General features: G+C 40.1%; 18 protein-coding genes and 1 non-coding gene across 43 annotated transcripts in view; 13 read left to right on the top strand and 6 right to left on the bottom strand.

The window, feature by feature from the left end:
- The first annotated feature begins 53,545 nt into the window (after positions 1–53,545).
- On the top strand, positions 53,546–118,268 carry samd11 (sterile alpha motif domain containing 11). 2 transcript variants are annotated; one of them, XM_014473399.2, is made up of 13 exons: positions 53,546–56,576; positions 57,441–57,532; positions 72,573–72,748; positions 82,615–82,724; positions 92,673–92,765; positions 96,617–96,781; positions 103,929–104,082; positions 111,095–111,210; positions 112,438–112,516; positions 112,646–113,436; positions 115,356–115,489; positions 116,768–116,878; positions 117,115–118,268. In XM_014473399.2, the coding sequence occupies exons 1-13, from the start codon at positions 56,123–56,125 to the stop codon at positions 117,385–117,387; spliced, it is 2,748 nt and encodes a 915-aa protein (XP_014328885.2). In that variant the 5' UTR covers positions 53,546–56,122; the 3' UTR covers positions 117,388–118,268. The 2 variants fall into 2 exon arrangements, with proteins under 2 accessions (XP_014328885.2, XP_023187481.1); XM_023331713.1 differs by lacking the exon at positions 116,768–116,878 and having other exon boundaries at positions 53,548–56,576.
- Positions 118,269–120,213: 1,945 nt separating this feature from the next.
- On the bottom strand, positions 120,214–144,152 carry noc2l (NOC2 like nucleolar associated transcriptional repressor). Its single transcript, XM_023331723.1, has 18 exons — positions 144,046–144,152; positions 143,580–143,699; positions 142,639–142,828; positions 142,323–142,557; positions 141,469–141,559; positions 141,293–141,371; positions 141,086–141,196; positions 140,895–141,008; positions 140,574–140,762; positions 139,556–139,695; positions 137,817–137,928; positions 135,232–135,345; positions 133,216–133,317; positions 132,784–132,927; positions 126,600–126,713; positions 126,258–126,393; positions 124,684–124,767; positions 120,214–120,532 (listed from the first exon to the last, which is right to left on the bottom strand). Exons 1-18 carry the CDS (start codon positions 144,063–144,065, stop codon positions 120,408–120,410), a joined length of 2,220 nt encoding a protein of 739 aa, XP_023187491.1. The 5' UTR covers positions 144,066–144,152; the 3' UTR covers positions 120,214–120,407.
- Positions 144,153–144,776: 624 nt separating this feature from the next.
- On the top strand, positions 144,777–162,599 carry klhl17 (kelch like family member 17). 2 transcript variants are annotated; one of them, XM_023340430.1, is made up of 12 exons: positions 144,777–145,111; positions 148,635–148,899; positions 150,428–150,549; positions 150,659–150,880; positions 154,820–154,936; positions 155,011–155,224; positions 155,331–155,475; positions 155,935–156,102; positions 156,781–156,869; positions 157,014–157,087; positions 157,227–157,408; positions 160,349–162,599. In XM_023340430.1, the coding sequence occupies exons 1-12, from the start codon at positions 145,037–145,039 to the stop codon at positions 160,575–160,577; spliced, it is 1,902 nt and encodes a 633-aa protein (XP_023196198.1). In that variant the 5' UTR covers positions 144,777–145,036; the 3' UTR covers positions 160,578–162,599. The 2 variants fall into 2 exon arrangements, with proteins under 2 accessions (XP_023196198.1, XP_005811306.1); XM_005811249.2 differs by lacking the exon at positions 144,777–145,111 and adding an exon at positions 145,533–145,876.
- An 8,964-nt stretch (positions 162,600–171,563) lies between these two features.
- plekhn1 (pleckstrin homology domain containing N1) lies at positions 171,564–187,770 on the top strand. Of its 2 annotated transcripts, none has more exons than XM_023338039.1 (16): positions 171,564–171,779; positions 174,196–174,286; positions 174,450–174,611; positions 175,318–175,398; positions 176,849–176,939; positions 178,472–178,605; positions 179,577–179,723; positions 181,289–181,369; positions 181,471–181,546; positions 181,766–181,911; positions 182,133–182,288; positions 183,498–183,740; positions 184,100–184,255; positions 184,513–184,749; positions 184,962–185,022; positions 186,985–187,770. In XM_023338039.1, exons 1-16 carry the CDS (start codon positions 171,706–171,708, stop codon positions 187,167–187,169), a joined length of 2,121 nt encoding a protein of 706 aa, XP_023193807.1. In that variant the 5' UTR covers positions 171,564–171,705; the 3' UTR covers positions 187,170–187,770. The 2 variants fall into 2 exon arrangements, with proteins under 2 accessions (XP_023193807.1, XP_014328881.1); XM_014473395.2 differs by having other exon boundaries at positions 184,510–184,749.
- A 174-nt stretch (positions 187,771–187,944) lies between these two features.
- Positions 187,945–197,803, bottom strand: perm1 (PPARGC1 and ESRR induced regulator, muscle 1). The gene is made up of 4 exons (XM_023341163.1): positions 197,700–197,803; positions 192,648–196,186; positions 190,667–190,783; positions 187,945–190,400 (listed from the first exon to the last, which is right to left on the bottom strand). Exons 2-4 carry the CDS (start codon positions 196,162–196,164, stop codon positions 190,285–190,287), a joined length of 3,750 nt encoding a protein of 1,249 aa, XP_023196931.1. The 5' UTR covers positions 196,165–196,186; positions 197,700–197,803; the 3' UTR covers positions 187,945–190,284.
- A 61,461-nt stretch (positions 197,804–259,264) lies between these two features.
- hes4 (hes family bHLH transcription factor 4) lies at positions 259,265–260,917 on the bottom strand. Of its 2 annotated transcripts, none has more exons than XM_014473398.2 (4): positions 260,552–260,917; positions 260,344–260,439; positions 260,177–260,264; positions 259,265–260,050 (listed from the first exon to the last, which is right to left on the bottom strand). In XM_014473398.2, the coding sequence occupies exons 1-4, from the start codon at positions 260,657–260,659 to the stop codon at positions 259,476–259,478; spliced, it is 867 nt and encodes a 288-aa protein (XP_014328884.1). In that variant the 5' UTR covers positions 260,660–260,917; the 3' UTR covers positions 259,265–259,475. The 2 variants fall into 2 exon arrangements, with proteins under 2 accessions (XP_014328884.1, XP_005811305.1); XM_005811248.3 differs by having other exon boundaries at positions 259,265–260,047; positions 260,552–260,916.
- A 54,109-nt stretch (positions 260,918–315,026) lies between these two features.
- Positions 315,027–316,312, top strand: LOC102232220 (forkhead box protein L2-like). Its single transcript, XM_005808228.2, has one exon. The coding sequence runs from the start codon at positions 315,051–315,053 to the stop codon at positions 315,831–315,833; it is 783 nt and encodes a 260-aa protein (XP_005808285.1). The 5' UTR covers positions 315,027–315,050; the 3' UTR covers positions 315,834–316,312.
- Positions 316,313–317,048: 736 nt separating this feature from the next.
- On the top strand, positions 317,049–330,745 carry tmem201 (transmembrane protein 201). The gene is made up of 11 exons (XM_005808227.2): positions 317,049–317,249; positions 318,299–318,419; positions 318,538–318,732; positions 318,844–319,023; positions 319,301–319,659; positions 319,749–319,949; positions 324,664–324,887; positions 325,906–325,968; positions 326,059–326,349; positions 326,525–326,653; positions 329,280–330,745. The coding sequence occupies exons 1-11, from the start codon at positions 317,140–317,142 to the stop codon at positions 329,375–329,377; spliced, it is 1,971 nt and encodes a 656-aa protein (XP_005808284.1). The 5' UTR covers positions 317,049–317,139; the 3' UTR covers positions 329,378–330,745.
- A 6,463-nt stretch (positions 330,746–337,208) lies between these two features.
- Positions 337,209–363,531, top strand: pik3cd (phosphatidylinositol-4,5-bisphosphate 3-kinase catalytic subunit delta). 5 transcript variants are annotated; one of them, XM_023335245.1, is made up of 23 exons: positions 337,209–337,462; positions 338,214–338,391; positions 338,995–339,223; positions 340,390–340,622; positions 340,928–341,104; positions 344,662–344,817; positions 346,932–347,018; positions 347,936–348,157; positions 350,787–350,883; positions 351,245–351,375; positions 351,952–352,002; positions 352,107–352,274; positions 353,302–353,423; positions 353,513–353,656; positions 353,760–353,859; positions 353,943–354,109; positions 354,440–354,549; positions 356,191–356,269; positions 356,364–356,531; positions 359,074–359,197; positions 359,701–359,846; positions 359,930–360,062; positions 361,422–363,531. In XM_023335245.1, the coding sequence occupies exons 2-23, from the start codon at positions 338,251–338,253 to the stop codon at positions 361,557–361,559; spliced, it is 3,123 nt and encodes a 1,040-aa protein (XP_023191013.1). In that variant the 5' UTR covers positions 337,209–337,462; positions 338,214–338,250; the 3' UTR covers positions 361,560–363,531. The 5 variants fall into 5 exon arrangements, with proteins under 5 accessions (XP_023191013.1, XP_023191006.1, XP_023190995.1 ...); XM_023335238.1 differs by having other exon boundaries at positions 337,209–337,401; positions 346,929–347,018; positions 361,422–361,559; XM_023335227.1 differs by having other exon boundaries at positions 337,209–337,441; positions 346,929–347,018; positions 361,422–361,559.
- Positions 363,532–365,375: 1,844 nt separating this feature from the next.
- ctnnbip1 (catenin beta interacting protein 1) lies at positions 365,376–389,361 on the top strand. The gene is made up of 4 exons (XM_005808219.2): positions 365,376–365,504; positions 376,029–376,143; positions 376,767–376,857; positions 386,647–389,361. The coding sequence occupies exons 2-4, from the start codon at positions 376,048–376,050 to the stop codon at positions 386,703–386,705; spliced, it is 246 nt and encodes an 81-aa protein (XP_005808276.1). The 5' UTR covers positions 365,376–365,504; positions 376,029–376,047; the 3' UTR covers positions 386,706–389,361.
- A 21,390-nt stretch (positions 389,362–410,751) lies between these two features.
- clstn1 (calsyntenin 1) lies at positions 410,752–447,118 on the top strand. 4 transcript variants are annotated; one of them, XM_005808216.2, is made up of 19 exons: positions 410,752–411,017; positions 426,323–426,445; positions 428,704–428,733; positions 430,164–430,359; positions 431,272–431,480; positions 431,948–432,097; positions 432,190–432,375; positions 433,152–433,400; positions 434,183–434,304; positions 434,394–434,556; positions 435,018–435,068; positions 435,975–436,132; positions 437,541–437,689; positions 437,819–438,063; positions 439,292–439,462; positions 439,550–439,695; positions 439,805–439,940; positions 440,586–440,770; positions 443,290–447,118. In XM_005808216.2, exons 1-19 carry the CDS (start codon positions 410,936–410,938, stop codon positions 443,482–443,484), a joined length of 2,946 nt encoding a protein of 981 aa, XP_005808273.1. In that variant the 5' UTR covers positions 410,752–410,935; the 3' UTR covers positions 443,485–447,118. The 4 variants fall into 4 exon arrangements, with proteins under 4 accessions (XP_005808273.1, XP_005808274.1, XP_023192091.1 ...); XM_005808217.2 differs by lacking the exon at positions 428,704–428,733; XM_023336323.1 differs by lacking the exon at positions 435,018–435,068.
- A 776-nt stretch (positions 447,119–447,894) lies between these two features.
- On the bottom strand, positions 447,895–452,429 carry lzic (leucine zipper and CTNNBIP1 domain containing). Of its 3 annotated transcripts, none has more exons than XM_005808215.3 (7): positions 452,225–452,424; positions 451,875–452,000; positions 451,652–451,787; positions 450,172–450,270; positions 449,535–449,630; positions 449,283–449,364; positions 447,895–449,187 (listed from the first exon to the last, which is right to left on the bottom strand). In XM_005808215.3, exons 2-7 carry the CDS (start codon positions 451,973–451,975, stop codon positions 449,132–449,134), a joined length of 570 nt encoding a protein of 189 aa, XP_005808272.1. In that variant the 5' UTR covers positions 451,976–452,000; positions 452,225–452,424; the 3' UTR covers positions 447,895–449,131. The 3 variants fall into 3 exon arrangements, with proteins under 3 accessions (XP_005808272.1, XP_023192125.1, XP_023192133.1); XM_023336357.1 differs by having other exon boundaries at positions 451,875–451,976; XM_023336365.1 differs by lacking the exons at positions 447,895–449,187; positions 449,283–449,364 and having other exon boundaries at positions 449,535–449,969; positions 452,225–452,429.
- Positions 452,430–452,485: 56 nt separating this feature from the next.
- Positions 452,486–457,159, top strand: nmnat1 (nicotinamide nucleotide adenylyltransferase 1). Its single transcript, XM_005808213.3, has 5 exons — positions 452,486–452,573; positions 452,871–453,010; positions 453,763–453,946; positions 455,230–455,354; positions 456,336–457,159. Exons 2-5 carry the CDS (start codon positions 452,896–452,898, stop codon positions 456,737–456,739), a joined length of 828 nt encoding a protein of 275 aa, XP_005808270.1. The 5' UTR covers positions 452,486–452,573; positions 452,871–452,895; the 3' UTR covers positions 456,740–457,159.
- A 2,202-nt stretch (positions 457,160–459,361) lies between these two features.
- On the top strand, positions 459,362–460,708 carry rbp7 (retinol binding protein 7). Its single transcript, XM_005808214.3, has 4 exons — positions 459,362–459,529; positions 459,724–459,902; positions 460,037–460,138; positions 460,229–460,708. Exons 1-4 carry the CDS (start codon positions 459,457–459,459, stop codon positions 460,286–460,288), a joined length of 414 nt encoding a protein of 137 aa, XP_005808271.1. The 5' UTR covers positions 459,362–459,456; the 3' UTR covers positions 460,289–460,708.
- A 1,364-nt stretch (positions 460,709–462,072) lies between these two features.
- On the top strand, positions 462,073–477,720 carry ube4b (ubiquitination factor E4B). Of its 2 annotated transcripts, XM_023336402.1 has the most exons (29): positions 462,073–462,393; positions 463,873–464,092; positions 465,515–465,650; positions 465,843–465,930; positions 466,129–466,273; positions 466,397–466,622; positions 466,818–467,279; positions 468,093–468,200; positions 469,054–469,195; positions 469,478–469,578; positions 469,699–469,813; positions 470,469–470,552; positions 470,806–470,862; positions 471,298–471,414; positions 471,638–471,736; positions 471,826–471,939; positions 472,134–472,332; positions 472,511–472,649; positions 472,724–472,823; positions 473,046–473,173; positions 473,326–473,424; positions 473,579–473,814; positions 474,477–474,603; positions 474,725–474,869; positions 475,048–475,182; positions 475,353–475,544; positions 475,723–475,897; positions 477,151–477,297; positions 477,439–477,720. In XM_023336402.1, exons 1-29 carry the CDS (start codon positions 462,370–462,372, stop codon positions 477,501–477,503), a joined length of 4,125 nt encoding a protein of 1,374 aa, XP_023192170.1. In that variant the 5' UTR covers positions 462,073–462,369; the 3' UTR covers positions 477,504–477,720. The 2 variants fall into 2 exon arrangements, with proteins under 2 accessions (XP_023192170.1, XP_005808269.1); XM_005808212.3 differs by lacking the exons at positions 466,818–467,279; positions 468,093–468,200 and having other exon boundaries at positions 477,439–477,668.
- Positions 477,721–479,919: 2,199 nt separating this feature from the next.
- On the top strand, positions 479,920–537,793 carry kif1b (kinesin family member 1B). 10 transcript variants are annotated; one of them, XM_023340355.1, is made up of 49 exons: positions 479,929–480,233; positions 481,703–481,854; positions 497,390–497,466; positions 497,564–497,743; positions 497,995–498,063; positions 498,300–498,478; positions 499,086–499,197; positions 500,741–500,818; positions 500,914–500,979; positions 501,156–501,173; positions 501,456–501,531; positions 501,917–501,995; positions 502,107–502,249; positions 504,980–505,191; positions 506,004–506,083; positions 506,981–507,056; positions 508,112–508,191; positions 508,546–508,652; positions 509,142–509,225; positions 509,415–509,595; positions 509,687–509,759; positions 519,032–519,137; positions 519,235–519,252; positions 519,842–519,990; positions 521,621–521,799; positions 522,147–522,287; positions 523,532–523,786; positions 525,888–526,006; positions 526,243–526,328; positions 526,487–526,616; positions 526,911–527,064; positions 527,235–527,325; positions 527,417–527,535; positions 528,039–528,094; positions 529,898–530,006; positions 530,109–530,175; positions 530,314–530,398; positions 530,748–530,853; positions 531,952–532,066; positions 532,141–532,274; positions 533,113–533,174; positions 533,260–533,405; positions 534,068–534,328; positions 534,407–534,478; positions 534,561–534,682; positions 535,417–535,569; positions 535,759–535,951; positions 536,773–536,891; positions 536,976–537,793. In XM_023340355.1, the coding sequence occupies exons 2-49, from the start codon at positions 481,749–481,751 to the stop codon at positions 537,016–537,018; spliced, it is 5,466 nt and encodes a 1,821-aa protein (XP_023196123.1). In that variant the 5' UTR covers positions 479,929–480,233; positions 481,703–481,748; the 3' UTR covers positions 537,019–537,793. The 10 variants fall into 10 exon arrangements, with proteins under 10 accessions (XP_023196170.1, XP_023196123.1, XP_023196121.1 ...); XM_023340353.1 differs by lacking the exon at positions 519,235–519,252 and adding an exon at positions 502,820–502,861 and having other exon boundaries at positions 523,535–523,786; XM_023340378.1 differs by having other exon boundaries at positions 479,930–480,233; positions 505,058–505,191.
- A 2,619-nt stretch (positions 537,794–540,412) lies between these two features.
- pgd (phosphogluconate dehydrogenase) lies at positions 540,413–547,445 on the top strand. Its single transcript, XM_005808208.3, has 13 exons — positions 540,413–540,531; positions 540,948–541,023; positions 541,131–541,310; positions 542,037–542,102; positions 542,195–542,313; positions 542,421–542,490; positions 542,583–542,717; positions 542,808–542,997; positions 543,898–544,028; positions 544,998–545,131; positions 545,439–545,538; positions 545,903–546,025; positions 546,953–547,445. The coding sequence occupies exons 1-13, from the start codon at positions 540,524–540,526 to the stop codon at positions 547,070–547,072; spliced, it is 1,452 nt and encodes a 483-aa protein (XP_005808265.1). The 5' UTR covers positions 540,413–540,523; the 3' UTR covers positions 547,073–547,445.
- A 3,358-nt stretch (positions 547,446–550,803) lies between these two features.
- Positions 550,804–551,019, bottom strand: LOC111610051. The gene has a single exon (XR_002753477.1). It is a non-coding gene; the product is annotated as a small nucleolar RNA U3 (small nucleolar RNA).
- A 945-nt stretch (positions 551,020–551,964) lies between these two features.
- Positions 551,965–553,144, bottom strand: part of tardbp (TAR DNA binding protein) — a 6,614-nt gene continuing 5,434 nt past the window's right edge. For both annotated transcript variants that reach the window (XR_002753117.1, XR_312799.2), the window contains one exon: positions 551,965–553,144. This exon is cut by the window's right edge and continues 350 nt beyond it. The gene's annotated coding sequence lies outside the window, so the exon portion shown is untranslated.

Here is a 553,144-nt window from a genome sequence, read left to right as displayed (position 1 = left end):
CCCAATAAAACACACTGGAGCCGCTTGTCGAAACATGAGAAACTGTTAAAAAACAACCACTGGCGTGATTACTTCTGGAATGCGCCCTCTTATTGTGTTTGTTTCAAATAACAACACTTCAATCCTTTTCTGTTTTACTGTGTTAAATGGGTCTGATTAGTTTAAAAAGAAGCTCATAATTCCTTGTTTCTATAGGCAATTCAGGAAGACCAGCCCTTCATTCAGGCTCGTTTTCTTGCAGCCTTCGATTTTCTCCTGCTTCACAACCACAGCTTTTGAGAGAGATCGGCGGCAGCAGCAGGTTGCTTGTGAATCTTTGAGCGGAATATATATATATATATATATATATATATATATATATATATATATATATATATAGCTCTGCTACGCTTTAAAAACATGAAAGCCGGGCTAAGCCATGAGGAACACCTCCTCTCGGGTTTGAGATGCCTCCGCTATCAGCGAGCCGTGGCTGTCATTTCGCCTCACCGTGTGGGGAGTGATAGACCTGCAATCTGTGATGCTGCGCCGCAGCGATGGCTGTCATTTTGAGAGGGAGCTATTATTCCACTGCTGCTCCCCTGAAATGATGCCCCTGTCCTCTGGTGGTGGTGGTGGTGGTGGTGGAGAGGGAAGGGGGTAAAATTGAGCTTCCTTGCGGCTTTTTTTTTTTTTTTTTTTTAAAGCTGTGGATGTGAGGTAACGGCGCTTTGAGAGGAGGAGCGGCTTGTTGCTGGCTGCTTGTTTCACCTCACCAATAAAACAACAAGACGTCAGAGCCCTTCAAATCCTGCTGCCTGAATAATTCATCCCCCCCTCCTCCTCCTCCTCCTCCTCTTCTTCCTCCTTCACACCAGCGATGGAGCGACTGTGACTTGTGTCAGCTCAAATCCTTCTCATAATGCTGTGTGTACCCCTCCGGCAGCCACACAGGGATTCATGGCCTTAAAAAAAAAGAAAGAAAATCATCTCTCTCCGTCTGAATAGCAGTATGTCTTGTGCTGTTACTGTGTGCAGCAGCAGCAGGTCTCGGACCACAGAGCCTCCTGTCTCTCCTTTCGCTCCAGCGGGCCTGGCTGCTGCTGCAGAGACGAGCCTGAGCTTTTAGTGCGTTCAGTCGGAAGGCAGCTTTCTTGTTTATCTCTAAATAAAAGCCGCGCTCGGATACAGAAGCAAACCTGTATCCGAGGCGACGGCGTGATTTATATACGCCCCTTATTGGACGGAGCCCCGCTCGTTCAACATCTGGGCCAACATTCAGTCGATTTACAAACCAAGCAAACCTGTATTTATGTAAAAAATAAAAAAAAAGACCCTCGATAAATGGAGCGCAGCTGTCAGAATTTGATGCATGTGATTAAAGTAATTAAACGCCTCCAAGATGCAAATGAGCCAAATATGCATTCGTTCGTGTGTGATTTATTTAAAACGGGCTCCGTCTCCACGTTTCTGCAGCCTGAATATTTATATCTGTCAAAACGACGTCATTTAAAAAAAACAAAAACAAAAAAAACAACCATAAACTGAAATCCCAACTACATCTGGGCGCAGACGCATCCATCTGGGGCTCCAAGTTACTGACCTCTGACCTCTCTCTCATGCCGCTCTAATTACGTCTTCCTCGAACAGGCTGCTTACTTCCTGGTCTTCAGCACATGGAAAAACATAGAGAGGAAACATGGAAGGAAATGGAGATCATTTATTTGAACCGGTGCTAAAAGTTTGATATGTAACTGTTAAATCCATATAATTAATTATGTTGTATGTGCATTACTTAAAAGTATTTCTTCCTTGGAGATTTTAATTTGTGCTTGGATATTTAATCTCTCTCTTCCTGTCCGTCTATGTTGCATAAAGTCAACTAGTGGAAAGAAATGCCTTTGTTGACTAAAACACAGTGGTGGCAGCATCATGTTTTGGGGTCTTCAGATGGACCTTTAGTGGATTTACTTATGAATTGTTGCACAGAGCATTTAGTTTTGACCCATTATGACCGAGGACAACACACGAATTTAAGAAATTCATCAGGCAGCCATATTGGGTCAAATATGGCCGAAACAAGAAGAGTGACATCCTCTGAACTCCCTTTGTGACATATTTACTACATATTTATATTTATCGATAGGTATGTTCAGTTGGTTCTGAATATAACACAATCAGTTTGGTAAAAAGGTTTTCTATCAGAAGAGGTTTAACGCTCTCTCGTGCAGACGGGTTGCTGAATCTTTTGTCATTTTTATAGTTCCCCTCTTACTCTGGTTAAGGTTTGTTGTTGGTTTTTTATCATTATTTTTATTATTTTGTGCTATAAGTAGGTTGAGAAAGTTTTTAAACGATAGTCTGAAAGCCCAAAGCCCTGGCATTTGAACTTATTACAATTTGGGAACTGCTTTCTTGCCCTGACAAAGAAAAATGTTTTTGTTTTTTTCTTCAAAACTTAGTTCCTAAACCTCTAAACTGAAGAACAACAATGCAGACTTGTATTACTTCATTTTATATCAGGTTAGATGAAATATTGATTAGTTTTGCTGTGCCTTATACATTGTTTTAAATTTTCTTATATTTGTAGACCAAGAACGACTCTTGGTCAATTGGTTGCACTGGATTTTATCTTCTGGAATCGGAGAAAAATCTGAATCCAAATTTACGCCACCCTTAACATTTTTGAAAGTGATGTATTGTTCCCCTTTAGAATCTATGAAACTGTGGTTGTTACTTGACAAAATGTGGACTAAAAGTTCAACCGGAGTGATACTTCAAAGCAGCTGCTCTTGGATCAAACATGCACACTGGTCTTTTACAGCGAGCCTCACACAAGAACTGTGGAGGAAAACATGAAGGAAGTTTTGTATTTTCCAGTTTCAGAACATTTTAAAGGAGGATCTGTTTCGACCTGATGAACCGGCGGATCCCTCCTGGCCCGCCCGCATGCGCATCTCATCCCAGCGCCTCGTGTCAGAATCTGGCCATCTTACACGCACCTTCTGAGCTGCTGTGTGTGTGTGTGTGTGTGTGTGTGTGTGTGTGTGTGTGTGTGTGTGTGTGTGTGTGTGTGTGTGTGTGTGTGTGTGTGTGTGTGTGTGTGTGTGTGTGTGTGTGTGTGTGTGTGTGTGAGAGAGAGAGAGAGTCATATTATCTGTTTGTGTTGCTGCCTGCTGTGAGTTTGAGGCTCCTGCACGTCTAATGATATCTGCTCTCACATTCCTGTCATAGCTGATCTGGATTTCCCCCTTCTCCGCACCAGCGGATCAACCCAGCGCGGCCACTGGCACGGTCGACGCATTCCTCACCCATCCCAACACACGCACACACACCCACACACACACACACCAGCAACCTCAGGAGACCTTTGCTGCTGCTCACCACAACCCTCACACATACACACACACACACCCCTTCCTCGTTTCTGCCTCTTTGTCCTGAGTTTTATTTCGCAGGAGCGACCTGGAGTCGCAGGAACTCTTTGTCCAATAAAGCGTGCCAGGTTTGGGTCCTTGCTGGCAGAGCAGAGACAATGCAAAGCTCGCTCCCCAGACTTCCTGGCTCCTCTTTAATGTGTTGTCATAAAGCACTGAGCTGGCAGAGACTTCACTTTTGCTCAGTCAGGCCCGGGCGCTGGGCCCCTCTCTCTGTCCTCGTACATGTCTCTTACACCGCCGTGTCTGCGCACCGTCAGAGTCAAAGAGACCTGACATTTCAGCTTCCTCACAGCCTCTCATTTCTATCAGTCAGCCAGTGGAAAATCTGGAAAAATAAGGGCATACAAAAAAGAAGAAGAAGAAAAAAAAATCAAACATCCTCTGCTGTCATTTTAAAAAAATATTGGGACAGTGGAGGAAAATTGGTTCTTTTGGCAGCACTCTCTGTCATGAATTTATTTTCTTAGGGGGGAAATAAGACTCCAGGCTGGGTTCTGATTTACTTCCCCTCTTCCTAATAGGCAGAGAAACCCAGAACCGGTCTGCGCGCTGCCATGTGGCTAACCCTATCCCCTTTAACATGCCGTCATGTGGCTTTCATAACCCTGTCCGACTCAAAAACAGATTTGTTTTACTCCAAGCTTTTTGCAAACAAATTCCTTCATTACCCAGAGAGCTCAGCGCGCTGCGTTGCAGAGCTGCAGCTGCTTGATTCTCTGTGCGACGTTTTCTGAATTGTGCGGAGAAAAACAGGGCAGAATCAAGCAGGAACTTTGAATAAAAAGGTTTATTTTTGTGTGTGTGCTTTTCCTGTCGCGATGTTTGCATGCATACGAGAGCCAAGTTGGTACCGTTCGTCGGAGAATACCAACTGGATCGGCTCCTCGGTGTGTTACGCAAGCTCTCTGCTTTGCTCATGGGGGAATCTGTTGACATTATGCTTCCTGACACCGGATGGAGAAGCTCAAAGGAAGGCAAAAATGAAAGAACAGAGGGATCCAAAAGTAATGATGAAACGTTTCTCTCCGAATCTGTTCTGAAAAGATGACGTCTCTCCAACACCAGGTCATCCTGAACTCCTCACTGCAAGGCTTGATTTAAAAAAAGAAAGAAAGATACACAGTTCAACTCAAAATGATTCATACGCCGGTTTAAAGTCATCTTTTAGTTTTGCCGTGTTTTTATTTTTGACTGGAAGCCTATCTCAGCCGTGGTCCTGAGCTGAATTTGATGGAAAACCTGTGGAGGGAGCTGACGATTAGGGTGATGGTAGGGAGGCCTTGAAAGGGAGCAATTTGATTCGGTGTGGCATGCTGACCTGTTGAGAAAGCCCAGGTTTTGTTGATCATAATTTTCCGTCTTCTTATCTGAAAACCTTGTGCTAGGTTGTGTTATGGACGGCACTAAAACAACGTTGTGCATTTCGAGAAGGACAGTGTGTCCAAAAACAGCCAAACATGGCAGTGGAAGCAACAAAGGAGAGAGAGAGGTTTGACTAGAAGAAGATGGAGGTGTGCTTAGAGAGAGAAAAACTAAATGCTGTGTAAAATCTACAGGGCGGCTCGTAGCTCTGAACAACAGAAACTTCCTGACTGACTGAGACATTTGGAGATCTTTTCCAAAGCAGATTGGGCAACATGACTTGGTAATGTCAAAGACAAAGACACGATACTGAAATTAGCTCAACAGGTCCTTCGAGTTTTAGTGTAGGAGCGTCTAGTTTTCAATTTTCCTCTTTAACAGGTTCATTTTATACTTAAAGTACAGAATTAAGAAGGGAAACAAAAACTCTGAAAAGATTTATTGTGACTCAGATTTGATTTTTACATCACAAAAATCAACTGTTGAAGAAATTTTTACTTGCAGTGGGGTTGGATGGAGTAGCAGTCATTATGTTACCCCCCAGGGTGCAACAGGAGTAACAGCTAATCAGCTAAACATTTGATGGTTTTGTTTATTCCTTCTTTAAAGCCTGAGAATATATTTCAGCGCGGAACCGTTGCTTATAGGCTGTTACTGCTTCTACAGCCGCATGCCTCACAGTTCTGCTGTGAGTCCCAAAGCATCGACCTCAGACTGTTAAAGTGGACATGAAGACAACATGATGTCCGTTTATAGCGACGAAGAGCTGTGAGGTCCCTGTCTGTAATCTCAAGAAGGATTCAGAAAAGGAGAGTGTGTGTCTTTTTATGCAGTGTTTTCATGCAGCACTGTGCTGTTTTCTTCTTCTGGTTTTGAATAACAATTTTCCCTCCTCTTAAGTACGTAGTTGGCGCTAGAGTGGCATGAAGACAGACAGGGAACACAGTGACGGCATAGCCCTGAAATTACATCTGTGTTAAATTACATCTGATGAAATAGCGCAGCATCGTTAATACTTAGAGTCATTGTTCATTTAAAACGTTTTTACGCTGAGTGAGCCACTTTCTCCGCCAGTGGACGTTTGCACTTTCTAATAAGATCAAGGAGAAAAGACGACCAGCTGATCAGATGTCAGCACGGCCTCTTTCATTCACCGCTCCTTTAATTCCTGCAGCCTCCTGAAACTTTTTTGTTTCATTTATTTTTCCTGTTTTCCTGCTGCCGAAGAAGTAAACTCGCAAGCTCACTAGTAGTTTCTCTCCACCATAGCATCATTTTTCCTCTGCTGGGACGGTGATCACGCCACCGGTGAAGATCCCAGTGTTGACTTTCCGCATCAAGAAACCACAATGAAAATCTGGCCGTGCGCCTCGCCAGGACCTTAGAAACCTGGGCACCTCCCGGGGGTCCGCCGGACACACAGCGCCCTGACCTTGTGATGCTGTAATGGCCGCTCCTGTGATAGATGGCGCTGCCAGAAAGTTCACCTGCTGCGCCACAGGGCTGTCCACTTGCCCTGACACAGATGGATCGACCTTTTGTTTCTTGCCCCCCACCCCACCCAACTCCTTCCATTCACTGTGAAATTAATCATCAATGCAACTTCATGGAAGAAGGAAGGTGCTCGGCGACTATATGGCCGCTGGCAGATCAAACTCACCGGCAGGGCGAGCAGGACCAGCTTTATTTTATTTTATTTTTTTACACCACCACCAAGAAGATGGCAAAAGAAGATGTTTAAATGCAAGCCGCCTCCGCCCTCAACCTTGGTTATCATAAGGAGGAGACTGTGAGGCACAATATTTGTCCCTGCTCAGGAGCACAATTTATCTTGGATGGAAATGGCTTCTGCGGGAAGATTCAGCAGTAATAGAGCGTCTCAAGCGCCGCTGCCGTCACATATATATATATTTTTTTTATTTTATTTTTTTTACTCGGAGGCCTGCTTTCTGTCTGCCTATAGCCTCAGCTGCAGCGCACGTTTTCTGCTCCATTTCACAGGATAATAAGGCTGTGGGCTAAAATGGCTTAAAGCAAACGGATATTTCTGCGCTTTCACTGTTTTATGTTCTGTGTCAACGTGCTGCATGGAAACCCCAAAACCTGGCCACATCACACAGAACCGCTTTGTGATTCGGAAAGACCCGAAAGAGTGCAGCCGGACTTTTTTTTTTTTTTTGGGATCATATTAATCATAATCCGGATCATGCCTTTTCCTAAAAGAAAACATTTAAAATCTTCTAGGGCTTTAATAGTGGGCACACGTTCACCAGTTACTGAAATAACTTTGTTTGCAATATGACATTAATAAAAATCAGGGCTGAGGGGTGAAATGATGACTTTTAAATTGTTTTGTTTTTTTTGCGTAATTTGTTTTATCTCTAACAACAAACTATATACAATATATTTTAAACAAAGTAGTCAGATTGTTTTGTAGGAAAGAGCTGTGTAAAATGTTTTTTTTTTTTTTTTTGCACTCCTGCCTACTTTTCCAGCTTGATTGAAAAAAAAGAAGAAGTAGTAGGTATTCCCCTGGATAAGGACAGAGTTTGATCGACTCTTTCTGTGAAAATGCTTGACATGTTCAGCAAAGTTTAACAGATTACATTAAAGCAGATTTGTGCGCACTATTGGAGTAACAGTCAACTACTTAGTGTGGTTTTGTTGTAAGAAGGGTTTGATTTGTTGGTAAAAACCTCAAAATCAAAAGTCTCCATGATCTGCATCAACCACCTGTCCTTGAGAGCCAAATGTCTGTAACTCCTGAATTACAGACAGGAGTTGTAATTGTGATAGAGAGTTGTGACCCCTCTCTTCAAGGGGTCACAAATAGCTTGCTTTTCATTGTGGTTGTGGTCATTTCATCCTTCCTGTTGTATTTTATACTTTTAGACTAATCTTAATGTCTTCCCATCGACTTCATTTCCTGCTTTATTTTGTAAATTTGTTTTCCTTCGGGCACCGAGTTCCATGATTGTCTTGTTGGGTTTGTGAGGAACATCTTTCTGCTTCCTGTGTTTGTTTTTGCTCGGGACTTCCCTCAGTAGACTCAGTCTCCTGGTTTCTCTCTCAGCAGAGAGAAGGTAATTATTCACACCTCTTTCTCTGTTCAGTTATCACTCTGCCCACATTCCTCCGCGCCGCAGTCGCTCATTGCTGCATCTTCTCTTGTTTTCAAGCTGTTATCCTTGGCTTCTCCATGTTCCCTTCTTTTGGGTGGAGTTTTTTTGTTTTGCCAGTCGTGTTTTAAATGGGTAATATCCGCTATGCTTTCTTCTTCTTTATCAAACTTTTAAACCTGCACTTTTGGATCTTACATGGTGACAATCTCAAGCTTTGATCGTCTCACTACTGTAAGCACGGCTCGACCTTTCACCTGAGAATGAAGGGAGTGTGGCACAAGCCGTGGCTGTCTGTCTGAACTAAGAGGAAGGGCAAATAAAGGAAACATTGATGGGAGAAAATGACAGAAAGCTCAACGTGTCTCTGGAGGAGCTGCAGAGAACAACTAATATTTGTGCAATAAACAAATCTGTCCTTTATGGAAACCAGCAGAGCAGCAACCCTAACGACACACCCAGAGCTCTAACGGAAAGGTTTAAAGGATGAGTTGGAATGGTCTAGTCAAAGTCCAGATCTAAATCTAATTGAGAATCTGCGGCAAGATTTGGAAACGATTGTCCACAGACAATCCTTGTCCAGTTGACTGAGCTTGAGCTCCGTGATGAATGTCTTTGCCCATCATCCCACTACAACAAGTTGGAGTTTGTTGTTGCAACGTCAAACATCCAAAGGGGGAGAATAATTACGCCACTGAATGTTCACGCTTTAATCAGGAAATGTTTCTAATTCGTGTATAAATTTCTGCTTTAGGTACCATGGTGGGCCGCTAATCAGAAGATGTTCCTAATCCCTGCAGCGTGGAGCCGTGTGGGTCCAGACCGGCTGAAGAACCCTCAGAACAAACACCGAGCCTCGAAATGAGACAGATATTCAAGTACACTAATTTTCTCACCCCCCCCCCCCCCACCCCCCTTTTTTGGGAGAACGTAAAGTCCACATAAAGCAGTTTTTAATGGTGTGCAGGGGGACAGGTCAGTTTAATGGGGTGATGTGAAGCCTGGAAATGAGCAGCGCCGTGATATCCTGCAGCAACAGCAAATAGAAGCTCTGGGAATCATTGAGCTTCAAAGCCTGGAGGCACAAAGCTGCACCGCAGAGCAAACAGCCGGAGTGTTGGTTCATGTAATGATGCAGAATGGATGTTGGATTCTTACCACGCCGCTCAACGAGGCTCCTTTAAACACTCGCCTTGTGGAGCAGCAAGGCGCAACAATGCGGCTCCTCTACAGCGCCTCACTTTGCAGGCGAGCGCCACTTGGAGCGAATTACATTAGACGAGTAATAATAAGGACCTAAAGTGAATTTGACAATATCGCCTCGCATTAACAGCGTCACGATCACGTCCTTGCAAACACACGTCAAACGGGACGCACGGCGCTCTGCTCCTGGTGATCTACGTCCATGTTGGACCCCCGTTTCCGCGGCCGCAGCCCCCCGGGCTTATGATGGGAGCGCCGTGCATGCGGGGCTGAGTGGAGGCCTCTCCCCCCCTGCTCCGGTGGCTGGCTGCAGATTTAATGGGTTTAGCAGCTGCTGAGGAAAAGCAGCGAGAGCTTGTGGCATATGCTCTGGTTAGAACAAAGAGCAGCGAACACCACGGCACAAGCTGCGACTGCCTGAGCCCGAACTGGGTGCAGCCACAGGGCCTGCAGTCTGCCATTAAAACTGTTTTACAGCTTGTGCTCGTTCCGTTTATTAGATAACCCTTTTCTTTCTTTTTTTTTTCTTTTACTCCCCGCTCTGGGTTTGCTGTGCTATTATGAGAGTTTATCTCACCCGCCGAGCAGAAAGAAATGAGCTGTATTTGCTTTTTGACAGCATTGTGCCAGTATTTACTTTCTATTCCCCCATGTGTCAGTGCGCTTGGTGTTGGTTGTTAAATTATGAAGCAGCAGCAGATATAACAGTATATTTAAAGGCACTTAACAAGGCTGCCCTCTTCAGGTTACGCCACAATCCTCCAAACACATCTGCTCTTCAATGCGCTTTAAATTTGGACTGAAAGTGGTGTGCAGAGCCCTCTAGTGGAGCACGCAAAAAGTACTGCTTTTGCTTTAGGTTATTACCTGCAATTTGTTTAAAAAAAAAAAAAAATTATTCCACTCCAGATTTCCTCAACTTTATTGAGATATTTTGAGTTTTTATATTTATCTGGCTCTCATAAGCCAGATAAATAAATATTTTCTGAAATAAATATTTGCAAACCACTGTATTCAGAACATTTTGTCACGTTTGATCAAGTTACAACCAAAAACATCCAATTTTTTTTAGCTCAATATAAATTAGTGCATTATTGTGAAATGGAAGTAAAATAAAACGCATTGTTCAACATGTTTTGCAAATAAAAGTCTGAAACATTCAACCTGCTTTTGTTTCCAGTCGAGTCTTTTGAGACTTTGGAATTTCTTGTTTACTCATTTAATAACTGTATTTTTGAGTCTGTAATGCTTTGCAAAGTAGTCAGATTGTCTGTGAAAACTGGTTTTCATGTCTTGTCAGAGGTTCTCAGTTGAATTCAGGTCTGTATACTTTGAGTCGAGGTTCTCTGACTTTTGTGTCATTGTTCTGCTGGAAGGCAAACCTTTGCCAAAGTCTCTAGACTATATTTTCTATCTATTTAGTGCCGAATATCAACTCTGGCCAGTTTTTTTCTAACCCTGTTAAAGAAAGGTATCCCATGGTGGGGCGATGTGTTCAAGGGAATTTGCAGTGTTGGTTTTCTGCTACACATAGTATTTTGCATGAAGGACAAAAACCTCATTTTGGGTCTCATCTGAGCTTCTTCCTCATGTTTGATTTGTCTTTTTCATGGTTTATGGCAAAGTCTAAACTTTCTAAGTCTAAGTTTAGACTTTCTAAAGTCTAAACTTTCTCATGGCTTCTTCTTCCTGGCACTCTTATGTAAATGTGCAGTCAATGATTGTCCTGTTCACATATTTTCCCACCTGAACTGTGGCTCTCTGCAGCTCTCCCAAAGTGCTATTGGTTCCTTCCCTAATTAATGCTTATCTTTCTAAGCCTTAGGTTGATGGCCATGTCTTGTTCCTACATGCTCATTTTAAGCCATACTCTCTGAATTGCAATCTAAATGAGTCTAAGCCCTAATTAGAATGCTTCTGAATCAGGGTGTTTCACTTAGGGGTATCAGAATAAAGAGGGCTGGATACAAATCCAAACCAAACTTTTCAAAGTTTAATTTTTGAAGTCAGCTAGAATCCTTTGCAAACATCTAATTGTCTTCTCACCGTGCTGCACTTCTTGCTGTTGCTCTGATTGTTTATTACCAACCGAAAACGCATCAAATTTCGCAACTATAAGAAAAGTGAAGCAGAAATTGTCTCCCTGCTGCTGTTATTTCAGTTTGAAACATTTTACACATGCACATTAAAATCTGGCAGACTGAACAAATTGTCGCTGCACAATAACACCCCTTCTCTCCCCCTCCTGGATTATTAACCAGCTGCTGCAGACCAAACAGACTGAGGCTGAGGTAAGTTTTATTGCAGTTTGCACAGCTACTTTGTGCATACATGAGCTTCAACAGGCAATATGTGTAAACACTGATAAGGTTGTGTTTGCGTAGAGTCTGTATGTCTGCAAATACTCCGCAGAATCGCGCTCTCCCACCGACTGCTGACAGAAGCAGCTCAGACTCCGTGTGGGAGTAAGTAGTGTGGCAGGTTTGTTGTTATATCACAGCACAGCGTCTCTAAGTCTAGCGGCTGCTTCTTCCTTGTGACGTCTCTGAGTAAAAGCTGACCGTGGAACCGGTCTCCTGCATGCACGGGGCTCTTTGGCCTCGTTAAAGGAAAGAAACACCCTCGCTCAGCTGAGGGTTTGAACAAACAAAATGGCTCTCAGAGGAGCAAACGGCGAGAGATATGAGAAGGCCAGGGAAGGAAACGCGAGCCCAGGCGGCTTATTGTGTGTAATCTCCACCAGCGTTGCTTGTCAGTCTCTTCATGGCTGACCTTGTCTGGAGCACTGCTACAAGCGTGACCCTCTGTTCCGACTTGGCTGAGCGGACCCGTCACACCCTGTTTGTCTTACCCCCCACACCACCACACACACACATACACACACACATCAGCAGACCAGCCAGTTCTGCCTTTGTGCTCGCTTCACTAATTTTTGGTTTGCAACCTCATGGAGAGCAGCTAGGGTGAAACCAGGAACACAGAAAAATAATGTCTCAAAACAAGATTATTGGTTGTATAATGAAAGCTGCACTGATGCTGTGTGTGTGTACAGAGTGAGAGTGCTGTGGGCAGGTGGTGGAATGAAGTGAAGTAACAGGAGCAGGGAGTGGGTAAAATATAACTGGGAAAAAGTGCAATATTGTTACTAAGCCTCGTAAATCCTTGTTGATCTTGTTTCGAGAAAAAAAGATAAAGGCTTTGGAGGAACAGATTGAGCAAGATTATCAAGATTAGTCTGTTTTTTCTAACATGGTTGGTAAATCCAAGTTGTTCATTTTACACAGACTTCAAGATGGATCACTTCATGCTCATATTGTGTTTTCAAAGACTGCTTCTGCACAGTAACAGCATCTTGACTGTCAGGATTGGACAATTCCCAGTTTCACTACAACATCAGTGTTGGTTTAATGTGCTGCCTCCAACCTGGTGAGGACTGCTGGAGGAGTGTTTCTAGATGCTGTTTGTGTGGTGGTTCTTAACTTACAGAGGTAAGTAACTCTCAACAGTTTAATCTGCGGACCTAGACAAGAAGAGCAGCAGAGTTGTAGTTTGTATTCTGCTATCTGAAGTAAACAAACATTTCTACTACGCTCCTTAAACACCAACACAAACAGCCTCAACAACCTTTATTCTCAATTTCTACATTTAGTTTTATCTCATATTGTAAAAACATGCATTTACAAACAGGGTTTCCGACATAATTTGATATTTTCAAGACTTTGCTCCTCCTGATCAGTCATGACTGGTTCTGAAACCTTGGAGCTGCTGACCAAACCCAACTTTCATGACTTGAATTCAGAGAAATGCATCAGAAAACCCAGCAACATGGTAAAGTGGTCAAGCCTCAGATTATATGTGTTTTAATTTGGCTCAACTCCATTGCATTACTGCAGAAACTGGTGCAATTACAAGTTGCTTCTTGACATCTAGGATCCACAGGTTGGTCTAGTGAACAATTTTTAATACAATGAATTTGAAATGAAAAACTTACAATCACTAGAATGAAATATATTATTTAAATGTTTGAATATGCCACTGGGAGATATTTTTCTGCCTTTAAACAATTTAGGTAAGCCCAGACGAGAATATTGTGACTTTATAGGCTTCTAGGTTAATTACAACGGTGGCGAAAACTAGAGGCACAGTTAGTTGAACATTACATTCATAATGGCTGTAGTTTCATTTTTGATGCTATAAAGGATTATTTTAATTAGTCAGATATAGCAAAATGGCAGAAGACGGCACAAAGCATCACACTAAAGTCCTTCAATTAAAGTTTAACGAGAAAATAAAAACATAAAGAAAACATCTATTCTTTGCTCTACGCAGGCATATTTAGATATTTGCTGCTCATTTTATCTTGACAACTTTTATTTTACGTTTTGATTTTCCAGTCATATTTGAAGTTCAGTTCAGATTTGTTGGTTTCTGTTGACATCATAGGGCGAACAGATGGCTTGAACAGCAAATTGTTGAATTGTTACAGCTATATGTAGGTATTGTGGGGTTAGAGCAAATTTGTTACGGCTTAGGAAGTGATCTGTTCAATTTGTCACTGAAACAAAGACATCAATATCAAAGCAGTTCATCATGTTCTTCATTTCAGCAACTGTTGCAGGTGTAGCTGTCATTCTGTATTGGAAGATGGGTTTCCTTGATGTGGTCTATATATTTTATTTTATTTCGTTACAATATTTAGAAAAAACAAGAAAGACACACGAGGTGAGACAAATTTAAAGTTTTTTTCCTCCCTTTTCATGTAATCTCAAGTATGGTTTCTCTTTTTTTCTTCTACCTCTCATCATTTACAGCTAAATGTGTTTATAGTGTAATTTATTTATTAAATATGGAGCCAAAAGGGGGCGCCAGATCACGACTATGACACTACATTGACGGTGCAGTCAGTGAAAGTTTCATCCCTTCTTGCAGATATCCTCTTTTTTATCCCTAAATATTTTACATAATCACATTTTAATAGCAGACAAGGATAATTTGAATAAAAAAAAGTAATTTTAAAATAATGAATTAATCTATTATGGTATGTGAAAACCTAAAAACTTAGTGACAACATCTAATCAGCCTGGTAAGACCATCCAAATCTACAGCCGCTCACTTCCGGTTTGGATGGAGGATTCAGCCTCTGAATTTTGACTACAGCTTTGATTTACTCAAGTACACAAAATGAAAGATAACAATTCGGAATAGACCTTTTTGTTGTAAAATAAGCTTTTTAAATTATGATATGTAAACAACAATTCATATTTTAAAACAGCATCTTTGCGACACCAGCTTTTTTCTTGACACTTGACGGCAGCTCGTCAGTAGCCTCATTATCACCTGTCGGCCTGCTGATGAGCGAACTACAACGACTGCTTCCTTTCGGCACGTCTGTTATAGAAATTGTTTGCAGTTTGCCTGTTTTCGGTGAGTAACTAATTAAACAACTTTTAACCGAAAGGAAAACATGCTTATTAGTAAACATCCTTTTATTTTTAGGAGCATATAAGGCAGTTTAAAACGTAACGTAAGCAAACAACAACAACAACAACAACAACGATGCAATTAGCCACATATAGAGAAGTGAAGCCTGACTGGACTTTTTCTCAGAAGTTTGACAGAATAGTCAATATTCTCTATAATATAATATAATATAATATAATATAATATAATATAATATAATATAATTATAATAATTTTATTACAATAATATAATTATAATAATTATATTATAATAATATAATAGTTTGATAGAATAGAAATATCCTTTGTGGTTCCACATTGGAAAAATTGTGGTGTAACAGAAGCAGGTTAAGAGTTAATGGAAATCTGCAAACCGAATACAGAAATAACAATAAGAGACCCCACAATAAATAGCTTACTAAGATAAAAAGAAAAAGTTAAAATTAGTAGAGTCCATATTTTTCATAGAAGACAGCCATATTTATTTATTTACAATAAATTAAATAACTGTGCTAATATAAGCAGGGATTTTAAATGGAGGCTCTTGGGAGAAGTGATGGTTCTAAAGTCCGACAGCTGCTGGGAGGAAGGACATGTGATAATGCTCCTTTGTGCATCTATTATGCAGCACTTGCTCACTGCAGGAGCTCTCCATTTCAGCAACAGCTTCATGCTTTCAGTTGCAGATATCATCCAACATTGCTGCTATTTTAACCAGATTTTTTTGAAGTGCAGGAAGCTATCACTAACAAAGATGTGCAAATGCTCATGCGCTGATTTTAAGGATATATTTGCTTTAAATATTCATGGAGGTCATTTTGAAATGTAATAAACAAGGTTAACATTTCGAAATGTTAACCTTTGAGTTTCCAAAGTTTAAAGTTTGTTATATACGTTTAGTACATGGGGAAAAGAAAAAAAAAAGGTGCACCAAAACATTAAAACGTATACAATTTAGAGCATAAGTACTTTGGACTTAAAATTGTTCATAAACAATCCACAGATACTGCCCATATTAAAAGTCATTGTTCATAAACCTGATTCCTATTCAGTTGTCTCAGAGGTGTGAAGTTTGGGCACTGATACATTGCAGGTACTTTCATGAATGGAAACATACTAGTTGCATAAATTATTTCAGTACATAGCGTAGCAACAAACCTACAAAAAACTCAATTCAGTTTATTTTAGTTTTTTAATTCATGCTAAATCTCAACTCAAGTACACAATGTCCAATTTGTTTCCACGTATCTATTAATACAGAAAAAAATAAAAACTATTCTGTCTGAACCTAAATGTAAAGCAGGACTGTCTCATATTATAATGCCAACCGGTCAAAAGTGATGTAGATAAGGAACTCTAGCCAAATGCATCGTTATAGATCTCATGAGACAGCAAGTCGTACTAGACAGATAATTGAATCAAGTCAGGCTCCTTTGATTTCTATTTTATTGTGTCTTCAAAGTAAAAAGAACAGAGTTATGGAATCTAATTAATCAACAGCCTCTTCCAGGAAGTAGATGGCAACACATCGAAACACAAGGCCAGGTGCAGCGTCTGTAAAAGAAAACTTAGAGAAGTAAAGTTATTACACTTGGAGTTGGCCAAAACTTCAAGGGAAAAATAAGTAGCACTGCTTTCAGGAAGTCACAAGAAGAACATCTAGCAATTCTAGAGAGGTACGGTAGTCTTTACTTAAGTGTCCAGCTCCGGTCTGCTAGTGTCCTGCTAGTTTTAGATGACTCTGATTCAAATGGTCCAATTACCTCCCTGTCAAACTTCTGCAGAGGTGTGTTGAACCAGGGAAATAACTAAAACATGCAGGATGCCAGCCCTTGAGGACTGACTGTGGACACCTCTGCAAGCTACTTCACTGAAATAATGTTAGTTTGACCACCAGGGGGCTGGCTTTAAACAAAGCACTGTCTCCTCGAAAATGTGCAAGAAAACTTCTGCCGCAGAAAGGTAGAAACGAAACGCACAAAGAGCAGAACACGTACGAGGAATCAGCCGGTTAAACTCAACAAAGCAGTTTTGAATATCCATGAGTGATTGAATGGGACATTAAGTGGTTTTTGATAGTAATCGATGCTTTACATGTGTATCCAATGTGAAGCATCGATTATATTTTGAAATGCTGGTTTGTATTGCAGTCCTTTGTTTACATCTGCCTCTCTAATTTGGTGTTATTCTGCTACTGGGGATAATAAATGATGTTTGTTAGGCAGGTATGTCTGTTTCCTTTAAATGCTGTAATTCGCTCTTTCAGCCTAGCAACGTCTCTGTTATTGCATTATAATGTTTATAGTGGAGGGCCTTTGTAACAGTTGATTCATACTGGTAATATACACTGTAGCTCATAAATAAAAACGGTGAAAAAAACCCCTCTTTGTTGAGCTAATAAATCCACCTACCTGTAACCTGCAATCTCGGATATATATAGTTATATCCTAAATGTGAAAATTATGCTACGAATCAACATTTTACCACAGAAAACTGATTACTGAAAGTTAATATGAAAATCCTGAGAGTAAATCAGGTAAGAGCTTGATGAACCACCCATCTCCTTTATGCAGCCACAGTGGTCGCCATCTGCTGGCCTGTAGAAAGAATACATTTACTGTAGTTTATTGTTTTAGTACATACTGGGTTAGCTTTACAGAATTTAAGCTATGCTGGGTTATTCATATGAGCGTGCAATGTTCATACTTTCTCTTAGGAGCTTATTTGATTAAAAACAAATACAGCTGGTGTCTTGAATACATAAAGTTTTTTTTTCTTGTAACAGTTTTCAAATCAAAACTCCATTTTACATAAATGTCTTCAATTGAATGCAAAATAAACCTTTTTTGATCATCACTCTTGCGTCTTAATGTTTCTGTTGTCATTGTTACTGTCACTATTTCTTCTCTACCATATTTAGAAGACAAAACATGTCTGGGTTTGGGTAAAAAGACAATCTGCCTCCATAAAATGTTTTCAGATGTTGTTTTCATTAGCTGTGTCCTCAAATGCACATGGAAGACACTTTAGTCTGAGTCTGTTAGCAAATTAATTAGGAGTCAGACTAAAGTTTTGTAGGATATGTACCTTTGCTGTAATTAATCGCTAATTTGATCATTTGAGCTGCCACTCCTACATTATATGTTCTTCCTGACGTGTAAATTATTTGGCTTTGAGGTTACTTTCAATCTAAATAAGTAAAATGTAATTTAAACCAAAATGCGAGAGAGCTACGTTTGTCTCCACAGGATGGAGCCAGTGATTTATTTTCCTCTGGTTTAGGAGTTTTTTAGGCGCCCTGTTGTGATTGTGGATTGTCGAGGTGCCAGTTTTACCAGCAGGGGGTGCTGCTGGTTCATTTAAAAAGACGTAACAGTTTTGAGAGGCTCGGCTTTGAATAAGTGGAAATATTTAGCCAGTTTGATGCTCGTGTTAATTAGTTACACTTGTGCGATTAAATATGTCAAGATCATTTTACTACATTATGAACAGTGGTGGGAGGAAACTGGCAAGTATTACTTTCATAAGCTTCTTAAAACTGATGAGTTATTTAAAATCTGTCATTTTCTGAAATTTCAATAATAATTTTTTGCAAGTCATTGTGTTTAATCTGAAGAAACAAGTTTACATTTGCCACATTGTGTATAACATCTTTATAGTCTCTTAAGGTTAATGGCTGTCTTGCAGTCTTGTGGCTTTTTACTGAAACAGAAAATATCACCTTAAAAAGGCCACAAGGTAATTATAGTGATTTCTACACAGACTGGACTGTGGGAGGCAAGAGGGGTGAAATACGTGCCTGTTTACATGTGTGAGTGTGGGCTTGTATATGTAATATGTGCATGGAAGACTGGGGTCATCATCATTATTGTAAAGTCTTTGACCTTTCACCTTTACCGTTGTTGCTAAAAGCTTTGTGACCAGTGCGTACGGGTTTCAGTCGGAGGAAAGAATATAAAGATCTCTATAATCCACAGGTTGACGTCAGACTTCAGATCAGGGTTTTTACATAAAGGAATACTGACATAAAGTAACTCAACATAACCAAATTAAAATTTCACATTGTGTGCTAACTGCTTCTTCCATACCTTTTAAACTTTTAACCTTTGAACTTGTATTCTTATGTGAATATTAACTGGTTAGTTACCATTAGAGTGGCTTTGGTGTTTACAGAGCTGGAGGAGAGCCTGAGCATATTCATTCTCTGCTGTTTTCTCCTACTACTCTCCTTTCAGGCATTGTTTGCCATTTTCTTTCCCTTAGAAAGTACACCTGGTTCAGTGGTCCGTTTTCTTTCTTGGGTAAACCGATCAACAGTTGCCAACATCTATTTGTCAACATATGTGGCTGTTCATTTTGCCTCGGAAATGCAACAAAGTTCTGACTATTGTGGCAAATTGAAGAGGGTTGTTTAATTCAGATGGTTGACGTGATTTTAAGCTACAGCTTTATGGGAGGTGAGATTATGCTGGTTGTTAATTGTCTGTTTTAACTATTTTTTTTTTTAGCAGAGATTTGAATCAAATTTAAAAAAAACTTTTTTTGAAAAATCTTAATGTACTGACATCTCCTGCAGTATACATTAGACATACTGTAAGTGTCTGCATTGTTGAATTTTCTTGTGGTATGTAATTGGCCACACCTTTTCATGCACTGCCAATCTCACTGTGAGGTATTTCCCAAAAATCTGTGCTTCACGTGTTTGTCTGTAATTGAACCCTGAAGACCCTCTTGAGCTAAAACAAGACCTTCAAAGTCCAAAGAATGGCCAAATAAATATGATACCTTAAACTGCATTGCTAATTTGGATATTCACATTTTCAGGCCACCTCTAATGTAAACATGCCTCCATGATGTCTGTTTGTATTAACTTTAACTTTTATTGCTGAATTATCTCTGGTTTTTACAATATGCTGTTTTTGTTTCAGGATGTCATGGCCAAAATTGAGAAAGTCCACAAGCTGCTGCCAGCCCTTGAGTTATGCTTTTTTTCTCCACAAGTGAGGCTTTTCATAAGGTACAGCATGCAACACTATAAACAGTTGTTCAATAGAGACAATAATATTATTGCAAAATTGCGCATCCTGTCAGCTCTTTAAATGTTTTTTTTGTGGAGCTTATTGTTTGTTGATCTTCAAGGTTCCACAGAGATAAAAAAGTCCATAAATTCACAGCACAAGTTTGGATTTATTGAGGATTTTACAGAAATCTACATAGTACAAATTATTCTGACAGATTCCAAAGTGTCTTTACGCCCACATAGATTATTAATTTAGCAAAACTAAGAGCTCCAAAATGTGTGTTGTTTTTTTTTTTTTTTTAACTTGCCAGGACCGCTTCACTTCCCGTTAGTAATCATGATTGACTGCAGCTGTTAACATCTCCGTGCCAACATGAGAACGGTTTATGTGACGGCTCCCCTTGGAACGATCAACACACTGGAAATATCTCACAGCATCATAGATTTCAAAAAGTCAGACTTGCTTTACTGTAATTTATGAACAACTGCAGGTTGCGACATTTTCAGTGAAAACATTTGGATGTAATTACCAGCCTTTGATAAGTGAATAAAGTTTGCTGGGTTCAGAATTAGACTCGGATCATGAGCTCAGACATTAAGGCTCAGAACTGAGAAGTATGGAAACCTACCAGAATACTGTTGTTGCTACATCTATTAAAGTTGTACTATTTACAGAAAGATTGACAGATGGATAGTAAAAATGAGTCTAAGTTTTACTATACGAACAAGGAAGAAACAGACAAAAATAGTTACTTGACTATAATGATGCCTGCAGGTAGATTTTTGGTGAAAATACTTAAAAATGTTGTAGAACTCCTTAGTACGGAGGTGGTGAAAGCATGCTATGGGACAGTTTTGAACCCTGATGAAGTGGTGGATAGTATAAAATGTGTTTACTACCATAAACAGAGGAAAAATACATTTACTGTGCTTGGTGTTACCTTTTACAGACAGTTAAGGTCAAAATTATTCATACCCCACTGCATGTTCAGGTTTAAAAAAAAGCTTTTAAATTGACCAGAGTGCCTCTTCTGCCTGGAGGTGATATTAATGTTTTGAAGTGGACCAGCTTGAGTCTGGACTCAAATCTAACTGAGAATCTGTGGAGGGAGATAAAGATTAGGGTGATGACAGTGAGGCCTTGCACCAAAGATAAATCATCCAAATACTAGCGGACACAAGCAGAAAGCGGACAGGTTTGTTTTCTGGAACAGCTATGAATATGTCTCTGTTGAAGAAGGGTTTAAATAATTTTCTTCATGTCATTTTAAAATGTAATGTGTATAAATATATAATAATTCTTAAAGTGATACAACCTTTTCATTGCTTTACCTGTCTTATTTCTTATAAGAACAAACTTCTTGGTGGCATGAAAATAATTTTCAAACTCATCTCCAAGGGGAATGAATAATTTTATGCCTAACTATATTTGGTCACAATCAACACAAAAACTACACAAACACAACAAACCTGGAACTTTAAAGTCTTTTTAGTGAGCAACACATATTTGCATATGAGAAGTACATCACGTTTCCTGCTTAAAGTGAGATATTCCCATGATTGTCTGTGTTTTAGAGAAAGTAGAACTTCTGAAATGTCAGAATTTAAATATTTTTTGTTTGGTCCCTGGACATGTTGGTGTTGTTGGTAATGAGAAAGCTCAGGGTGCAAAGAAAGCCTTTAAAATATATCTCAGATCTTCATCCTGTGTTATTATTCTGTATCTGTAAATAGAGACAAAATGAATGAAATGAAGGTTTTGACAAAAAAAACTGCAGGTAGGCTTATTTTTGAGTAAGATGCTTTTCTCTGAAGACTTAAAATAATCAATTAACCTACGTAAGGTATCGGTTGTTTTAGGGTTGTCACGTTTACTTAATGAATGTATTCCTCCAAGGAAACCTAACCAGCAATGTTCTGTTTACGTTAGCACAACACAACAATTTTACTATTTGTGTGGTAGCATGATGTAAGGTTCATAGGATTCAAGGAAACTTATCTAGTTGTTTTTCATAATCTGTCATCCAATGCTGCCATGACACATCCATTTAAAGTCGTATGGTTTTAAACCTCTACAGTGACTTCTAGCTTCAAGCTCACTGTGCACATTATCACAGCTTCTCTTGTTTTTTTTATATCTCTGCTAGCCTTTATCTTGTGGTGCATTAACTGTAACTCAGTGGTGGAAAGTCAGAACCTCTTTTGCTATTGCTTTTTGTTTGAGTTAAACTGTGATTCAGAGATGATTAGAAGAAAAACAGATAATAGTATATCATTTATCTTCCAGCATCAGACCAAGCTGGTACCTCAAAGTTAGCAAGCGGACTGGTTTCACAGATAGCTAGATAATCTCAACCCACATCGCCAAAATGTTTTTAAAAAAAGAAAAAGTAGGGTTACTTGTTCATATCTAGGCTTTTTTGAAACTGATTCAGAAATCTGTTGGACTGGAGTTAATTGGTTTGGTTGAATCCTTGAAATATTAATATTTTAATTTATTCAGAGAGAAAAAATATCCATAAATTCTGGGTGTTACTACTTATTTTTGCTGGCTAGTGTTAAGGATACCCGAGTGACATTTTGGGGGTGCAACAATAGATCTATCTATATCAATATTTCAATTAAACGATTGACAATCCAATTATATCAATGCAAAATGTAATTACCAATCCATATGGCCAAGCTTAAGATTTGTATTTATTTTAAAATTTTTATTTCAATGCCTGATGTCTGTAAAAGCTTAGAAAGAAAATTTCAAGTCATATTTTGTTAGAGTTGTTTTTGTGAGTTGATCCAGATATAAATGATTGTGTTATCTAGCCATATGACATCCCATCATATTGGTCATATATTTGTGAACTGAATCGAAATTGTTTTGTGACATACTTTGTGAAACTGGCAAACAAACAAGCAAATGGATGTATCATAGGATAAAGCAGGGGATTTACAGCCATAGTGACATTAACGCAATATATTTTTAATAAACATTTTTAACCTCTTAACTGTCACCCTCAAAACTCTTACATGTAAGTGAACATGTTCACGAGGACACAGGCTCCTTCATGAGAGTTAAGGGTTCAAACCTGTTTACGGTATTGAATGTTCTCAGCTCCAGGTTGAGTGGTTTTGGAGGATATTTCATTTATTTAGCAAGGACGATGAAGACAACCATAGCAACAGAGAAGCGTCTGCATCTGATGTGTTTATAAATAAAGTAATTGAAATCACAACTCCAGTCCCTGGTTTTTCTTTCATACATACAAATACATTCACACAAAATATATGTATTTACATATATATTCATCCACTCCAACACACACATATCCAAAGCTACCTTTTAGTCACTCACACACCATCACATCTCAGTAATACACTAAAAATAATGAATCGTATCCTCGATATCTGGTGTCCTGCAAGTTTTACATGTTTTCCTGGTCCAACATGTCTGAATCTTCAGTCAAGTTTTCCAGAGTCCTGCTAATGATATGATTATTAGACTCAGGTATGCTGAAGCAGAGACGCATCTTAAAGTTGCAGGTCACCTGGATTTGAGGACCCCTGTTGTACACAGTTATCCTGAGGGGGTTCCTAAAAAACTACACTAACAAAAGAATTGTTGCCTTCAGTCACCTAATATCAGAAAATAATATTGATCTTTAGAGTTATTCTATTGTTAAGGTGGAGTGTGTTCTCCTACCTCAGGTTACATCATACATCTCACTGTTTTGCTGCATCTCACCCAGTTAAAAATTAAGGCCCAGTTGAAAGTTCCAGGTGTTTTTGTTGCGGTTGTTTAGTTTTGCATGTTTGGCCTTGTGCATTATTTTTTTGTGTATGGGTGCATCCCATATGTTGCAGTTCATGCAGGACATGAACAAGTGCGTGCTTGTGTGTTGCGGGCGATGCTTACTTCCTGAGGCTAATCACCACCTTCTTCCCGGCGTCTTGTTTTTGCCCATCTCTCTGCGCCTGTGTGGAAGTTGTGTGGGCACCCTCTGGATTGCCTCACTGCCGAAGCATGCCGGACCCTGTTATCCAGCTATCCATCTGTGTTATTGATTTTTATTTTTTTTTCCCCCCTCTTTGTAGAGTTTCATCTTTCCTTCACTTTTCCGTGGAGCGATGGAGAGAGTGAGGAGGGGCCGGCGAGGGGGCAGAGCAGAGATCTGAGAGCTTGTAGAAGAGACGGTGGGGGGTGGATGGAGGAACAGAGCAGCGGTGGGGCTTGTGAGTGAAGGGGGTGTGAGAGGTTGGGAGGGGGGCATTCTCAGTCCGGACTATGGATGAGCAGAAAGAGAGCCACACTTGAAGTGCTGCTTTTCTCTCTCGCTCTCTTTTCGTTTCTGTCCATTCTCATGGGAGCATCCTCCCTCCCTCCGCCCCCACCACACCCCCCCACCTACCCTCCTTCCTCCTCCATACTGCTCCAAAGCGCCTCTGGTACACACGCTCCACTTGCCTTTCCTCCTCCTCTTCCTCCCCCCTCCTATCTCTCGCTCTGTCCGCCTGCCTGCCGTCTCTGCTTCCCGGGGGGCCCGGCCAGTGCTGGCGGCGCAGCCGTGATTTGCAGGAGATTTGTCTAAGTGAGAAGCAATTAGTGAGCCTAAGCACCACTAATGTATGCATACTGGGGCCGCCGTCGCCTCTGCTGCTCTACAGTCCCGGGACCAGGCCGATCTCAGGCATCGTCCGCTTTCCCTGTCCAGGTTTCATCCACATCTGTCTCCTCACTCCCACCGCCCTCGTGTGTCCCAGTCCTCTTTCATCTATAGCCATTCCACTCACCTGACCAAGAGTTCTGAGGTTTGCATTAACATTTACTCCTTTCTTTTATTCCAAGTTCTGAAAAGTATTCACAAGCAAAGTTGTGATTCTTGTAAACTTGAGTGAGGCTCATTAAAGTGACTTCTGTCCCTCATATCCTCCCACCTGAGTTTCCGCAGCAGATCTGAAGGAGGCTTAAGTAAACCTGTAAATTTAGGTTTGTTAATGAGAGTGAGGAGGCAGTATGATTTATGTGCAGCAATTCATCCACACACACCAGCGAACAGCCTCAAATGAACGCCCGAACACATACGTACAGTGAAGTGGAACAGTTGTGGGTGGCAGGATTCCCTTGTTGTTTGCAAGCGAGCATGCATGAGGGATGTTCTGCTCAGCGCGGCTCCCCAACTACTTGAAGATGAACTTTGCCCTTTTCTACGCGTTCACTCTCCCTCACCCAGACAAAAACAAGATTAAGTCTGCTCATCCTTGCGCTGCGCCGACTGCCTTCCAAGTGGGAGCCTACGCCGGCCGTGGGTGGTTTTGAAGCAGAGTGCTCGTTAATTAAAGATAGGCTAATTACTGGTGCTTCGCAGCCTGGCTTTTGCAGTGGTGATAAGAGGATAATCCTGGGGAGAGAGAGAAAAAAGCAGCGATCGAAGTGGTCCCGGGTAGACCAGGCCTCCTGCTTGACTGGGCCGGAAGAAAATACAGCACCCCCCCATCCTCGCTGCGCTCCTTTAAAGAGCGGGGCCTGCAATCAGGTTATAGAATATGCAGGCAGGCTGCGCTTCAGTTGGAGGAAACCTACATAAAAGGCTCAGAGATACCAGGCATCACTTGTTAGAGTCATGGTTTCTGTTTTTGTTCATTTTTATCCACCGCTTTGGCTGAAATTGGCTTTAAAAAGCTAATGTGCTGTAGCACGACACTTCACTCTACTGACATTGCTTAGTAGCTTGCCTGTGCTTGAAAGTTTCATTAGTCATAGATGTTCATATCTCTGTCATGTGTGGTACACACACACGTGTAATTTCCTGGTGCTACGGTCTACAAAGAGTGTGAAGGCTGTAAATGTAAACCTCAGATTTCCATCACATAATGAAGTTCTTTTTATGACATGAGCGATGACATTTTTATGACATCAGCAAAGCTTTCCTGTCCATATGGAGATTTATCTATTGCTGCACACTACTGGTCAGCTGGTTGAAAGAGTACTAACATGCTATTCCCTCAATCTACACAAAAAAAAGCAAATGTATCTGTTTCAAAGAATCTTTGATCATGAAAAATTGGCAGTGGAAACTAAAGGATCTTCATGAATCAGTCTTGTTAAATTCCCTTCCACACTGTCCCACATATTTTTCTCAACCCTCTTCATGTAGATTTTTAAAAGCACTTTTCAATGTGGACATTTTTAAAAACCTCTTTTTGTAGCACATGGTTGTTGTTTTGATATCCAGAAGTTATTAAAAACGACGACTAGGAAGCAAACGTTGCACTCTGACACTGTGTGTTGGAACCCACAGAAACACTGGATCAGTTTTTAATTAGCTAATTTTTTGCACATCTGTCTCACATTGTCCTGATTCTGTTTCCATTAAACTTCACATGTAACCTAAAGAAGTCAATGACTACGAAGGATGAATAGTGTAACAGAAAACCCAATTATAAGATGGTTTTAATTGCTGGCTCTGTATAGTTGCTACAGTGGTTTTGATTGCATAAAATAAACAGGTGGCTGTTTTGAGACTGCACTCTGTTAAGCTGTTAACTAGCAGATATCAACTCTTGTAATAGTCTCTATAAAGCACAAACAATTTTTACCCATAAGCACTTAAAAACTACAAAACTGAGGAGGTCTTTATTCAATATTTTTGCTTAAATCTAAGTATCAAAATCAACTCATTGGTATTTTGACTGAAGCAATATGCTAAATGCATTAGCAGTGGCGGTTTCTAATAAACATGCCACCCTGAGCATTAGGCATTAGTAGGAGGCCGTCTTTTGTTATCACACCGTTTCTCCCTGAATGAGCTTTTGTCTTATTTGCATGATTGATTGGGGTGGGGTCATTGCGGGGTACCGGTTCTTGCCCAGGGCGACATTCATGCCAGAACACCCACTCAGCATCAGTTAGGGTAATTCTTGATGTTGTAGATAAAAGCTGTTTGCTGTTTTAGATCATACCAGACTTTTAAAAAATTTTTTGTCAACATTTCTACTCAACATTTTCGTCCATAGGCATCTCATACCGCCTCACGTCTGGGAGCAAAGGGAAAGTCTTAAGATTGCCTGTTTCTTGTCAAAAAGTACAACCTCTCTCTGCTCTATAGTCTTCGTATGAACAAGCACAGCCACAAACAAAAACAGACACGTTAATAATCACATTTACATTCCACCTCACACCCAAATGACTGGAAGGTTTCATGACCTAACTATCATTCATGCGTCTCTAACCCATATTTTGTCTCTGGGAGTTAGCCATTAGCACTTGCTGGGCTGTTCCCATATGCTGGGCCCTCTACAGATCTATAATTCAGAGGTGGCAGATGTCTCTATGCATAATTCATGAGTGCCGTTCCATGCCGGGCTAGGAAGCAAGCGAGCTAGCAGTAGAACCATCACAAGGTCCTCTCCTATAGAAGATCTGCTGCATGTTGACCTGTGGGTCTTGCTTCCCTGCAGCTGCTTCTAACAAGCGGGCTACAGTGAGCTGTTCAGATATGGATAAAGTATTCTTTGTTTAGACGAATAAACCTAAAAGCAAACTTATATTCACTGCTACACACACCTAAGTAGCACTACATGTTTGCTTGTTTGGGTTAAAAACTCCCTGTAATATGGTGTATTAATTTGAGGTTTGAAGCTGAGGTTTATGTCTTCAAGGGACTGTATTGGTAATCACACCTACACACCTGCAGAGACATTAGCAGTCTGTGCCGATACAAAGAGTGGGAGATAAAAACACACACCGGCACCCAAGATCACAAGCTGCCGCCAGCGCCAAGCCTGGCCGGCGCTGAACCGGCAACCCGATATGTCCTCCGGAGCCTGCGGAGGGGGAGAGAGGGTGTGGGAGAGAAGCTTCCACAAAGTCTGGTCGGGCCGTAACCTGAGATCCGGGCAGACAGCCGCGGTGCCTCGCAGTCAGGCACGGAAGAGAAGGCGTGTGTGTGCGTGTGTGCGTGTGTGTGTGTGTGTTTAATATGGGATTGGTGACATGCTGCCACATGTTTGCTACCACACTTGGGACTACGCGTAACGATTAAAAATGCTCTCCAAGACCACCATCTTGAGTCTGTCCTCAACTCGTCCTGAAATCAGTTTTAATACCTTGCTTTGGTAAATTAAGTGGCACTTTCTCACTCTGAAATTAATAATTATGAGACGGAGTAACCTATGTCATTTAGTTACTGCGCTCTTCTCTCCTTAGGGCTTTATCTCTTCCCTCTTCATCATCATAAGCTTCCAGTGCGACCGTCATCCAAAACATCCGAGCAGAAAGCTGCTGTCAGCTGCCATATTGCTCTCTGCTCCTGCCAGAATGCTGCCCTTTGCAGATGTAATTTGCACTGTGTGTGGTTTGGAGCAATTTTTTTTTTTTTGGAGGAGAAGATGGCTTAAGGGTGACGTGCTTCTTTGGACTGGCGGAGGGACAGGAGCCTTTCGTGCGGCTGCAGTGGGCGAGGAGGTTAACTGAGCCACACCAGAGCCAAGATGCTGCCTGGGATATTGACAGGTTGGAACCTGAGGGCTCCTGCAGGATAGGAACACACTGCCAGAGGCTTGGTTACCACCACCGCCTGCCTGCCTCGGAGGGAGGGGTGCGAGCAGGAGAGAAGGATGAAGGGAGGGTGATTTGGGAACAGTGAGGAAAGGCTAGAATCTGGGATTTCTCAGACCAAAAAATGTTATATGAAGGGCATGGCTGTCAAAATCTGTTTCAGGGTTGAAAAAGGAACTTCTTACATTAATAAATAAGCAAATAAAAGTAGCATGTAAATGTACCCACCTTAAATGTGTGATAACAGGCATGCAGCTTGTTGTCTAAGACAATAATATAAATATAATGAACACATGACAGATGACTCTAATGCAGACTGCTCTGATTGTCAAAAGCACACTGCTTTACATTTTATAAGAAGTAAAGAAAGAATGAAGACTGACCCTGCTGTTTTTTTATTTTATTTACAGCTGACTTGAAATGTAAAGCAGAGGAGCAGAAGCCACAGCATACAGCAACTAAGAATAATTTCTGCACTTTTAAAAATATTATCAAACAAGGTTCAATTCCTTAAATTATTGCAGTGATGGAAACTATAAAAACAAGCTCTATAAATCTAAAACATACCATTTAAAGTTTAACAATTGTAGGGTTTGTATTAGGCCAACATGTCAAATTAATTAATTAAATTAATAAATACTTTGGTTTGTAATGTGGGTTGGAATAGACCTTATTTATGTGAATGTTGAATTTAACTTTTGAATTTAAACACAACACTAAATCTTTAAGGTGAGACAAATGGAAGTCATTCTTCCACTGAAAAAAAAAGAAAAAAATCAGTCTGCTCAGTTAATTTTAGAGAATAACATTTTAAAACATTCAGATGTAAAGATGCATGCCATCTTTACCGTAACACCTGCTCGCAGCCTATGTGGTTTTCTAAAAAAATAACAGCATCATCGACATATACTGACATATGTTAAGGTAGATAATCATTCATACTGAAGAAAACTGGACCCAGCACAGATCTGTGTGGAACACCAGCTGATTAATGTGGGGAATTGAATTTACAATTTCAGCTTGGGCAGAAGACAAAAGGAGAGATTTGGAAAATTGACAAACGATAAAAGAGTTAAAACCAGATCAATGGGATTAAATAGGTCAAGGAACACAGTCTAGATGACCCCAACTTTAACCTTTTAACCCTCAGCCTGTTCCTAAGAAGTAACATATACCTGTTCCTGCACTGGATGCAGAAATTGAACATGCTTTGAAATGACTGATGTTTTTCTAATTCTTTTGATATTATTTGCAAGACACTAATTGATCTGTTAGAAGTTAAACCTTCAACATCTTTTGATATGAAGGACACAACAAAAATGTCTTGGTGAATTAAGTTAATCCTTAGCACAGTTCAGTGTTAGTAATGTATGTTAAAGCACAAATAAACATCTTTGGCTCTAGAAAGTTTAAGTAACTCAACAATTTCAGCCTCTTAAGCTTCATAGAAACAAAACTCTGCAACTTGTATCACTCATTTAAATGAGGTTTCACATATTATACCAATCAAAGCTACATGAATGTTTAATTACAGTGGGAAACATTACTACAACTCTTGTGAAACAAAACAGAAAAAACAAAATTTTTGCTAAAGCATAATTTCTGATTAGTCACCAAAACTGTATTGGAAAAAACAATGAAAACTGTGTGCGAAGCATTTTTCTGTAGTTCCAGCATCTTTGCAGAGCTGCTTTCACTCAGAAATGAGCTGAGTGTATGGTCTGCGCGGTTCAGGGTCATTCGCCATGGAAACGGTGGGGCAGGTCAGAAGGTGGTTGGATTAGCTGAGGAGGGCGCTGGCGGCTGTTTGTTGATTCTCTGATAGGGGTGACCTACCCCTAACCTCCACACAGATCAATACGGCCTCCTTAAACTTTCATTTGGCCTCGTTTTGCTCGCATTCACCTCCAATTGGATTCAATTAAAGGGCTACGTTTTCTTTTGAAGAAAACATGTTCAAATGTTATTTGGATGTAGTTGTTCCCTCTTGATTTACGGTGTCTCTTCTTAATGTCTTTGGTAAATAAAGAAAGAAATGAGTTTGACTGTTGTTTTTTTTAAAGAGGGTAAAAGTGAGGTCAGCAAAATTCCAGTCTTGCTAAGATTTCAGAGAAATTGTTTACAGAGAATTTGTGCAGGTGCAGGGAGTCCCTCCAACGCAGGAAAGCCTTTGAGAAGCTCCTTCCTGTCTCTTTACCTCCCCCTCAATGCACTTTTGTTTCTTCCTCTCTCCCCCTCGTTCTCACTTTCACTACTCGTAATCCCCGATGTCGCATACAAGGTTACTATATGTTCATATTGCAGGAAAGCATTTCTGAGTGGGCGCTTGTTTCTTTTTTTTTCTTTGCATCTCTGATATCTGTCTCTCCATTCTGGGGTCACCCTTTTCCACTCCCCCACACAAGGAATCACCTCACCAAGAGGCGTTTTGACTAAATCCGTGGTTGCATTGAAACATCCGACTTCCAAAGAATGGGTGACAAAAGAGGCCGCACCAAGAGTTCCCAAATACAACACTTTCAAAGTCTTAAAGATTTTCTGTCTCTGGAAGTTTTCACTTTTTGTTGCATTACCTTTAAACCAAGGCTAAAGCAGAGAAGTTCTAATCAGGTTAAGGTTATATGACATCATCAAAGTCTGAACACAAATTCTGACTTTTATTCCAAAATGATATTCAAACCCATCTAAAAATCTCAGTAAATTACATCTTATATAATGACAAAAAGTGGGAAGTTTAGGGGTGTGATTGCTTGAGTGTGTCAGAATCTCTTTACTGTCTTATCATAGTAACTAACAGGCGGCTGCCTCATGTGGCTCGGGTAACAGATGTGAACAGCGCCGCATTATGTGCAGCTGTTACCTTTCATGGCAATGCAATTGCCTCCTATTACACTTAAAAGCCAATGAGAATCAGTCAATCTGCTGATTATCACTGCTTTTGTTGATGCGTGATGGCATCAGAGCAACACAGATCATTTAATGAAACTCTCACTTTCACTTTTACAAACTGAATTTCAGTGAAATGCCTTTCATCTGCACCTGACTGCGTTACAGGGCGAGGTACAGCCACAGCCCTGTTGTGTTTGTTTGAATACAAACAGTGGATGATTAACTGCGTATTCGGGTGTGTTAGGAGTTAAAGTATATCTTCTCGACGGAGCAGAGCTGTCATGGCCTTGGGAGGGCTGTGTCGCACCCGTGGCTGCGTGGAGCAGCAGCACAGGAAACGCGTCAAAGCGCAGAGAGCTAACTGGAACCAGATGTCTGAGGCTACCGGCCGGGGGATTCTCATTGTGGAACAAGAGCGTCAGCGGGGGAAGTTCACTTCCCCTGACTGTCTCTCTGTCTTGGCTTTGCATCTGTTTTTTTCTTCGTTGTTTTTTTCTCTCTCTTAGGCTTGGTTTCGTATATTTTGCTAGCAAACTACAATACTGTACAGCCAGAAAAGGGAAACCTTTGATACATACACAGACAAATTATAACCCCCTTACCCTAACCCTAATCCAAAGATTATTCATAACCTATGTTACATTTCCAATTAAAATCATGTTTTTCCAACCCAGAAGTTTGTTTTACATTTGATGAGAAACTCCAAGACTTTGAGTTTAGACAGGTTTAAGTCAGGACTTGGACTGGGCCACTCTAAAATGTTACTTCAAACCATAAGAAACGTGCTGAAAAACAAAAAATTACACCTAAATCTACCAGAAGTCTGAATATTTTTGAGCATGACTAAACAATATGTTCCTTGAACTTTTTCAACTACAAACTTTAGAGTGCATCATATTGGAATTTTATGATATAAGCCAGTAAAACATAGTGGATATCTGTGAGGTGTAAACAAAATGATGCAGTATTTTACAGTTTTTCACATATAAAATGTGGAAATTGTGGATCACATTAGTATTCAACCCTCCTGTGTCAATAATTTGTAGAAACACCTTTCGTTAGACCCCAGGAGGTGAAATGTGCTTCAAAAACCTGCTTGATTGATTGATAGAGATTAAAACTTTCAACCATTACTCTTCTAAGGTTTTCCTCCAAGATTGCCTTTCCTTTAGCATTATTCTTCTCCATATTAACTCTGACCAGCTTCCCTTTCCCAGCATGATGCTGCCTCCAACATGTAGCACCATAGAGATGGTGTGTTCAGGGTGTAGTGTTAGTCATATATAGCTTTTTTCTTGAATGCTAAAAACAACGGATAATTGGAGGTGAAAGGTGTCTGAAATCAGCTTTCCACTAGTAATCCCTTTTTTTCTTTCACTCTTTCATTAAACCTGCTGTTTTAGGTGGATGGAAACATCTTTACAGTCAGTTTTACATTCTCTTCCTATATAATATTTGCAGCTTAACAGTGAAATGTTCAAAGCTTGGTTTATTTTATAACCCAAGTCATCCTTAAATTCTTTCTCCCCGACCTGTCTGCTGTGTTCCTTGGTCTTCATGAAGCTGTTTGTTCTTTAATGTTCTCCAACAAACATCTGAGGCCTTCACGGAACAGCTAGATTTATACTGAGATTAAATTAAAAACAGTGTGACTGTTTAAGACTTAGGGGAAAGCAATTAGTTGAACTGGATTTTATTTTGGGATATCACATCTAAATAGGCTGTATATGCACACCACACTTTATTTAAAGATTCTTTTCTTGTTTGTTGAAATACATTTGAATACCGTAGAATCCTTTTCTTCCCACTTTACAATTATGTTCTGCTTTGTGTTGCTCCATCACAAAAAATCCCTGAAGTGGCAGAATTTGAAAAGGTTCAAGTGGTATAAAATGCTTTTTTTTTAAGGCTTTGTAACAATTTTTTTTCTTCCAGATTGTGTTGGAGTTGTTGTTTTTGTGTTAATTGAACACACCAAGTACTGAAGCAGCTCTGCTTGGTTTCCTGTCTTCGTATACTGGCGTCTCTCCTCATACTGGGCGATGGAGTTGGCCTCCTTTTTCTGCCTGGAAGCATTGCATGCCCTCTTCCACCCCATCCTCGATTTTTCTCTCACATACTGTACAAATGTGCATTTAGTGTGTGTACACACAAACACACACACACCAAGTTGTTTCCGCATGCACGGCACATAAATATATATGATCACGCGTGCACTGCTGAGGCTGCACAGTCCAGCTGAGCCTCCAGTCTGCCCAGACTCGCAGAAGCTCTGCTTTGGCCGTAGCCCAGTCTTGTTGCCACTGGTGGATTGCTCAACGCAGTCCACACACTGACTGTCCTGCGGTGACAAGTGTCCCGGGATATCAGTTTTCAATGATAAATATCAAGGTGCGGCACTCTGAAACCAGACAATCTCATAAACACAAACACTTGTGCGTCTGGATGCAAGTTTATGACTATCAGTATATAAATACTCCGTCAGCGTTTGGCCAGAGCTGTTTTCTTGGCCGCTTGGAGGTGAATTGTCAGAGCCCGCAGGTCCTGCATAGCCCTGGGTAAGAGCTGCTTTCAGCAGGCCGTTAGTCTTATCATCATATGTACACACATGCGCGCGCACGCATACTAGTGATGTCCCCTCTGACCCTGTCCGTTTCCTGCCCCTGGCTGATCTATTGGCTGATGCCTGCCCTGTGACTGTAGAGTGAGGGAGAGAAAAAGAGGAGGGGAAATAATAAAGAATGTGTGTGTGTGTGTGTGTGTGTGTGTGGGTGCGTGTGTGTGTGTGTGTGGGTGTGTGTGTGTGTGTGTGTGTGTGCGCAATGGCCTGTCCCAGCGAATCGATATCCGTCTCGTATCCGAGAGCTGTGCCTGACCCCTGGCCGACCTTGCTCGGCGTTGGCAGTTAAGAGTTTGTTTTTCGTTGGGGTCTGAAAACGTGAGAGGAACAATGAGTTTTGCCCCATGACTAAAAAAGGACTGGGGTTACTGAGGAGCGTGAACAGTCCTCACTTAAAAGTGACAGTCTGAGGAGGTGGCTGAAAATAACATGAAAAAATGTGTAGTTGGTGGGGATTTTGAATCATATTCGCGTTTAGTTTTATATTAAACTGAATAATGACATTTTTAGCAAAGAGAACGTTATTTTAAAACAGCATTCCACAGTTCCTCGCAATCTGGAAAAGTTTAGCATTTTATTTAGGAATTTTCCAGATCTGGATAAATAATAGGGGACAAAATGTTATCTTAATTTTATAGTCTACTTATCCATCCATTTCATTACAACTGGTTACAAAGAAATTAAGAACTGTGGAAATTTTTGTTCCCAAAAATGTGGAATTTTCACATGGATGTGTGGGAACTCTGCCAGATGAGACGGGGTTAAAGCTTGCAGTAGCAGCATGCTTTCCCCTGTTTTCCTGGTTTCAAAGTAAAACGTTTAGTTTTATTTGAGACCTTCCATGGCTGACCAAATCGTGCTTATTGTTGAGACACTGAAAGCCCCTCGGTTTATGTGCACGTGTGCCTGCGCCTGCATTTCTGAATCCAACTTGCCTTGACGTCAGTTTGCTAGTTAGACTCAGCCTTGCGTGTTGCTGTGTGCTGATAGAGGCTCCAGCTCCCAGGCTCAGCAAGGCTACTGGTGCTGGCTGCCGCCGGCATTAATTGAACCCTGCCGCGAAGGTAAGGGAGCGGAGGAGGAGGAGAAGAGGGAGGAGGAGGAGGAGGCTGTCAGCAGGAGAAAGAAAAGGGGGGAAAAAATAACGCAGTGAGGGCGAAGTGCCCCTGGGGGGTTGGGTCCCTGCCTGCCTGCCTTTCGTTCTCCAGCTCCTTCCCCCCTCCCCGCCTAAATAGCCGCGCCGGCGCTTCAGGGCTTCCTGTGCCTTATCTGCTGATAATTGGGCACTGGAGCTCCACAGCTCACTTATGAAATATAGATTTCTGACGGAGGGGAAGGATGGCGGGGGGAGCAGAGTGTGTGCAGGCAGAGAAAAGCCCCTGGTCGTATCAGCTCTGCAGTGTTGCTCTGGCTCATTTAGCAAACACAACCCCGATAGTTATAGCGAAGGCCGCTGTGCTGAGCAGTGCACACTGTCTCACCCAATTGAAAGGCAATGCTCCTATTGTTTGTTGTACCTACAGGGTTCAAAGAACAATAAGATGTGGAGGTGATTGATGTGTAGTTTTTGTCAGAGGATGTAAAATCTTCAGCAGCTCAGACTGTTGCTGATAATCACCCCTTACAGTAGGCCATGCATTTATCAACACTCCCCAGATCCTGCTAATATTGTTTTCATTCTTGCTTTTAATTATCTAGTACAAAAGTCAAAAATAAATAACCCATATTTGTTTAATCTAAGTATGATCTCATGATTGTGCGTTATGAAATACTGTATTTCTCTGTGCTTTTGTATGTTATTCTTCTGGAGCAAATTTGGGATGCTGTCTGCAGGCTCTTGGGGCCACAATATTGGATCCAAACAGAGAGAAAATCCCTAGGAGACCAGAGCATCGAATGCTCAGCTAGTTCACACACATTTTCTTGTCCAAAGTTACTGTTTCCTTTGCTTTCAGTCAAATAGGTTATCTTCACAAGTGATCTTGTTATAGAGAAAATATATAAACAAAATTGTGTACCAGCGTCTATATATTTTATATATATACACACAAATAGCTACCCTGAATTGTGGCAAAGCTTTTTGATCATTAAAAATGTGTAGTTTCGCTGTTAGACATTAACCAAACATTTATGTGGGTTTAAGTATATAATACTCTGTATGAATAATTTTGATTCTTAGGATCTATGCATAATTAAAACTTATGAATGACTGAAGCGTTGTCTCCAGCAGTAAAATGAGATTAAACTACATCAGCTCAAACAATGGACAAAGTTTCCATTTAACTAAAAAAGTATACCAGTAAAACCTTATAATTAGACTGAAAAACAATGAAATATCTGCAAGTCTAAGTGAAAAATCAGATGTTTGATTACCCACATTGTAAACACGTTTTTTGACGGGGTGTGCATAAGACTGACATGACACTGTCATAAACATGAAGGAGTCTTTATGAATGACTGATAGTGTCATTTGGTAAATAATGACACTTTTAATGCAAAGTTGCTCTAAACATTGCCTTGAAAGTCCATTAAAAGTGCCAACTGTGTATTAAAGTGTCATTATTTACCGAATGACTCTTTATGACAAGAGTCATTCATAAAGACTCCTTCATGTTCATAACAGGTGTTATGTCATGTTTATGTCAGTGTTATGTCAGTCCTTTGCACATTCCTTCAAATAAAGTGTTACCCAAATGGTTACACCACTGGTATGGTTTCTAAATGTCAAGAATATTGGCAAACTTTATTTGCAGAGTATGTAGTGATCCTTTTCTCTGCCAAGCTCCTTGTTTTGTTTCTCTTGGAAGTGGTTCTGTTGGTCAGTAGAAAACTCAACTCCTTGTGCTGTGGGTCAGACAAATTCATTTCAATCACAATTAGCATGGAGGCCTGGCGACTGATTTATAGCCTTGTTTTCCTTTCTTCGCTTCCCTCTCGCATTAATCTCCTTCTTGTCAGACTGGTTGAGCCTCCGTTCATCCACCTGCTATGTCAGTTGCCTCACCGTAGTGTCTCCTTCATTCTCTTCTCGGTCTCCTGCTTTTCTTAGCTCTGATTGTGGAGAACTGGTTGGGTCCTTAGCAATGTTCTTGACATCTGTCAGTGTAGAAAGGACAAGTAATCTACAAGGCTTTGGGATTCTTCACAAATGGAGATTTAGTGGAACATTGAACATTGTTTCTCTTACCAAAATTACTACAAGTGTGAATCAATGACTCATCCAGGAGGTTACAAAAGAAACCAAAACAACACATAAAGCACTGCAGGCTTCACATGTCTCAGTTAAAGCTGCATTAGGTGACTTTTACAAAAAATGTTTTATACATATTTGTTCAAATTGTCTCTTTTGTAACTATAATATGAGATGGACAAGCTGCGAAAAGATTTAGCTCCTCAACCTCCTCCCTGTGGTCCTACTACTATCGACAGAAATGCTCCTGGTCAAAAACAACCAACCAGAGCAAGGAGGAGTGTTTTAGCACCGTCAGTCATGCTTGTGTATATGGTGCTAAAATTATCTGTCTCAAAACTGTCACCATATTTTTGTAGACGTTACTTCACCTTTAAGGCCAGTGTTAATGATTCAACATTAAGAAAGACAGACTGGACGAAAATATCACCCATGGAAAGGCAAAGGACTGTCTCACATTTGCGAAGAAGTACCTTGCCTTTTTATAAAATACGCTGTAAATTGATGAGACAAAAGTGAAGCTCTCTGTGAGGTGTGTTTCCCGTTACGCCTGGCGTTAACAGAAAAATTTACATTGGACTGACAGTCAAATATGGTTGTGTTAGTGTGATGATCTGATACTACTTTGCTGCTTCAGGACTTGGACGATTTGTCCTAATTTATGGATCCATAAATTCTGCAGTCTGCCAAAAATACTGAAGGAGAATATCGGACATCTATTCTTGACTTTTAAGGGGGCAAATACTTTGCCACAGCCCTGTACATGCAGGAAATGCATGAAAAAAATCCCATCTAATCACCTGATAATATGTTAACAGCAGGATGAACATGTGTTTCACATTTTTGAACCTGCTTGACATGTGCTACAGGCCAAAATACAGGCCAGGTGTTGAAGCGCTCTGCCTTGACAGGGGAATTGGTATAAGTGACAAAACATGCTTATCCTTCACTTGAAATCTGGTTAGCATCAGTCTGGGATTAGCCTGTTTTGGATAGTCTGGAAATAGTCTCTTCAGTCCCATTGTGCGTCTGAGTCATCCAGAGCCAGATATTTCCACTGGGATAATGTCCCAGTTCCATGTGGCAATGTTCACCTTTGTTTACGCTGCGCCAGCCACAGCTCCATGGATGTGGCAATGGCTTGCTTCGTTCCACTGTTGTTCACCCTTTCACGTCGTACCTTTAAGGTCTGCTGGATGTTTGTGTGGAGCGCGTTGGGGGTGGTGGTAAAGTAAGGGTGTTACTTTAGTCTAGCCAGCGATGGTACCTCTTGAGTCGAGCCTTTGACTCATCGTGCCAATTTAAACAGAAGACGGAGTGCTATTTTGGACAGACAAAACATCTGTCCTCACAACTTACTGATTGGAGTTTCTAAGGTGGCTGAGTGGTTTGCATTTAGAAGTATCTGGATAAAATAAAAGATCTGCAACTGTAGCATTAATTTCTAAAAACTGAAATGAAAGTTCAGGTAGTGACAAACAAATGCACAAGTTTTTATTTTCTTACACTTGAACCCTCAGCAAGTCCCCTCTGTAAGCTGAGTAAGTGACGTGGTAATAAATGGAAATAGAGTGACGATTAATCACTGCCACATTCTGAGCTGGTGTCAAAATAGTTATGTAGATTTGTCTTATGGAGCTGAAATGATACTGCATCACTGATTTTGCAACTTGACACAGTTTTTAGCCTTTTTGTACCTGGTGTGTAGGGCTGGATGATATTCATTTCATATTGGTGAGTTGCAATAATTATTGATTATTTTTTGTTTTAAATATCTAAAATACTGCTAAATTGGTGGTGCGACCTTTCCTTGATTATCTGGCCATCTTTCCTCTTCCTACATTCCCAAGAATGCTGTGCGGTTCAGTGACGTAATCAATATCAATACATACTGATTACGTGTCTACCACAGTATATATTGTTATTGATTTAAATACAATAATTAAATATATTTCAATTTTAAATATGTAAATATAATATACAATGCTTTTCTAAATACTTTTCTAAATCTAAATTTACATCTAAAGATGTAAAATTGTATTTCTTAGCGCTATGCTGACTGCTAACTTTGATCATAACCACATAAACTGTGTTTTGTGTTGGTGTTTGGCTTTTTTTTTTTTCTTTTCTAATTTTGCTTCCCATGTAATGAACAAATAATGACACAGTGGAAGAAATCTTGTTTTCCTCAGCTTTGACAGGGACAATGGTCATAGTTGATGGGGGAAATTAGATGACACTAAATGCAAACCTACAAATAAAACCTGCTAAAAATTGAGACTGATGATTCGCCTTCCAGTTGGACAGCGACCCTAAACATGCAGCTTCCTACCAAAACATTTTCATGTTAACTCTGGTCCTAAAGAGCCTGTGACCTGCATGGCTTAGACATGTATCTTCTGCAACACAGGTGATTCACATGGCTTAATTACACCCTCAGCATATCATCAGTTTCTGCAGATGGGTGCTAATGAACCTTTACTTTTAAAACAATTCAAACGTGTTACCATAGACACAAAAGTACAACAAAGTTTTTACTGAGTCCTCACCACCAGACAGAGCGTGGTTATACCTGCCGGTATCTGAAAACGTTCATTGTACTTGTTTGCGAGACAATGTACCTCAATGACCTGACCACATCTTTCAAGGCTTCTGTTTAGTTCTGTTGCACTGTTGTGGAAAATGAACTGCAGACACAGTTGAGCATCACCAAATGGTGATTGCGGTTTAGATCTCTGAAACTAAGTTCCTTTGTCTCTATCTTGGACCACATCGCCAGTTTTTCAGTATAAACATTAACCACCACTGTCTTTATACGTACAATAAAATGAGAAAATGCTCATTTTGCAATGGCAGAAACAAAATGTCCGTAGCCAGCTGGAGGCGGCGCATCAGTAAGTGGCATCCTCTTTCTGTTTAAAGTCAGCCTACACCAATAACTTCCCAGTTGCATCAGTTTAAATTTGTCCCGTTATGCCCAACTCGTACTGTACAATTGGACACTTCTAGTGTTAAACCCAACTGGTGCGATGTCCCAGATGTCCTCAGCTGTCTGCATCTGGTATGACTTTGTTGTGGGAAGTGATGCTTCTTACCTGACCTCTCTAAGACCTCAACAGCATCTTTTCTGTCAACACCTGGATGCTTGGGCTCATCTTCCACTCAGGAAGTGATGTTTCCTCGTCCACAAAGCAGAGCAGAGGGAATCTGTTGGACGAGCAGCTAAAACTCACAATACTTTAGCAACTCTGGAAGGTGATGGATAAGTTTAGGGCAGATTGTGAGAAACAAATATTGCCTCGCTTTGCTTTAAAGTATTTATGAGGATCTTCCACCAGGAGTGAACTTTTCTCGTACTGGCTTGAGAGCGCTCCTGCATAAAATAAATTTCACTCACTGGAGATTTAAGGTATTCATGGTTGGAACATTAAGTTTAGTGAGTTGACTTTTTTTTTTTTTTTATCAAAACAAGGAGATGTATGCTTGGACGGAAGAGTTATCTGATCCTGGCAGCATCACTTTAGTTATGTTTACATGTTTTATTCAGAGCATATCTTCCCTAGCAACACCAGTCTAATCAAACAGCTTATATTTATCTGCAGTTTTTAGCAGCTGTATCGCAGCGCATGAATCCTTTCCTCCTCTGCCGCTCGCCCCCACACGTTCTCATTGACAAACGGATGAACATGAAGGCAGGCTTCACACATACAGAATAAGCTACCCGGAGAGGGAGTGCTGTATTGGGTTTTCTTTAGGAAGCGCAGCTCCTCCAAAGCTCTGGTCAGATGAAAGGCGAAGAGTTGTATCGATCGGCCCAGAGCGGGGGGGGGGGGTTGGTGAAGCCTTATGTGTGTGTGTGTGTGTGTGTGTGTGTGGACTCTGATGCAGGGGGTTTGCAGCAGAGCCTGTGACTGTGCGTCTGTCTGATGCAGGGCTGCCAGCCAGGCGAAGAGCAAAAGGCCAGAGGGGTATGGGGGCTGCGAGGGGGAGGGCGGCGGGTTGTCGCAGTGGCCCCGTGGTTCCACCGTAACCCCCTGGCCTCTCGGTGGAGAATGTACAGCACACACACACACACACACGCACACACACGCCTGCACACATTTCCAGCGCTAGTCTGCTGCTGTTGATGAGAACTGTCAGAGAATGAAACAACATGGCTGCAAGCAAGAGACATAGGGTTGACAAACACACAGAAACATCCAGTTATCTTGTCTCACACTTTGGGCTGAGAGTTATTTAAACTTTTTTATTACTTCTTTCTTTAAGTAATTTGTTAGGATGTGTTACTAAGAGAAAATAGGAGGATATAATTCCATTTTAGATATTTAGAACAATTTTAATCAGCTAAAAATCTGATTTTAAAAAAATCTGTGTATGTAGATTAATACTATTTAATCTATTTTAGTTTAAATTAGTTTTCCATTTGGTTTCTGATATCTAAACAGCAAAGGTGTGCTCATTAATAGAACAAATCCCATTCCTATTAACATGTTGCATTTTTATTATAGTTTTGCACTGTAAATGTAGTAGACATCTTAAAAGCTAATTTCTTTTAGTAATCCAATACAAATGTGAACATTTCTAAATAATCATTACTCAGATTTTTATATTTCAAGAGCTTATAGCTGATAGTTTTGATAATTATAGCTTATATGTCAGAAAATTTGAACATTACAGCAAAAAGAAAGAACCTTAAATACAGAATCGTGCCAACAATCATGACAAAGATTGTTGTTTTAGCAGACAATAGTGAGACACTCTGCAAGGAGGTTAAAGGACAAAAAGTAATTCCCAAAGAAGCTATATATTTACTGCGTCTAGCATCCATTCATATTTATGGAAAGTTGAGTGGAAGGAGACAGTTTTGTTGAAAAAACGGCATAGACAGAGATAAAAGAAGCTTTGAGAGGACAATGAAGCAAACCCTATTAAAGACATACAGGGAAATTCACTGTTGGTCCACTTTGTTTTTATCAAACACAACATCAGAGCAGCTGTCTGCCAGAACATTTAGGACACTTCATATTTCCTACTGCTGAAAAACTCTATGGAGACGCTGTTTTTATTTTCCAGCAGGACATAGTATCAATCCAAAAAAACGATTCAGTGGTGTTATTGCTCTTAGCAAACTATCCTGACCTGAACCCCATAGAAAATCTACGATATGTTGTGAAGAGGAAGACTACAAACACCAGACGCATTACAGATGACCTGCTGGCTGTCATCACACCTCAACAGAACCAAAGGCTGATCGCATCCGTGCCATGCTGCACAGATGCAGTAATTCATGCAAAAGGAGCCCAAACCAAGTATTGATCACATACAATGAAGTACATAGACATACTTTACAGTAGGCTAATAATCCCTTTCTGTTGGTCCTGTGAACAGGAGTAAACACCTGATATGTCTGTGTATTTCGAGTCTTTTCATCAGTTATTATTTTCTAATTATTTAAGCCTGACCTTCTGATAATGCAGCAGTATTAAAGGGAAACAAAGAAAGTATTACACACTGATGCCTCTGTTAAGCTAAAATTTGTTGGTTGAGCTTCTAGTGACTTCTGCTGCTGCCTTGAGTTGACCTCGGAGGTCAGAAGGTTTTGGATCTCACGTCCAGGATGAGAGCGCTTTGTTCACTGGAAAACCAGTTTGTGAACTGGGATTTTCCTTGTTTGTTGTGATGCTAATTACTGGTGGCAATACAAGCCAATGACAAAGTGTTCTCCTATAATTTATGCTTTCAAGCAGTAAAGGTTGCACTATTCTATGTGTGCATCTGGTTAGAGGCTACTCAAATGATCAAAAGCACTTATAAATAGTTTATATCTACAAACTTCACTGACGTGTATTTATGTGTCAGCTGTAATAAATACTGAAGAATTTTGACTTCTGTGTCATGGATCCAGACAGGAACTCACACTGTCTGACTTCTTAGCACAATTAGGATGTAGCAGCGCAAGAATTTTGCCACATTGTTTGGCCCTCATTCATTTTGCTGATTTAACCTGCCAACAAAAGAGTTCATCTTCTGCATTTTTGCATTCAGAAACAGCAACCGACGAGCCAGCTGCGGCATGTTTGAGTCCTCCCCTCGTTGCCTTATCAGATTCATTTGAGCCAATACAAGACCATATGTGGACTTGGGCTAGGTGTTGTCGACCCCGTGTGTGCTTTGTGCCCCGAGGGAGAGATCGGCCCGGGCGGCTTGCTAATTGAAATGTGTTGGCGACTCATTGACGTCTCGGCTCCAGTTTCAGGGCTATTTCGAACCGCAGTGCTGATTGCTGGTTTCACATCACACAGGGAGAGGGGAAAAAAATCAATAGTAGCTGGAACAACTCGGGTTTATTCTTTGCAAGAAGACATTAATGCTTTTGGGAGAGTGTAATATTTATCATCTGTCATTTTGTCTCCGCGGATCAGCCAGAAGTGAAGATTACTTCCAAACTTTAATGACTGATTAGGAAGAGGTTCATAAAATGTTTTAAGTCAGGAAATCTGGTGTTGAGCACACTCACAACATTGAGTTGTTTCTTAACTTTCAGCTAAAACTTCTTGTTTCTTTTTTATATGGATTAAAAGTTTGTTTTTGACTCATCTGGTTTATGTAAAGAGACATAATAAAGCATTTAGCGTAATCCAGATTTTCCGTGAAGGCCTTATTTGAAAATGGATGAAGTATAACAACTGCAAAGGTAGAAAAAAAGGTGACTGTCTGCCAAGCAGCCAAGAGGCCAATGGTAACAATGGAGGAGCTGCACCTGTCCGCAGGTCAGGTGGGAGAAAATGTCGACGGGGCGACTATTGTTTGTGAACAAAATTGAGGCTTGAGTGGCTGGCCAGAAAAAAAGACATAGTTGAAAAGGTGCTCTGGTCAGATGAGGCCAAAATGTAGCTTTTTGGATTACACTTGTGGAGGAAAATTAATCACATCTTCCCCACATTTACACATATTAGTGGCACCGTAATGCTGTGGGATCCTTTAGCAGAGACAAGCACACCCTTAAAACCAACATCACCATCAAATATCTGCACGCTTTATTTTCCTCAGCCTCGTTTAGCTTATTACTTCATTCTATTTTTGTCGTTCTGTATATTGAAAGTGCCCTATAATAAAACTGACTGATTGAAGCTGGACAAAGTTGATAGAAAGATAAATGAGACTAATTACAGGGAAATCCTGGAAGAAGATCTGATAGAAGCAGCGGAAGACTTGAGACTGTGGTGGAGGTTTCTGTTCCATCAGAACAATAAAACTGAATGGCCCAGTCAAAGTCCAGACATAAATATAATTGTGGTAAGATTTGAACATCAATGTTCCCAGATGCTCTCCATCCAATCTGAATACATTTCTTTGTTGTACAAAGAGGAATGGGCAGAAAATAGAAGTCTTTACACTGCAAAAATACAAAATCTTTCCAAGTGTTTTTTTGTGTAGTTTCTAGTGCAAATATCTCAGTTCAATTGAAGTAAGAAAAACAAACTTACTAGTAAATTTTCAGCAAGATAGAGGAGCTTATTTTAAGTAAATAACTCCTTAACATTGATGAGAACGTACTAGTTCCACTGGCAGATAAATTCAGATAAAAACTAGACATTTTTTCCATGTTATAAGTGAAATAATCTGCCAATGGAACTAGCACTTTCTCATCAACATTAAGGAGTTATTTACTTAAAACAAGCTCCTATATCTTGCTGAAAAGTTACTTCTTATTTCAAGTGTACTAAGATATTTGTGCTAGAAACTACACAGAAATTCTTGGTAAGATTTTGTGTTTTTGGAGTGTAGATGTCCACTACACTTTTCAGATTTTTGTTTTGAAACCAGAGCAATGCACTTATTTCTCCCCACTTCCGAATTTCTTTCGGTTCATGTTTGGATGAACACCATTTGTCTGTCTGTAGCCTTTGTAGAATCTGCACAGTCAAAGCTTTGAGACAATAATCCTAATTTGATTTTGCTCCCACCTGATATTCTACTTTTTTTTGCATTTGTTGTTATAGTTGTTGCTCATATTTTGACGTTTTACCTTCTAGAGGCCTAATTATTTATTAAACTGTGGACCTAAATGGGCCTGCACATATCAATGAGTTCTGTGCATATAGCTTTGTTTGGAATCAGCAAGCCGGATCTCTTGGAGGCTAATGTAGCCCGCTATCTGGGCTTTGGCTGCTGGCGCTGCTACCCTTCAAACACAGACAGAGCCCTTTGAAAAATGGATTGCGGAAGAGATAAGAAATAATTTATGTTCCTATCACTGCCTCGCACAAATATGGTGGGGAATACTGTGCCAATAACTCCCACAAACTCAGAGAGGCACGCTATCTTTTACTGCACAAATTATTAACGGCGCTTGGGAGGAAGGGGAGACGCTGTGCATTTTTTTTTTCTCTCGACAGACTTGGCTCATTGCTTGTTGAAGCCTGAAGTTCGCCACGGAGCTTTACAACCAAAGATAAGGACTCCTGAACTGCACCGGGGGTTTAAATACAAAATGGAGTAAACAATGATGTTCAATTTTTAATCGAGTTATTTTAAACTGAGCTGTAATAAGTGAAAGTTTCATTTAGACAAGATGGGAAACTGTAAAAAATGTTTATTCTCAGTGTGTGCGTGCACAGGGAATAAAAGGAGGAGGGGAGGGAGTCCAAAGGGGAGTGTTGAGGGAGGATACTCGGGGTCGGGTGTCCGCTCGCCTCTGTCGGCTGGCGTTGACAGCTACAGACGCTGGTCTAAAATGAGAATCCTCCTGGGCCGCCTGCCTGCCCATCCAGCAAGAAAATAAATCCCATGTGGAAGAGCCGCTGTGTGGGATCAGAGACAGCCGCCTGACCCCCCAGATCCACTGGGGGAGGCCAAGGGCGCCGACACGACAGCATAACCCCCCCTCCCTCTCTCTCAGTCCTCCTCCTCCTCCCCTCTGGTTTAATGTTACGCTGCCTGCTTGCCAACTCTAAAATTCAGGAGATAGAGCACTGCTGGTCCCACTGTTTCACTTTTAAAAGGATTTTGAAGAAAATTTACCTGGAGTTCTTGGGTAAATTTCTAGAACAGAAGATAGTTTTACCTGTGCGTACAGGTTCAGATATGGTCAAAACAAATGTTTTAAAGCCTCAGTCTCAGACTGTATTAAAAGATGGGCTGTTGTGGTTTCTTCATCCAAAAACACTGTCTGGTGAGCAATTAGTAAAACACACTTTGGATGAGTTTTATAGTGCGTTTTAGTACTACCACCAGATGGACGGTTGTGAAATGCCAAAATTCAAGCTTTTCCAAAAAGACTCTTGCCTAATTTTGAACAGTTTTATCCTTAAATTCCCCCCCTTTTCCACTTGTGATGTATCTCCATGTGCGCAGAAAAATATTAATCTCAAGGCCCAGAGTCTGCATCCCCTGAAACGTTTTCTGAAATTAAATTCCACAAATTCCGACTTCGGAGAGTCGAACTCCCTTCAGGACCCCTGAGAAGTTTCATGTCTCGATAAATAAAAATGAGAGTTGGCAGAAGTAGCTTCATTTTAACGATCCAGGCATATTAAAGGCTACTACACGAAAAGCTGATCTGAAGAAGCAACTCTACAAAAAATAAAGCAGTTTAGTTAAGCTGTGAATTTGAGCGTCATGAATCGGTTTTCTGTTCTCAATTCAATAATGTCGTATGCTTCTCAAATCTGTTATTACGTTTACATTTTATTTTGAACATCTTCACCATCTGACATGGGTGCAAGGTCACACTTTCTATGTTGTCACTCGATAATCCTCAGGTTTTCCATGATATTTTCACTTAGGAGGCCCAGCAGAGCCTGCAGGTGGTATATTCTGTCTTCACACATTAAGCATACAGGCAGGGTGCTGAACTTGTGGATCATCCTTGTATTTGAGGTCAACACAGACAAAATCAATACAGGGAGAAAGACAACATCTGTATTTTTGATTGATTTAGTGTGAATGGCTGCATCTCTTCCATCAGATGCATATAAAAATGTTGAAGAAATTCCCCTGACATGAATTAATCTGGACGGCAATGAGAATGAGTGTTAATTTTTTCATTATGGATAAAAAGTATTTTTACCAAGCATGAAGTAGTTTGGCTGCTCTGTTTAGAATATTTTTCAAACAGACTTTTCTTGCTTTGGTCCAACTAAGAGCCCAGGACTCATAAGTTAGTTTATTTTTTTTTGACTAAATTTAAAGACAAAATTTGGCCTGGTTTATTTTTTCAGGCGTTCTCAGAACAACCTTTTTCTTTGCAGCTGGTTTGGGTTGGACGGACTCAACCACTCGGCTTCACCTAACCCATTTTCTAGCTGAAGTGTTCGTCTTTTAAACTGCCATGCAAATATGCACTTTGAACGTAAATTTTGTTCAGTAAGGCTTTAAGTACAATAAGTCTATCTAACATGCAGTCCAACTAGAATAAAACAATTAATTGTAAATTTTTTTGCTTGTATCAAATTGGTTGTTTGGTGGTTGGACTGAACAACAGAGATCGATGGTATGCACCAAGGACAGAGGTGCTTTATTGGCTTTAGATGTTGTCGAGGATGAATATCAGAGAGTTTGAATTATTTCACTTAACCTAAGTCAGATTAGGGGGAAAATAATATCATTCAAAGATGGTTGTACGGTTTTTCTAGCAGCTTTCTCAACAAACCTCACCAGAGGATGTGGATTGTTTCAAATGGCAAGACTAACAGAAAACAATGTTTTATTGTAACTAAAGTGTCATGGGAAAGCATTTGCCCTCAGATTTGTTCAGCCTTTAGTGTCAGACTAGAATAACCTCAATATAGACAAAAAGCAATTTGCAGTTACAAGTGATTATTTAATTTTGGGGGGAAAATTATCCAAACAAACCCAGACTTGATAATAAATATAGTTGCCCCCTTTGTAAAATCCTGAAATAATTGTGTTAAACCATAAAGTGGTATTGGATTTCAAGTTTGTACTTTCACCACCAGATGTATACATATTCAGTACAGTCAAGAAATATCTTGACTAGAACCTGTTTGACAACCTGAAGTAGGACAGAAGATCTTAGAAAGCAACACAGTGTGACCTGATGTAAGGAAATTTAATAACAGATAAGAAGCAGCATCACTGGATTTCAGATCCATACTGAGAGTCAAATGAGGGGGTGGCTGGGTGATGGTCTGGGTCTCCTTTCCTTCTTCAAGACCTGGAGGACTTGCTATAATTAATGGAAACATTTGTTTTCCTCTAATTGAAAATCCTGAAGGTGAATGTCCAGCCATCAGTACAGAAACTTTCGCTCAAGGACATTTGGACTATGCTGCACAACAATAAGGAGACAAGAAATAAACTAAAAAATACAGGTTTTGGAGAGGCCTGGTCAAAATCTGGAATTGGATCCAAGATACTGTCATAAAAACATAAAAGAACTGGTTGTATCAACCTTGGTGATAACATCTGCCTTTAAGCATTTGTGAAGACTGGGAATGTGCTCTTTATGTCACTTTCAGGGGTGTAGCAGTACCTAATTCTCACAACACGATATGAGGCTCCATACTGAGTTCATAAGAGCAGGAAGATCTTAATGTTGCGCTCAAGAAAACTTTAAAGATCAGATTTATGCTATGAAAAGGCCTTTATTCTGCATTTTTACTGATTTTGCCACAAATTCAACAAACCGGCGTCTCTTTCTGATTTCTTGAATCTCTCCAGACCTTCAGTTTTCAGTACAACATTTCCCATTGCCCATATGGTGCAGTGGGTTGGTGATGTAGCTCAATGTACCTCTTGATATCCAGCCATTGGTTGTTCTAGTGATGTTGTTTGCCTCTTTCAGCTTCTGAGCAACTTGCAGACATATTGTTTGTCTCTTATCTTTCACTAAATAACCTTTAATAGCTTCTACTGGACACCCAAAATGCTGCCAAACACATTATATGACTATCATTTATCACAACTTCACCATTCAAAGCCATGGTTACTATAACTGGCTATTGCTCACAAGATAGCCTCAACCAGAAAAATCCCAATAATGTTAATGTGTTATCGTGGGAACTTGTATGACAAAATATTGCTAACCCCCCTACTCACTTTTGAAGGACTTTTAGGGTACGACTCTTCACAGAAATGTTTCAATTTCACTAACCCTGAGTGTTGCAATAACGTTGTCACAGATCCACATTAACATGTAAATCTTTTCCTCTATAATAAATGACATAATTTTAAAACCTTTTTTGTATTCACTTAGTTACTTTTGTGAAAGATTAAGATTTGACTGAATGTGGTTTTTTAAGAAAAAAAAAAAAAACAGCAGAAATTTGTATCTTAAGATTGAGTTTTATTATACTGTTAAATTATAAAAATCCGGTTGAATCCGACTTATGCAGCAGCCAGCTAGTTTGTGAGCCCGGTGTGTTTTTGATTCAAAGTTTTCAGTTTTTTTGTTAAACTAAAAAAAAAAAGTTTAACATTTTCCGCGCTTAGAGAAGTCCAGATAACTGTTTTTCCTTTAACCTCTCGTGTCGGTCGTTTATTTTTCTGTGGGAAAGTTGGACTAGGCGTATTGTCTAACCTTTCAACAGAAATTCATCCCCTCCTTTAATAGTTAATTACTCTCGCCGTGTCTCCGGCGGCGTCTGGCTGTGGATGACGGGGGAAGAGACGGAGACGCTTCCGTCTGTCTTTCTTTCCTCTTTTCCAGCAGGGGCAGGCCTATATATTCTGCTCCTCATGTCTGAAAGGCTGGCTCCAAGCGCTAGGGGTGGGCTCTCGCTCTCTGATGGTTTTCCAGTGAGTATTTGTCAGGTCAGACTGTGCACCGCCCGGCGGTCTCCGCTCCTCTCCCCGGGTTATTTATTACCTCTCTCCCCCGCCGGCAGCGCTGCGGCTCCGGGGCCGCTGCCAACAACGGCGCAGAGGCGAGGGCCCCTGCAAGGGGGTTCCTGCTGGACGATGACGAGAAGGAAAGGACAAAGCTGCACTGTGAGAGGGAAGGCAGTAGCCTGCACGTTGTTTTTTTTGTTCTAACATAGAGAACTGTCCAGCTGGATATTTCCTGTGAAGCTTTTGTCAGGATTAGAAGTAAAAAAAAAAAAAAAAAGTGATACAGGGATATTGGATTTAGCTATGAGTTATTTATTAATGGCTTTTTAAATTACAATTATAACCACAAATTTAACTTTTTAAAATATCACTAAAGACATTTGACCTAAACTTATAGGTTTACAGATAAACCTAAAGATGAAGTTTATCATAACATAGAAATTTGATCTACATAGATCTAAGTTAAATGTGTTTAGACATGAAGAGCCATTAGCAATAAAGTCAAATGATCTTTTCTGTTGTAGTTTACCAGCTGTCCCTACAAACCACTCAGACTTCAACTCATGTTAAAGCACATGTGGACTTTTTTGCTTTTAACACATGACAATTTAATATTTTTCGAAACAAATATTCACCTCTTTTGATGTTTTAAATTTTTTGCAAATCACTCAACAGAGTTTGGCCTTTTGGACCCCAAAAAACTCTTATCTTCAAAAAATATTGACAATTGGATAAAAATACTTAACATGAAATAAGCGAATGCATAAATATTCACTCCCTTTACAGTGACTAACTTAATTCAACAGGGGTCCAGCCAGTTGGTGCAATTGGTACAAGTCAGGGGATGGATACAAACAAATCCCTAAAGCCCTGAACATCCCCTGGAGTTGACTTAAATCCATCACCATAAAATGAAAGGAATATGTCCGTATGTAAATCTGCACAGATCAGGTTGTCCTCACAAACTCAGTGATCGTGCAAGAAGGAAACTGGTGAGATAGGACACCAGGTTACCATGACTACGCTGAAGGAGATACAAACTCCAACTGTCGAGGCATACAACTGTTGTCCAGGTTCATCACCAGTTAAAGCTTTATGCAGTGAGGAAGACACAGTTGAAGAAAACTCAGATCAAATCTCTACTGCAGTTTGCCAAAAGGCCTGTGGGAGAGACTCCATGGTCAAGTGGAAGAAAGTTATTTGGACTGATGAGAACCACAATTGAGCTGTTTGGCCACCAGACAAGACATTATGTTCTCAAGTTTTCAGGCCTAAAAATATGAATATTTGGTATCATCTGTATGAGACACGAACTTTGTCACTTTGCCAGTAAGACAAGTTGGAGTTTATAGTTGTGAAGTGACATAATGGAGAAATGTGATGAAAGCTTTAGTGAGGCGCTGTACCGCGAAGTTATTCACCTAAATTCTCACGGAAAGGCAGTCAGATCTTACATGTAACACTTGAATCTCAACAGGCCAGAGCTGTAGTTGAAGAAGGTTGGTAATAAAAGGCAGAATGATTAATTTCAAAGATAAAGAAGATTCTAAACCAATATTTTTTGTGAAATTATCAACACTGATAATGAGGCTGAGTTGTTGACAAATATATGTTGTCACACAAACAAAATGGAGGCAGTATGAGAACGGCGTACCTCTTTACTGTAATACGGTTGTATGCTAACTTTGGGTTTTCCTCATTCACCGTTAAACAGAAGATATCTACTATGTAGAGAAGTCAGTAACAAGTATGAAAGGTTAGAGAAGGTTTCCCCAGTATGAAAAGCTTTTTTTTTCTAAAAGCCACACTGTGTGCTGATGGAAAAAATGTACTCATGTAACATGAACCCAATTTAATGCGATGTGAAAGCTTGAGTGTTGTCACTGTATAGGTTTGGGGAACCCCTCTGTGATTAGCCCCAGTTAGTGAGTCACTGATCAGGGATGGTAGTGGGCGTCGGCATGGGTGTCCCCTTTATGACTAGTTTCATCAGGGCTCTCCCGGCGTTGCAGCTCCAACGCCAACGCGTCGATCGGCGAGGTTTCCATTGAGACATTTCGATGTGGCGAGGGCTGGTTTGATGAACACAGAACCAGAGAGCTTTTCATCTGAAACGTAGCGTTCCACTTCCTTGAAACGGCTTTGTAAACATTCGCCCTAAATGTCAGCAGTTCAAGATTGATGTCAGCAGCGCTGCTCGGTGCACTCAACATGTGGCAGCTGACATTATTGTTAAGCTAAAAATGTCACCTTTCAATGTCATTTTTCTCTCTGAGCTGTTTGGCTGTTTTATTTTTTTTTTTTTTTTGAAGATGAGTGATGGCAGCTCATCTTTATTTTTACTTTTCTTCTGCTCAGTGTGTAAAATCTTCTCCGCTCTTTGCCTAATCCACAAAACCACTAATTCCATTACATTCCCCTCAGACATCACAGCCCCTTCAGTCCAAGTGGAAACATGTCCGTTTACAGTCCGCCGTCATAGTGGGGTAGCTGCTGGCGCGTGTTTCGGCTGGGTGTTTGCCTGCCTGCCGTTGGCTGCAGGCCTCACACCAGCTCCGGCCAGGCTCTGGACCCTGGCCGCCTCCTGCACCGCTTCCGCCTGCGGTGTGTGGCGTGCCTCCTTCCTGTGTGTGTCAGAGGCAGTTTGGGCTGATTTATAAGCTCCTGACACACTGCGCTTTGGACCCCTCCTCTGCTGCTGGAATGGCTATTCCATGTGTCTGTGTGAGATCCACCTGGGTGGTTCTCCGCTGGATGGGGGTCAGATGTGGTTTTGCTTAGCAGCTCCAGGAGCTCAGGGGAACCTGCCTCGCAGACAGCGTGAAGGGGGGAAAAAAAAAACGCGTTTAGAAAAATCTGGTTCCAGGCTTATTCTTCAGTTAAAGCCACAGGTGTTTACAGTTTACTTATATCTCTGCATGTAAACCTGGTTAAGTAAAATGAAAAGGGTAAATCTAGTGTACACTAGAAGGTATGTGGAATTTACAACTCTTAAGCCGTAAAAATCTTTTCTGCAAGTGCTTTATAAGGCACTCTTAAAACTTAGGCCTACATGACCTATAGAGACACACGTCTACAGGCTTGATGTTTTTCTGCAGATCCTCTCTGAGTCAGTGCTGGTAGTGCATATTTGTGAGCTGTGAAAGTGAAAGGAAAGACAGTTTTCTAAAGATTTTACCAATAAAAGCCATAAAGCCGTGTGTTATTTGGGGTGTATTTACCAGCTTTGAACATCTGGAGACACATTTGTGCTCTTTCTGCTTTGCAAATTGACTCAAGCTTAAACAACACCTATGAGCATTAGTTTTCATTTTCAGTCTAGTTACAGATTCTTAATTGGAAAGGACTTTGACTGGGCCAAACTAGCTTGTACTTTGGTCTGTAGCTCTATGTTTAAGGTTGAAGTGCTGGAAGATGAATCTCTGCCCCAATCTAAAGTCATTTAAATGTGTCTTTCTATTATCTCCATCCAGCTTCTTTGTCCCTACAAAGAAAAGAAGACCCACAGCATGATGCGGCCGCCACCATGTTTTCACAAATGGTCCATTTCGGGTAATCTGTGATGTTATTTGTGTATAGGTCAAAAAGTTCAACTTTGATCTCATCCTACCAGAGAGCCTTCTCCCAAAAGCTTTTAACTGTTTTCAGAACCATGTTTCCTTTTGCTTATCCTTTAGTTATGTACTGATTTGTGTTGGTTTTTCCACATAAAATCCCAATAAAATACATTGATTGTGTCTCTAACATCATAAAATTGGACTAGATTATCAGTACTATACTGTATTTTGGGGATCCAGTACACAACAATCCACGGCCTGTTTTTTTTTTAAGTAACTCATTATGCTGTATTTCATAGTGGAAGAATTTAAAAACAACTTTTTACTGAGTGAAATAACAGTGGGATCTCACAACATTTTCACATTTTGTGATGTTTACCCTGATGCCTGACAAGTTTAAGAGGTGTTTAGGTTTGACGTCTTTGACTGCAGCAGTTGGGTGGTGCTGTGTGGTAACAGGAGACGAGGTGGAGTTATCGTAGGTGAAGTATAACAAATAGATGGTTGCATTCAGACAGGAGGCTGTACCCCACCCAGAGCGTTTGAGCTGCCAGTGTGGGCCTTTGTGGATACCTCAGGTGGCCTGTGGCATCTACTCAGGAGACCACTGCTCTGTTTCACCAGAACCAGTCAGAAATTTACATAAACTTATCATTGGCATGAATTTCAGGTTCTTTGACACTTTGGGATTTCTTTGAAGCTTTTTCATACATGCTGGGATGAATGTACAAAACTCAACGATTTTTAAAACCAGAAAAATTGGTTGCCCAAATTTGAATTGATTGCGCTGGTCTAATTAAGCCATGGTTAAAATTATACTCAAAGGTTTAAATACATACACTCAGTGTTTTTTCATAATATTGAATGTCTCTAACCAAATTGCACCTTGATGCTACCTATGATTTGTCCAAGTTTGAGCTATCTGGACAAAGTCTTTTCTGTGCCAAATATCTTAATGCTTGTCTCATCAAATCATAAAACCTTTCTCCAAAAGGCATCTGGTTTATCCTTGTGGGGAATTACACATTCCAGACTAACTTGAAGGCATCCAATTTGAAGAAAGGACTGTTTTTCGATTGACACCTTCTGAACTCATGTTCATTTTAAAGTAGCTTTCCTTTGAACTATAAGATTGTGGCTTTCTGTTCAGGACTCTCCATCATCCATTGTGGAATCCAGTAACAACGACATGGTGAAATCAACTTTGCTTGCTGATCAGTGCCTGTAAATGCTGTCCATTTGATTGTACCACTTCCATTTTGTTTTTTGGTTTGAACCATTCGTTGTGGTCCTTGTTGGTCCGGTGATGGCGCTGCAGCTTTTTAAGCTTCTCATGACTTTGTTTTTGAGAAGCCATCAACAGAGTCCCTCTTGTGACACAACTATTGTCTCTACCTATGACTAATAGTCTTCTGATGTTGGGTTTTCAGCCTGACTCAACACGGTTCAAACCCCAGCAAAGTAGGTACAAAAAAGGGGGAACCAGGTGATCAAAAACCTTTATAAGTGAGTTGAGCCATGTCAAGCTGCGCTTAGTAGGAGCTAGTGAAAAGAGTCGTTGGTAGATCCTAAACATATTTCCTTTCCCTTGAGGAGGAGAGTTTGGGTAAGATGATTGATACCTGAACATAGTTGGGTGTGCAATCTTTCCAGACACATGAAAACTGGTTTTGAAATGACGAAAGAAGGCTAAGCCAAAGCCCTGACTTGGACAATATTGAAAATCTGTGGACTGTGCCAGAAAAAGATGGCTAAAATTCACTGAAACTACAAAAAGCTTGTGGTTTCTTCAATTGTCTAATCATCCAAACATTACACGTTATGTATATTTTTCAGCTTTTATATATAATGATGTCCTATGTAGATAATCATACTTTTGCGCTCAGTTCTGGCATCTGCTGAATTATTAAGTGTCAAAGTCAATAAAAATCCCAATTTGAGCAGATGTCACTTACAGCTGCAACTTAAACTTAACGCTTTTTGACCAATTTTACAGAATATGTCTACGATCCCTGTTCATTCATGCTGAATAGTGGTTGTAGATGGAAACGAAACCGTTAGCTTCCTTCTTTTTAATCTGTTGAGTTCGTGGTAGGTTATACTTCCTCATGCTCCCGGTTCGTGGTTCCTGGATGCTTCTTTCTTTCTTTCTTTTTTGTCGCTGAAGCGCCGTCCCTCGCAGGCCTCCCTCCCGCCCCCCTCTCCTTCCTTCCTGCGCCGCGCTCTCGCCAAGCCTCCGCTGTTTAAATGGGCCAAGTTGAGAAGCGGCGGAGAGTGCAAATCTTGTTTGGTCTGGGTCTGTGAACTTCAGCGTGACTTAAGCAACACCCAGCAGTCTGAATCTCAACAACTCTTTCTAAACTTTCAGAGGCATTAATGACGCGAAAATTCTCAGTTTGAGTTTGGTTTCTGATTAATAACGTGTGGCAATGTGGTTTATTTAATTTTTATTTATTTTTTAATTTTTATTTTTTAGATCAGTTGTGTAACTGAGTACTGGTCATGTATAACTCCCTATTCCCCTCGGAAGTAATTTGGTCTGGCTTTATTTAAATTTCGCCTCATTATAATCATAATAAAAAATCTTTTAATTTTACCCAAATGTGATAGGACGAGTCACTCCGAGCAGTGGTGATCTAACCTAATGTAAGTGGCTCAGGGCTTCCCAGCATGACAGGTATTAACAGAGCGAGCGAGATTAAATGTGGGAGGTAGGAGAGCTGCGACGCTGCCGCTGCGAGCTGGAAACTACTGAATGGGAATCTATCCGGCAACTTCAACAGACCGCTCTCTCACGGCGACACGGGGGCTCCTCTGCGTAAAACCGAGCGGCGCGTCTTCCAGTCTGGCTCAGCCCCGCTTGCACGCCAGGAGGACGCTCAAGTTGGATCGGGCGCGCAGTTTCTCACTCCTTCCCGGCGCTCGGCTCCCACTAACATGCCTGCCATCAAGAAGGAGCGGCTGGATGGAGACGACATGGCTCTGACCGCCTTCAACCAGTCCGAATACCTGGCCCCTTTAAATGCCACCGCCATCCCCGTGGTGACCCCGCACCCGCCGCCCTACGAGCACATTTTTGCCCATCACCGCGCGTACTTGGGGCTCCACGACTCGGCGCTGCATCACCAGCACCTCCACCACCACACGGACGACTTGATGCTGGAGAGGTTCTCCTCCATCCCGGACTTTCAGCCCTTCTTCGACAACGGGGAGCCGTGCATCGAGGTGGAGTGCGGCGAGAACAAGGCTTTGCTTTATATCAACAAACTGTGTCAGGGCAGTAAGGGACCCTCGATAAAATACAGGGGCGAGTGGCTCACCCCCAACGAGTTCCAGTTTGTTAGTGGACGGGAGACTGCCAAAGACTGGAAGCGGAGCATTAGACACAAAGGTAAGAGCAGCACTAACTTTCATTCATATTGTGGGGAGGAAAACATTTTTATCATCACTTTAAAGCTTCAGGGAGTCCACTTTGCGTGGAGCGAGCTGGGTTTTGGAGTGAAAGGGTTACAGCCGTCAGTGCGTAAGGAGACAGATGGGGCGCATGGGTAGCCTCCACACTCCCTCCGAGGCTATGACACAGACTTTGGGCTGCGATCGCTCACCAGACCGGGGCATCTGGATGGGATGAGGTGGAAGTAAGACATAGATGCAAATTAAGAGACTCTGCATTTTTTTTATTTATTTAATGAATGTTTTTGGCGGGATGGATCGTGGAGTCCTGCATGGGAGTTGATGCTTTTACGCAGTATATGCTGGATTAAAGTAACTTTAGACACATTTACACGTGTTTCAAGCAGTTTTATAGCTGCTGTTGTGGATGAATTTAGCTGGAGTTTGGTACTTTAGCTCTTAAATAATCTGACCAGCTGTCATTCTGTTCTGTTGTTATTATCTTGGCTTGTTAGGATGCATTTTCTAGTATATTTGCTTCCAGTTTTTGCACTCTTTCTTACACACACGTAGAGGCAGGACGCATTAAGATGTGTGTGTGTGGGGGGGAGGGATGGCGCCCCCAGGTCCAAACTGCTAGCCTAATAGTTAGTTATATCAGTTCTTATGGACAGATGACAGTAGTCTCTTTAGCAGCCCACACTGGGCAGTGAGTATAATTAACGTGGAACTTACTTGGATATATGTTCAGTTCACCTACAGGAGATGTGAAAAGGCTGAACTGTCAATGTCATATGAGATAGATGAGAAATATTGACTCCATCCTAAATATCCACTGAAGTGCATATCTCTTGGTTTTCAGGAAAAAGTCTCAAGACTCTCATGTCCAAAGGAATCTTACAGGTGCACCCTCCGATTTGTGACTGTCCTGGCTGCCGGATTTCATCTCCAGTGGTAAGAATGCTGCAGTGTTGTCTCAAATCTTTCCTTGTCCTCATGTTTAAAATAATAAGTAGAAGCATCTTCATAGTTGCTGCTTTTATTGAACTCAAATGCTACTTTTGTGTTTAGAGTAAAAACGGTTAAGGGATTGTTGAGTGGGGGTCATACAGCCTCCTGCGACGGAAAATCAATACAAAACAGAACATTTATTGATACAACGCAGTTATTTAGGGTCAGAATACTTGTTTGTTTTAATTATTGTTTTACTTCACTGGAAGTAAAAAGAAATGTTTGTGTGTTAGATGGAGAACTCTACCAATTGGATTCTTTGTAATTGAATCTGAATGTGAATTTATGCTTTAGAGTGAATTAGATTGAAATTAGATTCAATATAGTTGCACATATGGATCTGTTTGCCTGTAAAGTCCATACAAGAGGTCAAGATTTTGCAATATCTAAACAAATGGTTTTTCATTTCATATTGATTCACATCAATTCTTTTACAGCTAAAAATCAGAGATCCTCTCAATCTGTTTCGCACACTACTGACTAATGTTACGATTTAATATTGTTACAACTTTTTAAAAGACGTTTAGCTTGTTTAAAAGTTGGACCAGTCTTGGTAATATTTTTCAGAGTGATTTGTGTGTGAACATGTGGAAGCTGCGTCTCTTTTACCCCTCATGGTGAGGACCCCACAGGCTCACACACCAACTTTGATGGTAATTTTTCTCAGTGTAAACATCAAATCCACTCTCGGCTCTTCTGTATTGAAAAGCTCTTTAGTTGAAGGCACTGAGCTGCCAATTACGCTCCCTAGACGTTAGACATATTGTTGGTCAGACTCATTTCAGCCTGACTGAATCCGCTTCCTCCTCACCTGTCCGCCGTTGAACTCTTGTTTGCCTAGCTCTTTCCTCGGGGGCTCGAACCAGGGCGCCGAGCCAAACCTTGAGGCCTTGCAGGTGTGTCACGATTATGGCATCACCGCGCTCAGTTTTTTTTTTTTTCTCCCTTCTGTGTGTCTGTGTGTCAGCTTTGAGCAAGCACGCCGTCAAATCTGTTCACACAGGTGCAGCCGGCTGTGTGCGTGTGTGTGTGTGTGTGTTTTTATCACCACGGAGCGCATCTGTCGTCGCTCCCAAGCACTAATCTTGAGGGAAGGGTGTAAGAGGCTTAGCGAGCTACTGAGCATGGCTACCGCTGATTATTGTGTGCGAGGCACGCAAGGCGAAGGCGGTTGATAAGCCGGAGGTGTTTGAGTGATATAGGTAAAACTGGTGACATTTCTTTCAGCCAACAACGGAGACCTGCACCTTAACGGAAAGGCTTCAGCCAGAACAAATTGCGCAAGTTCGGCGGGGGTCTTATTATTTTGAGGTTCTGAGTGTGCTCGCTAATGTTTAGGCTCATTACAGATTTGAGAGTGATTGGTTTTTTTGGCCTGCCGTGGCTTGTGCAGTTCCACTTCAGTTGCAGTTGTGACGGAGAAAACTTTGTTACTTACGTAAGCAGAGATATGAGAGCCTTATGGTTGTTGTTGTTGTAGTCTTTTTCTACTGCTCTCCCTCTCCTTGTGTGGTGGTGAAGCCTAAAGCCTAACCCACGAAGTTAATATTACCCTGACACACACACGCACGCCCACGCCCGCACCCGCACCCACACCCACACACACACCCACACACACTGACGCACATGTTGGCAGGTCCATGCGAGGCAGTGAGGGTTAGGCGGAGGAGGTAAGGCAGCGGGACTTGTATGGCCTGTACTGGCGTCTCTCCTCTCTCCCCACTGACTGACTCCCCTCAGGGCATGGCTGCAGCAGCAGCACTCCCTCGCTGATGAGCTCTCTCGCACACACACCCCAGCACGCACACACGGGCCTGCCTACTGACACAAATTACCTCATGCCGACATTTATTTTGAAAGTTTGACGGCTGAACTTTGAGTGATCTTGTTTCGCTTATAGGCATGAGGCAAGCGATCATAAAGTGCAGCAGCTGTTGGGAAGAGGTTTCACCTGCCTGCCCACAAGCTGCTCATCATGACACAAACTTGCCAAAGAGTTCAGAAATGCGGGGAACTCTGAATATTTGGATTCGACAAGGAAATCAGGCTAGAATAAATTAAAAAGTGTTTATTTATTTCAGTTATTTAGGTAAACAGTGGCGCTCCTTTATGTTATAACGTCGTACAAAGAGAGTGATTCATGTCAGACTTTTATTTGTGTTAATTTGGCTGATTATGGCTTACAGCTAATAAAACCTCAGACTAATAAAAGTTTAGTACACAAACAGTTAAAAGTATGTTCATGTACTGTACTCTGTATGGACTCACAGCTCCTTCTGCATGAATTACTGTATCAACACGGCGTGGCATGGAGGCGATCAGCCTGCGGCTCTGCTGAGGTGTAATGGAAGTCCAGGTTGCTATAATGGTGGCCTTCAGCTTGTCTTCGTTGCTTAGTGTGGTGTTCCTCCTTTTTCTGTTGACAATAGAGATTCTCTGTAGGGTTCTGGAAAGTTCGCTGGCAGGACAATCACTCTGCTACCTTGGTCATAGTAGCAGGTGTTAATACTTTTGGCTGTGTGGGCTGGAAATTCTGCTGGAAAACGAAATCAACATCTTTGTGACGATTTTCAGCATAGTTGCACAATTTAACCTAAATTTATTGTTATTACTGTATGCAACTGCTTGTTGCGCAGTACAGGAGTGCGACAAACTTACTGGACTGCAACAGCTATTGGTTAACTATTTAAGTATAAAACCTTCAGACTCTCTATGCCTCCCATATATTAGCTGACAGTTCTTGTTTATTGCAGCAGAAGAAGTTTTAAGAGGCGATCAGGTGGACAGTCTACTCCTCTGGCGTTTGTTTTTGCTGTAAATCGAAATTCAACCACTTTTTAAATATTTGTTGCTTAATGTGTTATTATGTGAATCACATTTCCTGGTATGCCTCTGCTCTGAATTTGGATTTGATAAAACATGGTGGATCAACATCAGAAGATGACATGGCACCCAAACCTCACTGACTGCAAAAACGTCACTCTGGATCTGAAGCACCTGAGATTCTGTTTCTCTCTTGCTCTAATCTCTGGAAGCTTTAAATCCATTAATATTACAAATTTACTTAGTAAAGAGGACTTTGTTTCTGACCATAAGCTTTCCAAAATGGATGCAACACGTCTTGAAGCTCTGACGCCAGCAGCATCTCCCTTCTTGTGGTTATCCTCAAAACACTTTAATGAATTTTCTTCTGTGCTTTTCCCTTCCACTCAACTTTCTGTTAGTATTCTGCTTGCTTGTACCATGTGGAAAAGCTGTATTTGTAGCATTTATCTTTTGTGCCTTATGCTCCTCATGGAGACTTGTTTGTGAGGATTTTTTCCATTTTTATTGGGCTTATGTTCTAATGTTCTGTGAACATGAATTTTAGGGTTTCTGTAGCTAGAAGCGGCAAAATCCCCATAAATAAACCTGTGAAATGTTATCACTTTCTGTGTGATGAATCTAAATGTTTCATTCATGGAATTTAATTATTGACGTAAATTAACTTTTGATAGCATAATAATTCCAACGTATTACGGTGCAAATGTAGGTGATTCATCTTTACCTTTGGTTGACCTTTGAACATATTATTCTGTCAAGTTGTTGGTTTGTCTGAGTTTTTGTCTGTTGGTAGTTCTGGTTTGCCTTGTAGGTGTTTCTTTGTGTGTGATTGTGAGTCCAGTGCTGGCCGCCTTGTCGGGCTTGCGTGTGCATCAGTGTGTCCGTGCGTGTGTCTCGTCCCGGGGGAGCTGGGCTTCCTCTGCTCTGTTATTTCAGCGGAACTGGCGGAGGCCGGGAGGAAATTGCACTCCCCTCCTCCGGCTCGTAAAGACCTCCTTCAATCAAGGGCTCCTCTTGGCAAAGTGGAATTAAACTCACTGCAAACACACAATCATAACACGTCAGACACGTTTTTTTTTTTTCTTTCTTGCTCCTGAACTTTCAGTCTATCGCAGCATATTTTTCGTCATGAGCGTTTGCTATAATCAGTGAAATTACAGATGATTGCTGATGTTTTAGAGTTTTGCAAAAAAATAAATAAATAAAAAATTATATCCGCTGATTATTTTTTCACATTTGGTCATGTTACAATCTCGGACTTCATGCCTCATTTTATTGGTATTTGGGAGTTGGATGAATCTACAGAGAATCTGTTCACAGGACAGGTTTTCGGTGTGCATTCCACTAATTTGGGCTTTTAAGAAGAGTAGGAGGAAAGTAATTGATGAAAGAAAACCATGAAGACACAACAAAGACTTAGAAGAAGGTGTTCAGATAAGACAAAAACGTAACCTTCTGGACCATATATGTTTAAAAGGCTGTGTGTGGTAGAAATCACCCTGAACAAGTGGTGAAACACGGTGGTGGCAGCATCATACTGTGGGGAGCTAGTGGGTGGTTACTAATTTCAGAAAACCTGTTAAGAGGCAGAAGTTTCCCTTCCAGTATGGCAATGACCCTAAACCTACAGTCAAGTTTATAATAGAAAGGCTAAAGGAAATGGTCTAACTAAAGTTCCTACTTTGTGAATTTACAATCTAAGGCAAGACTTGACGCAGATAGATCTGATATGAAAAAGTTTGAAAACTCTTTGCAAGGCACCCTGCGTGATGGAGTTAGCTATGGAGAGAGTCCATCTGTTTTGTGGATCTTTTGTTTTGTTTCTGTTGTTGATCCAGCGGTGCCATGGTAACAGCAGCACATTAGTATTTACTCACTGTTGAACCATAGTGTTACCAACTATAAATACATACGTTCGTGTGTGTCGATTGGACAAATCAGTCCTCTGCTTCACACAGTTTAGGTTCAACGTGTTTGAGACTTCCTGCGTATGAATTATTAACTCACAATTGTAAAAAAAAAAAAGAAAAAAGGGTTAGCCGTTAGCGTCAGTATGCGTCCTTCTCCATGCTAGAAGATGCTGTCTCTATTTGCATGCTCTGTGTGACACCGTGCGAGTGCACTGATGTGATTGATGCCAGTGTGAGCGTTTGGGTGTGCACTCTGCTAAAATATGGCTCAAATATGCCAGAGCATCTGTCTATTAGCCTAATGTGGTTTATCGCGATGACGCCCATGGCGGTGTCTGTTGAAAAGCCGCCTCCCCAACATCTGTGTGTGGTGTGTGGAGAAATATGTGCTAGCCTCTTTCGGCATGTGATTTCCACTGATAGTTTTGGCTGCTTTCTGCCACCGCAGATGTACACCAGCAGGCCTGTTATGTCAATCTTCCACATTTCGCACATTAATCAGTACATTCAGAAACTCACTTAAGTATGGGAGGATAACAGGCTGCGACTAGATTGAGAATTTTCCATAATTTCAGTTACTTCATTTGGTGAAGTTTTGGTCTTCTTCCATAAAGCCGTAGCTAAGGTTATCTGCTGGTTCTCTGAAGATCAGACAGCGTATCTGTGTAATTATCTTGCCTTTATGAGCTAATTTCTAAATTGCTGAACTTTAATGAAGACCTTTCTGCTTGACGAGATCAACTTGAACACTTTTCATCCTTTATCAAGCGGCGCCTCTCTTGGCTCGCCCTTCCCTGGTTAGCTAAGGGGGAAAGGAATGGTACAGTGGTTACCTGTCTGAAGCCTTCCTCTGGCAAACTCAGTGAGGCACACACACACACACACACACACACGCACACACACACACACACACGCACACACACACACGCACACACACACACACACCGATAGAATAAGGGAGGAAAGAAACAAGAGGGAAGGGGGAGAGCAAGAGGCGCGCTTGCACGCCTGACTGCACCGGCACTGACCTCCCAGCGCCGAGCCGCCAGCCTCGCCTCCACCTCGCCGCCCCTCGCCCTCCCCTCCCTCGAACCAACCCCCCTCCTCCCCGCCCCCCCGCCTTGTGCCGCTCCACTGGGCTGCAACTGCCCGCTCGGCTCAGCGCGTGGGGGCTGAGTGTGCAGGAGAGCACGCGTGTTTGTGTGTCCGCATGTGCGTGTGCGCGCCCATCGTTGTGTGTGCGAGGCGTGGGTCTTGGTCGCATGCCTGCTTGCCCTACAGTGCTTTCTCACTTTTTTTTTCCCCTTCTCACACATGGCCTTCACCAACCAAGTGTTGCCCATAGTCTGTTTGTTCATCACACACGCTGTTATCCATTTTTACCTAATGAAGCATCGGTACGTAATCACATGGTTGACTAATTGTTGCGTTTATGAAGTAGCACCTTTTCTTTTTTTGCAGCATGAGAGACCAAAATGCATCACACACTTAGAATATCTATACTTCAAGCTTGAATTTCATACCACCGCCTGTGTGTATCTGCCTTTCATTTATGTGAAGTTTAAACATACACTGCCTTAGATAAAAAGCTGGCTAACATCACCTTTGTTGCGTTTCAGATTGGAGGGATCACATTACGTTACATTGTTCAAAAAGTCGATAGATATTTAGTTTTATTTCTTTGGAACAAACTGCAACAGGCTGATAGACAGACATTAAACCCATAAGTCAATGCTGAAGTGTCTCTGTAGGAAACAGCAGATGGTTGATGGATCATATTACAATAATAAAAGAAGTTTGAACTGATCAACAGTAGATATAAAATGCTGATTAGTGTAAGTTAAAAAGATGTGCTTTTGGGAAATTGCGTAAAAGGGAAATGCCAATATAAAAACAATATTATTTCAAGTAAGCTTCCTTTGCTTTCGGTAAGTTTAAGTTTGAAAGTCTTTCACAAGCAACGCAGAGAGACACAGAACCAATAATAGTGCTTGCACACACTCACACGTCAGGGTAATTAAGAGTGCACAATTAACCTAATACCCGGAAAGAACCCATGCATGCACTGGAAGAACATGCAAACTGTGAACAAAAAAACCCTGGCTGGGATTTACATCACAAGACCTTTTTTTACAAGGTAACATAGCTAACAACTGCACCCCAACCAGTTTCAGAGCCAATTGATTGACATTTAAATCTATTAAAAACACAAAGAATGTGATTTGTTTCTCAGGTACAGAAGCAAACAGGACTTACTGGCCACCAGTAGCTCAGAACCATGAAGCTTCTGTTTGCATTTTTTCACCAGTTGTTTGTCAAGTATGTTTTATTCACATATGATTTGACTATAACCAAAGAGGCGGATTTAAAGCTTTTCTGTGGCCTGTATAGTGTGCTATTCTCTTTGTCTTCCATTGTCTCTGGCTGGTCACCAGAAGAGTTACCCAGTTCAGCTTAGTTCCTTGATGCTTCTCTTATTACTGTTATTCTGATGTTTCCTTTTTATTTTCTAATATTACTTATTTTCTCTGACATTATGCTCACCTTGAATAAAATAGATGTCTTGATTGAGTTACTGGGAAAATCTGTTTACTGTGAACCTTGTTAATACTCAAATCAAACCATTACTTAATCTGATTATTCACAGTAGCAAGGTTACAGCAGGTCATGTTTGCCTGCCGACTGCTCTCATGTTGTCCAAACGCTCACAAATATGAATCAAAATCCCGTTTTTCATACGTTAGCTCGTGAAAATGTCTTGTCCATACGTTTTATTTAGTGATAAAGACGTGGGGGGAATTTGGCCAAAGAAGAGTTGGAGTTTTAGATATTGGAGGATTTTTACTCACGGCAAAGTAATAGTTTGTTTTGGCCCTGTTTCAAAGCTCTTAGGTTATCGCTGTAATGACCGCCTCAACTCCCTCTCCCACCATCCTCACGCTCCCTCCCTTCCTCCCTCCCTCCATCTCCATCCCTCATTCACCCCCTCCCTTTCCCCCCCCCCAGTGCTCGCGCCAAGTCGGCCCGCCATCCTGCCTCCACACACACACACACACACACACACACACACACACACACGCACACACACACACACACACACACACACACACACACACACACACACACACACACACACGCACACAGGCTGCGAGGTAACGGCAGACAGGCGCGTGACTCATTAGGCATTCGTCCCCCAGGGAGATTGCCGGGGGGGCGCGTGTGAGGCTGGGAGAGAGCGGCGCAGCTGCAGGAATGTCACGGGCAGCTACTGCTGAGTGCATGTGGGTGTGTGTGTGTGCTTGCTCACGCTAGCTGGAGCCAGCGGCAGGCTACTGCACCTTTCAGGAAATAACGCAAGGAGAAAGAGAGGGAGAAAAAAAAAAAAAAAAAAAGTAGCACACTCATTAGTTCACTTTTCCACCAAGAGCTCATTTAAAAGTCTGAAGAAAATTTTGAGAGAAAGCTTATGATGTCTCTCGTTGAACAGAAAAACGCCCTCGCTGGCCTGGCTTCTGTTGACGCCTTTCTCTATCTGAAAAGCATTTTTGTTGGAGTTAAAACGTACTCCTGCTGCAAAACTACACGTTAGTAACATCGCCACGACAGAAATGTTGTGCATCTCTGCTTAGAGAATAATATTCCTATAGGTATAGAATAACGAAGAACTTAAAAATTAAACCTTTTACCTTATTTTAATGTTCTGTGACCTTTTGTTCCACATCTTGACTAAACTCTACAATGAGTGATTTAAAAAAAAAAACACACACACACAACGTACTGCTTTGTAACAACCATCTTTCCTAGTTGTTACTTCAAAGTAGAGCCAAAAATGATTTCAAAACATTAATACATAAAATAATCCCCACCTGTTGTTGCAATATTTGGCATCTGAAATAAAGTTTATGTGCATCTGCATCAGCTAACTTCGTTATATCTTAAAAAATAAGTTGATTTCATATTCCTACACAAACATTACCACTTCTGTCTTAAGTTTTCTATCTGTGCTGCAAGAGTAATAATTTTTATTGCTGAGTCTTTGTCCGTTAGTACTATTATACTCCTCCCACCCCCCACAAAACTGAATCCGTACATTTACAAACATTTAAGCTGTGGTTGAACCTGCTTAGTTAGTAAAACTGATCATTGATATCAGGATGCTTAGTTATTAGAAATGCACCGATCGGATTTTGTGACCGGTTTCAGTCTCTGTTTTTGCTTTTTAAGCTCTTACTTGCACATATCTTCTTTTTTTAACAGATTACCACTTACTATTGAGAACTAAAATATTGACCTGTATAAGAATAAGTGTCTATTAAAAATCCTTCCTGCTGCAAGCGGTCTACTCATTTAAGAGTCTGTTTCAGTTTGACTGTGAGAGTTGCTGCCATAGCAGCGTTATTGTCTTCAGTAGCAACACCTACTGTGTGGGAGGAGAACTGCAGCAGCAGTGTGGCACATTATACCTCTATGTAGGTTGAATACAGTGAATTTTTTTCCATTTATAAATACATATTTTTAACACTGCACTGTGGCCAATTGTTTCAGTACTTGAGAGAATGTTGTTGTGGAATCCTACTATTCGCCGGGGCCATCTTACAGAAACAGATTTTCTTTGGTCAGTAATAATTCTCATTCAGAATAATAGAATAGTGTCTTCCATCCTCATCAATTTTATCGTATCCAATTGCTTTCTGTTGAATCAAAATGTACTGAGTCATGGTTCAGGAGTGAATTGCAGCCCGCCTGTTGTTCGTTGCTCATGTTTGTTTCTGGGTGGGAATGCCACAGACCATTGAACACCTTAAGAGAGAGCTGACAACAAAACAGGATTTGATACAATAAATTATTATTATTATGCACCTCGGTCTGTCACAATAAACAATAAATCAATTAACTGCATGAGAAATTGAAAGAAGCAATCATTTTTGATTGATTGATTTATCATTTTCTCTTTTCTCTTTCTTTTTACCAAAACTGAATGATAAATGACTTCAGTTTGGTACTTTGGTTTCAACTCTCCCTTTGTTTGGATGATAATTTTGTTTACAGAGACTTCATAAATGATTTTATTTGTTGTTTCTGTTGTTTTCTTTCTTTCTTTTTCGATATTTCAAATGTCTTCCAGTTCCAGTGTTTTAAATGTTAATTAGAATTTAAAGTTTGATTCTTCAGAATGTGATCTTGGATTATTATCCCTTTATTACCACTACATTACTTGAAAATGGTCTCAAAACAACAATATTATCGTTTATCGCAATAAATTCTTGGACAATTCATCGTCCAGCAAAATTTGTTATCATGACCGGCCTATTTGTCTATTTGTGTGCTTTTAATTTGTCGGCTCACATCGCCCGCATTTTCTGCAGACATGCGTCATGAGGGAGAGATCGAAGCATTTAAACAACATAATCTTAATACTTTCTTTTTGCTAGTAAAACACAGTATCATCTTCAAATCTGCTAATTTAAATGTCAAAAGATCACATGTTCACATCACATTACAGAACTTGTAAGAAAAATGAAATTTGTTTTCCTGTCATAATGATTTAACTTAGGGACTGACTCACTTGTAAGCAGCATATCGCTATAGCTAGCATGCTATCGCCTATTTGTGTTCAAGGTTTTCAGTGTGCAACGAAAGGCTCACATTTCAGAGTTAACACATCAGACGCGTGGATTCTTGTAAAAATCCTTTTGAATCTGTAAATTGTAAAGTAAGATGATTCATTCTGAAGTCATAAATTGTAAAGTAAGTAAGATGATTAATTCATATAGGAGATGACGCATTAAGACCATTCTTAAATGTAGCACTTCAGGGTCATGTTAAAAATGCTTTTATTCATGTTTCTGGGATGACATTGTGCTGCACTATGACATGTTTATTTAGGCCAATCTGAGAGTCCAGCACTTACATATTTAACCCTTTATGATCTAAATTTAAAATCTCCGCCTTGATATTTTTGCTTATTTTAATTGTCTTTTTGTAACAACTGGAACTTTCAATTTCTAGCAAGTTATTTTTGCACTTTACCGTCTATTAGAAGTGCGCCCTTCAGATTAATTTCACTCCCTGCTACGGCGGGGGTGAAACTACCCTAATAACCCGATATTTGCTGGAAAGCGCCAGAAACAGTTGGAATTATTCAGATGACGTAAAGTGTGGCAGAATTACAGTACTGCATATTTTGCTGGATGTCCGACGATCTGTTTAGGACTTACAGGGTTAAGGAGCTGTGGTGGAGACAGTGAAAATGTACTTAAATGGTTAGATCTGGTGTGTTTGTGGTCACTTCATATACAGATTAGTACAGAATACTTATGAATTCTGAGCTAAAAATCAGATTGGCTGATTAATATAGAGTGGATATCTACAGATATCTATATCTTCAGAGTAGGTTGTAAATTGTAACAAGCCCATGTGGCTAATTGTTTAAAATGCTTTAGTTGGTTTAAATATTGTTTTATAATTGTCCCGTATTGCATATTGTTTTCATTCTGCCCTGATGAGGCTGTTTGGATCCGTGTTATCGGTGTGTCTACATGCATGTACCTCTGTATGGATGTTTTCTCTCTTTTTCTTTTTGGCATCTAAACGTGAAGCCCAGATATATTTCTTGGCTGCTTGACTGTGAGACTGAAAGCGTGGGAGGCGATATTCATAGAGGTGCTTTTAGTGGGACTTTTATGAGAGACTTTTTTCCATGGCTGAAAGGAGGTTGACCACACACACAGCAAGGTTGCTCGGGCTCAGCAAGCACCCCCGTGTGTTTGTGCGTGCACATGCTCGGCGCTCTTCCTTCAAGCACGCCTGCGTGGGCCGCCAGGGGTGTGTTCTGCTTCATGTTTTGTTTCGGAGAGCCCTCCTCCGTGCTACGGAAGTGTTGCCGGAAGCAGTGGGAGCTCACCCCCGGTTCTGCGTCAGTGCCACTAAAGAAAGGATTGGGGCTTTCCGGGAGGAGGGAGGAAGGGATGGGGGCTGTCAGCCTGGGTATGTCACGGCCATGTGGGTGGTTGTCTCTGCACGCACACACACACACGCGCGCACACACACACACACACACACACACACTCAGGCGCAGTCACGACTACGCTTAGAATAGCTATTTTTGTATGCACTGCATCTCATGCTTGCTCCAAGTAAAGCCCCTCTGCTTTGGAGGGGAATTTGAAGGAACCTGAACAGCTGTGAGAAAGCGTTTACCCACTTTTACATCTGCGGATGTGGAGTTTAAAGTTCACATGTGTACTTGAGTGCTTTTTCCTGACAATGTGAAGAAATTTGGTCTTGACCAGAAGTGCTCATTTGCTCGGAAGTGATGTTCTGTCCCTGTTTAACTCTTCTGTTGTCCTGTTTGGGCTCCCGGACTAAATTTCTATGCCCTGCCACTGCTAGGAAGGACCTGTGGTGTCAGAAAGTAAAACCAGTATCCTTAGACGCTGGAGTCTAACTTGTATAAACCCACCAGCAGTAATATACTGCAGTAAAATAAAAGAAAGGCAAAAAAAATAAAAAAATCTCTTTCCTGGCAAGGCAGAAGAAGGAAAGCAATGTGCAGAACCCTGTGGCCTGCACATCCTAAGGGATGTTTTCATCTTTCTCTGCTCCCCCAACTTGTTTTAATGTCTGCCATTTGAGATACTCCAGAGGGGCTGCACCTGTTTGCCTTTTGGCTAGGAGCCCCCCCATATCCCTCCTCCTGCCCCCGCCTGCCACTCAAGCTACCGCTCCTCCTGGGATGGATGGATGGAGCGAGGAAGGAGTGGAGGAGTGTGGGGTTGCGTGTGGTGGAAGGGATAGCTGGAGGGCTTGAAGGCGTCCGGGAGCGAGAGCAGAGATGTAGGCACAGAGAGTGAAAGAGAATATAGTTTCCAATCCAAGTCCAGTCTCCCACACTGGACAAGGCGCTCCTACTTCGGAGTGCTCTCTCTTTAATGTTCGACCCTCCACATTCTCCTTTATTTCTGTACTTTTTCTCATCTGCTCTCTCCTCCTGTACAAACCCACATCTGCTCGCCTTCTCTCCTGTGTTAGCTTGTCCTTTCAGCCTATTGTTCCTTTGCTCTTCTCCAATTTCTGACTCATTCTTCTTTACTCCCAGCATCTCCCACTCCTCTCAGCTAAGTTTTTCTCTTTGCTCCCCTTCCTGCCCCTGTTCGCCTTTTCCTCCCCGATGGCACCGCGGTAATCTGCAGTGACCTCTTTAGGTCACATTAAAGGTCACCCAGCTTTACTCTCGTGCTCCCCTAGGGCCACACTCGACTAAATCTCTTTTCTCTAATTCTGGCAGCTATAATCAAAATGCTCTGTGTACAAAACCCTGACTATTTGATTTAAAGTGTAAAACTCTGCTGCCTTAATGTGAGCTGATTCAGAGAATGCACATGTTCTTTTGTTTTAAATAATGTCACTTACATACATCAGTGTTCACTTACAAATTCAGACAAGAGGAGAAGGAAGAAAATACTGACATATTACAATACAGGTAAATAAATACAAATAGTCTAATTTACCTATTTTTATTCATAGCTTTCTCAAATAATATTGTTCAATTCGAAGATTTCGTAGGATTTATTAAACCGAATGACACTGTACTTTTGTGATTCTGTGTAATACACAGATTTTTTTTGTGTGTGAGCAAAATGAAACTGTCTGCCATGGGACATTTTGTACTGACCATTTATCAACTGGTACGCGCCTGAAGTACGTTTCGTACCCACTTTGGCAACCGATAATTTAACGTAATTTTAAATGATCTACTCATGGTGTTCTGTTTGGAAATTAAGTTTGGTTGGTCCAGTAAATAAAAACCGAAGAGTTCTTTTGGTTTGATATGAGATTATAATCTGTCATAGAAGAGCCGACTGACTCAAATGAAGATCTGAACCAAAAAAACAATAAAAATACGGTGCAATATAAAATCCCAACAAACGAAGTTAGCATTAGATTAAATTATACTCAAAATATGAGGATTTTCAGTATTATATAGCTCCATGAAGCACCATAAATATGTAACTCCAAGAGAGAAATGAACTGATTACATTTAAAAACATCATACCACATTGCTGTACTAATTTAAAACAGCATAAATACAGACGGCTATCCGTGTTTAATATGTGCAGAACATATAAAACCAAAAAAATCTTTCTCAAATATTAATTTATACATTTCTTCTTTTTTTTTTTTCCTCCGAAGAGTTTTTGCGGCGCTAGTGGCTCGTATTTTTACAACAGAAGGGTGAGGAGAGGGGGAAGACATGCAGTAAAGGTCGGCGGGACCGGGAGTCGAACCCGCGACGTCCGCGTCGAGGACTAGGGCCTCCAAACGTGGGGCGTGCTAATCCCCTGCACCACCACAGCACGCCCAATTTATATATTTCTTATAAGTTTCTTAGGTTTCATATATTGTAAAGTGATCACTGTTTTTCAAATCATTGTCGTGAAATTTGTCAGTATTTTATTTGTTGTGGACAAAATGGAGCCATCTGCCATTGGCCATGGGAGCTTTTGTACCAACCGCGTGTCAATTGATAATGGCCTAAAGAACGTTTCGTACCCTCCACGACAGCCTGATCCAATCATCATCCGCTATTAGGAAATTAGGTTTGTTGAGCCAATAAATGAGATCTGCCAACAGGAGGATGCAGAGAGTTATTTTGGTTTGATCAGAAGACGTAAGCTGTCATTTTTTTAAAATAAAAGTTGCCCTAACTGGGAATGGGGAAACGGGGTGAAAAATAAAACCTTATATAACAGTTCGCAATTAGATTAAATTATACTTAAGATTGGAGCGTTCTTTCCTGTTATTAGTGTCCAGAACTTTGTAAACAAAAAGTAGCTCTAAGAGAAATAAGCTGATATGTAATGGTTAAAACTCATAAATATCAGCTGGAGGAAGAAGAGTTGAAATGACAACATATTGATCCAGAGCCTCTAAGTTGACAAATATATTTACTGCTCATTTAATTACTGTTGAGCAGAATAACTATGTATGACTATTAATAAACATTTTAGATTTTTTTTCATTTTATATCATATATAAAGTGAAGCTGATAAAAGAAGCTGTCCGCGTTTTAAGAAAACCATTAATTATCATCACAATAAAATATTGGTGACCTAATTTTTGCTTGTGTATTTTAAAACAGCACTCATTTGTAGTTTCTGTTTAATAAATATACATGAAACAAGTTTCCTAAGTGTTTCCGAGTTGTCTGGATTTACTTGCTAAACTTTCTCCTGGTGTGTGATTTGCAGAACCGCGGGCGCTTGGCAGAGAAACGCACCATCCCTCTTCCACCCAACCGGGTGCCCAAGAAGGAACTGGCTTCAATTTTCAGCAGTGACGACAGCGAAGGCAGCGAGCGGGCCAGCGGGGATCATGCCCACATCAAGCAGGAGGAGGATTTGCATTACAGTATCATGAGAAAAAGGTAAGGCACCTCTAAGTTGTAACGACAATACCGTCTGTGAACAGGTTCTTCTTCTTGACATGAAAAAAAGCAGCTGTGCTTCTGAAAAGTCTTCAGTTTCTGGAGCTTTGGTTCTGTCCATCTTTTTGTTTATTTTATAAAATTAATATGAAGTAAATTCCATTCGTCACTTTCTAAAATGGTTTTGTTCTTTTTCCTGTGAGCAGAAATATTGTGTCTCATAGAGGAATGGCCCTGTTAGGATATTTTTGTCCCCTACACTGATCTGAGTAATTTAGCAAATATTCAGTCTCTGTCTGATAAAACACACGATCAGTATTACATGATTTGTATTTGAAATTTGTGGCTTTTAACACATTGAACACTGATGTTGTCAGCATAGCTGTTAGTTTTTCCTAAAAAATGAAAACCGTTTTGTTCTTATCATAGTATCTACAGGAAGCCCAGGATAGGTTGTACCAACATATCCAAAAACTACAAAGATTATTTTTGACAATGCCACATCTAGAACCTGCATAACTTAATCTTTTTTTTCTGTATCCCAATAGGTACAGCTACAATTTTCAATAAACTTCATTATTATCCAAAGGGGTTTGTTAGACTGGATAAATTCAGTTAGCGTTTCTACTCTCTGTTTTGATATGAGTCACCGATAATTTGTTGATAACATGTTTCAGTGTAGTTTCAGTTGGGGGTGTTGAGATAAAACTTCCACAAAGACAGCTCTCCTTCATAAACTCAACACTTTGCTTTGTACATCATAAAATGCATTGCTAGTGCCATGAGCTGCAGCAGCCAATACGATCACTCGGTGTCATTGAAAGGGGCAAAACAGTCTTGGATTGTTCAGGAAAACCCAAATTTGTTTTTATCAAACCTTGCCATACGGTTTTGCAAGGTGTGCACACAAAGCTAGGTTGAGATTTTTAAAAACTACTCACAACGTGGTGGCTTGGCTTGCTAGACTGAGAGGGACTAATCTTTCAAACAATCCTTGATCAGCACCATTTGCTGAACACTTGGGTACAATTGGCACATCTTTCAGACAGAGAGGGAGCCATACCTCAACAACACATGCTAAATCTGGGCTTGGACCAGCTAATGAAAGCTTGAAGCTGTTTATATGTTAATGCTGCTGCTTTTTATAGCTTATATATTTCTTGGCTGAGTTTCTGTCTGCTTCATCTTAAGCTGCGTGTTGATGGGGAGCAACTTGATTGGAGGATGTTGATTAGAACGAAGCTCTTAGTATGGCTTACCTTTATGTTTGGTGTTGTACTATGATCTGTTTTACATGGCTTAATGACGGGTAATTTTAGTTTGATTTTGTAATTAATTTGTACCTGTGATAGAGTTCATCTCTACCCCCTGAAACTCTGCGCCACTCAGCAGAGGAAGTACAAAGACCTGAAATGATGTTCAAACTCACACAATCTTCCAAAACTCATGAGGTTGTAGATTTCTTTTTAATTTGTCTCGATTTCCGGTTTCATCATTACCATGTGGATTTTCTGCTCACATTGCATCCATGTAAGAGATTTTTTGGTATGAGATGTATTTGGCCGATATGAAGCTGAATCCATTCATTGATGAACTCAGAAAATCCCCATCTGCATCACAAACAGCTCGTCTGCAACCTCATTAAACGGGGGATGTTTTTTTTTGTCTTGAGGCTTGCGTGTGACGCAGCGGACAGCACAGCTACTGTGAAGCTTTAAATGGATCCACTAACCTCGTTTAAGAGGGCCTCCCCTCCCCCTGACACTTGTGCCGCTGGCGTGTTAAGATGATAATGAATTTAAAGAACACTTATGACTAATATATCAGGTTTTTACCCTTTTGAAAGGCGGCGGACACGCTGGAGCCGTAGCTCCGGTCTGTCGTTGGCATCTGTCTGGGCCAGGCTTTATCCCTCCGACGTGGGTCTGGACAAACAGGATAATGGGATGTCCAATCATGAAAATGTGATTTCCATTGACCACAGCTTCGTAAGTGAGTCGTAGAAGGGTCTTAACAAATTGGATTTGGTCAATGGATGTGAAAAATACAGGGCCTCTGTGTACATGTGTCAGTGTATCTGTGCTGTCTCTCCCTCACATCATCGGGGCTGACGGGAGGTCTGTCACACCCACTCAGCTGTATCAACTTGTCTACCATTACTGTACTCTAATACATACATCAAATATGTCATGGCAATTTTCTGTTCCTGACTGAGAAACGGATCTTTTGTGCTGCTCCAGCGCTCTCCCTCTGCTCTTGTTTTTAATAAAGTTAGAGTGAGCGCTAACTTGCAGTTTTGACTTTTCTGGTTAATTAGCATAATGAGGCTTTTAGATCAGTCAGAAATGTGTTTTGAAAAAAGTTCTGTCATTCTGTTCTCCTTTCACAGATTATTTACAGATTTAATCGATTTCCTATTTTTTATTTTTTAGATTTGGTTCACTTGTTCTTGAATAAATTTGTTTCATTTTCTTCAGCGATCTAAACCACCAGATAATTAAATCAAGAAATTTGGCAAGGTTATAAATTTTGTCAAATTACAACCAGAAACTCTGGGAGTATTTTATTGGGATTTCATGTGAGAGACCAATATTTTCCGTCACAATAATGTCTCTCTATCATAGATCAGGGAATCTACCAACTACTTGTTGTGCTATTTACCAATCTGACTTTTATGGAAGGGTGGCAAGAAGAAAGCCATATGAAGTTTTGTTTCCAACTTGCCACAGTATGTGCCAGAAGAGACCAAAAACTAAGACAGAGATCCATGGTGGTAGCAGCATCATGCTTTTTTTTCTTCTGGTCAGAAACAGGAAATATGGTCAGAGTCTATTTGGAGATGATAAAAAACACTTTGAGGTTAAAAAACACTTCAGACTGGGATAGAGATTCACTTTCCACCATAAAATAACCGTAAGCATAGAACAGGAGCCTCAGTAAATGGCTTAGATCAAAGCATGCTCATTAATTGTGTGGTCCAGTCAAAGTCCAGATTTCCAACCAAAAATCTGACAAGATTCAAAAATTGATGTTCAGAGATGCTCTATGACTTGCAGCTCTTGTAGCTGTTTCTTGTGAAACCAGGTCCATCAACCCTTTAGAGCTCAGTATAAATATATGGCATTCTTTTCAGATTTTTATTGGAAATAAAAAATTTAGACTGTGTGAGATTGTCCTTCAAGATTACATTCACAATAAACTCAGTTGAGGTTGTAATGAGACGGGTTTGAAACGGGTCAGGTTGTATGAATACTTTTCCAAGGGTTTACAGACAGGACCTCCGCAAGGTAGAAGGAGGGAGGTGTCACTTCTGAGAACATCGTAGCTGAGGAGAACTTTCTTTGGTTTGGTTTCGGTGCTGAAGGCGGTTTTTGCATTTTTTCTTCATGGTATCACAAATTAATATCAACTATAAGATCTGGATCAGAAGGTTCTGGAGTGGAATGGCTGTAGTCAAACAATGCTTTGACCTTTTGGTTCACAGCATTAAAGTACGTTACAGTTTTTAGAGACACTTCACTTCTTCCTCTTATCAAAATTACTATGGCAACTGTCACAATGAAACACGGTTGTGGGTTGAATATGATGGTTGTAGAGTGGACGGTCTGAAGTTCTTGGTCTCTTACTCTAGAGCCGAGGAGAGCCATTTTTACAGTTTGTTTCAGTCTGGGTGATTATCTGGCAGCTGCTGTTGATGCCTTCCTTCCAGGATCTAAAAACTAGATAAAAACCCTCCCAAACATCCTGGTATTTCTGATTGGTAGAAATGAACATGTTGTTGTTTCAGTCTCTGTCACAAACATTACATAAATTTTACATGGGAAGAGTTACCTTAATGATAATGCATAGGTTTGGAAGGTTTTATTGGTGTCACACGGCGACTAAATTCTTGCCTCATTCCTGTCGGAGAATATGACTATCTCAGCTTCTCTGCACAAAATCAGATCTTTTCCTAGAGAAGCATTGACTCCTACTCCTCTAAAAGAAAAGAAAATTAAGAGAAATAAACGGATAGCGTACTTTCTGTGCGTGACGGGTTTGACATTTTGTCCTCCGGATTTATCGAACAGCCGTGTCATTACCTTATGCCAGTCAGGGGTCACGAACAGCGTGATATTACTGGAAATGGCTCTGCCCCTGAAGCGCTAATTAGAGAGCTCGGAGGTTTTATAGCTTTTTAGCTGAGCTTTCCACTTTGAAACTTGTTGGCCTTGTTTGCATGCGTTTGCCATGGAAACACAGTCAATAGATCTTAGCTGCTTATCGGGTGTCGGCTAACAGCAAAACATTCATTATTTCGGCATGGAACTGTATAATTTTAGACATATTTGCTGAAAAATAATGTTTGCATTGTCACTGGAGCCTGAAACTGGGAGTTTATCTTCTTTAGCTGTGAAGTAAACAGAGGTTATCATTCAAAATGTCCTCTTCACATTATACTAAATCAGGTAAAGCTGGAGTTTTGTGGAAGCATGAAGGATCAAATGTTGCTTGAAACATGAATATCTCTCAATATTATTAAAAAGGCAGCTTGTAAAATGTATATCATTCCAGAAATCAGAGTTTGAGGAACTTCGGTGCAGCATTGCGGTATATTCCGTTTCAATGTATTTTTATTTTTTTTTCTGCTCTTGGCTGCTTTATCGACCTCATGTCAGCCTGTACAGCAGAGGAACAACTGGGAGAAGTGTAGCTAGGCTACTCTTACTTATTTATGTATCTATTTCTGTATTTATTTATTACCGTGCCTGCTCACAGTTGAATCCCGCTTGATTCGATGGCGAGGAGCGTGACTTGTGTGAACAAATTCACCAACGGGAACCAGCCGAACTATCAAAAATAAATAAACAAATGAATGTAACTACCGAAAAGAAACAGAATGCGTCCCGCTTTAGACACTTTGTTGTGTTTCAGCTGAGAAGTTAGCCTCTCTGTGCTCTGCTTGGTGAATATTGCATCTCGACTGGCTGTATTCGAGTGTTGCTGCTGGGCCACCTGCACCGGTTGGAGCAGCCTGCACACTCCGGCTGTTGTCTCCGGCAAACCTGTAAGCACCAGATGTTATGCAGCACTCACAACCCCGCTCTTCTGTCTCCTTCGCTTCCCTTTCTCCTCGCACACCCTCACATCCCTGCTGTCTGACTGTCAGCGCCTTCCCAGCGTTGGTGTGAGACATGGCGTCAGGGTGCCGGGCTGCCAGCTTCTGCCAGCTCACACTGTGACCTCCAGCTCTGCTGCCTCAGCTTCATGTGCCAATGCCACAGTGGGGCACTACTGTGCATTTATACTGAGCTGACTCCTAATGTGAGTGGAAGAGGCTTTTTATGTTACTTGGGCTGGTTTAAATTGCAGCATGTACTTTAGGGAAGTACACGCTGAGGAAAGCACATCCATTTATAAGGAAAGAAGGATTTGCTTTAACGTTGCCCTGTTTTCTCCCCAATTCTCTTTTGCAACGGCGGTCGCTCACTTTAAATGTCTTTAATGTCCATAAACTGACCAGTCTCACTTTTTATGAAAACGGAATGAATTTCAATTGTAACATCAAAGAGCTTTGTGAAAGTTAGATATGTTTTCTACAAAAGTCAAGTTGATTATTGACCAAAAAATGATCAAGTGTGAAAACAAAGATAAAGCAGACAAGAGAAGCAGGATGTAACATCAGCCAAAAATGTTGACGTGATCTGAAAGCAGGGAAATGACTGAGGAGTTGGTGAAGCAGAAAAATGGAGCCAAAGTTCTCATTACTTGTCGCTTAGAAAAATGATCTGAGCTCATCAAATATTCCAAGGGAGAGCTTTCGACGTGGATGTAGTACCAGTTTTGTTTTGATAAATTTGATAAATTTGTCATCAATCCAAAATGAAACAGTATTTTTCCTCGCAGCATTTTCAAAGATATAATGATCATAAAGTGTATTGATGCTGGAATCAGCAATGTTGTCCCTATTGGACTTCCCAGAGGCAAAGATAAAGAGTTCATTTTTAAGAGTGTCCATTCCATGTCCTCTAAAATGTCTGTCCAGATGTACTGACATTTTTTTCAGTTTCTACTGAGTTGGAAGACCTTAAACTCCAAGAAAGTAGTTGTTGATTCATTTGATGCATATTAATGAGAAAGATTTGCAAACAATGCAGAAATTTATCAAAAAGTTTTTTGGGTTTTTTGCGACATTTATGTTGCATTATGTTCATTAAATTGAAAGCTTAAAGAATATTAGCTTTTTTATTGCTCTTATGTGTAAATGTAGCACTTAATACATATTTTGACCATGAAGTTGGTGTTCAGACTTGTGATTTGACCTTTTATTAACTGGAGCTTGGTGTGGCATAGTGTTAACACTGCTGTCCAAGGCCTGAGGTTTAGGTGGCCTTTGCCTGTTCTCCAAGTGCATGGTTGTTTTCTCTCTGGGTACTCCAGCTTCCTTCCGTAGTTCAAAACCAGGCAAGTTCAGCACCAAAGGGCTTTTAATTGCCCTTAGGGGTGAGTTTGTCTCTGTGTTGCCCTGTGTTATACTAGCAAACTATTCAAGATGAGCTCCACCCCCCGTGGGGTAGCTATATAAGTCAAACTGTTATATACCAGCACAGATTTCAAAGGTTTTAGGATGACAGATCAAATCATCCTGGGTTTTGCTATGATCAGTGATGTTGAACACCAGTTAAATCCAGAACAGATTTTTGAGTTCATCCCTCTGTCTCTGGGGTCAGCGGGTCTGCTCTGTGTGCGCCGATGAAGGGCCTGTATTGACCAGTTTAGGGATGAGGGGAGGATGAGATGATTGTCTACAGCATGCGCCCAGGTGATAAGGAGGCGGCTCATATCCTACTTAGCCACCGGGTCCAATAGCCTCCACATAACCCCGTCTATCCTCTCCGCGGCCCCCGTCCTTCCCAGTTTACCGTGGCCTCAGAAGCTCCTTAGGGAGCGCTGACTCAGGTGGCTGGGTTTTAAACCGCATCCCCAGCCCCCTCTCCATCTTCCATGAGTTGAGTATGACCTTGTCACCACCCACAGGAATGGTGGAGGGAGGGCAGAGGTGGGTGGGGATAGGGCTAAGCCCTCATTAGCCCAAGCTGAGGCGGGACAGCTCAAGAGAAGTGCACTAATTACCTAACTAACAATGTCCTTGGCGTTCATGGCTTAGAGGAGCCACTTCGCCATGGGATAATAACCCCGTCACCTCTCTGAGAAGTTCAGGATGGCATTATCATGATCACTTTAAATGATGGACAGAGGGTGGTGTTATAAAGCAGCTAACTGACTGATTGACTTGGCTGCAGTTTCTTAGGCTGGTGCATCGTAGTGTTTGTGGAGGTTGTATTTTGTTGCTGGACTCCCTGGATAATACGTTATTGTACAACTTTTGACAAACCTTCTTTGTTTCTCGTTTTCTTTTGGAAGAAAATCACGGGGCTCTCAGACACAGACAGCTACCAATTTTAGCAAGCTACACCCTAAAAATGAAGTCTGTAATTAGTCGAAAAAGTCTGAAGTCAAAGTCCAATCAAGCGTCTTCTTGCCTAGCAACCAGAGGGGGCTGTTTTGTCTGGGGCTGTTTTCTGAGTCACTGGCTCTCTGTGACTGAGAGGTGACTGGTGAGGCCAGCGTGACGCCCTCAGTACTACCCTTCAGCTTTACTGTTAGTGTGTGGAAAACAGCCTGGCGACCAAAAGCCTGACATTACAGCGGGAGCCTGTAATCATGGGACTGTAAAAAAAACCAAATCCAGCAGCCGCAAACAGTGTGGCCTCGTCACGGTGGTGGCAGCTAAGAACCATTCACCGCTTCTTCCCCGTTAAACTGTTCTTACCGTGTCGTACCAAAACCTACTTCAAAGAGGATTTCGATAGGGAGACCATTCAAGGATTTAAATGAGATTTTTGTTTTGAATCAATGGATGCTGCTGATATGTGAAGTTTAAATCCAGCACAACGTTTATTAACTGAAAAAACAAAATGTAACAATGCAGTCTAATATTTAGGAGCACATTGCTTTGCAAAAGCATTGATGCCCATTGAAATGTTCCTAAGTTGATTTTCTTTAAACCACGAATGTCAAGGTTTTGTCTGGATCTTTAGAGACGGATCAACACAGTAGTGCAGTTGTTAACTGGAAGGAAAATAATGTGTTGTTTTCAAATATTTTATGTCCCCCAAAGTCAGTACTTTGTAGCACCACCTTTCACAACAATTATAGCTTCAGGCACATCTCTGCCAGCTTTGTACATCTTAAGACTGTTTCTTTTCACCATTCCTCTTGACAGAAAAGCTCAACTTCAGGAACATTGCATGGAGATCACTTGAGAACGTTAGAGCTGCACAATATTTATTGAATCACGGTCATGATAAGTGTGCAAAACATTACCAATATATTGTAATTGATGTCTCAGATGGGATATTTGGTAGGATTGTTCAAATGTTATGTGTTAATAACATACTTTGCCCTTTGGATGGGCTCTAAATGCCACTAATGCTAACATTTGCTTGTAGCACCATCTTTAGTAGCTGAGATGCTAAAACTCACAGATAAAGCTAGACAGTTTTCAGGAAACTGGGGATAATTGATATTTTCAATGCAGGTATGATTAATAGTATCAAAATGTAAACTCTTAGTTGAAATCATGGACCTCTGGTAAACATCAAGTTTCAAGTTTAGCCTCGTATTGCCAATTAAATTGCATTTATCATGGGATGAAAAAATTACACGCAGATGGTGACTTTTAAAAACATTTTGTTTTATTTTGGGTGTCAGAGTAAAAGAGGGTGAACACAAAGGGATAATGCATATTTAAAAATCTTGTGAAAACTTTACAAAGCATTTCCTTTGACATCAATAAATTATATTTAGAATTATGCAATATCGTGATGTTGGACTGTCACATAAGACCACATGGAACAAGTCGAAGTTTGAAGTTGCATCATAAAAAATGTGAAAAGGTTTGAAGGGTATGAACAGTTGTTAACGGCACTGACCATATCAGTAAATTATATTGAAACCTTAAACCAGGGTTTATTCAGCTTCCATAGAGATTGTTTGCCACAACACTAACAACTCATATTCCGGCGCTGCCATACGCCCCTCAAGCGCTAAGCACCTATTTCCTATGATTATTCAATTTTAATGCAATCAGGATGGTAATCAGACTGCAAATGAAACGCCTCCATGTCACAGTTGTGTGAGAAGGAGTTTAGAAAAACGGCAAATAGAAAATTTGGAAGGACAAAGCTCAATCAAATGGAGGTCTGACCTGCAAACTGTTCTACTAATCCTACTTCTGGTGTTGAAGGACACAACATGGTGCTTTTGGACTCCTTTGCTTATGAGGAACCTCATGTTAAGGTTGAAGTAAAACCTTAAGCTAAGATTGTGTTGTTTTTTGTGCTAAACATTACTTACTACTAAATATAACAGTAAAGGCTATGGGTTTGACACTGTCATTTGATGGAATATATACATATTAAGACAACTTTTCACAGTATGTAGTTACCATATTTCTGAGAAGCGGCCATCAATAACTACGGTTTAAAAAGAGCCATGTTAAGGTTTTAAGCTGCTAAACTACTTATGAGTTGTGAATATGTTCATTAATACATCTTAGTGCGTAAGATGAGCAGGGATGAGAGCTGAAAGTGCTGGATACGGTAGTCTGTCAGAGTGTATTACAGACCTCAGAGCTAATAGGCGGCCGACAGGACGGCCACCTGTAGCAGCTGAGTCTGTGTTTAGTTGAGCGCCGCTCTATCTGAGTCGAGGATTTCTCTGGTTAAATCTGGTCGAATGAACGTGTTTTTTTTTTGTTTGTTTTTCTAAGTTTGTAGCTTCTTTCTCAGTGCGCTGTCCCTTCCTGTGTGTGTTTGTTCCAGTCGGGACGGTGACCTCTCTACAATTATCTCCAACCTGCACCACACCAGACAGCACGGTATGCCCGAGGAGCAGTCAGCCTCTGACCACAGCACCAGTACTCGACACACAGGTAGGAAACCCACAATCTTCCTTCTCTCCTGTTTCTTTCCTCTTCTATAGTCACCTCTCTCCCTTTGCATTTAGCTTGATGATACATGCCACCTTTTATAACTCCTGTTGCACATGTACATGCTTCATTTTCTGTAATTAACGCTGATTTGTTCAGCTGAGGGAACTGACGATAATCTTATTACTCCTTCCTAAAGGTCGCTCTTAAGTTGATCGCCTAATGTTCTTCCCAGATTCTCTGCCGCACCCCAGGATTTCATGTTAAACCCCCTGTTTTAAATTACTTCAGAATAAATAGCTTTGTTTGCTTTTAATCTGGTTTCATGTGAGCCCAGCTACCATGGTGTGCATGTATTAGGCTAATAGCCTTTCTTGCAGCTTACTCATAGGACACAGACTGCATTTAATTACAGCTATTTGTCAGGTGAACCGTTTGAGGTTATTCATTTGTCACTGTTCCTCGAATGGAGCTCACCACCGTGTCAGGTGTCACTGTCGCATTTTGACTAGTATTACAAAACTCAATGGTAAGGATTGTGTTTTGTATTTAGGGCTGAAACGATTAACCTGATCAATCGTGATGAATCGATTATTAAATCATTCCTCAACTAATTTAGTAATCGATTGATCGCTAACAGACTCAAAAAGAGGCAATCTGCTGAAAAAAAAAACATACTTGGAGCAGTTAAGAGAAAATTGTGTGTTTAATTTAAAAACATCTTTGTCTGTAGATGTGTTTTAGCCAAAACTCTTCAAGTGGTATAGATTTAGCTTCAGCTGGTTCAAATTTACTAATAATTTTTTTTCTTTTTTAAAAAACACATTTATCTGCATCTTTTAATGTATGTCTAATGTCATAAAATTATTAAGTGGTTTAACAAAAAATCTGTAGAATGTGCCATGTTTTTTATCTTTAATTAATCATTAATTGTCAGAATGATTAATGGAATAACCAATTACTAAAATAATTTTTACTAGTTGTATGTTTTAGTGTTTGAGCTCCAGTAAATATTGCTTCAAAGTTACATCTGTAAACATTTAATAAAACATATGCCCGATGTTTTAACAACACTATATATTTAAATATCAGAGAACAGAAATGTTATCCCAGCCAATCTGTCCCTGGGTGAAAAAGTAATAATTCCCGTTGGTAAACCATGAATTAATTCTGAAAACAATAGTTATTTTTTAGAAAAACAGGATTCATTTCAGTGGTCACAACCTGGCCTGCTCCGTGTCCGACCCGTAGAGTCAATAAACCACTTAAATAGAACGAGTCTGACAACATAAAGTAGGGAAATGCATAAAAAAATACCAAAAAACATGTCATTATCTATTCCAACAAAGTTTAGATCAATCAATCAATTCTGGTGCCATTATGGAGCCAATACATTTCCTTTAAGTCTATCCGTAGTTCGACCCTCTCCATGGTGACCCCACTAGCTACAGGCTCAGCAAGTGGCGTAATCACCCGACCTGACACCTCTCCCTGTGCGCTCTCCTCCTCTGTCTGCTGGATTAATTGACCATACGGTGCCTGTGATATCAGGTGGAGCTGTTAGAGGGAGGAGGCTATCAGACTGTGGCACAACCAGCTTATGCAGAGTCTTAGACCCCCGTTTGGGACAGATTTCTCCCCTCCTCCCAAAAATCTGTCTTAATCAGCTAATGGAGATTTTTAAACCCTGAAACAGATTTTTTTGTTCTTTCTAATGAAGGAGGAAAAAAGTAGGTTGAGGTAAACCTGGGGTGATGATGGGGGGACGGTGTTAGCGCAGCACGCCCTATGACAAGACCCTAAAATCTGCCTGTTTGAGCATTAAAGGGAGATTTAACAGGCAGGCTAAGCAGCTCGATTTGTGTCTGTAAACAAGTCCAATCCGATCAGCCACTGGCTCTAATTCTGTCTGCCAGTGAAATTAGACGCAAATTTTTCTAAAACACGACCAACACGTAGCCATAAAGACATGCCTACGCACCATCAACACAAGCTGCAGCCAAACACAGATGGCTGAGACGTGTATGAAGTACAAGCGAAAGATGAGACATTAAAACCAGCTTCCTGCTATCAAATTGTGTGCACCCTGTCCATCCCAGTGTTTGACATTCTCTACCTGAAGTGTTAGCAAGCGAACTGTGAAGGACAGGTCAAAAGTCCGCAGCAGTGAGAGAGGATACCGATGGAAGAAACGTTTGGAAATCAAGAGAAAAAGAAAGCTGATGAGTGAGGCGGTGGTTCATGAGGAGGGAGAGCTGTAACGATGGTGGAGAAAGGTTCAGTGTGCGTGTGTGTCAGAGGTCAGAAGCAAAGGGAAGCAGGCTTGCCGGGTTGTCTCTGAGCCGGAGTGGGTCATTAATTAAATCTGAGGGACAGACAGGAGGGCTGCCTCCCTCCTTCTCTTCCACGCTCCATCGTCCGCTCTCTCCCTCCACAGCCACTGGCTATTCAGACAGAAGTGGGAAAGAGGTGGAGGAGCGGAGGGAGGGAGGGAGGGGAGGCGGTGGAGGGAGCAGGGCGCCGACGTTGAGAGTCTGGCTGCCTGTGGAGACTGTAAACTGTGGCTCTGCGGTCAGACCAGAGACTCAAACAGGCAGATAAGGTGTTTTCGGGCCGCCATTCGCTCTCTCTCCCTCGCTTGCACGCTCAGGCTCCCAGATGCAGTTACAGCCTGTCGGCGTGTGCGTGTAGGGGTGTGCGTGTGTGTGTGTGTGTGTGTGTGGGGATGGGGATTGCAGCAGTTTGGGGCACATTTTTATGTGTGTGTTAGTGCATGCGTACCTTTCCCTGCACGGTTTTTAGGTGTTAGCTCGCGTGTGAATCTGCAGCTTGTCGTGTTCATCACAGACTTACTTAATTGTAAGTGGGGATTGCTTTTAAAGTTCTCCCAGTAAGTTATTGTTTGTACAGCATAGAAAGGAACCTTTTCATCAAAGCAGACATGCTAGGATCAGCGGTGATGTTTAACTTGCTCTTACTAAAACACACAGGAAACGGGTTTATAAAGATTAAACTGCTTAACAGAGGTGTTAGTGCACTGCTATATCAAAAAGCTCTTTACTGCAAAAAGGTAAAAACAGTTCGTAAAAACAGTTCTTACAGATAATTTATTTAAAGATGATATAAATACAAAGTTGTGAAATTAACTCTTCATTTAGAAGAGCTAAATAATTTCTGCCACATTCTTGGTTCAAGGCCCTTTAAAAACTTCATGTCACTATAATGGCGAGTGAGTTTTATGAGTTTTATGTACGTATGTATGCAGCGTCCATGAACAAAAGGGACAGAAAAATGCTGTTATGATTAAATCGATAAACTATTATCAGATATTCAGTTGTTTTTGTCGTTTAGCATGTTTTCAAGGCAAACATGTCTAAGTGATGCAAGTTTTTAAAAGTAGGCAGGTATATTTGTATAGGATGTTTTAACTGTTCCGATATAAACACATAAATTCACTTGAAAGCAATATATTGGTAATGCTTTCATAAAATATCTATTAAATATGTATAGTTTTTCCCTTATGCCTGAAAGCTTCTGTTTAATCAAAGAAAAACACCTGAGCTTAACGCAAAGCAAATAGAAATGTGTTTCAGTTGTTGGTACAAAATAAACCAGGGCATCCAAATGTAGCCGCCATATTGGTTTCATTAGTGCTATGTTGCATGTTTGATGTTCACCATGTGCAGATGAAGTTGAATGTGTGGCAATTAAAGACGCACCAATCAGATTTTTTTCTCACTTGCGCCCCGTTTAGTTTTTCTTAACAAACCCAGCCGCAAAACGCAATTTTGATCATGCAATTTTTTTCACTAAGGGTTGTAAAACATAAAGAGAGAAAAACCAGAGTGCCTCAAGTTATTTGACAGCGCTACTAGCTTTAAATACAGCAAAACATGCAAGAATCACAAAGACATCTCCGCTCATACATAAAATCTTTATTGCATTTTTACTACACTCTTAAAAAGAGCTGGAAAGTACATTCTGCTGGTTGATGGACATGTTGAATTGAGTAACAAGTTTATTATCATACAGATCATACAGGAAGACTGACATTATTACCCAGCAGACTGTAAAATAATTTAAGTGCATGCAAATAAGACTGTTTACATTGAGAACACCAGCTTAAAGACATACTAAAAATAATAAACAAAAACAAATAGGGCACAAACAGATTTATGGCAGCATAGCAACAGAAACCTATTAATGTGGTCTTAATGTGGTCTTCTCAAAAGTCATGAGTGATTTTAGTGACAAACAGCACATGTGCTTCATTTTCAACCTAAGAAGAACTTAAAATTAAAAACTAATCTGAAAGCTTTAAAATGCATATTGATTTAGGATTGTGGGGAGATAAAGCACATTATTTGATCATGTGAATATTCAGAATCTCATGCTCTGCCAAATTAAATTAAAAACATGATTGAATCATGTTGTTTATTGTGACATTTAATATTGTTGTTCTGGTTGCTGAAAACCCCGGCTGCTCTTTTCCTGTCGTTTTTTCTATAGTTATGTTGTCTTCTCCGCTAATAAGCCCACAGCAGAACAGAGAGAAGCATTTGTATTCATTAACTCTAAAATCCAATAAAACACCTTAGACTGAAAGGACTTGTCTTCAGGGCAACGTCAAAGAACATGAAACAGCAGTCTCATTTTCCCAAAGCTCTGGTCACACAGATCAGACGGACTTATATAATCTTCTTTATTTAAAAACAAAGTCGCTTATGCAAGAAATATGAAACAGTCTTTTGTTCGATTTGTTGTGAGTTACTCTAAATGTTCGTTACTTTCATTAGAGATGAAGCACAAAAATATTTTTTTGCTTCTGTGGCATTGTAAATCAGAGATTTTAAATAAATAAATAGATGTTGGGATATACTAGACAGCATAAAACATTAGAGAATCAGCCTGTTGACATTGTAAAGCTAGGTCTGCTAGCATGTCGGCCTTCTCAGGTTTCAGCAGGACATGCATCAGACTGCAAACTTTCCAGATCCAATCTGATGGTTTGGTACGCAGAGGGAAGCAGGTGACTGATTTCTGACTGATTTCTGAAATCAGAAGTCAGACTGATTCTAACAGAAATCAGTCCAAGCATAATGTGTTTTTCTGGTTTTAAATTGTGTATTCTTCACGTTTTGCTCATGTAAGAGGTTAGTTACATCATCACAAAGAGCTTTATGTTGCTTTATCAGGCTGTGAAGTGAAATTATAGTCAGAATTCAGTCACTTACTGGTCCTGATGCTGACTAAGCAAATGTTTGTCTATCCATCCATCACTCACTCACTCACTCACTCACTCACTCTCTCTCTCTCTCTCTCTCTCTCTCTCCCTCTCGAAATTTGAGCCTGAAAAAAAGTGCCTTTTGCCATTTGATTTGCACATGTTGGTGGCAGTGCATCCTCCTCTCAGCATGATCAGAGGCGCCTCCATCGGCTAACCCCATCCCTCCCTGCCCAGCTCTTCCACCGCTCCCTCTCCCAGCTGCATCGGCCCGTAAGCCAATCAATGGCAGGGCTTTCAGGGCCGGCGGAGGCCCCGGCGCACGGAGGGGGATCAATAAGTTATTAGCACCATTCTGTCAGCTGTAATGTGGAGATTGATCGGGGGGCTGTGGCTGCGGCCCACCCCACGTCCCCACCTGTCACACCCCCGCCCCGCTGCTCCCCGGCTCCTCGCGGTCCACTCTCCTGCTCTCCCTCCTCCCCGGCCTGATAAAGATGACAGATTAACAGAGTAAGAGAGGAATTAAGGAGTCTGGCTGTCTGCACTGTCAACAAGCTCTATGGGATGGAGAGAAGGAAGGAGGGCGACTGACGTTTGAAGGAGAGGAGGAAACGGGGAAAAAAAGGAGGGGGATTTGCTCCTTTAGCCCTTAGATTTGCCCTGTCACATGAAAGTTAAAACGCCTTTTCCTCCTTTCCTGATCAAACTGTTCTTCACCAAGTGAATATAGAGGAACTCAAATACCCCACTGAAACAAAAGTTAAAGCATGCCTTGAAAAGTTACCATTTAGACTGTTATTACTAGTAAGATAATGGTCTTGGGCTAAATAATTTGCGGATTTCAATGGTGAAAATTACAGGTTTGAAGCTGAAACAGAGCTCCTCACTCTACAACCAGTAATTTCTCTGTAAAATTTAGGAAATGGGAAAAAGGCAGAGAGTTGGAAACTTAACTCTAAGCAGTGTCGTTGGGGGTAAAATGGTTTGTATAGTTGCTTGCAAAGCTCTCGGTTTGGCATTAAAAGGGAGCACCGGTGCTCTAAGAAGCCCCATTTAATTGGCTTTAAAAGCTTTCCGCCCTCAAATCTCTGGCCCTCGGGCGCTTCTCAGGAGACGCACCGTCTTGAGTGAGGTCGGCTCAAGAGACGCCTCGACTTTTGTGTGTTTGATCATGAGAGGCTCTGGGTGTGGATGTGAGTGTGTGTCTGTTTGGAAGAAGAAGAGGTTTAACTAATGGAGACTCTCTGATACGATACATGGAGACCATCAGCGAATTTATATTTTTTAATTTATTTTTTTTCTCTGTTCGTGAATGGACCAGTGAACACAAAAGTGGTATATTGTTTGAAAATGTAAAAAAAAAAGAAACTTGAAAGATCATAAAAGTAGATTACAGAGAAGTAAAAGGGTTGTCACATGCATTAAGTGAGTGTATACATGGTTTTGTACATTAGAGCTCTTTAATATTTTTACCTGCATCTCTTTTGGATGTTATAAGGACTGAATCTCCTTAAGACCTGAGAAGAAACATCAAACAGTGGGTCATTAATGAACCACCTTTTTTCTCCTTTTCTTTCTGAATAATTTCCTTCGACTTCCACAGTAACAAAATCCAAAGATTCCCAGCTTAGTCTTTTCCTCTTTCCCCTTTTTTGTGTGTCTTTTTGTACTCATGATGTTTGAATGATCACTCTTTGTTGAGTGTTCAATGGGTGATGTCTCACCAAGTCAGCATTTTTATTAGTATTTTATTCTGAAAGAAAACAGAAAAGTACAATAAGACCACAAATACATTATGTTGTGTAGCTGTGAAGCAGCAGAAAATTACAAGTTGATATAAGCTCAGCAAAAGATGTCAAGGATTGTCATTTGAAAATGTGTTTTTCTGCAATGTGACTAGATAGAGCTGCGCTGCTGTTCTTGTATTACTGATTTTTAACATAATTTAACTAATATTTTATATCTTTATTGTGTATTTGACTTCTGTTTCAAAAGGGACTGTGACACGTAAATATTTATCTTTATTAAGTTAGACATCCATTCACTTTTTTGGCATGTCCAAATTTTCTGTGACGTTTCCAGCAGAACATAGAAACGCAATGAATATCTAACGTAGACGGCAGTGCAAAGTGGTTTGCGTAAGTGCTATGAAAATATATCGCACACTGACTTATCAGTGTTAATTTCATGCTGCGCTAGACTGACACTCTGTCTGCAATGATGAAGATTTACTCATCTTCAAATCGGTGACCTACCAGGGAATTTTCATCTATTTTCTTACAATGTTCATCTAATTTTGCTCCAGGGTATCCAGTCTGTGCATAAAGTGTTGAACTTTCCCTTTGGTCAAGTGACCACTGCACTTGACTACTGTCCTTACACAGTAGTGTTTTGTTAATGTTGCACCTTTTTTTATTCCAATACGCTTGTATGTTACAAAGCAGTGGTACAACACAAACTTGATAAATGCAATAGGACTTGACGCATCACAAAATGGATGGACAAAATGGACAAAATGGATTTTTTCACGCTTAAACCAACATTAAAAACATTTTGCATGCGCCAACAGGATGAGAGACAGTTTATAGCAGCTTAAGTTCCCAATCAATATCATCCAGACAAACACATACGGCAATCAAAGACTTGGATATACCTCATTAAGCAGCTTTGATTTTTTTTTTTTTTTTAAAGTGAGATGTTACATACTTGCATATAAATAACTCTAATGATAAAATATAAAATGTGCTTTGGTAATTTCCTACATAGGTACAAAAAGTGTGAGACAAAACTGCATGAAGACATTTCAGTGTTCAAAGCTCATACAAAAGTAGCGGCAGTCCAGAAATTACAGTATATCTTTAGTGTTTATAATATGGATGGGAGTTTAGCTACATTGTTTATGAGGAAGTTTGATGCTTGTTATTTCTTTACATGTTTGTTTTCTGCACTGATGCATTTTGAAGAACATTAAATGAAAAACCATTAAAGGAGCTTTAGATATTATGTGTATAACATTAAACATTAACCATATTCTAAATCTGTGTGTAGGGTTAAAAAATATCAAAATGGTCCACCATTTTCACTAAAGGGAAAATATGTGTTGTTTACAACGTTTCTTAGGCCAGTTCAGAGAATTTGAAAACCGCAGGCACAATAAATCTATCACACCCCGGTTAGACTTTTTGATTTAAACCCAGGTGGATAAACTCAATCTTCATCAAGATATAAATTAACTTACTTTAAGATGGTTATATTTCAAAAGTCACCACTGAGAGCAAAGTGGCACCAAACTAAAATTCCTTGATGCAAATTCAGCAAATAGAGTTGTTTGTGATTCTAATTCTGAATATTTAAATGCATAAGCACCACTTATTATGAATTAACTTGAAAATAAATGCTTCAACCTGTATTTAAAACAACAAATTTCAAGATGGCTACTAGACACGGCTAATGAAGTTCTTCTTACTCAAAGACAGACGACTCTGTCAGCCAACGTGGTCCGTAAATATCAAACTGAGCCGGCTTCGGCTTTGCGACAAAAATATGTTGTTTGTAATTTTTTTTTTCTTTTTTGTAACTCCGTTTTTTATTTTTATATTTGCATGCTGTTTGCACATGCTGTGCAAATGATGAAAAATTGCTTTGTAGAGAAGGAGCGAGCGAGAGGAATCATTCTCCTCGAGGGTGGAAAAACCACCCCCCACCTCCTCCGCCCCTCCATCCCTAAAAATATGCATCGAGAGGTGAGAAAGAGGAGAAGCAGTTGCTGTCGTGGCTTGGCTGCGTTTGTGCAGGAAGAAACAGAATAGTTGGGAGGGAAAAAAAGAAGAAGAAAAAAAACGAGAGGTGCACCAGAAATATAGAAGACCGAGGGAGCAGTGACAAACGGCTCTTTCCTTCCTGCCGGCGCTGAGCGCAGTGTGCTCTGCATCCCCTCCCTCCGCTGATTAGGCCCATATTGATTTGAGGCGTGTTTGCGGGGGGAGATGAGGAGGATGGGGCGGGAAGGAAGAGAGGAAGATGAGAGAGGAGGAGACGGCGGTGGGGAGGCTCTGTAATTGTACACTAGATGCTCCTCTTTGGTGGCAGGGGGGGACAACAGAGAGGAAGAAGCGAGTGTTTAATGGGAGGAGAGACGAAGAGCTCCTGATGGGAGCAGGGCTCCGACACGTCCGGATGGGAGAAGAGGGAGACTGACGCAGACGGAGAAATGAGCATTCATCACGGGAGAGTAAGGGAGGCAGTGTAAAAATACATGATTTGGCCATAATGTCACCTGTCAAAAACTTCAGAGGGAGAAAAGAGAGACGATGCAGCGCACTTTAGTTAGGCCAGAGACTTTTGCTCCAACATCTGGAGAGAGACGAGGAGGAGAGGGTAGCTCTGATAGCAGTTCAGTTTATAGATTTTGGGGGAAATCGCAGGAAAACGGAGCCCTTGCACCCGCCTCAAACAGAGCGGCACACATGTGAATTAGCTGGAGAGATCTGTCATCCCGAGCGGTGCAGGCTTCCTCCTCATCACTGACAGAACAGGCACTTCTCCAGCTGCCCGTGGCTTTGCTTCACCTCCTTCATTTCTCTTTCTTTCCAACCATCACTTTCTCCTTTGCATTTCCACAGCAGCAGCCATGTATGCAGGTACACAGCAGAGCACAGTCTCAGCATCGAGACCGCACTTTTGTGTTTTTGTTTCTGACTTCTCCTTCTGTCTTTCATTCGCAGACGACCTCCTGGGCAAAAGGAGAAGCTTCTCTCCCAACAGCAGCAGCGATTGTCCCTCTGATAGCAAGAAGTCACGCAGTGTCTCTCCAAAAGGTAAGATTCATATGTCATAACAACAAAGGTAAATGGACCCCTTTTGGTGTAACATACAAGTTTAATGTCACTTGTGATGGATGACAGAACAAAATAGCAAAATGAAGGAAAAACAAAATTGAAAAGTGTCAAATATAAATAAATCTAGAAGAACTATCAAGACAAGAGAGTTATAAGTTACACAGAGGAAGTTTATTGTTTGATTTTTCTTCCTATTAAAAAAGGAAAGCCACTTTATATGAAAAGCAACATGTAAAAGCGTGATCAGTATTTCATCAACTCCACCAATCATAGATTTTGTAAAACTCTGACCCCTGACAATATAAGATCAGTGTAATTTTCATTAAAAAACTATTAATTACAGCTAAATACTTACTTTGTCTATTGCTTATTTTTAAATGAAAGTAATAATATTATAGGATAGTAAATTTTCTTTCCTCAAAAACAGTTTAAAGTCAAAAAGTTATTCATCTCCACGTCTAAATGTGGAACAGAGCCATTTCTTACTGTATATTTTATTTACTCCTCTACAAGATAAATTAAAGTTTCCTTACTTTATACTTTTGTTAAGCATTATAACAAATGTGAAGACTTTTATTTCTTACATTTTGAAATAAAGAGCAGACGTTTCCAACCAAATATTTTAGAGAAAAAGCTCTAATGTATGTTTTTATTGTTTATTCAGTGTAACTATTTAAGATACTTAAGAAGACTTTTGTCAATTACACTAGAAACAGAGGTGATGTCACACTGTGTGAGAGAGCAGTTACCACTCTGCAGTTAAACAGGATTTTACTATTATTTCAAAACAATATTATGATGGTTGACACTTTAATTTCTTTAGCACCTTATATCAGTCCACAGTAACAAATTACCAAACACTCCTCCCTGCTATAAATGGCTAAAACCACAGCTTTGCTCCAACAGATGAATCCTTCCTGCAATCTGCTGAAAGTAGTTCACTTTCTAACAGCTTTGTTCTCTTTTTGTTCTTCTTCTGGCCTCCACCTTATTGATACTGAGAACAACTAATTGAGTCTTTGTCTGATTCCAGCCACCCTCTTATTTCTTGGTCCTCTGTTTTTTTCCTTCTTAATCTTCTCCAAGTCAGTGAACGTTGATGTGAGGTTGCACTTGCAGTTTAATTTTCAGCATTTTGAATATTCTTAAAAAAAATTTTTTGCCTCTGAAGATTTCAATAAGTAACTTTTTTTTGGAGTGTTGAACCCCTGAAACTAATGTAACTTTTTAAAATACCAATCAGCCTGGAACTTCCCACCGAAGACAATCGAGCTGCTTTATGGTGCCATGTTTTGGTGCTGGTTTAAAATAGCTCAGCAGTAACAACCGTCTCACCTGGGTTAAACTACAGCCCGTCTGTAGGTCTGCAGTCCCACCGCTGCACTCTATTATTCATATTCCCTCCTGGTGTAGTGTGAAACTAGCCGCCCGGCGTGGGGCCATGGCAGCCGCTGAGCGCCGTCCCTGTTCACTTGAGGAAGAACTCTCAGTTGATGCATTATACAGCAGCTCGCCACACAGTCAGTCCTATCAGACAAGCACCCCACAAAACCCTCTCTGATGGTTTTTGTGCAAGACGAAATCTGCTGAAGGCACATGTAGGAGGACTTTGAGGTACTATTGGGTCCTCCTTCTGACCTCTGCCCACTGGGTGACCTGTGACCGGCTGCAGTCCTGCCTGGAGCCTCTTCCACTTCCTCTGTAGGAAGAGGCTCTCATTCCTGGCCATTATAGTCTTACTCGGACACAAGGCAGCTTCTAAAAGATGCATAGGGTTAGTTATTGGCTGAGAGGCAGCCTGTTTGCATAGTGCTGTGTGTGTGGATTCAGTCCTAGCTTCCTGTTTTTAAGGCAAATAGGGCAGAATTTTATTTAGCATCTCAGAGTGTGTAAAATATCCCACATGTTCTCATTACATACAACATGGGGATAAAGTAGTACCTTTGCATGGTCAAGCTGCTGTGTCAAAGCCTTTAAAATACGTTGCTGATGTTGTGTTTTAACCTTTAGCTCTGTTCACGCCCAAAGCCTGACGCTACACCTGTTTATGAGCTGGATTTGCCGGCTGCATGTACTGGCCCTGAAGTCTGGCGACAGACGCTATCTTTTGATGACTAATGCAGGTGAAGAAATAGACTAGAAGAGAGGGAAGGAAAGAGAGAGAGCAGCGTGTGGATGGAGCCACGCCGCTGTGTAAATGATGTCTGTTTTCCTTTCAGCTGCAAAGCCGGCACCCACCGCTGTGTTTAGAGAGAAGGAAAACTTTAGACAGGCTCAGACTAGTTTCACACACACACACACACACACGCATGCACGCAAACACATACACTTTAGGACCTTGGGTGGATTAGCGGGAGCTTGGCGGCGGAGACAGAGATGCTTGCGTGTTTTGCTTCCTCCCCTCAGCACCTCCACCTCCGCTCCTCAGCGCCACTCCTGCTCGCCTGCCCGGGGCCAGACTCAGGTTTCAATAAGGAGGAGGGTGGTAAAAATAACCCCAGCTTTCCCTCCGCTTCTCCCTCCTCCGCCTCATCTTCTGTCTCCTTCTTCTAACTCCTGAACCACCTCCCCTTGAGTCCCCCACCACCTTCGCCTTAGATCATGTTACTATTGACAGAAAGGGGGGAGGAGGGAGGTCAGAGAGTGAGAGATTAACCATGAGGGCTGACAGCTCTGTGGATATCATAGACAAAATCATTTACACTGCACCACTTTGATGCATTCACATACATTTTATTCTTATGGGTTTTATTTGTGCTTTCCTTATTTTGAATTGAAATCCTGGCATTGTGGATATGGAAAGTGCAGAGCTTACTGCAGAGAAACCGAGAGTTCACCATGGGGTCAGTCTCCGCTTATGACTCTGTGTATATAACTTAATATGAGGAGGTTTCCGGTCTGTCTTAGTGAACAATATATAAAGAAATTTCTTTCTCGTATCTGAAGAATGCTTCAATCTTAAAATAAATTCTAAAAGTACAAAGTTTCAGGCCTGCGAACATTTTTTTTATGTATATGGTTTTGCTGTGTCTACTTTCTCCTTCATTCGGACATTTAAGAACAGAACAAGTTTGACTTTGTCATTGAAATGCGTCTTTCTTTACAGCCAAAAATGGTGATACAATAGACAGTCCAAGTTACAGGTGTCATGGTACTGCTAGGTTAGATAAAAATCCACAAATTATCCACTGTACATTAAAAACTCATTTTAACAGCATGATGGAAAAAGTTCTGCAGCCTAGTTTTTAGCAACTTGTAGGGACTACATGCCCCTCCCTACATGTTGCTTGCAATGCTGGTCACTTTAACCTTACAAGAAATAAGCAGAATGTTAACAAAACTATCAAGAAAATCTACAAAGAATTGAGATGCACCAATCAAAGTTCTGAGATTTCTCTGTATCGTTCTAGTTTGGAATTTTAAAATGAAAATTATGCTTGGATATGAGGACTTATCTCAATAAATTAAAAGGACAATACTACTTTAGTGAAAGCCTAAACCTGAAACATTGTAGGTTGCTAAGAAATGAAAGTTTTCCACTGAAGGGCATTTTCTTCCTTGCTTAAGATGAGTTCAGTGTGTTTTGAATTGTGCTCAGATGTTTTAATCACAATTAAAAAAATCTATTTATCACTGGTTTATATTTAAAACCATTTACTTGGATATAATTTCCATTTTATGACTCAGAATTATTATTTTTGGTTAAATAAATTTTAAAAAATGTACCGTACTAAGAACTAAACTCATTACAGTGTTTTGTCCTGGTTCTTTAATCCCACATGTACTTTCTGATGAAACTCAGTCGGTGAATACTCGCTCCTGTTTTTCAGAAAACTCCCAGAGTCCCGTGGTGGAGGCAGGCGGCAGCCACGGCCACATGAGCACCGTGGAGCATTACAGGCGCATGATGTCAGCGCTCAGTGAGCAGGGATCCTTCGAGGAGCAGCAGCAACGCCTCTACCAGCTGGCGAGCAGCATGGGCCTTCCCGGCCACGGTCAGTCTTCGGGCCCAGGTTTTTGTGGTTGTCATCGTCCTCGCCATCACGTCCAACACCGCAGATACCGACATTTCCCAGAAACAGTATAGACTCACTTTTAGTCCTGCTTTCTTTACTTTGAAGTGAAACTCAAAACTTAATTGAGGTTCTACAGCAATTTCCAGTTCAGCTGCGACCAACTCGCTGAGGTGCAGTGCAGCTCTTTCACCTCTCTCTGCAGCGTTGCGTTCAGAGTCCTGCGGTACGCTCTGTTACTCTGCTGCCACGGTAAAACCCAGGCCCTCGGAGATGGCTGACATTTCTATTTGCGGTGCTTGCCCACCCAGCGTCAAAGTGTCACTCTGGGTGATTTCTGACCACCCTGGCTCTCTGCTGTTAACAACACCCACAAGCCCTCACATGCATCAGTGCCACGGCTGGTTCAGGGACTCTCATTGGCTGCCATCTGACTCCTCTTAAATCTCCCAACAACCAGAAAACCGCCAGCATTTCACAGATTTACTTGTGTCTACAGACAGAAAATATATTGGTTTAAGCCTGAAAATGGTGAAGTTGTTGGAGGAAAATAAACAGTTTTTTTTTTTTACTTGTTTGGATTTTCACCTTCCCGTCATTACACGTCAACATTTTCCTTGAAATCCTCTAAAGACCCAGCCGTCAGATTTAACAAGTTTTATAAAATGTTATCGCTCTGCATAAATTCAGTTGCTTTTTTCCCAAATTGTTGTCAATCTACTTTAATTTTTATTTAATTAGTACTGATTCTTAATTGCTGGCTGCAGATCTAGAGGGGAAGGCCTGTAAATGCTTTAATTGCCTTTTCCCTGTGTCGTAGAGGATTTACTGGGAAAATGCGTCACATTATGAGGGTTTTATGGCTTGGTCTAATCGCTGGCTTCCTTTCCCAGAAGCCTTGACAGTTTTCATCCAGGCCCTCTGGGGCTTCCCTGCTTTAGCTTCCATAGTGTACTGTAGAAGTACAGATAGTTTTTAAACATTATCTTTTGTCCTGCAAACATTAATTTCTCTTTTAAAAAATAGGTTTTTCTTGAACTGTTGAAATTTTGTCACAATAAAACTACAGACTTCAGTCTGTTGGGGTTTTATGCGATCTACCACCACAAAGAAGTGCATAATTGTGAAGATAAATTAAAATAGTTTACAAGTAGAAATGCAAAATTTGTGGCTTTCATTCGTGTTGAGTCTTTACTTTAATACCCCCATATAAAACCCGTTGCAATCAGTTCAGAAGTCACTTGATTAGTAAATAAAGTTGACCTGAGTGTAATTTAATCTCGGTATAAATGCAACCGTTCCGTAAAAACCTCAGAGGTTTGTTGGCGAACATTAGAAAAACGTAGCTCTACAACAGATCGACTCCAGAGGCTGAATACAAATGCCGTGAGTTTTTTTGTTTTTTCAGATTCTTATTTGTAAAAAAAAAAAGTTTCAAAACCATCAGTCATTTTCCTCCCACTTCACAGACATGAAGTGGGAGGAAAGTGTTGCGTTTGCTGCTTAAAATTCCAATTCAACACAATGACGTTTGTGGTTTTGACGACAAGAAGGGGAAAAGTTACAAAGTATCAATGCTTTCGATAGGAACTGTACGACTGCGAGTTTGAGGATAAGTTCTCGGTAAAAACGTCTGCACAGTGAAACGCAGTCTGCGTCCTCACATCCTGTCACACCCTGGAGGAGCCCTAGGCGACACACTGGGCGACTTCCTCAAGATACCTGAAGACGGTTTATTAGTTTATTTACGAGACACGTTATTAGACTTCCTCTTCTCTAATTAACAGGTGGAGCTTGATAAGGAACCGACACTGTTAGACAGACGATGGGACAGGCGGAGAGATGGATGTTTTGTCTCTCAAGAGGTTGACATGAATCGTCCCGCCGAGCCCTCCTTGACATTGACCTGGTCTCAAATAAGACCCCAGCGACCCCTTCCTCCCAACTCCCCCTGGGCCCCTCGTGTCTCCTATACATCTCCCTCTCCAGCACCCCTTCCCCTCCGCCTCTTCCACCTCCTCTTCCTTACTGCCAACTCTCCCTTTAGCCTTGGTCCCCGCAGAGCATCCTTTCATGTGTTTGAAGTGTAGGGCACAGAAAATGAAAGTGTGTGTGCGCGCGAAAGAGGCGGGGGTGAAGAGGATCTCTGTGTGTGCATGTGTCTGGTTGTGTATGTGTGTAGGTGCAAGGTGTTGTTTGAGAAGCTCTCTTTGGACCTGATGGGCAAAAGAAGAGAAGGAGGGAGGATTGGGGGGGTAGCCGGGTTGTAGAAATGGCCAGGAGGGCTTTCCCTCCCTCTTCACATGATGAAAGGAGGTTAAGGGAGAGGGAAAGTAAAATGAGAGGTGGGGGTAGAGATCCAGATGAAAGTGAGAGGAGGGGATGGATGTTTTGTCTCCTGCTGTTCGGCCCGACTCAAAACGCGAAGCATCTTTAGCATTGTCCAAAAAATGTAGAGAAAACTCAAGCAGGCGATTGGTCAAAGGACAAAGACGTGCGGCGTTGCGGATTCACCACGTCTTTACAGCAGCCCAGGCTTAGACGCCTGGCAGAATGCCCTCCTATGGAAAAGATACTTGAATTTTCTGGTGCATGCAGAGTTTTAGCGGATGGATTTTGGCTTTTGTCGACCTGCCAATCCACAAAATTCATCACCGATCCAGCCAAGCTGCATCGGCGAGGCATTAGTCTTTATTCTCGCGCTGAGGAAAACCCGGCTTAACTACGGGGATTTACAACTTCAGGGATGATTATGGCGAGAAAAATGGGATGGTACAAAAACTGGGACGGCTTTCTGAAGTAACTTAATGGAACGAAAGGGGCCAGTTAGTGTTTGTGTGTTCTCAATTAGGACTTTAATTTGTAATGAGAGGGACACTCGTGTGATCCAGCAGCTGCAACACGAGACCAGAGTTTTAGTAGGAAAATGAAGCATCTGAGTACCTTCTCTGTGGACACAAACACAGACAGACTCGCAGAAGGGCAGCGCCTTGGGTGACCCTGCTACTCTCTGCTCACATAAAAGAGAAATAAAGGGAGAGAGGGAGGGAAAAAATATGGACCTGTTGCTTTGGTGAGGTTTTACAAGGATACACAGGATAAATATAGATGTTAATAACAGCAGAATCCAAAGAAATAAAGACAGTCACCACTTCACAGTTAACAGTTTTTACGTGTTTTAATTGTGTTGCTTAGTATTTTAGTGTTTTTGCCTCGTTTCTAGTGCAAATATTGTGGTATGCTTGAAATAAGGAAAAACTAACTTTTCTACAAGATATAAGAGTTTGTTTTAAGTCAATAATAAATGGACCTTGGTTAAAAGTGCAATTCACTTCGGCAGATTTTTTCACTGGTACCATGGAAAAAAAGTTTTGTTTTCCATATTTTTGTATTTGTTTTGAGAAGATAATCTTTTGCAGTGTAGATGTAAGTGATCACTTCTACCACCTTTTCCTGTTGAATTCAAATCATGCCTTTTGCATTAGCAGTGGTGGATCTTGCATAATAGGTTCCCTGAATAATTGCCGTCCATGTTTCTGCCTCCACACACCAAACACACTCCCACCCTGCCAACAAAGTCCAATCCAATGCTGTTTACTGTGTAACTTATTAGAAACATAAGAACATAACCAAAAATACTGATCTCACTATAACTGATTAGGAGTTATAATGAGTTATAAGTGGGGATTGATAAGTTGTATGCTGCTTTTCAAAGTTGGAACTGAAGTTTTATGAATCTCGAACTGTGTTTTTTAAATATTCTGTGTTCACAGATGAAGAGTTGTCTAGTTGAGGTCTGACCAGTTTAGACATGCAAAATATTGAAATAGAGGTAAACAAGTGCAAAGTTCTTAAAGAAACATTTAAATACTGATTTAATTTAGCACCAGAAAATAGCTATTAATAAGATTCACATTCTCTCTGATTAGACTTTAAATTAGGACTTACAAATAAGGAATAGTAATTACAGTAGACTGCCGATATTTGCACATACAAAGTCTGTGAACACATGTGATCCCATCTAATAACACTTATAGTAGCCCAACTTAATTGTTCAAGCACATACTATACATTAATATGTATTAATAAGCACAGTGCAGTAGTGTGGTCTTAGCTCTACCGCAGTTATATTCTTCCTTTTCCCGTTTTTGGGGTCCAAAAAAATCACTTCTAAGGAGAATGAATGACACTCCTGGATTGGCTGCTTTGCAAGTGTCAGCCATTAGCATGTCAAGTAGCATTGCAGCGAAGCATTTCAGCTTTCCAAGCTGTTTTTTCCTTTTTAATATTTTAGATATACCTTCTGAAAACAATCTGTGAATAATTTGGAGTCACGTTCCACAAAATAATCTGCAAGTTGGTGAATCTGTGAATAGGCGGCAGTCCACTGTAATGGTGTAATTATTTCTTTGTTTTACTTTGTACACATTTTCCAGACTTTGAACCTGAACAAGTCAGCATATTGTACTGGCTGTGCCTAAAGTGAGAGAAGTGGATGAGCAGAAAAGCTAAATAACTTTCATTCCTTTGAAGACCATCTACAGCAATAGAAAGCAAGTCTGAGATGCAGCATCTGAGTTGATGCATCATCCTGATTAGCTGCTGTAAAAAAAAAAAAAAAGAACAGTTCTCAGCAGATGGCTCCATGTTGCTGCTAAAATACCAATTAGGTCTGGCAAACAGCTAGGCTTTGTATTTTACATAGCGTATGAAAGGAGTCTAAAGATCCAAACCAAATTAAAATTAGCACAGGGCTTTCTGTTTTACATAGAGAAACAATGTATAGCACACAACCATATAGAAGTGGGGTTATCAAAACCAGGCCTCGAGGGCCGGTGTACTGCAACTTTTAGAGGAGGCAATTCAGCCATTTGACTCACTCAGGTGTGTTGAATAACAGGTAAAACTTGGCCAACACTGGCCTTCTAGGTCTGGATTTGAGGACTCCTTGGACTCTATTTCATCAAAACTTACATTAATCGCACATGTTACCAATTCACATTTAAATCGTGGATGCTTCAATTATTTTTATGTACTACTGAATTTAAAGGAAAATAACACAGAAATCTGTTTTTGCTAAATACTGTATTTGCTAAAACGCATATTTTCAGTTTTACTCATATTTTCCTTTCATCCGTGAGTTTGGGGTTTCGAGCAGCAGCATCCAACACCTAAAGTTAGGTGACGGGATATGGTCGGGATGCCTTGGGGTCTGCAGCATTGATTCCTTTTAAAATCAGTTGCTTGGGAGGATGTTGTAAAGGTCCCATAATAAAAATAGCTAAAGCATCCCTTGAACAGAGCCAGCCATGCAAAGTAATTGGTGAGACGGGATTGTGACCACAGAGAACTCAGAGGTCACCTGTTCCTCCCTGTCACAAGCGCACAACAGCCCGACTGTGTGTTTTTGTGTGTGCGCTCTGGGGCTTCACTTCCCTCTCATCCTTCTCTTATCTTTCACAACCCACCTCTACCCCACCACTTCCCCACAGACACACACACGCACATACACACACCCACACACTCTTGTCTGCCGCCAGCCGAGTCCCCTGTGGCCCGGCGCAGCAAACAGATCGATACACCGGAGCTAGGCCGCATTAATATCTGTCGCTTCACCCCCCTCCCACCACCGCCCCGGCGCCCACTCAGCTGCTTCAGTACACACACGCACACACAAAACACACAGTCGGGCACGCACTAGCAGGCACCTAAATCACGCAGACACACAAAAACACACATCACACCCGTACCGGCGGCGGAAATGGCCCCTAGCTCCCAAGGGATCCGTCTAATTAAAAAAGGGTGGTGGAGGGTCGGAGGGGTGTGCGTGCGTGTGTGTGTATGTGTGTGTGTTGGGGGGGGGGAGGGGGGTGGATAGATTGAGGCAGGGAGTGAGAGGGAGGAGAGAAAGAGCCGGATGGATTTTTCTCTCATTAGAAGCCATGTCTCCTGGTGTGGCCTGGCCTGGCTGATAATGATGAGTCCTCTTCTCCTGCGAGGGAGAGAGGGAGAGAGAGAGAGCGAGGCCGAGGGAGCGAAGAGGTGGAATGAGGCGAGCGTTTGAGGGCAGGAGGTGGAGGTGGAGGGATGGAGGAAGGGGGGCATGATGATGGCGGCGGCGCCGGCAGGGGTGGGGAGGAATAAAAACATTGTGTGCTTTTTTTTGTGTGTTATTTGTTCAAAACAGAAGCTGGTCTCCGGTTTTCATAGTGTTGATCTGCTGATGCCAATTTTGAACATATTCTGATTTCACTTTAAGGACTATAATATGAGAAGATATAAAGCAGCATGTTAAATATTTTTAGAATCTTACTATTTTGAGGTTCATCAGTTATTTACCATAGGATCAGAAGCGAAGTCACACTGTGCGTGTTTGTAGGAAAGCAGTGGCTGTTAAATAGCATTTAGATCCATGTTTTGCTATTTTAAAACAGAGATGAAATGATTAGCTTCTTTTATTAGCGCCTAGCAGGGTTACTGCTGTTAGCATTACTAAAACAGTCATTTCTGTGTGTTACCTGCTAGCGTCTCCACCATGTTTCATCGCTAATTCTGATGACTCAAAAGCATAAAACAGAGAAACTTTGCTGAACTCCATTTAGCCTTCCTGTTACCTGATGAAAGTCTTGCTCTTTCTCAATCTCTTGTAATGAATCCAAGACATGTCTTAGCATGTTGTAGAAACCTTTACTTTAATGTAACACACTAATAGTTTAAAAAAAGAACATTACTTGTGGTTTATTTTTTTAATTGGCTAGCTTTGAGTTGTCTTTACTCAGTAAGAACTTTCACACCAAAAGCTGTTGTATGGTGTGTTTACTGACTGGAAAAAATTATGGTATTTTTGAGCCCAGTCTCCAGTAAGGGATAATCAGTTCAGTCACCAGATGATTTTCTTTTTTCTCATCTATTCTTAGTATCATTTAAAAATATTTATGTTGAATTAGTAGTTTTTACAGGTAAAAAAAGCTTTCATTCATTGCCCTTTAGTCTCCCAGTAAACCAATATTCAGGCACAGCCAGTTAGTAGATGAGGAATTGGTCAGGTTTTAGCAGCCTAAAACTATAAATCCATCCCGATCGTTATCATGTCGACTCACTGATTTCTGTGCTTCTCCTGTTTCTGCAGACATTCTGCGGGCTCGTCAGGAGGCGCTGGCTGCGGCAGTCAGGAATCCGGCAGCCTTAGAGGCCCACCTGCCCTCAGCGGGCAGCTCTTCATCATCCAGCCAGAGACGTAAGCAGGGCCTGCCGCAGCACCGCGACGCGCATTACACCGACAGGTAAAAAACCCGCTACGTCACAAACAGCTGCAGCCCTTCCCTGCTTATAATACAAGAAATTATAAAAGAATAAATAAATAAATAAGCACCGCCTCATCCTCAGGTGGACAGTGCGGAAGAGCTGAAAGGGTTAAACACCTGTCAGTTTTCATCAACGCACTATTTGCAGTTTTTTCTTTTTATTCTGTCTTGCTTTTCGAGAAAGATTTAATCTTATGTTGGGCTTTTTCATTGCACACACACATATGTATGTGTATATATATATATATATATATATATATATATATATTCAGTAACATCTCAGCTATACCGCTGTGAAGTTGCACGCCTGCTCTTCCTCCCTCTTCCTCTCCCTCCCCCCCAGCGTTGGCCCCTACGCCTCCCAAACAAAGCCAGGGGCAGCGGGAGTGGGCGGGTAATTGCTTGTCGATTATTTATGTGGCGCGGGAGAGGCGGGGGATCGATAATGGGCCGGCGGTGCGGCAGCAGGGGGTGTGTGTATCTTTATGTGTGCTTGCGTGTGTGTGTGAGAGAGCGAGGCAGAGAGAAAGATTGGTGAGGGGTAGGAGGGGGAAATGAGCAGGAAGCAGATCGGCCAGGCGCTGTGTGGTGCAGCTCTGGGAGACGGTGGGGGTGTATATATTTTTGTGTGCTAGAGTGAGGAGGGGGTAGCTTAGTGCTTGCGCATGTTTGTTTGTTCCATTTTTTGAGCCGGCGGTCTGATGCGCGCTCATCTATGCGTACTAAATCTGGGTTTGTTTGTGTGAATATGTCTACTAATTTGCGTGCGTGTGCGTGAGTGTGAGTGTGAGAGGCCAGTGGTGCAGTGTGAACGTAGTCGGTGAGCCGCGCCTGTTCTCTGACAGAACACTGAGTAATTAGCCACACAGGACTGGGGAGAGTTACCCAGGCCTCACCGTCCGTCCATCCATTACTGTCCAAACCCATCCTCACATCTCGCTGTGAGCTCTCTTTAACCCCATCCCTCTTAATACGTGCTTTGCAGTAAATTAAAAAAAGATTGATGAATGAGGAACATGCTGATGATCACTTCAGCTGGGTGTTCGGCATGTATGTAATCATCTGCTTACTGGCCGTGTGATGGCAGGACAAGGCGAGGCTAAACTGTCTTGACTCTTGACATTAGTTAGCCTCTTGGTTTATGCTTCCGTTTCTATTTGCTTGTGCTGGTATAGAAGTTATTCTTTTTTTTTTTTTTTAAAGGTTTTGTTGGCTCTAGTGGCCTTTATCTGAAAGTAGTTCAACAGGAAACAGGGGAATCAGAGAGAGGGAAGACATGCGGCAAACGTCAACAGGCCGGGAATCGAACCCGCGACTACCGCCACAAGGACCAAGGCCTCAATACATGGGTCGCGCCCTGCCCCCGCGCCACCACAGCAACCCAGAAGTTATTCTTATAAAATCAAACTCTAGGTGTTGTAAAATCAAGTTGTGAAAACGTTTTAAATGAAGAAAAAACAAGCTTCCACGCAAACATACCCCTGATGACGTCACAAAAGGCAATTGAATATTTGAATTTTTGGGGGTGTTTTTCCATTTTATTTGCACTTTTTAAATCAAATTTGTCCTTCAAAGGTGTTCTATTTTATACAGGTACAACAAATATTTGTGCCGCGCTGGTGCTCGATTGTTGTGCCTTTTGTGATGTCATCGGCTTAATCGCACAAAAACCGAATTAGCAGTTGTTGTTTTTTTGGACTTTGTAAAATCCCACAGTTGGAATCCATACTTTGTTACCAAGTTGTACTTTTATTGTACGTTTGCATTTATAAGTGAAAATAAAAAAAAATCACCACAGGTTAGTTTCTTTACAGAAAGTAACCAATCTGATGGGAAATCTCAGATCTACTCTTCTTTGTTTTCTTATGTGCAGAAAACTTTTAGCTGCTAAACTTTCCTATTCGACTCTTACTAAAGGAAAGTGACTTCCACAGAACATTCTGTGCCAAGTATGTCAATTTATTCGCGTCCCACTTTGACAACCCAAGGGTTTAAAAGTAACTTTCTCTAATCAGTTCATAGTCTGTTGTAATATGACTCCACTAAAATGATTTAAGAGAAGGTTACTCATTGCTGTTGTTGTGTTCCAAATGTCGAACAGAATCAACATAGAGAGAAACATTACAAAGTCTTCGAAAAATAACATATAACAGAATTATATGTGAGATTAAGTGTTTGTGTTAGTGTTTACCCCTATAATAAACTGTCTTATATTCTAAAGTACAGTATTATGTTTTACTTTGTAAAGTAAAGAATAATAAACTGCTAATAAACAGTAGTACAGTTTATTATAGTGTTTAATTCATGAAAAATACTGCTAAGAATACAACCGATACAAATGGTTTAAGGTGGATCCTTCATTGAGCATCACTTTCTTTTGCTGCAAAAAGCCACCAGTTGATGTTTGCATTAGTCAAGTCAAGTTGAAGTAACAACCAAATGACTGAATTGGACCAATGCATTCCCATTGGGCCTGTTTTAGATTTGTTATGGAGAATATAATCCTTCGTTTTGCGAACGCTTAGAGATTAGCATTGAAAGTTACTTACTACAGGTGCATATAGTAATGGCATACATATTGCACGGCCAAAGGAAGGTCTGTATTATGCCGTTTTATTCTGGTGCTTGGAGGTGCTGCTTTTGAAAAATGTAAAGATTTTTTTTTTCCTATAGAAGAGTATTGAAATTCAGCAACAATATATGAAGATATTTTAATCTCTATTAAACGAGGGATAAATCTCCCTGAATACGCTAAGCAGGCTCCTCTGGTGGGTAAATACTCCAAAATACTTTGAGTCGGTGAAAAGTTTTGGACCGTGGCTTTTTCCTCTCCTTGAAGAGAATCCAAACGACACAGCATAGCATTTTCTCTGAGCTGTAGTGCGCATTCACTGTTGCCATTGTAATGATAGTTTAGGGAAGCCCCCTCATATTTTTACATGACAATGCCCCTCTGTGGGGTCTATAAAGAAATGTTCTGAAGACCAGTTCCAAAATGTAGAGAAAAGCGTCTTCAGCCTGATTAACATTAGTGCCAGTATATTGGATGCATTAGGCAGCAGAACACTGGTGTAAAATCTGCACCAGTCATCCTTAAGAACCGGTGGAAAACGTGAGGGTTGCACGAGTTAAACGTGAAGAGAAACTTGTGAATGAATCTAATTGCTCAGTTAAAGTAAAACAAAAAACGGCAGCAAAATGAAAGCGAGCGAGCGAGAGATGGAAGCTTCCTCCTTTCTAACTCTCTCCGCAGCTCACCTTTCCATCGACCCCTCATCATTGATTATCTGGGGCCCATTAGGGCCCATTGTTAAAAACAAATCATTAGGGCTGCTCATAGGCTTAGAGCCTGGCGCTCCATTTGTCTGGCCTTAAATGGCACTAGGCTCACCAAACATGTGCAAAGCAAATAGGGGAGGGATGGAGGGAAGCAAAGAGAGTAGAAAACACGGGAGCTAAGAACGGAGGTGAAGCAAAAGGAGACGGCGAGGTGACGGAGAGAGATGAACTAAAATAGAGAGTAAGGAAATCGAGAGAGTGCGAGATAAGGGGAGGAAGAGGGGCGGAGGGAGGGTGCAGGGAGAGACGGAGATAGAGGGAGGGAGAGGGAGCAAGCGTGGAGGGAGCCTCATCCATTTTAATGAGCTTCCTGTGTAAATGTGTTCCTGCGGAGAGGGAGCCGAAGGCGGCCGCGCGGCGCTCCTAATCCCCCCACGCTTCAGTCATTAAGGGCAGCCCTTCACACACACACACACACACACGCACACACACACACACACACACACACCCCTACACACACAGGGCCTGCGCTGTTGCAGGACGGGACCGCTGTCGCCGTTCTGACAGGTCGCCACACACCAGTGAATCCCCCATGAGCCTGCGGCCCCTCTGCAGGGAGAGGTCCCACGCGATGATGAGTCCACCTTCCAGTTTGCATCTGTGCTTCTTTTTAGCCTTTTTGCAAAGAGTGGGGGTTGGGGGGAGAGAAAAAAAAAGGTGAATGTTTTTTCTTCATCTTTTTATAGCATGTCAGTGGTTTGCCAACAAAATGCACAGAGAGTGCTAAAAGAAAACCACAGACTCAGAGAAATAAGTGCACACAAACATGTGTGCATCATGCATCCAATACACACACATTCGCCTAATGTCTGCCACTCCTTCCTCAAAATTGCCTCCTATAAAAGGAGGAAGAGAGGGAGAGACGGAGGAGAGGAGGGGAGTGTCGGGCGCACTCGTTCTCTCTGCTCCCTCTTTTTCCTCCCCGTGATTAGGCCTAATTATGGTGGCGCAGACGCCTGGCAGCCCCAGTCATGCAGCTTTAATTGACCGTTATTCATCTGCGGGCTAACGCTAGGCAAGGCGGCGCAAGGAGAGGAAAGAGAGAGGGAATATCAGAAAGAAAAGGAAGGAGGGAGCAAGGAGGTGGAGGGGGGGTTGTGATGAGAGTCTGGCATGCGGGAGCCACGGTGGGGGTGGATGGGAGTTTTGCGGACGCCGTGGCGTAGTCTGGTGGAAGTGCGCGTCGCGGGGCTAATTGCTGGCCCTGAGGGATTAGGCCAGGTGATTACACACTGGGCGGTGTAATTACATAAGCGGCGGCTAACGGGGTCCTGGCTAGCAGCTCTGGGGTCACGCGCCACAGCCCTCACCCAAGATTAATTGGAGCTGCCACTGGAGTGCGAGGCACCGCCGGAGAGAACGGTTATACGATTAGTATTAACATTTCGGCGGCAATCGATGAATACACACACACACACACACGGCTAACCTTCTCCCCCCTCAATCTCATCTGCCGTCTCCTGTTCAGCATGTGTCCTTGCCATTTAGAGCGGAGGGAGACTGGCGGGCGCTGGCTAATTTCAACACGGTCTCAAAACAATATCTGCGGTTTCATGCGTCCCAGCGTTTGGTTTTGACTTTGTAGTTCGGCTCAGCTCGTTTCCCGTGTATGCTTTTGTCGAACCGGCATTCACACACAGCCGAGCGTTGATTGTTGAGGTGGTGGCGGAAAGAGATTATACCGAGCTGAGAAATTGAGCCCCAAGGAAGGTCGTGGAGACGGCTTCGCTATTCACCCTAAGGTCAAAGCTTCATCCACTTGACATCTGCCTTGAGTGATGCGGCTCACTCCTGCCACAGCTTCCTATGGTAGCTTGAATAAAAAGTCATGCTTCTTAACATAACACCAAACGTAAATGTGTATAGTGTTTGGATTTTATGTAATGGACAAAAAGTAGTGTTTAATTGCAAAATTAAAGGTAAATGTTGTACAAATAAACATCTGTTTTGCATGTTATGTTTAGCACCTGAGTCAGAACCTCTCTCTGCAGTTACAGCTCCTTTTCTTTTTAGGGTATTTGCACACCCACTACCCAATTCTGGCCCATTCTTTTTTGCAAAGTTACCTCAAGCTCAGTCGGATGCAGTTGAGTTTATTTTAAGGAATTAGGGTAGAGAAGGCTAGGTATGAAGTCACGCACCTTTGAGATTTTGTTTTGTAAAAGACAGTGTTAAAGAACTGGTACTGTGCATTTTCTAGGCACTTAGTGCTATTTTGTAGTGCAATCAAGAAACTATGTTACTTTTAGTTGTTTTAAAATGTTGTATATGTCAAACACGACATAAAACACATTTGACTTCCCAATTTAACATCTTGAAATTGGCCCCCGTCTCTTTAAGAAGCTTGACATCACAACAGTGTTTGCTCTGTTTACAGCCTTTCTGAGGAGCTTTGGATTGAGACATAGTTTCTATAACAAGCTCAGCAGATGCGAAGTTCCACCAGGTGTTTAATTGCTGCTGCCGCTAGTCTGGAGGAGCTGAGTGAGGAAGCTCAGCTGGAGATTGCAGCTCTGAGGAGGAGCTTTGTGGAAATAGGAGGTGCTTTGTGATTAGCAAGTGTTTATGCACTTCTAATGGTTGCTACGAGAGATTAAATGATTTCTCAAACATGCAGGAAATAATCAAAGCAACACTCCAGGTATATTTTTAATGAGGAAACAAGATGATAAGATGATGTAAAGCTCCAAAAGTTGATTTTACATAATACTATACGATGCCACTCTGCTCTGTAAAGGTCTTTCACGTAAAATACAAATTAAAATATATGAAGGTTTCTGGTTGTAACGAGCCGAAATGTGCAAAGGTTCAAGGGGTGTGGTTACATTGGCAAACATTGTCTGTGCTTCTTTAGCTGAAACGAAAAAAGTGAAAAAGGAAGGAAGAAAAAGTGAAATAAGCAGAATAAACAGACAGAATGAAGGGCTCGAGCAGGAAGACACTTAAAGGTGAAAGAATGGGGGATGGAGGAAAAAAAATCTGTGAACAAGACTACACGGAAGTGTAGAGATGGGAGTAAAGACCAGAAAAAAACAAGATGGTTAAGACAGAAAGAGAGGGAGAAAGGTGAGAGGCACCTTTCCCCCTCGAGGAGAACAAAAGACGACCGCAATAATGGAGAGGCCTTTTCAGAACAAGAGGTTGCAGGATGCTCCATCTTTTCAATGCAGTGGAGAGAGCGGCGGGGAGGGAGGCTGAGTGAGGGCCGTTTAAAAAAAGGGAAGAGGAGGGATGAGTGTTAATTAGAAGGTCCTTCAGCCCCGTGGCCCCGGTCAAGACGCAGGGGCCACCCCAGCTGTTGGAGCATGACACACTGGCATTGTGCATTCAGCCCTCATTATGTGTGTGCGTGTGTGTGGGTGTGCATGGAGAGGCTGCAGGGGGAAGGAAAGAGTTGCCGTCCAGGGCAGAGCAATGGCCTACGGTGAATGCTGCGGCGTGACAAGACTGATGAGGCGACACTGGGGCCTCTGGAGCGCCTCTGATAAAAATACTCTGCATACATCGCTTTGGAGGCGAACGCACACTTTTCCCTTCTCTGAAGCTCAGAGCAGGGAGAACCCTTTTCTGTTTGGGAAGGTGTGCTTCGGCTAAACCCGCAGAGCAAAATCTATTTGTAAACTAATGTCTTGGCTTTCGTTTGTGTCCACAGAGAGCTGTCCCATCCTCCGCCCCTCCTGTCCCCTCCAACTGCTCCTCACGTCACCTTAGGGCCTCACCTGCGGCCCCCCTTCCTGGGCATGCCCTCCGCCCTCTGCCAGACTCCTGGTGAGTGATGAACAACATACTCTATCTATATGACTTCAGCTGATTTAAATCTAATGGGGTTTTTCTTTTGTTTTGTTTTTTTACAATTTCCAAAATCACTTAAAACAGGGGCATCTAAACTGTGGTCTGTGGGTTTGCAGTCCCTTGATGTTTTTGTGTGGTTGAGATTTTCTCTAGCAGATGAAAATTGACCTAAAATGATAAATATTAGGTATGCGTCTTTTTAATTAACAAAGCATTTTTGTTTTAATTTCCTAGTAAATGGTGAAAATCGAAAGCAGACTTGTGCAATTTGGTAAAATCAGGTGCTTTTGAAGAAAGAGTGACCCACGTACTGTTTTTTGTTTTGCAGATAGACCAAAACAAATTTCTGAAAAGTAAATCGAAAAAAATCAAACCTCAAGAGGTTGCTTGCCTTTTGCTTAAGGAGGATGTTTTATATAAAATTCGCTTTTTGCACTTTATTCTTCCATTTCTGCTTCTGAAAACAGCCCATGTACTTAAAAAAATACCCATTTGTTTTCTGGCAATAAGTTAATGTTTTTTGGTATCTGGAAAACGCACCGTTTCTTAAAGCTCACAATTATTAAGTTACCACTGGCGGGCAATGCAGTTACCTAGCAAAATCGACTAATCCCAGCCCGTCACCCAGCAACCCAAGCAAAACCTGAGCAAGGCGAGTATTTTGTTGCTGATTTATCATTCACAAACAGCTGCTGCATGTTTCATGGGTGCTGTTGGAGGCTCCACTCTTCTGCTTCTGGGTTTGACTCAGGGGTCAACAGTTTCACGCAAAGTGCGAGTGTAAACATTGAGTTGAGGGGCGTGGCCAGCTGCAGCTTTTGAGGATTTAAAGCAACAAGAGCTCCCGCAAAAAGCTCTTGTTTTTGTGCAAAAAATATAGCGGACATGTTTTGTGTCTGCCCTCAATGAGCTATCATAACATGTTCAAGGAAGCGTAATACGTCACCTTCAATGAGGGAAGGCAAAATTGAGGTTTCAGATCTACAATGATGTACAACACGTTTTTTAACGACAAAAAAAAAAAAAATCAAAAAGTTAAAATATTTAATGATGAGAACATTGATGTTTTTCATTTCACCTATTAGTGGTCATAATGTTATGCCTGATCTGTGTAAAAATAAGGGCAGATAATCCCATGCCCTTTCAGCACAGAGCTGTGAAATGATGTAAATTTGTGTCTCTGACGTTGTGCGTCTCTTCCAGGTTATGGGTTCCTGCAGCCGGCCCAAGCTGAGATCCTGGCTCGACAACAGGAGCTTTTAAGGAAGCAGAATCTGGCCAGGTTTGTTGCATTTTGTAAGATATATGTCGAATGTTTAACTGCTGCTGGATTTATTGCATAAAAACAAGAGGTGTGAGAGCAAAAAAAAAAGTTCTGTTTGTTAAAGTCTCTGTGTGTTTTTCTTGTCAGACTCGAGATGTCAGCAGAGCTGCTGAGACAGAAGGAGTTAGAGAACCTCCACCAGCACCAGCAGCAGCAGCAGCAGCGACTGCTCGGGTCAGACCCTCTGGGAGCCCTTCCTCCCGGCCTGCCCCCCGACCACCCGGCCCTGCGCAGTCTCCACGACATCCCTGAGGGACACCCCCTACGCGAGGAGCTGCTCCGCCGTTCCAATGCGATGCTGGTGCTTCGCCACGGGGCCGCCACTCCCCTCCTCACTCTCAACCAGCAGCAGCAGCAACCGGGAGCGTCGTCCACGCCCAAGGACACGCAGGCGCAGAGCTCCATTGTCGGGCCGGGTGCCGAATCCAGAAAGGTCAATCGCAGGGAAGCTCAGAAGGAGCTCCGCGCCGGGGATCACAGAGGAGGAAGAGACGACGGGGGAAGGGAAGGAGACATGGAGGTGCACGACGAGGAGATGAAAGACTCAGACAGCGAGACGGAGATGAGTGAAGAGAGGCGAGAGGGACTGGTTTCCAAGCCCGGCAGTAAACCCAGGGACAGAGATAGGAGCAGGGGCAAGGAGGCTGGCAGCAAGGCGGGGTGTGAGAGCGCCAAGGAGACCGGAGGGCGCTCAGGGAGGCTGAGCGCCTCCAGCTCAGCAGATACCGAGTCACCTATTCGCAACCTTTTCACTCCTGGACTTGGCAAGGCTGATCTCAAATATCACCTGCCACCGGGTTTCATACCGCCATTGCCTGCTCTTCACGCCCAGTCGCTGCCCTTTGGATTTCCCTACGCCAGCCCTTACTTTCCTGCGGGTGAGAGTCTCCAACAAACACACACACCCACACACACTCGGAGCTTAGAGGTGACATGTGAAACCCATTAGCATCACTCTATGTGTGGATGTCTCCAGTGTGGCGACCTCTACTTGTTAGGGGCCCTGCCTTTGACCCCAGAGTGACCCATGCACACACCCCCAGCAGCACAGCCACGAGAGCAAAGCAGGGGGAGGAGGAGCAGTTTGTTGTCTGTACACACACACGGGCCGGACCACTTCTGGACCAACAGCAGCCGTTACACCATTTATTAGACCGTTCCCTGAGAATAAGAAATTCAGGATGAGCAGCTGAAGTAAGGCCTAGACTGACGTGAGACTCACTGTATTTCAGCCTTTTGTTAAAATATACCATACCCAGAATATTTTACAAACGTATTTTTAAAAAAATGTTTAACATGATCTCATTGCTTTAATTAAAAAAAACAAAAAGTGCTGCAAAAACTGTTTTATTTCACATTTTATCACCACGGCTGGGAAGGTGATAAAAGCTCCTGCTTTTAAACAAACCTGGAAATGTGGATTTCCAGGTTTGTTTAAAAGCAGGAGCTTAGCACTGTAGTCCATAACTTTTATAAGATGGATACATATTTTTTTTTCTTTTTACATATTTGTTAAAACTGGCACTATGTTGTGATAGCACAGTGAGAGACAGATGATCTTAAAAATTTTTAGCTCCTCTGCCTCTTCCTTGTGGTCCAATCAGAGCCAGGAGGAAGGGCTTTGCACTGTCAATCATGTCAGTGTATGCAGTGCTCACACCCTCCATCTTGCTCTTTGCTAGGCTACAGTTAGTTCCCCACATTGTAGGGACTGTGACACATTAGAGAAAAAACATGCTCTACAGGTTCTTTGACAGAGTTGGTAGCTTGGAACCCAACAGAAAATGAAAGTAATATTTATGTCAGAAACAAGTTGTAGATGACTGCAAATGAACATTTTAATAAATGCGTCCATATTAGGTCCTAAATTATATTTAGTTAGGTCTTGCATATTGATTAGTCAGTGCTTTTTCCCTGGGATTTTTAAATTTATTTTATTAATGACTGGTCAGCATTCACTGATTAAGTTTGTTTTTAGCATTAGCTGGAAAAGGTAATAGCAATTTAGGAAGGGCTTTGGTGGCAACGACTTTTAGTATTTAGCCAACTTCAGCCTCTTGATTATTTGTTATACGGGTTTAGATAGCATTGTTTTTATTTTATATATAAACATAAGCCAAAAAAAATCTATTTAGAAGTTTCCTTTTTATTCTTACAAATTTCATAGAATTTGTGGTTCTGCAGAGTTCATTTTGCTCTTCATTGAGTAAACTGCACAAGCTAATATTAGCTGGTTACTTATTTAATACTGATGTTTGGTACTCCTTTAGTTTCCACACTATGCCTGTCTGTATTTCCGTGAATTGAAATGTTTCCAAAGACAAAAGTGGGGAAAAGTGCAGCAGCCTTTCTTCAGTCAGCTGGCCAGCAGTGCAAAGCAACATATGGTGTTTCTCCATGTAGCTGGCTACTTTAGCACTTTCTCTAACATTCAACTGTAGGAGCGGTTTTTAAAAGGTTTGGTGCCTTAGCAACAGTAACCAGGATGTCGAACTGCTGTTTATGCTTCTGCTTTTCCCTCACTGCTCTGCTGATTGGCATTTCCCCACATTACTCAAACAAGACCATCGCTAAAGACACTCAGACGCATCGATCCTTTCGATTCACACGTATCGATTGATCTGCTCCCTCCACATCGACCCCATCTGTTTATCTCATTATTAGGCTTTCTTCCTTAAACCCACCCGCAGCTTAAGAATGACAGCTTTTTTTGACATATGATGAAGCTGTGTGGCCTCTGCATATATTGACATCATTTTCACACCGTTGATTTTTTTCCCCCCTCTCGTATCTCCAGGCTCTTTGGGGGGTCTTTTCATGGACGGGGAGGACTCAGCCACGTCAAACCCTGTGGAGGACGTCAGCAAGTGGAGCGTGGAGGATGTGTGCGGCTTCATAAGCAGCCTGGCTGGATGTGCCGAATACGCACAGGTGAGAGCAGAGAGGAGGAGACGGAGGCCAGGGGCAGGCTAAAACCACAGCATAGTAGTAATAACAGCAGATACTCTGAAGTGTATTTTAAGATGAACGTCCTTATGTTGAGGTGGTGACAGTAAAACAGTTTTCAGGTTTACCGAGAATGTGTGCAGACGCATGAATGCTCAAGCTTTCTTTCAGCAAAATCTGTGTGTGAATGAGAGAGATCAAGTGTGCATGTGAATCAAATGTATGTGTAAGCATCACCAGTCCAGCATTTGGGAACAAACATTTTAAATCTTAATGTTTGTAGAACCTGGTAGCACTTTAAGATGTGCTCAGTGGTGGAAAGAGAAGATCAGATCTTTGAGTTTCAAACCATCATTGATTTTCCAGATCCAACTTTCCAGAAATTCCACAAAAGGAAAGTAAAACAATAATAAAAAAAGATGTAACAATACAAAGGAGGAAGGAAAACTTGAGTTCCTCCCAGATGGCCGAGCTCCTCACCCCGTCTCTAAGAGAGCCCAGACACCCTGTGGAGGAAACCCATTTCGGTTGCTTGTAGCCGCAATCTTGTTCTTTCAGTTGCTACCCAGAGGTTGTGATTATAGATGAGGGTAGGAACGTAAATCGAGAGCTTTGCCTTTTGACTCTGCTCTCTCTTCATCACAAAAACGGGTACAACGCCTGCATCGCTGCACCAATCCGCCTATCGATCGCCTGCTCCACTTTTTCCTCATTCCTTAACACCTAGAGACACTTAAAGCCCAACACTTGGGTTAGTTGTCCAACCCTGACCAGAAGACACTAGTCATTGGCTTAAAACCATGGTCCCCGTTGTTGGAGGTGCTAATCCAACTCCAACTGGAAAGATGATTTCTCATACTTATCTACTAGAAAACAGTAGAAAACAGTGAGATCAACCACCAGACTGGTAGATCTGAGCGATACCACATATTTTGGTATCAATCCAATACCTCATTTTGATTGTCTGACAAATATCAATAAACTAGTGACTAGGGGGCAATGAAGGTTTTTGCTGATTAAAAAAAGTTATCCAAGCTGCCAAATTTGACACATCAGTTTTTACATAAGGAGGGATTTACCATCGAGAAATAACTCTCTATACATCAGTTCTCCCATTCTGCATCACCGGATCAGCCATTCTGTATAAACACTGACGGGTGTGCAAGGTTTCTGCAGTAGAGAGGGTGTTTTGTAGTGGGAGAGTGTGTGTGTGTGGGTGTGTGTTTGTCGGGGCTGTGGCTGAAGCGGCTGTGTCTCTGCCAGGTGTTTCGGGAGCACGCCATTGATGGGGAGACACTGCCGCTGCTCACTGAGGAGCACCTGCTCAACACTCTGGGACTAAAGCTGGGGCCTGCGCTCAAGATTCGCTCTCAGGTACACACGCACCACACACCTGCGAGTGTGTGTTTCGGTGTGTTGGCGTGGAGCTGAGTGTGTGCGTGCGAATGTGTCCTTAGGATAGCTGCTAGCATAGCGTAGCTGACCCCCTTTGAACTCGCCTGCCCCTCAAACTGCAGCCTCTCTTCTTGTCTCTCAAATAAAGTGAAAGTCAGCGGCGTGAAGCTAATCGAGCTGTTCTGACACTCGTGTTGGTCTGTTCAACTCCACAGGTGGCGCGTCGTGTCGGCAGGCTCTTCTATATGACAGGATTTCCTCTGGCGTTCCCGTTTCCACCTTCTGCCGTGCTGCGCCCCCCGGATCGGGACCCCCCACCCGCGGCGTCTGAACCCCCGCTGCCCCTGTCAATGCCACATCGGCCCACCTCAACCAGCAGCAGCTCTTCTCCGTACAGCGGCCCTACGGCCGGATGCTCGTCCCCCAAACAGGAAAACGGCACCGGCTCGGCAGTGGTGGGGCGGTACGAGGCTAAAACGCCCTCGTAGGAGCAGACGCGCAGATGTGAGCAAACCAGACTCGCTGAAGTTTCAGACATTTCAAATCGACGGTGAAACATTAGACTGGAATAAAAGACTAGTGGACAGAGTCTGCAGTGGCTTGGAGACGAGCAGAACCCAAAGAAACTGGGCTGGAAGGGAGAAATGCGAAGTGACAGAGGAGCGGAGGACGAGGGGGGAAAAGGGAGACAGCTGGTCGCAGATGGGCTGCCAAGAAAAAGAAGCAGAGCCCTGCCACAGGACGCGACATTCTTGCAAATCAGACAGACACTAGCGGAAACTCTTCTCTCCTTCCTGGGCAGGAGGAAGCGCTCCTCACTCACTCTGTGTTTCTCCTGAATCCAGGAATTAAGAGCAATGCGTCTCCCTTCTTCTTCCTTCCCTGAGGCCAAGCAGCAGCGTCACCCTGTGCTGAAAAAGCACCAGCTCCCTCTTATATCACTGCAACTATGCATTCCACTGTCCTGATACCAAAGATGACCGGACGTGTGGAACATGAACTCACCATGTGTCTGCTTCTTTTTGCATTAATGGCCCCACAGGGAATTGCTGAGGTTGGGCCTCGTACAGCGGACTCTGAGGTAGACCCGTCATTCACTGACGCTTATCCCAAGCGGAGACGCCTCATGCAGCTGCATCTCAATAAATTCAAATATCATTGAAAAGTTTTATTTATTTCAACAATTTGATTCAGAAACTGAAAATCGTATGATTCAGTAGATCAGTACTTAAATAGTTTGTTGGTTTAGATCAGCGATGTCTAACTAAGTTTTATTTGGGGTGACATCAAGTTCATGAATGTATGGAAAGAGCCAGTTGTGGCAAAATATATTGACAAAACAACATTAAAGTGTTAAAATATGAATAAATCGGTGTCTGGATTCGATGACTTAATACGGAATATCTTTTCGCATTCATATAATTTGGCAAAATACAGAGAAACATTCTTTGACTTCATGAAACAATGTTTAGGCACAACTGTTTCTGTGAAGGCTCTATTTGTGCCACATAAAAAATTATGATGGGCCAGATTTGGCCCCCGGGCCTCGAGTTTGTTCAATCCAGAAATGTAAGGCTGGTGTTATAGTTGTTACCTTTTCTACCACACTTTTTCCCACCTCTCAATTTTCAATTGACATGCTTGGATACAAAACTCAGGACAACCAGTAAATTTTTTTCTTATTAAAAATTTTTTGCTGGCCTGAAAACTGAATTATGGATTTTCATTAGCTGTAAGCCAAGATAAAAGAACAACAAAAAAACCCCAACATTTTAAATACGTTTGTAATGAATCTATATGGAGTTCCTCTTGTTGAAATTATGGAAATAAAACTTTTTAATGATATTCTAGTTTATTTTGATGCACAATTTGAGGACAACTTATCAGAAATGGAGAAACCTCAGAGGGCGTCTACAGCGTCCCTTGTACACTTGTGTTGACTACTATTAAAGTAGGACAAACATGCAAAATTGTACAGAATTGCGCTTAAGATGAAAATATTCTGGTGGTACTTTTTGTTTTAACGTAGTTGCACGAGTAAGAATTTCTTTACTGACAAATGTGACTTGCTGAACTTTGGTGGTACTTTTGTTCATTTTCTTAAAAAAAAAGAAAGAAAAAGTATTAAAAAAAAAAAAGATGCTCAAATGCTAACCCAGCATATAAATATGAGGACAAAATATTTATAGCATTTTGATGTAGTAGATAAAAGCAGATTATGATATGTATTAAAAATCAGCCCTTAAGATGGATTCCAAAGATAACTTTTACTTTGTTTTCTCTTGGTTGCAGGGAAAAAAAAAAGGCACAAGAAGCTCTTAATGCAAGTGTTTTGAATTTCTTATGGAATTTTTTTTAACTATAAAAAGCAATGAATTAATAAAAAAAAATGTTCTCTAGATTTCCCTTCAGAAGTTTTGTTTTCATCCTATTTTTCTATTCACCACACAGGTGAAATAAATCCTACAGAAAAATACTCTGCCGTCTCTTGTGTGTTTGTGGTGGTTCTGTAAAAAATGTGCAAAGCGGGGAGAGGGGAGGTACGTGGTCTCCTGAGGTGTGTGTGTGTGTGTGTGTGTAGAAGGGGGAGGTGACCCATGAGGGGCACAGTTCAGGTCAACACCAGCTGTTGAAGTGTGAGGTTCAGCCGCAGGCCAAGGCCTCCCTGCCTGTGGGGGAAAACCTGACCCTCTTCATACACACACACACACACACCAGCCTCAGCGCCTCACTCACACTCACCTTCCTCCTTCAAAGCACCACGCTGCGTTAACTCTGATGGGACTTCCCTCCGCTTTAGGCGAGCTCCTGCGCCAGAAGCTTCTAAAATCTACTGCGGAGGAAACGTGACAGGCAGTTGTTTAATTAAATCTGTTATGTGGCCTTAAAACAAATCCACAGTGCAGTGCTAGATTCCTGCGGTATCACCTTCAGTTTAGCTGTGAATCTGTAGAAAATGTGCAGAGAAGCCCAGATAGAAAAACCGGCAAAAAAATAAAAAATGGAAATGCTGCGTCTGAGCATAGAGACAGTGGACCGGTGGGGGGTTGGGGTGGGAGAGGCAGGAGTTGGCACACAAACAGAACAGCCTGTGTTGCAGCTTCACCACCTGGGCAGAGTCTTGGCACCGCATCAGACGGCGCCCTGCCGTCCTGGCAAAGCAGCGCCGCCGCGGGGCCCGACGCCCGCCTCTCCACGCCCTTCCTTTGGCCCGGCTCAAAGCTGCCACAAAATAGCTCCCTCTTTCAAAGCCTGAGGGGAACTGCAGGTGAGCACATGTGCAGAGGATTTACTTCCATCCATCACACACCACAACCGATTCAAACTTTTAATAATAAGAATGAAAAAAAGGACACAAGGCACCACAATCTGGGGGTTCCTGAACATTTTCTGGGTCAATAAACTTACATTATGATCTTATTTGTTCTGTACACATGAAGCGATACAAAATTCTGAAGTGGAAAGTCCAAAAACACGCAGTGAACCTCAACGTAACGAACTCGGAGGCTCAGTCTTCGTCAGACAGCTGCAGGTCTTCGACCACGTCTTCCTCTCCCTCCGCCAGTTTTATCAGAGCAGCAGAGGACAGCGGCTGGGGAGCCGTGGAGGCTTCTTCATCCTCATCATCATCGGCTGGAATATAAATTAAGACATGTCCTTTAAAATCTCAACCCTGATACACAAAACCATCAATAACAGAAGGTAGGAGCTACATGGTGTGAGTTTGTATTGTTCAGTATTGCATTAAGAGTCATCTTAAGTCCCTTTATAAACTGTATTTTATTATTTTAATGTAAGGGTGGCCCGATCATCATTTCTCATCTCTGACTTAATCTATGCAAGTTAATACTGTTATTTGTTTTCATTATTCTGTATTTTGAGTTCATTAATCTGACTAACAAAAATGAAGACTTTTTTGATGTTTTCTCTTTTCCCAAATTCATGTTCGTCACTACTCTGACGATAATTTTGCACATTTTCTTCTGTTTTTGACCCACTAGATGAAATTCATTTGAAGATCAGATGGAGATAACCTCAGTAAGGATTACTCAGGAAATAAACTAACCAACCAGCCTCCAGGCTCCTCTATTAACCACATTGTGTTAGCAGAGTTTTGATGTTCTTGGTTCTTTTGTGACCTCCCCAATGAGAAACTAAGGGACTCTTGGAGTAATTTTGGTAGAGCAACACTCATCAGAGGCTCATTGTTTCATTATTTGTGGTTAGTGGCTTTCACTGTGGTTTCTGGAGTTATAAAACCTCAAAAACAACCTTCCAAGCCCTTCAAACAGTTACTTTGTTTGCAACCTTTTTTGAATTTTCTATACATCAGAGCATGAGGCGTCACTTTTTGATGAGCTCCAGTCTGCTTCATGATGTCAGACAGGTTTGTTTTAAGTTGTTTCTATAGATTTAGCAGTAATTATCTTCAGGCTGTGGTGAGTGAAATTTAAAACTCACTGTCCAAAAATGGTGATTAGCAACTATATTTAACAACGGAAACATTTATATTTCCGCATATGTTCAGGTTGATTTGAACCGCGATGTTCCGCTCAAACATCATCCTCATTTGGAAACCACAATTAGTGTTTTCTCAACTTTGTCTAATATTGAAAGTTGCTGATCAGGAAACATGCAAGTATGACAGATGAAAACTGAATAAATCTGTCCTTCACACTTATGTTTAACGCATAATGACATGAATAAAATCTTAAATTACACATAGAATTATTTTTGATTAAATGCAACAACATCCATGAGAATACAACAACATTTTAGTAATGTTTAATTTTTTTTTTTTAACAAACTAAGATTCCTAGTTTTTTTAATTAAAAGGATTCAGGGATCACAAACTGATCAGATTAGAATAATCCAGCACAGATTTGTCACAATCTAAGGTGATCCTAGCTACAGAAAAGCTGTGATGAGCGTCTTTATTAGTCGACTGTCATCCCTAATCGGTTAATGATACCAACTTCCTGTCTTACTTCAAAATAAAAGCACCACCCTCCATATCAATGCTGAAAAACAGCAGCTGACCCTTACTTACTTCACCTGACTGGCATTTTGGCAGCAGCTTATCAGATATTCAGGAGACAGATTTCGTTTTGCGAAAAATATATATATTTTTTAAAATTGCATCTTTAGATGTTGTTGGACAACAAATGAAAACTGGCAAATAGCTCACAAAAACTATTATGTTTGTAACAGCAGTAAATGAAACTGTCAGACAGTGCTGTGTCATTTCATTCCTGAGACTTTCTCCCACTGATGTATATCAAAGCTATGGTGCCTCAGAAATGCTTTGCTAACGCCTGCTAGTATTGACACACCAATTATCCACACGCTCATTCCCTTTAATCTATTATTTTAGCAAGTTAGCATTTTCCTAGAACTCCAGCTCTAATTGGTTAGAGTGTAAATGAGGTTCACAGCAGCTCTTTACCCTGTAAAGTTTAAGTGTTAGAAAGGTTTTAAATAGCTTTAATAGCAATATAAAGCAGTGAAATAGATTTATTCTACTTGACTTTTTTCTTAAAACCTTATTCAGTTTTAATACTGAAAATGAAGCTCAGATTTGTTTCTCATTTTATATCGTTTCTGTATTTGATACATTTAAAAGACAGATTTTCCTGTCAACTGTAAGGCCTGTCTCACAAGGCCTGTATCTTAATCAGGATTTAAGATACAGGTTCCAAAAATGAATTAAAAGATTAAAAAGCTCACATTTTTGCTGAATTATTACTAGAGGTGTGCTGATCGATTGGCCACCGATCATGATCGGCCGATTTCCATGAAAAAGTGTATGATCGGTGATCGCCGGTCACGGTCTCTTGTTGCCGATCACCTGTATCTCATTCGCAACCTGCATGTGCAGCTCATCTCCTCTTTCCTTCACAGTAAGTCCTAAGCGATGTGGAGTGGAACTATAACGCTCTGAGAGCGAACGGGGTAGTTTGCATGTTGCGGTGGAAATTTACCTCGGGGGTGAAGCACGTCATAATGCGTCAACACAACGTATCGAATGTGACATTTAAAAAACAAGCATTTGACGGAGTTTGTCTACATCGAGGCTCAACGCAGGAAAAAAGGACTTCCGGACCAGAGCGCCCAGTGAAGCAGCGCACAACTACCAACACTCAGCCGAATTAGCATCATGTCCGGAAAGCTAAACAAACAACCTGAAAAATAATTTAAGTCTTTGAGCTGGTGGTGTAAGATGCTGGTTCTGCTCTCGTTGTTGAACTGCCGCTACTGGCAGTAATATTTCACAGACGTGGCGCCGTTTCTGCTCCACCTGCAGTGACCTCTCACACCGAACCTCTGCTTAAAGCTGCAGCACCTAACTTGAAAAAAGGAAAGATTTTAGATATATATTAAAACTTTCGCTGTCCTAACACAAGACAGATAATCTCTGAAAAAATAATAGGTCTCCTCTGCCTCCTCCTGTGTTCTGCAGAATTACTCCGCTTGGTCAGAAACAACCAATCAGAACCAGCATTAATCAGCTGGCCAGGCTCTCAGGAGGGATTGTTTATTTTGATGCAGACTGCGTTTGACTTCGAATGAATGTTTCCTTTTTTACTTGACATTATTTGATATAGGCAGATTTATTTGACTCATGTATAATTTATGGTACTGAGAGCCTTACTATTAAATATTATGTAACTGATTGCAGGTTTTTCAGTCCTTTTGACTGAATAGCTGCTGTATTGTGCCTGCAAGTATTTTGCATGTTTTATGCCTAAATTAGGTGAATTTATTGCCAGATTTTTATTTTTATTTTGTCAGATCACGTAGCAGCATTTATACCTAAAGCAAAAAATTAACAGTCAATCCAGGCGATCGGCAGAGATCGGCCTCATTGGTGTTCGGTATCGCCAGCAGAAAACTTGGTTGGAGCATCCCTAATTATTACATTAGTATTAATGTGTACTTTTTTTTTTTCTTTTTTTTCTCCGAAGAGTTTTTGCGGCGCTAGTGGCTCGTATTTTTTCCACAGTGCTAACCCCCTGCGCCACCACAGCACGCCCCATTAATGTGTACTTAAGTACATTTATTTTCATTGGTATTTAGTTCATTTCTAAAGATCAAACCCTCCTTTTGAAGAAGAATTTAAAAATAAACTCATGTTTCATTGCAGAGTAATCTCAAACCTAGAGAGTGGCCTTTAATTTAATTTCCATACGTTAGTTAAATTGGGAAAAGATGAACTTGCTAAGAAATCTTGTTTTGTAGGTGAAGATAATGTCAGAACCGTTTCTGTTCTACTGTCACAAATGTGAATATGTGTAGTTTGTTCAAGTGTACTGAGAATTAGAAAACAAAAAACACTCCATGTGGGGTTTGGGTAAAGTCCCTCATGCTCAGTATAAGGCATGGTGGAGGATCACTGATGCTGTGGGCCCGTTTCTTCTCCAAATGCCCGGGAATTACCTTTAGAGATCCCAGTGGCACCATTGAGATTTTTAAATTACCAACCTAAATAAAGATCTGGTAGAGTCATCATGGAGTTTTCCAGTAAAATATTGATGCAAAATTGGCCAAATCAGCAGAGAAAAATCTCAGTTCTGGATCAAGTGTCATCTTGATGGATTAAATGGGGAATAGTAGGAAATGATACAGTCAAGCGGAGGACCAGTAACTGTGGATATTTGCCTAAAATGAACAAAAATCCTTTATTTTACACATTTATACTTGAAAGTTTAATCAAATTACTGAAATTACCATCAAATAACCAAAATAAAACCTTTATTTTTTTCGACACTGATACTATAACTGACCTGAGTCTTCCTCCTCCGACCCTTCCTCGTCGCTCCCGTCTGACAGGTCCTCATCTTCGTCTGATTCTTGGTTGCTCTTCTTACCTGCGAGAAAATAAGAGGCAGAAAAAGAAAACATCAAAGTGCGCTGATTTTTGTCTCGCGTTTCTTCCCTCAGATGCTCCTAAAGCTTGCACCGCCGCATCGCTGACGTCTGAGGACTTTGGAGACGCGGATATGTGGGCCAGGTATCAGAGGCAGCTGGAAGTGTCTATTTCCTCCTGAGATGGAGCTGAGAGTCGATTACAGGCGCCGCTGCCGCTGCTGCACAAACACCCATGACAGTTTACTACCGGCAATTTCAGACATCTCCTGCTCACGGCCTAAATATAGCAAATGAAGATAGCAGACAGGTTCCAGAGCTACAATCAGGACGGCAGTGTGTGTGTGTGAAGTTTGGAGTTCTTCTGAACTTGTCCTCAGAGGAGATTGTGTGTGTAGGTGTGTGGGGGTGCACGTGTGTGTGTTGTCTTGCCAAAGGGACAGAGCGGGGTCCACTGGCTTTGAAGTTGGAGACGTGATGAGAGGCTGACGGCGTGATGGAGAGAGAAGCAGCGCTGCTTCCTCTGCGTGGAGCTCCACACACACACACACACACACACACGCAGAGAGATAAACAACGACTACTGAAGCATCAGGTAGTGCTCTGCTCCCGTCTGAATTAGAGACAACAAACGTGCGCTCACTCTTTGAGGCTCACACGCCGCACGCAGATTTCCGCAGCGCTGCCTCAGAGCTTTGCCCCCAGATGACCTGGATGACTTATAACCGCCACTGAATCATCAGTGCTCGCTCCTCTCCCTCCCCCCGCCGCTTCTCGCCAGACCCGGCCTGGACGGCGGAGTGGCGGCCGTGCGTTCAGAGGGAGCCGCCACCTCTGGCTGTTCCAGCAGGCTGCTTTGAATTAGAACCCCCTCCCTGCTGGGATGCAAGCCTGTACTTCCTGTTAGAGGGGAATTTCAGCTCATGCGTGTGCGTGAGCTCGCCAGCAGCGGCCCATCCGTTTGTGGGGGCTCTCCCTACAATGAAGTCCAGATGCATTTCAAAAAAAAAAAAAGGAGAGAGAAAAAAAAAAGGAAAATTAAACCCTGCCACAACCTCCTCCTTTCCTCCAGAGGGATTTTTCTGGTTGGAGCACGTCCGAGCGCTATGCTAGGCTGTGGGAGAGAGGCTCCAGCTGCATGTGACCCACCGACGACCCCGTGCGCTCAGATCGTACGGGGAGTTAAAAGGATGAGCCGGCTCCTGGTGGAGAGGCAGCGGACCAAAGCGCCTGATAAAGCAGAGGTTTTAATTTCCACAGGAACAGCCTGGGAGGACGTGCTTAGTAAACGGCGACACACGTGATCTGGACCATGGAACAAAATCTCAAGGCAGAGCAATCAGAGGCAGCCTCATCAACCTTTTAACTTTGCTTTCCAGCCTGGTGTGACAAAACACTGCCCCCTAGAGGCTGAGATCGGTACTCCCCCCGTCAGAGCAAGACGTGGTGAGGCTTGTTCTGCATCGAGTTTTCAAAGTGGGACTTTCCTTACTTTTGATTTTGAGTCCTGTGTCGCTGTCGTCTGAGTCGCTGTCGGACTGAAACAGACCCTTGAATTCCTTCTTGTCCTCCGCCTTCCTCTCTTGGATCTTCCTGCGTTTGATCTCTGGCAGGTCCAGATCCTCCATCTTTACAAGACAACACATAAAAGACGATGGTGTTAACAAGGATATTGCTTCCAGTAAAGGGGCTCCGCCATTCAGCGTGACTGGTTTATGATTAATGCACAAGAGCAATTGTTGTGGGTAACAGTGAGGTTGATAGCAGAGACGAGCCAGAAGCCATTCATGATGACTGAGGCTGATGTGGGTGGGGCTTTTAACGGGATAATTACCCTCTCTTTGCCAGAGATCTCCAGCTGGATCTCCTTCTCCCTCAGCTTCTTCCACTGGCTGTAGTACCTGGAGAGGGGAGTCCCCTCCTGCTGGGTCTGCTTCTCCCAGGCCGCCTGACACAGAGCACACACATGGCGGACATATTGAGGCGTGGACGGGCACCAACAGAGGAAAACTACACAGAGCCTCGCAGAGACTTTCTAAAGCTGTCAGCAGGTTCACTTAAGCCCTAAAATCCTCTTAAAATACATCGCCTTGAACTTTTTTGCATTTTTTTTTATTCATTCCCGTTTGAGTTTGATTCTCTGTAGAACTACTTTTCTCTTAAGTTACAGCTAATTTATTCTTTTTTTTCTACCAAGAGTTGCTCTAATATCCTGCCCATATTACGCTGTCAAAATAAGAATTGTTCTTTTTCCGCCACATCTGATATTTTACACAGAGGCTGAAGTAGCTTATTTCTAGTTTCATCTGCATGTTCTTCTAGAATCTAGAAGTCTAGATCATGGATCTGAAGTCTTTAACATCCCAAAAGACATTTTCCCCCTCAGTCCGGTTGAATAAATCTTATTTAGAGCAGCAAATGGCACATGAAAAACACAAAGAAATCGTAGAAATTTTCATGGATATTTACTGTGAAGACATTTGTTATTTTTCAGTAACTACCGTTTTATTATTTCTGTTTTCAGGTTTTAAAATATTTAAGAGGAACTTTTTCATGGATTGCTGATTGGGTATATTATGTTTTAAAAAAGCACAATTTTAAACCTGAGGACAATAACAGCAGATCTAAAAAATATTACTGGTATTGTTTATTTAATAATGTCATTTTTATTATGAAAACATATTATTTTATTTAAAAAAACAAACAAAAAACCAAAAAACAAATTGAAAATCTTAAAATCTGCATTTGTTATGCAGTTCAGTCATTTTTTTGATAATGGGACAAAACATATTAATGAAGATAATCATGTAAATACATCAGATTATAGCCAAGTAGCTAATTTTAGACATATCTATTTTCAAAACATGAGTTGGTTCTTAGTTCATGGTTTGTGCAAAACTGCAAACAAAACAAGTCATTTCGGGGCGTGCTGCGGTGGCGCAGGGGGTTAGCACGCCCCACGTTTGGAGGCCTTAGTCCTCGACGTGGACGTCGCGGGTTCGACTCCCGGTCCCGACGACCTTTGCCGCATGTCTTCCCCCTCTCCTCACCCTCTTTCCTGTCTACCTACTGTAGAAAAAATACGAGCCACTAGCGCCGCAAAAACTCTTCGGAGAAAAAAAAAAACAAGTCATTTCACGACACTGTCATATCGCTCCTTTCTAAATCAATCCTACGTACTAATGAGACTTTTAAAGGCAGTTGGACACAGCATCTTATTTAGGTGCATGAGAGTAAAGGTGAGCGATATGGACTTTTATCGCAGCATTTTGTGGTACTATTGAGACAGTAGTAAAAGTGATAAGAACTTGTTACTTTTTTTTTTAGGTAACTGCATGGCTGTGACTGCATGACAGTAATCATAGCCCCACAAATACTGCTACTAAAAAGCATACCGACCTGTAATATGCTTATTTTAGACACCAGTCATATAAGAGTGATTTTTATTACTACACTACATAGTAACTGCATTTAATCATATTTTAAAATGTATTGATACTCTCACTAAACAGTGGAGAACAGAGTAATAATAATTGAGACAATGCAGAACAATTTGGGGGATATTAAAAATAATTAATTGGACTTTATTGTGACAAGAAACTTATCACAATAAATGACAAAGATACGGTAAATCCCAACCCATATGGGAGTAAAATAGAGTAAAAAATAAAAATGCATCCAGTTGTTTATATTTGTATAAAACCTGGAAAAACATTTTTCATTCCCTTTCCCCTCAACAATTACATAGTGCTTTGTGTTAGTGGTGGTAAGTGGTGTGAATACATTTGCGAGGCACGGTCTGAGTTTTAAAAGCATCTTCACCCCCCAGAAGAAACAGAAGACCGACAGCAGAGGGATGAAAGGAGAGATCTTCTCCATCTCTTAAAGGTCTGCGTGGATGATATTGATTAGAACCAATCACATTATCCGACCGACAAACCCAATAGAGCGAGCAGACTGCAGTTTGGTTCAGCCTTAACACATTTATCACAATCCATGGCTATTAAACATGAGCGACACTGACATACATTGGGTTTTGATACACAAACTAAACTATTTTCACAAAGTCCAGCGAGAACCCTGGATGGAAGCAGGGCATAATTAATTAGGCTCGCTCTCAGTTTGGGTGACATGTTAGTAAGCAGGGGGCCTGGCGCCCAGCGGGGGGCCGTGGCCTTTTCCACGGCGGCAGCAGTGGGGCTGTCCCCTCTCCTCCGCCAGTAGTGACACCTCCACTGCTGCCATGATGCCGGGGAGTCCACGCCATCGCGACAGCCTCCGCTGAGCTGAGATCCGAGGCGACAGGCGCTGGCACGGACACACACACGCACACACACACTCTTCCCCACAGCTAGGAACATCTACTCTTTGTTGCAATTCTCCTAAATATCAATGTGGCATCAACTCGAAGCCAAGTCACGTAAAAACATTCATGTATGAATTGATTTGTAATATAAAGCCATAAAACGCATACAAACCAACTGATGCTCATTAATGCAGCCATGCTGCTACCTTAAAAGCCTTTAAGAGCTTTGAAATAACCGCAGGATGATTTCTCAGTTTAAAAAGCAAACTTTCCTGCATTAGCAGCCGCGATGCTCCTGCACCTCCTTCCTAAACTACAGCACCACCCAGAGGAAAAATCTAACTTAACCATCTGTCTAAACCAGTTTAGACAATTGTTATATTCTAGTTATACAAAACAAATTTAAATCTATCATTTTAGAGGACTTCAGTTTTATCAGTAACTACTACTACTAACAGATTTTGTTGCAAATTAAAGCCTTTTACGATTGTTAGTGATTTTATTTTATTTTTTTTTAAAAAGCCATTTGTGGAAGTCTGTTGAAACATGAACACCTCTCAGGGCTATAAAAGTAAAACCACAGAGCTACTGACGCAGATCATATATGGTCAACAGCTCAGAGCCTTAAAACAACAAACGTGGTACGGAGATAATGAGGGACAGTGATCAAACCATTAAATCAGCAGCAACATTTCAACATGCAGTAACGTAGGCTCTAATGTGAGTCAGTCTGTGCGCCGTTTGAACCTCAAAAGTAACATGTCATAGCCCAGTACTTAGTTCAAAGTCCGTTAAATGTGACAAATGGTTAAACCGAGGTGGCAAGCGGCTGATGAGAGATGAACTACTGAGGCACGCCGCAGCAGAATATGCTGAAATTACAAAGCATTATTTTTATCAGTAGATCAAACCAAAAATTGCAAAACTCATTACAGATGCAGATGGATAAAAACTTGAGCTGTAAAGTGACTAGCATCACTCTGCAGATGTACCCAACCAAGTTTTACAAGACATGAAAACTTTTTAGGAAAAAGACGTGAAGAACTGAGGCTTCGTCTGCACAAAACCAACGGCATTCAGTCATTTACACATCAGTCACTTTGGCTTAGACGTTCCTCACACTTCAGACACAGCTGTAAGAGTGACACAATAACAAGACATTACAACAGTCACAGGTTTCTAGCAAGAAGTAACAATTAAAAGCCTCGAAGAAGGTCAAGAGTGAAAGAAGTACATGCCCTGGGGTTCCTGGGGATTACCTGAACCATAGCAGCAGGTACAAGTTAATTTGAGAAAAATAACACTTGTATCACTGGCTGGCTGTGCATTTAAGAGTTCATTTAAGATTCTTTTATTTGTTTTTAAAAGTTTACATGAACTTGACCCATTTTACCTCTGAATTGCTTAACAAAAATTCTCCAGCTCAGGTCAGCTCTGTACAGCACTTTGTCACAGCTATTGTTGTTTTAAAGTGCTTTATAAGTGAAGAAGTAGTACTGTTTGAAGTAGCATTCATTTCAGAGGTCAACGTTTCCAACATCAAGTAATTCTTACAATAATTCCTCATAAAAACATTGTGTAGCCTCACAGATACACTGTATTTAGCTAAGCCAGTGGAGGGACCCTCAGCTGCTTCCTCCTAATTTAACGGGTCACGTTTTGGAAGCTGGCTGGCCGTTACTGATGATTTTAGATCAAAACAATGCGGAAAACTGGAAAATGGAGGCAGGCTAATCAATCAGATGGCAAATAAGTTGTGTCAATCTTATTGATTTCTTTATTATTATTGACTTTGGCTGAGCAAACACTGCCAATAACAAGGAGGTGTGTCTGTGCTCAGTTCAGACATAAAAGGGACAGCCTATGTGACCTTACAGTCTCATTTCAATGCAACATCTATATGCAGGGCGTCCAGGCAGCATCTGTGTACTGTTCGATTGGAAATATGCAATCAATCAGGTGGAGTTTGGTGAGCAATGAGCTGCTTGGCAGGACGTCTCAGAGCAGAAATATCTGTGATCATGAAACGTCTCCACCACCTATAGAGTCATAGAAGGAAAAACGAGCTGCTCTGAAAATACCTTTTGACCCACAAAAAAACCCCCAGAAAAATTCTGATTCAGAAAAAAAGCAAACAAGGGAAACAATCATATTGGAACATCTGCCACCGACTGCCCTGATTTAGAAAAAATGTTAATTTTCATCAGCAACAGAAAACAAAACATGTTGCAAAATTTTTATTATTAAGAGGCATAATCTTTAAACAGATTAACAGACACCAAACTAACCTACTGCCAGGGCTGCCTGGTTATGGTAACATTTATTCTGATTAATATTGATTTAATTATTATTTAAAACTGATCAGTAAGAGAGATTGGAGAAAAAATTGTTTGCTCTCAGCAATATCTTTTTGTTGAACCTTCCCTTCAAATGATTGATATTTAAATGTATATGTATATCACAAACAAACAAAACAATCTTATGAAAATTAAGTGCAAACTTGAAAAGAAAGTTCACAAACTAAGTTTTATGTATATGCCAAAACAAGTAACTTAATGTTAACCACAACTAAACACATTTGTTTACATTTTAGTGCAGCTACTCAAAGATCCTATTTATGCATCTCCCTTCCAACTTATTTCACAAAATGCAACAATTTTATGCACAGAAGTTCACAATATGAAAGACGTAAAAGTCAGAAGACAGTTAAAAAATAAAAACATACTAGTAAAGTGGCATATTAGAAGCTAATGTTAGTCATCTGAATGTGTTATGTTAAAATTATTTAGATCTGAAGAAGCAGTTGACCATTATTTAACATTAGCATGTTGGCGAGTGATGGGCTGTTTGTTAATTTTAGAACAAGAACTGCTATAGACACAAAAGCAGAACTAGTAATGCCTGTTGGGTACTAAAAGAATTTAAAAGATCACAATCAGATGCTCTGTCTGTGGAACTCAGTTTTAGTTTCTGTTACTTTTCTTTTTCCAACACGCCTTTCAAAAACTTCTTTTATTTCTGCTACTATGTGGGCTATTCTTTAACAGGTGTCTCTGTTTCAGTTCTGCTGGTTTTTTATTTTGCGTTCATCCTACGTGCTCCTATCATATGTTGCTTTAGTAAGAGTTTGGAGCCAAAATTGACTTTGGACAATGAATCAGAATCCTAAACGCCACGGTTGTTTGTGACCTTTAGAGAAAACAACAATGACATGATTTGCTGGTATTTTCATTAAATGTAATTTTTCCTACTTGAGCAGGATTTTTTGGTTTGATAGATAATGCTGACTTCACACATCCAAAAAAATATTCTAAAGCACATTATGCTCAATTGAATGTGATATTTATAGATTATTGGGACTGAACTGGTCAAATTTCTTTCCTAAAATGCCTCACAACAAAAGCAGAGGGTGACTGAGACATCAAACAAATGTCTCATTGGATGAATGAGAGCCATTCGTCTGAGTGCGATTTAACCTCAGATAACCTTTTATTTTCTACATGAATATGACAATTGATGTGACAGTTTTAACATCAACTTTCTAAAACGTGTTGCACTAAAATGTTTTAGTATTTTCTATCTTACTTGTATACCTGAAGCTTGTCTACCTTAGTTAAAAATTTTAAGCTCTGCAAAACTTTAACTACTTCGGTACAAAATACAATTTTAAGAAAATAAATCCTCTTCCTCCTACACCTCCTGCTGTACTCACCACGGCGGCAGAATCAGCCACTCCGAAGGCGGCCTTCTGTCTCCGTCCTGTGATATAGCTGCTGTTTTCCTGTATCTTCTCCAACAGCTGCCGCATCGGCTTGGAGTAATTGGCCACTTTGCATTCCTTCAGGAAAGCTTTCAGCTGCAGGGACATGGAGGAGATGCATGAGGGAAGAAAAAAAAAAAGGAACCAGCAGAAGAGATGATCCCGTCTACTGATGAGCCGCATTCAGGCAGAGAGTTTGTGATTGTTTCCCCTGAGGGAAGCAGATTTAGCCTTCGTGAATCTTACATACAGAACATAAACCGCTGTTGCGTTCTGCATCACTGCTTCTATGCTAAACTGAATGTGTTTAATTGTTGCCCTGTGGATCAGTGAGGTATAGCTGTGCAGATAAATATCGATAAATGGGTTTCAGATCTTGATTACCTGAACAATGGTGGGCAGGGCGAGCTCAGGGAAGCCAATAGAGTAGGCCTGAGTGTGAAAGTACTCAAGCATCAAGTCATACAGCTGGTCAATCAGCCCATCCTGGAATTACAGAAGAAAAGATATTATATTTGTGCATAAAATCCAAAGTCTCAATGGCTTTCCAAGGGTATTTTATAATTTACCTAGAAGCTTCTCTAATGCAAATGAACATAGCTGGCAGTCAATCAGTATTTTTATTAAATTTCAAGCCTTTACAAAACAAATTACAAAAGATAATATTTAGCAGTTCATAATATGCCATTATTGGCATACTGGTGTATAGATTATTAACATTAGTGTCTATGCTAGTAAAAGCATATTGATAGTGAATGTTCACAATCCAACATTTGTATATTTACTGACATTAACTCTCAAGAGAATGTTAGTATTTTAGCCAATAACAGCTAACTGCTAGTAGAGTAGTAAATAGATAATGCCAATCTTAATGTTAGCATTTAGATAAAAATAATCAATTTGAACATAGATAATATTTGCTATTGATAGCCATTGTGTTCATGTTAGAAGCTAAAGTAAAGGCAGACTGAACATGAACTGGTAAATGTGAACAGTTTGTGAAGCAGACTGACCATTAGCAGCATATAAGCTGCTGCTAACAGTTGTAGAAAAACTTAAAGTTATCCAATTACTCAGATGGTCTGTCTGCCGTTACTTTAGCTTCTGATGTTCAACTTGCTTGCACTCTATTTCTTAAACCCTTTTTTTTTCCTTTTTTCATCTTGATGCTATGTAAAGAAATCTTCAATAGGTGTGATTATTTAAGTTCTTCAGCAGTTTTCTGCAACATTTTTAGACTCTGCCACTCAATCTGCTTTAATTATACACCGACAGATTTTCGACAAGTTTTGCTCCTCTAACATTTCTACTACTTTTAACTTTTGAACAAATGTTTCTTCGTCATCTCAGCTCCTTCAGCACATCTGCTTACAATAGTTAAGAACAACAGTAAATGTTCTACTTATTATGACTTATAAAAGTCTTATGAAGACTTTTATAAGTCTTACTTATAAAAGTCTGATGCATTTGAATTAGTATGACATGACATTAAGCTAGTGATACTAGGATTTTTAACCATACAATCCAATGTGACTGCTGCCCAGACATTTAATTTGTTTGAAGCCATAGATTGAGGCGTTATAGTAATAAATTCGTTGATTGGTATTGAGAGCAAAAATCTACAAAATAAGCAAATGCTAACAACTAAACATAAATCAATTTTCTTTGAATGGATTTTTCACTAGGAATGTAATTTCAGTAGTTATGGCTTCTAGTCTCGAGTGTTATAGACGTCTGTTTTTGCTATTAAAAAGGTAAGCCACAGATTTTTCTACAAACCTCATACACAGAATACAGAAGAACAGGAAACAACCTGAATTAAAAGAAGGACATTCACTTTCAAAAGTAGCAACTATAAACTGATCCAACGCTGTAAATTAACATTACTTTCTCATAGCATAAGGCTAAAAAGATTAACAAAAACATTAATGTACGAGATTATTTATTTTACTAATTTTGTACATTTCTGTTTATTATTTCCTCAAAACCCAAAGATTTTAGAAGGCCCGCATACAATGTGTAATACAAATAAATTATTATTAGTCTTGTCGTGGAAATACAATAAAAAACCCTTCAAGCCTGCATGATCTAATATGTTCTAAAGTTTTAGGCAGATCATTTCGGTTTGTTGTGAGTTTATGTGGCGGCAGCTAAGGTGACAGCAGTACAAACAGTCCTTGCGAGCAGAGAGCGTGGGGGATAATCTCAGAGAGCCGTGCCGCAATCCTCTTTGCTGCCGCGCTCAGCTTGGCAACCCGGGGACAGTTTTAGAGCCCTGACGAGGGGCTGTCAGCGCTGCCCTCAATCCCCTCCTGAACACACCCCGGGCTGTGCGAACTACTCCTCTGATCAGCTGTTTCTTCTCAGAAGCAACTAGAAATAAACACCCTCTCCTCTTACCTTGTAGGCCTTCTCCATTAGGTTGACCTTGTTCAGCTTAAGGATCACTGCAAAGTTGATCGGTTTCTTGCTCATTCGACCCGGTTTCTTGTTGAAATCAACTTGCTGGAAGATCTAAAAACAGGAGGCATGATTACAAAATACATCTGCAGAGAGAAGAATGATGCAAGCACCAAGAGCAAACATTAAATATGCTTCACAAGTTCATTTTATTTTTAAATAGTTGTTTCAGACTATGAATGAGAAGATTAGAGACATGTTATAACATTATCCAATCAAGAAACCCAGAGGAAGTTCACGCAAATTTCATCCAATGGTCTACAACTGTCTTAAATCTCAGCATTATACTGATAATCTACTTTACTATAATGTAATGCAGGGACAAAACAAAAGCTGTGTTAATTATTTAATTACTACATGACAAACTTTCCAATAGGTAGTTTTAACGTATTAAACAGAATACTGATAAAACCCTGTACAGTCACCAACCATGCTTTAAGAAAGTCTGTGTTTTCTAAATGGATATGCAATTGTAATGTACGGATATTTCCCAAGTTGTGGAGGCTTAAAATGAAGTTCAAGTATATTTTTGACTTTATACCTTATAGTACACTCTGTGCTCATACAACTACAAGAGTCTGAATGCAGAGTGAATTGTGTGTTTGGGTTGCAGTCTCAAATCAGGCTCTAGTGATTGCATGTTGATTTCATTGGAATTACTCTGTCTTAAAACAATTATGTGCAACTATGCAAATTCAAACATCATTAAATTGTTTACATATCTATATTATTAATCTAGATTTCAGTTATTTTATTCTAAAAAATATAAAGGGTTAATTATAATTGATATACTTCCAGCAATAATATCGCAATTAAAATTCTCCCGAAGTTGTATGGTCCTATTACTGGCCTATGCCTTGATGCATAAATAGGGATAATCTTGTATTTCATTCACTTTTCTGTTGGATTTAAACCTACAGTGTTAGTCTAAGAACCTGCAACACGGTTTTCTCCTTAATGTGTTCTAGTCTTCAGGAAACATGAAGACTGTTATTTATTATTTGTCGCTCAAACCACAAAGAAAACTAGAAATCAGTGTCAACTTGGAAAAGACTGATTGGTGCATTTCGAATATTGTATTGATATAAAATGTAAAGACAGAAAGTGTAATCTATACACTTTTTGAATCCATCAGAGTGTGCGACACACACCAAAGGCATTTTATTAGCTGTATGTGGACTACTATAACAATAACCAGGCGACACGAGTTACTCAAAAGCGCCGGTGCTGTAGAGGCAATGCTTTTTTCTTAGTTTGCAAAAGTACATTGAAGCTAACGTGTGGGCTATTTGTCTACGAGCTTTAGCTTCCACATCTGCCCACAGTGTGCAAGTGAATTTCTGTTTTTTGAGAAACAAGCTATTTCTGACTCCCAGTGAGAGAGTGTATGTGTGTGTGTGTGTGTGTGTGTGTGCGTGTGTGTGTGTGGTCGTTAATACTCTCTGCGTGCGCAGCAGTGCAACGCTCCTGGCCGGTGCAGTCTGTACAAACATAGGATGTGGTGGCGGTCTGCGGGGGAGCCAGGGGGAAGTGGGAAGGCATGGGCCAACCCTGGTGCGATTCTACACACACACACACACACACACGCAGCTACAGAAGCAGGAAGCTCCAAATCATACACCCCCCTCGGAGATACGAGAACACACACAGGCACAGGGGCACGGGAGGAAAAGGGGGAGTGCTTGTGCTGCTCTAATTAAAACTGCAGCAGCACACCTCAGCCTGCCTTTAACAAGAAGGGAACAGTGAGGGAGGAAAAAGAAACAACAAAAAACAAAAAAAAGAGAAACACAGGAAGTGTTGTGCGTCACAAATAAACACAGCTTGCTGCGGGGGGTTGCGAGGGGCCTTTGAGGGTGCGTTGGAGGGGGGGAATTGGGCCATAGGCAGAGGATGTGGTCTGCACAGCGCGTTAGGACCAGAGTGTGAACCATAACCGTGCCTGTGTCGCTTCGGTCAAACTGCTGGATGCACACAAACACGCATACGTAGAGCCAGCAGTGACCACTCCCTGGTGGGCCGAGCCTGTTGTTGTCGCCAGCGTGCTGCTCCCATCCAGAAAAACCACAACAAAGACTCGCTATGTGTGCAAACACTTTGCAAACTTTCAGACACAAGGCGAACCAGCGCATGTGAGCACGTGATTAACACCTGACCCAGAGAAAAAGCTGTCGGTTGGTGACCCCTGATTGGTCTGATAACAAAAGGTGCCTCGAGCGCAGCTCTGCTCCTCGACATGTTTCCTCCTGAGCTCCTTCGGTTGTAGCCGTTGAGACCAAGATGCACTTCACATGTCACTGATGTTTTTCCACAGCCAACCACCGACGGAACATTTCATCACATTTACCTTTTCACTGTTTCCACTTGAGACAGAAACAAGCGACGCACTATTGTTGGTTCAAGATCATTTACACCCTCTGAGGTGCTCACACTGGGTCCTGATGGTGAAAACCTGATTTCACAGTGCTGGAAGCAGACTTTCACTCTGAGGTTTGGATGGTGATTCCTGGGTTTGGGGGGCTTACCTCGAGAAGAAAAGGCAGAACAGGCACAAAAGTGTTGGTGCTGCTAGAAAGCAAGGTGAGTGCTCTGCAGCAGTGCATCCTCAGAGGGTAATATCTGGACGTCGGCACCAGTCTGAAAGCAGAAAGAGCGGTCAGTGTCGCCACCTGCTGTTGGAAAAATGTGTAACAGGATGGATTCACCAGAATACTTAAATAATCAATAACTAATTTAGACATTTGGGTTGTAATCCCTGTATTTGGAGAGCTGAAACATAAAATAAACAACTTCAATCTGCCTCATATCCATTTTTATCCAATTTCAAAGCTTAAAAGTCCCTCTGGGGAAGTCAAAGCTTTGATGTTACTACTTTGCTAGTGCTGATATTTTTCTTAAATCAGAAAAGTTTAAAAGTTAAAATATTTACGCAAGAACACAAGGTAATGCCACTGAGCATTTTGCATTCTAAATCAGATTTCTTCTTTATTCTCCTTTTTGGAAGTCAAAAATCTTTATTTACCATTTGTCAATGAATTTAACCTCCATCAGAAAAACTAAATCAAAGTAGAACAAACGTGAATCTCAAGGTTTTTAAATCAGATCCAAGTAAGTAAGTACTACAATGTTAGCTGGTCTAGTTAGTTTATTTAAATGTTTACAGCACAATCCAAATGTGTGTTTTAAAAAAAAACTATATCCAGCAATGCATGCAAGCAATGTATTTTATTGAATCATTTTAAGACCTCTAACTTCTGATTTTTTATGTCTTTTGTCTGGGTATTGATGCTGTGCAACATTCATGCACAGATTCCACACAAATATGTTTATTGCCTTCTGCCAGAAACCACTACAGAAAATAAGCAGAAAGGATGCCACCTAAAGCTCTGCCCACCAAAGCAATGCATTCTAATGATGGACCAAGAAAAATGGAAATAACTTGGTGGCAAACGCCACCTAGTGTTGAAAAGTGAAATTTCAGATGAGGGAAGTTGTAAAATTGTATTAGATTGAAATTTTGTAAAAACTTACTTTTGTCTTGCATTTTATTTTTTAACTAAAGGATGTATAGCTTTTTTAAAAAACATCAATGCAGGAACCACTTTAATCCAGTGATTTCCATACTTACATAACCAGTGATGCATGCTTTAATTCACGCTGAATTTAAATCTTTTGAAATGTTTACAAGAAAACAAACTCTAATAAACCCTACTAACCAAGCACCAAGTATGGTTTATTTTCTTGTCCTCTGTAAAAACAATGTATTACATTGTCTTATCAAAAATTTAATATGCCAAAACCTGTAGAGAACCACAAACTCAGAATGTGTCAAAGTGCTTTGTGTGTATAACTAAGTTCTCTAAGTTTTGAAAAATTTAACATTTTTCACAAATGTTATGTCTAAAAAGATCAAATGTCTTCACAGAGTACTCTGAAGCTCTTTAGAATATTAATGGTAAACTTATAAAATATTGATATTATGAGAGAGTATGATTAAAGAATTAACATTTTGTAGGCTAGCTTCGTAAAATATTTTAAGAAGCTAGCCTATGACAACAGGTTAAAAACTGAACATTACTCAGAAAATTACATTATTCTGAGTAATACTGAAAGTAAAATTATTCAAACAAAGTAACATAAGAGCAGGGACACAGCAGTTAACATTTCACTGTATAGTAAACATTACAATGAAACAAGATTTGAGTGATTCCTTTGATTATAACCTTTTGGATTATCCAACACATACTCAAAGCTGAATACTCACTTGATGGTGCCAAGTATGACTTGGCAGAGAGGGTAGATGAGTGGTTGGAGAACGTCACTGGGATACAAGGTGCTGAGGACCCGACACCACAGATACAGACAGTGAATAAACTGCCAGTTATACACCGCCTGATGGGCCTCCTAAAATAAATAAATAAATAAGTAAATACAACCAATGCCATACATGTACACAGAAAGGATTTGTGCATTTTTTTTTACTGCATTTGCTGTGGTAAAAAAAAAGGGCAGGCTGAAATGTTTTGTTTGTTTTTTACTTGCCTGTTAGAAACTAAAAATCAGATAATTTCCCAATCAATGAATGCAATACTTAAAGGCTACACTGACAATCTTCAGTGTGGAAGGTATTACTGAGTGCTGGAGAATTAAGTTTAGAAGATCAAAAGGTCTAACAAGCTATTTAAAAGAAAACTATTTTGTATGCAGGCATGTACTGCAGGTTGGTCATTCAGTCTACTACCTTAAAACAAGAAGATAAACAGGGCGATTGGATGATGGTAGGGGAAGCGCAGAGGAACATATTTAATAACAGTTTTGAGCTTTATTCGTTGTATGATCTGATCAATTCCTTTTTGCTCCCTTGCCAATATCTATAATATTGACAAGAGAATAATATTGATATTATTCTATTTATATTATTAGAATATAAATAATATATATGTTATTCTGAACTTTATAATATTTCAGATAAAACCTGTTTTAATATCACTTAAATGTTTTAAAACGATATTCTATCAACAAAACCTGGTCTGGTAGGAAAATATAACAGCCCCCCATGTCTTTTATAATATATTTCACAAAATGCGGTTAGAAATATATTGTATCTTATAATATTTGTAGAAACAAGCAAACAGATATAGCTGCACCTCTAAGATCGCAACAATTACAAAAACATAAATGGTGAAAATGATGAGGAACAGTTAAAAGTAATGTGATGTCTTTCACAAATGTTTAAAATAAATCTTTATTTCTTTGAGAAAGTGGGGCTTGAACCAACCAACCTTCTTCTTCATGGTCATGGCGTTTCTGAGGTGAATGGCCAGCTGTCGGATGTAGATGAAGGCCTGCTGATAGGCGGCATGAGTGTCCAAGGCGTACATCTCTGTCAGAGTTCTTTGCATGAAGTTAATCATGGGAAGCGCATTGGGAGATGTGAACTTGCAGTTTTGCACGTAGGAAATGTACATTTGCTGCAAAGAGGAAGAAAACTAACATGAAAAGAAGAAGTTTCTGCAGAAAATGACCTAAAACTCAATCCTGGCAAGGTGGGAAATGTGGATTTATTGGTATAACAAAAGCTTGAGTCAACTTCTGTTGCTTACCTTTAAAATTATATTCAGATACGCCTCCTGTTTGTGTCTGCAGATCTTGTTGAGGGCCAGAAAGGAAAGAACCCGACTCGTTTCCTCCCCTGTGCTCCACTGCTTTAGAAGTTGCTGTAGACCAAACACAACTGGTTAAAAACTGACCATGAGCCACTCTTTACTGTAACGAATCCGAGTTAAAGCTCAACCTTCAACAGATGCCGACACTGTTTGGGCAGACACAGGTAATACGGTACAAGCTGGTTGACGTGCTTCAGGACAGCAGTGATGACGGTGGTTTCTGTCAGGCAGGATAACAACTGCAGTCGGAGGAATGGGAAAGAAAACCAACAATTAGCAGGATGATAGAAAACGTATTCTCTGTTTTACTCTGCATTCAACCATATCAACCAAACCTGAACTACTCCACCCAGATACATCTTGATGTCACTCAGATTCCGCTGCCATCTTGGACTAGATGAAGGAAGCACCAATCTGAAAACAAAACAGGAATCAATCCAGGAATCAGAGCAATCTTTGTAAAGCTAAACAATAAGTAGTGAGATCTGCAGATGTTTGGGTAACTTTATACTTCTTCTGATCTTTGTTGGGCTTCACGTTGAGCAGCTTCTGCAGCGCCAGGTGAAGCTCTCTGATACAGAGCAGGATCAACGCATTGAACACTGCAGGGATGAAAGAAGGAAATGTCAGATATTTGCATGGACTGCTTAGAATTATTTTAAGTCAGCAAAACGAAAAATAAATTGTCTAATTTCATAACACTTTCCTAGACAACCTAACCACTCAAAGTCCTTCGCATGAGAGCCACATTCACCCAATTCCACTTGCTAATTGGGTGCACATTCAGACGCCGAGCCGCAGATCAGTAGGCAATTTGGGGCCAACATGTGACGGGAAAACTGGAATCGAACTCACAACAGTTCAACTGCAAGTCAAATCACAACCCTGTATGTTCCTTATTCCTATGTTTGTTATGCTAAAGGAAACTGCATCCATTAAAACCTGCATGCACAAACACGTAGTTTATCAGTATTAGTCCTAAAGATGGTGTTATAACCTATGATCTGGCTCTGATCCATTCTTTTCTTGAATTTGCAAAGTGTAAGCAAATGTAAAGTCACTCCTGTTGAATTCTGGACATCTTCTTTCAGGAGTTTGATCATACCAAGAAAGTCATCGTGAGCGATACTTTTTCCCTCAGAGATGCATGGAAACTCAGTGGCACAAGCCGTCACCACTCTCTAGCAAAACAGCCATCTTTTAAAATGTTACTTTTCATAATTTTCTAATATGATAATATAAGAAGCCACAAAAAATTATGCAGAACAGAAATGCTGTGAACAGAAACCAACATGATTTAATATGTGGAGATAGAATCCCTCTGTTGTTACAAGCACAGGCTGCATTCGCTAGGTGAGAACCTACCTGAACTGTCAGCCACCTTGTAGCGACACTGAACCCCTCCTTCCCCCTTCGTCGTGGCAACGGCAGCCTTAAAGGCCTGTGTGACCTCTCTGAAGAGGCGAGGAGTGGGCTCTTTCCTCAAAGCAGCTCTCCACGCTTCAATCATTTTGTCTGTGACTTTGATGGACTCCGCTGCCTTTTTGGTCTTCTTTGAAGCTGTATCTTCTTCATCGTCATCCTCCTCAGAGGCAGCTTCCTACATGGAAAACATGAAAGTCTCAACATCTTTAATTTCACACGATTCTTACAGATACGCACAAACCACAGGCCGGCTAACCTCCAGTTCAGATGGTACTTTGTGGTACTTATTTCCATCCTCCTCCTCTTCGGAGCTGTCCGTGTCATCAAAATTGAGCAGCGATTGGTCGTTCTCCTCCAGAAACTTGTAGAACTCCGGGTCTTTGTTCTTTAACCGGGACAGCTGCTCCTTATGCTCGGAGGCTTTACCCTTCTTTTCATTTCTGCTCCTAACATGATACAGAAACAGATCTACATTGGAGAGGTTTGTTCACAGCAATGATGTGCAGCACCTTAAGAAAGTATTGATATCCCTTGGACCTTTTTACATTTTGTCATAATTCATTATTGTGGTGTCATCTGACCAAAGCATCTGTGTTGCTGTGTTGTCTATGATTGCAGCCAGCTGCTAATGTAGCTTCTACAGGTTTCGTTTGAAAATGGCTTTCTTCCTGCCTTACTATTAGTTGGGACATTCTTACGGATCACATAAGTAACAGTTGTCCTATGAATAGATTCTTATTCCATGTATTAATTAATGAACTCCTGAAGACACCAGGATTAGATTTTATGTAGTAATATCAGAGTAAAGTGGGTTGTAAATGAAGTCTGCAAATGTAATTATAAAACGTTTTCAGACTACATTTGTAATCACTTTAAAACTCAGGGGTCAAACTCCAGTCCTGGAGAGCCACTGCCCTGCAACTTTTAGATGTGCCTCTGCTGCACCACACCTGAATAGAATAATTAGGTCATTAGCAGGACTCTGGAAAACTGATCTACACAAGAAGGAGGTAATTAGGTCATTTCATTCCAATGTTTTGTACCTGTGGCACATCTAAAAACTGCAGGACGCCGACCCTAGAGGACTGGAGTTTGACACCCCTGTTTTAAAACCATTATTACTTCTCCACGACAATATTGCACTGTCACATGGATACAATAAAACAGACTAATATTTGTGTTTACAACAATACTCACATCGGAGGCTCTGCTTTCTTCTTTTTCTTCTGTTTTGGAGTCTCTTCTTCAGATTCATCTTCCTCTGGAGAATCAAATGCTGAGACCAGGAATTCGTCCACACTGAGGTCTTCTAATTTCCTGGAGCAGATATAAGGTTAATAAACTTGAGTCAGAAACTCTCACACGTGCGTGAACAAGACATGCAGTGTAAAGCAACGAGAAATATGTTAGGAGGTTTGAATGTCTATTTGATAATTAGCCAAATGTATGTGCTAAAACTGTTGTAAATAACATCAGATATAAAGTGTGCTAGCATGTCCGCCCTAAGCTAACTGCGTGGATGGCTAAAATATAACCAAACTGAATTAAATTCGTCCTAATAAACTCCCCAGTGATTTAAAACTATTTAACCTTTAAATTACAACAGGAGCCGAAAGATGAACAGTTTAATTTACGAGTCGCAATAAATAAACCTCTAACAAACCTTTTCTGTTTCGCTGCCATGCTGGATTAAAAAAACGTGACGCCGGTGTGACTCAGAACTGCAGTACCCATAGTCCTCCGGTGCTCGGGGAATGGAAGCGCTCCCTAACATTGAGCCGCTGGGTGAATTGGATAGAAGTGGGGACGAAGCGGAGCTGAGTGACTTTTCCTCTTGAAATGATGTTGAAAGCATTTTCGGTGGTGAGAGGGGAATTATTCCGGCCTGGATGTGGTGCATACCGCAACCTTTACACCATTTGCCAAAACAAACAATGAGCTTTCCTATTTTTTATTGTATTGAAATCTATCTGATATTAGATAAGTAAGTATTATTAGACTGATCGGGGAAGCAGTTAACAGGGGACATGCTATAAATGCAACTGCCTGAAATTAATTGGATTCTTTGTGAAAGTACCAACAAATTTATGGTGGTGGTTGACCCGCTGCCTTAATGGCTACGCTAATTAATTCACTTTGTTCAGGACTTAACACATATTTTCATATTTTGGCAACCAAACAACTCTGTTGTGAAATATCAAAGTAGTCAAGTGGGAGTCCTCCGATCTCCCCAAGCAGGATGGTGTATGCAGGACGTAAGCCTCGTTAGCCCCGCCCCCGCTTAACTCGCAGGTTGAAAAATGGTGCGCACCCACAGAATTGATTTTATGTTTCTCGTGTGCGGGTTTCATTACTTGTATTTCTAACTCACTTAATATAGTTATCCCCAAAATTAAATGCTCTCAGTGTGACACTGGTAGGTACAGTGACTTGGAAAAAAAAAAACAACGAAAGAAAAAGATCTTTCAAAAATGATGACTTAATTTGGAAAACAAAACCTAGTCCAAGTGTTGACGTCAACCTTGATATTCAACAGCCAGAGCTCCGCGTCCGCACACAAGAGTGTTTTGATGCTGCACGTGAGGTTTAAATGAAATAATCCCGAGCTGGGAGACTAGTTTTGCTTCTCACTTTCTATTTATCCGTTGATTTACATGACCACAAACCTGGGCAAGCTTACGAACCGACAGAAATCAGCGCTGTCACATCGACACCGGAGGCGGCTGCGGGTGAGGGACTGCCTGCTTTATTTCTCGATCTAACCGTTGTCAAACTAAGGCAATGCTAGTTTAGCTAGCTAGCACACACTGTAACAATAGGTTTTGGATTAAATACTTCGTAAGTTGATGCTGATGTTTCAACCTAGAAAAAGAATGATATAATATATGTCTAACGCTTATGCTAAAACAGCTTAACGTTACATATATAAATATTAAATCGCCTGAGCTAGTTGGTGGACGTTTGATTTTTGTCTGGGCCAACCGAAATAACCAACCTCTCAACAATAACACGGCTGTGGCAAACCCCGCCCTTTCGCGACAGCGTGGAAGTGTTTACCAAACGCACTTCCTGATCCGACCAAACAAAAGGTGGCTTTTAAGACTGTCTGTTATGTTATCTTTTCACGACCACATTCTTTGTGTTGGGTTACCAGTTACTCATATGATAGGACTTCATTAGGGTGTCTTTATTACTGCGGCTTTACACTGAGGCAGCCTGAGCAGTTTCGCCATTGGCACTCTGAGCTGAAGTGGCTCCACCTTAACAAACCGATGTCTGCTTTCATGCAGTTCTTTTTTTGCATTGACGTCAGTGCATACAGCACAAAACAGAGGCTTTCTTCATATTTCCTATGCTGCTGTGGTCAGAATATGGACAGAACAGCCAGACGATGGTACCGATCTTAAGGCAGCCTGACTGCGACAGTTGGTGATTTCTCTCCCATCACTTCGAAGAGGACACAGTGTCCAAGGATACCCGCAACACGACCACCGGTAAAGAAACTGGACATCCATTCTTTCCTGCAGCTGCAGCTGATGGGTGCTCCTGTTCAAAATAGATGTAGTGGAGGTTGAGGGTTGCTCAGATTTCACTCAAGAAAAACTCTTCTGCTACAAGACATTTGTTTTCGACAGGGTCAAGCAGGATGTCAGCCAGAGACAGAAAGGAAGAAAGGTGATCAGCTCTTATAGTTTTAACTGTGATCCAGTGCTGTCACATCAGGCTCAGCCTCCTGTGTGTGCACGTCTCAGTTTGCAGCAGTATTCCCTCTGGAGCCTCAGAGGGGATTGTCTCCTGATTGTGGAATACAGTTGGTGTTTCTGTGGTCTATTGTGTCTTGGAAAAAATGGGATCAGGAGCTGGTCGCCAGGCAGCTGTGATGACATTTGAGATGTCGGTGGGACACTGGAGAGTGTGCAGTTGGGAGAGCTGGTGGATATTGTCAAGGTGCAGCAACAACTGTAGACTTGTGTTTACCTTGTATGTGAAACGTGGACTTCAGACTGGTCAATATTCCTTCAGGAGGAGATTGTTGGGGTTGTGAATTTGCTCTGATATTCTTAGCGCGTTTCTTGAGCAAAAATCCCCTTTATATTCACTGACATGTCAACTGAAATCTAATTAAAAAGGGATCTTTCAAAACGGTTGTAATGCTGTTTATATAAAGGCAAAGGAAAAAGCCTGAACAGACATTTAAAAAGAAATAACATAAAAATACCCACACAATTCTTAAATATGTGTAAATGTGCAAAATCCTTGATCAGCTCCTTAGCTGATCAAGGATTTTAACTTGGAGCAAGTTATTTTAACTTGGAGCAAGAGACTATCCAACTGAAGTGAAATCTAAAAGGTACATACCTGTAGATACCTCACAGCTTGACCGTATGCATGTCAGAAATAAAATCTTAAAGTTAATCCTGTGCAGACAGGAATGATATTTTCCTGCTTTCTCATCCAAGTTAGCAGTTTACCGATAAGATGGACCTACTGGAGCTTTGATAAGGATGGCTGGCTAATTCCAGTGTTCAAAGAACTGTACAAATCAAGTCTACAGGTAATAAAATCACAAATCACCATTTTGAGGTCACTAAATGACAAGAAGCGTTTTATCTGAGATAAAGGCCTTGGTTTACAGAAACGTTTTCTAAAGGTTAAAATCAAGTTTAGATGTTAGCAAGCGAACAAAACACAGTACAAGAGAAAGAGAACTGTTAGACTTTCATATCGATCTGAGGGTTGTGATGTTTCTTTAAGATGGAGCCAAAGGAGAGTTTGTGGAGTGTGAATGTTATGGGCCCAAGAAGAGAGCCTTGAGGCACTGTTCAAAAACGCAAAGAAGAGAGGACACACTCACCAAGCTCACAGATGGGAGTGCAACTATTTAGCTCTAGTATTGTGTCAAAAGTGGTTGTGAGGTATTAAAGCAGAAGAACAATAATACAACCAGAATCTAACATTCTGGTTATATGAACCAGAATGTTAGATTCGGACCTTTTAAAACATCCGCTTCCTAAGTTGTGAAACTGAAACTCCCTCAAAGTGTTAGGCGCATTTAAAATAGACTGAAGTTAAATGAACCTCGTGTATCTTGATAAAGGATTTTACAAAACCCACCGCAGGGGTGATTGAAGTGGCAAGCCAAGTGTTCTGCTATTATGTGTGCACAGCATTGTTTGGGCCATGAAGTAAATTTCCTGCCATTTGTTTTTTTCTTTGTGTTTCTATCTATGCCTTATGACTAGTGGAAGAAGGTATGTGAGGGACATTAACATTTGGGACACGGCGAATAGACTGAGTGGCTTAGGAAGGAGGTCTTTCATTTGTTTTCTACCAGTTGTTAGTTTTGGGCACGTTGGCCTCTCAGAAAAAAAACAACACATGAATCGGTCTGTGCTCATTAACTTGTATTCTAAGGTTTGTTTTTTCTTTTCTTGCATCAGTTAATGTATTTGATGGAAGTTTGTGTCAGATTGTTGTTTTTGAATGCAACAGAAAAAGAAGGAAGAATAAGATTGTCACTATCTATGCATCAAAGTATATGTCTTTAATATATATCTTATTTATCTCTGATGCACTTAAAGAGTGCATCAGAGTTGGTTGGTACATTTATTGGAAAAAAACGATTGAGTATAAAATATTAAATAGGGAATAAAATTGCATTTTACTGTATTTCACCAGTCAATCACTGATAACACCCAAGGAAGTGAATGTTGATCGACTGGTGTATCTCTAATCAATTTTGAACACACTGATATTGCAATAGCAATATCAGTGTGTTGTACCCGTTTTCTATGATTATGGCAGCTCCGATGCTTCCTGTGCGTTTCCTTAAGATTCAACAAACACGTTTTCACATTCTCATACAATTTGCCTCGGAATCAATCAGAAGAAATTGTAAATAGCAAAAAAAAAAAAAAAAAATCAAATAATTTCATTTAAGATTATTTAAGGTATAAAAACCTTTGACACTTCAGCTGTCAAAGTAGAATCTAATTAGACTTGACTCTGTCATAAAATCCCGTCAGCACTTTGCGTCCAGCTGCACTTTGTTGTCGTACTTTTGTTTCTGCCATGCTGGTCGGGCCTCCTGTCAGCGCTGACAAGATGGCTTCCACCAACGTGACGATATTTATGATGAAGGCTTAGGACACCTGTCAAAGCACCTGCCTCCATGCAGACAAGCTAATCCCTCAAGACTCGAGGAATCAAACAAGTAAGGAACTAATTAGACTTTTTTTTTTTACGTTTCAGTTGCCCAGTGTGCGGCCCAAACACAAACCCACCACGGCAGCGCCAGGCATCATGATGGAGGGGGGCATGCAGCTGCTCAACCGCGATGGGCACAGCATCTCGCACAACTCGAAGCGGCACTATCACGACTCGTTCGTCTCCATGAACAGGATGCGACAGCGCGGCCTGCTGTGCGACATCGTGCTTCATGTCTCCAACAAGGAAATCAAGGCGCACAAAGTGGTGCTGGCGTCCTGCAGCCCTTACTTCCATGCCATGTTTACCAGTGAGTTGACCAGATCATCTACTTTAATGCTCTACTTTAAAAAAGTATTTAAAACTCTTGAAACCATTTTCACCTTTTTTTGTACAAATTAAAATCTGAATTGCGCAGTGTGCTTTTGTATTTAGTCCCCTTTATTCTGACGTCCTTCAATAAAATCCAGGGCATTTAATCAGTGAATAGAGTCCCCAAGCGACTAAATGAATCGCAGTATAAATCCAGCTGTTTTGTGAACATTATTATGAAGCAAAGCAGATTGGTCACGGAGAAAGTTGTGGAGAAATTTAAAGCAAAAAAACAAAACGTCAAGCTTTGAACAATCCTCATGGAGGATTGCTCAGCCCTTCATTGTAACATGAATACAACTCCTCAGCCATGCTCTGCTCTCGCCTCGGCAGACACAATTTGAGTTTTGATGCAAACAACAACAAGAAATGTTTCCATAGTCACACAGGTGAGAGGACAGTTGAACGCACGCAGCAACAAAGTCAAGAAGTTGTGTTTACTGACCTGTTGTCATAGTGGAAACACTGATACAAGTAAAGACAAATCTCATTTGCAATTTATTTTCTAGAAGTTCACATGCAGAGCCTGTTTGTGTGGAATTTGTTTTCGCACGTGACAATTTCACTCACAAGCTCAAATTGATTTTACGCCCATGTGACGATGTTGCCAGTAAATATTTAGCCGTGCAAGTTGAGATGTTTTGCCCTGCAACCTCTTGTATCGTGATGCACAGCTCTTCACATCCAAAATATAAGCACGGATATTTTGAAACATATCCATCTCCATATGGAAAAATGGGAAAAGATTGGATAGTTTATTGGCATGCAAAGCTTATACAAACAAACCACTAGTATCTACTATTGACTCAAAAGGGCTGATTGCTAATGCAATAAAAAATGTTGTTTTTTTTTTAAGTAGGCTTAAAAATTTTTTATTCCTCTTCACAATTATGCACTATTGTGTGTTAGACCATTATATAAGATCCAAATAAAACACATTTAAGCTTATGGTCGTAACATCATAAAATATTGGAAAGTGTAAGGGATATAAATACTTTTGAGGCCCTGTTTTGTCTGAAATCTATCAAGGTCAGTCTTAGGAAGGCCAAGACAGCATACGCTCTGACTGCAAACGTCAAGCATTTCCTCTTGTTGTCGAGTTGAAGCCCCAACATCCTTTGCAGCTCATCGTTTCCTCAGCCCTGTTCCTGTCTGAGGTGCAGGTGGTCAGACGAGTTGTTCTTCAGACGTCAACTTCTACACCTCAAACTCCTTTGCAGGAGCTCCTGCGTATTTCTGCTGTTTATGTTGAACAAATTAGCAAAAAAATAAGTCTCTTGTCATAACATCTTATTAAATAGATGGGAGGAAATGAACGGTGCTTACATTTAGCAGCAGGGTTGTGTACGTTAGCAGATGCCATGCTTCAACATGACTGAAGAGGGAAGGGATTTTTATCGGGAAGTTTGAGGAGTAATGACTTGCTGGCCGCCGCTTGGCTGATTTGGTTCTGTGTGGGCGTGCAGATGAGATGTCCGAGAGCCGGCAGACTCACGTGACCCTCCATGACATTGACCCTCAGGCTTTGGAGCAGCTTATCCAATACGCCTACACGGCGGAGATAGTAGTCGGGGAAGGTAATGTGCAGGTGAGGTTGAGGTTTTCATAAATTTTGGGCCAAATTGAACATGCAAATATAAAACCAGATATTACTCTTTTTTTTTTTTTTTCCCACTTGTAAATTGCCTTGTTTCTAGACCTTGCTTCCAGCAGCGAGCCTGCTGCAGCTCAACGGAGTGAGGGACGCGTGCTGCAAGTTCCTCCTCAGTCAGCTGGACCCCTCCAACTGCCTGGGCATCCGAGGCTTCGCAGACACGCACTCCTGCAGCGACCTGCTCAAGTCGGCGCACAAGTACGTGCTGCAGCACTTTGTGGAAGTGTCCAAGACAGAGGAGTTCATGCTGCTGCCGCTGAAACAGGTGGGTGGGCTGCTGCCTGTCTCTGCCTCCCGCTGTGCGCTCTGCTGACTCATCCTGATGAATTTTAATAGCGGTTTTTCTCACTGTGGGTTCCGTGAAGCTGCCTACCTTTCCTGTGTTTTTCTATGCGCCGGTAGTCGAATTGGAACATGTTATATAAAGTATTCCCATTTTTTTTATTCAACATTTTTAAAGAAACATTGAAACCAAAAACTTTATTGTATTTTATGTGATGGAACATAAAGAAACGCCCAGTGAAGTGCAGTTACAGCCATAGTGTAGAGCATCTGTCGATCAATTTTCAAGACTTGTTGCAGATTCTTAATCGAATTTAGATCTGAACTTTAACTGGGCCATTCTAACACTAAAATAAATGTTAATCTATAGCATTTGATGGCAACTTTAGTTGTATTTAGGTATGTTTTACTTCTAACAGGTTTTCTTCCATGATTGTCACATATTTAGCTCTATCCATGTTCCCACCAATTCTGAGCAGCTTTCCTGTCCCTGTTGAGATGTAGCATTTTCACAGCATGATGCGGCCACCACCATGCTTCCCTGTCGAGTTATGTTTTCAGGGATGGGGATAGCTGTGTGTCTCTGGTGGGACTGGCCTTGAATGAATGGTTGAGGGTGGGACATTCTGTAAAAAGCCTCTTTCCTCCCTGTGTTTTCTGTTGACTCCTTTCCTTCTGTGGTATTATCATTCCTCAGGGCTTGTTGTCCAGTTTATCTGCTACATCAGCTCAGCTGAAGCACCACTTACTCCTGTTTGGGCTCAGCTGCAGCAGTGCTGCTGCTTCAGTCTTGGAAGTGGTAATTAGGTAAAGCCAGTGACATTTTCACAGCTGCTCTACTGTTTATAGAGCAAACAACCACGTTTACGCCTCTTGCATATCAATGAGGTTTTCTATTCTGGCTCCAGTATGTTATTGTCACCAGTTTAATCCAATTTTAAAAGAGATTTATCTACCAATTTATTAGCTGTACTTATAAGTCCTTCAAGAACAGAGATAGATATGAAGGATATACAAGTTATCAACTTTGCAGCTAATCTGATTCTCAGATTAGCTGGTTAACTTGCAAAGCTGCAAATTGGTTTCATTTATCAGCCTGAGCTCCTCTGAAGCCTTTTCTTATTGGACGAACCAATACATTATTATTTATGCTGTTCCAGTGATACAATATATAAGGAGTCCTGCTTTAAATTAATATTTGGGTGTTAATAGGTAATAACACAGTTAACACGTTAACTGACCAAAGACAAAGAAGGTTTAGTGAATAGAAATAAATGCAGTGCAAGTTTCATTAATATGTGCGGTAAACGGCAGGATGACCTGACACAGTCCGCCTAAATATGAGAAACATTTTGGGCCAAGGGCCTTTGATGGACTGGTGACCTGTCCTGGTTTCTGATGGACTCCAGCTTCCACTGTGACCCAGAGGAGGATGAAACAAGAACATAAAATAAATAAAGGGTTTTAAGAGAAAAGACCAGACTCCTCTTATTTACTGTGCTAATTGTTGTCATTTAAAGCACTGCATGGCTGTGGTATAATCACATTGGCCCTTATTTGTGTATACAGTAGCTGAAAAATACCTCAAGTGAGAATTATTTTTCCATACAGGTGCAAAATGATTAGGTTTCATTTCATAATGGCAAATATATGATTAATGATTTATCTTTATCATTGCACTTTGGAAGATCATCGGTCCCTCATTTAAGGAGGAAAACCTGGAAGCCATGACAATACAGCAACTTTCCACAACTTTTCAGAGTGTAGGATGTCCTTTGTAATCTGCAGGTATGCAGGATATTGTACTACATATGTCAGTTTTCAAACTTCAAAATTTTTACTATTAAATATGTATATTTAATTATTGCAAGTACACTATTAAAGCAAGATCTTACTCATTTGCAAAGACGTTTTCTTTATTTATATGAGAACTGGCACTGTTCCTATTTTAAAGGTCTTTTAAAAGTTTTTGGATAAACTAAATAAAATGTGGCATGACTGTTGGGATTTGTCAGCTAACAGCATACTGTTTGAATTTAGCTGCTGTAACTGTTTAAAAGAATCCTAAATAGACCAATTATGATATAAGAGGAGTTTGTTTCTGCTTTAATCAGGATGGAATTACGAAATGGGACTGTCCTTACTGCAGCTTCCCTTCAGTTTAAAAGGTGCATCTTTACGTTAAAAACAAATTATTCCTTATCAGTTCTGCTTGAATTAATGAACTAACCACTTGAATTAATTGTCTGGCAATTCTTATGATTTTGTCTAGACCGCTGATGATGCTAAACTCTATTCCACTGGGTTTTATTTGTATGTTGTGTTTTCTATCTCCAATCTTTGTTGTTGTTTTTTTTCTGTAATGTGTAGAGAGCAAAAAAGCTCAGCACCAATGTCATTAGATTTAGAAGGATCTTCAAAAATGTTTGGTAAAATTTTAAATTTTTCTAAGGAAAAAAAAAGTCAGATGACAGTGGCTTAAAAACACACAGCTGCAGATACCGTTCCCCATTATCTCCATGGCTTCTGCAGCAGTGAAGCGATGACGCTAAGCCTCACCATGTTTCAGCTCTTCAAAGGCCTCAAACTGAATCTGCTTTTACTGTGTGGGCGCACGCCTTTAAAGCACCAACAGTTAAACTACATTAAAGCAGATTAAAGATATACAGTTTTCTTCAGACCCTTTCTTCTCTTTCCTGTGGCTTTTTCCTTTATTCTGTCCACAGCTGGTCCAAATCTGCACCAGATCTGGATGTATATCCTCTCCGCTCTGAAAGACTCGAAGCTCACAGGGCTGTGAAATATGCCCCATATTTTTTTTATGTTGTGTGAGGGGGAAATCAAGAAGGCATGACAGGATTGTGACTAGTCAGCTTAGTTGATGGCTCACTGATTTAACATCACATGCATGACATTTTGAAGCGTGATGGCTGTGTCTTAATGTCTGCTGAAACTCATGTCGTTCATGCTTATTGCATTCCTTACCGCCAGTAAGAGGACGGTTACTGCTAATTATTTATTTGTAGAGTTTTTCTTCTTTAGTAAATTCATGTGATGCAGTATGTGCATGCAGAGGCAGTGGTGACTGCAGGGTGGGGCCTGGGCTGTCTCTCTCTCTAACTCTGTGGATTAGAAGAGGCTGTGTTCCTCCGCGGCAGCAAAGTGTCGCTGTGGCCAGGAAAGACGACGGCTGGCCGCTCCTTTCCCCTGCAGCCCGGCCAGCTTAGCGCTGACCTGGGAACAGTGCCAGCCAGCCACTCAGACTGCTGCGTTTGTTTTTATGTGCTTGAATAATGGCAGCTTTAAATATATCGCGGTGACGACACAGAGACCATGGCATAAAAACAGAAAGGTTTATGTGTGTGCGAGTTTAAGTGGATTTAATCTGAACCGATTCTATTTTGGTGGCATTTTGAAATGAAGACGAGGGGGAAGGAAGAGACGATAAAAAAAAATCCACCTGTTTAACATTTCAACAGCATTTACTAAAGGAAAGACAAAAGAAAATACTCAGTTGAGCTCAATATGTAATCTTTGTCCTACTGCAAAAAACTAAACTAAGTTGAACACACCATCCACATGAGACATGTTGGTGGCAGTGTCATGCTGTGGGGATACTCTTCTTTGGCAGGGACAGGGAAGCTGGTTTGAGTTGGTGAGACAATGGACATCAAGTTAAAATATTCAGATCAGCTTTATATTAGTAAATTTCTAACATAAATCACTGTTTTACAAACTAATAATAATATACAACTATTACCCAAAAAGTAATGGGCTGAAGCAAACACCTCTACTTACCCAACCTATGCAATCGGGGCTTTAAGGGAATGAGGGCTATTTTTAATTTTATTGCTATTTTTTTTTTACTAGAAAGAATGGACCGTTGGGTTGTGGTGAAGCTGAATTTTACTTGTTTCTTCAGGTGCTTGACCTGATCTCCAGTGATAATCTGAATGTGCCGTCAGAGGAGGAGGTGTACCGCGCCGTGCTGACCTGGGTGAAACATGACATAGATGGACGCAGGCAGCATGTGCCTTGGGTAAGTCAGGATGAAAACGCATCCGATTTTTATTCCCGCCCCCCTCCTCAATCACCTTTGCTGTGTCTCACCAGCTGATGAAGTGCGTGCGGCTGCCTCTGCTGAGGCGAGACTTCCTGATGAGCAACGTCGATACGGAGCTGCTGGTACGTCACCACTCGGAGTGCAAAGATCTTCTGATCGAGGCTCTGAAGTACCACCTGATGCCCGAGCAGAGGGGGGTCCTGAGCAACAGCCGGACGCGCCCTCGGCGCTGTGAGGGGGCCAACCCTGTGCTCTTTGCCGTCGGTCAGTGTGCCCCTGAAGGTACCCGTCAGGGTACATTTGGAAAATGCATCTGGATTTTTTTTTCTTGCATATTTTATGCATTTACAAAAATGAACTTCTGTTGCAGGCGGAGGCAGCCTTTTCGCCATCCACGGAGACTGCGAGGCGTACGACACCAGGACAGACCGCTGGCACATGGTGGCATCCATGTCCACCAGGCGCGCACGAGTCGGTGTGGCAGCCATCGGGAACAGACTCTATGCTGTCGGAGGGTGAGTGATAACACCCACTGAGGTGACCTTTAATAAAACATGAACTGGTGCCAGGAAATAGAAGACTTGGGGACTAATCTTTAGTGCGCAGCTTAAGCGGAGGTCATTCCTAACCCTGACTGAAACACCTGTCTGTATGTTTTCTGGCTCTAACTGCTCTGCTGAACATGGGCGATCCACGTCTTATCACAGATCCACAGATCAACACACTGTTATCTCAAGGTCTAAAAATGTCAGTCTTGTTTATTCAACGCTTTGACTTTTTACTCAGACTTGTGCTTAAATAAAAATAAAGACAGACCATGTCTTTATTTGTTTGTCCTGGAATCTGATTATAACCATCTAGTTTCCTTTACCTTTGAGGTCTGCCTCTTTGCAACCTGTAGGCAGTAAGCAAAATTTCCTCAGAGTGAATGCAGGAAACCACACTGATATTCTGTGACAAACCTTTCTCTTAAGGTACGATGGCACCTCAGACCTCGCAACTGTAGAGTCCTATGATCCCATCACCAACTCCTGGCAGCCGGAGGTTTCCATGGGAACGAGGCGGAGTTGTCTGGGTGTAGCTGTTCTGCATGGCCTGCTGTATGCTGCTGGGGGTTATGATGGCGCCTCCTGTCTGAACAGGTAAAAACAAACTTATATTTAGACAAACATAGCTCCTTGATATTTTAAATCCACAGTTTATGTCCCTTGAAGTTTTCTTACAACCACAAACTCCAAGGTATTAAAGTCGTATGTCTGTGGAAGAAAAAAAAAAGAGATGACTTTTAAAATTAGTTCTGTTTTGATACCCCCACATAGAATCTGTGAAACATGGCGGTGGCTACATCATGATGTGGCGAGGCTTTTCTTCTAGTCAGATGAGACCAAGCTTATGTTTTCTGGCTTACAAACAAAATGTTAGGTGTGGTGGAAAGTTTCCGTTTTCACATAACAACCCCAAGCATACAACCAGAGCTACAAGGCTGGCCTACTTTCAAATCGCTGTGTGGCCGACGTTCAACCCAGGACATCACCTTGAAGGACGCCACCCTCAGAGTAAAATATGGTGCTGTCAGTGACATGCTGTGGTGATGTTACTTCAGAATATTTGCCCAATATGACTAAGCTTAAGCTATTTTGCAAAAAGGAATCGCCTCACTGGGAATCCTATAAAACAAAAATGTGAAAAACTGCAAGGAGGTTGTCTGAATGGTTATGGCAGGACATTGTGAATTTAATCTTATGTGTTTCTTCTGTGTGGACCTGATGTTAGACTGCCAGAGTAATTTTAGTAAACGCGGATCTTCTTCTCTCTTGTAGCGCGGAGCGTTACGACCCTCTGACCAGTACATGGACATCAATTGCAGCGATGAGTACCAGAAGGAGATACGTTCGAGTTGCAACTCTGGGTGGGAAGAGAGATTTAAACAGCTGATCTATTGCATGTTTATATCCACTGATTTTATTTTGGTCAGAGATACAGAGGGAGTTGTTGCCTTGGTATTTCTCTGCTAATATTTACGTACCACGCTTACTCCCTGTTCTCCCTCCAGACGGCAGCTTGTATGCGGTGGGAGGCTACGACAGCTCCTCACATCTGGCAACGGTGGAGAAATACGACCCGCAGGTAAACTGCTCACAAATTTATCCTCAGAAATGTTGGCTGCTTTAGTTTCACTAAATCTTCCAGTCGAAAACATATCACGTCAGCTAGATCCGCAGTGCAGACCCGTCGGTAATTCTTAGCGTCTCATTTGGACACGCAGAGCAACACGTGGACCGCCATCGCCAACATGCTGAGCCGACGCAGCAGCGCGGGAGTGGCTGTGCTGGACGGCATGCTGTACGTGGCCGGAGGCAACGACGGCACCAGCTGCCTGAACTCGGTGGAGCGCTTCAACCCGAAGACAAACACCTGGGAAGGAGTCGCCCCCATGAACATACGCAGGTCAGAAAGCAGCAGTGCAAACACTGCGGGTGATGTCACGTCTAAAAACTGGAAGAAACCCAAAACGTATACATCACGGACAAACAGTAGGAGCCACGGCACTTAAAATATCTGCAGCATTAGTTATTTTAAGCAACAACCATCAACTAAAATAAGTAGCATAAAAATAATAGACATTTATTTGGGATATTCTACAGATTAGGGCAAAATAGAATTAATCAATGAAACACAACATGGATATAAAATGTGAAATAAGTGCACAATGAGGAAGAAAGCAGTGAAGAACTCTGGACGGTTCTGCTTTGGATGACAATGACAACATTTTTCAGCCGGTTACAATGTACAACACTGAAACACTTCCTGCATCAGCTGGGACACTTCTTCATTTTTAGCTCCTTTCACAGTCTTGTGCAGGGCAGCTTTGTCAGCCATATTGCAGCAGGAAAACCACGCTGACCCACCGTCGTTGCTTTAAATATTACAAAGTCAGACATTTATAAAGCTAAACGCCATGTTTTTTAGTTTCTCTTTCTCTAAGTTGTTTTTGGCTCTATACTGCGACGTTGAAAGAATGTGGGAGAGACGATGAATAACCTGGATTGCTTTCAGGAAAGCTAATTAAATGAGACACACCCTAACCGGCTGAACCATCAGGATGACCCAGTTCTGCCTCCTGCTTTAGCAGTAGGAGGCAACGACACCCTGAATGGGCATTAAAATTTTATCCTTCAAACAAAAAGCTGCAGAAAACTCTTCAGTCATTCTAATCCAATAAATATTTTAGTCTTCTGTAAATAACGATTTATCAGTAGTTTGGGGACAAAATTTCAAGGGAGTGTGTTGGAAATGTGTAGGGAATCAATTAGGAACAGAATAGAATAGCAAACCGCAAATAATTTATTCATGGATAAATTGAATGAGCAGTCATGAAGAAGTTCTATGAAATTCTAACAAGTTTATGAAATAAATAGATATTTTCGGTCTGCTGCCTCTCACAGAAAAGCTTGGGTTTGTTCAGGTTTACAGCTCCGGTGAGTCTCTGTTTTCCTTTGATGGGAAATGGTAAAAACAGATTCAGTCTAAGATTAATGTCGTCTCAGAATATAGTCATCTTTTTCAGAGTCGGCCAGTGTACAGTTCATGTCTTTTGAGAGAAGACGGCGGTATGTTAACACTTGCTGCATGTTTTTTCTGTTTGCTGAAGGGCAGCTAGAAAACTACACTGTTCAGTCGGTCAGACCTCTCTCTATCACAGATCGGTAAACGTTTACCTGCAAGGGAGGTTAACTTCCTGAGGAAGTAATATATTTGTTGGGCTTGTTGCAACTGGTGAGTGGCTATGGTTCAGCAGAGATTACTGAAGTCAATGGCAGGGGTGTGCTTTCCTGTGTTAAACGTGTGGGGTTGTGAAGGCTTGAAGCTTACCATTATGTAATGGAGGAGTTCTTTTGTGATCATTTTTAAAAATCTAAAGGTTTTCTTGACAGGTAAACTGATTTATTCATCTGCTTTTTGTAGCGCGTCCAGCAGAAAATCCTGGAGTTTCCTCTATTCAAACCAAAGGATTTCAGTCTTTTCATGTCTTCTTTTCTCTTCTGTCCTCCTCCAGGCATAAACATCGAATTACATCCCTTTCAGAAAAAGTCAACCTTTTCTCATGTCTTTAAAAATTAACAGTGGCAGAACAGGCTCGTGTGCACACGCTTCCAGCAGCGTGTTGACTCCGATCTGCCTCGTGGTGGAACATTTAGACTCAGCAGCCTTTGTGGGCACAGCAGCAGATTCACTTGTTCCTACACAAACACAAAGGCTCACTCCTGGATGTGAGAGAACGAAAACCCGATAACAGCCCATGAATAACTCATGTTCGTCTCTGAGGGGTTTTTCTTATTTAGTTCCTGTCAGTCTCCATTTACGCTATAGAAAACATCCCACTGCATTGATATATCAATGTGTGTAAAAGACACAATGTTTTAAAAAAATCATGTCCAAAATACACCTAGTATGTATTTCACTGTGATTTTCAAGTGGTAAACCAACACATAATAGGATACATTTAGGAGGTGGAAGGAAATTATATATCTCGGATTCAACACTTGAAAAGTGTTGTATTCTTCTCCTCTGAGCCTGTTGGACCACTTCTTGCTATTATCATGGCTGCAAGTTTTTTGGGAGGTATATTCTTACCAGCTTTTGCATATTTAGAGACTGGTGACTATTCATTTTTGCAAAAATGGTTCAAGCTCAGTCAGACTGGATAAATTCTTCTGTGAACATCAATTTTCAACTCTTGCCAAAAACTGTCAGCTAGATTTAGGTTTAGGCTTTGACAAAAAATGAGTTCCACTCATACTCAGAATAGATCTGGAAAAATTTAAGAAAAACATGAATTATTTCCTTCCACCTCCTACTGTTGCATTGCTTTGTGTTTATCTAGAGAGCATGTGTCAAAGTCAATTCCCAGGGGCCAAAACCGGCCCGCCATACGTTTTCATGTGGCCTCCAAGGTCACATAAATCTGACCTTCAAGATAATAGTTGTGTTCTAAAATATTTTATAGATCAAATCAAAGCAATTTTTTCTGTGTACTTCCAAACTACAGTTATGTGAAACATGCTTATTATTATTATTATTTAATTTGAAGAACTTATCATTGAACATAGAGAAAACTATTTATTAATATTTTAAGTTTAATAGGTAGTTTTGTCAATACATTCTACTGCAGCTGGCCCTTTAAGAATATTTGTGATCTTGATATGACCTGAAATGAAAATGAGTTTGACGCCCCTGATATATATCATTGGGAAGTGACAAGCTGTACTACAGTCTATGGGAGCATGCCACGATACGAAGACTGAGCAATATGGAGCTGTAATAAAAATTTCTTCCTGATGGAAGATCTACAAATTGTAATATTTCTTAATATTCTAATTTTCTTAGGAGCACTCACGACCTGGTGTCTATGGACGGGTGGCTATATGCGGTGGGAGGCAACGACGGCAGCTCCAGCCTTAACTCAATCGAGAAGTACAACCCGCGGAGCAACAAGTGGGTTGCGGCCTCCTGCATGTTCACTCGGCGCAGCAGCGTCGGCGTGGCGGTACTCGAGCTCCTGAACTTCCCGCCGCCTTCCTCGCCCACCCTCTCAGTGTCCTCCACCAGCCTTTGACACGGGGTCACCGTTTGGCTGACTTCGGCCGCCGCTGCTACAGCCCAGACTGGATCTGGGAAGAGACGCAACTGTTCAGTGTGAGATGAGGAGGAGGGACTACTGGGAGCGCCGGGGAGAGGGAGAACTGAAGGCACGCCGCGTGAATGAGGCCTCTTTATTTGGTACGGTACACTCCAGAATTATTAGCAAACTTGGTTAAAATGCTAACCAGACATGGTTTACATAGCAACTAAAGATGGTAAGTAATTATAAAAAATACTTTATTATATGATAATAAAAAATATTATATAATATATCTTATTAAATAATAAAGAACTATTAGTATTATTCAATTATGATAATTTTAGTTTTGATTTTTTTAGGGTTTTTTTTAAACTAATAATTACTCCCTATTATTCATTTTTCCTTTCCTTTTTATTCCCGCCATGTTGCTGTTGGCTCTGAACTGCACCGTATCTAGTCTGGATTCCTCTGAGTCTCTCCAGAATATCAAAACCATACCCTTCAAAACTTATTTCTTAAAAAAAAAAATTAAAATGTAATTTTAAAAAAATGGTGTGCCCACCATGATAAGTGTTTGACACACATATCGTAAAACAAGGTAGGCACCTTATTCTGTAATGTGTGCTGTAAACTTTTGGTTTGATGTCGTAGTTCCCTGCAAAACTTTTTCTTTCATGTCAAGAGTTTTTCACAATGATATATATATATATATAAACAAACTGAATGATTTTACTTTTGGAATGTAGCTTTTTTCAGTGGTCGTACCATGCATGACTACGTATCGACACAGAAACCCTTCCACCCCAAAAGATGAGAAATGTAGTTGTAGTTCTGCTGTGCCACGCTAGGTGGCAGTAACGGGCAATGTTTAAAAGCGCTGCAAGAAAGCATGGACATAAACAACAAGCTAGGCCCTCAGAACCGCGAATGGGTTTGGATCTTTATTTATATAAAAGAACGAATAATACAGAAGTAGATGTATTTATAAAATCTAATATATTCAGTTTTAAAGACGCTCAGAGAAAGAAACAGATCCAAGCGATGACTATTTAAGAGTGTTTTAAATATATTTATTTAACGTGTGACGTGCATGTCATGAATGGAAATGACAAAGAAGAATGTCTTAGTCTGAGAGAGGTTTGTCTGGGTTTAGACTATGAGAGGACTGCTTGCTGTGTTATGATGTGCGGCGATTAATTTGCATTTCTAAATGTTTATTCACTGCCACATGAACCTGGACCTCACTGTACATCTAATAGCATTTATTGTGTTTGCCTAAATTATTTTTCAAAAACATATTGAGGTGCATTATTTTCCCCTCAAGATGGACAGACTTGGCTGGTGGATGCCATCCTATTCCATTTATTTAAATTGAGCCCTATCTATTTTAACTGTTGTTAATATAAGTTGAGCTTTGTTTAAACAGTTAAAATAAAAAATGCATTACTATTGCATAAATATCCCAAGGAAAATCTACCTTGTCAAACTGATCTACTCACAATGAATCATTTTGGCCTTTTCATAAGTAATAGTTGAGTTCAGCTCATGTGTAGTGCAGTGATATCATTCCAGACTTCTAAGAAGTTGCCTTTTCTCCTTATTTTGAAGGATTTATTTATCCGTTTAGTTTTTTTCTCTCTTTCTAAAACTACCTTCAGTTTCATTAAAGTGTGCAAAGGTGTATGAGGTAGAAATTGAGCTCTGATGGCCTTATAAAAATGTGACTACTCTGTAAAGTGATAAGATGACAAGCTGCACAAATTCACATAAGACTAAAAACCTCCATTCTCTGGATTGAAATGTACATATATTGCTTAGTTTCTGAGTTCTGTTTGTGAAATGTCAATGTGACTGTAGCCTCTCCTTTTTTTTTAAGTTTGTGGTTGGTGTTGTGACACGTGTTTATTTATATGTTTGTTATTTATGACAGACTTTAATATGTTGAATTTTGCACTATTGCGAAGTGGAGCAATACAATACACTCAAAAATGGAAATAAAGACGTTTTCAGATGTGGCAACCGTCCTGATGTGCTTCACTAAAACTGCAAATAAAGCAACAGGCTTCTATGGAACCTGTTTGCAACTGTGCATGGGAAGAGCAGCTGGATTTCCTTGAAAATGTTCTTACACACATACACACACACACACAGTAAAGGTTGAGCTGCAGAGCGAGGTCGTTGCTAGGTTCACTGTACACATTTCCTTGGTAGGTCTCCAACATACTCGTCTATCACAGTGATTTAAACAGACAGCTGAACACTCTCACTTTCCCCTTCCTGACCTCAGTCACATGGCATTCACACCTGTGGCTGCCCCTAGAAACTCTCGGCCGGATCGCCTGTAACGCCGCAAAACCCAAACATCCAGACGGAAAAAGTGTAAGACTGCAAGTTTTTCACTGGGAAAAGCTAATTTATTCATCTGTTCAGATTATTTACTAAAAAGAAAGCATGTTGATGCAACAAATGCATTCCAAACGACTGATGCCACCCCAGAGGTCTTTGAAGTAAACGTGAAGCTCAAGGTTTTTTCTTTTGTTTTGTTTTTACTTTAAGTATGCCTTGGCTATTTGCCAAATAGCTAATCTTCTAAAACAAGAAATGTGGGTGAAAGTTAGATTCATGCATTCGAATATAAACAGTCTTCTAAACAATACACTTCTTTGAATCAGCAAATGGTAAGGGAAAGAGTTTAGATGCCCATTCAATATGTATAATGGGCATCTGAACACTCAGATAATTTTTGTACAGAACAACTGTGGGGCATTATTTTAGAAATTTTGGACAATTACATAAAAAAAAAAGTCTATCAAGAAAGTAGGTTTTTTTTTTTACATGCATGTCAGAAACACAGAGTTAAACCTGTGTGCAAATCTACCACAAAAATAGTGAAGTCATATGAGATTTGTGAATAGGGCTGATAAATGTGGAATTTTTATTACGCCGATTCAGGAGAAGTTCATACATGTGGAGGAAGGTGGTTTGGTCAGATGAGACCAGGATTGAACGTTTTGCCCTACATGCAAAATATTGTTTGTGGACTAAATCTACCACTGTACCTTATCTTACACACACCCTCACCTTCTGTAAACACAGTGATGGCGGGATCATGCTGTGGGGAAGCAGTTTCTCAGGTCGGATGTGGCCAGAATTGTATTTTTCTTGCCTACATATAAAATGTGGTGTGGTGTTACATTCATCTTCCAATAGGATTCTACCTTGAATCTCCACCCAGAGCTACAGGGGGAGGTTAAAGAATATCCTTGTTTTGGAATGGCCTAGTCAAAGTTCAGACCTACAACCAATTGAGAGTTTATGACAAAGTTTGAAAATTGATGTTCAAAGATGCTCTCTGTGCAGTTTGATTTAGTTTGAGGTATTTTTCAAAAAGAAAAGCAAAAAAAAAAATAAAAAAGAATATATATATAGTCTGTAGATCTGCAAAGCTGGCGGGGATAAATATAAAGAAACTTACATTTAACAGCAGAGAAAGGCAGTTTTTAAAAGTACCAAGTTAAAAAATATATTTTAAATGTCCCCCTTCTTCCACTTCTTTTTTATACGCCATTTTGTGTGGCTTTTAACCCCTTCATCGTCCTAGAAATATTTGTGGTTGTAACCTGGCAAAATGTGAAAAGGTTTAACGTTTGAATACTTTTGCAAAGGTCCGTCTTATATTTTTTGATATGAGAATTTCCTTTTCAGTGAAAATCAGTACAGGACTTTCTATATAACATATAGTTTCCTACAAAATCAGCCTCACAGATGTGTCATACTGAAGCTTTAAAGACTTCTATTTCTCAAAACGAGCCTGATTGATTTGATCACCGTAATGGATTTTATCAAAAGGTTTGCCAACATAAGACTGAAGCGCCCCTTCAATATGCAATCCACCGCATGTATCATAATTTAATCAGCTGCTGAGTGTCTCTACCAGTGGCTCATCTCCTCGGCTCTCTGGATGCTAATGAGGTTACAGCTTGTCTAGACCAATGTTCTCCCTCTGAAAGAGCTGCTGCAGCTTATCTGCCACAACCTCCTTTTTCTCACCTGGTGTCCCCGTCTGCAGGCCCTAATCAGGCTGTGAGGTTGGAGCTGTCTGCATGCCGACAATGCCTTATCACCATGACACTTTCTCAAGCACTGGGTAGAAACTTTAGTAAGTTGCAGTTCAATAAAATCTACTTTCAATGCAAACCGAGGGCAATTTGCTGGCGAGCAGACCTCAAATTCCTCAGCAGATGACGATTATGTTTTACGAGATGATTTAGAAAACATTCGAATAAAACTATTCATAGTCTAGTTTTCTTTTTTTTTTCGTTAGCCCTAACTATAAAGTCACCTGAAATGAATTCTTGTATCATAATTGTTTTTTTTAATTAGTGCTGAGCTTGTTTTTGGAAGGATTTCCTGCTTCTTTTTTCCAGTCTCTGTTTCCTCGTAGATCTAGTTTTTTCCACCTGACAGATCTGGCTTTATTCATCAAGATGTTTTTATAAGTGCCACACCTGCTTTAATCTTCTGATTACCCCCATCATCCTTCCATTACTCCAACTTCCTCCAGCAGTATTTCACTACCTGTCATTATTCTTGTCGTATGCACGGTTGCTCCCATGGTAGTGCTGCGGGTGGAGTTTCGTATCACACATGCATTTTTACCATTTGGTTTGATGATATGCAGAGGTAGATAGTGTCTAAACCAAGACTGAAAGAACCAATTTAACTTTTTTCTATATAGTAAAAGCAAATTTTAAAGGCCTATAGTTTCAACTGCTTTCTTGCCTCATATATTTAAGAGGATGGTAAGGAAAGAAAAAGGCTTTAAAAGAATTTTATATACTGAAGTATCATTTGTCCCATTCAATTTATTTCTCGGTATTATAAGGGGTGTTGGTAATTGTGATGCAGCTGATTTTGTGAGAAATAATTACTTCTTAAAGTGAACCATCCTGAACCTTCACTGAATAAACTAAATACAGCAAAACGATGGATTTTAAGGCTTTTTGTACATCTTTGCCAAAGATATCAATAAGCATGACACTGCGTGTCGTTCCTCTTTAAATATTACTGATAATGATAAAGGAGATCAGATGCTTATTTACTTTAGAATATATTTTAATGCTAATCAAAGGTGTTTGCTGAAAGATGTCTAAGCCAAAGTTAGTTTCAGTTGCACCTGTTGTATTTTTGTTTAGTTAATTTTTAAAAGACAATTGATTTTTGCACATTTCTATTTCTGACAAATCTATTGTTCTGTGTAGATAATATTTACCAGCAATTAAAAGCGGCTTCATGCTTACTCATCCTTTTGTTTGTTTTGATCGTGTCCATGAGCAGAATGTGGGAAAGGATCAGAAACTGATACTGAATCAGACTAATCATCCCTTCAAAGCAAATCTGGGGTCTAATTACGCTTTTCTTTGTGGTTGTTTTCTGTGAGAACTTTAGCACCTGAGCCTCTCTGATGGACGCCTGATGTTTGGGTTCACATATCCAGACTCCCGTTTTAGTGGCCTGAGGTGTCACTTCAGCACTAATGCAGTTACCCGCTGAGTCTGGAAAAACACAGCCCAGTAATTTCTCAGGGAGAGACAAAGTTCAGCTCACCACACACGGAGAAGGGGATCCAATAGAATGAGAAATGTTTCACCATTAGCAAGTCTAAAGATTTCAGTGAAATGTGGTGCACATTAAAAAAAAAAAAAAAAATGAAGTAAATCCAAATTTACTTTATGGCATACAAACAAGATAAATAACTTTTTCAAATGGCTGTTGGTGCAAGCTTAGCATTTGGAAATTATTGTAGAGTTGTTGCTGTTTGCAAATGAGTCAAAGGTTTTCCTTCCCAGTGAAAAATGAGGGACAAATATTAAGATTGATCAGTGTAGTTGCTATCTGCAGTCAGTATCTTACCTTGTTGCCATCAGTGTCGCCTCAGTTTGGAGAAACAGATTGGTAGTCGTCGAGCTAGTAGCAGTCAGAAGGAGCACAGCTGAAAAGAAGATTGATACAATCATGAATTCAATCTCAAAAGATGACTATCTGATGAAAAAGCAGGATAGTGTTCATTTGAAAATGTTTTTTTTTGTTTGTTTTTGTGTGAATTCTTAATGTTTTTATTCAACCTTTCTTAAAATTGAGACATTGGCATACAATTCTTGGTAGAAAGTACCTATAAACCGTGTGACCTGGGTAAACTTTTGGATATCCTTCCATAAGCTCCTCGCATTAGTTTGCTGCAATTTTTGCCGATTGTTTCTGATCTGGTTTAACTGATTCAGGTTTGTTGACTGCATTGATCCCACTGGTTCTCCGACCACACATTTTCTATGGGACTGAAAACACATTTTACACCAACAACAACAGTTCACCTCTGGGAGACAGAGCACATATGAGGCTGCATATAATATCCAGAGCAGACGAATGTGGCACCTGCAAGCATTTTGAAATGATCAGGGATAAACTAGGCTTGCAAAGTTTCACAATTTCTCTTCTGAATTACTTTTGCTTTTCTCTTGATGTCACACAAGGAAGCAGTGTAGGTTAAAACATCCACAGATGAACCTCCATGTAATTAAAATGTTGTGAAATCACATGTTTACAGTGTACAGAGCTATGAAATCATCATCTGGGCTTTCCCAAACTAGTTACAGGCTTGATGACCTAGTGTATGTAAAGTCTTTTTCCAAAAGCCTTTATGTAATTATTCAGGCATTTAGCAAATAGTACTGCCGTAATCTCTTCGAACTAAAACAGGATTCTGCTTGCTGACCACAAATTCATAGAATATCACTTCAGAAATTTTAATTATGCTTTTAACTTCAAAAATCAAGCAGCTTGCATTACCTAACATAAGGTTGTAGGTACAATAGTTGCAACGTACCACAATTGTATTCAGTGCTATGCTAACAACACCTGAAAAGGCAGTAATAATGCTAAATTAAACATACTAATGTAGGGAAGTATTGTTACGTTCTCTCTGTATTCACAAGTTGGATTTTCCAGGGTAAGCAGTCAGAAAAACCCGCACCGGCGCCACCGGTGCGGATGACCAACTGGACTGGTATCCAATATGGCTGCATGTGGACAGAATGCATAGACCATTGCTTGTTATTAACTTTATTAAATGAATTAATGGCTTGTAACCAGTGACACACATAGTCAATACATAATCACTTCATATTTGAATGCAAAAAAAGGGAAGAAATACATTGTTGTGATGTATTGATGAAAGTAGTTGGCAACAAAACAAATAGCGGATCCCACTGTTCCAATCTGCAAGTAGTACAACACGCTCAACGTCGGTCGGACATCTGCCTACCTACTTTTACTTTGAAGCACAGCCTCTGGATGTGATTCCTTGGAAAATAAATATTCCACGCAGCGGAAAGATTCAACTGAAACTGATTGGGTATCATCATTACCCCATACCGGGTGGTTTCTTTTTATATGATGAGCTCACGGAGACATGAGTCACTGTTTTCTCTTTTTTATGGTTTGGTGGGGAAATGTCTTGCTGTCTTTTTTTTTTCTTCCTTCTTTTGAACAGGCGGAACAGAAACGTGTGTTAATGTCTGCTCAGCATGTCTGCTGAATTTCATCATTGGCTGAGTTTCGCTTACAGGTAATCTTCAAATTAGCCAATCAAATTAGAGGATTAAGTTCCAACAAGACTCAACGATCAGGGGCTTCAGTTGTGCTATTTTCAGCATGGTGTTTTTATGTCGGATTACTGTTGCCAATGTGTTTCTATAAACTATGAAAGTGCATTTTCATTCCCTGTTTACATTTAAGAAAGAGGTTATTTAAGAAATGTGTAAAATCACAGCAACATTTTAAGCTCAAAATGAAGGACAACACACATGAAAACTAAAAAAGAAATGTATCCAAAGCATTTTCTTTTCTTTCTTGTTACTACAACTTACAGCTACCGTACAGGTCTGTTTTTGAACTGTGAGATTATAATAAGTGCAGATAATACACCTAATAATGCTACCAATGTAATGTTGCCAGAGCGTCGCATTGAGGTTTTGAAAAGCCTCCAACTGAAATGGAAAATATTCAGGTGGATACGTTGAAGACACATTTAGGGTTTTCTTTCTTTTCCCATGATAACGGGTTGCGGTTGGCAAGCGGGATTGGAAACATTTCTCATGAATCACAGCAATGCTTTGATGGCATTCCAAACACAATGGCTGTCGATGCTTTGTGTGACAAAATATTTAGGAATCAGTTTCTAATTAAAAGGTGCAACATTCAAAGTTACTTTTTTCCTCTTTTTTACCCCACACAAAAACTGACTGATCTTAATAACTCTGAAATCCATGGTCATCAAACTAATAACATAACACAAGTATAACCTGGGTAAATACAAAAAGCAATTTTCAACGTAATTTTTTTTATGAGAGAAGAAAACTTCTTGACACACCTGGCTTAATGAGAAAAAAAAACTATTGGCTCCTAAACCCAACAACTGAATGTGCCAGCGGCAACTTTCATCAAACATTTGTAATTCATGGCAACAAGCCTTTTACATCACTGTGAAGAAATTTAACTTCACTCGTCTTTGCAGAATTGCTTTAAATCAGTCATATTGGAGGGTCTTTAAACAGCCTATTAAAGACCATGGTAGAGTATCTCATGAAGTCTAGACTTCGGATAGACCCCTACAACACAGTTTTGCTATTCAGAAGGGAATTGGCTGGTGTGCTTCAGACCCTTTCCCTTTTTCATAACCCAAACGTGCTTGATGGCAAAATCCTGTACTGACTGCTGGATGTTCTTAAGAATTTTCTTCTAGAAAGCAGAATTCATGGTTCCATCAATTACAGCAAATTGTCCAAGTCCTGAATCAGCAAAGCATCTGAGGCCCATCATGCTACCACCGCTATGTTTGACTGCATGATGTCTTTTCCTAGAATGACTGTATGCTGATGAGGGAATTCAGCTAATTGATTTCAGGTGTGTTGAAGCAGAGATGCATCTTAAAGTTGCAGGAGAGCAACTCTTGACTTGGGCACTCATTGTCTACAAATGGTTTCTTTTTCCAGGCCTGTATTTATCTTTATTTATCAAAAGGTCATCAGTCAGGAAAAAAAAGAAAAATCAGGAAGTTAAAAATAAAACTTATGTACAGCTCAGATAACTTTTGACTAACAAATAGGATTTTTTTAAAAAGTGATCTGGACCTGACAAAGACGCTCCTGTCAACACCCTCCTTGTCTGTTGGAGCCTCAGGTGCATCAATTTTCAGCCGGCAACAGGTTGAACTGGTTGAAATTAACTGACAAACCGCAGCATGCATTGCTGCTGCATGACAAAAATGCAGCAGCTCACCAAAGAACAGTGACCTAAACACTGAGCAAAGCAAACATGACCATGACCGTTTGACTGATGTGATCAGTGAAATTACTTTAACATTGTCCATTTAAGGAGGTAGCTCTCCAAAAAATAACATTTTCTGTTGTGAGTCATCAGTGAAGCAAACTGGAATCTATTAGTGGAGAAAATGAGGAAGTAAAAGAGCTAATCTGTTAAAATAGATTAATAATCCATAATGTTGTCTGTTTTCATCCAGTTCCATGAGTAGGAAAGAATAGGCTGGACAAAAAAACAGTTGATTTAGGAAATAGAGTTGATTGTTTTTCTTGTGTGTCAAATTTGTATTTCATTAAGTAAAAAGCTGCCCACATGCAAACAAACTGTTTGAATGTACTTTCATCTTGATGAAATTTCTGACCTTTTGAGTGTTTAAATCACACATTTCTCTCTCTCTGACTTTAAAACAAAAACATATTTCATATCTGCCAGTCTCACAAACAGTATTAGACTGAATATATTTAAAGTACTCATATTCCCTGAACTGAACTGTACTATATTTTATCACATTCAAGCAACAAGTTTCAAAGTAACTCTTGGGGGGTTTATGTTATAGACAAACACAAAATAATGAATAATTGACAATGATCTATATTTAATTTTATTTTTGAAATAATCTGAAAAATGTGGAATATGTTTATTATCACCTCTCTTTACTCTGACGCTCCTAAATAAAATCCAGTGAAACTATTTGTATTAAGAAATCAACTAGATGGGTAAACAAACAGCTCCATGGAGACCAGACAGGTCCAGGAGAAAGTTGTACATACTTTTATGCAGAGTGAGGTTATTAAACTGCTTAAGCGTTTAGCATTTCAGGTTTAACACCTCTGAAAAAAAAAAAACCTGGGAACTTAGAACTATAACAATATCACTTCTTGTGAGACACCATTAACTTCAGAAGCAGCCAGGAAACCTGTGGTAACTTTAGATTAGCTGAAACTCAGGTGGGAAATTTTGTTGATAGGAAACCAAATAACTGCGCACTCCATAAACATGGCTATTATGAAAAGCTTAGAAGAATAAAGGCAATATCCTTGTATCCCTTTATTTCTATTTCACTGTTACATTCTGTCTTAAAACACACATAAATTTGTGCTTGTAATGTGACAAAATATAAAGAAGATCGTGGAGTGCAGCCATATTTACGAGGCACATCTTCAGGGGAAAACAAAATGCCCTGAAGTAGAATGAAACTCCCCAGATACTCAGTTCCAAAATGACACTTGTGTGATGAAGGCCGGTAATAAATAGAAAGCCCAAGTGTGTATGTGTTTTCATGTCTGGTCATGCCATTGGTAAGTCCCTCTATTCACCCCTTTGATTGACACACACCAACAAGTGAACTCCTGGTAGCACTGAGCGCCCGACAATAAGCTCCATTTGGCTCATGGAAGGTGTGAAATGGCTCACTTCTGCCCGAGTCCCCCTTGCCTTTGTTGTGGGGGCTGATTTTAGCAGACAGAGGCAGCTTCACAGGGAGTGAGAATCCTTCTGCTTATTCACCAGGCAGCCAGCCTGTGACACAGCCCTGAACTCCACCCACTTTTACGTACAACACTCACACACTCTGACTTCATCAACGCTCTCCCTGCCCAGCCCTCACACAGAACAAGTCTGACTTTTGCAGGGAGCACAAGGTTCTCTCTGGACGCCGCTCCTCCATCACAGACGGGACAGTACAATTTATTAAAAATTTTTTTTTGCCTTCAGAGCAGCGCTAAGCCCCACAGGTCAGAGCAACATGGGGAGCAGCATTTCATGTGTCCCCCAACATAACTTCAGGTACTCCAGCAAGAGTTTCATTCGCAGAAACAGGTAAGAAGAGCTCAACTCATCCAGGTTTTCCAAACTTGCGTTGCTGTGTTCTCCCAGCACATGTCATGCTTTGTTATTTTAGACTCAGTATTTCAGCTGGGAGGAATTCTTGGTATCTGTCGAGAGTTTGAGCTGAAGGTTGTGAATGTTACCAGGCATGGTTGTGGATCAGGTGGTGATACTGGATGGACACCAAGTCGTGCCCGTGCACAAGTGTCAATGATCCAGTTACCATTCTTTTTGCTTCTGAGGTAACCTCTCAGCTGTCAGTAAATCTAGTTTTCTTTAAGAGAACATAGAACTTGACCTTATTTATTAATGAAAAATTATAATAACGTAAAATTTAAGTTTTGTTGCGCCACTAACATATGACAACTCCTTGTGGGAAGTGACCTACTCTGATGACTTTAGACTTGGACACATAAGTGGATTATATTTTGTTTTCTATATAGTTTCCTGCACCCTCCTTGGAATAAATGCCTGGGCATGTCCCAACTCTGCAGTTGTCACATCTGATTGTGATTAGCTTATTGTGGATGCAGTTTTTAATCCACTGAGTGACCTTAAAAGATCTGATTTACCCCATTTTAGATAAATAATAACAATTTAAAAAAGCAGAAACCGAGTTGTAGCTCAACAAGTGAAACTGGAACAGCGAGCTTCTAAACGGGATTCATGTTTCCTGTAGCCTTCTCTCTCTTTGTGACATTGTATCAGGTGAGGCTCAGGTATTCCCCAAAGAAAATGAGGACGAGCTCTGCTGAATGCCACAGCAGTGACTTGGGGAATGTTGGGTGTGCAAAACGATTACCTGTCTATTATTTACAATGCATACCTCTTTCGCTTTACAACTGCAAGATTGCATGACAATGTGAGGCTTTCATACTTTCCTTTGTGTGCGAGTCAATTCAAAATAAAAAGAGATCTTCAAAAAAGGAACACTATCACTCTCTTGACACCCATGAATGATTAATTCTGGATGTGGACTTCCTGAATAGACAGACCTTGGTTCCCAACTCGCAAACAAAAGGCTGCGTTGTTGCACGGCGAGGACACTGGCACACATGTGCACAGATAAGCAGATAAAGTACGAGCTGACACCGTAAAAAAGTAGCACCAGTTCTATCTCTGCAGCGAGCGTGCTTCCTTATAAAAGTGTGACAGTAATGGTAACAGATGAACCGCATGCAAAACAAAGGGGGCCACTGAGTGCTGATTTTCCTATGCATATGCTCACCATCAGAGGCACAAGACCTGATTGTCCTTTTAAATGGCTGTCGTTGATGGAGTAAATGCAATGGCAGTGACTTTGATCAACTTGTAAAAAAAGCAAAAAAAAAACACGATTAGCGGTCATTAATCTGCAGCAAAGCTTTAAGAAGAAGAAGAAGAAGAATTACTTTATTCATCCCAGCAGGGAAATTATTTAACCGGATATAATCTGTTTTTTATTTACATGTATTGTCTCCACCAAGAGCAGGAAATTATCTTTCCCAACTGTGAACAATAGAAATCCACTTCAGCCATTATGGAGTTCAGACGATTATTTTTGCACAAAAAAAATGATTCTGGAGTTGACATTTTAACTTCCTTGCAGACTTTGATGTGAAGTTACCTTAATCCATTTTGGGTCTACGTGTTTGTTAGTCACAGTTAATGCATATTCCACACTTACCCAGGATTGCATCAGAAGAGCGTCAGCGCCATCTACTGGTTGGAGTTATGCAAAATTCTGTGTAATTTTTCAAATGTTCCAACTAGACAGAAAAACAAATTTTCTATATATAATTGCAAAATATTTCAGTAATTATTTATTTGCAATTAGCATGGTTAGCGAAGTTAGCATCGGAAAACAGCATATCTGAGTTTTCCGTTGAGCAGGTGTTCGCAAAGTTTTCACCTTCAAACTTGCAAAAAACTTTAAGACACTTCCAAGTCTGGCTATAATCATGACAATGACGGCGTATTACATTGCGATAAAATGGCACCATAAACAGGATCCACAGCTAATGTTTCTTTTATCTTTTGTACAACGCACAACGTAGCTGTACTCTGTTCTGGCTTCCTGTTTTCTGCTGCTTGCTCTCTCTCACTTTCCTGCAGCTTGAGTTTTATTTGAAACAGCTTGTTCCATCTTCGTGCTTCCTCTTACATAATCTACAAGTACATATCAATACTGAAATTAGCTAACTTTATGAGTCTAATTACTCAGTAACCACACTCAAACCAGGAGTATTGTTACAGTGACTAGATATGCTGCTTTCACTGGTAGGAAAAAGATTTGATCTTTGAGAGTACAACACGCCAGACAATCTGAAGATCAACCAAGTGACCAGCCAATTTTTCTGTGAATCTCTAATCATGGTAAACATCTAATTGTGAGCATTAACAAATTACATTCTTGTCTCTCATGCAGCAGTCGTCTGTTTCGCAAGAAGAATCCCCAAGAGGGACAGGAGAAATCCAACAGCATCATAAATATCTTGTGCACGGTCACTCCAAGGAAGGTAAGAAACTCCTTCATCTCCCCTGACACAGCGATAACAAAGCAATAAATCATCCATTCGACATGAAAAAATGCTCTACATACAAACATTCCTCAGTGATCTTACCCCAACTTTTACTATTAAAACAGTTTCTGGATGTTTATGTTTCTGTGACCGGTTGCAGGAAATGTCTCCTAAAGATCTACAGACGATAGAGAATATAAAATGGGACCCTCCTTTCGCCTATGACCCGGCCAGTGGGTGGAAGAAGAGCAGCATCAATGTGAAGAATTTCGGACGGATGATTCACAGCTCCAAAGTTCGTTTCCGTTTCCTGCACTGCCAGGTGAGCGGAACAAAATCATTTAGCAATGACTGCATGATGAAATGTCAGGAAAGCAACAATAAAAGAAAAACAAACATCACCTCTAGCTCCTCAATGCGGTTTGTGACATTGACCGAACCCAGAATGACACATCATCCCAGTCATCCGTTCGAAGCCTGGGAAATCCAGATCTGAACAAAACAGGGGGAAAGTAACAGGCTTGCTCTACAGTTTCTGAGACCACACTTTGGTTTTGACGTGGTGGCTGGCTGTGAATAATCCACTCGGTTTCAATCAAACAAGATTGCAAGCCTGTGTTTGGACATGCTCTCATCTGCCACAGTTGTGAAACCTCCTCAACACAGTTAGAACCTCAGGGTAGAGACAGTTGTTCTGATCACAAGGGCTGATAGAGGACATGCCGGCTCCTTGCGGTGGGAAATGTGATTTTTCAGAGCTGTGTCACAACAACGTTGTCAGAAGCGTAGGACCAAAGATTGATTAAAGGAATAGCGTCACAATGGCAAAAGAACACAATGTATTTTAACAAATCACACACAAACAGAGAAATGTCCAACTTGAACATTTTGTGAGTCATCCAATGCTAAATGAACTAACTGTACCATTTTTTTGGTTTAATTTTTGTATATTATGATTCATTTAAAACATTTCTCTCTCATCCTACATTTTAAATTGACCAATTAATGGCTTTCCAACTCCTCTGCAGGACATACACGACTGCTACCTGGATCTCTTTGAATCACATCTTCATTTTGTCTCCAACAACACAACTGGGCTAACCTATCAGGTGAGAACTTTTCAAATACACAGTGACACACTGTCTCAGCTATGTCTATCTTTTTAACTTTTACAAGTTTGATTTTATGAATTCATAAATTTTGATGCGTACACCATCTTGGCTACCAGCACGTTGTTAGTAAACAGAAAGTATGATTAAGTTACTTCAGCTGTCTCGTAAAGCGATTGCGGCCATTAATCATCCGTTTACTGTGCATGCTGGGAACTCAACCCCCTGCCAAAGAGAGACAGCTACGCACCTGCGTGCGGCGTTAGTCAGACTGCAGACAAGCTCAGAAAGAAGACAGGCAGGGATTCATCACTGATTTACACAGGCTGACCTCAGTAACATGGTGATTTGTCCCTTAATGTTATAAAAATCTGATCTGAATGACATCATAAACACAGCAGGGGAATGTGTCACACAGTGGCTTTCAAACTGTGGTACCAGAACCACTGGTGCTGCTTGGGCTACCCTTAGTTTTACTCAGTGGAAAATGTGTACTTAAGTGCAAGATAAACCCAAATCTATTGTTTTGAACCAGAAACAAGCTTTTGTCACTATTCACCTGGGTTACATTTACCTTTGAAGTTGGAACATGGATCTGGGAATAACCTCAAACACAATCATGTTTCAGTTCCGAGTTAAAAAGCTGTTTAGTTTCTGAATGTTCGCCGACTTAGTTAACCACTGTTACAATCACAGGCTGAAACAATACATCTGTCCACATTTTATATATTGTATACTACGGTGCATGAACATTTTGTCAAAAGTTGAAATACATTTTTACTGCATCTATCACAAGGTTTGCACGCTGAATTTTGAAATTGGAAGAGGTGAAAATCTTTTCTGTGCCACATACCAGCTTCTAAAGACTTTTCAGATTTTTTCCCCCCAACTTCAAACTTTGAAAATTAAACATCTAAATAAATCTGGAGCCCCTGGTTACATTGTAGCCTTCCACCAATCCTGCATTGCCAGCTTCAAGTCCTCCTACTGTAGCTCCTACTGATATATTCTATGTGGTGGTAATTGGAAAACATTGTATTTACTGTGGTGGTTTTTCTAGAAAGTTTGAGAAGCACCCTGATAAAAGCAGAAACATCTTTGTCCATTTTTGTTTAACATCTATGATGATAATGAGGCTTTATTTTGAATATGTTAAAATTATTATCATTAGCAGTATTAGCATTGTTCTATTTGTAAGCCAAAATACACAAAGCATGCAGTCATGCATTTTCATCCATGGTATATAAATGGTGGTTTAGAACAGCCAATCAACGCCCTTCTTTCTCCCTGTACTTTTCAGAAAATTTTATTTTTTACCACTTGTTAACTGGGTCATGCTTCAGCATTGTTTCATTTTCACACAGTCACCCCACCTGCATAAATGCAGAATGTGTCTGGTAGCTGCTTGTTTGTGGCTTTGTGTCTAAGATATTCTTGTTACGTTGCACAGGGAACTCTACCATTGAAGGAGCTTTCTATCTGCAACCTGCAGCAGAACTGTAATCACAGCCAACCAGAGGAATATGCCTTCCAAATAAACGGTAAGTTTGTCTTTGAGAGAAACAATCCAGGCAGTTGTTGGCACAGAGCGCTGGTATGTTATAATCATCGGTTGTGTTTTATTGGTTATCACTCTCAATAAAAATACAGAGGGTTTAGAAGTTAGTGAGATTTCAACATCTTTTTTTTGTTTGTTTTTTGGTTTAAAACACACTATTTTCAGGTTTCAGCCTCTCCCGTTTTATCCTGTTTCAGTGATTGAAAGGTGCCGCGACCCTCCTCACCTCTTCACCTCCAGTCAAACTCCAGACTAACTAGAGCCAGGACCCCTTCACCCATCGGTCAGGCGAGGGCGGGGGGTAAACTGGTCTTAAAAGCCTTGCTTGTTAGACAACAGGTGCACCTCAGTCAGCCCAGCTGTCGTGCTGAAAAGCCCGGCTACCGCTCTTAACCTTGTCACTTCACATGATCTATGACACAGTCCAAAAACTGCAGATCAATATCTGCTGGAAATATAAATTTGCTGTTTATCTTTTGAGAAAACGAGCAAACAAAAACCCCTTTGGGATAATCTTCCTCAGTCGTGACAGTGTAAGGTTTCTGTTATTGTAGCTCCTCATCATTTCCATCTGTCTAAAGTCTTTGCTGTCAAAATATATAAACTCTTTGGTGTTCCTTTTATCGTAAAATAGCCCTGCAGTTTCTCAGATCAGACTTTCCACATTCCAGTGTTATGTTTCAGCACTCATATTCTTTGGTATGAACCCTTTTTTTTGCCATTTGGGAGGCCTCACTGACAGGAAACATGTAGAAGGAAGTAAGGATAAGTTCTGAGTCAAAGGAAAGATATGACGTAGAGTTGCTCCGCGAGATGAATGTTGGCTTGTTAGAAGGTGACGAAGCAAACGCAACTCTGGAGGATGTTGAAGAGTTCCCGGAAGACCCTGCATAGTTTAAATTAATGTGGCTGTGAAAGTCGGCTAATGACGGATAATTGCTTGTAACAACAGCTTGTAACTTCTGTAAACTAACCGATGGTTTAAATACACACATCTTGCTGGAATTTAGTATAAAAAAAACCTTTAAGAGAGTGAAACAGTTCAAGTTTTGCCAGTAAAAGCCCTTAATTTAAAGCCAGTAAAAGAAAAACAACTCCCAGCCAAGCTACTGCTTATCTCGGAGCGGTCAACGTTCAGAGGTTCGGTTCCAGACTATTAAGAGTACAAAGCCACAGGCTGAAATGAAACAAAATATCTCTGGTGGTTATCTGTGGTATGTGCAGTTCTGATAGGTAGAGGGGGATTGCAGATTGGATCATCCTGGCCCTGTTTGCCCCCTCTGGGTAAGAGCAGTCTGTGGGAGGCAGCTCTTGCTCCAATCTTGAAAATACCAAACACAGCAGGTCAACGGGGCCTTCAGGAGGTTACATGTGGTCTGCATGTGTTAACTTTTCCTGTATTTGTTGCGTAACCTGCAGTAAACAAAGTTGGAGAGTGATTTCCTTCTTGTTTATGCTAACGTGACTGAAAGACACACCTGAATGACTCGTTTTCTTTTCAATCCCGTCCCTCAGGTGTCAGCCTGAATCCCATCATCGTCTACTGCGCCAGTCAAGACGAAATGGACCTGTGGTTTGGCCTCCTCAAGGAGAGCATCGAGCAGAATGGAGGCACTGCCATCCAACCCGAAAATTACACCAGAGTGAGAGTAAGCCACAGAAGAAAAAAGTTACTTTTCCTTCTGGATATTATTTCCGAATTCAAAGGCATTGCTTGACTGTATATTTTAATCTACCTCAGCTTTTGTTTCCAGCCACTCCTGATGAAACAGGATGTGTGAGTGTGCAAATACAGTGAGTCACTTAAGGACGCTGCTGGATTTCCTTGAAGTCCTGCATAACAGGGAGAGGCTTGGACCGCATTACGACCTACTTTAAACTGAATGGGGTTGAAATGCTGACCCCAACCTCACAGGAGGTTGATGAAACACGCAAGCCTGTTGTCATAAGAGAACAAAACAACAAAAGTAAAGCACCATATAGTATTATCAGCATCCTTGGTAAAGACATGTAAAAGGCTTAAAAAATAGTATTAAGTTGCAAAGAGCACAATAAGTGCAGTCGGCTCACAGGTAGCAGACCTTATTTTAGCCAGCTGACTGGTAGTGAGCAGCAACAGTTGTTAGAGGGGCACAACACAGCCTGAAAATATGTCTGTTACTCGTGCACTTTCACTAGCATCTCATTAAAAAACACGTAAAATCTTGGAATTAAAATTATGAAAAATTTGTGTTATTTCAAACTGCTGCATTTTACAAATTTGGTTTATCCTGATACGTGCAAATGGTCCATACCGAGCAACAACATAATTGCTACTCGTCTAAACTTGCCCATAAAAGCAATAACCAAAACATTTAAAAACTTGAAGTGTCACAAAGAACTTTGTTTTGCTGCAATGCACCATGGACAGAAAGGTTAGGGGGTTAAAAGAAACCCTCCCAAACTCACTCACTTAAAGTAAAGTGAGTTTATTTTAAAATTAATTTATTTTAAACACATCTCACCAGTGCAGTAGATGTTTAAAAAGGCTTTGAATTTAAGGCATTTTCTATTCCAAGAATAGAAATCAGATCATGATCATTCACACTTGATAATCCCGCTTCAATTTCTGGTCCTGCAGCTAAACCAGAACAAATCTGAAGGAAGAGAGGAGCTGAGGAACTCCATCAACAGAGAGCCCATCTATGAGTGGGAGGGCTCTCAGAGAGACAGCCTGGGCCCCATCGCCTACGTCACCAAAGTCCGACTGCAGCACCTGCCCTGCCAGGTATGACTCTACCGGTCCTTATCAGGAGTGAATCACTCGCATGTTTCTGGAAACACACGGTGAAGTACAGCTGAGTGCAATTTGTGACACAAATACTGTATGTTTCCAAAGTGTGGGAATTTCTTCTCACGCTGAATAAAAGCAGGATAACATCAGCTCTGAAGACAGGTGACTCATAGTTTTCAAATTGCGCAACACTCTGCATTACCTCAACACAATCCAAAGGGTGAATTAAAAGGGAGTCCATATTTTTCCTTCAGCCTAAATATGCACCATGCAGTTCCTTAGAAGTGCACCTCAGAGTTGGCAGCATTTAACCAGATGGCAAGACCTATCGGTGAGGAGAATCAGATAAGAGCTCTATAAACATTGCTACAGCAGCTTCGCACAGCAGCTAATCAAAGCAGAAGTTCTGACACGTCTGGCATGAATATATCCGTTAATTCTTCATGGGAAGCAGCGGCAGCTCTATTGATGTGATTTAGGGCCTGGGCGTGAGATAGGCATTTGCTCGGCTCACAGAGCGACTCGACTCACCTCACAGCTGGAATGTCAGCTGTCTGTCCAGAGACACGCCCTCTCCAAGAGAGAGGAAACATAAACTCTGTCAGTCTGCCACACCTTTCAATGCCCCATGAACTGGTTCGACCTGAGATCTTACGGGAAACTTCTCAAACATAAAGCTTAATATTTGTTTTTGTTTGCACCGGATCTCACTGTCTTTTCTTTTCTGGAGTTCTCAGGGTTTTGCCTTCTTGCTTTGAGAATAATTTAGATACCCGTTTATCTTTCAGAACCTTAAGGATGTAGTTTTAGACTTTTTTAAACAGAGTCCTGTTAAAACGTCATAGGCACCTAATGTTTTTTCTTGCAGAAGATAACTCTTTTGGCATCTTCATTTCGTAACAATCCTGGTTAGTTGTTCCCAGAAGCTAAACGGTGGTCTGATAGGAGTCAAGTCCAAGATGGACTATCACTTTAAAACAAATCAAATGTCCGAAATCTCCAGCAGCTTATGCCAACACTATCTTTTTTTATCCCTAGATGTTCTAGAGGTTCTGTCAAAAGAGTACATGCATTTAATATCTTATGTGCAAAACAAAAAACATTTTTTTAGGATAAATCTGGATAAGTTGATCTTGATGTAAAGTTGATTTCTCCCATAAAACAACTACAAAATGTTGTTTTATGACACCAGTTTATATATTTTAATGAAGTTTTTTTAAATAAATATTAGAGGTTAGAGAGATTTCACACACTTCATATTTACATGCAGTAAATAACTCCATTGGAGCCCTCATTTGGTATTAATCCAGATTAGCTGGTCCACGCTAAAGCTGAGACGCACCAAAACCAAAGTTTATTTCTACTGCTTTAAAATAGTGAGCTAGAATGTCATAGCCATTAGCTTTTGTATGTAAGAGAACAACTGAATTATCTACTGTGTTAACGGTTTAACCTTTAAACAGAACCTTGAAACTAATGAAAGTTGAAAGTTTACTACCTGAAAAAATCATTGCCAAGAGAAAAGGAAAAAGTGCTTCATTACTACCATATCTTCACAGGAACAAAGTGACAGATTGCTGGTGATGTACCCTTCCACCCTGATCATCTTATCAGAGGAGAGCAACGGGCTCTTCTATAAGGTAATGTTCACCTCCTTATACTCTTCTACTTAAAGATTGTGCTCCTATTAGTCGATGTGTTTGCACAAAGGAGTTGTTCTAAAGTGTCCTTCTGATTACAGGGCAAGCTTCCACTCAACATGATTACAGTAACCACTCCCTGTCAGGACGTTAAGCCCAACACCTTTATGATCGAAGGTAGGTGTGCTTAATCAGCAGCACTGGCACGTTGATAAGGGAACATTATATGTTTTATGCTAAGTGGCTAGCTGTTGAATTGTCTTGCGTCACAGAGCGTAACCCCTCAATGAATGAGAGGGTTTTTTTACACTTGGTGAATAATGTTCTTGCTGTAGCACATTCCAGTGAGCAAGCAGACCGAATGACGGTCTTTGTTTCTCTGTCCGCTCTTCACAGGGAAGCTGATCAACCCCATAGTGGTGTCCTGTCTGGACAGAACAGAGTTCTGTGACTGGATCCAGCAGTTCAAAGCCGTTGACGTCCCTGTTCTCAGCCCTCCACCCCCCGTGTATGACATCATATACACGCCAACAAACAAAGAGGTGAGGGCTGCTCCCTGTCACACTCAGACAGGGATAGGGCAACATAATGTTGCTGTCTACAGCTGATGGTGAATTTAAAGAGCAAATACATCTGCTAAACTGGTAGAGCAGGAATAGAGCCATGTGGTGGGAAAACCATGGGCCCTAAAAACTATTTAGGGAAAATAATTCCATGTTTTTGTATTACTAGGTAGTAATACCTTGCATTCTTTCATCTCCAGCAAGCAACAAAGTTCGATAGATGGAGTGGAAACAGCCAAGGAAGAGCGGAGTCGCTCAAATACAACCAGCCGCCAAGCGGGCGTGGGTCCTTGAACCTTCAGGTACCAGTTCATGAGGAAAACCTGATGTCTCCAGGATACTCTGAGCCTCTCTGTGTAAGTCAACCTTGTCCTGCTCATTCAATCAATAGATCAGTAATTACTGAAGTGAGCTTCTCCCTTGGTATGTTTTGCAAAAGTCCAGATTAGCTAGTTTCTATGGGCTGAAGCAAACATTATAGTCCAAGAGTAGCCAAAACCAGAGCAAATTTCTGTTCTCTTAAAACAGCCGCAGTCCTAAAAATGTCATGGCAATTTATGAAAAACTATTTCATTAACCTTCAAAGTACCATCAAGGTTGCCTTCAATAGTTATTGTAGGGAAGCTTATGTCTATTTGCAGGGGAAGTGGAGAATGGAGGTGGTGTTTCACCGACAATCTTCCTGTTTTATGTTACTCTGAACAGAAAAGCCTACCTCTATTTCCTGCCTTTAAAGGTACTTCTGCTTCTAGATCTGCCCAGTGTATATATGAAAGCAGTTTTAGGGTTTATATAAAAGCGTCTAAATAAACCACAACAATACTTTTGATATTGTAGTTGTCTTAAGATGTTAGAGGTCCACTTTGGTCTTGGACCCTCTCAGGCTTTTCTCAGCAAGCTCAACTAATCTGGATTCAATCCAAATGAAGAATCTAAGAGAGCCATCTGCTCCAGGTTAAATATTAATTGCTTGCTTGTAAAATCCTTAACTATCCATTTTAAAGTTTTAAACTAATCAAACAAACAACAATTAATATGGTTGGAGTTAGTTGTCCTTGCGTTACCAGCACTCATTTCAGAGAACTGAGAGACACCTTTTATCAAATAAATGATTAAGCATGGGCTAAGCCCACAGTACTCCCCTCACTACTGTTCAGGTGGTGAGACATAGCACGGAAAACAAAACGACAAAATCACCTTCAGATGCACTTCTCAAAGTTCTGACTCAGCAGAAAAAGTTTGATTGTAAACTTCTGTGTTCTTTTGAAGTCCAGAGGCTTTCTGCATTATCAGGACCTCTGACCAAACTCCCCCAGACGTAGAGTTTGCATCCTCCCTGCCCGTCCAATTAGCTTAAAAAGAGGGCCGAGTGCCCAGAAGTAATGTTGCTGCTAAACCTTTGACCTTAACCACCACTCTTCCAATTAATTTGATGGAGATGTTTTTCTCTAACTCTCAAATGACTTTGTTAACTAAAAACAGACTATGACACCATAGAGTCAAGTCTGTCAAGAAAACTCGCATGGCTGACTTTCCCTCCTGAATGTGACTCTTGCTCCCTACAGTACAGCTCCAGTCGCCCCTCCTCAATCGAGACGGCCCGACTGGGCAGCAGGACCAACAGCGTGTCCTCCCAGACCAGGCCGGACCGCGACCCGAGACCTTTGTCGCTGCGCTACTCCTCGCCGCAGCACGGCTCCTACCTGCAGCCTGCGGAGAGCGCCCCGCTGTCTCAGCTCTACAGCACTCCCTACTCCGCCCTGCAGCGTGTCAGCCCTCAGCGGCTGGAGAAAGCCCCGCTGGTCAAGGTAAGTCGGTCTGGCGTCGAGCTCGATAACCAAATATTCCCTTTGAGACTGTGGGCTCACTTTACATGCCATGTGTGCAGAAACTGAAATAGAAACAGTCGGTTGCAAGATTGTGGGAGGGTTCATCTTCTGGGGTTAACTGATGGGAAAAATACAGACTGGGGTTGAAAGATCAATCGTTTTTATCATGCATATAATTTAACATCTATTATGATTCATAAACAAAGTGTTTTTACTACCCTTCTGCTTCAGATATTCGTCTGAGATTATCCAAAATGTTTATTTAAAAACATGTTGCACCTGAGGAAATTGCATTCATTTTTGCTTCCTTAGCTCACATTTGATTCTGTTTGGATCAGTCTAACAGCTGGAGCACACCACAGACATCCCTGAACTACTCTCTGAGTGCCAGCCAACGCCACTCTGACCTGTGCGCCCTGCGTCAGCCCTTGTCTCCCCTGTACGATGAGCCTTGCACCCCAGAGATCTTCAGCCTGGAGGAGCCCAGGCCAGTGGTAAGTGGGTCAATGACACTGGATCTTTAGTTTCAGTTTACACCTGAACAGACTATCTGACATCAAGCAGTGCACACCAACAAACTCAAGGACATTGTTAGTGCTGGAACTGTTAACTCTGAAGGAAGTTTCACAAAAATAATGTAAAGCCAGATAAAATTGTTGGAAGCCTTGTTTCTAGAAGACAAGCCTTATTACAAGTACAGAAACGCATTTATTTCAAATATTTTGATTTTTGTCTCTCGCTCTTTCAGCAGAAGAGCTGGAACAAACCAATCCAACACAACCATCAGGATGCCCATCTCCTACCCTCGTCTTTCCAGCTACGCACTCCCCCCATGGGCAGGCGCACAGGGAGAAACCTGGCCCTGGCCAACACCCAGGCGCAGGTTTCAGGCCTACATGTGGAAATGCCTCAAAGCCAAGCAGAGCAGAGAGCAGAGGCCGTGTCGAGGCTGAAGCTCCTGCCGATGCCCGGTCACGTCCAAGAGCAGGTGAGGCAGGAAACAGGTCCACACTTCCCAGTTTGCTTCAGTTTCTGGAATGCTAGGCTTCAAAGAGAAATACCAGGGCACTATGAGAAAGTAGAGCTAGTTTATATACTTGTGCTGAAGGGGATATTTAAACAGATGCTGCAAGTGAAAGGCACGCTTTGGAACATGGTGATTGTTTGTTGATTTTTTTCTGTTTTCACATCTGCTGACAGATGCATCTCCCATCAAGCTCTGTGAGGAACGCTTCTCATGCGCCTTATGGCTACTCACTAGGTAAGAATTTATGAAAAACTCCTTTGTACTCATTGGTTTCTGTTTTAACTCCAGGGTTCAGGTGTGCTCATACAAAAGTCTTAATATCTCTTGAACTTTTACCCATTTTGTACAGTTACACAGGCAAGCTTCAATTTATTGGGATTTTAAGTAACAGACAAACACAAAGTGAACCACAAATGCGAAGTGGGAGGAAAAGAGATGTGGATTTCTACATCACAAACAAATATAAGAAAAGTGTCCAATGTAATGTACTCAGTCCCCTTTTTTGTTCGATGCTCTTAATTAAAATTCAGGAAATCAACACACTTTCAAACAGCACCTATTAAAGACATAATGTCGGTTGGTGTTTAATCTCAGTATAATTTCAGCAATTCTATGAAGGCCTCAGAGATACTTTGTAGTGGCATAATGATATCCGGAGAGGGGAGAAGACTCTGGGTAAACAGTATCCGATGGTGAAAGGCGAATGACTTAACACCGGTAAAGCCCTGCCGGTTCGGTACGCTCACGTATCGGGCGAATTCGGCGATATTTCCAACCCGGACACACGCAGAATGTTTATCTGCGGAGGAGCCAAGAGCAACATTTTGTAAAAAGCGACACCAACACAAAACAAGAGAGGACTCCCGGGTATTTTCTAATGTTGCTAAAGAAGCTACAACTGAGAAAGAAAAGTGGACCGTCACCGAACCACAACTTTCTGTCACCGTTTTCCCAGCAACAATAAAGTTACGTAGCTGTTCTGCACTTTACTAAATTACTCACCTAAAACAACGTCAAGCTGAATATTTATATTCCAGATTCTGGAGAAAAGTCCAAATAGATTATCTGTAGCATCAGTTGACGAGATCCAAGAGTTCTACATGCTGCGTTCAGGTGCAGCTGGGAAACTAGGTTATCAAAATAGCAAAACAACTCTAAATTGATTTGAAAATGTTTTATTCTAAAATATGGACACAATCTTATTTCAAAATGTCTAAACACTGACATTGACAGTGGTTATTTTGTTGTGTAATCTATCTACCTAAGCTTTGGTTACGCCTGCTTAAGCTTCTTTATGAAATGAAGAAAATCCAACCAAATCTCCGTCACTTCTATGCACGCCACTTTTCAAGTTTTTGAACATATAATCTAATTTACTTTTAAAGTAATTTTTGTTGTTGTTTTTAGTTATTTAAAAAATCCTCATACACCCTGATGTTGTTCCGTGATTAAAGGATACTAAGCCATGACCTTAAAACCAGAATAACAACCTGGTTCAAGGCTGGTCTATCACGTAAAATATGTGGTAACAGCACAAAAGGTGAAAAGGGTCAAGAGGTGTGAATACTTTTGCAAGGCACTACATGCATACAATAAGTGCCTCTAATTGTGACAAGGATGCTGCATTTGAGGATTGGCTGGAAAAACAGGCACAATAATTGGCACCCTTTAAATCTAGACCTCTGACAAATGTGATTTATGGAACTTAGACGCAACTAAATGGCTAATTTAACACTGGATACACTCTGGTTGGATTGTTTGAGCTCTTGCTTCTGTCAGCAATATGACAAATGGTTGAAAGGTTGCAGAAGTGAAGGTGCATTGAGTGTGCAAAACGTGCCTCTGGAACGGGACCTATTGGTGTGACGTCCCATGATTAAAGGATCAACGTTCAGACAGGATATACATTTTCTTTGTGACTGACAGCACGCAACAGAACCGTCTGATAGGAATTTATTGCAAAGAGATTCTTTGGCAGGTTGTTGACATGTCATTTCATTTGTCAACTTGCATTTTTTGTATTATTAGAAGAGTAACAATGAGTTTGTTGCGGCATGCTACTCCTCAGGATTTACGCTGCGGTTGTAGTGTGAAACAAGACAAGGACACACCTACTCTGGGACTTTGTCCAAGTTCGTACAATCATGAAAAAGTTTCTTTGAAACTAATCGCATGGGAATTTTCTCTCACCTATAGATCGCCATTCTTACCTCGAACCCATGGACCCAGATGACCAGGAAGTGGACTATGACAACATTTGGGAGTACGACAGTGAGACTGGGATGATTCAGCCGGTGTGTGGAATTTCAACACAGTGGACAGGATTAGACTTTGGGGCCCAGGGCCTTGGTCCCATGGCAACTCGGCAGAAATGGTGCTAAAACAAAACAAAAGGCCCGGCACTCGTCTGGACGTGCGCAAACATCAGATCACTATCACAGGGATAATAAAAGCCAACGGTTGTGGCCGGAGCATCTGCTGGTGTGTACAGTGTGGAGTAACAAATCTGAGGAAGTGCTTTGTCAGATGTCAGGAGAGTGGGAGAAAAAATAAGACACTGCAACAGACGCATTTCACTTGTCTGGTTCATATGTAGCATTTAAGATGGGCACATACAGTGCATTGTATGTAACTTTATTATAATAATTATTATTATTTTATGTATTATTTAACTCCATCGTTGCTATTTCATTTGCATTATCTTTATGATTCTTTCATGTACTGTTTCATTTTGTTTCTAAATTAAATCAGTAAAAGCATTCCACTACAGCTTGACTTGTTACAAAGTATGTGATTATTTTTGTTTGTAAATGTTGTAAATTTAATAAGCCGCATTGTTAATGGAAAAAGATGTGGCTTGAACCGATTGTCCTAAAGGTGCTAACATTGTAAAAACTCATGCAATGTGAATGTGTGACTTTTCTATTTTTGTTTGGTGTGTTTTTTATTATTAATATTTGAAAAATAAAAGAGTGGAAAATATACCCACAAGTTTGTCTCTTTATTTCGAACATTTTTGATGTGGCAAAGTTGTAGGATGATCTTTGAAATTATTTAGAAACTTGTTGTTTTTTCTTAAAACCGAGGTGAAAAATAAATGCTAAACATAAAACATAAAAAAATACTTGAAATGTAAACTTATAACAAAAAAGAGATTATATTTTATGAAAAAAATGAGTTCTTAATTATATTGTCAGATTCTAATATGTTCAGATTTCAGAGACACATGTTCTTTAATAAGCATATTTGTTAACTTAGTTCTGGTTTTACATCTGGGATCATCCTTTGCATGTTATTATAGTGTATACCATTCCTCTCACACGGTGACTGCTGGTAAAGGCCGGAATAGAAAACAAAGGGCTTAGTGTACAAAGAATGTTTCCCCCTTTTCATTACACTGTTTGTTCATCATAACCTAAAGCACAGTCTTTAGTTAGAGTTTCATTTTCATTTCATTTTCATCATAAAAGTTCAGAGAAATTTCTAAAGAATGACAAGAAAATCAGCTTTTGTGAGCATTAAGTTGATATGTGAGGGATGCTACGACTTGCACTAAGGTTTTTAAAACTCTTGATTCTGTATAGCTTACATTTATAACTTTGAAATCCTTATCGTTCCTAAGAAAGGTGACTCACCTTGATACATTTCTGCATCAAATATTATTCGTTAAAATTGCAATAAGCCGTTCACATCCTTCCTCAGAATGATGGATTGCTACAGTCATTGACTTGATGTAGTCAGTTGTGGCTCCTCGATGAACTGATTTTGACTCAATTATATTTTACTCAGGCAAGTCGAAATTGACTCAATTTCGACTTGCCTGTAGGATCATATTGGATTGATTTGATTATATTTCTTTTCAAAAAATAAATCAACTCTGGTAGTTGAATTACGAACTTTTCGAAGTAAATTCACTCACTTGAAACTAAATAGGTCAAAGTTTGGGTGGAACAAGTTTGCCATCTACTGGAGAAAAATTGTTTTCCTGAATACTGAGTGTGTCTGTTGGACTGTGTAATTTAGTTAATTGAGTTAATTAATTTTTCAAACTCTAGAATTAGGTCTAAAAAATTTCCATTACAGATTTATTTTAGTTTTTTTGTCAATATTTGACATCGTCAGACAAATTTTAATCAGACAAAGATAACTTGTGGCAATACAAAAAACCCTGTGTTTTAAATTACAATTTAAGAAAGGAACAAGGCATATCCAATCCAACCTGGCCCAGTGTGAAAACATAATTTCTTCTTAATAAATCATGCATGAATACCACTTGTAGAATCAAACAGTCACTTGACAAGAACCTTTTTGTCAACATGAAGCAGGGTAAAACATTTAAAAAAAGAAACGCATCATGCTCTGATCGAAAGAAATACAAGAACAGAAGGCAAAAAGAAAAAAAAAGGAAAGAAATCACTGATATTGGATAGTCTAGAAAGGGTTACAAGGCAATTTCTAAGGCTTTGTTACTAAGGTGAGCCACAGTGAGAATCATTTCATAGCTGACTTAAGTTCCTTCAGGAGTGCAACACTGTCCCATCCAGGTCACAGAAAAGCCCAGAATAACAGTCACAAGGGAGGAATTAGTTTTCCATGCGAGGCCAGGTTGAGTTGGAGGGCTTTTGTATAATTTGTTAGTTCAATTATAACTTAAAAATTGCTTTTTGTATTTACTAGTATTATTTTTTTCTAATATTTACGTTTGTTTCACGATCTGAATTCATCAAAAGAAATGACTTGACAAGTGAGGATAGTCTTCTTAGAACAGGAGTCGCCCCCTAGTGTTTAAGCCGCGACAGGTCTGAGTATTTCTTGAACAAGAACCAGAACACATATCAGACATACTTTTTTTCTTCTTTTAAATAAACCAGCGGCTCAGTGTGACATACACAGCAACAAGGACTTTACAGATGATCTACCAGGAACAAAATGCCCTTCAAGTAATTTATTACATGATTGATACTGGCACAAAATGCTGTTCTTAAAATAAAACATTCTTTTCCTTTCGGTAAACTACCATGTTTAATATAACACTGAACCCTGCTTCTACAAACTCAACAAGTAATTGGTGATGAGAATATTTTACACACTGGAATAAAAGCATCTGATACATAAAATTCCCATTTAGGGTCAAAGACTTCCCCCTGAATTGTTAAAGTGCCTCAAATTCACATTTATTTATCACACATTCATCTGTCATGTCATCTCAAGTCTGTCCAGCTCAGAGAAAACCTGCTGCTCATCTCCCGTCATTATTTACAAATTTCCCAAACCTTTTCTTTTTTTCTTACCTTTGGTCATTTTAAACCTCACGTGAATGCTCTCGGGTTTTAAGGGACGAAGAATTGAAAAAGTTTAACAAAAATTAAAACAATCTGAAGCTGAAAATGAATGTCTAGAGAGGTCAATGAAACTCTTGTTTCTACTAAGGACTGATGTCCTTTAGATGCTCAAAGAGACGTACAGAAAATAGAAAATAGTTTAGATTGAGAAAGATCAAGAATCTGTTAAGGCAGGATAGCGGGGCTTCGTTTCACTGGTTGCAGGCTCCACTTTGACGTACTTACGCAGGTATCTGATGGCAGACAGGGCACTCACATTTGCCAGGAGGACTAGAGAAAGGAGAAACCGAATGAGAGTCATGGCAATACTCACAGGAGATTGGAAATTTTCATTGTGGAGCTTGCTGTTGTGTATGTTTAAGAAATCACAACATAGCCTAAGAGTGATACTGAAAGTCCTTACAGTCTCTCCTAAGCTGTATATTTTTCCATTTAATGTCAGAATAAAAAAAAACTTTACGTTACAAAGCACTGTTTGCAAGCTCTCTCACTAAATTAAGGCTTATTGGTGCTTTACACAGTAGTAATATACCCACCGGCCTTCCAGGCATCACCAGCTTCAGGATTAGCAGTCTTCAGTACCCATGAAGCAAACGCAATACAAACCAAGCACAGATCCGACTGTTTCAGAGGCAGGAAGGGGGCATCTAACCCTGAAATAATAGGAATAATTTTAAATAAATGTACTATTTATGCACATGGGATTATAGAAAACTACTCATACAGCCAGGACAGGACATTGTTTTCAGCTGAGAAGTTCATAAAACCTGCACTAATGTCACAAAGATGAAACTAAACTGTTCAGCCAAAGATATAATTTTTTCAAAACCATAAGAAAATGAATTAAAGGCAATTACATTTTGAAAAAGTAGCTACCTACTCTAAGAGCAGGTAGCTCAACTTCCCCTCTAAGCATAAATCTCTGCACTCTTGGCAGCTTAGAGGAGACTCTCATTGAGTGAAGTCGAGTTATCACGTAGGACCATGCCTCTTGGCTCTAGCTTGGCGTTCTCTCAGTGTCATCTGACAGCTGGGGAAAAAGAATCTGACCTGGTCTCAAATGTTAGGGTAGAGTGGGTGACATTTCTACACCACAACCGCCAACATGTGAGACAAACAAAGAGAGACGGACTGAAAAGGTCAGATGAGTTACTATTGTGTTGTCCAGAAGACGGAACTAAATTTGATTCGGCTTAGGTTGCATGTACTCATAAACAGTTCTGGTGAGAAGTTTACAAACACTTCTCAGTGGCAATAATGGAGCATTAATTTCTTGCCCTTTGATGATTTATTAAAACTGTTCTCTTTCCAGACCTGTTGACCTGTTGGAAAAACTCAACTGTGACCAGGTTGTAACCATACAATTATTATTTTTTGGGACCTAGATCAGGGCTTTGAGATGGCCAGTCCAAACCGTTGACTCTGTTTCTGATGAGCCACTTTATAACTAATCTGGGTGTATGATTAGGGTCTTTCACCATTGACCCTGTTGACAAACTTCAATTTCCTGACTGATGTACTGAGATGTTGCTTCAAAGTTTCCACACATTATTCTTTCCTAAGGATCCCTTCTATTGCACGAACTGCACCAGTCCATCCTACAGCAAAACAGCCCTGTCTCATGACGCTGCCACCGCCTTACTTCACATCTGGGATAGTGTTCTCAAGTTACAAGCTTTTCTCTCCAAAAACTATGATTATTATGGCCAAAAACTTCAAATAAAAATGTCTCTCTGTTGTTATTTTGCCATATATCCAATAGAAATAAACAAAGTAATCCTAACTGAGCTAAAATGAGGAATATTTACTATATTTACCTCTTAACAAAAAATGTTAAGAGGTTTTAATTATTATTTTTTGAACGTTAATATCAGGCTAAACTGTAAATTTAACTTCGTAGTCTTATTACTGGATTCAAAATCATCCCTAAATGTATCTTTGTAATGGTACTAAGGAGTCCCTTCAGCCTAGAACAAATGTAAAAGGATATAATAAGCTTCCTCTTATATTAATTTTCTGTTACTGTTATTTCAATGTGTGTGTTTTGACCTGCTCAACAAATAAGCCATAATGTGCCCTAAAAACAATTTTTAATCATCCAATTTGTCCGTTAGGTTTGTTTGGTTACCTTGCTAAGCTTCGTTATCTATAAAACATATTGGTTTCAATAATCATGTTGTGCCCCCTAGGCTATACTTTTGACCCCTAAGCCCTTCTTATCAAAATAAAGGAGGACATTGGTGCTGTTGCTCCCTAACCTAGGGTGCAGCATTTAAGTCTTGAGGCTCCTGTTCTTTTTGTTTAATGTGTACCTTGGCAATTGAACTTCCTGTCACCTCAGGAAATATGTTTTTGTGGTCGAGGGTCCAACACACGTAGACGTTGTATGCAATAAAGTCATTTATGAAGTACTATTACGCAATTACAACAAATGGGTTTGTGGCAACCCTAGCTATAAGAGCCTAAGAAGTTTTTTTCCTTTTGTTTACTGTGTGCACTGTATATAATTTAGCTTACTTGGATCAGAAACAGTCACCTCCAACCCCTCGTATCGGCACGGCTGCAGTGCGAGCTGTCTGGAGATCCTTTCCTCCAGGTGGTACAGCAGTGGGTCGGGGAACATCACATCTGGGCTGCCCAGCGTGTTGACAGGAAAACCAATCTTCTGAAACTGATGACTGGAGCTCTGCCTCATGGGCACAAGCAAGTCTGTCCCCTCATCCTGGGCTGCAGGAGCTGTGAAGCTAACCTTCCTGAAGGAGAGTGAACTCAGAGAGAAGAGATTCTCTGTGATGTCGCTCTCTGTGAAGAAATTCTCGTACACATCTGTGGTAATCTGCCTGGAATTGAGTTTACGGCTGAACCTGGTCACCACCTTCACTGGGCGGTAGCTTTCCTCTTCGTCAGATTCCCCAGATGAATCGTCAGATGAGGAGGATGCAAAGAAGTGTTCATAGGCCTCTGGGAACTGGAAGTTTCTGCAAGTTGAGCGAGAGTACGAGAATATAGGAACTGGCTTGCCTTTGTTTTTCTCTGCTGCTGTTAAGAGAGGGGAGAAGAAGCTCTCATTGTCAAACTCTGAAAAGAAATGATCATAAGTTTCAGGGACAGAATTTCCACTGGTGTAGTGTGTGGTTGTATCTTCTCTTGCTGGCTGGCTGGAAATTGACTGTTTTTCTCCAAAGAAGTACTGAAATATGTCTGTGAACGAGATCCTGTAGGTGTTTGTAGAGGACGAAGGTAACGTTGTGTCTTTCTTTGATGTGCCACTCTCAGCAAAAAAGGTCAGGTTTTCTGTTTTTTGTTCTTCTAAGACTTGTAATCCATCGGCTTTGCATGTGTGGCTATACAAATCTGATTCCAAGGCTGCCAAATTGTGCACACTGACTGTTTTCGATATCTTTTTAAGGCATTTCTGAGGCCTCTCAGTGAGCACGGGTTGGGAATCAGTCTCACATTCCAACATCATGCTCTCTGGACCTGAATCTGGATTTTGACTGACTAGCACAGGATCACTCTGCCAGGTAACAGATCGTGGAGATGAGGAAACAACCTCACGGACCTCTTTGGTGGCTTCTTCTGGATTGGGCTCATCCTCTTCAGTAAAAATGCCTGAATCAACCACTGTTTCCTCGCTTTCTGTTACAGCTGGAAGTAAATCGTGTAGAACAGGTTTATCTGCATTTCGTAAGCCCAATATGTCGTTTATCGTCAGGTTCTCCATCTCCCTCCAGAATGACGACATTGCAAACACAGAATTCGGCATCCTGCCAGGTTCATCCACATCTTTGGATGCAGTGACGACTTCCTTCTCTTTACGCGCAAAGTCAGACTTTGATTCTTCTTGGCTTTTGGATCCATAAAATGTATGGTTTGCTTCCTGATCAGCCAAGAGGTTTGGCTCTTTTTCTTCTTGAACAGATTCATGCTCATTAACAGCTGAACAAAAAACTGAAAACTTGTTTTCACTGGAAAGTGAAAGGGCTGGTTCAGAGTCCAGAGTGGGGCGACACGACACATGTGTGATATCTGGAGGAGTTGTTTGTAAGTTTTCATTTTGCGACGCTTCAGTTTCTGTCTGAATGTCCCTCGTCGAGTTTGAAATTGGTGACATTTGTAAATTTTTGTGTTTCTCTGAGAAAATATTTGATGTTAGAACCTCTAAAGAATCTATTTGTTGTTCTATATCTAAACCAGAAACACTTCCAGATAAGTAGCTTTCGTTAGCTGACTTATTAATGTGCTCTGATGTTAGATAAGTACTGATTACTTCATCCAAAGACTCATCTTGCAATGCCCCTGGCTCAGAAGTGATCCCTCCAGTTGTGTGCACAGAAAAGGGAGTCTCTTCCAGTGTAGTGCCATTTTGATTTGTGTTCTGACCATCACTTTCCAGCTGTTCTTGACTTTCAAAGTCACTTTGACACACCGTGTGTTTCTCCAGACCAGAATTTCCAGCCTCCGCCGCCAGGGCAGACTTAGCAGTGGATAGGTTGCCGTTTTGGACGACTTCCATGGCAGGAGCACATGGCTCTGCACACGGTAAACGGCTGACCGATTTGACCTCTGCTGTTGAATGTTTTGCATGTTGTTCATTTCTACAGTCACTGGCTGACACATTTCTTTCATCAGATGGAGGAAGATTGGCAGATTTCGCTTCCTGCCTCTGAACCTTTGACTTTTCTGTTTCCACTTTAGCAGCTGAAACTGGCAAGAAGGGATGATTTCCAATCAAACCGGGGGCTTCTGTAACCTGAAACTCACCGTTTGGTTTTGAATTTGCTGCATCATTAGTAGTGTCATCACTTTGACTCAGAGGGGGTTTGGGTGTGTGGTTGGTTAAATAATTGCTGCCTGTGCATGCTTTCTGTTGGAGTGACTGGTACTGATTGTCACTTGGGGAAACAGAGAGGGAGAGCTCAATTTTTATCTCCTGAGCAGAGAAATTCTCTGGGAACTTGATGGTGGCGGGATTTGGAGTGAGAACATACGTGAGATTTTTATGTTCTTTTAAATCGAGTGTCTCCGTCGATAGAAACAGACGTCTTCCTTCTTTTACTGTCAAATGGTCCTCCTTTAAGTGCCTCTCACACGGATGTCCACCTTCACCTGCCTCCAGACTGAGTCGTCTCTTCCGTCTCCGCTTCCTCCTCAGGGAGACTAACTGGGACCCCTCAGGAGACGATATCTTGTCTTCTCTGTAGCTCCACTTTGTGCAGAAACTTTCCGGACTTGTCAACGTATCGTGCTTGACGTCGTCCATGCTTCTCCACATTTCCAATCTGCAGGGCTGAGCTCTTGAGTCTGAGCCAGCGATGCTCTCTGTTGAGTCATGGAGCGGATCGCGCCCCGCTACCTCATCGACCACACTGTCTGTGAAGTCGCCCTCTGTTATGTATAACTCTGTTTCAGGTGATTTGCAAAAGCTCGGTGGGGAGGTGCTGCAGGTTTCAGGTTCTGAGAAAAAGTTGGACTCGGCTGTATCTGTTTTCATTGTGTTGATGTTCCAGATGGGGTCAACAGGCCTCTGGCTCTCTTTGCCAAATGCTTTTTCCACTCCATCAGGCAGCGTGCTCCACTTAGCGCTGCCTTTTGGCAGAGCGCTTCCACTGACTTGGTGCTTCCCTTGATTTGCCTCTCTGTTGTTTCCAGCTCTCTCTTGGTCTGGCTCGGTCTCATTTAGACCTTTAAGCCTCTCAAGAAATATGTTGACAGACTGCAGGTGTATGTCCTCCTCACTGCCAGAGAGGACACTGTCAAATCCGCCGCTCTCTTTTGTCTCAAAGCGTCGCGCCACAGGAGGAGAGTCACCGCGCTTTAGGGGGCTGTCCACTGGGTGGCTGTTTGTTGGGGAGCCCAGCGTTGGGTAAACTCTTCGAGCTCTCTGGGTGAGAAGAGTGTCATCAAAATCACTCATCCCCGAGTCATCCACATGTGCTATTGAAGGAGGAAGTAGGTCGCACTCCTCACACTCCGCAAAGAAGCACTCCCAGTCTCGGTCGCTGATCTCCAAGCTGTACTCAAAGTCATCCATCTGGCTCTGGGCTCAACAGAACCTGTGATGTAAAAGCATATTTGTTACTTTAAGATGATTTCGACATTTCTAGATATACAATTGATACATATGCTTTAAAGCTGAAGTAGGTGACTTTTATTAAAAAATAAGTTTTTTTTACATATTTGTTAAAACTGTCACTTTGTTGTGACAGTAAAATATGATGCAGATAATTTCCTCCTTCTCCCTGTAGTCTTACTGCCACCTGCAGAAGCATACAGCCTGGTCAGAGACAGCCAATCAGATCCAGGAGGAGGGTCTTAGCACTGTCAATCATGCTTGTGTATGCGCTGTACACACCATCTTCCTTGTTCGTTGCTACGCTACAGCTCCTTCCGCACAACGGAGCCTGTCGTAAATGTGTAGGGTAATTGGCATGGCCAAAGTTGACAGCAGACAAACACTTTTTTTCTGTTTGCCATTAGCATATTTATTTGTAGGTACATGAGTGTGATTGACAGCCATAAAACCCTCCTCCTGGCTCTGATCGATTGTTTCTGACTGAACCATGTGTTTCTTCAGTTGGCAGTAGGAACACAAGAGTGATTATCTGTTTCATGTTCTACTGTGGCAACATAATGAAAGTTTTATGAAATGTGTCATGAACATATTTTTATAAAAGCTACATACTGCAGTTGTAACAAACACATTGCAAGTTTTTAAGTTCCAGTGCAAAGAAACTACTTTCATATTTTCAGCCTGAAGACAGAACAAGAAATGATCTGGACCCTTTCTTGAAAAACATTTTCATATGTGACAGTAAACATCACTGACTTCAATTTATTAAAAATACAAAAGACTTTGCAAACACTAAGTGTACTATACTTACTACAGACACAAGGAGGGCAAGTCAAAGGTGGGAACCATTGGAAGTCTGTCTTTCTACAGTTTGAAGATCTTTTTATGAGTGGAAAACATTTAAGAAAGAATCTAATAAGCAGTGATTGATGATTTGGACTTGTCTTAAATATGTGGGTTGATTTTTTTTTAAAACAAATTATCTTTTAAAATGTAGAATGAATAAACCTACTAAAACAAAATAGATTTTTTTTCCAAAATATTTTATCGTAGGGCTATGCTGCAGCAGTAACAGATGAAATCATTTTTACGTTTCTTTTACACATGTTTACAAAATGTGCTGATAAATATGCAGGTTAGTTCAGTTTCAATTGAAGACATTTAGTAATATACATAGAATTTTTTATGGTAGTTTTTATTATCATTGTTATTATCATGTAGAAAGTAATTACTTTCTCTATTAGCGTTAAACTTGAATGTGACAAGGTTAACTAAACTGGTACACTAATACAGCCAGCAATAAAAAAAAACAATCATATTATTTTATCTGAGTAGAATTTTGAAGCATTTGCTAATCATGCAAATAACATACTCAGAAATGTATCCTCTTTCAATGAGATTTATATAAATGAAAGTGTTATGAAAACAGGAAGTCCTTTTATACTTTTATTTTGGTTATTGAACACATACATTTCCACACTTCCACATGTTCCTACCTGTCCTGCTTCAGCTGTGACCTCGGTCCACACAGTTCAGAGGTGGAGGTAGACCCTGCAGAGCCATGTCATTTTCTCTCTGGTGGGCGTCTCCTCAGCAGCAGCAAGCAGTGCAGCAAGCCCCATGATTTGTTAAAAATAGAGCGGTGCTTTAGATCACGTAATACACACAGTGTTCTTACAGGCAGCTGTGTCTGACAGAGGCATAACATTTCAGAACTTTAAATAGATTTTCCACTGGTAACGCATGTGGTTTTGAATGTAATTTTAGTGTGCTGACTTGTTGCTGACCTCCGAAATCCTATGCTAATTAATTTTGGGAGATTTTTTTTTTTTTTTTTAATCACTTGCGCTATGATTTCTCATCAAAAGAGTTAAAATCCAGCAGAGGGAGCAGTAGCCTGTCAGTAACTGTAGAGCTGCAGGATCATGTGAAAGTGTGTGTCAGTCAGCTGGTAACAAAGTGACGTGATGGTTGCAGAGTCGATTCAAGCCTTTCCCTCCTAATGTTTCCAGATACAACCTGGGAATAAGAGAAAAGGAATGGCGGATTTGTTATAGCACAGGCAGAACGTCAAACAATTAAGGTTTACATTGTTTATTCATCTTATTAAATTGTCAAATTAAGGCTTTACTTCTGAATGATATATGGTGAGAGGTCAAATTCATCACTTAAAGGACAATGTTACATGTCATCACATTGTTAGGTGTAATGTAGTCGTGCAATGGTGTTTATATTCAAATACATTTGCTTCAGTCTGGCCTCTTTCCAACATTTTTGTGTTTTCTTAATCGCATAATGTTGATTTTGTTGATTTATTTGTTCATCAGATTTGAGGAAAGTTTATATTTGCATAGCTCAAATGCATTTTTGTATTTAATTTTAACGGCTTTCTTAATATTTGTTGCTTTAAGGCAGTTTTTAATAATAACACAGACTTCATCATAAATAAAACATTATTTTACATGTTTTGTTTTTGGACGGTATGGTCGAACGGTTAACAGCATTGTTGCCTTACAAGAAAAATGCCCTTAATAATGACTCAGCCGTGTTTGTTCTGTGCGTATTAATTGTTAAAAGATTTTGAAAACCAGCACATCATGACTCAATTTGAAGAAATGTTTAGAACAGATGGAGAATAAATCAATTCTCCCCAGATAGGTGATCCAAAATTCGTTGCCAGTTATCACAAACATTTGACAGCTAATGTTGCAAAGGGCGGTGCAATCAGCTTTTACTTTTGTACATGAGGCCGGACAGCTTTTTCCTTTAATTGATAAAACCGTCACTGTGGGAAATGAGGGAGACTCTCAGTCTGATATACTAATTTAGAAACTTCCTGATGACACATCAAAAAAACCGAAAGGATAATAGAGAAAACAACTAAAATAAAGATTAAGAAACATTGTTTTTAATAAAGTTATGTCCTTGGTTGAGAGTATCTCCAGCTCATTATGTGAGTACATGAATCATATTTATGAGATGTACGAATTGTTAGATTAAAGCTCATAAATAACCTAGTGAGTCGAGGCTGAAATGTCAGGGTTATTTCTCTGAGGAGGACGAGAGCCTTTGTTTACAGTCATCAGAGAGACACAAAGACGGCACTAATTCAGTTCTGATCTTATTGTGAGCTGTTAAGCTGCTGTTACCAGATGTATTATTCTCCTTAACTATTGTTAAACGTGTTGAATGATGCGAATGGATTACAGCTGATTATTTAAAAATTAACACATGACAGTTAATTCACTGTAACTTCACTCTTAGTTAAATCAGTCTTATTATTGCCACTCTGCTGCTGGTCAGGCTTCATGTTTAAGCCTTGAAATTATTTCTTTTTTTTTTGTTTGCTTTATAGGCTGAAACTACTACCCATTCTGGCTGATTTTATTCACTTTAGTTATTTACGAGGAAACAGGCCCTCTAATTAGTAGAGCCACTGCTGGGCTGCCTGCCCAGGAGGGTATTTCCATTGATCAACACTGATAAAAAGGGACAAGCCAGAGCCTGTGTGTGTGGCCACTGCACCTGGGGCGGTGGGCTGCCTTGACATGGGTGTGATTCTGTCTCCATCAACAGGATTAGACTCTTATGAGTGAGTAAAGATTAGGATCTGTTCTGGCTTTTTTACAACACTGCTAATGTGACAGAATTTCAGCCCGATTGTTTACCATGTCAGGGACAGTAATTGAGCAGCAAACAAGAACCAGTAAACAGGGGGATTCAGCAGCGGCTCGCCGACGCCGTGTTTAAACAGAAAGGAGTTTGTACGGGGGTCCTGTTACCAAGCATCCTCTGTTGGTGGCATCTGCTGCATGAAACTGGTCAGCAAAGTCTTCATTAGAGAAAATAATCAAATTTCAAAGATTTGGCCTCTGAATCTTTGGTGGTAAAGATAAAAAACACAACAGAAATGCAGATGGAGACGACAGTTTCTAGACAAATTACTGATATATGAAGCTTTCATTGCAGTTGCTTAGTTTGGCAGAAAAAGCATAGAAAAAAACCTTGAAATACTCCGATTTATCAAAGGAGAAAAATCATGTTAAACGCACTTATTTACATTTATGTTGAAAAGAATAGTCTTTTCCTTTCTCAAAGTTAGATCATACAGACAATCCACTTACATAATGTCTCAAGATTGTCCAGAATCTGGGGTTCTCTCTCCTGCTGTGTTCTCTCCACCTCATCCTCCAGGTTTTCAATAGGATTTAGATCTGCAGACTGTTGACACGCTGCAAAAGCACAAAATATTATCAAGCATTTTTGTCTAGTTTCTAGAGTAAATATCTACCTACACTTGAAATAAGATCAGACTAGCTGGCACAGAAATGCTCTGCAAGATAAGTCAATAATTCTTGAATATTGATAAAATAATTACCTTTTCCACTGTCCAATCTTCTTTCATAACAAGATATTTTCCCTGTGTCATCAGTGAAAACATTTCAAAGGGGACTAGAACTTTTAAAATAAATATTCAGGAGTTGTTGGCTCTAAACAAGTTCCCACATCTTGTAGAAAAGCTCTTAGTAAGCTAATTTTACCTTATTTCAAGTCTATGTAGAGATTTACACTAGAAACTAAAAATACTTGGTAAGATTTTGTGTTTTTGCAGTGAATTCAGTGATGGTAAATTATACCAGATTGTATTGAAAACCTCTTGGTTTTGCAGTAATTACATTTCTTTGCTAGGTATTTAGTTGATTTTAGTCATTTTATTTTACTCTAGCATGCAGGAAGGCAGTGTGTGGCAGGAACTGTTAGCTAATAATGCTAATCCAGAAGCAAGTGTTTGTTGAGAGTTTTTTGATTAGCACTGCAGTACATAACACTCAGCACAAGATGGCGACACTCAACCACTAACTGAGAGGCTTACTACAGGTTAAATAGCGCCTATTAGCCACAGAACAATCCTTAATATGATTATTCAAACTTTGATTTTGTTGTATTTGTCCCAGCATCAAATTCATCGACTAACAGTGATATGCCATCAATGATGGACTTTATACCGACTATAATTCTAGGTTTTTAGCAAGTAGTACAAACATAAAACGTTTCATGTCAAACTGGAAATGAAATCGAGGATTATTAGTTGCACAATTTGCATAACTGTAACTCTTTGTGTTATTGCTGTAAACACAGAAACCTAGAGCTGCATTTATGCAATGGAAAGTTCGAAATGAATGTGTGCAGCTTGACAATCACCAGGGGGATTTACTTGGAGGAGCTTGAGAAGCAGGAGTTTGACAAACACACAGCGGTTGTCACATGTTCACAACACATTGTTGTGGAAGTTTAATGTAAGGAAGTTTAGTCACTTCTAGAAACATGACAAACTGGCTGTGGGTATGCATGTTACAAGCAGAAAGGGCACAGAACCTCGTCAGCGGGCCATGCACCTATCAGGAATCGGGGTTAGTCATTTCTGTAGACCTCAGACAAGTCGAAGAAACTTCTATCTCACAACAGATGGAAAAGCATCCGCTGTTTTCTCCTCACCAGCTAAACTTCATCTGCTTTCATCTGGATGGGGGGCAAAAAGAGACGCATCGCTCACACTGTTTCATAAGTTACTTTATTAACTTGTAAGGTCTTACACTTACACAGCCACGACCTTGTTCATGTTTTGTCATTTAATTGATCAGAATTTCGTTTCCTTTTCTGGGGAAAACTATGTGAATAAAGTGCTTTAAACATACTTTTCATTAAGTTGACATTTCTGCATTGAAATGTTTTTATTGGTCTAATGTAATACAGTATAACAATTTTATTTACTTTGTTTTCATTAGTTGTAAGCAGAAAATCATCATTGTTAGAAATAAAAGCTTGAAAACATCAGTCTGTGTGAATAATCTATAAAAAGAATTTCACAAAATGAGCTGAATAACTGAAAAAATTGAAGTTTGTCAGTTATATTCCAATTTGTTGATTATGTCTCTATCTGTGTCCGTACACATACACTTATGTGCCACTTGCCTCAATAAAATGCATCAAAGTTTGTGGTTATAATGTGATAAATATAAAAAAGTTCAAAATGTATGAACACTTTTGCAAGGTGCTGTATTTGTGGATGAATTAGCAAACCTTAAGTTTTAAATGATAGCATAAGTATAACCACCTCAATAAAACAAATCATTTTTTACGTGGCACTATTTTTTTAAATGAAGCAGTTACTTTCTAGAGGCTTCAGGTGAGAATTAAAATCAAAGTAAATAGAATCAGCATTAAATTAGGACACCAATGTACAAATATTTCATGTTTGTCCATCAATTTTCTGTTCACAGACAGACACCACTTCTTATTTCCCAGTTCTGTTTACGGTTTATATTTAACAATAAAATATTTTTTTTTACATTAAAAGACATTTGAATTAGCATACGCTTTTATTTCTGCACTCTTCCTGACACATCTGATACTTGGGTTTTTTTTTATTGAATTTCTTTTAATATAGTCCTTTTCATACTTGCTCAACTTTTTTGGCCAGTTGCAGCTCCTTTGTGTTTGATCAGATGTTTGTGGATTGGTGGGGTCTTCACCAGGTCCTTTTCTTTTCAAAAACGTGCCCATGTTAACATGTTTGCCTGCTATCTGTTTAGCACTATTATTTTCACGAAGCTAATGTCGGCGCAAGGCTAGTCAGGTTTGTTTACCAGTGCGTCATGGTCATGGCTATGCCAACCAATTAGAAAGAGATGCGTTATTTAAAAATATTATTTGTAAGCTTCATGTGAATGATTTTCGTAATGCAGTTATACCCAGATAGGAATATTTTAATTATTTTGATTCAATAAAATTATTTCATGTATAACTTCTTTTTTTTTTCTCCATCTTCCCGCGGCCCTCCTGGCGCCCCCTTGCGGCCCCACTTTGAAAACCACTGTGGTAGCGGGCTTCGTCTCCGTGAAACCGCGGCGGAAATCCCCTTCCGTGCACTGCCATACTCGGAACTTGCCTGGGCCCATAACCTGTTGGTTCTTCTGCAGCGGATCTCCTATTATTTCCACTGATGAAAGACACTTTGCGGACACATCTGCGCAGAATCGCGGTACCGCGGCTGCGCAAATGATCCATTTTCTGTGTTTTTAAGATCGTTAGTAAGTTCGGTTATTGAAGTAATCTGAAAACAACCCTGCCTGTTTTTACTGCTGCTGTGTGTCAGTCCTGTCTCAGTCGCGCTACAACATGAAGAGCGTTTAGTGACTGGAGGATTCCTTCTCAGCCTCAGAGCCTCTAAAACATGGAAACTTTCACTTTTCCTCCTTTAAATTAGACATTACTTCTCTGAGCTGCACACAGCTGTTGACATACCTAGCAACGGTTGCTAAGCTGACTCAACCTGCCTGGATGGAATCTGGTCTGTTATGACATCACAGAGATCTATATGACATCACAGAGTTATATCACAGATTTCAGACAGCAACTCTTTACTTCTGCTACTTTCTTGAAGAGACACAGCTGGAGTTTGGTGAGAGATTGAGATAGTTTGCGATTTAAACAAAATAGTTTTAATTGTCCTAGAGTTTGCTTTACATCGTAAATCCAAGAAGCCATGAGCCACACAAAGAATCCAAAGCCTCGTGCATTCCCGGTTTTTACCGGGGACACGATTGCGCCCATGATTGAAGAGTTTTTTTGGTCCATTTCATTGAAACAGACCCTGGATTTGGCCTTGGGGAAGCCTGATTGTGACACCAAGTCCTGCTTGAAGAAGCTGCTTGTAAACCTGGTGGATGAATGCTGTACCTTCATTCTCTGCAATATCTCTAAGCAGGGTATTAGATCCCGAGAGGTGGACACGATCTTGGGCAATGTGGTGCTAACAACATTTGCAGACACCCTTGAGATTACAGGGCCAGTTCATTGCAAGAGCTTTGACTATTTCAATGAGTTATTCCTGAAATATGTCAAAGAATCATTGAAATCTGCCTGCTCCACTCATGATCCAGAAACCTCTGTGGTCCTACCCATTTGTTGGTCGGACGCAATGGATTCAATCCTTCCACATGCACTCCGGCTGATAGAGGAACTGTTGGTATGTCGCTGTAAAGAACAACGTCAGACAGAACAAAAAGCTGCTGAAGACCAGCAACAGAGAACAGAAAACCCAGGTGCTTGCTCTGATGTTTTAAATTTCCAAGCTGAAGAGAAAGACACCACCAAAACTCCACAGAATAGTGAAACCGAAAAAGCTAAGACGTGCCATACCGACAGCTATGGGAGCAAGCAGTTTAATGTAAATCTGATACCAGACATCCTTGAGGAATCAGACTCCGAGGTGACAACAGACGAGACATATGACAGCAATCCTGTTTCTGAAAACGAGGAATCAGACTTGAAGATGGTGGATGAATTTATTTTGGAGGATCTTTCAAATTCCACAAATGAAGAGGATTTGATCTCGAATGAAAGGGAATCAGCTATAAAGATGGTGGATGAATTTATTTTGGAGGATCTTTCAACTTCCACTAATGAAGAGGTTTTGATCTCTAATGAGAGGGAATCAGCTATAAAGATGGTGGATGAATTTATTTCAGAGGAGTTTTCAGATCCAACAAAGGCAACTCATCTTACGTTGAAGGAAAAGGAGTCAAGTCTGGAAATGATGGAAGACTTAATCTTTGAGGTGCTACCAAAGGATAGGGAAGTGAGAAAGTCAATCTCTGACCAACACCATTTAGAGATCCCAGGTAATTCATTGGATGACCTTCCACCAACTGAACACCAAGAGTCTAGCGATCAAGCTGCTCCTCTTCCCATTGCACAACAGAACAACAAAGCAGATGGAGTCAAAATGAAGGAGAACCTTCAAAGTTACAGCAACGAACAAGGCAATAGGGATTTACCGCCACCAGAGGATGAAGAAACCACAGTTCCATCAGTGGAAAACTCAATTTCACAGGAATCGACCCACTCAAAATGCAGGCAGGTAGTTGATGCAGAGCAAGAGTCAGTGGTTACCACAAAGGTTGCTGAACCGCTGCCAGTCGCAGAGAAAGAGGAGCCAAAGTCATCCATCATGCTGCTTGTCAATGCAGTACTTATCAACGCCATAACAAAATCAAGGATAACATGCAAGTATAATCACCTCCAAGACATCGTAGAGAGGTTGTCTGAGAAAATCTGTGCTGAGGTCAAGGTGCAAGATCTAAAGGACATTCAAAGTAGTCTGAACAATCTCAGCAAGGACATACTGAGAGCAGTCACAAAAAAATTAGGCTGCTCAAAAAAAGATGTTCTTTTACTGTTAGGTTTAAACTGTTCAACGGTAGATGAGGACTTCATTTCCATTTGCAAAAAGAAAATAGTAAAACCAGCCAAAAAACCCAGCCTCATTCAACGTTTCTGGGCCTCTATAACCAAGTCTTTTCCCAATAAATTGTAGAGGAATATGATTATAATAATAGTGTAAAATGATGTTGTTTGGTTGGTTCGCACTAATATATGTTTAAACTTAACAGAAATGGACTGTGTCAAATGGACTTGGTTAATCTGACCTAAAAGTCAGGAAACTTGGAATAAGTTTTCTCTCCAAAACGTATTCCAAGTTTTGGAGAGACGTGGAATAACAATCACTTAAGAGAGGAAAGATGTTAGTTTAAAGCTGTTGTGCAAGAAAGTTCTGGCGCCCAACCTTTCAACTGTTCACTTGCACAGGAACCGGGCCGGAGCAAAAGACTGGAGAAAGAACTTCTGTTTGGAAAGACATGAAACAAACAATATGACTAATAGTTCGTCTGAAGTGGAACAGATGTTGAGGTCAAGGCGACAAGACGTGAGATTAGAGGTACGGCAAGAGGCCGTGAGCTTAGAAGTACGGCAAGTTTAGTAGTACGGCAAGAGGCCATGAGCTTAATAGTTTGGCAAGAGGACGTAAGCTTAGTAGTACGGCAAGAGGCCGTGAGTTTAGAAGTACGGCAAGAAGCCGTGAGTTTAGAAGTACGGCAAGAGGCTGTGAGTTTAGACGTACGGCAAGATGCCGTGAGTTTAGAAGTACGGCAAGAGGCCGTGAGTTTAGAAGTACGGCAAGAGGCCGTGAGTTTAGAAGTATGGCAAGAGGCCGTGAGTTTAGTAGTATGGCAAGAGGCCGTGATCTTAATAGTTTGGCAAGAGGCCGTGAGTTTAGAAGTACGGCAAGAGGCCGTGAGTTTAGAAGTACGACAAGAGGCCGTGAGTTTAGAAGTATGGCAAGAGGCCGTGAGTTTAGAAGTACGGCAAGAGGCCGTGAGTTTAGAAGTATGGCAAGAGGCCGTGATCTTAATAGTTTGGCAAGAGGACGTAAGCTTAGTAGTACGGCAAGAGGCTGTGAGTTTAGAAGTACGGCAAGAGGCCGTGAGTTTTGAAGTACGGCAAGATGCCGTGAGTTTAGAAGTACGGCAAGATGCCGTGAGTTTAGAAGTACGGCAAGAGGCCGTGAGTTTAGAAGTACGGCAAGAGGCCGTGATCTTAATAGTTTGGCAAGAGGACGTAAGCTTAGTAGTACGGCAAGAGGCCGTGAGTTTAGTAGTATGGCAAGAGGCCGTGATCTTAATAGTTTGGCAAGAGGACGTAAGCTTAGTAGTACGGCAAGATGCCGTGAGTTTAGAAGTACGGCAAGATGCCGTGAGTTTAGAAGTACGGCAAGAGGCCGTGAGTTTAGAAGTACGGCAAGAGGCCGTGATCTTAATAGTTTGGCAAGAGGACGTAAGCTTAGTAGTACGGCAAGAGGCCGTGAGTTTAGTAGTATGGCAAGAGGCCGTGATCTTAATAGTTTGGCAAGAGGACGTAAGCTTAGTAGTACGGCAAGAGCCCGTGAGTTTAGAAGTACGGCAAGAGGCCGTGAGTTTAGAGTATGCAGTGTCATTCTCTGATGTATTTATAATCACTGTAAAGGACTGATGGGGATCGCTCCTTCCTGTTTTCCTTTCAGCGTACGACCGCATCATCACGCAGCAGCCAGACTTTGGATACTTTTAAATCTGCAGACAGAAAACTGAATTCTTCTCTGGAACTTCAGGCAGTCAGTCCCACTTGTATGCACAACAGTTTGATCTGTTTCTTTTTTTGTTTTTATTTATTTGCTTTAAAGCAAAACAACAGAAATCATTGTAATGCCAGCCAGACTATGACGCTCTGTTCGTCAAGGCACATCTACGGCAGCAGACACATGACACTGACTGAGTGCCTGCGAGGTGTGAAGTGTGACCATGTTCCATCGCCTTAGTTTATGAAAATTAAACCGTTAAGTTAATTTTGTTTTGATGATACAAGCTAAATTGAAGCTTTATTTTATTTCTGCAAGTTTACATTCAATCTGCCTTCCTCGCAAAAGCCTCTTCCTCTCTGTAGCGCGGCGTCTGTTGAGTTGTTTACTCTTAGTTAACCATATGGAGAGCGGTGAGAGGAATCTTTCTTCTCTTGCAGGGCTCTGCTGGTTAATAAGTTACTGGAGGACAAAGAGCTGACATGCCCAGCGCCACAAGCCAAGCGGTGGCCTTCCTTCCTTCAGCTCGGGTCGTTGGGGTTATCAGTGACAGGGGGAACAATAGGAAGTGGTGAGACCAATCAAGGCGCAGCACATCACTCACCTCCCGCAAGCCTCCGTGTGAATGCTGCCGGGAAATAGAGCCGTCTGTCCACTGGCCTCGCTGATTGCACAAGCGCACGGATCTGTGGAGCTGTCAACACCACCACGAGCGAGTCACCTGTCATGAAGCGCTCTTTTGCCCTTCTCATTAGGTTGCTGGCAATCATCACCCGGTATCAACGTTTCCTCAGAAAGTCTCTACAGAAGCCCGCCGAGAAAAACCTAAACCACTGGGAGACGAAGGGTAGATGCCAGATTTTACTGTCAGGATAGAGAAATGACACAAAATCAACAATTTTACCACCTGCAGTGCCATGCAAAAATAATGATTACCTCTTAGACTTCTCATAAAGCACAGTGGTGACCAAACAACACCTGGCCGATCAGGTGTTAGATTGTTAACTGGACAGGAAAGGAGAGGGTATCAATTTAAAAAAGGTAAACCGTCAGATGTTTCAGTTGTTAAACTTTTAAAACTATGTGTTGTTTTTGTTTGCTCATGATCATTGTCTAAGAATGTGAATCAACTGAATATGGAGATTCATAATTTTTCTTGTGACTCGCCTGCATCAGTGTGAGAGGAGAGTGTGGTGAGTGGGTCTCTCTCATGCCTCAGTAAAAGGTGTGAGGTTTTCCTGAACTATCTCTGTAGTTATGCTGCAACAGCAAAGCTTTCCCTTCATCAGCTTTGGATGCTGAAGGGAAAGCTTACCACTGTTCCACTCTATGCAACTTTCTTCTTCTACTAATTTTATTATTTGCTGCTATTTTAAGTGTCAACTTTAGGTTTTCTCTCTGTTTTATTTTACCCATCATAAATTGTACTTGATATATTTTGTGTGAAAAAAGTGCAGATATCCTACTTCTTGATTATGTGGAGTTCTGGTTATCTACAAGTTGACATACTTCATTAGAATAACACAAACTGACCTGACCCTATGTGGTAAAAGTACTGTGAACATTTTGTTGGTGAGTTTCTCCAGACAGATCCAGAATGACACACACACACACGCACACGCACACACACACACACACACACACACACACACACACACACACACACACACACACACAAGATCTGCTGAATCAGGAAGTCTCTTGTCTAGAACCTGCCTGACAGCATGAAATATGTCAAGGAAAATCTCAAAACGTGTGAAGCATCTTCTCTTGATCTAAAGACGTTGAAGAACAGATGTGAAACAACATTATTTACTTCTATAAGTTTGGAAAGGATTACAGAGCAATTTCTAAGATTGAACCACAGAGAGAGCCACAATTCACAAAGAGAGAAAAATCAGAAACAATGCCATCCATGCAGAGCTGAAAAGAGAAAACCACTGCTTAGCAAAAAAAAGAACATAATTTAAACATTTACCAAAACACATCTTGATAATCTTTTGTGAAAACATTCTGTGGACAGACGAGATGAGTAGAACGTTTCAGACAAGCATCATACAATCAAACATGGTCTTGTGGCATGACAGCCTGCTTTTACTGCTTCATGGCAACCAGGAGAACGTACAGTGTCAGCTCATGAATTTATGCTATGATTATGTTTAGAGGGAAATTACTTTTTTTTAATCAACGGACTAGTTTAGTTTTAGTAGCTTTTAACCATTTGAAAACAGCATTTTTTAAAATTTAGTTTATTTTTGCCTGATATTAACTGATAATATCGGTTAAGCGATATTACCAGAACTGTAATGATGATACAGTTCTGTATCATAATTTGATGAAATGATGATACATTTCATCATCTTTGATGATACACAACTGTAAGGGAGCAAACTGCATTTCACTGCACTTTAAATAAAAACTGAATGAAAAAACCAAAAATAAACCAACGAATATCAGGCTAACAGGATAGAAACCAAGAATGCATTGCTTTGCTTTGCCAACACACGTTTGTGTCATTTATTGTTTTGCAGTGAAAGCAGAGGGACAATGAAAAGATAAACTGATTTTAAGCTGAACAGTCAACAAATTAGTTAAAGGGGTCTCATTTGGACACAAAATAACAGGACACAATACATCAAGAGCATTTTTTGATCCGTTCAGAAAAGCTTCCACAATTTACTTCATAACACAACAAAGTTTAATTTCTGTTTAGAGTTAAAAATGTGTATTTAGCTTTAAACTGTGAGGTATTCATTTGCCTAGTAAGTAGTTCTATTTCCTAAATAAAGAAATAAAACAACAGTGGAAGGAAAAATTTACCAACAGTTCATGAATTGAAAGTCTTGTGCTGATTTTTATTTTGCACTTAGAGTGGAACAGACTGGCGATGGAAGAATTCAACTTACTGCACTTTTTTTTTTTAGAAATTCAGAAAGAAAAATTCCCTATCATCACTTTTACTTGGAAGTTAGAGTGATATGGAAATCCTGGAAAGCCCTAATCACATAACAAAGTTTAAAACCTAATTCTATTCTCTGATAGAGACAGACTTTGTATGAAATACAATAAATCTTGAAAGCAGAAAAGCAAATACAAAGCCAGTATTTAGTGTATTTACTCTGTAAGAAAAAGATGCAAATAGCTCCGTCTGTAGCTTGAAAATCACAACTGGACTGCAGCGCCTCATGGTGCAATGCATCAACTGGAGTGAAACACTGTGTGTGTGTGCGCGAGGGTGTGAATGTGTGTGTTTGTTGTACCCTGGTTACCCTCTGGATCTGACTCAGCCGCAGTGGGTGTTGACCTCCTGTGGGCATGGGCCATCCCCTACAAGCAACCTCTGTGCAAACCTCCATGTATCTTGGTTTCTGTGCAGAATGCCTGAGGGAACAATTTCTCCAACCATGAATGAAAAGCATGTCTCTGATGGCCCGAGTTGTTTGTCGCTTAACATTTAGTAATGACGCGTTGCTTCGACGCCGAATGTCCCATCTTGCGCTGACACTGGATGATATTAACTCCATTGCCACTGAGGTCTACAAGACTGTGGATAAAGTAGGACTCAAAAGATGGTTAAATTACCACAACCTGCCAGTCAGTGCTGGCCTTCACTACTTGAGAGTATGTAAGGGTTTGCATTGAGGTCACAGCATTCATGCTACAATCCAGGAGGTCCCTGATAAGTGCTCTTGGGTCTGTTTGGGTCTCGGAGAATGCAGCTCTTTAAAAAAAAGACATCCTTCACTTATACAAGACCAGAGGCCAAACAGAGGGTCTGGGTAACAAGAGGCAAGTTGAAGCTATTTGCTTAGCTGTTGCCATAGCTGAAAGGGTAATAGGAAGCAATGGCCAATGTGCTCTTCATCTTAATAAGGTAGAATAAAGAAAGATGGTCATAGGTGGGCATTTTCCATGGCTCGCTTCTAAAATGCACAGTCATTAGGAGTTATAAAATGAAGAAAATGGGTTTTACTGAATCTGTTTTTTGATAGATTTGCTGCTGGAAGAAGATAAAGGTTAAAATTTGGTTCCACCATGGAGGTTGTTTTTTTTGTCAGATGAAGATAACAATAGCCTCTGATAACATATGGAGTATGGTGAGTGACTTAGAGTGGAGAAGTGTTGGGATTCTCAACTTCTAAGGAGGAAGCCATATAACAAAACTTGCCTTAGTGGGGGCACTGATTTTAATTTAGATGCTGGTTGGGTGGGGAGGCTCACGGGACCACTTTTAGTTTTGCACACATTTGCTTTGGCATTATTTTGCAAAGCTCCATAGTGGTCGACCCATTGAAAAAAGGCTGTGTCATGTTCCTTGCACTATTGTACAATGAACATGTACAATAAGACAAACAGATGTTGTTTTATCTCCAGATGCAGTGTGAAGATTGTGTGTGTTTTTCTTTATCTTGTGCTGCTGCTTGGTGTGACAGGTGCCGAGGACCTCAAGGTGCATGTCATCAGGAAGCAATCAGACGCCGAATAAAAGAGGAAGAGATCCATGTGACAGAAGCCAGATGGTAAACTCACATTGAAGGACAAACAGACCTCAGTGTTCTCTGAATGCCATCATTTTTTTCAAGTAAGACGTACCTCTGCCTATTTGACTATAATGTATTTAGACAGTTTAACAACAAAAAAAAGTTGATTTGGGCGGTAACTCATACTGCTACCGATTTGCTGACTGAGTTGCTGAGTTTCCAAGTTTTATTTGATCTCTTACGAATAAAAGAATAATTTTTTCCATTTAGAAAATGTCAACAGATTTTCTGTTTCTTGGTATTTAGGATTAGTGAGTTGGTTACCTAATTTTGTCCTTTGATATGTTTGCAATTGACACATATTTTTGGTTTCGATCTTGATTTAGAAATGACTGTTAACAGTGCTATTAGAGTGCAATAACAAGTTAAGGAAAACAAATTACATTCTCGGTCAGACATGAGAGATACCTTACAATTCAAAAGGTAACGATTTAAAAAAGGCCAGAGATGCACCTGGAGGGTTTTCCCCCCTCATCTTCTGTGATTGTTAAACCCCTGGAGATGTTTGGTGAAATAGAAACAGGGTTTTCAGTGGTTGTTGTCACTTTTTATTGTTTTATCAGAATGAAACAATGATATGACTAGTGTGGCCTACAACATGTTTCTTAGAAAACAAACAAAAAAAAAAACAACTCTCAGGTTATTAGGTAAACCCTCGGGTTATCCTGAGGGTGAAGAGGACTGCTTTTAAGGTTGCTCCCCAGAATCTGAGATAATGAGCTGCTGAAGAAAATGGGCCAACAAAAACCCCAAACTCGAGCCACCTCCTTTACTTTTAATGTAACTACGGAGAGTGCGGCATGCTGGGAGTCTATCCCCACCGCAGCCTTGGAACATGCCAGCTTGTCTTGGGAATGTCCAACAGCTGCTTCCCATCCCGTCCACTTCTTGAGCTCCTGCTGTGTTGCAATATAACCTTGGAAGAGGGGGTCGCAGGACTGCGAGAGGTTTCTGCTGTCAGCGGCTACATTATGGTCGAAGCTGCTGGACGGCTTCGTGATATTATTACTAAATGCTAGCCGCTGCCTTGAGGTTGCTGAGGTGAAATGCTCAGTTGCGGCGGGCGGGGAGCCGGGTGAGGCTCGGGATCTCACAGTGGGCCCCGGTTGATTAAAAGTGTTTCGGCACAGCGGTGAGCACTGCTGCCCAACTGCTTGGCGTGGGGAAACTAACAGCATCATATATTAAAACGATAAGCCGGGGCTGCTGAATGTTCCCACAACAATCAAAACATGGGAAGGTCAGCAGGTGGAGAAAGAGACAGACATCAGGAGATTGTTTTCATTTTGGCTACCGGATTGATGGAGCTAGTTGGATTTATTGAGTTCATATTGGCTAACAGGTCCGTGAGTGTTTTACTGAACCATAACATAAAGATAACATAAAGGTTTTGACTTTTTCAAAACCTTTCTAATGTTCACAGACTGGTGATTATTTGTGCTCACCCCCCCCCCCCCCATTAATTTTAGCATCTAGTTTAGAATAACTTTTCAGTCAGTTTGTCAGGTATTTAGAGAAGCTAATTCATCTGTGCATCAAGTTGTGTATCCACATTTCATTCCAAAGCAAAACATGAAATAAAACTGGTGAAAGGGTTTTCACGTCACAGAAAGTGAGGAAAACGGAGTGATGGGATGCTCAAAAATGCCCAAGCTACAGAAGGATGTGTGTGACAGTACGTGATTATGAAAAGAGTGGAAATTTAGCAGCTAACTAGTCATTTTATAAAGATGAATTACCACATCCTTAAGCAAGCATCTTTACTGTTGTTTAAGAAGTTTCCAACAAAAGACTAAGGTCCAGAGACGGGGGTAGCTGTTAGTCCTGCTGGTCTGGAACCAAGATTTGTCAGGTAATGTGCAGTGTAGACAAGACCAGAACGCAGACAGAAACTCAGGATGGCAATGGAAGGCATATTTAATGGACAAAAAAAACCTGAAGATGTCAGGAAACGGAACATGCATTGAGAAAATGGAAGACCACTAATAATCCAAAAGAAGAAAAAAATAATTAACAAATATGGTGGATCTGAGTTCATTACATGTGAGGACATTGTTGTTTTGCACAGTTAGACTTAGACTTAGACTGACTTTATTGTCATTTTGCATGCACAGGGTGTATACAGAATGCAATTTCGTTGCATACGGCTCAGGACAATGTTTTGAGGTTCCAATGTTATGAGGTTACTCCAGAATAAAATAAAATACAATATAAAATATAAATATAAATATAAGTATAAAATATAAAGTGCAGGAATGACAGTAAAATAGAAGTTATTTAGCTCTGTACATGTGCAAGGTATGAAGTAGAGACCAGTTTTTGAGTGCAGTCCAGTTAAGAGTTCAGCAGTCTGATGTCAAGTGGGAAAAAGCTGTTTCAGAACCTGGTGGACCTGCACCGGATGCTGCGGAACCTCTTTCCAGAGGGCAGCAGGGAGAACAGTCCATGGTGGGGGTGTGAGGGGTCACTGATGATGTTTCGGCCTCGGGACACGCAGCGCTGGGATGAAATGTCCTGAATGATGATCCTCTCTGCTGTCCGCACCACTCTTCTCACGTTCTTCCAGTCGGAGGCGCTGCAGCCTCCACACCACACAGGGAGGCAGCTGGTCAGAATGCTCTCTATGGTGCTTCTGTAGAACGTCTTGAGGATGGGCGGGGGCAGGTGTGCTCTTCTCATCCTCCGCAGGAAATACAAGCGTTTCTGTGCCCTCTTGACCGGATAAAGTTGGATAAACCGTCCTAATGTCTTGTAATCAGCCAGGTGAAAATTCATGACAGTATTGCACTTTATCAGACAGAACTATGTTAAACTGCAGACTCCTTATTGCTGTGGAACAGTTGACCCCTGAGTTGTACTAAAATGGCTGCCCATGTTGGCCAGGTCCCAGTGTGCAGACTTTCACTTCTTCCTTTGTTTATTGTCTAAGCTTCCACTCAGTTTCATAAAATTCAGTTTGGTTGTTTCTGCAACTCCACCGCCAGTGGAGTATGCAGGCCAAAGGTAACGTGAAAATGTTAGTTTGGTTTCTGACTGACTTGTCAGTTTTGAGTTGAGGTTTACAGTGGAGTCCTGATGTGACAAAATGTTGTGCGAATTACTTTACATCAAAGGAAACAAAGCAGTTATTGAGCAATTAAAACATATGAGTTGTGAAGAAGCAGAGTGTCAGAGTGCTAGAGAGCAGACGAGATCAAAGCATCAAATGATCCCACGCAGATAAACAAAATGAAGTAAACCACATGTGATTTACAAAGCCAACAGAAGTACATATTCCAATATTTTATCACAAATAATGCTCAATATAAAAACATCTAGAGTAGATTTTAATGCACTTGAAATTCTGTCAAAGTGAGGTTTTCCATATAATCCTAAACGAATATAGCTGCAAAATTATTCAACAAAGAAAGTAAGCTTTTTAGATTCAGCCTTAAAAACTATGGTTTTCTTTCACTTTTGTTATGTTTCTGTGTCTCGGGGTATAAACCGCCGAGGACATGAGAATTTATAACTAATTAATGTATATAGATAAAAATGCCAAAATACAACTGATTAAAAATCATAATTGTAAGATTGGAGTTATGGAGTTAAAGTATTTTTAAAGTCTAAGTTTTTTAAGATATCAGAAGCGTTAGAGCCGACCTCAGCTTGGTTCCAATCTCAAGCATGTTTTGTTTCAGCTTTGCTGCCCGGCGTTTGGCTCCGTCCATCTTGCAATCAGTACTTACCAGTTTTTGTCTGCCTGCTAAAGAACAGCATGTCCACAACATGATGCTGCCACCACCATGTTTCACCATTGAAGTGGTGTTAGACATGATGTGTGGTGGTAGTTTTCCGCAGCTGATGGTGTTTTGCAAATTGATCTGAAAGTCACATTTTAGTTTCAAGAGACCAAAGCAACGTCTTCCAAATGCAAATAGGACTTCTTATGGGCCTTACTTTTTTTTCAAAGGTCTCTCTTCCAAAAGAGAGGAGTGTATGACTAACAGCTTTCATTTCATCAGGTCCTCCTGCATAAGCTGTAGATCTCTGTAGCTACAGTAGGTCTAATAGTTTCTTCTGTTATGATGCTCCCCTTGCTCCGTCTGGGCAGATATGTCTAATAATATTTGCAAAAGTGTCACAGTCTTTCCATTTTCAGCTGTTGATTGAGTGCAATTTTTAAAAAAACACTAACTCTGCTTTAAACTCTTCCACAGCTTCATCCCTAAAGACTGTTTTTGTTCTGTAATGTTCCCCATCAAACCTCGTAGACCTTCACAGAAGAGCCAGATTAATACTGAGATAAAAATGACGTGCATCTGAACTCCGTTTCCTCAATAGGTAACTTCTGGGTAAAGTTGCATCTTATTTTATCGGAGGATGTCACAGTAAAGAGGGCTGGATACAAATGTATGCCGCACTTTTAATTTTGTATGTCCGTCCTCAAAATTAGGCATTTCTTTGTGAAAAATACAATAGAATTTGTTAATATTGTGACAAAATGAAAAAAAATTAAAAAATCTATAAATAATTTGGAAGGCACCCGTCAAGTGTGAATAGTTAAGTATAATTTCCAGTGGCCAATCTATTTATATCTTCTCCGCTCATGTTTAGTTGTTGTGAGTTACATGTAGATGAGCAGCAGCTGGAGAACCTATTGGAGGACTTCACTTGTGCCCATAAATCGACTCCCTCCTGAGTTTCCCCCAGGCTGTCGTGCGTCTTTTCCTGCTGTTTCACCTTCCCTTATATGACCATCGCCTGCTCTCCTGCAGTGAACCAACCTGCCATATAAAAAAAACCCCTTTGTATGGAGAAAAGTGTTCCACAGGTTAGAGCAGCCTGAGGACGAGCTCTCCTGCTGGGCGAAGACAAACACACTCACACACTTTGTCTTTTCTCTTGTGGAAGCGTAGGTCCTCCCGTTAAATTTAGCAAAAAACAAGATTAAAAGTTGTTGATGTGTTTTAAGGCTCTCTGTACACAAGGTGCAAACATTAATAGTACATTCAGTAAAAATGATATTGCTGCTTGCCTCCTTGTCTTTTGTCACCATAGGGCTGCAACCCAGTTGTGTCGAGCGAGGCGGCAGACATAGATGGCCACACTCTCAGGCACTTCCTGCTGCGTCTTGCTTTCAGTCTGGAGCTATTTCAGAGGTTATTGATGTGTCTGCCAACTGGGAGCTTTCTAAACAACCACCCTCCTGCAACAGGTTACAAGTCCAGCTTTCCGCTCATTAGGGTCTAATTGATTGTAATCTGGCCTTTGAGAAGTGCCGACCCACTATGGGGTTGTTCAGCACATGCGAGTGCCCCCACTGTCCCGTCTTCTTTTGCACCTCACTCACCAGCAGTTCCTGGAGCACAGACACAATTGGTCCCCTCACATGGAATCATTAAAGCGGGCGGGATAGCATGAGCTCTTTCATACATTGGGCCTCTGCGGACCAGCTTGAAACCAGGGACAGTATAGCCGCTCCACCTGCCCTGTGGGAGAGCCCCATCCTGGGCTGCCTATTGTTGGCCTCAGCCCTCGGCCGGCAGCCTGCGGCTCTGGCCGCATCGGCTTGATTTGTATGCCAGGGTTCTCCACTAAAGAGAGTCATGCAGGGGAGCCTGGTCAATATTGGTTTTGAGAGTTGGAGGAGAAATGTCAAAATGTTAAATTCTATTGACATCCCCCTACTGCTATTTGTTTCTATGGCAAAGAGCCTAGTGAGCCATTAGTGTAAACAGGGCTTTGTTTTAGAGATCAGCTTCCAGCAGGAGATTCGCTTCCAGCGAAACCTAGAGATAGTGGATCTGCTCTGGCTTGAAAGTGGCCGAGCTAAAGAGCTAAAGGATTGCATTTACAAAATAATGAAACAAATTTATTGGATTATTTTTAAGTTTAATAAAAATCCAGCATCAGCAAGCGTCTGCTGTTGGAACTGCTTCTTAGCATTTTATACATCTTATGATCTTTACAAATGCAGATTTTCCATGCATGTCATTGTTCAGAATGGTAAAAGTAAGGGACAGCTGTTTTACAGTTTCCTTCCTCTTCTCCTGAGCTCTATTTGGTCTCCTTCAGAAAAAAGCGATTCTTTATTTCAATCAATGCCAAGCCATAAACTTCTTATTCTGTATTGTTTCCCTCCCTTTTCCCATCCCCCCCCCCCACTACTTTTCTCTTGCCTTCTAAACCCTAACTTTAACTTTATAGGGCGGTAGACTGTTGTGTTGGTTCAACCAGTCACTTCCTCCTCGTGGAATCAGGGAGGGACAGGAGCAACAATGAAGAACATTAAAGGACGCAGCATTTTAGCTCGCAAGGTTTTCTTGCAGATATCTTCTTTTAACATAAAACAAATATAAAGTATATTTTAATATGAGTGGTGGTGATAAATACGTATATGGAAAAGCAATGTTGCTAGCTCAGCGAGATGTATGAAGGAGTTGTGATTCATTTCTTCATTTCCGTCAGCACAATTATGTAATTTCAGTTTGATTGTTCTTTGGTTTACTGAAATGTTTTGTGTCAGAGCATTTAGGATTAACAGAAATACACCTAAACTGATCAGTAACTATCACATCTGATGCCGAAGCAGCAACCCTTTGATTCAAATCCACGTCAGGCAAACAAACATGCTGCATCTCCCCTAATAGAGGAGCTAATCTGTCCTGTTACCCAATAAATGAATATCACGTAGGAAGGAACAGAGGGTAGAGGGACACAGATTGGCTTTGGCAGTAAAAAAATAATCTTCACTGTTACTCCATAAGTAACAATGAAGAACATTTTCCAACCTGTTGTTAGAGTTTTGATCAATAAGGATAGAGTTTCAAAATATGCTCTAAATGCCACCGCTGCTCCAGGTCACTCAACTTCGTTTGTTTACATTAGCATCTGGAACTAAATAATGAAGCCTGTAAACATAAATATATGACATAAAATGAGTTGCCAAGTTTATGTGAAATGAACCCAGAAAAACTTCCTCACAGAGCAAAACGGCTGCTAATGATGACACATACCTGCTTCATCATTAGTCAGCTGCTCAGTCAAAGAGGTTTACACACATCTTCATGTGTGAAACGCCTTCTTAATCACTTCTGGACTGACTTTGTGCGACATCATATTTACACCCCAGAGAAACAGACGATCATGGATTACTCCGTCGAAATTGCTGTAAAAATGTAAGGTACGAATTTTAGAAATGCCCGAGTTGCATTTATTTTTAGAGAACTTGTTAGTGCTACAATAACTGTACCACTTTTAAGTTCTGTTAAAAAATTCTCTAAATAAAGATGGGAGTTTTTTAGAAACTGTTTTTCTTCAACATGACGTCAAACTACTGAAAAAGCGCAAAACGTTGCAGTAGAGCCTTCCTCTCATATTGCATAGTGAAACTGCTACAAATTGTGAGAATTGAGTTTGACTCAAGTGTTGGTAGTAGCTCCTGTCAAAACCACACTGACTGCAGAGAAAGGCCTCTGCCGCCACGGTGAGAGTGCACATGTCAAAGAAATTCAAAAGTCACGAAAGGTAGACGCATGCGGTCATGGCACGACCTCTAGATAATATTTGCTCATTGTGATTGCCTTTAACCGGCCCCCTTCTGGTGAGAGAATGGGCAAACATCTTCCTCTCCCATGTAGAGGTGCTGTAAAAAGGTGACGAACAAAAGAGGGGAAAAGAGCAGTCAAAAAAGTCAAAGAAAAGCAAGCTGAAAGCAACTTAAACAAGGGGGCGAGGGGTCCCACTGTTAGACTTCGCTGGTACTGATGCAAACCAGCAAAACAGGGGAATAGAGAAAATGACACCAATAGGAAATATTTTTTAAATAAACAAGATAAAGATGCCACTGAAATAAGAAAACAGTTTGGATTGCAAAGGATTAACACAAATCAGGCAGTTTTGGGATGAAGCTGTGATCCTGCGTCAGGACGCTGTGGGACAAAAACCCCGATCCTCACACCTCTCTGTGAATGATCCCCTGAACAGTGGACATCCTCCCCACTGTGGTCAAATGAACTCATTTGACGAGGCTTTCCCTTTTATCTTGGCTCTCGTGAAAACTGCATTCTTCTGTTTTTTTTTCGGGTGTTTTTTTTTTTTTACCAAGTTTTGCTAGAAAACGAATTGGCCCTACTTCATTTAGTCCAGCTGAAAAGCTGTAAACTGAGACGACCTCAGTCATCTTGTAACTTTAGCTACTTTTACAAAGTGACATCATGAGAAAGCACCTGTTGCTGCTTGCCCAGGAAACAGCTGCCCGCCTATTGTTGTAGTTTTGGTTTATGGTCAACATGAACCTCTCAACAATGCCCCAGTGGGTGACAATGGCAGAGGCAGGAGATGGTGCGAAGGCCACGGAGTTTTAAATGAAGTGCAACATCAGCTATTTACTTTTTTTTTTAAATTAAGCTGTCAAATTGATGGTGAAGCAGTAAAGGAAGACGGAGGATTCGTCCACACCTTTTTGTCAGGCCCGTTACTAGTTACAGTTGTAGGATTGGGGAAGGATGTACAGTTGATTTAAGGACACACACAACAATACACACGTCTCTCTTCTGGCTAAACAATTATTGTTCAAACTGTCAACGTTTCCACTCTTTAAGTTGATGATAATTTTCAACTAAGACATTTACATAAAACATTTGTTTCAGCATGACTAGCTAAAAACACTGAGCATAGTTTAAATGACTCAAGGAATTTATTGACACCTTGTGGCGAAGTTGTAGAATGCAGTCACCTGAAACGTTTACACAATAAGTTGTACACAAAACCTGTGAAAAACTTAACATTCTGTAGAACCTATTTGTTTCTCTCCATGCTCCTGACATAAAGGGTCTTATTGCTTGTGTGATTGTGATTTTGTGTTGGTGTTGTCCCGCTAGGTTGCCAAGACATACAAAACTCAGACATAAGGACACTTTAGCAAGGCCAGTTTAATCTAACCTGGATGTTTTCTGATTGTGGGAGGAAGTCGAAGTTCAAGGACAGAACCCGCACTTACATGCAGAGGTAGAACATAATGAAGTCTGTCCAGAAAAATCCCTGCTGGGAGTTAATTCAATGACACTCCTGCCGCCCATGTTTCTTTATAGGCTGTTCAGCTGCTTCTAGAACATACATTGTCTCTGTTAAAAAACTAAGTTCACCAGTTAATTGTTCTGGTGTTTACCGGAACATAAATCTATCCTCAAATATATCAGACAATGTTATTATTTTTTGTTATATTATTTTGTTTTATGCTCTGTAATTGTGTGGGCTGCCTTTGTAATGTGTGCACACTGTGATTTTTTAGCATGTTGCACAGACATTTATAAAAAATATGCGAGGATCCCAGCTATAGTGATCTCCCTATACAGAACAGACAAATGTAGCTAAGATTGTGAATGTACCAAAAATTCACAAGTGCCTTTTTGGCACCCATTCAGAATGCAGTGTGTGGTGGAAATCTAAGATTGCAAGTTACTTAGAACTCATTGTTCCACATGAGATAAAACATGTTATATAGCTGGGGGAGTTAGAGCCGAATGGTTCAGAAAATACATCACTTCAGCAAAACCCAAATTTTCAAAGTACCTCCAGACGTTTCATGACGTTCACTGTCAGGAAATTCAGATTGTTCTGGGAGAACTATCTCCACTTGATTTTATAAAGATGAAGCAAAGATCTATTGATTGTTTTGGCTGCTCTTGCTAATTCAATCATATTTGACTCTAGCTACCGGATTTCTTTTGAATATTTCTAAAATTAGCTCGGGAACTATCAGATGTATTTAAATCACAGTTTGAGAAGCCTGGGTTTAGATCACATCATGGTCACGTGTTAAAGTCAAAGTCCAGCGATAGATGCTCTTGTTCCAATTTGATTGATTTCAGGCTGTGTGGTAAAGAAAAATAAGCACACACCTCTAGAGAAATACACCTAAACACTTGCAGTTTTAGATGCAGCTCAATAAAGTTAAACTATTTTTATAGTGTTGGACATGGTGTCGGGGTTTTTTTTGACCAAGTGACCCATTTAAGGCATATTTTAAATCATATTGAGCTACCTTTAGATATCTGTCTCAGCTGCCTGCCCTGGCCTGAACACACACACTGGCTGCTACTGACATACATTTCATGTAATAACCTGCGCAGACTAAAAGCCGGATGTTGTTTCGCCAAGAGCTTGCTCTTTTCCTTCCTAAAGGAGGCATTGTATGAGGTATTGGTAGCTGCAGCTAACAGACAGGATAATTTGTGAGGGAAAAATGTCCTTTAACGGACCATAAAGAGCAACCTGTGGCGGGACTGAGATCATTATGTGTTTAGTCATAATGCAATAAATTTTTTCAACAATGAACACACTGGGTGCCCATAAGCACTTCCTCGATTCATGCTTTGATGCTCTAGGTGAATCAGGAGCACAGTTTGCTTTAAAAATCTAAGCTTTGACAGCTGTTCAGCATGGGATTACATGTGTCTTCAGGCAGAAACCTGTGAGAAAAAAAAATTATTCACAGTGCCTTTTTCTGCAAACAATGAAGGAGCCGACCCACTAATCCGGTACCACAGGTGCACAAATACCTGTGCAAGCAGAGTTAATGCTGATAAAAGCTCATGAGCGAGAGAGAAAAACAGAGCAGGCAAAAGTTCCCACACTTTGACTGTTTTGTTTCTCTGTGTCCTTTTTCTCCCTCCTGCCAAAATGCAAAGCAGCACGCCAGCCATGAATGAAAAACAAAGGCGGTGGGGCGGAGGGAGGTGAGGGGGCCTGAAAATGAATAGACAGGAGCAAAACCAACAAGGACTCGTGTAACTCACCTGTTGGTGAGAGTTCTTTTTTTTTTTGTTGTTTGTTTGCCGTTCTTTCAGAGAGCGGGCGGCCGGGCGGCCCCTCCCTGAGACCGCCTCGGTTCCCAGGTAGAGAGAGGCAAGTGATGGGAGGAGAGTTCCCACCACGCTCCCTAACAGTTCTCATCGCAGCTCATTGGCGCAAAGTTGCCTCATCGCTGAAACATGACACTCCTGCGGCGGTGTAGGCAGGTGTACAGAGCTGCAGGGCAGAGGGAGCAAGTGTGTGCCAGACACGAGGACAAAGAGACGTTCAAAGAGGAGGAGCATGAGAAAGTTTCGCTCAGCTTTATCATACCGTCAGACGCAATGAGTATCACACACGTAAGGTGTAGCTCAGCCTGTGTGTGTGTGTGTGGTTGCACCCAGTTTCTCTTTGTGTTCAGCAGCTGCTTCATCAGCCTGGAGTCAAGTGTACACAAACACAGGGTATTTTGCCAATACATAGGCAAATGAGCCTTTCTAATCAAATGATGGTGGTTTCCACAATCACATGGCTCAATGATATTTTTTCAGTTTTTTCGAGCTGATTTGTTTAGTGCATGTCATGTTTACAAGGAGTTGCTTTTTATTTTTATTTATTTATTATTTTTTTTTTACCTCATTTCTTGTTTCCCCTATAAACAGAAAACAGTTGGAATTTCCTCCCAAAAACTCCTGAGCAATTTTCTGGACGCGTCTTCATCATCTGTTTTCTGCAAGTTTTAGGCATTTTCTGATTGTCACCAACTGTAACAGCCTTAGGCTCGTTGTTTAATATACATCCTCTCAAACTAGAATGTAGAAACATGTGTATGTGTATTCAGTGTATGGGAACTAGAACAATATTGTTTTTGTTTCTTTACATTTTCTGATCTCCTAAATAATCTCCTCTGTAGGAAGACAGGCAGTTTCTTTGAGTAGTTAAGGAGCAATCTGTTGATGTAGTTGTTATTCAAAATCTATGATATTGAAAGCTGCTTTTAGCCCTTAGTACATTTAAAAAAACATTCATGCAGACATGGCCGTCCCCCTTAGCTGGCAGGATGAGCAGGGAGACCATTGTGAGGTTGCCAGGGTGAGACTGGAGGAACTGCAGGGATCCAGAGCTCAGGTGGGACAACCTGCTGACAGGACAATAAGCGCTGAACTCTGTGAACTCTTCATAAAAGAGTCAAATGCACACTTTTCAGCTTCAAATGCAAAACTGATGGAGAAATACAAAACTACTTGCAGCATACTTGCAAAAAAAGTGGAGTCTACAGTCCACTTTCCTGAAGTACTAATGTGTTTCAGGGGTTTTTTGTGAAAAAGATTTTACAATCATGAATCATTCTCTTTCCACTTCATAGTTATGCACTACTTTGTGTTTTTCTGTCACATGAAACCCAAATAAATCACCAGAATTTTAGCTTAAAGATGACAATATGTAAAAAAAAAAACAAAATAAGAAAAACTAAATTTAACAAAAGTTGTTTTGTTTTTTTATTTGTTGACTTATTTTGTAAAACTTTGCCCCAATGTTAGGAACTTTCTGTTTGACAAGTTCCTCCTAACAAAAGAGTTGCGTAGTTTTTTTTTTTAATCCATATTCTCAAATTTCCAAATACTTCTAGGAAATGTGCTTGAGGTTCAACAAGTCAGTTAAGCATTATCTCCGCCAAGGCTGGTGTTTGTATCTGAATTTAGAGCAGATACGCTGAGATACCAGTGAACTCGCTCTGCACCCGGGCATGCCACGAACCTCTGGGTAGCTTCCTGAAATCAGCTCTTATCACAGGATATCACTTCGGCGGCACACTGTGACAGCTGACTTCCTGGTACGGCTTTCAAGAGGGAATGTTTCCCATGGTCAGCACAGGCACGTCCTCACCTGGAGTCGTTCTCGCCATCGCTTAAAACGTGCACAATGAAACGTTTACGTTGTGCTCCGCGTGTGCCAGCCAAGGCAGTACACTTATATATTCTGACTCAGACGGTGTTTGCCCTTCATGCGATTTCACTCATGATAGATGCTGCAGCATCATCACTGGGTTCTGCTGCTTTAGAATATTTTTGTTTTGCTCAAAGAGAAGTTGCTGAAATTAAAATCTGAACCAAAACCATTTTCTCTCTAAGGTGTAAACAGTCATGGATGTGAACGTGTGAGTGGGTGTGTACATGAAATATTTTGTGCAGGCGTGTGTGTGTGTGTGTGTGTGTGTGTGGGTGGGTGGGTGGAAGAGAGAGTGTGTAGCTTTGGCTTCTGCCTCTGTCAGTTAATGTGTGTCAGTCTGCAAGTGAGGCAATGGGCCCGGCTGCGTGCCTGCTGGAACAGGACGCGTGTGTGTGTGTGTGTGTGTGTGTGTACGTGCATTGCTGCTGACGGTAGCTGTCACTATCAGGCCCACACATCTCTGGCACTGTCTGTGTTGACACTCTGCCTGAGGGGGAACGAGCCTGCAGAGGTTGAGGAGAGCAGCGGTTTCCCACGGCTGCTGCTCTCGCTCTCGGCCCTGCCTCTGCATTCCAGGGCTGCCAGTGCTCTGTAAATGTTTGGACAGCCTTGAACAAATAACACACCTTGAAAGGCACAAGCACAGAGGCCTCTCTGCTGCTCCCCTGCACACTCCTTTTCTTCATCCACTTCCTTAAGCTCACACTGCGAACTCCTCCTCCCCCCCGGCCCGAAAACCCACCCGGACCGCCGGTCGACCTGGACCCACCTGACCCGCTCCTGCCCTCCTCAGATTTATTCCCATCGCGCTCAAAGATACAAATAAACGCGACCATGAGCTGTGTTGCTTCTGCAAAGGTGTGCACACAAATCTGCAGACACATTTGTGTATGTGTAAGCATGCGGACATGTCTGTTTTTTTCTTTGAAAGGGAGGATCTTTGAGAGATTATGTTCAGTAGCTAAAAGAAGTATTTGAGATTTCTATCTCGTGTGACACATCGCGGATATCAAAAGTAGCTTCGTTTTTATCCCTTTTGGAGTCTATTTTTAAAGTCAAACTAGCCATAACTTTATTTATGCATTGAACAGTCAAGGTAGTAGAAGGTATTATATGTATTTTTGTTTTGGTTAAATATGTAAAAGTAGAGGATGTAGAGAGCAACATAAAAAAGCATAAACACCACTTGGATCTTTCTACAATTGTAACCAAAACCTTTTACATGACAGAACAACACAAAGCAGCTCATTCCATTGTGAAATGGAAAGAAAGTGATTCATGATTAAAAGATTTTTTAACAATCAGAAACTAGAAATCACACAAAAAGATAAATAAATAGAAAAAGTAACACAAACAGCTAAATTCTATACTTTTAGTGCCTCTTTTTACACCTGCAGGTCTTTTGAGGTTTGTCTCCACCAGCTTTACACGTCAAGAGGCTTTAACTTCTTTGGAGATTCTGACAAAAGAATAAGGTTTGCTCCAAATCTTTCCAATGCAGACGGCTATGGTTGCTGTTTGCTGCCGTCAACAGGTTTTCTCCAGTCCTGTATGTACGGTTGTTTCGCCCATTTTCCCATCAGCTCTGAACTTCTTCACTGTCCTTCTTCAGGGAAGTGGAACCACAGCTGCCACCATAACGTTCCAACCTACCTGTTTTTATTTGACAATTATTTGCACTGGATTTTGTCTAAAGCATCCAAGTGACTGGGGATGACAACAAATGCAAGCAACATTTGTGAGAAAACGTGAACTCCTGAATCATTGTTATTCTTTCTCACAATTTCTCACTAAGTTCTGTTGGTCTATTGCATAAGACTTGAATAAAACACGTAGATATTTGTAATTATAATGAGACAAAATGTGAAAAAATGTAAGAAGAAAGACACTATTTTCACATGTGAACGTGTCTCAATCCTTTATGCTCCTCCTCAAATTGATTTTTATTTCAATTTTACGTAAAAATGAAATAAAAACACTGATAAAGTAGGAATTGAATGATGACACTTTCATCTTTCTCTTGAGAAAAATAGGGTGGCACGATGACTGATATGAATAAAGGCTATAGTTAAAATAACATTATTGATTTTATTGTTTCATTTTATCAAAACGAACCCAATGCACTTAAAAAAACAGCTGAGTATAATTTTGATAACTATGAAATGCCTATAAGTTGCAATAACTGCTTGTTACTTTTGCCAAACAATAATGTTTAGGTTGTTTTTACTAAGAGTGAGCTGGTTAGAACTGTAGGCGTTAGAGTCTTGTTTTAATATAAAGGTGTTTGGAGTCTACATGCACTCCAACCACCTCAAAGATTTTCAGCCAGAGTCGATTTGCGAACATGATTGCAGGTTCAACCACAAGGCGAAACGGCACTTGATAACTGCTGCTTTCATTAGTATGGAAACACTAGTGGTTAAGATGTGCTGGGAATCAAAGCACCCATGTTATTAGATAAGATAATTGCCTGCATAAATCGGCATGACCCTCCTTTATTCACAGTTGTGCGAACGGCCCCATTCATTGGGCACCAGGCCTGATGAACAACAGGAACATGACACAAGCAAGCCTGAAGGCATCTGATTTCCCACACTGCTCCCAGTGCTGCTCCCTGAAGTTTGCCAGCAGCTGTGGGTTGTGGGTTTTCTTCCTCAAAGTGAATCCCACAAAACATAAAGGAGAACAACTTCCACTTCTCTGCCTAACTCATGCAGCAGCCGCTCAAACGCGCCTCTGTTTTCATTGTCGGGAAGCCTCGGGGTGCATATTTCTGTAATTTGCCCTTTTTGTGCTCAGCAGTTTTGCAGCTGTGATGACATTTGGGTGTCGCCCCCCTGTTTCTCACGATCTTTCTGCCAACGCTGCTCTGGCCACTGGTCGTCAGCCAAGGCAGAGGTCTGCGTCTCGGCCCCCACTCCTTATGTACACATGCATACTGAGAGACGGCCCTTTGGAACATATACACTGCAGGGAAAGCAGCTCAACCACCACTGGACTTTTATATACTTTGGGCCGGTTTTCTGAGCTCTAGGTTTGTGGACAAAGGGTTTTCTTGGACAAAAAAAATTGTTGCAGTTTTTTTCTCTGTTGGAATGTGAATATTTACCCAGACGTGAACTTGCATTGCATTGTCACAACTTACTGTGGTTTCAAAGGCAAACTTTGTCCTGTACCCATGATGTCTCAGGAACACATCAGGTGTTAAAATTACTAATATTCTAATTACAATAATAATCAACACAACTAAACTTAGTATTTTGTAACAGTCAGTTCATTTTCTTGCAAATGGCTTTCAAAACTGTACTACAGCACTTACACATTGATTGAATTTTGGATTTGCTGTCACACAAATGTCACAACTTGACTGAAACTCCAGGTTCGTACTGTCGTGCAAAGCCTCATTTCTGCAACGTTTTGTGCATGATAAAAAAACGAAACAAGAAAATGGTCTCGAAGCACGTCCATTTTCACACTGTAAGGAATGTTGCATGTTACACATGCTAAAAACCAGTTAAAAAGGGTGAGTTTTCTGTGTGTTTATTTAGGTTTCTGTGTTCAGTTGAGTGTCTTTGTTGTCCGGTCTACCCATTGATTGATCCCAGCTGTGTGCTGTTTCCTTGATTACTCCCTTGTGTATTTAATGTCACCTGTGTCTGTGTTTCCTCTTCTATTCTGTCCTGTCACATGTCATTGTCTTTGCCCTGTTTGCCAGTTGCTGAGCTCCTTGTATCTGGTCACATGTGCTGCTTGGATTTTTGTGTATTTCATCGTTAAACCATCATTTACCGTACTCTACTACCTGAGTCCACCGCGTCTATCCTCACCAACTACACCACAAATCATGACAAAAAGTCAATCTTATGGCTCTGGCTTTCCAGAGTCGTCTTCTACTAACAATTTTATCTGCTATGTTATCTAGTGTTGTAAGAAAAACTGCAGTGATTCTTCAGCACTTCAAACTAATACTATTAAAGCAGCAATCCCCAACCCTGGTCATCAGGATCCACTCTCCTGCATGTTTTAAACATGTCCTTTCTCCAGCTCAGCTTATTTAAATGATTGCATTACCTCCAATTTGCGCAGAAGCCTGTTGATCACCCATTTATTTGCACCGCTGGTACATCATCCTTCTTTGTCTTGCAGCAGCAATTAGTAAACATGTCTGCTGAGCTTATGCTACAAACTACTTCTCAGTCCAATGCTCCTAAGAATGGCTGTAATGGCTTAATGGAGGAACGTTGCGAAAGGCGGAGTGTCAGAAAGAGCAGGAGCTTCTTTAAGAGACACCGGTCTAATTTCAAGGTGCTAAAATACAAAGTCAAATTTCTTTGTTTCACATATCCTGCATTTTTATAGCAACTAGTACTTGATTGTGCTGTAAAGTGACACCACTGGAAAACGCATAATTCTGCCCCTTTAAATAACACTACTTGGTATTTTTGGGACCAGGAAGCCTGGAGATCCTAATAGAAAGATAAACTGTAAAATGTCAATTTATTCAATATAGCTACCTTTATGTCTTGTTTTCATCTCTGTAAATACACTCGGGCAATCATTTCACTGTTTGGGTGACTATTGAGTGTCACCATCAGCAGGATGACAGCAGCTCTGATGCTGCTCTCACTCCTCTTTGCTCTCAGCTGTCCTCCAGGAAACCTCGCTCCAGCTGCTAGCCGTTACAGTAGGAATGCATCCCTGGGTCAGATGCCAGGAGTGTGGCGGCACATTAATGACAAAGTGACCATGGGTGAGTTATTAACATGGCACACTTGAATCCTTCCCATGCCCCTCGTTTATCCTTCTCTGCACCACCCACTCCGACAGCAGCTGCCGGACTCTGGGTTTCCCAGAGTCAGGAAGCAGGGTGTGTGTGTTGGTGTGTGTGTGTGTGTGTGGGGGGGTGCTTGAATGCGTGTATGTCACAGGGAGGGGATTTCATGGGGTCACGGTGTCCGATTAATTGGTCGGATATGCATACCGATGGTTCCTGTTTGGTCTGCTCTGGTTTGGGGAGTCATCAAATCACTTGACACGGCAGGGGATTTCCCCGTCTGAGAAATACTGTAGATTCATCGACAGCGAACGACAAGCAGAAACGCACCAGGAAATCGGTTCATGCGCAATAAAACAAATAACTTTCATTTCAGAGAGACGGAAATTGTTTAATTTATTGGCTCTGGTTTGTGAGGGAGGCTGCACAAAAACCACGGCGTGTGATTCATTTCCTGGCTCCGCAGCATCAAAGGGGCCCAAAGCTCCAGAGTGCCTTTGAAAGCTTCAGAGGAACTCAAATAATTACTCTTCATGAACGGACTCTGTGTTGCGTCCCAGTTGCACGTAGAGTTCTCGTCCTCTCCCTACATAACGCATATCGTTTATTGTTAAAGCTGGCTGGACCGGGACAATTTGAGGACTCCACTCTGGGCGTCCCCATATGAGACGGGAAGGGCTTGAGAGATTGTGGGCTGCAGTTTTTCCTCACAGGGTCCTCCCAACATATTCAGACAGGGAGCACCTGGGTGGAACATTTGGTCTTAATGATATGGCCAACAAAACAACCTAAATGATACTTGAAGGGTTTTTTTTCTTCTTTTTTTTAAGAGATTGTCACTAATTACAACATAGGACAAAAAAATCAACCCGGCCCTCCCTTAATTGGCTCCTTTTCTTTCATGCACCTATACATGTCCATTCAGTCATGAGCTGGTTGCAAACAAAACCCGTGCTCTCCCCTTGACCCAAAACACATCCCTAATTGGCCCTGCACGGCCCGCTTCAGACGTTGCTAGATTAACCTATAGTTAAGCATCTCGACATGCCACCACAACACTTTATGGCATACAACTCAGTACCAGACGTAACAACTTGGAAAATTGAAATTGCCTGATAATTTGGGTATTTTTCTTGCAAATATTTAAGTATATTGTGCAGTTTAACAAAGATCTCTTCCGCTATAAACTGATGTGTCTTACTCTGTTTTTACGTGATCAATCAACAAAATGCAACTCACAATTGTGAGGTTTAAAGGAAAAAGATGCAATGTCAGGGTATTAATTTGTACCCAGGGGCCTTTTCTCTTAAAATCCAGACAAACTGCATAAAGTCCTGTGTGTAAAATAATGTCAGTATGAATCCAGTTGTTCTGTGGATGCCTCAGAAGTCTATTGGAGAACATTGGTGAACAAACAGACCCGAGAAGACCAAAGAACTCACCAGACAGATGAGGTAGAAAGTTGTGAAGAAGTTTAAAACAAAGTAAGGCGATATGAGACTGCATCTCTAATGTGATATTTGGTGGTGGCAGCATGATGCTGTGTTAAAGCCTTACTTCAGCAAGGACAAAGAAGCCAGTCAGAGTTGATGGGAAGATTGGGGGGAGCTAAATACAGTACAAATCCCGGAAGAGAACCACTTGAGACAGGGATGGATGACTAGTTTCTAGCTGGATGCTTAAAAGGCTCTGTCAAAGTCTGCACCTAAGTCCAATTGAAAATCTGCAGCAAAACCAAAACACTGATGTAGTGCTGTATGTCTGCAGATGGCAATGGGAGAAAGGAAAGGAGCTGGATTTTTTTTTTCACAGGTTATCTGCCTCATGTTAAATTGTCACAACATGAACATATTTTTTTGTAAAAGTTACATACTTCAGCTTTAAATAGATTGGATGAAGACAAGCTCGAAGATTTCCAACAATACTAATCAAGGTCAAATATTGAGTTGGAACATAACTATGATGCAAGGACAATTGTCTCTTTAGGGATACCTGCAAATCTGTCCATACTATTTTAACATGCTATTGTAAAATAAACAACAATTTGCATATTTCAACAATCTTGTTTAAATTAAGTATACTGGAGGGCTTCATAGAGGCAACGTTGTTACCATGGTTGCCTTGCAGCAAAGTCCGTCTTCCTCCCACAGTTCAAAAACATGCACTGTAATCGACAACTCTCAAATACCCTTAGTTGTGTGTCAATGTGTTGCTTGTCCCACCCACAAAGTGACTGATGAAGTTAGGCATTGATCCCCCTGGCAACCCTGCAGGGACCAGGAGGGTTTAGAAGATGGGTATAGTAAATGCAGGCATGTGTACATTAAACAGCAGCTTTTCACCTGATTTGGCTTGCAGGTGAAATGAAGCAATGCTTTGGTAAACTCTATGGGTACCAGGAAATTGGTATGTTTCTGTAAATACCTACACAAACAGGAAGGTGGTTGGTGCTAAACCACTTCCCTTACTCTGTAAATTGCATTCAATTATATATATATATATATATATATATATATATATATATATGCGCTGTCGTTAAAGAGCAGAAACATACTCCTTCAAAGACAACAATCCAGTGCAAGTTGTCATGACGACACGGTTCTCACGCGTATCTTCGTACGATGGCAGCTCTAATGTTGATATTTTCCTCGGCTGCCTTTTCGTTTCCGTTTTGCTGTCAGAAACCTGCGGCTTCTCTGCGCGCAGCACGGCATCGTGGAGCTCTGCTTTCGAGGTCGTAACCCGACGAGTTCACACATGTGGCATCTGCACAGCGATCGCTTACCAAAGCGTTGCTCTTCCCACAAGGTGACCCACATGGGATCATGTGAGGACACATGCATGTGTAGCGAGATCTTCACACCAAGCGGTTTTGCTTTCGGGGGAGATGGGCGGCTTTAGGTAAATGGCCCCAGGATAGTTTTCAGCAGTCTGTAATCACTGGATCAAAAGATGAGAAAAAAATTTTTTTTTTAGAAGAACGTGTGAATCGCCACAAGAGGTCATGCAGCACTCAGGGAGTCATTCAGCTCTGTTGAATATGATTCAGGCAGACAAGTGGACGAGCTGCTAGTGGTTATTTGTGTGTGTCTGAGTCGCACTGAGGCTGCAGTGTGGGACCCTCTTTTCATTCTCCTCCCCTCACACAGCTCCCCTCTAAGCTCTGACCCCCATCAATAAGACGCATTCAGACGCCATCAAACAGACAAGCTGATGCACCGGCGGCCGCGAACCGCTGGGGGGAGAACCATGGGAAACGCGCTCCTAATTGCCCCCCCAAACCTTTTTAAAGAATATTAAGCTTCATTAGCTGACCATGCGTCTTTCTTCTTTGGGCCTTCTTTAAAAGAGGGGCCACAGAAGCCCACTCAGCCAACAGGCCATTAAACCTGACAGGTCTTTGGGAAGAACGGAAAGAGAGAGACAAACTCTGAGAAAAGTGTGGTTAGCTACCCCCTGATTAAATAGGAAGGAGACTAACAGGTTAGTTATCCTCACGTCTGGTTTCTATCAGGCTCTCTGTGCAGTCCGACTCGCTCAACCAGCTTCAGACCTATTAGGGCCGATTAGGAATCCCTGTTGACTGAGTATTTGAAAGTCTGGCAGCGCAGGTCTGAACAGAAACTAAGTCAGAGGATCTTTTGCCTGTGACTATTTTATGAATACCTTAATAAATTATGCTTGGTGTTATTTCATACAAGATATTTAATGGTTGTTGCAGGATGCCAACAACTCGAAAAAGGATTTCATCACGTCTGGGAGGAATTAAGATGAAATTGTAAGAACAATGATTGACAAATACTGAATTACGATTAAGTACAATAGAGAATCTTCCATCGGTGTCAAGATAGCTGCACCCTAAGAGGTTCAGATTCAGGAGATGCCTGCAGAAGCAATTAAAGGCTTTGCCTTAGTGTCTAAGATATTCCCTGATTTGTTTCAAATAAGCGGCATTATCAGAAGTCCCTGACTCAGTCTTTCCCCCTCAAGGGATGTTTACATTGTTGTTCACATTAGGCACTTTAAAAAGACTTTAGCCTAGAAGTAGTGAGTCATGGGTTAAGGCTGGTGTTTAGCTACGGTGCCCTCTTTTTGTGCTCAGGCCTGAACTCGCCTTTTGGCTCCGACTGACACCAGAGGATTTAGACGCAAAGGTTTGAGTCTTGCTCTAATTAGAGAGATCAAAATAAAAAAAATCTTTGAACTATTTGCATCCTTAAAGGGACATTTGTACTACATGAAGGAACCAACTTAATGTGATTTTCTTTTTTTAATACTTAAATATTTCCAATTTTCCCCGAGGCATGAATAACTTTTTCTCTTACCGGTAATTCACCTTAAATCAACCAGTGAAGGTGCTAATGCAGCGGTCTCCAACTCCAGCCCTCCTGGGTCGGTCTCCTGCACCATTTAGATGCATTTCTGCTTCAACACACCTGGCTCAAATATTAGCTCATTAGCAGGGCTCTGTAGAGCTTGACTTTATGCTAATGAGGCAGTTTAGCCATTTAATTTAAGTGAGTGGGACAAGGGACAAATGTAAGAGTTTCAGACCACTCCTCTAATGCCTGTTGGTGCATATTTTACACAGATGAAGGATCAAATTGGAAACACTTTGCTGTCATCTCATGTTCGTAGTTATGCCTGCATGTGCTGTGTTTAAATAAATCTCTGTTTAATGTAGAATCTGTTTGAGTTGTTGATTTTCTAAGTGTAACTAAATTCAAGCATTAAGAGGTTTTCTCACCAGATGTTTTCCTTTCTTTCTTTCTTTTTTTTACCAAAGGAAAAGACTAACTTTGCCCATTCTGAGCATGAACTGCTCACTGTGACCTTGTGACATCATTATTCAAGAAATGAATGAATGCTGTCCTCTTTTTTTGGCTCCAGAGAATGACATATGTTTCCAGGAATGGGCTCTCCATTAATCAAATGCTATTAAGTGCTAAACAGGCAGATCCTTTAAGAGACGATCCTCCATCTCCCTTCTCTCCATCCCAAACCTTCCACTCTCTCACCCAGCTCACATCAGCTGGCACAAACGGGATTCATCACCTTGTCATGCTGAGATAATAAGAAGCTACGAGGAACCCACGGCCTGATGGGATCTGGATGAATGTGTGAACCTGCGATGCTGCGGGAGCGACTGCCGATGGTCAGCAATGGGCCGGGCCTTCTTGTTGCTGACACAAAGCCGTTGCCGTGCAATCAGCTCGGTGTAAAATTGACCCTCACAAAGGCGGACAAAGGCAGGGGGCTGGTGGCTGGGGCGGGAGCGCGGCAACACAGCTGTGAGCAGAGCCTACATGTCCCGACTCAATATGGGCTCTCCTCACATCTGTAGCCGCCTGGCCCCTGCTTCCGCCGGGTCCCAGGGACAATGGGGGCCCTCGGCCGACCCCTTTTGTTGAGAAGTTTTTCAGAGTTCCTATTTAGCCTAAATCTTAAATATTTCATTAGGCCTCCTTTGCCCCAAACTCCCTCTTTCACTGCCATTTGAAGAGCATCGCCAGGACCTCCAGTCTGCTGTAGTTACGCCCCGAAGACGACAAAAGGTTTCTTCTGAAACTTCTGGGGACCTGCTGTTGCACACAAACAATCACTGTTTAATGCCAAACAATGGAGCCGTCTTTCTTCCATCATGCTAAGCTTCTGATTTTGATTTGTTAGAATGGAGCAGAAATCAATAGGTGGTTCCAGGCATTAAGGACACATTAAAGTTGAATTAAACTGTTTCTGCATATTTTTATGACATTTTGCTGTTAAAATGCCCATTTTGGATAACTCTGGTTGTATTTCAAATCTTGTTACAGAAGGTAATGTTCCAGAAGACGCTTTCTACGTGCTTTACATTTAAATATTAAAGTTCAGCAAACTTACAAAATGAGTCAATTTTTAATCACAATGTTTTTATATCATCCAATCTCGTATGTGAGGTACTTTGTACACCTAACTAAGATTAGCATCTCTGTTGAAATATGGCTAACATACTGTTGCCATATAGTCATAAAAAAAAACCTTTCCCACGCTGTCAGTTCAAGGATTATAAAGCAAAATTAATCTGTTCTTTTTCATGTTCTAATTTTGTTTGCAAATCTGAACTCAAGTTCACTAAAACAATCACCATGAGTCAACATTATAATTATAAATTTCTTAAAAACACAACCAAAAAGTTAGCAAAAAACTGATGCCCATCATCACCTTCGGAGATAATATTATTATAACAGCCCAGCACAACTCTAAGTGCTCTAAATGTTTTCTTTCTGTCTTTTCTCCTTCTCAAATCAAAAATAACTGATGTGAAACCTTGGGAGTTCTTTATAAAAGCAACAAGTGGATTCAGCAGACAACAGGAAGGCTAAGTTGATTACCTAGAGTTTGTTTTGAGCTTTCAGGTTATATTTATCAACTAGGACTACGTCACAAGCTTAGAAGATGTTGGCAGCCGGTTGGAAGGCTTTGACAGGAATAGAAATACAGAAAAAAAAATGAACAGGCAGCTATCACAGTTAGCATGCTAATGGTTCTAATAGAGGCTAATAAAACTTGTTAAACACATTTTTACAAATGCCACTATTTTACTGTACTATGCTAAAATAGTAATGTACTATCAAGCTCATGTTCATACATAGAGTAAGGTAACTGCATGATTAATTGCTAACAGTTCACACAAATAGAATCCTTGAATTACACAGTTGTGGAGTAAGAGTGCTGGATGTAGGAGCCTTTCACATCACGTTTCCAGCAGTTTACATCCCTGTAATTCCATAGAATTGACAGCACACGTTTTTTTTTAAAAATTACTACTTATGTTTTGAAATCAGTTGTGACCTCTCTCCCTTCTTCTCTATGGCAGTCTGTACAGTAGCCATAGCAGCTTTTCAGCAGAATATGGACATGAAATGATCGTTCTGAGGCTTTTTCATAGGCTATATATCTGAAGGTATGTGTACAAAATGCTGCTGCATATTTAAACAATTTCATGAGGTTAAACAACACCAGGACAAAAACATTGAATGTTGTAACGAAGTCAACAGGTTGGATCCAAAAACCTGCTCCAACCTACAAAATATAGCACACTCCAAAAACCCAGATGTGTCTACAAATTAGCATTGTTAGTAGAAATAAAACTGGACTTATTTCTGTTTTATCATGACTGTAAAAATATAACCATGACTTCTTAAGAGTATTGATTGTGTTAAACATGTTTATTAAAGCTGAATCTTGATTGAATTTCAAACAAATAGTGACATGGTCAAATAGCAATGGAGAAAGTTATAAAGTGCTAAATATACATGTAAGCCCACACATCAACACTACCATACAAGAGGTGACCAAACACTCCCATCCAAATATTAAACACTTGTTAATAGCTTTTCCAGCCCGGCAGCAGAACTTCTGTCACGACAGACAAAATGGACTGAAAAGGATTTGCTTTTATGTGAAGCCCTAAACTGGTGTGATTGGATGAAGGGACAAAAAGGAGCTTTTGTTACAAAAAAAAAAAAAAAAAACTAGAAGAGGGGGGGGCATGTTTTATCCAGCACTTTTAAAAAACCCTGATGAATAATTCAGTGTTATCATTCAACTTGATGCTCAATTATTATGTTTTTCTTCTGTCTTCAAATGCGAGGGACCCTGGCAGACGGGGGGTATCATAGAGGGGCAACTTGGGGGAAGTAATGCGCACACAAGGACAAAACAAGAAAGGCTACGGCGCAGTCACTCCGCTGTCAGCTTGATAAATATAATGTGTCACCAATTAAAAACTCATTGCCATTCTCTAATTCAGCCAAGGCCTTGTTAACCGCTCCCTGGCAGGGAGGCTGCAGCAGCCGCCTCCGCCTCACCAACCATAATGGAGGGCCCCTGATTTCCCATCCCTTTAGAACGATGGCCGTTTCCTTTGGCATGTAAATAAGACATTCACTCGGCAGCACGTTACCAATAGAAAAAAATGACCATCTATGTCTTTGATTTTCATCTTTTTCATGGGAAAACAAAGAATTCTATAGTTTCAGATTTTATTCAAAAAACGCTCTTTTTGGTGGATTTCTTTGGGAGCTTTCTCATGGTAATTGTGTTGACTCAACTTGTGCAACGTAGCTATACAACGCATATGAACCCTAGCAGGAGTCCATTACAGAAATACCATTTAGCAAGCTGTTTCTGAGAAAGTCAAACGTTTAAGGGGCTTTTTTTTTGTGCTGGTCAGGGACGAGGGTCCTGGAGGAGCAACAGGGGTCCAGGAGAGGCTTCAGTGAAAATAAAGGCCTCTCAGGTCTGAGATAGTTTCCCAGCTGACATCAAAAGTGTCAAAGTTGTAGAAAAGCAGGTTTTCTTAAGCAGCATCTGACTTTTTGTCAACCATGACTGCCATCCTATTTAGCAACTTTCTTGCCTGACACTGGATAAGTGGATGTCATTAAACCTGTTACTCACACACATACAGAAATCTAAAAAAAATCTCACTTTTTAAAACAAATGGAGCAAAACCAAACAGCAACAAAAGAAACATACAGAGGTACGTTTACTTTATTTTTTTTTTTAAATCATTGTTTAGTTTTTGTCAGTATTTAATCAAAAATATTACTTATTTCTGAAATTCTTTCATGAAACTTTTAGACTGTTGATGCGGATGGTCATAACAACTTCACTTTTAACTTTACACTTGCTGCAGAAATAAACATTGCATAATTTTCATATGCATTAATTTTGGCACTGCTGTGGAGAAGAAAATAAGGAAAAACACAACCAAAATCAAATAACCACAGAGGCTGTGTGAAAATGCTAAATTATATAACTATAATGAGTCTAAGTCTCAGTGTAAGTCTGTAATCAGTTATTTTTATGCACAAACTGACGGTAACTAACGGAAAGACGCAAAAAATTGAGTTTAAAACAAAAATGAGTGACAACTTTTGAGTTTGACTTGCTTTTCTTATTAGGTATTTTGTTGACTATGTTACTACAATAAGGAACACAATAATTACATGACAGCAGAAATGCAAGCTAATGTCAGCACTGAAAGCATATATATCTGCTAAAGAAAGCTAGAAATGACCACTGCTTTAAAAGGTTTATTTAAAAAACCAAATAAAGTTAGAAAAAAAAGTTTATTTAAATGCAAATACGCACATTTTGTAAACTGTGACCCAATTACAGAGGAGAACCTAAATGAAATGAACCAGCGCAAAATAAAATGTCCACTAGTTGGTTTAAGGTCCAAACATTAGCACTGCAGCACAGCTAGTTGCGGAAGGAATTTACAACAGTACCAACACTTCCATAAGCCAATCCTACAAAAGCCAGACTTTTTTAAAATGTATATATATATAATTCTTTTTTGTTCAATTGTGATGGAGTGGAACATAAAATTACAGCAGAGATACTATGTAAGCTAAAAAATATCCTAATACTTAGCTAGCTCTGAAAGTAAAAGAGTTTATATTTGAAAAAGAGAAGAAAATAAACCATTTGAAATAAAAACATCTTTTTAGCAGTTGCATTTTTGTGTAGTAAGACTGTTCATCTGAAAAATGGAAAAAAGAAAGCAAAAACAAAAGAAGTTGAGAGGGAGTAAAATACTTTTTCAAAGTACTGTGCCTAAAGTACAAAGCATTAATTTGTCTGGAGAACTCTGCAGTCGCACATGATATTGGATACTGAGATTTTTCTCATGTTTTTTTGGTTTAGTTGAAGTTATAGTAGAAGCAAAATTGCTATTTTAAAAAGAGATGTAGCAGGTAAAAAGTAAAAGCATGGAGTATTTATAACAACTGATATAGTGCATGTGAAAAAAATATCAAATCAGTACTGGTGTGAGGCAAGAACAGTAAGCAAGACTGATGATGCGTTCCAGTGTTCCACTTGTTCCCTACATGTTGCACAATAAAGTATTTAGTGGAATACTTACTCTTTAAGCTTGTATTTACTTAATTTGTACATAATGAGCTGGTGAGTCAGGTCTTTAGGTTTATTTCTTTCAACTTCAACGTGACGCCTTATTCTCAGCAGCTGGGAAAGAATGCAGATTTGGAAACATTTCTAAGAGTTGAATTTCTGGAATTCAGGGGTCAAATTTATCGGAGTTCCCTTCCTCTTTGTTCCCGTCTCCTTAGCTATTTGCGCCGATGCTGGAATGCAACATATTCCATTCAGCAACAAATAAGCCAGGTCATCTGGAAAACTTGGAGTGTAGGAGCAGAAAACAAAAGGAATGAGGTGCAAACATCTGAAAGAGTCCAGAACTCCATCTTAAGCCCGGACAAGCCCTCCTCCTCCTCCTCCTCCTTTTCCTCCTCCTCCTCATCTCTGCCCGCTCATTATCCCCATCAACCAGGACCAGGCCCACTTGGCACAGCCCTGCGGACTTAATTGAATTAGACATAGCAGCTTGTGTAGGTATTGTGTGGTGGCATGAGAATCTCCCAGCCATCTCCATGAGGGCAAGAGAAAAAAGGAGGCTCAGTAACACTTGTCGGCAGATCTAAGAGTCTGAGATTCTCAGGAGTAGAAGGGTTTCTCACAGCCAGAGGACCCCCAGCCTCAAGCGTCGACCGTGCCAGATTTATCTTCATCTCTGAACTGGATATGGAAAAGGAAGTCAAACAAATCGGAAATTTTGGAACCTTTCCATCACACTGAACAAATTACCTGCATCTTTCATTTTGTTGGGTCACATTTCTGCTATTATTTAAAAAAAAAAAAAAAGAAAAGTATAATTTTTTCAGTCACGTTTAGGGTTTGCAACTGTCAAAGATGAAGGGCATGTAGCAACTGTAGCTTTATGTAAATTGTATATTTTTGACAAGCAGAGCTGATGAACGTTGCCTGTCAGCAGAAAGCAAAAGGCAACAAACTAGATCTTAAACTAGAAATCAAATCTTTACCATTTGTAACTGCTTAGGATTATGTTAGGACTGCAGCACAGCTAGCAAGTAAAGGTAGTCAGAAAAGAAGGTGTTTAACATTCCCAGCAAACTGTTTCTTCTCATTGTGTGAGACTTTAGGAATAAGTTTATACATTTAGGCCAGCGGTCTCTAGCTATGTTAAAGTCCTCCAACAAGTTGTTCAGGTGGCAAAGTCATGACTTGGCACTCCAACTGAATTTCAACAAAAAGGCTAAGCTGGATAGCTTTTTTCTACTAATTAATTACATCATTATTTGACAACTGCTTTTGTTATTGACTCAGGTTATCTTGTGTGACAAAAAAAGAGGAAAACAGCAGAAATTGAACAGGGAGAAAATACTGTTTCATATTACAGAGAGTATATTCAAGTTAGTATGTTTGTTTTGTTAAAATGATAAAGATCCCGTGATATCGCTGTATAGTAAAGTTTCTAACTGGAAACATAAAGATTAAGTTTAAACCAAAAATCTGGTTAATTTTTATTTTTTGGTCAAGGACCTGCATCATAATAAGGTAAACATAACATGATATTTCCTCATTTTAATAACTCAACTTACATTTTTTTGCAACTTTTGCTCAATTATCTAGAAATCCTAAATCGTCTGATTAAATCTGAATTTATAAAATAGTGGTGTTGCTTTGCTCCGGTGCTTGGAGGCAACTTCACACAGCTCTTCAGGAACCCAGTGTGCCAACTTAACCCTCTGACTCGGAGCTAACGCTGATCTAGGAGCTGATTTTAAAGTCAAGAGTCACTCACTTTGTGTCTAGAGATTTCTTTTTCTCCCTCCATTTTCACTTTAAAATAGACAGAAACCTCTTCTAATGTGATTGCCCTTTCCCATTTCACAAGACCGGTTTTAAAAGGATACGCTGCGAGGGAAAGCCGCGCTGCTCCGACTACATAACGTCACCTCTCTAACCCTCGGGGTCAGAGCCAGATTGACACTATAACCCACATCCCTGATCCTCCTTCAGTCTTTTTAGAGGTGCACCGAGCCAGCAGTAATGCGGCCCGCGCTTTATTCATTTTGGGATCAGCCGAGCTGAAAAGATAAGCTCTGAATAATTGGAGTCCAAGAATCTGATGGGATACTCCGCTCTTTAACTTTTTTCCACCTCTCTTCTTTCTTCGCGCCCACATAACGGGGAGGACAGCCCTTGTTAGATTCAGGCGGACAGATGTGGTGGGATAGAGAGAGGGGTGACGCCGGCTGCAGGGACCTGTCACTCATGTGCAGTGGGAGGACATGGAGCAATGGATCCTCCACAGTCACCAGTGGACAAGGCAGACTTGTGTGCGGACACCAGACGTCCAGACACTCCGCCATCCTGCCTCCTTTTCAGTCTTTATCTTTGCTTCTGACTCTTTAACTCTTGCTGAAACGATATTTCCTGAATTGTTGCGGATTCCTTGCAAAGCAGAGGAGGGGGAGTAAGTCAAAGGCAGCTGGTGTCAACGCAAAAAGTAGAGAATAAGTATCGAAACCTTAATCAACAGCAGAGAATCTTTTTGTAAATGTGTCTCAAGCCGTGTTTTGCTTTTCATGTGTCCGCTCAGCAGTTCATCCAATAATATATACTCCCATTTTGTATCTATGAATTCATAATTTGTTCCTTTTATTTTGTAAGCAAACTGTTTTGTCCAGTTTTATCTAAACCACCGCATTTCAGCATAGGCTTGTCCTCCTTTTTGAAGCTATATTTTATGAAATTACAGACATAAATATTTGTAGAACCACTCAAATATAAAATTTTTTTCATTGTACAAAATTTTGTTGAAACTTCTATTCTTGTACTGTTATATGATTGGTCACGTTTTGTTGTCAAAACGATACAAACTGGTGTACCTGAGACTAGAAGTAGAGCCCAGCAGTCAGACCCATAACACCAAACATCACCATCTCTAGTGTTTGGTGAACATGACGCTCAGTGTTTATGTTCTTCAGTCTACAGCTTCTGGTGTTGTCACAGCAGAGCAAATTGACACTAATTTCTAATTAACGCATTTCCAGTTTCACTGATTTTCTTCCTTTCATGTGATGTGGCCTGATTACAGCTTAAAGTTGCAACAATAAAGCACAATCTACTCACTGTCACAGAGAAAATTCTATTATTGTCTGTCGAAGGATTTTCCCCCGTCCGCAATAATAAACGCTGACATTGTTGGCCTGAGAAATAAAGGCCTTCTAGAGACACATCCTCTTGCCACCGGTTGCCCGCACTTTAACAGAGGCCAGGCAACATTAAACACAATACCTCTGATTATTACAACAACAGCCGGCACCACATGTGCCATTGGACTGGGCCGCGTGGCATGATAAGCTCAGACAGACCTGTAGCCACCGAGTGAGGCAAAAATATTTTCTCTGCCCAAATCACATGGGCACATTGCTTCCTGTCCAGGAGACACGACACCCACTGGCTCCTCGCTTTCCATTAGAACTTGTTTCCTGTGCTCCAGGACATTTTTATGGGGGGTAATAATAACAGTATGATCTCACATAATGCACTCACTGTTCACAACATCGAAATGGAAAGCATGAGAAGGCGAAGAACAGTGCGTCTTCAGATGAAAAATTAACTAGGGGGATGGCGCACAGAAAACAAGCAAATCGGGATCTGCTGTTCAAAACGGATACGTTTGTTTGTAATAATTGTATTAAGATTGTATCTTGTTTATTTTATTGTCGTTGTCAGACATGGTTTCCTAGCTCCAAGATGATCAATTTCCAAGTTTAAGACAAAAAAAATAAATCCCTTGTGTCCTTTAACCACCTGACTCAAAGTGAGTAATGAAAAGGCGACGCGGTGGCGACTGGAGTGGCCAGAGATATAAATCAATGATGGTTTGTAATTCTCTTCATTTAAACAAAGGCCGAGCGAATAAAAACTCATTAAGCTGACATGTGAATTGGCAAACAAACTGTTTAATGTGTGTCTGCTGTGTGCAGTGGGTTTTGTTTCAGTGTGTGTGGGGGCAGCCCAAATTTACATCTGATTGGAGTTTAATGGCCCATGGCTGCTTTTACTGCATGACCACTATGGTAACCAAGCTTTTCTCAAGATTTTCAGCAGAGTAAAATGTCCCTTTTTTTTTTTCTTTCGTCTATTTGAAATGTGTCACGCAAAGCCAAATGGGGCAGGGAGCTTGTATGTATCAATTTGTTTCTGTTGCGAGGCCCAAGCCAGGCCGGCAATGAATATATGGGCCATTGAGTCCCTGCGCACAATGGCCACAGCTGATGCGGTTGCCACAGAGACACGCCCTTACAAAGGGCCGGAATGGTGACATATGGTCCAAACCTGCCCAGTCGCTGGACCCCCAATAAGGTCGACTGCATTGACAGACAAAACCCTGCGTTAGCCATTTATCCGTGCTTACTCATTTCATGGTAAAATAAACTTTTTATAAAGTATCCGCAGCCCATGCAAGAGAAGTAAACGGATGGGGTGGGGGGGCTCTGTGTAAAATGGGGGAATTCATTATTAAGTGATTAACAAAGGCTTTTTTACCACCTGCTTCTACATTAATACGGACATTAAAGGCCACTCTTCTTTCACAAGAAAGAGAGATTAACTCAAAGGTGATTCACAATTTGAAATTACTAAGTGTTGGTAAATATTATCAACCTATCCTAAAGTAATTTTAACTCAAAAACAGAATGCATTATTTTTTGCACAACATATTTTCCAGTGACAAGGCAACTCAAAGTGCTTTAGATGATTAGAAAGAAAATAAAACATTACCTTTTCAGTGGCAAAGTGATGATAGGTGTAAAGACTGACTGCACTTTATGATGTCTAACTTGATAAATGCCGATATATATATTTTTTAACTGTATCTTTATGTTAAAAAACAAATAAAAATGTTTAAATTGTCCTTGTGGACGGCGTGTCATGAGGTGAGTGGACGTGGCAGAATTCCAACAAAAAAATAAAAATAGGCTGACAGACTTGGGGTAAAATATACTTACTGATTGCTCTTTGAATGATAAAAGAAAACAGAGAGAATAAGATTAATCCTTGGCATAAAACAGTTTGTACATGGCACTGAACAACAAAAAATTAGGTGGTTAAATCTTGAGGCAGGTTTGGAAAGTTAGGAAGGGACAAAATAAATCAGGGGAAATGTCGAGCAGCTGAGGCAAGCAGAGACAATCAGGTTAAGCACAGGTGGGATGAATAAATCTGATGAGCAAGGAAACTGTGGAGAAGGAAAATAAACACAGAAAAAAAAAATTAAAACAAGACTCAAAAATCTAGAAACCCGAAAGGAAACTGCTTGACAGCAATCTAAGAAAAATGAATGCAAAAATACAAGAAACAAAGGACAGGATGAAGAAACTAGCACAAAGGAATGAAGTACTATGGCAACCTCAAAACAATAAACAGAAAAAATCTGGCAAGACCTGACAGAACATAAACAACCCACCAGATAGCAACTCAGGCAAAAACCCAAAAGGCTGCAACACAGAGTCATTTTCATTCATTTCTTAATCCTAAATGTTTTTTACATGCAACTGATTCGGCTTCATGTCACATTCAACTCAGATGAGTTATTATCTTGAGCTAATGTAGTGATGCATTTAGGTAAAAACAAAAAAAAAGTATGAATATTTTTGAGCTTTTTATTACTTGAAACAAAACAGATGAAGAAAGGTCTACTAGCAAAACAGAAGCTGTGTGAGAAAGGGAATAAAGATTGACCTGTTTCATTACTCACCGCTAAACTATGTGATGATGTCATCACAGGCTTCACATGGTGGGACTTTTTCTTAAAGCAAAGTAGCTCTAATTATGCTAAAACATGCATGTGTTATTTCTTCAAATGATGTATTCGGTGAATCATTCGCATTAGTGAAGGTCTCTGGATATAGATCTTTCAGAAATTGCACAGATACCTTTTAAGATTCTAAAGATAAAATATACTAGTTAAAGGTTTACGAATTTAAATCTTTGGCTGAAATAAGATGAAAACACTCATTACTTAATCCTTTATCTTTCTGCTAAATTACAGCAACATTTACCAATAATTTTATCCTGTGCCTTGCAAACGTATTAAGTTGTTAACTTTATTTTACTAGGATTTGTTTGATATATAAACCTCAAAAGATTGCTTAATAGTGAAATTTAAAGAAAATGATCTATTGTTCCAAACAATTATATTTGAGAAGTTTGATGGCGGTTTGTGTTCAGCGTCCTGATTCAATAGTTGCAGAATAATGCTGCAACTATTGCAATGGAACATATATTGTTCCATGTTCTAACACGGAACAATATATTAAAGATGATGTGCAGTGTTAGTTCTTCACCAGATGTTTTACATATTGGCTTAAAACCTTCAGATTTAGTCTGAAGACTAAAGTGCATAAAAGACGGATGTGTTCAAACGGTTTCTCTGGCTTGCTGAAAACACTCATTGCTTAGCCAACACAGAACAGTTGGGGCATTAAATAAAATGTAATTCAGTATTTGTTTAAGATAGCGCTAACTTTTTTCATAGTTTCACCTTTTTCCTTTTTTATATGCCGTATGAATAATACTCGAATGTCATTAAAAACTATGCCTAATGCTGATCAAAGTAGTGCTGTCATGTCAACATATACAAAATGACACAGTTATTATTATTCTTTGATTTCTCTGTTTGGTCAGAACTGTGCAAAATCTTTGAATCTATCGTCATTTTAGTTAGTATTTTATATTTAATTAACTGTATAAGAGTAAAAGGAGGGTGAAGGTTACATACACTCAACACTTTTCAGATTTTCATTTATGAAACCTTTAAAAGCAGGTATCATGTTAGTTATATCTTACAGTTATTCTCTATCTTATGATGGTCTGTTACATAAAATTCCAATAAAATACACAATATTATGTTGCTGTGACTTTTCTTTTTTCCTAAACTATCAGATGGTAGTTTCTCCTGACAAAGGGTGTGACAGCACAGTGTATGTGATTCAAAAGGATGAATCAACAGATGTCCAGTCACACACACACACACACACACACGCACACACACACACGTGCACACGCCCACGCACATGCACACAGACATACCCACCTCTTCACACAATGATTCTTACAGCCACATGTGTACTCTACAGGGAATAGGTCAGGCCAAAGTGTCAGGGGATGTCAGCTAGGTTGACAGGATGTGAGTGAGACCCGGAAGGAGATCCCACTCAGTTTAAATTCGGAGGTGACAGGTCCTTCTGGTCACCCCATTCACCCGCCTGCACAGAAGCCCCCATTGACCGATGTCAAAGAGGGGGACCTGAAGAAGAACATTACCCTGGGAGGTCAGAGACCCCCAGGTGACCCAGTGGAGCCCCCTTTAAGGCCAGATTCTCCGACTGAGTCCAATGTTGAGCTGTCAGATCTGAGGCAGAACTAATCGGAGACCGATGCACCATCCTTGTGCCTGGTGGCGCAATAGTTTTCTGGAGAAAACAGTACACTAGTTTCCAAAACACATTCACTCACACACCCTCGTTGCTATCACGTGAGCAGATTCCCACACTTGAACAGAGGTACGGACCCCACCCTTGAACCCCACACTGCAGCCGCCTGCACAGCTTTCTTGAACTCACACACAGATCTAAAAATACAAACGAGGGAGGAAATCCCCACATTCCTGCTGCAATGGACCTGCACTACAAAGACGTCCAAACAATGAGTCTCTCTTGACTCGGAATCATCCCAGACAACATAGGAAGGCTGAGGCATCAGAGAGTTGTTTTTCCCGGACAGACTGTTGTGTCTAGGAGTGGAAACCTCTGACCGCTGCTGCTGACTCATGGCAAGGGGCCATATGCGAAAGAATAGCCTGCAGCATGGGACGAACACATGTGGGGAGAGCCGCTGGCATCCGCTGGCATCCAGCATGGCATGTGTCCACGGACTGCCAAAACATGCCCCGAGAGCAGACTGTATCTGGCAGGAAGCCGAAAGCCACCAACAACAAACGATCATTTCAAGCAATAAAAGTCTGACTCAAATGTGAGGGGAGCCGCTTCTGCAGCTCGACGCCACTTGAAAACACACAAATTCATGATTCAGACAGGTGGAATAATATATGTCTACCAAACACATTAATTACAAACATCCACCAAGTGAGAGGCCTTGTGACTCATTTCTGTCCTGTGAGTGCTTGAGGCGTAGCTCGGTGCTAACGTCAGTGGCTCAGCGCTTCAGATCAGATCTCTCCTGAAGCGTCTGGCTCGCATCATTCTCGTTGTCTGCGGTCACAGTGGGGCACACATCTCACTCTCAGACAAGAGATTTCTCACTTGGTCAAAGGTAGCTTAATGACTCGTGAGACTTTTATTTCCTGGCAGCGTGGTGGCTGCCTGGTGTCAAAACCAAAGGAGTGAGGTAATAATACAAGCTGTTATTGTGAAGTTAGCCTTGTTTAGAGCTTGTGTGTTTGTAAAGTTTATAGAGGCTCTCTGTTTAACAAGTGAGTATAAAACTGCATAATCAGCATTTAATTGCTTAAACTAAAATGTTCCACCACTGTTTATAAGTATAAAATGTACGCTGTTTAATTAAAGAGGAGAAAACTAGTTAGTTAAATATAAACTTCTTGTAGTGTCGGGTCAAACAATTTAGCATTTGGATGATTAACCTGTTTTGATAAAACACAGAGATTGCTGTAGCCATTTTGGATTTCACACCCAGACACCCTGGAGATGTCATTTGACAACAGATGTTTGTTTGCATTAAAAGTTAAATGACGTGAATAAGTAGATGTGGGTAAAATGCCCAAAAGTTATTGTCAAGTAAGTGTGAAACTACTTCAATATATCTTTCCTTAAGTAAAAGTAAGAAGCATTGATCAAAGAAATTACTCAAGAGTAAAGAAGTACTTTGACAAAAGGCTACATAAGTATTGAGTAATTGATCATAACACCTAACTTCATATTTTACAAGTGAGCAAAGTCTGGCAATTTTAATCATAAAATAACAAATTAAGGCGCAAGAAACACATTTCAATTTTTTTTTCCAGTATTAAACCTATGAAACTAATGCTTACAGTAGACAATGTACATGTATGTAAGTACCTCCAGCAACAGTAAATAGTGATGGCTGTAATTTTTCCACCTACAAATGGCACAACAGCCTGTGCAGATGATCATCACTCACTGGATTATTCAAGTCCTTGTAAGTTCGTGTAATGAAGTGGTTTACATGTAAAGGTGATTTACCAAAGAAATCTGTAAACAAATCTGCAAAAGGAAAAAAAAACCAACAGAAATGCAAAATAAAGTCTTGAAACACTGAAAGTTTAGTTGAAAAACCTGAGATATTCTCAAACACTTCAATGTTGTTTTTATCCATGGGCTAATTAATTTCTTTCCCTTGAGTACCGAGTACAGCTTTACCTTTTCCTTGACTGACAGCTAAACAAAAGGAACGGGACAGAGTGATTTGTCAATGGGTAAAAATCAGCACAAAGAGCTATTGATTGGCAGGGAAGAAAGAGACGGGGGGGGACAATGAGCGTGGCTGTGAGATCTCCCCTGAATGATCAATACTGGAGTTCTGGGTGAGGGAACCGTCCCACTTGTGTTTATACAGTCAGATACACAGCAAAGATCATCCATTGTAGAGCCAGACTGGTGCTGTCACTCAGCGCAGAGCGACGCTGCAGGGGGCGGCCAGGCATCTCTATCTCACACAAAGATGTCTGCTCTAATGCTCCGAGTCGGAGCAGTCTCCAGCGCTGCAGTGGGTATGGGCACAAGAAGCTCACTGCTGGGGTCTTAATCAAGAATGAAGACAATTAGTTGTAATTTATTCCTGTGAATTGCATGCACAAGTTGTTCAGAAGTTTAGAAGATTTATTTTAGATGGTCAAAATGCATTTCCCCAGCAGCTGAATAAATAATTTTTCATTTTACATATTTCTTGCGTGTATATTTTTTTAAACTACATGCGCACAGTTTTACTAAATTCACTTTTCAGCTTAATTTACACCACATGGAGAAAATCTTACAATTTTAGATGTTCGTGCATCTTTTCCCCCACTTGAAGGTTTATGGGGCTCCATGATGCCATACCGTATTTTCGGTATTGCTTTGTTCGCCGAGCGTGTCCTCAAAACCGTAGTGGCAACTTTTACTGTTTTCTGAATGCAGATCTTTTTACTTTTTCACCTCAAGCAATGTCCCAAAAATGCTATCTAGTGTGAGAAAATAGTAAAAAAAAAAAAAGTCAGATACAAAAAATAGCTATATTTAGTTTAATGATATGTACATTTTTTCATCCTAGTAATAAACTTTATTAAAAGGGATAACTGGGACTGGATAAGAAAGAAACACTGCACTCTTCACCCACTTGGTAAGTCGGTATGTTCAGTTTCAGTTAACATAAGCAGCAGCTCAGCAAATCAAGTGGCAGCAACTCCTTGCTGGTGTCAAAAGTCAAATGGACAGACAGAATTAGGATCATAAAAAGACAACAATGGTTCATATAAGTTGTACCCTTAAGCAGCTCACCTACAGAAGCAGAACACACCAGGAGCCACGACCATCAGCTAAAAATGGAAAAAGAAGAACCACAATTCTTACAGGATCGCAAAAATTTGAAATAGCAATTCGTGGTCCACTGTGACGGGGTCAGAATTTGGAATAAACGAGAGGAAAACAAGGATCTATCCCACCTTGCATTAATAGTTCAGGCTGCTGGTATAAAAGTATGGAAGACATTATCCTGCTACACTTATGGCTCTTTAGTATTAATTGAGCAACTTTAAAGAACTACAGTCTAGTTGCTGACCATGTCCATCACTTTGTGACCCCGTCGTCTGATGTCTACATCCAACAGGATGACGCACCATGTCACAGAGCTCGGATTCACTGTACTCCAAAGGTCTCAACGATCAATACATCCCCAATCCAACAGAGCTCCGCTGGGATCTGGTGAAACGGGGATTCGCATCACTGAGGTGCAGCCGATGAACTTGCAGCAACGGTGTGATGCTATTGTGTTAAAACGGACCAAAATCAGTGAGGAATGTTTCCAACACCTTGTTGAATCTATGATAGAAAAACGTCAGGAAGTTCTGAGATCAAAAAGGAGGTCCAACCTTTTACTGCAACCCCAAAATGTTACAGATATGCACCAGTGAACCCAGAAATGTGTGTCTAGATATTGTCGGTTTCTTGTTCACCTTAACGTCACGGCACACACAAAGACAAACACACACACTCACAGACTGAACAGAGGCACAATGGGCAGGCTTTGATTTGTGCTTTCGCCTCATGCTAATCTTATCACGGAAACATTTCTCAACTCTCTGGAGAGCTGCAGATGAGATGAGTGCTCATGCAGGACGGGTGATCCATCCTGGAGCGATCAGCGCCAACCATCACGGGGGGGTACAAGGCGGCTGCGGAGCCACTGTTTACCTTCTGAAGCCTTTTGTTAAGTGCCACTCAAAAACTGCTTGTTATATCAGCAGAGATAAGAGTCTGACAGCGAAGGAGACGGATGAGCGCCGGAGAAGAGGAAAGTGTTGAAAAAGAGTGTGTTTTCTGGAAAACAATGTATTTTAGGCACATGATTTGTAGAACAACTTCTGCTTTTGCAAACTTTAATTTGCAGTTTAAGTCTTGCTGCTTTAAGATGATTTATGTTGCATTCCTTATCATCCTCATAAGTAAAGATGAGTTTTCTGTGCAGAGATTGTCTTCGTCTAAGGGGTTTAAATGTGAAATAAATGAAAATGTTGGCTGGTTTTCATACTTGATCTCTTTTGTATCATGTTTGAATATTTCTTTATAGGATTGTGGCATTAAGGAGTAATTTGTATTAATTTGTGTGCGTGCGTAGGGGTGTGTTTGTATGTGTGTGTGCTCAGCTGCATTCTCAGCTCCCTCTGCCCATTCGAGCGCATTTATTTGCAGTGAGCCTATCCACTTATTGACACTAGTCCTGGTACCCCTAGTCCACTCATCCCCCCCACACAGTCCAGGCAATAAATCCACAAGTGGAGCACACACTGTTCAACAGTTACCATAAGAAAAACAAGAGTGAAGAGGATGAGTGTTTGCCTTCCCATGGAATGAAAAGGGAATGGGGGGAGGAAGAGGAAAAGTAGACGAGGGCTTATCGCGTAACACTCACTCCGCTGCGACATTCAGCGCAAAAGCACAGCTACGCACATACACTCGTTTACAGTGTCTGCTCGCTGCTTTGCATCACAATCTGCTTTCGGAAAGCCTTTTTCATAAAGGAGTTAACAGATAAAAGGAAGGAAGGGTTAATATTGTAAAAAGCTGAAAGATGGTCACATCTGCAGCAGGGATTTGTCCCAGTCTCCACAGACACAAAGGACGGCCCAGATGAGATGGGACCAGACACCAGGACATCCTGTTTGCCAGTTTAGGGGACAATGCCCCCCCACCACCACCTCTCTGCAGTGCTAAAGTGATAATGGTCTTACAACAGTGCGGCTGTCAGCACCTAACTGGAGCAGGACCCAGATAGGACTGCAGGCCTCGGCACAGCGGGACGTCAGACCAGGAAAGGATGTCTTTCAACACATCCCAGAGCAGAATATCCTTTGGTCACACAGGCTCGTGTTTCGTTTGCTAGATTTATACCAGGGCATGAGACTTACCTTGATCTCATTGATCTTCACTAAATGTCTGCTGACAGAAAAATGTAGAGAATGCTGACATTGCTTTACTTTAATGTAAAGAAGCAGGGTAGTTTCATAAAACAGTAAAATGCCTGTTTAAAGTGTTGAAAATAAATTGAATAAGGTAGTTTTATAGTTCACCACATTTGCACTAGCAGAGATGCAAAAAGATTAAAAAATTCAAGAAGAATGCAAATTTTTTGCCTTTAGTGTATTACCCTTTTGTGTGTTTTCCCATTGTTTTAGCATTTCGGCAGAACACTAAAGGCACTCAGGAATTTTTTGTTAATTTCTGCAAACACGTTTAGCTTTCTTAACTTTGTCTGACCTCTGTTTTCATTATGGCCACTGAAAAGGCATGTCCAGACAACGGCCTTAGCAAAAAAATACCTCACATTGTATCTAAGTAATAACAAAGGTAATGCGCTGCCTGATCTCCAGAAATGTTGAAGGAGCCATCATGTCACTCCTTCGACATTTTGTAGTTCTGCAGTTTTGAAAAAAAGTTCTTACATGTTATTTCACCAGATCTCAATAAAAAGAGGCAAGATGGATTTTTAAGGCAATTTCTCAAACATACTCCTGCTCAAGGAAAAATTAAGATATCAAAAAGAGAACTGTGGTTCTCAACAAGTCTGGTTGCAAACAAAATTCTGACTGTGAAGTACGGTGTTGGCCATAGCATGTGCTGCAAGACGGACCGGTGCGCTAAATAAAACAGGTGGCATCTGCTGATGCTGATTCCACATAAAGGAAAATTACTTTATGCGGAAATATTAAAAGGATTCAAAACGTTCCAGAAAGTTTAAGGTGAAATGTTAATGGGTCTTCTTAACGGCTAACCACCACATTTGTTAAAAAAATATTTTAGGACAACCTAGTTAATGATCTCCATCACAAAGCTCAGCTCTAGATGCCATAGAATAAAGCAGCTTTCTCTCAGTTACACCAGTTCTGTCAGGAGAAGCTTGAAAAGCTTGAAAAAGTCTCTAAGAATATATATCTTAAAAGCCTACCACTTGGCTAACATAAATAGTTTTGCAAAAAAATACAAAGGGAACAAATTATTCTGATTTAAAGTAAGAAGATGAGAAAGGAGCTTGCATGTCTTTTTTTATCTATATACCATATTTTCCAGACTGTAAATCGCACTTCTTTTCACAGCTTGGCTGGTCATGGGACCAACGCAACTTACGTTGTTTGTTTTTTTTCACTCTTCATGACGTATTTTCTGAATGATGAAATTTATACTCGGGACCAATTTATAGTCTGTAAAATAGCGCAATTTTCTGGTTTAAACTACGTAGCCTATATGTGTCTGGGTTACATACCAGCTGGAGACACATCTCATCAATTCTCTCGGATCAATTTAGGCGACGCGAGTTCCCTTCTCCAGGAAAAACATGTCGGTCCAACGTGGAGGTACAAAAATTTAAAATGTTGGTAACATGTGAGCTGACTAAAACTCTGACAGAGATGTGAAAATGAAAGAAAAGGCATGGGACCACAGTGGCTGACTTCACCTCACCATGAAAATAAAACTGCATTTAAGACACTAATTGAAGTAATGGTATTAGTATTCCAGCTGTCAGACATTAAAGAAATAAAGCAATGAGGTTAGACTCTCTTTTCTCTTTTAAACAAACTCAACAAATCTTGAGGCTTTAAATGAAGGCTAGAATTTGTATTCATCTTTATTTTTGTTTCCTAATAATCACAAAATTGGTAAAAAAAGAAAAACAACAACAAAAATCAACAACACACACAAAAAAAGCATTTGTGGTGAAATGTCGTATTGCATTTGAGTCATTCAGTTCCTCAGTGAAATAGGCTAAAGACTGTTTCTCACAGTCATATAACCACACAATGAAGCCCACCACACAGACACACACACACACAAAAGAGGAAGAGGAGTCGCCCACAAACAACAGACACAGATGGTGGCATCATGGGTAAGATCACGGTAAATGACCTTCTGAAGTGTCAAATTGGGCACAAGTCGAGACATGTTGTGCGACGCGAGATGAGTCACACGCACCCACAGACACATGCGCACCCAGACACACACCATGTCATCTTAGCGGGGCGGGTTTCATGCACTAGGTGGAGATATTGAGTTGTCTCATTCACAACTCATATCTGTTTATGTTTAGATGTTGATTTAGTGTTTTACAACTAGACTTAAGCAGAATGTGTCTTCTGTTTGTGACATAAAACAAAAGAAACAGACGTTAGAATTTTGCAATATCTAAAACTACAACATATCAAACAGACACCTGTCATGTTTCAGTATTGGAATTACAATATAATGAATTGATTGCTATTTTAACATTAGCAGTACTAACAAAAGAGACATTTTTGGCACATACACCAAGATGTTTCAATGTTTTGCTCTCCTGCATTAACAATTTAATTACGATGTAATTAGGACACTTCATAGTGGTTAAACTACTAAAATTTCGGAACAACTGGCAAAGCTGAAGTAGTTGACCCAGCCTTGTAGAAAACCAAAAATCAAAAGCACCCAGAGGCTCCTCTGAGGCCACCTAGGAGCATGCTGGCTGACCTCTAGCCCTGTCAAGAGAACCCTTAACTTTCCCTCTTGGAATTTGCATGAGCGGCAAGGCTGTAAACCACAAGCCTGATGCCATGAAACTGAAGAAGCTGCTGAAAAGCCAAACCTGGCTTCAGACGTACGTCCTGCAGACAAGCGGCGGGGATCAACAGAGGCCACGCGGCACTCAAACCCTGTGATATTTGACCAGGCTCGACACATCTGCGTGCGCTGGTCCGTCCTGCCTCGCCCGCTGCACACCTCGCACCCACGCCCCCGGGGCCGAGATAAGTGGTCCCCTGCTATAAATATAAAAAGTGCTGTGAAAGCCTGGATGGAGCCAAGAAAGACCAGACAGGGTGAGAAGGATAGCATAAAAACATAAACACCTATTAAAAAGGCGTCACATGGGAGGTCACAGAAAAGGAAAGTTCAGCCTGGACCGCCTGAAACATCCTAAATGCACACGTCCGAAGATCTTATTTGAGTTTCAGCACTTTTATTTTATTTTTTTTATCATGTCCCTGCCTTTCTATATCTGTCCATCTGTCTCCTCGTCCTTATCTGCCCCTCCCTGACACCCTCTCTGTTTCTCAAAGAAACAGGTGTGAGGACTGCCTTCACAAACACACACACACACACACGCACACACACACGTATGTAAGCCATTCCCTCACTAGAACCTGTGGCCAAAGCATGCAGAACATTTCCTTCTGTCTTAGTGGCAGCAGCGTCCTCACATCAACGAGCAAAAATAGCGTGTGAAACTCCAAGGAGTGCAGCTCTCAACGATCCATCACCAGAGTGAACAATGCGGCCAGTATTCCCAGTTTCTGTACTGAATCCACGAGGAGGAACTTTAACCAAGAAAATCACCTGGTTGCGTTACTGATTCAGTGAAAAGATTATGGTCTTCGTTTGTTTTTCTTTTCTTTCGTTTTTGGAAAATGGTTGCCAACAGGTTTAAACGTTGCACCGGGTGACCTTCCCCCCGATGGTTTGTTTAGACGAGGATGTCTTTCCATCATTGATTTTGTTATGTTAGGACCACAAGCGTCTGGCGTTTGATTGGGATTTTGTATGATGGATCAACACAAATTAATGCATAACTTTGTAGTCAAAGGAAAGGAGTACATGGCTTCCTAAATGCTCCACCAAATAAAAATCTGCATGTCTTACAAAGTACATCCCTATCAGCTTCCAGAGAGGAAAATGTCTTGGTCTCAATTGGATTTAAGTCTGGACTTTGACTGGGCCATTCTAACACATAACTATCCTTTGATCTAAACCACTCTGTTGTATAGCAGGCAAGATGTTTAGGGTTATTGTCATGCTAGAAGAAGAATCTCTGCCCTATAGGGTCAAGCTTTTAGCAGCTTTTAACAGTCTTTGTCTTTGTCTAATGTTCTCTGACAAAACTCTGAACGCCAAACAGAACAGCTGCATCTATAAAGAGATTAAATTACACAGTTTCACACTCATAATAATTAGGGGACTTCTGAAGGCAAATTGGTTGCACTAGATTTCATTTAGGCATATGAGCGTGAAGAATAGTCTAAATATAAAATGTCACACCTCAGGATTTTGAAGGGAATAAAAACTAAACTTGTAGCATCAGATTGTAGCTATGTTAACACAACAATTCATTAAGGTGTTTGTTGTAACAAAAGAGTTGCATATAAATTCATATAAACAATTCATGTAAATATTCAATTTAAACTTCATACCATTTCATATTTTTCTGAAACTGTCAAACAAGTTTTGTAATCCTCTCTTTTCAATAAACAACAATAAATCTTTTTGATGGTCTGTTAAATTTCAAGCACCGGAGTCCCCTGAGTGTTAAGGGCCCAGTGAGCAGCAAAGCTTCCTTATGTTCTTTCGCTTCACTATTTGGTCATTCAAATAAAATCCATTGACGTCTGTGGATCTAATGTTACAAGACAGTGAGAGATTCAAAATACTTTTGCGGTGTGCTATGGCACATAGACATAGATTTCCCCCTGTGAAAAAGGACCAGCAGTTCCTGTCGTCCCTGGAAACCAGAGTTGCATCTGTGTATGTACATACAACTCACCTTAACTGTCTGGCACTCCAGGCAAGAAAGTATCAAGTGTTACCTAAACAGCAGCAACGCCTAGCGACAATGGCGACAGTGGATTTGGAGGGAAAAGTGGCGTTAAAAGTTTGGCGGTCACGCGCGCTCCCCCTTTCACTCGCTAATGAGAATGATAATTTGTGGCTCCTCTGATGACCCCGACCTCCCTTCCCCTTCAATAGTGACTTCTCCCAAGGGACGCGACTCCGCACATCCCCAAGGGACATCCAGCTTTCTGTTGGAATCCTTTTCATCGCTGGGGACGGATTCCCGCGTTTCGTTTTCTAGAACGCCTGAAAAAAACCGCATTTTCTGGCGGCTGAGTAGAACTTCTCAGGTTCTGGGTTCAAATGTGTAACATTTAGAGGTACAGAGCGCATTGAAGCGTCTTCTTTGTGGGTTACAGTTGCGTTATGCAATCACTGCAAAAAAAAAAAAAAAAAAAAAGACGCATATTTCAATTTATTTTCAAAACGGAACACAAGTTATTATGAAATAATATAACTTCCCCACAACCACTGGATCCAAACTTCACGTTTACGTCGAACCAGGCGCACTCGGCGTCCACGCGCGTGTGTTCGCCTCCTCACCTCCGCAGAGCAGCTACACGACCCAGCCAGTCAGCGGGGAATTACTGAGTGGCACCGCGCCAGGCCGCAGGCAGACTAGTTCGCTCGGTTCTCACGACCTCAGCTCCATAAAGGCATCTCTGAACTGTTAACTCAGACGCGAAGGAGGAGGGACGACCGCAGAACCCACACATGCTGCCAACTGGTGTTTCAGTATGCCTCCGCGCAGGAGGAAGCTGCTGAAAGCGTCACTTGCTGCGGAGTTTCGGTATGCCAGTTACTGGCGGTGTCATCTGCAGGGCACCGTCTCGCTGGAGGGTGAAAGCCAGAAAGCAAGTACACGAATGAACAAGAGGAGTCCAGCTGCAAAGAAACGCGTATTAAAACCAGGAGCTGTGAGAAATTGCCACCATACGTTATTTCAGCACGTGAAACGTTCAAATGTGTAAAGATTCCTGGACATACATTTGTGCTTAAAGTTTCGTCTAGAGAACTTCAACCTCAGTCTAAAATCGTTTGCCGCCTAACGGAGGTTTGTTCTAGGACTGTCCTGATTTTTTTGTTTGTTTGTTTGTTGATTTCTGGCTCAGTACAGCTACCCAGTAACTCTGGACATGTCCCCCGCTCCTTTTAAAGCAAAGCCTCCCCATAGCATGACTCTGCCATCACCATGTTTCACAATGGAAACTGTGTTTTCAGAGCGGCATCTGTTTTCCAACGCAAAATTTTGCTTGAAATGCCACGAGCGTTAATTTTAGCCTCATGTGATGAAGACTCAAGAGATGCACAGTACCAAGAGTACTACTACTACTACTACTAATAATAATAATAATAATAATAATAATAATAATAATAATAATAATAATAAATGATTAGACAATATTGTCCATATAAGGACAAATGTGAGAAATTCATATACACATCATCCCAAAGTATAATGCTGTCGCCACTGTGGTGGCATAATATTAATAAGAATAAGAATAATTCAATCATATTCTGCTTATAAGCCATTCTATAAGATCTAAAGAAGACGAACCTAAGAAATCCCAATATCAGAATATTTTTATTACAATTGTCTTTCAAGGTAAAAGCCTAAATATATATATATTTTTTGAAGTCTGAGAGTCACAGAGAGCTGCTGTGGCTCCAGGAATAGACTCTCTTTCTTCTGGTCTGCGTTGACCATGCGCGTCCAAGGCAATGCGCCGGTGCAGTATTAAATGTTGAGGGGTTTTGACCGGCGGTCACCACGCCGTAACTTAATCCGAAGTTAAGGGGCACGCTGACCGCAGGTGGCTGACACACGGCCAGCCCAACGCCGCCTGAAACAGAAACACCTGCCCCTCAGTTCCGCGGACCCTTTGCTAACGGGGTAAATATTGCTTCGCGTAGGAATAAACACAGAGTCGGAAGAGAAGTGGGGACTTTTCAGTGCGCATTGAACATGGGACTGTGAGGAAGAAAGACTTCAATCATATTTCAAATCTTCCACATCCTGCAACAGGTTTATCTGTCCCGATATTCATGCTCAGTGGGGGAAAAAAAAAAAAAGTTCCCTCGTTCTCTCGTTTATCGAGACAGACACACGGGGAGCGGAATTGAACAATCGGTGCACAAAAGAAAGCGAGGATCCTTCCATATTCTTTCACTGAGGCAATCTGTTAGTGACATTAACCCCTGAGCGCATTTCCCAGGCTCATGAATGGGGTTTAAGACTTCTTAAACCTCCCGCTGCATACAGGATGAGACCCCCTTTCAAACTTTTAATTACCTATATAGCAATAGAAAAATGCGCCCTCCATTGTCCTCAGGGACCAGTCTCTTAAAGGGCCAGATGTAAGGAGGTCCCGCCAAACTGGTGACAAGGTGCCACTTGAGACTGTGGACCTTAAATCAGAAATATGATCCCTTTGACTTTTACGCACAAAATGTAACTTTTACGTACGACAAAAAAAAAGGCATGACAAAGGCAAACTGAAGACATTCTTTTTTCTTTTTTTTTTAAGTCTCATTTATTTAAACCCTGGGTTACCACCCAACTTCAGTTTCTTTTCTTTTGAACACAAAACAGAATATAAAACAGCTTTGGTATAACAATCAATAACAGCTCTGTACAAAACTAAATCTTTTCATAAAAAGTACTTCATAACAAAGGCCTCCTATAAATCTTATGTCTGAACCTTTATCTCCGGCATCCAAATGTTGGAGTTAACAATAAATTAGAATAATAATAAAAAAAAACAAGACATGCGCTGTTTTTTTTTTGTTGTTGTTGTTGTAGTTTTGTTTTTTCTTTTTCTTTTTTTTTTTTAGCAACATTTGTTCCATAAAACGAAACATTCAGAACTAGTAGGGGGCATGAGTGGTTAAAGTTGCCACCCTGGAGAGGAAAAATCGCAGGCTGAACCCAGCAACAGTTGTGTAAAAGTTTCAGGTAAAACTTTCAATCTGGGAAAGTTTGCAAGTGTCTGGTCCCCTTTCTGTTGGAGCTACCAAGGCCGCCACACCGCTTCACTGCTCTCCGCGCCGGCGTTCACCCCCACCGGGCTGACCACCTGGGACACCCCGGAGAAGGACGTCATCCCGTGCACTGGAGACGCTGCCGTGGGCGCGGAGCTGCCGTGCACCGGACTGGCGTTCACCGCGATAGGCACCCCGGCGTTGGAGAAGAGGGGGATAACAGGAGAGGTGGTGGCGGCGGAGGCGAAGGGCGGGTTGGGGATCAGAAAGGCGAACTGTCCGTCTGTTGCGGGAACCAGCTGGAACCCGCCGAACACCTTGGGAGAGGCGGGCTCTGCGGGATTGAGCTTGGAGCTGATGGGCAGGGTGGGCGGGAGCTGCACATGGAGGGGCTGGGCCAGGTGCGCCGGCTGGGACGGAGGCTGCTGCGGGTACGTGACGGACATCATCTGACCCATGCAGCTGGACAGATGGCCGAGGAGCCGCGACCTCACCTCGGCGTTCACCCCCTCTGAAGTGGACAGGAAGCGGGTCACCTCGTTCATGCACTCGTTGAATCCGGCTCTGTATTTGCTCATCACTGTCGCATCTGCTGAGAGCGCTGCTGGCAAAGACCAAGAAGAAGAAGAAGAAAAAGAAAAAAGTTTGAGTGGCGTGTTTGTGGCTCCCGCTGCTTAAAGTGGGGTTTAATCGGGCATCCCGACACACGTGCAAGAATAAATGAACTTACCGCTCATCTGCATGCGCTGCAGGTTCCTCAAGTGCTTCACCGTCATCTCCAGGATGTCTGCCTTTTCCAGTTTGGAGTGCCTGGAGCTCTGCATGAGGGAACAGAGAGCGTTTAGACTACATCTAAGCACATTCCTCATTGAAGAGAAGTGTTTCCGTTGAACTTACATCTTTCTTAAGTGCGTCCAGGATGAGGGTCTTTAGCTGCGAAAGGCTTTCGTTTATTCTCGCCCTCCGTCGTTTTTCCATAATGGGTTTAGATGACTGCAGAGAAACCGAGACGTTCTCTCGTAAATATTTCCGCACAGTTTCTATCAACGCGAGCTGTTACACAGGATGACAGCCGGACAAATCAAAACCGTGTTCCAAGTCTTACCTTTCTGTGCTCGCTGGCATTTTTTGGCTTGTCCGGTGTGTGTGATCCGTTGGCAGGAGCTCCGGCGATGGGAGACGCCGTCTGCTTTTCCATAGTGTCAGCTGGCATTGTAGATCACAGCAGGTTCAAAGTGATAATAAAAAAAAAAAACCCAACGTGAAGAAGTAAATCCTCTTAGAAATCGCAGCGAGGGATTAAAAAACAGAAGCAACAAAAACAAAAAAATCACGCAACGCCACTGCAGAACATCAACGTTCCGCCTGAACTGATCCGCTCGTTATCGCCGAGCTGTCATCCAGAACCGGAGCGCGTTCGAACCGTACGTGGCGCCGCGCGCATCGACTTCTCTACGCCTTGTGCCGCCGACACGCGCTGCTGCGGTACTTATAGGCGGCTCGCGTGCTCCCAGTTCGTGTGAAACCCTCTCTACATTCTTTCCCACACTCGCCTCAGCCAATAGCAGAGAGGACTCACCCTTTGGGCGCGGGGCAGACCGCTGATTGGACAACACCCCCGCGGGCCGTCAGTCACGCGCTGCTCAATCAGCCCTGCGGGGACAAACAACAAAGCGAGAGCGGAGCCGGGTGGTGAAGTGATAAGGAGGGGGGAATTCGCTGGATGTTTGCCTCCAACTTTGCTCCTTACTCGTCAAAAATCTTAAAACTCCCCGAGATATGCATGTGTGAGTGTGTTTGTCTGGAGAGAATGCGGTTTGACTGTTACCAGTTTAAGTTTAGCGAAAAAAGTAAACAAAGTAAGAGCTAAACAACATATTTTGTATGAGGGGATATTAATGTTCAACTTTCCCGTAAGAAATAATGCGCTTCACTGACTTCTTACATGTAACAATGTATATTATTTTTAATTGTTTATTTAAAAAGTCCTTGTAACTAATAAATCCCTTTAAGCTTGAAAACCAATGCGCTGTCCATCTATTTTAGGAATCCTCATGCGCCTCCGAGGAGACGTCTGTAATGGCACGCGAGGCGGTCCGCAGCAGCACGCTCCAAGCCAATGGCGTGCAGCCACTTTACACAAATGAGGCAGCGCGCTCTCCGATTGGCTGCGCCACCACCTCTGTGTCAATCATCCTGGAGCGGGAGCAGCTCGCAGAGGTGGAGGAGGCGGAGGGCGAGAGGGCCACATCTGTCCGCGTGCCATTCGCGCACAGTTTCTTCTACGGTTTGCACCGAGCACGTGCCAAAACTCGCAGATTATAGAGCAATGACCTATAAAAAAAACAAGGATGGTAGTCTGGACACTTTGCAGTTATGGAAAATAGAATAGAATAGAATAGAATAGAATAGAATAGAATAGAATAGAATAGAATAGAGAGGCAGTAGTCTACCTTGCCATATTCTTATTAACGTGAGTTGACGCTCATCATTTACAAACTAAGCTTTAAAAAAATAAATAAATAAAAATAACTGAAATGTCTCCCCAAGGCTTTCTTAACATTGTGTCTCTGTAGGTATATTTTTGAGTTAAGGTGAAGCAGGATATTAAATGCTTAGTATTGCCTTCAAAATACACAATTTACACACACGTTTCTTTCTCAGCATTCCATTTCATCCTATTTATTTTTATATTGAGTAAAGAGAGAGGTCGCCATCTTGTGGCTTAAAGTAAAAATGCGAATGAGCTTTCATCTGTTCTTAAAACATAATCCGATTTTGAAAAAGAATTACGTTTAAAGTTGATTTCTTTATCAACTTTATGTTAATCCAACTTACATTTTATTATTTTACTGGTAATATTGTTGTAAATTGTTGTTGTTGTTGTTGTTGTGTGTGTGTGTGCGTGTGTGTGTGTGTGTGTGTTCCCTGAAAAAAGGTCAGATTTTTAACAAATCTATAATTTGTTAAAAATTTCAGATTTTTAACAAATTGTATTTTCTCAGTAGTGAAGCTCCAATTGATTTGGAAAATCTTGAATCTTTTCCCTTGGTGAGACGTTTCTTTATTCTGTCTCTGATTATCCAAATCGATAAGGATCTGTAAAAAAGATATCGAAAGAGCGTCTTCAAATTGCCACAAGGTGGCGCTTCCTTGACGTCCCTATTGAAAAATATGTAGTAAATGTGAAGAATTTTGGAAGACGTTTATGACTTGCAGTCATAGAGATCATTAATATATTTCCCTTATCTTTAAGATTCACTTTGTTTAAAATCTGCTCATTTGAATCTATAAAATTTGTTTTAAATATATTTCAGCTGCACTTTAATTGTAGCTAAACAAGCTAAGGGTTTTACCTAACAGGAAGAGATCATTTCTTTAAAGAGCATGAATTTTAACATGTTCAGACACACATCTAAATAAACAGTTTATCATAACAGCTTCAGAGTAATACACATGCAGACAATTTCAAACTGACCCACCGTTAGTACAGACCTGTCACTCTACTGAAAACATTCAAAGATTTGGCATCTAGACGTGTTTAGTTTTCAGTCTCACAACAAGGAAGACCAAGATTTGTGCTCTAAATATTTATTGGGAATCACACAGTTTTGCTTTCAATATCAAGCTGAACAATTTTGCTAAGATTATTTGGTATATTTACACTATCTGACAATATTTTTGAAGCTATTCTATGCTACGTGGACACAAAATAAATGCAAACCGAAAGTGTCAATATAAGTAAAATTTGAAACTGGTCAAATTACCCGGAAAGCAGATTCAACATCTGTCTCCTCAATCCTGCAGTCCCGACTGAAACTGGCAGCAGCGGATTTGCATGTTAAATCAACGGATCCCTTTTAATAATAGAACCGGTGATAATTTCAGGGAAGCAAATATGCCAGCCTTCAAACTGATCACGACGTCTTTAACCCTTTCTTGCAGTCGACTGCAACAAGCTGAATGTAATAAAACTTTCTTAAGCCACAGATCCGGCTGGGCTCTGGTGGAGGATAAGTTATTGTTCGGTGGCTCATGCCCCTCTGTGGGTGAGCTCTGCTGGGGCATGCTGGACACTTGTTTACCCAGGATCCAGAGTCTCAAGGGCCAGCTGTGTGGACTTCCCTTTATTTGCTTTCGGATCTGCCCAAATGAAGCAGAGCTAATTCTACAGAGTGCTACAGAGATTACACAACTGCTTCCTGCAGCAGAGGAGCTGGTAGGGTTTTAATTGATTCATTCTCAATATATTAAGTAGAACTTGTTCATGTAGAGTGAAAGTCACAACATGTATAACAATGTTAGACATTGTCCTGCATTTCCAATAAACTCATTGAATGAGTCTCATACAGGAGCATCTATAAAGCTCAGATGCTGACTTTGCTGGACTGAGGAATGTAGAAAAGTAACTCTTCTGCTGATCTGCATTCACCAGTTGAGGGCCAGAAGTACTTGCTTTCGACTTGGCTTTACGAGGCACAAAGGTCTGCAGCAGGAGATGTCGGTGGAGATGAAAGTGGAGCCAAAAGGAGGGAGTAGCCATGTTTGCAGATTTAGCAGAGTTCAGCAGTCTGTTGTCCGGATTCGCAGAGGGCTCAGCAGCTCCCTTTGACTGCTGCCGGCTTAATTTGTTGTTCTACAATGAGTCTGTGCACTTCTCCAAATCCACGAGCAGAATGCAGACGGAGAGTCAATTATATCTGCATTAGCCGGAGTTGGCCGGGCGATCCCTTCATACACACGCTCCCAAATCAAGTAGGTGACGTGTTTACAGCGACGGAGCCTCAACACCGAGTCGCTACACTGCCTCTCTGGGTGGCTGTGGATTTGTTTCAGACAGAGCAGCCTCGTCACTCCAGAAATATGCAAAGCATCACAAAGGTATTCATGCCCCTTGAACTTTTTCACACTGCGGCACTTTGCAGCCACAAACCTCAATTTGAGTATTGAGAATTTAAGTGATAGACCAATACAAACACAGAGTAGTGCATAATTGTGAATTAGAAGTGAAACGATACTTGTCTTTCAAAACTTTACATTAGATAAAAATATGAACCTTCTTTATTCTGACGCCCCTTAAAATCCAGGGCAAATGACTGAACTCGGAGTTAATCCAGTTAGTTAATATATCTAACCTTTGGGTTTTTAATCTTAGAAAAAAGGGGAAGAATACAGCTGTGGTTTGCAAGAAAGTCATAAAACGTAAAAGCTGTGGTGTTCTGGTTAAATGAGACCTGAAATGAATTCATTAGACTAGCAATTTATTGACCAGACAGATACCCCTGAATACATCTTTCACTCCTACCAAAGGAAGCAACGGATAAGTCAGAAATAAGGTTGTGGATAACTTTAAAGCAGATTTAGGTTGTAAGCCAATGGATTTAAGCTTCAAATTGAGTACTGTTCAATCCAATATCCACAAATAGAAACAGTAAGGCACCACAGCAATCCTACCAAGACTCTGATCTCCACCTCTGTTACCAGACTTGGAAAGGCGGGCATTGACTATCGTAACTCTGGAGGAGCTGCAGAGATCTGCATACCATCCCCCAAAACACACATAGCTGTCACACATCATATTTATCCGGGACAACTGAGCCAGACAGAGGAGATGGAAAGATGGGTAGAGTCCAGTCAAAGCACAGATGTAAATCCAATCAAGAAACCATTGCATGACTTGAAAATTCACATTTCTTCTCCACCCAGTCAAACTGAACTTGAGGTATTTTACAAAAAAACGAATCAGCAAAAATGTTGAAGATTTTAAATTAAAAATATAAATGAAACATCAAAAGTCTATTTTTTTTATATATCTAATTTTGCATTTTTAAACAAGCTCCCTGACAGCGACAGGCCTGATCTTCTGAATCAAAAGACTTCCAGCACTTCTGTGTCCACATTTTTGCCCAGATAACAGGGATTAACAAAAGTGTCTAAAACTCCGGCTAAAGAAATTCTAAGGCATTAAAAGTTTAACTTTTTCCTGTAGAATAATTCAATAATTTCTCCTTTCTGGGGTTTAGGAAACAATCAGAGCAGAGTGAGATATTTCACATGTATTGTTGAGGGAAATTTCACACATCTGGGGAGACGCACGATGCATTATTTTATTCATTTTTTTTACAGCCGTCCACTGAGCTTTTATAAAAAAAAAACGCAAAAAACCCCCAAAAAACAATTTTGTTGTTCGATAGTTCCCACTTTGATGTTTTACACAGACAGTGGGGTGCTCTGCTGAAATTCCGCCAATTTGAATAAATTAATATAAATTTGGGGATATTTCTCATGGCCTTGTGTGCATTCGCTGAAAGGCTTCAAAGCTGCATGTTTGCGCCACAAACGGGGGTGAAAGTGGTAGTTTTTCATTTTATTCTCCCTTAATCTCATTACTCCCCCAGCTGATTTCATACCTGCAGGGGAAAGAGAGAGAGAAAGAGAGGGGGGGAAAAAAGTCTGTGATCAATTATATTTGCCTCGCTTTTCAAGCAGCTTGTTGTCATTTTGCCATCTGCGGACCAGCATGTCCAGTACAATGTGGTGTTTTCACTGGTTTCACTGGCTCTCTGTGGCTTTCAGAGCAGTGGGGAGAGAGACCCTTTTCTCCTGCTCCTCGCCCCAATCCGGGGCTTTCTTCTTCCTTTTAAGTGGGCTGTTGATGAGGTTAGTCTAATCAGATTAAGTCAGCTCACATTGGCCTCTGCAGTTTGTTTTCTTCCCAAAGGCGTTCTGACATCTCCTATACTCTTCCTTTATCCGTCTCTTTGCACTTTTCATCCAGGCTTTCACCCCCCCCAAAAAAAGCCTTTCAGCAGAAATCCCAATGGACTCCTTTATAAACAGCAGTCCCCCCAATGATATAGGTTATTTAGAATGGGTCACTAGATTGCTATACATGGGAAAGGTCTTTAAAGCTGTGCAGTGACGCATTTGGACATTTCCACTGGTGTCTGTGTGAATGCCAGAGATTAGGTAAACACAAAGCACTAAATCGAATTCTGGAAATCGCTGGAACCTTTAATTTGATTCCTATATAAATGTTTGAGGGTTGTTTCGCAAACGACATGGCTAATGCAAGCTACGCTTTTATATAGTAGGCGATTAGAAGAGAGCGGGGCTTTCACGGCTCGCTTGTTAAATAGTTTTTACGTCAAATCACGAAGATTTAGAAGGGATATCTCACAAGATGAGACGGATGTTGGGAACGGGATGATAAACGTAAACCCTCAAGAAATCAGACTCGGTGATTCTGTAAAAAAAAAAAAAAGTTTTAGAAAAGATTATGCATTTTAAATTTGTTTGAATTTGTAGAGGATAATTGAGGAGAAATAAGAGATGAAGTGAACCAAAGAATTCATCTGATTAATCGTGTTTCTACATATTTGTAAATACTATTGAATAATTCTTGCTAAATTAGATTTAACAGTTAAAAAAAAGCCTCTCCTTTCACAACCACAGTTGAATTTACAACGTTGTGCGTCCCTGGGCTGGAGTCTGCTTTTGGTGCCCCATCCACTGATGGAAATCAATTTTAATTATGCAAATTACAGTACATTAATAAAAAGTCCGGGTATAAACTGAAGCATGGTAGATTTCATACATCTCCTGGCCAGTAACTCCATTTTGTTCCCCCCAAAAATGTCAAAACTTTATTATTTTGAAATACTTTGGGATTGCTTATATTCATAAAAATATTTATACAACTTATGTGATATGGGCTTATGAGTTTTATATAAAGGACAATGTTACAAAAAATGACAAAAAATCTGTGGGGCCCTGGGATACTGATCCTGTAAGGCCTATCTAAAGTCTGGCCTAGTTCACAACAAAGTCTTTTTTTTCCCCTTAAAATTCATCTGAAGTGATTTGCAAGAACAAAACCTTCCTGCATTTGCCAAATAAATCTCTGCAGTCGCCCTCAGGAGGGCGCAGAAACCTGATTCACCAGCTAATAACATTCTTACAAAGACAATGGGCTCCATGAGTGCAACAGGAGGCCCTTTTCAGATGACTTCAGCGCCCTGCCTTTCCAAAACACACGGCAGCCCACCGACTGAATGAACGTGTCGGGGCTGCAGAGCCATTTGGAGCTAATGGGTCTGAGAGACTGTCCACTTAATTACATTACAGCCTTTCGGCAGGCCTTTGAGCTCTGCCATCGGCCGCACCGCGGCACCTCAGTCACGGCTACGAAGTGCAATGTGCTGTGACAGATCTGGCCCTTCTGGGAACTCTGAGAGAAAAAGGTTGGGCTTCATGAAACAGGTGATCCGCCCCCACTTTCCTCATCCTCTAGGCACACACACACAAAAAAAAAACAGTCAGACACTGAAAGTAAAAACTATATTTTTGTATAGTCTATTTACTCTCAAAGAAATGCAGATGATTCAGTTTCCTTCGAATCAATTCTTGATTTATTAGTTCTCAATGTACAGCAGAATTTGTGGAAAAAACTTTGAAAGTGTTTCCTTTAAAAGGTGTGAAGTAGAAGAAAAGTAGTGCATGGTTTTCAATGTTTTTTCCACATTTAGATTTTGAAACCTACCACGCCATGTTTTAATGTTGTTTGTAGTTTGTTCTCAATAAATCAATTAGAGGACACAGCAAATAAGGTCAAACACACCAAAAATGTTTCTCCTTTACTGCATGCAAAATTCTATGTACACCAAAAGGTTAACACTGGCAATTACCCCAGTCACACCACCACCTCAGTGAAGCATGGTGATGGCAGCATCATGCTGTGGCAATGCTTTTCTTCAGTATAGACACTGAAGCTGATAGAAATTGATGGATGGAGCTCAATACAAGACAATGTAGAAAAAAGATCTGAAAGAGGCTGCAAAGATTGAAACTCACCTCGCTTGACATTCACTTGGATCAACATGATCCCAGTTTGATCCAATGAGGCCATTTGGATCAAAGTGTACTGACGAGCTAGAATGGCCCGGTCAAATTCCCAACCTAAATACAACGAGGAATCTTCCTTTTGCAACAAAAAATTGGCAAAAATGACTGTGTTTTTGTATAGAAAGTTGGTAACAATTTATTCAAAGGACTTGCAGCTATAGTTATCAATTTCTCAAAAGATCCCTGTAGAGTACACCAACTTTTGGGTTTAAAATGTAACAAAGTGCGAATAAAAACCAGAGTGTGAAAATAAGATTAAGGAAAATAAGTTATTTCAGACTCTATTCAGCCAATAAGTGTCTTGTTATTGGTTAAATAATCATTGTTGATCAAAACTTTTCAAACTCTATGTAAAAGTCATGTGTGACTGTTTCACATACCAAAGCTCCTGTGTATCAAATGCAAGCACCAAACAAACACTGAGATAAAATGAAGCAGAAAATTGTCCTTTTTTAAAACTCTTTTGGCCCAAATTGAGCTTGTGTCTAATCCGTTCCACACAAAACCTAACACAGCTAATGGAGAACAAGATTTTTCACAGGCTTTTGGCGAACTAGACTTAAAAAAGGGGAACATTTGTTGCTGCATTAACATACCAGCCCATCAGTTTGTCTGGATTTTATAAAGAGCCCTTCCAAATCTTCTCAGGCCAAATTATTTAAATGTAGACTGATATCTTGTCAGTTCATGGCCAAAGAGTGCCATTTCCAAACACAAAAGTCACAGTCCACCCATGCTTACGCAGATTAAGTGGAAAATCCCTCTGACTAGTAAACACAAAGCAGCAGTTTGGAGATTTCCCCTCTCGATTATATACCATATTAAAGGTGCCATTGATCTTTTTGTCCAGTTTTGTTGGCGAAAGAAATGCGGGACTCTCTCACTCTTCTTCATAAAAATGACTCCCATTATGCTGGTGCAAAATCAATGCAAATGAATCCTTTATTCATTTCCCTGTGAATAATTCAAGTGTGTGCACTTTTGTTTGGGCGCCATGAGCTAAGCAAAATCATAAGAAAGTGGCGATGAATGTGAGCGTTTATTGGCCAGCGGAAAGAAGAGATGACCCCGCTTTACCGGGTGACAAAGACTCTATGGCTGTGGTATGAACCTGTGAAACTGGGGTATTCCACTGTGACTGACCAGCATGGCAGGGGGTCCAACATGTGTGAAGATGGTGCCCCAGTAAAACCAACTGCTCTGACACACAAAGGAGGATAGAGAGCAACCAAAAAAAAAAAGATCACTGCTTATTCTCATGTGCAGAGTCTCAGAGATGTGGTGACCGAATGGTCAGCGGCTGGGCTACTCCTTTCTTACAAGAGAAATATACTGGTTACGGAATATTAACATGAACGTAAATGCTCATATGAATCTCTTCAATCCCGAGGCTGGTTCCCTTGACATTTTTGCTGGTTTAAGGAGCCTAATTATTGTTCTGATGGCACACGTTTTTGTTAGTCTAAACTGACTCACGTCACGCTGACAAACAGTAAAGCATGGCGGTGGCAGCATTATGTTGTGGGAGTGCTCTTCAGGGGGATTATGGAAGAAGAAGACATGCAAGAGAAAGTAAAAGAGTTGAACTTCACCTGCTGTTGACTGTAAACATGTAATCAAGATATTTTCATCAACTTGGCCAAAGTTTAGCAAAATAGAAAATAAAATAAAAAATGTTCAGGCTTCCTCATATTTTACGGTGCGTTTATTCCGATGAGATAAATTCTAGTTGTATTTCTTGTGTATGAGCCCGACTACCCATTGTTCATCACTGCAGAACTCGATTACAGTGGTACAATACTGTAACTGTGCTTGGATGTCTACATATGAAAGAAAATATTTTTCCTTAAAAGTTATTTAAAAAAATAAAAATAAAAGTAGCACTTCTGCAATCCTAACTGTAATCAATATGTTTGAATTCTAATTTCAGGGAAGGACATCGTCTAAAGGGCCTTAAGGCCATAAAATGCTCAATTCTGCTTGATTGTGAAATCTGTTTTGGATCTGGTGCCATTTCTGTGCGATAAAAACCCTCAAAGAGAGTTACTATCTCAAAGAGTTGAGATAATAACTCAACTCATTACTAAGAGTTTCGAAACTGAATTCACTTGGACCTTGAACAATTCAACGTTTCATTGACTTTATATATCTGCTGTAGTTAAATCAACAGTAATGGTACGTAAGATATCAAAATTAGATTTGTCCTGCTTTGTCCTGATGTAAGATTATCAAATATTACACTGCTTTTATGAGTTTTTACGTTTCTACTTTTTCAATACGAGAGCAGTCGCCACCTGGAGCCAAACACGTTGACTTGTGGTCGTCCTTTATCATCGCCGTTTCCTCTCCAAGGTTGATTGGTATCAGTTAGTGTTTTCGTTCACGTCTCGATTTAAAAGTATTTTGTGATCATTGCTAAGTTCACCCAGAATCGCTCCATGGTCTGACTTCCTTGTAACTAGGCCTGTCACGAAGGCAAATTTTGCTGAACTGTCTCCAAAATTATTGCGATAAACGACAATATTGTTTGAAGACCTTTTTACACTGAGTTAATGTAAATGACGTAATAATGCATGCGATTTCCAGCCAAAGATAGATACACTTTATTTTCAAAAGAACACTAAACACTGGAACTGATAAACAAAATAAACAAAACAACCAAAAACAAAAATAAAATGGATTCTCAGTCTCCATTAACAAAAAACACACTTGAAAAAAAACTAAGCCCTGATGCTTTCTGAGGGGAAATTACAGAGGGGAATCCCAAACAGCTGACACGGCCAACCTGAAGTCCAGCGGACATTGGAGATGATATGTGGAAACAACATTAATGTTTATTCAACATGCAAAGAATATAGAAATGACAAGAGGAGGAGTTGGAGCGAAATTGCTACCGCAGTTGATAAACCCGGTAACTTTTCAGCTGTTCTTCGTTAACATGACGTAAACAGGTTCTAATGATTTTCATTCGGTCAGGACTTTACGCTGACACTAGCAACATGCATTGCAGGTAGACTGTAGTAAAGCATTAATTAATGCCTGGTTTTAAAATTAGTTCACTGGACTTGTAGCCATTATTTGGTGCCCATTGTTGGACACCACACATCGAACTGTTATACCTAGGATTTCTGTCAGCTAATGTGTGGTCTGTCAAGTTTTGAAAATGGGCCGACAATCAGCCGACAGCTCTAAGATGGTGTCGTGTGCGCTGGGCTTTACACTGAGGAAATGAGGAAGGGAGGGTCAGTGGAGAGCACCGGAGTTGAGCCTTTTTTCATTCAGTGTCATTAACAAAAAGAGAAAAGGCCCGGAAGAGACGATAATACCGATAATTAACATGACGTCGATAATTTTAATTTATCATACGATTAATTGATTTATTGTTTATCACGACAGGCCTACTTGTAACACATTTCTGTTTGTGGTCACTTCAAACTTCATCCCACCATCAAAGCCCTTTTCGTAGCACCCCTTCCTCTTCCCTGTGATGTGGAGATTTCACACAGATCACAGCTAAGCCCTTTTAACTTTTATTTTGGGCCAAACATTGCCCACAAGTCAAGTTGTGTCTTTGAAACCTCTTGTATCAATCACATCAAACAGCTGGGAAACAAAAGTGGAGGCTGGCAGCGTCGGACAAACACTGCCATTAGTCACTGCGCTCCTCTTGTGTCAGGTCACGGATGAAGGAGGGCTTGTTTGCTCAGGAATATCTCCCACACTGTAAAGGCAAAAGGGAACCTACCGCCGGCGCATTCAGCAGGCATGCAAACAAGCGCGATGCTGTGTGGTCATTTACAATCAACACAGATCAAAGAGCACAAAGTGGACTTCTGTTTCAGAAAGCACCATGCGGCACAACCTTTTCTCCTCCTAAAGCTCTCACTCGCGATCTTCCCACACTCGTAGACAAAATCGCCATTAACGGGGTCTGAAAAGTGTGATTTTTAATTTTTTTTTTAGCTCTCACTCTTGTATACCTCAGCCTTGTCCAATCCCCCGGCCCCCTGCCTGGTACTGACCCAGCCAGCAGACCCCCTTCTGCCCCCTCTTTGGCCCCCGCCAACCCTGGGAAGAAGAGGCCCTCTCTGGAGTTAAAACTGGGGCTCATTAGCAGTGCCCACCTGGAGGCTGGATGGGGACAAACAGGGGGACGAAGGGGGCCGAGGCCTTTAATCTGCTGGCTGTGCGCAGCGTTGTGGCACACAGCGGGGACAAGGTTTCTGCAGGCTGGTGCGATGCAGCTCACAGCGCCATCGAACACACGTTGATCCTGACGCATGAGTATAATCCATGTAATTGTCCCTCTGGGTAAAAAAAAACAAAAAACAAAAAAAAAAACCCTTTCAACATCTTCCTCTGTCAAGAAAATCCGAGCTCATCCCACTTCCCCATGCTGGAGATTTTAGTTTAACAGTAATAATAAATAAAGTTATCTTTAAAATGAATCACTCAAGTGATATCTAGGCCCAACAGTAGACTTAAGTGTCAATAAAATAAATCTGGTTGTGTGTGTTGTTTTTGTCTCATGCAAACTTTGCTTTAATTCTACTTTTTTCTATCTAATCATAAGAAATCATAGTCAGTCAGAAAGAGTCATTAAACAGGAAAAGCAGGTTTCCTGGAAAAAGAGGAAGTAAGTTCCACCCTGCAGATTTATAAAAAATAGCTGAGACTATTCCTTATTTTAAATCATGAAAGTTTAAAGAATGAAATCTAAACATTTTGGTAATTTGATAAGATTCAAAGTAAAATACTTATATTAATATTGGTTTACTTGTAATAATATTTACACGAACATTTGTGGGAACACTTACAAGAAAAACAAGTAACTGTAACTTTGGCATCAAATAATTAGAATCATATATTATTCTTGGTTTCTTTTCAGAAAAACATCTGTAATAACTCACATTAAGATTATAATAAGTATAATTAATAAGTTATGGTTATAAAATCATAAATGAATGATAAATCAGAGAAGCTGAAGAAAATAAATGTGATATAAGTTATGGTTATAAAATTATAAATGAATGCTAGATCAGAGAAGCTAAAGAAAATAAATGTGATATAAATGTGATTTTGACATTGAACTTGAAATGGTGTAAAAGGTGTAACTGCAATTAAACATCACTGATATGTTGGAGGTAGAGAGTAGGTGAAAGGTGAAAGGCAAGGAACTAACAGGAGAGCAGAGATGATCAACGCCTTATTTAGAGAGTAGGTGAAAGGTTGTGCAGGCAATGGACATAGGAGGTTGAGCAACTCTGAGACATTAGCACAGACATCAGGACATAATGTCTGTAAGACAGTGATGGATATGAAATCATCTGAGCAGTCAGCCAATGAAACAAGCCCAGCAACAATGCTAGCCAAAGAAACCCTATAAAAGGTGAGTGCAAAAGAGGAACCGTTCGTTGGATCCTCCGGGCAGCTTCGAGCCAAGATCGAGATGGACAAAGAACTCTGCAGCTGAAGAAGAGCCGGGGCCACGGAGCTGAAGACTGTCCTTCTCATGGAGACCAACCCGTCAGCCCCACAACCTGTGGCTTCAAATCGCACTTCTCTCATCGGCTGGGTTCAGACCCCAAAGACAAAGATGAAGACAAAGGCAAAGACAAAGAAGAAGAACTGGTGCCTTCCTTCCTGCCAGCACCAAGTCCTGTGTGACCTCACCATCCATGCGGAGAAGAAGCTCATCAGACCTACAGAGATTCCTGCCTTCGCTGATCAACATCTTCCTCCTGCTGCAACACCTTCTTCATCATCAGACCTGCGGAGATCCTGGCCTTCATCGATCGGCGTCTTCCTCCTGCTGCAACACCTTCTTCATCATCAGACCTGCGGAGATCCTGGCCTTCATCGATCGGCGTCTTCCTCCTGCTGCAACACCTTCTTCATCATCAGACCTGCGGAGATCCTGGCCTTCATCGATCGGCGTCTTCCTCCTGCTGCAACACCTTCTTCATCATCAGACCTGCGGAGATCCTGGCCTTCATCGATCGGCGTCTTCCTCCTGCTGCAACACCTTCTTCATCATCAGACCTGCGGAGATCCTGGCCTTCATCGATCGGCGTCTTCCTCCTGCTGCAGCACCTTCTTCGTCGTCGTGCCAGGTCTGGGGTTCGAGGCGCCAGGCTCCGTCCGTCTCTCTCAAAGGTTCCCTTTTTTAGTTCTCAGTCAGCAGTAGGGAAAGACAGACTAGATGATTGATTTTACTTATTTGATTATTTCTGCTACTGAATTAAGCTGTACTGACCCTTGCAAAAATGCCTTACTAATAAAATATTTAGCATAAAGAAAATCTAAAAGATGTTGTGGACATTCAGTTAATGAGTCACCTTAAAGTTCTTTGATGGTTGTAAAATAGCTATGATGTTTGATTCTGGAGAGGAAAAAGTTTAAAATGTTTTTAAGTTGCTGGTAGCCCAAATTTAAAACGTCATCCTTGGGACTCGCCCGAGTCACTAAAACCTACCTGGTTCAATAACAAATGCAAGTTGTAAAATAAGAGAACGAGCGACCGTTAACAGGTGTGCTCTGTGAAACTAGTTGGCTGTAGGCTGCTCAGTCTGGCTAATTCACAGAGGGAAGAAGGGTGAGACACCTGGATGTAGGCCGTTAAAAATCAGGTGAATCGTTTCTCGAAACCAGCTTAAACAGAGTTTACTTCAGTTCTGGACAGGGTAAATCCCGGCAGATTTAGGAAACTCAATTAACCCGTTAGATGGAGAGCTGGTAGCACATCTCCCCTCTCAGAAGAGGAAGTACGAGAGTGAGAGAGTAGAGACAGAAAGGAGGGGGGGGGTGTTGCGCAACAACAAGTGGCGCCCAACGTGGGGCCCAGACTAGCGGAGTAGGAGGGCCCAGATACCAAGTCAGTAAAAACAGATGTGAGGATCTGAATAGCTCACTTGGTTTGTTAACTCTTAGGGAATAGAGTTAATGGTGACTGATAAGGCCGTCAGTCACAACCCTTGCAGTAACTGTATGGCATACAGGTGAGGGAAAGCTTCTACTGAGGATAAATGACCGGATCCAGACAGTGAAGCTAGTAGCCAACATAGTCTAGACCCATCCCTGCTCAAGAGCGCAAAGAGAGGCTTTGGGGGATAGACAACTCGAACCGACAGAGAGACGGAGTGATGGATGATCACTTCGAGGAGGAAAATCTGGGGAAGAAACCGGAGGAAGCCGGCCGTCCAGATCGTTTGGAAAAGGAGGAGACCTCAACAGAACTGCATCAACTTTCTGCACAGCTACCCAGGGCACCCAGGACAGCGGATGGAAGGTTTGTTCATCAAGAGCACAGTCCCATGGGGTTCAGTCTGCATGGACGTAGCAGAGCCAATGGGGACAACAAGAAAGAGAGGTGAGAAGTACCTCTTGATGCTGATGGACACAGTGACAACTGAAGAGCAGGTCTTCCCCTGCAGAGGAACTCCGTTCACGTCACAGAAAGCAGGGAGGCGAAGACACTTCTCCTTTTTGCTCAGAGAAGGAAAAGGGAAGTTGCAGCTCGAAGTGTCACTGAAAACAGGGCAGAGAGTTTGGATTAAAGCTCAAGATCGGCCTGCAACTACGGGGATCAAGCTGAGATTCAACGCCCAAGATTTTGTAAAGCAAGTACTGAACTTCAACACAGTACTACTGATGAAGAAAGGGGTCCATGAGGAAGCAGTGCTCAAGCCAGTTCTTAGCTACAGCAAACCAGAACATTACGAGAAGATGGCCAGAGAATCAAGCACCATGCCATCCTACAGTAGACTGGCCACTATTACAGGAAGGTTGCCGTTCAAAGAACAACTTCAAGGCTTTGGACTGGGAGGGCCGTGAAGAAATTGGATTATGCTAAAGAAGAACTCCTGTCACAACCTGATGGATTAAAATGAAAAAGGATCATGATTACGTATAAAGCATCATGATGCTTATGCTTTTTGCTTTGCTCTGCTGAACAGCCAGAATTTGTTTTTTTGAGGCCTTCTGTCTCAGCCCATCTTCCCTAAAGAATCATCCCACATCCTGAAGAACTGACAGTTCATCCAGCGAAGGTTCCTGTAGAAGAATCAAAGCGATCCAAGTTTTCTTCGACATTCATCACCTCATGGGGGAAATCAAAACTCCAAGGAGGGGGTGTCAAGAGAAGTGGAGTTTTGATGACTACACTGAGCCCTCTGTGACAACTGAGGATGAAGAATCTGCATCTTCACATCCCAGACGAACATCTTCTCTTTCCAGGGGATGAGGACGGCGAACTGCAGGAGGGTGATGGACTCCCAGCATGTGAAAGGTCTGACCTCGTGGAGGGGGTGTCAAGAAAATCCGAGCTCATCCCACTTCCCCATGCTGGAGATTTTAGTTTAACAGTAATAATAAATAAAGTTATCTTTAAAATGAATCACTCAAGTGATATCTAGGCCCAACAGTAGACTTAAGTGTCAATAAAATAAATCTGGTTGTGTGTGTTGTTTTTGTCTCATGCAAACTTTGCTTTAATTCTACTTTTTTCTATCTAATCATAAGAAATCATAGTCAGTCAGAAAGAGTCATTAAACAGGAAAAGCAGGTTTCCTGGAAAAAGAGGAAGTAAGTTCCACCCTGCAGATTTATAAAAAATAGCTGAGACTATTCCTTATTTTAAATCATGAAAGTTTAAAGAATGAAATCTAAACATTTTGGTAATTTGATAAGATTCAAAGTAAAATACTTATATTAATATTGGTTTACTTGTAATAATATTTACACGAACATTTGTGGGAACACTTACAAGAAAAACAAGTAACTGTAACTTTGGCATCAAATAATTAGAATCATATATTATTCTTGGTTTCTTTTCAGAAAAACATCTGTAATAACTCACATTAAGATTATAATAAGTATAATTAATAAGTTATGGTTATAAAATCATAAATGAATGATAAATCAGAGAAGCTGAAGAAAATAAATGTGATATAAGTTATGGTTATAAAATTATAAATGAATGCTAGATCAGAGAAGCTAAAGAAAATAAATGTGATATAAATGTGATTTTGACATTGAACTTGAAATGGTGTAAAAGGTGTAACTGCAATTAAACATCACTGATATGTTGGAGGTAGAGAGTAGGTGAAAGGTGAAAGGCAAGGAACTAACAGGAGAGCAGAGATGATCAACGCCTTATTTAGAGAGTAGGTGAAAGGTTGTGCAGGCAATGGACATAGGAGGTTGAGCAACTCTGAGACATTAGCACAGACATCAGGACATAATGTCTGTAAGACAGTGATGGATATGAAATCATCTGAGCAGTCAGCCAATGAAACAAGCCCAGCAACAATGCTAGCCAAAGAAACCCTATAAAAGGTGAGTGCAAAAGAGGAACCGTTCGTTGGATCCTCCGGGCAGCTTCGAGCCAAGATCGAGATGGACAAAGAACTCTGCAGCTGAAGAAGAGCCGGGGCCACGGAGCTGAAGACTGTCCTTCTCATGGAGACCAACCCGTCAGCCCCACAACCTGTGGCTTCAAATCGCACTTCTCTCATCGGCTGGGTTCAGACCCCAAAGACAAAGATGAAGACAAAGGCAAAGACAAAGAAGAAGAACTGGTGCCTTCCTTCCTGCCAGCACCAAGTCCTGTGTGACCTCACCATCCATGCGGAGAAGAAGCTCATCAGACCTACAGAGATTCCTGCCTTCGCTGATCAACATCTTCCTCCTGCTGCAACACCTTCTTCATCATCAGACCTGCGGAGATCCTGGCCTTCATCGATCGGCGTCTTCCTCCTGCTGCAACACCTTCTTCATCATCAGACCTGCGGAGATCCTGGCCTTCATCGATCGGCGTCTTCCTCCTGCTGCAACACCTTCTTCATCATCAGACCTGCGGAGATCCTGGCCTTCATCGATCGGCGTCTTCCTCCTGCTGCAACACCTTCTTCATCATCAGACCTGCGGAGATCCTGGCCTTCATCGATCGGCGTCTTCCTCCTGCTGCAACACCTTCTTCATCATCAGACCTGCGGAGATCCTGGCCTTCATCGATCGGCGTCTTCCTCCTGCTGCAGCACCTTCTTCGTCGTCGTGCCAGGTCTGGGGTTCGAGGCGCCAGGCTCCGTCCGTCTCTCTCAAAGGTTCCCTTTTTTAGTTCTCAGTCAGCAGTAGGGAAAGACAGACTAGATGATTGATTTTACTTATTTGATTATTTCTGCTACTGAATTAAGCTGTACTGACCCTTGCAAAAATGCCTTACTAATAAAATATTTAGCATAAAGAAAATCTAAAAGATGTTGTGGACATTCAGTTAATGAGTCACCTTAAAGTTCTTTGATGGTTGTAAAATAGCTATGATGTTTGATTCTGGAGAGGAAAAAGTTTAAAATGTTTTTAAGTTGCTGGTAGCCCAAATTTAAAACGTCATCCTTGGGACTCGCCCGAGTCACTAAAACCTACCTGGTTCAATAACAAATGCAAGTTGTAAAATAAGAGAACGAGCGACCGTTAACAGGTGTGCTCTGTGAAACTAGTTGGCTGTAGGCTGCTCAGTCTGGCTAATTCACAGAGGGAAGAAGGGTGAGACACCTGGATGTAGGCCGTTAAAAATCAGGTGAATCGTTTCTCGAAACCAGCTTAAACAGAGTTTACTTCAGTTCTGGACAGGGTAAATCCCGGCAGATTTAGGAAACTCAATTAACCCGTTAGATGGAGAGCTGGTAGCACATCTCCCCTCTCAGAAGAGGAAGTACGAGAGTGAGAGAGTAGAGACAGAAAGGAGGGGGGGGGTGTTGCGCAACAACACCTCCAATAAAAGTCACTTTTATAACAGTTTCCCTTGATGGTATCACCGCAGTGCAAACAGCGCATTAAACAATTATGGAAACAAAACCCTTTGGTGTTCTTTGAAGTTCCAGGACCTTATGCAAATTTAACATCTCATCAGTGCCTCAATGCTGCCCTCCCATCATTATTCCAGCCAGTAAATCTCAGCCTTGTTCAAGGAACGCAGTATGCCGTGAATGACCTTCACTCCATCAGTTGTGGGTACGGAGGGCTGGCGTTGAGGTATGCTTGTGTGTCTGTGTGTGTACTTCAGTGGTCTGGAGCCCCTGCGGTTAGTCGTACCGTGTCCAAAGAGAAACAAAGGGATTCCAGTCAGGGAACAGAAAGGCTACTGAGTCATGTGGCTGCAGACTGCATCCATGGAGTCATGTTGGAGAACATACCATCCACAGGAATGCGGCATTACATCCAGGCCGTAATTTGCAATAATCTTGAAGCAATTTTTATTTATAAAGCCAGTTTTCGAACATGGATGTAAACCATAGTTTCTGTTGTTAATTCTGGATTTTTTTTAAAAAAGTTTTTTTTTCTGTGTTTTGTGAGTCAATGTTTCCATGTTTGTTTTTATTGCGCTCGCTTTGTGTCACTGAGTCTGTCCCATTTGTTTCCCGTCAAGGTAGAAATATAGTGTCTACAAAAACCGCTCACCTCCTTGGATGTTTTAAGCTTACTTCTTTCACATAGAAATTATGGTCAACGAAATGACAAAAACAAAACAAAAAAAATCACAAAAAATATAAAAAAAAGTGAAAATTGATTTCAACGAAATAATGACAATTAATAAAAATATAAAACATTAAATAAGTGACTGTATAAATATCCATTCTGTCAAGTCAGCATTTATCTGAGTTCAGTGAAAACCATCATCAGGAATTGTAAGGAACATGGCCAAGCTGTAAAACTGCCGTGATCAGACCGTCCTCACAAACCGAGTGAAAGTCGTGAGAAACACGAGGTTACCATGACTACACTGAAGGCGTTACAAGCTTCAGCAGCTGAGATAGGAGACACTGCTGTCCAGGTTCTTTACAGGTTTAAACTTTATGCTAAAGTAGCAATGAGAAAGACACCACTGAAGAAAACTCCAATCAAGACTTGACTAGCCAGAACCCAGACAGTCAGGTGACCTCAGGAGGAAAAAGTAGAAAAGATGGCCTCAAAACAAAATACATTTGAAAGACTTTAGCAAGTTTAAGTTGGCAAATACAGTGAAGTTGAGATGTGAAAGCTGGAAGAATTAAACCAAAGGAGACTGAATGCTGATAAATTGCTCCAGGTGTATTGTAGTGTTTTTCAAGGAGGGTTAGCACAGTTTGTACAACCGTTGCCTTGCAGCAGGAAGTTCTGGGTTTGATCCCGGCCTGGGATCGTTCTGCATAGCATTTGAATGTTCTCCCTGTATATGTTTGGATTCTCTCCTGGGTTTCCGTCTTCCTCCCACAGTACAAAAACATGACTGTTAGGTTAACTACATAGAGATAATGAACAATTCTTGATTAGACATTTGCTATTGTTTTTTATTAGAATCATAACAGATTAGTGCTGCATTTTACATGGGAAAGTTTTGAGGGTTACTCATTAAAATAACAATGTTCACTAAAATCACTGGTTCGCCCAGGTGAGATGAAATACTTTACAGGATAAAAGAGACATTATATTAATACACAATTATTGTTTCACATTTTTCCAGAATCTCAGTTTTACTAAAGCTGACTGAAGCAAACCCTCTGAAATTTGTTTTTTAGATTCTCAGTCACAGGATAACAGTTCTTGACAGTCTTGAGCTACAGGTCTCAAAAGATTTCAGTTTTTGGAAGCATTTTGCTCTGAGAAACAAGAACAGACTGTTATGGTCCAAAATACTCTGTTGCAACTCGTTACTGAACACTTTAGAAAGAAACAACTTGTTTTATATGTTGGAAAGAAAAAATAAAGAGCAGATAATAAAAAGTGTCAAAAGTGTCTTCACTTCTTTCATTTCTATAATCCAAATTGTTTTGGAAGGACAGAACATTTAGAAACCCTGGATTCTTAATTGAATTGATCAAAGAGGACGAGTCAGCGTTGATTATTATGAACAGTGGATTGGTAAATCTCAGTCACGGGCCGCCAGATCAGCGACAATTAGCATCAGCTTGACTCTCCATTGTCACTCCTTAAGCAGGATGAAAACAGCAGCCTGCTGACTAAGCACATTCCACTTGCAGCCAGCTACTCAAAGGACTCCCAGGAGGATCGCCCTCCGTACCTCACTGCTCCTCTGCTGTCCTGCGGACCCCCTGCCTTGAGGCAAGGCTCTCCCTACTCCTCTCCACAGGTAATCCGGAGATGCATCAACAAAACACAACACAGAAACTCGCTGACCGCTACCTTCCAGTTAAGTGCCTCAGGTGGTGTTTGAAAGGCCTCGACTTCACAATCAACCACAACTCCCCCTTCCCCCCCAACCCTCAGAGCCAGGGGCATGAGAGAGGCAACATATGGCCTGCTTGGATGAATTTCCCCACTGTTTCAGAAGACTCTGATGAGCCCCAGGGCGATCTGAACGTCACGCTCCTCTTTACTAGATTAAATCTAATCATCTCCCATTAACGAGGCTTTCAGTGCAGCGTGGTAAAACACCGGGCCTCAGAGTTCACCAACACTCACTGAAAACTGTTTTCTGCTGTTAACTCTGTGTTTTATGGCTGTGAGAGTCGTGGCCCTCATAGACTTTCCCTTCGCTTTGCTTCGTACCGAGTATCTGGATCCTCGGCTATGGGGAAACGGTTGCTTGCTCGACTCTGTTAAAGTTTTAAATGTTACCCAATCGCAAATGCAGTGTTTCCCAAAGATTTTCTGGGACCCCCTATGGATTACAATAAAAAAAAACCAATAAAAGAAAAAAATAATCAACTGGGCGCACTCACCGTTCAACCATAAACCTATACACATATTTTGTTTTCAGACTCCCCTGAAGTTTATTTCACACTTCACGTTGCAACAAAACACACTACAAACCATCTTTACAGTGAAACACTTTTTCTTAACTGTTTCTTTTTTTTTTTTCATTCATCCATACCGCTTCCCGCGTGTTTTAGCATGGGGTACATTACTCTATCATTTAAACTGCGGGAATTTACCTGACAACAGTAATCTGTTGCTCTTAAAGGACTTGATTCAGAGGTGTTCACACTGCAGAGACAAAATAAATTTCCACATGTAGTTTATCTTCAATTCTAATTATCAGGCCAGGTCAAGTAAAAACGACGTAGCCCTCAGAAACCTGTTGAGGCTGTAATGAAGTAGGTCCTCCCACTGGCCTGGTAATTGGACAGATGCTTTCGCTGGGAGACAGGACCCAGTCTCAGGCTCGTCTCTTTCCCTGCAGGACCTCAGTTCAATCATTCACCGTCCAGCACAGACACAGTCCAGGATGATGCCCCCCACCTCTTCTCATTTAATTAGGACCGAAGCACCAGCAGCAGGAAGGAACCCCGGTGATGGAAGATATGAGACTCAGAGAGGCTGGTTTGGATGGGAACTCAGTTAAAAATTACAACTTTATCATGTCTGCTGGGGAACTATAGGTTCTGAATTAATTTAACATGACCATCGCTGGCAAATTTCTGGCAGCCTTTGCAACAGAGATGTAAATTCGGTCATCAAATGTAACAGTGCTTTCAGAAGTTTAAAGAAGAGGTTACTCAACTATTTTAAATAGTTGATTTTTCAGCCTAAATTCCCATGTATCACATTGATAAAATGCAACAAAAAAAGAGTATAATTTCCCATTAGACTTTAAAGTCATATTTTCACTATAATCTAATTGTAAAAAATGACTGAAATGATAAAAAATATCTTGACATTGTAATATCTTGCATTGTAAAATGTAATGTATTAAATGTTTAACATAGACAGGGACAAATGGGGAATAAATTACTCAGGATTGCTCTTTCATACAATTTAATGAAAAAAATATTTAGACGCAATGCTGAATAAGAGGCGTCTTCATAAGTGTTTTACTGTTAATTTTCTGCAGAATTCAGTTTATCTCCGCAATTCTTGGCTCTTTTTATATTGACCTGCCCAATTTTAAAATTTATATACGTGTGTCGTCATACCAGATGCAAAGCTGCACTTTGTATCTGACATGCAAAGAAAAACTTGAAGCTATTTTCATTGTTTTGCATAACTGTTTTCCTCTAACGGCACAAACCCACATAAAATAGACCAGATAACCATAACATTTCTACAGTAGCAAACAATAAACGTAAGGAAAAAAACAAAGCATGTTTGAACTGGACAGTGTTTCCTGTCGTTTCTTTAGTGTTTTCTTCAGATTAGCTGCTTCCATTTAGCCAGAGTCTGCCCACAGCTGCTCTACATTCAGATAATTATCCTCAGACTTATACCACTGATCACTTCCACCTTGTGTGTTTTTCTTTGGTTTTCAGTTGCTGTCGGAGCCTCCCTTTGCTACTGCCTCATGTCCTGAAGGTTCTTTCTTCTTTTCTACTCCTTTTGCCATCATATATTTCTGTAAATGTGTTTACCATCTTTTCACATTGTCTTGACTCACTCCTGTGTGGATCATATTCAGCAATTACTCAAAATAGCAGCTAAAAGTTAAAACCTTGGGGATAAAATGTGTAAATTTAGCAAAAATATACAACAGTTCTTGATTGTCCGGGATGTTATTCCACATGAGAATTAATAAACATAGTTATTATTAAAAAAAGCAATATTTTAATTTTGTCGTTCATGCTTTTACCATATTTGGTATGCTTCAAAAGATCCTTGTAGTGTCTTGTTTATTCTGCTGGTCTATTCTCATCTCAGCAACGACAACTTACAGTGTTTTCAGTTATAAATTGCTTACATTTTCTGTTACTTTATTCATTTCTACTAATCATTTTGCAAAAAAATGTTACCCAGCAGTTTCATATCTGGACCCTACTTGTGTCTGTGGCAACACATTGAACACCACTGAATTAAAGGTTTTAACTTGTACAGAAATGCTTTAGATTCGTCAGAATAACAGAAGGTTTTTTGGGGGCGGGAGGGTTTTAACAATAAATGTTGCTATTTAATTTGTTACTTAGATATGAAAATTATTTTTAAATAGTTGATTTTTCAGCCTAAATTCCCATGGATCACATTGATAAAATGCAACAAAAAAAAGAGTATAATTTCCCATTAGACTTTAAAGTCATATTTTCACTATAATCTAATTGTAAAAAAAATGACTGAAATGATAAAAATATCTTGATATACAAACACATTTTCTATTTGTTGAGGCTTTTAACTGGCACTTTGAGTAGTTTAGCATCAGTGTGCCTGCTGGAAGACCAGCTGCAGACAAAAGCATTCCAGTGTGGAGACAACCAGATCTTCCTCTCCATGAAAATGCACCACAACACGGTCTCTCTGCTTGAAGGTGTCTCTTTCGACCTTATGACCGGACAGCCGACTGAAAATGCCAGGAATGCTAGACTGCTGCTCGATAGGAGACCATGTTCGACTTATTGGCTACCGGTGGGCAAAGCCAGGGGGGACAATGTCCAAGATGAGTTCCCACACAATAGGAACAAGACATTTATGACTTATCAGCAGGGACAAAAATGAGAAGTTCTGACTCGGGGCTGTTGTACTCCCCTGGACACATTAGGAGAGACGCTGCTCTCAGCTGAACGCTCTCACATTTTTGGGCTGTGTCTGGCATCCAGAAGAAAAGGTCTCCGATGTGTCCAACCTGGCTGTCCCATTTGAGGTGATTTAAATGGGGGTGTAATTACATTTCTGAGCCATTGTCTCTTAAACTGGTATGCCAGCTTGACAATGTCTTTAATTATTTGCTGTGCCGGTGTTTATTACACAGGAGAAGGCAACGTTCTGACCTGATATTTTACTGGTGTGTAAAAATGGAAAATCAGAGCTACAGCGATGGCATTCGTCTCACCACTTTTCTACTAAACTAATGTTCTTTAACAAACCTTTCAAGAAGAGGTTCACAGATAAATGAGCCCCCATTATCTTAATTCAAAGCGACCAGAGATTGGCCAATACTGATCAAGATTGGTAAGACCAATCTCATCAAGGTCTGAAAATCAGATGCAACTGAAGGAAGAAAGTTGGTAAATTTTCAGTGGGTAAAACAAATGAGAATCCAGGCACCACCATTATTTATAATTGTTACGGTATTGAGTTAAAATATTAAGACAGCTTGACAAAATGCTAACGAGTCAGACTGCTGTGTTTAGTTTAAAATTATATGAAAAAAAAAAAGAAATTTCCCCTACAAATACACAGTCTGGCCACATTATATGCAGCTTACATCAACACAGTCAAAGTTATGCAAAAATGCAATTTCATAAAGACTTATAGAAATGTCATTGGACCATGGAGGGCTTACCATACCTAGCCATGCATCAAGTGTGGATATCAGCAACAGTTATTAAATACATAAAAAAAAAAATATATATATATACTAAAGTCACAGATGTTATGTTCACAGTTGATATAAATTTTAGAGCACAGAATGCTTCTTGAATGTCTCTCCGGATAATTTTTTTAAAAGAAAACTCCCACTTTTGTAATAAGGCAAACTGCCTGTGGCACCATGGAGCGGTCAGACCGAGAGTGACACCTACTGGTGATTTATTGTAAAATCAGTGGCTGCCTTGAGTTGTTTAGTCTATCTAGATGGGTCCAGATCATCTGTTAAAGGTATTATTTGTGCCCCTATCTGGTTTAGGTACGCATTAAATTACGATGAATGCACCTCTGTCTGAGAATGACTTGAAAAATGTCATTAGTTGAAAAATTTCTTTAATTTTTCTTTTCTGAAAAAGACTTAAAATCACAAGCATTCAATTATAAAACCTTTTGGGGATGTTTTTGTGCCAATTAAAGGCAAAGGGACATCTCCTGAGTATCCCAACACCTCACTGATATCCTTTGTCCCCTTTAGCAGACCCGTTGCTATTTGAACCCATATCCAGACCTTTCCCAATTAGACCCACCTTCCACTTTGAGGTTTACTTTCTCCAAGGCGAGGGAGAAAACAGAGTCTTTTAACAAGTGGGCCCCTTCTTCTTGTTCACGTGGGGAAGTTTACCCACATCTGTCTCAGCTACTAACCCCTGGAAGAGAGGGGGTCAGTGCCAAGGCCATAGGTCACCACTTGTCCCATTGTGAGCTAGAACCAACACGAACCTCGACCGAATATGGCGGTCAGCGGGACGCGGTGCCCAGTTTTTTTGTTGTTGTTTTTTTTGGGACCGTGGATGTGTGAACTGAACAGGAGTTGTGCTTTCAAACGGAAACGCTTGAAAGGGACCCTTCAGGTTTCCTAATGAAGTAAAGAACAAATATCTGTCCTGCTTTGTTGCTTCTTTTCTACGCCGTCAATGGCCGGCGCACAAAGTGGAAAATGAAGGCGCGGCTGGAGAATTTGCAGGTGTGCAAGGATGCGTGTGAAGTTACAGGAAGGAGGAAAACGTTTACTCGAGGGGGAGGTCTGTGTGAGAACGGATCTAGTTAGGAGCGTCACAACAGGTCTGACAAAACAGAGGTCGGGTCGGGCCGAGCTCGCAGCATTGCCCCAGCAGTGTTCGTCCAAATTATATAATAGGAAACAAACAGCTGTCAGGTTCCATTCCCCTGCCACAGCCGCTTTCTCTCGCTAGCTTTCTTTCACTCTTATCAGCAAGCCACCATCCATAATTGACCTGATTCCCAGATTTCTGTTCCTTTGACCACCCCTGCCGTAGCATAAAAGTGGGCAGCATAGGTGGCAGAAGACTGGCCCGGCCGAGGGAACAAGGAAGGTGAAAGAAAGTATTCTTCCAACGTCTTGAAAGAAAAAGGGAAAATCAGCATAATGACCATGCTCCCCTGCCACACATTCACGCGAGGAGACCTCCTCCCCACACTCATCCACATCCAAAATCTTGATTAACCTCCCTGCTCACTCCTTCTTTCCCACCCACTCACATTCTCACACACACACGGACACAAAGTGGCTCGGAGGCCCCCTGACAGATGGGGAGAGAGGTTTCAGGGGGTTCCTTCTGAACAAATGGCACCCTGGTTTAGTGTGGTGTTGTCAGGGTTTGAATTGATCCCCGGGACTACAGAGGCTTCTCTCTGCCATTGTGTCACAATGGCAACAAGTGTGTGGAGCTGGGAGCAAGCTTGTACAGGCATGGGACCCATACCTCATGAATGATAGCTTAGCAAATGGCCCTCCTTTCACCAGCTTTCATTGTAGGGCCATCTCTTCTTTTTCTTTCATGGCCTACTCAAAAACCTCGCCCAGCTTTGTTAGTTTTATTGGGTTTGATTGGTTTGGGATTCAGAAACGTGTTGGTTTTTGTCTGATTTTGTGTGTGTGAACTCTTGGGCCACAGAGGAGGAAAATCTGTCGGCGGTGGCGTTTTGACGGGTGCCTATTTTATTTATTTTTTTGGTTGTTAAATTGATGGACACCGCGGTCTCACGGTACGGTCCGAGGAATGATGTAAAGCTATCTGTCAGCGGTCAAAGCCAGTGAATGTGATTCAGTTTTATATGAATAGCGCTTCCTGGGAGGTCGGGAGTTCTTTCCACTCAATGAGTTAAACGCCATGTGTACAATTTTCACAGCGTTCCATAAATTCAGATGCGCGGAAGCGAGACTTTCACACAGGATTACATCCCTTCTCATCAGCTCAGGGGGAAATAAACCGGACCAGTGATGAAACTGGTTTCCAGTTAGCCAGTGATAGTTTTTTCATGGTGTTTACACAGAATGGCATTAGAAAAGAGAGAGCTTGCAAGAATTAGTTGAAAAAGCACAATTTACTCATCAGCTACACCTTAAACAAGTTGTGCATTGTCTTTATGCATGGGTAGTCAGTGGGGAGTTGGAGCTACACTATCAGCTGTATCTGAGAGTAGTGACACTGCGTTATCTGCTTTGTGCAGAACAAAATTGAATTTTATCTCTCAGAATTTTTATGATTTTCCTGCATTTGTGTTGGATGTAGGACAACATCCAACATCCAACTATAGGCCTTGGCAGCTATAGGCTTGTCCATGCCCAGCTATAGGCCTATTGGGCTCATTATTGGTCGGTATTTTTAGCTCTTGCTCAACATATACTAGTTTATCAATATAATGAGGCTTTTTCTTCATCAGAAAATAAAACCTGACTGAAAATGTGACCTCTCTGCTGACCCTAGAGTAGGGTTAGGGTTAGGCATAATCTCTGCTCACTCATTTAGTCTGGTTAATGTTTCATTCCCACTCTACGCCTTTGCACCTCAAAATGAAGAAAAAGGGGGAGAGGGTGTACCACCGAGGGTTGGTTACTAACAAAAAGGAAAACAGTATCTGATAAATTAATAGGTAAGCAAATGCTATCAAAAGAGCAGGAAGGATTGCAGCATTAGAATGTTCTTATCTTCTACATGCGATAGTTCCTTGTTTTGTGTGGCTTTGTATCTAACATCTAGTCTCTAGTTACAAGAAAGTGGGAAATGTTTTTATTGAAGCCATATTATGTTGAATTTTTCACGTTTTGATACCTTACAACCACAGTCTTCAGTATATTTCATTGGTTTTATTTTGTGGCAGGCCTAAAAGAAAGTGGATTAAATTTGCAAAAGGAAAGGAGAATTTAGAAAACATTTAAGTTTTGAAAGCATGAAACACAAATCAATCAGTTAGCCTTACTGTTGTTTTTCACATAAAGTTTATCATGTAAGAAAATCCTTTCTTTTACTGACGTTTTTGCTTTTTATGTGCCTTCTGTCAGTAGAAAACATCTGTGTTTGTCTGCACATGGTGCCAAATCATTAACTGCTCTCTCAAAGTGGTCATCCTGGACATTTACTTACTATGTTTTCTTCAGCTGTGACTGCGTTCTTCCTCTGTGTCTGAGCCAAATGAATGACTGCAGCTCCAGTCTGATGATAGAATTAGCTTAAATTGATTTATTGGGGTCAGAGTTCATGTTGTGAGTTAGTTAATAGCACTTACAGAGTGTGGATGTTGCTACAGGTGTTTTGGAGGCTACATTACTGTAGTGAAGTCAAACCATGTTGAGTACAACATGGTCTGATTATATGGAGAAAACTAAGACTTGCCTGGTTCACTAACATGAAGTAGCTTTTCTGGTCAGTTGTTCGGTAGAACATGCTTACATGCCAGTCCACATCAGACTAACAATGATGGGGAAAAAATAATAATGGAGGAGTGGGTTAAGTTTTACCCAACTTTGTTGTATAAGACAATATCCAAAGTTTTGAAAATCTCCCTGAGCATTTTCAAAGTCCATTAGCTGCAAATGAAAATCATAAAAACAGTTGAGAGGCTCGTGATAACTCTGGAGGAGCTGCGGAGAATCTCTCACAGGAAAACTATTAGTCATGCATCCCAAAAATCTGGCTGGATTCTGATCCCACCAAGCTGAATTTATAGAAAAATAAGTAGATAAAGTGAGAAAAAGTCAAAAAATTTCTAGCATTTATCTGGCTGAGAGAAACCGTCAGGTATCATTAAAAACAACATGATTTACATGCAACGTGGGACTTTAAAAAATTAAGCCTGTGGTTGTAGTCAGAGAACACCAGTTCCCATCTGACACATACGTACATCCAGGTATTGCGACAACGTCCTCACTTGCTGGATGTGACATTTATTCGCATTTTAAGAAAACACGGAGGGAGAACAGGCAAGCGAAAAGGCCTTTGAATGAGAATCAATTGATTTTCATTTACCTCCATTAGCACTGGGCAGAGATTTGCATCTGAGAACCTTTTTACCAAACTGGCAGTGGTCTTTTTTTTCTTTCTGTTTTTTTAGTTGAGGGAGAAGGCCACATTAAGCTAATGATGGTGGGAGGGCAGAGGGAGAAACAAAGCGCAGAATGTGCGGGAGGGGTGGCCGGGCCGTCCTTTTCTCTCATTAGCACCTCACAACTGAGCTCCTGTCACAGCGCGAGCCCCCACAGGCCGACCATTGGCTGCTCCCTGGCATGAGAAAATACACCGAAAGCTTCTCAAAATTAGTCTTCATAAAATGAAACCTTGTGGTTTTATTTATATTCTGATTTGAGCAGACGTCATCATTGCGCTGTAAATATACAGTGAGCAACAAAGTCCTACATTTTCTGACATTTGTCTGGCTTGTATGGTAACTTGGAAAATTGAAAACATAAACCGAAACACTTATTTTATAGGCATAATATACGACAAAGAGTAAAGTTAATATTTAACATTAACTTTACTCTTTGAAGTAAAGTTAATATTGAAACGTATAACAGGTTATATTTTAGTGTTGAACCTCTTTAAAAACTTTCAGTATGAATTTGTTGGAATCTAGGATGTCAAACCAATTCAAACGTCTACTTTATTTTGAAGAGCAAACAATGCTGCAGATGCACAAAGTAAGGAAATTAAATAGAAAATCAAAGCTCAGACTACATGCAGTAATAATCATGTGTAAACTTCGATGTTTTGATAAATAATCTAGGCTTCAATGGGTTGAAAAGGTCTGCTTAAAAAACACAGCAGCTTTCAAATATTCATGAAAAAAATATGTTAAGGCCCTCAGCTGTGACTCTGGCCATTTGTGGTGAAATTTTAATCTTCATCAGACCATAACTTATTCTTTGTTAGATCATCTTACAATATTTTGTAAGGCTGCTTTTGATTTTGTAGAAGACTAGTAAGACATCGAAAAATAAATAACTAAGGACAAAAATATTTCCTTCCAAAGAGTCTTCTAAACCTTAACAGATTTTTGTTTCTGCTTTTAGTATCAGAAACCGCTTTCAAAACACAACAGCATATTTAATAGTTTTGATGATTTTAATGCTTTAAATGCCAGGCTACTTCTTGTCACTGCTGTTGTACATGGAAAAAAAACACATTTACCAAAACTTTTGTGGCTGTTTTTTTGCAAATCAGTCTTAAAAATCATACATGTTTCCCAAATTGTTGCTCTTGTTGCATTATTAGGTTTTGTGAAGTCACCAGTCTAAATATTTACTACCCTCGTGAGTTATCAAGGACAAAAAGATCCACTGCTATGCAATCATATAAATACATTTTCAGTTTTTTTTGATGAAAATGGGGATTGGAATGAAGTACATCCCGATCCCTTACATAATACACACACATAGGCATAAAAAGGCATAAAACATTTTGTCCGCATTGTTTTCAAATCACACTAAACCTTTCCTGCTTTAGGCCTGCTAGGGTCACCAAAAGTATTGTTATTTGCTAAATACTAGATTAATGAGAGATAAATTTTTAGAGAATGTTTTCTTTTTCTCTCGATGCCTTTCCATAGTATTTGGTTGGCTTAATTGCTTTTTAAAACTCTGTGTCCATCTTCCACAAGCTTCTCACAACAGTTTTGAATTGTGACGCTACCTTCACATGTTCAGATCTTTAGTTCTAGTTGCTTTGTTACAGTTAGGCACACAGCTGACAGATGAGAACTTATATAATTGCGATAAATGGTAGAAATTCTCCGTTTTATGCAGAGGGACTTATTAGATTATTTACATTGAGCTGTAGGAGTCGAAAGTGGCTGAATGCAAGTGGAAAAACACTCTTGCAGTGTTAATTATTGAATTTGTTCAACTTCACAATGATGCAGTGTTGCGGTTGATTCAACAAATTAAGATAATGTGTAAAGGTTCACGGTATTGTTTAACACTTTCAAAAATCTTCACTTGGAGTAGCGTTGCATGTTCGAGAAGGATCACATTTCATCAAGATTTGAAATGAGGGTCCGATCATTGATTCAAAGCAAAGATGTGTCCCCACGCGCAGGGAGGAGCCGAGACAGTATGAAATTGAGCGGAAATTATGAGCAGAAAAGAGGATGAAAGGCCGAGTGGGAGCAGGGAGCAGACAGGGTCACAGATGTGACATTACACGAACAAAAGGAGTGGCTGGGCGTGAATGTGTGCAGACATCCCAAGCAAAAGCTGTCCCCCAGCTGTTTACTTCACCTGTCTATTAAAAAGAAACACATTTCATGGTGAACACAGGAGAAGAGACAGATTTACTGGGCTTACAAGGAAGAAGCCTAAAAGCAGTTTGATTAGATTAGACAACCTATAAATAACCTCTCCTAATGTTTCTAGGAGACCCGGCTCTTCACATAGAGATGGACCGGAATGTGTCTGAATATTAGTTCCCAATGTGATTTCACTTCCATTTTGCTTGTAGCAAAGTGAAAACTTTAAAATATTGAGAAAACAGCATGGTGTAACTTTCTCGGACAGATTTTGCACTCGTGCAACTCCAATCTAAAACAAGACGCTAAAGCGGAGCAGAGAAATCAGATGGCTTAATTGTTCCTCGACAATTAGACCATCACTCAAGAGTACACTGAGAAAGCATGGCAGAAGTAGAAAAAGACAGGAGGCGGTTAAAGAATGGGATAAAAGTAGAGGGCCCTAAAACACCCACTGTGCGAGAGGGAAAGCAAGAGAGGGTCTTCTGCCATTGAAGACCCGACAGGGCGAAAAAAGAGCAGAAAGCAGTTTACAATACTGTACAATGCTGTTCTGCATCGTTAAGTGGCGCGGAGGAGAGGGCTGGGACAATGAGCTTCTGTCTCTAAAAAAATAAAGGCCAGCAGCCCCAGAGGAGTCCTCCTATTCAGCCCATATGGCTGCAGCACTGACAGGATGCTCCGCTCGCCCCGGCCGCATGCTCAGCATCTGGACACGGGAGGTCGCTCCTCAGTGACCACTTGAGCAATAGGGAGGATTACTGGGTTTCCACAGTAACACCACAGCAATACACTGGGATGTGGGACAGCAATCAAGGGATTATGAATAGGAAGTACTTCAGGGTAGGTTTTTTCTTCTTCTTTTATTGAATTAAAAGTAGCAACAAAAAAACCCCCTCAAAACTGAAGTCTGGAGAAAATGTCAAACCCTCACTTCATTTTATGGAGGCTAGGAAAGTTATATAAAGTCAACATTCATTTTTAAGGACATTTATAGCACAGAAATGGAAGCAGCCAATTAAGTTTTTTCTTTGTTTTTTTTTAATGCAGAAGAAGCTGATTTTGTGGTGTTTATTAAATTGATCGGGGTTTTTTTTTATTCAGAACACTAGAGGTCCTTCATCGTTCTAGATTTATTTGTATTTGCCCATTTTGCATAAAGTGAGTATAACAATATGGTTAAAAGAAATTTTTAAAAAAGACAAAATAGAGAGCCCTGCAGAGGATAGATGCACACCTTGCTCACACAGCACCAGGATGCACCATGGGAATGAGACTGAGCTTGTGGAAGCGGTGTGATGGGTGAGGCAGTGTTATGTCCAAAATGAATGTCAGTTATAAATATAGTACAATTGTCCCAACACAACATATCTTTTTTATATTAGCAGCTTGTAAAAGTGAAAATAATTCCCTCCATTAACTCTGTAGCATACACAAACTGATCACCTGATAAGCCAGTCTGTCACAGTTATGATATACAGATGCTTCACTCGCCTGTTGGTGGCAAATGCTTGAAGTCTGAATAATTTGGAAAATACTTATCACAAGGAAAAAATCATTACAATTCCACACTCCAATGGTAAGTTGGTGATTTATTATTAAAAAACAAAATAAATTAGAAGATGACCTCATGGAATAGCAACATGTAGCCAGTGTTGATGCAGCACAACTTTGTGAATTTCACACCGTTGATCAAGCGCACACACATTATTCAATTAAATTAAAAATACTTTAATTCCAGTGGGAATTAAATGTTGTGGTAACTCAAATTATTCCAGACTCTTTAAAGAGTTGTTGTAGGTGGTGATGGATGTGGGCATCTCCTGTAGCAGTCTGTATCACAACGAATTTGAAGAAGACTGTGACTGAAGACACTCTGGCTCCCGGAGACAGTCTCATGAAGAGGATGGTCAGGGTTGTCCATAATTTTCTTAATTTTATGTAAAATCCTTTTTCAAGACTATTTAGTGTTGTTTTTCCACTTGTGTTTTATTTATTTTTAACTATTGTAGGTCTTGTTTTGTTGCCTGGTATAGGTCTGAAATGAATTAAATAGATTTGATAAGAGGTTTCTGTTCCACTCGAGCAGTTTGCAACAGTTTTTTTTTTAAACAAAAGCTTTACTACAAAGCATCCAAATGCATCTGTACACAAGCAGATGCATGCCCAAAGCCTTTATTACTTTAGCTAGTGTATTGTGTATTATGTACCCGAGATGACTCCTGTTCCCTTTGGATAGGCAACAAAGGACTGTCAGAATGATGGATTTTGAAGCTCTGCCTTAAAATCCAAACAAGTGGCCTGCTTTTGCTTCTGCCCATCCTTCAACAGACCTAAAAATCTTTTCGAAAGGAGAGAATATGTGCTAAAGAACCACAGCGGAAAAGAAGTTGGGGGTTGAGTCTGGACAAGGAGAACCTTGACAAGTGTTTACCCTCTTTCTGTTGCCAAGCTGTGTGGCAATAACCCACCGTAGCTAAAGGCAGTGCCTTATCCGGTAAGAAAGGCCTCAGTCTGCTGGGTCAGGGGTCACTAACTCTGCCATTGTCTATGACAGGGCAAGCACACTCCAGCTTTCAAAGGTCTCATGATGGGGGAGGAAAGATAGGCTGAAAAACACTGGGTCAGGACCAGGGACTTTATGGGAGCTGAGGGAAGAAAAAAAAAAAAATTTGGACCCCAAAGGTTAAATGAAGAGCGAAAGCCCCCTTCTGTCCAATTACCGAGGGACAAACGCTTACTGTGACCCAGTGGGGTCAGAGTTCAGCGGAGCCATTGGTAACGGCACACTCTGAGTTTTTGTGGACCAGATGAGATGAACCTCTGCAGTGTTTATCTAAGTGACACCCCGACCAATGGAAAAAGTATAAATAATTAGGGGGATTGTGAACTGCCACTTAGCAGAATTAATTTATAGGCTGCTTCTTTGGTCCATGAAGCCTGAAAACGCCCAGCATCTGCAGTGAAAAGGCTGAACATTAATTGTGTTCACTACAAGCAAGTTATAGAGTTCCCTCCTGCTGGAAGAGCACGTAGCAACAGTAGGCAATCTCTTCTCTACTGAGGTGGAAAGTACTACCAACAGCACATAGCTGACGCCAAGAGAATGTCTAAAGAACGTCAGGAGTGCACACCGTTTCTACCAAGACAAGAATAAAGAACGGTCATAAGATCCATCCATCCATTTTCTGTACACTCTTGTCCCTAGTGGTGCCTATCGTTAGCGAGACATTTCAGGCAAGAGGCGGGGTACACGCTGGACAGGTCACCAGTCTGTCGCAGGGCAACACAGAGACAAACAACCATGCACACGCACACTCACACTCTCTAAATTTTCCATTTAACTCTAAATTCTCACAATACGGGTACTGTGAGAGGAAGCCGGAGTACCCGGAGAGAACCCACGTATGCACAGGGAGAACCTGCAAACTCCATGCAGAAAGACCCCGGGTCGGGAATTGAACCCGAAGAAAAACTTTTCTTTTCTTACAGCAAGTAAATGTTCGATCAACGTGAACCTCCATTCCTGAACACTGAATGTTCAACTTTCAGGCAACATTTATTGAACATTTTCTGAACATTTGCTGGCTAGCGGGGTTGTGGGGGAAGCAGCTTGCCACCATGTCACTCTGCTACTTAACTATCCACTAGTCCATGTAAGAGAAAATACTCCGCTATGCAGTCCTGCTTTTTAACCAGCCATCCATGTAAGAGTAATTTATGAATGAACTTAATAAATTTAATTTAATGTGAGTACAGTGAGATTAAATTTATCAAATGATCTCACATTCATGATTCTGGACCCAGCAGGATGGAACATTCAGAAAACATTTCTTGAACTTCATCCTGGATGTATAGTGGACATTTATTAATTTATCTATCAATCAATCAACCAACCCAGCAAGCAACTGATTGATTGATTGATTCATTCATTGATTGATTGATTCATTGATTGATTAATAGGTCAATTAATTAATTAACTACATAATTGAATATGTATTTATTTATTTGTTTGTTTTGAACAGACAATAAAAAGGAAAAACAAAAATAACAAGACAAATTGTCATGACAACTGACATGCAATTTTTTGCAGACAAAGTTTGCCAAAGGTTAAAAGAAACACCATAAAACATTCAGCAAACATTCAGCCGATCAGGATTGTGTGCTTCCTCATCATTCCAGATCTTCCGAAACCAGATCACAAAGGTTCAAATTTGTAGGGTCTTCATTCGTGCTCTGTTGGCTTCCAGGATCTTCCAGAACATGATTTACAAGAACCCACCCGTATAAAAATTGGACGGCACACAGCAATTAACGCAGCAAGATCAGGATGCACTTTGCAGAACGTCCCAGACACAACGTCTTCACTTTCTACGCGTGTATGTTCAGCACACTCCACAGGTGTCATGGATGAGTTTTGAGGTTCTGGGAAATTGTGCTGTAACAGCTCTGAGGTTTCAGGTTCACTGACAGGGGATTCAGTTGCGTCCTGCCCTTCATAGTCATCAACTGAATCTGTCGGGGGTTCAGTTGATGGCGTAGGCTCAGGGCTTCTTGAGCATGGATGAACTCGTTTAAGACAGAACATGTTACAGACAACATTTCGGAAATGTTTCCAAGCAATTTTCAGACAGTTTTGTCGGAGATGAGCTTTTCTGGGATGTGCCAGGGTTCTTTTGAAACAAGTGACAATCTTGAAATCAACAATTGGGTCGTTCATTGTCATGAGGTAAAAAAGCCGTTCCCTTACTATATCGTCATTTCCACTTAGAAGTTGGTAGATGTCTGCACTGAGTTTTTTGTCCATCTTAGGGAAAATGACGAAGTCTAGATCTTTTAGTTCTTTCCAGAGTACTCCAAAAAGCCTAATGTGGAGTTGTGCCCTGTCTTTCATTTGATATGCCGTGGCTGATCTACAACTAGCCCTACTAATTAGCTTCCAAAGAACTAATCTTACCATTCTTTCACGTTCTGCTTTTGTTCCACGTCTGATTCTCTTGTCTGTGCCATCCTGCACTGGTTCTGTACCTTCAGGATCAGTGGACTCAGAAAAACTGTCACTCAGGCAGTTTTCATCTGAATATAAGCTCTCGCTGTCAAAGAAAATCTTTTTGATCTTTGCTCTGACAGATGAGAAAAATCTCTTCGTTTTGGTAGGTTCTGGAGGAATGGGATTCTCCAGGTGATGCTTGAACTTTCTCACTAACCTTCGATGCACTTCTGGGTATGTAAGTGATGTAAATAAATGCAATTCGCTAGCAAATTGAAAAGAATCGCTGGCGATGCTTTGGAAGATATTCTCACTTAGCTCTTCTGACATTGCAGTCAAGACTTCCAGATCTAATTCCTCAATTTCTCCCATAATTAGATACAAGAGGACATCATGGACGCCCTCAAAGGTTCTTCTGACATGATGCAGAGTAGGTGCGTTGGCAACCTTCTCGATCACTTGCCACAAAAGGTCACTTACAAATTCGCGCTCTATCTCCATTTCGATTTTGCTGATTTTGCAGGCAGGTCTGACACTCTGATTTGAACTTTGGTAATAAATCCTTTGGCAATAATTACATGCAGTTGGTGATGTCATGGACTACGATATCACCAATCATCCTTTGAAGAGCTTCATGACACAGACTTCAAAGGAACAAGAATTCCACCCATGATGACATAGAAGTCTGAGTGTCAGCAGCATGGCAACGGTTGCTAGGGGTAATAATAGTGCACAACGAGCATGGTAAAATCAAGATTGTGGGCACCAAATAGCAGGAGATGGTTCTGATCAGGGGTATGGCGTATTGTGTGTGAAATGATGCAGATCCACCCCTGGGGACAGACAGTATAGGCAAATACTTCCAAGGCTGTTGTGGATTTTAAGAGTTGCCATCGGTGAGTTTAAGGGGTGTCATTTGTGAAGTTACACTGTAAAAGCAAGTAAACAGCAATGTTTTTGGTTTAATTAGCCTATGATGGAGGAAAAAACTGAGTGCTCATTTTTCAAAGTCATATTGTTTTCACCATGTTATTCTTACATTTATAAATGCAGTAGTTCCAATCTAAATATTAAATTCATAAGCTAAATGTTTAATTTATAAAATATATTTACTTACATACTAATATTTAGGTCTGAACTAAAATTAAATTAAACATTTAGTTAGATAAATATTTTTGTTAAAATACTTTTTAAAAAATGTCTTTTTTTTTTTTTTTTGCCAAACTAAACATTCCATATTTATTTTCAAAAACTAAACATTTAAATTATTATTATTTAGCTTGGACCTGAATAATATGTATATATATATATATATATATATATATATATATATATATATATATATATATATATATACACACATACATGTAGGTGTGTGTGTGTGTGTGTGTGTGTGTGTGTGCGCGCGTGTGTGTGTGTGTGTGTGTGTGTGTGTAGAAGGAGAAAGTCGTCTATTTTTGTCTATTCTTCCTCATTTGACCAGAATTAAACATGTGTCTATTGATTCATTGCAAAAAAATATTTTTTAAGTTTCACTACGTATAAATATCTGCATTTCAGTGTATTTTTTATATTTTGGTCTATTTTAAAGTATATTAAACAGTTTGGACTTGCGGAAAGTCTTGCACTGGTAAATAAAACTGCTTAGAGCATTCAGACAATCCAGTCAGCAGTTCTGTAATAATGTGGGCATCTCCGTCTCAGGCGGTACTTGTGGTGTTAATACCCTCTGATACAAAGGCCCAGGAACTGAGCGGCAGGAGTGTCCTGCATCCGGAGATGATTGGATTTAAGTGTTCCTGAAGCCGGGGGCCTCCAAGGATTAAGGTTTAATAATCTACACTTGTTAGGTTAATAAGCACAATGCAATCATGTTACAAGACTCATCATTCTAATTCAATCTTGTTAAACTTTTTTAAAACTTTTGTCTTCAAAGGAAAGTTAAGTTACAGGTGAACTCTGACTGAAGTATTCTGGTGTTTTCATACCAGCAAGATTAGCTACATCGTGATCATTTTTGCTGTTATTTTGTGACATTGAATCTGAGGTGATCAAAATGTAAAACAGAAAGAGTCCAAACATTCCCCTTAAAATTTTAAATTATACCTATGTTTTCAAATTCCAGCATACATCCATGACAATTCCAAAATCTCCCACGAAAATCCTGAAATGAACCTGAGAACAATCCATCAAAGCCCCAAGATGCGGCCGCCTGGAACACACTAAGCACTATGAAAGCTTTAAATCTCTTCCTCTGCACAATCCATTTAGCATGGCTTTGCCACACTCCACCAGGGGGGTGCTTGTGTTGGCTCCCAGGGGTGGTACCACCAGGATAAATTATGCATCCAGTGTCTGTGTATGCAGCTCCTAGCTTGATTTCTCTGTGTGTATGTGTGGCGGTGTGTGTGTGTATGTGTGTGTGTTTGGGGGAGGGGGAGGGGGGTTGTGAATGCAAGTAGAGGTGGAGGATTTTCTCCTCTCTGCAGGTCCTCTCCACCCATCACCAGCCAGCATAAGCCTGTTGGACACACATTGGCGTGGAGAAGGGGTGTCACTAAGAGTGAGCCGGGCTCCCAGGGTCTTACAGGCCCTTAGAAGAAGCGGGATGACCTTTAATCAGGGATCAGGAGCCTGAGCTGCAGCTGGAGGCCCTCAGGAGCCCTGACTGCAGTCGAGCCCTGAGGTCAGGCTCCCAGCTGGTCGTCCACCTTGAGGCAGTGCGCCGATTCAACTGTAGACCGGGTGAAGCGCTCCCTGCGGAGGTGTAAATTTATGACGCAGTGATCGTGTTTCTCTGCAAGGCTTCAGCTCACACATCCACATGAAGTGGTTTTGAACATGACTTCTTATTCTGTCTTCAATGAAGGGCTTGTTCATTTACTGTGCCTGGTAAATGTTGTGTGTGTGGGTGTGTGGGGGGTGTGTGTTATTTGTTGAAAAACCTCCAGACATACAGTACAGACCAAAGGTTTGGACACACCTTTCTAATTCAATGGGTTTTCTTTATTTTCATGACTATTTATAAGGCAAAAAATCCCACTTATTAACCTGACAGGGCACACCTATGAAGTGAAAACCATTTCAGGTGACGACCTCTTGAAGCTCATCAAGAAAATGCAGAGTGTGTGCAAAGCAGTAATCACAGCAAAAGGTTGCTACTTTGAAGAAACTAGAATATAAGGGGTATTTTCAGTTGTTTTACACTTTTTTGTTTGGTGCATATTTGCACATGTGTTATTCATAGTTTTGATGCCTTCAGTGTGAATCTACAATGTCAATAGTCATGAAAATAAAGGAAACTCATTGAATTAAAAGGTGTGTCCAAACTTTTGGTCTGTACTGTACATGCCTTATGGCTCTGATCACATAATTTATAACCAGGACGACTGCAGATATGACATGATGAGAAGACTTCATTCAGTCAAAAATTAGATGTGTTATTTTATATTTATTTTAACTGTAAACTCAAAGATCTCCTAATAATTGACCTGTTCCAAAACACCTGAATCAAATGGCTGAATCACCTCCTCAGCATGCAGGGAAGTTCTCCCGAATTCTGCTAGAGACCTGATTATTTGACTCGCATCTTAAAGTTCCAGGACTTGAGGTCTCAAGGCCTGGATTGAGGACCCCTGGTCTAGAGCATGTTATCCTATTCATTGCTGCAGTCATCATTCCCCCAGATCCTGCAGCTTCGGGTATTGTAACATAAAACATGTGAAATGTGAAGACATATACTGGAGCGATCGGAGATATGACCCCCTTTGGGACGGGGTAGTTTTTTTAATCAGTTTTGTCCAGGACAAATCATATAAAGAAAATAACCTGATATAAAGTCACTCTATTGTTCCTAACACTTGAAGTGAGGTAATAAAAATACTATGGGCTAAAGATATTAGTGTCCAATGATAAAAATATTATCTCTATTTTGAAGTAGATATTAATCTTTAAGGTTTTATGACGCACCTAACAAATACAGTTTAGTGTGAATATTTAATAATTCTAAGAGTTCAGACAGTTTAATAAAATAACTGATGTATATAGAAAAGTTGCCCAATCTATCACTATTTGACCACAGGTTGACAATAAAAGGTTGTACATGAAGTCAATGTACATTGTCAGTCTTCATTAAAGACTTATTTTTATGAATGATCCAATTTTTTTAGATTTGATTTACTCTCACCATTCCAAAAACACTTTGTACTCCATTAAAAGTAACTGCTAAAAAAAAAGGTGTGTGCAGCCATCTTGGGATCTCGACTAAAACTTGTACTGTAATACTTACGTCCTCCAACAGAGGGTAGAAGACAAGCATAGGATTTGCTACAGCAGTGCTTTTGAGAATTATTCATGTCATACATGGTATAGAAAAATAAGATCAGGAAATATATTCCCGTATAATGTAATCTGTTTCTCAGATTTCTGAAACTTTTACCTCATCTATAAATTATGGTCTGCAGACTAATTATACGACATCGCCAGTGAAAACCTGGATATTGAGGATGTAGTCTTCCTCATAACTTTTGATGCAGCAGCAGAGATAAAAAAAAACAAGTAATCTCAAACAGACTTTCCCTTTGTGTGGGACGCAGCATTAACCTGCCAATCAATCCCACATCCACAATCATGCTTAGCCCTCAGACACCAACCCACAGACACGTTACAACACTCCTGCCTTGCCACCCCCCTCCATCACCCACCCCAAGGATTAGCCCCCTGCCCCCACATCTCAGGACACTACCTCTTGCCCTATTATCACATTTGATCCACACCTACCCCCCACCTCTGCCCCTTTGCTTATTCCTCCCTCCCACATGCACCACCAGCAAGGCATGCCCCCTTTTCTTTCACCCCTCTCATGGAGAAGAAGAGGAGGATGAAGAGCCGGGGGCTTTCATGGGGAACAATCTGCCAGGGAGACGAAGAATGAGCGGGCACTCAATTAAGGGCTGCCCATTGAGCCTGCGGGGTGAGCCTGAATGTGGGCCCCTCCAAAGGAATGGAGTCCTATGAATAGATTGTGGGCCTTCATGAAATATTAAAGAGCGGACGGATTTCCCACAATATTTGTACACCTCGCTTTGTGGGGATTTCTCCCTCCATTGAGCCTGAAACTGTTAACACATCCGCTCTGAAGCACAATCCTCAGACTGAACTAAGGAGCACACGGTCCAGGCATCAAACGCTCCCCACCCTCTACTTACTCTTCTATCTCTTTCCTTTTGTCTTCCACTTTCTTCTCTGGCCTCCCTGCCCTTCGCATTGTCTTGGAGGGCTCTGCAGCAGTTTTAATGACCACCTGTTCATTCTCCAGCTCTGGCTGCCACGACTCGCCAGGCCAAGCTCTGCTATTGTTGGGTCAGGTCGGTAGCTGCTGAGACCTTATCTCCACTTTCATTAGCGCGATGGCAAAAAGATCGTAGGCAGGTATAAAGCGCCATTTGTACTGTGAATGTGTCAGAGGTTTGCTAGAGAACAATACTGAACCATCACATCTTAGGAGGGAGAATTTATCAGCAACTATTAGTCCTAGTATTTTTTGAATGGCTGGCAAAAAGAAAGCCACTGTTGAAAGAAAAATATAAGTCCTGTTTGAAATTTGTCACAAACCATGTTGGGGACACATCAAATATGTAGAAAAAGGGACTTTTTAGCCTGTATACAATGTTCTATGTGTAGTCAAAAAATTTCCCTCTGCACCCTGAATCACCATCCGGTTGGTGTAACATGGAGGTGACAGCGTCATGCTGTGGGGATGTTTTCACTCAGCAGGTTCGGGGAAGCTGGTTAAAGTCAAGGGAAAGATGGATGGTAGGAAAATTTGATAGAAGCTCCACAAGTTTTGAGACTGTTGCTGATGTTCACCCTCCATCACAACAACAACACTAAACATGCAGCCAGGGCTTAGACCAAAGTCTATTCCTGTTCTAGAGTGGCCTATTCAAAGTCCAGCTGAGAAACTGATAAAGTGTAGTAAAGCATGAAAATCACTATCTGTCTGACTTCAGCTTCAGTGTTGTTCTGCAACAAAAATGGGAAAGTTTTTTATTTTTCAGTATTTGCCCAAAAAGATGACATCCTTATATCAATTTCATCCCACATTGCGATTATGCACTACTTTATGTTCTCTGAGATAAACATGGGAAAGTTGAAAAGGTGTGAATACTTTATTCATTTGACATAAAACACAGGAAACAAGAATATGACAAGAATATGTTGTAATTAAACTGTTTTGTCTAATGTAACAGATTAAAGGCTCCGTGATCTGCAAATTACAACAATCCTTTGTCATTTGGATTGATTAGCTTCTAATCAATCAGACTTTTTACGTTAAGACTTTTTACGTTAGTTTGTCCTTCCCAGTTTCACAAAACTGGTGGTGGATTATCCAAATATTCTTTTTTACTTGCCCCCAAAGAAGCAAAAGACATCTGCAAGACCACAACCACATACGTCCTGTCTTTACTTGCTTTACTGAGGATATTCACAAATTCTAGTATCTAAATGGCTTCATATAATCAAAATAAGGAAATATCTTTCCTTTTTGGGATTTGAATTTCATAAATTAGATGTTTCTGTCTGTTTTGAGCTATGTTTGTAGCTTAAGAGGGAGTCGGCAGGTAGCATGAGGCGGCAGAATGCCCTATGAGTCAATCCAGTTGACTTCCAGCTGAGTAGCACATTAGAGAGCGGGTCACTTGCCCTGTCCTCCGTATGTCATGGTCTGGGGTCCAGGTTGTCTGTGTAGTCCTAGCACATGAAGGCAGCTGGGTGGGGGGTTTGGAGACTCTCTAAGGGGTTGTGCAGCCAATACGTCAGCATTTTAGGAGGACGGGGCCTGGGATGAACACTGCAGGATGAGCAGGGGGAAGATTCTCTAAAGAGAACTAAACTTTTCTCAGTGTTTTCTGACCTGTGCTGCATGTCTTCTCATCCTGATTACTCTCCCTCCTCTCTCCTGTCTCTGACAGATTGATGCACTGGCCCAATTGTTGTTTTATGTCTAACTGCGGCATCTTTGTCCCACCCACTCATTTCACTACAACCTATTTTCTATTTGAACTCAATTGAGACTCGCCGCTTTGTTTTTCCGTCAGCTTCTCCCCATCAAAGTCTCTCATGAAAAAAGTCGGTAAGGAGGACGAAGGGGCCGGGGACGAGACAAATCTGTTTGGCTTTTGCCTCACACAATGCTTCTCATTTGAATTTCCCCATATATTGCTGGTCACCAGTCTGAATGGTGCCCCTGATGAAGTGTTGTTTTTGTGGCTCTTCACATGAATCCCAAAGACCCCTTGGTGACATTTTACTCCCGTCTTTGACTTCAAAGCTGTATGTTAGGGGACGCGATGGGATAGAGGGTGGAGGTGTTACCAGGTCCACCGCTGGATGTTGTTTACCAAACCTGTCACACCCCCACCCGTTTAGGAGCATTTAAACTATGTAGTCCCCACAGCGCCAAACACAAAACATTTTTCAAGCACCAAAGTGCTTTCAGGGTAAGAAGACCCCTTTGTTTTGATGATCTTTATGATGGGACGCTCCCTGCAGGGCATCAATCTCATAAAGGATCATTTTTAGTCATTGTGTTTGATGTCTGAGGTCATGGTATAAGGTCATGATCGGCATAAATCTACTCCAATTCCACATGAATGACAGTCCTTCTTACATGCCTTTTTGCTGGCTCAGAGCAACTATATAAAGCGCATTTGAAATAAAAATTGATTACAAATGTAAAACAACTGAGTCAGCCATGTTGCATAGGATTTCAGATTTATTAAAAACAAAACTCTGTAAGATAAAATAATTCCACAAGGAGCACTAAAACTAAAGTTATTCCTGCTCTAAGTGGTGATGTTAAGTTACACTTTGCTGCCCCCTTCTGACAGAATTTTTAAAAACACTTTAATAAAACTGCATTTTATTATTGAAGACTGTTTGCCTTGAGAAAGTTAAGAAGTTCAGAAAAATGATTGTGTATCATAATAAATGCAAGTCTGCTTAATCAAAAAATAAAAAACAAAGCTGCTGCTTTATAAGTCTTTACAAAGTCAGAGTCGGGGATTAATTATGGGATTCAATATATTAATTTGATCTCAAACATTTAAAATTATAAGTTTGAAAATACAGAGTTATGATTTATTTACATCATGACGTCGAATGTCACGTCAGGAATACATATGTTAGTGGAGGGCAATGCTAATGTAATTATCCATCCATCCATCCATTTTCTGTTCACCCTTTGTCCCTAATGGGGTCGGGAGCTAATGTAATTAACTTGTGAATTTAATATCAATGTAATTGCGTGTTTATCGAATTCGATGCATTAAGTATTTTTTATGTAGTAAGGAACTGATGACCAGTCATGTGACCTTTTACATTGTTTCCAGTACTGAGTTCTCATAATCATCTTGGCTGCTTGGAACATTCCGGCGCATTACCGCCACCTATCGGCGGAGAATGTAAATGCATTAATGTTACCGGTGTGCTAGAAATGGGGGAATCGAGAAAGGTTCTGAATACACAATTATTTCTGTAATTTACTAATTAGATAAAAAAAAATAATACAAGCCCTTATATATAGATTTATCAGGAGCAGCTTTACAGCATCATTGACAATAAAGCAGCATTGACGTCTAGAAGAATTTGAACCACTAGCTTGTTTATTAGATCAAAAATTTCATGATGGACAAAACCTGTGAGGTCTCACAAGACCTCTGCAAAATTTCTGGCTGTAAAAAAACATAAATTTGGTTACAGAAGAATTTCTAAACTACCAAAGGTTTCAGTGAAGACTGTAGGGGTCATAATCTGGGGGGGTGGAAAGAACAACTCATCACGCAGCCCTCCCCCTGCAGAAGGAAAAGCAGGTAAAAACTTGTTTAAAACACTTAGACAATCTTGTGAAACACTAAGAACATGGTCTGGTAGATGAGGCTAAAGCTTTTTTTTGTGTGGGCGCAATGAAACACACCATGTTTGGAAGTCAAAGGACATTACATCATCCTAAAATAGTGAAGTCAGAGGTGGGAACATTATAATGCAGTGGGCCTGGTTTTCAGTGTTTGTGTTTCATCAGTAAAACGACTTACTGATCAAATTAGTTTTTTAATAATTTTCTAAAAGTATCGTATGTTCCAGAGGAATAAAAATGTGAACAAGGCCTTGAAGTTGGTTAGCCCCGTCTATTGAGGTGCTTCTGGCTCTAAGCTAGCGTTTCATATTCTCCTGCATCCATCCATCCATTGACTGCATCCTCTTATCCTTGCAGGCTGGTGTGTGAAACAATGTTTTCTTTTTTTTTTTACCCTAACTCCACAAGATGGCGGTAGAGAGTTAAAGGTACACCACTTATTTGGGCTCCAGGTGGAGAATTATGTATCACTTCAACAATTACTGAGCACAGCACTAACATGTAGAGTGCTTCATAACGCAGTGCATTGTTTATTTAAAAGATAGGTCAAATATCTATCCTCTTTTTGTCTACATCAAGTATAATCTGCTTATCTTGTGCATTGTTTTGTTTCTTGAAAGCTATACGGTTTACCCTGGCTTAGTAACTTAGTAAAAAGTGCCTACTTGTGTTTTTTGAAAGTTGGGGGGGGGGCATATTTAGTTTGATCTGATGGAAGCTGAAAATACTGCCAAGTAAAGCGAAATTAAAAAAAAAAAAAGCCTGAAGCAACATGCATTTGTTTAGGCTTGAACAGTGTCTTTTGGCAGCGTCGTTATCTTACAAATGCAATCTCACTTCAGTTGTGTGTGTCTCCTGACAAGTGGGAGAGGCTCTGAGTTAGATAGAAATCATTTGTCAGTGTGCTGTCACAATCATTGCTGCTGTCTCAGGCTGGCCTCTGTGTTCCCAGCTGTTCCGTGGAAAAGAGGTGAGAACGGAAAAGTAATGCTGAGGCAGATCTTTGCATAGACAGCCTTCAGCGTGGGGCACGCATGTGGCAGCAGGTTGAACCTGCAAGAGCCAAGCCAGCCAACCTGGGCACAGTCATTTTCGCTGAGCAGCAGTAACAGGGTTCAAAATCTAAATCGGAAACCAGTTCTAGCATTCTGGAAAAATATCAGAGTGGATATTTTGTTTGCCACTGATGAGATGATTTTAGTTTCTACACAGAAGGCTGCCTGAATTTTGCTTTCAAAACGCCAGTGGAAAAAACAAAGCGTCATCTTTGCAATCCATCACTCAGGAATCCATGTTGACTTTATCTTGGCAGAAAAGTTATTTTGAGAAACGACAACAGATAGACACAATGTTGTTTTCACTACAAACCCCATAAGCTGATATCTTTGTCAGTTATAAAGGCCAACAAGACAGAACGCTCATTCGAGGAAAAGCTTGCAGATAGACTGGAGGTGTTTAGAGTGAACCATGAAATTTAACGGATTTACAATATCAACGAAGTTATGCACCTCAAAAGAACTGAAAATAACTGGTTTTCAGTTTCACTTGCACGCAGGCACCTTTACTGAGATACCACTAGATAAAATCTATGACAAACAACAGCGTCCATCAGTAAATAAAGGCACTTTCTGAAGAGTTTGATCTGGCTTTTGTGCAAGAGTGACGAGAAGAAAGCCATTTCTTATTTGGGTAAAGTCAGAAAAAAATTTGTCTGCAGTTCACAGACACCGGTGAAGGGACAAAGCAAGGATGATGAAGAAGGCAGGATGACGATGGAACTTTCTGCTCTACCAGCAGTGAGTTATGTGGGAAGGAAAACTACAGCTCTATGCCTCATTCGAACAGGATAGAAGTACAAAATCCCACACATGAACAAGGAATATGAAAACTCATATTTTTGTACCACTGCTTGAAAAGGAGTAGGAGGAATAAATAAATTTATAAACTCCTACCCCATAAACACATACAATATATTCAGATGGACCCTCGTTATTTTAAAAATGACATGTTAATTAATTTTCCATCTTATCTGAGTTCACATGTCTAAATATATTCATCCTTACATCCATACCCACATGCCTCATTTTACATATACACATGAGTACTATCTCTCACCCATATTTCTACATCTTGTGAAAATGACCTCCTTGTATTTCCTTTCAAATTGTATTAAATTTTGATTTTGTTTGAACTCCTCACTTAACTTGATCAATAATTTTACATCATGAATTGAAATACAAAAGCTCTTTCTTGTTGTGCACATGCAGCGAATCCTTAATTCTGACACAACATGGCGGAGGCAGACGAGTGCAGCGGGACTGCTTTTCGTCACCGGGGCAAACCTGAAGGAAAGCTGCTAGAGGCTCAACTTGAGACTGAATGGAGGTTCATCTGTCAGCAGGACAACTAAACATGCAGCCAGAGCTACAGCTAAGAATCTGGGGCAAGACTTAATCTTTCATTTTGATAAAGGCTCTTCATTTGATCTGACTGAGCTTGAGCTATTTGGAAAGAGGCAAATATGCAAAGGTGGTGAGAATTCTTGTTTTAAAAAATTAAAACTGTTTTAAATCCCTCCCACACCTCCTGTCACCCCCCCCCCCCTAAAAAAAAAGCAAGAAAAATTTAAAATTTGTGGCTCTCAACAAAATGTGGAAAAAGTGTATGTGTGTGTAGGCGTGTGTGGGGGGTTCGGGGGGTGTAAATGAACATGCATTTATATTTCAACAGCTTACACATAAAGATTCTGGAAGTTTGCAGCTAAAAGTGTTTTTCTAATAAAGGCGTTCAGGCAGGACAGGACTGGCGCAAGACTGGTTGACTGTCAGTCACCGAGACCGCTGCAGAGTGAGTGACATGTTCTCAGGAGATGAACAAGTCAACTGGATTGTGACCTGATCATGACACTCATATTTTCATCGCATGAGATACAGCCACACCTAACAATGGGCAACAATCAGAGGCAGAGGAAAGAGAGAGAGAGAGAAAGAGATTTATCTTGTATAAGTTACTGTTACACTTACATGTAGTTAATTTGTAGTTTGATTTACAGCCAAGCCTGTTTGGCTTGTCATTGTTTTTAATCTTGTGGATTAAGGAAGTCTGCCTCTTGAGCATGAAATGACTACGGTCGGCTGAGAACTACAAAACCTGCCGCTGTGCAGAACGAACCCCCATCACTGGGCTTTCGTTCCCTTTCATCACCGCTTCAGCTTTGCAGGTGTCCTGGAGACGACTCAAGTTTCAGTGCGTGTTCATCCAAGAGCTGTTAGACGTGGGGTTTTTGTTTAGTTATTTCATTCACAGATCGACTTCCACTACTGATCTGAAAAGCCGTGAGATGGAGATGATTTGTATCAAATGTTTTGTTGCTCCATTTCATTATTTTAAAAAAATGACAGGGAGGATTCAGTGAATTATTCAACTTGGTGATCTGAGGCTGATTGATTTTAATAAAGTAAATTTAAAAACATAATTATTTACTATTGTCAACACAGTTCAACCAGATTTAGAGCAGATGACTTTATGTTTGACTCTTTAATACGACATACAGAATAGTTTGTGGTGAGCTTTAAATCCTGCTAAGCAAACCAAGATTATCAGCACAAAAACATCCGGATAAACCTGTCTGATATGATATGTTTGGCTTATATCTAATACAATGTTCTCCCTTAATTTTAAACATCTCCTCTTTCTACATAAATACATTGGTCCACAAGTATTTTGTGTTGTTTAAATCCCTATTTTTGCTAAGCATATTCTATGCTTCAAGATGCTATTTATAGAGAACACCTGGTCCAGGTAATCCGTCCAAACAAGCCACCCTTGTTCTTTGTTTTTTTTCCTCATTTAAATTTTATCTGTTTGATATTTAAAATGTAATCTGTGGTCTGGAGAGTCTGAGAGGAACAGGGATGCTTTGTTTTTGCTTGCAAGTTTACAAAAGTTATGTTCATGAATTCAGTTTCTTTCATTCTTATTGGGATAGTTTGAGTAACTGGTGTTTACTTAACAACATACTGGATAAATTAGCTAAAGGCAGGTAGTTTTTACAGCTGTGTTCTATGTTCAGGAGAAATCATAAGATAGCAATGAGACAACAGACCTGAGAAAATGGAAGTGGCGCAAAATTTTCAGGATTATGACTTTTGGACCTTTTTGGTCTTCAAACCACCGTCTGTCGGATTCTCCCTCCAAGTGTTGAACCGCCAGGTCTCTTTAAGGGAGTTGGTGTTCTGGATTGCTGCAGCTCTAACCCGCAAAAGGTATTCTTGGTATGACAGCAGGAAATTTCCTGGTTGAAGCAAGTACAAGAAAAAGGTCAAAATGTTTCTGCTTGGAAACCCAAAGCAGCTCAACGTAAAAATACTTTAGATCTACAGTGATTTGCTAAGGTGCTCATGCCCTTTGAACTTTTCCAAATTTTGCCATGTGGCACACTTTGTGACATTTTAATGGGTTTTTCTGCAAAATACTGACACAAAGTACTAAAGAGGAAGAGAAACAATACAATTTTCAATTTGATTTCACAAATAGAAAATGCTAAAGAAAAGCATCCCCTCTAGCATGATGCCTGCACCACTACATTTTACCAGTTGTGTGATATCCATAGCAATAGATCTGGACAAATGTAACAGAACAGCCAGGTCCCTGAAAATGTCGTTCACAAAAAAAATGTACAATTCTTTGCTTATCCACGACAATTTCAGAACTTGTTTTGATTCCTGTAAGCAGGTAAAATGTTTAAAACTTGAGGATGATCAGAGATCGGCTCTAAAATGGCTGCTTATCAGCTACAAAACAAGATGGAATCAGTCATGTCCCTCCTTCTTTTCTCGGTTCAGTTGTTAACATTTGAAGTTTATTTTTCTGGGAGGTGAACGGTTCTGTCCTTTTACCCAAAGACAAACTGCAGACTTGTCTTTCCAAATTTGTCCAGTAATTTGCCTAAATAAGTTTTTGTGGTTTCCTGTTGTTTGTCCCACTTAGAATATAAACTTCAGTTATTTTTAATGATTACTTTTCATTTTTAGGCTGTCAATGATTCATATTGTTCTCGTAGCTTCAAATTGCCTCTCTCGTTATGTTTCATGAGTTCAAATATCAATCTTTTGGTTTTGGGAGACAAACCCACACATTTCCTATGAAAACAGAAAACAGAGGTGCAGCCTCAGTTACCCTGGTCCTGCCAGGATGAATGTTTGTTTTTAGCTGTTTGTATTTATGCTGTTGAACGAGCCCTGGATGTGTCTGTGGTGGGACCACGCTTTCTGACACTGGCCAGTTCGTTTTGCTCCAGAAAGTCTTGATGGCATCGATTCAAGACACATTGTGCATGTTGCAGCCGCAGACTGATGACCGAGCCCCTTCGCGTTTCATTGACGGAATGGCACTGTTTACTTTGAAAGCATCGTTTATGGGTTCGTGCACAAAGAAATGACGTGGCTTGACAAAAATCCACCATTTTGTGTGTTGGAATCTTTGCAGCCGGTTAAAATGTATTTAGGCAATTTCAAGACTTGCTTTGCTTACGATTTGCTTTGAACAAATCTTAGCTACCTCCAAGTTCACCTGTAATTTGTTTGGAAGTTCTTCTTGGCTAGCATTCGCATAGTCCAACTTTTAATTTTCTTCTTGCTGATAGAAGGTGGTTGTTGTCCTGTTCACAACATGATCCCAAGCTTGCAGTGACCACTTTTCACCTCATGAAAAGATTGACTGATTACGCCATAGGAACACCTTTGACTCTAATTACTACACAAAGTTAAATATGTCCATCTGGTTACATTATGTTCAGTATGCGAACTATTCTGTAGGGGCACATTACACTTTTTTCCATCCAGTTTCATTATGATTGTGATTGTTATTATGATTAGAGACAGCCTCCCGTCTCTATTTTCATTTGGTGTCCAACTTTGGGAATCTGTCTTTGGTTTCCTAAAGTTAGTTGTTTTATGTTCACACATTGAATACAAACAAAACCAACTCACAATCTGGACTGCAGCAGGCATCCTGTGTATGTATGAACGCGATTGGTCCTGGTAAAAATGATGAAGATTGGTAATATTCCTAATTCTGAACTACAACACTTCCATCTTTTTATCCTACACAATCCACTTTTTGTTTGAACATGCATTACATGACTGTAGTAAATGTGTTTTGCGCCAAAGATAATCATTTAAAAAATGCCCTTTGCCTGGGGGAGATGTTTGTTTTTCACCTGGCTGCTCCCTTATAGATCAGCTCAGACAGACAGACTGCCTGGGCAGAGTGGGCGATCATTATCTGCTTCCCTCAGCATATCGACAGGCCCGCTGTTCATACCTCACTGTACGTGGGTGGGAAGTTGGGCGCTGATAACCTGAAAACCTGCTAAAGTCCTTCTCAACCATGTCCACGGAAATTCCCAGCAGCTTATTGCCATAGATGTGTACTGTGTAAAAGAAAATCGCCTGCATGGAAAAGGTGGGGAAAAAAGAGTCTTTGTGTGTTGTAATGGGTTATATTCATGGATACTTTTAGAGTTCCAGTCAAACAAAAAATGAAAAGGCAACTTTAAGTGAGGTCATATTAGAATTACATTTAACAGAGCTGAAACCAAGGCATTAGTGAACTAAGGTGCTGTTTAGGGCCCCTGAACTATTCGTCCCATAAAGGTCTGATCATGAATCTACATTTTTACAATTTTTTTGTTGGTAAAGAGAATATTAGTAAAAAAAATTACACACATTCAGCATAGATAAAATAAAGGACTTTAAATGGGTAAAAATTTAAATATAAAGGAATTGGCAAGTTTACTCTTTAAAAGTGCTAAATATCATGGCCACTGTTTGATTATTGTGTTACCATAGTTACAATCTGTTGCTCGAGTTTAATCCTTTCTTTGTGTTGGAGCTCAGTTTGATTACAAATTACACCTCAGCAGAAAATAAGCTTTTATCAAAGCCAATTCAGCTTGGTCTCCTCTCCCAGATTCTACCAAATCTGTAATCTGTTAGGGATGATGATGGTCTACACAGGAAGACAGGCCCAAATCTAATTTTATTAAAGGCTCCCACCTTGAATCAGCCCTGTTTTATAAGTCAGTAGAATAGCCTGCTTCCGGCAAACGTAAATTGAATCGCTGCTTAAGACCTCCAGGCCAGCAGGGGGCCTCCAAGAGCCCTCCAGTTCCCACTCAGTATCCATCTCATGCTAAATATTTTTATGTAATTCACATGAATGAATGCAGAATTTCATAAACTTAAGCTTTAAAAGAACTGACAATTGTCGGCACAAAGTAACACTATAAAATGTCTGTTCTCTACTATCAAAGTAAAATATAGACACAAACAAATGATGTGTCTATATTTAAATTATTTATCATACATTTGTCTGAAGCAAGATCAAATTTTACACTTGCTGGTCTGTTTACAAATAAATGTCAACAGTTTATTGAAGCCTTTACAAAATGTTCAGAAACACAAATGGTTAAATTTCCCTTTTTTGTCTTAATAAGTCAGAGAAATATCACAATATCCACAACTGATTTCCTGCTTTTGCCTTTTAAAATACTTTGCTCAAATGCACTTTATTTAAATGAAAGAAATCAAATTTTACGAAACATGATGAAAATTATAACTTCTCACGTTCAATCCATAACCTTAACATATTTCTTTACCACATGATACATATTTTATCTGCATGTAATATGTCAAATTAGTACATACCTCGGTGTTTGAAATGTTTAAAACTGGTGTTTTTCTTACACCTAGTTAAATGAATCTAAATTGCAAACATCAATGAGCATAAAAAAACTGTACAGTTAAGAAAATTCAGGATTGTAGAATTTTATGTTAATCTCTTTTGACGGATTTTGAGTTGCATCTTTATAAATCACAATATTGCTGACAGGTTGATTCTCTTTAATAATTCACTTCAAAATGAAAACCTATTACACTATATAGATACAATCGTTACTGACAATAAAATGTTCCAAGGCATCTTTTTTTCTTTTATTGTATCATTACGGCTTACAGCTAATTATATACCATAATCAAATTTCTAAAAAAAAAAAAAAAAAAAAAAAAAAAAAAAAAAAAAAAACAGATATTAAAATCAATGAAAAATATTGGATGCAATATAATGATACTAACCATCATTAGGACAGTCAATGGCATCTTTCATGAGAAACAAGACATTGTTCCTAGAGAAGCTGGCTGTTTGCAGGGTGCTGTATTAATGGAAAGTTGAGTGGAAGGAAAACATGTGGTGGAAAAGGCATACAAGCAACAGTAATGATATATATACATATAAAGGTAAGGTAATCTTCTGAAAAACTGAATATTGAGTTTTTATTTGCTGAAAGCAAAAATTGTAAACTATGAATTCAATCTATCTGTCTACACATGGCATTTCGCGTGTTTAAGAAGCTATTCTCTGTGCTTTTGTTTTATTTTTTTTATTTTATTTTTGGTGTATTTTGCACTTTGGTTATTTTTGGATAAAGAAAATAAATGTGTGCTGACTGGTTTATCGCTTGAATTACTGAAAGGGCTAAATCTTTTAATGACATTGTAATGAATTAACCTGCCTCTAATACATAAAGTTCAGGTTGCAAAAGTGTTACGGATCAACAAGAACTACTGTAATAAAATGCAATAAACTCCTTATTCAGACGATTCTATATGCTCATCTCTTGGTCAACGACTTTTACACAAAAATACCGATTTCAAACGAGAGCTGCTGTTTCAAGAGTCGCTTCAAAGTCAGAAGTATGAATGTGATTAAAGAGCAATCCTTTGATCGGTGACTTTAACCAAAAACATTCTTATTAGATTCACGCACTTGGGCATAAACACCGTGAGAGCTGTGTGACATGAAAGAAGGCGCTTGTTACATTTTAGCCACCTGTGGGCGGAGTTTCTGCACCTGTGGACGCACATGCCACTCAAAACACTCCAGTTTCCATCAGAGGGACGCATAGGCGGACAGTCTAGCTGAGCCATGGCCGCAGAGGCGAAAACCCTCGGGACCCAGGAAATGCAGCTGCTGGATATCAGCTCCAGCTCTCCCCAAACAGAGTCCAAAGGTTCGGAGGAAACGGAGTATGAGGACGGGACCGTCCAGTTGGAGAAGCCGCCGTACTCATACGTGGCTCTGATCGCGATGGCAATCAAAGAGAGCCAGGATAAGAGAAGGACTTTGAGCGGGATTTATGAATACATCATATCAAAGTTCCCATACTACGAGAAGAACAAGAAAGGATGGCAGAACAGCATTCGGCACAATTTGTCTCTTAATGAGTGCTTCATCAAGGTCCCGAGGGACAGCGGGGCGGACAGGAAGGGCAACTACTGGATGCTGGACCCGGCTTTTGAAGACATGTTCGAGAAAGGGAACTACCGGCGCCGGAGGAGGGTGCGGAGACCCTATAGACCCGCCAGCCTGCCTTTTCTGACGGGAAACCCTGTGGAGTATCCAGAGTCTCTGTACCTTCAGCCGTATGTGAGCGGCACCTGGGCGAGTGGGTACCCTGCGCCCCAGGTCGTCTCCGGATCCACCCGCGGTCTGTCCATCGGCGGTTCCTACTGCCCGCCGCCACACTTCCATCCCTCCGTTTACGGGGCCTACCACCCGCCCGTGCTGGTTCCACACAACGGGTACCCTTACGGAGGAGTGGCCCAGCCGGTGAGTCCGGACGGTGGCACCATGTCTGTGCCTTGCCCGCAGTTCACTTCCTACTCTCGGCAAGCGGAGTCGCCGCTGGTTTATTTCTCGGAGCAGTGAGGACTGCATGTTTTCTGACGGGTGGCCGCCTGTTCACAGACTCACGGTTCATTTGCGTCACTATTTCAGGTCAGCTGGCCGACGTTCATCAAGTTCTTTAAGTTCTCTATTTAATGGATGAATTAATGAAATCACACGTTAAAATGTTAGCTCTTACACATTTGTAACATTTCTTTCTTTTTGGGGCGCAACGGCTGTGGTTTCAAAAAGACAGTAACCGATTTGATTGAAGTTGTGCAAAATTAAATAGATTAAGCTCCCAGAACGACATGAAATAATTACACAGATATTCTTTTCCCAGTTGTGTAGGGAAAATGTTGTCAACCTACATATTTTACTTTTATTTTTCTATTTAGAAAACTCTGAAATAGGCTGTTTATGTACGTTATTTACTGATTTTTTTTATTGTTCTAATTCTTTGAGCTGCTACATTATTGATGCACTGACTCGTTTATATTGTTTGTTTGTGAGTGTTTCAGTACCACTGTTTAAATAAAATAGTTTTGCATATTGTCGTTCATTGTCTGATTCCTGTATGTTCTGAAAATATTGTTCAATTGTAAAATAAGTGTTAAATTTTTTTTTCTAGAAAACATAAATATTTTAAAGCAACTCATCTAGGGAAACATCTTTGACTTTAAATAAAAAGTTGTTTCGAGGCAAAATGACAAGTTCAGCTGAATGATGCTGTTGCGTTCTGCGATTATAGAAGTTGACTGAAGTTTCCTGGGAATTTCTTTGGAGATTTATTTGTACGTTTTTGAAAAGAGGAAGATTTAATTCTGAGCAACATGTAAAAAAAATAGTCATAAATAAAAAAAAATTATAAATAGTCATAATCTCAGATAAAGACTTTGGTGCTGCATTTGAGGTACCTCGGAAGTAGTAAATCTGGAGGGGGGAAAAAACTGTTTTCAATGTATTTTTCATTTGACCCTGGCTTTGTTGCTGAAATAGATGATGAAATGAAATTTAAACGTCCTACGTTGTAATTTGTAAAGTAAATAACAGTTTGCCAAAAAAAATATATATATATATAACACGCTTATTGTCATTGAGTACCTTAACGGAAATTAGGTCAAATATACCACAATTTTGAATATGTGACCCATTTACGGAAATGTTTGCCTACAAATGTTACCACAGAGAACAGCGGATACAATGAATGGAACGCGTCCTGTAGTTCCTACGCACTTCCGCTTCCTGTACAAGGGGGCGTGACCGAAAGGAATTTCTGTACCGCGTGCGCCCTCGCGGAGTGTTTACCTCTGCAGTTAAAACACTACGATAATATTTCAGCTTAGAAATGGAGACATTTAACATGCTGCTGTTGGAGTACCCTCAGCTAATGTACGGCGGGGTTGGAGCTACGGCGTTTATTGCAGGCGGATCGCTGATCTACAAAATAGCTTCCAGGTAAACGCTCCGCCTTTTCGGCCATCTAAACCAGTCTCCTATGGTTTCTAACACGGTTAGGAAAAAAAATGTTTTACGTTTAATTTGCTTTTTAAAGAACTGTTGCAACTATTTAGATTAGGTGCTTATTTGACAAGAATGCATACGTGCATTTTGTCTCGTGTTTAGCACTTGTCTGCGAACATACGCTAGCCTGTGTGCTAACGATGCTAACAGCTGCACCAACTTATTGTCAAACACTTCCATACAGCTTTAATTTCTTCATGTTGCTCAGGTCTGATGCTATCCAGTGCAAGAACAAGGCTAATAAGGTGTTGTGGCCCATTCCGACCTTGTGAGCTCCCCAGCTGTCGAACCTGAGAGTTACTTTTTCCATTTTTTGTAGCGGAACGTGTAAATTAAGAAAATGCTGCTAGTGCCTTGATATTTGTAGTATGCTTTTACTTGTTAAAAATAACGAAAGAACTATGAGATTGATCCGGTTATGCATCATAGCTTGCCCTCATCAGCTTCGTCGGATTTCTATTGACCTAAAAATTAAAAATTGCTTTACATTACCTCACTTGCTTATATGTGTTTACTTATTGAGAATGATGGGAGTTCTTAGTTTTAATATATTAAATTAACAGGGGGGAAAAAATCTCAATTTCCATGTTTAAGAGGAAAATTAATAGGCAAGGGGAAAATTATTCCCCACTTACCTATTGACTGATGCATTTTTAATCCTATATATGTATCGTTACTGAGGGTGATGAGTAGCCTTTTCCTCAGTTTACACACCATGACTGTCACAACTTTTCACAACTGGAGTTGTTGCCACTTACTCCACCACTTTTCTCTTGCATTTGTATATTTGACAAATATAACAGGTCTTGTTAGCGTAACCTTTTTAAAACTTCTGCAGGGTGTGTTCACATACGGCCATGAGTTGTTAATTCTTCCACACTTTCCGCTTGTAGCATGCTGCCTCTGGGACGTAACGTGATGGAATGTGCATCAGTATGTTTGGTAAAGGACAGAATCAACTAAAACTTGCTTATTGCTTACAGGAAGAAGCCCGCTTATGCAAATGTAAACTGCTGGTTCTGCAATCAGAACACAGTGGTGCCTTATGGAAACAGGAACTGCTGGGATTGTCCCAACTGTGACCAGTACAATGGCTTCCAAGAGGTAATTTCCAAAACATTTTTTTTTTAGCTTTGGAATTTTATTTTATTTTGGGGTTTTTTATCACGTAGGTGCATTTTTATGTACTTTCTCTGTTTTCTGTTTGTTTTATCTCTATAAGAATGGAGATTATAACAAACCCATCCCAGCTCAGTACATGGAGCATCTTAACCACGGTGTATCTGGAAGCGTTCCTTCATCTGAGACACCGAAGACTCTGCAGTGGGTTAACTGTCAAATGCTGCTGTGCAGGAAGTGCAACAATAACCAGACTGTGAAAATCAAGCAGTTGGCTTCATATGTTCCCAGAGATGACGTAAGTAATCAGTTTTAATGTGCTCAAATTAAAATTAAGCATCAAATTTTCAAGGGGGGGGAGGGATTCCAAATCTGATCCCTTTTTTTGTCTTTCTCTTTGCTTTTCTAGGACAATTACGATGAGGAAATCGAAGCCTACAAGCATCACCTGGAGCAGACTTTTAAATTATGCAGACCATGTCAGACTGCGGTGGAATATTACATAAAATATCAAAACCGCCAGCTTCGCACGAGGCTCCTCACCCACCAGCTCCGGCGCTCCCGAGAATCAGACTCGGGGTTTGTGAAGGTGAGTGCAACCAAAAGTCTAAATATATCAATATAGTAGAGCTTTTAGCCAAAGAAAAACATAATAAATTGGTATATGACGGCAGCCGTGGAAATATCACCATGAAAATTATCACGTTATATGAAACATGTAGATAGATTTACTCTGAATTTTCACAAACATACAGAGTTGTTGAAGTCTTATTTTGTCAACCTATGCTTATGTTCCAATGATGCATTGTTCCTTGTTTTTCTTCAATGGAAGGAGTAGAAATGGAGCCATGTTTTCTCTCCCACAGAGCTCCCATTCTCTGTCCTCGCCCACCGGAGTCGTACTGTTACGGGCCCTGGCCTTCCTGATTTGTGCTTTCCTTCTCACTACGTTTGTCTATAAATTGCCAGAACAGCCTCTTTCTCCAAATGGGCCTCAGACCTTAAGTGGGGGCGTTGTTCCTCCAAAGCCAAAATCAAGCAATGAGTCCGCCGCCAGCAACGCCACAGATTTGCCTGTGTGGCAGGGTCTGCTGGACGTCATCCCAGAAAAGGCCGTTGAAAACGCCAAGCTAGTCTGGCAGCACGGCAGGGACAACCAGCTGGCGATAGTGTCCGTGGGCCTGATGACTTGTCTCACGGCTATTTTCTTAGCCGGACCGATGCGGTAAGCGTCCACCACGTCTTTGTCGCTTCTGTTCGATATTTTCACTTATAATTTGCAACAAAAACAGCTCTGGTGGTTTGAATTTCCAGGTTGAGGAGAATCGACGCTATAGCCTCTGTCCTGTGGTTTGTCGTCTTGTGCCTCTGCCTGGCTGAGAGCTACTTGACCGATATGCCGAGCTGGATGAACTCAGTGACGCTTGTTAGCACCTCCCTCTGTTGCCTCGTCAGCCTCGCCGCCGCCGCTGCGACTCACAAGCCACTGGGTCAGCGAAGAGCCAGATATCGAAGGTCAGATTCTGAGCAGTAATACATGTTCACATTGTGTTTGAATGTTGAGAGTCTACATGTAGTCTTCTCTGGGTGGTTTGTGTAACAAGAACGAACATAGCTGTGGTCGGTTTTTCCTCAAATAAAAACCCGTACCTGCCCCTTATTAGATAAATAGCTCTTTTAATTTATCAATCATGGTTTGAATAAGTTGTCATTTTCTTGCAGTGACTGTCAGACTGATCTCAGAACGAATGATGGCATCTTTATTGGATAATGCAACACTATAGAGCTTAACCTAAATCCAGTCCTCTAGAAGTGTTTTAAATGACTTTGTTTTTATTTGAGGAAATCTATTTGTCATTTCTCCCTATTTCACTGTCTATTTTTATTCTGTCCCTTTGCTATACTGTTGTGAGAACGACTGATGACATTCAAATAGCAAACTCTTTACTTACGGACAGTGTAATAATTTACAGTAGACACATGGTTTGCCATAATAACTGAATCATGCAAGAAAAAGTTGAAGAGATCAACTTCAACCGATGAGGTCTGATGATTTTAGAAAATGTTCTCCATGTTTCTCAAAGGTGGGACAAACATTTATATAATCCATTGTGTGAAACTAACATTTATTTTACTAGTTTAGAGTATTAACTATACATACCATTAACAAAATCACATTTACGGTGATAGTGTTGAGTTACTGTAGTCACATTCCTATCAGTATTAGCTACTGTATGTTTTTATAGCTCTAGGATTTCTGTTTAAAAATGTCTTGAATGTACTAATTAATATTAACACTACCTAGACGCCATTGCATGAATTACTAATGTTAACTCTCAAAATGTGAACAAATCTCGGCCTGTGTTCGTGCGAATCACTCGCAGCTGCACAAAAGAAAAGTTTTACCTTGAGCGCATAAAGCAGCGACTTCTAAAGCTGAATGACGGTTTTGTTTCATACAGACACTCGGTGTGTTAGCTTTGCTGCTTACACAGTGTTGGTATAGAAAAAAAAGTTGCACATGTAAGTTTGACTTTCCTAAGAATTGCTCAAAAAAGCTTTTACTTGTCATAATACTGAGAGCTGAAAACTGAAAAAGAACGGAAAACGGAAAACTTAGCAAGAACTTTGAACTACAGTAGCTGAATACTTTAAAAATCTATACTAAAGAAAAGCCTGTAATCTTATAGGTAGCATAATGTGGGGACGATGCCTGTTTCAGGCAGATCTTGTTACATTTTCGGTTTGTACAGTAGCTCTTTGTGGCTAGGAGACCAGACAGTTATGTCATCTAAATAGGTTACATTTCTAGCTTTTTTTTTTCTTAAATTATGATATGTAAAACATTTAAGATGATTAATGTCATAATCAGGTTTGATATTTTAAAATTAAAATTTGAACCTTTTTCCTTTGCCATAAGTTCTTGCATTTGCCAGTATTATTAACTGTGCATGGTCATAGTCTCGGTCTGGTTTCCATGTGAATATTCTGACATTTTACTGTCTCCTCTCCTCTTTTAAAATGATCCTCCATCTGTCTCCACCAAAATGCCTCTAATCACTGGAAAACATTGTACAATATTGTGCAAGAAGCTGAAATGCTATTTGCCCGTAGTGATCAACTGTAAATTGTAGAAACGTAAAGCGGTATTAAAATTGTTTTTCATGGCTTCCTATGCTGCTTCTGGAAAAGTCTGGAATCCAGCTTCAGCTGTGTGTGCTTTCATTATTTCTTAGTAGAACAAATAGTAAAATCCAGCTAGGTGGCTATTCAGTTACTCAAGTGTCTAAAATGTAAAAAGATAAATAAATCTGAATGTGGAACGTTTTTCATTTTGAGTGGAAAGTTCATAGGAGTCCTGCTCTCACATATTTGATCTTTTCCTCAACACCTCTGCTACACATGGCTTTTTCATTTCTTTATAATTGTAGACTGATGTATGGTGACATGTTGGTAGTGGTGATGTCAATTAAAGCAGGACTGCATACTCTTACCAACAAACATTTGAAGTCTTTGACACTTCGATTATATAGTAACATGATTGGATCTGATCAAATGCCTCCCATTAGCAAAAACATGTAAAGTGCCTACATTTTTGCACAATATTGTTTGTAGTTATCTAAACATGTTTAACTTGATTACAGCAATCTGATAGAGGAATACCTGACAACTAAACAGCTTGTTTAGGTTTGCTTTGTAGAGTAAAACATTGTTAAAAGTGTTTTATGGGATTATGTACACAGAGATGCTCTGAAAATGCGGTGCAATGATTACTACAATATTTGTACAATACTAATATTCCTCTAATCATCATTCTAATTTGTTGATACATTTGTAGTAACACTAACGTTGCATGAAGTTAACACGTCAAACCACACCAATTCTCAGTATTGCTTTATTTAACCTCACTAAATGAAAATGGATAATAACAGATGAAAATGTGTCTCCAACTGCACAGATGTTTTCTTTTAGTGCAGTTATTAACTGTAGTGTTAGGCGTTTCAAAGAAAATAAAAAATACATTTCAGCGTTTTGACAGGCTGTGAAAATCATAAGATGAGAAATGTACCAGTAGTTTGCTTGTTTTTAGAAAAAATATCGACTTTATTGTAGTTTTCTGTATTTATTGCTGTGAATTTACTTTTGGTTCCCCATAACTGTGGAACCCCACATATAAATTAGATGCTTTGAGGTGTTTTTAGAGTATTGCGTATACTGGCATTTGATGCCACGTCTGTTGATTATGAAATTTGCATTGTAGAAGTATTCATGCCCCTTTGTTTTTCCACATTGTCGCATTACAACAACAAGCATCAGGGTGTATTATTTGGATTTTATATGACAGAGCAACACAAATTGCTTCATATTTATGAGGAGGAAGAACATGCTGCATAGTGTTTTTCGTGAATAAAATGCTAATATTTTGGTGTCCATCTGTATTCAGCCTCCTCTACTGATGTTTTGAGTTAAAAGTCGCTTCATATTTGTGGCCTTAACAAGAGAAAAGACACTTTGTGTTGTCACTTTTACCATTTAGGAATAAGATTTATTAACAATCTCACTCTAAATAATTACAAAAAAGTGTCCGTCTACATCAGGTCCATTTGCTGAAGGGTCAAATTTGTACTGTTATGGACCATTAGTCGGGGGCCGCACAAAATTATTCTAAGGGCCTCAAATGTTCCCAGGCCGCACATTGGACATCCCTGGAGTAAAGGGCGCTGAATTCAAATGCATGTCTCATTTTTCAGATCTTCATCTCTAAAATTTCTTTAGAATTTGTTATTTTCCTTTCACTTCTCAATTGTGTGTTACACTAAATCCTAGAGGAATATGTAAAATGTTGTGTTTGTAACAAGATGAATGTGGAAAAATTCAAGTGCGTCTTACAGTCGTAGCAAACAAAACTTTTCATACTGTAAGTATTGCAGTACTGAAGGAGAAATTGGCCTTTTTCAAAACCCATCAGACTGAAAAACCTTATTTGTATTTTCAAATGCCAAATTGCTACTTAAGTAATTGTGTCTTACGTATTTATGTAAAAGCACAACTTGCCAAAGTTTTACATACTGTGCCCAAAACTGGCTATAAATATTTTGTTTGTTTGTTTGTTTCATATGCTGTGATATTAATTATCCCCAGCCTCCATATTTATCTTTTTTTTGCCTTTTGGGGTGAATTCCTGTATCAGTAAAATAAGCTGTCTGAGTGTTAGTTTTGCTAAGTAAACATTAAGCTGTAAAAGCACTGTATTAAAACCCTTGTGGTAATTTTCACATATAAGGTACTATTTATGGGAACCGCAAACATATTTTGTGTGGTTTAAATATTGATTGCTCCTCTTTAATAGCATAATGTTGATATTTTTCACCTTCTCCTGTTATTGTGAATGTGTAGCATGTAGCTAATAAATGTGATATTTCATCCATGGATGTTGCAGCGATGTGTGGACCCCATAGACATAAAGGCTGGATTTTTTTGTTTGTTTTTTTAACAGATTGTCGTATCTGTTTCCAACGTTTTGTCTCCGATCAATCTGTTCTCTGGTTTCTGATCTGTAGCAACCATGAAAAGGGAACTTCATCACTGTTGAGAGGTTTCTTGGAGTTTGCACATAGAAACATTGTGTTATGGATAGTAGCGTGATCTTGATGTCTGGCTTTACTTTGCTGATTTTCCTTTTCTTTTTTTGTGCTTCCTGTTGTTGGCTTTAATAAACAAATAAATACAAAATTGACTTCTGGTATTTTATTTATCAACCATGATGTGACATCTGTGCTCTTGTCTCTTTCTCTTCTTTTCTATGTTTCTATGTTCTATCTTTTGTATGTTGCACTATACACACCTACTGTAGCATTTTATATCGTTTCTCCACCTTTTTGCAGAGATCAAATCTCTGCTTTTCGTGTTTTCTTATGCTTTTCTTTCTTGTAAAGCCAATGCTATGTGGTTGCTTTTCTTCTTCACATGCAGCATTAACACACTTCGAGTTACAACCCCGGTTTGGATGTCCACCTGCAGTAATTTATTGTTTGAGGTAGTTGGGTCTGCTTGCCGTTTTTGTCTCAACTGAACTCCAACAAAACCCAGCTATTTTTAACGTTTGTTGTTCCGTCTAGTTTTCCACACCGATTATTGATGCTGCCCAGAATCATTTCTCAGCAACGGACCAGTTTGGTTCTGATCGTGTTTTCAGTCAGTAGACCATTACATTGCCTTTGTGTTGCAGATACCTTTCAGGCAGCTCTGCAGTCCCACCCTTCAGCAGCCAGCCTCCTCCCTTTCACCCAACCGACATGGCAGACAACTTCATCCTCACCCCACCCCCCAACATTTCTGAGCTTATCAGCCGCCAGCACGGTCCTCGCGAGCGCAAAGCTTCCCCCTCCACTCTGCCCGGACGCCTCAGCAGAGCCCTCTGCCTCGGGACGGTCCCCTCCCTCACAAGGACAGGTAACGTTGGAAATCTAAACTGGAGTTTATAAAACTTTTTTTTTTTTTTTTTTTCAGCTTCTGAGTAGGATTCAACATACAGGTTGGAGTTTGCTATAGTTCTTTTTGAATAGATTTGGATTATTCTTGCAATAGTGTGATCAACTCATTAACTTATCATCCCGCACTATATTAAAAAAAAAAAAAAGTAAACAAAAGGTTTAAAAATGTCCAGTTTGAATGTTTTTATGAAAATGGTATGGCTTTTAAAACATGGAACAAAATGCTTCATTTTAAGTTAAGATTGAAACTGGGCGAAAATTTAAAAAGCGAAAACGTTTAAAAAAAATTGCTGCTAATGTGGGATCAAGGGCATTTTTACACTTTCAGTGTTATAGTTATGTATATATATGTATAGTATATAAATTGAAGTCAAATTTATTTGTGTAGCACATATCGGTAGCAAAGCAGCTCAAAATGCTTTACACCATAAAAGCATAATATTGTTGCCAATTGCAAAACAAGCAATAAATATTACATTTTGTCAAACATCATGAACAAAATCATCAAGCAAATATGCATCAAATATGTTAATGAATGCTCAACCACCTACTAATCAAAGGCAGCTCTAAACAGGTTTGAGTTTCAAGCCTCAGAGTTTCAGCATCTTTGCAGTTTTCTGGACGTCTGTTCCAGATTAGAGGAGCATAAAACTGAATCCTGCTTCTCCATGTTTGGTTCTGATTGTCATGGCAAAGAATAAAAACATCCAACGTATAGCAACGTCATATCAAATTGACAATTTGTTATTTGCACAAATAAATCTGAATAAATAATTCAGAAAAAAAAAAAACCTCAAAACTTTCATTATAATGGTTTAGGTGAGGTGTTTGTGTGTTTTCATGGTGTTTTCTCTCATTGCGTTGAGCTCTACATGACAAAACTTAGAGTTGTTCTTTTTTGCTAACAAAAAGAAATTTTATGGATTTTATTTTATTTATAGAAAATGTATACATTTTGTGTTTTTTCTCATCTTCAGGTTCTGGCTATCTTTTTAGTGGCAGTAGACCTGGCTCACAATACAAAGACTCACAATCATCAGGTACCAAACTCTAGTTTTCTCTGATGCCACAGTACAGAATGAGGTTGTTGGTTTTTTTGGGGGGTTTTTTCACCGGTTTGTTTTTCTCAGATTACTTTTCTCTGAAGTCCGGGAGCCGCCCATCGTCCCCGGCCCCGTCTCCTACGCCTTCAGTGGCCGGGTCGGTCACGTCCAGTTCTGGCTCGGCCAGGCAGCGCCGTCCCCTCATCAGCCCGGCTCGCCTCAACATCACCGGCCAGAAGCTCCGTCTTTTTTCCAGCGAAGCATATCCAAAGCTCGTTTCTCCACCTTTGTCCTCGTTTCCTTTTTGCGTAGAGCCGACACCTTCAATTTACAGCGGCTGCTTCTCACGAGACGTCTCTCCTTTCCAAAGCCAGAACGGTAGGAGTCTCCGGTTGACCTGGACAGAGTAGTGTTTGTTGTAGGTTGGATGTAGCACCACTAGATGGCAGTGTAGAACATTGTCGAGCCTGAGTGTGTGTAAGGCTAAGGTTTATGGCATGGTTGAGATGCTTTAGCTAGTGGTTTTGGGTAATTTGATGTGATTGTGTTGTAGATTTAAGTTGCTTACTGAGAGATGGAAGTGTGATAGAAGAAGAGGAGAAACAAAGCAGCTCCTCAGCGTCCTCCGCCTGCCAGGTTGGAACAACAACACAAAGTCCTGAGAGCTTCTCTCCTCAAAAAGGTAGGCGTCCTATTTGTAAGTAGAAGCAAGAGTAACTCATTAAGTCAATAATTGCTGATAAAATATTTTACTAATCTGTGCAGTATTATTTGTCATTTTTATCAGTTTTATTCCCAGACTGCAGATGGTGTTCAGTGCATGAATTTACAGACAAAAAAAGCTGAAACAGTGATTTCTTTTTTTTTTTTGTCATTGTGTCAGCGAAATAATGATGAAGTCAGTGTTTGACTTGCTTTTGTGTCAGTATTTGAACGTTTCCACCCAAAATGAATGACTTTATGTAACTCTGTAGGATCAAATTGCATGTATTAATATGTAAAATATAGATACATGGGAATATATATTGTTGTACGTTGGCCAATGAATAGCTTAGTTACCTGTTTGCCATTTAATGCTGTTCACTCTCAAGGATGGACTAATTATTTGTAGAAAAAATTTCAGCTGCTTCCATTCACTATGTTAGAAAAAGTTGTTTGACGCCTGTGCAAATAATAATATTTTTTTTTACTGATAATACAAACAGTCAAGGTTTAACCAGAAATTGCAAGGTCTGTCTAAATGTTGCCATATTAAATTTTTAAATTGTATTATTTATGACAATCGGCCATATCAATGTGGTAAATTACAGGGCAGATTGGGTTTGATCACAGGACCTTTTGAATTCCTTGGTCAGGTGTCAGATTATAAGGTCTCCAAGCTGCTGCTGTCAAAACGCTGTTTCTACTGACTGTAGAAATATCTATAAAACTCTTCATTGTGTGGTTCACAATTGTCCTGGGGCTTCATGCATAAAAGAGTGTGCAGTTTTCACACTAAAACTTGGCGTACGTAAAAATTTAGAAAAGTGCGGCGCACTAAAAAAATCGGATGCATAAAGCCGTGTACACGCACGTGGCCACGCAGCTTTCCTTTCTTAATCCTAATTTGCGGGAAATAGAGCGTAGCTGCTGGTCCGCCCTGTCGCCACCCACAAATATATATGTAAATTAGTGTAAATACCTGGAAGTCTGCCACCACGAAGCAATAACCATGGCAACGTCCTTGTTCGAAGCAGTATAAGTAATTACAATAATAATTATAGATTTTATTTAAAATGTGCTTTGAGGGCACATAATGTCATCTCACAAAAATAAAAAAAAAACATTTTAAAGAAAAAGAAAATCCGAAATAAAGAGATTGTGCAAATGCCTGTTTGAATCAGTAGCGCTTTCAGCTGGAATTTAAAGACAGACAGAGAGTCCTTTGAGTGGGGAAAGTGGACGTTTGTTCTAAATACTAGAATGCTTTATGTCCATAAGGCGCATTCACAAAGCAGGCGGCTCGACTGAAGGATGACTGCAGCTGGACCGGTACCGGTACCGCACGGCTCTTTTGCTCAGAGATCCAGGATGATCAGTCTGAGCAATCCAAGCGCTCATAAACCATCATCAACATTTCCCAGCAGATCAATATGATCTCTGATCAATCGCTCCTTCTGAATTCTTCCTTTGGCGTTGTTCTCCATCAGAGCCAAAGCGCTCCACAATTACGCGGCTCACCTTCACTCGGCTATTTATATACGTGTGACTGCATACACACCTTGATCACCTTAAAAATAGTCAAACCTGTTTATTTTTAATCAGCAGGTTTGAGTTAATCTGCTGATCCAACCCTGTTTCCTTCTTTTAGTGAGAATGAAATGACCCCTCAGATGCATTTCACACATACTTTTATTTTCTTTATTGTGTCTGCGTGTTAGCTTATTGTCTGAGGATAAATGCGGTTCAGTTTCATCGTTTACGTTTAAACAGTAAAATATTAAAATCATGAAAAACATCGGGTTTGGTGCTTCTTTTTCTAAATAACACCGAATGTAGTCAGATTTCAGTGTGTTTAGTTGAGTTTTGACGCTTTGTAGTTTATTTTCCACAGAAAACGTTTGCGTGGCTGCCGCACCTTTTCACGCCAGCGAAAAAGTGTGTGTATATTTACGCAAAGTTAATTTATATACATGCCGACTTGTGCGTAAAATATGGCGCCGCACATTTTTTGTGCGCATGCACGCTTTATGCATGAGGTCCCAGGTGTTAATAAAGGCTGAGCTTTGCGAACTGTACATGAGACGAGTCAAATCCAACTTTTGAGTGAGTTGTTTGCTGCTAAATGCTCCGTTTTTTCTTTTTGTTTTGTTTTGGGGGGGGTTTTCAGATGTTTCTTAAATTTCAGGATGGTAATAAATGTGACTATTGTGAGCCTGAGCATAATTAAAAAGGAAAATCACAAATTTTGCCCTTTAAATTGTTAAAGTTGGGAAACCATTTAGATGCACACATAGTTTTTGTGGTAATGTTTTCTAAAGCAGTATTACCCTGAGAGCTGTTCAGTCTTATGCAGATTTCCCCACCATTAGAAAACCTGCAGCTGCATGCTTAATTAATGTGATCTGTACTTATTTACCAATTCCCATCATCTCAAGGTCTGTCTGGGTTTTATGGTAAATGGGAGAATGTCAATATTTAGCGTTTTTTTTAAACCTTGGTCTAGAAGAGTCCTGTTTCCGGTTTATTGAAATTTTAAATGCTGACAACAAGCCGAAAAGTTCCTGTTGCCTAATTGAGATTCTTCTTCTTCTTTTTTTTCTCCTCAGGTTTTGTGAAACATTTGATCTTACCCTCGGTTTTATTGACGAGCCTGACTGCCAACCTGTTGTTCGGCTGCTTCTATCTCTACCACAACTGGGGCTGAAGCCTCAGCGAGTCTGCTGCTGGTTTTCTCATGAACTGAACAGAGAGACTCTGGACCTTTTTTTATGTCTCTGGCCTCCAATACCAGAAACCTCCCCTTTTGCCCCACCATCTGTTGGCGTTTGACTTAAAAACACAGCAGATTTCAGCAGATGCGTTTCAGTTCGAGTAAAACCTCCTGTTTTGTCTAGATTGAAAGAAGAGAGCATGAACAAATTGGCCAACGGTGTGTCAGAACCCACATTTGGGTGCGCTCCATGCACGATTGAGCCGATGCCGATTCGTCGCCGAGGGGTCACATGTAGCCTGCTGGCAGTGATCGTGATTGGGTGCCTTTCATTAGCAGAAAATCTTTTCTGGTTCTCTGTCAAAATGAAGGGGCACGCTTTGTTCCTGAGATGAAACGTGTTCTGTTTTGAAATGTAAAGATATGTGGTGTTGATGTGTATTGTCGTGTACATTCAGCTGCGAAACGGTTCACTGGCGCTCTGTTGTTACCTTCGCCTGATGCAAAGGTTACATTTATTCACTACTGGAAAGGTTCTCATAAAATAAAGTATCTTTGTTTATATTTATTTATACAGTCAACCATTAGCACCATCAAGAAGAATATCTTTTTTATTATTAGTAGTATTTAGTCATTGCAAGTTTGCTTGGACTGTTTGAGTTAAATATTTCATTCTTGGACTATGTGGGTTTAAAATCGTGTAACGTGAGTGCAGGTGTTTTGGTACGCTTAGTGTGAATGTTGATTTGATGTAAGTTACACTTGTGAAAATTGTATAGGACTTTTTTGGTGTACATCGGGACTATTTTAGTTTTATTTTATTTTTTTGCCGTGACTTTTTTTTTTCTTAGACAAATGATGCTAATTTGAATTTTTAATTCACCTTTTTTTAAGTGATTTGTAGCAGTGTAAAAAAAAAAAAAGCTACTGTAAGGTCTCTGAATGACTGTTTAATGACAGATGCATGAGGCTCTCATTAGGCAGCCTTTAGGTTTTCAACACACTGTACACTGAACGTACCTACGCATTTGTACTTGATGTGTGACGGGCTTACGTTTGAAATCATGTTTAAACAGAAATGATCTTTTCTACTCCAAGATTAACCTCACAGAGGGAAAAAACAAACATTTTTATTTGTTTCAAAAAGATTTTTTCTAATCGGTAAAATGAACACAGTGCATGTTTTGTTTTCTTTGGACTTCACTAGTGCTAAATCAGAGATATTGATGAGATGAAGTTGTCTGTTTACATCAGTGGTTTGAAGGTTTGTGGTTCTGCTGTTCAGCTGAGTGTGTTACTCTCTGGTATAATATTCATCTGTACCAGTGCTATTTTTAAATAAATGTATTTTTTGTAACTCGATTTGAGCTGTTTTTCTTCTTTTCTTTTTTTTAAAGACCAACAGATTTACTTTTTTCACACAATTTTCTGCCTTAGGGTTTAGTATTTTTGTCAAACCTTTTTGAAGCATACTGATACTTCACATTAAATAGAAAAATCCATCAAATATTTTTATGTCTTTAATTTACCCTGCTGTGCTGGAGATCCTGGCTTACACTGATGCATTCCTGCTTTTTAAAATTTGACCACAGGTCCTTGTCTGGGGGAATTCCTGATAACTGACACAACGTTTCATTGTTTTGACCTCTGAACACTTAGTTTTTGCATGTACCAAATGACCTTATGTGCTCTTCCTTCATGCTGAAAAACGCATTCGTCCTCCCGACTTAGAAAGTCATTAAAGTTTTTTATATTGTTCTAAATTTGATAGTTATTTATTCACTGAGGCATTTTACGTGGGTGAAAACGGGTGCAGAAGATGTATCCCATAATAGACATTAATGTTCTCAAAATGGTCTACTGCATGTGTGAATGTCTTCTGGTAAACAGAAGATACGTTTCCAGATGTCCCAAACGGCCTGAAAAGAGGAAGAAACTCTAAAATATTCTTATAAGTTGTTGATTCACGTTGAATCTTAATAGCCTCAACTTCCTGCCTTTGAAGCCAGTTTGATCCAAAGCAGTGAAGACGACATCTGTCCAAAGAAAAATGGTCTGAACACTTTACCTTACATTAACCATAAGGTCATTGATATGATGCTAACGCGTCATTTCACTTATACTGAAAGTTAGGTTTTTATGGTTGAAGATGGCATTTAATGAGCTTTCATTACTTTTTCATTCATTTACCCTTCATCTAATCACTGTTGATAGGTAACTACTCGACCATCAAACCTAAAGCATAGAATTTCTTTATTGTTTTATGAATTTTATCATTCATAAAAACTACTGTTCCCAGTTGTATTTCTCTGTTTTAGATGGACGTAAAATCTCTACTTTGTGTTCTTAAAAGCACATTCACCTGCATTCGGGGTTGTTTGTGTTAAACAAGATTCTTCTCTATGGAGTCTCAGTTCTTTTTTTCTTTTTTCTTTTTTTGGCTTCTTGCGTAAGCAGTCTTTCTGCTGACCCTGAAGCCTCTCAGAATAAAATGTGACCAGATAAACTGCTGTGGCATCAGCTCAGAACCATAAATATGTAAATATTAAAATAAATATCTGGGTTCTGGTTACAAACCTATGTTAAATCGCTTTTACATCCACAGATTTCCTCTAAGACACGTTTCTGAACGAAACATCACCAATGGGATTATGAGTGTAAGCTGTGGCACTCTGTTTTTAATCATTCAATTTTATTTGTTTTCATATTTCCTTCATTTCTAAATATCGCTCCCTCTGGCCGCCTTGTGTATTGACTTTGTTTTTTCCTTTTGTTCTAAATTAGTACATGTTTTGCTTCCTTTTTTTTTTTTTTTTACTTGTTTGATTTGGGCCCCCTTCTCTGTAACTCTCAGAATAACTTTTTCTCGGAACTGCCTCTCTTATTTAACCTTTCTGAACGACTGGTTTCAAAAGAGGAAGCTCGAGCATTCGCTGGCTTTGCTTCACAGCGAAGCCGGGTGGTTAAAGGAATGTAGTAAACAGCTGGTTTTTGGAAACATGTAAACAAGTTTATTATTTTATGGGTTTTATTGTCCATAAAGGCCGCTTCTGCAGCGTTGCTCACGACTTGAGGAGGCGGTCATTCTCTGCACTGCTAAGATAAGACTGGTGGTATGAAGCATGGTGAAACCATTTTTAATATGAAACAAAGATAACTTGATTAACCTTATGATGCTAATTTTTAATAAGGCAAAAATCAGCCTGATGCCCATATGAAAAAGTATTTGAGGAGAATTTGCTGGTGTGCTTCGCACCGTTTTAGAAATTACTTTGTAGCTTTAACCAAACTGAAATTTTGTTTCCAACCTGCTCTTGACATTCTTGAGATTGATGTGTTGCTTTGTGAGGTCCTTCAGCCCGCTACGTGTTGCCAGACAGATTTTATTACCAATTTCTTGGACCATTCTATCCAACAACAAACGTGTTTTATTTCTAAACCATTCAATGTGCTCAAGTCTTTAGTTGTGTTTAGGATCACTCTGTGTTATTGAGCTTCGTCTACTTTCCCATCGGCTCTCTTTCCATATGAGAAAATGTCTGCGTCGTGATTCTTCCACCACCATGTTTCGCTGTGGTGCATTCAGGGTAATATGCAGAGTTTTGCATTCAGGCCAAAAAGTTCATCTTAGGGCTCGTCTGACCAGAGCACAATCGTTCACGTTTGCCGCATACCTTACATACTGTAGCTTATTGAAGTTTGCCACTATTTTGTAAGTACTTGATATTTTTCTTCTTGCACAACTTATTTGTTCTTTTAGCAGATTGCCCAACAGTTCTGGGTTGTTTTTCTTTATTCCTCTAATGTTCTCGAACACCACACCTCTGAGATGAGATGGATTCATACTGACATTAAGTTACACTCAGGCAGACTGTTTAACAATCAAGTGTCTCCTGAAATCAGTAATTGACCTGGATTTTATGTGAGGTTATCATAGTAAGTGAGACTCAATTCAAATGCACCCCGCATGTTTCAGATTTGTATTTCTAAAAAAAAAAAGAGTGAGAAGCATGTTTCTTTCATATTAACAATTAAGCTACACATTTTCTTGTACACAAAATTAATATAATTTTTTTTAATTATTATTATTATTGAGAGTTTAAATTTGTTAAAATCAAAGTTTGGAGTTGTGATGCGAAAAAATATGTGGAAGACTTTAGGTGATTTGAATATTTTTCGCTAGACACTATGAGCACTCTAAAATCCAATTCCTGGACACTATGCTTTTCTGCATAAGTGTCTCCTAAATTGTTCTCATCAATCCCACTTTTTTTGTTTTGTTAGGGAAAAAAACTATATATGCTTCAGCCTGTGCTATCTATGTTTTGCAGTTCAAATCCAGGAAGTAAAAGACCCTCTCGGGTCTCCGCCACAGCACTGCGGGTAGCTTCAGCTGAAAGACAGCAAACAGGTCACCCATCTGAACGTCACTTGGTTCAAACTATTATTGCGTGTTTGTTTATTGTGTGAGATGATCGTGTTGTTGCTCTGGAGGAGAATCGTGGTAAAAGCTCGATGTTGAAGCTGAAGCCCCCAGTTTAAATCGACACCAACAAAGATGCTTCCATCAAAGAAAGCAAAATTTATCAATATATCAGGAAAATGTTTGGCAGTTCTGGTTGGTGTCAGTTCTGCACCTTATTTACTGACTTTTTTTTTTTTCAGGCTAGCAGTTGAAAATAGTTTACCGGCTTTGTAGAGGGAAAGGGTGGGAAGCATGTTCATGCTTTCAGTCTGCCGATTTGGCCAAAAAGGTTTCTCTTCTGCACAGTCGTTTCCTGTTTCTTTTCTTCTTTTTTTCTAACCAGCTGGTCTGAATTGAACTCACAAGTTCATGTTTCATTTTTTCACAGCACTTGATAAGATCTACTAAAGCAAGTCTTATGCTCACAGGGGAGCAGCCTTCTGTGAAATTCAACGGTAAAAAAAAGGGGCTTTCAGAAGATGTGTACCACAGAGAAGCTGAAGCGAACTGGATAACTTCATCTGGACAACAGACAAGTTGTTTGTGTCTTGATTTAACTCTTGTATGTTTTAGTCAAAGTTATTCTATTAAATTCAGTTTGAAAAGAAGCCCTTTGCTTTGCAGAGCGCTCTATTGTCACACTGTTGACATTTCCTCTTTCTTACTGTACGGTTGTAGCTACTACTGTGGTTTACGTTGCACTTCCATGAACTCACTGTTCATGGAAGTGCCACAAAAACGCCGCAGAGCTGAAATGTAGTTGATTGTCGTGTTCTCACAAAGAAGAAGAAGAAAACAGAAAGGGAGATTCCCATAGAGTTTATTTAGAGAGAAGGCTTCTTAGCTTGAAATGCTCTGTACAAATGTATTTACTTGCATTCAGATTTGACTAGCGATCTTAAATTTGTGAATTCATTTAAATGTCTGTGTTGCACACGGATGTGGGGACTTGATCTTTGAGTGAATTGGAGAAAAGCAGGCTGAAATCCACAGAAACACTGGCACTCTGCTCTGGGTCACAATACGTCTCAGAATACTTGCAGCAAAAATGAAACTGGTTATTTATCTGCTAATAAATAACCAGCAAATCTTGTTGAAAGCTTTGTGCTTCACGGACTTGAAGTAATACATAATGTGCAATCACCATGCAAGAAAAGACATAACCATGCGACAGCAGCATTAATTTCCCTTTTATTAATTAATACAGATTGTTTTTGCATGTGAGGATTACACCAATGGCTACGATGAGCAGGGTACACTGCCTGGAAAGTCATTGATTTTCATTCATTCTTTTTTTTTTTTTTTTATAACTTCATAGTGATTATTTTAAGAAAATTATCTACCAGGAGATAGGAACTACTCACAGCCTCTCAGCAGAACCCCATTTCAAAGACCTTTGAAGTATCCCTTTAGGATGAGTTTTGATTAAAAAAGACAACACATTTTAAGAACTTAAATGTGTCCGTTAGCAACTGTTTGATTTTGCTTCAACAAAAACAAAAAATACTGAAGTGAAAGAATAGCAAACTAGCACAATGTAATGCAGGAATCTACATATTTTTAACACTATCAATACATTGGACTTTTAAATGCATTTGAAAACATGAATTTTTAGACTTAGCTGTTTTACACTGTTTACTCGGTGTGCATTTAAATGATATTAAAACATGATCTAAAGTGCCTCGTAGACATCTTTGCTAAAATTTGGTCTGGAACAGGACCTTTTTCCACGTAGTAATTCATTTTTTACACGTTTACTAGAAATGCAAACCTATTTCAACCAAGTTAGACAAGCATAAAAAACATCAGAATGACCGGGGCTCAAACTCATGATCACTTTCTCACCCAATATCTTTTTACCTGATGATTGTGCTTCGGTACTCTTCACCTTAGCTGGATAATATTTAGGTCTAGAGTTTCTGAAGTGGGCATTTCATATGAAAACGAATTCTTTTTTATGTCCAGGCAAAGGTTCAACTCTGTTCCTCGTCTGTCATATTCTTGTCGGTATCACGTCCTCTGTGTCTCAGAACAACTCTGAACAACTCAGCCACAGAAGTGGAAGTCTAGTAGTTCTGACTGGAAATGAAGATTTGTGCTGAACGTTGGACATTTTTTATGAAAAAAAAAAGCTGACACACACACTTTGATGTTGTCACCTCCTCTGGAACAAGGATAACATTGGTTCAAATGAAGCTATCTGTGTTATGGTTCATTCTTTCTGATATTATTGATATTTTTTGTGGACCTTATAGTTATTTAATTCAAAGTCTGAGCACACATCCCTTTTAGATCAGGCAGTTTGTTTGGACAAACCTCAATGGAAAAAAATACATAGGTCTGAATCTGGGCACTTTTAAAAAAAATCTCTTTTTTTCATATTTGTTAAAACTATCATGATGTTGTGACAGCACAATATAAGACAGGTAATCTGTAAAAAATAAACATCGAGCTCATCCAAGTGCTACTATTGGCGTCAGCAGAAATGCACCCATCCCTGTCAAAACCAACCAATCAGAGGCAAGAGTGGCTTAGCGCTGTCAATCAATCTCGTGTATGCGCTGCTAAGTATGATAATGGTGGAGAAACAACTTACCGCTCCAGGAAAACTGTTCACCTGTCATTATCAGTAGCTATGCTAACTAGACTGAGTGTTCGTAGCAGTTTAGTTATGATTCATGTTGCGGTGAACCAGCTGTGAATCCTTTTTCTCTCTAAAGTAGCAGAGAGAAAGGGGGATGGTGGGACGAGGATGACTGACACCACTGAGACCCTTCTCCTGCCTCTGATTGGTTGTTTCTGACAAGCAGTGAATTTCTGCAAATGGCAGCTGGACTGCAGGGAGAAAGCAGAGGGGCTTGATTTTTTTTCACTAATTATTTGTCTCATATTATACTGTCAAGACATAGTGACAGTTTTAGCAAATATGTAAAAAATTAAATTAAATTAAATCTTTTCTTCCAAAGGAGTGCCACACTGCAGCTTTATTTCAGCGCTATAGTGTTTGACAGGATCCCAAAGGAAGATTAAGATCCTTCTTTAAAAAAAAAATAAAATAAAAAAATCGGATCTACATATCGGGTTTCTTCATAACAAATCAAATTAAAATGACTAAAATATGAGTCTTAGTCATTTTAATTTGTTGTGCCCAATTCACAAAACTTTCCAGAGGAGCCCCTTGTATTTTAATCAGCTTCAGAAAAGATAAACAAAAGCCAAACAGGTTCTACAGCTTCCTTTAAACTCCATGTTTACTGATGCTAAACTAACGGCGCTTATCTTACAGCGCAACCTCTGAGGAAGAGGAGGGGGAGGCGGAGGCGTTTCTGCAGCGTCTCTTTGCGGACGGTCCCTTGGCCCCGCCGCGCAGCAGCGCAACAGCGTCACCGCATGAATGACAGCGAGTCGCGTCGAGGCAGGGAGACACTTTACCGCCGCCGCCTCGCAGGAGCTGCTGGAGCCGCGCAGGACGCCCCGCAGCCCGGCCCGAGCAGGTGGATTTCCGAGCAGCGGCCAGATTCGTCGGGATGCTCCAGCTTCCATGTTCGCCGCGGTGAGACCATGAGGAGGTGACCGGGCTGTGGCGCTGACAGGCAAGGAATGTGCGCCAACAGGTTGGCAAAGCTTTTCGCCATCACGTCAACTGGACCCGAGTTGCTGAACGTTTCGATATCGGCTTCCCTCCCTCTCCCCACCCCAACCCTTCGCGTTTTTTATTTTTTATTTTTATTGAATATTCCCCAGCACCAGCTCAGTAAATGTACGAATACGGAATCGGAGATTGAAGTGAGACGCGTTTTTGTTTTACGCCACAGCGCTGATCTGCGGAGCGAGAGCGGCTCTCAGCGCACGTTTCCTCTTAGTAAAATCAAACATGGTAGTTTGAGTTCAAGGCAAACCGTCAAACTGCTCGGTGGGGTTTGTGGGAAGCAGAAGCAGCTTTCAAGACTGTAGGCACTTTACGGTTCAGCTCAGTTGAGATCTGAAGTTTACCTGTTGTTTGTCCTGACTTTATTTGTCCTTTGAGTATTTCTGTCTGTGGAACGAACCTTAGAGCAGTTATTTAAAAAAAACTCATAACAAATCAAGGCCAGTGGCATCCAAGTGAGAGCAGTATGCACAGAAACATGTATGATATTCACTAGAAGTCTGTTTTTGTAGAACAAACCTGACGAGAATAAGTAGAGACCCACTTTGCTGTCATATTTCATGTCATTCATTGGCTCTACACTTGAACTGCACATCCCCCTCCTCCATCAGATGAGCTGGGACGGTTCTGCTTAGTGCTCTTAAATTAATCGTGGGCCTATTTTGTTGAGCTTGGCCGCCACTTCCTCTGACTGGCTTGTGTTTTCCGGCCAGCAGCAGGGGAGCTGACGGTAAATGAGAGGCCATCACCATCATGCCCCCGGGGAAGTATGGGACGCAGGAGGAGTGGGAGCAGGACGGAGACCAGGAGATCTTCATGGACTTCCTGCTGCCCACCGGGATCTTCCTGAAATTCCCCGTGTCTCGAAACGACACCATCAGAAACATCAAGAAAGTACGTCTCCTCACCTCAGTTCACCTCTCTTGGTTCAATATTGGTGTTTTCTGTTATATCCCACATTGTTCATGGATCATAAGATGCCCCTGTATCATTAATGGGCTTTAATCGATTGACTGCAGATACGCTCTGTGGCTCAGATGACCGCACAGACGCAACTATAGCTGTTTGTTGTCACTCACAATACATCCTTTTAAAGTAATTGGCTGGCTTAAGATGTGGTTCAAACATTAAACTAATAACAAAAAAATAAAAAAAATAAGCCACGGTTCAAGCAGTGCTCGCTGGTTCTCATCCAGCGATTCGAGAGGGAGCTGCAGAAATGCTTCCCAGAGCGAACGCGGCCAGATCTGCTGCGAAGTGTGAGTGTGCCAACAGTTCTGCCACTTCATGCTGCTTCATTCAGCCGCGTTAGGTAATGATTCTCTCTCTGAGGCCCGGAGAAGATTATTGAAAGACGAAGTCCCTTCCTGGTCAAAGGGAACTCAGTGGTTTTATTGGAATAACTCTGGATGTGATCAGCAGATTTCCCCAAGTGTTACTGGTTTCTGCAACAGAGAGCTCTGAGTTTTGTTGTTTTTTTTTTTGCATGTGTATCAGATGGTTTGGAAAAACGCCAGTCGCGAGGCCCTGTTCTGTGGACTGCGTGATCCAGACCTGTACGTCTTCACCTGCATCAACCAGACGGCAGAGCGGGAGGAGCTGGAGGAAGAGTCGAGGAGGATCAGCGACGTGCGGCCTTTCATGTGTGTTTTGAGGCTGGTGGCGAGGGAGGGGGACCGCGGCGAGAAGCTCACCAACACCCAGATCAGTCTGCTCATCGGCAAAGGTGAGCCCACGGTTCTGTTGGAGTGCTTTGTCACTGGCATGACCTGCTCTGAGGTTATGAGAGGTCAGTGTATTACCTGAACTAGAAAACTCCAGTCATTTAATACAATGGTGCATTCTCTTTGTGCCTGGAAGTCGGATTTTCTGAGTTTCCGGCTTGAAGTGGAGCAAGAAAATCCTCTGAAGTCTGAGTGGGAACGCTGAAGGTTGTGGAGAACCTGTAGAGAGTCACAATTCCTAGTCCTGGAAATTCTGAATGAATTCAAAAATCGATTTTAGGCCGCTTAATTGTTTTTGTAGAAATATATTTTGAATAATTCTTTAATATTTTATAAGCTTAGCTAACGCTCACAGAATTTTATGCGCAAATCTATTTTTGTTCAAATATAAATTGATGGGATTTGATACTGTACGGCACAGTAGAGAATTACAATAAATGTTGCAAAAACATGGTTTCTGAATCAACAATAATTTCCGAATTGACCATGAAAATTGTAATCGAATTGCTAGACACTGAAAGATTTGCATCTCTGGGAAGTTGCAGGGCAATATCCAATATGGCTGCTTCAAAAGTTGCAGATCTTGTCTATTTATCATCACTTCTTACTGTTTGAATCACATTAACATAGTGGCACAGATGGTTCTCTACAACCTCTGAATGTGATCATGTTCCTTTTAGTGTTTGAACCTCATTTTAAAATCTCCTGTCTGTCCCTTTATAGCCTTCGATGTTACGCACATTGATGCATTTGGGAAGGAAAACGGAATTATCATTCTCTTCTGCTTGTTTCTTTGTCAGATAGGGGAAATAAGAACCTCAAAAAGTGCTGTAGCAGATATGTATGAGTAAGCTAAAGCAGTGGTTAGCAGAATTTGTTTAGCTTTTTTTTCCCCAAAGAAAATTAACAAATTTCTTGCATAAAGCAGGAATTTAGCAAGAGTTGCTCTTAATAAGATAGATACTTGTATATATTACATATAATGAATGAATGAAAATGAAAACAAGTGACCATTCATGCATCGCCCTCAGGCAGGGTCTTACGGTTGTTTGTTTATTTTTTTTCATCACTTTGCAACAAAGTGAAGCTTGATTTCTGCCAGAGAGACCGGTTGTTTGTGTTTGCAGCGTCTCGCACGTCTAAAGCATATTCCTTTACAAACCACCAGGTCTTCACGAGTTCGAAGCCCAGAAGAACCACGAGGTGGACGAGTTCCGAACCAAGATGCGGACGTTTTGCGAGGAGAAGTCCCTGGAGCGGCAGAATTTGCCGTGGCAACGGTGGATGGAGTACAGCTTCCCGTGCGAGCTTGAGCCGTGCAGCTCCCCGGCGGCCGGCGGGAGCTCCAAATCAAAGCACGGCAAAAAGCTCTTCGTCAACGTCAAGTTTGAGTCGAGCGATGTGAGTCGTCCTGCCGTTTTACTGGGTTATGAGTCAACTCGGCAGACACTTGTTGATCTCACAAAGAGCGCTGTCGCTTTGATTGGAAAAACAACGGTTCCGACTTGAGTAGATTTAATGTGGGGGTTGATTTCTCTTTTTTAATTTTAGGCAGCATTAAGAAAATTTGGAAATCCCCCACCCACTGCAACAACCCCGCCTTCTAAACATCTCTCAAGAAACAAGCTTGACGGCTACTTAATTTAAAGTTGTCACCTTAAAATTTGTTCTTTTTGTTGTTTTTTTTTAACGTTTGGCTCTTGCAGGAAAGCTTCATGCTGCAGCAGGACTCCCAGGATCTCCCTGTGGCTCTGATGAAGAGCGCTCTGAAAAAGAAGGCCACCGTCTTCCGCTCGGTTCGACAGGAACCCGAGGACTACACCCTGCAGGTCAACGGGAGATGGGAGTTCATCTACGGGCAACACCCGCTGGGCCAGTTCAAGGTGAGGAAAAACACGCCTGGCCAATGTTGTTTACATTCAATGGTAAGGTAAAACTGCATCCAACCCAACACCTTAACATATGAATCTACATAAACATGTAATTTATGACAAATTGAAAGTTGCAATCTTTGAAAACAACTGCTGCTGTCATGATCAGTCCCTTTAAGCTTCCCAGAGACAAGAAGAAAACATGATGGCTTTAGTTTAGTGTGGAAATGTGGATTTTATCTCACATGTGAATCATTTTTAGTTTTTCAGAGTGAACTTAACAAAGTTGTTTTTATTTGTTTGTTGTTTTTTTTTTTGCGCCAAGGCTTTCGCAGAAAGAAATCTAAACTGAATGAAAACATCGTTCTGTTTTCAAAATGTTCCAGCTCTCGGCACGATTATAACTCTGTAAAGAGATGTCGGCCTCGACCTTGAGCGCGCAGTCAGACGTACGACTGTACGCTGATGAAAGTCATTTTTACTTCATGTTTCAGTTTGTGTTTATATAATGTGGGGGCTTGAATAGAGATGCACCGATCGATCGGCCACTGGCGGGAATTGGACTTTTTCTTTCATTGCCACTTTTTGTTTTCTGTTCATTAAATGTATAGAAAACCAAAAACACTCACTGTTTCTAACCTTTAAACACACAAATTAACAGCATGTATGGCTATATGGAGAGCTGTTTCATTCAAAATTAAATAAATAAATACTGTTACTGATAAATACTTTATATTCCACATGTTGATTTTCTGCTAAATTCAAAACTATTGCTTCTATTAAAAGCTGCTGCACATTTTTTCTCTTTTATGTTTTATAATCCTTGGAAAACGGTCTGATTTAACAGGTCAGTCCTCCAAATAAAACCTATAATCGGTATTGACCGAGAAAAGACACCTGATTGGTTTGTCTCCAGTTTTAAGCCTTCGCAGTCATAACTATTCATGCTTTTTATCACCTGGACCAAACATTATGTCGTCTGTCTCCCTGATCTCGTCCTTGTCTGTTTCATGCCACAAAACCTCAAATTATATATTTTAACAATGTTTTTAATACTTAAAGACCAACCTCTGCCGTTTGCTCAGCTTGGCTGAAGCTTCGTGTCAACTTCTCATAGCTTTCCGTTATCGTTCTGCAAGGAACTATGTTATCTTAAGGAGCTATTTTTAGATTTTTCAGCCATCATTTTCCGTTAATCAGCTTTCACTTGAGAATTTACCAGTAAGAGAGAAGAGATTTTATCAACGCTGCAATACTATGCTGATTTCTAAATGGTATTGCAGTGGGATAGCTGAATGAGGATGAAACGCCACCCACTCCACTGCTGCTGCAGCTCCGGCACCCTCTCCTTAATTTGAAAAATATTCTCCAAATTTTATGAGATACTATTCAGTGTCCAAAACTAATGGCATACAATACATTTGTTTTTTTTTTCTGCTTTTGCTATTTCTATTTTCTTGTAATCCCAAGCATTTCAGAAAACCCAACTCCCTGCTTCAGCTTGTAGATTTGCTTTTGCGCATTGTAACTGATTTGATCTATTTTTCTTGGGGACTGTGACACAAAAAATGAGCAAAAACGTGCTGCAGGTTAGAGCTAGGAGTTTTGAATACTTTGGGGGGGGGGAAAAAAGAAGAAAGAAATTACAGAATAATTCTCAAGGTGTCCTTGAAGGGTAATCAGAAAGTTGTGAGCCTAATATCAGCTTCAATCTGCGGCCACATGTCAGTGTGTCCTTGGGGAAGGCACCAGGCCTGTCACAATAAGCAATAAATTTAATTGCATAAGGTAGAACAAAAATTTTCAATTTTTCTCGTTTCTTTCTCTCTTTCTACCAAAAACTGGATGTCAAAAGTCTCCAGTCTGGTGCTTTGGGTTCAACTGGCCTCTTTTTCTGAAGGACAATTTTGTTTACAGAGACTTCATAAGTAATTTTATTTGTTGTTTTGATTATTATTGTGGATATTTAAAATGTCTTCCAGTTCCAGTGTTAAATCTTCATTATAATTTAAAGTTTAGTGATCTTTAAGAATGCTTTCTTGCATTATTATGCCATTACCATTATATATTACTTGAAAATGGTCTCAAAGCAACAATATTATCGTTTATCGCGATAACTTCTGGGACAATTTATCATCCTGGAAAATTTGACATACGATCTTGACCTTTAACTTATTTTATTTTACTCAAAAAAGTGCATCACGGTCTATGTAGTCAATTTATGGTTTATAACCTGGAACTGCTTTTTTAGTTAGAAGATATTCAATAATTAGGGGGAAAATATGTCGTTTTAAATTGTCTGACCAAGCAATGAACAGAGAATTGACTAATTTCAACTTCTGGCTAGTCTTTAGTTTCCTTTAGTCTTTAATATATGATGGCTTTTTTGACAACAAATAAACAGTAGTTGTTTTTTTTTTTGTTTGTTTGCTATTTATTCTTTTTTCAATAAATCTTTTATCAATAAATCCACAGATCAATTAGATCGGACTGCTTTTTGGAGAGGGGGATCCTTAAAGTGACGGGAACAAAACATTTTTGCTCTGCAGAAATGTGCCGTGTTGAAAATTTAAGTGTTTGTTAAACTACGAATGCTGTTTGTAAATAAATATCCAAAATAGTATAGATATTTTAAAGACACATTTTTCTTACTTTCATGTAGCAGTGAAAGTTACTGCCAATATTCTTCACATGGATGCTAGGTGTGTAAATGAAGAAATCAGTTTGTCCTGGACTCAAATATTGTTACCGTCCCGGTTGAGTTTTGTGTTTCTGAAGCAACGTTTCCCAAAATGTAGTTTCATTCAGACCGAATCAGATATTTTTATAGTTTGCTGTATTTGTTCCTACGCTCTCAAGCCTTCTGGACCTGCTGCAGAGAGGCGGTTAGCACAGATGTCACAGTAATTCCTCCAACAGGCTCTCTCTCTTGCTCTCCTTCTCTCTCTTTCAATGAAGAAATGTCTTGCAGAGCTGCCAGTAACCTCCCATCATTTATGTCCTTCTTATACAGGGATTCAAAGCAAATATACATGCTTGTAGCTAATTTTAAGCTGTGTCACTTAAAAACAACAACAAAAGAAACACACTTATGCAGACAGTTGTGACAAAAAGTGAAAATGTTCATAGTCAGTTGGTTTCATTTCAGATCTGCAGTTTGGTCTTAAGGGAAAAACTGCAGCAGCTGAAAGCGTGTTTATTCACACGTCTGCATGTTAGTTTGGACCTGTGCGGGTGGTCCGACACAAAGCCGGGGCGGCTGTCGCATCAAAGGCGGCTTGAGTTGAGACTTTAGGTGGCAGGAGGCTCCCCTGTTGATTTTGAAACCCCAGCTACCTGATGGAGTGACTCATATCTGTCCGGCAGTGCTGCAGAGAGGAACTGCTTCCATCCACACATAATGAGATTTTCACTGCATTAACTTACAACAAATGAACAGCCTTCAGGAGTTTAACCAGTGCCATCAGGACGTTGGGAAATATCTGTGGCTGCTGAGCTGACTGATTGCTCTACCGGTAAACAAAAACAAAAAAAAAAACGTCCTCTTGTCGCTTTTGTTTCCTCCCCAGTACATTTTCTCCTGTTTGAGGAATGGTCAGAACCCCCAGCTTACCATGGTGCACCACTGCACCATCAGCAAATACCAGGAGGATCAGGGCAGAGTGTGCAGCCAGATGTACAAGACCCGCTCCCTGTCCAGACCGCCACCTCTGCCCCTGAAGAAGGTAAGGAGTCGTCGCCCTTTAACCCAGCAGCGCTCTCTGTTTCCAGTTAATCCTCCACCAGCCTGTGAACTTTAGCATGCTTACAGCTACAGTGCAAAATTACGCAGATCAGACGGAGCGTCTCAATAAATGCAAAATTATCCAAAGGTTGAACGGGGCTTAGACTTTACCAGTTTTCTGCTAAAGTTATCGAATTAAAGTGAATGTTTACTTTCACTAAAATTTAAGGAACAGGTAAAAATGCCAAAATTTTAACAATTTTGTTCACCGATTAAAAGGCTACTGGGAGGTTGAAAATTTCAGGTTTGAAGTTGGTAGAAATTAGCAGAACATCATAATCCTTTCAAGGTTTTGCACCAACCTTGTCCAAAAATCCAACATGGCTGCCTTGCACATAATTCTTAGTGATAGTTGCAGTAAATAGTTTAGGCTGTTTGATTTCTGTCAACATGTCTCAGTAAGTCTGTTGCGCACACTGAACTGATTCATTTAGGAAACGAGTGTGAAAGTGGAAAAAGCAGAGAAATGTGTTGTCAGCTTGTATGTTTGTATCAGAGATGTTCACAAGTCATTTTTTTCTGATTCAGTCTTTTTTGCCTAAAGTCAGAGTCATCAATTCTTTAACCCTGCATCATCATAGGTTAAGGACTCTAATAATTATAACTATAACTATTATAGCACTGTTAATTATCTTTCAATTTTGAATATTTATTAACAGTCGTCCTTTATCAATTTCTCATTGACTTTAATCTGCTGAAGTCTTCTTCATATTATATTGAAAATTTTATCAAATGTAATATGGAATATTTATATTCCCTTTTAGAGTCAAATTTTGAGTTCCTGTGTAGAAATTAAATAAGTTTTGAACATCTGAATGAATGGAACCGAAAGTGCTTTTAGTTTTATGATTTCAGACAGAAACAAGATAATGTAGGAAGTTATGTTTAAGTGTATTTTGTTGTGAAATTATCCAAATTATTCCTTTGGAGAACCATTCATGTGGTCGTTATTATGATTGTTATGAGCCATTAAAGTCCCATAATTCACAAACGCCACTGATAGGCCTGTCACAATAGTCAACAGATGAATTAATCGCATGATGAGTTAAAACAAACTCAATAATTTCCAGTGGCATGATTTATTGTTTATCTCTTTTTTCTCCCTCTTTCTACCAACAACTGGATGATAAAAGTCTTCAGTTTGGTGCTTTGGTCTAAACATGCCCCTTTGTATGAAGAATAATTTTGCTTACAAAATTCATTTTATTTGCTGTGTTGTTTGTTTATTTTTGGATATTTAAAATGTCTTTCAGTTCCAGTGTTAAATGTTTGTTATAATTTAAAGTTTATTGACCTTCGAGAATTTGTACTTGCATTATTATTTTGCCATTACTGTTATATTACTCAAAAATGCTCTCAAAACAACAATAGTACCGTTTATCGCGATAACTTCTGGAACAATTTATCGTCCAGCAAAATTTCTTATCGTGACAGGCCTAGCCACTGACTAATAATCAAGCGCATTCTTTCTGAGTAAAACATACGCTGCGGTGCATCACCTATCAGAGGGATCTGTAGCTCACTTAGTTCCTTCCTTTTTTTCTTTATACATGTAAACAATAGTTGAGTCTTAAACTAGGAGCCAAAGTGAAGTCTCATGTCTTCAGGGCACAAGTCTAGGTCAAGTGTGAAGGTTTTTATTTTTGTAATTCAAGTCCAATTCGAGTTTTAGTCTTGCACTCAAATCACCGTCTCTAAGCCTTTCTCCTTAGTAAATGAAGTAGATAGTTTACTTTCACTTGCTGTAATTAAATATGAAGGAATCCAACCGTTACTCAAACCAGAGGAAATTAACTTAGGCTACCGTTTGTAGAGAGCTTCTTGTTCTCTTTTTTTTTGACAGCTCAATGCTGCAGTGGTGTTTTGTTTGCTTACTTTTGAAAGAGTAAGTTTGTTGTGTACTTTGAACGTTCTTGCCAAACAGGAAACTGCGCCAAGAGCTTCACCACTTAGATTACACCGAAGGCAGAGAATGCAAATTTATTTTTAGGTAAATAGAAAAAAAAAAGAGAGCATAATCTTTCCTCCTCTTTCTCTTTCCCTCTCCTGCAGCAGAACACCTCCTCCCTCTGGTCCATAAATGAGCCCTTCTACATTCACCTCCTTCAGGGGAGCAGAGTCAATGCAGACGAGGGGATGAAGGTCGGTGTGTTTTCGTGGAGGTTTTCTCTCACTTTGCTGCTCATTGAAATGTGGCATTCGTTTGTTTACCAATATTTCAACTTCAATTATAGGAACTGTCAGGTTGACATGCAAATGACAGAATGGGGGGGAGGAGAGAGGGGCACTCCGATAGGGGTGTGTGGGGGGGGGGGGGGTTGGGTCACATGTCCAAACCGCACGTTTCCCATAATTCATCAAGTCGGTTGGTTAAAACTTCAAAACAGGAAGTGGGGAGGGCCTATCTGGCTTTTTATGTCTCACTCTGAGGCCTTAATTCTAAGAAAAAAGGCGGGCTTCGTGCTCTTTCCCCTTCTCTTGCTCTCAGATGTGCTTCTTTATATGGCTGTACGTCGCACACGTTCTGTTAACCTTCGCGTGTCGGCCTAATCTGCAAAAACTATCCTCCTCCTCCTTCATGTGTGTATTGTGTTTCCACTCCATGACAAAGTGCGTAACTACCCAGCCGTTTTATTGTCAAGAGTGTGAACTTCGTGACTCATGCCAAAGTTACCGTGTTGCCTTCCTTTGGGCCCATTCAGCCACTGGCATACAGAGACATTAACAATTACAAAATATAGATTAAGATTTTCCTAATTTAGGATGACCATATTGTTTGCGCGGTGTTCAATTGTAATTCAATGCTTTTTGTCATGCTGCCTGGACTAACCCTGAGTCACAGCAACCTGTTTACATTGACAGCGTCGACCCTTTGACTCATAACTCGAGTGACACAGGAAGCTCTGAATCATCTATCGCCAATTCTGTGAATCTTCCAAAAACAATCATCCTCACGCAACAGCTAAGCGATGCAGCATCCAGACTGCAGCTGGCGGCCTTGTTCTAATCGCCCCCACAGATGTGTAAATGTGCGTTTGCGTGTCTTTGCTCCAACGCAGCTCGTGGTGCAGGCCGGCCTCTTCCACGGCAGCGAGCTCCTGTGCAAGATGATGACGAGCTCGGAGGTCACGGTGTGCTCCGAGCCGTCGTGGGACCAGAGGCTGGAGTTTGACATAAACGTGTCCGACCTGCCGCGCATGAGCCGCCTTTGCTTCGCGCTCTACGCCGTCATCGAGAAGACCAAGAAACCCCGCGGCACGAAGAAGAAGAACAAGAAAGCAGTAAGTGGCCCGTCGGGGTTTGGGCTTTGGCAGGCTGATGCTCAGGCCGACGGGTGTAAATGAGTTGGCAGGTACAAACGCTCTGCTGCTTGTGTTTTGGTGCGTATTGTCTTGTGTGTGCTCTGTGGGTGTGTTCTGCTGCTGCGTCTGGTTGTGCAAGTGTGTTCAGTGGCAAGGCTGCGGTTAGCGTCTCATCCGCTTTTGCTCTTTTATCTGCACATTAGTCCAAGGAAGGAAGGAATTCTAAATACATACTCACAGTTGACACCCACACACTTAAAGTTGAACTTTTCATTGCTAGATTTTGGAGCTTACGCTGCGACGGCCTATAGAAGCACAAAGCAAATCGTTCCCACTGTGGAACCTTTTTTTTTGGCTTCTATGTAAACCTGCACGTCAGTTTTTGTTGCAAACATTAGACTCACAAATCAAGATGCGAGTTACTGATTTCTGAGTCATTTGAGTCAGAAAGGTTTTGACTTAATGCACAGCTTATGTCACAGTTTAATTGTTTGTACTTTGGATGCAATCATTTTTACCTAATCTAATTATTTCATATTTCAGACCCAGCACACTCCTTTATATCCACAAACAGCATGAAGATCAAATAACATACAAGAGCCTTGCTTAATTCTTTAAATCCATTGAAATTTGTCACATTACAACCACAAACCGCATTGTCTTTCATTGGCATTTTATGTGAAAGACCAACATAATGTAGTGAAGTAGAAGGAAAATGATCTGGTAAAAAGTCTTTACCAATAAAAATGGGAAAAGTCTAGATTGTATTTGTATTTTGGCCCATTTTACTTTGCAAAATTGTCCAACCCAGTCAGGTTGGCTGGAGAGTGTGAGTGGGACATTGATTTTTACGTTTTTCCACGGATTCCACTACCGTGTTGCACTATGATGATTCTGTGAAATGCATAGAAAGAAACTGCTAATATTTCATTCCCTTAGTACAAATTACAAACATAATGATCAGAATAGTCAAAAAAATAATAATTGCAAAGTTTATGGTTGCAAATGGAATTTAAAGACCAGGAATGATTGAGACAGAGTTATGTGGTGCTTTTCACCAAGATTGTTTTGTAAAAAAAAAAAAATTAAAAATGGATCAGTTTTGATTAATGACAGATTTAGATAAGGTCTAAAAATTGACCTAATATTATATAATATCATTTGGAAGGAACATGATTCTCTCACTGTCTCTACAAATCTCAAAACATTCAATGTAAAGAAAGTTTGACTCAGAATGTAAACTTGGATGTGAGGGGATTTGAAATCCCCTCACATACAGAGCACCATGGTGCCATCTCAGGACAAACGGAGGTGTTTAGTTCAAGATGCAGCACACTTTCTGAAACTAGTCGTCAACAACTTCAGTGCAATGAATAAAAGCTGAAGAACGGTAACCGCTATCTTCTTATTTCACGAACCAGTCACCCTGCGACTAACAAAGTGAACAATTTTCTCCTCTGTCCATTTGTCAAGCTGATGTTTTCCGCACTAAACTGTGAAACCAATGTGAAAGGTAAAGAAGCTTCCCCACACCCACTTGGTGAACAACAAATTCCCCTTTTTTCTGCAGCTGTGGTCTGAGCATCTTTTGTTATGACAGCGCTGCAGCGGCTGCTGGCAGCATGTTTGGGTTCGCCTCCCTGAACAAGTTGCCCAGGTGTGTTTCCAGGGTATCGAAGCCACTTCTGCTTTCTTAGCCACTTCTCTTTTCTGATGTCCGGAGGAGAAGTCCTGCAGGCAGACGGAAGTGGGGCTATTTTAGCTCGACTTGTTTGTGCCTCTGTTTTTATCTGCGCGCATCTCGACTCGGATATATTTGCGCTTTTTGGAGAAATTATGAAGTAACGAAAGTTGTTATTTCTAAGACCTGCCCGGAGCTTAGTTCCTTTTATCCATCATGACAGAAATGACAACCAGGGAATGTTTTTTGTTAAAGCCGCAAAGGTTTTGTGTCCATAACGTATAATTGGCACAACCTGAACAACATAAAGGCAATGGTATGAGAGAACGCTATTAATTTTATACGGATAAACATAATGCTCTTGCTTTGTTGTCAGTACACCAAACATATTACATGACCTAATACAAAAGTATGCTGAAACTATTAGTATTTTTTGTTAAGATATTCTTTATGTTGAAAAAGTAATTACTCCCTAAATCTTGGCAGCAACATCTTCCATTAAGAGTTTTCCATAAGTTGCGATATCTTAAATCAATGTGGAAGAATATTTTTGCACTCTTCTTTGCAGAAATGTTTTCCTGCATGAAGGGTCTGTTCAAGTTAACGCAATACCATGTCAGTCGGACAAAACCAGCCTTTGATTAGGCCACTCCAAAGCTTTAGTTTGGTTTATATATTTTCATTCTAAGGTGGATTTACTTAATGACCCAATTGCGCATGAGCTTAAACGCACAGGATAGGCATATCTTCACCATCAGATCAGGATGTTCTGTCAAAAAACAGAATTAGTTGAAAAAAGTTTGAATGAGTAAAAAGGTTTTTTTAGGTCAATTTAAAAAGCCACTACCCAATCCTGTTTGCTGTATTTCTTATATGCTGTGACTACTTGTTTATCGCTGAAACCTAACCAACGCTGCATGTTTCCAGGACTGTCCGATTGCCTGGGTAAACACCATGCTGTTCGACTACAAGGACCAGCTGAAGACCGGGGAGTTCCTCTTATCCATGTGGCCATCTGTACCTGGTACTTCCTGTTCAGTCTCACATTTCCCTATCTCTAAAAACACTTGACATGATCACAGCATCTTTCACCGACACCTAGTAGCAAGTGATCCCATCAGAAATACCCATAGTGGGAAGCGATGCAAAATAAACCCAACGTATTTACACACGTTCTGTGTTGTCGGTTGCAGACAGACAAGCTGTTAGATTCAGAGGTATTTAAAATGCACTCGCTTCTTGTTTTTCACTTGTTTATATACTGTTTTTATGCTCAGTCTGAACACGCAGTAAAAGCTTAAAGGGTTATTCGCAGATAACATTTTTCTCATAACATGTTTACCTTCAATGCAAAATGTTTTAATGCACAATTTTGTTCACCACAGATGACAAAAGTGACCTGCTGAACCCGATGGGAACGGTCCAGAGGAATCCCAACGTAGACAGCGCCGCCGGACTCCTCATTCGCTTCCCTAACATCCGGCCTCATCCGCTCTACTATCCTCCCCTTGACAAGGTCGTTTTATCCTAAATGTATATGGGCAGCCTTATTATTATTATTATTATTATTATTCCAAGATGTCACATCAGGTTTACACCCCCTAAAAACAGAAAGTAGTATATAGCAATTTCAAAGTTACCAGATCCACTGGGCATCTCTGAAGTTTGAATCAATTATATCTCAAGAAGCAATTTTTGTACTAGATAAATGTACTCAATATAACAAATCACAATCAGCGATATTGGCCCACATTATCGCTGTTCGCACAAGCAATTACGGTAATTTGACTTCAGCTTTTCAAGGTGTGCAGACATAAAGTATTAATATTTAACTGTATATTAAGTACAATATTAAGAAAAGAACAATATGTTATATTGTTTGGTTGGATTTGATTGTTTGGAAAGGATGGATTTTTCATAAATATTCTCTGTAATTTTGCACCATTGTGGTAATGAAAGAAATTTTTTATTTTGCTTTTTAGCACGTTTACGTGGACACCACGTAAACATGAATTTGATATTTTGCCGCAAAACCAACTTCATGTTAACTGGTTATTGAAATAGATTTTTTTCTGTCTCCAACCCCTTTCAGACCATTGAGCCAGAAATGAACGGCAACACTGTTTTTCCCTCCAAAGACGAGGTAAAACAATAAAATCCTTCTAAAACCTGAACACTGTTAAAGTAAAATGAAACAAAGCGTGTCTTGCTGAGTGAGTTGTGTGCTGCTTCTTTGTCTTTTTGTAGTACTTGAAACTAAAAGAAATCATGGACAACAAAAACTACACCGAGTTTTTTGAGGATGAGAAAGAGCTCCTGTGGAAGCTCCGAGCCGAGGTCCGCGACTATTTCCCCGAGTGCCTGTCCAAGCTGCTTCTCATCACTAAGTGGAATAAGCGTGAGGATGTAGCTCAGGTGTGGAGATAGTTTGATTTTTTTTGTTTGTTTTTTGACTCAACTCGTGTAGCTTGCACATATTCCACACTCTACATTAGTTTAAATGGGTTGTTTATTTCATTTTACTTTCAACTTGTGAGGGTCTTATCCAGACTCCATGCTCTGTCTTACTTGAAGTTACATGTTCTCTTGTCTTTCTCGTTTTGAAGGCATTGGCATTTCTATCTTCTTTTCTTTTTGCCTGTTGACTTATTTCATATGTAGGTTTCATATATGTTTCACTTTCTGCTCTAATTGAAGTGTCATGTTCTCTTGTCTTTCCCATTTTGAAGAGTACTAAGAGAAATTAGATATTTTTTATGTTTCATTTTGTGTTTGATCCTCAAAAGCACACATTTCACACTCTTCCATACTTTTTGTGGCTTTACCTTTAACACTTTGAACACTTTTTTATAGCCTTGTAATCCTGCCCACAGGACTTGGCGACAAAATAAATTTGGATCCTCATCCAGGCTTGTTTTTCCACAGTTCCAGTAGTTTTAACATAAGTAGTAATAAATACAATCTTCAAATAATATTTTGAATGTCTGATTTCCCCAGTCATTCCTCCAGCGGCCCGTCGTGTTTTTGAGTTAAAAAATGTTTAAAGTTGACAGGAAATTTGAAAATGTCACTTGATAATCGTGTGTTAGATTGAAAGATTGAAAATTAATACCTGAACACCAACTATAAAAGTCTTTAAAAAATGCAAACATTTAAAAAAGCTTAAAAAAAATAAGTAATGCTAAGCCTGGTGGGGGCATGAGTAAAGCCTGGTGGCCCACCAGACTTATAATACACTGGGGGAAACCCTGATATTACTTGCTAGCATTATTAATGAGTTGAAATGCACCCCAACACCATGGCTTTGATCACACTTTGGATATGGCATTAAAAAGATTTGTTATTTATACCTCTGTCAGTGGAGGGGTCCAACGTAGCTAGTTTACCGAAATGGTAGCCTTATTGGTAATTAAAGTAAAAATTGTCTTCTTGAACTTGTTAGATGGTGGGTTTACTGAAAAGCTGGCCTGAACTCCCTGCCATCCACGCCTTGGAGCTGTTGGACTACAGCTTTCCTGATCCAGCAGTCCGGTCCTTCACTATCAGATGCCTCAAGAAGCTCAGGTACATCGACTAGCAGACAACAGGCTTGAAGATTTCTATTTTTGAATATCAGCATTGATTTAAAAAAATAAAATACATTTCTTCCACAGTGACGATGAGCTGCTGCAGTACTTGATCCAGCTGGTCCAGGTCCTGAAGTACGAGTCCTACCTGGACTGCGACCTCACCACCTTCCTGCTGGAGAGGGCGCTGTCCAACAGGAGGATAGGACACTTTCTGTTTTGGCATCTTAAGTAAGCCATAGTCTTATCTCATAATAGTATTTATTTATATATATTTAAAAAAAAACACAGGATACATTTTTTTTTTCTTGACATTTTATGTTGTTTATTGTAGATCTGAGATTCACGTGGCATCGGTCAGTTTACGTTTTGGCTTGATTCTGGAGGCTTACTGCAGGGGAAACATCCACCACATCAAGCTTTTGTCCAAACAGGTAACACGCCGCTCGTTTAGTCAGACGTTTGACTCCCACATTAAACGTATCTGCTGTTCTAAAACTCAACCTGCGCCACCCAGAACGAGGCTCTGGGTAAAATGAAGGCCCTGAGCGACATCGTCAAGACGGGCTCCCAGAAAATGACGGTGGACGACCTGAAGCTGTGCATCAGGCAGGAGTCGTACCTGGAGGCGCTGTCGGACCTGCTGTCGCCGCTCAACCCCAGCGTCATCCTGTTTGAGATCTGGTTAGCATTACACACACACATACGCACAGCGGTTTATGCCCTCTGAAGATTAATTACCAAAGTCTTAATGTTAATTCACAATAAGAAATGCTTCCACCTTTATTTACTCTCTCTAAAATTCTACAAGTTTTGTTTTATGAATAGTTGTTTTATGAATAGTCAGTATATTTATTTATACTGATAATAAATAATTATCAGTATAAATGCATATTTTAAAAGCTATTTTAGATATTAATTTAGGGGAAATATAAGAAAACAAAAAGTATTTTTGTAAACTCTGAGACATATTTAAAAGGTGGCATGATTGACATGAGCTTTTTATTTTCACAGCACCGATAAGTGCAGATTTATGGATTCAAAGATGAAGCCGCTCTGGCTTATGTACAAGAACCCTTTGGAACAAGCAGACATGGTCGGCATCATCTTCAAAAACGGAGACGGTGAGAAATGAGACGATGCTAAAACGTCTCCTCACACATGAACACTTGACCTTTGTTAACTAAGAAAGTAAATGTGACTTTAATTTAACAAAAGGTGAAAAAGAAAAACTCTTATGTTGTAAATGAAAGATAAACATACCTCTGTATTTGAAAGCTTATAACATAAAATATAACAGACAAAATCTAACTACTCTGCCTGAGAAAAGTATTCACACTACGTCTGTTGCAATAAGCAATAAATCACATAATATTTATTATTGCATAATCAATTTAAACTCAGTAATTCCCATTTGAATATTTTACCTTTTTTTTTTGTCTTTTTCCACCAAACCTGGATGACAAAAATCTTCAGTCTGGTGCTTTGGTTTGAACTAACCCCTTTTTTGAAGGACAGTTTTGTTTATAGAGACTTTTTTATTCATTTAATTGGTTATTTCTGTTGTTTTTTTTTTCTTTATTTTGGATATTTAAGATTTCTTCCAGCTCCAGTGTTAAGTGTTCATTAGAGTTTAACGTTTACTTATCTTTGAGAAGGTGTTCGTGCATTATTATTATTTTGCCATTACCATTAAATATTACTTTAAAATGGTCTCAAACAACAATATTATCATTTATCCCAATAATATCTGTGGACAATTTATTGTCCAGCAAAATTTGTTATTGTGATGGGCCTAATTCGCACCTCTTAGTCTTTCCCGCATTTTATAACATTACCACCAAACGTCTCTTTGTGTTTCATTGGGATTTTATGTGTTTGACTTACACAAAGCAGCACATAATTGTAAATGGTAAAGAAAAATAATGTGTTGTTTTTACATTTTTTTTAGGAAGAGTGAATCCTGCACGTCCACGTCTCAATGCAATCTGCTGGGTTTCCTTAGATAGAAAACGTTAATTTGAATAACAAAACTGAGACTAACACAGGGTCAAGTGGATTTTATGTGGAACTCAATTAACACTGCAAATGATCCTGAACGCACAGTTGTCATGGTAACATGTGGTGGTAGCGGCATCATGCTGCAGTGAAGTTTTCTTCAGCGGGATCAAGGAAGCCGGTCAGAGTTTGTGGGAGGAAGTAAATCTGTCTGAGACTCCAAACGTTGAGGCAAAACATTAGTATTGCGACGCGTTTCTCCATCCAGTTTTACTTGGCTTTTTGCAAAGAGGAAGTGAAATTTCTTTTATCCTTAATATGAATGAAACCAGAACCCTAAATAACTTCTTTGCGATGAATAGTAGTTAGACAAAGTATTGACTCATAGTTGCTAAATATAAATGCAAAGCAAACGGTTCTGTTCATGCTGAAATTAAATTACAGACTCTATTTACCAATTATGTTACTTAAAATATTTTTTCCTTTCAATTTATTTAGGGGTAGCAGAATAAAGGGAGCTAAATACAAATGCAGGCCACATCGGGCTTTTTTTTCTGTGTGTAAAAATGTTTAAAGTGTGTGTTCATGAATTTAATTATAATAACGTTATCAAAAAATAGAAATGCATTGACATTTTTGTTTGAAATATGGCAAAATGCATAGCAGTTGAAGGGGCATGAATACTTTTTGACTCTGATGTAAATTTTACAATACGTTTGGTTTATTTTTTACATTTTTTCACTTATTTTCTTGCTTTGTTTCCTCAGATCTCCGGCAGGACATGTTAACCCTGCAGATGATCCGGCTCATGGAGAACCTGTGGAAGAAAGAAGGCCTGGATCTCAGGTGGGATCCGCTTTTCTCATCCTGCTTGATGCTTTGAAAACGAGAAGAACTCGTTTTCAAACTAAATCCTGCTGATTCCGCCCCGCGCTGTCAGGATGATCCCATACGGCTGCCTGTCCACCGGGAACAAAACGGGGCTCATCGAGGTCGTGAAGAGCTCCGACACGATCGCCAACATCCAGAGGAACAGCAGCAACAGCGCGGCCACCGCTGCCTTCAACAAGGACGCCTTGCTCAACTGGCTTAAGTCCAAGAATCCAGGGTGAGTAAAGTCGACAGTAACGATGTGAATTAAACCATCTCGATACATTATCATTCGATCTGGAAGATGCAATTGCCTTTTATTTCAAAAACGGCATTATGTGCATTATGTTTGCGCCGAAGGACTATTTTAAGCTTCTAAGAAGCCACATAGGATCAGTGGGGTTTGTTTATGTAGATTTTTTACTAGCAAATGGCTCCAGTTCTACACAGGGGCCTCCCCAGTGCTCCCAGGACAGCTTCGTCACAAGGCCCGTCCCAGTTGTGAATGTGAAAGTAGCTCCTGCCGTCTTTCTGCATGAGCTGTAATGTGTTCGCCTCCGGAAAATAATTCAAATCTCAAGGAGGCAGACAAGACATTATTTCCAATTTTGTCTGTTAATAAGTTAAGATGAAACGACTAATAGAAACGTTATGTTTAAAACATGTTAAGGTGGTGTTATGTTATAACTTTATTTTAGCACAACTAATCTGTAATTACAGATGGCTGTAATTCAGCCATCTGTAAGCCAAGACAATATTTCTCAAATTTAAATAAAAAAGCCACAAACAAAAAATATACAGAAATAAATTCAGTACAAGACAAAAGTTTTTTCCCTAAACTTCTTAAAAGCAGGCCAAAATACCACTAATCTGACGTAGTGTGGCAGCCTTACTGCTGGATGTGTAAAAAGCACTTTGACACTTTTTGTGGATTAATATTAACATCAGTCAGATCAACTCTAATGCTATAACATATTCATGTTAATAATCTACAATTTGCTACAGCAGTGGAGCAATAGATCCATTGCTGGAATAGAGGGGGGGAAAAATGTGTTAAAATCTAAAAAATGTTGAGGAGGATTTCAAATAATTAGGGTTTTTTTAGAAGACGACATGTATTGCTACATCAGGGAGTTGTCTTATTACGGTCAATGGAAATGAATATGTTCATATTTTTGGCTATGTAATATAATTTAAAACTGCTGGTCTGAATTTGTGTATAGTCCCTGCTAAAGATGGTTCATAAAGGCTGGTTTCTGCTCAGTGGTTTAAATTAGATTACTATAATATATAACGATGGGTTAAATCATAAGCTGAAATGGATTTGTCAGACATTACCTGTCTTTTTCAAATGGCTTCCTGCTGAGGCCAGAACAATTTGCTAACATCTTTTCATGGAACAAAGTGAAGTTCAGGCAACTTCATCAGATTTACAAAAACATCAAAGAACACATTAATCAGTAAAGATATTACATATTCAACCACTAGTTGGCAGCAGAACTTGCACTCCTCTACCATAATGTTGTGCATTGCTGCAAAAACAAGCCCTATACGACCTAGGCATTCAACTCTGCACTCCATAAATTATAGTTAGCATTTTTTCTTGATAAAGTAGGAGTTGCTATTATGACAGAAAAAATGTAAGAAAAAAAATCTACAATTTTTTATAGTTCTGTTTAGACCTGAAGCTGAAGAAAGACTTAAGCGTTAAAAGTGAAAAAAAAAAGATTTTTTTTTTTTTTTTTACCTTTTTTTGTTTTTTTTGCAGGGACCTATTTGGTTTCCACGTGTCCTCAATGGGAGTTTTACCCTGATCATTTTAAAATTTAGTTAAAAGAGTTTTTCCCACAGCCTCCATCTTTTTCTGGACCTAAGCAGATTGTGAACAAAGCTATGAACCAAACTCAAACCTAATATAATCCATAATATATAAGTCATATAGTCCAAATGGGCTCCTCGTTTATTCTCTGTAGCATGGTGGTGTCCTATTCCAACCTTTTAGACATTTAGATGTGTCTCTCCACCAAAACATGTTTTAATTCTTATAGCCCGCTGTGAAATATTCATCTTTACTTCTACTAACCAACTGCCATTTAAAGAGGCCATTCTTTAAATATGGCCTTTGAGAGGCCATATTTAAAGATGCCTCTTTAAATAGCCAGTATTTAAAGAGGCCATTCTGTTTCCTGCCTCTCAAAGTTCTTTGTGTGACCGGAATATCTAATTTATAACCTTTGTGTCGATGAAGTTTGAGCCAAAAGCTGCAACGCGTACGGTTGGTGGATTCCCATTCATCCTGCTGCTTTTCCGAGCTGTGTTTCAACGCTGCAGCAGGACGGAACGAAGTGCACCGGCAGCTCCTTGAGCAATAAACGAGAGTACATTTTTATTTGGTGCCAAACCGTCTGAAGGTCTCGTATTCTCTAAAAGCTTGTTGAAGAAACAGGTCTGTTGGAGGAAATGAAAAAAGGTGTTGTACGTCACTCGGCAGCACAGGCACAGCTGACCGCACGACAGAACAGAAAGGTAATTATCTTAAACACTGCAGAGACCGAAGAAGAGCAGGGGACATTAGCAAGAACCTAATACAGCGGAGTCCATGCACATCTAAACTGAAAGGATGTGACGGTCGATCATTAAGCTGCCACAGGATCTCCTTTATGAATACTTTACGCACTGTGTGCAACAGCAGGGAAAAACTGGAAAAGTAGGAATGTGCTGCACAAATAAAACCCATTTATGCTGTCTTTCGTTTCGTCTCTGACTTCATGTTTCTCCAGGGACAAACTCGATCAAGCGATAGAGGAGTTCACTCTCTCCTGTGCTGGCTACTGTGTAGCTACTTACGTGCTGGGGATTGGAGATCGCCACAATGACAACATCATGATCAGGGAAACTGGACAGGTCAGATTTAACGCACTCACATGAATCAATATTATTTTTCTATTGAGTTATTTAGTCTGAATATTCTGAGCCTGGTAAAAGGCCTACACATATTCTCCACGAGCAGCGGATTTCAGAAAGAGGAGCAAAGTTGGTTTCAGACTTCACAAGAAACATAATTCCTGGAAGTCTTCATAGAACATCTGAAGCATTGCAGCACATTTCAAACTAGTAGTCACACCCACTTCAAATTATGGAGTAATAACACAGCAGTTGTTCAGAAGCCGACGAAAACGTCCAAACCGGACCTGCAAGAACAGAGGGCAGGTCAGGTTTGGTCAGGTCCTATTCTTGCATTCATGGGAGAGATAATAATATCTGTTCTCTTGGAGTATGTGCAGGCCTCAAACTTTATACGACGGTGAAGATTCTAGTTAAACAAGGCGGACCTGCAAAGTAAAATATTCAACAAATTCTATCCATTGCAAATCTTTCTAACAGAGATAATAACCTTTCATATTTAGCTGTTTCACATTGATTTCGGACACTTCCTGGGAAACTTCAAGCGGAAACTCGGGATCAACAGGGAGCGTGTGCCTTTTATCCTGACGTACGACTTTGTCCACGTGATCCAACAAGGCAGGACGAACAACAGTGAGAAGTTTGAAAGGTACAAATTATAAAGCGTAATTCATTTACCAAGGAGCTTTGGGGATGTCTTTAAATACTTACAGCGATTGTCTGCTTTGTCAGGTTCAGGGAATACTGTGAGCGGGCCTACAAGATCCTGTGTCGAAACGGGACGCTGTTTGTCAACCTCTTCGCCATGATGAAGGCAGCGGGGCTGCCGGAGCTCTCCTCCTCCAAAGATATCCAGTATTTAAAGGTACAAAACTCAGCTCATTTTGCATGAGTCTGTATATGATTAGGATTGTGATAACCTACATCAAAGCACTACATTTTATCTGGAGTGTTTGCTCCAAAAAAGCGTGATTTTATGAAAAAAGCTTCCTGTGACATTTATTCTAAAAGGACTGTAATGAATGTCAATAACTGTACATTCCATAATTATGTCACATACATTATTTATTTGTTGGATTTTCTATCATTTTCAATGTGAGATTATTTTACTGCTATAGGACTAAGCATTCCCTTCAGGACGTTGCAATGTTTTTTTGTGATTATTGCAGCTGACACTTACTGATTTTATGGCACCTTTTTCAAAAGGTTGTGGTCAAAGTTGCACATTTTTTTAAGCTTCACTTTTCCCATAACATTGTTTTACCAAAAAGTTTAAATTGCTACACGTAGCATTCTTTAACAAGATAATAATTATCTTGTTAAATAATAACAAGATAGTTGTTATTATCAACTATAATAATAGTTAAATAGGTATTATTTAACTATCTTGTTAAATAATAACAAGATAGTTATTATTTAATGGACCTTCTTGAAATAGCACCCTTAAAACAAATAAAGTCCTGTCCTGAGGTGCAAAAGAGTAATTCTTTATTGGTTGTTCAAGTTAACATAAAAATGTTTACACATTGTAAATAAATTTTTAAAAAGGCAGCATCACATGGTTTCATCTGGCAGGTTCGACGATCGAGACGTGAAACAGGAAAATAAATTAGAAGAGGTCAGAGGAGATTGGTCAAAATTCAACCTAGTTGCAGTGATTGGTCAGAAAAGAAGGAAGCACAGAAAACATTAAGGTGATTGGTTCAGATTTGCCTGAAAAATTGTGATGGCTGGTAAAAATTGCAGGTTTGCACAGAATTGCGACTGATGAGAGAATTTACTTCAATAGTTGCGATCGCAACACCATAACTTCGTGGAGTTTTCCTTCTTTGCACACATAGCTGACTGACAGCTTACAGTCTCTCACATCTGGAGAGGTGGGAGCTGTGCTATCTGGCATGTTATCAAAAGAGCTTCATGAGGGCCTGCGCCCCAGATACACAGACTATTTGTCCTGAAGGCAGCCCTCTAGGATTCGACTCCTAGTGTCAGGATCTTTCCTGCAAGTCTTCTGCCTCTCCTGTCTCAGCACTTTGAATACTGTCACTTCCACCACTAAAACAAACTGAGATGTAAAATTTTTACGTCTTTTAAAAAAGGGTGATTTTTCTTTTTTTAAATAGTGGTATCCTGAAGAAAAAAAAATCAGACTTGTACGCCTTTTAGTTACAGTGGTTTAGTGACGATGAGAATCATGTTTCCATTTGCGTCTCGTTTTCAACAGGATTCTTTAGCTCTGGGCAAATCGGAGGACGAAGCACTGAAGAATTTCAAAGTGAAGTTCAACGAAGCTTTGCGGGAGAGCTGGAAGACGAAAGTCAACTGGATGATGCACTCCTTGGCCAAGGACAACAGGCCGTGAAAGAGCACCGCACCGGTGCAACCTGCCAAAAATGATAACTTTTAACTTATAGACAGAAAAAAAAACAAATGAGGGATCTAAATTTATTTGACACATGGCATTCAAACACAGACAGCAGCAAATGTTTACATGCCAGCGGCTGAGAAACAACTAAACAGAGGCATCCAGTGGTCCTTTCAACACAGGCCTTTTCAAAGTCAAGGACATTTGCTCCCGTTATCTTTCTTCCATCAACAAAATGAACTGTCTTACCCAAGCAAAACCATAAATGTATATTGGATTTAGTGGAAATTGGTACTTGAAAACCATCTGCTCCTGCAAAGCGCATCACCGAAACAGGAAGTTCATCTCGGCAACTGCATTACTCAGCAGAGAGCAAGCTGCAGACAGCCTGTGGGATGACTTTATGACTTTAGATGTCGCTCACCGGGGGAGACGACAATGCATCGGATGGGAACAGAGCCGTCACATGTTGTCTTGAACTGCCTCTCTCCGACAGTGTTGTGTATTTTTATATTGTGCTTTATTTAATTAGACTGGTGTAGAGAACTTGTAAATTCATGATGTTTATTTTAAATTAATTTAAAATAGTTGTGTCATTGGCCTTTAAGCTTTACTGAGTGCCAGTATACGTTAAACCTAATGCGAGGCACAACGTTTCTCATTTCTGTTTTTCATGAACACACCAGAAGACCAGGCTTTGTCCAGAATCTAGCTATAGAGTCATTTTTGCATTAAAGCTTTTAATGCCATTGTTAACGTTTTTTTTTTTTTCTTTAAATAAAAAAAGAAAAGATTAGCTTAAGTTTGAGTGTGATGCAGGAGGAAGCGACCTGTTCAGGCTAAACTGGCATCTGCCTACGTACAACTCTAGATTTCACAATCACAAGAGTTGCTTGTAGAGAGAAACGCAGTCAGACTCATTTGTTTACCTCATATTTTTTTTCTTCTACAAAACATAGCAACTTGCTCTAGTGTTGATGGTAATGAATCATCCTGAACGTGTGCTTCGTGTTAAACTGATGGATTTTATTTGAAATGCCTTAACTCAGCTTTTAAAGACGCATGCCACTGGCAGCTGGTAGGAAGGAAACTCAAGATGCTCTAAAGCAAAGATGTCTTGTGAAGAAAGAGAAAAATGCTGAGGGTTGCTTCTTGAGACAATCGGTTGTAACAAAAGAAAAAGAGCCATTTACTTATGGATGTGCTTCTCATACTGTGATTTTGGTCACACTGTTCATGTCAGAGGTCAGCGTGGTCGATGCAGACTCTCTAAGAGTGTTCACTGTGTTTGTGAGTTTGTGTGTGTTGTGATATTTAAGTTTTGCACTTCCATTGACATTCTTGTCAAATGTGCCAGGTAACATGAAAATATTTCATGCTTTTAAGGTCAATCACTGTCATAATTTAACTGCAGCACAAAGTGCTTTTTGTCAGCTTAAGTGGGGCTGTGTACGGTTTGATTTTATTTCCAGACAAGTTTTTATTTTTTATTTTTATTACTTTACATGCTGCATACCCCACTGTATGTCCTGAAAGGACTGCTTGCTTTTTAAAAAATATATATTGTTAAACAGTCTCTTCTTATTATGAGTCTCTGTGCACTCATGACAAGAAGAAGAGCAAGTGTAGCTGTAGATCTAACAGCACTGAGTTGACTATACTTATCATTTCTGTCCTTTAAAAGGGGCCTCACTAAATACTGCTTTTTTAAGCAACACTGGGGGAAATCAGTCGCTCCTTTTGCTAATTAAATATGATGCTGTTGCCTTTTATGCTGGTTGTCATTTTTAAATTGTTAGAAGCTCCTTTAAGGTCCATGCCAGATTTTCAGTTGTGTAGCTAAAGCAAATAAATTATCATCAAAACAGAAGTTTGATGTGACATTTTTTTTGCACTCCTTTTTTATACATTTGCCACACTTGCCGTTTATGAGTGAAATTTAATTCCGAATAAAAAAGTCTGCAACCACCGAGACTTTCAGGAGGAATTTTTTTGCAGCCTGGATGTTTCTTCGCTGAGTCAATATTTATTTTAAAGTCCTTGGTCTCTGTTATTTTGTTTTTTTTGGGGGGGGGGTGGGGGGGGGGTTTAGAAATAATTTGTATTTTCAAGCAATGTCCTCCTGGTCAAATTTGTTGAGAGCTCACATTTCAAAAAGATGATTTTGAACTTGCAATCAAATGTAAAAGGACCCAGCTTTCTAGATTTTACAACATGAATTCTGTAAATCGGACAACTCTCTCGTTTACATTACATAATTTAAGATATCAGAAAAATTGCTCAAAAAGGCAACAAAATGAGATTTCATTAGAAAATGTCACTTTCAGTATCAGGAAAGTGGTGTCCCGATACGGATACAGTTATCCGTATTGGGACACCACTACTTCTCCCTCTGTCTTTGACAGCTTTTTTAACCCCTAGTGCAGAGAGTCTTGACAACTTCTGGTCACTTCACTTTGAAAAATGTTCCCTGATTTCAAAACTTGTCACTGCAGATAAAAAGTTAAATATATTCATTATATTCATCTGCTTGATGTCTGATGAGATGTGAATTCTCTGTTTAGCTTGTTGAATATTTTTTAAATTGGATGAAAATTAAATGCAATTGAATTTGTAGATATAGATAATATTAGAATTTTTGATAACAAATGACAATGGAAAAAGTCTAACACAACCGTTGCCCAACATATTATTTTAATGAAGCTTTTCTGCTTTCATTTTTAGTCCGTACTTATTAGACTGCAATAAGTAGATTAACAGAACTTTTTATTATGCATTCTCACTTGGTTTTCTCTGTGCTGTATCTGTTGTGGGCTTCTTAAACATGCCACAACACAACCTGTTCATTAAGCTAATCGTTTTGAACGCTCTCTAATTTTTTCAACTTTTTTTTTCTCCTTTGCTAAGTATATCTTGTATTTTTCATGTGAAAAAGGCATATCTGTATGGTGCAAGGTCAATGTTAAAAGAAAGTTTAAATAAGCTAGTTGTACACTATATTGTTGAAGCATCTTTTGAATTAACCCCAAAATTTTACTCAAGTAAGAGCAGCAATGCTTGTAACACATTTTTACTGAAATAAAAGTAAAAAGCAGTCATCCAAGAAATTACTCCAGTAAGAGTAAAAAAAATATTTGGTAAAAAAGCTAGCACTAACTTTGTATTTTTATTATTATGTCATACTTTAGGCAAAAAAATACAGTTTTGTGCAAATTCTATTATTTTAAAAACTAAAAATATTGATACAAATAAACTACATAATTATAAAATAAGAAATTAGGTATTCTAAATATATTTTTCCAATCTAAAACCTATTCAGCTATCACTTCCACTAGGTAATTTATAGTAGAACAGATTAAAAATACTTCCAGCGACAATTTAGTGCTTACTCTTTTGGTACATCAGGCTCAGCAGATTAAAAAAAACATTAATTAAAAAAAAAAAAAGTTTTTGTGACGTCTCGTATTTTTCACAGCCTATTTGGTGCGTGTCTGGTGAAACATGTTTGTTTTTCATTTTAGTGAAGTCACTCACAGTGGGTGGAGTATCCAGAAATGTAATGCAAGTAGCGATACTTTATATTAAAAAGTAAGATGTAGCTCCTAAAATTGTTCTTTTTCTTTTCCACTTGAATAAATGTAGCTAGTTACTGCCCACCTCTGTTTAAATAAAAAAAGAAATGAAGGAATAAAAACCATAAACAAATGACTGTAATAATGGGGAAAAGTTTAATTCAAGCTTAAGAATATCCTCAGCTTGATCGTGAGCGCCCCCTGCGGCATGCAGCGGTACTGTAGCTCCAGCCGCGGTCTCTGCTGGTTGATTCAGTCCGCCGTAGCTCTGCCGACTGGAGGGATGTGACCCCGGAAAAGGACGCCCTGCTAATACAACAACACCCCATTCAAACAGATCACACAAGAAAGTAAAGCTGGACCAGGAGGGGTGAGCTGTCGTTTACTTGACGGGTATTAGTTTGTCAATAGGGTTATTTTCCCCCAGTTTGTACCGCGGTGCTCGGACGTGAAGCGGCGGCACCTGGATGCTGTTTCCCTCCGCTGGAACTTCATTCAGGCTTTTGTCTGTGGCATGCTAGGCGAGCTAGCTTGATTGGTTAGCTCTGCGGCTCGGCTTTGGTTCCCTCCAATTAAAATGTCAGTTGATATTAAAACACAGAGGACTTATAACTGGTTAGGACTCATGCTTATATGCGTTGCAACAATGGCTATAGCTCTGAAGCGGTTCGGGGGTACCGCTGAAAGGTTTGCTGCTTGCTAATAGAGCTACAGTTTAAACTGTCTGCGTCCCGCAACATGATTTCTGAGCAGTACTAATATGCTAAAGGAGCAATTTAGGCTTCCTGAAGCTGTGACTTTTCATTTTCTGTCCACAAATATTAATAGAAAGTACATTTTCTCTAAATTATATTAGATTTCAATTGACAGTAACTGCAGTATATATTATGAATTCCTACATGTTATAACAGATATCGACATGATATTGTAGATACAACTCAATATTAATGGGGTTTTTTTACCCTTAAAGTTAGTGCCACAAATACACCCTTTTTAAGAGGTTTTCTATTTTTAATGCAGCCACAGATCCATTGTGCTGCCCTGCCTTTTAGAGTGTCTGCTGCACCCCCACTCCCCAGTATCTGACAGCCCTTTTAGTGGCAAAGCTGGCTCCCTGTTGGCAGCAGGACATTGATGAGTGCTGCAGCCAGCAGGTGTCAGGCCTTGGTCATGGGCAAACACACAGAATCCCCCTGGCAACTGGCACACTTGGTCGTGTACCACAGCATGTTAAGCCTCTCTTAGTTTGCACATTCTCTTAGCTGTTTAGATTTTTGCGGAAGGATTAGGACCACTTGCCTCCTTATACTCCCTGAGGGGTCATCATCAGCTGCCTGCATGCAGCCCACACCGGAAGGGGAACGGCTGGTCAATCTCCGCAATCACTTGCTCCGTTTTTGGTCCTAGTCTTGCTACCCAGATCCAGCGTGTCATCATCTCACACTTGATGTTTTCACAAAATCACTTCTAAATCTTTTGAATAATTTTAATCAGTCACTCATATTTTTTTTTCCCCTTTTCTCATTTCCAGATATCCTTGTTTCCTTGTCTCTTATTCACAGCCACTTGTATTAAATTGTTCTCAGAACATAGAACATATATATAGCTGTTTGTAATCAGAATTTTCTGCCTTGCTTTGATGCTGGCGCTTTTGAAAATCGTGCTGCTGCACCCCCAAGGGACCAGCTTAAGGCAGCAGCTTCTGTTTCAGGTCCTTTGAGGGACCCTGAGGAGTGAGAATAGATGCTCTGTGATCATAGACCAGATGAGATGTTCTTTTTTTTTTCCACAGGGTTTCAATGGAGTCTGAAAATGTATGGAAATAGTCTAGATTTTAATTAAGCATTAGCTATTTTCGGGTTCTGAGTAAGTACGGAAATGGTATCTTCATCTTAGGCATCTGTCAACTTATCTGTTCAAGTTTGTTGAGTTCTGCCATATTATTTGAGTTCACGCATCACATGACGACGACAAAACATGACCCACTTATCACTGATGTTTTCACAATCTAGTTCATCACCATTGTCCCAAATACTGTCACTATTGTTGTAAGGCCACTGCATGAGCAGAAATGCCTGCGATACAACCAGCAGGTCCTTGTCGGACCTTTTCTAGCCTCTGGTGTCTGCTTGGCACGCTCATGGTGTTGGAGGACCAAAACTGGTTTGACCTCCAGGAAGTGTGTGTGTGTGTCGAGTGCCAGGTTTATGATTTACTACCTGGGCATGACTTGTGTTGTCTTGACTTGATGTGAATGTTCAGATGAGAATTTCATCAAAGAACGAATGAGTGCTTGGGTCTAGAGTAGGGATGGGCATTTATCGTATCATTTATTAATTATTTATTGTCATGATAAGAATTTTGATTCGTCATTGTATTGATAAATTCCAAATGATGATGTTAAAGTTAAACAAAACCTGACAGTTTTATGGGCTATTTTTACTATTTTCTTCACTGTTTATTCTACCAGAGCATCAATAAATATCACTAAAATATGGTTAAATGCTGTTATTGTGGAGTTTAGTGATATATACAAATCACACTTTTTCAAGGTAAATTGCATCCTAAAAAAGCCAAATTTAAATAGGAACGTTTTTCAAGGGCAGTATTTGTGTTTGTAGCACTATGAATTCTGTGCCATAGAATTACTTAATTTATCACCATCTTTATCCGTTTCACATTAATGCTACAAAATATTGTGATAAAATTCTCATTCCATGTCACCCACTCTTAGTCTCTGGAGATTATTATAATAGTTTTTGGGGGTTTTTTGGAAGAGGGATAAGCAGTTCATTGCTCTAAAGTAATTGATGTAAGAAATCCAAATGTTTCATCCCTTAAATTTTATGTTGTGTTGGCAAATCAAATATGTGCTTCAGGGAAATATTTTTGTCATGTGTTTAGTCTTAGTTCATATTTTTAAATTAGCAGTAACATTTTAAATATGTATTATTCAATGAAGAGTCTTCTAATATATTTGCATACTTATTAGTTAATAAAGACACAGACTGTGCCAGTTTTTTTCCTCTAATTTCTGTGTTCGTTCATGAACAGCTGATTGCATCAACACTGCCTGTATTTAGAGATGAAGATCCTTGTCAGAGATTTTGTGGCACATGTTGTCCAGACGCCCCTAAAAGCAATTAAGTCTTTCTCCACCCTTAACGGAAAAAACAGCTCCAAAGCATAGAGTTTCAATCTCCATGCCCGACTGTGGGGATTATGATCGGGTCCGGTGAATGTAGAAGAGCTCAAATGCGTCCCCTTCTGTCCACAAGACATTCTCCCAAAATTAATCATTCAGATCTTCACTGGTGAATTTAAGACGGACCTGAACAGGGGGGCATCTTTAATTCATTTGAAGATTTCAAATCCATTATGGTGTGTTTCACTGTTCCTGTAGCCTGGAGTAGTATGACATTTGATAAAATAATTTTTCCAGCTCTGGATCAGTTAGGAAAAAGAAAATGGCGTGGAAAATCTGCAGTACAACGCTATGTCTTTCTGCCTGTCACTGTCTATCTCTCTATCATTTATCTATCTATATCCTGTCTGCCATTTTTTTCTTTTTTCCAAATATTGCTCCAGAAATTATTAAGAATCAATTTTGTAGGCAGGTGTGCTTTGCACAAAAACAGGTGAGTTTGGGAGAATTGCTGATGGACTCGTTGATTGTGATCTGTGGCAGCCAGAATTTTAAGCTATTCTTTGATTCAAATGATGCTTTAAGTTCATTAAAAATAATAAAAAGGATTTTGCTTGCTGTTAAAAATGTATTGACTGATTTTACATGTTAAAATGTTTTTATTAATAAAACCATTGACTGAAAAGTGAGCAAGATATGAGAAGATGTTGGTAGAGTGTGTGTGCGTGTGTGTGTGTGTGTGTGTGTGTGTTTGTCGGGGTGTGGGGGCGTGTGTGTGTGTGGGTGTACCTGCAGTGGCACAGCTGCTCTGCAGAACCAGGGCAGGCTGATCAGCTGGCAGCCACACCATCCTCATGGCCTACTAATGTTTCTCACACATTTGCTCAGGACGTTGGAGCAGCTCATGATTGAATTCAGGTTATTTTTTGCTCTCAGTTTTTCCTATCTGTTCAAGCCATCAAACTGTTCGAGTCATATTGCAGGACTCATGCTTGCTGTAGGAATGTGATTTGTAAACCGGACGTTTCGCGTCGTTCGGGCATCATGCAACGAACTGGGGTGGGTGCGACTGTTTCTGTGCTCTCCGACGGGCTCTGGCCTTCTTGACCTCCTGTAAATGTGTGAGCATATCACGTTGCATAATGTGTACCCTTGTTGCACTTTGTGGCGTGTCTGGAATCTGAAATGATTTTGAGAAATGATCTTTGTCCCTTTTTAGAAATGGCAATTGATACTTTTGGTAATGGATGCACCATTTGATTGTTTGGTTACCATTACTGGACGTTCTTCAAATAAGGAGAACCAAAAATCATGTGATGCTGTTAAAGCAGCCAGTAATTGTTCTAAACGGCACATCTTTACTGTGAAAAGTTTTCAAAGTTATGATTAAGGATGACTCGCATAAAATTTTTTATCTTTTTGCTTTAACAGTAAAAAGCCCTTTTGGCTACACTGTTCATAAATCAGAGCCCCATAAACAGAAACACTGCTGAAGTTAGAATGATTCAAAGTTTTCTACTTTTACTGTCAGTAAGATGTTTAGGAGAAAATCAAAGGAGGCAAAGACAATTGGGAATGCTATTTTCTCCAGTCTCTTATCAATGTTGAACGCCACCTCTGTATAACTTCTCTGATTGCGTTTAGGCTTTTAACTTGGTATGGTCCGGGTATCCATATCAAAACAGTGAGGTTTTAAAAAGCTACAGTTTCAGAACCGCTCTAAGCTTCTTTCATGGAGTTACTTTGGTTTAAAGTCCTTTATAATTTTTTTTTGCTGGAAAAAACTCAAAGTGAGCAGGATTTTGTTTGCATACATCTCCTCACACAGTCCTGCCCTCACCCCCACATGTTGCTGCACATTACCAGAGTTGTAGCTCAATTAGCTATTGTTTAAAGTAGAGCTGTGCAAATAACAAAATGTATTATTTAATTTTGAATCTGTCTCCAAAAAATCACAAATATAACATTTTGTCCAAAACTCGGTAATTGGATTTTATGTCATTATTTTGGCCACTTTCGAAGACTGGACCCATGTGCTTCATTCGGTTGTGGTTTTGAATCGTCAGTATGAGTATATGTGGCTGTAAAGACAGAAAAACAAGAGGAACAACAGATCAAAACTGTAAAAGTACAAAAGTGTCTAATGACTAGTAGTTGCACTGACAGCAGTGTTGTTTAGCCAACAATAAAAGAAAGCAAAGGTTCACTTCTTTCAAGGTTTCTGCCAGAAGACTTGCTAAGCCTAAGTGGTTGGGTGTCAGGGCAGTCATTCATCCCCGAATGACGGGCCAGCAGCTCGTCATGCTTTTGAGTTTTAAAAAAAACGTTTAAAGTTGACAGGAAATTTTAAAATATCACTTAATAATCATGTGTTATTGAAAGATTGGAAGATTAACACCTGAACAACAACTATAACGCTTTAAGAAATGCAAATATTTTAAAAAGACTAAAATAAATAAGCAATGTTTAGCCTGGCGGGGGCACAAGTAAAGCCTGGTGGCCCACCAGGCTTATTATACACTGGGGGGAAACCCGGTCTTTGGTAACACTTTGGATTCATATGCGGACTCAGATCATCAACACCTGATGTGCTAGATTCGGTGTTCAATGGCATATGCAATATCACAAATCTCTTCAACCTCATCTAATTTGAAATTAAACTCTACTCATCCAACCTGGAGATGACTGGATTTGATGGAACATATTATGCCTAATTTTACATGTATGTATATATTTTTTCAGTAAACCTGGCCTACTGCAAATATTGCGTAATGGATTTGGAAATGCTTGCAGCCTGTTGCAAAACTTTGAGCCAAGGTAGGCTATATTTAGCATGTAGGAGAAGGATCTTTAATTAAAAGTTAGCGAGGTCCAGTCTTGGGACATTAACATGCATGTGTAGTTAAATTGCTCTGTGTAGTTACGTCAAAATGAACAATACAACAGTCTAACTCCCGTAGTACCCATAGAATCAGGACATTTTCCTTTTAAGAAACAAATCTGTGTTTTAAATCGTCAAATTTTGACATTCTTTATAGTGAGGAAGGAAAATTGAAAAGGTTTGTCATTTAAATATGAAGTAAATTGCTAAAAAATGTGTCATTTTTAGGACGAAATCATAATTGTTACATCCCTGAAGATTAAGATTAGATTAAAAGAATTGTATTATTACAATTCTTAGCCTGGTTTAGCAGCCCCTGATATCCTAACTGATTGATATAAACATCACAACTCTTAACAAGAGCCCAGCGCTGGTACAGAGAAAGCAAGGAGGGGTGTGTCTCAGGGGGATTAGACCTGGATCAGCATTAAAGAAAGCCTTTGATTATGTCTGGAATATTACCCGGTTTGAGTCGAGGCAGACTGAGTGTCCCTCGAGGGATTAATGCAGAGCCAGCCCACCGCTACATGCTAACCTCAGGAAAACACAAAGGAATCTGACAGGATCCTGATTGGGTACTTGAAGGGTTGGAAGACGTGAAATATAGTACCAAGCTCCTGGTACACTACACAGCCTGTGGTTTGGGTTTAAATGTTGCTCTTAAACTTGTACAAAGTAGCTTATCTACTCTGATTAAAATGGTAAATCTGCAATTATTTTAAATTTGCACACCTCTCAGTTTGTATCTTCCAGATTTTTATATGTTGCATGTAAATAATTATTCACTATAGATTTGATAGGTCTGTTTAGATCATAATTACAGTCTTTGTCAATTTTGTAATGAAGTTTCTTATTTTGCAGTCATAAAATCAACTTTATTTGAAGGGCAGGGCATAATATTGACATGTCTCTGCTATAGCCTTGACCTAACACTTGTCATGATCATGGACTCTTCACAAATGTTTATGACTGATGTTAAGAATTAAAGTCAGTAACTAATATCACATTTAATGCAAAGAGGCAACTTGGCATTAACAAAGGCAAATATTTATTTGTAAAGACAAATGGATGTTAACCAAGAAATCATAATCTGTCATAAATGTGTGACAGATATTGTCACACATATCTTGTCATACTGATATGTGACAAGTATTAATTATGGTTGCATGACAGCCAAAGTTAAGACTAACAACAAGTGACAGGGTAATGCAATATCAACACATAAAGCTACATAATTATTTTAAGTTTTATCATTAATACCCTTTAGGAGTAGGCCTGTCACTCCTAATAAATTTTGCTGGATGATAAATGGTCCCATTAATGTTGTTTTTGAGACTGTTTCCAATATCATTACCTTAATGATAATTTTATTATCATTATTGATTATCATTGTAATTATTTATTGGTCTTGAATAAATAAACCTTTTGTAGAGCACACTTAACATCTAACTGGAAGATATTTTAAATATCCAAAATAAAACATAGCAACCAAAAACCAATAAATAAAACATAAATAAAAACTACTTACAACTGGAATCATAAATAAAATGGATTATAATGTCTCTGCAAGCAAAATTGCCCTTTAAATAATGTTAATTATCAGAATGAAAATTATCAAGCTCATTTTAATCATGTAATTGAATGATTAGATGCTTATTGTAAGAGGCTTAAATAAAATGTTACCCACTTATATCCTCAATTAGGGACAGTCGGGTCCAAGATTGAAAGAAATGATTTAAGTAAAAATAAATCAGGCTAATTTATTTGGAGGAAAATATTTCTAAAGGGAGTGCTTCTTTCAATAGATGAGCAAATGATGCCAGTCCTCTGCTCATTTTCGTCTGTAACTCAGAATAAGATGTAATGTCTAAATAAAAATTTTAAAAACTTGGAGCGGAGTTTATTCTCCGTCACATCAGGGAAAGAGACAGAGTTTTTGTCTTTTTTGTGTTTGCGGTACTCATCACATTTCTGATGACACGTCTCTACAATCGTGCAGTACTTCTATTTTTGAGCCAACATTCTCATATTGTGCTTTTGTAGCCCTTGTTTTATTTACAAGACTACAAGCAATACACACGTTTTTGTGTATTCCTGTGAAAGGGTGACACTTTTAGGGTTGGTTAAAAATAAAACCTGAAGCACTCAAAGCAGAGTCCTGCGTGGATATGATGCTAAATATGGATTTTCAAGCTTCAAAAACAAACCTCCATGGATTTGTAAAGCCTTGTCATAAAATCAATATGTTTATTTATACTGCAAGTGATTTTGGAATGAAGTGCTCCCGGGTTCGAACAAACTCATAGAAATCCTAGTCAAGACAGGAAAATATTTATTATAAATATCTGTTGGTATCCTTGGTAAAGATGTGTGAAAAGCCTTAAATGTAGCTTATTATTGCAGCAGCACAGTGTAACAGAAACATTTCAAATCCAGCCTTTTTTCTATATATTCAGTAGGAAAACGTCCGTGTTAAGAAATATCTACTTATTTTTATTAAATCAAACTAAAATACTTTGTACGAACTGCTTTTGTCAACTAGACAGCACTTTGTTTGCACCTGAAATATTCCACAAGATTGACAACATGGAGTCAAACTGTTGTGACGATAAGAAGTATTAACATTCATCAGTCTGTCACTGCACACAGTCAAAGCTGCCCAAAAATCGACATTGCTGTAAAAGTTAAACTTCTCCATTATCACAGGAGTTGAATCGCTGTAAACTTTACTGCTGAATTACCCCAAAGATACATTTAACCATAGCTTGAACTGTAAAAAAAAAAAAAAAAAAAAAAAACTGTGAAAATCTGTTCGAACATCTAAAGTAACAATCCCAGTCAGTTTTTGTGTTTCACAAAACATTATCAGATAGTTTTTATCAAAAAGGGGCAGATTTTTACCATAATCATTTGAAATGTTGCACAACACATGAAAAATGTGTTGTCTTCAACATTTTAGGTGAATGTTGCAAAGACTGACTGGGTGTCAGATGGGGAGCATTCAAACTAGATTCAGGAGAAAAATGTAATTCATGTTTTTCCCAGACTCTGATCATCCTAAAAAAAGTTATGTCTGATTAGGAAAGGTTTAGTTGCATTTATTTTACAGGAATTGTTCAGATGTGCCAGTAAGTGTAACACAACTAATTTTTCTTAAAACTATTATTTCCTACTGCAGATTTGTTTTTATCCCATTCAAATTCCAAGTTGTACCACTACAATAAAATCTAAATATGATTTAAGAGTTTTTAGAAGAAGTCAATAAATGTGGTGGGTGTTGTAAAATCACCTTTCTAAAGATCTTATCTCAAGACGGCTCCTTTGACCGAGTGACCACAGTCTCTGCCCATCTTTTGTCCTGTTATTTGGAGTGACCGTTTGATTCGAACCTCTGAGGAAGACGTATTGATGCTCCTGAGTTTCACTCCGTCTCCACGCTGCAAATCTCTTTGCTCGGCATGCGAGCTCTCCAATTCGTCTGAAGCTCAGAGACGTGATCAAAAGCGTCACGGAGGCTGATCTAAAGACGCTGCCGCCACCAGCCTTCCTCCCTACACGAGCCGCCAGCATCCTCCCTTCATCTCTACCCCCACCCGCAACTCGTTCACCCACCGCCACCAATCCCCTGGAGGTTTCCTGAGCAGCTAAACTGACGCCAGAGAGCTCTCCATCTTTTTATGTCTGTCTGTCTTTGAGTCTTCAGCAGCTCTCCAAATAAAAAAACGTGATCAGCCTCAAGGTTGAGGCGAATAAGCGATTCTGTTGATTGCTCCAGTTACAGATGTTGTAGCTAGTAGCATGAGCTCCAGCTGCTCTGATCTGGGTGATTTCATTGCCTCACTTTGACAACTAAGTGTCCAGCAGGACCCCCACTCTTCCTCTCTCTGGTGGGTTCTGGAAAAGAGGGCTGATCAGCCGGCTCCTCAATTAAATATAACCCAACATCAAACGACCTGCCAGCATGCGTTAGCGGCCCTTTGTTCAGATAAGAGGCCAAAATAAATTGCCAGAACTATCATCATTTTCTGTGGTTTGCTCAGGCTTTTTATACAAGATATTTTTGGGGGAGAGAAAATCCTGACATGCATAGTGATGTGCTCTCTTTCTACATCATTTTTGTATTTAATGGGTTTATTTTCTTTTCTTTTCAATTAGCAGATTTAAGCTGGATATCCAGCAGCGCTCATTGTTGGTGCATTGTGAGATTTAATGCGACATCAGCCGACCTTGATGCGTACACGCGATCACAGCATAACTTCTCCCTTTTTTATCACCCACATTAGATTTGGCAGCTCCTTTTTATCGCCTGCTTCCACCTCCTCCCTCTGTTTTTTTTTCTCCACTCCTTTTTTCCTATATTCTGCATCTCTGCAGACTGGCTGTGAAAATAGGTCAGAGGCAGAAGTGAGATCTGTGCGAAAACTACCTCGCAATATTAATGAAGTGGTTAGGCGCCTAACCTGCACTGCACTGTGACTGTACTAAAAGATAAGAGTCCGTTCAAAGAGGTCAGACGGGATGTATGCAGAGGCTTTCATGTGGTCACACTCCGGTTTATGCATCCATGTGTGTGTACTTTGGCTATTTTTTTAAATAATTTTTTGTCCAGCCCCTATAAATCAGAATTTAAAGCAGAACGTGTTTTAAAAAAAAAATCGAGAAAGGTGAGCTAGAACCACCAGACCTAAAATATTATCTACAGCAAATGAACAGTAGCCGAAAGTTGTGATCTCATCTAATCTTATCTAATGTAGCCTTACTTTGTGGCTGAAAAACCTCCACAATTTCATATTTTTAACTCGCACTGTTAATGTACATTACATGTGTGACAAAATTTGTGTTAATGCTGCTGGGTTTTGTGTCACCAGAGCCACAGGAGCAGAGGGGATGAACCGCGAGGAGGCGCCGGGGAAGTCTCCTGAAGACATGTACATCCAGCATAAAGTGCGGGTCCTGCTCATGCTTAAGAAAATGGGTTCAAATGTAAGTATGGTGACCGGAACAGCAGGCTGGTTTTCACATTTTAGGTGTAGGATAAGAACAAATGGGCTTCTGTTCCTCTGCCATATACTGGCATATACTGTAGTATCTCATTAAGTATTTATAGCGTTTTCTTTACTTTTGTCACATTATATTCACAAACCTGTGGGGATTTTATGTTTGACAAACAAAAACTAGTGTGGAAGGAAAATGATAAATCATTTTTTAAATTATTTACCAGTAAAAATCTAAAAAGTGTGATGTGCACCTAAAGGTGACTTCTCCAATGACTGGTTGTAATATGACAAAATGTGAAAAGACTAGAGATTTGAATACTTAAGGATGCTGTATTTCCAGCATACACCAACAGAAACCTCTTTAACTCAGTGACACAAAGAAATATGACTGCAGAGTGAAAATACATGCAAATGTTTCTGACTATGAAATGTCTGAAGAAAAGAAAGTGGCAGAGCAAAAAAATTTCCTTGAGAAAATTGGTTTTCAGAATTGTTATAGAATTATTATTATTGAGCAAAGCAGCAGGATGCAGGTCAGTGGGATCAGAGTTTCTGCCTGTTTGTTCTTGTTTTAGGCTTCATAAAGCTGCTCTGTTTACTCTTTCTCAGCTTACACAGAGCGAAGAAGCTTTTCTCCGGAGTTACGCAGGAGTGGTTCACAGTCAGATGAGCCAGCTACCACAGCACAATATAGACCAGGGTAAGACTGGAACACACACACTTCATAAAGTCAATAATAATTGTGTTAGAAGGTTTTTTCTTTTTAAATGTTTATGTTTTGGGATTTTTTCCCCCTGCGGTGTAATCCAAACATTCCCACTCTGACATGCTGCAGAGCTGCTGCTCTGGTTAATCTAAAAACAAGAGAAAATCCCTCTACACACCTCATTCTCAAAGAGTGCACAGCTCTGTAGACCAATCGCATTCCCTGACTGTGCATGGGAACCATCCAGCCGCCCACCAAGCTTTGAGATTACTCACCCAACAAACGGCGCGCATCGCTGGAAACAAGTGACTCACCCACAGCAAGAGCGAAACTCTCGTCGCTGTCATTTCTCTCTTTCTCTATCAGAAAGTATTTTACTCTGTAAACCAAATCAGCACTCCGGTCTGCCGTTTTGCTTCGTGAACATTCATTCTTTTTCAGAGGAGTCCACTAGAGTGCGCTGTTGATCTTTTTCTCCCACCCTCTGGTTGCTTGAGGTTAAACCACAAGATGGCGCTGCATTAAAGCAACAGTGTAAGTGCAGCAGCACTGCAGTCGTCCAGCAGAGAAGTGTAGATATTTTTGTTCTGCTGGATTTCCAGTCCAGTAATCATGTATTAGGCAGCGGCCTGCTGTGTCTCAGGTCCTGCTTTCCTGTTCATGACGTTCACACCTTCAGGGGGCGTTGGAAACAGAAAATTGCCTACAACGTCTTAAAGTGTTAGGTCGGTGTCCTTGCCTGTGTCCTTTCTCTGTAACGATAAAATCACTACCAGAGAGAAGTGGAGATAATTTCTCTTTTTTTATACTCCTATACGAGATGCAGTTAAGACTGTGCAGGTTTCATTACAGCCTCACGTTTGTTCATTAACCAGCAGAACATGAAGCATGGCACCATTTAAGGAGGTTTATAGCATCTATAAAAGCCTCATCAGTGATAAGTTCACAGACGTTCTGCCGTCTCTGCTTTGTCAATACAATGGGATCATCTCTTATAAGTTATGGAGTGATGGAAGATGTGAAAGATGCTCTGTTCTTCATACATTAGAGAACAGATGCACTGAATGTCCTTCGTGCGCCCATGAATTATTCACGGTCCAGAACTGGTCCGAGGTATTGTGATTAGGTATTACACACACGCTGGAGAGGTAATCCGTTTCTAAATAATCAAGGCTGCACAAAGGACGAGGTGTTTCGGTGTGTGTTGGCAAGTCTGAGTGTGTTTGATGGGATTTGATATTTAATGTCTGGCAAACTTGTTTCTTCCATTTACACTTTCTAATAATAATAATATGATGATGAACTTTAAACTGTATTTTACTGATGAGTTTAAACGTTAAATGGAACGAACCATTCTGTCCTAGTTTTAGTTTCTGGTGTTAGTTCATGTTGTCATATGCAGCAGCTGCTCCATCAATATGCTTCTGCTTCAGTCCAGCAGCAGGGTGTTTTGTTTCTGATGGTGCATCAGTGGTCTGTCAGGAAATAACAAGGCTGTTAGAGCGGCCAGATGTTATCCAGTGTTGTACACAAAAATGTTTGGTGTTAAAATAGGCTGATAGTTTTGACGTGAAATTGTTTGTTGTTTTTAACCTGAGATGCTTGAAGTCTCCGTTTCTCATTCTGATGGGATTAATGGCCGTCGTTTTGGGGAGTGAGCAGCTGCAGTTCACCCCCCAAGTGAACTTCGACCTCTCCTTAAAACTTTAAGGAGAGATTTTAGCTACTCCATAAACAAAATGAAAAGTAATGAGGGCAAGGCTGTTGCACATCTCTAACTTCTTTCATTCTGACTCTTTTGTTTTTGCATTGTTACAGTAACAGCACAAGCATCTGTTGCTGCAGTGAGTGACAGTTAATCAGCTAATTTTAATGAAATCCGTACTTAATTTAAACAGCAGATAATCTTCACAGTACTTTTAAGGTAATTCATAATGTCGCTGATCTGACTGACCAAGCTGATGTATATAATTAAGGAATCAGATGCTACAGCTGAAGAGAAGAGATGAGACATTGCTTTATAGTAACAAAACAGTTTATATCACATTTGTCAGCACCAATATTGTTTGGTATAAAGCAAAAATAATGTTCTATTTTCACCTCACTCTCTGTGAGCAACCTAACCACGGCAAAACAATGATGGTGGATAAATTATCTGCTGCAGTGACGAAGTTTGTCAAGGTTTAAAACGTCTTTTCAAAGATGAGTCTTTCCAGCTGGGTGGTGATGAACAGAAGGTTTACGGTTTCACATAGGAGCACATTGTGATGCTTGAATGTCAGACATAAATTTATTTTAAGCTGCTGAAGGCACTTCATGAAACTTAGCACATCTGTCTGCCAGGATTATCTCAGAAAAAAATGTTTAAGGGAACATTTAGACGAGAAGCTCAGCTCATGTTTGATTATTTTAACACTTTGCAGTTGTGTGTTAAACCGCTACAGAGTATATCAGTTTCCCAGCTGCCTATTTTGGTACAGTAGAATAGAAACATGCTTTGTTGTCAATCGGGTGTCACAGCAAGAACTTAAGGTAAGTGGGAGCATTCATATTCACACAAAAGTCCAACAATATAGAAATAGGAATAAGACTGTGCTGTACGGATAAATTTACAACACAAGAAAAATGATACTGTCAAGTTTTTAAAAAAAATTTGGCATAGTCAGATTAATAGTGATGTGCCGCTGAGTAAAGTAATTTGGAGATGAAAAAACTTCTTATTTACAAGAAGTGGAAAAACTGCAAATTACAATGTTATTTGAAACGAGAAAACTGCAATAAATTGCAACCCAGACTCAAAGCACAATAAATACATTTAATTTGAGTGATACATGGATATGTTGCTGTATCCATTACTTCATTTCAGCAGGATTTAATATTGTAATTTTTTTAATTGTTATTTCAAGTTGATCTAAAGCAGTAGCAAAAGGATTATTTTCAATTCCAGTTTTGTATGATTTTCACTCATTTCAACTGTTTTTTGTTTCTTTTAACTTTCCAATTTATCTCAGGGATTTTTTTGTTGTTCTTTTTTCAGATGCAGTGAATGGCAACATTATTATCCTATAAAAATAAACTAAAATGCAATTGTTTTAGATCTTTAAAGGTTATAAAATAGGTTATTCTGATACATTACACTTCCACTGATAACATTAGTTGATATAGAAGATCAGTTAACAGATTTAATGTTGATTAATAGATCTGAACTGGTTCATGTTGGTCCCTGTCAGGTCTGAGGAGCTGCAGCTTCTTTTAGTGCACAGCAGTGAGATGCAGAGTTAAGGAAAAATATGAACATGTTGAGACAGGATCCCCTCTTATCAGCACAGTCAAGGAGTCCCAGGAATAATCTGATGATTGATTAAAATTTACAATTGAGGAAAATGTGATGAGAGTATTTGCTTGTATTTTCTTAATCTGTGCAGAAATTTAATTTCTCCCCCGTTCCAATCAGTCATTCCCTCACTGATTAAAAGTCAGCTGTCATTCTGTTTATGGGTCACTTCATTTGCATCTCAGATTATTTTAATTGGCACATTAGCATAAATGCAAAAAGTGAGGGGAAAAAAATTGTTTAGCAGATTTTAATTAAAGCCAAGGAGGATTTATCTGCTAAGGCGCCGGCACTGAGATTTTCTTTATTCAGCTGCCTTGTTCTGAATTCTTAATGCTTTGGCCTTGCAGGACCCCATAGACTTTGTATGAACACTGTTATTATGTTGGGAAGAGCATGAACCCATTAAGTGAGGCTTGTTTTAGTGTAAATTAGTTTATTCTTGACTCATGTGACTGTGTTGTTGTTTTGTTTTTTTTAAGTGGATTAAGACACAAAGAAACAGAAATTCTGTTACGCAGTGGTGACTGCGTTTCCTTTGTAATCTGGCTGCTGGTGCTCTTAATTAACCGTTTTAATTACGGCTTTGCGGTATTTACATTTCATTTAAACACACAAAGGCAACAGTTGGTAGAATCTGTGTTGTATTACAGAACGAGGCCACTGGTTTCTCTCTTAAGGAAACCAGTTGCCTCCAGTGGAGGGCTTCGGCGAATGAGAGGCGAGGAAAAGTTGCCAGAGAAACCTCAGTTATCCATGGAAACCAGAGTTTCCTTCAGGGATTTGAAGTTGCTCTATAAACTGAGAGAATGCTAATTGTTGTCAGACTACACAGCTAAATCTTTAGCGCAAGATGATTTCATGTGTGGTGGTTTCACTTCAATTTAATAATTTCAGTTGAGGATGAAAATGAACACTAATGCAGTCATACAATAATATGTTGAATTAACTATGTAACCTTTAAATAGCTTAAATAAAAGATCTGAAATTTGGCAGGTTAAATTTGATAGTTATGCAAAATCATGGCAAAAATCATTTCAAGGCGTCTTCTGAAACAATTACCATTCAGAGAGATGAAATGTTTTCCTTTACTCAAAATTACTGAATTAGACACATGTAAGATCTAAAATTAGGTGTGTGTGCAGATTATGTTATGGGAATTTGTGATTTTTTGTTGTTGTTGTTGTTGTATTCTGTAGGGTTACACACCTCAACCGCTTTCTAACATCTGAAATTTGCACTTACTTGAGAAAACAATTGCCAAAGGATGCATCTGTAGCTTAAAAAATACTTCTACAGCAACATTTGAAAATGTCAGGCCATTCTGTTTGACTTCTTTAGCAATTCTGTTAGCAAAAATAGGATTTTTTTAATTTATATTTTTACCGTTATACAGATTTTAAACCAGGGGGCACAGATTAAATGTTTATACTTATGCTTCTCTGCTCCTCTTCATTCATGATATCTTAGTTGTTACATGAAGAATTTAGTGAATTAAATAAAAATGAAGCTAAAACTGGAGACAGGAGGATTTTCATCTTAAATGTAAAATGTATATATATATATATTTTTACAGTTTTGGCTTAATTACTGCATTTTGTTCATTCAAACACTTTTTCTTTTTTTTTTCAAACTTTTTGGCCTTTTTTTTTCCTGAGTTTGTTACTCTAGCTAACAATCGATTACTAAATTAGTTTACGATTTTTTTCAATAATCGATGAATTGTTTTCAGCCCAAACCTTTGGAAATTGAGTGTTGAACCTCACATAACCCGCCCCTACAGTCTTTCCAACGCCGCTGTTCTCGGCGCCTTTATCCCCTCAGCCGACCCTGCACAGATTGTGACCTTAAATGTTGTTGGTGCTGCACCACTGCAACACCAGCGCCATCAATCCAGACGCTTCTCTGCTTTATTTTTTTCCGTCTAGAAAGACGGGCAGAAAGCGCTTCATTCCTCTCACTTCAAACAGCCTCCCTTTGAGCTTAATAAAAGATTTCGTCTCCTAAGAGGTTTCGCCGAAGCTTTCATGTTGCTTTTTTTTTTTTTTAATTTCAAGCAAGCTAAATATTGATTTATGCTGCCTCAGAAGTGTAGAGGAGAACTACGTGTTGAGGTTGTTCCTGATGATGCTACCCTGAAGCAGGGATATCGGTAAAAATGATCCACTCTTTGCTCTTTTAGATAATTTTTCTTAATAGAAAATTTAAGAATTTAAATTCTTCAGCTGTATTTCTTTTTAAATATCTGGTTTAGTGAACAAGACTGTTCAGCTCTAGATGCTGATAGAAATTTGCCCCATCAAAATAATGATTCCTATAATTACTCTGGGTCATTTGTTTTCCTCTACAGAGGGATTTGTAGAGGACATATCAGGTAAAGACATAGTCCTGCTATTTTTTCTTTCTTTTTTTTTTTTAGCAAATCGACCCTCGCAGGTCTTTGTGTTCACCTCCGTCTGGGAGGCGGAAGTAAGGAGCGGTTCAGCCTGAGGCAGATGGGAAGGCGAGAGAACGGCTGGAAGCAGAGCTGCATCAAAGCTCACCAAAAGCCGCCCGCTCGTGCGCAGCGGCTCCGGCGCGGCCCGATTCTTATCTGCTGCTAGGCAACAGCGTTGAGGGACCTGACGTTTCCATCTCGTCAGCTAGAGCTTGTTGCTGTGTGTGTTCTCTGAGAGCGCGTGTTGGTATCAGGGCGAGGTCCGAACATGACTCTCAGGCGCTGTGTTCAGATTTAGCTCGGCCTCTGGGAGTATTTTGAGAGAATATCTGTTGGTTTCTGGCTCGCGTCGCTTTGTGCCCTTGGCCTGAACTGTCTGTTACGGGGGGGAGAAATCTTTCACGCAAACACCACACAATTCAGATGGTGCTTATTTCCGTCAATCTGCAGCGTTCCTACGGCAACTGGAACTTGGTTTCTGTATTTTTCAGGACTGGAGAAGGTTGGACAAAGAAAATAAGGATTCAGGAAAAGTTCTGGTTTTCCAGGCTTTATGTCCTTTCCCATTATTTAATGTCTATACTTTTTGTGCCCTTCCTTTTGTTTATCCCTCTATATTCCCTTCCTTGTGTCCATCCTTTCTTGGTTTCTTCCATAGTTCCTCTCTTCTTCTATCCTTTCTTTTCTTTCTTTATAATGTTCCTTTTCCTTCCCTTCTTCTGTCCTCCCTACTGGTTATCCTAACTTGCTTCTTTGTGTCGTACCTCCATTCCCTCTTTCCTTTCTGTCCTTGCGTCCTTCAGTCCTTCCTTCTTTTCTTGGCCTAATATTGGTAGCTGTGCTGCAGCTTGACCTTGTCGGAGCTGTTTTTAGTTGTGCAGCAGTGAAGGTGACAGATGTGTCCAGGTGCAAAATTATCTCCATTTTGAATTGTTCCAGATTAAAGTCTTTCAAAAGAAAACAATTTGACGCACAATAACACACAAAACTAGTCTAGTCTTGTAGATTCTGTCTGTTCCTCCTTTATTTACCTGCATCATTCCCAGTCAAAAGAGAAAAAGACATCCTCTCCCTATAGATTTAACCTTGCTGTTGTTCTAAAATGTACTGAATGTATCCTAGGATAAATGCTCTCTGAAAGCGATACCCAGGTCAAACACAAACTTGTTTGTAGGATCTGTTATGTCCAATGAAGATGATCCTCTCTTTGTGCCAAAGAGAGGATCGAGGCTCACAGTCTCTTGGCCTACTTTCATATCTCTAATGATTAAACCTAACAGGCACTCCTCAAAGCTGCTGTGAAAGTGGGGGTTTTTAAGTAGAAAAATGGTTGCTGTCAGAACGGCTTCCTAGCCTTTTGAAAAGGTGTTGATCTTGGTGTTAAACATGCTTGAGACTGTAAGGTGTGTTTTTACAGCACAGGATGGTGGTGACAGTAGACTATCGCACTCGAGCATGATTTCTCCTTCATTTTATTCCTTTTAATGACCAGAACCACATAATACTGTATCTGTGTACTTTTAATTCAGATACTGAGCCAGGTGGTAAAAGCATCAAAACAGTTTTCTTTTCTGTTTTCAAAGAATTTTTAAACCACTCATTTCTCCTGAGTTAATGTCTAGAATAAGGGTCTACAAACTTTACACTCCAAAGAGCAATTTTTGCCCTCAGTAAAACTGTTCAAAATGTGACTTATAATTTCTGAAAATTATCTGCTACTGGAAATGTTTCCTTTTTTTTAAAGAACCTCCCTTTTATTTCTAGTTTTATGTAACCAAAATAATTTTATAAATAGTGGATTGAGATGTTTTCTTCAATAGCATGTTATTAAAAAATTACTGTCCTGCGGAAAATTTAAGAAGAGCTGAAATTGACTATTATTTGATTGTGATATGAAGGAACAGCTGCACATTTAATTTAATGATGTGTCCTTTAAATCCTGGTATTTAAACACTTTCTGGAGACGAAAGCTGCTTAAACAGTTCTGCTGTACGCCATATAAATAGTTTAATAATTTGAAAAACTACTACTGAATCACTTGTTTCTAAATAAAAGCCAGCAGACAGGTTTTATTGTGTATTTGACATAAATCACAAGTCACATAAACACCAAAGAGGCTGTAATTATAATCTACCATAGCACAAAAGGAACAGGGAAGAAATACAAGCATGTCATGTTTGCGAGTCGACTCTAAATGATGCTTAATGGTGATAACATCGGTTGATTTTAGTCTCAGGCAGCCTCACGCCTCAGGCTGCCTCAGTGGAGGAGATTGAATGGCAGCGAAGCTTCAGGTCTGGAGGTTATCAGGATTCTGCTGTCAGCAGCCCACTCAGAGCGTCGCCACGTCCCCGTCAAGACGACCGAGCGGCTTTACGCTGCAGGTGTATCTGGCAAGGGAAGAGTTTACCTGCGTCCACCAAGCCGACGTTCACAGTGGGATGTTTCCTCCAGCTTCACCGGTCACAGCCGACCGGATTCATAAGAACCCACGTTTCACGTGTCGAACTAGAGTTGGTGTTTGAGCCGTGGGTGTCAGAATGGAAAAAGAAAAGCAAAAAAAAACGCTTGAGCTTCTTCATATAATGTTACAAAATGTTGTACAATCACTCTGTTCCCTCTGTGTTCTGTCTCCCACTTATTCTCTACTATATAATTTACAGGATAACCAGTCTATAACCGAATGAGGAGGACTGATCATTAGTGAATAAACACCTCTGGCAGATTTAGATTTAAAATGTTCTTTCAAGTTTATTTCTGATAGGCAATATGAAAGGCTCTCTTTGAAACAAAATTGTTTTAAATGAAAAAGAAAATTATTTATACCCTTAAAAATACCATTTTTGTTGGCAATGACACCCACCTTCTAAAGAGTAGACAGGCTTTAGTTTTCACTGGTATTTTGGGAGTTGCAGGGCTGTTTTATTTAATCAAATAAATATTTTTGGCCCACAATGTCCATGTTTGAAGGACTACAGTGTTTTTGTGCAACATCACTTTAAATGATTCATGGAAAATTTGCCTATTCATAGATGTTTTTGTAAAACATATCTAAAATGTTTAAAAGAGAATGCAGCTTTGGAAGCTGAAATGTTCAGATGCAATGCTACTGAACACTTAGCACAGTCCAGACGCCCCACTCATTTTCCTCGACATTGATTGGCTGAACCTTCAAGAGCAAAAATAAGCACAACCTTAGATATTAGACTGTTTCTAATTTGAGTACTAATTGGGTTAGAACTACTAAAATAGGCAGTTACAAGGACAGTAGATCAGGTCTCAAGTATTAGTGATTTTCAGTGAGTACCTGAGAGAGGCTTCTAAAGTATATGCATATATGAATCATTTAGAAAATTTGACACATTTTCATTTTACTACAGCTAGAACAGCATGTCATGAATGCTCAGGTTAGTTAGCATAGCCACCGATGACGGCAGATAAACAGTTTTCCTATAACAGAATATTGTTTCTCCACCATTAGCACCAGGAGTACATGAGTGATTGACAGCGCTAAGACACTCCTCCTGACTGTGATTGGTTGTTTTTGACTGAGAGCTGTCCATATCTTCACATGGCAATAGAAGACAAGGAAAAGTTTGGAGGAGATTGATCTTTTCACAGATTATGTCTGACTATACTGTCATGGCACTTTTAACCTTTTTTTTTTACTTCTTTTTCTTTTAAAGAAATACTGCAGCTTTAAGACAATTAAAATCTAAAATACTGCAGCTTAAACAAGAAGCAGATGAATATATGATGAAACTGCACCAGTCATTGCATTTTACAGATGCTCGTTTTAAAGTAGAAGGTCTGTTGCATTTCATTTGTCTCGCACTCGGCTTTGAAGGTCAAAGTCTCTGATTGACACACTGGGAAATGAGATGGAATCACTTCCTCTCTGAATCATTTATCTCTTATTACAAAAGGAAACTCTCCAATCTCCTTTAAATGCTTTACTCGTTTTCTCTGAACATGTTTCATTTTCTTTTTCTTTTTTTTTTTCGTATCCCAGGTGCAGAGGACGTGGTGATGGCGTTCTCACGGTCAGAGACAGAAGACCGACGACAGTGACCCAGGCCTCTCTCCACCTCTTCCCAAACAAACCCACCCACTGTCCCGCCCTGTGCATGATTCACAACAACATCCAACTCCACAAACAAACACACACACCGATGAGCTCAGGAGAAGAGGGGCGCCTGCAGGAGGCAGAGGAGGAGGAGGAGACGCGGCGTTCGCCTCCTACATCCTGCCCCTTCCTCACCTACTGACGGCACCTGGGATGCACTCGAGCGGGTCACTGTGGGCCGTGGCCTTAGCAATAAGGCAATCTGTGAACACACTCACAAATTGGGTAATTGTCGGTTTTCTTTTTATTTTCTGTGGTGGCATCGAGGGTTGATTTTTGTTAGGTTCTGTCCGCGTCGAGGTGTCGGGCAGCGTCACGTCTGCTGCGGTCACCGAGGCGGACCTTTTCGACAGCTGACCCGAAGCGAAGAGAAGTGATAATCGTGTTAGAGGAGACGGTTGGCAAGTATTTCTGCTTTTAAAAGCCCTGCCGTTAGTTTCGGGTTTTAGCTGTTGTGCGTTGTTTTGTTAATGAGGGGCCTCGTTTTGTAAAAAAAAAAAAAAAACTCAGCAGATTTAAAGTTACAACCGTGTCTCAGGATCCGGTAGAAAGTCTCCCCGGTGGAGTCCAGCTTTAGTATTTACCACTTCTTCATCTCATTCGGTCACTCATAAGAAGAAGCTGGTGTGAAAACATTAATTTTAAGAGTAACTACTCAAAAAGAACAGCTGCATATGACCGCATCAGTGTTTGAAGACATTTTCTGCTTCCGGTTGGATGGTTTTAAATTTAATTAACTATCCACACCGGACTGTGGCCTGATTATGAGGCTCACATTTTGGTTGTAGGACTCAGATAAACTCATTTAGCGACGCATCGATCCCCGACCCCCGTCTGCCGCTTTGGTCGGCTTCAGCCGTGCTCTGCGACGGGCGCAGCTGGATCTCGTTCGTTTTCTAATTGGAAGTTGCAAAGAAGAAAAACAGTGACGCTTTACTGAATCATGGTATGAACCGTAGGATTTCTGACAAGGTATCGACAGGCCGATAGAGCAGAGTGCGAGTATCAATCGTTCATGTTTAGTTTAGTCCTGGATCAATCGACGCTATTTATGAAGGAGAAACGCCTGAAGGTCTTTGTTTAAATCTGGATATGTTGTGCATGAGGCCCCATTTATTATTCATCTTTCTGCTGCTTTCTTTATTCTTGTCAGTGTTTATTTTTAATCATGAGCGATTGATCAGAAATTACAGACACTACCAGACGTTATCGAATCAAACATGAAACACAGGTGTAAACATCCTTTCTGCTTGTTTTTTTTTTTCACTCATTGTGACGAGTAAAACTATAATATGATAGTTTTTTTTATTGTACGTTTAGCTTATCTTGTAACCAGGTTGCTATGTATTGCAAATTTTTTGCTCAGGTCCCTCTTGAAAATGAGATCTAGATCTCAACGGGGTTTACCTGATTAAATAAAGGAATATAGCTGGAAACTAGGAAGAATGAATTCCATTTGCCAATTTAATAAAAAAACAAAAAACAAGCTGTGGGTGTAATTTATTGTTTCCTGAATTGATAATATTGTTTTCAATAAATCGGGAATTAATTTAACCAACAAGCAGCGACTCTTTTACACTAAATTCACACAAACTCTAACTTTTAACTACCTGTAATCAAACCCATAACGCCAAACATTACAACTGTGTGCTGTTTTGTTCTCTTTTTTTTTTTTTACTGTACTGTATCTGTTGCACTATTATCAGCGGGATATTTGTTTTTAAAAATAGAAAATAAGGAAAACGTTTTAATATCTAGGACAAAGATTATTTGTTTGATTCACTGCGGGGTGAAAAGTATGGTTGTAAATGTGTTTTTATTTGTCATTTACAAAAAAAAAAGAAAAGTTAAATCTTTAATTGATGCAGCTGGACTTTGAAAAAAAAAAAAAGAATATTTGTGTCTCAACAGGCATATTTCTTAACAACATGCTGATTTATTTAATTTAGTTTTAAGATGTTTTAAAGCCAAGCATGTCTGCTTTGTGGTTTATCATGTTTATTCAGCCTTGTCACAATGACCATTGTTTGTATATTGTTGGTATTTGTGGAAGCTATCAGCTTCGTAGAAATGTTTTTTTTTTGTTGTTGTTATTGTTGGCGGTAAGTTCAAGTTCAGACTGAATGTTTCCAAGAATCATCGCAATGTAAACAGCCAACAGGTCTGTCTGTATTTTATGTTTACTTTATTATAAAACATTCTTTATTTGTCTCTATGCATTTTTTTTCTACGGTGTCTTACTGTACATTGTACCCATCAGGGCTGGACTGCAGCCTTGGATCAAGTTGTGTGTGCGGGGGTGGGCGTGTGTGTGTGTGTGTGAGAGAGAGGAGAGAGAAAGAGATCCTCATTGAACTTAAAATCTCCCTGTTTTGATTTTCAGCATGCTGTTAAGTTGAAAGCAGGATTGTGTATCTTCTTACTGTGACCGGATGTTGCTTAATTGTTTTTGTTCTTTTTATTTTGTCGCCTTGTATTTTATTTTCCTTTCCAGTCTACATTGATTAGTTGGTTTCTTTTTGGTTTTGTATGGCTGCTGACCATACTGCCCTAATGCTTCCAAATCCAACTGAACCATTAAAGAACTTTAAAAAAGCAAAACTTTAAATTTCTTTATTTTTACTCTAAGAAAACAAGCTTTTAGGGTGGAAAAAGTATTAAAATAACCAGAGACTTTTCACCACCAACATTTCTTTCAACGAGGAATTCAGGTATAAGCAAAAGCTACTTTGTCCCAAAGGGAAATAAAATTTAGTTGTAACTCACAGCATCCAAGTATCTTCAAGGAGTCGTGGATTCTGATACTATCGGCAGATCTTTGGTAGCAGTCAGTCTTGCAACAAATCTGAAGAAGCCTCTGACTGAAGACACCGTTTCTGTACGACAGTTTCATTACATGCTAACAGCTTGACAATATTTAACAGCAGCTAATCTATCTCATTTGCTTTTCTTTAAATCTCTGTAATAGTTGAACTTTGAAGATACCAATCAGCTCCCCCAGTTGAAAAAAAAAAAAAAAAAGATTTGTTGCAGCAGTCCGTCCAAAACCAGAAGGCGTAATTGTCCAAACACGCAGATTCAGCTAAAAAGTGATGAAAGTTTTCAAAAACAAGTCAGAACCAAGAAAGTAGAAGGCCGCGTTTTTTTTTGTTTTGGAGATTGGTCCAAACTGATGGGGAAATTAATGGAGCAAAATATGCAAGAGTCCTGGAAGAAATCCTGTTAGAGGTTGTAAAAAGCTGAGCCTGGGTCGGTGATTCATCTTTCAGCAGGACAGCGACCCCAAACATACAGCCAGAGATGCAAGTTTACATCAAAGCATATTCATTCACGTGATAAATCATTGCATTTTGTTGGAAACACATCGATAGATAAGTCCTGTCTCACTTATTGAACATTTGGAAATGTTTAATTGAGTACCAGGCATGTCTGTTCAAAAGACGCCTTCAGATCCAAGAGTTGAAAACTACAGAACAGTGGCGGGCTGTCAAGGCCAGCAAAGTCTTCTCTGCCAACCCTAGAAAAGCGAAAAGAAAAAGTGTAATATGCATTAATCATACTTCATTTTATCTATAATTTCATTTTTATTCGACAAACGAGTTGCTTATTGGTATTTTTAAGGTTTCACTTTAAATTCCTCCTTTAAAAAGTGCCTTAAACGCATCTGGCGAGCTGGTTCCACCTCAGGACCTGCGGTACCGATAGCCTTTCGTCAAAAATCCAAGGCAGTAGGCCGCCACTATGGGCCGCCATAGTTGACATGACTGACAGAATTATCAGCCAATCAAAATTGACATATTGAAGGCCCTGACTGAAACCCCATGGCAGAAGAATGAAAGCTTCGTAAACCAACAGCAACAGTAGCATACATTTTGACAGAAATTTGTTTGTAAGCATATATATTTATATATGTGTATATTTTAAAGCTGACATTTGCAGTCAGAGCCTTGTTGCCCCCCAGTCCAACCTGGCACATCTTCACACGTTTTTTACTCAGCCGCTAATTGAGTCAGATCTCTGAATAGGATGCTACTTAGCCACTCTACTTGGGGGGGAGAAAAGAGAGTTTCTTTCTGCTAATTATGAACATCTGTTCACTGTTCCTGTACCCTCTTTCACACATGGAGAAAAAGAAATAATTGTTCCATTAAGAGCCAACAAGCTCGGGGAAAATACAAACAAGCAGACAGACAGTGTTTCAGCATCCCTGCAGCAGCTTACACAAGAACACACACACACACACACACACACTCTGTGGGACCTGTTTCTCGTTTTGTTAATATTTTAGTGTTTAATTTTTGATTAATGTTTGGCATAATTAATTTCTCATAGTTTTCGTAACAGATGTTCACAACATCCAATCATAGCAGATTAGTATGTTTTAGACTAATGAGAACGGTTTCTATACTGTTTCAGTCGCACATGACTTCGTGTTTCCTTCAATATACGACTCAGGTCTATTTTTGCAACTCTACAAGGACGGAAAGACAAGAGGACATCCCTTTCTCACTCGTGAGTGGGACAATCATTTTTAAGAAAATGTCTCTCCTAGACTTGCCAATTCAAAAGTACATCTTTGCTCCCAAAGAGGAATTAAATACACGGGTATCCTCCTCCCACTGTCCAAAAACGTGGCGAATTGAGCTGGTCTCTCTGTGTGTGAGTGTCTGCATGGTGGTTTGTCCTGTGTGTCTCTTGCTGCCACCTGTCCAGAGTGTACACCTAATGGCTGCAGGAGGTAGACACCTGATAGACACACCTGTGACCCAATAATAACAAACGGGTATACGGACAATGGAGGGATGAATTATTGGTGAAGGAAAAACGGTCTGAAATGTTATTAGATTTTTTTTTTTGTCTGCATGACAGAGCAGATTTCTGCCCCACTGTGTCGATGACATTCATTAGTGTTACCACACGGCCTCAGACAAACAGAAGCCCAGCAGAGCCCTGCTTACGCTGGACCTAATTGGCTCCCGCTGGCTGAAAGACACACAGAGTGCACCTTGTGTGTGTGTGAGAAAGAGGGAGAAAGCATGCAGCACATTTCCTTCACTTCCAGCAACATAGTCTCCATTTCTCTCATTCTCTCTCTTTCTCTTATCCACGTGAGGCCCTGGCGTTGTGTTTATCTGATGTCAGACAGATCACATCCAGAGCTCTGCGCCCTGCAGCCGCCAGCATGGAGCTGCTGTACCAGCTCTGCCATGTCACGTTACGCAGCTGTGTGAGCCCGGTGTTCTGACTATCAGTGCTACCCCGTCAGATTTTGCTACAGTAGCACGGATGGATAGCTAAGTCTATCTGGCAGTGCTACTCGTCCAAACCGAAAACCATAGCGGGTTGTGCTAATGTTAAATATATTGGATAACATTATTTGAGTGACGGGACTGAAGTGGAAGCTTAAGGAGCTCTACTTAGCTTAGCATTGGAACAAATTGCATACATGAAGAAACCACAAAAAGATCACTTCCTTCATCTGAATATCCTACCCATTTAAAATGCAAAGCTATAGATGTATGCACTAATCCTTTTACTAGAATATCCTACCTTTTTAAAAAATATTTTAAGTACAGAGGTGTTTGTAAGAATAAAACAGTATCAAACAGGGGAAACAGGGTTTTATTGGAATTAAGCTAAACAGACACACGTTGCGCATTCATACGATGTACAGTATGTCTGTTGTCAGCAGAACTGTGCAGGTCTTTACTTTGCGCTTTACTGCAGCAGCTCCGGGTATTTTTTTTAATTTTTTTTTAACTCGGGTCAATGCAAACACAATTTCAGTCAGTTAATTTCATCTGCAGGATATATTTTTGATGCAAAAGCTTCAGAGTGTATCCCACCTCTCGCCCGGCGGCCTCTGCAAGGATTAGCACGTTCCTGCACTCCACGTCTGAACATCTCTAGTTTGAGCAGTTAATACACAATACCTATAAAAATTGTTGCTTCTCTTTGTTTTCTTTCATGGCAGCTTTAGCCAGCAGAACAATGGGTCCGGGGTCGCCTCACAGTGTCAGGAGTATAGATTTACTGCACCAAAGTGGGACGTTGAGCTATTCCTCCTCTTTAATTTATGACTTTATGAAATGGACAAGTAATGACTTTGACAAGGAGGAAAGAAAAAGATCAATTCCTCTAATTTTGTTGAAGTTCATTTTGTTGCTTAGTTGTTTTCGTAGGTCTGTGTTTGACGAGATTTTCTTGATTTCCCACTGGACTGTTTTTTGTTTTAATTCTTTTTTTTCTGGTCTTACTTTCTTCTCTCTCCTCATCTCAGTCATGATTCGTTTTCTAGCCCTTCTCCCTCATTTCAGTCATTCACTTAAAGTAAATTATGTAAGCCCCAGATCTTCAGCTCAGTTTTGCTGCTGTCGTCTTTCCAGTTTGCATTATGATCCATCTCTTTGAAGTTAACATTTTCCTATTTCATGACTTTTTGTTGTTTTTTTTTAGACTAAACTTAGTTTCTAATCTTCAGTTGTGATCATTGCAGACTAACCTGCATCGGCCGCAAACAGCACAATGAATGCCTGCTTTACCTTCTGTTGACTGTGTCTCTCTCACTTGGAGAATAATAATTTATCATTACATATTTGGAGGTTGAAGCGTAAAAATTGACAGCTAAAGTTCTGCTTTAATATCCAGGCTGGAATCTGCATGTTTTGCTCACTTTGAATCAATTTTCTCCATACTTTTAGCCACTGGTTGCATTTAGCTTGGAGCCCATCCAAGCAAACCCATCATGAGCTCAAGCCTGTTCGTTAACAAGCCTCAGCAGACTCAGTTTTAAAGTATTTTACGTGACCCACTTGATATTCTGGATAAATATAATCCTGTAAAGATATTCAAAAGTCTGAAGCTGCCCTCAGGTGATCAAGACGCAGAAGGAAAAAAATGTTTTTTATTCATTTTTGTCAGCAGCCCGATGTTGTTTGTTTAAAATCACACGAAGTGAGCAAGATGAGATGAAAACGCATTGAGAATTTTTCTAAAGCACACAGCTACAAAAATAAACTCAACTATAACAGAATAAAACAATAATAACAGAGAATCCTAAAAAAAAAAAAAAACAGAGGAAAAAACTATATGGTGAATGTCCTGACTTTCTATTTCATTGCTTTATTTTGTACTTCTATGTGACAAATCTCTCTTGTCTTCTGAGCTTTTTATTATTAAGTTTACTTAGCAAAACCCACAGTTGTGTTGTTTTATCCCTTTTCTTTATTTAACCAGGAAAAAACCCCATTTGAGATCCGGTTCTCATTTTCAAAAGGACGATGTATTTAACATATATGTATTATATTAGAGTGAGAACTGAAGCACTAGAGCTAATCTTTTCTCTTTTTTTTTTCTTTTTTTTTTTGTACACCTGGACTCTTCAATGAGTCATTAAAAAAAAAAAAAAAGGGTGGGAAACTTCTCCAGGGAGGAAAACCTCAACTTACAGAAGCACCGACTAAAATACACCCACCCTGATAAAACTAAGTGGGATCGATGCAGCTTCATTGGAAAAAATAATCTGATCGGCGGCACCTTTCATCTTCAAAAGCGCGAGCACGGCGGCTGGAGGGGGGAGAGAGAAAGAGGGTCGGGGGGCGGGGGTCGTCCCTCCTTCCCACTTTGTGACTCAACATATTAAAGTTGAGCCGGGAGGGATCCAGAGACGAGGAGGCGGACGAGAGAGGACGAATGTGGCGCAGTACAGCGCTGCAGAATCAGTAACAGTCCTACACGAAGCCATGCCTGCACTCTGAACCTCATGACTAATGGATGAGATTCGCTCTCGGCTCCTGCAGCTCGAACGGTCGAAAGTTTTCACCACAGAGGAAACGGAGCCCCGTTTTTATTCATCATCCTCGATCAGTCGCTCTCTCATGCATATTCATTAGTAAACCTAGCGTGCTCGTGTAAAAGCGTGAATTTTTTTTAAAAATTTGACATGCTTTCGAAAAGGAGACCTTCAAGTTTACATAATTTATAGATTTAAATGTAAGGGAGTAACGATTACTTTATATTAGGTCTGGCAAACGTTTTTTTTTTTTTTTTTTTTTTGAAGCAGAAGCTAAACAAAACAAAAAAAAAAACCCAAAAGATTCAATTCATCGTTTTGAAAGACGGAATCACAGCTAAACATTTCTGCATGAGGCTGGGCCAAAACGGGATCCTGATGTTCCCTCTGTCGGCCTAACTCTGGGAAAAGTGAGAGAATGTGTCCCAGATTTCTGAATCAGACAAAAGTGGCGAGAAGGAGGCCAATGATGAGAAGAAGCCATCTGCAGTTGAGACACGGCAAACAGGTGGAGGGAAGAACACTGATTTGCACCAGCACCACTATGATGCATGGTGGTGGCCCCATCAAGCTGTGGGAGAAACCTGTAATCCTGGAGGAAATTCTGTTAAAATCTGCAACATACCTCAGACTGAAGCTTGAACTACCCCGAACTGGAGCAGTTGCAGTCCAGACATAAATCGAAACCAGACTCTTGTTTACAGACTCGTCTCCATCCAGTCTGACTGACCTGGATCTATTTTGCAAAGAAGACTCAGCAGAAGTGTGAGTCTGTAAATGTAAAGAGACAAAACCAAGAGGACCTGCAGAAGTAACAGCAGCAAAAAATATTTTTACAAAGTCCTGACTGAACCACTGCAGGCATGTTTACGTCACGTCCCTGCTGTTCTTCACAGCCTCTTGTAAACAGTGTGTTGTTCTGTATGCACTTTGACCTTACTGTACAGTTTGCTCCTATTTTCATATTGTTTTACATCATTGTGAGCATTCGTGCTTAACTTGCTCCAGTGACACCTGGAGTTCCCCACTATCGGACAAAAAGATATGTCTGTTCTACACTGTTCTGTTCTATTCTTTACATTTTTTAGTTTTTATTTGGAAATAATAGAAATGTTATCCTTTTCCTTCTACTTCACAAGTATGTCTTCCAAATCAGATTTATTGCTGTGGCATGAAAAAGTTTAACCTCCTAGTCCAAATACGAGTCTAATCCTGCAACACAAACGCCTCCGTCGGTCAATATGTTCAATTACTTGTGCAGTGGACACACACACACACACACACACACACACACACACACACACACACACACACACACACACACACACACACACACACACACACACACACACACACACACAAAAAAACTCAAATCTTCTACCAAGTCAAACGCCGACCACGAGAGACGACATCAGTAACAGGAAGATCTGCGGTTTCCACTCTGTTGCCCACCTGAGGGTAATGACGCACAGCTCAGCCTGAAGGCTCCTGCCATCTGCTCCGGCTCTTTGTGGCTGCGATTTCGCTCTGACAGCAGCTTATTTCCACAATATATTTGCAGGATAACTATCCACCTCCAGGATTCCCACTCCTCTGCTTCCGTCAACGTGAGGCGTATTTCATAACTGCAGCTTTTGAGGAGGTTTCTGCAAAAGATGCACACGAGGAGGGGGAAGAAACTGACTTCACACAACGAAGAAAAAATGTATGTTTCCAAGTGGGTTTTTGGTTGTTTTTTTTTTTTGTCATGAAAGAAGGGGGAAAAAAATCTGTAGTTTTTTTATTTTTTTTATTTCCAGATGGGAGATACTAACATAATCACTTGAGCCTAAAATATCGACTCTCGCCACCGTCTCGGAGCCAGATTGAGGGAATGCCAGCAGGCCTGAAGTATGTAACATGGTGACTAAAAAAAGGCTGAGCGCGTCCTGTTGCTGCAGGACCGACATAAATTTAGACAATGTTTAGAAAAGATCCCATTACAAAAATAACACCCTGCTGAAGAAATATATTATCCACAACTTCCTTTTCTTTTCTTTTTTTTTTTAAATCAAACTTTATCCTGCTTTTATTATTATCTGTAAATTTTGACACCAAGAGCTTCATTTTTCTTTCAGATTAAGCGGAAATAAAGCTGAAACTCCCCAAAGGCTTCTATTTTAGTTCCACAGCCTGAAGGAGGAATCCTAAAAAGCTGAACGTTAGCCCCCCCCCTCACACACACATCTCCACCCATCCGCCACTTCAACCCCAGCCAGAGAGGCAGGGGAGGGAAAAGACTGATGCAGAGCCAGCAGCAGCAGCAGCAGCAGCAGCAGCAGCAGCAGCAGCTCCAGCATTGATTAATGAAACAGACCCCGAGCTCTCAAGTTCAAAACTGTATTTATTACTCGGCTCTCCTCTCCGCAGATGATGGAGTCTGCAAAAACACAAACTCGGTCACGGAGAGAAAGAGAGAGAGACAGACTGTACTATGCTTGTGTGACTCATTTCCCTTGATTGAAACCGTTTAACTCCTTCTGACGTTTACGCACTGTAAAAACCAGCAGCTCGGATCCACACAGCACGTCATGTCTGACTGGGAGGTAGGCTTTTTTTTGGGGGGGGGGGGGGATTTGACCTCGAATAAATAATTGGAGCGCCGGAGCGTCCTGCTGATCGGCAGGAATCTGCTGAATGACTCAGCACTCTCAGCTGGAGCGCTCAGAGCAGACATCCATCATATGCCGGCAGCTGTAGTAGTCTGTCGGCTGCGGGGCCGCCTGCTCTGACAGAGTGAGTCTGGGCAGGCGGAGGAAGCGACGCTGCTGCAGGGGGGAGAATATTAAAGCTGACCTTGTCGGGAGCAGGTTAAAGAGAAAGCAATCGTGGGCGTTACCAAAAATCTAACTCGGCATCTTGGGCATCTTTTGTTTATGGTTTAAATAAAAACTTGACTTTTAAACTTACACTTTCAAAGAGTGAACTCAACACCTTAGTGTGAGGAATGCACCTGTAAGTGGAGGGATTCTGCTAAGCAGTTCTTAGTAACAAATGGACCAGCCAATAATTTATTTAATTTCATTTCACAGCACAGAAGTTTGATGCAGCATGCAGAGTTATGTTTCCAACCCAAAGAAATAGCTCATCTCACAATGACTAATGTTAGAGCTTTAAAATGGGACTCATACCTGGACTACTAAAAAGTTAACAAACAATAACCTCAAAATGTCTAATAAGATTTTTATTTAATAACATAAAATTGCAGAAATTTTGGATTAGAACCACCAAACCAGACAATCTGCATGGGATTGCCGCTCCTTTAAAGAGCAACAGACGTTGCATGCATCAGACATAAAGTAAAAAAAATATTCTTCTATCATATTATATTCAACAACCCACTTCAGTAACATCTGGTCAGTTAAGTTGTTTTTTTGCTACAGTAATAGACCAACTGGAAAATGTATTTTATCGACAAACGAGTCAATATGATGTAGATTAAATGTTTTTCACTTAAGATTGTTCCTTATGCAGAAAATCAATGTTGACTATTTAGGATGTGCATGTTTTTTGTTGCGTTTTTTTTTTTTTTTTGTCTTAGCACACATGTGTAGCTGAACCTATAAAATATTCCAAAGATGTAGTTTGAGAGGCATAAAGAAAGCAGTGGTTCCCAAAGAGCCGCCTGCTGAAAAACATGACCTCCATCTACTCCCATTGGATTATAGAACCGGTTCTTCTTGCAGCACAATATGCCAATTCAATATGCAGTATGATAATGAGCGAAAAGTTAGTTTGGGTCCAACGTAACACTTGGATAAATCTAAAGAAAACCATGTCGAATAGCATTTTCTTGAATCCGAAGCTTTACAGAAAGCAGTGGAGCAAGACGGTCAAGGCATTTCCGTACACCAGTGTTCTGACATCGATGCACTCCAACGATCCAACTCGGCTTCATGCGACACTGTAAGTGACAGCTGACGCAGCAGCGGCACATTTTCGCCTCGACACATCGGCGGCTGAAGGCTGTTTGTGAGCTGATCTTGTGAGGTAATGGTAGAAGCATAAACAGCCACACACGGAGAAGTGTACTCATTTTTCTACTGTCTGATCAGAAAGGTGGCACCGGCTCGTGCTTTTTTTTTTTTTTTTTTTTTACCTGAACGCAGGTGCTGTTGCTACGGCAACAGTGGAGGATACTGCCTGGGTGAATCATTAACTGACTGTCCATTCACCATTCACTCTGCGCCTCGGGATCAGGTCTTGACCTTCTCCACATCCCTTGATAAAACTGTGCCGCAGAAACCGTTAAGCCCTGCAGTTGCAAAATGTGTTTTTCTGTTTTCTTTTTTCTTTTGCCACTTTCACTTCAGCCAATCTCTCAGCTCTGACCGAAACACCCGGATCCTCCTGTCCTGCACTCAAAATTAGAGGGCAGCTGTCCCAGGATTATCTCGTCCTGAGACAGATTCTTGAAATGTTCCGGACGGATTTACCAGCAGGGCGACGCGGGGCGGGGGAATGCCGGGAGCCACTTATTCGGCTCAGTGTACAAAAATATCATTTTGAAATGTATCACTGGGAGGCATGGAGGTTTGGTTTGTTTGTGTAATGAAATAAATCTGCCAAAGGGAAGACCTTACGCTTTACCTCCTGTCTTGCAGCATCTTTTTTTAAGGCCTAATTTTAGCGTGGGTCATGTGAGGGTCAGAGGTTAAAAGTTAAGTGCTGTGAAAAAGTATTTGCCCTCTTAAAGATTTGTGCTATCCTTGTCACCTTTAAATGTTTCAGAAAATCAGACATATTTTATGTCAGATGTAGAGACATAAAATAAAATGTTTCTCAAATGATGACTTCAAATATCTAAGAAAAAAGATTTGAGCCTAAGGCTCAACTTGGCTCTTTGTAGAGAAAAAAGACGTCTTGTTAAGTGAATTACTGCAAATAAATATATTTTCAGTGAAAGCTGAACTTTATTTCACAAGCAACACCCAGGCCTGGCTACTGCCTGATGATGCGTGGAATAAATAACTTCCTTTAAAACAGCCTGTCAACAAGACAAAGGTTAAAAACTCAAACGGTAACACATCAAGCTCTTCACTAAAGAAATTCAGCTACGGATAATAAACACAATCATTGCTATCTTTCAGTCTGAGAATGGTTCCAACAGTTAACAGGCTTCATTTGTCTCCATTATGCTCAGTGTTAGTGATTCAATAATAACAAAAAAAAAACAGCATCCACAGAAAGGAGAAAACCCCTACAGACCGAAAATAACCCGGAAAGCATCTTGATGATTGTTACAACATGCCGACAGTCAGACATGGTGGTCTGGGGCTGCTTCGCTGTTTCATGACCTGGATAACCTGCCATAATTGATGGAACCAGTAAATGCTGCTCTCTGCCAGAAAGTGTTTGACCATCAGTTTGTGACCGCTGTGCCACATTTATACTATGCAGCAAGACCAGTACTTGAAGCAGACCAGCAAGTTCGTTAATAAAATGAAGGTTTTGGAGTGGCTCAGTCAAAGTCTTGACAGAGTTCTGGTTGAGATCTCTTTACTCTCCCTCAAATGTTATTGAATTAAAAACATATATATAAATATATTTCCTCCACGAAAAATGCAAACAAGTCATTGCCAGTCATCATTTCTTTTTAACGTACTGAAAGAAAAACAAGCTTTAGGAGATTTTTTTTTCTTAATCAGTGAAGCGTTTCAAAAATAAACTGTTAATAAAAGTTTAGCATTTAAAGTTAGAGTTGGGCGAGGCTTCATGTTTTGGACTTGTCACTTAGGAAGTGACTTGTCACTTAGGAAGTGACAAGTCCTTCCTAAGTGAGGAAGGACTTAGGAAGTCCTAAGTCCTACTTAGGACTCTATGTTTTGGACTTGTCACTTAGGAAGTTGCAGCGATTAATATATATATATATATATATATATATATATATATGTGTGTGTGTGTGTGTGTGTGTGTGTGTGTGTGTGTGTGTGTGTGTCCTCATGGAGTCAGTAATAGAGCCACAATGAGAAGTGTGACAGTCTATTTTGAAAAGTGCCCCAGTGAGCTGCACTGTATCCTCTATGGAAAATACATCCACACCTGTTAATTCAAGCGCTTTCCAAGGACTGTCAGACCCACATCTCTTCTAGGGGGGATGCCTCACTATATTCTCTGAGATATTTTATTTTTTCTAGTAATATTGCTCATTGACCTTACATGTAAACAAGTATTCTACTTCATAGCACCAATGGAAAGATGTCTAATTTATCTCACTCCAAGTTAAATACTCCAGTGGCGCTGCCATTTGTAGACTGTTTGAGGCCGACATCACTGCAGGATTACAGACGAATCCAACTGTCTCATTGGGGAAAAGGTGTGCTTACTCACCTCCAAGCAGAGGTGACAGTCGGGCACGAATTACCATTCTCATTCTCCCCCTGCTGACATCGCAGCTCATAGCCCGCAGCCACACATTTTAAAAACGGGAGACGAGGCAGGAGAGGAGCGGGAGAGAGGGAACACAGCGGGGAGCGTGAGTGAGCACCGGATGTTTATGTTGCTCTGGTGGATTTTGTGCTAAGAAAAAACAAATTTGTAATGGGAAAAAAAAGAAAACAAGAATGGGAGAGGTAGAAAAGAAGGGATGAGAGGAGAGGTGATGTCAGAGGACTTAAAAATCGATGATTAAAAGGTCACGAGAAACCACAGATGAATACCTGGCTAAATAGCACCTTTTGGCAAATGGGAAACCAAAACTGGCCTCTAATTGATCACAGGGAGAGACGAGGAGAGCTGCAATTAAAGCTTTAAGAGACGTTTTCACTGAGAATGACTTTGAACTCCACAAACCTATATTTACAAATATAGATTTTTTTGGGCTGACAAAATGTCCCACTGTGCAGATAGAACTATTTACTACAGCTGATCTGTTGGTGTTTGAACTTTTAGTTTGTATTTCTTTATAGCTCATTTGCTTAGAGCTTGCCATTTTAGTTTTGTCATTCTTTTAGTTCATTTATCTCATTATTTGAACACTTTCAATTAGTGTCTCTTTTTGTTTATTGTTCCTGTTAGCTTCAGGTTTTTCTCCTTTCATTTATGGTGTTGCTGTGTCTTTACTTTCTTGCCTTTCTCGGCTCTCAGCTTAGATGTTTTTTGGTCCTCTCTTTGTCTGCCATTCTGCTCTCCTCCCCACCTGTTTTCCATTTCCTAATTTCCTCTGGCTGCGCTCTCCCAGCTGTCCCCACTCACCTGTGATTAAGTCACGGACGCCTCTTCTTCTGTATTTAAGCTCTTCCTTCTGCATTGTTCCTCACTGGCTTCTTCCTTGATTCTCAGTAATCTACTCTTCATTAACCTCTGGTATCTATCTATCCTGGCACTTTTTGCTGCTGACCAGTTTTCTTTTGTAAATTTAACCACTAGCCATGCATTCAATGAGAATCTGGTTGTCTTGTCTACCTTAAACTATAGCATAAAATGAAAATAGCATTCACTAGTAGGCTTAGAATATTTGTTTAGTGCTGCAGGATCTAACATATCCTTACTGGTATAGTGATCTTCTCCTTGTAGATAATTGTAGGCATAGTTGAAAGATGACCTTCAGTGCTCACTGTTCAGATTTTTAATGGGGTGTGGGTGGTCTGGCTGCAAATCTTCCCAAACTGTTTGGGGAAACAATAGATGTACTGAAAGCTTGGTGGAGCTTCTGAGGTGTTATGGACATTGGCTCAAACCTTGGAGGATGAGGCTTGGCTTTCGAGGATCTGTGTGTTTGTACCTTCTTAAATAGCTATGATTATCAAATAGTTTCCATACTCATAAGTATAAGGACCATAGCAGCACAGCCAAGTTTCTATCTTCACAAAATAGAATTGGAGATCAGAGCTGAACTTCTATAAAATGACTGGTGTACTAGTACCTGATTATAGCGCCAATAATTGCCCTATTATGGAAAATTACCAATCAAAGCCAACCCATGATTTAGCTGTAATTCCCAAATGGGCTGAAAATAAGTGGGAATCCCCCGAAAGGAGGGCTGGGGTCAGGAAGGCCTGGAGGTGTCTGCATCACATCAGGGAAGCCAAGCTTCCCTACTTATCAAATAAATTTAATCAACAGAGAGCACAGTGAGCCATCCAGGATAATCACTTATTGCATTACTGGCCTTTTAACTTGGACAAGATTCTGACTTTTGTGTGTGGGGTGGGGAGGAAAAGCACAAGCTCAACAAAATCTGTAATGAATAAAGGTAATTAACCAAACGGATGCATCGGGAGCAGCTTGCACAGTGCTGATGAGTTGATTCTACAGAGCTCAGCTGCAAACTTTATCTAAAAGCCCTCTGAAACACAAACAGCATACTGACTGTGTGTTTAGTTGCTCTCTGTCTGGGGTAGTGACCTGATGAAGTAGTTATCACTAATTTCAGTAAATAGCTGGGTAACAGCTTAATTATGAACAGCTTGAAAGAAAACAGGGCAAAGGAGCCAGTGCTGTGGTATCACCAGTTTGACTAGAGACTCTCTGATATACATGTGATTAACTTTAATAATCAAGATATCCTGTCCCAAGAACATATTTCAGCAAATCAGCGGCTGGAAGACGGTTAGGAAGAGGGGACTATTTCTGCTCTAAGTAAATCTAAACATATAGATAAGAGAGTAAAGTGATTTAAAGTGGGATTTTTAAAAAAAAAAACTCCCTTCATTTTCATATAACCCACTTACCATATGAGCCTCAGTTAAGGGTAATGAAGGAGTAAACTACTGACTTCCTCCAGTCTGGACATCAGGTTTTTCTGCACAAGAAAAACCGGGATCACAGATTTTAATCACAGACATGTCTCAGCTAGGGGCCTGTTATGGTGGGTGGGCTGCACGTCTTGTTTCTACATCTGTTATTAACTCCATCCACTGTGTGGGTGAACACATGCTAATTGTGAGCTTGCACCAAATAATAGAGATCAAATTTACTGAAAGGTTTGTTGAGTGATTACACATTAGGTTTAAAAAGTGATTTAAATCTTTGCATGTATCATCTTTGCATGTATCAAGCTAATTGTCATAACATGTTTCTACCACAGTTTTACATAATATCTGTTTTTATGCACATTTTAACAATAATTCTGCCAGTCTGAAACTAAAGCATAAAAATTTAGTGATGCTTTAAAAGCTTTAGCACAATGCCATATTGGTGTCTTTGAACAGATTTACATTATTTTAGCTGCCTTTAATACTGGCTGGTATTCATACCTTTTGAATTTTTTAAAAATCATTCTCTGGCTTTGTTACTTGACATTTGCTGGTGTGTAATGGAGCTGTCTTCCATGCGATGCTTTAGAAGTAAATTCATACCCTCCTGGAGAAACTTTCCTTCACCATTTCGATTTGACAGCCTTCCATTTAGTCTAGTCATATTTCTGTTTGATCAGGAGTGATTATCACTTGCGTCTGAGTCGAATGATCTGTAAAAGCATCAGAATCTAAATAAATTGGAAAACGGTGTTTTCGAACGCTTTCAGAAAATACTAGACATTCATCATACTATTATTTTGACTGTTTATCTACATACTTCATGAAAATACATAACTACTAAGAAAGCTAAACCTATACCAATTTGCTAAGCACATGGGCTTTATGGGTAAAAAGTGGAAATACAAAGTGACAATGGGTACAAAATTGAAGAATCGACTTAAATCCGCATTTATGTGGCATAGTGGCTTAGCAACTCTCCAGTTCAAATTTGGTGTAGTAAAGCTATGAATATCCTCAAAAGTTAAAGAGCTTCTTTGCTATAAAGCTATCTTTGGTACATTGAAAACACTGGTGTACAGATATGCATTAGCTCCCACCCACTAATTTACATTTGAACAGTCCCAACTTTACGAAGTCCAACTTGTCTAATTTCATCAGCTGCCATGGACGAGGCGTTTAATTTTCTCTGCTCATAATGTGAGACTCCAGGGAGCCAGGAGGACCTGCCCTTCACTGATGACTGATTGGACATTTTGTGACAGCCATGGCAGTCCCTCCTCCCCAAATACTCTGAGGCAATAAAGCCGAGGAGGTGAGAGCGTGTCGCCGGCCTGACCCGCAGTGTGAACCCTCCCAACAGCGTGTCAGAGGTGACCTTCTGTGGGGTTCAAGGGCCAAGCTCCTAAAAACAATAACATCAAACTCGTGACAACCCACACACACACACACGCCTCCGAGCAACCTGATGCCCATCTGGAAACGCACTCAAAAGCGCAAGCGAGAAGAGATGTTCTGTTGAGATAAACTACAAAAGCAAAGTGAATCAGAATGCTTAACATCATATTCCTGTGATTTAACTAAATATGGATCTGCCTTGAGATGTTGACAGACAGCCTAATCTGCAGGATCCTTGAGGCTTGATGAAGAGGGCTGAAGGATCCTCTGAGGGTTATCAAGCCCCATCTGCCTGATTCCCACTCACTCCGGCTTTGTGCTCATTACGTCCTGCTTTTAGTAGTAATTCTGCCAGAAAGGAACCAGAAAACGTTGTTAGCAATTTCAAATTGTTCCTTGTCTATAATGTCACTGAGAATATATTATGAAGGATTTCTATGGAAAATTGTGTGAACTAGATGGCAACAGTCCATCACTGCAGTCCTTTTTGTGGTTTGAGCACCAAGCGGCCTTTAAAAAAAGCACATTTCAAATTACTTGATGGCATCACAAACTTCTGAAGTCGGGGTAAATTTCTTCTGCTAAAGTATTTTGGTCTATAAATGTTTCCCTACATAACGGACTTAAGATCAGCTGTATAAGAAGTGTGTGGTTCAACAAATATAAATGTTTTCCAAAAATTAGGAATCATAAATTTAAGGCAAACAGTAAAAGTGCATAAAGAAGGCCAATGAAAATGCACAGCTATAATCCTCTGATATAACTTACAGTATCTACTTTTATACATAACCATTAAATACTGAGACTCCTTTTATAAGTCAGCTGTGTCTTTATAAAAGATGCTCATTAATGATTTGATTTTCACACATCATTAACACAATATTGTTTATATGGCAGTCATTAGAAAGTAAAGTAACTGTATGACGCTTTAGGGACTTTTGTTTTTAGAAAATGATCTCCTAAGAATTAATGTCTGGAGGAATATACATTTTTACAAATATGAAATAAGATTTTTTTTTTTTAAGAGAAGGGCATTTCTTCACCTCTCAAACTGGAGTGTAGAAAGAAGGCAGGAGAGGCAATACAGTATTTAGCAGCTTTGTGTGCAGTCCTCACAACAGTGATAAAAGCGGAGTCTTTTTTTCCACGCTCCGTTTGCCGCCAACCACCCGCTGTAAGTGCTGCTCGCTTTAATGTTTCTGAGAAAGTGATTACTACCGTCAGACACCGAAAATGACTTAAACTGAGGAAAAACAAAACTGAGATGGAAGGATTTTTGGAGTAATCTTGGCAGCAAATGGGAATTTCTAACCGTCACCCATCATAGTTACATGGTTTTAACGTTGCAAGTCACTACCTGCTTTCTTTTGTTGTTTGATAAGTTGCACCACAAGATTTGTATTTTAAACGAAAAACAATACTATGGTACTATTCCAACCCATACCATTGTTTGGTATACTATGCAACGTGAAACTATAAAATAGTATATGCTATGCCATGTTCGGCTACACTACAACATGCTATGCTATATTGTAGTATACTATATACTGTATTACACATAAAACAGTCCTGCTTCTCCAAAAACTTTGGATGTTTTCTGCACATCATTAAAAGTAAATCAACTGTATGACGCCCTCTTCTTTGATTCATAAAGCATAAACATATCCATCTTCTATGCAAGTTTGTGCCTTGTAGGATCTGGGGCGTTAGGATGCCAGTCCATTATAGAGGAGCACCGAGACCGAAAACAGACATCCATGCTTGCACACTTCAGTATACTTCATATTTTAATTCTTCTGAGGGGAAGATACGTTTAGTTTCCTTTTGGCATGAAACATTGAAAGGGTATGGAGCTTTAGCAGACATTCTTACCCACCTGAAACTATGATCTAATACAGTAAAGTTAGTGGTATTGTGTTTTCACACTTATGAGATGTAATTTAATTTGATAAAATACATTTTCTGTGTTTAAAAAGAAAAAGGGGGGGGGGGAATCTATTTACCTTGCCTAAATGATAAAACGTGCATTCAATTTGTACAAAAATAAGGGCTTTAAACATCTTTTCACAGTACAGAGAGAGATAGCACTAAGAGCAGACAACAATGCATCGGCAATCATGGCAATCCCAAACAGCGGGGCCATTAGCCAAGTGTGCGAGATGTTCTCGAGGAAGTAACACTGTTGTGGTTATTCGCTGATGTCTCACACCTTTCCACCAAACCTGTTTACTGCTCAGCATTGTTCCCCAAAGACACGACAATGGCCACTATCTGTTCGCTGGAGTGCCGGACATCTGTGAGAGAAAGAAATGTTCGCTTTCCCTCCACCACTTCATTTGTTGCCAAGCTGGGAACAAATAAAGCACTGTTCTTTAGTTCTGCTGCTGCTCTGAAGTCAATAGACTCTCCTTGTTTATAGACTCATCACTTAATTGTGGTCATTCTCCGCAGTTTACTTGTGATGATTGCAGCCGTCAGGCCAGTGGAGAGAGAACACTCACTTCTAGGCACTTCCAAGGGTTATAAAGGTTATCGCTATGTTATTTCAAATTGTTATTGTTTTCCAGTTGAGGTAAATGAACAAGGGGATGCTTAACACTGTTACAAATGCGCCAAATAAATTAGCTTAAATTCACAACAGGACTTTTCTCGTGATGTTGTTTTTGAGTGGCTTTCTGAGGTATGATAGCCTCAAACAAAGCTACTCTAGCATGAGTGGAATGTATGCTAGCATTGCTCAGTGTGATGCAGATTTAGAAGTGTATGTGCCGAAGTAACTCTGTGATTACTTGGCATCTTCTCCTTAGGGGTGCTGTCTGTTTTGGAGGGTGTTGATTAGAAACTTGCTCCCAATTTGCAATTCAGGAAGATGCTATTCTCACTTTGGTATGCATGTGTTGTGGCTGTGTTACAGTGGGAAGGATTGTTGGAAATGATCTTCCACTTTAGGACAAGTTGTTTTTTGTTGTTGTGGTTGTTTTTACCTATCCTTTAGAGTTTCAGCTTCCACCTTTCCTGTATGGCTCTCCAGTGATTTTGGAAATGAAATGCCAAAATCACTGCAGAAGCAGATGTTGCTTCTGCTTTTTTTGTCACATTTATATGTTGCAGATCATTAAACACACTTTAATATCAGACAAATGAGGTTTGGGTGAATGCTCAATCTGTTTCTTAATGGTTTATTAAGAAAAGGTCACAAAGTAACAGGTCAGCATTTCCAGATATAGAGCAGATGTCAGGGATTCTCACAGTGCTGCCTGCAGACAAAGCAGCTCCAAATTACAGTTGCACTTTATATCGTTCAATTACATCCAAAATTTCAGAAAGTGACCAGATTTAAAATGTAGCTGTTACCTGACCCTCCTCCACTGTAGAATGCTGTTTAATGCAGTCAGGCACTTTGCAGTATTACAATCACTGGATCGTATTGGAGGAGGCGTTTGGCCCCGGCCCTTGGTATAGGTTTAGCCGTCTGTGCTAAAGAGGCTGCATGCTCCCACAATAACACCGCTGACGTCACTGGCCAACATCGGACTTGTGATGCCTTCAGGCTCGAATGTCAGGCTCGGAATTTGGACTGCATGTCCAAATTAGCTTTAAATGAATAGAACTGACAAAATCAGACAAGTGGATTGTTTTTGATCTGCAGTTGGGGAAACAAACGAAACCCATAATAATGAAAGGATAAAAGAATAAACAAATCTTCTCTCGGGAATCATCTGTGAAACACAAGTTAATGTTTAAAGTTCACTGCACATTGGTTTAAATATTGTTAGTTTAAGTTGACACTTTGATACATATTTTCAATTTCCCAGGCAGACTTTGGTAAAAATATAAACTGTGTCCTGGAATTGCTTTTATATATATATATATATATATATATATATATATATATATATATATATATATATATATATATATATATATATATATATATATATATACGGTACATCATGGAGCAATACATTAATCATTAAAGTATCTGTCAATCAGAAACAACACATGAGGAGTGTTGTTATGAAGTGAAGCACCTTTATTAAAGTTGAGTTTGTCCACGTTTAAGCTATAATATTTTCAGTTTAAATATAATTCATGAGTTTATGCATCAGTAACATGATTTCAGCTAATAACAAAGGACTAAAGAACTTTTCTGATCCAAACAAACAAGAGGAAGTTTCTTCAACTTCACCTTTGCTTTATAGGTTTTACTGCATGTTGCATCATTGCACAATCAGTCTGGCAGACAGAAAGTCTGACAGCTGGTAGTTTTCTCAGTCATTTCAGTAAACATCTGCAAGAAAACATGCCGGGGAACATGTATTCTTTTGACCATGGAAATTTCTGTTAGAGCGACTGTGTAAACATTACAGGGACGTCAATAGATCCCCGTTAGGTTGTTACATTTGTTTAAAATAATGATCAATAATTATCACTGCATGAAAAATAAAAAAAAAACCTACACTAAAGCATTGTCAGCTGGCTTGAAACAGTTTGAGGTGAAAACGTGTGACCCTTTACTAAGATTTCCTGTTGACATGATATAATAAGATGACATTGTTTTAGGGATAAGACAATTAGTTAAAAATTTTATGAGATCCATGGCCCTCATGCTGTTGTTTGAAAGACAAATAAGAACAATCCCACTAAGCTGAAACCACATTTTAGGGATTTACTGTGGATATTTGATAATAAAAGCTCAGGAAGGATGTATCAATCCATTTCACACTTGTCAAACATATAACCACCCAAAATGCTGACCTTTCGCAAATCACACACAGTTATAACGGAATAAAATTTCCACTTCATTTGTTACAGTTTGATATGGAAATGTGTCATCTTTGACAGTTTTTTTTCTTTAAGTTGTCAGCTTTGCTGCTTTGTCATTTTTTGGGTGATTTTTTGGTCTTTTTATATCTTGTTATTCAGTTCTCATCTCATTTAATTTATTTTCTAGTCATTTCTTCCCCTTGAGTTACTTTTTACTTTTCTGTTTTCTCTGCTATCACACTTTAGTAACTCAGTATAAGAAACTTGGTTACGCCCAATGAAAGAATTAATTAATTTATTTAGCCAGTTAGTGATTTATCATTTTAAACAGTTTTTAAGTTATTTACTGAATCCGCAGATTTACCTTCTGTAATCCACTGATAAAATTCTAAGCCTTTACATAGACTATATTCTTCTGTCTCTGATTTTTATCTTGTTTATGTCTTTGTGGAAAAAGAAACCATTGCAACATGAATTCCTTCTTTCTCACAGATCACAGAAAAACTATTGGTGTAGTTAAATTAAATGTGTTCGTATGTACATTTGTTTAGATATTGTTGGTTTAATAACTGACACAGTTGCTTCAGGAATTGACCTCAGCATTTTCCTTTCTATATTTGAGGTTTTTGATTTTACACCATGGAACTAGGCTTTCTACTTTGGAGCAGGTCAATGATGGCAACGTTAAAATGGATAAGAAAAAGCCAAATGAAGGCCACTGACGCTCAAAAATCATCCAATGTGGCTGATTTGACATCATTATGCTGAGGCCAAAATTCCTCCAGTCACCTTACAGAGTCATTGCCAGTATTACAAATTCTACACTGCACCTCATGCTTTTAATAGTTTTTTTTTAAATTATTAATATTAAACTGCTTGATGATCCACACACTGGAAGGTGACAAAAAGCAGCAACTGGACAAATGTATTGGGGGGGACATATATTCTTTTCTGCACACAAAAAAACTCTAGACAAATTTTCAATTTTACATTTAAACTCAATGATTTTCATTGGTTACTGTGCTTCAGTCTTTGTAGAATCAGTAAAAGGTAAATTAAGTAAAATACAGATGCATTTTCTAGAAAAAGACGGGGAAATTGTTACATTTCGAAAACTATTTATTACTGTAAGTCTTTATTTAAATTACGTATTTTCTCTACTTACTTGTTTAACATTTTGATATTCAATTAAACTTTAGCCACTCTCTAACGATTATTTAGACCGTGGTGACTAGTTTGTGCGGACACGTCAGTGCGATTTCCGACAGTCCGAGAACGCAGCCGGCAGAAAACTGTGAGAGAATCAGTGATTGAAGAGAGAGCAGAGCGGCGGTAGCGACGACGGCCATCTTAGAGCTACCGTGGTAACCGACACTCATCTCCTGGATTTTATTTTTTCTGTTCAGTATAAACGCTCCAGCCTGACTGACGAGGACCGAAGAAGGCTGTGTTTGACTTCCCCGCGGCTGAACTCAAAGTCAGGATGCGGTTCCGAGGGAATAGACAATTTGCATCCGCAGTCGGACTGGTCCTCGGACTATTATGCGCGGTGGAGGCAGCTAAAGGTAACTAAGCTGGGATTTATCTGAGCCCGTTGCGTCTCTGTGTGTCTTGTGTCTGTGTGAGCCTCTGGCAGGCTCGCTTCTGCTTGGGGCTGGAGGCTGGCGGCTCCCCGGAGCCTTCTGGTTCCGTTCGGGAGCCGTGAAGGTGAACTTGCGGAGGTATAGCCGGGCTGACGGATGCCCGACCACTAACCTGCTCAGGGATGGTGGGTCCAGCGGATGAATGTGGCCGGTGGCAAGTGCATCCCGCGATAATAATAGACCAGCACAAACTCCAACACCAATAACGTTCATTATTATCAGTTTGTGACATTTAATCTTAAATCTCATCAGATAAAGTAAAACGTACAAGACGACCCCTTTATGTCATCTCCATCTATTTCTATTTTTGGGTTCTCTCTTTTTTTAAATGAAGAATAAAACAAGCCTCACCCTCTCTGCAGAGTTTATAAATTATTATTCCCTTTTTGCAGGTACTGCATGTACTCCGCTTAATTTTTGTATGTATATATATCTATATCTATAGATAGATAGATAAAAAAAACAGAGTTCTTATTTTATTTGCAGCATTCATTTAGTATGATTGGGTTGTGGTCCCATCGCGATGGGTGTTGTTGGGTCCGCTACGCACTGCAGATCTTATTCACATGTCCTTGTTTTTGTCTGTGGATGTAAATATTTATGAGCCGAGGAGCTCCAGCAGAAAGATCTGCGCCTACTTATGAGCAGAAACTGTACAAAGTCGAAGTGCTGCTGCTCCCTTCTTTTGCAGCATGTCTTTATTTGCTGCAGGGAGGTCCTCCGCCCTCCTCCCTCCTTTTCCTCCCTGCTCCTCCCTTTTCAGAGATAACCCCCCCTCTCCACCTCCACCGCATGAATTTATAGACTGTTTTTATCCTTAAACTCAAGGCACTGGATCTCCAGAGCGAGCTCCCTGATCCGGGGTGTGTGAGAGGCAGGTGTATGTTAGTCACTGGACGCTATCAGCAAGCCTGGGCAGCTACCATGCCAGCTATCCATTGTTGGGGCTTAAAATATTGTGGGAAAACTTGATTGTGCAAATTTGGAAATTGGGTGTGAACTGGAGGAAATGATCCCTGAAAAGAAGGCTGTTCAATCAAGAGACATAAGGAGCTTCCTTTTATTTATTTATTTAAAAAAAAAACATACGCGTATGTTTGAGCATATTTGCAAAGCACCATTATCTACGATTCAATGTTGATTATATTGTTTGATCTCCCTTTCTTGGGCTTCCATAATTCAGAGTGATGTCAGCCCGCCCCGGGGAATACCGTCTTGTTTTACAAGTTTCATATCTTGTACTTAGTTGGACTTTGAATTCAGGTTAACTCCGGGAAGGGAAGATTTAAATACAAATAATATTTTCTGTCATTTATCATTTCTTTTTAAGAAAGCGAGACCAATCGATTGAAATCAGATTTGGTGCGAAAAAAATCGTAGGATTTTATTTTTAAGCCATGTTAGGGTCACCATACTGCCTGTCACAACCACAGCGAAACAATGGTAGATATGTTTTACATGTGTTTCAAAGCACCTTTGGAACCAATTATCAGATTGATTTCCAGTCGCATTTAACCCCAATTTTACTCTGTGCTGGAGAAATGTGTTGTGCGGTTGAACCGGTTATGACAGCAAATTAAATTCTCGCTGTTACGTGATTAACCTGTTCATTATCCTGCCAAATTTCTTCAGCCGCAAATCCATTGTTCAAGCTAATGATATTTTTCATAGAGTCACCAAGTTCATGAACAATTTGGAATGGAGTTGATCATTTGTAGTCTGGTTAAATAACCTAAAAAAAACCCTAGTGAAGCAGAGAATAATGTTTGAATTTATAGATTTTACTTCTTATCTCGACATCTAATAGATCAAATTCAGAACCTTATGAAATGTGAGGTGCATTTACATTAATTTACAATCAAATAATGTGTTTCATCTGCGATTAGCCATGTTAAACTTGTGTTTTTGTCCTACTTTTTTCATTTTGGGTTTATTACTGACAGAAGATGATAAATCTGCCTTCACTTCCACTGGTCTTCTTAGTGTGAATGTCAGGTTGGAAAAAGATCGTTGGTTCATAGAGTAATGAAATAATGTGTATTTTCAATACACACTCATGAATTAAACGTGACCACACAGCGTGCTGCTGACACTTTACGCCTCGTGAAGAAAATACCAAACTGAATGGCTAAATTCAAAGGTAGCCATTAAGGGAGTGCCATTAAGGGAGTGCTTCATCCATGCCTATTTAACGTTTTTTTTTTTTTTTCCAGTTTCCATGTGAAACGGCTGAGAATGCTCAGCAGTAACTTCATTCCCTTTGTCATCCATCAAAAGGCCAAGAACACCGGCAAATACTTAGTGCTGTGCAAAACGTGCCAGCATCCCAGTTTGTGTGTACAAAGTGCACCTGCTGCCTTCCCCTGCTCTTATCAGGAAAGAAAACCTGTGGAGGGCTTATTTTTTTATTAACCAAAGGTTACCTGCCTATTTTGTGCACCGCCTCATGACTTGTTGTCCGTCTATTTTTTTTTATTATTATTATTACCAGCCATCTGGCAGCGAGATGAAGAAGCCAAAAACTCCCGAGGGTTTGTTTCCCTTGTGGTTCTTGGTCTTGAAAGCTTGTTAAGAAGTGATTGGATGCCAACTCTATATGAAACAGATTGAGCTAAAGGTTCAGTTCACATGTTTTGGTAAACATCAGAGTTTGTATTTAGAGTGTATGAATCATTTCACCGCTGTCAAGAAAATGTCAGAGTGCAAATGAATTTGTCTCATGCTGTGCTGGTCAAAGTGTTCAAACTACCGTTCACTTCTGGTCATTAAAGTGCTTCTTCCTTGTTTTCCAGATGTCACCCATGTCATTTATTTCTTTTTCTGTACCCACGAGCAGCTGCTAGGTTTGTCCACCATGTTCTCGACTCAAACGTTAGGTCTGCTGCAATGCCTGAGCTACTTCTGTGCAAACAATCGGACAAAGGGAACACTGGCTGCTGGGAAGTTTCGTGGCTCATTCATCACTGAATTAAGTTAATTCCAGTCAAACAAATCGGATGCCCTGCTTTGTGAGGCGTTAACATATGGGTTCTCCTCACATGGCTGAAGCTTATTAAAAACTCAAGTCAGATGCTTTAGTTTTCTTCCCAAGCCTCAACAAGTGGGGTTTATTTAATCTTTATTGAATTCATTAATAAAGCTAAGTGTACTTCACTGCTTTATCAAAAATCGGCCAATGTTCCTTTGACTTTCTTTGGTTATTTTGACATTTGGCACGTTGAAGATTGAGAAAAATACCTTTCAAATTAAGTGCTTCAGCACACCCTACAATTTTTGGTTTTCATGTACTTTCAGAAACTTTGTTTTATTTCAGTAAAAAAAAAAATTAAATAAAGGTTTTGAAAATGCAAACAATATAATTTTTTTCCCCAGAGATCGTACTCTAAAGAAAACCATAAATAACCGTCGGCCATATAAAACTGGATCGGTGGTTCTCTGTAGATCACAATAAAGCTGAACCTTAATATTTAATTTATGTATACTATGGTTTCCCCCAATGTATTATAAGCCTGGCGGGCCACGAGGCTTTACTTGTGCTCCCACCAGGCTTAGCATTGCCTATTTATTTACATTTTTTAAAATGTTTGCATTTTTAAGACTTTATGGTTGGTGTTCAGATATTAATCTTCCAATAACACTGGTGATATTTTCAAATTAACTGTCAACTTTAAACATTTTTTTATCTCAAAAACACGACGGGCTCCTGGATGAATGACTTTCAAGCCCCTAACCACCGGACTTAGCAAGTTTTCTGAGGGAAACCTTGTTTAACTTTTACCAATTCTTTTATACACTAAACTAACCCTTACCCTAAATCAGCTGGAAAATCCCAGAAACAAATGATACATATATATATATATTTTTAAAAACTCCACAGACCTGAACAACCCCTTCAGAAGTGAAGGGAGCTCAGGTTTCTTATGTGTTGCAGAAAGCCGTCACTTAAGCCCCGTTTAAGCCTCGGAGCTATTGCTGATCTGTAAGTCATCGTTCCGTGTTGTGGCGATTAGAAATTGCATGAATACACACGACTGACAATGGCCGCATTGTTCGCTCCTCTCATGCCACTCCAATGACAATGTTGTGAGCTGTTATTCTGTATCAGTTTACATACTTGTTTTTCCTCTAAAATGACAATGTTAAATGTCAAGAGGATAATGGTTAAAGGGTTAGGCTATCTCCCTGAAGAACAGGTCTGCTAACATTAATATAAGCCAAATGAGGGAAATTGTAGTTTTTAAGAAAGGCATCATCAACACAAACTTGAACTTACTTAGGAAATTTGAAATATTTTGAAGCAGTGGGAATAATCAATGCTTTTTTTGTATTTAGATCTTATTAAATATATCAATGCAGTGGAATCATTTTATATTACTTTAAAAACAGCCCGTGTATATGTTGCATTTCTAGCAAAAACAGACTCTTTGCAAAACTCAACCATCTCAGGAGGTTGGGGTAGGGGCGAAGTCAAATGGAGTTCAGCAAGAAAACTGCACACAAAGCTGAATAACAGGTTTAAACTCAAGACCTTTTTCTGTGCGTTTTGATGAAGCCTTAAGCAAAAATAATTGTATTTAAGAGAATGATATAATGGTGCTGAGGATAGCTGATAGAACGACCGTCTAGTAGGTTGTAGCTATATTCAAATGAAATTAAAGGATCTTTGGTTGTTTCAACAAGACCCTGTTAAATTTAGATGTATGTTTGTTCTGAATTTCATCCCAAATTGTGCTCGAAAAGTAGGACATGAATGTGTCACATAAATTTGGTTGAAAGCTGGTAAAAACAATCATTGTTTCCCCTTTTTTAAAATTTGCTCTGAATAGCAGTTTATTTACCAGCAAACACTGGGCTTCACATGTCAGGTCTAACATGTTTTCCAGCAGCGTTTTCTCTCAGTGAAAGGCTTCCAGGGCTGGACTCTTGACTGAGCAGCGTGCAACAGTGTGGTCACTGTTTGAGAGATCACAACTCAAGCCCCTCAAGAATGTGCGTATTAGATAATCCCCCAAGTGCTAAGTTGCAGAGGCATTTTGATTTGCTAATTTGCCTGTGAGGGTCTGAGACCGCTGGACTCTTATTATTTGGGTCGGCGGTGACTTTCCACTGGTTGGTGCCTTTACGAGCTGAATGGAGGCGGTGAACTGTTAAGGAAGGGTCATTTAGTTGTGAATATTAAGTTGGCCAGATTACTAGGAAGTTGTCAGTCACCAAGAAAAGCAGAATGCCTTAAGTTTATTGCCTACTTATGCTTGTTGTGGGAAAACATCAATGTGGAGGTGAAAAGTTTGGGGTGACTGATTTTTAATTTCAATGACATGAAAATATTTTAAAGCAGAAATTTTGCTTTTTTTTTGGTAAATTTTTGCACGTAAAATTGAATTTCTAACTCATGAATAAATAATGATATGTACATGTAAATTTTCCAGTTCAAGTCTGGAATTTGATTTCAGTATTTTTCAGGTCTGGATAAGTATGGAAAAATAAAATGTGAGTGGAAGAACAATTATATTTCCACACTTTATTCATGATTCCATTGTGTAAATCTTCTTTCCTTCTTTCTTTCCTGCTTTCCTTCCTTTCTTCCTTCTTCTGTTCTTACCTTCCTTTGCTCCTTTATTCATCCCTTTGGTCCTTCCTTCCTTCCCTCTTTCCTTCCTTGAGTCATCCCTTTGAGAAGATCTTTAAGAAGTTGTGTGTCATTTTTACATGTCTGTAAGTTATGTTATTTTTCTGTGAGTGAACAGTAACCAAATTCCCGATTGTACATCTTCTCTGTATGATTACCTTTCTCCCTGGAGTCCCGTTGTTTCCAGGGGAAAGAAAAGAGCCACAGCAGAGCTATTCACACTGGGGCGTATCACATCCACATTCATGTTCCATGGGAAACAGGTAACCAGAGATCACGTCGTCTGCTGCAGGGCCGCTACCCTCCAGCAGCAGTGTAGAGCTTCATCGTCTCACTCTTCCTCACTGCTGCTGTCGTGCAGCTCACACAGAGAGCTGGTTGAGTTACGTTTAACTCAACCAGCATCGTTTCCAAACCCCCCCGCCACCCATCAGCCCCCCTCTTCAGAAGACCTCTGCGGTCATCCAGGGCGTGCTCGCGCCGTTGGGCGGCTGTGATTGCACAGAGGACAAACAAATGCCGTTGCCTGGCAGGGGAACTGAGAAGCTTTCCTGTCTGAGTTGTATGTTTTGGGAGTGTGGGCCCCTGAGGCCCCAGACCTTCCTTTATGGCTTCTTGGGCCTCTGAGAACAGTCCCAGGTCTGTGATGGAAGCGCCTCGCGACGGTGAACTCAGGAACCTGCAAGGCAAGACAAACAGAGAAGTGTGCTCGCCGTTTGTTACCGAGTGCAGATTGTTCATTGATTATTCCTGGTCCACTTCTCGGCATAATTGTAGTTTTTCAGTAACTCGGATTTGCATGCACTGTATACCTTCACCTTTTTGGCTGCGATGTCTATTCGTCTTTGCCGACTTAAAAAAGGCCTAGAGCTGTATTTGACACTGCCAAAAGGCAATGCGCTGTTTTTTCGGTTTTTTGTTGAAAGTACAGTTGTTTGCTGAAGCCTTTCTCCTGGTTATCAGTGTTCTTGAATACTTAGAATATTTTTTTTACTTTTTATTTTGCAGCAAAAATGTCCCAGACTCTCTCGGGTGCAGCACTTCAAAGTCTGGCGTTTCTGTCTGAGCACAGAAAAACCCTCCCTCTTGAGTGTGCTGCTCCAGCTAATAAGACAAGTATGAACAACCAGGCAACAGACGGGCTTTATTTAGCCTCAAACGAAGAGACTGCCGGTCTACTCCAGAGAGCGTGCTGCCTTCAGTCAAGAATTTATAATTCTTTGTATTTATTAGCAATGCAGGTGATCAAACATTTACTTAAAAACAACACTGAAACTGATGCAAGCTATTCAGTAGGCTAGTTATTGTTTCGTTTTTTAGGTAACTGTAGGGACACAAATTCTTCTGTAGAGAAATATACCCAGTTGTAATATGCTTCTTTAGCACACCAATCACAAACTGCACACACATTTTCAAATTTATTGATACTTTAATTGGATAGCCAGTGGAGAAAATAATAAAACTAACATCTTTGACGATATGGACGATTGGAATTTACTTTAACAATAAATCAGCATTTTTATCATGATAACAAATTTATCACAATAAATGATGAACAATACAATAAATGCCCATCCCTACTATAGAAAACGTTGTAAAATTATTCACACTCCTTTCAATGTTGGTATTTTTTCCCTTCGTTTTGTTTATCCTGTGCTTCTAATTGAGATTAATCACCATCCTGACCCTGCTGGTGAAACATGGTGGTGGCAGCTTCATCTTGCAGCGATGCTCTTCCCCAACAGGTCAGGCTTTGCTGATTTCTATCAGTGTCTTCTTTTTAATTATAGTTTAAGATCGAACTAAAGCTGTTATGATAACATAACAGATTTAGTTATGTTATCATGGACAAATATTTAGTCCATCCCCCTACCAAATCATTGTCTCAATCCTAATATGTTTTGCGTTCTGGCTTTACTTGTGATGCGATCAGAGAAGATGATTTTCCGGCTGCTGCCATAACACTGGTGCTTGATTTATGAAGCGGAGCTCCACACCGCAGCGCGGCCGCAACACGTGACTGCGCCATCATTATTACACAACAAGCCCTTTGAGGTTTGCTTGTATTATAAACCCTCATCTGATAATCGCAGGCCGCTGCTACAATGTGCTTTGTTATTCCTCCTGAGCAAACAGCAGCCTGTGGCCAGACGTATATGATGTATTTCCTTAATCAGGACGGGTATTCGGGGCTCGTGCGGCTAATGGATCTGTGAAAAACCTTTGGCAAATGCTCCAGATAAAGCCACGGTTAATTGTCTCTTAGGGAAACAGCCTTGGATTTTCTGCCACATGTTATCAGAGCTGCAGTTGCTGTTTAATGATTTCTTTTTCCTCCATGTCACAGAGACGCGCTGTCTGGAACAGCGATGTGGTGGCGGACTATTGAATCTCAGGATTACCAAGAGCTATTGTGTCTGTCCCGTTCTCCCAGGAAGTGTTTCACACGGTTTATAGGTCAAATTGTATAGGTCGGGGTTCAGTCTTTGTGTCCATGTGAATGTTTGTTACATTACTTCATTCACTGGGTTTGCCAAACCTAGCAGTTGTACTTGTTCTGTTTTTTTTAATAGCATTAAAGAAAGTGTCATAGTTTTAAACAGAGCTTTTTAAAGTTAGTCTCATACCAACATAGAAAAACAGCCTTTTATTAGCGTAATAAAATCGAACTGCTGCCAAGTATTTTCTTTTTAAATGTTTCTTATTTAGATATGAAGAATGCAGAATGCTTTTGAAGCTCTCAGGAAAATCTATAATGTTGTGTCAGGAAAAGTAAAGACTATTGAAATGGAGATGTGCTGAAGATTTAGATGAATGTTCTTTCAGACAAAAATAAAACACCAAGATTTGCAGCGTTGTGATTGCAACAACCATCAAACTGCATTTTTATTACTTTGGCCTCATTTAGTCATATTTCCCAGCTGAAATGTTTTGTCATTTATTCTGAGAAATAATTAGAGCTGCAATAGTAAGACTTCAGTACTTACAAACTAATTTGTGTGCAATTTGCATTAATTCAGTCAGTTAGTCTTTGAATCCTTATATAGCCCCTTCTTAACATTCACGTAGATCAAGATGCTTCACACAATCAAACTCTAGCAAAGTTGCATAATATATGCAGATTTACTTATTTATGGTTGGACTTGGAAGTAATTAATCGTACTGTGAAAAGCCAGCTCAGGATATTTTTCTCATTAGACCTTTTAAAGAAAAGTTTCAGTAATTGGTAATTAAATCCAATAAACATTGACGCCAGTTGAACAAATTGCACTCAAGGTTTGCTTATAGAGACGATCGTTTCTGACATAAAGGGATTACAGTGGACTGCTGGTATATGGAGAGGTCTGGGATCTGCAAATACTTGAGACCCTCACCTCAAACTCTTTTATAGCAGCTAATTTTTGTAGTTCAAAGACCAAATATACCTTAATAAACATTAATACACACATCTTAGAACTACCACTGAAGCTAATGTCAAACTTTAGTGCTTATGTTCTCAACCTTCTTCTATTATTCTCTCATTAAGCTCAAAAAGAAGAGCAGATAATTGGTTAACATATTTACAGACCAAGAAAAAAGTCAAACTTTTCAGTTTTGATTCATTTATTGAACATGAATATTCTAATGCTGTTCTAAGTGAGCTGCCAATCATTGCTCAGAGCCAATTATGGAAAACTTGGCAGCTTTTGACCATTGACTGATTGATTAGAGCATCAATAATCATAATAATATTCAAAGAAACTATATTTCTCAGTTACGTAATGTACAGCAGGAATCTCATAAAAATTTGCTCTTTGATGAGAGCAAGGACCCTGTCCAGGTGTGCAGAGCGGGTCTGTAGGTGGTTTGGAACTACTGGTCAAAAGCAACCACTTTATCCTGCTGTTTATCCATACGTCTTCTCTCCAAAACATTTTTGGCCTCCAAAATGTAATGTTTATTATTTTCCTGTGCTTTCATATGCTTGTTCTATTATGAAACTGCATCTCTCCACATGTGCACAATAAAACCTTGGCAGGGGGCTCTACTGTTTTGTTTGCCGGTTCTTGTTCGACCTTTGGAGAGAATGAAGTGGCATTCCTTCATAGGATTAAATGTTATTGGCTTTGTTTGCTGTAACAGGATTGCATAGGACTCTGTTGCTGGGCTCAGTGGATGCTCAGCAGTCCACCATCTGTGCTCATACAGTCACAGCTTGAGATGTGAATTTTAATTCTCTTCAAGTTTTTATACTTTTCTAGTATGTACGATGTACTGATGTACCCAAGACACTATAGTGTCTGGTGTACTGGTTCAATGTTTTGGTAAATTCACCTTACCTGGATGTGTGGATATCAGAGATGTTTCTCCTCTCTGACCCACAGAGTGCAAGCTTAAGCTTTTCTATTGCAGAGTAATACTTTGCCTCTTATATTTCAGTAGTTTCCTAATCTTTACTTATCTGCTATTAAGGAGAATGAGGCTTTTTCTGAATGTTATTTACCTTTAACGCTTATTCAATAGAATTGCCTTGCAGGCATTGTTCACTTTGTTTATATCCACAAAGTGTTTTGTGGTAAATATAACTACAGCAGACTCTCAGGCTAACACGTTTTACTCATATTTTTACTTTAATATATTCCCTAAAAGCAGGATCTTCATACACAATGTTTGGCACCTAAAGTCAGTTGAACATGGAACAGAGGAAAAAATAAATACCAACCCACTTATTAAATAGTCCTTTTATTTGTTGGCTGTCTCTGCTTTAATTTTTCAACATTTACCCTTTTAATTATTCCTGAACTGAAAATTGATGTCATGACCTGATGACAGAAATCAGAAATAAATGTTGATTTTAGCACACATAAAATAAAAGAAGTAGAGCGCAACAGGTTTGTTTTTACTGGGGATGGACCGATCATCTCGTATCATCTAGTTTTTTGTTTTTTTTTTGTTTGTTTTCACGGATACCAAATTTCTTTTATAGCACTAAAACACATGTAAACCAATTTCTGTAAACTTTGTTTCAATACAATATTTAAATATAATAAGCATTCATCATAAAATAAATAATGTGTTGTAGATTTTTTGAAAGTGGTAGTAGTTTTAAAGCAAACAGAAAATTAGAGAGTTATATTATTGCTATTTATGAATCTTAATCTGTCCCTAAATTCCCAAAATTACAACATTAATCTGTCTGTCTGTCCGTCCATTTATTACAGCTTGTCTGTTCAGGCTCCATCAATCATTGGGTGTCATCAAATTAAAGAATAGTTCTTTAAACAGAAAGGTTTTAGTTTGGTGCATTTTTGAAGAACTTAACACATTCCAGGATTTCCATCAATTATCAGTAGTCTAAATTTTCAGATTTTGCTGATGACGGTATGATTGAGTTGCATTGAGTTTTTAAGTTTAATTTCTGAGTGTGGAAAACCTCTAATTGAAATTTAATTCCCTCCCAGAGTGCATTGCTTCAAAACCACTTCCTCTAATCTTACTCCTTTATGACTCCTAATGATTTCCCTCCTTGTACAACTATTCTCTCCCCTTTTTCTTGCATACAATAACATAAATAGATTTAAATGAACCAGATTAATGTGTTGCATCTTTGTTTTTATGTGTGAGCAGAAATAACACAAATAAACGTTATCTCTCTCTAGTGGAGGCTTGCAGGGAGGGGGGATGAAGCCGTCTTGTCAAAGGGGCTTTGTTGGTAATTTCACAACGATGACTTTCATGCTTTAAAAGAAATGTTATGCAATTCTTGCTGCATGCGTACGAATCAGACAGACTTGAATTTCACCAGCAATGCACAGCGACATTGTAGCAGAGCTTTTGAATTTGCCATTGGTTGTGTGGGTTTGCCTCTTTTGTTTTCACGCTGACACTTGCTTGCATTCTTCCACAGTTTGCCATCTGTGAATGTATCTGGACCGACTCTTGTTTCAGTGGATCTGGGCTGCCAATCTGGGTCGCCATTGTTGGGAGCAAGTCACGTGTGTCAGGCTTTTCGCTTGTCTTGCAGGGCAAACTTGATGGTCTTTGAGTTTCCCTTATTTAGGAGCCTTTCTTCAAAATATGTCTGTCCATCCATCCGTCATACTGCAAGTCCTGCTTATCTTGTTTTTTCCCCCTCTGTATCAGATTGAAATACTTTACTAAAATACCTAGTAACACTCTTTACAAGCAGTCCTGGTTCACCGAACCTTAGCGATGACAGCCATGACACGAGCGGCTCTTGGTCGAGCAACAGGCCCACATGTGACCCAGCTCAGAGTAACTGTGACTCTGTGGAAGCTAAAGCTGATTATTGCGGCAGTCTGTCCCGGCGGCCCGCCTAAAGAGATCCACTTCACTTCAGGTCACGAGTCACTTAGCGAAGCCATTTATTGGGCTTGGTCATTTCCAAATCACTCGTAAGCACATCGAGGTTTTCATATCGAGTGCTGCTTTTGGAGGATGGGATTTAACCGGGCATGCCGAAAAATAAAGTCATATCATTTTGGTTTGACTGATAGAGTCTTTCAGAAGTCTTTCTTTTGCATAGTTTGTCCATTTTAGTCACTAATATTTGTTGCAGGAGTTTTAATTTTATGATGTATAAAAACATGTTGTAATAAAGATACTTGCTGGTGGCAGTAGCTGTAAAAAACACTTTCCTTCACTGAGTCCTTCATAATACTATTTAACTGTCAATTGTAGATGTTGCATATCTATTCAAGTAGGTTGTAATTACTTTTTACTGATTGTGCAATCAGTGATGATTACTCTACATTATGTGATGATACAACAGCAGTCGATCCAAGTATTGCAGAAGAATATTTAATCTTGTCTTTAAACATGTGCATCCTTTGCATTTTTGATGTTAGACTCCAGCATTTTAAGTTTCAAGCATTTTAAGTATGAAACTTAAAAAGCTATTTGATCTTGCAGAGTATTTGTTTTAGTGAGTTTAATGCTAAAAAAAAAAAAAGAGAAAACGCCAAATTCAACTTTTGTGCTAGCAGAATGGGGATAACAAATGTCTGGATTTTTAATGCAGACATTTTAAATCTCTGCATTAAAAAATGTTGATGCAGACATTTTTTTATATGTCTGCATTAACTCATACATGTATAAGTTTAATGTTTCACACTCCCAAAAGCAAAAGGCTTGAGTTAATTTGTTTAGTCTGACAGCCTCAGTAAGCTGGTTATTTGACCTGCTGCTTTGTTTCTGCTAATAAATGTCTGATAAACTCAAAAGGTATAATAATTAATTTTTAAATGTTCTGGGACAAATCTTTACAGCTTGTTTATTTTTTTTCAACAGACAAAACCGGTATTTGAAACGAGGCTTTCAGTAGCTTGCTTTGATTCTTCGAAAAACAAACGGAAAAAATCTATAATGGGGGAAAAAAAAAAACATTATGATGATTGATGTGCCACTCATTTATTAAAGCTCAATAGTTTAATTGTGATTTTCCTAAAAATTGTGAATTTAAAAAAGAGAATCATTTAAAAAGCGTGCCTTGCAATGGGACCTTGAAAACACATTTCATTATGTCACTTAATCAAAAATAATTAACTTCTGGAGACATTTTAACTTCAGATGGATTATGTCACGGTGCAGCATCCCACGTAACATTTGGCAACATAGTGCTGCGGTCGATCATTTCCTGCCATTGATTGTGTAGGCTGCAGCGGCAGGTTATTGTTGTTGTCTATTTGGTGCATGCATGGATGGCTGAGTCAGACTGAATCATTTGTATGGGCAATTGTATGCTGCATTAATTGGATAGGCATAGTGAGCATTCATTTGTTGCTTAAAAGTCAATAAGGACAGCATTTTTTTAATGTGCCTGAACCGTCATTGAAAAGTTTTATCCTAAAGAGCAAAGGAGGTGTCATTCCTGATAGAAGTTTTTGCTGAGATGATGTTGATCTGGATGTATGAAAAAGAAAAATATTTTCTTTCTAGCTCTTATTTGTAGGTAAAGAAATAGTTTGTTTGGTTAAAGCAAACAGATATAAGCTTAAAAATTATTATGGGTCCAACAATATTGCTAAAATCTTTAAAACATTTATTATTTATTTGTTTATTTATTTATTTGATTTGTGACATAGAGCTACAAAGTTTGCAAAAACAAGTCTGAAAAGTCTGCATGTCCTGCTAACAATCTTTGCAAAGTGGAACACTGACATGATACCAGCTCCTGTTTTGATATGCCTCATTGATCATGCGATCAGTGAATTGGGTCCAGAAAAATTTCACAGAAATAGTTTTTCATCTACTTTGGAAACTAAGTCTGTTACTTTGGAAACCGTTATTCTTTGTGTTCAGAGTTACAGCAACATGCTGTACTCAGTTCTGTCTTACATGCCTGAGAAACTCACATCAGTGAGCTGCAGCAGCCAACAAGTCCTGTTTTTTTCCACTGTGAAGGTCAAATTAAAACATTAAAGCGCCTCAATTTTTCCCCTGATTGGTCAACCTCAGAAATACTACAAGTTTGCACATTTTTCAGTGGATTACATTTTATTTCTCAAGTCCTGCAATTCCGTTCATGTCTTCTGCATCACGGTGAATAAAGTATGGAAAAATGTTTGTATTTACAGACATTCAAAAATGATTCATACATCCATCCATTGGTTTGTTTATCCATCCATTCGTCCGTCTGTCCATCCAGTAGTTTTTGTAGGTTCTATATTTAAAGCCTAGCTACTGTTTCCTTGCAAACAATTTCTTGTCAACTTTTACTTTTTTTTTAATTAGAAAATGTGGTAAAAATGCCTCTAGAAATATAAATATAAAAAAGTCTTAGCCACACAATATATAAATTATTCAACAACAATGTCATAAATGCATGTTCTCCTAATGTGGTGCAGCCTGGTTTAGCTCAGTCATTATATCTCTGCTTCTCAGTCTGTTGTCTCCAAGTGTTAGCATCATGTCTGCAGATCAGTAGCACTTTAACGCCATTGTTCCCTCTCGTGGTGGAGGCAGGGCGTATTGACTGTAAGAGAGCTGCCTTCCTCCTGTTTTCTTATCCGGCCCAAATATGTCACTCACTGCAGCTTTTCCTGCTGAGTCCTGTCTGCAGCTGGGAGGCTTCCTATGCAGACAAGTGGACAGAACCCCAAACCTGACCGTGTCTTCATCATCTACTTGTTTGGTCTGCTGCAGCTAACTAAACAAAAACAGTGAATCTGTCTTTTGAATGTTAAATATGTGGGGGGGAAAAACCCCTCTCAGTTACTATTATCTTGAAATAATCTGGTCTCCTTTCTGGAGGTTGAAAGGTAATACGGAAGAGGGTAGATGTAACACAGAAAGGGATTTAATTCTTCTGCAGCTCCTCATCAGCACTCTGGTTTTTGCTGCAGGTTGTCTCTCCACGTCTAAAAATAACATTAAAAGCATCCCTAAACTCATTAAAAATGTATCCATGCTGCATGGCAGGATGGAGGAGATAAAAGTCATTCCAGCATAGGAAGAAACTTGGTAAAAAAAAAAAAAAAAAAAAGTCGCCACAAAAAAATCTGAATATGTCCACTTCCACCGAAGCGAAGCTATGATCAGCTTGTTATCCGTCGTCGTCGTTTGTTGGCTGATGTTTTCTTTCTCTGCTTCCTCACAGTCAATAAGCACAAGCCGTGGATCGAGACGACGTACCATGGGATTGTGACGGAGAACGATGACAAAGTTATTCTGGACCCCCCTCTAATTGCGCTGGACAAAGACGCTCCTTTACGCTACGCAGGTGAGAGAGAAAGCATAACGCTGCTGCCGCTCGTTCGCCAGCTCATGACCAACCCTGCTGTTGAGATCACCTTCAGGTCGTAAAATGAAAGAAAAAGCAATATTATGCAAAACAACTGTGTGACTCACAGATGTAGATAGTTGATATATATTATTAAAGGTCGACGATGAATTATTAATTTGTCAAATTCATTATTTCTTCCCAAATAAGACAGAAAGACAGCTGTTCTTAACACGGAAGCAGATTCTCTGATCTATTCTGAGCGCCAGGCTTTGAAATCACAAAAGCATCATTGTTAATGTATGAAGGTCTTCCACCATTCTGCGTGTTTTAATAAGTTTTAATTCTTCCCATGATGAATGAATCTGAGATAAACTGTTTGATTTTTTTTAACATTTAAAACAGCTGCTGACTCAGCATGAAGAGGTCAGGAACCGTTAAATCTTACCTTGTTGCTTTAATTATGGTTTCGTTCTCTGCGGTGGTACACACATGTGACTCAACCATAAGATTTTTATGACTTGCCTTTCATACTGATGGACATCTGGCTGCCATACCGCAAGATTGTCCCTTTTGATTTATCAGATCAAAATTGTTTTTTAAGTGTTTTTTGTTTTTTTTTATTCTTCCCAGAGGGGAGCCACAATTTATGAGTTTAATGCTATGAGAAAAACATTTCCTCCCGGTGTCTTTAATCACATCAGCATTGGCTTTTGGTAGGGCCTTAAAGCAGCAGATGAGTTGCACGGTCTTTTATCTGCTTTATTGCTCCTCATGTGATCATTTTAATCCAGGATTACTCGTCTTGAATTCCCGTGAGGCTTCAGCTTCCACATTTTCAACCAAAACAGACGACATAAGCGAAGAGGAAGGTGACGGCCCCGCTAAAGCGGACCTCCGCACTGTCGCTGTTTTTACCGATAAGCCTGCAAAAACAGAATAAAACGCTTCATTCTCTGCATGATGATTGTCTCCTTTCACAGCAAATTAGTGCTGAATACACAGCTTGGTGCACCCACCTCTTTCAACGGGGGCTCCCCTTTTGATGAGCGGCGTTTATGAACGGACTGTGTCCCTGTGAACTGTCTCTGTCTCTCTCTGCCTCTTTGGAGGCAGAGCGAGCAGTCTGGCTTCACGTGGCGGCAGGGGTGATCTGCTCCATCACGCCAGATTCCCTCCATCTGTGCCAACTAAGAGGGTTCCCCGTTAAGCCGACCCACAGGCCGCTCAGAGGCCCAATCAAATACACGCCTTTAAGTCAGATCAGAGTGAATAAATTCATGTTTGCAGTAAGAGAGTTGCGGTTTAAGTTAGCATGTGCTACAGTGCCTTTTAAAAGTATCCGTAGCCCTTGAGTTTTTCCACGTTTTGTTAGGTTATAAGCACATATTTAAATTTAATTTACTGGGATTTCATGCGATAGAAAGATGCAAGAAAGTGCATAATTGTGTAGCAGAAAGTAAAGATTTTTAAATTTTTCCACAGATACAAATCTGAAAAGTTTGCTTTATTTAGGATCCACATTTAGCAACAGCAGTCCTGGTGCTATTTTCCTTCCTCATGATTTGCTTCAATAAAATAGTTTCTAAAGGTTGCATAAAAAAAACTAAACCAAACAAACAACATGGCAGAATAAATATATTTCCTGGTCAACTGTAGTATCATTCAGTTTATAACTTGGGACTTACATTGTTTGCAGTTTACTAGAATATTGTTTCACCTGTGCTTTAAATTAACTTTTAATGAACATAAAAGCTGACATTAATAAGACATTTGCCTTATTAATGTATTTATTTAGCATTTGCGAATAAATTTTAAATTTGAGATACCGCTGGATAAAATATGGCTTCCCCGATCCCTGCTTCTGAAGCACACGAAGGGCTAAAAAAATCCCCGAAGAGAACTTACGGAGGCCTTCACAGAAGCCTCCAGAGAGTTTGTATGAAATGTTGCTTATAATATGGCGAAACCCATCTGTAAAGAAGATAAATGACTCACCCAAAGCCTGAGAGTGTGATCATACAGTCTCTGGAAAGTGGGATTCTTATCTGTAACCTTATTGTAATTTCCAGGAGAAAAAAAAACTTATGTGCTTTTAAAATTTACTTTTTTTTTAATTCGGAGAGAGCCTTCTCCTTATCATGATCTTTTCTGATGTTGGTTGTATAAGTGTACAGCTCAAGAATGTCTCTTCTTTTCCTCAACGTGTCTTCTAACTTTCTTCCTATCTGGGTTTATCTCCTCTCCCCTCCATGTAGAGAGTTTTGAGGTGACCCTCACCGAAGAAGGTGATCGTGGGCTTTTTTTTTCTTCTGCCTTGTGCTTATTTTTAATTTTAATTTCTTTTACGATTAACCCACTAACATAAAAAGCAACATCCACACGTTTTACACAGAAACTCCTATCATGCTCTGTAATTGACCTCCTCGTTTGTTTTTCGCTGGTTCTTTCCCCCTCTCCCCTCCTCACCTTGACTATTTTTTTAAAGAGCTGAAACAGCTGGATGAAAAGTGTGATGTGGGGACTGACTGCTCTTAGAAATATCTGTGCATGAGACATCCATTGCAGTTTGCAGACCCTAACAGTGTATCAGCTGTCACCTCGAGCACAAAAACCACCTTTGAAAACAGGAGTTCTCTTGTCTTTTTGGCGCCATTTCGTCCAGCAAGTTCAATTAAAATAACCTTGGCAGCTTTTAAAATGTCTTGAAGCTAAATCCTACAGCTGAATTTGACTCCAATAAAAGATAAAAATACACACAGATTTCCTGAAGGTGCTACACGTGCTCATCATTGGGCTTTTCCTCTTACAAGTATTTGAGAGCAACTCCTGCAGATTTCTGTGAATTTGCTGAGATTGTTAACCGATGCAAACTCTCTCTCTTCCTCTTCGCTGCAAAGCTTCTGTATTTTGCATCCCTCGCCTCAGTGGATCTCTTTTGAGTTTAATTCTCTGCCACTAATCCCAACCATTAGCATGGCTGCAGTCATTTGATGTGGATGTCAGGCAAGTTGATATTTCTAACCCCAGTTCTCATCCAGTGCTTTTTGTTTTGGATCCTTTTATCGTGCTGGTTTAGTTTCCGTATGGTTTCTGGGTTTGTTTTGCAGTTGTTTTTGGATGAGAGGCAGGCAGAATTACACAGGAAGACTTTCTTTAAATGGTTCAAACTACTTACTGGAAGTGTTATTTTTTTCTTTCACAGATTTTATTGGTGGGTGGAGGGGGTTGATTGATGAATTGGTGTTTTATCACCTTTATGTTTATTTTTTTTTTTATTTTATATGCCTTTATCTTTGTATTCACTTTTTTTTAAAAGCTCTGTTTCACGACTTCTGTTTGTTACAACATCCTGAGTGCTCCTGTGAAATGCCTGTCCACGTTTTTTTCAGTTTCCGCCTGCATGACTGGATGCACTGGTTTTCAAGTGGCTTGGAAATTAAAACGAAGTTATCTCAAATGTCCCACACCCTCACCCCAACTACTCACCCACATGATGTGCGGTTTGGCTTCCTCCACAGACTCCATGCACTTCTCTACCTACAACCCTTCGGTTCCCAAAATTTGTGGCTGTTTGTTTATTTTTGCGTGGATATTTTTTTCACAATTAACGCTATTTATTTATTTATTTATTTTTTTTCATTTTATCTAAAATTTGATGTCGCATCTCTCATCGACTGTTCTGAGCAAACTCCCTTTTGACTCCCGACGTATTCAGGTGAGATTTGCGGCTTCAGAATCCACGGGCAGAACGTCCCCTTCGAGGCAGTGGTCCTGGACAAGTCCACTGGCGAGGGGGTCATCAGGGCCAAGGAGAAGCTCGACTGTGAGCTGCAGAAGGAGCACACCTTCACCATCCAGGCCTACGACTGTGGAGAGGGTCCTGATGGCGCCAACATGAAGAAATCACACAAGTGAGTCAAGCTTGGCCACGTCAGAGGATCCCTGATTTGATTTATTGCACAGTCTGTTTATAGACTTTAACATTCACAGATTTACTGTATTATTACATGCAGTAACTGCATAAATATACACAAAGGCATTTTTACTCACTACTTTACACGCTATTGGATGTTGCTTGCAAAGGAGCCAATCGAGGAGCCAGATTTATCTTCTTATTGATGGGATGGACCAATAAAAGCAAAGATAAGGAAGACCGTAGATTTTGGTTCCTGCGGTCACGCTAACACTATGTCCACTGCTCGTATTTGTAGGTATATTTAGTCTGTGAAATAGTGAAATAGTTGTTGCTTATTTTGTAATGTTTTACCTTTTTGTTTGCAAATGTAGTGCTTCATTATGCTGCCGATGGATAGCTTTATGCTGTTTTTTTGGCTTTGACATTTGATCAATTACCGTAAACTGTATTAAGTTGTAATAACAATTTTTATGTAACTTTTTACAGGATGAAAGTAATAAGAAATAATTAGTAGAATTACAGAATTGCTTGAAAGAAATTATAATTATAAAGAGATTCTCCAGAGTGAGCCTTTTCTGACTAAACAGAGGATAAATCAGCAGGTAACATCTTGCTGCTTGACGTGAAGCCAGCCGATACGCTTGCGGGTCTTTTAGTAGCAGTAGAAGACGGGTAATAAAGTTCAATCCACAATAGAAAATAATTAATTTTATCTGCTCTTCACTACAACTCCTCTCTTAGAAACAATTTAAACAGAAACTGAAAATTTAATTTGTTGTATTCAATTTGAGCGAAACTCCTGGTAAACACATAAATAGATCTTTTAATTTCCTTTGCATTGTGAGATGCTTCTACTGAAATCCTTGTTGCTGATAAAACATGCCAACCGTGTTCCTGCTCCTCTCAGGGCGACCGTCCACATCCAGGTGAACGACATCAACGAGTATTCCCCAGTGTTCAAGGAGAAGACGTACAAAGCCACCGTGATCGAGGGGAAGAAATACGACAACATCCTGAAGGTGGAGGCGGTGGATGCCGACTGCTCCTTCCAGTTCAGCCAAATCTGCAGCTACGAAATTGTCACGCCCGATGTTCCCTTCACCATCGACAAAGACGGTGAGGACCTTGAAGGAGCGTGCCTTTGTCTTTCCCCGCTTGGAAAACGGATCAGCGCGCGGCCGAGATAATGGATTGTATTGACAGGGATCAAGGTGTCCATTGATTTGTGTACAAACTGACGCCACAAGGGTTTCATTTAAAATTCAGCACAAGCAATGGCAGCCTTCTGCAAATATCATCCAGGGTGGTTGGTATTTTCTCATTATGTCTGTTTCTCGTATTTCTTTGTTGAAAAAATAACACAAAAGAATCAATAGATAAGAAGGAACTAAAGACAGTTCAAAATGGCACCTCAACAACGGTGGCCATCCATCTTCTTCTCTTCCTTTACGTCAACGATTTATTTTTGGACTGTTTGCGAGGGTCTTATATTTGTTACATCTTTATAGTTTAGAAAAATGTCAGTTTCATCAGAAAAATGGTCGAAACTTGAGTTTTATTCCCCTTTGTTGTTGCCTTATCAGGCTTTATTAAGAACACTGAGAAGCTGAGCTACGGCAAAGAGCACATGTACAAGTTGACCGTGACCGCCTACGACTGCGGGAAGAACCGAGCTTCTGAAGATGTGTTGGTCAAAATCAGCATAAAGCCCACCTGCAGACCCAGCTGGCAAGGTATGAAAGTCACACTTTCCATACTATTTTACAACTCTACACAGATTATCACTCCTTTAATCTCTCAATTCTCCTTTTCTCTTGGTTTTCAGGCTTCAATAAGAGGACTGAGTATGAACCGGGCACCGGTAGCCTGGCTCTTTTCCCCAGCATGCACCTGGAGACCTGCGATGTGCCCATCACCTCCATCCGGGCCAGTATTGAACTGGAAACCAACCACATCGGAAAGGGCTGTGACCGTGACACGTACTCTGAGAAGTCACTGCACAAGCTGTGTGGTAAATAAATTAACGCTCCGTTGGAAATGTTAATAATTTGCACTCAAAGCTGGACTTCTTTTTCTTGGGCTTTTCTACATTTTACAAACGCAGAGTTGTGAGGTGGAAAGAAAATTATGCAAAAATGAGAGTAGAATATGTTGCCCTCCTGTAGTCTCAATAAAATAAATCCAGTTTCCTTCCAAAGTCACCTAATTAGCTATTCCAAAGTGCAGGGCACGTCTTTTTCCACCAAGATGAGAATAAAACATATTTCACAATCTATCCTAGAAGACCCAGAAACCAATTATATCAGTTCATTGCTCAGTGTCGATTTGGGGAAAAGGGCAAAGATCTGATCAGATGAGAGTGACTCACATTCAGTTGCCAGGGATACCCAACAAGACTTGCAGAATAATTACAGAGAAAGATGATCATTGAGGAAGGTAGAATACATATGTATGTCTTTTTTTCCCCCAGATTTTCATTTCAGAAATGGTGAGAGCCATGTTTCCTTTCCCTCCTCTTTACAGTTGCGTAAAATTTTGTGTTGAGCAAGCACATAAAATACACTGTAGTCATGTGACAACATGCAAACAGAGTTTAGGGGGTGAATATTTTTGTTAGGCATTGTTTTTCACCTCTATCACTCATTTAATCTGCCTTTCCATCTGTTCCCTTATAAAAACAGGAACCATAACATGTTAAAGTTGCATGTTTTCAAGTTAAAGCATAAGTACACAAAACAGAATCCAGTGTAGATACGTAAATCTGCTTCTGCCGTCATCGTATCTTAGGAGCCAGCTCCGGCACCGTGGAGCTCCTTCCTGCTCCGAGCAGCTCTGCCAACTGGACGGTGGGACTGCCCACTGATAATGGACACGATAGTGACCAGGTGTTTGAGTTCAACGGCACCCAGGCCATCAAGGTGCCCGATGGTTTGGTGAACACCAACCTGAAGGAGCCCTTCACCATCTCTGTGTGGATGAGGCACGGACCCGGCTCCCACGAAAAGGAGACGATCCTCTGCAACTCAGACAAAACAGGTAGAGGTCTATGATAATCTGATACGCTGCAGAAAAACGGCATCGCTCTGATCAGATTAACAAAAGTCAGCGTTGTTCTTCAGGTGATAGAAGGCCAACGTTGTAATTATCTTTATGTGTCTCTGAAGGTTCAGACCTGATCTAGCTGACTCTAGATCGTTCCTCTTTAGGTCAGTGCATCTGAAAGCTGAGTATCTGAGGTCAAACCTGTGACAAGTTCCCTCGGCATCTCATTACCGCCACACACTTGGTCTGCTAGTTCATGGGATTAAAATAGCCATCGTATCTCTGGCTCAGACTTGCGCCACAGTTATAATCAGTGTTTGTGTTGCGCCAACTGGAGTGTGCAAGCCCTCACTCACCTCTGCTCACTGACTGCGCTTCCTTTTATTTTAGAGACTATATGATCAGTCACAGGCTGCCTTGATCTTATTTTCTGTAAAGTCTCTGGTGTGATCAGTGAGCAGGCGGCCGTGGCGGCTCGTCAGCTTCGGTTCGACTGCTTATATAAGAAGGATTACATCAGAACGGCTGCGTCCCGGACAGGACACTCTGAGGCTCGTGATGTCAGCGCACCATCCGTGACCTCTCTTTAGCACCGAGTCACGAAAGCATGAATCCTGCTCTTATGGGTCACCACACGTTAAATCTTGGTGCTCTAATGAGAACAAAGTAATGTTAGTTTTTTAAAATTATTATTAATTTAAGATGTCACATTTTCAGGAGATTAAATGAAGAGTAGGGTCTAAACCTGATCGTTTCCTCTTTCTTCCTACCTGCAGATATGAACAGACATCACTACTCCCTCTACGTTCACAACTGCAGGCTAATCCTTCTCCTCCGCCAGGATCCGTCCGAGGCGGAGAACTACAAACCAGCAGAGTTCCACTGGAAACTCGACCAGGTCAGCCGGCACTTCTCAAACCGAGCCCTGTTTGTGCTCGTACAGCTTTTCAACTCTTTTATTATTATTTTTTACTGCCATGTTTACAGGTGTGTGACAAAGAGTGGCATCATTATGTGCTCAATGTGGAGTTCCCCACTGTTTCTCTGTTTGTGGATGGGACGGCCTTCGAGCCCTTCATGGTCACAGAGGACTACCCACTGCACCCCTCTAAGATCGAGACTCAGCTCACAGTTGGCGCCTGCTGGCAAGGTAGACACTCTGATTCCCTTCAAGTTATTTAATAAGCATTCACAGTTTATTTCAGAGGTTTCCAACACAATCCTGTAGACCCACTGTCCAGGAGATACACCTCTGTGTCTATCAGTGACAGTCATTGAAGATCCTGGTTTACATAGAGTGAAACAGACAAATTTATCTAACATAATACTATGATATAAATAGAATTTTGAATTCAATTTCAGTTCAAGAGGTGTGAATACTTTCAGAAAGCACTGAATGATGATGAAATAAATAAAAAATATCTAGCAGTACTCTTTACAGTCTGTTTTGCGTTTTGTTTAGTCACTAAATGTTGTTTTTACTCTTCCTGGGAATCTCTACTGATGCGGCATGATCTTTTTATTCTGTAGCATCTGTAGTCTCTCCTGCAAAAATCCTCAACCTTCCTTCCTCTCTCTTTCCCTGCTCTCTCGTTTTCCGTCCAATTACAGAAAACTCGGGACATGACAATGACACTGAGGCGGGCCCTGAGACCACCTCAGGTTGCTTAAGTCTTTCCCTTCCTCCTCAGACATGTCCATGTGTCCAGAACGTCCCGCCATGCTAACAGCTTAACTGCATCTTCACGCCATTTTAACTAGAATGACAGGAACATTCTAGATGCAAAGATTGTTGTTTGCTTGTTTATCGACCCTCTTTACAGCATGATGGGCTGTGTATAAGTTTTGTGATGCCATCCTACCTGTTATGGGTTTTTTTTTTTCATTTTCTTCACCACCTTTTTAATGATTTATTTAGATCTTCAGCAGTCAGGAGGTTTGTCCTCTATTTCAGCCAATACTCTGTCTCCAGCAGAACAGAAATAGAAACATAAAGAGCACAAAAACAACTCTGATCTGACTGCGTGTTTTCGTCCATACCGTCAAGTGTGACCTTGTCGAAACTCCTCCATATCAGATAACAAACCTGCAGTTGACTAAAAATACACACATGGCTGAAGGTTCGTTTGACCTTGGGATGTACGGTTTGGGGCTAACGCTGCAGTAATTAAAGTTCAGTATTATATATTATATTTGTCAATATCAACATTTTTCCGTCTTGAAGTTCCGTCGTTTGTCACGATTTGCTGAGAAAAGCAGATAATTTTATTTTTATTTTCCTCTCCTTTATGTCTTTTTGTTGTAATATCTTTATCCACAGTACTTTCGTAGCTCCACTTCATTGATTTAAATGTTGCATGTGCTGAAGGCATACATAAGCTCATCCATCATCTGCCTGTCTCATCCTCCAGGCCTCGGGCCTTTAAGGGGGGCATATACTAACTTGCATGAACTTCATTCATGCCAGCTTTGCTCATTGAGACAGCACGCTTCCATAGTCAGCTCTGAAACATTGAAATCCCCTCTTTAGTAACTCACTTATTTTCGTGTTGTTACTTTCTGAACCAGGCGGGAATGCCCGAATGGCTCAGTTTTTCCGAGGAAACCTTGCAGGCCTGATCATCCGCTCCGGCAAGCTGGAGAACAAGAAGGTGATCGACTGTTTGTACACCTGCAAAGAAGGCCTGGATGTGCAGCTGCCTGAGGAAGTAGCTTCAGCGGTGAAGGTGAGGGAGCAGAGTGGCTCGTGCAGGCTGGTCAGTTGCTTTTAAAGACATACCACACGGATCGTAGCTGTTTTATTTTGTAATGACTTTTTTTGCCCACCGCACTGATTTATTTATTTTTTTGTAATATCTTACATAGTATATGTAATTTGTTAGAATATAATACAGGAAGATACCAGAACTGCTGTGAGCAGAGCAGAGGTAAACCCTTACTTTGTGAGAGAGCGATCACTGCAAATAGGACTTACACAAGAATTTTCAGAGCAAAAACAAATATAATTGTGATGTTAAAATTTGAAAATGTGAAAAATGGCCTCAACTTGTTTGGCGTGGCTAACATTACAACCACAGTATATTCTCTAGAGCAGTGGTTCTCAAACTTTTTTCAGTGATGTACCCCCTTAAGAATATATTTTTAGTCAAGTACCCCCTGACACGGGCAAAACATTTTTGGAATTAAAAAGAGGTACAGTGCTGTAAAATCACTGTCTGATTTATTAAAGCCAAACAACTTATATCAGTGAACCTGACAAATACATCCATATTGCAAACATTGCATGGTTAATCAAAAAAGAAAAACAGAAGACGGTGACCACCAGGAATGTATAAAACCAGTCAAACCGTTTTATTTTAAAGGATATTGAAACTAAATACTGAATATAAATTTCAGTGGATGAACACACATTTATATTTTATTGAACTTTTTACAAAATAATTTTTCCCAAGACTTATTATGAGGAGCCTACTGAGTTTTTAAAGATATTTTGAAAAGCTTCACGTACCCCCTGCAGTACCTCCACGTACCCCCAGGGGTACACGTACCCCCATTTGAGAACCACTGCTCTAGAGAATATGGAGCCTTATAATCCAGAGATTGACTTGTCAAAATGATAAAACCATTCCCCTCTCCTGTACTCTGTTCAGCCTTCCTGTTATCTGCCAAAAGTCTTGCTCTCTTCCACATTTTGCAGCATGAATAAATGACAAACACTTTGAAAATTGTTTCCCTTTAAAGAACTTTGTACATGTTTGTGCTTCCTCTGACACTATTTTAAGCACCACAACTGTAATTGACACAGCTAAGAAGCAGGTCTTCTTCTATTAGTAACAACTTCCACACTGAAGGCTGTTCTTCTGTCACAAGATGCCTTTCTATGTGAATTATAAAAGAAGGAAGTGACTAGAAGGGTTTAATGATGCTGAAAAGCAGACTGATGAGGGTTAAATAAATTTTTAATTGTCTCACAAGTAACCTTTACAACTATGTGTCTGCACATTGTTGTAAAGGCGAATCCGTAGGCGTAATGGTTCAACTTCCAGGGATTTTACACTTGAAGATCTGTTTTAGGTAAATAAATAAACTTTTGGGTTCAGTTATTTAAACTCCTACTTCATTTCCTTCACTTAGGTTGATTTTAACCCCAACCAGTCCTCTCTGACAGTGGAAGGCGACGACATCGGCGCCTTTGACAAAGTCATGCAGCACATCTCCTACTTAAACTCCCGCCAGTTCCCAACCCCAGGCATTAGGCACCTTCGCATCTCCACCACTGTCAAGTAAGTAACAGAAGCAAAACGTAATTTATCTCAGAAGCCTGTGAGTGGACAGCATGTACACTAAATTAGAGAACAGGGACTCTTTCATTTACGACCGTGATTTTAGGGTATTTGTCAACTCTTCGCCAGGTGTTTGAACGAGGACGCCTGCGTGGCAGTGCCAGACGCTGAAGGCTACGTGATGGTGCTGCAGCCCGAGGAGCCGAAGATCAGCCTGAGCGGCATTGACCACTTCGCCCGCAGCGCCGCTGAATTCGAGAGCCAGGAAGGCGTGACTCTGTTCCCCGAGCTTCGCATTGTCAGCACCATCACCCGGGAAATGGAGGCCGACGCAGAGTCTGAAGCAGCAGAAGGCACTGACGATGACCCCACAGGTAAGGGACCACTGGACCTTAAGAGACCTTACAGTTTAGAAAATTAGTAAAATATTTAGTCGAAGTAAAAAGAAAGCAGTCAGACATGTTTTTAACCAGAGTGTTGGTGTAACTTCAGCTGTCTGTATATTTATTTATTATATGGAGTGAATATCTTGGTTCGAGCTTTAATTTTCAGTTGTTGCTGATATGTTTTCTTCTTGATTAAATAACCTGAAAGGCTGAAAGGCTCTGCAGGAATGATTTATAACAGTGTAGAGATCCTGTAGCTGGCAATAACTTTGCCTGGAGGATGAGGGAACTGTACAGACACAATGAGACGAAATCAGAGCTAAGTTGTTTATTTCTGGGCGTGGTAAGTGACCAGCCGTGCCATCTGTCGGGCTTCCACATGGGTTAAGACGAGGAAGGACAATAGACATGCTCCAGAGCCGACACACACACACTAAGGTACAATGTGCTGTTGTGAGCAGCACGCCATATGGGACAAAAGGGGCTTAGCAAGATCTGTTGCTCTTACTTGCTTTAATCTGACCCGACTCTCATGACCGGACAGCAAACAAGGTCACAGTCGATGTTAAAAATCATTTAATTGTAGTTGCCGGAGAAATTAATTTGTTGCAACTAAAGCTAGACTGCATATTCAGGCTTTGAATCTAGACAAATTAATATCAGATGGCAGGTTCTTACCTTTTATGCCACTCTTAAATAATATAGAAACATTTATAACTAGCTTTTGCCTTGTTTTACTGTGAAATATGCTTCAAATACTGTAGGAAATTCAGTTTGACATCCATCCTAAAACAATCTTGCACACATTTTTCATCATAAACATTTCTTAAGATTTAGCATCACAGCTCAGATGAACAATTGATGCTGCAGATACAAAACCCACACTAGTTCTCCTTAATGTCCCAGCTATTACCTAATTATAGTACTTCATCTAATGCCACACAACGCAGACACTCAGTTTGTGCTGATGAAGATTCTCTCTTTCTTCCCAATATGGTCAGTTTGTGATTAGGTATTTCAAGTTGCTCATTTACCATTGCCTGTTTAAGCAGCTAAAACAAGCTATTGCAACTGACCAGCATTTCTTACTTGTAGAAGCAGGTGACTGTTGCTATTCATTTTCTAAAGAAACCTAAAAACCCAACTAAAACATAGCAGTATCAGGTCTTATTAATGTGTTGTTGTTTTTTTTTCTTTTTTGCTGGGTTTCTTTCAGTTCAAGAGACAGTTGTGTCAGAGGAGATCATGCACAATTTGGACTCGTGTGAAGTGTCTGTGGTGGGAGATGAGCTGGACGGCGAGCATGAGAGCCTGGAGGTGGACGTCTCTCAGCTGCAGCAGCGCGCCCTGGAGATGAGCTCATCTAACCTGGGGCTCGTCATAACTGGTATACAACACCAGAGAAAGATACAGATAGATAGCCTCCACTGAAATGACGCGTTTATTTACTTGAGCTTCTCTGTGTGTCTTCCAGGTGTGAACACTATGGCCAACTATGAGCAGGTCCTGCACCTCATCCGCTACAAGAACTGGCACACCGAAGCGCTCTTTGACAGGAAATTCAAGCTGGTCTGCTCTGAACTCAACGGTCGCTACATCAGCAACGACTTCAAGGTTGAGGTAGGAACACTCCTGACAACACATCACCATCGTTTTTATGAATTACTGACATCTCAAAAAGTCCTGTTTGAAAGGAGAAGTTTACAAGCGAGGCCTCCCTTCTCTTTAGGTTAATGTGATCCACACGTCCAATCCTGTAGAGCACGCCAACAACGCCATGGTGCAGCCCAACTTCATCAATCCTGTCCATCATGCCTCTGTCGATCTGTCTGGTCACAACCTGGTCAACGCTCACCAGGCTTCGGGTACTAAAATCTGTGGAACATTTGGATGTTTTTTGGCTTGTTTTAATCATGCTAACACTGTCTTTGTGTTATGTTGTACAAAACCTGATAAAACTGTGTTTTAGATACAAGTATCTTACCAATTTTAATAGGCAGATGGTATTGATGCTAAGTGTTGAAATCAAATCTGTTTAATTAAAGCTCTAGAAATGATCCGGTCTGTTAAAAGGCCGGCGCTGCTGCAGATGGATTACTGCGTATTTAGCCAAAGTAGGGCGTCTGTGAAACACGAGTTGTTTTTTTCCCCTTTTAGTTTCATTTTATGGTGTTGGTTTAAGGATTACACTTGAGCTCAAGTCTGTGACATCTGTACTGGCCATGTTTGGAGCTCGACCTTGTATCCTAGTCTCTGGTATCTGACAAACACTCCCGGTCCAGAACAGAGATCCTATCTGGATCACGTTAGGGAAAGTGGAGCAGTTTGTCGGGAGACTGGAAAAGCTATTTAAAGAAAACGCGCACACACCTTGAGCTCCTTCATGTGCAGCTCTGACACACCGTGGTTGCTGCTGTCCTTGAAATGTTCTTGCGCCTTCCTGCGTTAAACCGGAATCCTTCTATCAATTTCCCCCCGCTGCTTTCTGATCCGGTCTGTTTTCTCTGCAGTGGTTCCCAGCGCTGCCACCATTGTCATTGTGGTGTGTGTGAGCTTCCTGGTGTTCATGATAATCCTGGGCGTGTTCCGCATCCGAGCTGCACACCAGCGCTCCATGAGAGACCAGGAGAGCGGCAAGGAGAACGAGATGGACTGGGACGACTCGGCCCTCACAATCACAGTTAACCCCATGGAGGTAGAAAAAAAAGAAATAGATGCAAAATGAGATGAAATATTTCACAACAAAAGATTGTTCAGCTTTAGACTTGATTAGTGATCCTGTGTGATGCAGTGACTGTGTCCTAGAAGCCGTAATGGAGGGACATTGTTGCAGAACTTGCATTTGAAATAGGAATGAATCAATTATTTTTGTGGGTTTTTTTCACTGTTAATGGCTTTTATTTTAGCCAAGAGAAACAGGTTTGTTGTCCCATGTAAGCCACCATTGTAAAGCTCAGTATTTTGGCAGGGATAAATATGTGAAAAAATGAAATTAAATCACTTTTTGAACAAAGCATAGCTAAAGGAAACCCTTTTTTGAATAAGGAAACAAAAATAGGCTAACATTACTATTTAACTGTGCAATAACTTAAATTTAACAAATTTATTAATCAATAAAGTAGTTTTCAATTGAATTGAAAATTCTCTTAAATCATTTTTTAAAATCAGTTTCTGCATGAGAAACATTTAGAGAACGAATGTTGAGATTGGTTTTGTTTTTTTGTCTCAAATCCCTTGAAATATAAGAAAAACTTTTCTGTTCAAAGACATTTCAGTGAAGCAAAACACAAAATACTAAAAACCGAACAAGAAGTAAGACCATTTCTTTAAGCTGTGTTAAAAAACAGAATATGTGAAGTACAACAAACAAAGGATGCATGTTTTGAATTTCTATACATTCTGTCTTGTATAGTACATTTCAGCTATACAAGAGAGTGCTTTACATCATAGAAACACAAAAATACAAAGTTATAAACGACACCAGGCAGCCAACAATTGCAAAAACCAGTAAACATTACATTTTGATGAGGGCCATCACTGACCGAAAATAAAACTCAGAAATCATCAGATTTGAAGCACTTGCTTAGCCAAGAACAAGATGGCTGCTGTGAGTCCTCCCACCATAATTGTTTCTGACTCCCGACAGATTTTATATGTAGTGCTGACATTGATGCTGCGCTTCACCTCTTTTTATCACGCACACATTCATTTTAAAAACAGCTGCGTGGGTTTGCAATGGACATGTTTGGTGAAAGGGGCAACGTAATCCACGTAAACGGCAGAACAGAAACTAAACGCACAGAAACCAGAAACTTGAAAACAGATGAACAACGAACCGGACCACAGCTCAACGTGAGGATGACTGAAATGCAAAGAGGAGACAAAGAAACTCACGACCAGGAGAGGCAGAAAACAGGAGGTAAAGAAAGTACCAGACTAACAAAATGAGAAACTCTCAAGCTTAGATCAACAACTGTAAATGCATGAAGCTTAACCATAAAACAGTGTTGACAAAAAGTGATGCTCACAACCCCCTTTGGTCCAAACTGGCTGAACTGTTTTGGAAAAAAGAATTGGTACAAATTTGACTGTCTATATCAGCCAAACTTTTGGAGGCATCCTCTAAAAGCTCCAGGGCACCTCAATACAAATACACTGATTTTTAAGTTCTTCACAATTATGGACTACTCTTTGTTGATCTATTCTATAGCATTAGTAACATCAACAAATAGTTTTAAAATGTTGTAACATTCTATAAGATAATTTTCTAGTGTTAAATTAAATAGAAATATCTTGGACTGGATGATGCAGTGTCATACTGTATATGCATAATATAAATCATAGTTGGCCACGGATGACTGAATAGTGACTGTGTTTGTCTGATTTTCAAGCAACTATATTCAAAATGAAATGTACATTTTTACACTGATGCTAAATCCCAAAAAAGTGGCGATCAATTTTGCAGTGTTACAAGCACCTCTATATCAGCGGGGCTTTCAATTGGGTGTAAAATACCCTTATTAAGTAAGGGTGCACCAAAAAATCGTCCCTGATTTCCTCAACTTTGGGAGATGATTGGTGGATCCTCACATGTGAAGCCGACCTGATCCACCGATCCCATCTTCCTCAATAAAAATCTAAAAATAATCTACTGTTGCTCTGCTATGAGAGACATTTGACTGACAGACCCACCAGGTTATTTACGTCTGCAGTTATCAATAGTCACCCCACCGTTTCCAACTCTTGCTATATTTAGCAACAATTCAGACAAAAGAAAATTGGTGTTGGCCAAAATTGGAATCGGAAGGTCAGGCTTTTTAAAGATTTTTAATCTGTGATCGGTGAGAAAACAGCAGTCAGTGCACCCCTACTGTTAGTAGTCAGGGAGGGGCAAGTTGTTTGAAAACTGCTATTAAAGCTGCAATCCATTCGCTATATTCGTTTTTGCACTCATTTGCCATCTCTTCTTCTCTAAGATCTCGAATTAGCTTTCAGGCCAACCCTGCATTTATGATGATGGTAGCTGAGGGATGAGAGGAGATCATTAGTAGAAAAATGGAAAACAACTACCAGTGCTACGTAGACCACAGACGAGCACCTTTATGTGCAAACAAACACGTTTGGGACGTATCTTGCCCGTTTTTTTGTTGTTGTTGTTTTTTGCATTAGTAACCAAACTTCCCCTCCCCTTTTTTCCTGCACCCTGTGATGCAGACGTACGAGGACCAACACAGCAGCGAGGAGGAGGAGGAAGAGGAGGAAGAGAGCGAGGACGGGGAGGAGGAAGACGACATCACAAGCGCTGAGTCAGAGAGCAGCGAGGACGAGGAGGGCGGTGAGCCAGAAGACCAGCAGGGGACCAGCAGACAGCAGCAGCTGGAGTGGGACGACTCCACCCTCACCTACTGAGACACACCAAGCCCCCCACACATGCTCTGACACACACACACACATAACCAAGCCACAGTCACCGCTTTACGCACCCCTCCATGCAGTTTCATGTCTAGGAGCCATGATATATATATATAAAAAAAAAAATTTTTAAAAATAAAAACGACAACAAAAGAATAAAGTATAGAAGAGTCCTTCAGCGTATAGGGTCAAGGCTTTCCTGTTGTTATCTTCGTGGTGGTACTCAGTGTAGTGTAGTCATCACCGGATTGCTGATTTTTACTTTATGTTTTTTATTTATTATACTTTTTAATTCCCTGGAAAACTTGGCCTACATTTCTTCTGGAGTGTGTGAGGAAGCCAGCCCTGCACTTTCTGTTCTCAGTCAGGCTTTCGCGCGGAGATTCTTTTAGATTTCCCGATCTATGTCCTGTGGCTTAACGCTTTTAGGGTCGCTTGCCATGACTTTGGTTTTCTTGATTGTAGTCCACAGTGGAGCAGTTTTATCGAAGTAGCCTGCAATCTCTCTTTCTCGCTCTCTTTTTTTTTTATTTTTCTTGTTTTAGTGCATGAGGAAAACTTGGGAAGTCTTACGTGTAGAGAAATGAATTGCTTTTTAAAGGTTTTTTGTAAATATAAAAACAATGTAATTAGTCAATGTGTTTAGTGAAAGCCCGCTCAGCAGGGCTCGATATCTTAAAAAAAAAAAAAAAAAAAAGAAAAACACGCCGTATGTAATGTAGAATATTTGTGTCACCGCAGGCTGTAGCATGTCGCTGAATTTCTGCTGAAGCTGTTCCACCATGCTTTTCCCAAAAGTCTGCCTCGTCATGAGAAACCCAGGACTGTTAACGCGGAGGTTTTCGTGACAAGGTGGTGTCCGTTTTTTGACGTTTTCTTTCGATCGTTTTTCGCGAGAAGTGAAACCGGTTCCTGTACTTTTCTCGTGAGCAGGAGGATTTGACAGGTTTTCGCTCCGTTACTATCGACGACCAAAAGCGCCTCAATCTGAAAAATAAATCATTTCTCGAACCTTTTTATGCAATACTGACTTAATAAGCAAAATTTGGATTGATATGTAAAGAGTAATGTCAATAAATTACTGATTACAGAATTAAATGTGTAAATTATTGATTTTAAATTTCATAACATATTAAAATCAGACAAGAATTTTATAATTTTATTTAATTGTTTCAGATTTTCTGTCATCATGAAATAACTCACTGTTGTAAAAGATGCCCTAACATCTGATTGGTTGGCCCGTACCAGTTTCAGCCTAACACAATGAATCAGAGTCAGATTTTTTAAATATTTTTTTAAAATTGAACTTCCTGTCAGTTGCTTTTAAACATCCAACTCAAAGCTATTTTGTATCATAACTGATGCATTAGGCGTTTGTGTTTGTTTATTTGTTCTATTGCCTTAAAACCAATTGCCACTGCAGGACTTTGAAATATTTCAATAAATTCTGAAATACTTCTTATTTTTAACATTGTGAATTTAGATATTAATCAACCAGCTCCACAGTTAATTATGCTTCACATAACATTGTAATATTTAAATAATAACAGCTAAATCACTTCCTTTGTCTAATGTTACTGAAACGATTAAGACATATAAATATTTAATGAATGACTTATTTATAAAATTGTGGTGTTTTTGGCCCATCGATGCGTCACGCTTTGCTCCGCGTGCACAGGTGGCAATGCTCGACTCCTGGCGTTCACCTCATTTCGTTCCCGGTAGAACTCGTTGTTGTACAGAAGGAATCTTTTTATTTTATTTTTCAGATCAGCTGCGCTTGTTTCACAACATTTGGTACTTTTGCAGACGGCAGGAGAGCAAGGCTGCGAGATTTTGAAACGTGGGTCCCGAACTTCCTGCAAGTGAGGAGTTTGGACCAACAGAGATTTGCTCTGCACCTCCACCGAGGTTCAGTGGTGGTGGTTGGATTGTTTTTCAGAGAGAAAAATGAATCTTTGCTCCACAGTACGGCTGTTTAATCCTAAAATGGTCACAGGTTTATTCGGTGCATTTTGAACCTATTCTCCTGCTCCGACCCACATCACGGATTTTGCTCTATTTCAGCAGGAAAACACTTTAAAAATGACTTCTTCTTTTTTTTCACAATAGACCACTAGACTTTATTGTTCATGGAACCACACTGGTAGAGTTGTTCCTACATATTTGTTTACATTTGGTAAACTTAATTTTCCTGCTGGAGTTTAGTATAAAAGCTCATACGATCGATTGGGAAAATGCGACCAGCCTGTCTCCTCTCAGACACTGTTGTCCGTCACTGTTGTGTACATACATATATATATAAATATATTTGTCTTACAAAACCAGAAGGTGACGATCCTTTGCGTGAGGGTACTAAAACCTGCATTAATTACTAGCAGATTTGGGGCATTGCATGGCGCAGAAGTGGCGTTTACAAAAAGCATTGTGGCTGGATTTTGGTTATTTTTCCTTTTTCTTTTTTGTTTTGTTTTGCATGAGTCTGTTTTCAGAGGCCAAATCTGATGTTTTTTTTATGGGGACAGAGCTTTCTTTTAAAGAGTTGTTTTTTTATTTTTTTTTCTAATCTCCAGTTAATTGCTTAACGACCAGTCTCCCTTCCACGACGACACGTAAAGCACGGGGCCAGGTCTGAGCCAGCTGAGGTGGGGAGTGCCTTTTCACCAATCGTTGCAAAATTAGCAGGTCTAACAGAAAAATAAAAAAACAAAACAAAAAAAACCGCATTTATCCACTTTTATTTGTGGCATTTTTTTTTATTGTTTCATGCTAGATTTCTTACAAAGCTGAGAAGATGGGTTTTTTCAGCTTGTAGTGACTGTAGTCCACCGCTAGTTTTATTGAAACTACAAACATTCTACATTAGATGTCATGTGTCCTTATTGATGTGTAGAGAAAGTAGATCCATATTGTATCTTCTATAGATATTGTACTGAATCCACCTTTAAATGATGTACAGTACATGAAGAAATCGCTTTGGCAGCATAATGTGGGCGTACTAATAAATTTTGCTGTCTGTACAGTGGAAGGTGATTTTTTTTTTTTCTTTTTTTGAACCGTGTCCCATCGCCAGAGTTGTTGAGAAGTGATTCTGAGGGCAGCGTGAATTTTACGCAATCGCAGTAAGGCCTGCCATCTCCAAAACTCGCATAACTCATCGTGTCAGACAGTTCAAAGTCCAGTTCAAAAGTCAGTAATGCTTTAAACACAAGCCTCCGCCATGACTCCAACCCCCTTAATCCGAGTCACTTCTTGCCATAAAACGCAGCCAGGCCGTAGCGCCCCTACTAGGAATCAACTTTGCATGAGCCACACGTCTGTGAATGTCCCGTGTGGGGTTGAGACGGAGAAAGGAGTCTGTGACGCACTACTGATTCTCGAGATTGTCTTGTTTCACACATCCATCACTCTCCAGACCAGATTGATGTTTTTTTATTTTATTTTTTTGCTGTTTCTTTTAAAATGTTGCTCAAATGGACAAACGGTTGTGATGTCTGCATAAAAATGTTGGATGCTTCCTTTGTTGTTTGTCGGAGCCGCTCTCACTTTCCTAGCAGCCGGTAGGCGGGTTGTAGCCAAGTCGACGCTCGCTCTTAAACAAAATAAAGGATGAACTGATGGGATGTAAACACTTCCTGTCCTTGTTTTTTTTTTTTTTTTTTTTCTTTGAGTTGTTACAATAACTGTGCCACTGTTTAAAATGCATTTCTGGGGTGGAATAACACACCCTGCATGCAGAACGTCTGGAGCAATAGTGCCCTCTGGTGTTGAGTAAAAATTGTGCAACATTTTTTTTTTAAGATCACAGGTTAATAAAATTTAAACGCTGCCAACATGAACATTACTGAAGATTTATAGAGCATGTCTAAAAGCCAGGAAGCCAAGCCATAACAGGACATACATCAACACACACACACTCTAATAAATAAGGTCAATTTAGAGATAATTAACCTAACAGTCATAGTTAGGTTAAGGAGGAGGAATAAAAATAAACCCATTGAACTTTACCGCATGACACATATCCTCCCACAGCCGCTGGATACAAGAAGTAACTACAGCTAACATTTAAAAACTGATGTTTAATATATTGATTCCATCGTAATGATTGTGTGTGAAACTAATATTTTTTTTGTCCTCCTGTAACATACTGATTCTGTTCTAGCAGCACTGAAATGTGAGTTTTGCTCAGTTTAGTCACTAAAATCTCCACAGAAAAACACTAGATTGTTTATAATTAAGGTGATCAACAGCTTTTTCTAAAATGTATTTTAATATACGGTTTAAAAAAAAAAGAAGTGTTATTCTAAATACAATCAATATTCATCGCGGATGTACCGGTATACTTTCTGGAAGTAAATTATGATACTTGTAATTTTAAATCTGAAATGCACAATACTTCACACATGATCAATATAAAGACCATTTTTACTGGACCTGTTGAGGAGCAGCTCTGTACAATCAGAAGTCACTTTATGCTTCTTACAGCAAACAATAGACATCATGCGCAGTCCAGGTCAGAAGTTTTCGTACCAATCTTTTAGCTTGGGCCTTTTGGAGATTAATTTACGCCAATCTTTCCAGCATAGGACAATCGTACAACACGAGCTCTGTGATTTATTTATTTTTTTTAAAACAAGAAACAGGTGTGTAAGTTTGTTATTGTTGCTTTTCAGTAAGACAAACAGGGTCAAAACTGTGCATACAGGTAATGGCTGAAATATAAGTATACAACCCCAACTGCTTTTAGATAAGTTCCCATTAGCAACTAATATCTCATCCATGTGTTTTTCACATCTGTTAAAAGACTTTTGGTGAAACTATATTTTATTCATTTTCTTGGTAGAATTGGTAGTTTATTTAACTTGCCCGGTTCCTGGCATCACATTTCAAAAAGCTTTGAAAAGCGATTCAAACACATCCAGCTTGGATTTGTTTTTTAGGAACATTCTCTCGTTTGAACAAGCTGTTTCCAAGTTTCAACCGTCTCCCTGCTGATTTCAAGTAAATTTAATAGTAGTCATCCTCCTTATTCATTGTTCCACTTTGGGCAAATATCTAGACCACAGCACGATGCTACCAACACCGTGCTTAGCACTTGCCTCACCTTGATTCCTCTAAACGTTCTTCTTGTCACAATAAAGTCAAACTGATGATCCCAATTCTTGTGTTTAACCACGGTTAAAAATAATAAGAAATCAAATAATCATTAAAAGACCACAAGTAATGATTTTCATTCTAGCTTGAATGATGAAGTTCAAGCCTCGAGGCACCTTTATAAAGGCTCAGGATCATCATTTTTTTATCCTAACAACTTCAGTTTAATTAAAACCTTAAGAGTCTATGAACTTCCAGGTTGTAAAACAGCACACAGCAAACCAACACTACAAATCACAGCACCGTCGTCTTCTACATTCATTTGCAGGTATTCGTACCGACTATATTACAATTTTACAGACTTGGACAAATAACTGAAATTTACAAAAGTTAAGAAGTATAAAACAATACTATTAAAATTTTTTGCATCTATAGAAACACTAAAAAGTGCACACATTTTTTTTTGCAAAACTTGATTAATTGGCACACTTCTTTTTTCTTTTTTTTAATAAGAACAACAAAGAGTTATAACTGTAATTTTGTAAACAATCTATGCTTGGGTTTTTACCCCAGAACTGGCTAAGGCCATAATTTTGTCTTCCGACCCTGAAAGAAAAGGAAAGAAATACAAGATGAGCGTTGGTAGTTGAACAAACCGAACAATGAGTTAATAAAGATTTCCATAAAGTGTTTCTGCTCACCCAGGTTTGCAGTGACTTTTTCAAACTGACTCAGAGTCGCCGTCGCGTTTTCAGCCAGGAATGTGTCATCCTCTGGAGTGAGCTGTTAGGAAAAAAAATACATCTACAATGTCACAACCCTTTAGAAAAAAAAAAAGATCAGTCTGTCAACATCATAACTGCCACATGACTAAAATAAACTGCAACGGGAATTTTGCATGGAAACATTAGCAGAAGCCACCGAATCAGACTGCGCAGTGCGGGGTTCGTCACCTTCTCTCCCAGCTTCCTCAGGGCTGTGAGGATTTCCATTTTCTGCTGCGTGTGCACGTCCCGAGACATTTTCCCCACCATCATGTCTCGGTCCATCTGCCCAGAATGTCGCACAAATTTCGGGCAGAGCCATGGAAAAGAAAAACACGATGCAGTGAGTGACGTGAGCCAAACGCTAATCAGTCAAAAGATTTAATGGCACGAATGATTCTAACAAAGCTCCATGAAGACTGACAGAGGAATGGGTTCACGACGATAAGAAAGAGCAAGCAGGTTTTGAGGGAATACATTCAAAACCAAATTTAGGTCTTTTACAGCCTTTTTGACGCCAACATCAATATAACGACACAGGCTTGGCCATGTAATCACGGATCTGATCTGGGCTTTGGTTGTCTGCTGTTCGGTGGAGCAATGGAGTCTATCGGCTCTTCGGCACTGGAGGACACAAAGCGATGAGAGGTGCATTTATTGGTAAAACCAGGAGAGAACTGAGCAGCAAAAGAAATGTCTAGGAGGTTTAACAATTTGACAAAACGGAACAAAACCAATTCTGAAAATGCTGCAGTCAACCCTTGAATATTCTGACCATTTCTCAGGCTGTGACTGATCGGTGCATGTTTGAAAGTGTAACTCAAACCTCGGCGAGTCGAGTCCTCAGCTGTCCTGGCTGCTTCTTTGCAAAAAGTCGGATCACCTCGGGGGTTTTGAATGCTTGGCTGATGGCAGCTTGGATTGCCTGATGGAGATAAAGACTAAAACAATGAGATAGTGGGACAAATTTAGAAATGCATTTTCATTTTTATGAGACAATCTCAGAATTTAACCACAGGATCTTATAATTTTATGTGCCAACAACTAGGTAGCTAAAAGCAAATTATGCAACATCCGAGTCATTATTGTCAGATACTGCAGCTTCTCATAATTAGGGAATAGCTAAGTCGAAATATTGACTTCTAATACTATGATTTTATATTACAATTGTTTTTTGGTTTTTTTCCCCAACTTTCTTTATTGAATTTTACAGCTTGACATACATCAAACATTAGTACAATGAAAACACGGTAGTTATAGATAGAGAGAAGAGGAAGTTCAAGCTGATTTCTCCCAGAACCCAACCCACCCCGTCCAGGTCTAAGCACAAGACAAACATCCAGCAGAGATCCAGTCCCTGCAACAGCTTCTAGCAACACGACATACACACACATCCATCCATACACATTCCAAAGGAGGCAGAAAAAGAAATAAAGAAAAAATAATACTGATACTAAGTAAATAAATGAATATATATTTTTACGTTTGTACTAGTAAATTACACAATTATACAAAGAGAAAAATAAAATTAAAATAAATAAATTATAAGACAAAGAATATATATCGGTTAAAAACTATATTACAATTGTTAATCTCATTCTAACTCATTCATTTGATTATTCCTTCATGTTTGATCTGCGAATGTTACAAACTAGCCATTGACCTCCACAACAGCATTCGAATTACCAGGTAATAAAAACAATAAAAAGTATTTTCTATTGTATACGAGTGTTGATTATCATCCAGGACATATAAGTGCTTGAGTAAAGGCAACTGGACTTTTTCTCCTGTTTCTTAAAGATGTTTCATCTCTTATTCAAAGGGCTTCTTCAATTCAGAACTGCATGGGTTAGGTTATTGTTTTCATGAAATTAAAATGAACATTTATTTTTAGCGCTTTAGAAAGCACTGTCATACCGCCAAGTTTAAACTTTTTCCAAGAGTAAATTGAGATTTTATGCAACAGCATCACAGATTTTACAGCATACATGTGAAGGCCACATTCTAGACAAACATATAGAAGCTCTTTAATAACAGTAAAAAAAAAAAAAGATTCCCTGTGGATTCCCTGTTTGAAACTTTAGGAGAAACGCCTTCATGTTAACCTTTACAACACAATGTGTGTTCTTAAGAAATGAATTAAACGACAGTAAGGACTTCTCAGACAGATTCTACTTTTAGAGTGTTTAAATATTGTTTGATTTTATGTGTCAAATGCCCATGACATGAGATAAAAAAAAATTTCATCACGGAGTGGGAGTATTACTTCTACAAATTAATAAGTTCTTATTAATAAATGTCCCTACCAGCTGCATCCCACTAAGTTCATCCACCAGTGTCATGTCTCCTGTCATTATCTTCTTCAGTGAGTCATTGAATTCCTCCAGCTGTTCCAGTGTCTCTTTCTTTGTCTCCTCATATTCCTCCTCGTCCAGGTCCTCTCTAGAAAAACAAAACAAAACAAAGAAATGATAAGGACCTTATAGAAGATTAAAGGTTAATGAGTTTATTGATTGGTTTATAGTGCACCTGCATTCCTCCAGGTCCTGAAGCTGCTGCATCAGTCTGTCAAGCTGTTCCTCCATGTTCTGCTTCAGTTTGCTGGTTTCGGACTTACCCCGTGATGCCATTCTGTTAAAATTATGTTTCCAAACTCTGGGTAACAGATTTAAGGAAGCAAATTAACAAGCAACAGATCAGACTGGCTGACATTAGTCAGTAAGTCCCAAACAGACTGAACTGGATGCCTGGTGAAGCTTGTATTCACGGTGGCTGCTATCTTTGGTCACTATTCCTGATTATTTTACACAATAAATCCGAAGGCTCAGATAAACATTGATACTAACAGCAAGCTAGCATGCTAAAGCAAAGCATCTCACCGTGAGTTGTCTTTGTAATAACCAGTTATAAACAGGTGGTAGGAACGAAGGACGTTTGCTTCAGGCTAATGGGAAGAACCATAAAATAGCGAACAGAACCACCGCATAAAAACCCATATAAAAAAAAGACTACTTTAGTAAAAAGACTGTTTACTGTTTGTCTCGAGTCGCATAAGTCTTGAGGATTTGTGACCATGAACGTAACTTCAGAACGTGGGTGCGGCTCTCGTAAATTCTGTCCAATCAGATTTGTCTATCTTTACGTAGCCCTCGACGTCAGCTACGTACAGGAAACAGCTGACATCCGCCAATAGGAGAGCGAAACAGAAACTGCATTATTTTATAATAGGTACGAAAACGTACTATTTCTTTTGAACACTGACTGTTATTTTTCGTTTGTCTTCTTAAAAATAATTTGGGTTACCTCCATGTTACTAACTTATAGAGCTAACAATCTAAATTACGATGGGAAATTCAACTTTAACGAGACTAACACATGTTAGCTCTAGTTATAGCTCTGCTATTTTAGCCTCTCAGCATAACAAACCTCCAGTATTTTCTCTTGGTTTTTTTTTTTTTGCGCCTGGGTTTAAAGGGGCTACGTTAAATCACACCTGAGTAGTGTCAGCTGCTGTGTTTGTTGCAGGGCAAATCCTGCACCAGTATGAGTAATGGAGAATCCCAGTACATCCAAAGTGGTTCTGCTGGCCTGCGGCTCCTTCAACCCCATCACTAACATGCACCTGAGGATGTTTGAGCTGGCCAGAGATCACCTGGAAGACACAGGTTGAAGCCATTTAAGATTACATCCTTTGTTTTAGTGTTAAGAGTTTTTTTTAGTGTCAAAAATGGATCTTAAAATGAACTTGGGGCCCGTGAAGAAAGGGAGAAATTTGTGATGTGCTTCTACCGTCTTCTGCCTGACAGAACAATCCTGCAGCATCATCTTTAACTAAGTGGGAAGTGGAGTATTGTTGCTAAGATCAACAAATAATAAAAAATAACAACTATGGAACATTATGATTTTCCTTATTTCTTCATAGATCCTTTCCAAGCAGTCGGGCATATTTTAAAAAGAAAGTACACCCTAGTAATGTTAAATTCATACAAAATGCCCACAATTGTAGAATTTAAAGGGAAGGCTACTTTCGTTTTACATGACTTACTATACAGCAGAAGACAAGGTTGTGGTTAAAATATCTACAAATGCATTTAATGCTGTCTAGAGCTGAAGGCCTCCTTTAAGCACTGAAATCCTTAAGCAGTACTAAAGTGTTAATTTTAAACTTTAAAAAGTGTTTTTGAAGAGTTGGAAATTGCATAAATTATCGTTTGTGTTACTTCATTTTGCACAGTAGTAAATAATGCACTTTTAAACTTGGTGCAAAGTGGAGGAAAAGACACCTGGTCTATTTGAGGCTACCCTCCAATTTTGCAATATTTCTTCATAACTCATTATTGTTTCTATTCTTTAATCATCTCAAATCACACTCCTACTGTGATTTAAACACCAAAACCATATCTCCTTTGTGTTTAAGGTCAGTACAGTGTCATAAAAGGAATCATCTCCCCGGTGGGCGATGCCTATAAGAAGAAGGGTTTGATTGAGGCCAGCCACCGGGTGGAGATGGCCAGACTGGCCACAGAAAGCTCAGAGTGGATCACAGTGGACTCGTGGGAGAGCCAGCAGTCAGACTGGGTGGAGACGGCTAAAGTTATGCGGTAAGTTTAAAGTTCACAAAACATTTTTTCTCTTGGATTTTTTTTTTCATCCTCTGACTCTGTTTTAGCTATTTTACATCTATCTGTGCTGACAGCTGGCCTTTAAGCATATTCACATTAGATGTAGTGACGCAGGTGAGTATGGCTTAATTTGAAACTTTGGTAAAAGTCTTCCAAAGTTTTGATATCATTTTTATTGTATCTGAGTCATTCAGACTTTAGACCTTTTAATTATTTCTTTATGCAAGAGTTGAACACTTCCTGTTTCAGACTCTATGAAATGTTTCTAAAGTCAGCTTTCTTGCTTGAAAAAAAAAAAGCTAATTTAAAAATAAAGGTTATGAGGAAGTGGAAAATGTGACAGATTGAATTTATAAGTGCAAAATAAAAAATATTAATTGGACTGTTGTGACAAAATGTATGTGGAGTAATGTTGATACCTTTAAGTAGGCTCAGAATTAGTTGGAAGTTAGGCTGCATGTAAACAGTGTCGCATGTTACCTTCATTTCATTTGTACATTAAAGAAAGGGTGATGTGATTATAGCGTGCTTTGTCCACTAGAGGGCAATATTAGGTCTGTGTGATATGGAGACATCCAGGGCAGGAGCCTGGAAGTGCAGCTATGTGAGCAGAGCTGCTACAGTAAAACTTCTTGAGCAAAAGAGAACTCATTATTTTCAAACATGAACTTAACAGATAAGACGGAAGATTTTAATATATTTTCTAGATTTGTACAATACTCTCCCCTAATTATTTTCCTGTATTTTTGGATATTTTTATTAACACATTTCGAAGCTGGATTTTGTTCTCATTACCATTTGGAGCAGTGAGACACAATCACCCGGGTATCAAATTTACAGTACTTTATTGGGTCTACATAGTTTGATGGCAGCTGCAGCACACTCTAAAACTATTAACATTAATAGTTAACTGATCCTTTGTTTACTTCTCAGAGATTCTGACTCTCTCCTTTGGTAAATATAAAATAGGATAGAAGCTAATTGCTGGGCCTAAGGGCTTCTTTCATTCAGTCATTAAACATTTCCTTCAGTTTTAGTTGCAATGCTGAACAAGATATTTAGGATTCGTGAAATTGCGACTGGGTAATATTTTTGCTCAGAGAATATTTTTTGGCTCATAGATCAAAAAGACCAGCCTGTAACCTGCAAGATGTTTCAATAGAATAATAACAGATGTAGATTTTTGTCTTAAAACACATATGGATTGAGGGATTTGAACAGCTGCTTTTGACTATGTAGCTGTTTTATCTTTATTCGTACAGGCATCACTATGAAGAGCTGCTCGCTAGAGAACATAACAGGGACAACGTGGACACCGTCAAGTATACGAAGAAGAGACGTATAGAGGAGAATTATATAGCGAGTTCAGTTCATCACAGGAAAAGAGGTAAGCTATGAATATACAGTATGTAAGGTTATGTAAGTAAATAGATGTTGTGTTTTTGGCGTTCTTGCTTATCTACAGCTTACTGCGTTCTGCTGAAGTGAAGGAATGTAGTTTTTTTTAGGGTGTGGGCACTCTGTCTCATGGTCTGGACGACAGCCAGTCACAACCAACAAAGTGAATTGTTAGAGTGAAGCAGCGTGAAAATTGCCTCTGGGCAAAAAGGTGGTATTTACAGATGCACTTGAAATTAAAGCAAAACTGCGTCACACAAGAGCAAAACAATAGCTGGTCATGTGAGCAATGGTGTCATGAGCTTGTCGTTATTATTAATTAAACTTAACCTGCATTTAAAAAGCATTAAAGTTTGTAAACAGGTTTTATAAAAGGTTTTGTCCTATGTCAGCAAAACTAAATCAAAATTAAACATCTTTCCTTTACATTTGTATTTATTTACTTTGTTTTTATTCATTTTAACATCAATAGGCACACACATTGATGTTATTACAAAGCAACACCTCCAAAGAAACAGGTAAGTTTCTAAAGTCAGCAACAAAACTGACTTTAGAAACTGTGTGATAAATCCCATTTCATAGTCTGAAACAGAAAGTGTTCAACTCTTGCATAAAGAAGGTATTATAAAAAGTTTTTCTCCAGCTGTGGAGAAGTATGCAAACCAAAACGTATACAAAAACTTTTGTTTTTCCAACATTATTTCCTGTCTTAATATCTACATGTTTTGTCTATCCATCCATTTATTTGTTTAACAATCATCCATCTATCTAATGATCGATCTGCATTTCGTTCTTACTGAACTATTTTTAAAATGGTCTAGAAACAGGCTGGGAACTGTGCAAAATTCAGTCTTTGATTCTACAGAATCTTAGTTTTATGTCGAAGTTGTCTTCTCAAAGATCTTTGAACAGGTGTTGCTACACCCCATCTGAGCTCCTTCAGAGCTGAACTTCTTGTCCCTGTGCTCAGATGGCCCTCAGCTGATGCTGCTGTGTGGAGCAGACGTCCTCGAATCCTTTGGAATCCCCAATCTGTGGAAGCAGGAGGACGTCGCTGAGATCGTGGGTCGGTACGGGCTGGTTTGCATCACCCGCAGCGGCGGCGACCCACACAAGTTCATCAACCAGTCGGACGAGCTGTGGAAGTATCGCAAGAACATCCACATCGTCCACGAATGGGTGATGAACGATATCTCAGCGACTCACGTGCGCCGGGCGCTGCGTCGAGGCCGAAGCGTCAGATACCTGCTGCCCGAGAGCGTCATCCACTACATTCAGGAACACGGCCTCTACAGCGCCGAGAGCGAGCAGAAAAACGCTGATGTGGTTCTGGCACCTTTTCAGAAATACTCTGATGCCTCTACAAGCGGATAGTTTACTGACATGCTTATGAAAGACAGAAACCGGTTGTGAAGCTAAAACAAGTCGCACATTTTATTGATGCTCTCAATAGTGCCTGCTCCACAGATTGTAGTAATTGAATAATTATAGTTTCATTTTTGCATTGTCAAATAAAGCAGCTGAGCTAAGGTTCAACTACAAATAAACAGTTTCATACTTTTGATATTTTGTACAAAAATTGATCCGATAATTTTTATTGAATAAAAATATACTTGAATGATTCTGACGCTGCTTTAACTCTGTCACCTCATCATATATTTTCACTCAGAACTGGAACTTTCCATCTGCACTCCCCCATCCCCTTTTAACAAGCCAAAGTCTTTCTGGAAACACTTTTTGTTGGACTAAGCAATTTGTGCCACATTAATAATAAACAGGTTTCTTTCATTTTCACCTTGGGAGTTCCCTTTTTATTCTTGTTGTTCTAATGCGGCAGAGATTGAAAACTGATAATTATTCAGGGTCCTAGTTTTTGGGTGCTCCCTATTTTTTTCTCCTCTACTTTTGCATAAGGCAAAGGTACTTTGTTTGCATACCACCATTCATGCACACGCTCATTAAAAGCCGTTTGCAGGAAAATTACATAAATGAAGAAAGGTGGATAAAAATCTCAGGTAAACACAAAAAATGCACTAAACAATAATGGAACCTGAAAATGTACATTTTAAACTCAATAAACAATATTTTCATTTTTAAAGGGGGCATCAGTTTTTAGTTTTCAGGAGGTTCGTTGCAGAAGAGGATCAGAGCTAAAGGCTAATTGTCTGTTTAGTTTTGGGAGCACTGAGCCAACAGGCCTCCAACCCAACAACATAAAGAGTCTACATGATTAATTCACTCAAGAATCGCAAACCATTTCAGTTTAGTTGAGTGCTGATATGTTACATTACATTTTTGGGACCACAAACAATGACCTCTGCTTGTTCTGCAAAAATAAATACAAATGTAAACAGATACGACACATCTAATATCTTGTATGAATACACATAACTTTTTTCCCCCCACGGAAATTAAAACAGACTTCCTTTTATTTTCATGAGTTATATTTACCTGAAGGATTTTATTTTATTGAAAATTCACAATTTTAAATACATTTAGTTGGTTTAGTTAAATTGGTGAAATGTTCTGACTTGAATCAAACAGTTTGGATATTCTTATAATTGTTAACAGGGATTTAATGCCATTCCATGGTGTTTATACTTATTAGCACAGATGAACACGGCTGCTTCTTGGTTCTAGAAATGGCGCCCAATGTTGAACCAGACTGGTCGAGGTTCACAATTCTCTACCGGACTTTGTTTAACTTTTCCAGTATGTCTGCCAATTCTTAAAGCAGGGCTTTGGAGGTGTTGCCTTGTAATAACATCAATAGGTGTGCCTCCTTTTAGCTTACAAAGACATGTCACCACCATCTGGGCTTTCCCAAATGTTCAAAGACACGGTAAACTCAGTGTGTGTAAACCACTGAGAGTAATGAAAGGATTCTCTCATTTTTCTGGCATTTAGCTAACAGAAGTAGGTCCAACTTACCTAAAGCAGGAGGTGTGTAGTCCGATGCAATGTCATATAGCAAGAAGAAAAGGTTATACTTCTTTCAATGCATGTCAATAGCTGTCAGAGTGACGGCTATGATGTGTGTTATTATATACAATAACAAAGTGGAATAATTTATGTTTTGGCACATTTGAGGTTTGATTTAATTGATTGTAGAACATGCTGAAGGTACGATGGTTCATATTACAGCGTTCAGTTCCACTCAGACCTCTGAAAATGTTGGTTAGAGGAAGTTAAGTTATCATGCTATCACACAAAAAGATAATTATTTTGAAAGCATTTGATTAGAATAAAGGATTAACTTCATCAGAGAGGAAAATGATTAACTTTGCATTAATGTGTGAAATCCAAGATTGCATCAAAGCCTCCACTCTCTTGAAAATTGCTGTAACACTGTGGAGTCATCCCAGACTTGTGTTTTTTTTTCATAGAACAGACAACACCTCAGCAACACGTTCCAGGAAAACGCTAGTGGCCCTTGTTTTTTAACCGACCACGAGGTGATGTTTGTTTTCTTGAAAACTGAATTTCTTCCACACTTTGTGCTACAGTGTGTCTATTTGTCAATTTCAATTTGCTGCTGCTCAGAAAAGTTTGCCATTTTGCTGTAGACTGTTGTATGACATTGATAACAATGTAACTTAAATTGGTTTGAGGTCAGGAGAGTTTTGCTGCAGTTTAAATTTAATTGTTAATAAAAATTAAAACATTAAGTTAGTTGTTGCATAATATTAGAGTAGGATATTTTACATTATTTTCAATTGTACTAAAATTAATTCACAAAATTCTCGTATTTTTTAGCTAAATATCGGTAGAATTCTCTGACAGTAAACAACGAGGTCTGTTTTTTTCTTTTATTTGTGTTTTAATTCCTTAGCTTAAAAAGTTGTCTGACAGTGAACCTGTCTGACAAGTCTTTGCTTTCCATTACCATCCAGGTAGTGACGAGAGTGCCTCCTGCGTCCTCACATGATCTTAACGTCAACAGAAACAGGAGGGATGACACACCCACCTGTGTGTCACGGGAACTTTCTGAGAGCAGCACTTATTAAGGCTCATCTGCATTGGATCACCAGTTCAGAGATCACAGTTTGCTCCTAGTAAACCCCTGAAGAAGGAAACTAAGATAAATCAGCATGCCTACCAGTCTGTGTGGAACATGGGACATGATCAGCAATGTCAACTTCGACGGCTACATGAGTGCACTTGGTGAGTTTGAATTAAAAAACATGCTCCATAGGATGAAAACTTAAAAAAAAAAAAAACAGAAAATTTGTTTGTGCTGTGAATACACAAATATACAAAGAAAAACTGAGCTTGGATTTTACACCAGAGTTATTATTTTATTCATGAGTCTGTGGCAAGAGTATGCAAAAGCATTCCTAATCCCTTTACTATTCCAGGTATCAGTACTTATTTGAGAAAGATTGCCCTGCGGCTGAAGCTGAAAAAGGTGATTGAGCGGCAGGGAGACCAGTATATCATCAAAACTCTCAGCACCTTCAGAAACTATGCTATCTCCTTCAAAATCGGTCAAGAGTTTGAGGAGTTCACAAAGGGACTGGACAACAGGCACATCAAGGTGAGGACTGATGTTGTAAACGTACCACTCAAAGGTGTTTGTATGAAGCATGAAACGTGCTGACCTAATTTTTTTGCTCCCATTCTGATTATTCTCTCTCGTTTTTTTTTTTTGCCTGTTTTCCGTCTGCGCAGTCGACAGTGACATGGCAGGGGAATAAACAAAAGTGTGAGCAGATTGGAGAGAAGAAGAACCGAGGCTGGGCTCACTGGGTCGAAGGCGACAAGCTCCATCTGGTAGGAATGAAATTACAAAGAAATTTCGACTTGTCTTAATTTCATGTGTTTCATATTCACTAAACATTTCTGTCACATTTTCCACCTCAGGAACTGTACTGTGATGGAGAAGTCTGCAAGCAGGTGTTTAAGAAGAATGTAAACGAGTAAAGAGGAAGGAGATGTTTAAGGAGAATTCGCTCGGTGCTGGAAGACAGCATGCGTCCGATCCACAACTGCTGACCCTGAAGAAAAGAAAGCCACACCAGTCTAGAGACTGTGTGTGGGGGGACTCAGATCAGGAACAACAGATGTAGCTTTTTTAAGATACAAACTTACCCCACTAGATGGCACCACTACACCACTTTTACACTGCATACTGAAGCTACATTCAAGCTTATAAAATGAAGCATCAGGAATGTTTCGTAACTTGTTTCAGCTGGCTGAAAACAGATTAAAGGTGCTTTTGGTTTTTCTCTTCGAAATTCCTCCTTGAGAGCTGTTCTGTTCAATTTGCATTTATTGTTTTAAATGTAAAACTCTTATTCATGTAGATATTTTTAAAAGAAATGTAAGATATACTAAAATATGTTTGAGATGCATTTTTGTACAATTTGAATTTTGCTAAATAAATTTTGTTTAAATAAAAGCTGTAATTTGTGATATTTGTCCAACAAAAAAGGTGAAAGTAAGAGGTGTAAATCTACTTTCTATGTGGTTTAGCGGATTGAGATTTGAAATAGACCCGAAATATTGATTCAGTGGGGATAACCTCAAATGCATGCCACACGTTTCAGATATTTAATTTTAAAAACAAATATCTCCCTTTCCTCCAAATTCACAGATATCCAACCCATTGTGCTTAAAATGGCAATAAATACATTAAGGTTTGTGGTTGCAGGTAGAACGTTTTTTTAAAAACAAATATAAAGAATACTTTTCAATTCCCTCTATAACCATGAACAACTACAAATGTTTGTTTCAAGACGGGAACGATTTTAGTTCCAGGTATTTTCATTTTTTACAACAGTGAGATAAGTTCAATTCATTCTAAACATAACTGAGCTATTGTTGCGTTTTGGACTTCACAGTTTCAGCTGAGGCACCATAGGTTCTTGGTTACCCAGCAAAACAACAACAACAACAACAAGAGTAAACATAGAGTTTAAAACCAGACCAATCAAGTTTACAAATGTGAAAATTATTTTAGAACACAACACTAAATGCAATGGTATAAGCATTTTTGCCCATTTCAACAGAAACAAAACTTCCCATGTCTGCAGAAAATTGTTTATTGGACACAGTGAAATAACATTGGAAATGTGTTTGTTAGTTTTCTATTACTTTTTAACCTTTGCTCATAATATGTTGACATAAAGTGATCATAAAAGTCTTGAGACTTTCACGCTCAAAATAGGGCTGCTGAAAAAAGTCAGAATTCTGACTTTAATCATTCTAATTTCAAATTAATTTGAATTGAATTACTTAGCTTTCCTTTGGGACTAATAAAGCATTTTTGATTTAATTTAAATAAAAAAGGCATCTTTTAGAGGAAAAAAGAGATGACTTTATTGATTGATGACTTAGATATTAAGCCATTTTTTTTTCAGTTGCCCAAATCCTCTCTCGTGTAAATATCTTGGGTAAAAAGGTTTCATTTGAAAATATGCGCGGAAGCTGGCGTTAGATAAAAAAAAGTGTCTTGCTTGTTCATAACTCAAGGCGAAATCTACGTAAAAAAAAGAAAACGGCGATGCAGACTGAATGTTTATAGAGGAACAATCCTGCCATAACTAAGCATGCACACCGAAATACACAAATGATCAGTAAGTTACTAGATTAAAATACATTAAAGTACTAGATTGCTCCTCCAGTACGCCAATGCCCAAAGAATATTTTCGACGCAGTGACGCAACACTCCTCCTGAGCTCTCTGAGATCACGTGACGTGGAGTAGAGCCAAAATGGCCGCTGTTGTATTTTGACGTATATAATAGCTAGCTACTTTTCTTTTTGTTTGATTCTCGGTAGAAAATCTACCAAACCAGAGACGCTTTGAAAGATCCGCATCTCGCCATCTACCATATATCGGTGTCCTAGTTTTTACCTTGGCGACAATCAAGACTGACACCTACTCGTTGAACGTGTTAAACTATGCATATTCAGTGCTAATCGAAGCTAGCTAGCTAGCTGGCTCTGGCTGGCACTCCGAAGCAACTGAAAGTGAAATAGCTAGCTGGCTTAGCTGCCAGGATGGAGGAGTTGAGCGCAGACGAGGTAAGGTGACAATGGATGAATGCCCTTAATATATGCGGAGCGAAGCTTCACTACATTGATGTTGTTATTTTCAGTCCTAACATTTCGTCTCGCAAGCTTTTAGGAGTTGTAGAGCGAGCCTGGCTGCTACAAAAGGTAACAGAGGTGTTAGCTTAACGTCAAAGGAAGGAATCACTCGCTCAGTTGATTGATTCTACAGTTCTCTTATTAGGAAGACAGTTATGTCCGAGTTGAACAACTCGGCTCCTAACTTTTTTTTTTTAATTAAGTAAATTCATAATTGAAATATTATGTTGAAGAAATCAGTGGAGAGTCGTGTAACTGCCTGTGCCGTGTCATTTAGCAGGAGCACAGTGCTAACTGGTTAATGTTAGCTCACACGCTGTGCTTAACGGTGTTTTTTTTGTGTGTGATTTTTTTAATAAACTCAACGAAAGACTTATTTATACAGCTGGTCATTTTCACTTTTAACATGGATACTTTTTTAGTTTTAAGTTTGTGTTATGCCACTTCTTCTAACGGTAAAATGTCTTACTGCTGCTAGCGTTGACTTGCTAGCAGTGTTTGAGGAACGACTCAGCAGAAAGGGGCAAACAAACATAAAAACAGTGGACCACCATAGTAGTGTTGACGGGGCTGCTCCCTTTAGACCTCAGACAAAACACGCACCGCTTTTTCTAACCTTAGTTTACTATACAGAAAATATACTGTCATCCTTTTAGCTCCACGTTCTGACTCTGTTTACAATGTTGCGCATTTTAACTATTTTTAGGCTTAAACAATTATACAGAACTACATTGTTTGTAAATATCTTAAAGTATAGTAATAGTTTAATTCCAGTCCAACACAATCAGCCTCAGTTTACACAGTGGATGTCTGAAAAATATAGGTTTCCTACGTATAATTTCATCTGATAATTTTTCAAGTTTAGGTAAATTTGAAAAAAATGAAAACAATTGGAATGTATTTTTGCACCTTCCAGTAAGATAAAAACAAGATTAATACTAAATAAAATAAAAACTACCGAATTGTCAGTTTTAAATCTTCTGTAGGATTTGGTGCATGTTAAGTGCAAATATCTGCTGAAATGGTTTGGTTAAGGAGTCCTGCAGAACTTTAGGTTTTCTTCATCCTGAATTTCCTCATTGCCTAACCATTACCTTATAGTACCCACTGTCAAGAGGTTTGAAGTTAAAAAATTGATTATTGTCATTACTTAAAGGCCAAATGGCAAGGGCATTGCTCAGTTGCCCCACAACCTTGGGCATTTTGCCTATCTTATTACTCCCTTTATAACCACTTGATAAAAATAAAACCTTATCTCTTCAACTTCACATAGACATGCCTTACAATAATCATGAATAGGGAGTAATACTGTGTAATTAATCAGAAACTGCCTGAAAATATTTCAGCTGGCTGGATAGTTTTGTATATCTGCTTCACTTCCTCTGAATTTATCATTTTTATTTTTTATTAAAGATTCGCAGAAGGCGGCTGGCACGGCTGGCAGGAGGACCGACATCGCAACCCAGCACCCCCCTAAGCACCCCTCTCACATCCCCACAGAGAGAGACTCCACCTGGACCCCTCCCTGGCCCCTCAGGCGTCTCACCCCAACCTGTACCACCAGCTGCCTCTCAGTCATTGGGTCTCAATGTCCACAGTGGTACCCCTGCCACATCCCCTATGGGCACCTCTGGTAAGTAATCAAAGTTTATTGGTTATGGCTGCACTCTGGCATTTTATTCTGATGACTTTAACTGCCAGAAGTGTTTTGGGTTAAACATTATCATCTAACAGTTATATGTGTAGCACCATATTTTGTGAACTTTAGCTCAACCCTGTACTTATCTGTAATTAGCCTGGGTGATATATTTTCTGTAAACCACACAGGATAAAAACTTGTTGTCTGAGCAAGATTTCTGTAAGGAATCTTAATTATTGCAGCCTTTATATATTTGAGGGATAAAAATGAGAAAATTGAATAACAATAGGCTTGCTGTGATTACTTTATATGAGACATAAAGGGTAGACAAGGTAGGGCAGAGGGGAAATTTAGGCTTTTCTCTGTGTTTTGCACTACTATTGCTCATATGGACACATACATTTCCTGGCATTTTCTGGGTAGACATTGGTTGTGCTTTCTGCTACCTAAACCTGCTTGAAAGAGCCAATAATATCTCTTAATACACATTTCATTTTTACTTTTCTACTTGGCTATTGGCTAAGCTTCCAAGGGATGTAGCTTAAATGATTAAATAAATATTTTCAATATAATTCCAGCCTCCTAGCAACCATTAAATTTCTTTAGGGTAATTCTGACCTGTAATCATGTTGCACACAGAGCAGAGCTTAAAAGCAAAGTAGTAAACATGCGTGGTACTTGTGGTTTCAGAGTTGGTTAACTCTGGCAGCTACTTTGCTTTTCGTACCCTTACACTTTCAGTCTTTCCCAACTGATCAAGGATAGAATACTCCTGTCTTTCTCTGTCTTTCTTCGCCTCTTAGGCATATGGCTTTAAAAAAAATCTTCAGGCTGCTGACACACATTTTGTTTTGCCTCAGATGTTTAAATTTATAGTTAGGCCCAAAATTATTCATACCCCTGGAAGAATCATGTGAAGTAATCTGTAAAATGTTGTTTATGTTTTTGTTTTGATTGAAAAAAATTTACATTTCATGTTGGCGCAGCCAAGGGCCTAACCTCAGTCTGATAAAGAGTCTGTGGGGAAAGCTGAGGATTAGGGAAAACAGCAATGAGGCGTTCTGACCTCAAAGGCTTGGAGTTCACCACCAGAGGATATATTGTCAAAATACCACTGAAAACCTGCAATTATAAAAAGGAATTCATTGCCAACAAAGATTTTTTTTGGTTGATATAATAATAATAATAATAATTTTTGACACCCGTTTGCTTTTTCTGAATAAAATATAAATAAAGCTGAATTACTGTTGTCAAAACTAGTGCTCCTTCTACATTGTTCATTATCTTTTGAGAGATGCCGGCCTAATTTTCTGTCAGAAGTAAACTCATTGGTTGAATTCTGATTTTTAAAATGAAATATGGCAGATATATGAATAATTTTGAGCTTTTTTTTTTTTTTGACTAATGTTCCTGCAGGGGTGGCATATGGTAGTCAGAGCAGCGAAGGTGTAAGCTCCCTCTCCAGCTCCCCCTCCAACAGCCTTGAGACACAGTCTCAGAGTTTGTCTCGATCGCAGAGCATGGACATTGACCCTGCCTCCTGTGAAAAGAGGTAAAGTTTTTTTTTTATTATTGACGTTTGCTACAGTATTCCCGTAAGATACTGTTTGTTGTAAAAAAGTAGCTGTAAAAATGTTTTATTAATCATCTGGAAAAGAAATGTTGGGATAAACTAATTGGCTTAAAATGTTTGTAGGATATTCTCAAGCCTGCTGAGTTTTAACACATTCGGTCTTTTCTGCAGCATGTCCCAGGTGGATGTGGACTCAGGGATTGAGAACATGGAGGTGGAGGACAGTGATCGCAGGGAGAAGAGAAACTTAACTGAAAAGGTAAAGGGTTGTGTTAACCAAAAATCAGGCTTTAACATAACATTATTGTTTAGATCTTCAGATCAAACACGGTTGTTTACTTCTGACTAGGCTCTTTTTTTGTTTCACTTTCGGTAACTTTCATTCCTGGAAGCATATCTGTCACCTGATCAACCGGAGTGGTTCTAGTCAGTGAAAAGATTTTCTCTGCTTTTTCAGGAAACTTCTGCAAACTCTGATGTCTCTGAAGATCAGGCTCTGCACTTGATTTGTAAAATCCTCCGCGTATCGTGGAAGGAGCAGGACAGAGATGTCATCTTTCTCCCTTCACTAGCTGCAGATTTTCACCAGAACCCTAAAGATGGTATTTTTCTGAACTGTCTTTGTCTGCCATTACAACTGTAGTTATTTTATTGTAAATTAAAAACATTTACTTTTTATTTCTGCCTTAAATAAGTTGTTTGTTGCACTTTTGTGAATCTTGCAGTGTACTCTGACTTCAAAGACCTCATCAGCCAGATCCTGATGGAAGTCTTAATGATGTCATCCCAGTCAAATGTCCACAACCCGTTCGCCAGCTTGACCGCCACCTCTCAGCCCATTGCGGCAGCGAAATCCTCCGACCACCGGCTGACGCTGGTGCAGCCCTCTAGCCAAGGCGGCAGCCCGATGGGCCCCAGTGCTGGGTCTTTTGGAGCCAGCTCTTTGTCCAGGTAAATACCCAGACTCACAGTTTTTTGCACATGAACTGTGTATATTTCAGAAACGCAAGTAGATTGCTGATTTTTTAAACATTTTTTTATCATGAAGTTCCTTTGTGGATTTTCTTGTCATTTTTTTCTGCCCTGGTTTCATTGTCAACAGACCCTTTTTGCCAATGATGATCTTGTTATCAATGCTATCCACAGTTTGTATGGGTGCGATAGTCCTCATCCAATGGCGTTGAATGCAGCAGAGAGGACTTGCCCGTCTCTCTCTACCCCTGCTGCACCTGCTCCACCCTCTACGCCACAGTTTGTAGTTCCCCCCAGCCCACCTGCCACCGCCGGTACCAGGCACACCCTCAATCCGTCATCTACCCCCATGCCCATCTCTCAGAGATATCGACCCTACTCTGTCACCACTCCCTGGGTGGCTTCTACTCCCTTGAGCCCAGTTTACAGAGGATATAGTTTCCCTGGTCTTTCTCCCAGCCCAGCTGTGCCCTCCGTTCCTCCAAACACCCCGGTTCCGGCAACGCCCCAGTCCCTTCTTTTGAGCTCGCCCAGCTCAGGCATTCATCCCCCTTCCCCACCCCTTCCCGTGGTGCCTCCTTCTCCCAGACTGAGTTCTCGACAGGCTGCCTTTGCTGCCAGGATCCCATCATCTAGGTATCTCATCTGTCATTTGTATGTGTGTTTGGCATGATCTATTTAATAAACACATAAAAAACAAACAAAAACATTTTTGTGAATCCCACAGTTTTATGTTAGGCATGGCGTGTGTTAATCTATAAGTTGGGCCGATTTTCTTTTCTCTTTTCTCAGCCTGTTTTGTTACTTTTCACTCAGACAAATCTCTTGATTGTTTTAGCTGAAGATTTTGACTACTGGTATACAACAACTTAGAGATTTATTGGTCACTAATGGCAAAGAGCTAGATAATAAAAGTTACTGGGTCCAGCAAGCAAATGTTGTGCTAAAAATGTTGGGTCCATTGTCATTACACACACATTCCATTTTTAATTTTAATGCAATCATTTGTAAATATAGACTGCACAAACTGCTTGTTCAGAGTGAGGCAGACATAAAATCAGACAGGAGTTTAATGCAGTAAGGGTTCCTGATCGTTTTGCATATAAATTCTATCTGACTCTTGGAATTGGATCTGATAAATCCATTTCTAAATGTGTCTAAAGTTTTTAAGTGGGATCTAGCTAAAGTGTCCTTGTCTCACTATAGTAGATCGTGTCCTGGCTTCTGGGGGTAGCTGTCTTATTGTTTTAAAGCCGCACTTTGAAAAACTTAAATATTTAAAAATATTACAAGTACACACCCATAGTAGGGCTTACAAAGCTGTACTGTTGTCTTTGTCCCACTTTCCTCCATGTCTTTTAGTAATTACCATTCCAAATTATTATTTTTTTTCTCTCTTCCTGTCCATACATTCTTTCTTTCACCTCTTCCCTTTTCTCATCCTGTCAGCCCCTTGTCGTTCCTGTTTTTTGCCCTTTCTGACATGTCTCAAGACAGCAGTGATGAAGAGTCTGAGGAGGAGGAGGAGGATTTTGCACAGGTTCAGTTTGGGTCCAGGTACACCAATGCTCGGTGTGTGTTGATGCGTGTGTGCGCACGCTTGCACATGGATGTGCTTACTGCATGGTCCATCCAGCGGCTCCAGCAGGTTTACCACTAGGGTTGTGCAAATATATGAGTCAGAACAGAGAAACTGATGGACGTCCAGCTGTTGGATGGTTTATTAAATGTTTCTTTATATGTAGGTGGTGAGTATAAAGATAAAGAACATCTCGGGTGGGATTAGATGGAAAACCTTTTTCTGATTTTGACATTTTTGTGGCTTATTGTGCCATTTTACTTTGTTGTATCTTTGGCTAATAGATTTAAATAGTTTGTCAGTAACAGTTAGCATCCCTGTACTGCTAACATTTGTCCTTAGGTTTTACACATTATAACCTGACAAAGCTGTGTTGTTTTAGAGTATTATCATACATTATATTTGAGAGCAGTGGTGATTTATTGATGCATTGCATGTTTATAACCAAGTTTTGTGTAATACATACTGGGCTTTGAAACCACTCGTACCGTGTTGCAGCTGACCACTAACAGCAGTTTGAGCTTTTATCTCTACATTGTTTTGGTAAATGAAATGAAATGACATGAGACTCGGATAAAGGTGAGTTTTGCCTGCAAGGACTTGCTGCAAACAATTTAATTATTTGAACTCTTCTAAGCCCTTTTTGTCCCCCTTTGACACCCTGGTGAGACTTGCGATGCTATTTAATAAGCTTGTTTCCTTGCAGGATCCTTCAGAGTTTTGCGTTTGTTGAAATTATGGTTTGATGTGATGGAACTTCTCCCGAACACAGCAGGGTTTTCTTCTGTTCTCTAACAATCCTCTCTCTGTATTTCATGTGTCTGTTTTTAGTCTGGGTGCCTGTGGAGGGGGGATGTCATGCGATTCAGCCAGCGACCGTTTCACCATTGAAGCATGCAAAGAGACAGAGATGCTGAACTACCTCATTGAGCGTTTTGACAGTGTTGGCATGGAGGAGAGGAAAGCTCCCAAGGTGGGCAACTGTCTGCAAGAGGAGATTTCTTGTATTTGTGTCTTTATCTCCAGATAAATAAGAAAACTGACTTAAGAGGATGAATTAAAACATTGTTAATTTCTGGATCTTTTTCATGAATAAGTGTGACTTAATGACTGACGCTAAAGTCTTCTTTCTGATAAGCTCCAGTCTTGTTCAAAGAACATTATTACATTATTATCTTGATCTGATTCTGTGAAAGCCATCTTCTCGTTCCCATTTTAAAACCAGGAAAATATTTTATCTTGTTTATTTTTCCAGATGTGCAGCCAACCAAATGTCAGCCAGCTTCTCAGCAACATTCGCTCTCAGTGTATCTCCCATGTTGCCCTTGTCCTGCAGGGGGCTCTGACTCAGCCTCGGTGAGTGGAACCATTCACTTTTTTCCTCTTCAGCTATTTATTTTGTCTCCATAGCAACTACTCTTTCTCCTTGCATCCAGAGAAGGTTAATTATCTTTTGTCTCCTCTAACTGCGCGTAGGAGCCCCCTCCAACAGTCTCTGCTGGTACCTTACATGCTGTGTCGGAACCTTCCGTATGGCTTTATTCAGGAGCTGGTGCGCATCACCCACCAGGAAGAGGAAGTGTTCAAACAGGTGGGGAGCACGGCCTTCTATGTTCAGTGACCAGCTTGCCATTTTATTTCAGACACTCGGGCAGAATCACGAGTTATAGTTTTACCGTGTTACCTCTGAATACAAATTTAATCGGTTCCAATATGCCATTTATATCTAAAACATATTTTTTGACACTGTTGACAGTGTTGAGTGACTTTAGTTGCTAAACTGTAACGCTGATGGAAGAGTCTGAGATTAATGATATATATCGGTGTGATTCCACTGCGTTTTAATCGCAGACTGGACTCTTCTGTTGCTGTGTATGTTGACTCTTCTCAGTCTTCTACTAGAGTTTGAATGTTGCGCTTGCAAGCAATAACAAGTATTTCTGCTGTATAGCTTAAAGGGGCTCTATTTCACCTCCAAAGTTTCATAATATTTTCAAACCAGCAACTGTATTTTATCTAAGTCCGTAATGACGCAAGCTGAGAGGAAAGTCGGCTCACCACAATACCACATTTTGTGTTTTACATTTAAATGACCAATACCGAATGATTTCATTCTGTTTCATAGTTTGACTTCATATTTATAAATGTAAATAATAAGAGAATCTTCTGAACGTCTCTGAAGCCAACAACAGAAACTAAAAGTTGTACTACTAATTAACACCAGCATTTCCAAACATGTCTTCCAGATCTTCATTCCCATTCTCCATGGGCTCGCTCTGGCAGTGAAAGAATGTTCCTTTGACAGCGACAACTTTAAATTCCCCCTCATGGTAAGAAGCCTGCAGAGCGGAAAGGGAGAAATATCATAATTGTAAGACTTAGAAAGTACAATTGGCAGCAAAGAGAGAAGAAGCCACAAAATAACCTGACTGACAGCTTTCCTACTTGACAGATCCTTTTATTTCATCTAGATGAAATAATAAAATGTTGACGTTTACTGTCAGATGACAAATACTTAATGCTAAAGTTGTTTAATATTTCTTTTTACGTTTTAAGAAGTCAAAGATTGTTTATTTTTTACAGGCATTAGCTGAGCTTTGTGAAATTAAGTTTGGAAAGACTCATCCCGTGTGCAACTTGGTGAGTACAAGTATGATTTTCAGAACTATGAGAGAGATTTTGTTTTGTTTATGAACATTTAATTAACTACAAATGTTTTTTCTATTGCAATTAAATACGGAGAAGTAATTTTAAACTCTCCTTTGATACTTTTTTTCCTATGGCTAAAGTTATCAAGTTATTTTTTAAATGAAAAATATAAGTGAAAAATGCAAATCAATTTAAGTTTTGGTTCTTGGTTTTTAATTTTATACTTTTTTGTTTATTAACCCACAGTGCACAATTAAATACTCTAAAGATAATTACTACTACTACTACTACTAATAATAATAATGATATTTAATGGTTTATTCTGGGTTGTTAAGTTACCCAGAAACTCTGGGTTGGAAAATGCCCAGTTTGTTGTTTATTATTTAGTGTAACATGTAAATCTGTCAATCTTCTTCTTCTGTTTAGGCAACATCACTTCCTCTGTGGTGTCCCAAACCTCTGAGCCCTGGTTGTGGCAGAGAAATTCAGAGACTATCCTACCTTGGGGCGTTCTTTAGCCTTTCAGTATTTGCAGAGGATGATGTAAGTTGCACGTTCAACTTGTATAATTTCACCGCAATATATAAAAAGTCTAACAATCGTAATATCACTGTAATCAACATCCTTCCTGCGAAGACAGAATAAATATTTGATATTTATGTACCTTGCACTGAGGCTCGGATGTTTGTAATATATATGTTTTTTTTGCCATCATTTCCTAAAACCTTTGGGACTTTGAACAAAAATTGCTTGTTCTCTTGTTTAGACCAAAGTAGGGGACAAGTATTTCTCTGGCCCAGCCATCACCATGGAGAACACCCGAGTTGTCAGTCAGTCGTTGCAGCACTATCTGGAGTCAGCAAGGGTGAGTCTTCACATGTTCTTGTTTAATTTATTGTTTTTTACTTTTATTTAACTTAATCTCTTATCATAATAATTTATTTCCTTTATCAGGGTGACCTTTTCAAAGTTCTCCATAATATTCTGCTGAACGGAGAAACGCGCGAGTTAGCTCTCAACTACATGGCAGCTCTAGTCAACTACAATGTGAAGAAAGCTCAGATGCAGGTATGTAGCGCACACATCCTTTATTCATACAACAGCAGCTTGAACATGATATTTGAGTTTCGGATTTGTGTCAAAAGAAAAATAAACTGCAAAGATAAAGTTTGCACCCGTAACATGCCTCTAAGTAAAACTCTGGTTTTGACAAGTTTTGTTTTTCGAGCGACATTTTTTTTTTGTCTCTCTCTTTGTCTCAGACTGATGACAAGCTGGTTTCGACAGATGGCTTCATGCTCAACTTCTTATGGGTGCTGCAGCAGCTGAGCATGAAGATAAAACTGGAGACAGTGGACCCATACTACATTTTCCATCCACGGTGTCGCCTTGTTGTCAGCCTGGAGGAGACTCGTCTTAAAGCCACCATGGAGGAGCTAAAAAGCTGGATGGCTGAGCTGCGTAAGTAGAGAAAAAGGAAAAATACTTTCAGAGTGGATTGTCAAACCCCAAAGTAAATAAAAATAAATACAACCTTTTGTTTTTTATTTAGGATGCAGAGATTATTCCTTTGACTAAAATAGAATCTATATAAGTATAATGTTTTTGTTTTTTTTCTTGTCTGTGTGAACATCATCAGATGAGGATCCCTCAAAGTTCTCAGAGCCCAAGTTTCCCACCGAGTGTTTTTTCTTGACACTTCACACTCATCACTTGTCCATCCTGCCAAGCTGTCGGCGCTACATCCGCAGATTGCGCGCCATCCGTGAACTCAACAGGTAGTTTGTACACGGCGAACGGTTATAACCTTATTCATCTAGTGAGTTATTTATAACCTTGTTTCACATTTTAGGACTGTAGAGGAGCTGAAAAACAGTGAGAGCCAATGGAAAGACTCTCCCTTGGCCAGTCGGCACAGAGAAATGCTGAAACGATGTAAAACCCAGCTCAAGGTCAGTCCTGGTAGTTTCTCTTACCGTCTGTCTGCTATATATTGATCCAATCCTCGGGACCAGCTTAAAGGCACAGACACACCAGGATTGTCTGCTGTCAGAATTGACCCCGTTTGGACACTCGTACTTGTTCTTTGTGCTGAAAAGCTGAAAACCAAGCGATTATGCAAGGGAACGTATTTCCTGAGACATGATGCTTATCATGTGTGACTGTCCTGTCAGAAACTGGTGCGAGCCAAAGCGTGCGCTGACGTGGGCCTTCTGGATGAGAACCAGCTGCGCAGATGTCTGCAGTTTTACAGCACAGTCATTCAGCTCATACTTCGCATGGTGGACCAGGCCTACCCCAAGTGAGTCGGCATACCACGGACTGACCATGCTACTGTTTGTCGAAATGCTAACAGAAAAAGAACAACTGTTTTTATGTTGTTGTTTTTTTTCTGTCGGTCATGCCATTCTTCAAAAATAAACATTATGCCACAAAATGTTCTCCTTTTTTCAGCATTACCCTTCCTTTGAACCCTGAGATTCCCAAAAGCTTTGCTGCTCTGCCGGAGTTTTATGTTGAAGACGTGGCAGAGTTTCTGCTTTTTGTTGTGCAGTAAGTCCTTCACATGTTTAAGACATAATAAAATTGGATGAAATAATTTTATTTCCATTGCAAAGTTTTATTTCACCTGTATGAATAATTTGCATTTTTCAGCACATAGTACTTCAGAGAATTCCCTTCTTTACTACCTCTTTATTCCTTGCAGGTACTCTCCCCAGGTTCTATATGAGCCGTGTGTCCAGGATGTTGTCACCTTCTTGGTAGTGTTCATCTGCAGTCAGCACTACATCCGGAACCCCTACCTTATAGCCAAGTTGGTGGAAGTGCTGTTTGTCACCAACCCTGCTGTACAGCCTCGCACTCAGAGATTCTCTGAAATGATGGAGAACCACCCGTTGTCCATCAAACACCTGGTCCCTGCTCTCATGAAGTTTTACACTGGTGGGTCTGCTTTTGACTGTAGAGTTTCCCCTTTTTTGTGCTTCTATATTTAGTGTGGTGACTAAACCTAGTAGTGCAATATCTGTATCTGTTTACAGTGATGGCAGCATACACGTTTAGGTTATCATGAAAATGGACTGAGTTGATTTCTGACTTTTCTATCTATAGATTTTAATTTATTCATATTTCTCTTCATTAGTCAATATATCAGCTTTGAAAATATTTTAATCAACCTTTTCACTTAGAACAATGGTTAAATGTTTATGTTTGTAACATAGGTGATAGTTTAGTTTTACCAAAGGTTTTGCTGCTTAGCTGGACTCTACATTTTCTGTTTGATGTACTTGTCAACTCTGAGTTTTGACATTCCAGCAGGTCGACAACCCTAAACAACCACTTCTAAAACTGAATGAGTTTTTTTTTTCCATTTTAATTACAAAATTCAACTTTATTTCTCTTTTGAACTACTCCATTGTGGATTATTTATTTCTAATTTGTGAGCTTAAATGTTAAAAACAGAGTTGTGTCACAATATTTAGTCAACTGAGTCGTGTGTACTTTTAAGTGTACTTTTAAAAAAAATGTAACTTAAGTCCAGGTTTTGTACAAATATAGATGTTCCTCTTTAGTATTTCACTAAATCGTTGCATTTTTCTCTTTAGACGTTGAGCACACTGGTGCTACCAGCGAGTTCTACGATAAGTTCACTATACGGTACCATATCAGTACCATCTTCAAGAGTCTCTGGCAGAACATTGCCCACCATGGCACCTTCATGGAGGAGTTCAAGTGAGTTTGTCGATTACAAAAATTGATACGTGATTAAAAATAAACAGTTGACGCTTAATTCTGAGACATTTTGGGTGTTTCCAACCTGATTTGAGCTTGTATCTCGTCTCATCTCCCCCAGCTCTGGCAAGCAGTTTGTGCGCTACATCAACATGCTGATTAACGACACCACCTTCTTGTTAGACGAGAGCCTTGAGTCCCTGAAGCGCATCCATGAAGTTCAGGAAGAGATGAAGAATAAGGAGCAGTGGGATCAGCTGCCCAGAGTCTGCTCTACTTTATTATTATTTTTTTAATCAAGAACTCCCTGCTGTGTTGCAGTAATATTGATGGATTTTTTTCGTACATGTTTATTCTGAGTTTCAAAACATGGCAACAGATATGTTAAGGCACAGTTTATTCGACCAGTTTTTTTTTTCTTCTTCTTCTTCTTCAAACTTCCAGGAGCAGCAGCAGAGCCGCCAGTCCCAGCTGACTCAGGACGAGCGAGTGTCTCGCTCTTATCTGGCGCTGGCTACAGAAACGGTTGAAATGTTCCACATCCTAACCAAGCAGGTTCAGAAGCCTTTCCTCAGGCCTGTGAGTGTTGCTGCTTCCTCTGCACGTTCTACAAGATTCACTCCATGTATTAAGTGAAGCTATTTCCATAATAAGAAACTAATTGTTCACATAAAGTCGAAATTATGAGCCTGACTTGGTGGTCTCAAACCAGACAATATTTCTGAGCCCGTCCTCTTTTCTCCACACAGGAGCTCGGACCTCGTTTAGCTGCTATGCTGAACTTTAACCTTCAGCAGCTCTGTGGGCCCAAGTGCCGGGACCTGAAGGTGGAGAACCCAGAGAAATATGGCTTTGAGCCCAAAAAGCTCTTGGACCAGCTGACAGACATCTACCTTCAACTGGATTGCGCCCGCTTTGCTAAAGCGATTGCAGATGACCAGGTTGGCACTGACTGCATTAAAGATTTTGAATCAGAGACTAAATTTATAGTGTTTTATTTGGAAATATTTCTATTGAAAATGTTTACCCTTATACCTGGTAAAGTGGTGGCCCTGCAATTGCTTTTCCTCTTTCACAATGTCATTAACATACTGTTGTGGATCTTTGTTTTCTTCGCAGCGATCATACAGCCGGGAGCTTTTTGAGGAGGTTATTTCCAAGATGAGAAAGGCTGGTATTAAGTCCTCTATTGCCATTGAGAAATTCAAGCTGCTATCTGAGAAGGTGGAAGAAATAGTCGCCAAGAACTCCCAGTCAGAGATGGACTACAGCGACGCACCTGATGAGTTCAAAGGTTCTTTTCTCCAATCAGCAAAGCTAATATTTGGGAGTTTAGTAACTGTTACAAAGCAAAATCAGTACTTTATTCTCAGTCTTCTGCATTTTGCACATATTCTACAATTATTTCCCTGCAATAAAGAATAAAGTCTGTTTGAACAGATAATATAACGTGGATTATATAACTGAAGTTATAAATCCCTACTTCTAAACTGACTCCACCCAAAGAACCACAAATCAAGTTTTATAAGTATTATCTACTTAGGAATTTTAAAAATATTTAAGGATATAAACAAGACAGTTGTAAACTTTGTAAAAAAAAATATTATAGAATCAACCCGAAAGATGAATTCTTGATGTTTCAAGGCATCGATACATAAGTAAATGAAGCACAAATTTTGTTTTTCTTTTTCCAATGTCAAATCTGAGTTGTTCATAAGCAATACATCGTAATATGTAAATGCGGAGTCAGAACTCTGGAATCCATATTCAGTGCATAAATGAACCTTTGCCCTCAGGGGAAACAGCCGCTTCGGTGTGACCCCCAGGTCAGTGTAGATAGAGAGGGTCTTCATTGAATTCCAGACATTCGCTGCAGGTTTTGGCAGCTCATACGGATCATATAGACAGCTTAGAGCAAAGCTATCCTGTAACCACAGACTTAATATAATCCACAAAGAGAATGCGGTCTGCATACCAGCTTTGATTCCCAGATATGCCAGCCAGCCCACCACAGTTGATGGGAGTGTGTCATCCAGGACTCGGGCGTAACAGCTGTGTGTGTCGTTACAATGTTGCACGCCTGGTTTTTATTTTTGTAACCTACAGGATTCATATAAACAACTCTGACATTTCAATATATAAGGGGCACTCTTAAGTTTTTATTGGGTATTTGGTTCATTTGTTTTCTTAGGTGAACTAATATTACTATCGGTGCACCTGTTCAGCTGTTTAGGATGGATTTTTTGGGGTAATTCGCACTCTGTTTTTGAAAACATGCATTGTTTTTATACTGAGCTTTTTTTTTTTGGTTAAAACTTTGTTTTTGAGAACCGACAACCTGCCTGGTTCTAAACTCCATGCACAGTTTGAACTGGTGAACAAATTTGAAGGCTATGTGGTGGAAACAAACTAAAAGGCTCTAAACTTTAGAATGAAAAATGTATCAATTTTATGTTGCATTTCAGAATTAAAAAAATATATAATTAAAAAAAGTTTACTATATTTTTCTCCTAATCTTATCTTGCATATATATATATATTACCTTAGACCCTCTGATGGACACTCTGATGACTGACCCGGTGATGCTGCCCTCTGGGAACATTATGGACAGATCCATCATCTTGCGCCACCTGCTGAACTCCCCCACTGATCCCTTCAACAGGCAGCCCCTCACAGAGAGCATGCTGGAGTCAGGTAACATCATTATGATGGATCTTTATTGAATGACCAAGAATAGTAAAAAGTTCTCAAACATTGAAAGAAACAACTTTTACGTTTTTTCAAATTTGTTGACTTGAAGTGTTTGTTTTTGTTTGTGTTTTTTTACTCCTGCAGTGCCTGAGCTGAAGGAGAGAATCCATGCCTGGATGAGGGAGAAACAGGGCGCTCGGCCTTTCTAACAAACCCTTTGTTGGTGTCTGGCTGCGTTACTGATTTGAAGGGATCTTTCCAAATCATCTGAATTTAATGTCACTACTACCAATGAGAACAACATTTTGAGTGGAGGGGAAAAAAAGGATACCTGATTGGATTTTTATTTGCATTTATCCTTTTTGTCTCAAACCATTATCATGGTTCTAAAAGCAAAACATAATAAAGTTAAAACTTTTGAGTTTGTCTCTTGAGTTTGTGTGAATTATATCAAATGATAATTAACAGTTGCTGGTTTATGTATTACAATTTAGCAGAAATCCATTTGCAAAAAGCTCATTGATCATCTTTACAGTGGTTGCTCTGTTTTTTTTTTTTAAACCATCTTGGTTTATAAAAATCTCGAGTGAGAGCAGAGCCAAGTAGAGTGCGAATATTGGTAAACGTGTTTGTGTTCTTCAGCTCATGTTTGTGCTTATGGATGACAAGTGGAACCATAAAGGATGTAGGCTAATGTAATTTAATTTTCAAAGGAAATGTTATTTCAGTCTTTGAACGTAATAAGCAGGAACTTCAGAAGAAAAAAAACTGTTATATTTTGCTGCTGACTTCATTAATCTGATTTACTTGTATGTGTTCTGGATCTGAAGATAAAAGCCTCATTGTCACCTCAAGGTCAAGTATCTGTGTTATAGAAGAGGTTGGGGAGCGAGGGAAGAGACAAATATGAAAAAAAACTACCAGAAACAAAGCTCCTTATGGATAGGCAATTATTTTATGTTACTTTAAATTTCATGTAAAAGCCATTTCAGCTCTTTAAAAGCTCTGAAAGTATTTCCTTTAACAGGAAAGCTCCATGCAAGTCTATGATAAACATGTCTCCTATATAATTCCTGCATATCTACGAGCTTTGAAGGTCTTTGGCAGCAGCTCTTGGTGGTACATTTAGAAATTGAAAATTGTCCAAACAATTGACAGAGACTGGACAGTTTTGAGACTTGTACAGTATTTACAGGCACTTTTTCTGTGCAAGTCCTGACAATGTAGTACAAATTTTGGAATCTCTTTCCTTAACATTAATGATTTTTGATTTTCTTGAAGAGCTGATCTAAGGAGGACAGGTTCTAACATTTATTTCTGTTTATTGCCAATTATGTCAGAATCTGTCCTCCATAACGAGCACCTGATTCTGTTACGTCATCCACATTCACTCACTAAACCAGACTAATTAATTGAAAGCAAGTCAGGGGTTAAATAATAACAAAGGTGTTTTTTGGTGTAGTCTGAAATTAGATAAGTTTACCATGAGCATGTCTGAACACAGAAAATTCCATTAAATGTAAATAAAAATACATTATGTTCACGTTTCTGAGGCTTAAAATAAGCTTCAGAAACCTCAAACGCATATTTCATTCTTACTGATAGTGATAGTCAACATGGAGCTAATGACTATTAGAAACTGCGTTAGATGCACTGCTCACTTTTTCCAGTCAATGCAATGTTGCAATTTCCTTTTAAAACGGATGTACTGATTTGTGAGAAGACATGAAAAACAAAATTGCTTTAGAGGCAGTTTTAAACAAAATAAAATGTATTTATAATTTTTTTTTCATAGTATGTAACTGATTCTACTTGATGTGAAAAAGAGCATAGATAAAGATGCATTTGGTTGAAAATGTTCAGAGTTCTTAGAAGGGATGCATTTAATGACCAAAAAAATATATATTTAAAAAAATAAAATAAAAATCTGATTTAACATGCAGCTCGAAAACTGGCAGACTGATCTTGGCTGAAGCATTGACATGTACAAAGTAAAACTGTTTATTATAAATACTAAGGAAATGAAATATATTTCCCCTATTTTAAGATTCAAGAACAAAATTACCTGTTACAAAGAAAAACTGTTTATTTTGTAAAACAAATTCAGCTGAGAAAGTCCTTTTCATAATTATAAAATTGATGAAGTCTATGTAGCCAATTTAAGAATACAAAGTGTATAATTTGCCACTAAAAAGAAATGTAATTTTAATTCAAAAAGCCTTATAACGTTAGTGCTATTCTGTTGTAGATATTAATGCAGATATTACATAAAAACATACAGAGGGACTGCACCATAAACCGCCCTTTTGGTTTCCTTTATTGTTAATAAAAAATAGTTTTGCAGGACGCATCATTTATCATTAGAAAAGGCTCGTTTAATTCCTCGCTAGGCGGCGCTAGTGTGCGGTGACGCTAGCGACACAGTGACAGCGGTGCTGGGAGAGGTGGGGTAGAAATCCTGCAGTGTGGCGTCACGGTAGAAAAATGAAGAGAGAGGCTCCACCCACACCCCAGATGTCCGATTTCATTGGCTCCTTGATGTCTTAGTCACCCACTTCTCTGCGCTGATTGGTCCGTTGGCCTGCCAGTCAGCACGTTGAAGGGGAGTTGACGTAATCTCTTCGGTAAATCAAGGCGATCCATCGATTTCCATTTTCGCTCGGGCGCAGACGGGCGGCCGCTTTTTTCTGTCGCTACGGGGGGCGGAAAAAAAAAGCAAGCTATTTCACCGAGTCACTTTGTTCACATTTTATACGTCACGTATCCATACGGCGGAGGATACCGCTATAATGGGTGTTTTCCACGGAAGCGGACATTGTAGCAGTTTACGTGTGTGCAGATTCTGATTATAAAACACCAACAACACATCCTGACGCCCGCAAGCTAACGTTACTTCTCCCCGCTGTCCGGTGGTGCCGCCTTGGATAGAGTCGTCAAACGTGAGTATGAACGACCGGCCTTGGAACATGCATTATATGTATAATCTTAATGGTTGTTATGCCAGATTAATTTCTGCTGGCGAACAGCTGTCTGTTGGTGCCAACATTAGTCATAGAGTCTGTTACATATTTACGTCACGGAATGTACGCTTTCTTTTATTTTTATGAAATAAGCAAAGTAAATGATGTTGTTAGTTCAAAGGGGTTACGTTTTATGCACAGTTGGTTAGCTGCTAGCTCTTAATGTTGATAGAAACCCCAACCACAAACCTTTCGGCATGTCTTAGCAGTGTTAAAATGACCAAATGTTACAATTATGGTTTAAAACTCCAGTTGTAGCCATTTACGTGGTTTTAACCTTTCGTGCTGAATAAACGTGAACAGTGCGTCCCAGCCTACGCTGCTAATGGGAGCCTTAATTCTTCCCACAACATTCAGCGCAGGAGGATTAGCCCACTTCTTAACATCGGCGAATTTAATTTTCCAAGTATTAGAAATGGACGCTCTTCATTTGTACCAATGCAGAGTCGCATGCAGGAGACGGGGCCCCCGGGCTCGTTGTCCCGCGGTGGCCCTCAGGGAGAAAAACGGGGGGAGATTGAATTTCATGGGCGTATGCTTCAGCAAGTATGGCTGACTGCTAGAATATGGAAACAACGAGGGACAATTTGGGGATCTAGAGGTGAAACGGGCTAAAAGCGAGCAGAAAGAAGCACGGGTTGTAATTAGTAAAATCATAGATACAGTGGCGACCGGAGATTGAATGAGGCCCATTAAACAGTTATGTTTGGGTGTCCACTTTTGCATGTTAGAGGGGGGGGGGGGGAGATCATCCATAAAGATGTAATAACTATTTAAGTTAGGAAATAGAACAGTTGGGGTCAAAAATAACGAGAAATTGCTTAATTTAAAATTTTATTATAGGTATTGCCATGAAATGCTTAATAATCCCTGACTAATGTTGTCTTTTTTCTGTAGCCAGTGTAAATTTGGTTTCTTAACTTGTTACAGTTCTTTGATTCAATCAAATGCTCTTTTCTGTGGAACAGAAAGATTTTAAAAACAGCAGTAAAGAAGATTCTGCTTCAAATTTACAACATGTTCATCTTAGATTTCTTTTATTTTTTTAAATAAACATTATCAAAAGAACTGATGAATCTGATCATTTGTGTACAATTTCCTTCATTTGGTTGATTTGGGAAAAAAGAAAATTTACTCATCTTCAAATAAATTAAACATAGATTGTTTGTGGGCACTAAAGCTTTAACAATAAATCCTGCAGACTGACTACCGATTCTACACAAACAAAAATGGGAAACTGTTACATGCCACAACTGACAGATGAATAACATGTGCCTATAGGGCTGATATAGGACCTATGTATTAAGTGGATTCTGTTTAGCATGTTGGTAAAATACTTTAGATTACGTGGATGCACTTATACTGTTTTTGTGTGTTTTCTTTTGGAGGAATATAAAAGCAGTCTTACTTAGGAGTCCGAACTGAGCAGCAAGAATGTCTGGGGCGTCTGTAAAAGTTGCTGTTCGAGTCCGACCCTTCAACTCCAGGGAAACGAGCAAGGAGTCAAAATGCATCATTCAGATGCAAGGCAACACTACAAGTAAGTAATCTACTGGCACGCACATGAGAGCATCCTCACAAACCACATCTTTGAGTTCATGCAGGTTTGTCTGCACGTCCTCCCAAGTGCTGTTCTCTTCCGGAGGTCTTTTGCAAAGAACCGGAGAATGAGCAAACTGAATGGTGGACGGTTAAGGCAAAACAGACTGACAGGGAATAAAAGGCTTGCAGAGGGGAAATCCTCCCCCTCTGATTGGGGCCTACATGCCTGAGGAGTCTGTGGGAGAAATCCACAGTTGGTTCCTGATGGGGGAAACCCAGAGGTCACTATAAAGACTGACCTGCAATCACCGCCCAGGTCATCGGGCCTTAATCACAGCCATTGTTGTGGCTCTGTAGTTTATGATTGCATTATCTCTGGGCTTACACTATCAGTTTGTGTTGCACCTTCTAGATGCAAATAAAATGTTATAGGTTAAAGTTACTCATTCACTTAGTGAACTTTTTACTTCACGTGGTTTTCTGATTTTTGTTTGTTTCTGAAAAACCGAAGCGATTTATTGACATAATTATTAGGGATGCAGCATTCAGTCGACAAAAGTTAGTTAAGAAACTCAAAGCACATTTTCATTTTTTTGTGTGTTCTTTTAAAATAAAACAACCCTGAATTGGTGAAATCAAAAATTTGCAGATCAGACGTCAAATAAAATGGAAATCTGTATTGCGAGGAAAAGCTATCTCTGAATTTCTATTAATTATTAATTTGCAATGCCCTTAATAATGCCCTTGTTAGTTTTTTCTCATCCCCTTTAACAACACGTTCAAGAGATGAGTAAGTAAGGTAGTGATGTACTGGTGCCAAAGTTTTGATTCTTCTATAGGTCTCTAGGCCACAGGACTTTTAAACATGAAGAGGATGGGTTGAAACAAGCCACAGGGTTTGTAACAGTGGCTAATAAAAAGAACTGATGCCAGATCGAGGTGCTGTAAATTAAAAATGTTTTAATTTAATAGGTCACATACTGAAATATTGTAACTGAGGCATCCGTGTGGATGTAAAGTGTGTCTTAAAAGAATAAAGAAAAAAGACAATGTTTTTTTTAGAAGTCATGTGATCAACCTGCTTATTTGTGATCGTGAGTCATCAGGTGCTGTGAAGTATTCGGTGCCTCCTTAGTCATGATAGTGCTGTATGTCCTGCTTCGGTCCGATGATTAACACCGTTCCCCCTGACGCTAACAGAACCAGCTAATGACCCAGTAACGCAACAACGTCTGGCAGAGGAAACTTGTTTTTCTTACAGTCTCTCTGGCTTTCCTCAGCTCTTCTCCTATCAGTCTTATCAGCCTCATTAGTCTAAGCTTGTATGAATCTCCTATAAGATCAAGTCTCCCTCCTAGATCTGCCTCACTTGCTCTTTATCTCTCGCAGTCTACCAAAAAGAAGATTTGTTAAATCCCCAGTACTTTTCTTTACTCCATATCCTCGGGTTTACATCATTCCAATGTCACCCAAAAGGAGCTGGAGGAGAACTTGTGGTTCCTGGCAGAACTGCAGTGGCATACGCAGCGTTTTTAAGGTGGGGGTTAGTCAGCGAGCGTGGAAGTAAGGGAGAGGAGTAGGCTGCAGCACCGCCTGCTCTACCTCCTCATCACATGGCCAGATTGCAGAACAGAGAGAGAGAGGCTGGCAGGGAGCCATGCTCTTCTTTCATCAGGTCTTCATTGCAGATGGTATGCTGAGAACGCTGTCCTATTAGGATGCTGAGAGTTTTAACTGCACCTACTGGGTCAAACATTGTAGGGGTTATTACATTTACAGTGATTTGATGTACACTATGTCTATTTCCAGTCTTTTTCATTCACCCTCTCTTTTATCCTTTAAACATCTCACTCTCTCTTTGAGTCCAAATAGATTGCTGACAACTCCTGACTTGAAGAGGAAAAATGATTTGCTTTTTAAAATAAATTGTTTGGAATTAAGTTCTTGAAAGTTTCAGCCATCCGGACATTGGTCAGGACTGATCAATCTGTGAATTGGACAATTCTGGTCAGCACACGATTTCTCTGTGTTTTTGTGTTTGGGTCTGTAGTGTGTAACACCCAAAGGTCATCAGAAGTGCAGGTGAAAATCTGTCTTTTTTTTTTATTTACTGGCTGATTGTGATATTTTGGATCTGACCTACAGATTTTGTTTTCAGCCTTAATTGATGTCTAAATTTGTCCGTATCAAAGGAAACTCTAATTTGATACATTTAAAGAATGGAGAAGAAAAAATGTATTTCTTGTACTGGACCGCTGGATCATAGAACAGCACCATGTGAAAAACCTCTGACTCTAATCTCTGGCTGGCTGATTTTGTGCTTGACTAAAAAAATCACATTAGTGTGAGGTAATTCTGAGTCATAGCTACTTGATGTAATAAAACATGCTTAAGCAATTTGTATATTGCGCTTTGTATAAATTAACTCAATATTTGGTTAGAAAGAGCTAACCAGACGCTTCCTTTAACTTGCATTTTCATCCTTTTTTCAAGGGTTTTCTGGGCTTAAACGGGACTGCAAGCAGTCTGGCGTTTTTCATCGAATTGCTTGGTCAGCGTGTAGGTGTTTGGCAGATGTTTGTGAGGGGCCATGACACTCCCCCTATTGTGGTTGCTCAAGGGCATATGTGTCCATCCGTGTGCTTGTGTCAACAGCACAGAGCAAGAGAGAGCTGGGGGGGCAAGAAGAGCAGGACGAGCCGTCTTCTCCTCCGTCCCCCAGTCTTTTCTCAATGCACAGAGGGCTGTCAGGGATTGGGTGCATGCAGAGTAGCAGCAAATTGATTATCCAGCATGCGTGGCCTCTGCAGCCAGCCTGGAAATAAGCAAAGGCCCTCTTTCAGTAACGGCCCTGAAACATACCAGAGCTAATGTGGTTATAAAGGAGAGATATAGCGGCCAGTTATACTGATATGTATTGGTGTTTCAAATGTTAAATAATTTCACCACGTCCACAGCATTAATTCAGTTCATGATATTCACGCTCGTCTCCATCTTATGTAAACTATGTCGGTTCTCTTTAAGCCAGTGAGCAGAAACAAAAAATAAATAAATCTGATTACAGAACCACGACTCGTTTGTCTTTCAGATCAGATGAATGACGAAGCCTTTTCACATGTTCACAAACTGAATGCTGTTCAGTATTATGCCCAGTGTTGAAGTATAAACAAAGTGACAAGCTGATAAAGCAACCAAAAGGTCACCACATCAATTAAACCTTCACCTTTCAGATATAATTCTACCGAGTGTCCTCTCAGTAAGAGCTAAGTGGTTGGTGACATTAGAAAATCCCCACCGGGAGGAAACGAGCTCTGCTCCGCTGTCTGTTAACGCATACAAACAGGCAGCAGAAATAACTCTATTATCTGCTATTTATGAGGTATTGGCATTGAAAGGAATACTAGAGGGACATTCACGGAGATATTTGTTTGAGGGATAAACATTGGTGTGATGAATCCTGTTCACACATGTCCGATTGACCCAATTAGGACCAATAATCCACCAGGCTTGCCTCAGGCCATCACGCCCTGCCGCCGTAATCCTTCTGACCCATGTGGGTTTCCCTGGATATACTCCCATATTCCCACTGGAGAGCTGCATTTCTCAACTTTGATTATTTGTAGTGATGCAGTGACTTCTCACAAATATTCTAGGTTTACCTGTGCTTGTTAAAGGCTAAATTTTATAGTGTTTTGTAATGGATTGTGTTGATAGTAAATATGTTGGGTTACTGTTATCAGTTTTGCACAGAGATGCCAACAAACAGAATTTTGGGGCTAGTTTGCGATCTTTGGTTTTGTACAGATTTGACTTGCCAATGCTAATTTTAGCCAATTCCAGTTTCTCTTCAGGAATTTTAATCTTAAGAACTATTTTCAAAAAACAGTTCATTCCTTGCAGAATATTTATCCCTACTTTAACGCTGAAATTCCCAATATGCTGACTCCACTCACCGTCCTGTTGTTTGTTGAACGTTTAGCTTTCTCTTGCACTCTTGCAGTCTGAATAAACGACAGAAACGCCTAAAAAATTTTCCCTTTTAAGTAGCATATTGTGGGCTTCCTCTAAATCAGCTTTTATTAATATATTGATAAATTAAAGAAGGTGTCTTTAAATTTGAACAAATTTTATGCCGATTAGAAGAGCCGGAGTACGGTACATTTGCTCCATGTAAAGCATTGAATAATCCAGAGTCTAGCTAGCGCCACCAACTGGTTTCTCTTTGCATCTTTAGCTTCAAATGAGGATTGAAGAGATTTCTTAACTTTTTCTCCAAGTGTTTGGGGTGGAGTAAACATTATTATGTCTCTTATTATTAGACGCAATGATTAAAAATAATTTAAAATAATCTACTCTTTAAACAAATCGTTTATGATTTATTCAGTAATTAGTTTTCAAATTACAAATCGGCATTATTTAAAGCTGCACTAAAACTTTCCACTGAGCCATTGGGACTTTGTTAATTAGTCCTAAATATTTTTTTATTAATAAGTGTTTTTAAATGAATGAGAACTGACGACATGGCAGTAAAAAGCCGCGAGAGGAATCCCACAGACTGGAATGCACTTAACGTGGCCGAGGTCAGACGAGCAAAGTGATCAGTTTCTTCAAATACTGATGCAACTACGTAATCGTCGGCTCCACTGCGCCTCATAGATCTGCCTCAGTCAAGTAACCATACGTGTTTAAAATTGTCAGTTTTTGTAGTTTCTTGTTTCAGGCTCTGAAGTCTGTAAAAAGTATTTGTTGCAATTAAACAACAAGTAGAAAAAGTACAACTAATAATGAGGAAAAGCAGAACAAGCTGTGTGCTTCATAGAAGTTAGTTCTGTTATTCTTACAAAAGGATAAAGTGAGTAAAGGTGCCAAATAGCTGAACTCTGTGAGAAAACCAATTTTCTGCATCGACTTGCTCAGTTCAGTTCAGTCCTTTTCTTTTTTTCCCTTCTTTTTCTTTACAGCTCACATTTTGTTCCAGCAGCTTGCAAATGAGCTCGGTGCAATTGGAGCGAGCTTTTCAGAGGAAATATTGGATATCGGATGAGCTAATAACTACCCCCACTCTTGAGCGAGTGGGGGTAGTTAATCGCATCCTCGGCAGCAGAGACGGTGAAAGTCGAGCACGAGCGCTGTTCACGTGCAGCGCAGCGTGAGGCAGCATCACATAACCACACTAAGGTTTACTTTGCAGCAGATTGCTTTGACATGAACGACACGGGATTAAAAATGCTTGGTGCGTAGAATAATTGTTGTGAACTTTCAGTACCAAAGGGAATCATTGATAACAGAAGCTGCTTTTTATTTAGACCGAACTCAGACAGTCTCATTCTCATTCAGGTTTGAGTGACTCAGGGATGCTGAGATGAGAGTCCTGGCATATCAGCACTCGCAGCGTCCTTTGTTCTTCTTATCACTGAAGACGGACCTTTATGAGTTTGCCTGTGTGTTTGGACTTGTTGGCTCCCTGAGGGTATTGCATGACGGATAAGAATGTAAACATCAATGTTTTGACTCCGTACTGTATCTACATGGCACTTAAAGGGAAGAAGCGGTTGTTCTTGCAGGGCGTGTCCGGCTGGATGTAGATTATGTTTCAATGAAGATAGTCAAGTTCCAGCGTCGCCACCATCTTCTCTACACCACATCCGGCAGTGTTTTTCTCTTTTCTCTTCAGCCTGCATTCGTTCATCCATGCCTCGATGACGAAGCAGATAAAGGCATGTTTGTTTTCCCGATACTATGCTCCCTCTTTGATTCTTTTACCTTTGCTTGGTTCGCTGCTTCGGCTCAGTTTAAAAGGCTGAACTTTTCCCACAATTTAAGAGCCCCGCGTTTTTGTGCCTTCGTTTTCACTGTTCTCACTCCAGACTGTATTGTTGTTTTTTTCCCAGATTCTGAGGGTTGCATTCAGAAACGAGCTCCCCAGCTTTGCAGTCGTAGCACGGCTAGCTTGTTGATGGCCAAGAAGCTAATTCGGGATTATTCGTGTGTGAACAAAGTTATTTTTGTAACCATAATGATTTTGCAAATGTATTAAGGCAGCAGCGTGAAGCTGATTTTATGTTCAAACATGCATAAACTCACAATAAAATCTATATGAAAAGGCTCTTTCTTACTTTAGCTAAGGATCAAAGAAAAGTTGATTCTGAAACATTTTTCTGTCCCCTCCGTGTTCATGATGTCATGATTACATAAAGGCAGAAAGCATTTAAAGTGAGAGTTGAGTTGCTGAGGGGATGCTGGTCGAGGAAATCCAGGTCACCGCTCTGTAAAATGGGCGCCTGTTGTGTGCCATGAATGCACGGGGCTGTGTGTGTTTTTCCCCCGTCTGCACCGCCTCGCCTGGTTTACACTGTTGTTCCCACTCAGCTGCTCTGCCCGGATCATATGATAATCCCCATGCTGTTTTCAGGCAAATTGAGAAACTCCTCTGTCATGTTAAGAGATTTAGGGCAATTGATTCCTTTTGAATTTACTGATGGTCAAAAATGAATGGATAATTGGAAGTCACAATTTCAATTTTTATGAGTATGGAGCACAGAAGTGTTTGTATTTCATTCTGCTTTTTTGATAATTCAAAGAAAATCCAGGATGTGACAATACTGTTTTAGTAAATAAAGCTGAGCTGAAAGGTAGAAGCAGTTTCCACTTACAGAAAAAAAAACAAATTGTGGAAGAACTGCTTCCTTTGCAAAACTTTTTGTTTCGTTGTATCAGATTTGCAATCTCACTTCCCAAAAGAAAAATGAAGGTGCTGTTCTGAATGTTTTTCACGACACAGGATGTGTTGAGAAATATCTTTTGGCTTTTGAGGCATCATTCATAAAGTTTTAAGTGCTCTCCTGGTTAGAGATGCTCTTGTCAGACTGCTGATCCTGATTCTTGAAGAATAACTCTTTTACCAGATTCTCAAAAAGCATTCTGTATTTACTGGGATCAGAGGGGATGTCACACTCTGTGGCATAGGAGTCGCTGTAAAACAGGACCTTATTAGTATTTTAAAACTGTACATAATTACAGTTGACATTTTATTCCGGGTTTAACATGTAATCTCAGCAGAGAATAAATTTTGGAATAAATTCTTGGATTTCCTGAAGTCTTTCTAACATTTCCAAGCCAAATCAAGTTGAAATCAAGTAGAACAGTATTTCTGTGCCATGTTCATCCTCCCTGTTATGTCTGAAAGTGCCACTCTGTCAACAAGGTGTAAAAACTAGTTTTCCTTTTTAAAGGAGTGGATTTAAAACATAACGAATGTTGTAAACTAACTTTGAGCATTGAACTTAACCTCGTTATTATATTATAATTATATTATTTGGTGCATTTGCTGACCGGGAAAATTTTTTAAAATTAAAAAAAAAAAAGTATTTTTATTTTGCCATTGTGGTAACAATTTCCCCCTCTTGAGTTTAAACCTAACACATCAGCTAACGGGCTGCCTTGTGTCCCCTCTCTTTGTAGAAGTTCTGTTTGTTTTGCTTCTGAATAGAGTCCTGCTGACTTAGCATGTTTTCTCTTCTAGAAACCTCCCCTTCAGTCGCTGTTATTCTGATCCCGGCCGCTGAGCCTGTCTAAGCTGCTGCTATCAAAGGCGCTTGCGCCCCCAGTTTGGTATCAGGGAGCGGTGTATGTAAGGTTTGGCTCGGGAGTTCAGCGGAAAGATTGGGCGGCTGAAATCTGTCCATTCCTTCCTGTCACTGACAGTCTGTCGGCATGCGAAGCACTAACTGCCATCTGCTGCTGTATAAATAGACAGCAGAGCAGAACGGGAACAGCTGGCGCAAAGACCAACACTGTGACCTCCTCCACTGCTTTCTAGTTCAGCGAGCGACCCCATCTATGGTCGCTTTATTTACATGTATGTGTCACTTTTTAGTCTGTGTTTGGTGTAAATTTGGGACGGGGACTAAATCAAAGTTCTTTTTTTTTGGTAATAAGATTAAATGCAAATTTATGTTCTTAGATATGCTTTCAGCTACTGCTTTGAATTTCTGTCAGAAGCTTATAGGATTGCGTTTTTACTCCACTTGATTAAGAAGAGGGGAAACCTATTGCCAAATGTGTCGAACCTGCTCTCTCCTACTTGCTGTCACCTTAAACGTCTGACACAATCCTTTTAAGTTCGATAGGTTGTAAGAGTTAAATGGGAATCCTGATCCACACAGAGGTCAGCAACTCCAAGTCCAGGAGGGCCAGCTTCCTGCAACTTCTGGATGCAACATACCCGATGTTGGCATGTCAACAATGTTGGCATGTCTGAATTATGGACATGATTCAGACTAGCTGGAGGAGGGATGCACCCAAACCGACAATGGTCCTCTAGGTCTGCAGACTTCTGCGCTTCAACATTGACTTCCTGTAGCGCTTAGTTCCTGCTTGAGTTAGACCTGGGCACAATTATAAGTAAGTTATTCTTATGCTTTAAAACAAATGTAGCCCTTTGTCTTTGTAGAGGAGTTTATATTTAATAGAACTTCATCACTTTAAAGCTGAATTATCCAGTTGGAGAATCTTTTTTTCTTTAAACAAAGGGAGAGGGAGGAGAACAGCAGTGTGAAAAGAGTCATTGTTACAGAGGAGGACCGGGCACGTAAAGCCTTGTCATAACAAATTACCTAATGTTTTTTGCAGACCCCGTTGTCAGCTGCATAACCCTGCATTCAACGCTTTGTCCTGGTGTCTTCCTGTCCTTTTTTTTCCTTTCACCTTTTGTTTTCTCCCCCATAGGAAGGGAAATATGATGTGATCTGCCTTCTAACACTGGAGGTTTTTTTTCCCAACTTTTGGTACATTCTTTCAGAGTTCCAGGTGTATCTCAGATGATCGTTGTTTGAACCAAATGTGTGCTTTAGAGAGTAGAAACCTTGTCACAAGTGATTTAGTAAAGAACATTCTTCCTATGACTAGACAAACTCTCCTGTCTCTGGAAAGTTTTCTGCGTTTATGGAATATTTATTAGACCTCCGGTGAAATCGCAATGCGATCAGTGGGACGCGTTTTCTGTTTTGGAGATGTTGTACGGCTTGTGTTGTGGTTGCAGCAAGCTCAGCTGTTTGTCAAATGTGCCAAGCGGTGCTCACACACTACTTTTAGCCCTGCATCCAGTGATAACTCTGTCACCCGCGCTGCAGCCTTGGTAACGGTCATCACACACAGACAGTATGCCATAGCACAAATGAAAACGCGCAGAACATTTCTGTGGTCACCTCAGCATCCACCTAGTTCCAGCCTTGTGCTTCCTGTTGGAGACTAAATAGCCAAATTAGCGTTACTGTGGTTCAGCTTGGCCTCATGTCAGCAGCTGTTTTGCTTCGGCGCTCATGCAAGAACTGTGACGCAGGCAGGCTATGAAGATGCATAGGGAAACGGCATGCGGCTCTAATATGCTGCTGGATTTTTGTTTCTGAATCACCTGGAATTATTGAGGAAAAACAAAGGGAGTGACTCTTTTATGTGCTATCAAATAATAAAATACTCAGCGGGTGATAATTATCTCAGATATCCAGTAAATATATGTAAGGCTGCACAATATAAGGAGAAGATGCACTTGAAAATGTTGAATATTGCGATAACAATATTGGTTGTGAATAAGCCTGTCACAATAAGCAACTAATCGATTAATCATATGATAAATTAACATGAGCTTGATCATTTCCACTTTTGATAGTTTTTTTTTTTTTTTAGTTGCAATTTTGTTTACAGAGACATCACAATCCATTTTATTCATGTCTTCAGTTTTGTGTTTTTTATTTCTGTTTTGTTGTTTTTGGTTGATGTGTTTTTATTTTGGATATTTAAAATATCTTCCAGTTCCAGTCTTAAGTGTTCTTTATAAAATGAAAGTTTATTGGTTTTTGACAGGGTGAGCTAGCATTACTATGCCATTATCACTATATTACTTGAAAATGGTTTTAAAACAACAATATTATTGTTTATCGCAATGATTACTGGGACAATTTATTGTCCAGCTAAATATATAACAACAGGCTTAGTTGTGAATAATGAAGATCGATCCAACAGGCCAAATGTATCTTTAGCATGTAGTGTGTATCTGCATGGCCCTTGAATTCTAATTATTTACCAAATATTGCATTTGAACTGTCATCTGTGTTTGGCACAGATTGATATAACAAGGAGACATTGTGCAGCTCTGGTTACAGGCATTTGTGAATAAGTCCGAGTAAAAATCCAACTGTTTAATTTTGCTTACAGAAAAAAAATCAAACAAATGTGTAACACCATTTAATTGCAATTATTTAAAATATTGCTTCTACAATGCAGCCTGTAGCTTCCTAACTGTAAATTTTAAATAGCATTACCTGAGTTATTTTAGTTTTTACACCGTCGTCGACTGTTCTGTCTTATTTCCAAACAGGTGAATCTTTCTTGTGGACAAGTGGGGCAATCATGAAAACAAATTTTACTGAATCATAAATTGTCCCAGAAATTATTGCGATAAACAATAATATCGCTGTTTTGAGACCATTTTCAAGTAGTATGGTTTGCAATACACCATACTGATAAGAGCATAATTTTATCTCATAGGATAAAATTGAAGTTGCAGAGCTCATTTTAATTCATAATGAAATTAATTGATCTATTTTTTTTGTGACATTCTTATTCACAAGGGGAAAGTGTTAATCTTCTTTCAGCTAGCTGTGCTTGTTACCAAGTAAATGTCTTAACAACTCACCCTGGCAAAGGTCAATTAATGAAGCTTCCTGAGCAGAAAGGAACAACCCTGCGAAACCTCACCAGCACCTTTGTTAGTATTACTCACATAATTATTCATGTTTGTATTCTGCTGGTTTAATCAGTGTCAGGATAAAATGCTCATGTTGCCACTTACTGAAGGATTGTGTTGCTCTTGTGGGGTTTGTAAGAAGTTTGTCATTGGCTCGTTTGTGATTCATAGAGGTAGCAGGGAAGTTGCAGGAAAAAGTCAGAGTTGAAGTAAGTGTTCATACTTAACTTGTATGATAGAAGGACAAAAATGATAGGACAAAAATTCTTCAAATTTTGTTCTAGTGCTTTAATTGGGTGATTGTGTTTTAACACTAGTCTGCACTAAAAGAAAGTCTTTAGACTGTTTTCTCCCTCAGTGGTTAAGGGCTGTATCAAGGTATACCAGGTTTTTAGAAGGTTTTTGTTTCATCGTACTGTTTTTACCGTTCTCTGAATGAGTTGGAGAAAATCTAAATGAGATAATACTTCATCTTCAAACGTGGATGTTGGGTTAAATAGACGCAGTATTTCTGCCATACTGGGGTCTCACCTGTCCTTTTAATGTATCTGTGAGATCAGGAGACGCGTCGGCGGTGTTGGCTGCCTCCTCCAACTCGGTGGCAACTGGAGTCAGGCTCCCTTCGCTCTAAATGAAATAAGGTTGCCATGGGAAATGAAATGTTGAAATGAATTACCGCGATATCAGCTGGTGTGTAAGGATAGACTAAGAAGCAACAGACATCTCATTGAGCAGAAAATTTTCTGGAACTGCATGACCCTCTTAAAACTCCTCGCATGAACCGAACATGTTAAGCTGCTGAGTGCATTCAGTTCATGCAGCCGTCTTGGTATTTGCTTGGTTTTTCCTTTCTTTCAGTTCTGCAGAATTGTAGATCCTCTTGATTGTCTGCACTGTTTTTAGCGGGGCATTTCTTTGTTTCCTTTAAAAGTCTACATATGGGTTCACTTCCTGCCACCCTCCCCTTCTTGCCATCCTAAATTGGCATTGATCAGCCTGAGCGAACAGCTAGCAGTTCCCTAGAGGTTTGCTTGAAAAGAGAGGCTGATGTGTTCAGCCATTTTAGACTCTCTCTGCCTGTCTCAGGTGAAAGGCGAAAGCTTTTAGTCCCCATCTGGTGCTTGGAGACCTCCTAACAGCCTAATTAGGAAGGTGTGTTGTATTTTTTTTCTTCTAAGCTTTCCTGCTTGGATTATGAGACCCCACGTTGTATGCTGTAGCAGAAAATGTCTGCCAGCGATAACCAGCTGAGTGATGCTCTCTGGATGGCAGGATGTGGTTAGTTAACAGCTACCTACCTTGCTTTGAAATGGAGAGCTCCTGTGGTGTGCTCGCATAATCCCAGTCCTAATTTTGGACAGGATCTATGGATGCAGTGCAGCTCTAATTGGGGGAAAATAAGGTTTCTCATGGCCTTTTTTGGCCTTCAGTAGCTTTTCCTCACATAACATTTCAGTAAATCTTTAAGAAATTGTCTCAATTATATATGGATCCTTTAAAGCAAGTAAAAATCAATGACGAATTCTGACTATATATGAAGTATATGATGATATTAACTGCTGCACCTGCACACCTTTTATATCAGTGATTTATTTAAAAAGCCTTGGGTAGAGAAAGTTATCATCACTTATGGGATCCGACGCTATAAGTGGCTTAATGTCTTAAGTTACAAATCCCACAGCTTTTCAGAACCGGCGTTTCTGTATGTTTCCTGTGTTGGAACCGCCATAAGCCACAAATCCATACTTAAATTGACAGTCATTGTTCACAGAGCTGTATTTTAAAGCAATTTTCAGCGATCGCTGATGAGGAATGCACGAGAAGAGAGAGAAAAAGGGAACGCAGCGTGCCGCATCCTCCAACCCCCCCGTCTGTGCCAAGTTGAAGTTGTTATGGCAACCGGAGTCTGGTCCTATACCTGTTGCCATGGTTGAGAGAGACAGATTTTATGACGTCGTTTATGAGGCAGCAAAACTGCGTCTTCCGTCTCAAGATGGAGGATTGCAACTCCTGCTGGAGTTTAAGTGTAAATGTGTCTGCGTTTACTGCAGACCCGCTGGGTTTGTTTCCTCATTGAGCCAATTTGTGACATCCAAGTATGTTGTGAGTTGTAAAATATCAGAGGGTATATGCTGGTTTCTGGTCCAAAAGGATATTTTTATTACTTTTGTGTACAATAGCATCAAATCCCCCTCCTACCTTTCTCTTTAATAAGAACCAACTCATCTGATACATTGACGCAATGACACACTTGAGTGCTTTGACACACTTGAGTGCTTTATGCTTTGAGTGGTCAAAAGTGCCGAACATGGTACATAAGAATGATTGAATACCTTTTTCTTCTAAATAGTAACACCATACCTCTGATATGAATCCAGAAATGCTCTTTAGGAATTTCAGAAAGTGCTTTGTCCTGCTGGAATGCAGTTGTTGATTCCCTAGGCTGAGATTTCCCCATCCACCTGCCGCCAAAGCTCCTCTGTCCCAATATCTTTCATTCGTATTGCTGTGTAGCCTCTCGAGCTAAGGGTGGCAGCTCATTAATAGCAACTGTAGATTGTTCCAGGAAAGGGCAAGAGGGGCATCGGTAACCTAAATCCCCCCCTTGATTTCTTCATGCCAACTCTCCAGTTTCCCTCCGGAGGCAGGTCAGAGGTGAAAATGGTCTTTATTTAGCCACCCATCTCTCTGTATCCTCTTCCAGGGCCCAATATGGAAGCAGCGGCCGAGCACCTTAACCTGAAGCTTGCAGAGCGCGGAAGCAACTGCATCGTTTTTATTTAAAGAAAGCTTGTTTTGGTGCGGACGTAATCGCCGCGTATTAAATGCAAAGCAGCTCAGAGGACACGCTGTGCTTTTCTGTCAGCATGATGTGACCCATGGAGGGCGATATGCAATCCCTGTCCCTCCTCTTCTCCTGCATTATTGATAAGTGCGCTAAAATCCTCTGAGCATGTAAGGCACTCTGCTGGCGACATCTCGATGCAAAAAGCCTCTCAAGCACCCTGATTTGAAGGAGCCAAAGGGGCTTGAATTTTCTCATCAGCTTCAGGACACAATTAAATACAACAACGCTAATTACAGCCCTGGAGTTGGCACTACACACCTCTTCTGGAAGATTGCAAATATAAACGCAGCATGCACACATTTAGTATATTGCTCGTAATAATAGTTCGGGCTCCCTTGTAATGTTTTTAAATTAAAGACGAGCAAACATTTCCTTTAAGCTTTCGGTTGCTGTAGCGTGAGTACATACAAACAGCAGCATCCTTCTTCGTCTGCATTACATTTACATTTACAGCGTCCAGCCTTGAAGCTAGGACTCTTGTCCTGCGGGTAGCAACCAGCGTGGTTGAGGGGGACGACATACCAGACATGGTAGCAGATTCTTTCCCATCAAGAAATGCGTGTGTGGCCTCAGGGACCAGCTGGGCTGTGTGGAAACACTGTGTGTCAGCACGTTTGAAGCAGGTGAAATGTAGCAGAAGAAGTTGAGTATGTTGGTGCTAAAAGATAGGTTTGTCACGATAACAAATAAACTATCGCAGAAATGATTGCAATAATATTGTTTAGTAACAATCACTGTAAAATAATGGCATAATAATGCAAGCTTACCCTCTCAAAGACCAATTAAACTTTAATTTTGTAAAGAACATGTAACACTGGAACTGGAAGATATTTTAAATATCCAAAATAAAAACAGAACAACCAAAAACAATAAATAAAACTGAAATGAAATGCAACTTAAATCATAACTGAAATTGATTATAACACCTCTGTAAACAAAATCACCCTTTAAAGTATATTAATTATCAGAATAGAAATAATGAAGTAATTTTTTTTCCTCCAAAATCTGTTTATTGTCTTTTATATTTCAAAAGAGACACACAGACAAGTAACTCACAAATGCACAAAACACCTAACAAAACCAAAAGAAAACACATTAACAACTTAAACATTCAAGGTGACAAACATTAGTTGACTGCAGTGAGACGGAGTACTTTAAGTTTGTTATCTCAGGGGTGCATGTTGAGACTTAGTCCAAGAGATTTTATCACAGTGCACAAGCTAGGAATGAGGTGATGGCATTGTCCTCCCCCAAACTAGGCATCCCGACATCAGTGTTTCAGTTTCGCACATTTTTCAAGCAAGTGAGTACATTTGGAATTAACAAATAGAGGTAATTTTAATTTATCATGCGATTCATTGGTTATTGCGACAGGTTTACTCAAATCTATTAGTTATTTCACTCTGACTTAACTTTAATTAGAGAATAAAGACACGCTGGTTGGGAAGACTTGAACCGTTTGATGTTCCCTAAAAAAGATAAAAGCAGATGTAATGTGTCACTGACTCCTGACTTTTAAGTTCAAATATATCACGGCTGGTGCTCGGATTCAAAAACACCTCTTTGGCAGCAAAGCATAAAATAAACAGTGGATAAATGCATATTAGAAATTTCTGGTCCTTTTTTGAGGTCTGACTTGCTGATTCAGAGTTTTATTTATTTTAATTAAAGGGAAAAAAGTGTGCAGCGGGTATTATTTTTAAAACCAACAAAAAAATAAATAAATTATAATTTGCTATGCGGCATCGATTTATTTAAAACTTGTAGTTGACATTTAAAAGCCATAGAAGGGAATGTGTAATTTATTCTTTGGTTTCATTATACATGTTACTCTCTCACTGTAGGTTGTAATTGAAACTTTATGAACAAAGATGTAATGGGTGAATTATACCACCCCAGATGTTTTTAACCTTTTTTTTTATTTTTCCATCATCTCCTCAGCTATCCTGAACCCCAAAGCCCCCAAAGAACCAGCAAAAACCTTCAGCTTCGATTACTCCTACTGGTCACACACCACGGTGAGTAAGACATGCAGATTGCTGGAAAATGTATTTTTAATATCTATTGGTAGCCTAAACAGTTGCAAATCCTATTGCTTTATTTCCCACCTTGCAGCCAGAAGACCCCTGCTTTGCGTCACAGAACCGTGTGTACAACGACATCGGAAAGGAAATGCTAGAGCATGCTTTCGAGGGCTACAACGTCTGCATCTTTGCCTACGGCCAGACTGGAGCTGGCAAATCCTACACCATGATGGGCAAGCAGGAGGAGGGACAGGAAGGAATCATTCCCATGGTTTGTATTTTTTTAAGATTGCTTTACGCAGAATAAAGTGGTTTTGCACCTTTAAAAACAACACTTTTTTCTCAATTATTAGAGGTGTTCTCTTGAACATTCTCTCTGTGCATTTTTATTAATCATTGAGATCATTTGATGAAGTTGTTAAATGGTTTGCCTTTATCACTTGCTTTTTTTCTTTGTCCCTTCTGTTTATTATTTCCAAATTCAGTTCATGTAAATTAACAATCTTCTTTTCTGTGTTCCAGCTTTGTGAAGATCTATTTGAGAAGATCAATGAAGACTGCAACAAAGAGGAACTGTCCTACTCAGTGGAGGTACATTTACAATTTACAATGGTCCTTCCACTATTGCCAACCTGGTGACTTACTCACAATATTTAGCAGATTGGTTTTTTTTTTCAGCCTCTCTCTCCCACAAAGTTTCAAATATAGATTGATGTACCTGTTTGGAGTTACTGATATGTTTTTAAATCCTCAGCCTTCCAGAACATAAACTCTGAGACTTAAACTTAAAATGTATGCTGACATATTTTCTAAATTTTTTTTTTTAGGTGAGTTACATGGAGATCTACTGTGAACGGGTGCGAGATTTGCTCAATCCTAAAAACAAAGGGAACCTGAGGGTGCGAGAGCATCCGCTGCTGGGTCCCTACGTGGAGGACCTGTCCAAGCTAGCTGTTACATCCTACACAGACATTGCTGATTTAATGGATGCAGGAAACAAAGCAAGGTGAGTTAAGCCCCTATGTCAAGGTGAGACATGAGGGAAGATGGGGATATATAGAATGATTGGTAAAACAATATTAACCCTAACCCTATAGTGAGTACTTCCTTCATCTGTACTGACAGAATGAATAGTTTAAGATGCTAGATCTGAGTCCTAGATTATGCTAAATCACTTCTCATTCATTTACTGCTATCCAACATTTTACACACGAAGAACTTACAGAATGTGAAATGCATGGATGTTCTGCTGTGTTGTGAAAGCTGCTGTGAGGAGGAGTGAACTCTGCTTTAATCTCCCTCTGCTGACTCAGAGGGCTTATATCCAGAACGTGGCGTGTAAAGCCTGCGTCTCCCTTGTGGCTGTTCTTCTCAGTGTGCCTTGTACACTTTCTGTATGGAGTCCTCACAATATTATCCCCCTCCGCTACACAAACTAATCCCCTGGACTCAATTCACCCTAATAGGTGTAAAGCCCAGAGATGATGGTTCTTGTAACAACCAAAACTATTCATACAGCTTCTTTCACAGTGACTAATTTAATAGAGGTAGCATCAGTTTAATGTCTGTTTTGATGTAATTTGGTAACTACGCCCCTGTGTGCTTACACACAGAACCGTTGCTGCTACCAACATGAACGAGACCAGCAGCAGGTCCCATGCTGTTTTCACCATCGTCTTCACACAGAAGAAACATGACAGCGAGACGGACCTCACCACAGAAAAGGTCAGACCAGGCAGTAACCCTTCGCAAGCTTAGAAACATTTATCCTTTGTGGTTAAATGTTGAGAGTTCATTGTTTTAACAGAATCGGTGATGGCGCGATTGTTGGATTGTTGGAAATTAAAGTAGCAGAAGCAGTTTTTTTTTTTAATGTTTTTAATAGTTTCTAGGATTTCCTTATTGGTATTACATGACTCAGATGCTCGTTCCTGTTGATCACCGGCTAAAAAATAAAAATTCACGTCTGCTTTTTGGCTTTACGTACCATAGGTGGGTTTGGCATGAAAGAACAGATGAATATTTGGGAAAATATCTCATGCCCAAACACTAACAACAGTTTAGTGTGGTTTAGTGGGCACTAAACCACACTAAAGCAGTGTGGATTAGTTTATTAGTATAAACTGTTTAATGTGATATAGGGTGTGTAATGCTGGTGGCCTGTTTTTCGTTTTTTTGGAGATCCTGGAAGCCTTGATAGCATACATGGCTTCATGAAGTCCTTAACAGCAGGAGATACGAACTAATGAACTCCACAAGTAAATTGAAATTGGCCCATTATTTTGTTTTTCAAGAAGATAATGATTCAAAATATTTAGCGCAGTCAACAAAAAATGGGTTCTTGTAGCCTGGCCAATGCATTGCCTAAAACTAAAGTATTGTCTAATGACAACAGGGGTATTTTGATTTTTCACCAGTGACTTTTGTAAAAAATAAAAAAAAACCCACTGAATAAGTGTCTTTGAAATGTATTATAATTTAAGAAAAATATTTGCTTTTGCTTTTGCCAGACTGACTTAAACAGCTGTTTAGAAAATTTACATTCTGTAGTGAATTTGTAAAGATGGCTTAATTCAGCCATGAATGGAGAAGGGGGGGAAATGGAGCCATTTTATATTTGACTTCCAGCATTTCCTCTGACAATGTAAAGACACAAAGATTGCTGTTATTTTGAAAACAATGGCCATTGTTTTCAGCCACTCTTATCGGTTTTTACTGCCAGGCTGCATCTCACCAAACAGGAATGCTTAAATGTGTATTTGGATGAATTTTAACCACTTGCTTCTTAAATGTAAATGTAAATGTTGTAGATATTTCTCTATAATACTTGGCCCTCTTATTATGTCAGTAATGTCTGGTTTAAAGTGCTGTGTTTAGGTTAGACTAACTCTGATCTAATCTGGTGATCACGTTTTGTTCAGAACCTGATGGCTTCGTCTTCCCAGTTGAACAATATGAAATAAGTGACGGATAAACTCACTGGGTTAGATTATAAAAACGGTTTTAGTTCTGCATCATATGTGTTATAATCACTGACTAAATTGTATAAGAGTGATTGTGGTTTCAATGTTCAATCATATTTCTCAGCTGAAGAGAAGTTTTGTTATTTCATCAGAACCTCTTGTATCGACGCCCATTATCAAAATGTGTGGAGAAAAATCGATTTGTTTTTTGTCGTTTCATAGCCTAGCACTCGTTAGACTTCCTTAATGCAAATCAAATTTATTTATAAAGTCTGGCATCTCATAGATTTGCACTCTCTCCTCAGGTCAGTAAAATTAGTCTGGTAGACTTGGCAGGAAGTGAACGTGCAGATTCCACTGGAGCCAAAGGTACCAGACTAAAGGTAAGAGTCTCATCTAAAGTGGCACAAAGCATCACCAATCAGACAGCAGATATAATCCCTATGTGTCCTAATTAATATGTTTTATTTGATTTCAGGAGGGAGCAAATATCAACAAATCTCTCACCACATTAGGGAAAGTCATCTCTGCCTTGGCTGAAGTGGTAAGCGCTTTATGCCTGATTTTCCAATTTCTTCCAGTTCTTTCCTCCTCCTACGGCCTTACCTTCCTCTCTTGAACTTGACCCTGCATTCTCGGGGTGCGTTTGTCGCCTGGCATGCTGTAACGTCTGCCCCTCTGTTTTCTCTCCTCTTGTCCTTTCAATACCTGCTTACACAGGATAACTGTACCAGCAAGGTAAACACTTTGACAGCTAAAGGACTAATGTCCAAAAACAATCATTCATTGATGTTCATACTGTTAATAAAGTTGCACAGGCTCAACTGTTCCTGTTTCATCGCCTAATGTTCAGTGCTTTTAGGCAACATGCAAAATTATGCCGACAGTCATTAAAATAGTTTTCTGCCTGTATTGTGATTCACAGCAGTTTTTTTTTTATTTTTATGAAACATCATTATATTGAGAATTTCTTAAAACCTATTTCCCAGCTTTAATTTGAGCAATTTTGTTCCTTTGCAGAGCAAGAAAAAGAAAAAGTCGGACTTCATCCCTTACAGAGATTCTGTTCTGACCTGGCTGCTGAGGGAGAACCTTGGTATGAACCTTAGTGATGCTTGATAAATGTGCTAATCTGTTGAAATCTTCATCTTTCACGTGTTTTGAAGTCTTTATTTTTGCATAGCAAGTGACCCATTTTTGTAACAGAAAATGAAGCGGCAATGTATAAAAGGAAAAAAAATAATATCCGGAGCAAGCGTGCCTTACCCTGAGCCAAGTTTAAGAAGAACACAGTCAGCAGACTGCATTTCAAACTAATAATACAAGAAGCTCCTTCTATCTTTGGAAGAGGCATTTAAAGAGCACAGAGTGCATCTTCAGCCCTTCCTTGATTCTGTAAATTTTACTATTTAATTTACTGTAGTGGAAAAAAAAAATATTCAAAGTAATGACTGAAGTGCCTCCTCAACGTTTCTCATCAGGTGGTAATTCAAGAACAGCCATGGTAGCTGCCCTCAGTCCTGCAGATATCAACTACGATGAAACTCTCAGTACACTTCGGTAAGATTATTGCTATGAGCTCACATTAACAGCAAAAAAAAACAAAACACAAGCTGAATAGTTGAAACTCTCACAAATGAATCCTGATGGGGATTTTTTTTTTTTTGGTAGCTATGCTGACCGAGCCAAGAACATCAAATGCAACGCTGTTATCAATGAGGATCCCAACAATAAGTTGGTGCGTGAGCTGAAGGACGAAGTGGCCCGACTGAAGGAGCTGCTCCGTGCTCAGGGCCTGGGAGACATCCTGGACAGTGAGTGCACAGCCACACTGTTCAGCCACTGCCTCCAACAAGCTGGCAACAACTTCTCTGTTCATTACTGTCTCAAAGCTCTGTGCCGTTCACGTTCCCTCCTATCCAAGTGTCTGTACTTGTGCTTAATTCAAAAAAATATGCTTTCAAAATACACTTTGATTGGTAGGTATTGATTTATTATTTTCTCCTATGAAATTTGTATTTGGGGTCCTGATGGAAAGTATGCTTTCCTCTAATGTGCCTGACAACACAAAGTAAACCAGATGGAAATATCTCAGTTCATTAGCTACACACAAGAGTAATGGCTCACAGGCCTGTCAATTAGGAAAAAGACAGCAGTGTCAGCATGAATAATTACAAAGTGTCGCAATGTATAACAAACTGCCTACTTGCTAATGTTTGCTTATATCTTGTGTAACAACTTGGCACCTAACCAGTCAGTCTATGACCTTGTGTCTCGTCCTTGTCATCATTTCCATTTAGCGCTAAAATATTTCTCCAAGTTATTCCTCTCATACTAGCACTGACTTCTGATCCTTCTCATCTCGTCCTGCTCCCTCCCCTTAGTTGATCCAATGGGGGATGATTACCCAGGAAGTGGAATCAAATGTGTGTATATGTGTGCCAGTTATGCTTTGTATATCACTATTTGCCAAAATTCTAAAGGCTAATTGCTTAGGACCCCCACTGCTTATATATTAAGTCTGCTGCCAGCTTTGCATGCATTTGCTTAAAAGCCATAAATGGCTTAAGAAATAAGACTCAGAAATGCAAAGCTTTTGTAGGTGGTCTGATTTGGCAAAGGTTAGCATGCCAGTAGGTTACTATGCTTCGTGCTTGCTCTTCTCTGTTATTTTTTTTAGAATGATGGGGTGAGGCAGCTGCTTTTTTTGCAGGTCTAAATCCTACTATGTATAAATTTAAAGTAGCACATCAGTCTCCGCCATGGATCATTTTATAACCATGTCTTACCTTCTCTCACTCACTGTCTGACACTTCTTTTTTGTTGCCATTGGTTCTTGCTGCTTTTTATTCTGTTTTCTTTCACTAATCATCCACCGCAGGTGACACTGCTCAAAGCTTTAGAATGGCACTACTGAGTTCTCAAAGCGAGGCTCAGATCTACATACGGAAAGGTGCATATACTTTTACTTATAAGTAGCCACTTCAGAAGTGTGTATGTATATGGAGTTGACTAACGTAGTGTGCTTTAATAGTTTGAATAATTTTGTAGTGTGCCCTCTGCTAATACACCTCTGCCCTCTCTTTGGAAATGGAACCAAAAGTAGTCGCTCACTTGCTCTTTGTAATGAGTGGTGCAAAGTTTAGGAAATTCAAAAGTTGTTCGATTTCAAAATTTAATTATCACACCCTTGTTTTTTCGGTTTTATATATAGGAACATGTAAAAGTTGCAAATTTTTGAGTAAAAATTCATTCGTTTTTTCTTATTCGCTGTCAGACAATTGCTAACTAACTAAGCAATATTAGCAACATGGCCATTTTTCCTCACTTCATTAGCTATACACAGAAGTGTATAGCTAATATGCTCTTGTTTATTAGCTATACACAAGAGTGTTAAAAGGAAAATTGAGGTTGCAAGTAAGACTAAAGCTAATTGCTTTAGCTATTTTAGCTATTGAGTTTTAACAATTTACTACGAATTGTTGCCATGTAGCTTTATATAAAGTCCTGCAAGTGGACTAGTTAATGAGTTGGAAGAAAAAATGTTGTGGTAATTCATAAAGACAACTGCTAATTTTAGCTTGTACAGTTTAAACATGTAACGCATAGTTGTTTCCGCTAAGCTAATGTTAGCTCCATGAGCGGTAAGTTGATTAGCCTTAACCTGTAACAGGTTTTTGTTTCCAGTGGGAATTTATTAAAGTTGTGTATAAATCATCTTGGTGAACTTGTGTTGGCTGGAAGACTCGCATTGAAGCTGTAGATTTTAAGCAATTATAAGTACATCAATTAGCTTGGAAAATAATTCATGTTCAAAACATAAATAACAATGAATTATTACTGCTACTCAGTTTTTTAATTAATGTTTTCTGTTTAAACCAAGCCTACATGCCCCACATGAACCAATCACTCGAAATCTTATCCTCTTTTTGAATTTTTCTCCTAGAGAGCACATTGCAGGCCACCTTAATTAACTTCATGGCCATCATTTTAACCTTCCAGTGAGGCAGCTGCTGCTTTGCTGTGTTTCTGGCTCTGCGACCGCATGTGTAGAGCAAATTAATCAACCAATCTGCAGGCTGGACTTTGGCAGCATGTCTGTTGGTTTCTCTTCTTGCACTCTCTTGCAGTCTCCATCTCACTTCCACCCTGTAGTTAATAAATTAACAGCAGTTTTCACAGAGGGTCTGTAATGCTGACTCATATTTAAGCTAGTAGTGAATCTGAGTGCATGCTGAGCTCTAGTCATTCTTCTCTGAATGGTGTTGAATGGGACCAGTGAATCTCCTAGAGTGAAAACTGCTGCTTTCTGTAGATAATTTGCATTGTGGTTGTTTGTCTTAACCCTCTGATGTAAAATGTGTGTCTTACAATGTGTGTCTTACATTGGTCTTTCCCCTCCTGTATCCCTCCCCAAATCTTTCTATTTCCCTTTATCTTCCTATTTGATGTTTGGTTCCTTCATTTATGTGTTTACTCCCTCCACCCTAAACCCTGGGCCTCCCCCCATTTCTATCTTTCTCTCTTTCTTGTTGCTGGCTCAGACCTCAAAGACATTCAGAACAATAAGAATAGATACTTGATAGCCTCAGAGAACCAACGCCCTGGCCATTTCTCCACAGCCCCTATTGGTTCCCTGACAGCTTCTCCGTCCTCTGGCGCATTGTGCAACCAGGGGGGTCTTCAGTCGGTCACCAGCATCCAGGAACGCATCATGTCCACACCTGGAGGAGAGGAGGCCATTGAAAGACTCAAGGTAATTGGAGTAAATAACACTTGTGCTCCTACAGTAGTCAAAATGTAAGTAAACCACAGCTCACTTCGTCTGCACACTACCAAGAAGCGGAGGGTAATTTTTAAGCTTCCAAATTTGAAAGCAGCTTCAAGTAAAAACCTTAATACCACAGCTTTTGCTTTTGTTTAATAATATTGTTTAATATCTAAATACCAGTGCTTCAATCTTAGCCCCCACACCGATAAAACTCCTCATCTAAATCCATGTGTGTCCTCTTGGAGCTTCATATTGCTCCTGTGTACGTTACAAGGTAACAACATAGAGGCTGCAAGAGCCCGCCTTGAGCTGGAGCTGCAGTTTCCATGACAACCATGGCTCCCAATCTGTCCGTCATCCCAGTGACGTCAAGCACCAACGCAAATACAGAGGAAATAAGACGAAAATAGATTAAATTCTTATTGGCTCGTAGCAATCACAGTGAGGCACATCATCATGTTAAATGAATGAAAACAATAAACATTTTAGTGAAGGTCAATATTAATGCCTCTTATAAATGTGATTCTCCCCAGCACTGTTTTTACACTGTATGCCTGTGATCTGCTTCATTAAATATTTACTGTTATAATGTTTTAATAAAAAACCAATAACTGCAAAATGTAACAACATGCCCTGCTTTAAGAGTTCAAATTTGCCCCTTTTAATTTCAAAAGAAAATGCCTCAGTCTAAATAATTAAAGCTCTTTCTTAGTCATACATCAGAATAAGTCCACAAAGAGGTTTGTTTAACTAAAATACGCTAAGCTGCAAGATTTTTTTTCCACTTCTGTTTTCAGGAATCAGAAAAAATCATTGCTGAGCTCAATGAAACCTGGGAGGAGAAACTACGGAAGACAGAAGCAATCCGCATGGAGAGGTCAGTACAGACGCCGTATTTTCATTTCCACATGCATATCCTGAAAGGGGGGGAAGGAGCATGTGTCCTCCATGTGCATCCACCCCGTCAGACCTAATTGGGATTCATAGCCTGCCTTCGATGCGCGTCGGCTGGCGTGACGGCTTTGAAAAGCAGCCCCCACACCTCCGTGACGTCAGGCGCTGTTTGTGTTTGACTTTCCCAATCAGGCAATCCGCTGTGCAGGCCTACTTCCTGCTGGGTTTTATGTGTGGATGTGACAGGCGTTTGTTTGTCTCACACAGATCTCTTTGTTTTTTGCTTTTATCTATTACTCTGCTGCTTGAAACTGTGTTTTTTTATTTTTTTATTTTATTGTGTGTAAAGCTAAATGTGGTTTTCTTGACATCTCCCTGGAGAGCTCAGTGGAAAATGCCCTGTTTGTAAATGACGCGTCCCCCTGCTGTCTGCGACTGCTGATTTTTCTCTCTTCTTCCTTACATTTTAATGCCTTTAATTTTCAGCATTGTCTGACATTAAATCTTTAGAGTTTGCAATCAGACCTCTTGCTACTGTCTCTTCATTCCTCTTTGCTGCTTTTCTCACTTTCCGCTGCACCAATTCTGTCCATTTCCCTTGTCTTGGTCGCCTTGCGCTGCTGCACAAACACCCTTCTTGCACTTTTTTTTCTCCTTTATCCACTCATCTGTGGCTGCAGTCCTGCTGCTGTCCATCCTCTGAGTCAGACAAAATCACATATTCTAGTCTATTGTTAGGTCTCATCCTCTTCCAGTTTTCATTAGAGATGTCTTTTATGAAATTACAAGACATCAGAAAGATGTGTAACATGCTTTATGAAGTCCTTATTAACTATGCAATGCTGTTTCTGAGTATACATACATGTTGTCTTCATTACAGGGAGGCCCTGCTTGCAGAGATGGGCGTGGCAATCCGTGAAGACGGAGGCACTTTGGGCGTGTTCTCTCCTAAAAAGGTAGGGAAGGAAAGGATGACACGCCAAGCGGGCATTGATGGAGGGGAAATCAGTCATAATTCCTCTGGGTGTGGATACTTGCCTTGTCTCCCATCACTTCTGTTTTCCATCTTATCTTTTTCCCCAAGAGAGCCCTCCCTTTACTGTCAGCAATCCACTCGGTCATTCTGTGATTCTTTCCACTTTCTTTTTTCTTTTCTTTTTTTTTCACCTACTCAGCTTAGCTGTGACGGGGCATTAGATGAGCAACTTGATTGCTTTTCTGCCAAGAAGGTTTGTTTAGTTGAATGATTAGACAAAAGTATCTTTCCAGCAGTAGATTGGTTCCTAGAATTAGGGGTCGTAATGTAGTATCTATTCTGTGCTTGTTCTCATGGTTTAGAACTAAACTTTTATGCTTTTATGACTTGTTTTTAGTTAGAAGTCAGATCATTTACAGTGGTGTATTATTTAAAAATGCTGCTCTGTTCCACGCTGATGATTCAGACCTTTTACTGCCAAAGTCTTTTATTTGAGCTATTAGCCTTACTAGGCTTTCCATTTGCCCCAGCTCCCCTGCAAGTAGAAGCAGCAATGTGTGGCGTCAGTAAAAACTCCAATTTATGTTTGTGTGCAATTGTTAACAAAATCAGAATAATAATCAGCTTTGGATTTAGAAAACCTCTTCCAAATGTTGTGTTTTAGAGAAATAATGCCTGGTTGTTGCACATTATTTTCTGCTTCTTTTCTTTTTTGTTCATATCTTCATATTCAGTTTCTTTTACTGAAATTTCTGTCCTTTTGCTGTCTTCCTTTCCACGGGTTAGCATTTCAGAGAGAAGCCTTGTGATCTCTATACAGACTTTAATGGGGTGTTTTCCCCAAAGAAGGTTAGTTTGGATTTGGATTTGTAGCCCATAGAATCACCCGTAGTCCGTTTGTGATGCATCAGATACTTTAGAAAACCACAGTTGTTAATCTTTCCCTGATGTGACAGAAGATGTAGAACAGCTACCTGAAGCTGGTGAAAGATTTTGTGGTGATCTTTATTCCTTTTTTTTTCTGTTCATCTTCAGACTCCACACCTGGTCAACCTGAATGAGGATCCTCTAATGTCTGAGTGTCTGCTCTACTATATCAAAGATGGGATAACAAGGTAACCAAAACCTGGATAATAAGACCTACAAGTTTCAGAGGATCTGCACATTTTCTAATGTTTTATGTCTAGCAAGGGAAACCTGAGGAGTCAGAGGCTTAAAATCTGGCACTGCCAGCATTTTATTCCATCTTATGTGACTGGCCTCTCCTTGTCCTTTTAGTAGACTATTCTTTTGAAGTATTTGGTTACATTATTCCTCTGCTTGGGGGCATTGACTGATGAGAACATTACACTTTAGCCTCTTGCATGTGCTGCCTCAGTGGGACTAATTGACATCTGCTACATTTTTAAAATGCTTGACGACGAAACAGAAGACCTGGTTTCTCAAAATGGACTTTGTGTTTGTGACAGGGTCGGTCAGGCTGACGCTGAGAGGAGGCAGGACATTGTTCTAAGTGGAGCCCACATCAAGGAAGAACACTGCATCTTCCGAAGCGAAAGAAATGCCAATGGAGATGGTGGGACATGAATTATTTTTCTTCCCAGTTTGTTTAATGTTTATATTTATTTATTATGGTATACAATGGGTTGTTTATAAAAGGCTTAGAGTATTTTTTAAAGATGGAAGCACTTAAAACTAAAGCTTTGTGAAATTAAGTTAATGGTTTTCTACTCACAATGTTTTTTGGTGTTTTTTTATCTCAATACTTTGTTTTAAAATTTGACCACATCTTATAAAAGTGGGAAAACTACAAAATAAAAATAATTTGGGGAGCAAAAAAACAAGCTAAAATGAAATGTTATGAATTTCATTTGCTCCAGAAATACATTCAGATGCTACCATGCATGTTTTGTAAGTAAATAAAAGTGGTTAATTAATACATGTTGCAAAAAATAGACTGTCATTGTCTATAATCAGAACATGAACCCATTACTCTTTGACTCAGTTTTGATTGGTGGTAAACTATTAAGTCTGATAATTAAATTTTTTTTTTCCCACTCTGAAGTTATTGTCATGTTGGTGCCATGTGAGGGATCTGAAACCTATGTCAATGGCAAACGTGTTGAGGAAGCAATCCAGCTTCGTTCAGGTACGTGTCCTTTGTTTATTTATTTTGTCGATTTAAAATTAGAAATATAAGTGTTTTTGATTCTGTGATACTTTTATGGGTAGTTTTTTTTTTTATTTTTGGTTTATGAGGGTGTTGGACCATATAAAATTCGAGATGTTCATGTTGGGTTGACTTTCTCTGAAACTCCTGGGATCCACCTTTGTTCAGGCAACCGCATCATTATGGGAAAGAACCACGTGTTCCGCTTTAACCACCCGGAGCAGGCTCGAGCTGAACGGGAGAAAACACCGACCGCTGAGACCCCCGTCGAGCCTGTGGACTGGACGTTTGCTCAGCGAGAGCTCCTGGAGAAACAGGGCATCGACATGAAGCAGGAAATGGAGAAAAGGTATTGGAGTCGTCCTCCATTCGTTGTTTGAAAGGTCTAGGTTTTTGTTTTTGTCTGACTTTATCACAACATACTTTCTGCACCTATGAAGGCTCACCGAGATGGAAATTTTGTACAAAAAGGAGAAGGAAGAAGCAGACCAGCTTCTGGAGCAACAACGATTGGTGAGTTGGGATAAGATGGAAAAAATCAAGACCCACTTGACTTTCCTAAAAATGTTTGAGGGAGAATAATGCTGAGTGGGTTTTTATAGTACTTTTTACCTTAAGCTAATTTTGTTTTAGCTAGAAACAGCTTCTTGACTGATTCACCTAATTTGGGTTGTTTTGTGTGCAAGTTTTTCCACATAGAAAATTAAAAACCAGGATTTTCTAGGCTCTGCTTAGTTTCTTAAATACTAGTTTAAATTGGGACCATTAAGCCTCAATTAAACAAATGTTCACTCTGACACTTGTGAACTGAGTGTGTGAATTACATTTTTACTTCTGGTGCATGTCTGTTCTTCTTGCATGGAAGTTTTCAGATGAGCTTTTCATTTGTGTTCGTTCCTGAGTTTAACTGAAATTTTTCCATAGAAAGTCGATCAAGACTTGGATTGCTCAACTTTCCAAATTCCCCTTTTCCCACCTTTCTTATGTTTCTGATAGAGAATCTGAGTCTTGCAAAACAGCACCTGGAAGATAAATCAGATTTGATATGGAAAACACAAAAGCTTTTTAAACCAAATACTTGGTGTTACTAAACCACATGTTTCTCTTCTCTTCTGAAAAGATGCTGCTTTTGCATGGTTCATGTTATTAGCATGTTTTCTTAACTCCTACTGGTTCTGGACTAAGTTGCAGTGTTTACCGCTGAGCTGTTCAACTCTTTGAAGTGGCTGTCGATTTGCTTGGATTAGATCTCTCTAGTTTTCTTGCTCTGGTTTTTGTCCTGAGTTTCATCTCTTCAATGCAGTTGCTGACGTATTTCAATGCATTGTGATAACTAAAATATTCCTGCTGTAGATTTATTTATTTTTTGACAGATAGTGGTTTTTGACAATGTGGTTTCTCATTGACTTCTTTGGCTACTTCTCTTTGTTAGCATAGCGCACTGAGGGCGCGGCTTCACAGTGGAGTTCTCGCTGCTCACAGTTAAACGACACAAAGACCTTTCTCATATTTCGGTGGGATCATCTGCAAAAATGTCAGCCATTAAAGTATCGCTTTACCAGAGACATCACGTGCCCATTTCTGGCTTCAGGCATAGTCTCACACACACAAAAAACTGACCGTCAGTGTCGACTGGTTGTGATCTGTAATGTTTGTTGTCTACAAAAAAAAAAAAAAAAATGAGAAACTGCATTTTGTTTTTCCAACTAACAACTTTTTTGTAGTGGATTAACACTTGCCCTCACTTCTGGTCGTCTTCTCTACTGACTTTCTGATCAGCTGCAACAACACTCTGTCTTCTAATTCACCGCTAACACTAAAGCCACTCAAACCTTCTGGACTAAGGCTCCAAAGTCCACCTGTGTGCATGCCGCTGTCGCATGTTTGGGATCCAGCTGTCAAATTGTAAAACTTTCGATTAAGAAGAGGAATATCACAAATCATTAGAAAAGTACTCCAACCAGCAACTATCATCTGTTATTTCCTTTCTGATCATTATAGACATGCTTTTACTTTTACTATTAATATGCAACAAAGGAAACAATCATCTGAAAATTTGCTCCCAATTATTAAAAAAAACATAAATTCATACCACTGTGGCCATTTAAGTGGTAAAGATACAGAAAAACTGAGAAGAATGTCAATGAAGCCACTGTTGCTTTTGAATTTCTTTTCCCATCTTCAGTTTGAGTGAAATTCCTGAGGTGACTCTGCATGGCGCCATACATCTTTCACCGTTGCGATGTATGCAAAGTAGGGATGTCCTGATCAAGATTTGTTGTCATTTAAGAACAGGCACTTGTATATACCATGTCGCAGTCCAATATCAATTCTGTAGACATGTTTGAAATTTCAGTATCTTTAAAATATAGTTAAACACCATTACATGCATTAATATATTCCATTATAATTTATCACCAATGATGCTCTGGATATTGCATCCATATTTCTGATTAGGGTTATTTTGTGGACACAGATTTTGGTAAATTTGAATTTTGTGAACAAGGTTTTGGTGTAAACAGGTTTTCTGAATTTATTGGCCAATTTTAACATGTTTTCAGAGAGTTTTGATATTATATGTTACCGGTAATTTGGCTTGTAACAATTCAGTGCAGAAAGCTCTCAGGAGCAGTTGTATTGCTTCATAAACTTGGCAATTTGCTTTGAATAACTCAACATTTAAAGTATAGTGTTGCTGCTTTCTGCGAAGCTCTTTACTACATGTGAATATCTGAGCATACCAAGCTCATTAATCTAGCTACTCTAGTTTTGCTAGTCTTTGTTTTCACAATCACAGACAGTAAAACAGATGGTGTGAGGCGAGTTTATTCAGACTCACCTGATGAGAGAAAACACTGGCCATTTAATCAGGTCAGATCGCAACCAAAGTCTGATGCATTCCATTGGTCAGGACATCCCTATTGCTAGATACATAGAGTATAATTTATAAAAAGTATTTTTTTTTATAAAGAAAGTCCTACAAATCCAGGAAAATTCTCTTTAATTGGCCCATGACTCCTACTTTGCTCTAGGTTTAGGTTCCCATGTTGCATATTCATACCTTTTTTTTGTAGTCATTCTTTTTTTAAAACCATTCTTTCATCCTCTCCCTGATTTCCCATTGTAATTTCTCCTTTTTTTGGGAACCATTTTGGTTTGTTGTTTTCTCAAGGATGGAGACTCTGATAGTGGGGATGACTCAGATAAGCGGTCTTGTGAAGAGAGCTGGAGACTGATCACTTCCCTGAGGGAAAAGCTGCCGCCCAGCAAGCTGCAAACCATAGTGAAAAAATGTGGCTTACCCAGCAGTGGGAAAAAAAGAGAACCAGTTAAAATGTACCAGATCCCCCAACGCCGGCGCATCACCAAGGACTCCAAGTGGGTGACCATCTCCGATCTGAAGATCCAGGCGGTGAAAGAGATCTGTTACGAGGTAGCACTGAATGATTTCCGCCACACACGGCAGGAGATCGAGGCTCTGGCTATCGTGAAGATGAAGGAGCTCTGTGCGAGCTACTGCAAGAAGGACCCCAACGAGCGGGACTCGTGGAGGGCTGTGGCTCGGGATGTTTGGGACACTGTGGGAGTCGGCGACGAGCGCATCGAGGACGTCATTACAAACTGCGCTCGGCCCGGAGGAGTAGTGATGGACGATCTCAAAGTGCACATTGATAAACTAGAGGACATCCTGCAGGAGGTGAAGAAGCAGAATAACATGAAGGACGAGGAGATCCGTGCTCTCAGGAATAAAATGGTGAAAATGGAAAAGGTTCTTCCTCTCATCACCCCGGAGGGCCAAGAAAAGCCTCCCGTGGCAGGAGCTCCCACTAGTGCGACTAGAACCCCAAGCCCTCGGGAAGAGAAATCTCCGGTGCAGGAGAAGCCAGAGGAGGAGGACGTGGATGCACAAAAATGCCAAAACGCAGGGGACGACTCCACCATAAAGCGAGGTCACATGCGCTGGATGCGCCAGGAGCAGGTTCGCCTCAAGAACCTCCAGCAGCAAGAAATCTCCAAGCAGCTCCGCCGTCATCCTGGACCTCACCGCTTTATACCACCAGAAGACCGTAAGCTGCGCTTCCCCTTCAAAAGTAACCCCAAGCACCGCAACTCATGGAGTCCAGGTACTCATATCATCATTACAGACCAGCAAGTCATAGAGCTAAAGGTGCCCAAAGAAGCTGTAGAAGAAGAGGAAGGAGAAAGCCCTGCTGAAGAAGCAGTACAGCCCAGAGACAAGATGGCTGCCTCAGTCGTCCACATCACCCCGCCTCTGCCGAACACTTCAGTCCAGCGCCGTAGAGACTCTGAGCAAGGTTTAAACCAGGGTCACAGACAAAACCATAGGAACAACCAACAGCCACACGAACGCGGCCGCAGCAACTCTTTTAACCACCGCCAGCGGCCCTCGGGTTCCATGGAGTCTCTGCAGCCACCCGAAAACAGGAGACACACTCAGGCTTTCTACCACCCCAACCCACCAGCGCAGCCGGCGCTTCACTACCAGCATCCGCCGTGCCACTACAATGGCGTGATGTACACAGACGGCGTCTTCGGCGGCTACCAGCAGTACCACCACGCTGACCATGCTAACCCTCCTTTCAGCTTTCAGCCGCCTCCACGAATGCGCAGGCAAATGTCCGCTCCCAATCTAAAAGCCAGCAGAGAGACGGCAGTCTGACTGACAGAGGGACAGAACTACGTAGTTTCAAACACTTTTACTTTTAGGTAAACGCATTACAGATCACAACAGCAAAACTGACTGGGACTATTGCACTTGATAAATGTGTTACTGGTTGATCCAAGTGTTGTTCAAAATGTAAAAAAAAAAAAAAAAGACCTTTTCTCATCATCATGATCATGTTATTCCTAATTTTTATCAGTTTTTGCTGCATTGTGTGTGTGTATGTGTGTGTCGGTCGTCTTCAGGAGCATTGAGAGAGTCACAAGGATTTAAAGCCAACAAGACGATAAGGGGGTTATTTTTAACAGGAGAGCAATGCTTCGCCTGTTCATTTATCAGCATGTACGACAATTCATGAGTCATGCTTTGATTTGCCAAAATTATGCTCATGTTTGAATCTCTGAGTTTACATTTTTATCATTTTAGTATTGATTTGATGACGAATGTTTCAAGCCACAGCACTACGGCATGTTATTGCCCAAATGAGGAACAGAAAGCAGTTGGTATTTGTTTCATTTTTGTGCCATTTGACTGACTTCCAGATGGAAAAAAACGAGTCCTTATTGCAATTTTAGACATTTTCTTTTAATGCAAATCACAAATCACCATTCTCCTTACTTAGCAATCAAACTATTCTTGCTCATTTAAATTTGAAGAACTTGAAGCACCAGTGAAAGGTGCGCCTTTTTTAACTCAAGGATGCGATCGTAGTAATTGTGTGTGATATTCAATAAGTGCCTTTTTATGCACTAACTTTATTAACCCTGCTATGCACTTGCAATTCAGTATTTTCTTTTTCTTTTCCTATGTATTCACTGTGCTGGCTCTTTTTCTTCTTTTTTTTAAAGAAACTTCACAACACACCAAAAAGTTCAGTTGTTTTTGCAAGCAGCTTTGTGATTTGTATCCTTTCTTGTGCTTTTTTTCATGTAACTGCCACCACTTTTGTTAAAGTATTTGCACTCCAAGTCTTTGGTAAGCTGTGTATTTACCTAGGGAGCACAGTGATGGTTATTTTACACCTGTAACTTGAATTCTTAGATTTTTTTTTACCCTCCCCCTATCAGATATCTATTATTTCTTCAAATCCTGGAGCTCATTAAGCTCCAGGATTTAATGCTGAAATGCTGAGACACACAGCTGAGATATTAAGTTTATAGTCAAAACCTTTCTGAAGAATTCAGCAGTTTTTCCCCCCAAGTCATAAAATCTTCACCATGTAAATTGTACTGCATTTTTTAATAAAAAAAAAATGTAGTCCAGCCTTAAAATTTTAGTCTTGTGGTTCATTGGGTAAGCACAGAGCTCACTTTGTGTCAATGGATACCCACTGAGTGTTGTCATGGTTCCCAAAGTCTGGCCTTTAAAAAATGTTGGAGGAAGGGCAACGACTTGAAATGTTTGCATACTTGTTATTCAGGAGAAATGTCCATATCAAATGAGATTTTGAGGACTGTTTAGTTTTTGTTGGATCCAGACAGAAAAAGCAATCATTCAGAGAAATACATCTGTTTTTCCCACCGATTGTTCTGTGCTGTAGCTGCTTCGAATAGTTTTAGCAGAAAGATTTGTCTGTTCATGACTTTTACTTGCTCCAGCTGCAGCTCTAAGTCACCCCAATAATTCTCATAACATATAATCAGAAACAAATGCTTAAGGAATATGTTTTAAAGACTATCAGACTGAATGTAATGATTACTGTCCCTCGATGACTATCTATTTTTGCATGTTACATCTTAGAAGTCCTAAACTTATAGGACCTGCTCCTTATAAAAAAGCGATTCCGGAATTGCTCCAGTTCTGATGGTAACCAGTTAGACTGGAAAGTGTGCATAAAACATCAAATGAACTCTGTACAGTATGCTTTTCTTCTGAAAAACACATAACCTCGATACAAGTGTTGTACATCTTGTTGTTTAATCATCAGTATGTGCCTCATTTTGACTGTGTGTGCTGTTGCTTTTACAGTATATTAGGTATTTTCTCCAGACCTATAAGACCTGATGAATATTATTTACAAGTATATTTGCAAAAAAAAGGACACATGTGTGTTGCTGGAGAATTTATTTTTCAAATGATGACTGAAATAAAATTACCTACTTTTATTTGAAGGTTTTCTACTAAAGAGTTTTATTTTTGTTTGTTTTTCTTCAATACTGTACAGGATAAAATTGTAGACCTACAGAGATCCCAATCAGGACTTTTAGTCTGTAGTGTCATACTCATTTAATTATGGACATTTGACAGTGCAATTCCCAAAGCTCTGAATTTCATCAGTATCTCATTGTTTACTATTGTGGTGTTCCATGTAAATCAGTGATGTTCATGGAGCTGCATTGGTAGGTTGTCTTGACAGCAGTAACTCAAGTCTCTGCAGGATGTCTTCTGTTTCAATAGATGCCTCCAAAGCCACACATTCAACAGCAGTTATTTTTATTTTTATAAAGTCTTTGTGGAATTAATTGCCTTTACTCCTTAGTAGATTGACAGGATTCAGACCGAATCTGCATTGAGGACTGTGAATATGATGTGCCTGCTCTACCACTGAGCACGTGGAACCCCATTTACATTATTAGTTTGGTTTTTTTTTTAAAAAAGGAAATTCACGATTTCCTCGTTCTGCCAATGTCTTCAGTTGCCTGCAGTGCTATGCTGAATGACTCCTAATAATTTGGCTCATACCATATTTTAATGGTAGCCCAGTTAATGTGTAGACAAATCCTCCAAAGAAAACTGTTCTCTTATTTCATAAACGTGGCACTAGCAGGGTTTCCCCCAGAGAACCTGCTACGCCTGGTGTAGGTGCGCTAGGTCAGTCCACTAGCAGCCCATCATGTTTTTCTGTTGAAAAATATTGACAGTTACAAAACATTTGGAGGTGCATGTGCAGGAATCATAAAGTGAAATAATAGCATGAGGTCAATGGGAAGGTGAAGGGAAGGCACAATTCAATGTGTCAACTATAAACCCTAGCTTAATCTGTCTTTACTGACACTGTTCCTAGTGTATAAGTAAAGATTTAAATAAAGAACAACACTTAGCCAGGTGGGGGGCAAGTAAAGCCTGGTGGCCTGCCAGGCTTATAATACACTGAGGGAAACCGTGACTAGGGTTCTGGCATCAAGTAATCAAAATACCTCGTAATCATCAAAAAATCAATTCTTTATTATTCTGGCCATATTCAGATTTGCAATTATGCTTCTGTCTGTCTGACAGACTTATGCTTCCACCTGAACCAGTGTTGTCCAGTCAACAATGTTGTCGACATATTTAGCAAACTTCCATAGCCCTCTCCTGACTTTTTTTGTGTGACTTTTGACAATTCTACAGCTTTTTCTGGTGATGTTATAAGTTCTCTGGAGACTTGGGGAAGTACATACTGTTCTTGGTCAGCTCAACGATCAGTGGGTTTTGTCGTGGGCTTCTCCCCCAACCCACAGGTCTCTCTGATGCCTGGCTGCTCCAGTCCATCACCAGCTGGAGCCAGACCTCCTCGTCTAGGCAGGGAGTAAATGTAATATTCTTTATCTGACTTAAATTGCTGCACTAAGGTAAATCACTGAATTTGTTGGTTTTGTCAACATTTTTTGTCTATCCAGGTGGCCGATGTTGGTTGCATACCTAAATGGAAAACTAATTTCTTGTGTTTAGTAATCATGATTTAAACATGAACTCAGTTCATTATTTTACATATTGTTTTCCTAACCAAGTAGCCCTACTTAGCATTTTGCTTTGAAGGGAAAGAAACTTAACTAGTGTTTCATCTGCTCCCTGTGCAGTCAGATGTGTGGGGTGTGGGTGTGGGGCGGGGGGTATTTAGGACAGTCTGCAGAAGCAGGTCACGTGACACTGAAGGACAGGATGGTGCAGCAGCCAACTGCAAACATTCTGTTTGCTGGGAATGTCACTGTAAAAAGTAAAAACAGTTTGTTGGAAAGAAATATACGACCCAATAATAAAGCTTTTGCAGCACATGCTCACATTAATGGCAGGTGATTTAAAAAAAAAAAAAAAAAAAAAAAAACTTGCTCGAGAAGAGTGTGACTGAAATGAAGTCCCAAATAAAACAGGTGTCAGAAGCAGAGTTTAGTTCAGGTAACTTAAAAATGCTGTGATGAGGACGGATGCAGCACTTAATATTTTAGAAGCTGTGAAAGACGAGGTAAAAAGTCCTGAATAGGTAGAGTCCAGTACTCTGCTCATGTGAATTGTAATCCATTAAAATTCACTTTGTTTCTCATGATAACAATTATCATACACTGATAATGTTGCACAAATGAGTGTGTGTTGGAAAGAGGCTTACATTTGGCTTTCAAAGCCTATAAGTATTACATTTCTAAAATATTTAAACACTTTAAATGCTCATTGTGAATCTGAATCTAATGTATGACGTTTCTTATGATGGTGAAAGTTCTGCCAGCTTTACGCTGTAAGTCTTCTCTCAGTCGAGCAGCGAGTTCGGGTTTCGGTTTGTCGGTAGTTCTCAGCAGCGAGGCGAGGAGGTCAGCACCAGATGAAAAGGCTTCATTGTTTTCCCAGAAGACTGTGAACAAACAGGATGAGGTCATCGGGACCACAGCCTGCCTGTCCTTCTCTGATGATGGTGATGATGATGATGGCGCCCCTCATTGGATTACATTTGACTCAGCTTCTCTCGGTTCTTTTCTTCTCCCACTGAAGCAAAAAAAAAAAGAAAAAAAGAAAATCACTTGGCATTTTAAATTTTAATAATGTATGCTGATGGGTTTTGCTTTCTGATTTACAAATCGGTTTGGATATGTTTTTTTTTTTTGTTTCTTGTTGTTCCAAGTAATACATTTTCTAGGCTATTAATATTTTACACAATGGGCAAAAGTATTCTGCTGTTTGTGTACTGACATGTTGCAACATACTTATTTGCCATCATTCTAGATTATGCAAAAAATGTAAACTTACCCTTATGTTGCAGACAAATGTCTTTGGATAAATGATCAAAGTTTTCAGCAACAAAGTTCCTGGAATCAGTCCTGGGCTGTTATTTGGGCTGAATTGTGTTGCTGATTTCACCTGTGTGTGCAGCTGATGGACAGCTGTCCATGTCCCCCTGTGTGTTGGTGTCCAGGTTTACGAGAGCAAACTGCAGGAGCTCCAGAAGCAGGTGGAGACGCGCTCTCTGGTCGCAGAGACGCCCGATGAGGCAGAGCTGGAGGAGGACGAAGAGGAGGAAGGTGTGTACTAAGAAGATGTTTCTTTTGCTGCATTAGCCAAGAATGAAAAGTATATAAATAAATGAGCTGTGTGTTTTCTTCCACATTCTGTGTCCAGAGCCTAAATTACTGGGATGTGCGTATATCATTTTTCTATAGTCATCTTTTATTCTAAGACATATTAATAGTCATTCTAATTTCCCACCAAAGATACTAATTGAAATCAGACTATAGATTCATAAATCTAATCCAACATAACAGTTTACTAGATGTTTAAATGACCGTACTGTATTAATGTTTCAGCCCGTTGGCTACAAATTGTCTTAAAAAGTCAGACAACTGTAGTTCCTCCTAATTTTATTTTCCATTTCTAACACCTTACTGGCATCTGCTTGAAGTTTTAAGTCCAGCTGCTGTTGGTAAGTTGACACTTTTAGAAATTGTGTGGAGCTGAATTGGAAAAATAGTCCAGTTTGGATTTTAAAACGGTCTTACTGTCTCTGCACAGTCATTTCTTGCAGGAAATTTGCCTTCAGGACTCCACGTTATGAATTATGCTGATTTTCTTCCATTAATTTAACATTCTTTGAACCCGTGGAGAGGCTTAGACAATCCAAACGGCTCTGTAAAGACCTTTCAGAATTTTTTCCCCTGGTCTAATTTGCCTTTAAAATGCGCCGTGAGCATTATGTTGATGTCACCTCTGCTTGGTGTGTTTTCCACAGTGCCGTGGACGCAGCATGAGTTTGAGCTGGCTCAGTGGGCCTTCAGGAAGTGGAGGTACCATCAGTTCACCTCCCTGCGTGACCAGCTGTGGGGGAACGCCGTGTACCTGAAGGAGGCCAACGCCATCAGTGTGGAGCTGAAGAAAAAAGTGAGAGAAATCATGCTGCTGTTAATGTTGTTACGATGAATATAACAATGTGTGTTATACTGCAATAACAGAGGACCGGTCTGATGCAATATTTCGTAATGTAATCCCGCTCTGCACGCCAATAATGAGTCATTTGGGTAAACTTTGATTCTTCAAAGAAATAAAGATAAACTGGGTCCAAGAGGCCAAAAGATGATGGAGAATGGTGATGAAGTCACAATGACATGCAAGACGAGACTGAGGAAAATGTGGATTAATTGCATCTGCTGGAGGTGAAACGCACAATATTTATAATGCAAATTAGTTTTTTTCATTTAAAGTCGGGTCTTCTCCTGGGTTCCCTTTTTTGGTATCTTTCTGAAATGTTCCGGAAATTGTTTATAATATGGAAATATGACATGTACATCATCCTTAATGAGTGGCGCTGATAGGTAATTTATGCTTTGTATTACCTTAACCTTTTCTCAGTGGATCAAAGTCAGAACTTTAATTGGATCAGAGAGTTTTTGAGATTATCCAGTTAAAATACTAAAATACAGCCTGTGGCCTGTCCTTAATACTTATTGCATGATCAGGCAAAATGGATAAATAAGTAGGTCTACTTTAGATGGGCAGTTTTAGTCATATTGGTATTTTTATGTATGACAGTTTTGGATTGAATTGTATTTGACTGAATTAGCCTGGTTTGTCCCATGAGAAGACAGTTATTATTGAATAAAATTTGTCATTTGGGGTGTTTTTGAGTGGCATCTGTCTCTCGTTCTTGCAGCTTTTAAATGATCCTCTAATACACAGGTGTCAAACTCCAGTCCTCAAGGGCCGCTGTCCTGCAGTTTTTAGATGTGCCACAGGTACAAAACACTGGAATGAAATGACTTAATTACCTCCTCTTTGTGCAGATCAGTTCTCCAGAGCCTTAATGACCTAATTATTCTATTCAGGTGTGGTGCAGCAGAGGCAAATCTAAAAGTTGCAGGACAGCGGCCCTTGAGGACTGGAGTTTGACACCCCTGCTCTAATAGTTTGTGTGACTAAAAATGACATTTGGCATAGTCTGCCGGCTAGATTTCTAAACACAAACGCGTGTGATGTCTTCAGGCAATGCAGAGCATCACAAGGGAAACCAAAAGCATCCGCTGATGTTTAGAAGTCAAACAGTTTTTGGCAGTCACAACAGAAAAGTACACATGATGACTCTGGTGGACTTTGTGTGTCTTACCTTTGATAGTATTTAGCTAAAACATTGCATCTCCCTCACAGTTTTACATGCTCAGGATGTGACACTTTAATGTAATGTTGATTGAATGTGGTGGGGGAAAAAATGGTAGAGGAGCGGTGCTCTAGTCTGACTTTTAAATCATCCAGAATGCAGCATTGATCCACTGTCACTTGGACAAATGGAAGTGGGAGCAAATCTAAAGCTGGTTCGCTATAGTTTACCTTCCACCAGGAAACCAAGGGATTTACACTCCACATGAACTGCAAGATGCTACAGTGGAGTCACTTTCCACAGTGTTTTCATCTTGAGTTTTCATTCTCTGGATGTTTTAAAGTCAACTTTTGGTAATAGTTTGAGGCTGAAGCGACTCGTTGAGGGTGAGGTCCTTTCTAAATTCTCCCTCTTCCTCAGGTCCAGTTCCAGTTCGTCCTGCTGACAGACACGTTGTACTCTCCACTGCCCCCTGAACTCCTGCCCCCAGAGCCGGAGAAGGAACGCGATCCGAGACCCTTCCCTCGCACCGTGGTCGCTGTCGAGGTTCAGGACCTGAAGAATGGAGCTACACACTACTGGTCCCTGGAAAAACTCAAGTAATAATTACCTTAATTTGCACACACATGATGTAGCCATGAGAGTAGTTGGACTACACGGTGTCTTCTACTACAGTTGTTGCAAACTGTTCGATTATTGCTCTGACTTTAGATATAGGCATCTGTAGTAGAAGTTTCAAAAATGTGAAGGAAGTTATTTTATACAGTATTTTAAAAATCAATTGTTTTGAATTATTTTTGCCTTTTTTTTTTATCTCTACAGAGAAAATAGTCAAATTCAAATCGCCTGAACATTATCGGTTTTTCTCCCCCTCCAGTTTTTTTTTTGTGAGCTGTAAATTTCCGTCCTGCATCCATTAATCCTGAGTGCATGTGGTCATTTACAGGCAGAGGCTGGAGCAGATGAGGGAGATGTACGACCGCGCTGGAGAAATGGCCTCCACTCACCAGGACGGCGATGGAGAGGGAACTCTGACAGGAAACGACCCGTTCTACGACCGTTTCCACTGGTTTAAGCTTGTTGGGAGGTTTGTAGCCGAATATGAGCACTACACATTTCAACTAAATAGTTTTGGTTCTTGCTTTTTTTGCTTTTTGCTTTTTACTTGTTAAACAGTACCAGGGAAGGGTTGGTTACCAGTATCAGGGTATTTAAGCTGGCTTAAAAAATGTTGCTACATTTTTCATTGTTTACACTTTTTAAGAAGAGCAATTAGATTGTTATTCATTTGTGTTTAAAATTTTGTTTTAAAACGGTATTATTTACCAAAGCTGTACTGAAGCTTTTAGGATTTCTTGAGGGATTTTATTTTTCATTGCCATCACTTCTCATTGGAGATTCATGTGTCAGTCATATCACATGTTTCCCACATCATGTTTTGTCATTTATACCAGATGATATTTTGTTCATTATTTAAATTTGTTTGTCCATTTTATTTGTTTTTCTGATTTTTTTTATTTATTTGAATGTGTATTTATTTTATTTCACATCACATTTTGAGTTTTTGTGACCATTTGTTGTGTTCCCTTTATTTCTGATTCACTTTGTATCGTCATTGGTTGCCATGCTCTTCCTGATGCGTTCTATAATTCATGTTAACATGGGGTTTGGATGAGGTGGGAATGTTGGCGTTTTGTGTTTTATCCTCTTTCAGACAGCTACATGAGGAGATTTACATGCTAATCCATTAATGTGCCGTTATTCATGTTGGTTTAAAATACCATTTCTGGTATTTGCTGTGACACCTGCGATTAGTTTAATGCCGGCTCTTTATGAAATGAATCCTAAACTGATGAGCTTATTTAAAGCAAAAGTGGCTTTTGCTTTAAATGAATGCATGTAATTAATGCAGTGAAAAGTGAGGCTTTCTTTTTACCTTTTTGATTATTTGAATTAAAGCAGGGTTCCTACACAGTTTGGACAAGTGTGGAATTTGATCCGAGTATTTTTCAGGTCTGGATAAATATTTTCACTTGTCCTTTTTTTTCCTCTTTCCATCCTTTTAATTTATTTTTGAAGATTCCCCATTTGAATCCACTTTTGAAATATCTCCTGCAAAGTTATAGTGAGCTTTAGGATTTTATGTTTTGCAAAGGACTGAGAGATCCGGAGAGTTAAGTCTCCAGAAGTCTAAAATATTTATATGAAAAATGTGTAGGAACCCTGAAAACTTGAAAAATGAGATCACTGATGCCTCACAAAGCTTCTGAAGCTTTTTTTTTTAACTCTTCTGTTACCCTCGCTGCCGTTCCCAAACCTTCGCTCCCCCAGTAGCTCTCCCATCTTCAACGGCTGCGTCAACGAGCACCTGGCCGACCGAACGCCCTCGCCCACGTTCTCCACCTCCGACTCTGAGATCACTGAGCTGGCGGACGAGCGCCAGAGCGAGATGTCGGACTTCATAGACGACGAGGCGTTTGTGGACGACACGAGCTCGGATGCGGGCACCGAAGAGGGCTCGGACATCTTCAGCGACGGGCAGGACCCCTTCTACGACCGCTCCCCCTGGTTCATCCTGGTGGGAAGGTCGGTGATCCTCTCCCTCTGCACATGGAGGCTGGGACAGGAGAGCTGCTGTTGGCTTGTTTTACTTTAGTTGAATGCAGTGAAGAGTAGCTGAAGTATCAAAGATAAGAGTATAAATTAAAATAATTAAATTGAAGAAATGGAGGCACATGTAATAGTAGTTGTTGTTTTTCTCAGACTCAGAGAAGCTGGAAATAAGTGAAGTACTTTTTTAATGTAACGTAATTCGTCATCGTTCTGTGCTCCGAGGTCGGCTGTCAAAAATCTACTTTTAATTTGGACTCTGTTCCTAAGAACGATGAAAAGCCAGCATCACCTCCTGCCGTCGTCCTCCTGTGAGATGTCTCATCCTCCACCACCACACTCTGCTGACTGCATTAACTCCCATCTGTCTGTTAAAACGGCCTATTTGTTGTCATTAAGCAAACTAAGTACTTGTCCTGTTTGTTGGCTTTTTCAGTTTTTAAACTTGGATTGTTTTCATTTTGATTTGTTTCGGGAGGTTTTGTGTTACTTTGAAATCATTTTATTTCAGAAATGTATGAACTCAGACTTTTGTCATTTGACCGATTGGGGAAAACAGTTTATAATCTACTTTCTTTAGTGGGTGTATTTAGCAGTTGAAATAAAAAACAAAAACACAAAAAACACCTTTAAAGCAGTCTAAAAACACCTATAATAATGTGAAGGTTAATGCTTCATATGTTGTTTTGTAAAAAAAAAAAATGTTTACTCATGGTGTAGGTGACAGCTGTGTCTAATTTATTATGTATTGGTTGCGTTAGCTTGCTTCCAATGATTCCTGATTATTAAAAAAAACTTACTAAGTAACTCTGTTTAATGGAAATTAGAACATTTTTCAATGTTTTAGTTTTTAAAACAGGCTATACCTCGTGTATATGGTCATATAGCTGGAAAACAGCTTATAATTTGTAGGTTTTAAGTAATGAAAATGCATTGAATAGAGTTAGGTTTCATATAACTGTGAGTGCTGTTAACACCTCCACGTAAAATTGCCCAGTTTGCGCCCCTGTTTTTGCACCATGTTGCCCTTTCATTTTGTATCACTTCCTTCCCCTAGGCTCAAACCAGTGACGTTCAGGTGTTTTTTTTTCTGTAGTTTAGTTTTCTTTCTTTTCAGTAATTTTGGAGGCAAACAGTCATAAGAGTTGAAATCTCGGACCTAATTACATTTAACTTTGTGTTGCCACCGCTTTTACATTTATTTTGGTTCTGTTTGGTTGCTCCTGAAATGTGATCAATTACTCCGCGGTTCCAATCACAATAACCCGTAGCTACCTTACCTTACACTACTTACTCTAGACTCAATAGATGATAGAAAATTGTATATATGTACAAATATCCCTGAAGTGGATGTAAACTGATGCATGGTTAGTAAAAAAAAACGGCCTGTGGCAGACTGGTCGGTTTGCTACTTTTAATTTGCAACACAAGTAGCAACATAAGTAACCACAGAGTAACCAAAAATGTACAAAATGGAGAAGCTCCTTCTGAAAACATAATATCTTAGCAATAAGCAGTGTCGGTGCATCCAAATAAGACAACACATAGGTGCAGGTTTTTCCCTGCATCACTTTGACTTCAGATATTTTACAGATAGATGTCTTGTGCTTTTGTTTTTGGGCATTAGTCTTCATCGAAGTGCTGCAGGTTGTTATAGCGTGTAACTAGGAGCGCTGCACTTGCAAATCATGTCTTGCGAAACGAAATGTCAGTGAGACCAGCACGGCCAATGGCCAACACTGTAAAATGCTCTTATATAGTCTTTACTGCTGCAATCTGCTGATCAGTCATTCCACTGTTAAACTTTATGAGACACAAAAATGTAACTATTAAGTATAACAAGAGATTTTAAGTAGCTTTTGCTCATTACATTGTCTTTTTTGCCTTTTCATTTACTTTGTTGTCACTAATATTTTACTGTATATATTTGTTAATAACTTGTCCTAAACATGTTAAATTTTTAAACCTCTGCGTTCCACCTTCAGATGCTAAATAAATGCTACAGTTATTGATGCGTAGCGACTCACAGCTGCAGCGGTTGTTCATTGTTTCTCTTCTCCCTTTTTTTTGCTCTCAGAGCTTTTGTGTACCTGAGCAACCTGCTGTATCCTGTGCCGCTTGTTCACCGGGTTGCCATAGTTACAGAAAAGGGCGAGGTGCGAGGCTTCCTGCGCGTGGGGGTCCAGGCTATAGCTGGTGAGTAATTAATGAGATCTCTAATGCTCCGGGATTATTACAGCAACTAACAAAATATGTGTAGCTCTAAGTTCGGCTTTGAGATTCTAATGGCAGCATGTGGGAGAGTCCTGAGGGATCCGATGTGCTGACAACGCAGAGATTCCCTCAGATCCTTTATTTATTCCCTTTGATGTGCTTTGACAGTTTAGGTTTGTGACAGATCGGGATAAAAGGAGAACTTGTTTCTTTTCTAGCTGACGAGGAGGCTCCAGATTACGGGTCTGGGGTTAGACAGTCGGGGACTGCCAAGATTTCTTTTGATGATGAATACTTCAAAAAGGTGAGCCTGGAGTCACATGAAAGCAGTTTGATACTCAGACTTTTATTTCTATTTTTTTTTTCTCCAAAAATACCAACTTGGTAAAGAAACTTTAGACACTCAAACCCTCTCTAGACCAGCAATATGCTAATGTCTCCGACTTTTATCCATCCAATCAGACTGACTTTCCCTCTACGGTTATGACCCGCTCTGGCTTGTCCCTGGAGGAATTGCGCATTGTGGAGGGTCAGGGTCAGAGCTCAGAGGTCATCACACCCTCCGAGGAGCTCAACAGAATCAATGACATGGGTACGGCCGCCAGACTTTCACCTCTCCACTCGTAAATTTTCAGCCTCTCTTCCCTTCGCCGGAGAACACGCTCGGCAGATGTCCCTGGTGGATCCAAAGTTGAGCTTTGTCGTGTAAATGAGGCAAATGCAGGGGCTTTTATTTGCTGTGTGAGAGGATTTTTTACAAAGCTAAAAAAAAAAAAAAAATTGTGAATGACAGGTGTGATGAATAAAGAGGAGCAATTCACACGCCAGCAGCTGTAAGTTTTCTCCTTTTTTTGGTCAGTTTTGATGACCCTGTTGTTCTCCTCAGACCTGAAGCTGGGCAACATCCCAGACGCCAAGCTGAGTCACAGTGAGGGTCTAGCAGGCCAGCTGGAGGTGGGGAGCTTCTTCACCTTCCGCGTGACTGTCCTCCAGGCCAGCGGCGTCCCACCCGAGTACGCCGACATCTTTTGCCAATTCAAGTGAGTCGACATTCTTCAAAAATAAGAGCAGCGCTGTTTAGATTGCCTGAAATATCGGTTTGCGATGCTTCACCAAGCCTTCAGCTTAGGAAAACTGCAACAGCATTACACGTTTGTGTGTAAATTGAATTAATTTAATCACTCTGACTTGTGTTCACGTTTTGTTTCAGTTTTCTCCATCGCCACGATGAGGCTTTCTCCACCGAGCCGCTGAAGAACACCGGCAAAGGAGCTCCGCTGGGTTTCTACCATGTCCAGAATGTGAGTACAGACATGTGGACGTCATTCCTTTAATCCAAACTGTTCCTTATGACCAGAAACTACATTTTTCTTTTTCTTTTTTTCTTTGCAGGTTTCAGTGGAGGTCACAGAGTCTTTTATTGAGTACATTAAGAGCAAGCCCATCGTGTTCGAGGTGTTCGGCCACTATCAGCAGCACCCGCTGCACATCCACGGCCAGGACCTGATCAGGTTTAAAAAATACCTTCTATAGAAATGTAGAATACAGTGCCTTCAAAAGTATCTTTATCTTTTTCCTGATGTTGTCACATAAGAACAGCTAACTTCTGATTTATTTGCATTTTAGATGGAAGAGCAACACATAGTGATTAACTATTGTGCAAATTGAGGGAAAAGGAGACATGATTTTTAAAATAATTTTACTGATAAAATTCTGAAAAGTTTGCCATACATTTGAGTCTAGAACCTCTTCTTATTCTGATATCCTAAAATAAAGTGTCTTTAAAAATCACTTGAAGGGAGCAAAGGTTTACCTCAGGGCTTGCAGCAAAATGTGGTTTATAAATTATTCATACAGGGAACTATTTTCTGATGGCCTGTCATATTAAATACAAATAAAAATGTCTGACTTAAATGTAACAAAATGTGGAAATATTCAACAGTTAGGGTAAAAGTTCTTCATTGTAGACACATTTTTCACTAAAGTACATATGTCCTTTCTTCCTCTTTAACAGTCCTCCAACACCGTCACGGAAATACTACCCCATCCCCATGCCTCTGTCCAAACCAGGTAACAAATCATCACACAACACCGCGATATAGTGAAATGTTCTGTCACCATCATTTCCCCGTAACTTTGACTTTGTTATGTAACCATATGTCACATGTCGTTTTTTCATTTCTCGCTTCCTTTGGATCTCTTTTTGTCTTATTGAATCATTTTTCTACAATCTCTATAATCCTCTTACCCAACTCTGTCCTGCCTTTTTTTCCCCCCACTCTTCTTTTTTTCTCCACACATGTACTCACCCATCTTTTCTGCCGTTCACACACGCAAACGCACATCACCCATCCAGACCACACCCGTAAGATCGAGTTGATCCGCTACCTCGTGAGCGGCTATGTTAACGGCACAGTGCTGGACACGTTATCCGAGCACGCCAACGCCCTAGCCTCCTCCGCTGTGGCCAGCCTGGAGGACGAGGCTGACCAGCTCTCACACTTCCCCTTCCTCTCAGTGCTCCACGACCCCGTGTTCACTGTGCCTAAGCACCACGGTTGGTACACAGGACTCGGTAGCGGTCGAGGCATTAGATGCCCCCCCGTAGATGCTGTTTTGTGATTAGACTAGCGCTTTGTTCTCGTGCTGCTCCGTGCTTGCAGGTGCACATCGGAGCACTGCAGTGATCGCTGCGGACACGTTTGGGTCCCGACGGCTCAGCTCTAACCTCCCCTTGCTGCTTAGACTGACTGGAGCTCCTACCTTCCAGTAGATGTCCCATATTTGCAGAAATTTAAATTGCGTCCCAAGTTGTGAAGCGACAATTAATCGCAAAAGACAGCTGATTAGACTAGATATGGCAGTTGAATAGTGTCAAGCTATATATAACAGAAACGATTGTGCAAATGAGAGAATAGCTGGTTTCATCAGCTGGTTTAATCCTGCTGATGTGTCAGACCGCAGGGAGCGGTCAGTGTTGGTGTGATCTGTGATTTAACTCCTCACACTGTCTTCACATTTCAGTCAGGCCCTTGCAAAAGTATTCACACTCATAGATTTCTCACATTTGTGATGCTGTAATGAAACACTTCAATAAAGGAAGAACAATGACATGTGGGTTTTCAAAAAAAAAAAAAAAAGCTGCTACTACTCAAAATCTGAAAAGTCACATCTACAAACAGAAGTTTTTGCCCGTTCTTCTTTGTAAGGAATCTCAGGCTCAGTCAGATTAGATAAATGGCGTCTGTGATGATCCCTTTTCATCTCTTGCCACAGACTCTCAATTGGATTATAGGTCTGGACTTTGACTAGGTCGACCTTGCACATCAATACACTTTGATCTATAGATCTATAGAATGTAGGTTTTCTTGAAGAATCACACGCAGTCTGAACAGTGTCCCCATAGCATGATGCTGCCACCTCTGTTTTACTGTGGGATATTTGGGTTCAGGGTGATTTACCGGTTTTCTTTGTCCCTGACCTGTTGGCTGTGTGCCTTGGTCTTCAAGAGGTTGTTTGTTCACTAATGTTCTCTAATAATCTTCTGGATTAAATTGCAAGGGACTTTATTTACTAATTAAATGGGGAAAAAAATCAAATACACCTTATAGTTTTCATATTTTCATTTGTAAAAATTTGTCTTCACTTTGTTGTTTTTGATCACAATGTCCGAATAAAACACATTGAAGTCTATGGTTGGGATGTGACAAAAACCAAGAAGCTTTTCTACCTTTACAAAGCCCTGTATAATCCACTAGACTCAGCAATGTGCCCATACGACATGACTATGTTGTCTTGTATTAAACACTGAAATTCAGTGGGACATCAAATTTAAAATACTTAGCTGATGGGTGTTTGTGTGTTTTCTGATAGTTCCAGCCACCAAGCTGAACACCATCACCAAGTCGAACCTGGGTCAGTGTGTCAGCAAGTATGACCTGCTCATCTGGTTCGAGATAAGTGAACTGGAGCCGACCGGAGAGTGAGTGTGTCTCTTTGCACCATTCCCAGGGGGATGAATCCAGCCTCTAAAAATGCATTGAAGCCTATCAATAAAGTCTAACCTGGTTTTGTCCACACACAGGTACATCCCGGCTATAGTGGATCACAGTGCCGGATTGCCCTGCCATGGCACCTACCTTTTGCACCAGGTAAGGGTAGAACATTTTCTACTCCCCAAAATTCAGAAGATAAAGACTTGTCTATCTATGATAATACTATCGTATAAGTTGTTTCTGTTGCCGTGGCTTTTAAGCTGCAATCTTGATCTCCTTTCATCTTTTCTGCAGGGGATCCAGCGGAGGATCACAGTGACTCTTATACATGAGAAAGGCAGCGAGCTCCACTGGAAGGATGTTCGTGAGCTGGTTGTAGGTGAGCCATCTGTCCGTGAGCTTCACTTGATCTAATGGAAACTACACAGTAACACAGGGTAAAAAAGTGAGGATAAACCCTTTAGATGAGGCTTTACTGCGAATATACCACACATACCTCTGGGAGGGGAGAGAGGCTTCTGTTTTGCTTAAGGCAGCTTCTCTTTCTAAGCTTTTTATACACTGCAGTTGTCACAGATGGACCAAATAATTACATTTCACATTTTTCCCATTCAGCCTCTGGACTCTGACCAGATGCTTGTAGAGTGTGTGTGTTTTTAACATTTTTTTATCGCTCAAGAAGTCTCAGCGACCTTATTGACGCGTCATGACGTTGTATTCTCCATCAGGTCGTATCAGGAACAAGGCCGAGGTGGACGACAGCGCAGCCGACGCCGTCTTGTCCCTGAACATCATTTCTGCCAAGAATATCAAGTCATCCCACAACACTAACAGGTACGTGAACTGGACTCTGAGAGTTACTTTGGCTCTGATGAACTCTAAACCTGACAAGGGAATAAATCCATCTGTTTGTTGTTGTGTAGACTTTTCATGTTTTGGTGTTTAAATATGTGAAAATGTTCTTGTCTTTATAGTTTCTGAGGGTAAAATGAATTCATTGCATGAGCTTTCTGTTGTTGTTTTTTTTTATTTACAGTTGTTGATGTGCTTTATTGTTTCTGTTGCCTGACTGTTTGTGCTTCTCTCTTTATTCTGTGCACTCTTTCCTCCTGCTGCTGCTGGACTCTTGATTGTCCTCAGGCTTTCTATTGATAAGGATATTGATAGGTACCATTCATCAGAGAGCATAAGGCCTTCAATGAAGGACCTTTATGTCTCTCTTTTAGAACCTGTAGACTTTTAGAAATAAGTTTAATAGATTTTTGCTACCCTTTTTGGTTCCCTTCCCTGTTTGTTGCATAAGATATGTCTTTGTTTCCATTACCATTCATTTACTAAAAAGCTCAGCTCAAAATGAGATTGATGGACTGTTGATGGACAAAGGCGATCTAAATGCAATTGCACCCTGATCAGTACTACTTTTATAGATTTATAAGTTTGTGACTTTAGTATAAATAAAAGCCGTGAGCTGACCTACTGTGGCCTCAATTTGATTCATTTTTTTGTTTTGTTAATTACCCTGAAATTCAGTAAGGTCACTGTCTGTGGGTAAATGCTCCCCCTGCTGGTAGACGAGGATAAATGTAACCTCACCGAAAAGGAATTGGCTTGTAAAAATAATACATATCGGTATATTCAAAAAGGTAGCTTTACTTTTAGTTGCATCATGCTGAACTTTATTCTCAGTATGTTCCAGCTCCTACTTTGTGTCTTGTCTTGTCTTTGTGTCTTCTCTGTGTTTGTCCTCTCATCCTGTCACGATGAAAGTGTGAGAAAGTTTCGTTTTCAGCCATCTAGACCTGTGCACATCCACACACCAGTTCTTTAGCCAAATCCCAACCTTCCATGTCACAACGAGAAACACAACAGCAGTGTTTTTTCAAGCGAGAAAGCTCAACTCCTGTTGCTTTCCTCTGTTTTTTTTTCCTTCAGAACGTTCTATCGTTTTGAAGCTGTGTGGGACAGCTCGCTGCACAACTCCCTCCTTCTGAACCGAGTCACTCCATATGGAGAGAAGATCTACATGACTCTGTCTGCATATCTGGAGGTTTGTCTTTCCGCTCTGTCTCACGGCGATCTCGCTGCGTCTCGGATGCTGGCTCACTCACACTCTGTTTTCAGCTGGACCACTGCATCCAGCCCGCCATCATCACTAAAGACATCTGCATGGTGTTCTACTCCCGGGACGCTAAGATCTCCCCGCCGCGTTCTCTCAGGAACCTCTTTGGGAGTGGGTACTCCAAAACTCCTGACTGGTAAGCCTGCAGGTTGATGCACTTTGGTGCATCTATTAATGATAATAATAATAATAATAATAATAATAATAATAATAATAATAATAATAATAATAATAATAATAATAATAATAATAATAAAGATGTATAGCACTCCAATAAAAAAAGCCAATCTGAGTTTTGAGGTTCTGTTTTGTGTACAACTTTAGCCTGCTGATTACAATTTTGCTTTTTGACTGGGAGTGTAAAACATGATTTTACTGTCAGTGGAAAACTCTGACAGAAATATTTGAATTGATGTTTTACATTGTCTTTGGTGCCTCATAGAATTAATGAAATGATCGGCTGTAGTAATTGTAATCAGTGATATCTGTGTTTGTGTTCCCCTGAGAATAAGGACACTTCTCAGAGATTTACAGATGGCAACAAATATTTGTACATCCAGCATTCCCATTACTGAGGGAGAATATTGCTGTAAAACATTCAGTATTTCTGTTATCTGCCGGTCTGAAGCTTAAAAGTAGTTTTAACAAACAGCAGAAAAACAGCTTCTTACTCCTTTAATTCTTCTTATGTATTAATTATTTTAAGTACTTCTCTGGTACTTTGATTAGCTAACATTAAGATTTGTCTGTGGAATAATAATTGCCACTTTGATAAGTGTAGTCAATAAAGCCCTGGTTGCGTTTTTTTATGGTGTGTTCACTGACCATAAATAGATTGTATTCTTTTGGTTTTTGACCATACAATCATGTCAGGTCTGTTCAAGTTGAAATCAATCTCCAATTATTACCATGCTTTATACTCTTTTGGCAGAATTTTTCATTTAATGTATTTATTTTGTGCCCCTTTGTTACAGCAATCGCGTCACCGGCATCTATGAGCTCAGCCTGTGCAAGATGTCCGACACCGGAAGCCCTGGTAAACGAGGAGAAAATTATTTAAAGAAAAATCTGAATAGTTGTTTTTTGCCTTTTGTGTTGACAAGCCGGGTTCTCCTGCACAGGAATGCAGCGGAGGAGGAGGAAGGTTCTGGATACTTCAGTGGCCTACGTGCGAGGGGAGGAGAACCTGGCCGGATGGAGGCCCAGAGGGGACAGTTTGATCCTGGAGCACCAGTGGGAGCTGGAGAAACTCGAGCAGCTGCATGAGGTGGAGATTTGGAAATAAAATTTCACATATTAAAAAATATTGCAGTTTCCCATATGGTTGCTGATGACCAATCTTTAAAAGGAATAGTGATTTTTTTTTTTTTTTGAAATGTTGCTAAATATAGCAAACGTGCAGACATGACCGTGGGTCTGTCAGTCAAACCTCTGTCATAGCAGAGCAAAAAAGGGCAGTGGCTGATTTTTAGACCTTTGCCAAAGTAGATAAAGTCGGTGGATCTGATCGGTTCCACATGCAAGTATCGAATGATCACGGATCTCCCAAAATTAAGGAAATCAGGGTCGATTTATCGCTGCACCCCTACTTAAAACTGCAACTAGAAGACATTTTAAATATCTAAAATAAAACATCACGACCAAAAACAAAACATAAAACTGAAATAACAACCCACATACAAGCAAAGCCATAAATAAAATGAATGATGAAGTAAAACTCTGTAAAACAAAATTGCCCTTCAAAAAAAATATTAATCATCACAATGGAAGTTACCAAGCTCAGTTTAATTTATCATGCGATTAATTGCTTATGGCGACAGGCTTAGTTCCCTTTCTCTGTAATGTTCTTTTGCTGCTGTGAAAACATGCAGTTCAAATAACTCCTAATGATGTAAAAATAAAAGAAACGCGACTTGTACCTCCCCTCAGGTGGAGAAGACCCGTCACCTCCTCCTGCTGAGGGAGAAGCTGGTAGAGGCGCCTCCTGTGGGAACGACTCCCATCGCCAAGTCCCTGAGCGAGTCTCTGTCCCCCAGCATGAGCTCGGGGACCCTGTCCACCTCCACCTCCATCTCCTCGCAGATCTCCAGCGCCACTTGCGAAAGCGCCATCACGCCCAGTGAGAGCAGCGGCTACGACTCGGCGGACATTGAGAGCCTGGTGGACCGCGAGAAGGAGCTCGCCTCCAAGGTGAGGAGAAATCCCACACGGCCAGACACACGCCGGTGATTTCTGAGCTTCCTGGAACTGACGGATGTTGTGTTGCAGTGTCTGCGCCTGCTGACGCACACCTTCAACAGCGAATACAGCCAGGTGGTGAACAGCATCAGCGACTGCAAGGTGAGAAACGATTCAGATGTTTTCCTCACTCCGGTCACGTTTGAACGGGTAAGCATGCGATACGTTTTGCCTTTCTCTCCAGCTGTCTGACATCTCGCCTATCGGACGAGACCCATCGGTGACCAGCTTAAGCAGCGCCACCCTCACGCCCTCGTCCACGTGCCCCTCCCTGGCTGACTCCCGCTGCAGCTCCTTAGACCAAAAGTAATAATGTTCTCCCGATACTGGGAGCCACGGAGGATGTGTATATTAGCTGTTTTGATTTTTTTATTTTCAGCTAGTTTGAACATGTACGAAATAAATGTAAACAAAAACTATACACAGTTTGCATTTAAGATACAAAAAGAAAGCCTTTTCTCTGTTATTGTATTATACTCAAAAACTTTCAAGTAGCATAGTTTTAGATTCACCTGATTCAAATTCTGTTTAAAGAAAATCTCTTATCAGCATCTTTTGCTATCTGATTATTAATCAGTTAATCCAAAAAATAACACATTAGCCTTATTAAATGAATCAGAAACAGCTGGACTTATCACATTTTTATGTTAAAATAAACACCAAAATGAAAAAACAACAACTTTGAAACAGAATGCAATGTATTCCGTTTCATTGCATTTTCATTTCTTTATTCTTCTTACTTAAAAAATGAACTGAATTATTTGTTTATTTCCATCTTTTAGTGTATTTTTTAATAATGTATGAAAAAGGTTTACATTAAAAATGGGCAGAATATTTTTTTTTATCTATTTAAATGTCAGAATAATCGATACAACAATAGATTTACTAAAATAAAGCAAGTTTGACGGTCATACAACAAAATCTTATAAAACAATCTGTCTGCATGAAGGAAGTCGCAAGCCATAGTTTACAACATAAACGAGCATATTTAAATCATATGGTGGACAATTTTGACATTAACTTGGCTTTCTGTCTTAAAGGACCCCAGAGAACAACTCCCGTGCCTCCAGTCCCTCCTGCTCGGACTATGAGAACTTCCCAATGGTTCCCACTCTGGAGATGTCCTACCTTGCTCGGGCTGGAAAGAACGAGTTCTTAAACTTGGTGCCTGATATTGAGGAAATGAGGCCGGGGTTAGTAATAAATGATGGCGGCTCATCTGAATTGTCTGACCTGCATTAGTTGTGTAGTAAAGGAGTTATTTCAGCTTCAAGGCAAACATGTATGTGTCCATCCTGGATGATGTCAGAGGATCAGATAATTAGGAAAACAAAGTAGCAAGGTCATTTAAAATATATATATATATATTTGCTTCATTTCAGGTCTGTGGTGTCTAAGAAAGGTTTCCTCAGCTTCATGGAGCCGCGCTCCAACACGTGGGTGAAGCACTTTGTGGTCGTTCGCCGCCCGTACGTCTTCATCTACAACAGCGACAAGGACCCGGTGGAGCGAGGCGTCCTCAACCTCTCCACAGCCCAGGTGGAATACAGCGAAGACCAGCAGGCCATGCTTAAGGTGCTCGTCTGTTTCGGCTTCTTTAAATCAGAAGTTTAAATACACTCATAATAAAGTGTAAATGTCATATTAACCTTGGGCTTTCATCGATCTGTTTGAGCTGCTTCTTTCTCCAGAGTGGATTAATTATACAACATATAGCTTCAGTCATTTTTATAAACTAGAACCTTACTTTAGTGTGAGTTTTCATCCATCAAGACCTCTTTAAATGTATCAGAATAAGTGTCCCTCTGTGGGTGGCAGAGAAACCTGATGCTTGGACTTTAGACCTCTTTCTTTGGCAGGATTGGTTCATAAAACGTCCTGAAGCTTAATGCTGCTACAGTTTGCCTTTTGAGATTGTTATTTCGTCATAACACTCAACCCTGTCCAAATATCAACCATCTGACCTGAACTGTGACCCTCAGATGTAAGACAAGTGATGTTCAGGAACAACTCAGGAATGTTCTGGGACACGCGTGTCGCCAGCGGTGAGCTTAGCGTCACATCAACATGGACTGAGAAGAACCGAGATAGAAAGAATTCTGGAACGGTCTTGATCGAAATTAAGCAGGATCTTTGCCAGGAAACCAACCAACTCAAAGGAGATCCGCTAGTTCTGATAAGATCAAATGTCCAGCCAGAATTATACTATGAGCTCTTTGGTGACGCCTAAAGGGGAGAGTACTCTCTCAACTTTTCTGTCATTCAGTGCATATCAGTTCTTCTTTTGGAACATCATTGGCTTAAATCAAATTATTTAGTCTCTCCACTTCGGAAAAGTAACTTTTCCAGTCAATCTGATAAAGCTGTGTCTCATGATGAATATTTGATGTCTGCAGACTCCCAACACGTTTGCGGTGTGCACAAAGCATCGAGGAATCCTTCTGCAGGCCAACAATGAGAAAGATATGAACGACTGGCTGTACGCCTTTAACCCTCTGCTGGCAGGAACGATAAGGTACTTTTATACTTTACATATGCTGTCTTCAGTTCCTCTTGAATGAATGCACCTTTGCCTCACCGCAACATGTCGTCCCCTCAGATCGAAGCTGGCGAGGAGGCGCAGCGGCCTGACGAAGAACTGAGTGGAGCCGAGGAACCCCCGCGGCTCTCGCTCTCTCTGAGCAGCCTTTGATCAAACAAAGTGTTAACACTTATTAATCATTGTGAGTCTTAAAGGTTTCCTCTTGTAAGTAGACTTGTGGCTTAAGTCTCTACTTTTCATGCGACTAAACGTTTAAGCTCCGTTGAACTTTGCCTCTCCCCGGCCCATCCCCTCCCGTCCCTCCGGCACCCCGAGCTCTTCTTCTTCTCCTCCCCTCCTCGGCTCTTTTGTGTTTTAAATTTTTACGACGGGTCTGATTTCTTTCCGCTTTGTCGTCATTCCTGAACTTCCTGACTTGTAGCATGTCGTAGTAGTCTACTTGTGTGTGCACGGCTCTCCAAAAATCTAATTTTCAGTTTGCCAATCATCTGTAAAAAAAAAAAAAAAAAAAAGAAAAAAAATCTTATCAGTGTTATTTGTCTCCCAAAATAAGTTTAATTTAACTTTTTGCTTTTTGGTTTTTGATAACGTGCTCGGATAAGAAGTGCAGCAGCAGTCCCCAGGAGAACACCAGGTTTGCTTCTTGAAAACAACTCAAATTACAAAAAAAAGAAAAAGAAGTTAAAAATCTGCAAATATATCAAAGCAATCTCTTAGTTATGCTCTATTACTTACTATTGGTATTGCTTTCCTTTTTTTATTGTTAGCTAGTAGGAAATTGCGAAGCGAAACTTAAAATTACAAGCGAAATCCTGTCGAGCTCAGCACCGAATCATCCGTGATGCTTGGATCCCTCCTCTCAGCCACTGTACATACACCAACTGCCAGGTAGTGCCAGTGTCAGTCCGAGCATTTGTGCAAACATTAAAAAAACTAAACTTGCTTACTGGATAAAAAGAAGCAAAAATATACAACTTTTGTACGGGTAGTTCCTGCAGGAGTACTTATTTTTCCGTTTGGTGTTCCACCGTAAGAAGGATGTGAGAGGGGAGGTACGGGAGAGAAATAAGAGAGAGAGAAAGAGAACAGCTCTTTGCTTGAAACACTGCAATACTCAAATCCCATGGTAGGCTGTTCTTTCTGCTTCTACAGCTAACATAAACCCAAACTTTGTTACTCCACTGTCACATGTGTGTGAAACTAAAGACGCGATTAGAAGTGAAGAAGTTGCTGGGTTGTGAGACAAAGCGAGGTGATGAAGTTGCTCAGGCACAGCCTGAGGAGGAGGAGGATGATGAAACGTTCCCCTCGTTGGGTAAAACCTCTAAAATTAAGTTTTGTCCATTTCAGCACCAACAAACATGACCACTTCTTCATTTTCCGTTCAGCTTCCTGAATTGAAACTTCTCCAATCCATCTCTTTTTTCCCCCCCCCTTCTTGTTTAAATAATTTTCATTTCTCAAAGTCTTTTTTTTGTTGTTATTTGAAATGTAAAAAAAAGGGCATTTACTTATTTTTTTTTAACCAGCATTTACTGGTGTTGCACTTTTTGTTTTTGCACATTAACTCGCATCTATAGCAAGGTCAGGTAATGCAGGATTGTATCCGAGCTTCAGGAACAAGAACGAGAGCACATATCAAAGCTACACTGGATGAAAAGATGAAAGGGACGACATGGAGTAAGGGTTTTTTTTGTTGTTGTTGTTGGTGAGGATGTTTGCTTGGTGCCTCTGTCTCTGCGCAGAAGGGCGTAGTTAAACTCTGGCCTACCAACCAGCAGTTCGCCCGCCGTCTCACCTGACACGAGAGCAGAAACGGAGGTGCCTGCGATAATTTAATCTCCGATCACAGGTCAGGAAACCTGCTGGTCAGGGAGTGCTTAAAGAACTCATCGTAGGATATAAACCGTGCATCTATGCATTCATTAGGAGATGGGGGGGGAAAGTGCTGCTTTTTCATATGGAAGAACATCAGATCAAACATTTTCACCCCAGTGGGTAATTTTCAGAAGTATATTATTATGGATTATGTGTTTATCATTTAAAAAAAAATGTACATATTAGTTTGCAGCTCTTTGCACATATTAATAAAAGGTTCAACTAACTGATCAAGTGAAGTCTGTGTGGTTTAGTTGTTCTGCTCATAGTGAACCAAATGAAGATTTGGCAGCCTGAACTGAGAGAGAGAGAAAGAGAGAGTTGAATGTAGGATTTAGGGTGTTTGGTTTTTGTCGTTTTCCACCATTTCTTTAAAAGGGACCTAAGATGTGACCCACTGCACCTTTTTTTTTTCTCATGGAGGCGAGTTACATTAGTGCTTCCTCTTTACCAGAAAGCGGTTCACAAGTCTGCTTTCGTCTTTTGAAGAGATATTTGCTAACGACGCACGGTGGCCAGGTGTCTGAAATCTTAATAAAAGGTGATTTTTATTAGCTTATTTAATCTAATATCAGGGAATATAACACATCGTAGCTATAGACTAAAATTATGATAGAACTCTTTAATGTGACTTTTTTTCTTTTTTCCGTTGATGCCTTTCAAACAAAACTAGTCCTGATATCTCCATCAGCCCCCCTCTGACAGTATCTTTGGGATTCGTGCATTAAGAAGAATAAAAGGACAAGACCTGAACATTTTACTGCTGTACATTATTTGTCAGACTGGTTTCATTTTCATACTTATTTTGTAAATATCTATGTTGTACGGAGCTTGAACTAAACTGTAAATATGTTTACTGTATTTGTAATAATTATAATCCATCCGCTGTATAGCATAGATGTGTCATGCAGATATCCTAACTCTGTGTATGGTAATCTTGCACCACTGAACTGTTTAGTGAATGAGACAACAATAAAAAAACGAAAAATGCAAACTGCATTAGCAGAATGTGTGATGCCTGCTTTGATTTTTTTCTCTTTGTCAAGTTACGTTTGTTAGCTGTGCAGTTCAAATAAACTTAACACAAGAACCAATTATGAGACGAGCCAACAAACACTATTTTGTCAAATGCCGTCATCAAAATAAAGAAAACGTCTTCATTCGTCTTTTGTTTTTACTTCAATGAACAGTTTAAATAACATTCATTATTTATTTATTTATTTTTAACAAAGTTTATGACATAGTTTACTGAATTCCCACTTAATATTTTGCTTCAGTATGTGGGATTTTTTTTTATTTATGCATAAAGCTAAAGGTTAAATTAGTTTCAGTCAAATTAAGACGTGAGCTGAGAGGACGCCTTTCATTTTTTATTTAAGTTATGTGCAAGTTTTGATTCTTTATTAGTATTTTTAACAGGCGCACTTTAGCCAAGCCTTAAAGCTTCAATGTGGGTGTAACGTGAATGAGAACCGAACCAGCCAATAGGAGGCGGGATATCTCTGGTCAGCGTTGTGGACCAATTAGAATTCTCGGCCGTAGTGCGTTGTGTCATCTAGGCGCCCTCTGATTGGTGGATGCTGTACGTGGGCGTACGTAATCTGTTGCATCACGTTTGGAACAGAGGAAGGAGGAAGCAAGCACCGAGAGAGGAGAACCCGAGGAGAAGCAGCTCGACTCTCATTTTACCTCGTCTTACCTTTCAGCTACTTTACCCGAGGAAAATCATGGCTCAGTAAGTTTTCTAAATACGCCGTACTTATTTTGGCAGTGGCACAACAATTGGTTGTTGTCGACGTTTATGCTTTATATGTAGCAGTTCTTTAGCCTGTTTTAAAAGGGGTAATCTTCTCTGTTGCAAAGTTTTAGTAGTTTTCTTGCTGAGTATATAAAAAAGCTCTTGCCATAAGTACAAATAAATATTTGACATGACATTTAACATGTAAAACTACACGGATTAGTGGCTCAGTAATCACATTGTACTCTGGGAATTGAAGTCATCTTGGGCTCTAATCTAAAGGCCCTTTATTTTAGTAAAAGAGCCAGGAAACCCATACCAAAGTGATGTAAGAGTTTTTTAGTATTCCAGTCTGATGCCAATCTGCCGTCAGATCCTGACATTATATATTATAAGACTCCTCTTGATTTCAGAGCAGACATTGCACTGATTGGGTTGGCTGTCATGGGCCAGAACCTCATCATGAACATGAACGACCATGGCTTTGTGGTAAGACCCTGACTTTCCTTTATTTACATTTCTCCTTGGTACATCGTGTTCTGCTGTTGTTGTGGGGTTTTTTCCTCCTCAGTATGAGCAACATCTCTGCTCTGCAGGTCTGCGCTTACAACAGAACCGTCTCCAAGGTGCACGACTTTCTGCAGAACGAGGCAAAGGGCTCTAAGGTGGTCGGGGCGGAGTCCCTGGAGGACATGGTGTCCAAGCTGAAGAAGCCCAGGAGGATCATCCTGTTGGTTAAGGCTGGACAGGCAGTGGATGACTTCATTGATAAACTGGTTGGTGTTTTTCTACCAAAACATCAAGAAAAAAAAACTAAACTATGAAGTGTTGTATTCTTAAGAGTCCAATTGTATGATACCCTTGAATAAACATGCAATCCTTTCTATACATTTGCACAAAGATTTAAAACAAAATAACCAACCTGAACTCATTTTAACTAGAGAAGGAGTAATTATTCCTACTGCTGCTGAAATGGCAGAATAAACACCAGGTATATTTACGGTCTGGAAATGAAAACTAAACAGCCATATTTTTCATTCTCGTAAGCAAGAGGAGAGAGTAGAAAGGTGGGGAAAGGCAGAACTGTTAATTTATGTGGCATAGAGAGGGAGGTAATAATGTTTGATATTCATTGAATACATAAACAATAAAAAAAACACAATTTGTGGTCTATAAAGACAGCAATAAACAGCATAAACATTGACAAATTTTGGGAGTGTAATTTAAAAAAGAAATCAAGTTAAGAATATTGTTATAATTTCATTTTCTGTTGAATTTAAAACCAAAAAATGTGTAGAAAATAAATCTGAAATCATCAGCTCAGACTTCAAAAAGAAGAGAAATTCAGTATCAGCTGAGATGATTGGTGCATCTCTGTTTTAAACTTTGGAGCATTATCACATAAGCTGTTAACAGTTATGAAATAATTTCATTTTTAAAGGCTCGGTATGCCTTCATCTTAAATCCATTTCGTATTCTTTTTTTTTTTCTTTCTTTTACAGGTTCCTCTGTTACAAGCCGGAGACATCATTATCGATGGAGGCAACTCTGAGTACAGAGACACGACTGTAAGTCATAGAAGTTTGGCAGAAACGTTTTTTTTTTAAATTTATTTCCCAGCATAAATTTTCAAAGTTGCTCTTGTGTTTTGGTCACACAGCGGCGGTGTAAGAGCCTGAAAGAGAAGGGCTTGCTGTTTGTTGGGAGCGGAGTGAGCGGTGGAGAGGAGGGAGCTCGCTATGGACCCTCGCTCATGCCAGGGGGACATAAGGAGGCCTGGTGGGTCCTAAAAAAAAATACTGAGTTGCCTTTTCTCTCGTGGTTAAAAGTTAATGTTTGCAATTAGCTGGTTAAATATAAACATTTGACGATATTCATTTTTAAAGGCCACATATTAAAGACATCTTCCAGAGCATTGCTGCTAAGGTTGGGACAGGAGAGCCTTGCTGTGACTGGGTGGGTGCAGCCGTTTCTTCTTTAAACATTTAGGGTCCAGCAGCTCCGGCTGTGCGGCGTCGGCTGACGTCGTCGTGCGTTTGTTGGGGCAGGTCGGAGACGAGGGCGCGGGTCACTTTGTAAAAATGGTCCACAACGGCATCGAGTATGGAGACATGCAGCTGATCTGCGAGGCCTACCACCTGATGAAGGACGTCCTGGGGATGGACCACGATGAGATGGCGCAGGTGAGGTTTGGGAAGAGAGCGTCCGTCGACGTTATTTTTCCCGTCTTTTGTCGGTGTCGTGTTAACTCCCTTCTGTTTTAAAATGGTCAGGCGTTCGACAGCTGGAACAAGACAGAGCTGGACTCCTTTCTGATTGAGATCACGGCCAACATCCTTAAATACAAGGACGCCGACGGGACGCACCTGTTGCCCAAGATCCGTGACAGCGCCGGACAGAAGGGCACGGGGAAATGGACGGCCATTTCAGCCCTGGAGTACGGCACACCCGTCACTTTAATCGGTAGGAGGAAATAAGAAATGAGGAAGTTTTTTGTTTCCCTTCATCTTCCTGCAGTTCTGGTTTCTTTCAGTAAACTCCACTCCTTGTAACAAAAAGGATTAGGACACACCTGCTAGGATTACAGCGTCAGACAGTTATTGAAGAGTAAAGGTCAGATTTATTTCCAGTCAACAAGCGTTTGTTAGATGTGATTGTTATGAGGCTGCAGGTTAACAAGATTGGAGGCTTTTCTGGCTGCTTGCTCCTCTCTAGTGACATAAGAAGGATTTGGACTTGTTTACTTTTATATTGTGATTATCTCAGAAGTACATGAAGTAAGGCTAACATTACAAAAACAGAGAGAACTCACTTTAGGACACGACTGTAAGTAAATCAGCTCCGAGAGAAAAAGTTGGATCTTTTTTAGCATGATCCGCCCCGTTACCAAACCCATCCAGGCTTTGTTAGGATTAGCTTTTTTTTTAATGCCGTCCGCTCTGCTGCTGTCGGCTGCCGCACACTAAAAAGACCTTCATTGTGTGAGAAGTGTCCCAGCTTGTGTGGGGCAGTGTGCATGGGGGGGGGGGATTTCAGAGGCCTCATCAATTTTTCTCTTGCATCATCTAACTGGGCAGTTTGTTTTTCGCAAAGTCATGCTGACTAAACGGAGTCTTTACAGTAGAAAAGGATTTTATTATTTATGTGTTAAACCTTAAGATTTCTGCGTTCTGCGACACACCTACTTAAACTCCATAAATAATGCTGAGTCAGGCTGATTGTAATTTGACTGTGCTCTGTTGATTAGATTGTGCTGCTTCACGTCAGCTCCTCTACGTCTGCTCTGAGAGATTTCAGGAAATCTAATCGTCGTCTGTCGCTGATTTCGTATTCTCTCCTCCTCCCTTCTTTCCTGCGTCTCAGGGGAGGCCGTCTTTGCCAGATGCCTGTCCTCTCTGAAGGAAGAGCGGGTCCAGGCCAGCCGCAGCCTCTCCGGGCCCCAGGGGGTCAAATTCAACGGCAACAAGGCTGCTTTCCTGGAGGACATTAGGAAGGTGGAGTATTGGGCTCCTGAAATGCATCATTATTATTATCATTATTTGTCAATATTTGTTTAACCCTTAACTGTCACGAGGTCTCTGGTGTCCTTACAGACCATTTGGATAACATGGAAGCGTTTTCAGGCTGGCAGTTAAGGGGTTAAAACAACAACAGTAATATTCAGTATTAAGTCGAAATTGTAGCATTTTGTCAAATATTTAAGAACTTCAATTTAAAAATTTGTTTGTCTCAGTACATTGTTAGCTACCGGCAAAATCTGCTTTGCGGATGGCCAATATGGAGCTAAAATTGTGCTGTATATTAGATTTTATTGTGCTACGGCTTATCTGAGAAAATAAAGCACCACAAAATCTATCTGCATTTTTGGCTACAGATGTATCTGCATGAAATCAGAACCTGATGAACACAAATGTTGCTCCAAAAATCTGGTGAACTACGGTAAAATAACAATAGATTAAACAGAAAAGTAACAAAACTACATCAACACTAATGAAGGTTTGTAAACACCATAACTTATTATTATTACGTTTACTGTTGTTGCTGACAGGAGGATTTTATTTGACCTAAAACAGAGTTCGAGTTTCGCTTTGCTGCAGTCATTGAATCTCTTAGAAAGTTCAGAAAGTTTAAACTAAATTAACTCAATAATACCGCAAAAATGGATACATATAGAAAAGTGTGGCACAATTTAATATTGTTTAACATTTAATATTGTTTAATATTTAATATTGTTTAATATTTAATATTGTTGCTTTCCAAGTTATTATGAAGGACAAGCTACAGTACGCGCAGGTTTATGAAGGTGTTCTAACATTGACGTTTTAGGGAACTCATCTTCTGTTGAGCATGGCAGATTTCCTGTTTTAAACCTGAGCAGGTGGAAGTGTGAGCTCCTGCATATCGCAGCAGCCTGGGCTTCAGAATATTCTGCCCTGTTAAAGCGATTGTTTTTGTTTCTGCAGGCTCTCTACGCCTCCAAGATCATTTCCTACGCGCAGGGCTTCATGCTGCTGCGGCAGGCGGCCAAAGAGTTCGGCTGGACGCTCAACTACGGCGCCATCGCCCTGATGTGGCGAGGAGGCTGCATCATCCGAAGGTGCTACTCAGCGTTGTTCCATCCTCATTTCATGCATGTTTTAATAAAAGATACACAAGGCTTCAGTAGAACGCCTTTCTACTGCCTGAGAAAAAAAGCTTTACTGCTGTGATGTTAAGGAAGTTAAATTGGATCTTTTTTTTTTATTGTTGTGTTGTAATGTGGGAATTTTAGTGGAAGAAAGTGTGACCTTTCCTTTACAGTCAGATGGAGTGAAGAATGATGACACCGTGGTTGATCATCTGATGGAAAATGTTGCATCAATCTAAATCACATACAACATCTCTCTGTCTCTCTCTCTCTCCAGTGTTTTCCTCGGTAAAATCAAAGAGGCGTTTGACCGAGACGCTGGCCTGCAGAACTTGTTGCTGGACAATTTTTTCAGTAATGCTGTGCAAGACTGCCAGGTATGAAGAAGTGGGAAGTCGAGCAAATCCAAGCTTACAACAGCCGCATTGACAAAGTCTATTTCCTTCTTGTTACAAAGAAAAGCTGTGATGCAAAGCTGTGACTTATTGCTGTAACTTTCAGCTGTCTGCTAAGATCTCTTTACATTTCGGATCAAGTAAATTCAGTCCAAGTTGTTGGGAAACGAAGCCTGGCAGCCGATTTCAAGACGTCCTTATTTTAAAATTTACTGAACCTATTTTAATTAAGACAGATTCACACGTTTAGGACTTGCTGCAAATATAAAATCTGTTCTTCCTGACCAGATCTGCTGCATGTAAGCAGCTTGAATGAAGCTCTCATTTTTTTACCTTCTGTCTGTAGGAGTCGTGGCGCAGAACAGTCTGCGCCGGCGTCCAGCACGGCATCCCGATGCCCTGCTTCACCACGGCTCTGTCCTTCTACGACGGATACAGACACGACATGTTGCCTGCCAACCTGCTGCAGGTAAATATGGCAACAGCTGCTGGGACTCGGCTCCCACAGCAGAGGGTCGAGTCTTGCACACAGAGAACATGTAGGAGCTGCGTGTTGGGAACTGTTTCTGTGACCACATGTTGTTTTTCCACATTTTGCTGTATTACGACCACAAACTGCTGTGGTTTTCTGTAATAGTCCAGCACGACGTAGACCATAAGACCGTAGACAGGTCAGGGAGGAAGTTGTGGAGAATTTATGTTAAAGATTTGGACGTCTAATGGAGCACTGTTCAATCTATCAACCATTGTTACCAATACTGCTTAGTCAGAGTAGCAGCCATTTTTGGAATAAGGCGAGTTGGCGTTCTGTTAAAAATTAGGCTGGAGAGACAGCATAAGTCATCGTCAAATGAATCGAAAGTTGAAATTTTTGGTGTACGCGTAAAACACTGTGTATGAGAGGAAATGCTGCCCATCACGTCTGTCATAAAATATGGTGGCAGGATGAGCTGATTTGTAGAAAACCTGTTGGAGGTTTTAAAGGTTTGAGCACCTACAGTAGACTGGTTTAGAGCAAATTATATGCATGTTAAAATGGCTTAGTCAAAGTTTAGACCTAAATCTAGCTGATCTTTGGCAAAGAATGTAGCTGCATAAAGCTGGTGGAGACATACCCTAAAAGACCTGCAGATGTATGTTTTTGCTAAATTAATTCAGGAAAGTTGAATTCAAATAAACACTCTTTATTTAATTTGATTAAAAATATCTAAGAACTATAACCTTCCATCCAGTTCAAGATAATGTACTAATGTGTTGATCTACCACATAAAGCTACAATTGAACACATTGGCATTTGTGGTTGAGATGTGAGCAAGATCAAGTGGTGGGAAGGTATCCGTTTTGATCATCAGTCGCTGACAAGTAGCTCATGTGGCTTTGATTTTGTTGTTTTCAGGCGCAGAGGGACTACTTTGGCGCTCACACATACGAGCTGCTTTCAAACCCCGGGCATTACATCCACACCAACTGGACGGGCCACGGCGGAAACGTCTCCTCTTCTTCCTACAACGCTTAACAACCACCCCCACCTGGTGCAAAAAAACCCAAAAAACAACCACAAATAAGATGAGTAAAAGAGGACGTTGCTTGGAAAAGAAGAGCCTGGGTCCCACATTCCAGCTTCATAACCAACCTCAGCTTCATCCTGACTTTTACTCTTCAGAGACCTCTTGCAGTTTTATTTATCAAGAAATGGGACCATAGCATGTTTCTGCTTCTGATCTGTTCTGATGTAGCAACAATCACACACACAACAACCCGTTGACCTCATCTGGACACCAGGCCAACGTTCATCAGTCGTGTCGGACCCAGCGTTAACACTGGATTAAGGTGAAGCGTTGCACTAATCTGTAAAAGGCTAAATAAAGATCTCAATCCCTTTATAATTAGCTTTGATGGTCCTTACACTGTGTGAGCTGTGAACAAGACTAAGGTTTGTTTGTGTGTAGCTCTAAAATAGGAAACTCATTCCAGACTCTGGTAGTCTCACAGAGACAGACAGACAACTGGAAATAAATGGAGGGCTTTGAATGTAAGCTTTAACGACATTGACACATCAAGAGTCACGACATGCAAATTCTCTTTTTCAAGTTTGCCCCAATTTTATGGTTATATATTTTTGCTTCAAAGTGTAATTTAAGTTGTTGTCCAGCAGGGGGACTTTAGGCTGCAGAGTGAACAAAGCCTCTGAGTAAACTAATATTTGTTTTTCAGATTTCATTGGAATTTAAACTGTTTAATTGTATTTGTTGCTACCAGACTGACTGCTACCAGAGATCCTTCCAGCCCACAGCATCACCATCACCAACCGCTCCTCAAACACACTTAGATGATATGATTTGTGGTATTTGGGGTAAATATTATTGAAGTATTTTTGATCCTGAGGGTGACAGTCTGGGTCAGATTACTAAAACTGACAGGATTGGACGTTTCAACAGAAAAACGATCCGAAACAAATTGAAACAGAAAGTCAGACATTTGCACCTAGTTCCCGTTTAAATTAATTTCAATTTAATTTTGCTGTGTAATCAACCACCACAATCGAGAAGAAAAGTTCAAATTAAAACTCCAAAATTAAATCAATAATGGGACTTTAAATGTGAGGAAAACACAAAACATCAAAAGCTAAATCAGTGAACCGTCCCTTGATTCACTGAACATCTTCAAGCTGATGGCCAGATTGGGTTTTAAAAAAAATTCCTCCTTTTGTTCTTTGTTCTAGCTTCAGTAATAGATGGAGCAATGCAGCAGCTATTGCACCCAACACAGGGAAGGATGCTGCGCCTGCCAACACAGCTGTTACCACACTCACTGGTAATCGGCAAACAAAGCTTCATTACACCTCACCTTACCTTGGGTGACTCTTGCATTGAGGTTAGCATAACGTTCCCCATCTCTCGTCATGGGGCACTTCAGACCTTTACTTCGTGTGTTAAAGCTTATATCTTAAAGCAGAGCAAATAGAGTATAAATATTGTTGCTGATTTATTAAGGGACACAATAAGACTCAGTGACCAGTAGACTCAGTCAGTACAGTAACCAGTCACTGGTAACCAGTGACCAGTAGACTGAGTCACTAGGTAAACTTTTCAGCTCTTGTCTTCTTGCAGACCATTGATTAGCAGCTGTTGCATGAGAGGCTATCAGAGCTCAGTGAAGCCTTACGGAGGTGAAACTGTGACTCGTCTGCATTAGAGAGGACGGACACTAAGGTGATGCATAATGGAGCAGGTGCTTGGATCAATTTCCCTTTATCCACACAATGGACGTGCAACCAATCTGAACTATTTCAGCAGTGTGAAAGTCGTATTATTTTATTACGGTAAGGTCAATTTCTTGCATAATAGGGCTTTAAAAAGTACAACCTCCAACTAAAATGCTGGGGGTTAGTGATGTAAAAACCTTTCCCACAAGTAATGTGACATTATCCTGTACAATTCAACTTAAAAACAAGCCAATCTGTTATTTTTAAATGCATTGTGACCAGGTGTGCTCCATTTGTGTTTTGTAAGGCAGACAAACTGTCGAGCTATGGGAATAACTCTTAAGAATCAGACAACGGACCAGGTACCTTAAATGTTATGAAAAAACTGGAGTATAACTTTGACTAGACCTCTATGCAACACCAAGTAACAAATCTTTAATATGTAATTAATATTTCCACAAACCTGCACCAAAACACACAGATTGTCATTAGGCCAAAAATATACTGCTCAAAAAAATAAAGGGAACACTTAAACAACACAATATAACTCCAAGTAAATCAAACTTCTGTGAAATCAAACTGTCCACTTAGGAAGCAACACTGATTGACAATCAATTTCACCTGCTGTTGTGCAAATGGAACTTTGTACAGAACAAAGTATTCAATGAGAATATTTCTTTCATTCAGATCTAGGATGTGTTATTTGAGTGTTCCCTTTATTTTTTTGAGCAGTGTATTTTCCATTTGGTATTTTCTAATCAGCTGTCACAATTTAATCCTTTCTAAATCCATTTAGATACATTTCACTGGGTACTCTTGCTTCCTTCTATGAGCCAAGGACATGACTGTGAGGTTAATTGGTCTCTAATTTATCCTTTGGTATGAGTGTGTGTGCATGGCTGTTGTTAACTGATAACGAACATATTTTGTTGTTTATTACATTTAGTTAACGTTTTTCTTTTTGTTTCTATTTGATCGGTGTTACCAATTAAGCAGTCTAATTTCTAGCTTCCTTAATGCGTAAAAAAAAAAGATCCCTTGAAATAATCAAGGTGCAACAGCACAACCTGCTGGAGGAAGACTGTAACTACACCCCAACTAGTCAAGTTGAACACCTTGCATTACAAATGTGAATATGTAGCTGCTGTCCTAGGAAAGCATGACAAATCCTTCCAGTCAGGAGGAATGGGGCCAAAGGTCCAGCAATCTATTGTGGAAGGATATTTAATCTGTCTCAAATTACTCATCTCTGCTAAATGCAAAGATAAAACCAGAACTTTAAATACATTGAATACAAAAACACATCCTACTACTGTCTTACCAGGTTCAGCAGCCTCTTCACAAAGTCTTTAGCATTTTCTTTTTTTTTTTTTGAGAATAATTTGCACATTCAGATCAGAATGTTCCCTCTCTCTAACATTCAGAACCCGCCTCCTTCCGCAGTGGTATGATGGCAGGACGTTCCCATCATGTCTGTACTGGCATATAATTGTTTGAACAGATGAACGCGGCGCCTTCAAGCATCTGGAAATTGTTCTCCAGGATGAACCAGACCTGTGCAGCTGCACGAGTCTCTTCCAGATGTCTTACGCAGTGTGTTCCAGGCGTGCCTCCAATTAAATCAAATGTGTCAATTAATCTACTGGAAGTGTCCAAAGCCATGACGTAATCATCTGGGCTTTCCCTCATCGATGGTAATCGTCCTTATTTTGAAGTCGTCAATAAGTGAATAAATATTCACATATTCCCATTACTTGTGGTTGTGGCAAGTATAAATAATTTTGGTAATTCTAAATGACCTAAATGAAGAGAAGTTTGGCTGATTTGCCTTCAGGCAGAAAGAAAATAAAATATGATTCCTGTCTTTTGATTGGTTATATCTGAATGTACAAGTAGAAATAGGTTTGATAATCTGAAGGGAGGATTAACACCACAGTGAAAAAAGAGGCGGATTTCACCACATACTCGTTTAAATATATTTAGGATTAATTCTCAACTCTTTAAGTTTAAATTAAAAAATTTTCTTTAACAATGTGCTCACAACCACTCTGATCATACTCCATCCCTCGCTGTCTCCAAGGAGACAGTGAACGGTCATCAAATGCAAGGAACATGTGACGTCAGTCACTTTTCTCTGCAAGCTTCCCGCTCAGGATAGAGCATCACCTGCTCTTCATCGTGGTTAGCGAGACCATACAGATTAGAAACACATTTCTCAAGTCACAAACTATAGAAATGATCCCTGAAAGTATAGTCTTGACTCATCAAACCTCCTCCACGTCTTCTAGTACGAACCTCTTACCCTTCTGAGTGACGGTGCAGACAACGCGTTGCAATCTCTACAGGTAATTAATGTAAAACTTAATACATCTACACAAACCCCATTTAGGTGGTTGTAATAAAAATAGTTACAAGTGTAAAGAATTCTGTTGCGAATTATGTTTAGTTACATAAAATAGGTGACCTCTAAACTTCCAGAAATTTAGCTGCACATAAAACAGAAGCATAACTCATAACGTAAATATAAATGCTGCATTAAAATAGGAAAAACTAGGATATAAATAAGAGTTTATATATTTGTATTCTCTTGTTACCCATAAGGCACTGCGTTTTAATGTTCCACAGCTCACACGCTTCTATCCCACGTGGTAGAATATGCCAACAACAGACTCACTGTCCCCGTGTCACGCTCTGCTGCATGCAAACTGGGGGGGTCGCTATTCAATAAGTGTGCGGTCTTCAGTGTTCCTAAATTAAGCCAAATAACAAAAATGATTAATAGAAAGGCATATACGTGATGCATATGGTAGATGCAATTTAAAAACTCGTAGTCTGTAAGTCTCTCGCTCAAAATGGATAGTTCATTCCTCAAAAGCAAATATGCAAGTCAATGAAACTCAGTGTCATCTAAAGGTAAAGTCCTGGCATGTTTGTGGAGAAGATAGTCAAGTGGCTTTGTCATGTTTTCATGCAAAAACGTCAGACCTTGCTGACACTTTAGTGCAGCTAAAGAATGCTACACTATTTGCAAAGCCGTTTAAATTGTAATGTGTTTAGTTGTTACACATTACTGTACTTATTCAGGACAGTTATACTCCACTGCTCTGTCTAGTCGTCTGCTTTGCTGTGAAACAAAATAAGCACTTTTGCATGGTCGCAATCTTTTTTTCTTTATGATAAAAAAATGTCTGCAAATACTTGTACATATTGCTCAGTTATCTTTATTTCCTCTAAAGTTTATACTTTGTAAGCTGTGAGTGCTTGAAAACCAAAGTACAATTCCTTGTTGGTTAACACAACCTTGACCTGCATACAAATGCGTCACATTTTTGCTGCATTATGCTCTATGCAGTTGTTTTTTCCACAGCATTATGCATAAGCCAAGTACAAACTTATTTACAACAGAGAAAAGCTTTACACAACTGTAAACAATATTAATCAAAGTTGAGGTTCACTGAGAGAAATTGCTCAACTTGGCAAACCTTTTAAAGAAATAATAAAACATAATGCAGAATTTTGACAGATTTTGAAAACTAGCTCAACAGTTTGGTATGTAACGATTCCGGCAATGAAATGACTTATAGGGAACAACTATCCAGGATTCATAAGTATAGTTCATTTGGACTGACATAAGCAAATGACGTTATAGAAATTCAGAGAATTTTATGGAAGCAACTGATTCATGTCTGAAAGCAATAACAATTTGCTGGAAAATAATGAGACATATGGTGACTAAATGTTGTGCAAGTTGAATTAGTGATCAAAATAAAACAGAATCCAAGCAGAGAAATGAACCAAAGCAATTGATAAAAAGTAAACACTTTGTAGAATTGCATGACTGCTTAACCAATAGTTGGGGGGACACGGCTCCTTTTCATTGCGACTTGTTGTGCGTCAGTAGGTCAGAATATGAAAGATTTGATGGCGTGCAACACAATATCTCTATATTAAAATTATTTTGTTACAACTTGATCTTAGGTCAAATTCAAATATTTGAAGAAGTTGAGTTCTAGCTTTTAATCATAAAAACAAACGAAAAGCAAACACTTGGAATATAATTTTGTATGTAATTAATCCATGCACCAGTTTCACTTAAAAAAAAAAAAAAAAAGAATTTCTAAATCGGACGGCTTAAATGAAAATCACAGCACAGAATAAATAATAATAATATATAACTCTGCAAAACTGTCAGCTATCTCAAGTAAAAAAAATAACATGCTTACCAAAACTGAGACCACATACAACTTAAAAAAAAAACCCTACTTTTTATTTTACATTGCAACACTAGTATCAATACACAAAGTGTGATTTTGCGCTCAGGTCTTTATACTTAAAAATGCCAATGCACTTCTTCATGAAGGTAAACAGCTATCAACATATCCT

This window comes from Xiphophorus maculatus, chromosome 1 (genome assembly GCF_002775205.1).
Source record: "Xiphophorus maculatus strain JP 163 A chromosome 1, X_maculatus-5.0-male, whole genome shotgun sequence".
NCBI classification, from domain to species: Eukaryota; Metazoa; Chordata; class Actinopteri; order Cyprinodontiformes; family Poeciliidae; genus Xiphophorus; species Xiphophorus maculatus.
Note: the sequence above shows the minus strand (reverse complement) of the source record. Positions and strands in the feature narration are given on the sequence as shown.

Excerpts from the sequence above, each read along its gene's own strand:
- samd11 (XM_014473399.2), top strand. The coding sequence starts at position 56,123 with ATGCCTGCCATCAAGAAGGAGCGGCTGGATGGAGACGACATGGCTCTG. Across the intron at positions 82,725-92,672 it reads CACCAGTACTCGACACACAG|ACGACCTCCTGGGCAAAAGG; the intron begins GTAGGAAACCCA and ends TTTCATTCGCAG. Across the intron at positions 116,879-117,114 it reads CGCTCAAGATTCGCTCTCAG|GTGGCGCGTCGTGTCGGCAG; the intron begins GTACACACGCAC and ends TCAACTCCACAG.
- noc2l (XM_023331723.1), bottom strand. The coding sequence starts at position 144,065 with ATGGCAGCGAAACAGAAAAG. Across the intron at positions 141,009-141,085 it reads AGTGTCGGCATCTGTTGAAG|CAACTTCTAAAGCAGTGGAG; the intron begins GTTGAGCTTTAA and ends TTTGGTCTACAG. Across the intron at positions 139,696-140,573 it reads CCATGACCATGAAGAAGAAG|GAGGCCCATCAGGCGGTGTA; the intron begins GTTGGTTGGTTC and ends TATTTATTTTAG.
- klhl17 (XM_023340430.1), top strand. The coding sequence starts at position 145,037 with ATGACCACAAACCTGGGCAAGCTTACGAACCGACAGAAATCAGCGCTG. Across the intron at positions 156,870-157,013 it reads CGTTCGAGTTGCAACTCTGG|ACGGCAGCTTGTATGCGGTG; the intron begins GTGGGAAGAGAG and ends TTCTCCCTCCAG. Across the intron at positions 157,088-157,226 it reads TGGAGAAATACGACCCGCAG|AGCAACACGTGGACCGCCAT; the intron begins GTAAACTGCTCA and ends TTGGACACGCAG.
- plekhn1 (XM_014473395.2), top strand. The coding sequence starts at position 171,706 with ATGGGGAGCAGCATTTCATGTGTCCCCCAACATAACTTCAGGTACTCC. Across the intron at positions 171,780-174,195 it reads AGTTTCATTCGCAGAAACAG|CAGTCGTCTGTTTCGCAAGA; the intron begins GTAAGAAGAGCT and ends TCTCTCATGCAG. Across the intron at positions 181,370-181,470 it reads GCAACGGGCTCTTCTATAAG|GGCAAGCTTCCACTCAACAT; the intron begins GTAATGTTCACC and ends TTCTGATTACAG.
- perm1 (XM_023341163.1), bottom strand. The coding sequence starts at position 196,164 with ATGGATGACTTTGAGTACAGCTTGGAGATCAGCGACCGAGACTGGGAG. Across the intron at positions 190,784-192,647 it reads GGTGACTGTTTCTGATCCAA|GGTTAGATGCCCCCTTCCTG; the intron begins GTAAGCTAAATT and ends CTATTATTTCAG. Across the intron at positions 190,401-190,666 it reads TGGTGATGCCTGGAAGGCCG|TCCTCCTGGCAAATGTGAGT; the intron begins GTGGGTATATTA and ends TCCTTTCTCTAG.
- hes4 (XM_014473398.2), bottom strand. The coding sequence starts at position 260,659 with ATGCCAGCTGACACTATGGAAAAGCAGACGGCGTCTCCCATCGCCGGA. Across the intron at positions 260,440-260,551 it reads ATGCCAGCGAGCACAGAAAG|TCATCTAAACCCATTATGGA; the intron begins GTAAGACTTGGA and ends GTTTCTCTGCAG. Across the intron at positions 260,051-260,176 it reads GCAGCGCATGCAGATGAGCG|CAGCGCTCTCAGCAGATGCG; the intron begins GTAAGTTCATTT and ends GGTCTTTGCCAG.
- LOC102232220 (XM_005808228.2), top strand. The coding sequence starts at position 315,051 with ATGGCCGCAGAGGCGAAAACCCTCGGGACCCAGGAAATGCAGCTGCTG.
- tmem201 (XM_005808227.2), top strand. The coding sequence starts at position 317,140 with ATGGAGACATTTAACATGCTGCTGTTGGAGTACCCTCAGCTAATGTAC. Across the intron at positions 318,420-318,537 it reads AGTACAATGGCTTCCAAGAG|AATGGAGATTATAACAAACC; the intron begins GTAATTTCCAAA and ends TATCTCTATAAG. Across the intron at positions 318,733-318,843 it reads CATATGTTCCCAGAGATGAC|GACAATTACGATGAGGAAAT; the intron begins GTAAGTAATCAG and ends TTGCTTTTCTAG.
- pik3cd (XM_005808226.2), top strand. The coding sequence starts at position 338,251 with ATGCCCCCGGGGAAGTATGGGACGCAGGAGGAGTGGGAGCAGGACGGA. Across the intron at positions 339,224-340,389 it reads CAGTCTGCTCATCGGCAAAG|GTCTTCACGAGTTCGAAGCC; the intron begins GTGAGCCCACGG and ends ACAAACCACCAG. Across the intron at positions 350,884-351,244 it reads CATGTGGCCATCTGTACCTG|ATGACAAAAGTGACCTGCTG; the intron begins GTACTTCCTGTT and ends TGTTCACCACAG.
- ctnnbip1 (XM_005808219.2), top strand. The coding sequence starts at position 376,048 with ATGAACCGCGAGGAGGCGCCGGGGAAGTCTCCTGAAGACATGTACATC. Across the intron at positions 376,144-376,766 it reads TTAAGAAAATGGGTTCAAAT|CTTACACAGAGCGAAGAAGC; the intron begins GTAAGTATGGTG and ends ACTCTTTCTCAG. Across the intron at positions 376,858-386,646 it reads ACAGCACAATATAGACCAGG|GTGCAGAGGACGTGGTGATG; the intron begins GTAAGACTGGAA and ends TTCGTATCCCAG.
- clstn1 (XM_005808216.2), top strand. The coding sequence starts at position 410,936 with ATGCGGTTCCGAGGGAATAGACAATTTGCATCCGCAGTCGGACTGGTC. Across the intron at positions 439,696-439,804 it reads GCAACGACTTCAAGGTTGAG|GTTAATGTGATCCACACGTC; the intron begins GTAGGAACACTC and ends CCTTCTCTTTAG. Across the intron at positions 439,941-440,585 it reads CAACGCTCACCAGGCTTCGG|TGGTTCCCAGCGCTGCCACC; the intron begins GTACTAAAATCT and ends TTTTCTCTGCAG.
- lzic (XM_005808215.3), bottom strand. The coding sequence starts at position 451,975 with ATGGCATCACGGGGTAAGTCCGAAACCAGCAAACTGAAGCAGAACATG. Across the intron at positions 451,788-451,874 it reads CAGGACCTGGAGGAATGCAG|AGAGGACCTGGACGAGGAGG; the intron begins GTGCACTATAAA and ends TTGTTTTTCTAG. Across the intron at positions 450,271-451,651 it reads AACTTAGTGGGATGCAGCTG|GCAATCCAAGCTGCCATCAG; the intron begins GTAGGGACATTT and ends TATCTCCATCAG.
- nmnat1 (XM_005808213.3), top strand. The coding sequence starts at position 452,896 with ATGGAGAATCCCAGTACATCCAAAGTGGTTCTGCTGGCCTGCGGCTCC. Across the intron at positions 453,947-455,229 it reads GAGACGGCTAAAGTTATGCG|GCATCACTATGAAGAGCTGC; the intron begins GTAAGTTTAAAG and ends TTATTCGTACAG. Across the intron at positions 455,355-456,335 it reads AGTTCATCACAGGAAAAGAG|ATGGCCCTCAGCTGATGCTG; the intron begins GTAAGCTATGAA and ends CCCTGTGCTCAG.
- rbp7 (XM_005808214.3), top strand. The coding sequence starts at position 459,457 with ATGCCTACCAGTCTGTGTGGAACATGGGACATGATCAGCAATGTCAAC. Across the intron at positions 459,530-459,723 it reads CGGCTACATGAGTGCACTTG|GTATCAGTACTTATTTGAGA; the intron begins GTGAGTTTGAAT and ends TTACTATTCCAG. Across the intron at positions 459,903-460,036 it reads TGGACAACAGGCACATCAAG|TCGACAGTGACATGGCAGGG; the intron begins GTGAGGACTGAT and ends CCGTCTGCGCAG.
- ube4b (XM_023336402.1), top strand. The coding sequence starts at position 462,370 with ATGGAGGAGTTGAGCGCAGACGAG. Across the intron at positions 464,093-465,514 it reads ATCCCCTATGGGCACCTCTG|GGGTGGCATATGGTAGTCAG; the intron begins GTAAGTAATCAA and ends ATGTTCCTGCAG. Across the intron at positions 473,174-473,325 it reads GTGGACCAGGCCTACCCCAA|CATTACCCTTCCTTTGAACC; the intron begins GTGAGTCGGCAT and ends TCCTTTTTTCAG.
- kif1b (XM_023340353.1), top strand. The coding sequence starts at position 481,749 with ATGTCTGGGGCGTCTGTAAAAGTTGCTGTTCGAGTCCGACCCTTCAAC. Across the intron at positions 509,226-509,414 it reads AGCAATCCAGCTTCGTTCAG|GCAACCGCATCATTATGGGA; the intron begins GTACGTGTCCTT and ends ACCTTTGTTCAG. Across the intron at positions 530,854-531,951 it reads TCATCCCACAACACTAACAG|AACGTTCTATCGTTTTGAAG; the intron begins GTACGTGAACTG and ends TTTTTCCTTCAG.
- pgd (XM_005808208.3), top strand. Across the intron at positions 542,103-542,194 it reads CTGAGTACAGAGACACGACT|CGGCGGTGTAAGAGCCTGAA; the intron begins GTAAGTCATAGA and ends TTGGTCACACAG. Across the intron at positions 542,491-542,582 it reads GAGAGCCTTGCTGTGACTGG|GTCGGAGACGAGGGCGCGGG; the intron begins GTGGGTGCAGCC and ends TTGTTGGGGCAG.